Below are 576716 nucleotides of genomic sequence, written 5' to 3' on the forward strand. Positions count from 1 at the left end.
CAGAGCACATGCTTTTGGACAATTGCAAACTACATTCCAGCTGTAATCCCCTTTGAATTACCTACATTTTACAGTAAGTGGTAGGCTAATTGCAACCTTCAGTCTCCTTTTTAGGAAATTAGGTCAGTGTGTGTGGTTAGGGGAAACAGTACTGACTGTAGTAAAGTGACACGAAACAAGTGCATGTTTCCAAGAAATAAGAAGCAGCCAGGAAACTGGTCCAAAATACTTGATAAGTGCTGGCTATATAATAAGGGCCCTTGAATAGTAATCTGGTGATGTTGCCTAGACAAATCACTATGACTCAATGGACTAGATTAAGGAATGAGCTTCAAAGTTAAAGTTTGGCTTCATTTTGTTTGCTATGGCCAACATGAAGAGGATCTTAACATGTTTGATTTTCTATTTTAAATTAAAAAAAAAAAAACATGTAACATAACATTTATATTTAAAAATCAATACTATGTAATTTTGCATGATTAAAAAATGTGGACAATATTTTCATTCTAGGACAACAACAACGGCACAACTCCCCACCCCCTTCCCCTTCCCACTCCCCCTCCCCTTCTCACTCCCCCTCCCCTTCTCACTCCCCCTCCCCTTCTCACTCCCCCTCCCCTTCACACTCCCCCTCAGCTTTCCAGTCCCCCTCATCTTCACAGTCCCCCTCAGCTTCCCAGTCCCCCTCAGCTTCCCTGGCCCACTCCACTTTCCATTCCCCTTCTCACCACACCTCGCCATCTCTTTCTGGGACCCCTTCTCCTCCTTCCCATACCCCTTCTCCTTCCACTTCGACATCCCCATCTGAACCCCCCTCACCCTCTATTGCTTTAAATTTCTCTCCGCCCCCCTCGCCCTCTCAATCAGACCCCCCCTCTGAAATTGCGGCACTAATCCAGCCTCCTTCCCCCATCCAGCCTCCTGCCCCAATCCCTCCTCCTTCCCCAATCCCTCCTCCTTCCCCAATCCCTCATCCTTCCCCCATCCAGCCGCCTTCCCCCATCCAGGCAACATCCCCACCAAGTGAATGGGCAGAGGAAGCCCCTGCAGAACATTCCGGGAGTCTGGATGTTTCCGAGGAAAGTAAGTTTATTTAAATTTTATACAATAAGATTACCCACTTACACTTACAATGCCAAAACATGCAGTGTTGTACTGTTTGAATTCTTGGACCCTGGAAAAATATTTTAACATTTCATCATGGTGTACATGTTGCCTTTACATATTTGTGAGTGTCATTATATGTACAGTGTGTATGTGTGCAATGTTTTGTGTGTCCACTCTAGGTTGACACTCATTAGGTAGCCAGGGTTGCCAGGAGAACAGGGTTTATATGTGTTACTTTTTCTGGGAAACAGTTAGACCTGAGTGGAGTTTAGTATGTTTGCCTTTTACACTTGGGCCTGTGTAGTCTGAATATTTACACTTAAAAATCACATGCTTCACTTTGTTATGCAGCCTAATGACACACTGTTTTTTTGTGTGAAAGTTACATTCTCAAAATTAATAAGTGTTCGAGTCAAACATGTTTGCACTTATTTAGTAAGGGCAGCTTTCATGGAGTGTGGGAATGCTATGATATGTTGGCCTTCTGAAGATGTGGATATGCAGTGTGATGATGCAGGACCAACCCACTAAAAATAAAAAACAAATAAAACAACAAATGGGAATGAATGCCAACATGGTGTCACATTGACGAAGATGGTAGTTATCTTTAACATGGGATGTCGGACATAGCAACCAATAAGATTATACTTAAAAAATTGGGATCCACTTCTACAATATAATAATCATATTTTTGCTTGATTGCTATGGGCAACGTTCCATCTTAAATATAACTCACATAGTAGTAAATGTAACACATGGTCTGGAACACTTTAAAATCTGATTAAAAGGCTGAGCAGGCTTGTGTGTTCTGCTAATGATTGTACCATAAAACAGGCAGGATGTAGTAACTTTGACATTAAAGCAGGCCTGTCCAAACTGCGGCACTCCAACTGTTGAGAAACTACACATCCCAGCATGCCCTGACACAGCTTTGCCATTCCCTGACCACAAAACTGTGTAAAGGCATGCTGGTATATGTAGTTTCACAACAGCTGGAGTCCAGCAGTTTGGACATGCCAGCATTTAAGTGTGCTTTGCGCCTTGCTTGGCTAATAAGTAATGTAATTAAGTTATTAATGTTTGTGTTGCATCTTAATTTCAGATGTTGCAGTTGGAGATCCCACAAGTTTTTCAGGGATACTTGACACCATGCGCCAACACCTGCAAGGAATGATGGATTGTGTGGACCATTTGCAAAAATTTGCATGACTTTTATTCTTTGCTTTTAAAAAAAAAAAAAAAATTAACAAATACAAAAATAAAAAAGTTGATTAAAGTTAACCGGGTGTTGTGTTTATTAATGCAAAAAAGGATCAGCAGATTGGCAGGCAGAATTTGTTTTGTACAAAAAATTACACACATCTAACGTTACATTTTTACCAAAAAAAAAAGGAGATTATTGTGTTAAGAAACATGTAAACACCTTCATTCACAAACAACACCTTTAAAAATTAAAAAAGTGAAATAAAAAAAAAAAAAAATTACACTTTGACATGTTGATGGCCAATTATGGCAACAAAGTGTTAATTTTTTTTTATTCTCAGACTTAATTGTTTTGGAACATTATCAATCATTACACTAATTGGGTTCGTAATTGAAAAGGGCTTGTGGTCTTTAAAAGGAAAGGTGTCATTGCACTTAATAGGCCAAACAAACATTTTTGTGCGTTTTACCTTAAAAGTGTGCATTTTTACGCAAAACTTTGTAAATATACTCAAACTTAGTATTTTTACGATTAAGTATGTGTTATTGCGATGATTTCGCAATGCTGCGATGGTTTCGCATTACTGCGATGTCATTTGGCGTACGCCCACTTTGTGTAATACTGCGTGCGAATTTGCAAAAATACGTTGAGGGCGGAGGTTCGCAAATTTACTAAATTAACGCAACTTTGCGAATATGTTGTGCGTCCGAAAAACTTTGCGATCAACTCGGAATGAGGGCCAATGTTGGAACAATTGCGTCTAAGTCGCATTAATTGCCCCTTGGGAATATTATTCTTCCAGGGGGCATGATGAGCACTTCTATAATGCAAATAGGAGTTAGTATTAACCGGTTTGATAAAATTGGATGTAATGATTCTATTGTCTTTTATCTCGAGGGTCACATCCAGGAAGTTGACGTGAAGTTACAATACTCGTTTTTATGATTAAAGATAATTTTGAGTTTAATATTAAGATTATGCTTATGGGTGTGAATTTTTATATTGTTTTGGATGGTTGTTGTTCTTATGTATTAATAATTACCTAAACAGATGGCGCTTATTGAGTTCATTAAGCAGGGTATAAATATGAGATCCCATACCTATGGATCATATGCTCCTGAGGAAGCTGGACTGTACCAGTGAAACGCGTTGAGCTCATTTATACAATCTGGACTTCACTCTCCATTGGCTCGCCAAAGCCTTGTCATCCTTCGGCACATCTTTTGGACTTCGCTCCCATCACTGAATCAAATCATTTAAACCGGTCTAACCAGCACCCCTACAGCTACAAATGGACTTGCTCCAAAGCTGATGCCTACCAACGTGGGGACCCGGTAACTATCTATCCACAGTGAACTGCATAAAGGGAGGCTGTCCTAGCCTAGGAATGGACAAATTCTAATATAGGAGATTGTGAAACCCATGAAAGTTTTACCAGATAAAGATATATCTTAATTTTACTGCCATCGTGTTGGCAAAAGGAATTCCTTCTTTTTAGTAATGTCATATATGATATATAAATAAATTGTTACTTTTTTACATAAGAACACACCATCCTTATTATTATTATTATTATTACTATTTTAATTTATTGTCATTGTATTTTTAAAAATTTATTATTAATTTGTACAGCCAGCGCTGGTACACATTTTTCTTTATCTATTGTTTAGTTCTGAGGAATTGACCTTCCTCTTACCAGCCGCTGTTGGTCGCGCACTAGCATATATATTATTTGTACTTTGGAGCTGGAGGGGGCGGGGCTACAAGCCGAAGTATGAGAGAAGAGCAGACACAGCACTGCAGCTATGAGGTCCTGATTACTGGGGCTGCACGGAGGAAGCCTGGAGGCTCTCCCTGCTCTGACAGCCGAAGGAAAGGCTGTCCTGGTAAGTACAGACACCCCCCTCCTGTCCTTACCCACTGGGGAATGTCAGGGCTCCGGTGCAGGGCTCCAGGGAACTTCCTCTCAAGCAAGGACATCCTTCCTCTCACAGCCGCTGCTGTTGTTTCCTCCTCCACAGACTGCCCCGCCCCCGGCTCTCTCTGCAGAACGGCCACCGCTACTGACAACCCGCGGTGGCTGGCGTTTAGGTGACAATGTCAAGCGTCATGACATCATCTCACCCTCAGACAATTTCGCGCTCGCGCATGCGCAGTGCGGATTTTTCGCGGCAAGGCTGCAAAATCCGGGAGGGCAAGCAGAGTTCGCGGGGCAGCGGGAGGCTTTATTAAAAAACGGGAGCCTCCCGCTGAATGCGGGAGGGTAGGCAAGCCTGGTGTAACTGTGGATAGTGAATATTTGTATGGAAGTTTGCCTGTTGCAGGGTAACAGCAGGAGACTGCATGTAATGCTATTGGGGGTCATTCCGAGTTGTTCGCTCGGTAATTTTTTTCGCATCGCAGCGATTTTCCGCTTAGTGCGCATGCGCAATGTCCGCAGTGCGACTGCGCCAAGTAAATTTGCTATGCAGTTAGGAATTTTACTCACGGCTATTTCTTCGTTCTGGTGATCGTAGTGTGATTGACAGGAAGTGGGTGTTACTGGGCGGAAACTGGCCGTTTTATGGGTGTGTGCGGAAAAACGCTACCGTTTCTGGGAAAAACGCGGGAGTGGTTGGAGAAACGGAGGAGTGTCTGGGCGAACGCTGGGTGTGTTTATGACGTCAACCCAGGAACGACAAGCACTGAACTGATCGCAGATGCCGAGTAAGGTTGAAGCTACTCAGAAACTGCTAAGAGGTGTGTAATCGCAATTTTGAGAATCTTTCGTTCGCAATTTTAAGATGCTAAGATTCACTCCCAGTAGGCAGCGGCTTAGCGTGTGTAAAGATGCTAAAAACAGCTTGCGAGCGAACAACTCGGAATGACCCCCATAGTTCTTCCTGAGAAACATTGCTGATTGATCAGCTAGCTGGCAGCGTCTCTGAGAGATCTCCTGTTTATTTTCATATGAGTTGAGTTAGACACAATTTCACAAACAAATTTTAATTTCAAGAATATTTTATTTGTGTTATGGAAGCAGATAAGAAAAGTGTAATTTACAAAAATAAATATACTAGAAATTAGGTAATGTAACTAGAGTAGACGTCCCAACTATTGCTGAACTATACGGTAGCACCCAGCCAGCGCGTCTGCTAGCCAGAAATCTATATTCACTTTGTAGTTTAATATTGTGTGCGTCCAAGCTATATCTGTAGATATGTATTGCTTATTTTAGCTACAACACACAGTAGATGTACCTACCAATGCTCGTGGTAACTTACTGACAACATTTTGATATTTTACTGCACAAAAAAAGGTGGGATAGACCTATGGGGGTAATTCAGATCTGATCATATATGTGCTAAATTTAGCACATCTACGATCAGTTTCTCAGACATGCGGGGGGATGCCTAGCACAGGGCTAGTCCGCCCCGCATGTCTGTCCCTACCCCCCTGCAAGGGTGCAAAAGCATCGCACAGCGGTGATGCTTTTGCACCCGCTGAGTAGCTCCCTGCCAGCGCAGCTCCTGTGTGTTGGCAGGCCGCTACTCACCGCTTCCTGGGTCGCAGCGGCTGCAAATGACATCACGCTGCCGCCGCGGCTCGCCCCCCTGCAACCGTCCGCTGCAGCAATCCAGTCTGAATTAGGCCCTATGTCCCAAGCTGCACAAGGGTTCTCTGGTCAGCGTGATTTTTTTTAATGGTATAACAGTGACCCCCTCTTAGATCTTGTGTGACCCTTCGGTATTATGAGTCTGTCCTCTGTATAATGTATGGGACACCAGTCTGGGCTTTTACAGGATTTCAAGCTGTAACTGTACCAAGACATGAAAGACTATATATATATATATATATATATATATATATATATATATACACACATATAATAGTACCTGGGGTGGGTCTGGGGTGCGGTTCCCCCTGGATTGGTGGGGCTGGGCTGTTTTGGGGTAGCACACTGCGAGATCTTATTTAGCACTCCCTTAACACATTTATTAATCCCTCTGGTCTTTTAATTACACTTTCACTAGTATATTCATTTTTGTATATAGATTTTGTTTTCCTTATATTAACACATACTAACACTTTACCTTCTCGCATTGTGCTGCCCTGGGGTAGCTGGCCTTTGCCGGTTTGTGGGGTTCTACACCCCGGGCCCAGACCTAGAGTTAGGGACCACCAGCATCAGAGGAGCCTTGTCGGGGCCTGGTGGCTTATCATACGTTTGCAAACTGTATGTAACTAAGACCTCTGGATTTCTATTATATATATATATATATATATATATATATATATAGTCTTTCATGTGTTGGTACAGATACAGCTCGGTGTGCTGGGGGACACCAGGGGTTTATCCCCAAAGTATTTCTAGCTCAGAGTACCCCCTCCCTTTCATGCACCTGAATCAGTGGCGGAACTAGCGAGCGGTGGGCCCAGGTGCGACAAAATGCTTTCCCCCCCCCCCCACATCCCATCCAAGTCCACCCCCTCACCCCTGGAGAGGATCTGGTGAGGGGGACCTGCTCAGGGCCAGAGAAATGGATACCTAGCAACAGTGCCGTAACTAGACATTTTAGCACTGTGTGCAAGAAACGGCATTGGAGCCCCACCCCTGCATGCAAAACAGGGGCAGTGCGCGCCGTAGGCACGTTCAAAAATACATAGGGCGTGGCTTCGTGGGGAAGGGGTGTGGCCACAAAATAATACCAATTCATAAAACGGTGCACAGTAGTCTCCATTACTCAAATTACGCCGCACAGTAGCACCACTACACCAGGTAGAGACCCTTTTACACCTTACGGCGGACAGATTCCCCTTTTTACACATTATGGCAGACAGCGTCCCCTTTTTACACATTACGGCAGACAGCATCCCCCTTTTTACACATAACGGCAGACAGCATGCCCTTTTTACACATAGCGGCAGACAGCGTGCACTTTTTACACATAACGGCAGACAGCGTCCCCTTTTTACACATAACGGCAGACAGCGTCCCCTTTTTACACATAATGGCAGACAGCGTGCCCTTTTTACACATAACGGCAGACAGCATGCCCTTGCTACACATTACGGCTGACAGAGTGCCCTTGTTACACATTACGGCAGACAGCGTCCCCTTTTTACACATTACGGCAGACAGCGTCCCCTTTTTACACATTACGGCAGACAGCGTCCCCCTTTTTACACATCATTACGGCAGACAGCATGCCCTTATTACACATAGCGGCACACAGCGTACACTTTTTACACATAACGGCACACAGCGTACACTTTTTACACATAACGGCACACAGCGTACACTTTTCACACATTACGGCAGACAGCGTCCCCTTTTTACACATTACGGCAGACAGCGTCCCCCTTTTTACACATTACGGCAGACAGCGTCCCCCTTTTTACACATTACGGTAGACAGTGTGCCCTTGTTACACATAGCGGCAGACAGCGTACACTTTTTACACATAACGGCAGACAGCGTACACTTTTTACACATAACGGCAGACAGCGTGCCCTTGTTAAACATAGCGGCAGACAGCGCACACTTTTTACACATAACGGCAGACAGCGTCCCCCTTTTTACACATTACGGCAGACAGCGTGCACTTTTTACACAACGGCAGACAGCGTCCCCTTTTTACACATAACGGCAGACAGCGTGCTCTTGTTACACATAGCGGCAGACAGCGTACACTTTTTACACATAACGGCAGACAGCATGCCCTTGTTAAACATAGCGGCAGACAGCGTACACTTTTAACACATAACGGCAGACAGCGTCCCCCTTTTTACACATTACGGCAGACAGCGTGCACTTTTTACACATTACGGCAGACAGCGTGCCCTTGTTACACATTACGGCAGACAGCGTGCCCTTGTTACACATTACGGCAGACAGCGTGCCCTTGTTACACATTACGGCAGACAGCGTCCCCCTTTTTACACATTACGGCAAGCAGATTCCCCCTTTTTACACATAGCGGCAGGCAGATTCCCCATTTTTACACATAGCGGCAGGCAGTCCCCCCTTTTTACACATTGCGGCAGGCAGATTCCCCATTTTTACACATTGCGGCAGGCAGATTCCCCCTTTTTACACATAGCGGCAGGCAGTCCCCCATTTTTACACATTGCGGCAGGCAGTCCCCCATTTTTACACATAGCGGCAGGCAGTCCCAACAAAGAAAGAAAGAGACAGAAAGAGAGAGACAGAAAGAAAGAATTATACTTACCCTCTCCGGCGTCTCCGCTGGCTCAGGCTCCTCGGTGCAGCGTCAGACGATTCCCGGGCTGGAGAGAAGGAGGTGGGAGGTGGAGGAGGGAGCCGCAGCAGCGCTGTGTCATTGGTGGAGGCGCTGCTGCTGCTGCCCCTCTGCTTCACTATAGGCTGTTCTCGGAAGACAGCCTATAGTGAAGCAGATGAGCAGCAGCAGCGCCTCCACCAGTAGTAAAGCACTGCTGCGGCTCCCTCCTTCGGCTCCCTCCTCCTCCTTCTCCCCCGTACACTACCGCTGCTCCTCTCCTCTCTCCGGGCGGCTGTGCGCTGCGGGCAGCGGTTGCCCGCAGCGTACAGCGGCATGTAATGAGTCAGTTTGACTCATTACATGCTTTGGGCCCCTGGACAGAGGCGGGCCCCAGTGCAACGCACTGGTTGCACTGGCGGTAGTTCCGCCTCTGACCTGAATTGTATTTCCTAATTGATTTGAGCAACTTACATTTTGTTCTGATTTTACAGGATTTGCTGGCCACTAGAATGCCCTCTGATCACTACAACAGGTTGGTATTGCAGGATGCGGTCCACCGGGATCCCAGGCGCCAGCAACGCGATACCAACCCGCTGTTGCATAATGGATAACAGCGTGAGATCTTGGTGTGCAAAAATAACTTTGCATTATATTCTAGTCACTACAGTGGGTTTAGATTGACTACCACTATCACATGGATCTTTATATTCTATAATGGTCATCAAGTTGGACTCTACAGTCTATACACAAGTTACTAGATTGTTTATTAGTCCTTACATGGGGATGTAGTTACTATCCCGGCGGTCAGGATCCTGGCTGTCAGAATATCGATGCCAGGATCCCGACCGCTGAGAATGCCGCCAGCTCCGCCAAGGCTACTCCCACCACCACGACATCCATAGAGTGAGAATAGTACCTGTGGCGAGCGCAACAAGGTGAGCGTGCAGCGAGGTGAGCGCGGGCAGCGTAGCATGGTGAGCGATAGAAAGCCCGCAGCGTGGTGATCGCGGGCTTTCTATCATTCACCCCGCTGCTAGCATTCTGGCAGCCGGGATCCCGCGGTCGGTATACTGACCTCAGGGAATCCGAGCCGCCAGGATTCCATACCCAACCCCTTACATGGAACTGCATCTTTCTATTTTTAATTTCATTTCATTTAATTATAGCTCTTTTAAATGGCAAAAGCTGATATACTGTAGGCCAGGCCTGGCCAACCTGATGCTCTCCAGCTGTTGTGAAACTACACATCCCAGGATGCCCTGCCACGGTTTTAGCATTCCCTTATAGTTAAACTGTAGCAGGGCATGCTGGGACTTGTAGTTTTAGCTGGAGAGCCACAGGTTGGCCAGGCCTGCTTTAGGCCATAGGCTGAGTAAAACCATGAGCACACGGAGCAAAACACAGAAACATTTTGCCAAACATATTAGGCAGTGGCACTGTAATTATTTTGGTTTTCTGCTCAGAGGGGGCTCAGTCATCATCCCTTCTTGCAAGAGAAAATATTCATTTTCACTTACATTTGAAAAATCAAAGTATCAGGAGTATAAATTACACAGAAAATGCAGGAGATAACACTGGCAGCCCCGTAACTCTCTGCAGTCCTCATTTACCAAACTCTGAAGAAATGTTTTCGGGCTAAGGGCGGGATGCATCAAAGGGCACTTTCCGGTCACACCTCCGTAAATTTTGGAGGTTTGCCCACTTTTCACATATGCACCAAGCACCAGAATGCCATACATTCCGGCGCTTGGACCCAGTGTGTACCCCATCTTTAGATGGCATTGCCCAATAGAAGCCTGTGGGTTTCTTTTCACGTTTTGCACTGAGAGGGATCCAATCGGATCCCTCCCAGAGTCCCCTGCAGCACGTGTGTCTTACAATGCATGCACGGAAGGACCTCCAGGTCACAAACCTGGAAATCCCCATGCTCTTATTGGGAGAGCTGTCCTTTTCTAAAATCTTCATGCATATGGCGTTAGTAAACACTGATATGCAAGCGATGAGTGGCAGGATGCATCGCATTCAAAATTAGATGCTTGACCGAAAAGGGAGCGTGGCTTATGTGAAAGGGGGCATGGCTTCTCGGGAGTGCTGCAACCATAAGTCACGCCCCCATTTTCATCACTGAGGGGGCATGCCCAGCGCTCTATGAGCTGCTGGGGTGCCCTCTCTCCCTCTGGCTGTGCGCATGCATACAGCTTCTATTCACCGCTGCTCTGCTAAGTAGAGCAGTGAGTGAGAGGAGCCTCCCAACTGCTCACCCCCCTCCCACCGCGGGACACTGCGGCCCGCCGGTGGGACAGTCCCCAAAAAAATGGGACTGTACTGCGAAAAATCGGGACAGTTGGGAGGTATGCAGGTAGGATCTGATTGGATATTAGTTTCTCTCTCTCTACTTTCTCTCCAAGGCTTAGTACATAGGCCCCTATATCCTTTATACTATATGCTATGTTCTTGATGTGAAAGCTACTTTGGGGTTCACTGTGGTATGCTGGCGGTCGGGCTCCCGGCGACCAGCATACCGGCGTCGGGAGCCCGACCGCCGGCTTACCGACAGTGTGGCGAGCGCAAATGAGCCCCTTGCGGGCTTGCTGCGCTCGCCACGTTACGCGCGCCATGCTATTTTATTCTCCCTCCAGGGGGGTCGTGGATCCCCACGAGGGAGAATAAGTGTCGGTATGCCGGCTGTCGGGATCCCGGCGCCGGTATACTGTGCGCCGGGATCCCGTCAGTCGGCATACTGAAGACCACCCCTACTTTGAGTCCTGCTGGAGAAAACTGCAATTCCTTTTCTATGGTAAGGAGGTGCAGGTTGCAAAGAGAAATTAAATCAGATCCCTTTGCACATGCCGGAACTCTCACACATGCACAATGACTCTAAGATCCGGCTGTGTAAAGTTATGCCGATACTTGACTTGGGGGGGTGATTCAGATCTGATCGCTGCTGTGCGTTTAGATCTGAATGACCCCCTTGGTCCAGTAATATGTACTATTTAATATGGTATGTGGCACCTCACTCTGTCACAACTGAGGGCTGAGGCTGACCTGGGGAAGCCTCAGATGTAGGGGCTGATGTGTAAGTGAACCGGGGAGGTAGTATCGGGTTCTTTGACATACAGGAGCACTATTACCAGTTGCCTGAAGGCGTGACCACGACAACGAAGTTGTAAAAGGTAAAGTCAGTTTTATTGTACACACAGCTTAAAGACACCTTTGATATGCAAAACGTCACAGGAGATGTGCAGTGGTAAGTTACAGTACAGTTCCCAGAAGCGCAGGGGTAATTAGTGCTGTGGCTTGCAGAACAGATATTAGAGAGTCCTTGCTAGAACTGGAGATGGTAAGTCTGTATGCCACAGCTAACCACTGAGGTGAGGTATGAACTGGTACTGCCCAGCAGATGGTGCACAGAGGCTGGAGCAACACACATGCACAGACGTAGATGGTACTTGGTAATTTGCAGAGAGTGCCGGATGGAGCCAGTATGAATGAAAAGGTGTGCAGAACTCACCACTGTAGATTTAGAGTTCGATGGTGAGCATCGATGCACGCTGTGGTTCAATGGTAGGATGGTCACTGATGCAGGCGATATAGGAATACCGCTGATGAAGTTGAAGAAAACTGAAGATACTGTGGAGCACCGCTTAGCAGAATACCAGCGACTCAGGAGCACTGTGGAAAGCTGGTAGGCCGTGGTAGTACACTATGGAGTATGGAGAGCGGTGCTGCAGAAAGGTGAAGTTGTCAACGATACCAGGACACCGCTGGAGGCTGGAAGCGAAGCAGGACCAACGCTGTAAGCAGGAAGCCGGTGTCTGATCGTGAAGAGTGAACAGGAGCAATGCTGGAACACTGCAGAAGTCAAGCTACACCGCAGGATGGAAACAGGTGCGGGTCTCTTAGTGGAGCTGGATCACAGGAGCTGGAATACCTGGAGATACAAGCAGAAGAATCCACAAGCAGGAGAGACATGTGTACAGGTTAGACCGGTGGTTCTCAAACTCGGTCCTCAGGACCCCACACAGTGCATGTTTTGCAGGTAACCCAGCAGGTGCACAGGCGTATTAATTACTCACTGACACATTTTAAAAGGTCCACAGGTGGAGCTAATTATGTCACTTGTGATTCTGTGAGGAGACCTGCAAAACATGCACCGTGTGGGGTCCTGAGGACCGAGTTTGAGAACCTGTGGGTTAGACAACCAAAGCACTGACGATTAGGCAGCCTTGATGCAGGATATTTATACCAGCTGGGAAGCAGGTATTGGCTGGGTAATCAGGCAGAGTCCAGAGTGCAGCTGCTGGGTAATCAGGCAGAGTCCAGAGTGCAGCTGATAGGCTGTAAAGCAACATGTGATGAATCCAAACATGGCTGCACCCATGTTTGAATCTGGAGGGAAAGTCTGTTTGAACGTTAGCATGTGAGAGACTGAGGCCATGTTACACAGCGTGCTGCACGCAAACAGCGCAGGTGGAATCCAGGCTTGGAGCACTGGGCCAGTCTCAGGAGACACTTGGAAGGTAAGAAATGGTGATGAATTACTCGGATTGTGACACACTCGTGGCGAGTGTTGCCAAACTATCATGGAGGGATGGTGGTGGGGGGGGGGGGGGGGGGTGATGCAGATGAGGCATATCAGTTAATATGTCCCTAAAAACCTTACAGTCAAGGCAGATACAGTGTGTGTGTATTACCCTTGTGTCCAGGTCCCACAGCCATCTGTTTTTTTCCGCTAGCCACCTGTGACATCTCTGAGATGGGTTGGTAATGCATTGCCGGTGCCTGGAATCTCAGCGGTCAGCATGAAGACCGCGGGATCCTGGCAGCAGAAAGCCGGCATAGAGGGCGAGCGTAACAGCGCCCCTTGCGGGCTTGCTGCGATGACCACGCAGCGGGCTTGGTGGCTCGCTGCCCTCGCCACAGGTTCTATTCCCACTCTATGGGTGTCGTGGATACCCACGAGTGGGAATATATCCTGTGTATCGGCATTTCGTCGGGCGGCATTGTGTTCGGTCGGGATTCTGGCATCGGCATGGTGACTGCCGGGATCTCGAGCGCCTGTCACATGACCACATCCACTCTGAGACCTATGTTCACTCATCTGTAAGTGTGACTGACGTTCAACTCCCAGCAGTTTCTGGTGTTCTGCATCATGGGTGCCGCCATCTTTGACTGTGTCACATGATCCATTTTTTCTAACACCTCCCAGCACTCTGGTCACATGTCTCACCCAGTCTATCAGTACTCAGGTTGCCCTACCAGGAACTGCTGACAGCACAGTCACAGTCCCCTCCATCCTTTTTCAGTATATACTCTAGTATTGCTTTACAGAATTCTGCTCCAGTGCTAGTTTCAGTATTTGCGTCACAAGTATTCTGTCTCAGCACACAGCAAAATGTACGCAGAACTATTATTTGGGCACAGTACTTCTACTGTCATTCTGTATGAGCTAATACTAATTTGGTACCTGTTGCATGACATCTTCAAATGTAACGACATTAATTTGGGCTTAACTAAATGTAATGATCTGCATATGCTGCCCAATTAGGATAAGCACAAATCCTCCTTTTGGCAGTCTTGTCTCATTTTTGCATAATACAAGTAAAACTAATCCTCCTTCCCACTCCATTTATACATTTAGGAGTGCTCTGCTAATGACTACTACTCTGGCCATTGACCTCTCTGCCACCTCTAAGTATGAAATCACTGATTACATTTATTTTACTACCATATCATAGCTTGTATTGCAGTGGCGGCTCATTACTTGTTAGCACAGCTGCTCATAGCCAACCTCTGACATTATGCACAGACTGAGACATGTTCTGAATTAGCTGACGTAAGAGTGTGTGAAATCCGCTTGTCTCCAGAGTGATCCCCAGGCTGTAATGTAAACATACTGAAGCTCAAGAATAAACTTTTTCATGACATAATCACTAATTTATAAGTAAGCAGATATTACTTATTCCACTGTGGGCTATGGCCTTAATTGTTTTAATAATTATAAGAATTGTATCCCTGATATGGTGTGACCAGTGGCGTAACTATAGGAGGTGCAGGGGATGCGCTTGCTATTGGGACCGACAACGTAGGGGGGGCCCAACGGCCCAGCAAGCAACTCCGGCACGGGGGTTTGGGTCACTGGGAATTTGCCGGTCAAGACAGCCTGCAGGGCTATTGTCCGGGGAGTAGCCACCCCACCCCACCAGCAGCATCTACTAGACTTAAAGCATGCTCCTCCACTGTACCTCTGTTTACTGCCGGGCACTACGTCCCAGCAGCTGACACACCTCCATGACAACCAGGAAGTCTCTGGGATGCGGTCAGAGGTAAGCTCTCCGGGCAAAAAGTAACTGCGCAGCCAGCTCTGCCTGCAAGAGCTCAGGTGGCATTACCCTCCCCCTGATATGTGAACACTGGCAGACAGTCGTCAAGTAATCTCTCCTTTCCCTTTGATGTTGTCACTGAGCTCCTGGCAGTCACTCACCAACTACCCCTAACCCTTCTTCCCCCATGATGTGCACTACTGGCAGCAACCCAGCAACTACTGTCTACTCCTTCCTTTCCCTTGGGTGTGCACTCCTAGCAGAAACCCACCAATTACCCTCCCCCTCGTTCCACCCCCATTATGTGCTCTCCCGGCAGCAACCTATCAGCTACCCACTCCCCGTTCCTTTTCCTGGGATGTGCTCTCCTGACAGCAACCCACCAATATTGCAGGCACATTAATCATCAGGTAGGTGGCTGATATGTGCCAGAAGTATTATCAATTGTTTTTCTCTATCGTCCTAGTGGATGCTGGGGTTCCTGAAAGGACCATGGGGAATAGCGGCTCCGCAGGAGACAGGGCACAAAAAGTAAAGCTTTAGGATCAGGTGGTGTGCACTGGCTCCTCCCCCTATGACCCTCCTCCAAGCCTCAGTTAGATTTTTGTGCCCGGCCGAGAAGGGTGCAATCTAGGTGGCTCTCCTAAAGAGCTGCTTAGAAAAGTTTAGCTTAGGTTTTTTATTTTACAGTGAGTCCTGCTGGCAACAGGATCACTGCAACGAGGGACTTAGGGGAGAAGAAGTGAACTCACCTGCGTGCAGGATGGATTGGCTTCTTTGGCTACTGGACATTAGCTCCAGAGGGACGATCACAGGTACAGCCTGGATGGTCACCGGAGCCTCGCCGCCGGCCCCCTTGCAGATGCTGAAACAAGAAGAAGGTCCAGAATCGGCGGCATGAAGACTCCTCAGTCTTCTTAAGGTAGCGCACAGCACTGCAGCTGTGCGCCATTTCCTCTCAGCACACTTCACACGGCAGTCACTGAGGGTGCAGGGCGCTGGAAGGGGGGCGCCCTGGGAGGCAATGAAAACCTATTTTTGGCTAAAAATACCTCACATATAGCCTCCGGGGGCTATATGGAGATATTTAACCCCTGCCAGAATCCGTTAAGAGCGGGAGACGAGGCCGCCGAAAAAGGGGCGGGGCCTATCTCCTCAGCACACAGCGCCATTTTCCCTCACAGAAAGGCTGGAGGGAAGGCTCCCAGGCTCTCCCCTGCACTGCACTACAGAAACAGGGTTAAAACAGAGAGGGGGGGCACTAATTTGGCGTTAGAAATATATAAAAAAGATGCTATAAGGGAAAACACTTATATAAGGTTGTCCCTATATAATTATAGCGTTTTTGGTGTGTGCTGGCAAACTCTCCCTCTGTCTCTCCAAAGGGCTAGTAGGTCCTGTCCTCTATCAGAGCATTCCCTGTGTGTGTGCTGTGTGTCGGTACGTGTGTGTCGACATGTATGAGGACGATGTTGGTGAGGAGGCGGAGCAATTGCCTGTAATGGTGATGTCACTCTCTAGGGAGTCGACACCGGAATGGATGGCTTATTTAGGGAATTACGTGATAATGTCAACACGCGGCAAGGTCGGTTGACGACATGAGACGGCCGACAAACAATTAGTACCGGTCCAGACGTCTCAAAAACACCGTCAGGGGTTTTAAAACGCCCGTTTACTTTAGTCGGTCGACACAGACACAGACAGGGACACTGAATCCAGTGTCGACGGTGAATAAACAAACGTATTCCTTATTAGGGCCACACGTTAAGGGCAATGAAGGAGGTGTTACATATTTCTGATACTACAAGTACCACAAAAGAGGGTATTATGTGGGATGTGAAAAAACTACCGTAGTTTTTCCTGAATCAGATAAATTAAATGAAGTGTGTGATGATGCGTGGGTTCCCCCCGATAGAAAATATGGGCGGTATACCCTTTCCCGCCAGAAGTTAGGGCGCGTTGGGAAACACCCCTTAGGGTGGATAAGGCGCTCACACGCTTATCAGAACAAGTGGCGGTACCGTCTATAGATAGGGCCGTCCTCAAGGAGCCAGCTGACAGGAGGCTGGAAAATATCATAAAAAGTATATACACACATACTGGTGTTATACTGCGACCAGCGATCGCCTCAGCCTGGATGTGCAGAGCTGGGGTGGCTTGGTCGGATTCCCTGACTAAAAATATTGATACCCTTGACAGGGACAGTATTTTATTGACTATAGAGCATTTAAAGGATGCATTTCTATATATGCGAGATGCACAGAGGGATATTTGCACTCTGGCATCAAGAGTAAGTGCGATGTCCATATCTGCCAGAAGATGTTTATGGACACGACAGTGGTCAGGTGATGCAGATTCCAAACGGCACAAAGGTGTATTGCCGTATAAAGGAAGAGGAGTTATTTGGGGTCGGTCCATCGGACCTGGTGGCCAGGGCAACTGCTGGAAAATCCACCGTTTTTTACCCTAAGTCACATCTCTGCAGAAAAAGACACCGTCTTTTCAGCTTCAGTCCTTTCGTCCCTATAAGAGTCATATCTGCCCAGGGATAGAGGAAAGGGAAGAAGACTGCAGCAGGCAGCCCATTCCCAGGAACAGAAGCGTTCCACCGCTTCTGACAAGCTCTCAGCATGACGCTGAGACCGTACAGGACCCCTGGATCCTACAAGTAGTATCCCAGGGGTACAGATTGGAATGTCGAGACGTTTCCCCTGCGCAGGCTCCTGAAGTCTGCTTTACCAAGGTCTCCCTCCGACAAGGAGGCAGTATGGGAAACAATTCACGAGCTGTATTCCCAGCAGGTGATAATTAAATTACCCCTCCTACAACAAGAAAAGGGGTATTATTCCACACTATATTGTGGTACTGAAGCCAGAAGGCTAGGTGAGACCTATTCTAAATCTAAAAAAATTTGAACACTTACAAAGGTTCAAATCAAGATGGAGTCACTCAGAGCAGTGATAACGAACCGGGAAGAAGGGGACTATATGGTGTCCCGAGACATCAGGGATGCTTACCTCCATGTCCCAAATTTGCCCTTATCACTAAGGATACCTCAGGTTCGTGGTACAGAACTGTCACTATCAGTTTCAGACGCTGCCGTTTGGATTGTCCACGGCACCCCGGGTCTTTACCAAGGTAATGGCCGAAATGATGGTTCTTCTTCGAAGAAAAGGCGTCTTAATTATCCCTTACTTGGACGATCTCCTGATAAGGGCAAAGTCCAGGGAACAGTTGGAGGTCGGAGTAGCACTATCTCGGATACTGTTACAACAGCAGGGGTGGATTCTAAATATTCCAAAATCGCAGCTGATCCCGACAACAAGTCTCCTGTGCTTAGGGATGATTCTGGACACAGTCCAGAAAAAGGTGTTTCTCCCGGAAGAGAAAGCCAGGGAGTTATCCGAGCTAGTCAGGAACCTCGTAAAATCAGTGCATCATTGCACAAGGGCCATGGTAAAAAAAATGGTGACTTCCTTCGAAGCAATTCCAGTCGGCAGATTTCATGCAAGAACTTTTCAGTGGGATCTGCTGGACAAATGGTCCGGATCGCATCTTCAGATGCATCAGCGGATAACCCTATATCCAAGGACAAGGGTGTCTCTCCTGTGGTGGTTACAGAGTGCTCATCTTCTAGAGGGCCGCAGATTCGGCATTCAGTTTTGGATGTTGGTGACCACGGAGGCCAGCCCGAGAGGCTGGGGAGCAGTCACACAAGGAAAAAATTTCCAGGGAGTGTGATCAAGTCTGGAGACTTTTCTCCACATAAATATAGCTAAGGGTAAATTTATAATGCTCTAAGCTTAGCAAGACCTCTGCTTCAAGGTCAGCCGGTATTGATCCAGTGGGATAAAACATCACGGCAGTCGCCCACGTAAATAGACAGGGCGGCACAAGAAGCAGGAGGGCAGTGGCAAAAACTGCAAGGACTTTTCGCTGGGCGGAAAATCATGTGATAGCACTGTCAGCAGTGTTTCATTCCGGGAATGGAAACTGGGAAGCAGACTTCCTCAGTAGGCACGACCTCCACCCGGCAGAGTGGGAACTTCATGGGGAAGTTTTCCACATGATTGTAAACCGTTGGGAATTACCAAAGGTGGACATGATGGCGTCCCGTCTGAACAAAAAACGGGACAGGTATTGCGCCAGGTTAAGAGACCCTCAGGCAATAGCTGTGGACGTTCTGGTAACACCGTGGGTGTACCAGTCGGTGTATGTGTTCCATCCTCTGCTTTTCATACCTAAGGTACTGAGAATTATAAGACGTAGAGGAGTAAGAACTATACTCATGGCTCCGGATTGGCCAAGAAGGACTTGGTACCCGGAACTTCAAGAGATGCTCACAGAGGACTTATGGCCTCTGCCGCTAAGAAGGGACTTGTTTCAGCAAGTACCATGTCTGTTCCAAGACTTACCGCAGCTGCGTTTGACGGCATGGCGGTGGAACGCCGGATCCTAAGGGAAAAGGCATTCAGGAAGAGGTCATTCCTACCCTGGTCAAAGCCAGAAAAAAGGTGACCGCACAACATTATCACCACATGTAGCGAAAATATGTTGCGTGGTGTGAGGCCAGGAAGGCCCCACGAAGAAATTTCAACTCGGTCGATTCCTGCATTTCCTGCAAACAGGAGTGTCTATGGGCCTCAAATTGGGGTCCATTAAGGTTCAAATTTCGGCCCTGTCGATTTTTCTTCCAGAAAGAATTGGCTTCAGTTCCTGAAGTCCAGAAGTTTGTCAAGGGAGTATTGCATATACAACCCCCTTTTGTGCCTCCAGTGGCACTGTGGGATCTCAACGTAGTTCTGGGATTCCTCAAAACACATTGGTTTAAAACCAGTCAAATCTGTGGATTTGAAGCATCTCACATGAAAAGTGAACATGCTCTTGGACCTGGCCTGGACCAGGCGAGTGTCAAATTGGTGGTTTTTTTCTCAAAAAAAGCCCATATCTGTTTGTCCATTCGGACAGGGCAGAGCTGCGGACTCGTCCCCAGTTCTCTCCCTAAGGTGGTGTCAGTGTTTCACCTGAACCAGCTTATTGTGGTGTCTTGCGCCTACTAGGGACTTGGAGGACTCCAAGTTGCTAGATGTGGTCAGGGCCCTGAAAATATAGGTTCCAGGACGGCTGGAGTCAGGAAAACTGACTTGCTGTTATCCTGTATGCACCCAACAAACTGGGTGCTCTTGCTTCTAAGCAGACTTTTGCTAGTTGGATGTGTAATACAATTCAGCTTGCACATTCTGTGGCAGGCCTGCCACAGCCAAAATATGTAAATGCCTATTCCACAAGGAAGGTGGGCTCATCTTGGGCGGCTGCCCGAGGGGTCTCGGCTTTACAACTTTGCCGAGCGGCTATTTAGTCAGGGGCAAACACGTTTGTAAAATCCTACAAATTTGATAACCTGGCTAAGGAGGACCTGGAGTTCTCTCATTCGGTGCTGCAGAGTCATCCGCACTCTCCCGCCCGTTTGGGAGCTTTGGTATAATCCCCATGGTCCTTTCAGGAACCCCAGCATCCACTAGGACGATAGAGAAAATAAGAATTTACTTACCGATAATTCTATTTCTCGGAGTCCGTAGTGGATGCTGGGCGCCCATCCCAAGTGCGGATTATCTGCAATACTTGTACATAGTTACAAAAATCGGGTTATTATTGTTGTGAGCCATCTTTCAGAGGCTCCGCTGTTATCATACTGTTAACTGGGTTCAGATCACAGGTTGTACAGTGTGATTGGTGTGGCTGGTATGAGTCTTACCCGGGATTCATAAATCCTTCCTTATTGTGTACGCTCGTCCGGGCACAGTATCCTAACTGAGGCTTGGAGGAGGGTCATAGGGGGAGGAGCCAGTGCACACCACCTGATCCTAAAGCTTTACTTTTTGTGCCCTGTCTCCTGCGGAGCCGCTATTCCCCATGGTCCTTTCAGGAACCCCAGCATCCACTACGGACTCCGAGAAATAGAATTATCGGTAAGTAAATTCTTATTTTATTGTGCATTCTTTTTCTTTTTTTATATATATTAAGTTTTTTTCTTAATTATGGTTACTACTGTGTGTCTTAATATGGATTACCGGCACTACTGTGGAGCCTAATGTGAATTATAGGCACAACTCTGTGGCATAATGTAGATTACGGGCACCACTGTGTGACCTAATGTGAATAATGGGCACAACTCTGTGGCATAATGTAGATTATGGGCACAACTCTGTGGCATAATGTAGATTACAGGCATTACTGTGTGTCCTAATGTGAGTTATAGAACTTTCAAAACTAAAAGTGGATAAATCAATGGGACCAGATGGGATACACCCAAGGATACTCAAAGAGCTAAAAGATGTGCTGGTTACACCTTTAACAGAATTATTTAACCAGTCACTAAATACAGGTGCTATTCCAGAGGACTGGAAAAGAGCAAATGTAGTTCCACTGCACAAAAGTGGAAGCAAGGAAGAAGCAAGTAACTACAGACCAGTAAGCTTTACATCAGTAGTAGGGGAATGGAAAAACTATTAAAATAAAGAGTAGTGGAATATCTTAAATCAAACAACTTACAGGATCCAAAACAGCATGGATTTACTGGTGGGAGATCATGCCAAACAAATCTTATTGACTTTTTTGACTCTGTGATGAAAATAATAGATCAAGGGGGAGCTGTAGATGTAGCATCTCTAGACTTTAGTAAGGCATTTGACACTGTCCCACATCGCAGACTGCTAAATAAACTTGAAAGCCTGGGGGTGGATTATAAATCAATTAAATGGATAAGAACCTGGTTGCAGGATAGGAAACAGACAGTCGTAGTTAATGGAGTGCAATCTATGGAGGGAAATGTTACCAGTGGAGTACCCCAGGGATCTGTACTTGGTCCAGTTCTCTTTAATATCTTTGTTGGTGACATTGCAGATGGTATTGAAGGGAAGATATGCCTTTTTGCAGATGATACAAAGATATGCAACAGGGTAGACACACCGGGAGGGGTAAAACAAATGATTAATGACCTAGGTAGGCTTGAGAAATGGTCAAGAACGTGGCAACTACAGTTTAATGCTAAAAAATGCAAAATCATGCACCTGGGTCTCAAAAACCCAAAGTCTAAATATAGTATCAAGGGTACTACCGGTATAATGGAAACTACTGAGGAGGAAAGAGATTTAGGAGTCACTATTTCAAGTGACTTGAAGGCAGGAAAGCAATGCAACAAAGTAATGAGAAAGGCAAATCAGATGCTTTGTTGCATAGGGAGAGGAATCAGTAGCAGGAAAAAAGAAGTGATAATGCCACTGTATAGGTCATTGGTACGGCCCCATCTGGAATACTGTGTTTAGTTCTGGAGACCCTATCTCCAGAAGGATATAAATACATTAGAGAGTGTACAAAGAAGGGCAACTAAAATGGTGCATGGCCTACATCACAAAACTTACCCGGAAAGGCTAAAAGATCTTAACATGCAGGGCCGGATTAACAATGGGGCGGGTGGAGCTGCAGCTCCAGGCCCCCCATGAAAATAGGCCCAGACGGCGCTAGAAAACTTTGGTAACAAGAAGTTTTTTATTTTTTTATTTTGTTACCATCAGTGGCAGCCGGAAGCCCCGCCCACTCACTTCCCTCACCCCTCCAACCCACCGTTCACTCATACACCGTGACCTCCTTGCTAGTGCAGCGCAGTGGTACGCACTCCCTGAGCCTCTGTGCGGATCTAGTGTCAAGAGGGAGGCCGGCCGCGGTGCTGGCCAAGGTGGTCCAGCTCCTCCCCTCCACTCACAGTTCCTTCCCTTCCTCTCACTCTCTCCCCTCGGTACACTGCTGTTGCAGGGGTTTACTGGCGCCACATCCAAATGATGGGGACCCGCGCCAGCCGGAGCTAAAGACGAGACCCGCTGCTGCTGTTGCTGCTACTGGCGGGGACCCGCTGCTGCTGCTGCTAATGACAGGGACCCGCTGCTGAGGAAGGTACGAAGTGCCGCCTGTAGGTGTGTGCGTGTGGGGGGAGGGTCTCTGGGGGGTGGGGGTGGATTTAGGGGATGGCTGTCTCAGCCCTTTCACTGTCTCCCCCCTTCTCTCGTTCAGTCTCCCCCACCTCTATCTCTCTCTGCCTCCCCCCTTCACTCTTTCCTCTCTCTCTCTGTCTCCCCCCTTCTCGCTCTCTCTCTCTGCCCCCTCTCTCTCTGTCTCCCCAATCTCTCTCCCCCTTCTCTCTCTGCCCACTCTCTCTCTCCCTCCCTTCTCTCTCTGTCTCCCCCCCCCCCCCCCAGCTCTTTCTCTGAGGTCAATTCAGTTCTGTGCGGATTGAATAGCATCGGGAATTAGCTCCTGGAGCTATTCAATTCCACGTGCAGTGACAGCCGACGACAGGATTTCTTCCTACACCCCTCTGGAGTGAGAAGAAATCCGACAAAAGTGCAGGTGCAATGCTGATTTCTGTCCTTAGCGCAGCAGAAGCAGCATTGTGTCGGGCATTTATGTTGGAGAATGCCGGTTCTCGCGACAAAACACCATGGTTAGTCAGTGAAAACCGGCCTTCCCCAACATAGCATCACGCTGAACTGAATAGCCCCGTGAGCTATTTCTTGCCTCTATTCAATCCCCGCAGTATTGAATTGACCCCTCAGTGTCTTCCACCTTCTCTCTCTCTCTCTCTCTCTCTGTCTCTGTGTCTTCCACTTTCTCTCTCTGTGTTTCCCCACTTCTTGCTCTCTCTGTCTCCCCTTTCTCGCTCTGTCTCCCACCCTTCTCTCTCTGTCCCCCTTCTCACTCTCTCTCTGTCTCCCACCCTTCTCTTTCTGTCACCCCCTTCTCTCTCTGTGTCCTCCACCATTTTCTCTCGCTGTAAAAATTGGTGGTTGCTCACTGCGCACTTCCTTACGGGAAATAATACTAAAAATAACATAGTGATAGTAAAAAATGGGGGTATTTATTAATTTACAGTATTGCAATGTAGATTGCAGATGTTACTATTCACGTAGCGATAGTATAAGTAATTATAAAAAGGATAACAATAAAAACGGAACAAAGGGGAAGGGGTGGCCAAAATTCCTAATACCGGTATACACAGGACAAAAACATACATGTACATACTGTACAAATACACAAGTATCTGTTGCACCAAAACGCGCTAATTGCTTCTTACTCTTCTGTGCTTCCTGATTACCGATCGAACTGATCCCCTGACAGTAACGCGAGGCGCACATGGCGGTCTATGAGGGAAGTCTGCCTGTAGATACCGCATCCATCCCCAGGAACGGACAGCCACCACTGTACACAGGTGACTTCACCAGCCCTTTTGAAGCAAACCCCGGAGGAGGTAAGGATTTTATTTCCACCTTACTCAAACATCACTCACAGGGGTATACGCACACGGACAGCAAATCCGCCTGCCACCATTACAGGGCGCAGTACGGGACTTTGTCTGTATAAGACGAGCGTATTGGTACACAGGACCTCTGCATACTGGAAACCCAGGAGGAATTCGTTGTATTTACAATCCAGATAAACGGATATATCTTACCTCAGGAAGTAAGCACACAAGAGTAAGACGCATTGAGTGCGTTTTGGTGCAATAGATACTTGTTGTGTATTTGTATGTACATGTATGTTTTTGTCCTGTGTATACCGGTATTAGGAATTTCGGCCACCCCTTCCCCTTTGTTTAGATTTTGTCGTTAACCTTTTTATAATTACTTATACTAACTATCGCTATGGTGAATAGTAACATCTGCAATCTACACTGCAATTTTGTAAATTAATTAATACCCCCCATTTTTTACTATCACTGGATGTTATTTGTATTATTATTTCCTGTAAGGAAGTGCGCAGGGAGCAACCACCCTTTTTTATTTGTATGTTCCATCCATAGTGAACTGTTGTAGTGCAGCCACTCTCCCAGCAGCACATCCCACAAAGGATATCCACTGTTACATAGAGAGCAAAGTATCACACTCTTTATCCATTTTCTCTCGCTGTGCTTCCCTTTTATCTCCCCGCCTTCTCTCTTTCCCTCTGTGTGTTCCCCATCCTTCGTTCTCTCTCTCTCCCTTTCTGTCTCCCCTTTGTCTATCTCCTCCACTTTTTTCCTCCTCTCTCACTCTCTCTCTCTCTCTCTCTCTCCTCTCCCTCTCCCCCTCAATCTCTCCCCCTTCTCTCTCTGTGTCTTCCTCCTTGTCTCTCCCCTTTCTCTCTCTCTCTCTCCTCTCTCTCTTTCCCCCTCTCTTTCCCCCTCTTCTCCCTCTCTCTCTGTCTCCCCCTTCTTGCTCTCTCTCCCCCTTCACTATCTCTCTATCTCTGACTCCTCCTCTTATCTGCCTCTCTCTATATCTCCCCCCTCCTCTCCCTCCCCTCTCTCACTGTCTCCTCCCTTCTCTCTCTCCCCTCTTCTTACTCTGTCTCTCTCTCTGTGTCCCCCTTCTCTCTCTCTTTCTCCCCCCCTCTCTTCTTTCTTTGTCTCCCCCTCCTCTCCCTTTTATATATCCTCCCTCTCCCTCTCACCTTTCTCCCACCACTCTCTCTCTCTCTGTATATTCCCCCTTCTCTCTCTCTCTCTCTCTGTTTCTCCCACTTTCTCTCTTCCCATTCTCTCCCCCCTTTCTCTCTCTCTCCCACTTCTCCCCTGCTCTATCTCTCTGTCTACAACTTCTCACTCTCTCTCTCTCTCTCCCTCCTCTTTCTGTCTCTCTCTCCCCTCCCTCTCTCCTCTCTGACCTCTCCCCCCCTTCTCTCTCTATTTCTCCCTCCTCTTTCTGTCTCTCTCTCCCCTCCCCTTTCTCTCTCCTCTCTGACCTCTCCCCGTCTCTCCCTTATCTCTCTCTCTCTTCCCTAATATAAGTATGCAGTTAGTGTTAGGCTGTGGGAGGGGAGGTTAGGGTTAGGCACTAGGGTGAAGGTTAGTGTCAGGCTGTGGAAGGGGAGGTTAGAATTAGGCTGTTGGAAGGGAGGGTTGAGCTGCATGAGGGGAGGGTTAGGCTGTGGGAGGGTTAGGGAATGGGTAAGGGGTAGGGTTACTTTACTTACCAAAAGTGTCAGTATTCTGACCGCCAACATCCTTACTTTTGGGATCCTGTACCCAACTGATAGAGGGCACATATAGACATGGCACATACAGACATAGGCACATACAAACATAGCGGAGCACATACAGACATAGCGGAGCACATATAAACATAGAGGAACACATACAGACATAGAGGAGCACATACAGACATAGGCACATGTGGACATAGAGGAGCACATACAGACATAGGCACATAAAGACAGAGGAGCACATATATTCATACTGTAGGCCACTTGCCACTGGAATGACTTTACACCCCAACAGCACAGGACACACCCTCACATCACTATTCCCATGACCACAGCACTGGTCACACCGCTGTGGTGGCACACAATAGGCCCTTCAACAATTTCAGCTCCAGGCCCTTGTGGACCTTAATCTGGCACTGTTAACATGTATAGTTTGGAGGAGAGAAGGGAAAGGGGGGACATGATACAAACTTTCAAATATATCAAGGGTCTTAACAAAGTTCAGGAGGGAAACATTCTTCAAAGGAAAAGAAGTATTAGAACTCGAGGGCATACATTGAGACTGGAGGGGGGAGGTTCAGGGGAAATTTAAGGAAAAATTACTTCACAGAAAGGGTAGTGGATAAGTGGAATAGCCTCCCATCAGAGGTGGTAGAGGCTAAGACTGTAGGGCAATTTAAACATGCTTGGGACAGGCATATGAATATCCTTACAAAGAATTAAGGTTAAAAAAGGGTTGAGATTGCCTAAAGGATAAAATAAAAAAAAGGGGCAGACTAGATGGGCCAAGTGGTTCTTATCTGCCATCAAATTCTATGTTTCTAACTCTGTGCCATAATGTACAGGCACTACTGTGTGGCATAATGTAGATTATAGGCACTACTGTGTGGCATAATGTAGCTTATGGGCACTACTGTGTGACTTATTGTGAATTATGGGCAGAAGCCATGGCTGGAAAGTTGCTACCTGACGTCGCACCCACTCTGGTGCAGACCTGAGTTGGGGGTATCATTAAAAATTTTGCTAAGGGGCCCACAAAGTTCTAGTTATGCCCCTTTTTAAGTTAAGCCTAGTTAAGCCTAGCTGGGCATATCCTGGTGATTGTTGTGACTTTTGTGGGTGGATTATGATGAAGATGTTTATCATTAGCAGTTACTGTACACTGCAAATAGAGATTTAATATACTTAGAATAGGTCCATCCTTCCCACCTATAGGGTGCATGCAAAATTTGAGTGTGCTTGTCCGTTCTGTACTTCAGTTATGCTAGCACATCCTCAATCCACATCTCTAGGTGTAGGGGTCTGCAAGTTTAGTTTACTATGCAGTATGCACACTAAGGGGGTGATTTATTGCCCTCTACATTTCTTTCCATTTAACTGCACACAAAAAATTAAATTTTATATAAACATTACACTGCATATAAACATTACACTGCACACTAAAACATTACACTGCACATAGGGGGTCATTCCGAGTTGTTCGCTCGTTGACGATTTTCGCTATACTGCGATTAGTCGCTTACTGCGCATGCGCAAGGTTCGCAGAGCGCATGCGCTTAGTTATTTTACACAAAAGTTAGGTATTTTACTCACGGCATAACAAGGATTTTTCATTGTTCTGGTGATCATACTGTGATTGTCAGGAAGTGGGTGTTTCTGGGCGGAAACTGGCCGTTTTATAGGAGTGTGCGGAAAAAAGCAGGCATTCTAGTTGCAAAACGCAGGAGTGGCTGGAGAAACGGGGGAGTGGTTGGGCAAACGCTGGGTGTGTTTGTGACGTCAAACCAGGAACGAAAAGGACTGAGCTGGTCGCAATGGCTGAGTAAGTCTGGAGCTACTCAGAAACTGCTAAGAAATTTCTATTTGCAATTCTGCTAATCTTTCGTTCGCACTTCTGCTAAGCTAAGATACACTCCCAGAGGGCGGTGGCTTAGCGTGTGCAATGCTGCTAAAAGCAGCTAGCGGGCGAACAACTCGGAATCACCCCCATAAAACATTGCACTGCACAGAAAAATTATGCTGCATACTATTATGAAGCATTACACTGCACATAAAACATTGCACTGCACAGAAAAATTACACTGCATATAAAACTTTACACTGCACAGTAAAACATTACACTGCACATAACATATTACACTACACATAAAACTTTACACTGCACACATACCTCCCAACATGACCCCCTCCAGAAGGGACAGAATGCTCTGCTCCTGGACTTCCCTCTTAATTTATGATTTCCATCACCTGTGCTGAAACACCTTTCTTATCCATTAGCCTGTTCAACACAGGTGCCGGCAATCATACATTAAGAGAGAAGTCCAGAAGCAGAGCACTGTGTCCCTCCTGGAGAGGGTCATGTTGGGAGGTATGATAACATATTACACTGCACATAACATATTACACTACACAGGAGATCGGAGCTGGATCACCAACAGCCGACATCCCGAAGGTGAGTATCGGGGATCAGGGTTAGGGCTAGGGCCCGGGTGGGGGTAGGGGATTAGGGTTAGGCACTTGGGGGAGTGTTTAGCCCTAGCTACCATCCCCTGAAGGTTATCCATAGCCCCACAGCCCCCCCCCCCCCCCCCCCCCCCACACACACACACACACACACTCCCGAGGGTTAGGGTAGGGGATGGGTGGGTGTAGAAATACTTACCCCCTCTGATGTAAGTCCCGTCAACCATTTATAAGTCAACCTTCTGACAATTGACTGTCTATATACTGTTGATATTTTAATCCACACACACCACCCAGTGCACCCTTGTTGTGGAAAAAAGAGTACAACGTGGACAGTTGTGGTCAGATTCAAAGTTATATTGATAATGGCAGAGCAAGATTACAATAAAGTGACAGTCAGCATGCACTTACAAGTAATTACAAGTGAGCTCATTCTGCCTTTCGAACATGGCATAGATGGCCCCTAATATTGCATATTACAAAGAATTACTCCACCCAAGCTTGGACCAATCACAGCAGGCCTTGAGGCCCGTTCCTCCTTATCGAACACCATCTGGTCCTGGGTGGGCACATGACACAAATCAGCAAGACTAGGGTGACTTAGCAAGTTCTTGTCACGAACCTACATTCTTTGGCAGAAAAACATCTTACATAATAATGTCTGTTAAGTATTACATGATATTAAAAAGTCAGAATAGATTCTATACATTGCTTAAATTTCCTTAACAATTCTCACCCTTTTGATAATTTTATTATCACACATATATAAAAACATAAACTAAAAGGTAACAATGGCAGTACTACTAATGCTAAAAAGGTTAAAAAAAGGTGGTGTGACTGTGACTGGGGATGATATAGCCACAGACGCACCTGGGCCTACCCTGACTCTGTTGCCACACCCCGCAGTCAATTGGTACCTGCAGGTCAAAGTCTTGTCCTTTAGCAGCCGCTTTTCCCGGGCGAATTAGGTCCACCCAGTACTCTGATGCCCCCAGGTTTTATTATGTGACAAAGTACCAATTGAGACAGGATGTACGCAAGAGGGAGAACTGACTAAGTACTGCCTCGCGGTTGCTATTCTGCTAAGCATTTTCACACACCTTTATTGAAGCATTCACACACCTATCTATCTAGCTGTAAGAATAATAACAGCAGCCGGAGGTGCACTAGGGCACAGAGACCACTCGGTAAATTCGCTGGAATCGTAATAACTGACTCGTCGAAATCACTTCTCGGGATAAACTCCCTCTGGGGTGGTGTCCAAACTGTCGAAGTACACCTGCGGGACCCTCTTTCAGAGATGATGTCTTCCACCCAACTCTTAAAACAACTGAGGGGTCTCGCAGAAGAGATGGGCAGTTGGGCTGGGCCGTCAGACGGTCATCTCTGTGGCTGTTATTATTCTTCCTATTAAGCGAGCGAATACACATTTTTCCTGAAATGAGAAATACAGCACATTAATAATTTCCAAGCGATCAAAAGAAATACAATCAATCCTATCACTACCACTATGGGTTTCATTAAATCTGATAATAGATTGTTAAACCATACACCAATTGTCCCCATCCAGGAGAAGGGATTCCATCCCTCCTTGGATATGTCTCTAGCTTGTTTTGTAATTCCTTTACTTTATTCATGTGCGCTTCTATGGGGTCATGTGAGTCCTCAATCCATGTACAACATTCCTCCCATATAACAGCACACGTTCCTCCCTCCATAGTAAATGAGAGCCATCCTATTTTGTAGGGTCACCTTCCTAATTTGAGCCTTTTCTTCATTGATAGCATGGATGGCACTTGTGGTCTCATTAATTATCCCATCAATAATATTCGCATATTTATTCAACTTATTTGCTAATTCAATTCCCCAGCCTGTCCAGGCAGGGAACCACATCCAGGCTTTATCTGCTGCAGTAAACAATTCTCTCTTGTATCTAGTCTCTCTAGGGCCTGTTTCTATCATATTGGTAAAAGAGATGTTCTCACGCTGTCTTATGGCTGGCACAACTCTTCCCATAGTGCAGTTCCCCCAAGCTCCCATAGGAAGCCATGAGTATGCCCTATTGCCACAAATATAGTATAGGCCTTGCTTCAACACCCTAGGGATTATTTTACCATGGTTTCCCAACCAGCTCTGAAACCATACCATATTATTGTGCACTTGGGTCTTACAATCCCAATCATCCTCATCCATCTGGTTAGGACAGGCACACCTAGGGGCACAAAGAGCTTTCATTTTTGCACACCAACATTGATTGTTACAGTTACCGTTCACCTTGTCACATAACTTTTCATTGTATTCCATGTTAAACACTAAGGCAGCATTTTTACAATTTGTTTCTCCAACGTATACCTTAGGTAAGTTGACTAGGTGACCTTTTAGTTCGGCCACGTGGTTAATAAACATAGGCCCTATACATATAGTAGGCGGAGAGAGATTATACCAGCAATTTCTAAATATATTCCTAGGTCTGAAAGAGCATTGTGAGCAGTGTGATTTATGTCTATATCAACATTATAGCTATAATCTGTGAGGTTAAGATCATTCATTGAGATAGGGATACCAATCAAAGGGATTCCTTTATGGTTAGCAGGAACATAAGAACAGATACAACAGTCAGTGGCGTTCAGCTCCTTAGCTGTCTGCTGATGTAGAAGCCATATAGAGTTCTTTTGCTTTTCTCCTTTCACCTGCACACACTGATATAAAGCACAAACAAGCAGGCAGAAAAACAAGAGTATCTTAACAGTCCATTCATGTCTCTTCTCCCCGGGGGCCCCACGCTTTTAGGACCAGTTTGCATCATTGACCTGAAAGTTAATTTTCTTACAGTGAGAAGCGTACTTTCCTCTCCACCTTGTCGGAGGTCACTGTGGTCAATAGCACCTGGTATGGGCCATCAAATCGGGGTTCCAGATGTGTCTTGTGGATCTGGTAAAGAAGAAAACACTTTGCCATGCAAATTAGTCAGTGGCTTATGAAGCTGAACAACGTAGTCAGTAAGAGAAGTGTACTGTCCATGTAATTTGAGTGGCAGCCTGCCAAACAGTATCTCAAATGATGAAAGTCCATGTTATCCCTTTGGGGTATACCTCATTGCAAATGGAGCTACTGGTAAAGCTTGTACCCATGTAAGTTTTGTTTGCTCACAGATCTTAGACATTTTTTTTAATACGCTATTTGCTCTCTCAACCGTTTCATGTAGGCCATACCTGCACACAAATTCAGATATCAATTTCTTTGCTGTTACTGCAGCCGTTACCTTGGCAACAGGCCACGCCTCTATCTACAAGGAGAACATAACCATTCTGTTGTAAAGTATTTCAAACACTGTGCAAACCAAAATTTAGCAATCATAGCAATCATTCCCCCTTTGGAAACATATGAAGGGAGATGTGCACACAATCGACCATCCTCATGTTTCCAAACAATATTTATTTATTTATTTGCAACCTGCCTTCCCCCATATACCAAGTGTTTGGGGACCTGCCTGATTTTGCAGGGTAATTGGAGTATCCATTGACATACTTTCTCTCTTGAGAACATGGGCTGCTCCACTGTCCACCAGATACTCCACTGAGTAAAAAGGCATTTCAGAGAGGGTCAAGTGGACAAAGGCATCACCCCCCTACTCTCCGAGTGTTAGGAAACAAGTACAATGTTACAAATTGAAACCCTGGAACTCTGTGGAATGTGTGACAACTGGGGAATTCCAGTACTCATGAGTGAAGCTGCAGTCAGTATGAATGGCCGCAGCAAGACCTTTTCTAACCATAACTCCATTACTCCTCCCAGTGGTCGGATGGTGCCTGAGGTGCTAGTCTTCTGCCCAAGGCAGCCGCGCTTGAATGGGCAAATTAGGTTCGCCCAAACTCCGATGCCCCCCGGTCTTACAAGGTTACAAGGCACCACCTGAGACTGCGAGTGAGGGGAAAACTAGCTACAGCTAAGGAGACTATAACATGAGAACTAAACAAACAAGTTATGTGCGGCGCTGCCGCCAGTACAAAAACACAAAACTAAGGCTAGTGGGAAGACCCACAAAATATGACACTGTAGTTACCAGGCTAGTAAACAAAAGTATAACACTCTAAATAAGTACATAAGAAATCCTGACATGCAAACAGAAATATAACATAAAATACATGAACCGAATGCAAACAGGAATGAACCACTGCTGTGGCTCATAACACCAAGATGACTGGTAACACTGGAAGCCCTCCCTGTCAGGCGCTATCCTGCCCCCCCCTTTTTGGAGCTGGACAATTTCTTGCAATGTGGCCCTGTTTCCCACAATTGTAGCACTTCACATTTCTGGGCTCCTAATTGTTCCTCCCCCTAAACTTACCCCTCTGGGGGTTACCAGGTGTGTCAACTACCATCACCCTCTGGACCATTTTCTCCTGTACCTCCTGTATATTTCTCTGTCTTGAGCTGGCTAAACTCACTTGTACCAGGCATGAACTGCTCTCTAACAAGTTAGGCTGAGGCTTGAGGCAAGCAATATTCCTCAGCCCTTTCATCTCTCTCACCTTGGGTTATTTTGGGAGTGATGACAAGCTCACCTTCCACTCCACACAAAACCCTTCCTCCCCCTCTTTCTCATCTGACTGTACCTCCCCTCCTTGCTGATTTGCCCTTCCTGTTCTTGTTTCTGATGTAAAAAAAAAATACTTTGGGCTTTTTGCTGTCTTTTATAAGATTCTACCATCCACCTACTCCAAGCTGCCTATTCATTTGGCTCAGTGAATTTTGTTTTATTTTTTGTAGAGGGTTGCCCAGCGGGATAATTCAAAGGTTCCCTCTTTTGGGATCCCACAATCCATCCCCCTAGTCAGCCTGACCCACTTAGGTAAATGCCGGCTGACCCATTTGCCATATTTCTTACTCATCTCCTCCTGTGGGGTACGAGGAGTCTCAGGACGTCCATTACTCTGATTTGGTGATCAGCCAAATCCACGTTTGCTGTGACTGTTTCCCATAGCCCGGCTATGGTGGAGGGGACTCTTGCACCCCTCTCTCAGTTTTTCACAGCACTATATTCTATGGCTATTGGCTGTTAGGGGAAGTCCCACACAGCGAATCCCCGCTTTTGGTCCCTCCAAATTTTCCAACAGAGCCAAATGAAAGTCAGCAAGGTGTAGATGCCAAACAATATTTGCCCTCTAATGTCCTCTAGGTTAAACCATGCAAGTAAGGGATTATCTAAGTAAGAAGTATGATTTTTCATGAGACACAGAGAGACGCCAGTCTGCAGCTTCAGGAAACGCCCTTCAGTGTAGCGAGAAACAGACTCAAACCAGTGTACACAGAGCTGTCAGATAGCAGGCCAGGAGGTAATCAGAGATTATATCGCTCCTGTTCTGGGGGGAGAGCCACAATCGGTTGCCCACAGACCGGTATTGACAAGCAAGGGTAGACCAGCAGAGAAACTACTCTTCACCAACACTTATCCTTATATTTGTCCTTCCACTATGCAGACAATGTTAATGACAGTTTTACATGACAGACTGAGAAGATAGGAAACATTCGTGTCTGAGGACGATAGGGTCCTCTTACCTTTTACTCCACTGCCCCCAGCATACTTGGGGCAGCACAATCATTCAGCCGTAAAGGGCCTCTCTCATGCTGATGTGGCAATGTGCCAGCATCTACATACACTCACACATGCATATCCAAAAAATGTTAAACATAAAACAACTGTTCAGGTTCTTGGGATCTGTACTCACGATAGTGGGACGGAGGGACTTAGGAACAGAGGAGAGGAGAGCAGACAGAGACACAAATGTTCTCACCTTTTTTTTTTTTAAATGGCGCCGATCTGGTCTCCAGTCCTCCGTTCCTTGTCCTGATTCCGTTCCAATCGCTTTCAGATCCCGGGTTTCGGCACCAAATTGTTGTGGAAAAAAGAGTACAACGTGGACAGTTGTGGTCAGATTCAAAGTTATATTGATAATGGCAGAGCAAGATTACAATAAAGTGACAGTCAGCATGCACTTACAAGTAATTACAAGTGAGCTCATTCTGCCTTTCGAACATGGCATAGATGGCCCCTAATATTGCATATTACAAAGAATTACTCCACCCAAGCTTGGACCAATCACAGCAGGCCTTGAGGCCCGTTCCTCCTTATCGAACACCATCTGGTCCTGGGTGGGCACATGACACAAATCAGCAAGACTAGGGTGACTTAGCAAGTTCTTGTCACGAACCTACATTCTTTGGCAGAAAAACATCTTACATAATAATGTCTGTTAAGTATTACATGATATTAAAAAGTCAGAATAGATTCTATACATTGCTTAAATTTCCTTAACACCCTCTACCATTTTCTAGCATCTGAAATGACCCCATGTAACGTACTCCCTTTGCCCAGGTTCATGCGGTTCATCACACATTCCCTGTACTTCAGCACACATCTTTGGACACAGAGCCACTCATGTAGTTATCAGTGTGCTGGAGAGTGCGGCATATTTTCTTGTAGCACACATATCCGGGTTCCAATGTATAGTTAGACAGTCTACACCATATGGTCGACAGGGTCAAACGGTCGACAGTCAAAATGCGACATTGTGGACACATGTTTTTCATGCTTGTACAACTTGCCTATGCATGTCACAAACTATTACCTTTAGTAACCTTGTGGCGAGCAAAGTGACACATTTCAACAAATTTGGGTAGAAATGTTTAAAAACACAAAATAACACAAACATTTTTTGTGTGGACCTTTTGAGCCTCATTTTGACTGTCGACCTTGTGACCTTCTGACAGTCAGCATTCGCGGACCCGCTGCTATTGGGTCACCGGCCAGCTCCTGGTATTATTGGTGCACTGTACCTGCCAGGCACTAGAAACATAGAAACATAGAATGTGACGGAAGATAAGAACCACTTGGCCCATCTAGTCTGCCCATTTTTTTTACAATATTTTTACCTCAAACCTTATTCGATCTTTATTTCTGTGTAAGGAAATCCTTATGTCTATCCCATGCATGTTTAAATTGTTCTACTGTCTTAGCCTCTACCACCTCTGAAGGGAGGCTATTCCACTTGTCCACTACCCTTTCTGTGGAGTGATTTTTCTTCAAATTTCCCCTGAACACGTTATTCAAGCAGAGCTATATTGTGATATATTATGCATTTTATGCATATGTTCATTAATTGCAGTGCTTTCTGTGTGTGATCGGCAGTGGAAATTTGTCTCTAGCATGTGATCTAATATATATCTAGTGACCTTCACATTTGAGATATTTAATAATAATAATAATTTTATTTATATGGCGCTCTTTCTCCAATAGGACTCAAGGCGCTAAACAGATACATAGCATAATATAGTACAGAAAATAATGAAGTACAGAACAGATTTTCATAAAATTCAGAAGCATGGAGATACTAAAGGGACAATTATGGGAATGCTTGAGTAAAAAGGAAAGTCTTGAGTCTACTTTTGAAGGATTCTATAGTTGGGGCCTCTCGCACTGTGCGGGGAAGTGAGTTCCATAGAGTCGGAGCCGCATGACTAAAAGCTCGACCCCCAGATGAATTACGGGAGATTCTAGGTACTGCTAAAAGTCGTTCATCTACAGATCGCAGTAATCGAGTGGGGCAGTATGGGGTCAGTAGCTACTTCGGGTACCTTGGGCCCTGGTCATGTAGTGCTTTGAAACTCAGTAAGCCAATCTTGAAGATGATTCGCCATCGTACAGGCAGCCAGTGAAGGGAGTAGAGTATGGGTGTTATGTGGCTAGAACGGGGCTGGTTGGTTAACAGCCTGGCAGCTGTGTTTTGCACCAGCTGTAAGCGGTGCAATTCTTTTGCTGGGAGACCAAGGTAGAGGGCATTACAGTAGTCTAATCGAGATGATACAAATGCGTGGATGACTTTTGGCAGATCATCTGAGGGAATTAAATGCTTGATTCTGGCTATGTTCCTCAGGTGAAAGAATGAGGATTTGATTGTGGCTGATATCTGATGTTTAAGTGTCAAGCCACCATCCAGGACAACGCCAAGATTCCGCACACGATCAGTGGTTTGTAATTCCGAATCCCCGAGTGTAAGTCCAGTTGGTTGGCTATGCTGCAGTCTTGTCCTTTGATGTTGCGGTCCTATCATAAGGACCTCAGTTTTATCCGGGTTCAGTCGCAGCCAACTAGCACTCATCCACTCCTGGAGTTCAGCTAGACAGCCATTTAGGGTTGATATTGGGTTATCAGTGCCTGGAGCAAAGGACAAGTACAGTTGTGTATCATCTGCATAGCAGTGGTAGACTAGCCCATGGCGCCTGATTATTTCACCCAGCGGGAGCATGTATACTGCAAAAAGCATGGGGGATAGTATAGAACCTTGTGGGACACCACATGGCAATGGCACTGGTGGTGATGAGTATAATCCAGACGATACTCTCTGTGACCTGCCTGTGAGAAATGATTTGAACCAATTTAGGACTGTGCCATCCAGTCCACAAAAATGTATCAGACGCTCAATCAGAAGCCCATGGTCCACGGTATCAAATGCTGCAGAGAGATCCAGAAGGATTAATATTGAACAGTCGCCTCTGTCTCTTGCCATCAGAAGATTTAACACACACACACCAGGGCTTTTCAGTACTATGTCTTCTCCTATATCCTGATTGGAATGGATCATAGATATCATGGGTTGTCAGGCAGGTTTCCAGTTGATTTGCAACCACTTTCTCAATAACCTTTCCTAGAAAAGGAAGGTTTGATACCGGTCTATAGTTGGTCATGCAGTCGGGATCTAAATTAGATTTTTTAAGAAGAGGTCTAACAATTGCTTCCTTTAGGGGTCCAGGAAATAAGCCTGTCTGCAAAGAGCATTGAACAATTTTTGCAAAGACAGGACCAATTATATCCATACAACCTATTAGAAGCTTGGTTGAGGCAGGGTCAAGATCACAGGTGGTGGGACGCAAAATCCGAGCAATTTCAGCAATGTCCTTTACATCCACTGGGTGAAAGCTGGTCCATGAAGGCAGGTGACTTATATTGGCAGGTTTTGTAGTTTGACACTCCATTGATGGCACTGTGGAGATTTCAGCCCGAATGGTGGATATTTTATCTGCAAAGAAGTTTGCAAACTCGTTGCATCTTGCCTGGGAGAGGGTTTCATCAGTCTGCAGGCATGCTGGCTTGCAAAGCATCTCCACTGTGACTATGGTGGTCATTCCGAGTTGATCGCTCGCTAGCTGTTTTTAGCAGCCGTGCAAACGCTATGCCGCCTCCCACTGGGAGTGTATTTTAACGTAGCAGAAGTGCGAACGAAAGGATCGCAGAGCGGCTACAAAGTTTTTTTGGGCAGTTTTAGAGTAGCTCAAAACCTACTCAGTGCTTGCGATGACTTCAGACTGTTCAGTTCCAGTTTTGACGTCACAAACACGCCCTGCGTTCGCCCAGCCACACCTGCGTTTTTCCTGGCACACCTGCGTTTTTTCGAACACTCCCTGAAAACGGTCCGCTGACACCCAGAAACGCCCACTTCATGTCAATCACTCTGCAGCCAGCAGTGCGACTGAAAAGCTTCGCTAGACCTTGTGTCAAACTACATCATTCGTTGTAATAGTACGTCGCATGTGCGCATTGCGCCGCATGCGCAGGAGTGCAGTTTTTTTGCCTCATCGCACCACAGCGAACGAATGCAGCTAGCGATCAACTCAGAATGACCACCTATATCCCTTCTTGCTGCTGTATATGATATAACTAAAGACAGATCTGAGCATGCATGCCTGTGTAAATCCCCTTTCACTCATAGAAACATAGAAACATAGAATTTGACGGCAGATAAGAACCACTTGGCCCATCTAGTCTGCCCATTTTTTTTATCCTTTAGGAATCTCAACCCTTTTTGAACCTTAATTCTTTGTAAGGATATTCATATGCCTATCCCAAGCATGTTTAAATTGCTCTACATTCTTAGCCTCTACCACCTCTGATGGGAGGCTATTCCACTTATCCACTACCCTTTCTGTGAAATAATTTTTCCTTAAATTTCCCCTGAACCTGCCTCCCTCCAGTTTCAGTGTATGTCCTCGAGTTCTAATACTTCTCTTCCTTTGAAGAATGTTTCCCTCCTGAACTTTGTTAAAACCTTTGGTATATTTGAAAGTTTCTATCATGTCTCCCCTTTCCCTTCTCTCCTCCATACTCCATTATCAGACGGTGATCATAGGTCTTACATGCACGATACAGGCAACATCTACCTATCAATATCCAAATAGTGCTTTCACACTCCCATATTCTGAGCAACAATACATATAGGGGGTAATTCCAAGTTGATCGCAGCAGGACATTTTTTAGCAACTGGGCAAAACCATGTGCACTGCAGTTGGACGCAGATATAACATTTGCAGAGAGAGTTAGATTTGGGTGTGGTGTGTTCAATCTGCAATCTAATTTGCAGTGTAAAAACAAAGCAGCCTGTATTTACCCTGAACAGAAACAAAATAACCCACCCAAATCTAACTCTCTCTGCACATGTTATATCTGCCTCCCCTGCAGTGCGCATGGTTTTGCCCAACTGCTAAAAAATTTCCTGCTGCGATCAACTTGGAATTACCCCCATATAGTGTTGAAGATTATTAACTAATCATATACAGAGCTGTGGAGTATTGGTTATTAGTACGGACTGCACACTGCTACAACGATGCGCATTTCGCCTTATGCTAAAGCTTTCTCAGGGCTATAGATTACGGTGCCCGCCTCTTCTCATGTTTAAAAAGGGTGGGGAAAAGAATCCGAGGTATCAGGACCATACACAAGAATAAATGGAGGGCCATGGCAAGACAAGGACACAGAGCAGGAATGAACACAGGATTACAGGTACTGGGCAAAAATTGAAGGATACACTCATATTCATTTGTCCATGCAATCTGCAAAATGGGGGGCCCAGATCCTATGGGGGACAAGGCTGGAGCAACATACAAATCTTGGCTTGTGCCCTAGCTGTTCAATCAAATAGTGGGTTGTTTATTATTCAGCTGATGACTACCCTAAGGGCCCAAAAATGTGCCGGCATCTTCTAGAGATGAGCGGGTTCGGTTTTACTCGGTTTTACTCGGTTCTCAAAACGGCATCTAATTGGCTCACGGATGTCACGTGTTTTGGATAGCCAATAAGATTCGGTTTTGAGAACCGAGTAAAACCGAGTAAAACCGAATCCGCTCATCTCTAGCATCTTCCACGTGACCCTAGTGGCTCATGGAACTATGAGGTTCCTGGCTCTGGTTCCTGCCCAGTGGACTCCATAATACATCATGAAAATCTAGGCTTGCTGCCAAGATGTGTTTTCAAACAGGGAGTTGTATAAGTAGGGAATTGTTATTGGTTATGGTATAATAAATATTGTTTAATTAGGCATTTAATAGATTGTAAGACAGACATTAGGTTGACAGGTACAAAAGTTAACACATTTGATTTTCTAACCCTAATCAACACTCAATGGTTCTCCACGGAGGAGCAACCTGCGCTATGCAGCTCCGGGCATGAGTGGCTCCACCGTGGCGTGCTCCTTCCTTTCCGGTGTCAATAATATACGGATGTGCCCATGAGTGTCTCCAAGTGTGGGTGCCCTATTAAGGCCCCAAACTCCACTCACTGTGCCATCACTGCAGCATATAATATAAACCCTGTGCCACAACTGTGTTTAAGGCAGCATATAGTGTGCACATACCCTGGCACATCACAATGCCCAGCATACCCTGGCTGCAACTGGGATATATCTGCAGCCTGTACCTGCTGCATTATTGCTAACCCTGTGTTACCAGTAACCTGTTTCTACCTGGTTAATAAGTAAATTCCCTGGTTAAGTCCTCTAGTATGTGGACTAACCTCCATTTGGACCGTTGACATCTACAACTGTAGTGTCTACCAATACCCTGCAGCTGCCAGTGAGTGGAGGAGTCAACAGGAAGAGCTGCACAGCACCACTTACCGTAAGTTAACCTGCTATATACGTCATAGCATGGCAGTGTATGTGTGTGTATGTATGTGGGAGGGGGCCGATTCATGAGCAGGTTTTAAAAAGATAGAGGGATCAATTTTATTGGTGAGGGCCCCTACATATTAGTTGCCCTGGGACACCACAGACCTTAATCCGGCCCTGTTTGCTGCTGCTGTAGGATTCCTTGCTCTATAGAACATATATACAGTAAGGCCACTTTGCCTTCTTAGGAACTGTACAACGAGCACATTGGGCAGCAAAGTTTATATTATGGTCAGTACGTGAGGTATCATAATATTGATATAGGCCCAGATTTATCAAGCCTTGGAGATAAATTGAACGGTGACAACCTACACTACCAACCAATTGGCTCCTGTCATTTTTCAAACACAGCCTGTAACATGGCAGTTAGGAGCTGATTGGTTGGTACTTTATCACCGCACAATTTATCAATCTCCAAGGCTTGATACATCTGGGTCATACTGTGGTTCCTACACGATTTTACCGTGTTGAATTTGAAGTGTATTTTAAGTGAATATTAAGTGTGTATCACTTAAAATTCACCGAAAGAAGAAAAACTCACTCTCTTACAGTCAGATCTAATAAGATTTGACATGCAAGGAATTGAAGGTGTATAATTTTAAAGTCTAAAAGGAGAAAATTACGTTGAACATTTACCCATTAGACTTGATCTACAAAAGAATAGAAACACCCCTGAGGAAGTATTATAGGATGAAATGCGTTGGGTAATGCTATATTCTTATGAGTGGATGCAACAATTGAAAACTCTGTTCCAATACAAAGCACAGTGAATATACAGTAAGTAAAAAATGTATATGACACAAATGTGAATTTTAAATATTTGATTGTATTTTTAATAAAATTGTGTAGTAAAATTTACAAAGTAACTCAGTATATTGAATCATCCTCATCATTGTTCAAGATATATAAATAAATATATTAATATTGAGTAAATATATAAAAGGTTTCTTAGTATTGTTAGGGCGGTATTCAAATTATATATCACACCGGGATACGGTCATTAAGTCGCCCACACTTAGGTCGACAGTCACTAGGTCGACCACTATTGGTCAACATGCATTAGGTCGACATTTACTAGGTCGACATGGAAAAAGGTCGACATGCATTTTCGGGGGGGGGGGGAATCATGTTTTTAAACTTTTTCATACTTTATGATCCACGTGGACTACGAATGGGAATAGTAATCTGTGCCGAGCGCAGCGGCAATGGAGCGAGGCACCTTGCCCGAAGCATGGCGAGCGAAGCGAGTCATGCGAGGGGACACGGTGCACTAAATGGGGTTCCCCGTCACTTTATGAAGAAAACGACACCAAAAAAGTAAAAAAACTAATGTCAACCTTTTTCCATGTCCACCTTGTTCATGTCAACCTTGTTCATGTCGACCTAGTGACCATGTCGTCCAATAGTAGTTGACCTAATTATTAAGTGTGACCAATACCCATAGCACCCAGTCCTCTTTCTAAAGTGATCCCCATTATTGCGCATATCGCGTCCATAGTAATCAGGTTTAGCTGCGTAAAGGGTTAGGGCGCCTTGCTACCCTCGGGGTAGTGAGCTGAAATTATTATACCACGCTCCGCCAGCAGAAATACTGTAGAATGGGTGTGGAAGGGGGCGAAAAGAATTGAATACCGCCCTTAATATCACTAGGTGGGAATACTCCATCATTTTTCTGTATTTATTTTATTTGCCCTTAAGCAGCCCTTAAGATAAAGTTGTAAACCACGCATGTCCAAACTGCGGCCCTCCAGCTGTTGTGAAACTACATATCCCAGCATGCCCTGACACAGTTTTGCTGTCAGAGAATGCTAAAGCTGTGTCAGGTTCTCAACAGCTGGAGGGCCGCACTTTGGACATGCCTGTTGTAAACTAATTATATATAGATTTGAGTGCATAACAGGTATAATTATTGTTTATATTTATTTATTAACATTTATGTAGCGTTAATATATTCCTGTGCACTTTCTTTCAAAGTTGGGCAGGGGCAGATTGGGACCTGAAAGTGGCCCTGGAAAAATTTGTAGAAGTGGGCTCACGGGCAGCACCAGAAGTATACCATGTAACCATGGCAGCAGCACTACCCCTCACATGTCAACAAACAAAACAGGCCCTGCATGTTCACGGGATCTTCCCAGTGGTCAATCCGCCCCTGGACTCGGGTGCTGTGCCAGAGTCTACTGCACATGTGTAGGTCTACGGGAAAATGGCCTGCCATGCTACTGCAAATATGTAAGACTACAGGAAAATGGCCTGCCATGCTACTGTGTATACGTAGGTCTATGGGAAAATAGCCTGCCATGCTACTGTACATGCACAGTTCTCCGGGAACATGTCGCCTGCACCATGTTGCTGTGGACATCTCTATTGCACATGCGCAAATCACTTGGAAAATGAATCCCCCACCATTTCCCCAGTGATTCCTGTCTGCAGCACTGTTCTCTATAAGGCTCTGGAGGGATAAGTATAATTTTATGGATGCAGGGTGTGCTGTGTGGGCCCACCTCGACCCAGGGGCCCGTGTACACCGCACACACTGCACCCATTATAGATAAGCCAGTGGTCAGACATTGTGCAGCAGACTGCATTCAGTAAAAGTTATGGAGTAATGCAGTGGATTGTGCCACTTGAACAGATTTTTAAAGCAACATAAACATTATATAGCTGCTAGCATAGTGTTGGCTGCTTTTCTATGTGGATGGTTGGATGAACAAGCACACAACTAATTTCCTAGTACTACTACATAAAATAGATACTGTGTGTCACAACTGCAGTGTGCCAAACCTTCAGATATGCCAATCTGAGAATTGCTGCCCGTGACACTTTCTGATTACCTCAGCACGTTTGGTTAATCAACACAATTACTGCCACCAGTTAAAGTGACTTTTGAGACATTTCCCAGGGCAAGCTTCAGCTCTCACCCGCACACACAATTATTTTTACTTGAAAAAATAGGTAACATGGGCTGCTTGGGGTTTTGGGTCAAAAAACACAGAACCAGGACTAGTACTAGTCTTCAAAGCTTGTAGTTATGAAAAAAAGGTTACAGGATTATAATAGTTTAAATAATCACAGAAGTAATAACAATTTCAAGAACTTCAGGTAAGAAAACAACGTTCAGATCACCTGTAGGGTCAAAGGATGGTATGGAAGTGAAGTCTCTTCCTGTGGTTTTGGTTTCATTGTGATCCTCTGGATCCCTTCATGACAATGAACACTATCTGTGGAGTGTTTCTCATATTTAAACCCACTTCAGCTCACTCGCAGCCCCCACCCCTTGGGATTCCTTTTAACCCTTCCAAAATCAGAATTGTTTGATTCTAAGGTTATGCTATGGATCTCTGGGTCACTCGAACAGGGGTAGATGCTCTTATCTGTGTTAATGTTTGAAGCCTAGAGGTCAGGCCTGTGTCAACAAACTCTAGCTCTGTTATACACCAGTCCAGGAAGAAAGTTTCACACCTTTGTAGACTGTGTCTTTCTCTGGGTTTGTAGGTTTGACCCCTGCTGTGTTATACACAACATCCAACCTCTGATCACTGTTCCATACAGGATTCTAGGGCTATTAGCATTTTGTCTCTGGACTTCTGGTGTGTATGAGTACATTCCAGTAAAGAAATTAACTTTCCAACCATTTGTCATCCACGGACATTTTCCTCAATATAATATACTTTGCTACCTAATACGGATAATACAATTTTTTATCATGCCCATTCTGATATAAAATTGGGAGTTCCCTATACTGCATCTGTTCAATTAAGATAAAGGAGTCAGGTAATACATAGTTGCATTGGGCTTCTTGACATGACTTTCTCCAGAAGTAGGTTGTCACTTCGATAATAATCTGTTACATTACAGGAAAGGTCAGACTGTCAGTTCAGTGGTGACCTAGCTTCACAAAAGGGAAAGAAAATCAATTTACACTTTTCTTTTAAAGTGTGATTGCCTTTTAATCATTTGCATTGTCTGCCGTGCAGGATAACCTCCGGAAGCAGAGCACAGGAAAACATGTGCTAGCGATTTACACAGAAACATTATTTTTTATTTTCTTAGAAATCTTAGAATACAGTCACAAGATATTCTTCTTAAGAATCCACAACTCCTTAAGCACTAGCCATGTTTTTCCTGCATTGTGATATCTCCTATATAATAGCCCAGATCTGTGACTTTGTGACTCATTTGCTAACGCTGGGCGGAGTCACAACACTGGGCGGAGTTAGTCAAATGAGTCACAGATCTGGGCAAATCTATAGGAGACTAGGAGCAGAAGCAGATAGTATGGGCATGGCACAGGCAGGGGTGCATACCTCCCAGCTTTCTTCAGGCAGACAGGGCTGGAGTAGCTCTGTCCCAGCTCTGAAGCTCCCCCGTCCTGCCAGCAACAGCAGCAGCATTGTGCTACAGTCAGCACACGCTGCTGCGTGTTGGCAGGTCTGTGGTGTTGCAGGGAGGCAGCAGCCTCCCTGCTTTCTTCTGCCTGTGCGGATGTGTAGGGGGGAGCGACCACCTCCTCTGGATTAGCCCTAGCTGAGGGACCAAAATTCCATTAAAAAAAAACCTGAAATTTGCATAAGGGGGCATGCCCACACATCCCGCGATTAGGCCACGCCCCCAACCCCACAGCAGGCACAGCAATGAGATAGGGCTCCCCTGTCTCAAGTGCCCTGTGCCCCCCCGGACTCATAATCCGCCCCTGGAGGCATGCCAGCAGCTCACAGAGCGCTGGGCATGCCCCCTCACTGACGAAGAGAGCAGTACACTCCTCGTAGAGGTGCAGTATGTACATAGGGGGTAATTCCAAGTTGATCTCAGCAGGAATTTAGTCAGCAATTGGGCAAAACCATGTGCACTGCAGGGGAGGCAGATGTAACATGTGCAGAGAGAGTTAGATTTTGGTGGGTTATTTTGTTTCTGTGCAGGGTAAATACTGGCTGTTTTATTTTTACACTGCAAATTAGATTGCAGATTGAACACACCCCACCGAAATCTCTCTCTCTCTGCACATGTTATATCTGCCCCCCCTGCAGTGCACATGGTTTTGCCCAATTGCTAACTAAATTCCTGCTGCGATCAACTTGGAATTACCCCCATAGAAAGGTCCGCTCCCCCTGTGCCATTCTGATGCACTTATGAGCTGCCAGCCGTTGGAGCGCATGCTCTACCAGCTGCACCCACACTACACAACTGCCTCTTGAAAAAGCTGCTGTTTATAGTGAAATCGGTTGAGGAATACACAGGGCTGTTGAGAGCCATGCTGGGCCTCGGTAAAGGTCTGGGGGCGTGGTTTATTAAGTGGGCGTGACTATGCACTTTAGTATAAAAATATGTGAATAATGAAGGGGGGGGGGGCGTTTTAACATAGGGGAGCAAGAGGGAGGGCACCTGCTTCCTACCTTACGTGACCTGGAAGCGGGTCCCTCCTCCCCGGCCAGTGATATTTGGGAAGATGACGCTGGGCACTAGAGAGCAAAGACTCTGGCACGGTGCCAGAATCTTTGCTTTCTCTGTGCGGTGCCATCTTCTCAAAGATATCACCGGTAAGATGGCAGCAGCTCTGGCCTGCCACAGTGCGGGTATCCTCAGTGGGGGGAGGGGTTGGCGTAATCTGTACCTGCTCCCCCTGCCTCTCAGCACCACTGGGAATACAGGGTACCATTCATGGAACACTGACAATTTGTTCTTCACAGCCTTGTGCCTTTTATCATCATCTTCGTGAAAGGAGACCACGCACAGGCACAACAATTGAGCTTGCCGCAGACTGCTAACAAGGAACAGGATAGGAGCTCATAGTGATAACACAGCCTGACTGCGCTGTTAGAGCTCTCTCAGCATATGAGATGGTCCCAGTGATGCATTAATATTGTTCTCTTATTGCTACGGGCTGGCTCCTGAGTGAGTTATATAAGGACCTTGCCATCTTATCTGCATACCATCAGCAGACACCAGAAGAGTTACCTGCTTAACCAGTGGTAAGTTTAAGCTGCAGATTCACCTGTCAGCAGGCAGAAGCAGCGTCCCACTGCACTGACACTGAGGTGTCTCAACTGCGTTTTTAGGGGTCTATTCATGCAGCAGTGAAAAGCCCTGTTTTGCGTTAAACAGGGCTTTTCTCTGCCTACTGCAATTAACAGAGCGGGTTACCGTGGAGAAGTCTCTGACTTCTCCAGCGGTACCCCCGCTCTCTGCCTGAATCGCATCACCATACCTTTGTATGGTGTGTGCGATTCATGAAGGTGCGGAAAGCTCTGCTTTCCGCTTCTCCATGGAGTTCAGGTTCGCCATCTCAGGACGGCGTAACCTGGACTGTAGTGCGGAGACATCAGGGAAGCTCAATGCTTCCTTGATCGCTGCTCTGCACCTCGCGCTGGCTCCGCCCCCCGACCTCCCAGCAACCACTGCGGCCTGCTGGGAGGTCAACACCCTGCGCATGCGCAAAGGGACCCGCCGCTGTACCCCGCGCATCGCTAGGAAGGACCGCTGGAGAAGACCTCACCGCAGGAGCCCTAGACACCGCAGCGCATCGTCGGAAGGGTAAGTATACATGAATTGCTACTTATCACAGCTATACATCGCATCGAAGCAATGCGATGTATAGTGATAAGTAGCAATTCTGTTTTCGTTTTCTGTATGAATAGACCCCTTAGCCACTGGGTTTGCTTTTATTACACCATCAGTCAAAGACGTAACTAGCGGTGTACCGGCGGTGCCTTGCGCACAGCGCATATGCGCTGTGGGCGGAGGACCGTCCGGCAGCACCCGCAGGGCCACACTGCTGTCCCATCCTGCTGCGGCTGCCCCAGCGCTACCGCTGCTAGCAGCTCCCGCTCCTATGCGCACCGCACATTATAACTGTCTTACATACAGTTATACGGGCAGTGCTGCAGCTGCCCGCCAGCGTCCTCCGCCCCCATCTACTTCCCCCTTTCTGGCCGCAGCGTCTCTGCGAGGCGCACATATCAGCGGGGACAGAGAGTGACTGGCGCTGCTGAAGGCAACCGGACAGTTAACAAAAATCATAGTTGTGCTGCGCTCGGCGGGGGGGGGGGGTAGGGGTTGTACATGGTAAGAGAGAGGGGAGAGAATCGAAGAAGGTAACAGAAGGAAGAAGATACAGAATGGATAGAGGGTGAAGAAAAGGAGAGAGGGAGGGGATGGGAGGATGGGTAGAGTGTGAAAATGTATGTGTATTGGATAGGTGTGTAAATGATTTACACACCTATCCAATACACAACGTTTTTCACACTCACTAATACCTGTCCCCAGCCACTCACACCCACACCCTCTTCTCCCATGTCCCTCACTAATACCTGTCCCCAGCCAGTGTAAAAAAGGGGTCGCTGTCTGCCGTAATGTGTAAAAAGGGGACGCTGTGTGTCGTAATGTGTAAAAAGGGGACGCTGCCTGCCATAATGTGTAAAAAGGCGACGCTGTCTGCCGTAATGTGTAATAAGGGCACGCTGTCTGCCGTAATGTGTAAAAAGGGGGACGCTGTCTGCCGTAATGTGTAAAAGGGGGATGCTGTCTGCCGTAATTTGTAAAAAGGGGGACGCTGTCTGCCGTAATGTGTAATAAGGAGACGCTGTCTGCCGTAATGTGTAAAAAGGGGGACGCTGTCTGCCGTAATGTGTAAAAAGGGGATGCTGTCTGCCGTAATGTTTAAAAAGGGGACGCTGTCTTTCGTAATGTCTAATAAGGGGACGCTGTCTGCCGTAATTTGTAAAAGGGGGATGCTGTCTGCCACAATTTGTAAAAAGGGGACGCTGTCTGCCGTAATGTGTAAAAAGGGGATGCTGTCTGCCGTAATGTGTAAAAAGGGACGCTGTCTGCCATAATGTGTAATAAGCTGTCTGCCGTAATGTGTAAAAAGGGGGACGCTGTCTGCCGTAATATGTAAAAAGGGGACGCTGTCTGTTGTAATGTGTAATAAGGGAACGCTGTCTGCCGTAATTTGTAAAAAGGGGGACGCTGTCTGCCGTAATGTGTAAAAAGTGGACGCTGTCTGCCGTAATGTGTAAAAAGGGGACGCTGTCTGCCGTAATGTGTAAAAAGGGGACGCTGTCTGTAATAAGGAGACGCTGCCTGCCGTAATGTGTAAAAAGGGGGACACTGTCTGCCGTAATGTGTAAAAAGGGGACGTTGTCTGCCAAAATGTGTAAAAAAAGGGGACGCTGTCTGCCGTAAAGTGTAAAAAGGGGGACGCTGTCTGCCGTAATGTGTAAAAAGGGGGGCGCTGCCTGCCGTAATGTGTAAAAAGGGGGACGCTGTCTTCCGTAATGTGTAAAAAGGGGACGTTGTCTGCCAAAATGTGTAAAAAAAGGGGACGCTGTCTGCCGTTTAGTGTAAAAAGGGGGACACTGTCTGCCGTAATGTGTAAAAAGGGGACGTTGTCTGCCAAAATGTGTAAAAAAAGGGGACGCTGTCTGCCGTAAAGTGTAAAAAGGGGGACGCTGTCTGCCGTAATGTGTAAAAAAGGGGGGCGCTGCCTGCCGTAATGTGTAAAAAGGGGGACACTGTCTGCCGTAATGTGTAAAAAGGGGACGTTGTCTGCCAAAATGTGTAAAAAAAGGGGACGCTGTCTGCCGTAAAGTGTAAAAAGGGGGACGCTGTCTGCCGTAATGTGTAAAAAGGGGGGCGCTGTCTGCCGTAATGTGTAAAAAGGGGGACGCTGTCTTCCGTAATGTGTAAAAGGGGCTCTACCTGGTGTAGTGGTGCTGCTGTGCAGCGTAATTTGAATAATGGAGACTACTGTGCACCGTAGTATGAACTGGTATTATTTTGTGGCCACGCCCCTTCCCCATAAAGCCACGCCCCTATATATATATTTTTTCACTGCCTACGGCGCGCACTGCCACTGTATGGGGGGGCGCCAATGCTGTTCCTTGCACACAGCGCTAAGATGCCTAGTTACGGCACTGCCATCAGTATATATATCACAGGACTGACTGGAACAATATATTTCTGTGTATTTGCAAAGTCCAGATTTGGATGCTATTTGCACTGTGCATTACTGTACATTACAGCGAGACTTTGATATATGGGTTCCACATTATTGCTAGCCGCTCACTATCACCTACTAAGGTTATTATTCAGCATGTGTCACAAACTGTTATATTTATAGGAGAATAATATTCATCTTGAGTTTGTGGTGATGATTATATTATATATAAATTGATTTTAATACATTCCCGGGAGTGATATTAATATTTTATGATTGTATTGTGGTGTTTAATACACATTTATATGTGCTTTTTTTTTTATAAATGTAAATAGACTATCTTGTTCTATTTGTATTATTATTATTATTATATTGGTATTTTGGCTGATGTGTGCAGCGCCACCCACAGCCAGAGGCGGATTGGCCATAGGGTTTACAGGGAAGATCACCGGTGGCCCGACGCACCCGCGGGGCCTGTTTTGTTTGAGGACATGTGGTCCTATTAATAGACATAATGAATAAGATGCCAAACAATTTGCATATATGAAAATGACTTTGGCACTTAGCCTGTGATTGCAGATGATCTAGTGTATGCTCTGTCTGCCTGCTTGGCTGACATATAAGATTGAGTGAATAGTGATTGGGATATGGTTGGTGTAATAAGCAAGAAAATATATCTTTCTAAAGAATTATATAGTTTCCTAAATTCTAAAGGTGTATCATATAATGTGCTCATAACATTTAATTTTATTTCCTTTTAACTTCCCCTTGATGCTGGACATCCCCACTACAGGTTGAGTATCCCATATCCAAATATTCCGAAATACGTAATATTCCGAAATACTGACAGAGAGTGAGATAGTGAAACCTTTGTTTTTTGATGGCTCAGTGTACACAAACTTTGTTTAATACACAAAGTTATTAAAAAATATTGTATTAAATGACCTTCAGGCTGTGTGTATAAGGTGTATAAGAAACATAAATGATTTGTGTGAATGTACACACACTTTGTTTAATGCACAAAGTTATAAAAAATATTGGCTAAAATGGCCTTCAGGCTGTGTGTATAAGGTGTATATGTAACATAAATGCATTCTGTGCTTAGATTTAGGTCCCATCACCATGATATCTCATTATGGTATGCAATTATTCCAAAATATCCGATATCCAAAATACCTCTGGTCCCAAGCAGTTTGGATAAGGGATACTCATCCTGTATCTGGAAAGTATTGAGGGGAGGGTGCTGCTGCCATGGCCCATGGCTAGACCTTACACCTCTGGTGCTGCCCAAGTGGGGCCACTAGTACAAATTTTTTCCAGGGCCGCTTTTTGTTCCCAATCCGCCCCTGCCCACAGCTAGAGTGAACATCAATTCCTTAGCTTCACAAACTACTGTGACCCAGTTGAAGTGATCTGTTACAAAGGGTGATAAGCTTTAGGCCTTTATATTTGATTTGTTGATTTAAGTCTTTATATTCTTGATGAAATCCATATCACAAGAAATCCAGTATGTGGAAATATTTTTGAATCACAATCTTGCAAAACACAATGACGAACGTTGGCACTAAAATTAATGCAGCAATGTTCATAAACCATGTATTTGTCCTGATTTGTCTTGTACTGTAAGTTAGTTGTCTTGTTTTGCTAATTTGTACTTTGTGGTGCCATATAAATTAAGAATACTGTAATAATAACTTCTATGTTTATTAGTATTTATAAACTAAAATAATATTTTATTATCATTTGTTGTATGACTGTAAACTCTTGCGATCAGGGCCCTCTCTGTGGTTTCTACAAAATGATGTAATCTGGGGATTATAATGTATACTTGTAAAATTGGTAATTTATATGTAACTGTCCTTTGTGCTCAAACATATGCTATGTAATTTTTCTATACAGTATGTTACATCCACTATGTGCAGTTATACGGAATCCTTATGGCATTATCCAGGGCCGGATTAAGGGAGGAGCGACAGGGGCGGCTGTCCCGGAGCCCACATACATAAGTGGCTCCCACAGACTGCTTTTTCAATTGGAGCAGTCTCCCTCCAGTGGCTCAGCTGTTCATTAGCAGCGGCCGCAGAGAAGCAATTATCATGCAATACCATCAGGGAGGCGTCTGATTGACTCCAAAAAATTTCTGCAGCAGGACAACGACTTACAGCCAATGCTATTAAAAACTATCTTTGGCATAAAGAATAACAAGGAGTCCTGGAAGTGTTGATATGACCCCCCCATAGAGCCCTGAGCTCAACATCATGGAGTGTCTCTGGGATTACATAAAGAGACAGAAGGATTTGAGCAAGTCTATATCCACAGTGTTTGGAACAACCTCGCTGCTGCGTTCCTTCAAAAACTGTGCAAGTGTACCTAGAAGAATAGATGCTGTTTTAAAGGCAAAAGGTGGTCACACCAAATGTTAATTTGATTTAGATTTCTCTTCTGTTCATTCACTTTGCATTTTGTAAATTGATAAAAATAAACTATTTAATACTATTTTTTAAAGCATTCTTACTTTGCAGCATCTTTTCCATACCTGCCTAAAACTTTTGCACAGTACTGTACATACATTCAAAGGGGATCATCATTGCCATTTCCCTGCATTGGTTATAAGGTACAATGATCCCTATGGCTACATGCATTCTCAAATAAGAACCACTTCTACAACATAATACAAGAGCAAGCTCTGAAAAGTATCAATGTCTTGTCATCAACAAGTAGATTTCACTGAGTGCTTTGGGACTTTATATTTGGATGTAAGTCATTTTTTGATACATCTCTCAGATGTAGCCGTACATCCAATTTGCTTGTAGGTGATATTTTCACACTCTCCCGGAAATGCTTTTTCAAAAGTAGGCAAGCATGACTACACGTCCTGTGCAGTGAGCCGGTGATGGTGTTGTTGGCGCTGGATTGCCTGCAGGCGTTACCACTCCTGTGCTAGGATGATGATTCCTATTGCCACACCACACGTAGCTTGCGGTGGTCGGATGCTGTGATAGATAGCAAGGGTGTCTGCTGGCAGACTCTCTGAAAATTCCTAGGAAGGGATGAGTTTACCCCATGGGCAACCCCATACTTTAGACACAGCTGACCGATGCTAGGTACGAGTAGGTACAAAGTTCTGAAGCCACAGCTACATAGACTTTTTCATCTTGGAGTCAGCAGCTCTTGGAGATAAATGTGTATATACAGCATTTGCAAACTTTTCATGGACAACTCATAACTGTAAGGAAGATAGGCGTAACGGGTGTGTATCGCGTTACCGGCGGCCGGGATACCAGCGGTCAGCATCCCGTTGCCGGGATACCGGACACAGAATGCCGACCGTCGGGATACTGATGGGGCGGGATGTAGGTGGAGGTGTGTCACATAACTACATCCCGACGTAACACCCTCACAGATATATACTTACTCATCCTCTTCATGGAGAAGGATTATAAGTAAGCCTCTCTTAACTACTATTTTATTTGTTATATGTTTGTATTGTGAGTGTATGTTACTGTATACCGGTGTTGGGTGTATAGTTTTTGATGCTTAATTTATAAAGTAATGCTGAATTTCTCTTTGATATAAATAAAACACATATATATTTCCATTATTATTATTGTGTGACCAGTTTATTTATACTGTGGTCAGCGAGTAAGTGCTGGGAGTTACAATCATAGCCCATACTCTATCAGGGAAGGTGGATCCCGGACCTCCATAGCAGCTGCTCTAAGACCAGAGATAGCCTTTCCCAACAGTATTACTATCTATCTATCTATCTATCTATCTATCTATCTATCTATCTACACACATAAAAGATGATGATAATAATAATAATAATAATAATAATAAAAATAATGACGCTTGTGAATACATTGCGCTGTTACAATGTCCAGCTCACTAGCGATAATGTTCTCACAAGCCAGGCCATGCTTGTTAAATAATCTTGTGCATATTCTCACACAATGAGGCTTTGGCGCCTACTTTCATCCATTTGTAGATCCAGGGCCTAAACCACATCAAAGGGATTAATTTACATAGTTTGACAAGAAATATTGCACCCTTAATCCCATCATTTCTCATTGATTGTTCCAGTAGATATATGATACATTTGCTCTTTTCGGGCTGTCTCCTGGTGATTCCTGACACTCTGCAGGCATCTCCTGGTTTCACCTTGTTTATCAAGGGAGTGATGTTACATTACGAAATACTTCAGCAATTCTTCTGTTGTGAAAGAATAAATGACATGAAACTTCCCCTTATGTCAAACGTTTGACAGAATAACTCTCAGTCCCAGTTACAGCACCCCTGCATGTAATTACTCTATATTATTATTGTCCTTTATTTATATGGCACAACAAGGGATCCGCAGCGCCCAGTTACAGAGTACGTAAATAAGCAAAACAAGAAAACAGCAATTTACAGTTCAAGACAATATAGGACAAGTACAGGGTATATAAACATAGCTGCTTCAACAGACAACACTGAAATAAGTATATGGGAGGCAGAAAACCATGGGATTTTGGCCCGCATTCCGAGTTGATCGCTCGCTACCTATTTTTTGTAGAGCAGCGATCAGATAGTCGCCGCCCACAGGGGAGTATATTTTCACTTTGCAAGTGTGCGATTGCATGTGCAGCCGAGCGGGACGAAAAAGTTTTTTGCAGTTTCAGAGTAGGTCTGAACTTACTCAGCCCTTGCGATCACTTCAGCCTGTCCGGTCCAGGAATTGACGTCAGACGCCTGCCCTGCAAATGCCTGGACACGCCTGTATTTTCCCTACCACTCCCAGAAAACGGTCAGTTTACACCCATGAACGCCCTTTTTCTGTCAATCTCCTTGCGATCACCCGTGCAAATGGATTCGTCGCTAGAAGCATTGCCCAGCAACGATGCTGTTTGTACCCGTACGACGCGCGTGCGCATTGCGGTGCATACGCATGCGCAGTTTTGCCATTTTTTTGTACCTGATCGCTGCGAAAATCGTCAGTGTGAGATCAACTCAAAATGACCCGCTTGGTGCCTTTGAAGGGAGTATGGAGTAGAAGATAGTTTAAGTAAGAGAAGGAAAGGCACATGTGAGAAGAGGGCCCTGCTTGTCAGAGCTTACATTCTAAAGGGATGGGGCAGACAGACAAGGGTGACACAGATGGGGTAAACAGTGAGAGTGAAACAGAGGGTTACGATGAGAAATGGCTGGGTTTGGTGAAGGAGTGGGCCTTGAGAGCCCATTTAAAGTTTTGTAGAGAGGTGGAGAGTCCGCTAGGGAAATGTAGAAAATTCCAGAGATAGGGAGAAGCAATTGAGAAATCTTGGAGGTAGGAGTGGGGGGCAGTAATCAGAAGGCAGGAGAGGCGGTGTGCATTAGCATAGTGAAGAGGAGGGCTGGGAGTGTAAAGGGAGATAAGGTCAGAGATGTAAATGGGAGAGGAGTGGGTGAGTGCTTTGTTAGTGAGTGCGAGAAGCTTGATTTTGATTCTGAAAGGGAAGGGGAGCCTGGGAAGGGCTTGTAAGAGAGGAGAGGTTAACATAGTATGTTTGGTGAGGAAGAAGAGCCTGGCAACGGCATTGAGAATAGAATACATTGGAGTGGAGAGAGGCATTTGTTAGGGATGCCATATAGGAGGAGATTACAGTGTCCAGTCTGGAGATGACCAGTGAGCGAATAAGGGTCTTAGTAGCATCCTGGGTGATCCTGGAAATATTTTTGAGATGAAAACTGCAGGTTTGTGAGAGGTGATGAATGCATACCCTACAAATGTACCATTTTAGCAGGACCAGTACCATTTTTTTAAGGGTCTGTACTAGAGATGAGCGGGTTCAGTTCTCCGAGATCCGAACCCCCCCGAACTTCACCTATTTTACACGGTTCCTGAGGCAGCCTCGGATCTTCCCGCCTTGCTCGGTTGACCCGAACGCGCCCGAACGTCATCATCCCACTGTCGGATTCTCGCGAGATTCGTTTTTTTATAAAGAGCCGCACGTCGCCGCCATTTTCACTCGTGCATTGGAGATTGAACGGAGAGGCTGCGTTCTCTCCCTGAAAAGCTCCGTAATCTGTGCTCAGTGTGCTGCAAATATCTGTGCTCAGTGTGCTGCAAATATCTGTGCTCAGTGTGCTGAAAATATCTACGTTCTCTGCCTGAAAATGCTCCATATCTGTGCTCAGTGTGCTGCAAATATCTATGCTCAGTGTGCTGCATTGTGGGGACTGGGGACCACCAGTATATAATTATAGTAGTACAGTACAGTAGGCCATTGCTGTATCTTGCAGCTCTGTGTCAAGTATACTATCCATATCTGTGCTGCATTATTGTGAGCAGCAGGGCCGGTGCAAGGTTTCTCAGCACCATAGGCAACACTTCAGCCTTCTGCCCCCCCCTTCCCCTGCAGGGATAGAGGAGCCCAGTGAAGCTGTGAAACAGGAAATGGGTACATGAGGGGCGACATGGGAACATGACGGGGGATGGAGGAACACAGGACCTGGGGACATGAGGGGGGTGACACAGTACATGGGGGAGTGACATTAAACATGGGGACATGGGGTGTGACACAGGACCTGGGCACATGAGGGGGAGGAGGTGACGCAGGACCTAGGGACATCGGAGGGGGGAGGTGGTACACAGGACCTGGGGACAGGGGGGAAGGTAACACAGGACATGCACACGTGAGGAGAACGAGGTAACACAGGACCTGGGGACATGAGGGTGGAGAGTGGAAGATGAGGGACACAGAACCTGGGGACATGGGGGAGATGACATAGGACATGTACAGTAGTACACGAGGTGGAGGAGATGAAACAGGACCTGGGGACATGAGATTAGAGAGAGGGAGAGGAGGGACAGTACATGGGGCAATGGGCAGGGGGATTGACACAGTATATGGAGGGGTGACACAAGCCCTGGACACATGAGGAGGAAGGGGTGACAGTGACACAATACCCGGGGAACAAGAGTGGGAGGGGGTTACACAGGACATGGGAGGAGATGTACTAAGCCTGAAAAGTGATAAATATCACTGTGATAAAGCACCAGCCAATCGGCTCCTAACTGCCATATTACAGTCTGTGTTTGAAAAATGACAGTTAGGAGCCGATTGGCTGGTACTTTATCACTGTGATATTTATCACTTTTCAGGCTTAGTACATCTGGCCCATGGGCACAAGACAGGGGGAGGAGGGACACGGGGCCTAGTGACATGGGCTGGGGTGACACAGGATATGGGAGGGGAGACACGGGACATGAGCACAAGAGGAGGGGGAGGAGGGACACAGAACCTCTGGACATGGAGGTCAGTGACACAGACCTGGGGACATCAGAGGAAGGGAACAGGGGCGGGGGGGAAACAGGATCCCGCACTGCGCCGGAAGTTCAGTGCTGTATATGCTGAGGGGAGATTCTCTCCTCACCTCAGTTTCTCCTCCTCTGCCGGCGACTATCCTGTGGTGTGGGGGCGGCTCCGGTCAGGCGCTGTTTGGCAATCATCTTAATCTGGCAGTTGACGCCAGCAAAAATTCATGAGCTAACAGCGCGGGCCGGGTAGTTTCTGCGCATGCATCATTACGTCAGCAGGGAACCAGTAAGTCCTGCCTGTCAGCTCTGCGAGTGTGTACTCTCGTCCTGCCGCTGACTGATCCACACACTGCCCGCTGACCGCTGATCTAGAAGAAGTATGTCTCTCTTTCAGAGACATCCTTCATTTTTCTCCCAGGAAGCCTCAGCGTACCGCCCTTCAGGTCCCTCCGCCCATAGGCAGCTGCCTAAAGCTGCCTAGTGGAAGTGCCGGCCCTGGTGAGCAGTATATAGTAGGACAGTGCAGCATTTTGGTGACCAGCAGTATACATATAGTACAGTACAGTAGGCCATTGCTGTATCTTGCAGCTCTGTGTCAAGTATACTATCTCTGTGCTGCATTATTGTGAGCAGTATATAGTAGGACAGTGCAGCATTTTGGTGACCAGCAGTATACATATAGTACAGTACAGTGGGCCATTGCTGTATCTTGCAGCTCTGTGTCAAGCATACTATCTCTGTGCTGCATTATTGTGAGCAGTATATAGTAGGACAGTGCAGCATTTTAGTGACCAGCAGTATACATATAGTACAGTACAGTAGGCCATTGCTGTATCTTGCAGCTCTGTGTCACTTCTAGTATCCTGATCAGTGCTCAATATCTGCTGCATTGTTGTACCCAGTATGTATACTGGCCCTCATTCCGAGTTGTTCGCTCGGTATTTTTCATCGCATCGCAGTGAAAATCCGCTTAGTACGCATGCGCAATGTTCGCACTGCGACTGCGCCAAGTAACTTTACTATGAAGAAAGTATTTTTACTCACGGCTTTTTCTTCGCTCCGGCGATCGTAATGTGATTGACAGGAAATGGGTGTTACTGGGCGGATACACGGCGTTTCAGGGGCGTGTGGCTGAAAACGCTACCGTTTCCGGAAAAAACGCAGGAGTGGCCGGGGAAACGGTGGGAGTGCCTGGGCGAACGCTGGGTGTGTTTGTGACGTCAACCAGGAACGACAAGCACTGAAATGATCGCACAGGCAGAGTAAGTCTGGAGCTACTCTGAAACTGCTAACTCGTTTGTAATCGCAATATTGCGCGTACGTCGGTCGCAATTTTAAGAAGCTAAGATTCACTCCCAGTAGGCGGCGGCTTAGCGTGTGTAACTCTGCTACATTCGCCTTGCGAGCGAACAACTCGGAATGAGGGCCACTGTACTGTGCGACGTGTGTTATACACCTGGTGATTTTATACATCCTATAATCTGTACTGAGCGATGTGTGAGATACACCTGGGGATTATACACCCTATATACTGTACTGTGCGATGTGTGTGATACACCTGGTAATTAATTATACACCCTGTATACTGTACTGTGCGACGTGTGTTATACACCTGGTGATCATACATCCTGTAATCTGTACTGAGCGATGTGTGAGATACACCTGGGGATTATACACCCTATATACTGTACTGTGTGATGTGTGAGATACACCTGGGGATTATACACCCTATATACTGTACTGAGCGAAGTGTGAGATACACCTGGGGATTATACACCCTATATTATTATTATTATTATTATTATTATTATTATTATCCTTTATTTATATGGCGCCACAAGGGTTCCGCAGCACCCAATTACAGAGTACATAAATAATCAAACAGGAAAACAGCAATTTACAGTTGATGACAGTATAGGACAAGTACAGGGTAAATACACATAGTTACATCAGCAGATGACACTGGAATAAGTAACAGGTGGCAGAAGACTGCTGGATGTGGTGCAGTTGAAGATTATTAAAGTAAGACAAAGGATAAGCACACGAGGGAAGAGGGCCCTGCTCGTGAGAGTTTACAATCTAAAGGGGAGGGGTAGACAGACAGGGGTGACACAGATGGGGTAGATAGAGAACGTGGAACAGAGGGTTAGGATGAGATTTGGCTGGGTTTGGTGAAGAAGTGGACCACAGAAGGCACAAGTCAATACTTAACATTGCAACATTTTACTGCAGGAGAAAATTAAAAATAGGGGAAAAAAAAAAAAAAAGAATCGATAACTTCTACCGCTTTCAAAAAAGTCAATGGAAGCTGAAATAATGGACAACTACATCATGGAAGCCAGATACAGTATACCAAACAGTACTTAGCAGAGTTAGGAATGAGTGCTTATGAAATACAGTAAAATTTTGTCATAATATTTCAGAAACTGCATGGCTGGTCTCTTGCACTCTTTTGCTCTAATACACCACCTGCTTTAGGATTTATATTCAAAAACATTATGTCTCCATAATCCCAAAAACATCAGTCTTCTTGGAAAGTGGTTTGTTCCTTTGTAAGGGAAAGAGAACAAACGTTCTCAAACAACGGTTTCTCAATTTCTTTTTCCTCTGGGAAGGGATTGTGGATTCGCAGGAATATCTGAGCATTTCTGTAATCAGAAAGCAGCGACTTTCTACAAATGTTTACATTAGATTACGTTTGGCAAAAAAAAAAAAAAAATGTACAGAATCCCATTTAGGATGTCTTCACCAAATCGTAGACATAAATATGGAAATCGTCATCAAACTTAATGAAGTACACAGATGGTTTAGCTTCAACTTGATGAATAACCATGCCAGTCCTTTTTGAGCCATCTTCTTTGGCATATTCCACTTGCTTGCCCACCAGGCTGTCCACAACCTCCCCTGGTTCTCTTTCAGCTGGAGGGGAATCATTTGAGTCTGGCATGATCCGAAGATCTCCTTCTTTATAGTCATCTAAAAGTTGATACATATATAAGATTGGGTCCTTTTCATAGGTTATATAATAATAAAACCATGTGTTCATAATAGGTGCTCGTGCTAATACCATCCCTCGCCACTCATCCTTGGAACCATCCTCTGTTTCAAACATATGCTCCACTGCTTTACCAATCATTGTGTCAGCCAAATGGGCATCGCTGATTCGGGATGAGGCAACTCTGTCTGGTAGAACTTCAAGAGCAGACACCCTTTCATCCTTGTGAAGCTCAAGTCCATAGACACAATCAAATCCATCATACTTTATAAGATAGAGGGAGGGATTCACTGGTACTTGATCCAGAACTGTTCCTTTCCACTGGGTTATTGGCCCACTGCCCTCTTTCCACCCATGATGTATTCTACAGCCTACAATATTTCGCCTTGGCTGGGAGATTGGTTTACTTGGTCCCATATTGTTTCGATGTTTCTTATGAGATGTTCTTCATCATATTTGCAGAAACACCTGCATGTGCTGCATCAGCTCTTGATCGCTGAGCGACCGCCTTTCCAAATGGAGTCTTCATTCATCTGTGTATTAAAGGGCAGCAGGGCTGCCGAACTAGGGTGAAAAGTGTAGTCACTCCAAGTTTGTTGTAGTCCTTCCAGTCTACATGAAAAAGAACCCCTTCCTTTCCACCTTTCAGAAAAACTCCGACCCTCTATTGCTCTGATCAGAAGTCACTTATCTGGGGCAGATAGGATGTGTTTCCCTCCACTCCCCCTGCAGGTGATAGCTGCGGCACAGTGCTCCCCTGCGGCCAGTTGCCCCAATCCTCCTCCTCTCTACTTTGTCAGACTCCGTCACCACCACTGTGCGCTGCTATGGAAGAGCAGCTCCCTCCTCACTCCCCCTGAACTTCCAAGCCCTCCGCTCAGACACTCCAGCACTCGTTCCCTTCCCTCTCCACACACTGCCAGATTTGGAGCTGGCTGCTACTATATGGCCGCCTGTCACTCTGCTGCCAGGACCAGGCCTCGCCTTCCTGCCAAATACTGATCCCTCCAGAGCTGCATACTGTATACTGTACTGTGCGACGTGTGTTATACACCTGGTGATTATACACCCTGTAATCTGTACTGAGCGATGTGTGAGATACACCTGGTAATATCTGTGCTCAGTGTGCTGCATTGTGGGGACCACCAGTATATAATTATAGTAGTACAGTACAGTAGGCCATTGCTGTATCTTGCAGCTCTGTGTCACTGCAAGTATCCATTCCATATCTGTGCTGCATTGTTGTGAGCAGTATATAGTAGGACAGTGCAGCATTTTGGTGACCAGCAGTATACATATAGTACAGTACAGTAGGCCATTGCTGTATCTTGCAGCTCCGTGTCAGACTCAGTTCTAGTATCCTGATCAGTGCTCAATATCTGCTGCATTGTGTTACCAGTATATAGTAGTACAGTGCAGCATTGTGGTGACCACCAGTATATAGTAGTACAGTACAGTAGGCCATTGCTGTATCTTGCAGCTCTGTGTCACTTCTAGTATCCTGATCAGTGCTTAATATCTGTGCTCAGTGTCAGTGCTGCATTGTGGTGACCATTATACTACAGTACAATAGTCCAGTGCTGTTCTCGCTGCTCAGTGTCAGTTCTCCGTAGTATCATCAGTGATCAGTATAATCAGTTCTCAGTATAATCAGTGCACTGTTAGACGTGTGCCCATTTTCCGCCATTAGTGCAGTGGGATGTAGACAATTGATGAAGTTATTGTGTCCCCGGTACAAAATCCCATCTAGATTCCACTTCACTAGGCAGGCGATAGCGAGATTTTACCAATTAATATCAGTGATTTATAATTACTAATTACAGTGATCTTGCCAAATAATTCCAGTGATTTTGTCATTTTCTTCCAGTGATTTAGACCAATAATACCACTGATTAGAACGAATAATTCCAGTGATTTTGTCATTTTCTTCCAGTGATTTGGACCAATAATACCATTGATTAGAACGAATAATTCCTGTGATATTGAGGTGTTTGTGACGCTTAGCTTAGCCGTCCAGCGACCACAGTGCACCTCTTTTTCTCTTTCTCTTTTCTTTGCATCATGTGCTGTTTGGGGCCAATTTTTTTAAGTGCCATCCTGTCTGATACTGCAGTGCCACTCCTAGATGGGCCAGGTGTTTGTGCCGCCCTCTTGGGTCGCTTAGCTTAGTCATCCAGCGACCTCTGTGCAAATTTTAGGACTAAAAATAGTATTGTGGGGTGTTCAGAATAGACTGGAAATTGTGGTTATTGAGGTTAATAATACTATAGGATCAAAATTACCCCCAAATTCTATGATTTAAGCTGTTTTTGAGGGGTTTTTGAAAAAAAACACCCGAATCCAAAACACACCCGAATCCGACAAATATTTTTCAGGGAGGTTTTGCCAAAACGCGTCCAAATCCAAAACACTGCTGCGGAACCGAATCCAAAACCAAAACACAAAACCTGACAAATTTCCGGTGCACATCTCTAGTCTGTACTGACTAAAACCCCTGTACCGGTTTGAACCCGGATTTCATAGTTAGCAGCGCTGCAGAGAAATGTACTCCTGCAGCGCTGCTCAGTGGCTGGTGGCTCCCCTCCTTGTCATTCCATGGCTGTGTGCAACTCTGTAAAGCACATGGGGAACAAAACTAAAAACAGGGGAGGGAGTATAGATAGGGGAGAGAGCCTGGGCGGAGAGACAGAGCGGCACAGACAGGACATAGCATAGAGCGAGAGCAGGGACTGAGGGAAAGAAGGAGGTGATGCATGAGTGAAAGTCAGGGAAGACAGACTGCAGAAATGAAATATGCCAGAGTCTGACAGCAAAGAGAGGATAGGAGTGGGAGTAAAAGGGATGAAAGGTGAGAGGGTTGGCAAATATTAAAGATGATAGAATGGGAGAAGAAGCTAAAGAGATAGAAAAGAAAAACAAGGACTCAGACTTACCCTGCCACCCCCTTTACTTGTGGCCATGCCCCTTTACCCATGGCTTTACCCCTTTACACGTTATCATGCCCCCTCACCTCTAATGTACCAATTTTTCACAGAGACATGTTGGAGGGTATGTGTATGTGTGGTTTGAAGGAGAGAGAGTAGTCCAGGATTACTCAAAGGCCACGCACTTGGGGACTAGAGAAGGTAGTAGTGCCATCAACAGATAATGAAATTGTGGAAGGGGAGGCTGTGCGGGAGGGTGGGAAGATGATCAGGTTTGAGTATCGTCAGAATAGAGATGATATTGTAAGTCAAAAGAGCTATGAGCTCACCTAAACAGGATGTATAGAAAGAGAAAAGGAGAAGCCCAAGAACAGAACCTTGGGGGACACCAACTGTTAGTGGAATTGCGGGGGAGGTGGAGTCATGAAAGAAAACAGAGAAGGAACGTTCATAGAGGTATGAGGACAGCCAAGAGAGGGCAGTATCATGCAGACCAAGGGAGGGAAGGACTTGCAGAAGGAGAGGATGGTGTACAGTGTCAGAAGCAGCAGAGAGGTCAAGGAGAATAAGCAGAGAGTAGGGGCCCTTGGATTAAGCTGCAAGGACGTCATTGCAGACTATCGTGAGTGCAGTTTCAGTGGAGTGGAAAGGACGGAATCCAGACTGGAATGGGTCAAGCAGTGAGTGGGAGGAAAGAAAGGCAGTAAGGCGGTTGTAGAGAATATGTTCAAGGAGTTTGGAGGCAAAAGGGAGGAGAGAGTTGGGTCTGTAGTTGGAGAGGATGTTAGGCTGTCATATAGAAGAAGCATCCACCAGGGCGGCATGTGTAGAAACAAACATGGCAAAACCATCAATGGCATCACATAGAATAGGCACCTGCCATTGATGGTTTGTGCCACCATCGCCATCTATGGTAACCATTAATAGCATTCATACCAATGGCCATCCCTACTCTGGGTATGATTTGCCACTGCCCACCTCCCACATCCTTATGCATTACTTTCTCTATAGCTATTGGCTCTGCGCAGCCAGGATTCACTCACTGGATGCTCCAGTCCAGCGAGATTACAGGCAGTTTATATATTCAACTTGGATAAACACAGAGGGGGTCATTCCGAGTTGTTCGCTCGCAAGCTGCTTTTAGCAGCTTTGCACACGCTAAGCCGCCGCCTACTGGGAGTGAATCTTAGCTTATCAAAATTGCGAACGAAATATTCGCAATATTGCGAAAAGACTTCTCTGTGCAGTTTCTGAGTAGCTCGAGACTTACTCTACCAGTGCGATCAGTTCAGTGCTTGTCGTTCCTGGTTTGACGTCCCAAACACACCCAGCGTTCGCCCAGACACTCCTCCGTTTCTCTAGCCACTCCCGCGTTTTTCCCAGAAACGGTAGCGTTTTTTCACACACTCCCATAAAACGGCCAGTTTCCGCCCAGAAACACCCACTTTCTGTCAATCACATTACGATCACCAGAACGAAGAAAAAACCTTGTAATGCCGTGAGTAAAATTCATAACTGCATAGCAAATTTACTTGGCGCAGTTGCACTGCGGACATTGCGCATGCGCATTAGCGACTAATCGCTCCGTTGCGAGAAAAAAATAACGAGCGAACAACTCGGAATGACCCCCCGAATTTGTTTATATATTATTAGATTTAGTAAAGACAATCTATATTATTACGATGAATGTAGCTATTATTATGCAATAGTTTAGATTCAATGTATTTTTTATTTTTGCTTTCCCTAATATTTAACTTATTTATGGATTATTTTAGTCATTGAGGGTAATGCATATATCCCGACATTGGCCCTCATTCCGAGATGATCGCTAGCTGCTTTCGTTCGCAGCGCGGTGATTACTTGAAAAGGCGGCACTTCTGCGCATGCGTACGGGCCGCAGTACGCACGAGCGAAGTACTTTCACACAAAACTATGCAGTTTTACACACGGTCGAGCGACGCTTTTCAGTCGCACTGCTGATCGTTGTGACAGGAAGTGGGTGTTTCTGGGCGGCAACTCAGCGTTTTCAGGGAGTGTGCTGAAAAACGCAGGCGTGCCTGATAATAACGCAGGAGTGGCTGGGGAAACGGGGGAGTGGCTGGTCGAACGCAGGGTGTGTTTGTGACGTCAAACCAGGAACTAAACATTCTGCAGTCATCGCAAGGTAGGAGTAAGTATCGAGCCACTCTGACACTGCATGACATTTTTTAGTAGCAGAACTGCTAACCTTTCGTTCGCACTTCTGCTAAGCCAAGATACACTCCCAGAGGGCGGCGACTTAGCGTTTGCACTCCTGCTAAAAGCAGCTAGCGAGCAATCAACTCGGAACGAGGGCCATTACCTTTAGAAGAATTGGGACCCCTCACGCGACAAAGTGTGTGTCTAAAAGGGATGGAGAATAACAGAGATGGGGTGGAGCCTCATATGGAAGAGGGCATGGCATTTTGGCACTCTTGGTTGCATCACAGAGTGTGTGTGTGTGTGTGTGTGTGTGTGTGTGTGTGTGTGTGTGTGTGTGTGTGTGTGTGTGTGTGTGTGTGTGTGTTGGGCTGCTCACCCCTGCACTGTGAATGTGCTGTGCGGATCATACAACATCTATTCACCCACTGCTGTGCTATGCCAGGATCACTGCTGCAGTACTGCAAGAACAGTGGATGCGCAGCGCAGTGGAGCATCTCAGGATGCCCTGTTCAGCGCTGCAACCCCGGCCCCCTATGCGCAACATCTTGACGTCGTGCGCTTAGTGGGCAGAGCCACACAGTCCACCTATGAGTTCTGTTTTGGTTCTGTGTATGTTTGACAGTCACAATGTCAATATTCATTATGTCGACAGAGAACATGAGAATATGAATAATGACCGGGTCTACATTCAGCATATTGACACTGATGTTTTTACAACATTGGTAGAATGCAGACATACTGTTTTTGTAGTAATTCTGCCCCTATGCTAACCCTAATGACAACCATATCCCTTATAGTGAACCTAACGCTAACCTTCTAACTCGCCCATAACTTAGCTCTGATGATAGCCTAGAAGCTCTGATGTTGACATTCTGGCAATGTCAACACTTTGCAGGTAAAAGGAGGTGGAGGAACTGGCCTGCACACTCTGTTTCTAAGCATATTAAGAGGTGCTATCATGCTGAGGCTTCTAGTACTATGCTGGAGGAAGAGATGCAGATTCACACTCTAAGCACTAAGGGGGTAATTCAGAGTTGATCGCAGCAGCAAATTTGTTAGCAGTTGGGCAAAACCATGTGCACTGCAGGGGGGGGCAGATATAACACGTGAAGAGAGAGTTAGATTTGGGGGTTCACTACGGCTGGCCGGCGGTCGGGCTCCCGGCGACCAGCATCCCGGCGCCGGGAGCCCGACCGCCGGCTTACCGACAGCGTGGCGAGCGCAAATGAGCCCCTTGCGGGCTCGCTGCGCTCGCCACGCTACGGGCACGGTGGCGCGCTACGCGCGCCACACTATTTTATTCTCCCTCTATGGGGGTCGTGGACCCCCACGAGGGAAAATAAGTGTCGGTATGCCGGCTGTCGGGCTCCCGGCGCCGGTATACTGAGCGCCGGGAGCCCGACCGCCGGCATACAGAAGACCACCCAGATTTGGGTGTGGTGTGTTCAAACTGAATTCTAAATTGCAGTGTAAAAATAAAGCAGCCAATATTTACCCTGCACAGAAACAAAATAACCCACCCAAATCTAACTCTCTCTGCACATGTTATATCTGCCCCACCTGCAGTGCACATGGTTTTGCCCAACTGCTAACAAATTTGCTGCTGCAATCAACTCTGAATTACCCCCTAAGGACACTGATAGTAAACAGTAAAAATAATTTTGATAAACCCTCACAATTAGCATGGTATACAAGTGAGGTTCTTAGCACACATTTGTGTAAATATGTGAGCCCATCCACCACATCCAGGTGACTTCATTACATGGGTCCTTAATATGATCACATTATATAAATGTATCTAGGTCTTACCTTCCAATAGAGCCCATATTAATGTGTGGTCTGCAATGTAGGAATCTGTGCTAATTAAAACAGCTGAGGGCAGATGGGAGGGGAGCCAATACCAGAATGAAGGAGCCTTACCTTCAAGTGTACAGTATTGTGTGCTAAGAACTTCACTTATACTCCATGTTAATTGTAAGGATTTATGAAAATAATGTTACAATCAATAATTGTTCTTCGAGCTCAGAGTGTGCATCAGCATTTTTCTTTCTCCAACATTTTGCAGGTGTAAACATTAATGATGTTGACATTTTAGCCATGTCCACATCATTGTCGACCTTCTGCTGCCAACATGGCTGTTTCTAGACAATTTGGCTCACAGTGCGAACAGTAAAAAAATGTGATCCCCCAACGACATTCTGAAATGCGACCCCATGAATATAAAAAAAACCCTATCACTATAGAAATAAAAAGGGCCAATCACATAAAGGGCACATCATTCACTAAAGGCAGCAGATACAGCATATATGTATGTGGGTCCGCATAACTAAAATGTAGCAAATGTTAGCAGCATAAAAAGAGTTTCTGACGCTAGTAAATGAACCCTTTGGTTTTTAAAGTCATGATTATCCTTATTCTTTTTCAGGATAATGTTTAATTTTTTATTTTATGTTTATTCTTGGTTTTTACTCTTCTTATTTTTTGGTATGATACCCCTTTAATGTTTTATTGTTTGTTTTTATTTGTAATAGAAATAATCACATACATGTTTTGTTTATGTTGAAGCTGCACAAGATCAATTATTTATGATGCATACAATAACTTCAGACTGCTGAGGTTTCCAGGAATGTACCACACATTTCACATGGAGAAAATCAGTGAGTGCTTTGGCGTTAAAACCGATGTTCTCAGCTACAGTCTTCTTAATGTTGTCTAGTCCTGAAGTAATGGGTGAGGAACACTGAAGGAGCTGTATGACATACTATACTAGACTGATGCCCATAAAAGGGGTTCATTTGCCCAGTCACATACCTCCGAACAATTGAAAATGCCAAATAGGTATTAAATTATCCCCCAAATCACCAAATTGCTCCCCAATCCCTAATTCACACACAAAGGGGGTTATTCAGAGTTGGTAGCAGCTTTTACTAAAATAGCAAAAACGGCTACTGATAAGATCGCATGCTGGAAGTCGGCAGCACAGGACAGGCCACCCAGCATGTGTAGAGCTGCCCAGCAATGCGATCGCCATTCAATTGCATCGCAAGAATGAAAACAGACGTGGACACATTGCGGACGCAGCCAAGCTGTGTGTGCAGGTGTTCCAGCGACATGTGTCCCGACACAAGAAATCCGGCCGCCCCAAAAATGGCCATGATACGCCTGCATTTCCTGCACCACTCCCCACCAATGCTGCATTGCCGCTCCTGACCGCCTGCCGCATGTCAACCACTATACGATAGCATCCTTCCGGGATGTGATCGCATTGTCGCTACTTGCGTGATACGATCGTGGCGCATGCACAGATAGCCAAAAATCATCCGTTTGAGATGCCCATTTGAGATCGGTATCAGTGTCTGACTAAGGCAAGAAGGGCCCATCGGCAGGGCCATAACTAGGGTGATTATGGTCCTGCCGGTGGGCAGTTTTAGTCAATCTCACTTGCAACTTTCTCCTCTTTAATCCCTGGTATCACCTGGCCGCCCCCATCTCCCCCTCATGTCCCCAAGCACCTTCAGTCACAAACTGCTTTATTTAAGGCACACATTTAAAAATACTCTCATACGTCACATAAAGGAAAATGGCTTCATGAGTAAGGTGTCTGAATGCAACATGGGAGGTTATGGGTTTGAATAGTGGGTATGACAGTATTTTGAAATGTATTCTTTAAATTAAGGAGGTTATAACTGTCTTGGCAGGGGCGGATTTAGCAACAACAATGGTCACACCCATCTACCTAATTTTATTATTTTTATTGATTGGTTATTGGTTAAGGGGATGTGATTAAGACACCAGAGGATATATTTACTAAAGGTCGATTTTGTTTGCTTTTGTTCGATTTTAGATCAATGTTAAATCGATTTTTATCAATGTTGGGCTTCCAGGGTTAAAACTCATATTTACTAAGATTTAAAAATTAATATAAAAAATCATCTGCTAGTAAATGTGTGTTTTAACCCTGGAAGCTGCGGGTCGATGTGCGGTGTGAAAGGAGTATGTTACTGACCCCGTATTTCAACCAGGGAATAAAGCAGGGTTATCCCTGGGTGTAAGTGTGGTGTGAACGGGTTGCCAGGTTGATGCTACCCAGGACCCGCTCAACCTATAGGGAGAGATGGCGCTATAGGGAGAGGCAGCGCTTGGAGATGATCTGATCTGCAGGTGCCGCCCCTGCACTCGTCACTGCTGACGTCACCAGCCCGGAAATATATCAGTTTGGTGCCGACATGTCCCAGGTGCGACCCGCTATTGCGATGTGAAAGGGGTATTAATGTAATATTTTCCTCACTGTTTGCCCTCAACTGTTACATTTTCCCTGACAGGCAGCGGTGCAGGTGGGCGGGTATGGGTGGGTACGGCATACCCTTAAGAATTTAGCCGTGGGTACGCCGTACTCACCGCCGCCAGCTCCCTCCCTCTGCTGCTGCTGCTCACCGACACTGCTGCTTGAGGGGAGGAGAGCGCAGCGTGCGCCTTTTCTGCCCCCTCAGTGTCTCCCTTCAATTCAGTGCCGGCCCGTGAGCCAATCAGAGCTTGCGGACCGGCAACCAAGGATCCTGATTGGCTGCCGGACCGCGTGCTTTCATTGGCTCACGGATTGGCGCTGAATTGAAGGTAGACACCCGCACCACCGCCGGAGACTGAGGGGCAGGAGAGGCGCATGCTGCGCTCTTCTCCCCTCACACACAAGACAGCAGCAGCGGTGAGCAGCAGGGGAAGGGAGGGGCATGTGTACCTGGCACTGGGGGCATATATGGCACTGGGAGGACATGTGTATCTGGCACTGGGGGCATTTCTGTATCTGGCACTGGGGGGCAATGTATATCTGACACAGTGGGGGCATTTGTGTATCTGGCACTGTGGGGAAATGTGTATCTGACACTGTGAGGCACTGTATATCTGGTACTGTGGGGCAATGCATATCTGGCACTGTGGGGCAATGCATATCTGGCACTGTGGGGCAATGTATATCTGGCACTGTGGGGCAACGTGTATCTGGCACTATTGGGGTCATATGTGTATCAGACCCGATCGTACACTAGCTTTTTTTGCAGCGCTGTGATCAGGTCAGAACTGCGCATGCGTATGCACCGCAATGCGCAGGCGCGTAGCACAGGTACAAAGCGGATCGTTGCTGTGCAATGGGTTTTACGAAGAATCCATTCGCACAGCCGATCGCAAGGTGATTGACAGGAAGAAGGCGTTTGTGGGTGGCAACTGACAGTTTTCTGGGAGTGTTTAGAAAAACGCAGGCGTTCCCAAGAGTTTGCAGGGCAGGGGTCTGACATCAGTTCCGGTCCCGGACAGGCTAACGTGATCGCAGTGGATGAGTAAGTTCTGGGCAACTCAGAAACTGCACATGCGATCGCACACTTGCACAGCTAAAATACACTCCCCTGTAGGCGGCGACTATCTGATCGCAGGACTACAAAAACCTGTATGCGAGCGATCAGGTCTGAATGACCCCCCAGGACCGTACACTGGTGATAGCCACACTGAACAAGAACAGACTTACCAGTGTCACAGATCAAACAGGTGCCATTAAGGGACATTTGTTTGTCAGGTGCTCTACTTCAACCATTTAGTGTAAAATGTCACTATTCCCCCTGTAATGTCTTTTGTCTGCACCCCCCAAAAATTACTTGATCCATTCACACCATCTTGTTGTGTCATTCAGGCCATTGAAATTGATGCTAGGCCTCTTAAGCTGTAACCTGTAGGTCAGGGCTTTGATGGGGAATAGTAGAGACTGCATTCTCAAACCATAAGAGTCCAAAAGGCTACACTACCACTGCAGAGCGCACTTTCATGGGCTGTTACCAAGGTCACTACTGGGAACATGAACTCTCTAGTATTTTGTTATCAGGAAAGGGCCCAATTATCATTAATCGATCTGGGTGTGATATTAGCACCCAGGATCGCAATGCAATATGCCATTACATAGACAGGATGTATTAAGAAGGGGTGGTCTTCAGTATGCCGGCTGTCGGGATCCCGGCAGCCAGCATACCGACACTTATTCTCCCTCGTCGGGGTCCACGACCCCCCTGGATGGAGAATGAAATAGCGTGGCGCGCCACCGTGCCCGCAGCGTGGCGAGCGCAGCGAGCCAGCAAGGGGCTCATTTGCGCTCGTCACACTGTCGGTATGCCAGCAATCGGGCTCCCGGCACCGGTATGCTGGTCGCCGGGAGCCCGACCGCCGGCATACCATACTACACCCATTAAGAAGCACCCGTAGGGACATGAGCTCCAACAGGCTATTAAATTTCACCCCCAGAACTCTCTTGTGAAAGGACCCAGATCCTGATGAACCCTGGAAAGGGGTGCAGGGGTTCTGGGAGAGAAATGCCATTGTTCTGTTGTATCGGTGGGGACTGGCTAACGGAATGAGACTGATTCATCTATTAGTAACTCGCCATACTCAGATCCACTGTGTAAGACTGTGAACTCTGGGAAACACTATGAAGCAATCATGGGATACAATAGACAAAATATATGTCTGATGAGTGGGGAGAGTGCCGTTACATTGTTTCTTTAACCCCTTAGGGTAAAAGGTATCTTTTCCTCTCTGACTTCCTGAGAGACTGCCCCCTACCTTTGTTCTTCATGCCCTGAGTGACAGTGACAATATGATAGGCATCACATAACAATCCCTGCATGAGTAAGTAGTCTATATTAGCTGTGATAGATACTCACATGGGTATTATAAATGAGAGACAAGGTTGCAGTGGCATGTGCTAATCCCTTTGGGAATTTAGCCAAACAGCTGAATAGGCCTGACATACTGTAGTCTAAGGGGCCTATTTATCAATATTGGCCTAAAAGAAAGATTGACACTGATCACATTATTTTTTCTTTCAGGCTCAATTTACCAATCAAAGTCTGTGGGGGCATCTGAGCTATGCTCCGCTCTCTGACAATAGTTACTGATCGTTACAGGCAGTGCCTGCCATTCCAGATCACATCTGCGCACTGCACGGGAGAACCACCTTTGTTACAGATTCCATCTCCTATACAATAGCCAAGATCTGTGACTCTGTGCCTGGGCCTCTAACACTGGGCGGAGTCACAATGCTGGGCGGAGTCACAGGCATAGTCACTGGGCGGCATGTACTAACCTCCGCCGCCACGTTAAGTGCCGTTTTCTCTGCGATCTGACTCACCGCTCTGCAGCTCGCCGCAACCCTTAGCTCCCCCATCTGCTTTCTCATCTCCTCTCCCTCCTCATCACCACCGCGGCCACTGAGTTCTCATATTGCTGCGTTCCCCCTGGCCATTGGCGCATGCGCACATCTCAACAAGTCCAACAAGCCTGTGTGCGCATGCCTGGAAAAACAGTGAGATGTGCGCATGCGCCAACGGCCAGGGGGAGCGTAATGTGTAAAATGGGGCTCTGCCTGGTGTAATATGTAAAAGAGGGCTCTGCCTGAAATAATGTGCAATAGGGGGCGCTACCTGGCGTAAGGTGGATAAGGGGCACTGCCGGGCGTAATGTGTATAAGGGGCTCTGCCTGATGTAATGTGTAAAAGGGGGCTCTGCCTGGTGTAATGTGTAAAAGAGGGCTCTACCCAGAGTGATGCATACAAAGGAGCTTTGCTTGGCATAATGTGTAAACAGGGGCTCTACCTGGTATAATCTGTAAATGTGGGATCTACCTGGTGTAATGTGTATAAGGGGCACTACCAGGCGCAGTGTGTAAAAGGGGGCTCTGCCTGACGTAAAACTGGTCTCTACCTGGTGTAATGTGTAAAAGTAGCTCTACCTGGTATAATGTGTACAAGGTCTCTACTCTACCTGGTGTAATGTGTATAAGGGGCACTACCTGGAGTTATGTCCAAAATGTCTAGTTTTGGCTCTGACTGCTCCAGTCACATCTGCTGTCCTGGTCGGCATGGTCTCTCTTCGCAGATGCTAGGCGGAGGCATGGCTGTGGTCTGGGGATGTCCGAGCAGGCACAGCACAGCCACGCCCAGCACTAATAAGGAGAGACAGAGCCAGCCGGGACAGCAGATGTGCATGCAGCAGCACACTACAGAGAAAGGAGAAGCCACAAACAGGGCTGAGGAGGTGAGCGCACGCCCACTGACAGCGTAACTGGGTGCACTATGAGTGCCAGACCCTGGAGGCAGCACAGGTCCTTTTGCAGGCACACTCCCTGTACCTACTATAGCTATGCCCTCGTTAGCGGGTGTCCAAGCAATAACCCATGAGCAAGTTTCAAAATTCCACAGCAAAAAATACTTAGAGAGTAATTATTGGACAATTTTGCACACAATTGTACCTGGAGACATATTTATTAAAATTACTTATTTTCTCAAGCATATGCAGAATCAGACCAATCGGATAATGTTTGTGCTTTTCACAGATTTACTCTGATTTTTTCATTGTTTTGTACTTAAACGAGGTTATCACTGAAACACTGTAACAGTGATAAACAACATAACAACAGTGGAAATTGGGTTCACACAAAGCCTTAAGGGGAGTACTCACGGAGAGATCCATGCTTAAAATCTAAGCAATCTGACTAGATTGCTTAGATTTTATGCACAGATCACTCGTGTGTACCCCCCTCAGCGATAGCGATGCGCAGCCCCGCACATCGCTATCGCTGGTGCTAGATTGGCCTGCGTGCAGGCCAATCTAGCACGTCGCTCATTTCACCCGCTGGGTGAAATGAGCGCCCCCCCCGTCCACCCCCGCATCGCTCAGCACACATCGCGCTGTGCTGAGCGGCGGGAGAGATGTGTGCTGAGCGTTTCGCTCAGCACACATCTCTCCCGTGTATATTGGGCTTTACATAGCCAAAGATAAATAGGGACATCCTACAATAAAAATCTATACATGTAATAAAACTGTAAGGGTTGTGTCTGTACATAGACCTTTTTTTTGTTGAGAATTATACTTCTAGGGACTGTTTATGGACCATCGAGACTAAAAAAAAAAAAAACTGTGAAATTTAGTCTGTCTGTCTGTACGTTCTGGCATCACACAAAAACTACTGTATGAATTTATATCACATTTTCACTATTGTATAGTTTAGTGACCTAGAAGAGGACTGAGGTATGTATGGTCTCCATCTAACATCAGGGAGAGGATCAATAAATAACAAACCAGATGCTTGCAGTGTGCAGGCTCCTCAAGTCCAAAAGGAATGCGGTTATGTGACCGGCGGTCACTATACCAGCGCCGGCATCTCGAACACTGACTAGCCCGCCGCTTGGCATGCCGAGCAACAGGGACTATTCCCATAGTGGGAATAGAACCTGTGGCAAGCGCACCGAGCCCGCAAGGGGCTTTGTTACGCTGGCCGACACCTCCCCTTCCCACCGATGGCCATCTGACAGACAGGATCCCGGCGTCGGTATGGTGACCGCCGGTCTCCCAACCACCGGTCACCCAATACCAACCCGTCCAAAATGACTATACAGTATGAGTGGAATTATTAAACCCACTTAGTGCAGCCGGACTTCCAGCGTATAGCTCTGCACTGACAGTTGGTGTTCCGGTCATGCTTCTGCGGACCTTGACTCTGCCCAGGTTATACAACAGAACCCGACTTAAAGCATACTTACCTACTTTTGAAAAAGCATTTCAGGGAGATGTAAAGTAACACCTATCAGTGCGGATGTGTACTGCTACATCTGAGAGGCGTGTCATATTATTATTATTATTCTTTATTTGTATGGCGCCACAGGGGATCCGCAGCGCCCAATTACAGAGTACATCAGCACATAATCAAAAGAGGAAAACTGACTTACAGTTGAAGACAATATAAGACAAGTACATGGTAACTAAGCATATCTACACCAGTAAACAACATAGAGATAAGTTCCAAGGTGGCCAAAAACCTGCAGGATTTGGGCAGTTGAGGATTATTAAAGTATGAAAAGGATAAGCACATGAGGGAAGAGGGCCCTACTCGTGAGAGCTTACATTCTAAAGGGAGGGGAAGACAGACAGGGGTAACACAGATGGGGTACATAGAGAGCATGGAATAGAGGGTTAGGATGAGATTTGGCTGGGTTTGGTAAAGAAATGGGTCTTAAGGGCCCGTTTGAAGTTTTGTAGAGAGGTGGAGAGTCTGAGGGGGAGAGGTAAAGAATTCCAGAGAAATCTTGGAGATAGGAGTGGGAGGAAGTAATCAGAAGACAGGAGAGTCGGTGTGCATTAGCAGAGCGAAGAGGACGGGTGAGAGAGTAAAGGGAGATAAGGTCAGAGATGTAAATGGGAGAGGAGTGGGTGAGTGCTTTGTAAGTGAGTGTGAGAAGTTTGAATTGGATTCTGAAAGGGAAGGGAAGCTAGTGGAGGGCCTGTAGGAGAGGGGAGGTAGACGTAGTGCGTTTGGTGAGGAAGATGAGCCAGGCAGCAGCATTGAGGATAGATTGGAGTGGAGAGAGGTAATTGTCAAAATGACTTACATCCAAATGTAAATGAGCCCCAAAGTTAGTAAGATCTACTTGTTGAAGAAAAGACTTATATTTTGCAGAATTTGTTCATGTATTGTGCTTTACAAGAGGTTCCATATACTGTAAGTGGCCACGAGAAACTTTATTTAAAATGCATGTAGCCATAGGGATTATTGTGTCTTATAACCAATGCAGGGAAATGGCACTGATGTTCCCATTTGAATCTGTGATTTATTCCCCCCCCCCCCCCCCCCCCCTTCCCCAATAATGTAAGAGCTGCACAATGGGGTTAAGGTGCAATCAGGGAGATTTCTTCTATTTCAGGGAGTCTCCTGCAGAATGAGGGAGCATAGGCAAGTATCTTTATACCAACAGAATAATGTGCAAAAAGGCGGCAAACTACATGTATAGTAGTGATGTGCACCGGAAATTTTTCGAGTTTTGTATTTTGGTTTTCGGTTCGGTTCCGCGGCCGTGTTTTGGGTTCGGACGCGTTTTAGCAAAACCCCACCGAAATTTTTTTGTCGGATTCGGGTGTGTTTTGGATTCGGGTGTTTTAAAAAAACAACAACTAAAAAACAGCTTAAATCATAGAATTTGGGGGTCATTTTGATCCCATAGTATTATTAACCTCAATAACCATAATTTCCACTCATTTTCAGTCTATTCTGAACACCTCACATCTCACAATATTATTTTTAGTCCTAAAATTTGCACCGAGGTCGCTGGATGGCTAAGCTAAGCGACCCAAGTGGCCGACACAAACACCTGGCCCATCTAGGAGTGGCACTGCAGTGTCAGATAGGGTGGCCCTTCAAAAAAATTGTCCCCAAACAGCACATGATGCAAAGAAAAAAAGAGACGCAATGAGGTAGCTGTGTGACTAAGCTAAGCGACCCAAGTGGCCGACACAAACACCTGGCCCATCTAGGAGTGGCACTGCAGTGTCACGCAGGATGGCCCTTCAAAAAAATACTCCCCAAACAGCACATGATGCAAAGAAAAAAAGAGGCACAATGAGGTAGCTGTGTGACTAAGCTAAGCGACCCTAGTGGTCGACACAAACACCTGGCCCATCTAGGAGTGGCACTGCAGTGTCACGCAGGATGGCCCTTCAAAAAAATACTCCCCAAACAGCACATGATGCAAAGAAAAAAAGAGGCGCACCAAGGTCGCTGTGTGACTAAGCTAAGCGACACAAGTGGCCGACACAAACACCTGGCCCATCTAGGAGTGGCACTGCAGTGTCACGCAGGATGGCCCTTCAAAAAAATACTCCCCAAACAGCACATGATGCAAAGAAAAAAAGAGGCGCAATGAGGTAGCTGTGTGACTAAGATAAGCGACCCAAGTGGCCGACACAAACATCTGGCCCATCTAGGAGTGGCACTGCAGTGTCACGCAGGATGGCCCTTCAAAAAAATACTCCCCAAACAGCACATGATGCAAAGAAAAAAAGAGGCGCAATGAGGTAGCTGTGTGACTAAGATAAGCGACCCAAGTGGCCGACACAAACATCTGGCCCATCTAGGAGTGGCACTGCAGTGTCACGCAGGACGGCCCTTCAAAAAAATACTCCCCAAACAGCACATGATGCAAAGAAAAAAAGAGGCGCAATGAGGTAGCTGTGTGACTAAGATAAGCGACCCAAGTGACCGACACAAACACCTGGCCCATCTAGGAGTGGCACTACAGTGTCACGCAGGATGGCCCTTCAAAAAAATACTCCCCAAACAGCACATGATGCAAAGAAAAAAAGAGGCGCAATGAGGTAGCTGTGTGACTAAGATAAGCGACCCAAGTGGCCGACACAAACATCTGGCCCATCTAGGAGTGGCACTGCAGTGTCACGCAGGATGGCCCTTCAAAAAAATACTCCCCAAACAGCACATGAGGCAAAGAAAAAAAGAGGCGCAATGAGGTAGCTGTGTGACTAAGCTAAGCGACCCTAGTGGCCGACACAAACACCTGGCCCATCTAGGAGTGGCACTGCAGTGTCACGCAGGATGGCCCTTCAAAAAAATACTCCCCAAACAGCACATGATGCAAAGAAAAAAAGAGGCGCAATGAGGTAGCTGTGTGACTAAGATAAGCGACCCAAGTGGCCGACACAAACATCTGGCCCATCTAGGAGTGGCACTGCAGTGTCACGCAGGATGGCCCTTCAAAAAAATACTCCCCAAACAGCACATGAGGCAAAGAAAAAAAGAGGCGCAATGAGGTAGCTGTGTGACTAAGCTAAGCGACCCTAGTGGCCGACACAAACATCTGGCCCATCTAGGAGTGGCACTGCAGTGTCACGCAGGATGGCCCTTCAAAAAAATACTCCCCAAACAGCACATGATGCAAAGAAAAATGAAAGAAAAAAGAGGTGCAAGATGGAATTGTCCTTGGGCCCTCCCACCCACCCTTATGTTGTATAAACAGGACATGCACACTTTAACGAACCCATCATTTCAGTGACAGGGTCTGCCACACGACTGTGACTGAAATGACTGGTTGGTTTGGGCCCCCACCAAAAAAGAAGCAATCAATCTCTCCTTGCACAAACTGGCTCTACAGAGGCAAGATGTCCACCTCCTCCTCATCGTCCGATTCATCACTTCTTTCACTGTGTACATCTCCCTCCTCACAGATTATTAATTCGTCCCTACTGGAATCCACCATCTCAGGTCCCCGTGTACTTTCTGGAGGCAATTGCTGCTGGTGAATGTCTCCACGGAGGAATTGATTATAATTCATTTTAATGAACATCATCTTCTCCACATTTTCTGGAAGTAACCTCGTACGCCGATTGCTGACAAGGTGAGCGGCTGCACTAAACACTCTTTCGGAGTACACACTGGAGGGAGGGCAACTTAGGTAGAATAAAGCCAGTTTCTGCAAGGGCCTCCAAATTGCCTCTTTTTCCTGCCAGTATACGTACGGACTGTCTGACGTGCCTACTTGGATGCGGTCACTCATATAATCCTCCACCATTCTTTCAATGGTGAGAGAATCATATGCAGTGACAGTAGACGACATGTCAGTAATCGTTGGCAGGTCCTTCAGTCCGGACCAGATGTCAGCACTCGCTCCAGACTGCCCTGCATCACCGCCAGCGGGTGGGCTCGGAATTCTTAGCCTTTTCCTCGCACCCCCAGTTGCAGGAGAATGTGAAGGAGGAGCTGTTGACGGGTCACGTTCCGCTTGACTTGACAATTTTCTCACCAGCAGGTCTTTGAACCCCTGCAGACTTGTGTCTGCCGGAAAGAGAGATATAACGTAGGTTTTAAATCTAGGATCGAGCACGGTGGCCAAAATGTAGTGCTCTGATTTCAACAGATTGACCACCCGTGAATCCTGGTTAAGCGAATGAAGGGCTCCATCCACAAGTCCCACATGCCTAGCGGAATCGCTCTGTTTTAGCTCCTCCTTCAATGTCTCCAGCTTCTTCTGCAAAAACCTGATGAGGGGAATGACCTGACTCAGGCTGGCAGTGTCTGAACTGACTTCACGTGTGGCAAGTTCAAAGGGTTGCAGAACCTTGCACAACGTTGAAATCATTCTCCACTGCGCTTGAGACAGGTGCATTCCACCTCCTTTGCCTATATCGTGGCCAGATGTATAGGCTTGAATGGCCTTTTGCTGCTCCTCCATCCTCTGAAGCATATAGAGGGTTGAATTCCACCTCGTTACCACCTCCTGCTTCAGATGATGGCAGAGCAGGTTCAGGTGTGTTTGGTGGTGCTCCAGTCTTCTGTACGCGGTGCCTAAATGCCGAAAGTGGCCCGCAATTCTTCGGGCCACCAACAGCATCTTTTGCACGCCCCTGTCGTTTTTTAAATAATTCTGCACCACCAAATTCAAGGTATGTGCAAAACATGGGACGTGCAGGAATTTGCCCAGATGTAATGCACGCACAATATTGCTGCCATTGTCCGATGTCACAAATCCCCAGGAGAGTCCAATTGGGGTAAGCCATTCTGCGATGATCTTCCTCAGTTGCCATAAGAGGTTTTCAGCTGTGTGTGTATTCTGGAAAGCGGTGATACAAAGCGTAGCCTGCCTAGGAACGATTTGGCGTTTGCGAGATGCTGCTACTGGTGCCGCCGCTGCTGTTCTTGCAGCGGGAGGCAATACATCTACCCAGTGGGCTGTCACAGTCATATAGTCCTGAGTCTGCCCTGCTCCACTTGTCCACATGTCCGTGGTTAAGTGGACATTGGGTACAACTGCATTTTTTAGGACACTGGTGAGTCTTTTTCTGAGGTCTGTGTACATTTTCGGTATCGCCTGCCTAGAGAAATGGAACCTAGATGGTATTTGGTACCGGGGACACAGTACCTCAATCAAGTCTATAGTTGGCTCTGAATTAACGATGGATACCGGAACCACGTTTCTTACCGCCCAGGCTGCCAAGGCCTCAGTTATCCGCTTTGCAGCAGGATGACTGCTGTGATATTTCATCTTCCTCGCAAAGGACTGTTGGACAGTCAATTGCTTACTGGAAGTAGTACAAGTGGTCTTCCGACTTCCCCTCTGGGAGGACCATCGACTCCCAGCAGCAACAACAGCAGCGCCAGCAGCAGTAGGCGTTACACTCAAGGATGCATCGGAGGAATCCCAGGCAAGAGAGGACTCGTCAGACTTGCCAGTGACATGGCCTGCAGGACTATTGGCTTTCCTGGGTAAGGAGGAAATTGACACTGAGGGAGTTGGTGGTGTGGTTTACAGGAGCTTGGTTACAAGAGGAAGGGATTTACTGGTCAGTGGACTGCTTCCGCTGTCGCCCAAAGTTTTTGAACTTGTCACTGACTTATGATGAATGCGCTGCAGGTGACGTATAAGGGAGGATGTTCCGAGGTGGTTAACGTCCTTACCCCTACTTATTACAGCTTGACAAAGGCAACACACGGCTTGACACCTGTTATCCACATTTGTGTTGAAATAATTCCACACCGAAGAGCTGATTTTTTTTGTATTTTGACCAGGCATGTCGATGGCCATATTCCTCCCACGGACAACAGGCATCTCCCCGGGTGCCTGACTTAAACAAACCACCTCACCATCAGAATCCTCTTTGTCAATTTCCTCCCCAGCGCCAGCAACACCCATATCCTCATCCTGGTGTACTTCAACACTGACATCTTCAATTTGACTATCAGGAACTGGACTGCGGGTGCTCCTTCCAGCACTTGCAGGGGGCGTGCAAATGGTGGAAGGCGCAAGCTCTTCCCGTCCAGTGTTGGGAAGGTCAGGCATCGCAACCGACACAATTGGACTCTCCTTGGGGATTTGTGATTTCGAAGAACGCACAGTTCTTTGCTGTGCTTATGCCAGCTTAAGTCTTTTCTTTTTTCTAGCGAGAGGATGAGTGCTTCCATTCTCATGTGAAGCTGAACCACTAGCCATGAACATAGGCCAGGGCCTCAGCCGTTCCTTGCCACTCCGTGTCGTAAATGGCATATTGGCAAGTTTACACTTCTCCTCAGACGCTTTTAATTTTGATTTTTGGGTCATTTTACTGATCTTTTGTGTTTTGGATTTTACATGCTCTGTACTATGACATTGGGCATCGGCCTTGGCAGACGACGTTGATGGCATTTCATCGTCTCGGCCATGACTAGTGGCAGCAGCTTCAGCACGAGGTGGAAGTGGATCTTGATCTTTCCCTATTTTTTTAACCTCCACATTTTTGTTCTCCATATTTTAATGCGCACAACTAAAAGGCACCACAGGTATACAATGTAGATGGATGGATAGTATACTTATGGACGACGAGTGACGACACAGAGGTAGGTACAGCAGTGGCTTACCGTACTGCTATATACAGTATAATGGACCTGGTGGACACTGTCAGCAGACTGCGTTTATATTATAAAGAAAAAAAGACACCACAGGTATACAATGTAGATGGATGGATACTTAGTATACTTATGGACGACGAGTGACGACACAGAGGTAGGTACAACAGTGGCCTACCGTACTGCTATATACAGTATAATGGACCAGGTGGACACGCAGACAGCGTTTATAGTATAAAGAAAAAAAGACACCACAGGTATACAATGTAGATGGATGGATAGTATACTTATGGACGACGAGTGACGACACAGAGGTAGGTACAGCAGTGGCCTACCGTACTGCTATATACAGTATAATGGACCTGGTGGACACTGTCAGCAGACTGCGTTTATAGTATAAAAAAAAGACACCACAGGTATACAATGTAGATGGATGGATAGTATACTTATGGACGACGAGTGACGACACAGAGGTAGGTACAGCAGTGGCCTACCGTACTGCTATATACAGTATAATGGACCTGGTGGACACTGTCAGCAGACTGCGTTTATAGTTTAAAAAAAAAAGACACCACAGGTATACAATGTAGATGGATGGATAGTATACTTATGGACGACGAGTGACGACACAGAGGTAGGTACAGCAGTGGCCTACCGTACTGCTATATACAGTATAATGGACCTGGTGGACACTGTCAGCAGACTGCGTTTATAGTATAAAAAAAAGACACCACAGGTATACAATGTAGATGGATGGATACTTAGTATACTTATGGACGACGAGTGACGACACAGAGGTAGGTACAGCAGTGGCCTACCGTACTGCTATATACAGTATAATGAACCTGGTGGACACTGTCAGCAGACTGCGTTTATAGTATAAAAAAAAAGACACCACAGGTATACAATGTAGATGGATGGATACTTAGTATACTTATGGACGACGAGTGACGACACAGAGGTAGGTACAGCAGTGGCCTACCGTACTGCTATATACAGTATAATGGACCTGGTGGACACTGTCAGCAGACTGCGTTTATAGAATAAAGAAAAAAAGACACCACAGGTATACAATGTAGATGGATGGATACTTATTATACTTATGGACGACAAGTGACGACACAGAGGTAGGTACAGCAGTGGCCTACCGTACTGCTATATACAGTATAATGGACCTGGTGGACACTGTCAGCAGACTGCGTTTATAGTATAAAAAAAAAAGACACCACAGGTATACAATGTAGATGGATGGATACTTAGAATACTTATGGACGACGAGTGACGACACAGAGGTAGGTACAGCAGTGGCCTACCGTACTGCTATATACAGTATAATGGACCTGGTGGACACTGTCAGCAGACTGCGTTTATAGTATTAAAAAAAAAAGACACCACAGGTATACAATGTAGATGGATGGATACTTAGTATACTTACGGACGACGAGTGACGACACAGAGGTAGGTACAGCAGTGGCCTACCGTACTGCTATATACAGTATAATGGACCTGGTGGACACGCAGACTGCGTTTATAGTATAAAAGAAAAGACACCACAGGTATACAATGTAGATGGATGGATAGTATACTTATGGACGACGAGTGACGACACAGAGGTAGGTACAGCAGTGGACTACCGTACTGCTATATACAGTATAATGGACCTGGTGGACATTGTCAGCAGACTGCGTTTATAGTATAAAAGAAAAGACACCACAGGTATACAATGTAGATGGATGGATAGTATACTTATGGACACTGTCAGCAGACTGCGTTTATAGTATAAAGAAAAAAAGACACCACAGGTATACAATGTAGATGGATGGATAGTATACTTATGGACGACGAGTGACGACACAGAGGTAGGTACAGCAGTGGCCTACCGTACTGCTATATACAGTATAATGGACCTGGTGGACACTGTCAGCAAACTGCGTTTATAGTATAAAGAAAAAAAAAGACACCACAGGTATACAATGTAGATGGATGGATAGTATACTTATGGATGACGAGTGACGACACAGAGGTAGGTACAGCAGTGGCCTACCGTACTGCTATATACAGTATAATGGACCTAGTGTACACTGTCAGCAGACTGCGTTTATAGTATAAAAAAAAGACACCACAGGTATACAATGTAGATGGATGGATAGTATACTTATGGACGACGAGTGACGACACAGAGGTAGGTACAGCAGTGGCCTACCGTACTGCTATATACAGTATAATGGAAAAGCAGCAGCCAGCTGAGAAACGCGTCAGGTGTGAACCTGTGTCACCTACACTTGATCATCCAATACTGCCCGGATCTCTGAGGACTCCGCCGAACAGCGCAACTTTGCACCCCATCCATTAATAAGGACCGAACAGAAAAATCAACACGCAACACTGGTGAGGACATTTTCCATTCTCTTGCCTAAAAATTGGGATAAGACATTCCTCCAGCGTAATTATCGGCCCAGGGATTGTGCCACAACCCCAGGATACGGGACAATAAATGTGCGGACCTCACGGGGACATTGGACAAAACTACAAATGATCAATAATCATATGTATGGTGACTATAATATAAGAGTGCAGTGAAATCAGATTTTAATAGTTTTTATAAAATTGTTTAGTTAATCAATGTTATTTTAATAAATAGTACTGTATTTTTTACAATCCATCTCAGTTAGCGCTGTCTTACTTTGGTTTGTTTCTATACAGTATAATGGACCTGGTGGACACTGTCAGCAGACTGCGTTTATAGTATTAAAAAAAAGACACCACAGGTATACAATGTAGATGGATGGATAGTATACTTATGGACGACGAGTGACGACACAGAGGTAGGTACAGCAGTGGCCTACCGTACTGCTATATACAGTATAATGGACCTGGTGGACACTGTCAGCAGACTGCGTTTATAGTATAAAAAAAAAGACACCACAGGTATACAATGTAGATGGATGGATACTTAGTATACTTATGGATGACGAGTGACGACACAGAGGTAGGTACAGCAGTGGCCTACCGTACTGCTATATACAGTATAATGGACCTGGTGGACACTGTCAGCAGACTGCGTTTATAGTATAAAGAAAAAAAGACACCACAGGTATACAATGTAGATGGATGGATACTTAGTATACTTATGGACGACGAGTGAAGACACAGAGGTAGGTACAGCAGTGGCCTACCCTACTGCTATATACAGTATAATGGACCTGGTGGACACTGTCAGCAGACTGCGTTTATAGTATAAAAAAAAAAGACACCACAGGTATACAATGTAGATGGATGGATAGTATACTTATGGACGACGAGTGATGACACAGAGGTAGGTACAGCAGTGGCCTACCGTACTGCTATATACAGTATAATGGACCTGGTGGACACTGTCAGCAGACTGCGTTTATAGTATAAAGAAAAAAAGACACCACAGGTATACAATGTAGATGGATGGATAGTATACTTATGGACGACGAGTGACGACACAGAGGTAGGTACAGCAGTGGACTACCGTACTGCTATATACAGTATAATGGACCTGGTGGACATTGTCAGCAGACTGCGTTTATAGTATAAAAGAAAAGACACCACAGGTATACAATGTAGATGGATGGATAGTATACTTATGGACGACGAGTGACGACACAGAGGTAGGTACAGCAGTGGACTACCGTACTGCTATATACAGTATAATGGACCTGGTGGACATTGTCAGCAGACTGCGTTTATAGTATAAAAGAAAAGACACCACAGGTATACAATGTAGATGGATGGATAGTATACTTATGGACGACGAGTGACGACACAGAGGTAGGTACAGCAGTGGCCTACCGTACTGCTATATACAGTATAATGGACCTGGTGGACACTGTCAGCAGACTGCGTTTATAGTATAAAAAAAAAGACACCACAGGTATACAATGTAGATGGATGGATAGTATACTTATGGACGACGAGTGACGACACAGAGGTAGGTACAGCAGTGGCCTACCGTACTGCTATATACAGTATAATGGACCTGGTGGACACTGTCAGCAGACTGCGTTTATAGTATATAAAAAAAAGACACCACAGGAGTGTTTTTCAGGCAGACAAACGTATACTGGTGGTCACTGTCAGTAAAACTGTGCACTGTACTCCTGCTATAGCTGCTCCCCAGTCCCCACAATTAAGCAGTGTGAGCACTCAGCACAGATATATCATGCAGCACACTGAGCACAGATATGGTATGGAGCGTTTTTTTCAGGCAGAGAACGGATAAAAAACTGGTGGTCACTATTAGCAAAACTCTGCACTGTACTCCTCCTAACAGCTGCTCCCCAATCCTCCCCACAATAAGCTAAGCAATCAGATCAACTGTGTAGTATATAACTATATAAACGGAGAGGACGCCAGCCACGTCCTCTCCCTATCAATCTCAATGCACGTGTGAAAATGGCGGCGACGCGCGGCTGCTTATATAGAATCCGAATCTCGCGAGAATCCGACAGCGGGATGATGACGTTCGGGCGCGCTCAGGTTAACCGAGCCATACGGGAGAATCCGAGTATGGCTCGGACCCGTCTAAAAAGGGTGAAGTTCGGGGGGGTTCGGTTTCTCGGAAACCGAACCCGCTCATCACTAATGTATAGTAGTTTAATTTGGGTCATATGGCCTGCCTGGTAGTGGAATCACTTCCTATAGCAACAATATTAACACAAGGTCCCAAAGGTCAAAGCGCAACAAAAAACCACAAAAAAAATTACACTGTTCAACACTTAAGTCACGTAATCGGTCAGGCAGAGATGTACCTCTCTGCCGGTATCCTCGGGACCATGTGTAAAACGTGGAACTGGTGCTCCCGAACTGTACATCTCATGTGGAACGCTAAACTGGGTATATGCAGCTAGCTCCTCCTGTGGAATGCAACAACTTCTAATGCAGCTACCAGTCAGCAAGCAACGTCAGTGCACATGTGCAGACCAGTAGGGACCATATGGTAGCACTGATCCAAAGTTCTGAATGACCAGCTAAACTACAGGAATAATTAATTAAACTCTGAATGGGTGTGGTTCGTTTTATCGACAGTATCTAGGTCGACAATGTTTAGGTCGACCACTATAGGTCGACAGTCACTAGGTCGACATGGATGGAAGGTCGACAGGGTTTCTAGGTCGACATGTGCTAGGTCGACAGGTCTAAAGGTCGACATGAGGGTTTTTTGTTGTTGTTGTTGTTTTCTTCGTAAAGTGACCGGGATCCCAAATTCGCTCGCCATGCTTCGGGCATGGTGCCTTCGCTCCGCTACCGCTTCGCTCGGCACACTTTACCGTTCCAATCGTAGTCCACGTGGATCGTTAAGTATGAAAAAATCCCCCCCCAAAATTTTTTTTGAAAAACTCATGTCGACCTTTAGACCTGTCCACCTAGCACATGTCGACCTAGAAACCCTGTCGACCTTCCATCCATGTCGACCTAGTGACTGTCGACCTATAGTGGTCGACCTAAACATTGTCGACCTAGATACTGTCGATCTTCAGACCGCATCCCCTCTGAATACCCCAAACAGGAGATAAAGGGAATGTCTCATATCAGCACATACCTAGGCATACAATGCTAGCAAACTCAATGTGATCTTAGAATATTACTAGAGATGTGCACAGGACCATTTTTGCTGGATTTGGCCCTGATTCGTCATCCGGCTTTGTATTTGATTTTTGCCAAACCGCCGTGACTGGTTTTGTTTTTTTTTTTTTTTCAAAATTTGACAAACAAAACTAAAATCACATAATTTGGGCCTTTTTTTGTTCCATGGGGGTGATTCAGACCTGATCGCAGATGTGCTAAAGTTAGCACATCTACCATCAGATTCTCTGACATGTGGGGGGACGCCCAGCACAAGGCTAGTCCGCCCAGCATGTCAGGCGCTCGCAGGAGGACCGCAACCATGGGGGTAATTCTGAGTTGATCGCAGCAGGAACTTTGTTAGCAGTTGGGCAAAACCATGTGCACTGCAGGGGAGGCAGATGTAACATGTGCAGAGAGAGTTAGATTTGGGTGGGTTATTTTGTTTCTGTGCAGGGTAAATACTGGCTGCTTTATTTTTACACTGCAATTTAGATTGCAGATTGAACACACCACACCCAAATCTAACTCTCTCTGCACATGTTAAATCTGCCTCCCCTGCAGTGCACATGGGCCCTCATTCCGTGTTGTTCGCTCGCAAGCTGCTTTTAGCAGCTTTGCACCCTAAGCCGCCGCCTACTGGGAGTGAATCTTAGCTTCTTAAAATTGCGAACGAAAGATTCGCAATATTGCGATAAGACATCTCTGTGCAGTTTCTGAGTAACTCGAGACTTACTCGGCATCTGCGATCAGTTCACTGCTTGTCGTTCCTGGTTTGACGTCACAAACACACCCAGCGTTCGCCCAGACACTCCTCCGTTTCTCCGGCCACTCCCGTGTTTTTCCCAGAAACGGAAGCGTTTTTTCACACACTCCCATAAAACGGCCAGTTTCCGCCCAGAAACACCCACTTCCTGTCAATCACATTACGATCACCAGAACGATGAAAAAGCCGAGAGTAAAATTCCTAACTGCATAGCAAATTTACTTGGCGCAGTCGCAGTGCGAACATTGCGCATGCGCACTAAGCGGAAAAACGCTGCGATACGAAGAAATTTACCGAGCGAACAACTCGGAATGACCCCCATGGTTTTGCCCAACTGCTAACAAAGTTCCTGCTGCGATCAACTCAGAATTACCCCCCATATCTGTTATTACATAGGCTGCATGTGATGTCATGCAGCTGCCCCGACCACGCCCCCTGTTTCTCCGTTGCCGCCCCTGTTTTGAAGCTTTGTCCCCCCAATGCTCCATCTCCGCCTTGGAAATGCAGCATTGCCACCCCGTGACCGTCTCTGCCTCATTGACAGGCAGAGGCAAACACATTTTCTACAGCGTGCTGCAGAAAATGCGGGTGCATGTGCAGGACGGGCCCTGCACATGAGCCCGCATCCTCTTAGCAATTTTTGCCATTGGATCGCTTATTGCGATCCAACCTGAATCAGGCCCTATGTGTACAATATAAAATATACATCACAATATTAGATGCCACTAAGCGAGCAAAACTGCGGGCAAATGGTAGTAATAAAACTTTTCTCATGTTATAGTTTTAAATAATAAGTGAAATCACATTACCCTTAGATCAGTCATGTAAAAGACAAGGGCCTCCAAACCAGAAATAACCAGTCTTAGCCAGTCTGGTGGGGTGTGTGAGGTCATGCTGTGATGTCATAATGGCAACTGCCTGTATCAGGGCTGTGCTGTTGCTGTCTCTTGCATATGCTGTCAGAGGCCTGGCACGGCATAGCACACTGGTAGAAGGTTAGTGACTGGACAAAGATAAGAGCAGCTTAGTTCGAATCGTCGGCAGACTTTTAGCGGGATGCAGTCAGTTTACCTCCAATCAAAATCCCGACGTTCAAAATCCCGACACCAATTGACCGATGGTCAAAATCCCGACAAGGTCAAAATCCCGACATGGACAAAATTCCGACATTTAAAATGCCGACAAGGTCAAAATACCGACATGTAAAATGCCGACAGGTCAAAATACAGACGTGCGTTTTTCATGATTTTTTTCATTGAAACCGACTTGTTCATACTTTACCATCCCAGTGGACCTGGAGGGGGAATATAATAGTGTGCCGAGAGCAGCGAGGCAGCGTGCCCGAAGCATGGCGAGCGCAACGAGCCATGCGAGGGGATGCGGTACACTTTATATGGTGTCCATGTTGACTTATGTCGACATACACACAAAAAAACAACAATAAATGCATGTCGGTATTTTGACCTGTCTGTATTTTGACCTTGTCGGTATTTTAAATGTCGGTATTTTGTCCATGTCGGGATTTTGACCTTGTCGGGATTTTGACCATCGGTCAATTGGTGTCGGGATTTTGAACGTCGGGATTTTGATTGGAGGTATTTCATACCGATCCCCTTTTAGCATGACTATTATAATATATGACTTATGACCTTGTGGATAGCATAGTATTGGATAAAAACAAAATCTCACACCTACTGGGACAGTGCCGTTAGTTAACATCCACAAGTGGCTGCAAATGGGCCATTGGAGATATTTGAAGAGCGCTGTCTAGATGGGCCTATAATGTTCCTAATGAAATCCTTTATGTGCGGCTGCACCTATGAAATCTCCTTGGAGCAGTTTTGTGAGCCTATAATGTTGCAAATTAAATCCTTTACTCTCTCTCTCTCTGCCTGCCTAAATCCCAGTGTGCCAGTGTTGCAGGCTGATCCATTTTTATTAATGTGCAGAGATGTAAGAGAATTATATTGTGCTTTAATCATTACTTTTGTTTTTATCCAATACTATATACAGATGTAGCCATGCTGATCATGGCTACATCTGAGGGAAATGTGCACACTTGACGCAGCTATGCACGCCTGTGTCTAGCCGTGCCGATCTGCGGCATTTGCCGCTCCCATCCATGCGAATGGGGCACACACACGTCTTAGACGTCCAGACGTACGCGGTGCGGTCGCGACTAACAAGGTGCAATTGCCGTAAGATGTAGCCACGACGAGAATGGCTACATTTGTACAGTTGTAATCCCTGTTAGTGTCAGAAATGAATGCTATGGTGGTTATGACTGTCCCCCTCTCCCCCACCCTCCCACCTCACTCCCACTCATCTCTTGCTCTCTTTTTTCACTCTCTCACCATTGACGTATAGGTGCGTTTTTCTCCGGCCGGGTAAATAGGTCAAAATATCAGATTTGAGGCGACAGAAAGGAATAACTTGGTTAGGCAAGGTTAGTTGGTGGGCGGGTGGTCTGGACAAACTCTGCATAGTCTCTTAATGCCTAGAGGGACGGACAGTCCTTCAGCCATGGGTCCCCAGAGGTTTCCTCCACAAGGGGGTTTTTCCTCTCCTGAGTGCTGAAGGATGACTCTTCATGAGTCACGAGGCTCCCGCCATCTTGTTCCTCTTATAGGACAAGTTTGTAATATTACTGGACCAATCTTAGTCTGAAATTCCCTATTTTAGAATGCAGAGTATATAGTAATATTGATAATTACAAAATAATAATAATAATTATAATAATAATAATAATAATCATAATCATCATAAGAAGACAAAGAAGAAGAAGTAGAACAAAAACAGGCTACATTTTACTTAAAATAAAAATAAACATTTCTTTTTTAAATATATTTTGCTTGAAGTTGTCTTTATAAATTAATTATCTCAAAAGGTGAAGAAATTACACATATTTGGGGAGACAAATATATTAGGAGAGTTCAGAACCATGCATTGTTTATTCTACACAAGAGTAGTGGAATCACTTCCTATAGCAACAATATTAACACAAGGTCCCAAAGGTCAAAGCGCAACAAAAAACCACAAAAAAAATTACACTGTTCAACACTTCAGTCACGTAATCGGTCAGGCAGAGATGTACCTCTCTGCCGGTAACCTCAGGGTATCATGTGTAAAACGTGGCACTGGTGCTCTCGAACTGTACATCTCATGTGGAACGCAAAACTGGATATATGCAGCTAGCTCCTCCTGTGGAATGCAACAACTTCTAATGCAGCTACCAGTCAGCAAGCAACGTCAGTGCACATGTGCAGACCAGTAGGGACCATATGGTAGCACTGATCCAAAGTTCTGAATGACCAGCTAAACTACAGGAATAATTCATTAAACTCTGAATGGGTGTGGTTCGTTTTATCGACAGTATCTAGGTCGACAATGTTTAGGTCGACCACTATATTGTCGACAGTCACTAGGTCGACATGGATGGAAGGTCGACAGGGTTTCTAGGTCGACATGTGCTAGGTCGACAGGTCTAAAGGTCGACATGAGGTTGTTGTTTTTTTTGTGTCGTTTTTTTCGTAAAGTGACCGGGATCCCAAATTAGTGCACCGCGTCCCCTCGCATGGCTCGCTTCGCTCGCCATGCTTTGGGCATGGTGCCTTCGCTCCGCTACCGCTTCGATCGGCACACTTTACCGTTCCAATCGTAGTCCACGTGGATCGTTAAGTATGAAAAAATCCCCCCCCCCAAAAAAATGTGAAAAACTCATGTCGACCTTTAGACCTGTCCACCTAGCACATGTCGACCTAGAAACCCTGTCGACCTTCCATCCATGTCGACCTAGTGACTGTCGACCTATAGTGGTCGACCTAAACATTGTCGACCTAGATACTGTCGATCTTCAGACCGGATCCCCTCTGAATACTCCAAACAGGAGATAAAGGGAATGTCTCATATCAGCACATACCTAGGCATACAATGCTAGCAAACTCAATGTGATCTTAGAATATTACTAGAGATGTGCACAGGACCATTTTTGCTGGATTTGGCCCTGATTCGTCATCCGGCTTTGTATTTGATTTTTGCCAAACCGCCGTGACTGGTTTTGTTTTTTTTTTGTTTTCAAAATTTGACAAACAAAACTAAAATCACATAATTTGGGCCTTTTTTTGTTCCATGGGGGTGATTCAGACCTGATCGCAGATGTGCTAAAGTTAGCACATCTACCATCAGATTCTCTGACATGTGGGGGGACGCCCAGCACAAGGCTAGTCCGCCCAGCATGTCAGGCGCTCGCAGGAGGACCGCAACCATGGGGGTAATTCTGAGTTGATCGCAGCAGGAACTTTGTTAGCAGTTGGGCAAAACTATGTGCACTGCAGGGGAGGCAGATATAACATGTGCAGAGAGAGTTAGATTTGGGTGGGTTATTTTGTTTCTGTGCAGGGTAAATACTGGCTGCTTTATTTTTACACTGCAATTTAGATTGCAGATTGAACACACCCCACCCAAATCTAACTCTCTCTGCACATGTTAAATCTGCCTCCCCTGCAGTGCACATGGGCCCTCATTCCGAGTTGTTCGCTCACAAGCTGCTTTTAGCAGCTTTGCACCCTAAGCCGCCGCCTACTGGGAGTGAATCTTAGCATCTTAAAATTGCGAACGAAAGATTCGCAATATTGCGATAAGACATCTCTGTGCAGTTTCTGAGTAACTCGAGACTTACTCGGCATCTGCGATCAGTTCACTGCTTGTCGTTCCTGGTTTGACGTCACAAACACACCCAGCGTTCGCCCAGACACTCCTCCGTTTCTCCGGCCACTCCCGTGTTTTTCCCAGAAACGGTAGCGTTTTTTTCACACACTCCCATAAAACGGCCAGTTTCCGCCCAGAAACACCCACTTCCTGTCAATCACATTACGATCACCAGAACGATGAAAAAGCCGAGAGTAAAATTCCTAACTGCATAGCAAATTTACTTGGCGCAGTCGCAGTGCGAACATTGCGCATGCGCACTAAGCGGAAAAACGCTGCGATGCGAAGAAATTTACCGAGCGAACAACTCGGAATGACCCCCATGGTTTTGCCCAACTGCTAACAAAGTTCCTGCTGCGATCAACTCAGAATTACCCCCCATATCTGTTATTGCATAGGCTGCATGTGATGTCATGCAGCTGCCCCGACCACGCCCCCTGTTTCTCCGTTGCCGCCCCTGTTTTAAAGCTTTGTCCCCCCAATGCTCCATCTCCGCCTTGGAAATGCAGCATTGCCACCCCGTGACCGTCTCTGCCTCATTGACAGGCAGAGGCAAACGCATTTTCTACAGCGTGCTGCAGAAAATGCGGGTGCATGTGCAGGACGGGCCCTGCACATGAGCCCGCATCCTCTTAGCAATTTTTGCCATTGGATCGCTTATTGCGATCCAACCTGAATCAGGCCCTATGTGTACAATATAAAATATGCATCACAATATTAGATGCCACTAAGCAAGCAAAACTGCGGGCAAATGGTAGTAATAAAACTTTTCTCATGTTATAGTTTTAAATAATAAGTGAAATCACATTTCCCTTAGATCAGTCATGTAAAAGACAAGGGCCTCCAAACCAGAAATAACCAGTCTTAGCCGGTCTGGTGGGGTGTGTGAGCTCAGTGCCGGCGCTAACCGCTCAGCAGGGTCCGCAATGCAGGGAGGCGCAGACCTGGAGAGGCGCTCTCCCCGCTCTGCAACAACCCTGCTGTTGCTGCCGCTGCGCCTGCCTGTCACGCTGTATAGCGGTCAGCGGCACCGGCAACATGAAGAACGGCTCCCCCTCTCTACCTCCTCCTTGCTGGAAGCGGCACCTAGAGAGAGAGGGGCACCGCAGACACCCGGGCCAGTCATTGTCAATGTCCACATTCAGATCGCCGGGTGCTAGCAGTGTTGATTGGTGGATGGCACCGATCATCCACCAATCACAGTCATGAGAGAATCATATCAGTGATTGGTGGATGGCTAATGCTATCCACCAATCATGTTTCATTGCAGTGAAAGTGTGCTCGCACAGAGCCGCTGCCAGAGATGGAAGGGAGCGTGGCGCAGCAGTAGTAAGTGGAGGAGGGTGAGTAGACGTATTGGGCCGCCCCACAGATCTGAGGTCTCATTTTGAATGTCTCTTTTATTGAAGGGGCTTATCCTTGGACATCCTTTCATTGGGAGTAGTCAGCCCTGGATTCAATTTCAGAATTAATAATACTGTATATTAAAATAATTGAACAAGGCTTTGTGAAACAGCCCATTCTGTATCCATATGCAATATGGGACAATAAAAAAAAATCTTATGTACAACACAAGTACAACACAGTACGCACAAATCATGTACCCTGCCTTCAGATTTCTGCTGCTAGGCTTGTATGCTGCCCAAAAGAAGGCTTCAGCTTCCTCCCCACTGCTGCCTGATGGAGGTGCAGGGAAAGGAGTCACACACACCGGGAACAGCTAGTGGGGCTGCGTTTACAAGATGAGAAGGGCTCCATGTTTTACATGACCTGGGCCCCCTGAAAGCTTAATCCGGCCCTGCCACTGAGTGCTGAGCTCGGCCTGCTCCCCCGCTCCTTCCTGCATGTATTTGCTGAGCAGCTGCCGCTCAGCGCATGCCCCCAACTAGCAGCAGCCAGGCTCGGCTGGAGATCAGCCGCAGCCACCACCAGTGAGTCCGTACCTCAGAGGCACTGAATGCAGGTGAGCGTCGGATGGGGAAGGCGGTGCAGGCCTTTGTCTTGGCATGCTCCTGTGTGCACATGTTCCTAGGCCCCACACATCATTGCACCCCCTCCTTCCCATGGCCATTACGTTTAAGAGGCACTACTACTGTGGGTTATTGCGAGTATAAGGGGCACTACTAGGGTTGCCAGATCATCCCTTTAATCCTGGAGATTTACACAGGTTTTGTGGCTGATTAGAACCAGGTGGAATGCAGACTTAAATTTAATCAGCCACAGAACCTGTATTATTCATAGGTCTCCAGGATTAAAGGGATGATCTGGCAACCCTAGGCACTACTGTGGGGATTATGTGTAAGTGGCATCATGTATACGGAGTACTACTGTGTAGTCTAACGTGAGTAAGGGTCACTACTGTCTGTTGAAATGTGAATAAGGAACACTACTTGTAGTGTGAATAAGATTATGCTACTGAGTGGTGTAATTTGAAATGTTGGTACTATTGTGTGGTCACAACTCTTGCTTGTGAGATCACACCCCTTTTGTATGGGAGGGAGGGCGAAAATTTATAGTTTGCAGGAGGGCGCCGAACACCCTAGCACCGGCCCTGTGTGAGGTCCTGCTGTGATGTCATAATGGCAACTGCCTGTATCAGGGCTGTGCTGTTGCTGTCTCTTGCATATGCTGTCAGAGGCCTGGCACGGCATAGCACACTGGTAGAAGGTTAGTGACTGGACAAAGATAAGAGCAGCTTAGTTCGAATCGTCGGCAGACTTTTAGCGGGATGCAGTCAGTTTACCTCCAATCAAAATCCCGACGTTCAAAATCCCGACACCAATTGACCGATGGTCAAAATCCCGACATGGACAAAATTCCGACATTTAAAATGCCGACAAGGTCAAAATACCGACATGTAAAATGCCGACAGGTCAAAATACCGACGTGAGTTTTTCATGATTTTTTTCATTGAAACCGACTTGTTCATACTTTACCATCCCAGTGGACCTGGAGGGGGAATATAATAGTGTGCCGAGAGCAGCGAGGCACCGTGCCCGAAGCATGGCGAGCGCAACGAGCCATGCGAGGGGATGCGGTACACTTTATATGGTGTCCATGTTGACTTATGTCGACATACACACAAAAAAACAACAATAAATGCATGTCGGTATTTTGACCTGTCTGCATTTTACATGTCGGTATTTTGACCTTGTCGGTATTTTAAATGTCGGTATTTTGTCCATGTCGGGATTTTGACCTTGTCGGGATTTTGACCATCGGTCAATTGGTGTCGGGATTTTGAACGTCGGGATTTTGATTGGAGGTATTTCATACCGATCCCCTTTTAGCATGACTATTATAATATATGACTTATGACCTTGGGGATAGCATAGTATTGGATAAAAACAAAATCTCACACCTACTGGGACAGTGCCGTTAGTTAACATCCACAAGTGGCTGCAAATGGGCCATTGGAGATATTTGAAGAGCGCTGTCTAGATGGGCCTATAATGTTCCTAATGAAATCCTTTATGTGCGGCTGCACCTATGAAATCTCCTTGGAGTTGTTTTGTGAGCCTATAATGTTGCAAATTAAATCCTTTACTCTCTCTCTCTCTGCCTAAATCCCAGTGTGCCAGTGTTGCAGGCTGATCCATTTTTATTAATGTGCAGAGATGTAAGAGAAATAAATTGTGCTTTAATCATTACTTTTGTTTTTATCCAATACTATATACAGATGAAGCCATGCTGATCATGGCTACATCTGAGGGAAATGTGCACCCTTGACGCAGCTATGCACGCCTGTGTCTAGCCGTGCCGATCTGCGGCATTTGCCGCTCCCATCCATGCGAATGGGGCACACACACGTCTTAGACGTCCAGACGTACGCGGTGCGGTCGCGACTAACAAGGTGCAATTGCCGTAAGATGTAGCCACGACGAGAATGGCAACATTTGTACAGTTGTAATCCCTGTTAGTGTCAGAAATGAATGCTATGGTGGTTATGACTGTCCCCCTCCCCCCCACCCTCCCACCTCACTCCCACTCATCTCTTGCTCTCTTTTTTCACTCTCTCACCATTGACGTATAGGTGCGTTTTTCTCCGGCCGGGTAAATAGGTCAAAATAGCAGATTTGAGGCGACAGAAGGGATAACTGGGTTAGGCAAGGTTAGTTGGTGGGCGGGTGGTCTGGACAAACTCTGCATAGTCTCTTAATGCCTAGAGGGACGGGCAGTCCTTCAGCCATGGGTCCCCAGAGGTTTCCTCCACAAGGGGGTTTTTCCTCTCCTGAGTGCTGAAGGATGACTCTTCATGAGTCACGAGGCTCCCGCCATCTTGTTCCTCTTATAGGACAAGTTTGTAAGATTACTGGACCAATCTTAGTCTGAAATTCCCTATTTTAGAATGCAGAGTATACAGTAATATTGATAATGACAAAATAATAATAATAATTATAATAATAATCATAATCATCATAAGAAGACAAAGAAGAAGAAGTAGAACAAAAACAGGCTACATTTTACTTAAAATAAAAATAAACATTTATTTTTTAAATATATTTTGCTTGAAGTTGTCTTTATAAATTAATTATCTCAAAAGGTGAAGAAATTACACATATTTGGGGAGACAAATATATTAGGAGAGTTCAGAACCATGCATTGTTTATTCTACACAAGAGAGTACCAGGTGAGGCAGCCATGTTGTGTGCACTACATAGATTACACTATGCGATAAGTAAAACATTGCAGTAAGGCATAAAAGGGTAAAATGAAAAGCAACTAACAGGACACCTAGTTTGCAGCTTACACAGTAAGGAAAATGGTCTTAGGGTGTGTACACACGGTGAGATCCTTGCTATGCCCGATTTTCACTTGCGATTTCCCTTGAACTCTCCGGAGCCCAGATAGCACAGATTTTGACTAACTTTTCTTGAGATATGGACTATGTGTGCTTATGATTTTGGCTTATGTGAGATTTTGTCTTATGTGAGATGTCATTGACATGTGAGATGAACTAGATAGTACACCGATCTAGCAAAGATTGACTTGCCTGCACAGTCTATCTTTTCTTGCGATGCCGACCTGGCGGGACCGCGCATCGGGATCACAAGGTAACTTTCACCTTGCGATCTGCACTAACTTTTCTTGCGATTTTGACTATGTAGTCAAAATCGAAAGAAAATATCTCACCGTGTGTACACACCCTTACTCTATAATTGCTTTTAGATAAATTTTCTCCTTTATAACTATTTTAAAGTGAGCTGAGGGGATAATAACAATAGAGGGTCCAGTTATATATATTTTTTTTATTATTTCAAAATGTATCTGACCAAAAAAAAAAAAAATGTATAATAATTCTCCAACACTCTGAAGATGGTAAGCTCATATTGTGAATTGCATAAAATATTTATATGAATCCCACTTAATCACTATTACACACTGGTTCTCACTGAGCGGAGGTTGAGATGAGAGGGGTGTCATTCGGCTCCCCAGCTGATGAGTGTATGCAACAGGTAGCAGTGCAGGATCACTGGAAAGTCTCTGAGGAGTTAAGTCTCCCACTGTGATACTCTAAGACACTGACAAGATGGCGCCGCACTTATGTGCAGTATTTAGGTCAGCAGCCATCTTGGTATAGGGAGTAAAGCCTCCCTGAAGGAACAGTATGGAATCTGCGCAGTAACGCTCACCCTTTTCAACACTTTTTACATACAAATAAGATAATAATGATAAAACTCCCACATAGTCATCTCAATGGGATGTAGTCCCCATCCCGGTGGTCAGCATACCGCCACCGAGGTTCCGGCCACCAGAATGCTGGCAGGGGGCCGAGGACTATTCCCACTACTTGGTGTCCATGACACACATAAAGTGGGAATAGAACCTGTGGCAAGCGCAGCAAGCCACCGAGCCCACAGCGTGAAGCCCGCAGCAATGGGCTTCGTTTCGCTTGCCGCCTGCAGGCATTCTGGTGGCCGGGATCCCGACGTCGGTCAACCATACCCAACGCATCTGAATGACTACTTGTGCCTGGTGTAGGATTTTCAAATTTGTGTAGTTTACGGTATACAAGGATTTAAAACCTTATAGGAACTGAGATTTAAGGTGTATTATATGTAGTTAAAAAAAAAAAGTTTATTTTATGGCAGTTGTTTCCAAACCGGGGGCCGTGACACCCTGGGGTGCCTCAGAAAAGGGGGGGGGGGTAAGGGGGCATTGCAGTGGTCAGAGCCGTCTTAACAGCAGTGTAGGCCCCTGGGCACAGCAATGCACTGGGGCCCCTATCCACCCATCAGCGGTAGGGGTGGGGGTGCTATCAGCGGCAGCTTTGATGTCCCGCGGGGGGTAGGGGGGTTCTATCTTTCGTTCAGCATGTAGGACCTGGAGAAATAATTTCTGCTAATTACTCCTTTACTGCACAAATGGGGCGGGAAGGAGAACACTAAACTGTAGAAGGGGACATTGTGCTGAATGAAGGGGCCCCGGTACATGACTTCCAGGGTGGTAGGGGGTGTTTAATACATAGGGATGGGGTGGATAGTGGAGTGGGCTTAATATTCATCATTTTCCGGGGGTCAGGGCAGCTTGCTTTACTGCAGATATCTCCAGTTCCTGGAAATAGATTTCTTAGCTTTAATGGGATAAAAAAAAAACTATAGAGTCCCACCAGTCAGGAGGTACTGGGGACTTGGGGATCAGACTTCAGTAGCCAGAGCAATCCACCAACAAAAATATAAAACTGCATATTAGGCGTGTGGAGCTGTAGAAGGGACCAGCTGCTTGAAGGCCGATATCTCTGGTTCTGGGTATAGTGGAGACAAGCTGCCAGTGTCAACTGAAAGGGGAGAGTCCCAGCTTTTGGAGTATTCCCTCAGAAAAACTCTAAGTCAGACAGAATCTGAGTTATCTGGGGGTTTATTTACTAAAGTCCTGATTTTGTCCAAATTTGTTTTTTTTTCTAAGTGGCAACACGGGAATTTACTAAGCACAAATCTCTGCAGTGTTGGGTCTATTCGTAATGGTTTTCATGGCAGAGAGCAGAAATAGGAATGAATAGACCATCGGTCAAACGCGGCTGTTTGTTCATACAACACGGGAATTTACTATTCATTCGTATTTTGGTGTTTGTCCCTGAATGTTCAATTGCGGTTGTATTTTTTTGCTAATCGTAAAAAAAAGCAGCAAAAAAATAGACCTGCTTTTTCCTGCCGTGTTTGGATAGTCATGCACTGATCAGTGAGATCCGTGCATGCTTGTCTGTGGGAATGGGTCTGTTTAGGTTAAAAATTATTTAAAAAAATTGCATGGGGTCCCCCCTCCTAAGCATAACCAGCCTTGGGCTCTTTGAGCCGGTCCTGGTTGTAAAAATACAGGGGGAAAATTGTGTAGGGTTCCCCGATATTTAAACAACCAGCACCGGGCTCTGCGTCCGGTCCTGGTTCAAAACATACGGGGGACAAAAGATGTAGGGGTCCCCCGTATTTTTTAAACCAGCACCGGGCTCCATGAGCCTTAAATCAAGGGGTCCCCCCCTCCAGCCACCCAAGGACAAGGGGTGAAGTCCGAGGCTGTCCCCCCCATCCGTGGGCGGTGGATGGGAGGCTGATAGCCTTTGTGTAAAAATAAAGAATATTGTTTTTGTTTTTTTTGTAGAAGAAATACAAGTCCCAGCAAGCCTCTCCCGCAAGCTGGTACTTGGAGAACAACAAGTACCAGCATGCGGGGAAAATAACGTGCCCGCTGGTACTTGTAGTTCTACTACAAAAAATACACAAAAAACCCCACTAAACACACACCGTGACAGTACAACTTTATTTACACACACTTACACACTCACATACCTACCCACCCAATCAGGGAGCGCCATGACGTGGCGCACACTGGCTGGCGGGACCTTCACTGACAGAAGTCACGGGGGGTCCTGCCAGTCGGGGAAAGGGGTTCCATGTGTAAACATGGAACCCCTTTAAGTGCGTGGTTCAGGTTTTTCGTTTTTTTTATTTTAAACAAGTCCCTGGATTACAAAGTTAAAGAAGAGGACCGATCTACACTAGATTGTTTGTAAGTATAATTTTATTTTTACAGGTAATCCGTGGATTCTACTGGACAAGGGGACTCGAATCGCAGCGTTGGAGGTAGGTAAGTATGTGAGTGTGTAAATGTGTGTAAATAAAGTTGTACTGTCATGGTGTGTGTGTAGTTTTTTTGGGGGTATTTTTTTGTAATAGAACTACAGGTACCTGCGGGCACGTTATTGCTGGTACTTGTGGTTCTCCAAGTACCAGCTTGCGGGGGAGGCTTGCTGGGACTTGTAGTTCTTCCACACACAAAAATATTCTTTATTTTTACACATGGCTATCAGTCTCTCATTTCCGCTCACGGATGGGGGGAACAGCCTTGGGCTTCACCCCTGGTCCTTGGGTGGCTGGAGTGGGGGACACACACCTTGATTTAAGGGGTCCCCACTCCTTCAGGGTACCCTGGCCAGGGGTGACTAGTTCTGGGGGTAATGCCACGGCCGCAGGGACCAGTATAACAGTGTCCCCCGGCTGTGGCATTATCTCTCTGGCTAGTGGAGCCCGGTGCTGGTTTAAAAAATACGAGGGACCCCTACGTGTTTTGTCCCCCGTATTTTTTGAACCAGGACCGGACGCAGAGCCCAGTGCTGGTTGTTTAAATATTGGGGAACCCTACACAATTTTATCCCTGTATTTTTACAACCAGGACCGGCTCAAACAGCCCAAGGCTGGTTACGCATAGGATGAATATTAGTAAATAAACCCTCTGGCTGGGAAGAGCAACTAACAGGCTTGTATAGGGACCACTGCTTTGAAGTCGGATATCTCCGGTTCCATAGGGCCGATTTTCAAAAATCTGGTACCCCTGGAAAGAGGGGACCCTCAGCTGTCAGCCTAGGGCCAAGAGCCCACTGAGCCTATACGAAACGATGGCCCTGCAGTGGTGCCGTAGTTTGGTAGTCCACGACCAATTCCATTTATTTATACTTAATTTAATTGGCAAAACCAGTCCTTCACCACATAACTGAACCTAAGGATGACATATTATAAACACAATTTACTTCATTTTATATATTTTTCTGAATTTTTCACTAAGAAACTTTGGTCTAGGGGTGCCGTGACACAGATTCTGATACTCTAGGGCAGGGGTGTCAAACTCGCCGCCCCTACCGCATCCTTTTGCGGCCCGATCACCGTGCTTGCAGCGAAGGTAGAAGAGTGCAGCGCACGCCTCTCCAGCTCCTCAGACTGGTCTCTGGCGGTGGCGTGGGTATCTTAAACCAGGCACCGGTTCGTGAGCCAATCAGAGCTCACGGACCAGTAGCCAATCAGGGGCAGTGCCAGGGTCTTTGCTTTCTATGTGCAGCGCCATCTTCCCAAAGAGATCACTGGGAAGATGGCACCACTGCCACTGGCTACAGCACAGGCATACTGGGGAGTGGTAGCAAAGTGGGGCCCCTGCAGCAGTCCCGTCCACCAATGCACGTCTTTTGCGTTTTTGTGGCGTTTTATAACAACATGGTGACGACACTGTAGCACAGAGATTTTCAACCTTTTACAACTCGCGGCACACAGAACAAGATTTAAATATTGCCAAGACACATTCAAATATAATGGTGATGCATGGTGCCAGAAGAGCCCAACACTGCCCGGGCCCAAAATTAGAACTGGCTCTGCAACCACTAAACCCACCAGTAATGATCGTTCCAGGGCCTCAGTAGCGGCAAAACACTGACAGGCCTGGCTCTGCTTCTATGGCGGCACACCTGGAGACTGCTCAGGGCACACTAGTGTACCACGGCACAGTGGTAGAAAAACACTATTCTACAGCATGCCTGCCTCAGGTAGATAGATTGTGCATTTACAATTCAAAACTGCAAACATTGCCAGAAACAGTCAGAATAAGTAATTTACTTCCAGACAGTACATGATAGATGTGGGTGTATAGCTATGATATGCCTTTTCTAGAACTATGTGACAGAAACAAAGCCAGGGGGCTGGCAGAGCTTCCATCACTTTCCTGTTTTCCCTTCTACATCCTCACAGCACTCCAGGGATTCTCCCATCCACTTAGTGGCAGTTTAGCAATTAATATGACCCATAAACACACACAGGCAAAAACTAGAACAATCACAAGTAGAAAAACAGAATGTGTGAGAAACAAACACGTTCCCTTCCAGAGAACAACTTGTGTAATTCTCTGTGCCAGTGGCGGAACTAGCGAGCGGGGGGCCCAGGTGCGACAAAATGCTTTGGGCCCCCCCCATCCCATCCAAGTCCACCCCCTCACCCCTGGAGAGGATCTGGTGAGGGGGACCTGCTCAGGGCCAGATAAATGGATACCTAGCAACAGTGCCGTAACTAGACATTTTAGCACTGTGTGCAAAAAACTGCATCGGAGCCCCACCCCAGCATGCAAAACAGGGGCAGTGCACGCCGTAGGCACGTCCAAAAATACATAGGGGCGTGGCTTCGTGGGGAAGGGGTGTGGCCACAAAATAATACCAATTCATAAAACAGTGCACAGTAGTCTCCATTATTCAAATTACGCCGCACAGTAGCACCACTACACCAGGTAGAGACCCTTTTACACCTTACAGCGGACAGATTCCCCTTTTTACACATTACGGCAGACAGCTTCCCCTTTTTACACATTACGGCAGACAGCGTCCCCCTTTTTACACATAACGGCAGACAGCATGCCCTTTTTACACATAGCGGCAGACAGCGTGTACTTTTTACACATAACGGCAGACAGCGTCCCCTTTTTACACATAACGGCAGACAGCGTGCCCTTTTTACACATAACAGCAGACAGCATGCCCTTGCTACACATTACGGCAGACAGAGTGCCCTTTTTACACATTACGGCAGACAGCGTGCCCTTGTTACACATTACGGCAGACAGTCCCGAGAAAGAAAGAAAGAAAGAAAGAAAGAAAGAAAGAAAGAAAGAAAGAAAGAAAGAAAGAAAGCATTATACTTACCCTCTCCGCTGGCTCAGGCTCCTTGGTGCAGCTGGCAGGTATCCCGGGCAGGAGAGAAGGAGGAGGAGGGAAGTGGAGGAGGGAGCCGTAGCAGCGCTGTGTTATTGGTGGAGGCACTGCTGCTGCTGTCCCTCTGCTTCACTATAGGCTGTTCTCCGCCGCTGTGAATGCTGGGATGCGCTTCACAGCGGCGGAAGACAGCCTATAGTGAAACAGAGGGACAGCAGCAGCAGTGCCTCAATTAATGAAACAGCGCTGCTGCGGCTCCCTCCTCCACCTTCCTCCTCCTCCTCCTCCTCCCCCCCCCCGTGCCACTGTGCTGTTCTTCTCTCCTGTCCGGGCGGCTGTGTGCTGCGAACAGCAGTTGCTCGCAGCACACAGCGGCATGTAATGAGTCAGTTTGACTCATTACATGCTTTGGTACCCCTGGACAGAGGCGGGCCCCAGTGCAACGCACTGGTTGCACTGGCGGTAGTTCCGCCTCTGCTCTGTGCAGTTCTAAGCTCCAGCATTGCAATGACTATGGGCACAATGCACTGTAATTCATTGTAGCTTAGTTGTAGACCACTGCATTCGCGTACCCAGATGCAACACAGTCCTAGGTGCCCATCCACTTTCTGCCCTGATGTCTTTATGTAACGCCACTTTCTATAAACTTTGTTGGGTTGTGTCATGTTTTTGCCCTTTCCCACTGAAGTGCAACATGGAGCTGCCAAACAGGTTCCATGTACAGAAAGAACACCCTCTGCGCCCATTTATCTAATGTAACCAATCTTGCACAGCAAAAGGAATTCATTTTGGTGCACTGCAAAACAGTGCCGTAACTAGACATTTTAGCGCTGTGTGCAAGAAACAGCATCGGGGACCCCCCCCCCCCCCATATACAAGACAGGGCCAGTGTGCTCTCTAGTCGTACACAAAAAATGTAGGGGCGTGGCTTCATGGGGAAGGGGCATAGCCACAGAGCTCCCTTTTACACATTATGGCAGCAGAGCCCCCCTTTTTACACATTACGGCAGACAGCGTCCCCCTTTTTACAAATTACGGCAGCAGAGTCTCGCATATAAACTGTGGGCCAGACATAAGTTATGATGGAGGAGGGACTCACCACAGCCAGTCACTGTGTCGATATGGACAGCGGGGGATGGAGGCTGCGGGTTCTTGCTGCGCTTTGTATGTCCCCCACGGACTCAAGTCTGGCGCCGGCGGCATTACTGGCTTCCATAGAGTGCGCTGCGGTGGGGGACAGGGAGAAGTGCCCAGCGCAGCACAGCTTCCTCATTATGCCCGGCACTAGGTCTCGGGAGTCCGGACAGAGGGAGCGGAGCGTGCAGGCATTCAACTGCAGTTCGCTGCTGATATCAGTCAGAGAGGGAGCCGGAGCTTGGGTGCTCTCCTCCTCGGGCAGCCGCAGCGCTGCAGATAACTGGCAGTGATGGCTGGCTGGCGGGCGGTAGTGTGGCGAGGCCCGGCGGGTGCGTGCGGAGATTTTTCCGCCTCACATTGCATTGCGCTGTGTGAAAAGCCCCGCTCGCCCATAGCTAGTTACGGCACTGCTGCAAAATTAGGAACACCGCTTCACTTGCTCTGTGCAGGAAGCCTGGTCCCATAAAACCCCTTAGAAAAAGGGGTGTGTTTTTGTTGGCAAGGGGCATGGCCACACAATAGTAACACCAATTCCAATTTCTCTATCGTCCTAGTGGATGCTGGGGTTCCTGAAAGGACCATGGGGAACAGCGGCTCCGCAGGAGACAGGGCACAAAAGTAAAGCTTTTCCGATCAGGTGGTGTGCACTGGCTCCTCCCCCCACGACCCTCCTCCAGTTAGATTTTTGTGCCCGGCCGAGAAGGGTGCAATTCTAGGTGGCTCTCCTAAAGAGCTGCTTAGAGAAAGTTTAGCTTAGGTTTTTTATTTTACAGTGAGTCCTGCTGGCAACAGGATCACTGCAACGAGGGACTGAGGGGAGAAGAAGTGAACTCACCTGCGTGCAGGATGGATTGGCTTCTTGGCTACTGGACATCAGCTCCAGAGGGACGATCACAGGTACAGCCTGGATGGTCACCGGAGCCGCGCCGCCGGCCCCCTTGCAGATGCTGAAGTTAGAAGAGGTCCAGAATCGGCGGCTGAAGACTCTGACAGTCTTCTAAAGGTAGCGCACAGCACTGCAGCTGTGCGCCATTTTCCTCTCAGCACACTTCACACGCTGTCACTGAGGGTGCAGGGCGCTGGGGGGGGGGCGCCCTGGGAGGCAAATGTAAACCTATATACTGGCTAAAAATACCTCACATATAGCCCCCAGAGGCTATATGGAGATATTTAACCCCTGCCAAACTTCACTAAAGAGCGGGAGACGAGCCCGCCGGAAAAGGGGCGGGGCCTATCTCCTCAGCACACAGCGCCATTTTTTCTCTCACAGAAAGGCTGGAGAGAAGGCTCCCAGGCTCTCCCCTGCACTGCACTACAGAAACAGGGTTTAAACAGAGAGGGGGGCACTAATTGGCGATATAAATATATATATAAAGATGCTATTAGGGAGAAACACTTATATAAGGTTGTCCCTATGTAATTATAGCGTTTTTTGGTGTGTGCTGGCAAACTCTCCCTCTGTCTCTCCAAAAGGCTAGTGGGGTCCTGTCCTCTGTCAGAGCATTCCAGGTGTGTGTGCTGTGTGTCGGTACGTGTGTGTCGACATGTATGAGGACGATGTTGGAGGAGGCGGAGAAATTGCCTGTAATGGTGATGTCACTCTCTAGGGAGTCGACACCGGAATGGATGGCTTATTTAGGGAATTACGTGAACATGTCAACACGCTGCAAGGTCGGTTGACGACATGAGACGGCCGACAAACAATTAGTACCGGTCCAGGCGTCTCAGAAACACCGTCAGGGGTTTTTAAAAAAACGCCCATTTACCTCAGTCGGTCGACACAGACACAGACACGGACACTGAATCCAGTGTCGACGGTGAATAAACAAACGTATTCCTCATTAGGGCCACACGTTAAGGGCAATGAAGGAGGTGTTACATATTTCTGATACTACAAGTACCACAAAAAAGGGTATTATGTGGGAGTGAAAAAACTACCTGTAGTTTTTCCTGAATCAGATAAAATAAAATGAAGTGTGTGATGATGCGTGGGTTTACCCCGATAGCAAATATTGGCGTTATACCCTTTCCCGCCAGAAGTTAGGGCGCGTTGGGAAACACCCCTTAGGGTGGATAAGGCGCTCACACGCTTATCAAGTGGCGTTACCGTCTCCAGATACGGCCGCCCTCAAGGAGCCAGCTGATAGGCAGCTGGAAAAATATCCTAAAAATTATATACACACATACGGTGGTTATACTGCGACCAGCGATCGCCATCAGCCTGGAGATGCAGTGCTGGGTTGGCTTGGTCGAATTCCCTGACTAAAAATATTTTATTGATATAGAGCATTTAATAGGATGCATTCTATATATATGTATGCGAGATGCACAGAGGGATATTTGCACTCTGGCATCAAGATAAGTGCGTTGTCCATATCTCCCAGGACACGACAGTGGTCAGGTGATACAGATCCCATACGGCACATGGAAGTATTGCCGTATAAAGGGAAGGAGTTATTTGGGGTCGGTCCATCGGACCTGGGGGCCACGGCTACAGCTGGGAAATCCAACCTTTTTACCCCAAGTTACATCTCAGCAGAAAAAGACACTGTCTTTTCAGCCTCAATCCTTCCGTTTCCCATGTGGGCAAGCGGGCAAAAGGCCAGTCATATCTGCCCAGACATAGAGGAAAGGGAAGTAGACTGCAGCAGGCAGCCCCTTCCCAGGAAAAGAAGCCCTCCACCGCGTCTGCCAAGTCCTCAGCGTGACGCTGGGGCCGTGCAAGCGGACTCAGGTGAGGTGGGGGGGTAGTCTCAAGAGTCTCAGCGCGCAGTGGGATCACTCGCAAGTTGACCCCTAGATCGTACAAGTATTATCCCAGGGGTACAGATTGGAGAGTCGAGACATTTTTTCCTCGCAGGTTCCTGAAGCCTGCTTTACCAACGGCTCCCTCCGACAGGGAGGCAGTATTGGGAAAAAATTCACAAGCTGTATTTCCAGCAGGTGATAATCAAAGTACCCCTCCTACAACAAGGAAAAGGGTATTAGTCTTCCACACTATATTGTGGTACTGAAGCCAGACGGCTTGGTGAGACATAGTCTAAATCTGAAATCTTTGAACACTTACATAAAAAGGGTCAAATCAAGATGGAGTCACTCAGAGCAGTGATAGAGAACCGGAAAAAAGGGGACTATATGGTGTCCCTGGACATCAAGGATTACCTCCATGTCCAAATTTGCCCTTCTCAACAAGGGTACCTCTGGTTCGTGATACAGAACTGTCAATATCAGTTTCAGACGCTGCCGTTGAATTATCCACGGCACCCCGGGCCTTTACCAAGGTAATGGCCGAAAAGATGATTCTTAAAAGAAGAAAGGCATCTTAATTATCCCTTACTTGGACGATATCCTGAAAGGGGCAAGTTTCCAGAGAACAGTTGGAGGTCGGAAAAGAACTATCTAAAGTAGTTCTACGACAGCACGAGTGGATTCTAAATATTCCAAAAATCGCAGCTGTTTTCCGATGATACGTCTGCTGTTCCTAGGAATGATTCTGGGCATAGTCCAGAAAGAGGTATTTCTCCTGGAGGGGAAAGCCAGGGAGTTATCCGACCTAGTCAGAAACCTCCTAAAACCAGGCCAAGTATCAGTGCATCAATGCACAGGAGTCCTGGGAAAAATGGTGGCTTCTTACGAAGCGATTCCATTCGGCAGATCTCACGCAAAAACTTTTCAGGGGGATTTGCGGGACGAATGGTCCGGATCGCATCTTCAGATGCATCAGCGGATAACCCTGTCTCCAAGGACAAGGGTGTCTCTTCTGTGGGGGCTGCAGAGTGCTCATCTTCTAGAGGGCAGCACATTCAGCATTCAGGACTGTGTTCTGGTGACCACGGATGCCAGTCTGAGAGGCTGGGGAACAGTCACACAGGGAAGAAATTTCCAAGGAAGTGTGGTCAAGTCTGGAGATTTCTCTCCACATGAATATACTGGAGCTAAGGGCAATTTAGGATGCTCTGAGCCTAGGAAGACCTCTGCTTCAAAGTCAACCGGTGCTGATCCAGTAGGACATCATCATGGCAGTCGCCCACGTAAACAGACGGGGCGGCACAAGAAGCAGGAGGGCAATGACAGCAAGGATTCTTCGCTGGGCGAAAAATCATGTGATAACACTGTCAGCAGTGTTCATTCCGGGAGTGGACAACTAGGAAGATTTCCTCAGCATGAATGAATTCCACCCGGAAAAGTGGGAACTTCATCTGGAAGTTTCCACATGTTTGTAAACCGTTGGGAAAGACCAAAGGTGGTTATGATGGCGTCCCACATGAAGCGCCAGGTCTAGAGACCCTCAGGCAATAGCTGGGACGCTCTGGTAACACCGTGGGTGTACCAGTCGGTGTATGTGTTCCCTCCTCTGCCTTTCATACCCAGTGTATGGAGAATGATAGGAAGGAGAGGAGTAAGAACTATACTCGTGGCTCCGGTTTGGCCAAGAAGAACTTGGTACCCGGAACTTCAAGAGATACTAGAAAGGATCTTGATTCAGCAAGAATCATGTCTGTTCCATGACTTACCGCAGCCGCGTTGACGGGTGAACGCCGGATCCTAAGGGAAAAAGGCATTCCGGAAGAGGTCATCCCTACCCTGGTCAGAGCCAGGAAGGAGGTGACCGCACAACATTATCACTGCTTAGGTGAAAATGTGTTCCATGGTGTGAGGCCAGGAAGGCTCCACGGAAGAATTTCAACTAGGTTAATTCCTACATTTCCTGCAAACAGGAGTGTATATGGGTCTCAAATTGGGGTCCATTAAGGTTCAAATTTCGACCGGTCGATTTTCTTCCAGAAAGAAATTGGCTTCAGTTCCTGAAGTCCAGAAGTTGTTAAGGGAGTACTGCATATACAACCCCCTTTTGATGTCTCCAGTGGCACTGGGCGATCTCAACGTAGTTTGGGATTCCTAAAATCACATTGGTTTAAACAACTCAAATCTGTGGATTTGATATATCTCACATGGAAAGCGACCATGCTGTTGGTCCTGGCCTCGGCCAGGCGAGTGTCAGAATTGGCGGCTTTATCTCACAAAGCCATATCTGATTGTCCATTCGGACAGAGCAAAGCTGTGGACTCGTCCCCAGTTTCTCCCTAAGGTGGTGTCAGCGTTTCACCTGAACCAGCTTATTGTGGTACCTGCGGCTACTAGGGACTTGGAGGACTCCAAGTTGCTGGATGTTGTCAGGGCCCTGAAAATATAGTTTCCAGGTCGGCTGGAGTCAGGAAATCTGACTTGCTGTTTATCCTGTATGCACCCAACAAGCTGGGTGCTCCTGCTTCTAAGCAGACTATTGCTCGTTGGATTTGTAGTACAATTCAGCTTGCACATTCTGTGGCAGGCTTGCCACAGCAAAAAATATGTAAATGCCCATTCCACAAGGAAGGTGGGCTCATCTTGGGCGGCTGCCCGAGGGGTCTCGGCATTACAACTCTGCCGAGCAGCTACGTGGTCGGGGGAGAACACGTTTGTAAAATTCTACAAATTTGATACCCTGGCAAAAAGAGGACCTGGAGTTCTCTCATTCGGTGCTGCAGAGTCATCCGCACTCTCCCGCCCGTTTGGGAGCTTTGGTATAATCCCCATGGTCCTTTCAGGAACCCCAGCATCCACTAGGACGATAGAGAAAATAAGAATTTACTTACCGATAATTCTATTTCTCGGAGTCCGTAGTGGATGCTGGGCGCCCATCCCAAGTGCGGATTATTCTGCAATACTTGTACATAGTTATTGTTACAAAAATCGGGTTATTGTTGTAGGAAGCCGTCTTTCAGAGGCTCCTTTTGTTATCATACTGTTAACTGGGTTTAGATCACAAGTTGTACGGTGTGATTGGTGTGGCTGGTATGAGTCTTACCCGGGATTCAAAATTCCTCCCTTATTGTGTACGCTCGTCCGGGCACAGTACCTGGCTGGAGTCTGGAGGAGGGTCGTGGGGGGAGGAGCCAGTGCACACCACCTGATCGGAAAAGCTTTACTTTTGTGCCCTGTCTCCTGCGGAGCCGCTGTTCCCCATGGTCCTTTCAGGAACCCCAGCATCCACTACGGACTCCGAGAAATAGAATTATCGGTAAGTAAATTCTTATTTACGCCACACAGTACTGCAACTTTATTCACATTTGATCATGCGATAGTGTCTATAATTCATATTACATCTCACAGCAGTATCACTTTACCTTATAAACGTTACTCCTCACAGTAGAGCCCCTTATTCACATTACATCACACTGAATTGCTCCTTATTCACATTACACCACATTCTATTGCTCTTTATTCACATTAGATGACACAGTAGTGCCCTTTCTATATGCAACACCACATAATAGAGCACCTTATACACATAATGCCACACATTAGTAATGCATTTATACACCTAAATCCACACAGTAATGCCCCTTACACATATGAGACACCTTATTAATGTCCTTATAAACATAATGCGCCTTACACATTATGACAACCTTTATTAATGCCCTTTTACACATAATGTCCCTTACACATATGCCACACATTATTAATGCCCTTATACACATAATGACACACATAGTGCGCCCTACACATTTGCTGCACATTATTAGTGCCCCTATACACATAACAACACACATAGTGCCCCTTACACATATGTTGCACATTATTAATGCATTTTTACATGACACACATAATGCTCCTTACACATATTCCGAACACTACTGTACAACCAACCCACTCACATGCACACAGCACTCACACTGCCACTAACACTGTGACCTCTGCCTCTGCTTGGATACAGATGTGTCCTCATAAGTCTTGCATCAATGCTAACGTCGGGCACACCTTTTTTATGAAAATGCATCTTATTTGCTTTGCTATGTGGCTAGGATGCACAAGCAGCTTCTGCTTATTAAAATGATATGCAGCATGCCTATATACTGTGTGAGACTGTGGCTGTATCTGCATACGAAATGCTACACCCAGAATATAGGCATGCCGCATATCATTTTAATCAGCAGAAGCTGCTGATGCCCCTAGGCATATCAAATGCCCTAGGCAATTGCCTAGTTTGCCTATGCCTATGGCCGTCTCTGGTCAGTATGATGCTTGGAGATGTCCGTAAGTAGTCATATCTGTGGTGTGTTTTCATTTGCTTTAAGATGGACCTTATCCAAATGAATCCAAACAACCGTCTTCTCTGGCCCAAGAAACCACAATATAGAGGCATGTGAACTTTACACATCTTTTTCCTGTATTGAGCTTGAATCCCAGATTAAATGAACTTCTGACATGTATTTCATGTGAGTTGATTATCAGAGGAGGAATGAAGCTGCATTTTCAAGTTTTGAATTGTGTACAGATAGGCCTACAGCCAGTCTTCACATTATACAAGAAGAGAAGACTGAAAGGACTGCAAAGAGAAACCTTGTGTCTCCATTATATTTCTTAGCGCCACAATCTGATATCAGAGAACACAGACTTATCCTTTCATCTCAATTATTACAAGTGACAATGAACATGATTATCTGGAGTCAGACTCTACACAAATATTACAGCCACACTGTCTGCCACTAAATCAGAAGACTGGGGGGGGGGGGGGGGGGGGGGTACGTGTTAGGGTTAGGCACTAGGGGGAGGGTTAGCCTGCGAGAGGTGGTGAAGGTTAGGGTTAGGCTGTGATGTGGGGGGGTCGGGGGTTAGGGTTAGGCTGCGGGAGGGTTGGGTTAGGGTTAAAATACTTACCGGGATCCGTCGGAATTTCGACCTCGGGAAGCTGCTATCGGCATTCTGAATGATGGACGCCCACTTCATGTAACTGGCTTTACTGCTCTGGTATCATCAATCCTTCATGCATAGGGTGACACGAGCAACATAAGCAGCAGACTATGACATTATATTCAATAAAAATGTTTAATACATAGCTTTGCTTATTTCTTATTAAAACTCACTAACACCTTAGCCTTTAACTGGTGTGCTGCCCCGGGGTGGCTGGCCTTCGCTGGCTTTTATGGGGTTTCATGTTCTGTACTTAAGCTTAGAATAGAGACCTCCAGTATCAGACGTCGTAAAGTTGGCCTGGAGGATTAACCATATATTTGCAAATATATGTAACTAAGATCTCTGAATTGTCTATTACCATATAAATTTCAAGTCTAGTTACTGATACCCATTGGTGTGGTGGAGAAAACCACAGTTTGTTTCTTGTCTAGAATAACGCCTCCCTTTCAGCACCTGGGGGTATTACGAGATTGATTGAGCAGTTTCCATACTTTATTGCCCCTTAAATATATCTCAGTTTCATCTAAACGTAACATAACACCTTCATCCACTCGCCTCTTCAATTACTTTGTGGTTTATGTATCAAGCAGTAAATAGAGTGGAGAAGTTGCCCATAGCATCCACGTAGCTTTAGGGTAGCATTTATCAAGTACATTCTATACAATTCTAGGTAGCAGCTGATTGGGCAACTTCTCCACTGGTCCACTTCTCCATTGTTTTCACTGCTTGATTTATTAACCCAGGTGTGGATTTAATAGATCGACAATGTCTACGTAGACAATCAACAGGTCAACATCACATTGTCAACAGGGTCAAAATGTCAACAGATGAACAGTTGACATTGCTTAAAGTTGACAGGTCCAAAAGGTCAATATGGAAATGGTAGACACAAAAAAGGTAGACGTGTTTTTTTTTTCTTCTTTTGTCACTTTAGCCCAAATTTAACCCTAACCCTGCCCCTAGTGCCTATCCCTAGCCGCCCCCCTGGTGTCTAACCCTAACCGTCCTATACTATAGCCTAACCCTAGCCACCCCCTTGGTGTCTAACCGTCCCCTTCAGAAGCCTAACCTCACCCTTCCTAGTGCCTAATCCTAAAAATGTTGACTAAAACATGAAAAATATGTCGACCATTTTTGTGTCGATCATTTATTTCCATGTTGACCTTTTGAACCTGTCCATCATTCATTTGTCGACCTTTTTTCAGAGTCAACTTAGAGCATGTCGACCATATGGTATCAACCTTTTGAGTGTTGATAAAGCCTAATATTTATCTTACTTAAAACCCTCTAAAAGGTGAAAGAACACAGTACGCTATTGGCGTATGGTATACTGTAAGGGTACGCTTAGCCGTAGTCGAGACGCTCGAGCGTCACGTTCGCTCACGGCCAAGAGATCACAGGCAGGCACGCTATAGGCTGCCGACTAACGTAATGATATGCTACTAGCGTAGCGGACGCTTGGGACCACGAGGAGATCACAAGCGGCGCTGATGCTTACCGTGTTAAACCTTTATAACTATACCATAAAACAATGTATTTATGCAGTAAACCTTGGTGCAGTGATAGGGTGTAAATGTAAAACAGTGTAACTTTATTAACTAGATAGCTGTGCGAGCGTCTCCGACGCTCTGAGAATACTTAGAAATATAAGAAATACACAGATACCGGTATTAGGTTCTAACACCTTATATGAACGTTCTATTTGCAAAAGAATAATACAATACAAGTCATACACTACCAAAATAACATTGACCACCTAACCAGAAAACTACACATAAAATACAATAGTAGTACAATAATACTTAAGAGAAAGAGAGAGAAAGAGGAGAAGAGAGAGAGAGAGATATGGCTCACGATAACAATAAAGGGAATATGGTTGCGGAGAAACTTACGCTCAAGGGAAACAATCGCATGCGCCTCTGGATATCCAGCTCCCGATTATCAGCAATGAGAACCGTTGAAGAGAATAGAGAGCTGGCCCAGAGTGGCTTGTCCTTTTATACCCTACACATAATACAGTACAATGGTCCCTATATTCTTATTGTTCATTGGACACAGGAATTCGTCTTTGCATTATAACAAAAGGTCATAGGTTGATTCATACAGGTGGGCTGTGACTATTTCCAACTGCTCAGGTGGGTGGGAAACTAGGTTTCCCGCCGCATGGATAATAAAATGCAAATAATAGTAAATGTCCATAAACTTCTTATGTCCATAACTATTCGCACGAGCGATTAATCTGCTTCAAACCAACACCGGAATATTGCTAATTAAATACTCTTCCGATGGATACTAAACACCACTGTATAACCCCTGTCTGACCCTTCGTATCAAACAAAGAGGGTTCTCTTTGTCTATGAACATGCTACCTTAACTAAACTTTCAGATTCTATCAAAGGGACCATAATCTACAAAATACATTATACAGTTAAAATATGTTATGAACGAGTCGCCCGCTAGACGCACATAAACTTTACCGTAAATGCGCACACCGTGCGCCTGCGGGTGCCCGCAACGGCGAGTATGCGCACGCACGGCAGGGCTCATGAACGTGCAACAGGCACTCGCATGAGGTGCAAATATGGCAGTGTGAAGCGTGATATTTTTCTGACTTTGACAGTCCACCCTTTGGCAGTCACCAATAACTGCCACTTCCTAAAACATTTCAAAAAGAGAAAAATATATGTAATGTGTAAATACATTTCCATGGTTGGGTAGGGGAGGAGAGAAGAAGGTGTGAGAAGGGTATGACCTAGTGAGATAGCAGAAGCATGTGTGTATGAATCCATGTTTGGGGGGTCATGTATCATCGTGCCGTACGTGTTGTAAATCAAGCTTCGAGGTATTGCGAAGTATACATTTGAATTCCTTCTTATCCCGTGGTACGGGTCTGTGGATGGGCTGTCAAACTTTACCGAGCTCGTTTCGGCTTTTAGTTGCAACAAAATGGGGGAGCACATTTTAGTTGATGATACATGAATGGGGGAATATGTGAATGCTGATATTTGTGCCTGTATTCCCTATCGACTATGTGTGTCATTACCTGAAGGTTGTAGAGATGAAGATAAGAAACAATTATGGTAAATGCAGTGGTATTCTATGTGAGGTTAATATGCATTTGTTGGTTTAAGTCTTGTCTGAAGTCTTGTCTGAAGTCTTGTTTGAAGTCTCCTTTGGGCTTTTGCTATTAACGGTATGCAAAAAGCCTTGTCAATGTCCATAGACTTACAAAAAAAGTTGGGCTAGCGTAAATTTAAAATTTCTAGGGAAACTGGGGGTCTATGGCATAGTCCATCTGTTGTTTGTGTACAAGGTTGTCAAACTTCTTCTTTAATCCATCTGTTGTCTGTATATAAGTTCATCAAATTCCTCTTCCAAGCGGGTCTTTTTATCTTGGAGAAAAGGAGAAACAGGTGAAAGAAACGGACCGTAGAATCACATTTTCATCACATCATTGTCTCTATCGTTGGGTCATAAATCACATCCATTGGAATTATAATGTCCTCACTCCTTAGACTCATCACTTTAGTACTCTGTTTACACTTCGTTAAAGCCTGAACGCATCTAAATATCAAGCCAATCGATATGACAACACCCAAGATACATAGAAGAAACTTCCCTACATCCATTATAACTCCTTGAGCCCATTCTCCTAAACCAGAGAACCAATTTCGCGGGTTCAACCATGACACCCAACTGGTCAGCTCATTACCCACAGCAGCAAGGGTGAGATTGTGTCTCCTGCGGAATTCCCACTTTAATTGGAGAATGTCGTCCATCTTTTGGTCTATGACCTCGACCGGGTCCTCGGTGCTATTCGTAATATAAGTGCAGCATTTTACGCCGTACTGCGTTGCCAGTGTGACACAATATCCGCCTGTCACTGCTGTGAGATAATTGAGAATCATCCTACGCTGAACCAGTTCTGTTTTATAAGCTTGGAGCTCCCTTCCAGTATACCTGAATGTGTCATCATACATTTCAGTGATATTGTCTAATAAATTTGCAAGCGCTGATATATATTTATAATTTATCACTCCTCTGGCGGTGCGAGTGATATCTAACGCGATTAGGAATTGAATCCCGGTGGATTCACTGATCAGGTCAGAGGCCGGATGCTCTGTTCTCTCTATCAGGTGCCATTTAACGATGTGCTCGTAATGAGTGTGGGTATAAGGAGCTTGGGCACTGCGGTGAATATCTTTCATTTTAGTATGTGATACAGTCATTACCTCAGGCAGTACTTTTCCAATATAACACAACCCTTCTGAGTTTGGGGCAAGCCACTTATACGCCTTCCTCCCGCATATGAAATATGCATCATCGGGGAGAACATATGGGACGGAGTAGGACATAACCATATTACACATTTTCCATATGAAATTTCCTAACCCTAGTTCTCCCATCTGTTTACTACACGTATCAGTTTGTATGATATGTGCACAGTATCCTGGTGATACCTCTCCAACTCTCATGGACCTACTTCCTAGGGTATACCTATATCGGAAATATTTTCCACTACCAGCTATGTGGCGTATAAGTTCTGTATCTGTTGGCATTCTATCGGCTCTGTATGAAAAGGTCATGGCTTGGTTATTCCATGACACTTCCCAATTTCCCGGCTTTCGGGGATTGGAAATGTTAAAACATACTAGGGACCTATCCACATGATATTGGTGGAGCTTCAAACTAGGAGGACTGGAGATATTAAACCTCCTGTCCACCGGCCTCCCACCACTTAGCTCAAGTACCTCCCCTACCGTTAAAGGGAATGGTACTAAGCCTGATTTACTATGGCCTTGAGGTACTTGAGAGCATACCCAACAATCTGTCTGATTTAACACTTTACCCACTAAGGAGTGATAGTCACTCAATGGATGCCGGTCCATGTGGATATTAAAACTGGATTGGCATTTCTTGATACACCCATCCTCAACTACACTGTCACAGAGCCTACAGATACAGTTCTCCTCAGCTAACAATCCTTCACAATTTCTTCTATTGTCAATGCTACCAGATCGTTTTCTGATACTCGCCTTTACTCGGTGATTATGTTGTTCTTGGAAATCTACGCCTCCATCTCTGTCATCAGAACCCATTCCAGAACCTCTCTCGACCTCCATGGTACTCTCGCCAGAACAGACTGCTCTGGTCAACATCATGGTCAACAGAAAAATCCGGATCACAGTCTCTTGGGGCAAGTCCATCTTATAGGAGGAAATGGAGAAGAATGAGAAGGGGGAAAGAAATACTTGAGGGAGATGGGATGGGAAGTGGAGAAAAACAATAAAAGGGAGCAGGGGATCGACAACTGCCTCCGATCTTATTATTTTCAATGCTCAGGTGCCGTCTCAGTTCTCCTGAAACAGACACTCCAGTGATACAACTTCCTCTACCGTCTGTTCTTTATCACGAGACCTCTCTGGATCAGCAACCTTCTTACAATGGGACGAATGAACCCAAGTCTCTCTCTCGGCAACCTTCAATGCTGTCGTGCTAATCAATAAGACTTGGTATGGTCCTTCCCATCTGTCAATAAGGCAACCTGAGCGTAGAAAATTACGTATCATTACATAATCCCCAGGTTCAATGTCATGACAATTACTATCTGGCAAATCAGGAATCACTAACTTCAGATTGTCATTTTGATTCTTTAGCTGTTTACTCATGTTAACCAGGTATTTTACAGTCACTTCATTGTTACACTTCAAATCATCCTGAGGGTTAATCATAACATGCGGTTGTCGACCAAACAGAATTTCAAAGGGGGACAGATTAAGAGGGGACCTGGGAGTGGTTCTGATGCTGTATAGTACAATGGGTAAAGCTTCTGGCCATGTTAATCCTGTTTCTGCCATAACTTTGCTCAATTTATTTTTAATAGTGCTGTTCACTCTTTCCACCTTCGCACTCGCCTGGGGGCGATATGGAGTGTGCAGCTTACTATCAATTCCCATCAACTTACACATTCCTTGAAAGACATCACCTGTAAAATGGGTACCCCTATCACTTTCAATTATTCTAGGGATACCATATCTACACACAAATTCCTGCACAATTTTCTTAGCAGTAAACATAGCGGTATTTGTGGCCGCCGGAAATGCTTCGACCCAATTTGAAAACACATCTATACAAACAAGTACATATTTCAAATTTCGACAAGGGGGTAATTGTATAAAATCAATCTGTATTACCTGAAAAGGGCAGCCTGTAGGTGGGATATGAGATGGTTCTGTTGGTATTGCCTTTCCGATATTCTTCCTCAAACAGGTAAGGCATGACATTGCTCTCTTACCTGCATGGGATGAGAATCCTGGGGCGCACCAATATGCTCTTACCAACTTGCACATTCCCTCCTTGCCCAGATGAGTCAGCCCATGTGCTGCTTCAGCCAAACATGGAAGATATGCTCTGGGGGCCACTGGTTTACCCTGTCCATCTGTCCAGAGTCCTGAGGACTCCTGGCCATATCCTTTTGCCTTCCAGACTGCCTTTTCCTGTGTGGAACACAAATTTTGCATCTCACAGAACTTCTGTGTGTTGATGGTATTGAATACCATCAATTGTGTGGTGTCTGTCTGTCTGGGGGTACCAGCTGCTAACTTAGCAGCTTCGTCTGCTCGGCTGTTACCAAGTGATACTGGGTCTTGGCTATATGTATGTGCTTTACACTTGATAACAGCCACTCTGTCGGGTTCCTGTATCGCTGTTAGAAGCCTTTTGATGTGAGCTGCATGCGCTACCGGTGTACCAGCTGCCGTCATGAAATTTCTGAGGCGCCATAGGGCTCCGAAATCATGGACTACCCCGAAGGCGTATCTAGAATCGGTGTAGATATTGGCTGACTTTCCCTTAGCCAATTCACATGCTCTGGTTAGGGCAACCAGTTCAGCAACCTGGGCTGAGTGAGGTGGGCCTAGCGGTTCTGCTTCTATGGTGCCTTGGTCATCTACGACTGCGTATCCAGTACACAAGTCTCCCGAGTCCGTCTGTCTGTGACAACTACCGTCAGTGTAGAAAGTAAAATCTACATCTTCCAGTGGGTTGTCACTGATGTCAGGCCTTGCCGTGAAATTTTGGGTCAAATATTCCATACAATCATGTGTGTCATCCCTTGTATTAAATCCTCCTTCCCCACCACTCTCATCCTCCACCCTTTGTGCCTGTCCAGGCACACCTGGGAGATATGTTGCAGGATTTAATGCACTGCATCTCCTTATGGTGATGTTTACGGGGGCCATTAATGCCAATTCCCATCTTGTAAACCGCGCTGATGAGACATGCCTGGTTTGGGCAGAATTCAGCAAGGCTGACACTGCATGTGGTGTATGAATTGTGAGGTTGTGTCCTAGCACTACATCTTCGCTTTTTGTAACTAGCAATGCTATCGCAGCGACACTTCGCAAGCATGTGGGGAGGGATCGCGCTACCGTGTCTAGCTGAGCGCTGTAGTATGCTACCGGCCTGCTGGCATCACCGTGCTTTTGGGTTAGGACGCCTGCCGCGCAACCAGCACTTTCTGTTCCGTATAGCTCAAAGGGTTTCCCATAGTCTGGCATACCTAATGCTGGCGCCTGCGTTAGGCACTGTTTGAGTCTCTCAAATGCCATCTCGGATTCGTCTGTATGCGAAATCCGATCAGGTTTGTTTGATGAAACCATCTCCTGCAAAGGTAATGCTAGAATGGAAAACCCTGGGATCCAGTTACGGCAATACCCACACATTCCTAAAAACGTTCTGATTTGTTGCTGGGTTTGTGGCAGAGTCATGTCTCTAATTGCTTGAATTCTATCAGCGGTCAGGTGTCTCAGTCCTTGTGTTAGACAGTGTCCCAGATATTTTACTTTAGGCTGGCATAATTGTAGTTTGTCTTTGGAAACCTTGTGTCCTGTGTCTGAAAGATGAAACAGGAGCTGTTTCGTATCCTTCAGGGACGCTTCCAGTGAATCTGAACACAGTAGTAAATCATCCACATACTGTATCAATATTGATCCACTCTCTGGTTGGAAAGACTGTAAACAATCATGCAAAGCTTGTGAAAATATACTTGGACTGTCTATGAAACCTTGCGGTAATCGAGTCCATGTGTATTGGACTCCTCTGTATGTAAATGCAAACAAATATTGGCTGTCAGGATGCAGGGGTACCGAAAAGAAGGCGGAGCAGAGGTCAATAACAGTGAAAAATTTTGCAGTGGGAGGGATCTGCATAAGGATGACAGCTGGATTTGGCACTACGGGGAATTGACTCTCAACTATTTTGTTAATCCCCCTTAGATCCTGCACTAGCCTGTAACCCCTCCCCCCACTCTTTTTCACAGGGAAGATGGGACTATTGGCAGTGCTGGATGTTCTTACCAGAATGCCCTGTTGTAGCAAGCGCTCTATTACTGGGTAAACTCCTAACTCCACCTCTGGCTTCAGAGGGTATTGTGGGATTTTTGGAGCTATCCTACCATCTTTTACTTGCACAACTACTGGAGCTACGTTTGCCATTAATCCAGTGTCTTGTCCATCTTTAGTCCACAGTGACTCTGGTATTTGGGATGTCATTTCTTCTACCTGGGATGGATTCCTATTTAATATAACTGTGTGGGACATTAATTTTGATGGGGAGTCTAACATGTCTCGCACTTCCTGAGCGTGATTCTCAGGTATGTCTAAGAATACACCTTCAGGAGTACAATAAATGACGCACCCCATTTTACACAATAAATCTCTTCCCAGGAGATTAGTCGGTGCCGATGCCGCCAGCAAAAAGGAATGCTTGGTATGCAAAGGCCCTATTGTAATTTCTGCTGGTTTGCTAACAGGGTAGTGCTGGACTACTCCCGTTACTCCCATGGCTGGAATTGTTTTACCAGTGGTTCTCATGCCCACTGTCAAATTTATCACTGATTTGGCCGACCCCGTATCTACAAGGAAATTTAATGATTTACCAGCTACATCAATTGCAATCTCGGGTTCACTTCCAAGACTTGCAATCAATTTTACTGGCTGCAGATTACAGGTGTGGCCACACCCCTATTGGGTATGGTGACCTCCCTGAATCGTGCTGGCAGCAACTACTTGAGAAGGGGGTAAATGGGAACTACCCGAGACTTGCCAGTCTCTTTTTGGGGGATACCTTTTTGTTTCCCCTGCATGTGGCTCATGACTCCGTCTCTGCGGTCCCTGATCCCAATTTCGTGTGTCATGTCGTTGTCTAGGGGGTTGATATGATATTTGTGTGTTTTTCACTCTACAGTCTCGTGCAAAGTGTCCCTCTCTATGACAGAAATAACAGGTTACCACATTTGACTTACCCACAGGGTTTGGAGATTTATACAAAGGTTGCCTTGTAGTCAGGGCCTGTATACTTACGGTCATTAATTTATCACTTTGTAACTCCCTGTGTTTGGTTATATTCCGATCGTGATCAAGGGCGGCCTCTCTTAAAGTAGCCACCGACAGACCTCGCCAACATGGTTGCGTGGTCTGTACCCTAGCCTTCAATACCTCCTTTAACCCATCCATTAACACAGATACTGCTACTTCTCTATGATTTACATTTGTCTTGATGTCTTCTATGCCTGTGTACTTAGCCATTTCCTGTAATGCCCTGTGAAAATAGTCAGCGGCTGTTTCTGCCTCTTTTTGTTTTATGGAGAAAATCTTGTTCCATTTAACTACAGCCGGAAAATACTATTTTAACTGTAAATTTATCCTCTTTACATTGTCTTGGTTGTACACATCCGTAAGGGGTACATCCTCATCTAATTTACAGTCAGCTAAGAATTGTGCTGAGTCGACATTGGAGGGTAAACATGCCCTCAGCAATATCTGCCAGTCTTTGTTATTGGGCTCTACCGTATTCCCTAGGTCTCTAATGTATTTCTGGCTAGCAACTAGATCCTTCCTAGGATCAGGGAATTCAGACACTATTGTTCTTAATTCCATTCGGGAAAATGGACAGTGCATGGCAATGTTTCTGACAGGAGTGACTCCTGAAGTGTCCGTTTTCCCATTTGGCACTGCTATTACCCTAACGGGATTAAGTCTGCTTACATCATTCTGAATAGATTCTACAGCTTGTGGTGAAATGGTTTCAGCATAGTGTATGGTGCCGTACTTACCCGTTGATACGACCTCACCTGTCCCTCCGCTAGGGGCTTTTGATACTAATCTCAGGGGTTGGGACGTGCCTACTGCTGTTTCTGATATGGTGGCTGCTAGAGAGAGCGCCGATATTGTTGCAGATTCGTCCTCTTGATCACACCCTGGGGAAAGTTTAAAACAGGGTACAACTTGCACGGGTTAATACTTGCATTACTCATCTTATTCATATTATCCTTAACATTTATGCAGTTACTAAGTGCCTGTTTATTACAAATTAGTGCGTCATTCTCCGCAACCAACTTCTCTCCCGTTATGTAAGGTGGCGGTGGTGCCGTAGCTATCAGTTTCCTGATAGGGTTAGATCCCGCCGCCTGAGCCAATCCTCTCTGTATTTCACCCTCCTGTTGCCATAACTGTAAATAATCATAATGTTTGATCCGTCTCTTTGTTGATTTAATGAGACATATCCTTCTCCTTAGATTTAGTAACACATCTGGGCTAAAGCTGCCTACTCTTGGGAACTTCTCCCCGTCATGTACAGTCATTCTTTCCCATTCATCACATAAAACCTCTGTGTGTGAACCGTATTTTTCACACATTACATACCTTGCCGACCCGATTGGTCTGTTTACTGAATCAACCCGAACCGAGGTTGATCGCCCCCTACCTGAACAACTGGCCCCCATAACTTGCAGGTGTTGCTTTCACTACCTCTGACCTTCAATCAGGGTCTTCAGCGAACCCTTACAAAAACCAAGATGTTCAAGATAGGCCGACGGTGGCGGTTTACCGAGTACCCCACTCACTCGCCCACGCCGACCAATACGCCCACACACTGCCTTAGCGCTGGCGTACTCGACCCAGGGCCCCTGCGACCTGAACCGCTATTTACTGGAACATGCGAGGGTGATCCGAAGAGCACTTACTCTTTCCAGTAACTATTGGTTGCTGGATAGTTCCTGAGTGACCAGCGAACCTCCCTTAAAATAAAAATTTTTACACAAATCACGTTAAAATGTACAAATAGCGTTTATGACCCCTTTCGTACGCAAATGGCACTGGGTCAGATTACTAACTAATGCACACAATTACGTGCGGTACAATCGTTCGGCACATAAGCAACTAATCTTATGTGCGGAGCGACCAGTGGAATCGAAAATTGCGGCTGCGAATTCCTTCAGCCAGAGCTTTAATGGCCTATATGGGTTCTGCACCAACCCCCTGGGTTGTGCTCTTCTCTCTATAGCGGACTTCTTAGTCTGCTGTACCTAGACCTCCTGGTCTGTTCCGGACCTCCTGGTCTGCTCTACAGTAGACCTCCTGGTCTGCTATACTCTAATGCTCAAATTTATGTTTAACAAGGGATGCCTCCCCAGCCACCATGCACGTCACTTACATGTATGTACCTCACGAGAACTCTACTTCTTGTGGTTCAACCCAAAAATTGTAAAAACATATATATGCAAACACTCACTCACCACATGTACACTTTACTTTTGTTTCTATTTCTGCGCAGAAATTTCTTTCCTTTAGACCAGATGAGTCGTAAATTTAGAGAAGGATCTATTAGTTTAAATTTCGGACACTAAAATTGACTTGCGCTATTTATCGCGTTGCCACCTTTTCGCCTGTTAAAATAATACTATTGTGTGATTTGTTACGTGGGCGTACCCGGACACTCCGTTGCGTAATATACGCTGCGTGCGTCGGCCTTTGGGTTGCGTACGCGAGTCTCAGCCTTTTGTTAGAGACACGTGTACGCAAGGCAGATATCCACCGTAACACAATTAACACGTTTATCAATGTAGGTGATCCTCGATCATCTACCGAGCACCACACAGATCTCTCCTTGTATCTTTAGGTAAAGCTGTGTGCGTGCTTTACAAATTACCCCTTAAATGTATTACCTTTACTCTTTAACTACTGATAGCAACAAATCTTTCTTAGCCCGTTAACAATTGTGAAATGGCAAACAGGAGAGTGATATGAAAATACACAAATGAAAAGAAATGCAGATATATGCGTGCGTGCGTACGCAAGACAGAAATAAACAGTTTTAAAAGACACTAGCGTATTGTTCTTACCTCCGGTTCCGGATTCCTTCAGCACCCTTTACTAAGCGAAGCAGACGCTTATCCGGTCAGCACGACGAGGAATATGACCTCCCGCCCTTTGCTGATGGATAATGTCTGCTGAAATTACCTAGTGCAGATATGTGAAGGACGGACGAGCCGCCAATTGATAAAGCCTAATATTTATCTTACTTAAAACCCTCTAAAAGGTGAAAGAACACAGTACGCTATTGGCGTATGGTATACCGTAAGGGTACGCACGTTGCGTAACAATCGCTTAGCCGTAGTCGAGACGCTCGAGCGTCACGTTCGCTCACGGCCAAGAGATCACAGGCAGGCACGCTATAGGCTGCCGACTAACGTAATGATATGCTACTAGCGTAGCGGACGCTTGGGACCACGAGGAGATCACAAGCGGCGCTGATGCTTACCGTGTTAAACCTTTATAACTATACCATAAAACAATGTATTTATGCAGTAAACCTTGGTGCAGTGATAGGGTGTAAATGTAAAACAGTGTAACCTTATTAACTAGATAGCTGTGCGAGCGTCTCCGACGCTCTGAGAATACTTAGAAATATAAGAAATACACAGATACCGGTATTAGGTTCTAACACCTTATATGAACGTTCTATTTGCAAAAGAATAATACAATACAAGTCATACACTACCAAAATAACATTGACCACCTAACCAGAAAACTACACATAAAATACAATAGTAGTACAATAATACTTAAGAGAAAGAGAGAGAAAGAGGAGAAGAGAGAGAGAGATATGGCTCACGATAACAATAAAGGGAATATGGTTGCGGAGAAACTTACGCTCAAGGGAAACAATCGCATGCGCCTCTGGATATCCAGCTCCCGATTATCAGCAATGAGAACCGTTGAAGAGAATAGAGAGCTGGCCCAGAGTGGCTTGTCCTTTTATACCCTACACATAATACAGTACAATGGTCCCTATATTCTTATTGTTCATTGGACACAGGAATTCGTCTTCGCATTATAACAAAAGGTCATAGGTTGATTCATACAGGTGGGCTGTGACTATTTCCAACTGCTCAGGTGGGTGGGAAACTAGGTTTCCCGCCGCATGGATAATAAAATGCAAATAATAGTAAATGTCCATAAACTTCTTATGTCCATAACTATTCGCACGAGCGATTAATCTGCTTCAAACCAACACCGGAATATTGCTAATTAAATACTCTTCCGATGGATACTAAACACCACTGTATAACCCCTGTCTGACCCTTCGTATCAAACAAAGAGGGTTCTCTTTGTCTATGAACATGCTACCTTAACTAAACTTTCAGATTCTATCAAAGGGACCATAATCTACAAAATACATTATACAGTTAAAATATGTTATGAACGAGTCCCCCGCTAGACGCACATAAACTTTACAGTAAATGCGCACACCGTGCGCCTGCCCGCAATGGCGAGTATGCGCACGCACGGCAGGGCTCATGAACGTGCAACAGGCACTCGCATGAGGTGCAAATATGGCAGTTTGTAGCGTGATATTTTTCTGACTTTGACAGTGTTGATCTTCCAACGGGGTAGTCATCCATCCCTGTGATCAAAAATAAGATTTTACTCACCGGTAAATCTATTTCTCGTAGTCCGTAGTGGATGCTGGGGACTCCGTAAGGACCATGGGGAATAGACGGGCTCTGCAGGAGACTGGGCACTCTATAAGAAAGATTTGGTACTATCTGGTGTGCACTGGCTCCTCCCTCTATGCCCCTCCTCCAGACCTCAGTTAGGATACTGTGCCCGGAAGAGCTGACACAATAAGGAAGGATTTTTGAATCCCGGGTAAGACTCATACCAGCCACACCAATCACACCGTATAACTCGTGATACTATACCCAGTTAACAGTATGAAATATAACTGAGCCTCTCAACAGATGGCTCAACAATAACCCTTTAGTTAGGCAATAACTATATACAAGTATTGCAGACACTCCGCACTTGAGATGGGCGCCCAGCATCCACTACGGACTACGAGAAATAGATTTACCGGTGAGTAAAATCTTATTTTCTCTAACGTCCTAGTGGATGCTGGGGACTCCATAAGGACCATGGGGATTATACCAAAGCTCCCAAACGGGCGGGAGAGTGCGGATGACTCTGCAGCACCGAATGAGAGAACTCCAGGTCCTCCTCAGCCAGGGTATCAAATTTGTAGAATTTTGCAAACGTGTTTGCCCCTGACCAAGTAGCAGCTCGGCAAAGTTGTAAAGCCGAGACCCCTCGGGCAGCCGCCCAAGATGAGCCCACCTTCCGTGTGGAATGGGCTTTTACAGATTTAGGCTGCGGTAAGCCTACCGCAGAATGCGCCAGCTGAATAGTGCTACAAATCCAGCGCGCAATAGACTGCTTAGAAGCAGGAGCACCTATCTTGTTGGGTACGTACAGGACAAAAAGCGAGTCAGTCTTTCTGACTCCAGCCGTCCTGGAAACATAAAGTTTCAGGGCCCTGACTACATCCAGTAACTTGGAATCTTCCAAGTCCCCAGTAGCCGCAGGCACCACAATAGGTTGGTTCAAGTGAAAAGCAGATACCACCTTAGGGAGAAACTGGGGACGAGTCCTCAATTCTGCCCTATCCATATGAAAAATCAGATAAGGGCTTTTACAAGACAAAGCCGCCAATTCTGACACACGCCTGGCCGAAGCCAAGGCCAACAACATGACCACTTTCCACGTGAGATACTTCAGATCCACAGTTTTAAGTGGTTCAAACCAATGTGATTTTAGGAAATTCAACACCACATTGAGATCCCAAGGTGCCACGGGAGGCACAAAAGGGGGCTGAATATGAAGCACTCCCTTTACAAAAGTCTGAACTTCAGGCAGTGAAGCCAGTTCTTTTGGAAGAAAATCGACAGGGCCGAAATCTGGACTTTAATGGAACCCAATTTTAGGCCCATAGTCACTCCCGACTGTAGGAAGTGTAGAAAGCGACCCAGCTGAAATTCCTCTGTTGGGGCCTTCCTGGCCTCACACCACGCAACATATCTTCGCCAAATACGGTGATAATGGTTCGCGGTTACTTCTTTCCTGGCTTTTATTAGCGTAGGAATGACTTCCTCCGGAATGCCCTTTTCCTTTAGGATCCGGAATTCAACCGCCATGCCGTCAAACGCAGCCGCGGTAAGTCTTGGAACAGACAGGGCCCCTGCTGCAGCAGATCCTGTCTGAGCGGTAGAGGCCATGGGTCCTCTGATATCATTTCTTGAAGTTCTGGGTACCAAGTCCTTCTTGGCCAATCCGGAACCACGAGTATCGTTCTTACTCCTCGCCTTCTTATTATTCTCAGTACCTTTGGTATGAGAGGCAGAGGAGGGAACACATAAACCGACTGGTACACCCACGGTGTCACTAGAGCGTCCACAGCTATCGCCTGAGGGTCCCTTGACCTGGCGCAATATCTCTTTAGCTTTTTGTTGAGGCGGGACGCCATCATGTCCACCTGTGGCCTTTCCCAACGGTTTACCAACAGTAGGAAGACTTTTGGATGAAGTCCCCACTCTCCCGGGTGTAGGTCGTGTCTGCTGAGGAAGTCTGCTTCCCAGTTGTCCACTCCCGGAATGAACACTGCTGACAGTGCTAGTACGTGATTTTCCGCCCATCGGAGAATCCTTGTGGCTTCCGCCATTGCCATCCTGCTTCTTGTGCCGCCCTGTCGGTTCACATGGGCGACTGCCATGATGTTGTCTGACTGGATCAGTACCGGCTGGTTTTGAAGCAGGGGTCTTGCCTGACTTAGGGCACTGTAAATGGCCCTTAGTTCCAGAATATTTATGTGTAGGGAAGTCTCCTGACTTGACCATAGTCCTTGGAAGTTTCTTCCCTGTGTGACTGCTCCCCAGCCTCGAAGGCTGGCATCCGTGGTCACCAGGACCCAGTCCTGTATGCCGAATCTGCGGCCCTCTAGAAGATGAGCACTCTGCAGCCACCACAGTAGAGACACCCTGGTCCTTGGAGACAGGGTTATCATTTGATGCATCTGAAGATGCGATCCCGACCACTTGTCCAAGAGGTCCCACTGGAAGGTCCTCGCATGGAACCTGCCGAATGGAATTGCTTCGTATGAAGCCACCATTTTTCCCAGGACTCGTGTGCAGCGATGCACCGATACCCGTTTTGGTTTTAGGAGGTCTCTGACTAGAGATGACAGCTCCTTGGCTTTCTCCTGCGGGAGAAACACTTTTTTCAGTTCTGTGTCCAAAATCATCCCCAGGAACAGTAAGCGAGTGGAAGGAACCAGCTGTGACTTTGGATTGTTCAGAATCCAGCAATGCTGTTGTAGCACTTCCTGAGATAGTGCTACACCGACCAGTAACTGCTCCCTGGACCTCGCCTTTATAAGGAGATCGTCCAAGTATGGGATAATTAAAACTCCCTTTTTTCGAAGGAGTATCATCATTTCTGCCATTACCTTGGTAAACACCCTCGGTGCCGTGGACAGTCCAAACGGTAGTGTCTGGAATTGGTAATGGCAATCCTGTACCACAAATCTGAGGTACTCCTGGTGAGGAAGGTAAATAGGGACATGCAGGTAAGCATCCTTGATGTCCAGGGATACCATGTAATCCCCCTCGTCCAGGCTTGCAATAACCGCCCTGAGCGATTCCATCTTGAACTTGAATTTTGTTATGTAAGTGTTCAAGGATTTCAAATTTAAAATGGGTCTCACCGAACCGTCTGGTTTCGGTACCACAAACAGTGTGGAATAGTAGCCCCGGCCTTGTTGAAGTAGGGGTACCTTGACTATCACCTGCTGGGAATACAGCTTGTGAATGGCCTCTAGCACAGCCTCCCTGCCCGATGGAGTCGTCGGTAAGGCTGATTTGAGGAAACGGCGGGGGGGGGGGGGGGGGGGCGGCGCCTCGAATTCCAGCTTGTACCCCTGAGATACTATTTGAAGGATCCAGGGATCCACCCGTGAGCGAGCCCACTGATCGCTGAAAATCTTGAGGCGGCCCCCCACCGTACCTGGCTCCGTCTGTGGAGCCCCACCGTCATGCGGCGGATTTGGAAGAAGCGGGGGAGGACTTTTGGTCCTGGGAACCTGCTGTGTGTTGCAGCTTTTTCCCCCTTCCTCTGCCTCTAGACAGAAAGGACCCGCCTTTTCCGCGCCTGTTTTTCTGGGGTCGAAAGGACTGTACTTGGTAATACGGTGCTTTCTTAGGCTGTGAGGGGACATGGGGCAAAAATGCAGACTTCCCAGCCGTTGCTGTGGAAACAAGGTCTGAGAGACCGTCCCCGAATAACTCCTCACCCTTATAAGGCAAAACTTCCATGTGCCTTTTAGAATCTGCATCTCCTGTCCACTGCCGAGTCCATAAACCTCTCCTAGCAGAAATGGACAAAGCACTTATTCTAGATGCCAGCCGGCAGATCTCCCTCTGTGCATCTCTCATGTATAAGACCGAGTCTTTTATATGCTCTATGGTTAGCAATATAGTGTCTCTGTCTAGGGTGTCAATATTTTCCGACAGGGAATCTGACCAGGCAGCAGCAGCACTGCACATCCAGGCTGAGGCAATAGCTGGTCTCAGTATAACACCAGTGTGTGTAAATAGATTTTAGGATAGCCTCCTGCTTTCTATCAGCAGGTTCCTTTAGGGCGGCCGTATCCGGAGACGGTAGTGCCACCTTTTTAGACAAACGTGTGAGCGCTTTATCCACCCTAGGGGGAGTTTCCCAACGTGACCTATCCTCTGGCGAGAAAGGGAACGCCATTAGTAATTTTTTTGAAATCACCAATTTTTTTTCGGGGAAAGCCCACGCTTCTTCACACACCTCATTCAATTCCTCAGATGGGGGAAAAACTATAGGTAGTTTTTTCTCCCCAAACATAATACCCTTCTTTGAGGTACCCGGGTTTATATCAGTAAGGTGTAATACCTCTTTCATTGCCTCAATCATGCCACAAATGGCCCTAGTGGACATTAAATTTGACTCATCGTCGTCGACACTTGCATCAGTATCCGTGTCGACATCTGTGTCTGCCATCTGAGGTAGTGGTCGTTTCAGGGCCCCTGACGGCCTTTGAATCGTCTGGGCAGGCACGAGCTGAGAAGCCGGCTGTCCCGCATTTGGCATGTCGTCAAATTTTTTATGTAAGGAGTCGACACTTGCACGTAATTCCTTCCATAAATCCATCCACTCAGGTGTCTGCCCCGCAGGGGGTGACATCACATTAATAGGCATCTGCTCCGCCTCCACATAAGTCTCCTCATCAAACATGTCGACACAGCCGTACCGACACACCGCACACACACACAGGGAATGCTCTTACAAGGAGACAGGACCCCACAAAAGCCCTTTGGGGAGACGGAGAGAAAGTATGCCCGCACACACCAGAGCGCTATAATAATACAGGGACTAACTGAATTATGACCCTTTATAGCTGCTTATTATATTAAACTGCGCCCAAATTTAGTGCCCCCCTCTCTTTTTTACCCTTTCCGTAGTGTAGACTGCAGGGGAGAGTCAGGGAGCTTCCTTCCAGCGGAACTGTGAGGGAATAATGGCGCCAGTGTGCTGAGGGAGAAGGCTCCGCCCCTTTTTCGGCGGCCTTTCTCCCGCTTTTTTCTGTATTCTGGCAGGGGTAATTACCACATATATAGCCTCTGGACTATATATTGTGGTTATTTTGCCAGCCAAGGTGATATTATTGCTGCTCATGGCGCCCCCCCCCAGCGCCCTGCACCCTCAGTGACCGGAGTGTGAAGTGTGTATGAGGAGCAATGGCGCACAGCTGCAGTGCTGTGCGCTACCTTGGTGAAGACTGAAGTCTTCTGCCGCCGATTTTCCGGACCATCTTCATGCTTCTGGCTCTGTAAGGGGGACGGCGGCGCGGCTCCGGGACCGAACACCAAGGCCAGTTCCATGCGGTCGATCCCTCTGGAGCTAATGGTGTCCAGTAGCCTAAGAAGCCCAAGCTAGCTGCAAGCAGGTAGGTTCGCTTCTTCTCCCCTTAGTCCCTCGATGCAGTGAGCCTGTTGCCAGCAGGTCTCACTGTAAAATAAAAAACCTAATTTAAACTTTCTTTCTAGCAGCTCAGGAGAGCTCCTAGTGTGCAACCAGCTCGGGCCAAGCACAGAAATCTAACTGAGGTCTGGAGGAGGGGCATAGAGGGAGGAGCCAGTGCACACCAGATAGTACCAAATCTTTCTTATAGAGTGCCCAGTCTCCTGCGGAGCCCGTCTATTCCCCATGGTCCTTACGGAGTCCCCAGCATCCACTAGGACGTTAGAGAAACAGTCGTGTGACAAGAAGCACAGCACACCCCATCTGGCAGATGTCCGCCTGCTCCCCAGCTTGGCACTTACTAAATGGAAAGTTAGCGGAGTTGTTGATCTGCTGTAGAAAGTGTTTTACATATATTCATTCTCGATTTGAATGAAGTCAGCTCGCTCAGAGACAGACATCACTGGCTGAAAGGAGTCCAGCTCCCTCACACACACAAAGTTCTGCACGCTGGCCACCACAACAAAGCAGCGGCGCTGATTACAGATACTACAGTCCTGGCAGGGATTCCCGGACAGCCCGGTATAATGACTCCACAGCCCAGTCCCCAAACCACCAGGGACTGTCTGACTGGGAGTCTGGAGGGGGCGGGGCCGTGTGACGCGACGGGGGCGGGGACACGGGGATCGGGCTGCTGCTGCTGCTGCTGTGTGTGTGCTGATACTTTGTAGCACTCTGGCAATCTCAGTGCACGTTCTATGAGTGTTGGGGGAGGGAGCATCGGGCTGCTGGAGCCGCATAACGGGGATATTGAATGCAATCACACGGGATATACAGCAGGGAGCTGCGATCACCTGTGGCGGGTAAGTCGGGCTGTGTATGTGTATGTGTGTTCATTCATGGGCTTCTCGTGCATGATGAATGGGCTGCTGCACTCCTCTCCTCCTGTCCCCCCTCCTGTGGGCTGAGAGGGATACTTTACTGGGAAACACTAGTGAATTGCAATGGCATTGTTGTGCATTAGAGCAGCAGAGGGGTCTTGGGGCTATGGAGGCAGAGATGAGCTATTCTGTACTTAAAGGGTTAATGTGACTCTGTAATAAGGAGAGAACTTGTGCAGGATGTTCTGTCTCATGAGGCACCTAAGGTAAAGTATATCCCCCGGTACATCATGCACTTTACTGCCCTGATATCCCCATGAAGTAGATGCCTCTGTTTCCAGTGAGGTTTTTTTGGGCTGCTTTTTATCACATTCTTTCCTTTTGTAGTCCCCATGCTTTCTTCTAGAGGGCAATTAACTCGAGTGATCCTATGTTTTGTTATCTCAGTTGCTGCCTCCCCCACAGATCTGAGTGTCTGAAAGGGTTTACAGCACTGATTTAATGCCCATTGATGGCTGTCTGTTCTTCAGTGCTTTCATTGACTTCTAGGAAAAAAGGCAATCAAACAGCAATCTAGTAGTGATTTGTCTCCCTTTGCAATTGTACTTTTCCCTTTGTCCACAAGGGGCTCTAGGAGAGCCTCATGTGGTCCTTGGATGACAGTGGAGACAAGAGCTTGATATGATATATATCCGTCATATATAAGGAATGAATGGTCCTACAGTGTCTGATTTGCAGTTGCCCTGCAGCACTATGTTCTTGCACTTGAAGTTCTATGATTGCATTAGCGGTGAGCTCATCCTATAAGAGCATGGAGCTGTGGTTGAACCCTAGGGCAGGTTAGACCACCCAGTCTCCTATAGTGAACAGCAGTGGTGTTCAGCTGCGAGCGACCCATGTATCTCTGTTCTTCCATTGGTAATTGCTTATTCACTTATAATAACACAGTGAAGAGAGATTTCTGGTTTGTAGAGAGTAATGTAAATTAATTCTGAATTTTTAATTTTTGAATGAAATTGTAAACTGACCATTGCGCTAACCTTACGAGATCGATAGTCGTAAAATAATAAAGTATGTGTAACTTTTAAAGAGTTAGTGAAGGATGATTTATAAATAAGTAAATGTAAAGGTTCCAGACAAAGTTGCTGACAGTGGTCCATATTCTGTCCTAGGATGTTGCAAAAGGAAACCCTGAAGGTGAAATGCTACAATAATAAAAAAAAAAAAGATGAGCAATTTTATTATTAATTACCAATAATATTTTATGTACATTAGCACATTTGTGAAGTTGTCTATAAAATTTCATCCCCAATCTTAATGTCAGATCATTTGTAATACCCCTTTAAGACTAGCATACGTTTCCAGGGTTATTGCACGTGAACGCGCATCAACCCGGGATTTTTCTTAGGGGGATATTCAATTACCCGCAATTACTAATCGCGGGTAAAAGTATCATTAGGGGGGCTATTAAATTAGCCCAGATAAGGCGTCATGTGCCACGGCTTATCGGGGATTTGTTTCACTTGCCACCAAAGCAGAATCCCAGAAAACAGCCGATTGAAAGCGGGGCTGTTTCTACTGAAAACACACAGGTTTTGCTGAACTTTTTGTGTTTTCGGGTGAAAAGGATGTTTTTTCCGAGGGGAAAAAACATTGAAGAAACATTGGGAAAAATCACCCAAAACTTCTTCGATAGTAATTGAATACCCCACTTAGTATGAAAGGGTCCTGAAGTCCCAGGTCGAGCATCCCAACATTTCATTCCAGGTCGTGACCTGGGTTGAAGCCGGAATCGACTCGGGATGCGGTGCAGTGTGAACTGTAACCCGGCACCCGTTCTCTTCATAGGAGGAAGCGGCATTTGGAGATGACCATCTCCAATCGCCGCCTCCTGTATAGTCAGCGGTTGGCGGTCACCAACCCAGCAATATGCTGGGTCGGACCGCAAGTCTGAAAGGGGTCTCAAGCGAGGTTGCACCTGGGAACCACCCGTGTACAAATTACCGGGTGCAACCCGGCTCTGCTAGTCTGAAAGGGCTATCATTGAATTGTAAGTAAAAGAAAATGTGTGTGACAATTCTACAATCTGATCTAGCATTCTTAATGGATCACTAATACCATCATCAATGGTGAAAAACTTCAATCTGTAGAGGTCGACTTCTGAGTTTCTTTTAAGTTTATTTGATCTAATCATGAGTCAGGAGTAACTTGTACTGTACAGTATATAATGATTTTAAAGCTGGGTACACACTGTAAGATTTTGCTTAAGTTAAGATATCCTACACTATTTCTCTTGCAATTCCCAGAGCTCCTGAACAAAGGAAATAGTGCATGCTATTACATACTGTAAGATATAGCACAATAGATTTATCATAAGGTATAGCATAATATTTGGTTTCTCACTTTATTGTGGTGATGCAAATTGGCTACAATATCGTACGTTAACATACAGACTGTACAATATGCACTAGATAGTGTACTATCTAGCCAAAATTGAGCTGCATGTTCATCCAATATAGAACATCGGATCCAACCAGCGGGAACGCGCACCGCACTATGGGGGGTCATTCCGAGTTGATCGCTCGCTGCCATTTTTCGCAGCGCAGCGAACAGGTTACTACTGCACATGCACCGCAATGCGCAGGTGCGTCGTACGGGTACAAAGCAAATCGTTGCAGGGTGAGGGCTTTAACGAAGAGTCCATTCGCACAGCCAATCGCAAAATGGTGTCAACTGACCATTTTCAGGGAGTGTTTGGAAAAACGCAGGCGTGTCCGGGCGTTTGCAGGGCGGGTGTCTGGCGACAATTCCGGGACCAAAAAGAATGAAGTGATCGCAAGGGCTGAGTAAGTCCAGAGCTACTCAGAAACTGCTAAAAACTTTTTCGTCCCCCTCGGCTGCACACGCGTTCGCACACTTGCAAAGCGAAAATACACTCCCCCGTGGATGGCGACTATGCGTTTGCACGGCTGCTAAAAGTAGCTAGCGAGCAATCAACTCGGAATGACCCCCTATATCGCATACAATATAGTGCATACATACGGTGCGATATAGTGCACTATGTATCTCACTCTAGCCAGATAGTGTGCGATATAGTGTACCCAGCTTAACACCTTGCTGTGTGCAAGATAATCGCTGCCTGGATGAAAAATTCACAGTGTCACCAACACTTCCAACTAAATGGATGGATGTAAGTGGAAAGAGAGAGCACTTTCATTGGGCTGTGCATATAGGGATGATTGGACATACAGTATATGGGTTTATCATTTCTTCTGTATCTATTTTATATATCAGTATTATTACATTCATTAGCATCAGAATAAGTTATGGGCCCTACACACATACCGAGCTGCCCGACGGCGGACACGGACGACGGGTGACCTGGCGCGGGGGGGGGGGGGCAGTGAAGGGTGGAGTGAAGTTTCTTCACTCCTCCCGTCACCATAGCAGTGCAGGCAAATATGGACGATCTCGTCCATATTGGCCTGCATGCACGGGGCACCGGTGATGAACGAGCGCGGGGCCGCGCATCGTTCATCGCTGGTGCCTCCACACTGTAAGATATGAACGGTGTCTCGTTCATTAATGAACAAGATCGTTCATATCTTTCAGTATTATCGCCCAGTGTGTAGGGCCCATTAGTCTGCATTCCTTATGTGTCACTGTTTGTGTGAATCAATAATTTGTTCTTAATGTGATTGTGTGTGTATATATTAATATTTGAAACGTGCGTGCTGTAATTTAAAAAATAAATAATACATTGTCAATTATTTGTTCTAAAATGTGAACAATATTGTTGCATCTATGGTCAACTCAAGGATATCAGAATGCCGGCAGTGGGGCGAGCGATAGAAAGCGCTCGGTAGGTTCTATTCCCACTCTATGGGTGTTGTGGACACCCACGAGTGGGAATAGCCCTGGCGCAGCTGTTGGCATTCTCGGGGGTCAGGATCCCGGCGTCTGTATTCTGATTGGCAGGATATTAACTACATCCTATTGGTATATGTCCCTGTATAGCCGGTGATGAGACAGCATGTGTTACCAGCATAAGTGATATCAGCTGTCCAAGTTATCCAGCATTTTATAATGAGCAAGCTACCCTAGGAAGTGTCTACTGCAGTGGTTCCCAAACTTTTTTGAATCCCTGTGCTCTAGAGTATCAAAATTATTTTCACGACACCCCTAGGCTATAAGTTTCCTTACAGTAGGTTCAGTTGTGAGGTGAGGGCAAGATTTGCTTCTGTTTGTTCACATATTTTATGACCAATCCAGGGCACCTTGCAAGTGCCCTGCGGCATCCCAGGGTGCCACGGCACACAGTTTGAGATCCACTGGTCTACTGTAGTCACCTTGTTTTCCAGATAATGCCTTAAATAGGTTTTGTTCTGTACTTATGAGAAGGGATGGGGTGTAGTATGGTATGCCGGCGGCCGGGCTCCCGGCGACCAGCATACTGGCGTCGGGAGCCCACCGCCGGGATACCGACAGCGCGGCGAGCACAAATGAGCCCCTTGCGGGCTCACTGCGCTCGCCACGGTGGCGCGCCAAGCTATTTTATTCTCCCTCCAGGGGGTCGTGGACCCCCACGAGGGAGAAAAAGTGTCGGTTTGCCGGCTGTCGGGATTCCGGCGCCGGTATACTGTGCGCCGGGATCCCGACAGTCGGCATACTGAAGACCACCCGAAGGGATGATATCAGGAGCTATTACATTGCTTGGAATTGAACCGATGACCTTTAAATCTAAAATGTACACTGTAAAATAAATATTTGTCACAGTAATAATTTTTTACGTTTTCTTCATGGGGAATGCATTTTTTTTTTTTTTTTACTTTAACGATGCACAGCACATTTTTCATCTATGGTAAGATGGGTCAGGATGAGGAGGTCTACTGGGAAATGCCCACTTTCAGATGTTTTTGTTTTTTTTAAACTTAAAGTGCCAGAAGATGAGGTTTCTGGGGCACGCCTGCTATGCTGCGATGTCTCCTTTGATGAACTCCTGCAACATTTGGCAGCAGGGTGACTTAGCATGCCACTGTCATTATGGCCCTCATTCCGAGTTGTTCGCTCGTTCTTTTTCATCGCATCGCAGCGATTTTACGCAAACTGTGCATGCGCAATGTTCGCACAGCGGCTGCGCCAAGTAAATTTGCTAAGAAGTTTGGTATTTTACTCACAGCATTACGAGGTTTTTTATTCGTTCTGGTGATCGTTGTGTGATTGACAGGAAGTGGGTGTTTCTGGGCGGAAACTGGCCGTTTTATGGGAGTGTGTGAAAAAACGCTTCCGTTTCTGGGAAAAACACGGGAGTGGCTGGAGAAACGGGGGAGTGTCTGGGCGAACGCTGGGTGTGTTTGTGACGTCAAACCAGGAACGAAACTGACTGAACTGATCGCAGTGGCAGAGTAAGTGTCGAGCTACTCAGAAACTGCTAAGAAATTTCTATTCGCAATTTTGAGAATCTTTCGTTCGCAATTTTGCTAAGCTAAGATTCACTCCCAGTAGGCGGCGGCTTAGCGTGTGCAATGCTGCTAAAAGCAGCTTGCGAGCGAACAACTCTGAATGAGGGCCTATATGCTGTAGGATTCCATCAGTGCAGTCATGCATTTGCCACTGCCATCCATACTCCCTACTGCCCTCCTCCTGGTCTCAAAGCTGGACGAAGCGTGGGCATTCCAACTGCAATTTGTAATATGTCACAGAGTGCATTCTGGATCCTGTAAAGAAACCTATAAACTTAGAGCAAATCATATGATTTTTTAGCCATATTTTAAATAAGTGTTAACTTGGCTCTCTGCAATGTGTGCGACACTAAGGGGTCTATTTACTAATCCTTGGATGGAGATAAAGTACCAGCCAATTGGCTCCTAACTGCCATGCCACAGGCTGTGTTTGAAAAATGGCAGTTAGGAGCAGATTGTCTGGTACTTTATCTCCAGCGACTTTATCTCCATCCAAAGCTTAGTAAATAGACCCCTCAGTTCTGCTCCCACCACACCTCTAACATGTCACACCACCCCTCTTTTTGTCAGAATAAAAAATCCAAACATATTTTGATTTTTAAAATATGACTCACTGGTAAAATTCCCAGGTCGCCAAATGGTTTAATTTATTTTTTAACTGTTCTTTCTATAGCACTTATTACATATGACACAGCATTTTACAGAGAATAATTAATCTGTGTCTGCCATATTTGTCAGTAAACGATTCAGTTTGTCTAAAAGAAGTCGGGACAGTAGGGAGTAATGGGCCCTACACACTGCGCGATCCGCCGCCGAGCTGCCTGATGGCGGATACGGGCGGGGGGGTGGGGGGCAATGACTAGAGGAGTGAAGTTTCTTCACTCCACCGGGCTCCACAGCAGTTTAGGCAAATATGGACGAGATCGTCCATATTGGCCTGCATGCACAAGCGACGGGGCACCAGCGATGAACGAGCGCGGGGCCGCGCATCTTTCATCGCTGGTGCCGCCACACTGAAAGATATGAATGGTATCTCGTTCATTAATGAACGAGATCATTCATTTCTTTCACTCATATCGCCCAGTGTGTAGGGCCTATTAGTTTACTAAACTGCCGTTGTAGAATCAGCTGCGTCTTGGCGGTTTTGTACGCTGGATTTAAAGGGGTGATAATTCTAAATACTGAACAAGGTGTGTGTTGGTTGGAATCAGATACCTAACTGTCCGACTGTAAGGTCACAGGGGTAACAATACAGTGCCATCGATTTCATGCAGTAAATGGCACCCTCAGGGTTTTGAGGATAGTATTGAGGTCACGTATACCAGATTCACTGTTTTTTAATCCTTGGACAAAGTTGGTTATCTTGTGCCTAGATAGATAGATATATCTATAAAGTGTGAGAGAGTACTAGGCACACATACCTCCTAGCATCGGAAAGGGAACCTATTAAGATGCGTCATGACAACGTTGTGGCGAGGGCGTGACTACATACCTGAGGGGGGCGTGGTCACACCCCTGTCTCTAGGCTGCCCCTTGACTGGTGCCTTTCCCCCAACTTTTGCTGACACATGCGCCAGTGGTCGGGTATACCACCCTATTTTGGGCAGCGAACGGAACAATGCAGTCCTGATTGTGATGGTGGAGTCAGGGCCCTCAGAGCGACACTGTCACACTGAAGCTGGGAAGTATGGATATACATGGTCTTGGCTATATTTTTGCTTTAAATACTTTTATGAATGGCAAAAAACAAAATCCCTAAATCCTTTCATACATCTGGGCAGCATTATGTGGCTCGCAGTAAATATTTCCATTTGCAGTGACATAAATCTATATTGATTTCACAATCGTGCCATTTTATTCTCCTTCTCCCTCCTTAGAAACTGAAAGGAGTAATGACGTGGAGTCCTCTAGGTGGTGAGTAATGGACTGCAGCAGGAACATGTCACTTTATAATATAAAACTGATGTCCTGAGCTTTGTGCTTGCTGCAAGAAAACAGACATCCATTGTAATGGAGCAGAGTAAAACCCTCAATATCTTTCCCATTCTCAACACTCATTACGAGTACTGATCTTCTCACTTCATTAATGTAGGGTACACTCATTCTCTGTTGTGGGGTACAGGTTGAGTCTCCCATATACGAAATGCTTGTTTTTTGTTTTTATTTATATTTTCCCGTATTTTTGAATATTTGCATACCGTAATGAGATATTGTGTGGCTGAAACCAAATGTAAACACAAAATTCATGGTTGTATACTTGGAACAGTATTACCTATACATGCAAAAGTGCACAATAATAGTCTGCCGCCTCCCAGTGGAAGATCGATTACTTTTAAATTGCACAGCAAAGACCAAAATAACCCCCCAAAAAAGTATATAGCCTTCCAGGAATATCTATACAACCCCGTATTCCCTGTACGCATGGTTTCCTGCTTTCACTCATCTCTAATTCCTCAACTGCTTCTTACCTACCTCCTATATACAGGGTGGGGATGTTCCTGGTGTGGAATTCCATGCTGCTGTTCAGTGATTGGCTATGGTCAGGGGCACTAGTGATGTCATCGCTATGTTGCACATGCTCATAGCCAATTGGTGACGCAGAGCAACAGCAATGGCTCCTTAGTTTGATGAACTGGGGACGTTTTATTATGTGCGGAGACTGGTGCTTTTCTGAGGGAGGTCGTGCACGCATCATAACCTGGCCCCAGAGAAAGAATAGGGCAATTCTTATTTTCCAGCAGTTTGTAGTATAGAGCTGTGAAGATAAGAATAGTAACGCCTTTATATGAAAGCTCATTTCAGTGGACCGTGAAAGGCTAATTTATACCCCTTTCAGACCGCCTGAGGTGGGTCGCACCCAGGAGCCTGACACGGGAGCTCCCAGTGTGCAACCCGCCTCAGGCGTCCCGCTACCGCCAACCCGGCCTTGAGGACTTTGTTTGGGAACCAATGGCATATACCAGTCGTTCCTAAACTGTGTCCCTAGGCACCCTGGGGTGCCACGAGGCACTTGCAGGGGTGCTTCGGGTTGGTGGTCAAGGACCAAATCAAGTTATTTATGGTCAAAGTGATAGGTAAAACCAGTGCTAGTGGCTGCCAATTATAAAACACGTTGACAAACCGCAACACTACTGTATACCACCACATAACTGACCCTAAGGATGACAGGGAGCCACAATTTACATAATAATAATAATAATATTTATTAACAGTTTCTTATATAGCTCAGCATATTCTGTTGCACTTTACAATTAGAACAACAGTAATAGAACAAAACTGGGTAAAAACAGACAGACATAGAGGTAGGAAGGCCCTGCTCGCAAGCTTACAATCTATAGGGAAATAGGCATTGATACACAATGATAGATGCTACCTATTGCATAATGGTCCACCAGATTGCTAGGTTCTTAATGGGTTGTACTGTATGATATGATCACCCTGCAATGTTGGCCAAGGGTCAGGAGGGTGTGAGAGTAAAGAAAGACAAGAGATGTGATGTGTGCTATACAGAGAGGATGTAATTGGATAGGGAAGCATTGAAGGTTATGTGGGTGGGTCTGGAATTTGGTAGGCTTGTCTGAAGAGGTGAGTATTCAGGGAACGTTTAAAGGTTTGGAGACTAGAGGCGAGTCTTATTGTGCGTGGGAGGGCATTCCACAGAGTGGATAAAGTCCTGTAATTTTGAGAGTGAACAAGTAAGGCGTGTGGATGAGAGACGCAGATCTTGTGCGGAGAGGTTGGGTAGGGAGATATTTTGAGATGAGTGAAGAGATGTATGTTGGTGCAGTTTGGTTAATAGCCTTGTATGTCAGTAAAAGTATTTTATATTTAATACGGTAGAATACTGAGGGACTGACAGAGCGGATCTGCAGACAATGAATGTCTAGCGAGGAAGATTAGCCTCGCAGCTGCATTCAAAATGGATTGTGATGAGAGCCTGTGTTTGGGAAGACCGGTCAGGAGACTATTACATTAATCAATGCGGGAGATGAGTGCATGGATTAGAGTTTTTGCTGTGTCTTGTGTAAGATATGGTCGTATTTTGGATATGTTTCTTAAGGGGGGGTACTCACGGAGCGATCGCTGCTTAAAATCTAAGCAATCTGAGTAGATTGCTTAGATTTTAAGCAGCGATCACTCCGTGTGTACCCCTCACAGCGATGCGCAGCGCTATCGCTGGTGCTAGATTAATCTAGCAGGTCGCTGACTTCACCCGCTGGGTGAAATGAGCGCCCCCCCCCCCATCTTCCCTCGCACGCTCAGCCAGTGGCGGATCTAGACTTAACTTTTAGGGGGGGCGGTTTAAGAATGACTCCTCCCCCTAATCATAGCCCCTCCCACTTAGTAATGCCCTTCCCGTTCGCTTCTAAATTTCCTATTGTTTCCATTACTAATAAAATGTTGCCAGTTAGAGGAGAGAACCCTGCGCACTGGTGATACAGACTGGCGAATGGCCATTCCTTCCATCAGGGGTGGTAGAGGCTAAGACAGTAGGGCAATTTAAACATGCATGGGATAGACATAAGGATCTCCTTACAAAGAAATAAGGATCAGATAAGGTTAGAGATAAAAAATAATGTAAAAAAAAAAAAAAAGGGGCAGACTAGATGGGCCAAGTGGTTCTTATCTGCCGACAAATTCTGTTTCTACAGCACACAGAATGAGCCGAAATTCACATTATAGCACACTGAATGAGCTGAAATTCACATTGTAGCACACAGTATGATCCAAAATTCACATTATAGCACACTGAATGAGCCGAAATTCACATTGTAGCACACTGAATGAGCTGAAATTCACATTGTAGCACGCAGAATGAGCCAAAATTCACATTATAGCACGCAGAATGAGCCAAAATTCACATTATAGCACGCAGAATGAGCCAAAATTCACGTTATAGCACGCAGAATGAGCCGAAATTCACATTATAGCACGCAGAATGAGCCAAAATTCACATTATAGCACAATGTATGAGCCGAAATTCACATTACAGTACACTGAATGAGCCAAAATAATGCAGGGACACATACACTTTAGTTAGGAGAAGAGGGGGTAGACATAGAACACAGGCACTTTAGCTAGGAGCGGAGGGGGGAGACATGGAACACAGAGGGAGCACACACACACACACACTTAAAGTTTGGAGGGTAGGAGACATGGCTGGCAGACAGTGACACCTGCTGCAGCCAGCAGCATGAGGAGTCGGATGGAGGCCGGGTGCCGCCGCGGCATTGGGAACGAGGTGGAGAGCGGGCAGCGCGGCGGGGGACGGGGAGAGAGAGAGAGAGAGCGAGCGCGAGAGCGCGTCCTGACGCGCGTACAGGAAGGAGGGGGCGTGGTCAGAACAGAGGCCGCTCAGCCGCTGTATATGCGTGAGGACGCTCTCTCTCCCCTTCCCCCGCCGCGCTGCACCGCTCTCCACCTCGTTCCCAACACCGCGGCGGGACCCGGCCTCCATCCCGGTGCCGGTATGTGTAGGGGGGGCGTTCGCCCTAATCGCCCCCCGCTAAATCCGCCACTGCGCTCAGCACACATCGCGCTCAGCACACATCTCTCCCCAAATCGGCCCGTGAATACGGCCCTTTAGATGTATGTAACATGATCTTGAGACAGATTGAATGTGGGGAACAAAGGACAGTTCAGAGTCAAGAAAGATACCTAGGCAGCGAGCTTGTGGGGTAGGGATGATTGCTGAGTTCTCAACAGTGATAGAGATATAATGTCATTTTTTCCCCCCCAAATGTATCAATAAAAAACTTTTATCTCAGGGGTGCCTTGAACAAAATGCTGATACTCTAGGTCACTGTGAGTCAACAAAGTTTGGGACCCACTGGCCTGTACAGGTTGAGTATCCCTTACTGTACTATAAAAGGCTAAACAACTATCACTGCATGGTTGCCCTATTTAAATACTTTTCAAGGCTATATTCCTTTTTTTCAACCGGCTTTATGGTATAGCTGTAAAACTGTTTTTCCACCTAAATGGTTAATAAAATGTATTTCTGTTGAAGACCTAAAGCAGGCAAGTCTCTTAAATCTAATTTCTCTGAATCGGATCCCCTGGAGCTGGTTGGGGCCCTGTAGCAGCGTATCCTGGCCTCCTCATACCTAACACAAGAGAGGAAATTCTGGGTTTATTAAGTAAACTGGTGGTCTGGCAGGGGTCCAGCCCACCAACCTGAACTATCAAAACACAGTTGTGCAAACACTAATTTCTAGGATGATTGTGAGTTCACCATGTGCTTTTCACCAACTGTCTATCCACAGATAATCATTTTAGAACTGACTTGATGGCTTGAATGATTGCTATTACAGATTTCAGCGAGTGTATTTGGAAGACATATCTTGTAAACTTGTTAGAAGTGATTACGATGTTTTTGAAAATTAGTCCATGGATAGTCTGGAAGCCATTATCATTGGAATACGCTGTATAATCTGTGCATTTAGTCTTAGATAAGATAGTTACGTACTAGTGCGCTGTAATCATTTTAAAACTAATTTAGCATTATACTTGTATAATAGCGTAATAGGCTTATTAGTAGATCTGGATTGCAAGTCAAAATGTAAATTGGCCGCTACATTAGTTGCAAATGGAAATTGCTCTCCCCAATGTTCTTGCAAATAGTGCATGTAATTTGATATCTATCTGATACTAGGGCAGCTGTCAGTAACCCCCGGCACGCGGTACAGATTTTAGCGGCACGCCACAGGTTATGACTATTCAAAAACGTAATTTGCAGATTTAAATATAAGCATATATTTTTTTAATAAAAAAAAAAAGACGTTTATAAAAAAAAAATATCAATAAGACTTATACCCCTTTACCACTATCTAGCACAGGTCGCAGCTGGGAGCCTGACACGGCTGTGACCCGTGCTAGAGCCCCCTTCTACACTGCGCTCACCAACCCGGCATATTGCCGGTTTGGTGACACGTCAGGGGCGGCGCTGGGAGATCACATGCCCACGAATCTCCGCTGAGGCTGAAGAGGATCTACTTCCTCCCTCCCTCCCTCCCTCCCTCCCTCCCTCCTTAATCTGGTAGACAGGCAGCAAAATCTAGGTGCCATGGCGACCTGGTCCCTGGGATTTGATGAGCCCTGTTTTAAAGGGCCTTATACACTACAACGATATGTCTGAGGCTGAAGTCAGAGGGGATTTCCCTTGAACTCCCGGGAGCTTCCCGGGAGTGGTTCCATACGATTTGGTACATTTTGCATGCAATATGTCTTATGCGATCCCAGCCATGCGTGCGGGAACCGACATCACGAGTGCAGCACTAACAATCTAGGGGAGCCGTTCAGACCCTCACGGGAACGCGGATTGGAAACATCCAAAATGCCCGATTTCACCTGATATATCGGCCTGAATGCCTGAAATGGGATGAAATCGGGCATTATCGTTCTAGTGTATGGGGTCCTTAAGTCTAATACATTTGATTTCAATTGTTTGGCTATATACAGCATGCAGCGTTTATCTACTTTGTTCCAGCCAATTTGTAGCGTGCATGATTAAGGGCAATGGGTCTGATTCAGGAGTGGCTGCCATGTTTGTGCAGTTGAGCAAATTATTTTTGAACTGCGCATGTGTCAGTCACAGAATCGGCAATAGATTAGTGACGGCAGATGCAGGGAGGATTTTTTCGCAAAGTGAGTGATTGGTAGTGACCGTCTATGGGAGGTAATGGGTGGTGTTGGGGTAGATACAAAAATAGAGGCATATTGCAACCATTTCAGGGGCGTCTCTGAGTCTGCAGCTTCATACACAGTTGTTTAGGCTCTATCAGTTCCGACACGCTGATGGTGCGTCTTTTTACGGAAGTTGCGGACTAGAGACGCTGTCAGTAGGGGGTCTCTGTACAAATCTTCAGGATAGCATTATTTAGCAAATCTGCTGCCCTATGAATCAACCCACTTTTAAAAAAGTGATTGTTCTGCAGGACATATATAGATGGGATCTCCTGCAGTAAGAACTGCTTGCAGGTCCTGCAGCTGTCAGAAAGCCTAGGAATTGAAGTGACGGATTTTGTCATCGGTTCTGTGTGAATAAGCAGAGTATAACGCCTGGCATGGTGGTGTTATCGCAAAGTGCCAGTTGTTCCAATGTGAAAATCTTTACCCCTGTCACAAATCCTCAAACGGATATTAAAGTGGGTACATAATATGAATGCCCTAGTCCTTTCCTCCGGGACTTTATACCATAATCAAAATATCTACATAGTACATTTCATGAAATGCGGGGAACTTTTTGGGTGTCCTCGACTCAAAGATCCATATTCCGTTAGCAACAAATAACCCCCCTTTTACTATTAAATGACACGTACACGGGGGCTCGGCTGAATTAATCCATAACTGGCTTATTAGCAATAATCAAAAATAAGAAAAACATACATTATAGACTGTAAAGTGACACTGTGTACTCTAGATCTCATACAGCGTTTTTGGAATTAGAGCGCAAGTTAAATGAAAACATCAGAATGGAAATAAATAGCGATTACTTTATATTTCCTCTTTTCTAGAGAAATCTCTGGTGATAGGTATACATTAAATTCCTTCATAGCGTAATCTATGTATGATAATAACTCTGGGCGAAATGATATACTGTACATACACAAGACCCCCATACTCAGTGGGGGTGTTGACAGTGTGGCAAGGCTTTTCGATGGCCTGTACAATTTGCTAGTGTCTGTCACCAGAGAAGACGCTGAGATCAATGGAGTGTCCTCCTCCATTGCCTTGTCCCCAAAACGGGTGTGGTATGCAAGGTCGTCAGGTCAAAAGGTCAACATGAGGGTTTTTGGTGTCGTTTTCTCCGTATAGTGTCCGGGAACCCCAATTAGTGCACCGTGTTCACTCGCCATGCTTCGAGCAAGGTTACTATTCCCAATCGTAGTCCGCATGGATCGTCAAGTATGGAAAAGGTCAAAAGAGGAAGAAAATTGTGAAAAACTCATGTCGACCTTTTGACATGTCGACCTAGTTACTGTCTAGCAATAGTGGTCGACCTAGTTACTGTCGACCTGGAGACTGGATTCCCCACCCCCTCCCCCCCAAAACAGGAATGTTTTAGCCACTGAATATCAATAGTGCCAGAAGGATAGACCTGAACCACTGATCTTGTTACAATGTCTGTATAGATTCACATCTGACCTTCTATCTGTGATAGAAGATCTGAATGTCTGGCATAGACTTTGCGCACTGTCATGTATTGAATTATCCTCTCTTGCTATCCTGGTGGTCGAGTGCCTTTTAGCTTATACTACACTGCAGATTGTGTTGGTGCTCTGTACTTCTGCCACGGAGCTGAGTGCGGGGTGCTGGTCAGTGAGAAGCTCTGTGGATGGTCTATGTACGTCCCTGTTCTTGGCACTTTCAATGCACAAAGCTTGTCACGTGACTCACAAGCAGGTTATGTATGTATCTACATAACTCTAAGCAGAGGTTTTAAAAGTGTAGTGGTTCCCAAACTCAGTCCTCAAGGGGAGGCAATTACGAGACCGCTTGACGGGATCCTGGCTGTCACAATGCTGACGCTAGAATCCCGACAGGCGGGGAAACGCTGACACCGGAATACCAGCGCCACAGGCTTTTCTCCCTCTGTGGGTGCCCATGACACGCATAGGGCAGGATGTATCAACATACATCGCCGCCCTCATCGCCTATCGCAGCGATGTTGATTGCATATGTACTAACATATGTGATCAATATCGCAATGCGGTGGTGGAGGCCCCCCGCAATAACTGTGAGGTGGTGTGCGGGGGGTCTCCGTCACCTCCCTGGGCTCTTCACCTGCTTCCCTGCCGGCAGCAGGCTATCCCCGGCGGAAGGACCTCCGGCTGCGTTGCTAGGGGGAGGAGGGGATTACCTTCCGGGTCTAAGATTCCTGGAGGAAGGTATGCCGTGGGGGAGGGGGGTCTGCGTCTGAGGCGGCGGGTTGCGGTAGCCGGTGAAAAGAAGCCCATAGGCTATCGCCATCCAGAGATGGCGATACCGTCATGGGTGAATATGCGGCGGTCAGGTGATGGTATATACGAAAATGCACTTTCCATTTAGTATATCCCGCCCATAGAGGGAGAATAGATCCTGTGGCGAGCGCAGCATGGCAAGCGCAGCAATCCCACAAGGGGCTTTCTAGCGCTTGCCCCGCTGCCGGCATACTGGTGCGTGGGATACCACCGTCTGGATCATGACAACTGGGATCCCGGCCGCTGGTAATAGGTATGTTTTCCGTCCTCAAGGCACCTTAACAGTTCAGGTTTTAAGGCTATCCATGCTTAAGCACAGGAGACTTGCATGGATATACTAAAATCTGTACTCTTGGGGGGTACCTTGAGGACCACGTTTGAGAACCTCTGACTTAAATCCATTTTAATTTTTAAAATTTTTTTTTTTAAGATGCAGAAACCTTTGGACCCAGATTATTACTAAAGCTCAATGATAAACACGGATGGGTTATGGGCCGCATGTGCCTGGGGGTGAAAATGAAACAGAGGTGCTGCGACAGGTGCTGTGTGGGTGTGGCCACTGCCATGTGGTAGTATACATTTCCTGTACTCTCAGCCCCTATACTAGAAACTTTGCATATTTTTGTGGGGATAATAGAATACAATTGTACTACTTTGTGGCCATCTGATGGGTGGCTGCTCATGATTACGCTGTCATGATGGTGGGTCTATTTTTAGGTAGAGATTTGCAGCTGTAGTTCCATCTACCCAATTGTTTATCCGGTCCTGGCGGTAAATACTCTTCCTGAGCGCAGCTTTTAGCCAACTAGAGTTTCCAAACACCTATAAGGTATGTGTTCTACTTTTTCCAGGGACTTGTCCTAAATGAGGTCAGTGTAATGGTAACCCTTAGTGTAGAGGACAAGCACAGCTGCAGGGTTGTTTCTCTTTGTTGTTCCTCTTATCAAAGCCTCAAAGCCACAAATTATAACCTATGGCCTTTGGTACTTTGGGTGTACTCATGCATGGAATAAACAAAGTGCTTTAAAGTAGGGGGTTTCTGTTTAAGTGTCACGTTTCTGTTTAGTGTCTTACCTTCCATCAGTGAAATGCTTTATCACACGGAATGTACCTGCCATGCCCTTAAGATATACCTACTGTATATGTGGGTGTAAAAAGTTATTTACGTCTGTACATTAAGGTGGGAGGCATGTCACACCCTGTTGTTTTTTGCACACCCTGTTGCTTTTGGCACAGCATGTATATTGCACAACTACAGGTGGTTTCCTTACTACAGTGGCCTAAATAATATGACCTTGGAACCCCCACATGCCCCTGAAGTGATAAAAAATTCAGCTGCATGTTTGTCAGACCTCCCACTTGCCACAGAATAGCTATACTTGTTAGAAAATAGCCCCATGTAAGGGCAGATCCAATTACACACAAGCTGCCGACGGCCTGTTACGATAGGCAGATTCGGTTTGTGCCAACAAAGGGTGCGAGCATAATCTGCCTTCTACTTGACATGTGGAGGTCGCCAGGATTGTTCCGCCAGCTTCAGTATCTAATTGGTGCCATTGGGTCAGGTCACAAACATATGCCTGAGCTTCCCTGTATGCCACCCAGACACCCACCTATATATCAAAGCAGAGAAGAAGTCTGAATGCAGGTCAGAGTGGCAGGTTGCAAGTGAAAGCTCACCCTGTGGCCCACGGTCAACAGATGCCTGCCACTGGTTTATTGTACACGGCCTAGTGTCTGTCCTAAAGCAGATCGAGAATCAAACTGGAGATTCCAGAAAGACCTGGGGTGGGGGAGGGGGGAAGTGTAATAGGATGTGAGAATCAGAAGAGATTTGGGGAGCTCTCCTGGGTTTTTTTGTTTTGTAAGTGGCAATCGGTTATATGACAATATCAACCTGGTTTTGCTATGTAAATTATTGGCACTTAAAAAACAAAACAAAAGCAGGAGAACTCGCAAAATCTCTCACTTTCTGATTCTCACACCCTATTACATTGCCCCCCCTAGTGTCATTTTCTGCAGTGCGTGCATTTGGACGCTGTTGTATAACTTTGCCCATTAGAGAAATAGTGTTGTACTTAAATTTTTCATATACGAAAATATGAGCTTATTCTCATGAGATGCTTGGTGGTGGGTAGAAATTACCTCAAAATCAGGTTCTTGGGACCAACATGTTGTCTAGATCAGGGGTGGTGTCACTAGCTACTAGTGAATGAATAGGCTGAACATCAATTCAGCTATCAGAAAGGCTGCTACTTTAGGTGATGGGCGCACATAAGGGAGACTGTCCCACCAGGGCTCCACTGGTTTATTCTCCGAGGGCCCCGACGTTTAGAAAATTGACACTATGGAAGGAATTAACTGAAGCGCTTGCCCCAGGTTGTTTGTCCATTTCACTCCACGCTGGTTTAAGTGGCACCACATGTATGAAGCTAATTATTCCTAAAGAATCCCTTATTGTCCTGCAGTGTTTATTCTCCTTCAGCAGGGGAGAGTTTGACCAATATGTATAAATAAACACAGCTGATGGTGCAGGAGCTGTGATCTCCAGCTTTCCTCAGAGTATCAGGATTTTGCTTTTGTTTTCCAAATGATTGCTTTTTACTTTAAGATAAGTCTGCATCACTTTCTTATAAACGCAAATTAAAAAGGGAGGTTGTTATTGCGCTGTTGACTTTAGTCAGAGCACCTTTTTGTTACAGGTTTTCATCTCCTGCTTAATGTTAGTCCCTAGCAGTGAGATGGGCAGGAATAGAGCTACCTGTTAGATCATGAGAATAAGAGTGTCCTGGTATCGTGTATGCCCAGACCAACCGATCAGGGGCCTCTGTTGGATAGTTCAGCATAGACAACCCCCTCCCCATACAATGTCCACAGAATTTGCATAGAATGTTACATCCCTGTAGGGCAGGCCTGGCCAACCTGCGGCTCTCCAGCTGTTGTAAAACTACAAGTTCCATCATGCTTTGCCACAGTTTTGCTATTAGGGAATGCTAAAACTGTGGCCGAGCATGCTGGGATGTGTAGTTTCACAACATCTGGAGAGCCACAGGTTGGCCAGGCCTGCTGTAGGGGATCGGTATTTGGTACCGGCGCACGGGATGCCGAGTGTTAGGATACGGACATCGGCATCCCGTGCGCCAGAATGCCGGCAGGGGGAGCGCACAAAGCCCCTTGCAGGCTCGGTGGCGAGCTTTGCTCGCCACAGGTTCTGTTCTCCCTCTATGGGTGTTGTGGACACCTATAGAGGGGGAATCGCCTACCTCGCTGGTATTCCGGTGGCGGTATAGTACCCCTGTCGGGATCCCGGCTTCAGTATTGCGACAGCCGGGATCCTGACGGGCGGTATGTTAGTCGCATACCCCCTCTGTAGGATGGCCAGCCTTGCAGCCAACTTGCTGGTTTCTTAACACCAAACCTGGCCTCCATTTCTATTTTCTAGTGTAATGAAGAGGTGAATCATTTTATTGTTGCACATCTAACCTGTCTTCAGACCAGGTGCTTCTAATTCTATTATGCAAGTGATACTGACGCAGAGAACGGTTCTCTTTTCTCCGTCCCATAATCCTCCCTTCTCTTCCCCGAGCTAGTTGTGTGCTCATCCTCACACAAAACAATACATTGGGTCTAATGGCTGAAAAGGGTTTGATTTAATGGAGAGTGTGAGGTGATGTAACTAGGGGGAGATGTCAAACCTTCTAAAGAGGACAAATGGAGAAGTTGCCCATAGCAACCAATGAACTTCTAGCTAGCAATTTATAGAATACACTTGGTATATGGTAGCTAGAAGCCAAAACATGAGATGGTTTTCAAGTGGGGCACAGTTACCGTCCATCAGATGTGCTTGTACGGAAGAAAAATATTACAGTAGGAAAAGCCAATAATTTTCCTGGACACAAATGAGCATCTTGAAGTGTTGAGGATAGAAGTCCTGTAGGCCATATGCTTATTCCTGTCTATTCACAAATCTGTAGGGGCCTAAGAGCTTTCCCAATACACATTAACGTCTTCTGTAACCATATAGTGCGCTATAGTAAAGGCCTGTGTATATCCCATCATGCACATAGCAGTATGTTGCTTCTCTCATCACATAGTGCCTAATAAGGGACACCAGTGATGTAATACGCATAAGAGTGCATGTTATGGTCCTGATTCGGAGTTGTACACAAATGTATTTGCTACTGCATATTTGTACGCAGCGTCTTTCCAGCCATATGCTTATGTCACAGCCTGAAACACACCCCTAGAACGGTCAAGGTGTTTTGATGCCACCCCCTGTAACCTCCTCTCAAATGGTCCCTGGCTGTCAGTCACAGTGCAAATAACTCCTCTCTGCGATCTCCATTGCAAGGCTTTTGCGGCACATATGCAGTGGCAGATAAATCCCTGCACTTTGTACTAAGTCGTCAGTTCGTACGGCTCTGAATCGGGCCCTATGACAACTGTAGAGCTGCTCTTATGTTGGAAGGGTATTATACACAACAGGTACTATACAATTACATTATTAGAATGTACAGTATCCATAAGAAATCTTAGTCTTATGTTTACAGTTAAATATCTGTTTTTAAAATGGGCATTACCTGATAATAAGTGCTGTAAGCTTCTGGCCCCATTTGTTACAGCTGGAGAGCAAGTGGTATTTAATGTGATGTTTAAGTGGCCTGTCAACAGGCAGCATTCCCTGCAGACACACACATGAGTGATCGCTGTTTGTTTGCACTTCTTTCTGTCAGTCTGTTTGGGGTAACTATAGAAATGGCCAAGATTTCACTCCCTGTAAATTGCACGAACAGTGGTTTATTTTTATTATATACCTGTGAGTAACAAGAAAATCACAGACGTGATAAACATGTTCCTGAAGTAGAGATTTCAATTTACTATCAACTCCTGTCAATCTTCCTATTGATTACTATTTTTGGGTATACAGGTTGAGTATCCCTTATCCAAAATGCTTGGGACCAGAGGTATTTTGGATATTGGATTTTTCTGTATTTTGGAATAATTGCATACCATAATGAGATATCATGGCGATGGGAGCCAAGTCTAAGCACAGAATGCATTTATGTTACATATACACCTTATACACAGCCAGAAGGTAACTTTAGCCAATATTTTTAATAACTGTGCATTAAACAAAGTGTGTGTACATTCACACAATTCATTTATGTTTCATATACACCTTATACACACAGCCTGAAGGACATTTAATACAATATTTTTAATTTTGTGTATTAAACAGTTTGTGTACACTGAGCCATCAGAAAACAAAGATTTCACTATTTCACGGTCGCTCAAAAAATTCCGTATTTCGGAAAATTTGGATATGTGATACTCAACCTGTACTTATAATTGTGTGCTCAGTCCTAGTGTGTGTGTGTATGTATAATATATATATATATATATATATATATATAATATACACTCAGGGTTCTAATATAATTCCAGACTAACTGAATACCTGATGCAGTGCCAGACATTAACCAGTTCTACATGGCTGGGAATCTAAGAGATGCGAGATGTTTTCCTTACAAGTGAGCCTGTACCCGTTCCCAAATGCACCTAAAAAGAACAATGGAAAGCATCACTTTGTACATTTAGGTTTCATGAATAGTTTACATTATCGGTTTCATTTTTGTTTGCCAGTACTACCTGGCTCAGTGCCAAGATCCTCCGATCTTACACAAAGACTGAAAGCAAGTGCATCCTAGGCCGAAAAAAAAGAGAGTATCTAGAGCAGGGTTTCACTAACTCCGCTATTACAGTCCAGGTTTTAAAGATAGCAAAGTTTGAATCCAGATAAGACAGTGGTTCATGTAAGGTCATATCAAGCTTTCACAGATTCAAACCAAAGTTCCCCACAATACACTGAAGAAGGTCATACACAATGTAGTTTGGTTTTGACCATATCAGTTTATCAGTACGATGTTTGGGTTCTGAAACAATGTTCTACATAGATTCCAGGTGGCCTGTGTGAAAACAGCAGTTTTAGCAATGGCACCTCTTGTGCAGTGTGTCCTCTTTTAAAGGGCCCATTTATCATCAAGTGATCCGGACATTCTTTGCATTTCACTGGGCTACATATGCAAAGATATTCTCTGGGTAAAACTGAACCCAATGCACGGCAAAGCTAGATTCAGACCGAATGTAAATAATGAGTCAGTTATGCCTGATGATATAAAGGCATCCCCTGAAAAGCATAAAAGAAAGCCGTTCTTTGAATACAAACTAATAAAACAATGGTCTGAATCAAGAAAACAACCAAATTGTTTTACATACTATGAATTTCGGAAAGGTTAGTCTGCAGGCAATTTTTAGTCTGAATATGTAAAAGAAAAGAAAAAAATCTATCTATATCCATCCATCAGACCATCCATCTATATAATATATATACCGTGTGTGTGTGTGTGTGTGTGTGTGTATATATATATATATATATATATATATATATATATATATATATAATTTTTTTCCGACTGCCCTTTACTCTGCAAGCTTAAAAAAAAAAATGGTTCTTTCGCCTTCTAGGTATGTACGTTTTTTATTAGATTTTTTTCTTTTTTCAGTTTGTCTCCTTGAAGTCTTTGTTTTGTCCTGGGTTTTGGTGTGCGCCTTTCTTCCTTGTTTGTTTTTCCAGATACATATTTTCAGTCTACTACCTTAGCCAGAAATATTCTGCTAGTGTCCTAGAGAGGGCTGTGCTAGGAATGTCGTTTGTACACTTAAAACAGGAAACTGCTGGAATTCCCATTACTATTGTGAGCGCTGGGGAAACAGTATCTCTTCTGTGCACCAGCGTGCTGGGTGAATGTATTGTTTTATTGAGCTGGGCCCATTCCAGATAGTCACCTAGATACAAGCTATTTGGTGCAGTGTAAACACATTACTTAACTGTTACTCTTGAACTATGGAAATTAACCTTGGCTATTTTATATAGGCCGCTTTTCCGGAGCAGGTCAAGGACGTGATTACAAATCTGCTGCCTTGTGCGCTATTTTGCATGTGAGCCAATATGATTTTGTTATGGGAAGTACATAGTAGTATGCCACATTTATATTTACATAATCTGGATATGGCCACTTCTTGGTGCAGATAATCCAGTCCGTATGAGTTCATCAGCGCAGGGCTAATCTCTAATTGTCTGTGAATAGTTACACCACATTTATTATTAGAGTTCTGTATAAAATCTACTTTGTCAAATACAGGTTTTCTTGCCTTTTGTTGCCTTTGGCTGTAATCATGCAATAATCATAGTTCCCAGAAAGTAACCCTATATTAGTGTGTTCCATGAAACCACTTGTATCCACGTAGACGGCATTTGCTTATTTCAGACTTTCATGGTTATTACTTGTGCTATTCATACAGACATATTATCCACTGACTAAACTTCTTTCTATGAGGCAGATGTACTAAGCCTTGGTGAGAGACAAAGTTCCAGCCAATCAGCCCCAAAATGTGGTAGTTAGGAGCTGATTGGTTGGTACTTTATCACTTTTCAAGACTTAGTACATCTCCCCCATAGGTTTCAGGAACAGGCAGACCTTGTAACTCTGGGCCAGTTTCAGAGATGTAAGTAAACCTGGTGATTTACATATATCTCTGATGTTTTCAGACCTGTGCATAAGCAGGATTGTGCAGTGCATGTGCAGTGGGAGCCATGAATAATATTATTATTATTATTATTATTATTTTATTTTTCTGGTACAGTGGCCACATTCCCAATCATGACATTGACTACTGACTTGAATATTGATGATAGATTCTTAATTTGCAGCGTAGTGTACTAGTGTGGACCCAAGGTTGTTGGGTGGGTTAATAGATTAGCCTAGTAGATCCATTGGCCTTTCACATCTGCAGCTATGTCCCAGATTTTCTCTTGCGTCCTAGAGGATGCTGGGGACTCCGTAAGAACCATGGGGTATAGACGGGCTCCGCAGGAGACATGGGCACTACAAAGAACTTTAGAATGGGTGTGCACTGGCCCCTCCCTCTATGCCCCCTCCTCCAGACCTCAGTTAGATCCTGTGCCCAGAGGAGACACGGTGCACTGCAGGGGAGCTCTACTAAGTTTCTCTGAAAAGACTTTTTAGGTTTTTTATTTTCAGGGAGCACTGCTGGCAACAGGCTCCCTGCATCGTGGGACTGAGGGGAGAGAAGCAGACCCACTTTCCTGGACTGATGGGCTCTGCTTCTTAGGCTACTGGACACCATTAGCTCCAGAGGGTCGGAACACAGGTGTCGTCCTTGCTGTTCGTCCCAGAGCCGCGCCGTTGTCCTCCTCACAGAGCCGGAAGATAGAAGCCGGGTAAGTGTAAGAAGCAAGAAGACTTCAAAGGCGGCAGAAGACTTCAGATCTCCACTGAGGTACCGCACAGTGGTCGCGCTGCGCGCCATTGCTCCCACAACACACACAGGCACAGCAAGGGTGCAGGGCATAGGGGGGGCACCCTGGGCAGCAATTTTCACCTCAATTAAGTCTGGCACAGTTCTATAGATACTGCAGAGGCAGTATATAATAAATCCCCTGCCAGTTTAAAGAAAAAGAGCGGGACCGAAGCTTGCCGTCAAGGGGACGGAGCTTGATCCTCCAGCACCAACCAGCGCCATTTTCTCCACAGCAAGCTGCAGAGAAGCTGCTCCCGGATTCTCCCCTGCTGAACAAGTAACAGGGGGCAAAAACGAGGGGGGCACATTTATTTGGTGCTAAATTGTGTAGATATAGCGCTTTACAGGCTAGGACTTTGTTTCAGTGTCTAGTGGCGCTGGGTGTGTGCTGGCATACTCTCTGTCTCTCCAAAGGGCCTTATTGTGGGTCTGTCCCCATATTCAGATATCCCAGTGTGTGTGGGGGTGTCAGTACGTGTGTGTCGACATGTCTGAAGCGGAAAGGCTCGTCTAGGGAGGATGCAGAGCAGATGGTGGTGGTGTCTCCGTCGGCACAGCCGATGCCTGATTGGTTGGACATGTGGAATGTTTTAAATGCTAATGTGACTCTATTACATAAGAGATTGGACAAAGCAGGGTCCAAGGACAATGCAGGGAGTCAATCCATGGCTTTGGCTGTGTCACAAGACCCTTCAGAGTCCCATAAACGTCCCTTCTCCCAGATAGCAGACACTGATACCGACACGGATTCTGAATCCAGTGTCGACTATGATGATGCGAGGTTGCACCCAAGAGTGGGCAAGAGTTTCAATATATGATTATTGCAATAAAAGATGTTTTGCATATCACAGAGGACCCTTCTGTCCCTGACATGAGGGTACGCATGTTTAAGGAAAAGAAACCTGAGGTAACCTTTCCCCCATCTCATGAGCTGAACGCTTTATTTGAAAAGGCTTGGGAAACTCCAGACAAGAGACTGCAGGTTCCCAAGAGAATTATTATGGCGTATCCTTTCCCCTCATAGGACAGGTTACGGTGGGAATCCTCGCCCACGGTGGACAAGGCCTTGACGCGCTTGTCCAAAAAGGTTGCGCTACCGTCCCCGGACACGGTGGCCCTAAAAGAATCCTGCGGATCGCATACAGGAAACTACCTTAAAATCAATTTATGCGACTACGGTAGCCCTGCTCAGACCTGCAGTAGCGTCGGCATGGGTGGGTAGCGCAATTGCAGAGTGGGCAGATAACTTGTCATCTGACATTGACACCTTAGATAAAGATAGTATTTTGTTGACCTTGGGGCACATTAAGGACGCAGCGTTATATATGAGAGAGGCTGCGAGAGATATTGGGCTGTTGGGTTCAAGAGCCAATGCCATGGCAGTTTCTGCTAGAAGGTCCCTGTGGACCCGTCAATGGACAGGGGATGCTGATTCAAAGAGACATATGGAGACTTTGCCTTACAAAGGTGAAGTTTTATTTGGGGAGGACCTCGCGGACCTGGTTTCCACAGCTACTGCGGGTAAGTCTTCTTTTTTGCCTTATGTTCCCCCACAGCAAAAGAAAACACCTCAATACCAGATGCAGTCCTTTCGTCGCATAAGTTCAGAAAGGATCGGGGCTCTTCCTTCCTCGCCAGAGGAAAAGGTAGAAGGAAAAGAACACCAGCTACAGCTAGTTCCCAGGAACAAAAATCCTCCCCGGCCTCTACTAAATCCACTGCATGACGCTAGGGCTCCGCTGCGGGAGTCCGCACCGGTGGGGGCACGTCTTCGTCTCTTCAGCCAGGTCTGGGTTCAGTCGGATTTGGACCCTTGGGTGATCGAAATTGTATCCCAACGCTACAAACTGGAGTTCGAAGATGTGCCTCCACACCAATTTTTCAAACCGGCCTTGCCAGCTTCTCCCCCAGAGAGGGAAATAGTTTCAGCTGCCATACAAAAGCTGTGTCAACAGCAGGTGATTATCAAGGTTCCCCTAGGGCCACAGGGGAAAGGGTTTTATTCAACCCTATTTGTGGAACCGAAGCAGGATGGCTCGGTCAGACCAATTCTGAATCTAAAATCCCTAAACCTTTATTTGAAAAGGTTCAAATTCAAGATGGAATCTCTCCGGGCAGTGATCTTCAGCCTGGAAGGGGGTAATTTTATGGTGTCACTAGACATAAAGGATGCATACCTTCATGTCCCCATATATCCTCCTCATCAGGCGTACCTGAGATTCGCTGTACAGGATTGTCATTACCAGTTTCAGACGTTGCCATTTGGGCTTTCCACGGCCCCGAGAATTTTCACCAAGGTAATGGCGGAAATGATGGTGCTTCTGCGCAAGCAGGGGGTCACAACTATCCCATACTTGGACGATCTCCTGATAAAGGCAAGATCAAGAGATCAGTTACTAAAAAGCGTGTCTCTCTCCCTGAGAGTATTACAATAACATGGCTGGATTCTAAATCTACCAAAGTCGCAGTTGGTTCCAACAACTCGACTGTCATTTTTGGGCATGGTTCTGGACACGGGAAAAAAAGAGGGTTTTTCTCCCAATGGAAAAAGTCCAGGAACTCCAGAGCATGGTCAAGGACCTGCTGAAACCAAAAAGAGTGTCAGTTCATCAAAGCACTTGAGTATTGGGAAAGATGGTGGCGGCCTACGAGGTCATTCCGTTCGGCAGGTTCCATGCAAGAACTTTTCAGTGGGACCTTCTGGACAAGTGGTCAGGGTCCCATCTACAGATGCATCGGAGGATAAGCCTGTCCCCCAGGGCCTCTCTCCTGTGGTGGCTCCAGAGTGCTCACCTTCTAGAGGGTTGCAGGTTCGGCTTTGAAAATTGGGTTCTTGTGACCACGGACGCGAGCCTCCGAGGATGGGGAGCAGTCACACAAGGCAGAAATTTTCAGGGAATATGGTCAAGCCAGGAGGCTTGTCTACACATCAATGTGCTGGAATTAAGAGCCATATACAACGGCCTGCAACAGGCGGAGAGTCTTCTTCGCAACCTACCCGTTCTGATCCAATCAGACAACGTCACAGCCGTGGCGCATGTTAACAACCAGGGCGGGACAAGGAGCAGAACAGCAATGGCAGAAGCCACCAGGATTCTTCGCTGGGTGGAAAATCATGTAAGCGCTCTGTCAGCGGTCTTCATTCCGGGAGTAGACAACTGGGAAGCAGACTTCCTCAGCAGACACGATCTCCATCCAGGGGAGTGAGGACTTCATCAAGAGGTCTTTGCAGAAGTAACACATCGTTGGGGACTTCCTCAAATAGACATGATGGTGTCACGCCTCAACAGAAAGCTTCGGACGTATTGTTCCAGGTCAAGGGACCCTCAGGCAGTGGCGGTGGATGCCCTGGTGACACCGTGGGTGTTTCAGTCGGTCTGTGTGTTCCCTCCACTTCCGTTTATCTCAAAAATACTGAGAATCATAAGACGAACAAGAGTGCAGACAATACTCATTGTTCCAGATTGGCCTCGATGGGCCTGGTATTCAGATCTTCAGGAAATGATCACAGAAGATCCGTGGCCTCTTCCTCTCAGGGAGGACTTGTTACAACAGGGGCCCTGTGTGTTCCAAGACTTATAGCGGTTACGTTTGACGGCATGGCGGTTGAACACCAAATCCTAGCTAGGAAGGGTTTTCCGGGGGAAGTCATCCCTACTCTAATCAAAGCTAGGAAGGAGGTAACGGCGAAGCATTATCACCGTATCTGGAGGAAATGTGTCTTGGTGTGAGCCAAGAATGCTCCTACGGAAGATTTTCAGCTGGGTCGTTTTCTCCATTTTCTGCAGACAGGAGTGTATATGGGCCTAAAGTTAGGCTCCATTAAGGTGCAGATTTCGGCCTTATCTATATTCTTTCAGAAGGAATTGGCTTCTCTCCCAGAATTCCAGACTTTTGTAAAGGGAGTGCTGCACATCCAACCTCCTTTTGTGCCCCCAGTGGCACCGTGGGACCTTAACGTGGTGTTACAGTTCCTTAAATCACACTGGTTTGAACCTCTTCAAACAGTTGAATTAAAAATGTCTCACTTGGAAGGTGGTCATGTTGTTGGCCTTGGCATCTGCGAGGCGGGTGTCCGAATTGGCGGCTTTGTCTCACAAGAGCCCCAATCTGATTTTCCATGTGGATCGAGCAGAGTTAAGAACTCGTCCTCAATTTCTGCCTAAGGTGGTTTCGTCGTTTCATATGAACCAACCTATTGTGGTGCCTGTGGCTACGGGGGACTGGGAGGATTCCAAGTCCCTGGATGTAGTCAGGGCCTTAAAAATGTATGTAGCCAGGACGGCTCGGGTTAGGAAAACAGAGGCACTGTTTGTCCTGTATGCAGCCAACAAGGTTGGCGCTCCTGTTTCTAAGCAGACTATTGCTCGCTGGATCTGTAACACGATTCAGCAGGCTCATTCTACGGCGGGATTGCCGTTACCAAATTCGGTAAAGGCCCATTCCACTAGGAAGGTGGGCTCTTCTTGGGCGGCTGCCCGAGGCGTCTCGGCATTACAGCTTTGCCGAGCTGCTACTTGGTCGGGTTCAAACACTTTTGCAAAATTCTACAAGTTTGATACCCTGGCTGAGGAGGACCTCATGTTTGCTCAATCGGTGCTGCAGAGTCATCTGCACTCTCCCGCCCGGTCTGGAGCTTTGGTATAATCCCCATGGTCCTTACGGAGTCCCCAGCATCCTCTAGGACGTAAGAGAAAATAAGAATTTACTCACCGGTAATTCTATTTCTCGTAGTCCGTAGTGGATGCTGGGCACTCCGTAAGGACCATGGGGAATAGCGGGCTCCGAAGGAGGCTGGGCACTCTAGAAAGATCTTAGACTACCTGGTGTGCACTGGCTCCTCCCACTATGACCCTCCTCCAAGCCTCAGTTAGGTACTGTGCCCGGACGAGCGTACACAATAAGGAAGGATTTTGAATCCCGGGTAAGACTCATACCAGCCACACCAATCACACCGTACAACTCGTGATATGAAACACAGTTAACAGTATGAAACAATAGAGCCTCTCAACAGATGGCTCAACAATAACCCGATTTAGTTAACAATAACTATGTACAAGTAATGCAGATAAACCGCACTTGGGATGGGCGCCCAGCATCCACTACGGACTACGAGAAATAGAATTACCGGTGAGTAAATTCTTATTTTCTCTAACGTCCTAGTGGATGCTGGGAACTCCGTAAGGACCATGGGGATTATACCAAAGCTCCCAAACGGGCGGGAGAGTGCGGATGACTCTGCAGCACCGAATGAGAGAACTCCAGGTCCTCCTCAGCCAGGGTATCAAATTTGTAGAATTTTGCAAACCAAGTAGCTGCTCGGCAAAGTTGTAAAGCCGAGACCCCTCGGGCAGCCGCCCAAGATGAGCCCACCTTCCTTGTGGAATGGGCATTGACAGATTTTGGCTGTGGCAGGCCTGCCACAGTATGTGCAAGCTGAATTGTACTACAAATCCAACGAGCAATAGTCTGCTTAGAAGCAGGAGCACCCAGCTTGTTGGGTGCATATAGGATAAACAGCGAGTCAGATTTTCTGACTCCAGCCGTCCTGGAAACATATATTTTCAGGGCCCTGACAACGTCTAGCAACTTGGAGTCCTCCAAATCCTTAGTAGCCGCAGGCACCAAATAGGCTGGTTCAGGTGAAACGCTGACACCACCTTAGGGAGAAACTGGGGACGAGTCCTCAATTCTGCCCTATCCATATGGAAAATCAAATAAGGGCTTTTACAAGACAAAGCCGCCAATTCTGATACTCGCCTGGCAGAAGCCAAGGCCAATAACATAACCACCTTCCATGTGAGATATTTCAGATCCACGGTTTTTAGTGGTTCAAACCAATGTGATTTTAAGAAAACTCAACACCACGTTGAGATCCCAAGGTGCCACAGGAGGCACAAACGGGGGCTGACTATGCAGCACTCCTTTTATAAATGTCTGAACTTCAGGTACTGAAGCGAGTTCTTTTTTGAAAGAAAATCGACAGAGCCGAGATCTGAACCTTAATGGAACCCAATTTAAGGCCCATAGTCACTCCTGCTTGCAGGAAATGCAGAAATCGACCTAGTTGAAATTCCTCTGTTGGGGCCCTTTCGGCCTCACACCATGCAACATATTTTCGCCATATGCGGTGATAATGAGTTGCTGTAACCTCTTTCCTGGCTTTAGTAAGCGTAGGAATTACTTCCTCCGGAATGCCCTTTTCCTTCAGGATCCGGCGTTCAACCGCCATGCCGTCAAACGCAGCCGCGGTAAGTCTTGGAACAGACAGGGCCCCTGCTGCCGCAGGTCCTGACTGAGTGGCAGAGGCCATGGGTCCTCTGATATAAATTCTTGAAGTTCTGGGTACCAAGCTCTTCTTGGCCATCCACGAGTATTGTTCTTACTCCTCGCCTTCTTATTATTCTCAGTACCTTTGGTATGAGAGGCAGAGGGGAGAACACCTAAACCGACTGGTACACCCACGGTGTTACCAGAGCGTCCATAGCTATCGCCTGAGGGTCCCTTGACCTGGAGCAATATCTTTTATAGCTTTTTGTTAAGGCGGGACGCCATCATGTCCACCTGTGGCCTTTCCCAATGGTGTACAATCCTATTGGAAGACTTCTGGAGGAAGTCCCCATTCTCCCGGGTGGAGGTCGTGTCTGTTGAGAAGATCTGCTTCCCAGTTGTCCACTCCGGGAATGAACACTGCTGACAGTGCTAACACATGATTTTCCGCCTATCGGAGAATCCTTGTGGCTTCTGCCATCGCCATCCTGCTTTTTGTGCCGCCCTGTTGATTACATGGGCGACTGCCGTGATGTTGTCTGATTGGATCAGTACCGGCTGGTTTTGAAGCAGAGGCCTTGCTGGCCTCAGGGCATTGTAAATGGCCCTCAGATCCAGAATATTTATGTGTAGGGAAATAACCTGACTTGACCAAAGTCCCTGGAAGTTTCTTCCCTATGTGACTGCCCCCCAGCCTCAAAGGCTGGAATCCATGGTCACTAGGACCTAGTCCTGTATGCCGAACCTGCGGCCCTCTTGAAGATGGGCACTCTGCAGCCACCACAGTAGAGATACCCTGGTCCTTGAAGACAGGGTTATCAGCCTATGCATCGGAAGATGCGATCCGGACCACTTGTCCAACAGGTCCCTCTGAAAAGTTCTTGTATGGAACCTGCCTAATGGGATTGCTTCGTAAGAAGCTACCATTTTTCCCAGGACTCGCGTGCAATGATGCACCGCTACCTATTTTGGTTTCAGGAGGTCTCTGACTAGAGATGACAACTCCTTGGCTTTCTCCTCCGGGAGAAACACTATTTCTGGTTTATGTCCAGAACCATCCCCAGGAACAGTAGACGTGTCATAGGAACCAGCTGTGACTTTGGACTGTTTAGAATCCACCTATGCTGTTGTAGCACTTTCCAAAATAGTGCTACCCCGACTACCAACTGCTCCTTGGACCTCGCCCTTATAACGAGATTGTCCAAATACGGGATAATTACAACTCCCTTTTTTTTTTAAGGAGTATCATCATTTCGGCCATTACCTTGATAAAACACCCTCGGTGCCATGTACAGTCCAAACGGCAGTGTCTGGACTTGGTAATGGTAATCCTGTACCACAAATCTGAGGTACTCCTGGCGAGGATGGTAAATGGGGACATGCAGGTAAGCATCCTTGATGTCCCGGGATACCATGTAATCCCCCTCGTCCAGGCTTGCAATAACCGCCCTGAGCGATTCCATCTTGAACTTGAATTTTTTTATGTTCAAGGATTTTAATATAAAATGGGTCACACCGAACCATGCGGTTTCGGTACCCCAACCCGTGTGGAATAGTAACCCCGTCCTTGTTGAAGTAGGGGCACCTTGAGTATTACCTGCTGGGAATACCGCTTATTAATTGCCTCTAGCACAGCCTCCCTGCCTGAGGGAGTTGTCAGCAAGGCATATTTTAGGAAACGGCTGGGGGGAGACATCTCTAATTCCAGCTTGTACCCCTGAAATACTACTTGGAAGAAACAGGGATCCACCTGTGAGCGAGCCCACTAATTGCTGAAATTTTTGAGGCGGCCCCCCACCGTACCTGGCTACACCTGTGGAGCACCCGCGTCATGGTGTGTACTCACAGGAGGCGGGGGAAGAATCTTGATTCTGGGAACAGGCTGACTGGTGCAGCTTTTTCCCTCTACCCTTGTCTCTGTACAGAAAGGAAGCGCCATTTGACCCGCTTGCTTTTCTGAAGCCGAAAGGACTGTACCTTTTTCTGTGAGGAAACCTGAGGTAAAATTATTTCTTCCCAGCAGTTGCTGTGGATACGAGGTCCCAGAGACCATCCCCAAATAATTCCTCACCCTTATAAGGCTCTCTATGCGCTTTTTAAGTCAGCATCACCTGTCCAGTGACAGGTCTCTAATACCCTCCTGACAGAATGGACATTACATTTATTTTGGATGCCAGCCGGCAAAATATCCCTCTGTGCATCCCCCATATATAAGACAACGTCTTTAATATGTTTTTATGTTTGCCAACTATTATCCCTGTTTGACAGGGTCACCAACCACGCTGCAGCAGCACTATCTGCAGGTCTCAGTCTAGTACCTGAGTGTGTAAATACAGACTTCAGGATAGCCTCCTGTTTTTTATCAACAGGTACCTATTAAAGTGGCCGTATCCTAAGACGGCAGTGCCACCTTTTTTGACAAACGTGTGAGCGCCTTATCCACCCTAGGGGATATCTCCCAGCGTAACTTATCCTCCTGGCGGGAAAGGGTACGCCATCAGTAACTTTTTATAAATTACCAGTTTCTTAACGGGGGAACCCACGGTTTTCACACACTTCATTTATTCATCTGATGGGGGAACAAAACACTGCCTGTTTTTTCTCCCCAAACCTAAAACCCATTTATAGAGGTTAAAGTCAGAAATGTATAACACATTTTTTATTGCCGGGATCAAGTCACGGATTGGATTGTGTATATGTCTCCACCTTGTCGACACTGGAGTCAGACTCCGTGTCGACATCTGTGTCTGCCATCTGAGAGAGCGGGCGTTTTTGAGCCCCTGATGGCCTTTGAGACGCCTGGGCAGGCGCGGGCTGCGAAGCCGGCTGTCCCACAGCTGTTACGTCATCCACCCTTTTATGTAAGGAGTTGACACTGTCGGTTAATACCTTTTACCTCTCTATCCACTCTGGTGTCGGCCCCACAGGGGGCGCCATCACATATATCGGCCTCTGTTCCGTCACCATATAAGCCTCCTCATTCAACATGTCGACACAGCCGTACCGACACACCGCAGACACACAGGGAATGCTCTAAACGAGGACAGGACCCACAAAAGCCCTTTGGGGGGACAGAGTGAGAGTATGCCAGCACACACCAGAGCGCTATATACTGCAGGGACTAACTGAGTTATGTCCCCTATAGCTTTATATCTATATATATATATAATGTATACTGCGCCTAAATTTAGTGCCCCCTCTCTCTTTTTTAACCCTTGTAGACTGCAGGGGAGAGCCAGGGAGCTTCCCTCCAACGGAGCTGTGAGGGAAAATGGCGCCAGTGTGCTGAGGAGATAGGCTCCGCCCCTTTTTCGCGGCCTATTCTCCCGTTTTTTATGGACTTCTGGCAGGGGTATTTACCTCATATATAGCCCCTGGGGCTATATATTGAGGTATTTTTGCCAGCCAAGGTGTTTTTATTGCTGCCTCAGAGCGCCCCCCCCCCAGCGCTCTGCACCCTCAGTGACCGGAGTGTGAAGTGTGTATGAGGAGCAATGGCGCACAGCTGCAGTGCTGTGCGCTACCTTGGTGAAGACTGAGTCTTCATGCCGCCGATTTTCCGGACCATATTCTTGCTTCTGGCTCTGTAAGGGGGACGGCGGCGCGGCTCCGGGACCGAACATCAAGGCTGGGCCTGCGGTCGATCCCTCTGGAGCTAATGGTGTCCAGTAGCCTAAGAAGCCCAATCCGGCTGCAAGCAGGCGAGTTCGCTTCTTCTCCCCTTAGTCCCTCGCTGCAGTGAGCCTGTTGCCAGCAGGTCTCACTGAAAAGAACAAATTCTAAGACTATAACTTTCTAAGAGCTCAGGAGAGCCCCTAGTGTGCATCCAACCTCGGCCGGGCACGAAATCTAACTGAGGCTTGGAGGAGGGTCATAGTGGGAGGAGCCAGTGCACACCAGGTAGTCTAAGATCTTTCTAGAGTGCCCAGCCTCCTTCGGAGCCCGCTATTCCCCATGGTCCTTACGGAGTTCCCAGCATCCACTAGGACGTTAGAGAAAGTAAGATTTTAAACCTACCGGTAAATCTTTTTCTCCTAGTCCGTAGAGGATGCTGGGCGCCCGTCCCAGTGCGGACTATTTCTGCATGACTTGTATATAGTTTTTGCTTACATAAGGGTTATGTTACAGTTGAGATCAGTGTCTGGCTGATGCTGTTTTGTTCATGCTGTTAACTGGTTTAGTATATACCATGTTGTACGGTGTTGATGGTGTGGGCTGATGTGTATCTCGCCCTTAGATTAACAAAAATCCTTTCCTCGTACTGTCCGTTTCCTCTGGGCACAATTCTATAACGGAGGTCTGGAGGAGGGGCATAGAGGGAGGAGCCAGTTCACACCCATCTAAAGTCTTAGAGTGCCCATGTCTCCTGCGGAGCCCGTCTATACCCCATGGTCCTTATGGAGTCCCCAGCATCCTCTACGGACTAGGAGAAGAAGATTTACCGGTAGGTTTAAAATCTTATTTTTGCATATGAACGTGCATCAACCTGGGATTTCTGCATGTGTGAAAGGAAACAACCCGGGACTAAAGCTGGATACACACTGGGACGATGGGCATTCCTTTCTGACATCAGAACAAATGCCAGATTGCCCGTACACACTGCAGCGATGTAAATGAAGGACGGAATGCCCATGTACATTCCTTCATTAGCATACACAAGGACGCACATCAAACCTAGCAAAGTCGCTAATGACCGTGGGAGTGTGAATATCGGACATACGCACTGCCTGATATGCTCCATTCTAAGCGGTGCGTTGTCTGATCGGAGTGGCATATCGCTCAGCTTCAGTCCCGGGTCACCAACTCTGCTCCTGACCAGGGTCATGGTGCTGAGACCCGGGAAATTGCCGGTTGCGAAACCCGGCAAGTTGCCAGCTATCAAAGCTCTAGTGTTCAGTCTTCAGTACAGCTTGTTAGAGCAGTGTCTATACAAAAGCCATTGAGTACTATGCTCTCTGCTTCTCTAGCTGGACCAGTGCTAATGCCTCTCTGACACCATGCCGTAGTTCATTGTGATTTAGGGGTACATTTACTAAGCAGTGATAAGAACGGAGAAGTGAGCCAGTGGAGAAATTTCTCCATCAACCGATCAGCAGCTCTGTATAATTTTATAGTATGCAAATTATAGAGGTTACTTCAGTGCTGATTGGTTGCCATGGGCAACTTCTCCGCTGGCTCACTTCTCCGCTCTTATCACTGCTTAGTAAATGTTCCCCTTAGGGTCTGTTTGAGCTAAAACTCTTACCCTGGCCAAAAGAAGTCCAGTATTTGGTTTGATTCCTCATGCAGGAAATACAAAATGGCACATTTCCTAAACTGCAAGTACTAAAAAAAAACAAATGTTTTATTCTAAGCATCTATTTCTGTCCTCCTAATACACTTTGACTGTTTATTTTCAACTGTTTAAAAGATGTGCATCTGCTGTTAATAAACCATCTTCTCAGTCAGACAATGTGCCTAATAAGTGCTGCCTTGAGGGGGGAGGAAGAGGTTTTGGATTTTTATTTTATTTGTAATTTTTTTTTATAGTTTATTTATTGGTACCATGTTGCCAAGAGATCTTCCTATCTCCAGCGCTCCAGGAGTGGAATTGCATATCTATGTGTGGGGAACTCCTATCTGCCATACCCTTGTGTGCTCTGTGAGGGAGCTGCACTATCTGGACAGCTTGTCAGACTCCATCTCTGTAATGAAGGAATATTAACCAGGGCTCCTGTCAGTGTGAGGGATAACTACTATAATTCCTTCACCTTGCATTTAGAAAGGGGAAGGGGGAGGGGGGAGGGGGGCGGCGGGCGTAGTCACGGTCTGTATTTACTAAAGTGTGTAGAGCATGAACTATTGTTGATTACAGGGTGTTTACTTTCTGCCAAAGTAAAGAATTTAGTGTGGTAATTGGAATCTATAGTTTACAGTATTTCCACTTATACCCCTTTCACACAGAAAATGAAATTATTGGGTGAAGAAGTTCTACCCGGTAATTTCACCAGGGTTGGATACCCGGGAATTTCGACTTCTGTTGACCCTTTCACACAGACAAAATACCCGGGTTGATCTGCAAATTACCGGGTCGAAATTCTTGACCCTGTAATTTGCTTCTCTGTGTGAAAGGGGGGTGTCAAAAAGAGCCTGGCAACACGACCCAGCGCTGAAATGCCAGATAATTGCTGGGTTTTCTGTCTGAAAGTGCTATAAGAAACATCTTCTTGGTAACAAAGGATGGGGACTGTCTGCAATGTATGTTATTCACTCTGGTGGTTAATTGTAAGCAACCTCCATTTGTCCCCAAACTCACATAGTGGCCATCTATTGTGCGGCTATCTACTGGTGGCAGTCCGAAGGACCTTGGAGTTACCCTACCCAAACGTCATGTGCATTGCTCAACAGCCAATCTATTTCCTTTTATTTATTTTTTTAATTTTTTTAGGGGGGGGATCATATTTGCTTGTTGTTTAATAGAATGTTTTACGTATGAAATTCAGCTCGGCTCTAACACCTCATGAAATGGTATCAGGACCCAAAACATAATTGAATCGGACAACAGTCATGTGTGGAAACACTTTGACAGTGACTTGGACTAGTTTAATTAGGGGTCTGGAATTTGTTTTTGCATCTTAATTGCTTCTAGCAGCGAAGACAATTGGTGCTTTGAGCCAGCCGCTCATTTTGTTTTGTCTTTAAGACTATTGTCTGTTGTCTTTTCTTTCACAGCCAGTGGAAAACAGAATGGCTTTTCATTATGGAAAATACATTCTTGCATTACATTTGTGAAACTTGCCTTTATAAGGAATCTTGGTTATGAATCCTGTGTAATTCACGTTTATTGTGTGGTCTTAGGGGTATGTTTACTAAAGTGTGGGTTTACAGAAGTGGAGATGTTACCCATAGCAACCAGTCAGGTTCTACTTGTAATTTATCTAGACAACTCGCACTTTAATATACCAATTATACTCTATAGCAGGGGTGGCCATCTAGTCAGAGGCAAAAAGCCAGAAAAGATCCGTAGTCAAGGGCAAGAACCACTATCATATGCGCGCTGAAGGCATGCACGCAAAAATGGGGGTGTGGCCTAGTTGTCACAAAGTTACGCCCCATTTTTGTGCGCACACCTTTCGGTATGATGTTTATAGGAGTATGACCTTGTGTCATAACCCTGTTTCTCTGACGTCCTAGTGGATGCTGGGAACTCCGTAAGGACCATGGGGAATAGCGGCTCCGCAGGAGACTGGGCACAACTAAAAGAAAGCTTTTAGACTACCTGGTGTGCACTGGCTCCTCCCACTATGACCCTCCTCCAAGCCTCAGTTAGATTTCTGTGCCCGGCCGAGCTGGATGCACACTAGGGGCTCTCCTGAGCTCCTAGAAAGAAAGTTTATTTTAGGTTTTTTATTTTACAGTGAGACCTGCTGGCAACAGGCTCACTGCATCGAGGGACTAAGGGGAGAAGAAGCGAACCTACCTGCTTGCAGCTAGCTTGGGCTTCTTAGGCTACTGGACACCATTAGCTCCAGAGGGATCGACCGCATGGAACTGGCCTTGGTGTTCGTTCCCGGAGCCGCACCGCCGTCCCCCTTACAGAGCCAGAAGCAAGAAGAGGTCCGGAAAATCGGCGGCAGAAGACATCAGTCTTCACCAAGGTAGCGCACAGCACTGCAGCTGTGCGCCATTGCTCCTCATACACACTCACACTCCGGTCACTGAGGGTGCAGGGCGCTGGGGGGGGCGACCTGAGCAGCAATAAAAACACCTTGGCTGGCAAATATATCACAATATATAGCCCCAGAGGCTATATATGTGATAAATACCCCTGCCAGAATCCATAAAAAAGCGGGAGAAAAGTCAGCGAAAAAGGGGCGGAGCTATCTCCCTCAGCACACTGGCGCCATTTTCTCTTCACAGTGCAGCTGGAAGACAGCTCCCCAGGCTCTCCCCTGTAGTTTTCAGGCTCAAAGGGTTAAAAAGAGAGGGGGGGCACTAAATTTAGGCGCAATATTGTATAAGCAGCTATTGGGAAAAATTCACTCAATATAGCGTTAATCCCTAAATTATATCGCGCTCTGGTGTGTGCTGGCATACTCTCTCTCTGTCTCCCCAAAGGGCTGTGTGGGGTCCTGTCCTCAGTCAGAGCATTCCCTGTGTGTGTGCGGTGTGTCGGTACGGCTGTGTCGACACGTTTGATGAGGAGGCTTATGTGGTGGCAGAGCAGATGCCGATAAATGTGATGTCGCCCCTTGTGGGGCCGACACCAGAGTGGATGGATAGGTGGACGGTATTAACCGACAGTGTCAACTCCTTACAAAAAGGCTGGATGACGTAACAGCTGTGGGACAGCCGGCTTCTAAGCCCGCGCCTACCCAGGCGTCTCAAAGGCCATCAGGGGCTCAAAAACGCCCGCTCCCTCAGATGGCAGACACAGATGTCGACACGGAGTCTGACTCCAGTGTCGACGAGGTTGAGACATATACACAATCCACTAGGAACATCCGTTACATGATCCCGGCAATATAAAATGTGTTACACATTTCTGACATTAACACAAGTACCACTAAAAAAGGGTTTTATGTTTGGGGAGAAAAAGCAGGCAGTGTTTTGTTCCCCCATCAAATGAGTGAATGAAGTGTGAAAAAGCGTGGGTTCCCCCGATAAGAAACTGGTAATTTCTAAAAAGTTACTGATGGCGTACCCTTTCCCGCCAGAGGATAAGTTACGCTGGGAGATATCCCCTAGGGTGGATAAGGCGCTCACACGTTTGTCAAAAAAGGTGGCACTGCCGTCTTAGGATACGGCCACTTTGAAGGTACCTGCTGATAAAAAGCAGGAGGCTATCCTGAAGTCTGTATTTACACACTCAGGTACTAGACTGAGACCTGCAGATAGTGCTGCTGCAGCGTGGTCTGTGACCCTGTCAAACAGGGATACTATTTTGCGAACATAAGAGCATATTAAAGACGTCGTCTTATATATGAGGGATGCACAGAGGGATATTTTGCCGGCTGGCATCCAGAATTAATGCAATGTCCATTCTATCAGGAGGGTATTAGAGACCCGACACTGGACAGGTGATGCTGACTTTAAAAGGCACATAGAGCCTTATAAGGGTGAGGAATTGTTTGGAGATGGTCTCTGGGACCTCGTATCCACAGCAACAGCTGGGAAGAAATTTTTTTACCTCCGGTTTCCTCAGAGCCTAAGAAAGCACTGTATTATCAGGTACAGTCCTTTCGGCTTCAGAAAAGCAAGCGGGTCAAAGGCGCTTCCTTTCTGCACAGAGACGAGGGAAGAGGGAAAAAGCTGCACCAGAATCAAAATTCTTCCCCCGCTTCCTCTGAGTCCACCGCATGACGCGGGGGCTCCACAGGCGTAGCCAGGTACGGTGGGGGGCCGCCTCAAAAATTTCAGCGATCAGTGGGCTCACTCACAAGTGGATCCCTGGATCCTTCAAGTAGTATCTCAGGGGTACAAGCTGGAATTCGAGGCGTCTCCCCCCCGCCGTTTCCTCAAATCTGCCTTGCCGACAACTCCCTCAGGCAGGGAGGCTGTGCTAGAGGCAATTCACAAGCTGTATTCCCAGCAGGTGATAGTCAAGGTGCCCCTACTTCAACAAGGACGGGGTTACTATTCCACACTGTTTGTGGTACCGAAACCGGACGGTTCGGTGAGACCCATTTAAAATTTGAAATCCTTGAACACATACATAAAAAAATTCAAGTTCAAGATGGAATCGCTCAGGGCGGTTATTGCAAGCCTGGAGGAGAGGGATTACAAGGATGCTTACCTACATGTCCCCATTTACCATCCTCACCAGGAGTACCTCAGATTTGTGGTACAGGATTGCCATTACCAATTCCAAACACTGCCGTTTGGACTGTCCACGGCACCGAGGGTCTTTACCAAGGTAATGGCAGAAATGATGATACTCCTTCGAAAAAAGGGAGTTTTAATTATCCCGTACTTGGACGATCTCCTTATAAAGGCGAGGTCCAAGGAGCAGTTGTTGGTCGGAGTAGCACTATCTCGGGAAGTGCTACAACAGCACGGATGGATTCTATACATTCCAAAGTCACAGCTGGTTCCTACCACACGCCTACTGTTCCTGGGGATGGTTCTGGACACAGAACAGAAAAAAGTGTTTCTCCCGCAGGAGAAAGCCAAGGAGCTGTCATCTCTAGTCAGAGACCTCCTGAAACCAAAACAGGTATCGGTGCATCACTGCACACGAGTCCTGGGAAAAATGGTAGCTTCTGACGAAGCAAAATTCCATTCGGCAGGTTCCATGCAAGAACCTTTCAGTGGGACCTCTTGGACAAGTGGTCGGGATCGCATCTTCAGATGCATCGGCTGATAACCCTGTCTCCAAGGACCAGGGTATCTCTACTGTGGTGGCTGCAGAGTGCTCATCTTCAAGAGGGCCGCAGATTCGGCATACAGGACTGGGTCCTGATAACCACGGATGCCAGCCTTCGAGGCTGGGGGGCAGTCACACAGGGAAGACATTTCCAAGGACTTTGGTCAAGTCAGGAGTCGTCCCTACACATAAATATTCTGGAACTGAGGGCCATTTACAATGCCCTAAGTCTGGCAAGGCCTCTACTTCAAAACCAGCCGGTACTGATCCAATCAGACAAAATCACGGCAGTCGCCCATGTAAACCGACAGGGCGGCACAAGAAGCAGGATAGCGATGGCAGAAGCCACAAGGATTCTCCGATGGGCGGAAAATCACGTCTTAGCACTGTCAGCAGTGTTCATTCCGGGAGTGGACAACTGGGAAGCAGACTTCCTCAGCAGACACGACCTACACCCGGGAGAGTGGGGACTTCATCCAGAAGTCTTCCAACTGTTGGTAAACCGTTGGGAAAGGCCACAGGTGGACATGATGGCGTCCCGCCTAAACAAAAAACTAGATATTGCGCCAGGTCAAGGGACCCTCAGGCAATAGCTGTGGACGCTCTAGTGACACCGTGGGTGTACCAGTCGGTTTATGTATTCCCTCCTCTGCCTCTCATACCAAAGGTACTGAGAATAATAAGAAAACAAGGAGTAAGAACGATACTCGTGGTTCCGGATGGGCCAAGAAGAGCTTGGTACCCAGAACTTCAAGAAATGATATCAGAGGACCCATGGCCTCTACCGCTCAGACAGGATCTGCTACAGCAGGGGCCCTGTCTGTTCCAAGACTTACCGCGGCTGCGTTGGACGGCATGGCGGTTGAATTCCGGATCCTAAAGGAAAAGGGCATTCCGGAGGAAGTCATTCCTACGCTGATAAAAGCCAGGAAAGAAGTAACCGCAAACCAATATGTTGCGTGGTGTGAGGCCAGGAAGGCCCCAACAGAGGAATTTCAGCTGGGCCGTTTTCTGCACTTACTACAGTCAGGAGTGACTATGGGCCTAAACTTGGGTTCCATTAAGGTCCAGATTTCGGCTCTGTCGATTTTCTTCCAGAAAGAACTGGCTTCACTGCCTGGAGTTCAGACTTTTGTAAAGGGAGTGCTACATATTCAGCCCCCTTTTGTGCCTCCTGTGGCACCTTGGGATCTCAACGTGGTGTTGAGTTTCTTAAAATCACATTGGTTTGAGCCACTTAAAACTGTGGATTTGAAATATCTCACGTGGAAAGTGGTCATGTTATTGGCCTTGGCTTCGGCCAGGCGTGTGTCAGAATTGGCGGCTTTGTCATGAAAAAGCCCTTATCTGATTTTCCATATGGATAGGGCAGAATTGAGGACTCGTCCCCAGTTTCTCCCTAAGGTGGTATCAGCTTTTCACTTGAACCAACCTATTGTAGTGCCTGCGGCTACTAGGGACTTGGAAGATTCCAAGTTACTGGACGTAGTCAGGGCCTTAAAAATTTATATTTCCAGGACGGCTGGAGTCAGGAAAACTGACTCGCTTTTTATCCTGTAGGCACCCAACAAAATAGGTGCTCCTGCTTCTAAGCAGACTATTGCTCGCTGAATTTGTAGCACAATTCAGCTGGAGCATTCTGCGGCTGGATGGCCGCATCCTAAATCAGTAAAAGCCCATTCCACGAGGAAAGTGGGCTCATCTTGGGCGGCTGCCCGAGGGGTCTCGGCTTTACACCTTTGCCGAGCTGCAACTTGGTCAGGGGCAAACACGTTTGCTAAATTCTACAAATTTGATACCCTGGCTGAGGAGGACCTTGAGTTCTCTCATTCGGTGCTGCAGAGTCATCCGCACTCTCCCGCCCGTTTGGGAGCTTTGGTATAATCCCCATGGTCCTTACGGAGTTCCCAGCATCCACTAGGACGTCAGAGAAAATAAGATTTTACTCACCGGTAAATCTATTTCTCGTAGTCCGTAGTGGATGCTGGGCGCCCATCCCAAGTGCGGATTGTCTGCAATACTTGTATATAGTTATTGCCTAACTAAAGGGTTGTTGTTGAGCCATCTGTTGAGAGGCTCAGTTATGTTTCATACTGTTAACTGGATATGGTATCACGAGTTATACGGTGTGATTGGTGTGTCTGGTATGAGTCTTACCCGGGATTCAAAATCCTTCCTTATTGTGTCAGCTCTTCCGGGCACAGTATCCTAACTGAGGCTTGGAGGAGGGTCATAGTGGGAGGAGCCAGTGCACACCAGGTAGTCTAAAAGCTTTCTTTTAGTTGTGCCCAGTCTCCTGCGGAGCCGCTATTCCCCATGGTCCTTACGGAGTTCCCAGCATCCACTACGGACTACGAGAAATAGATTTACCGGTGAGTAAAATCTTATTTTTTAGTCATGTTGTACAGTGCCACATACATATAATACCCCAGTACAGTGCCACATGCATATAAAATGCAAAAAAATGGGTGCCCCCACAGTGCCAGATACACATGCCCCCACAGTGCCAGATACACATGCCCCCACAGTGCCAGATACACATGCCCCCACAGTGCCAGATACACATGCCCCCACAGTGCCAGATACACATGCCCCCACAGTGCCAGATACACATGCCCCCACAGTGCCAGCTATGCCCCCAGTGCCAGATATGCCCCCAGTGCAGATACACATGTCCCCATACAGTGCCAGATATGCCCCCAGTGCAGATACACATGCCCCCCCCAGTGCCAGATATGCCCCCAATGCAGATACACATGTACTTACAGTGCCAGATATGCCCCCAGTGCTAGATACACATGTCCTTACAGTGCCAGAGATATGTCCCCAGTGCATACACACATGCCCTCACACAGTGCCAGATATGCCCCCAGTGCAGATACACACGTCCTTACAGTGCCAGATATGCCGCCAGTGCCAGATACACATGCCCCCACAGTGCCAGAACGCCCCCCCAGTGCCGGTGCCCATGTCCCCATACAGTGCCAGATATGCCCCCAGTTAGATACACATATCCCCAGTGCCAGATATGCCCCCAGTGCTAGATGCACATGTCCCCCCAGTGCCTCCCCCCCACCCCCACCCCCCCCAAAGTGCTTCACACCGCGCTGTTGCTGTGATGGGAGGAGAGCGCAGCATGCACCTCTCCTGCCCCTTAGTCTCCGACTGCATTTTCTATCTACAATTCGTCACCGGCCCATGAGCCAATCAGAGCTCGCGGACCGGCAGCCAATCAGGAGCCTTAGCTGCCGGTCCGCGAGCTCTGATTGGCTCATGGGCTGGCGCCAAATTGAAGACAGACACCGCTGCTGGAGCCCTGTCTGTGCGCCGGGCTGTGTGTGCACTGTGTCGGACAGCGGTGGCTGGGAGCGGATCGAGCCGCACGCGGAGGATGAAAGAGCCGTATGGTCTCGAGAGCCACGGGTTGGCCACCGCTGCTCTATAGAGTGAATGTGATACGCTGAGCCACCAGCTTTATTGGAGGAAACTTCTGATTTTATCATTGAGCCTTTCCTAAAGTACATGTCTATCTCCATACTACCTATGCTTCAGTGAACTCCTACATAACCACTTACAATAGGGATCATTGTCCACTAAAAATGAGAGAAACTCCCCTACCTTTTTAGGTAACATCTGATAAACACCCTATATAAAACTCACTAATGGTCTGTCTTTTCAGTAAAATACTGCAGATTCCTGATTTAATAGTATTGCAAATAGGAGTGAGTATTAATTGGCAGCACAGTGGCATAGTGGTTAGCGTTACTACCTATCATCACTGAGGTAAATTAATTAAAATCCCAACCAGGGTCTAATCAGTGTGGAGTTTGTATGTTCTCCCCATATTTGTGTAGGTTTCCTCTGGGCTCCTATTCACTCCCCCCCCACATCCCAAAAATTCTGGCAGGTTACTTGGATTGTAACAAAATGTGGTGTTGTATGTCAGAGAATGTACCCTGTAAGCTCCAGTGGGTCAGGGAGTGATATGAGTGAGAAATATTCCTTGTATAACTTGGTAGCGATATATAATCTGTGCTCTCTTGTTTTTTGCATTCGTCTTTGACCCCGTTCATACTATGTTCCCTGTAACCTTCTTTCTGCAGCAGGATACATAGGTTTCCACAGGAAAATATTGGGGTGTAGAGTGGATCTCAGTGCCTCCAGGCACTGAGAGCTCCGTTTCGATTTGGTGCCTGCAGCAGCAGGTCACCTAACAGGAGGGCTGCACTGGGTGGGCAGCCCTGAAAAAGCTTTTCTAAGAAGATTTCTTCAACTGGGCTGTCAGGGTGACACTACAGCGCTGCAGCTCCCTCACCTCCCAAGCGGCGTCGCATACTCCTGCGGCTCAGTTCCCGGGTACTTGCGGCGGAGACGCTCCAGCTTAGGCACACAGTCGCAGACCGCTCTCCTGGATCGCGTGGCTGCTTTGGGGAGGAGGTAAGAGGGTCCCCTAGGTGGGACCCGCCATTAAATCGCGTTCTGTCAGCGGCCTAGGCAGACGGATTGCGGTGCTGGTGTGGACACTGTCACCGAGCAGGGACCCCACTAGACCACCAGGGCGTAAGAGTACAGGTCAGGTGTATTAACGCCCCATTTAAGATATAACCTGTTCAGAGAGAGTTAGATTTGGGTGGGGTGTGTTAAAACTGGAATCTAAATTGCAGTATAAAAATAAAGCAGCCAGTATTTACCCTGCACAGAAACAATATAACCCACCCAAATCTAACTCTCTCTGCACCTGTTGTATCTGCCCCCCCCCCCCCCCCCCCCAATTGCAGTGCACATGGTTTTGACATCTGCTAACGAGGTTGCTGCTACGATCAGGTCTGAATTAGGCCCATAATGTCTATCAGAAAGGGCAGCAAATCAGTGGAAGCTCCTGCATCATGCAGAGCATGCTCCAGGGATCTACCAGAGGGGGAAGTGTTATATGACGGTCTGTGTACTAATTGTTATACGCCTCTCAGTCAGTCCGCAGCTCCTGCACCTGCAATGGAGCCACCCTGGTGTTCACCAACCTACTGGGTAGTCTGGTAGAACGCCTAGCGCCCCCTATGGGACCATCGGTGCCATTGCCACCTCATATTGTCCCTGTGGTTTATCCGCTTTGGGCAAAAAAATTGTCTAACCAAACTGCAGCAATTGAATCAGTCTCTGGTTAGAAAGAAACTTACACCAGGTCACTATTATGTCTCTGGGTCTTCTAAGCGGGCTGCTTCCTCCTCGCAATCCACAAACCTCTCTGATGTCTCATCTGAAGAGAAGGGGAAGCATACGGTCCTGTCAGACACTGAATCCTGTGTTACTGATGAGGATTCTCCCTTGCAATTCACCCAGGTCTGGTTAAAGACCACTTCAGGCTTATGGGTACTGGAAGCTGTCTCTTGCCAGTTTTACACTACGGCTCTCCCTTCGGATTCGTTGAAGGTGTAAACTCTACAAACTGTGGTGAGTTCTCTCCTGAGTACAGGAGTGGTTGTGCTGGTACCTCAGTCCCAAAGAGGCAGAGGTTACTTTTCGACCCTGTTTCTAGTCCGAACAATGGGTCTTTCCGGCCTATACTCGACCTCAAATCCCTGAACAAGTTTGGGAGAGTGTCCAGGTTTCGTATTAAATGCTGCGCTCAATTGTGCTGGCTGTGGAACCCGGAGACTATATGGTATCCCTGGATATACTGCATACCTGCATATACCTATTGCCATATTGCAAAAACAGTTCTGTGTTTGCTAATGGCAACCTCCAATACCAATTCCAGGTTCTGCCATTTGGACTGGCTATGGCTCCTCCGATCTTCACCAAAGTCATGGCAGTGATGACGGCTCATCTCCGTTGCCAGGGAATCAGAATCCTGCCGTACCTAGACGACCTGATGATTCTGGAAAATTCCCACAAAGTCCTCCTATGTCATCTGCAACTGACAGGTAACCTTCCTGCAAGCCCATGGGTGGCTTATCAAGGGAATAAGTCCTCGCTGGTCCCAGCTCAGTGCATGGTGCACCTGGGGGCACTTCTGGACAATCACAGTCAGAGACTGTTTCTGTATCCAGAAAAAGTCCTGAAGATTCAGGAAAGGATAAGACACTTCATTGTCACCCCAGAGTGTCCCAGATGCAAATACTTGGCCTGATGGTGTTGACCTTTGGCATGATAGAGTACACTCAATTTCATTCCCGCCCACTACAGAGGTTAATCCTTTCCAAGTGGGATGGCCTGCCTCATTGGATCAGATCTCTCATGATCTCTTTGACTCCAGAGGTTCGCCTGTCACGGTCTTGGTGGCTTCAGGACCAGCTATTGAGCAGGGGCCATCTTTTCTGCGTTCATGACTGGGTCCTGCTGACAACGGACGCCAGTCTGAGAGGATGGGGAGTGGTGTTGGTGCAACACTCTTCTCAAGGTTGTTGGACCAAGGCGGGATCACTATTTCTCGTCCTGCTTCTAGTACAGAACAGGCCTGTTCAAGTATGATCAGACAACGCCACCACAGTGACTTACCTAAACCATCAATGTTTTCCTGTGGAAACCAATGTATCCTGCTGCAGAAAAGGGGTTATGGTAGACTTACCATGGTTAATGCTCTTTTTGCAAGGTACATTTGGTTCCACAGGGCGCCCAACCTGACGCTTCTTTGGGTTTGTATGGCATTAGCCACTGGGACCTTCTCCTGTCGTGATAATGTGGTTCTATATGACTTAAGGGCCCCATACACTAACGCGACATGTCCGACCCTCATATTGCAGGCGATCACCCCGGCAGCTTCCCGGGCGGCAGGATGCATACGATACATTGTATGCGGTCCTTTTGCATGCGATGTATTGTATGAGATCCCAGCCATGCCTGCGGGGTCGGACATGATCGTTGGTGCAGCACATTCAATCTAGGGGATCCGATCCGATGCTCACGGGAACGCGCATCGGATAGGAAACACCTCCAAAATGCCCGAAATCGGATGAAATCTGGCATTATCTTTCTAGTGCATGGGGCCCTTAACATCTGCTTTCTCTCTTGCCTGCTCCTGCATTGGACTGGTTAATGAAACTGGGCTCTCAGTGCTTGGAGGCGGGGTTTGTAGAGGAGGCCCCAATGCATCCTGGGACAGCCTTAAGCTTTAGCCTGTTGGTGCCTCTGGATCAAGATCAACTCTACATCCCAATGTTTTCCTGTGGAACCAATGTACCTCGCAGAAAGTGTTAACCATGGTAAGTCTACCATAACACTCCTTATTTGTTACTTTGATGTATATGTATCAATTTATAGGAAATTGAGGGACAATCTTCAAATTTTGGTATATTATTTTAGTTATACCTAATGGAGGAGATGTATGAAGCAGTGAAAAGAGTGAAGAAGTTAACTCGTATAGAATTTGCACATAGCAACCAATAAGGTGCTACCTATATTCTTTTAGAATGCACTTGACAAATTTTATGTCAAAGCTGATGGGTGCCATGGGCAACTTCCCCACTGAATCACCTTTGCACTGTTTTCACTGCTTCATATATCTCTGCCAAAGTTGTTTATAAATAAACTGAATAACAAAAAATAACAAATCCCACAAACATGCATACTTTTGTTTTACATAATGATCAGGTACAATGTTCTACAGCAGGCCACTCCATGTTGTCTACACGGTTTTCAATACATATTATTATGGTATGTTTATTTTGTAATATAAAATCTTTTCTTTTAATTCTGTATTTACCCAACCCCACATGCCACTTGCAGACCATTAACACCATTGTCCTATTTGTAGTTCTCTCGTATCTCCTGGCTTTAAACACTGGAAACCGCATGCACTGATATTAGCGGCTTGAATAAGATTGGATTACTGTTCTGTTGCACCAGATTGACAGCATGGAGGCTCTTGCATGGTCAACCCAATCTTCATTAACTCAGACATGGAGACCCACCTACAGAGCCATAGGCTGAGTCAGATACCCAAACTAGTTTCTCAGATCTAGGGATTCTTATATCTAAGGATGCATGTTTTTCACTTCCTACTGTTCAACACTTCTTTTGTTTTTTTTCAATTTATGTTTATTGAAGACCAACGCAGCATAAGATCAAGTATATATCCTATCTTAACCGTTGCCTGTCACTTGCAAATTGGTTGGGTAACATTTGTTAATATTGCTTTGCTAGGAAGCCTTTAAAACGTTGATATTGTTGCTCCTCACAAGATCTGCGTCTCTCACCACACTCATTATGCGCTCGCATTCACGTCTGCAGGACTTTCTTCAGGCTGCACCCACTCTGTGGAATGCCCTCCCATGCACAATAAGACTCTCCTCTAGTCTCCAAACCTTCAAGCGTTCCCTGAAAACTCACCTCTTCAGGCTAGCTTATCAAATTCCTGAACTGCCCACATAAACTTCATAAACTTTCCTATCCAATTACATCCCCACTGTAGAGTCCACTCATATCCTCACATCTTCACTTTCCCATACTCCTGACCCCAGTCCAACATTGTTGTGTGACCATATCATACCTACTGTACTTCCCTATAGATTGTAAGTTTGCAAGCAGGACCTTCCTACCTCTGTGACGGTCGTTTGCAATTGTTTTGTTTTATGTTATCACTGTTTTCAATTGTAAAACGCAATGGAATTTGCTGCGCTGTATAAGAAACTGAATAAATAAATATCCGAGTTATCAGGTTTGTCTTTCTGGGCGTTTTCTATTTTAGGCTGTTGTAAGCAAATGTGATCTATCCTTTATGGGGAAAATATTAGTGTTCACTATTGCTGCATCAAGCTGGCCTAAAATCTGATTAGATCTTCGTCCATTTACCAATAGATAAGGAGATTCAACAGTGTTTTCAAGTGAACTGAAGAGCCCATCCCTGTGAATAACAAGAAAGAAAATAAAAATGTTACCATGAGCCAATTTTCATTGTACGCTCCAAGCTTTTAAATGTAAGATCTTCAATCAGTCCAGCATCATACAAACAGAATCTGAGAACTCAGCATCATTGTTGTTCTTGGTCATCCAACAAAAATCAGTCCAATGTACAAAACTATGGGATATCGCAAACATCCCCAAGGTAATAACTAAGGATCTGCAGGTTTCTGCTGTAAGGAAAATGCTGAACAAGGAGATGTCAATATAATGTGTACCTTATGTTTCCGAAAAAGAGGTCTGTCTGTCTGTCTCCGTCCGTCCGTCCTAATATACTTGTATCTTCCTTTTGTGCAAAAGGCCTTTTATGGTGTTTTTACCCCACCCAATATGAAAGGATGTTAAAATTTCCTGGCTGGCCTGATTTTTCTGTCATGCATAAAAAAAATACATCCCCCATATTGAAATATGATAATATGAAGGTATTCGTTTGAGGCAGAAAGCTCGTAACTATTATCTTTCTGACTTAATGCAGCATGTGTTAGTTTTCAATACGTTTTTATTTACCGACGCAAAACCGTTTTTTATACCATTTAGTAATATTCTATCCCTGAAGGGCATCTTGTAATTGGCCGCTATTCCTTCATGTGTCACTACCAGTCGCTCGCCTTTGCAGAGAGCAATATTTATGCTGTATGTCCATCTCCTACAGCTTAATTGAGTTGAGTACCGTTAATCGCTTAGCATGCAGATTGCACATTTCCTGCTATTACAGGAGCACTTACATTAAAGAGGAACTTGCTGTGTCTTATATGTAATATAATTATTTATGTTTTATAAATGAGCATTTCTTTCCATTTTACATGGATTGTTTTATAGCTGGGAAACCAGAAATAGTTGATGCATTTATTTCCGAGCCCAGTGAAGTGCTGATAGGACCTGACAATGGTCTTTTCTTGTAGCCCTATGTTATACAGTGAGACTGAGTTACATCATTGTCTAATAATAACATTGGTTCCACTGCTTTACTTTGGACATAGTATAGAAATGATAATTACATGTTTTAATTTTTATTTACTTATGAATGATTGGTGTTTAAAGTGTTTATGTGGACAAGTGCCCACTGTAATGATCACCAACGTAATAAGAAACGTCATACCCCTTTCTTAAGGCGCATACACGCGGTGCGATGTAACCTTACGATTTTGACTATATAGTCAAAATCGTAAGGATAGTTAGTGCAAATCGCACAGTGTGTACACAGCTTGCGATACCGATGCGCGGTCCCGCGGGACCGCGCATCACAAGAAAAAATAGTTTGTGCAGGCAAGTCAATCTTGACTAGTTCAAAGTAGGCCATAGTCAAAATCGCACATAGCCAAAATCGCAGTGTGTGTATAGACAATATCAGTGTTTCTGGGGGATTTCAAGGGAAATCGCATAGTTAAAATCGCACATAGCCAAAATTGCACCGTGTATATAGACCATATTGGTGCTTCTGGGCTCCGGAGGAATTCAAGGGAAATCACATAGTCAAAATCGGGCATAGACAATATCTCACCGCGTGAATGCACCTTTAAACTAGAAGGCTTGGAGTAAATAGTGGATTTGATTGGACAAGTTTGAAAACTCTACTTTTCCATTTTCAGCATTTGGAACAATAAATAACTTTGTATGAGTTTCTTGGCCTAAGGGGGAAAAGTTCCTTTCTCTTGTGCACTAATGCACATTACACTTGTGTGCAGTACCTGGCGGATTTTAGGAGGAGACGTTTCTATTGGCTGAGAACATAGATTCACGTTGCAAATAGTCCATAGTTTATTTTCTAGAGTGCAAAGGAAATGTAATCTGCTGCCTACAATTTCCTGCCTCTTCTCCAAAACTGGAATCAATCGGAATGTTAGGGAATCAAAGGTTCCTGGAAATGTTAAAAGCAGGAGACCTTAGGGTGTGATGGAGCTGGTTCCGCTGCAGCCTTATCTGCCACTACAGATGTTTGTGATTACAGCCTCCGCAAACCATTGTCAGAAAACTTCATCCGATCTTCAATGGCTGCGTAGTAGCAGATGTGGAATTAGGTTTCAAACAAAGTGTGTATGTAATGGTTTACACGTGGGTAGGAGCACAGAAGATGTTGGGCTTTTTTCTCTAACACAAATCAAGGCAAAGTTTTACTGAATCTGTAATTTTCAAAACCTGCGTTTTATCAGTGATGAGATTTCCTACATTACATGAAACGTGTTGCCTGCAGCCTCTACCATATGGCACTAAGCCATGGCCATTGCAGTATAAGCCATTTACAGAGAACCAACCTGTGGAGCTCTGGCTGTTGTACATGAGGTATATACTGTATATGCTGTAATAAATTCATTTTCAACAATGTGCATGTTTATGCTGCCCCCTCCTCCAACCCCCCCCCCCCCCTCCCACAGATGTGCTACTCACCATGGGTCTGATTCAGATGTGGTCGCAATGCCGACACAGCAGCGATCCTTTTCAGTGACGGAACTGCGAGGCATCACAAGTGCAGATGCTGCCCACAAGTCAACAGAGATGCCCAATGGAGCTGTGAAGCTGACGCCATGTTTTATGCGTACGAGATTGCAGTTTTACGTCAAGACGCACCCTGAAAGCGGTCACAACGCACCTGCATTTTTGCAGACACCCCCTGTTACGTCCCCCAAATGGCCTCTTCCTGTCACTCACTCTGAGACTAATTCCTCACTGCAGGCGGCATCAGAAAGGGACCTTGGTGTGTGCGCACTGCGGACACGACGCATGCACAGTCTACCAGTTATTGCTCACTTTGTGACACCAGTGAAGCTTCAACTGCATCTGAAACTGGCCCCCTATGTCTCGTGCGATCATATCATAGTGCCTAAAGCCGCTATGTAAGAAATTATATCCCACCCGAATGTATCAAAAGTCACACAGTCCCTGCCTTGTGTTTGGAGTAAAATGACCATCAGTGGTCACTTTACTCCTCTCTCAGGACTCCTTTACGCTACTGAACGTGCGTGGCCTAGAGTTATTGTATATTTCCCGCTTTGCAATCCAGAGCTTGGTAAATATGACAGCTATGGGGACTGCGACTGCTGTCTGACATGGAAGAGCAGAGGCAGATGTGAAGATATCTGCTGCAATCCCGCAACGGTACATTCGGGGGGATACTGAATATTTTTTGGGGGATTTTTTTAAACTTTTTTTTTACCTTTTTTTTGGGGGGGAGAATATCCAACAAATATTATTTGATAAATAGGCCTTTATCCTTATAGCTGTGGCTGTTGGTATGCAGAATGCTTTAGGAGCATTGTAGCTTTGATTGGGTCTTTGTAAACACGGAAAGAATGTAATGTGGTGGTGTTTATTGCCAGCCTTATTTACGATGAGAAGAGGCTGACTTTGATGTTGAAATAGGCAGCATTACCACAAGTGTGTCCTTAAGTGGAAAGGACACTTACAGCAGTGTTAGCATTTTCCAGTTTGATAGAATGCTCTTAAATAGTCATCTTTCTTGGCATAAGGTATAGGGTGGGACTGAGGACTTTACATTTAGTAGGTACTTCTCCCACACTGCTAATAGGAAATGTATTTATAACGTTGCATAGAAACAGAATTTGATGGCAGATAAGAACGGTTCCGGTATGAATGGTCGACCATGTTATGGTCGACAGTCATTAGGTCGACCACTATTGGTCGACATGGGCATGGTCGACATGGACAAATTGACGACACGTGCAAATGGTCGACACATGAAAAGGTCGACATACGGTTTTTTTTTTTTTCGTTTTTTTGGTGTCGTTCTTTGCGTAAAGTGACAAGGAACCCCAATTAGTGCACCGCGTCCCGTCGCATGGCTCGCTGCGCTCGGCACAGATTACGGTCCACATGGACTACGAATGGGAACGGTAAAGTATGGAAAAGTCCCCCCCCCCCCCCCCCCCCAAAAAAAAAAGACCTTTTCATGTGTCAACCTTTTACATGTATTCATGTCGACCATGTCAATGTCAACCATTAGTGGTCGCCCTAATGATACCGATAAGAACCACGTGGATTATCTAGTCTGCCCTTAAGTTATTTATAGAAACGCGCACACACACACACACACATATACAAACATATTTCAGTTTTTCACATCAGTCCCTTATCCAGTGGAGCTTACAGTCTATGGGGGTTGTTCAGGTTTGTAAGCAAACCAAAAAAGTAAATAATTTTTACACTGCAATTTAGATTTCAGTTTGAACACACCTCACCCAAATCTAAAGCACCCTACACACTTGCCGATGTGTGCAGGCGATACGAACGATTTAATTCAGTAATGAACGAGAAATCGCTCATATCGCTCAGTGTGTATGCACCAACGATGAACGAAGTGCGGCCCCGCGGTCGTCCATCGTTGGTTCTCCGTCGCTTTGCAATGCAAGTCAATTTGGACAATGATCAATCATCATTCAGATCGATCATTGTCAAAATTTAGTGCATTGGCAAGTGTGTAGGGTGCTTAACTCTCTCTCCGCACATGTTACATCTACCCCACCCGCAGTACAGCACAGTTGTTTGCTTTTTTTGGTTTGCATACAAACCTGAATAAGGCCCAATGTTCCCTACCATATGTGTACTAGGGTAAAGATTTGCCAGAATCCAGTTAACCTTCAGATGTGTCCAGTTGCATCTAGCCTCTCTGCACGCTAAACAGCCCTTCTAATGGTGTGACCCTGTAGCGCTGAGCATCTTTATGTGCAACTTTTCCATTAAACTGTGTCTTATTCTAAAAACGATGTGAATGGGACACAAAATCAGCTGCTGATTACAATGATATGTGGCATGCCTATTCTGTGTGTGTCTACGGCTGTATCTGCATATGAAATGGTGCGCATTACAGCCTCAGACACACACAGAATATAGGCATGCCGCATGTCATTGTAATCAGCAGAGTCTGCCTGTGCATCCTATTCACATAGCAATACGTCTCCTTTTCTGCAAACAAAGACACCCAAACTCTGAGTGAACGGGACCTGTCAGCGTATTGAGGCAGGATGTATGAGGACACATCTATACAGTATATTTTTAATTGTAAGAGAGAACCGTAGCACCTGGAGGAAACCAACGCAGGCACAAGGAGAATATACAAACTGCACGCAGGAAGGTTCTTGGCGATAATCAAACCCAAAACCTCAGTGTTGTGAGGCAGTAATGATAACCATTACACCAAATGCTTACCCATTATATTATATGGATAGTTGTAGGATAGATTATTTTTGTACTGAGACATTTTGTTGCTGGAAACCACATTGTATGGTACTACAGGTACACACCGATTTTCCGTCACCCTTGGTTCCAGCATTGTGCCAGATTATCCATTTTGCCAGACTAGCAGAGGTTGGGTAATACACCTCTGACCTGCTAACTGCACCGCCAGTATTTATAAAGTATTATAGATTAATAGAAACTAAAATTAAAAAAGTAATAAATGTGAATAAAAGATTAAATGAGTTTAATCAGTAATTAACATTTCTCTGACGTCCTAGTGGATGCTGGGAACTCCGAAAGGACCATGGGGAATAGCGGCTCCGCAGGAGACTGGGCACAAAAGTAAAAGCTTTAGGACTACCTGGTGTGCACTGGCTCCTCCCCCTATGACCCTCCTCCAAGCCTCAGTTAGATTTTTGTGCCCGAACGAGAAGGGTGCACACTAGGTGGCTCTCCTGAGCTGCTTAGTGAAAAGTTTAGTTTTAGGTTTTTTATTTTTAGTGAGACCTGCTGGCAACAGGCTCACTGCATCGAGGGACTAAGGGGAGAAGAAGCGAACTCACCTGCGTGCAGAGTGGATTGGGCTTCTTAGGCTACTGGACATTAGCTCCAGAGGGACGATCACAGGCCCAGCCATGGATGGGTCCCAGAGCCGCGCCGCCGGCCCCCTTACAGAGCCAGAAGACTGAAGAGGTCCGGAAAATCGGCGACAGAAGACGTCCTGTCTTCAATAAGGTAGCGCACAGCACCGCAGCTGTGCGCCATTGCTCTCAGCACACTTCACACTCCGGTCACTGAGGGTGCAGGGCGCTGGGGGGGGGCGCCCTGAGACGCAATAAAAACACCTTAGATGGCAAAAAAATACATCACATATAGCTCCTGGGCTATATGGATGCATTTAACCCCTGCCAATTTTTCCTTAAAAAAGCGGGAGAAAGGCCGCAGAGAAGGGGGCGGAGCCTATCTCCTCAGCACACTGGCGCCACTTTCCCTCACAGCTCCGTTGGAGGGAAGCTCCCTGACTCTCCCCTGCAGTCCTGCACTACAGAAACAGGGTAAAACAAGAGAGGGGGGGCACTAATTTGGCAGATAAATCTATACAGCAGCTATATAAGGGAAAAACACTTATATAAGGTTATCCCTGTATGTATATATATATATAGCGCTCTGGTGTGTGCTGGCAAACTCTCCCTCTGTCTCCCCAAAGGGCTAGTGGGGTCCTGTCCTCTATCAGAGCATTCCCTGTGTGTGTGCTGTGTCGGTACGTTGTGTCGACATGTATGAGGAGGAAAATGGTATGGAGGCGGAGCAATTGCCTGTAATAGTGATGTCACCCCCTAGGGAGTCGACACCTGACTGGATGGTCTTATGGAAGGAATTACGTGATAGTGTCAGCACTTTACAAAAGACTGTTGACGACATGAGACAGCCGGCAAATCAGTTATTACCTGTACAGGCGTCTCAAACACCGTCAGGGGCTCTAAAGCGCACGTTACCTCAGATGGTCGACACAGACCCAGACACGGACACTGACTCCAGTGTCGACGGTGAGGAAACAAACGTATTTTCCAGTAGGGCCACACGTTACATGATCACGGCAATGAAGGAGGTTTTGAACATTTCTGATACTACAAGTACCACAAAAAAGGGTATTATGTGGGGTGTGAAAAAACTACCCGTAGTTTTTCCTGAATCAGATGAATTAAATGAGGTGTGTGATGAAGCGTGGGTTTCCCCCAATAAAAAACTGCTAATTTCTAAAAAATTATTGGCATTATACCCTTTCCCGCCAGAGGTTAGGGCGCGTTGGGAAACACCCCCTAGGGTAGATAAGGCGCTCACACGCTTATCAAAACAAGTGGCGTTACCGTCTCCTGATACGGCCGCCCTCAAGGAACCAGCTGATGGGAAGCTGGAAAATATCCTAAAAAGTATATACACACATACTGGTATTATACTGCGACCAGCAATCGCCTCAGCCTGGATGTGCAGTGCTGGGGTGGCTTGGTCGGATTCCCTGACTGAAAATATTGATACCCTGGACAGGGACAGTATATTATCCTACAACAGGGAAAGGGGTATTATTCCACGCTGTTTGTGGTACCGAAGCCGGACGGCTCGGTGAGACCTATTTTAAATCTGAAATCCTTGAACACTTACATACAAAGGTTCAAATTCAAGATGGAGTCACTCAGAGCAGTGATAGCGAACCTGGAAGAAGGGGACTATATGGTGTCTCTGGACATCAAGGATGCTTACCTCCATGTCCCAATTTGCCCTTCTCACCAAGGGTACCTCAGGTTTGTGGTACAGAACTGTCACTATCAGTTTCAGACGCTGCCGTTTGGATTGTCCACGGCACCCCGGCTCTTTACCAAGGTAATGGCCGAAATGATGATTCTTCTTCGAAGAAAAGGCGTCTTAATTATCCCTTACTTGGACGATCTCCTGATAAGGGCAAGGTCCAGGGAACAGTTAGAGGTCGGAGTAGCACTATCTCAAGTAGTACTACGACAGCACGGGTGGATTCTAAATATTACAAAATCGCAGCTGATTCCGACGACACGTCTGCTGTTCCTAGGGATGATTCTGGACACAGTCCAGAAAAAGGTGTTTCTCCCGGAGGAGAAAGCCAGGGAGTTATCCGACCTAGTCAGGAACCTCCTAAAACCAGGCCAAGTGTCAGTGCATCAATGCACAAGGGTCCTGGGAAAAATGGTGGCTTCTTACGAAGCGATTCCATTCGGCAGATTCCACGCAAGAACTTTTCAGTGGGATCTGCTGGACAAATGGTCCGGATCGCATCTTCAAATGCATCAGCGGATAACCCTGTCTCCAAGGACAAGGGTGTCTCTCCTGTGGTGGTTGCAGAGTGCTCATCTTCTAGAGGGCCGCAGATTCGGCATTCAGGACTGGGTCCTGGTGACCACGGATGCCAGCCTGAGAGGCTGGGGAGCAGTCACACAGGGAAGAAATTTCCAGGGCTTGTGGTCAAGCATGGAAACGTCACTTCACATAAATATCCTGGAACTAAGGGCCATTTACAATGCCCTAAGTCAGGCAAGGCCTCTGCTTCAGGGTCAGCCGGTGTTGATCCAGTCGGACAACATCACGGCAGTCGCCCACGTAAACAGACAGGGCGGCACAAGAAGCAGGAGGGCAATGACGGAAGTTGCAAGGATTCTTCGCTGGGCGGAAAATCATGTGATAGCACTGTCAGCAGTGTTCATTCCGGGAGTGGACAACTGGGAAGCAGACTTCCTCAGCAGACACGACCTCCACCCGGGGGAGTGGGGACTTCACCCAGAAGTCTTCCACATGATTGTGAACCGTTGGGAAAAACCAAAGGTGGACATGATGGCGTCCCGCCTCAACAAAAAACTGGACAGATATTGCGCCAGGTCAAGGGACCCTCGGGCAATAGCTGTGGACGCTCTGGTAACACCGTGGGTGTACCAGTCAGTGTATGTGTTCCCTCCTCTGCCTCTCATACCCAAGGTACTGAGAATCATAAGAAGGAGAGGAGTAAGGACTATACTCGTGGCTCCGGATTGGCCAAGAAGGACTTGGTACCCGGAACTTCAAGAGATGCTCACGGAGGACCCGTGGCCTCTACCTCTAAGAAAGGACCTGCTCCAGCAGGGACCCTGTCTGTTCCAAGACTTACCGCGGCTGCGTTTGACGGCATGGCGGTTGAACGCCGGATCCTGAAGGAAAAAGGCATTCCGGATGAAGTCATCCCTACCCTGATCAAAGCCAGGAAGGATGTAACTGTGCAACATTATCACCGTATTTGGCGTAAATATGTTGCGTGGTGTGAGGCCAGGAAGGCCCCTACAGAGGAATTTCAACTGGGTCGTTTCCTGCATTTCCTGCAAACAGGACTGTCTATGGGCCTAAAATTAGGGTCCATTAAGGTTCAAATTTCGGCCCTGTCGATATTCTTCCAGAAAGAACTAGCTTCAGTTCCTGAAGTTCAGACGTTTGTCAAGGGGGTACTGCATATACAGCCTCCTTTTGTGCCTCCAGTGGCACCTTGGGATCTCAATGTAGTTTTGGGGTTCCTAAAATCACATTGGTTTGAACCACTCACCACTGTGGACTTAAAATATCTCACATGGAAAGTGGTAATGCTGTTAGCCCTGGCTTCAGCCAGGCGTGTCTCAGAATTGGCGGCTTTATCCTATAAAAGCCCTTACCTAATTTTTCATACGGACAGGGCAGAATTGAGGACTCGTCCTCAATTTCTCCCTAAGGTGGTTTCAGCGTTTCACTTAAACCAGCCTATTGTGGTACCTGCGGCTACTAGGGACTTGGAGGATTCCAAGTTGCTGGACGTAGTCAGGGCCCTGAAAATATATGTTTCCAGGACGGCTGGAGTCAGAAAATCTGACTCGCTGTTTATCCTGTATGCACCCAACAAGCTGGGTGCTCCTGCTTCTAAGCAGACTATTGCTCGTTGGATTTGTAGTACAATTCAGCTTGCACATTCTGTGGCAGACCTGCCACAGCCAAAATCTGTAAAAGCCCATTCCACACGGAAAGTGGGCTCATCTTGGGCGGCTGCCCGAGGGGTCTCGGCTTTACAACTTTGCCGAGCAGCTACTTGGTCAGGGGCAAACACGTTTGCTAAATTCTACAAATTTGATACCCTGGCTGAGGAGGACCTGGAGTTCTCTCATTCGGTGCTGCAGAGTCATCCGCACTCTCCCGCCCGTTTGGGAGCTTTGGTATAATCCCCATGGTCCTTTCGGAGTTCCCAGCATCCACTAGGACGTCAGAGAAAATAAGAATTTACTTACCGATAATTCTATTTCTCATAGTCCGTAGTGGATGCTGGGCGCCCATCCCAAGTGCGGATTGTCTGCAATACTTGTACATAGTTATTGTTACAAAAATCGGGTTATTATTGTTGTGAGCCATCTTTTCAGAGGCTCCTCTGTTATCATGCTGTTAACTGGGTTCAGATCACAAGTTGTACGGTGTGATTGGTGTGGCTGGTATGAGTCTTACCCGGGATTTAAAATCCTTCCTTATTGTGTACGCTCGTCCGGGCACAGTATCCTAACTGAGGCTTGGAGGAGGGTCATAGGGGGAGGAGCCAGTGCACACCAGGTAGTCCTAAAGCTTTTACTTTTGTGCCCAGTCTCCTGCGGAGCCGCTATTCCCCATGGTCCTTTCGGAGTTCCCAGCATCCACTACGGACTATGAGAAATAGAATTATCGGTAAGTAAATTCTTATTTTATTAGTGGTTTAATTTACACCGCTGCCAAAGGTCCACCCAGTGCCCTAAATTGGGAAATATGTCCGGATTAGAAGAGGTGCCGCACTCTAAATTCTTGGCACGCTCAACTTCCATATTTAGACTACGGGGGCGCCAGTCCCTTACTTTGCCAAGGGTGCTCGGACCCCTAGATACACCTCTGTGGAGGAAAATTTTATATATATATATATATATATATATATATATATATATATATATATATAATATTTATTGTACAGTCCATGTGATCCTGCTCTCCGTTGGTAGATTCACTGCACCGGGTGCCTCCGTATTAAATCACATATATGGCCAAAGAACGTGGCACTCCTGGTGACTTGTAACAACAAAACTCGCAGGTAGGCAGTATAAAGTAACAACGTTTCAATACCGTGTTTATTATGGCAATTATACCTGAGGAAAATGCCATAATAAACACGGTATTGAAACGTTGTTACTTTATACTGCCTACCTGCGAGTTTTGTTGTTACAAGTCACCAGGAGTGCCACGCTCTTTGGCCATGTGTATGTATGTATGTATGTATGTATGTATGTATGTATGTGTATATATATATATATACATACATACATACATACATACATACATACATACATACATACATACATACATACATACATGCAAATCGGTGGCACTCCTAGAGACTGCGCCCTGAACTGAAGGTAACGTTTCAGCTGTATTTCAGCTTTCGTCAGACCATTTGGTCTGACGAAAGCTGAAATACAGCTGAAACGTTACTTTCAATTCAGGGCGCAGTCTGTCATTATTTCAAATATAGAAGGTCCCTAGGAGTGCCACCGATTTGCATACATATTTCGGCATACAGCCACGGAAGGCACCGGGGTGGTTGGACTTGCAAGCTGAGTGCCGGTCGTATGGTTGTTTTTAATAATATATATATATATATATATATATATATATATATATATATATATATATATATATATATATATATATATATATATATATATATATATATATATATATATATATATATATATATAATGGAAGGAGACAGGCGGCACTCAGGCAGACTCAAATAGAGTGAAAAAAGCGGTCCGTTTATTGATCCGACATGTTTCGGGGAACTCCCCGTCCTCAGGGCTTGAGTATCCTATATCCAAATATTCCGAAATACGGAATATTCCGAAATACGGACTTTTTTGAGTGAGTGTGAGATAGTGAAACCTTGTTTTTTGAAGGTTCAATGTACACAAACTTTGTTTAATATACAAAGTTATTAAAAATATTGTATTAAATGACCCTCAGGCTGTGTGTATAAGGTGTATATGAAACATAACTGAATTTTGTGTATGTACACACACTTTGTTTAATGCACAAAGTTATAAAAAATATTGGCTAAAATGACCTTCAGGCTGTGTGTATAAGGTGTATATGTAACATAAATGCATTCTGTGCTTAGATTTAGGTCCCATCACCATGATATCTCATTATGGTATGCAATTATTCCAAAATACGGAAAAATCCGATATCCAAAATACCTCTGGTCCCAAGCATTTTGGATAAGGGATACTCAACCTGTATATATATTGCTCAAAAAAATAAAGGGAACACTAAAATAACACATCCTAGATCTGAATGAATGAAATATTCTTATTAAATACTTTGTTCTTTACATAGATGAATGTGCTGACCACAAAATCACACACAAATGATCAATGGAAATCAAATTCATTAACCCATGGAGGTCTGGATTTGGAGTCACCCTCAAAATTGAAGTGGAAAAACACACTACAGGCTGATCCAACTTTGATGTAATGTCCTTTAAAACAAGTCAAAATGAGGCTCAGTAGTGGGTGTGGCCTCCACGTGCCTGTATGACCTCCCTACAACCCACACAAGTGGCTCAGGTAGTGCAGCTCATCCAGGATGGCACATCAATGCGAGCTGTGGCAAGGTTTGCTGTGTCTATCAGCGTAGTGTCCAGAGCATGGAGGCGCTACCAGGAGACAGGCCAGTACACCAGGAGACGTGGAGGAGGCCGTAGGAGGGCAACAACCCAGCAGCAGGACCGCTACCTCCGCCTTTGTGCAAGGAGGAACAGGAGGAGCACTGCCAGAGCCCTGCAAAATGACCTCCAGTAAGCCACAAATGTGCATGTGTCTACTCAAACGATCAGAAACAGACTCCATGAGGGTGGTATGAGGGCCCGACGTCCACAGGTGGGGGTTGTGCTTACAGCCCAACACCGTGCAGGACATTTGGTATTGGACAGAGAACACCAAGATTGGCAAATTCGCCACTGGCGCCCTGTGCTCTTCACAGATGAAAGCAGGTTCTCAATGAGCACATGTGACAGGCGTGACAGAGTCTGGAGACACCAAGGAGAATGTTCTGCTGCCTGCAACATCCTCCAGCATGACAAGTTTGGCTGTGGGTCAGTAATGGTGTGGGGTGGCATTTCTTTGGGGGCCGCACAGCCCTCCATGTGCTTGCCAGAGGTAGCCTGACTGCCATTAGGTACCGAGATGAGATGCTCAGACCCCTTGTGAGACCATATGCTGGTGCGGTTGGCCCTGGATTCCTCCTAATGCAAGACAATGCTAGACCTCATGTGGCTGGAGTGTGTCAGCAGTTCCTGCAAGACGAAGGCATTGATGCTATGGACTGGCCCGCCCGTTCCCCAGACCTGAATCCAATTGAGCACATTTGGGACATCATGTCTCTCTCCATCCATTGCACCACAGACTGTCCAGGAGTTGGCGGATGCTTTAGTCCAGGTCTGGGAGGAGATCCCTCAGGAGACCATCCGCCTCCTCATCAGGAGCATGCCCAGGCGTTGTGGGGAGGTCATAGAGGCACGTGGAGGCCACACACACACTACTGAGCCTCATTTTGACTTTTTTTAAGGACATTACATCAAAGTTGGATCAGCCTTTATTGTGTTTTTCCACTTTAATTTTGAGGGTGTCTCCAAATTCAGACCTCCATGGGTTAATAAATTTGATTTCCATTGATAATTTTTGTGTGATTTTGCTGTCAGCACATTCAGCTATGTAAAGAACAAAGTATTTAATAAGAATATTTTATTCATTCAGATCTAGGATGTGTTATTTTAGTGTTCCCTTTTTTTATGAGCTTATGTGTGTGTGTGTGTGTGTGTGTGTGTGTGTGTGTGTGTGTGTATATGTGTATATATATATATATATATATATATATATATATATATATATATATATATATATATATATATATATATAAAATCATATTCCTTTCCTTATTTGTTTTAAATTCTGTATTGAACAATGTACGATCATTCATAGTTTATATTACATGGCTTACAGAAATCTGTTTTTGTTCTTGCTCACAGATAATTCAGAAGCCTCTGGTTTGGACATCAGTAGCAAGTTGGAGCGCATTTAAAGAATCCCCTTCTGGAAGGATTGCAGCCATCCTCACTAACCTCTAATGGTTAGCCTACATACACCAAGATCAGCATAAAGCTGCTATTCCATGCTCCCACACACAGAGACCTGATTTTGTGTACTTACAAGGTGGGCAAATAAATGCAATTACATTTTGCACAACACATCCTGTCCTTTATACAACTGCTCAGGTTGTTACATTGGGACTATAATTACGTGATGTAGCGCAGTTACTATAATACCTGATCAAATGGGCTGTAGTGTTCTGGGATTTACACCTCCATAGGTACTTGAGCCAAAGACGGTCTAAGATTTTTTTTTTTTCTTTGAAAATATTTTAATATGTGCTAATAGTAAGAGGCTTGCTTGAAATACAGACCCAAGCAGCTATTACAGCAAGGGTAGTGATGATAGAGGGTGATCTAAATTAATTCTATTCAGAATGCTGCATAATATGTTGCCACTAAGTACAGAATAGATTATATATTGTAATGAATTTTTTTTTTTTAGTCGGATGAGTAATAAGTGGTAGCTGTTTTGTATTACAGTTATCCCTTGATGTATTCCCAGCGTAAAAGCTAAAACTGGCATTGTAGTAAGGGAGATGTCGGGTCCACCATTCCGGGGTGGGGGGGGGGGGGGGGTGGTGTCTGCCGGAACTGTAGTCCCAGGTCTGTGGGGTGGGGATGGGGGCAGGGGGCAATCTGTGGTTCCTACCACCGATACCTGGAGAGCTGCTCCAGACTGTGTAATGACAGCGGGCTTCAAAACAAGCCTTCCCTGTGCGTCTGCCCTCTGTGTATTGTTTCTGCAATTCTGCGGCGATACAGATGTGTCCTCTTACATCCTTGCTGCAGTCACGCTATACAGCCCTTGAAGTCTCGCCATGCTGTGGCGGGACTCTAGCGGCGAGCGTATTTTTTTAACATTTTTTCAGCGAAAATGCGTTTTAGATACACAGTGATGTAATAGGATGCACGAGCAGCTCCTGTTGATTAATATGATATGCAGCATGCCTATATTCTGTGTGTAACTGCGTCTCTATCTGCATCCGAAATGCCACATTAGTGTTTTCCATGAAAACACTGTAGCATAGCATTTTGTATGCAAATACAGCCGTAGTCACACACAGAATATAGGCATGCTGCATATCATAATAATCAGCAGAAGCTGCTTCTGCTTCCTATTACACTACTTTGCATGTAGGACGCTTTTTTTGCGGGATAACACTCGAAAAAAGACACTCTGCGCTACGGAGTCACATGGCACTCACGCGTTGTGCAACGCGACTTGTAGCGCACGGAGCAAAGATGTATGAGTAAACATCTGTATGTCTATATGCAATGGGTGGAGTGCCTCAGCAGAATACTGCACCCTACGGGGTGGGGGGGCTGCCTATTTTGTTAGCCCCAGCCCCACAATTTCTGGTGATACCCCTGGGCGATGTTATAGATATTGTGTAATGAAATTTTGTTTTTCATGCACTTTTGCGCAGTGACTATGCCTGGTAATAAGCAGGGGTGGCATTACGATATAAGGAAGAGTGGCATAAAAGGTGCAGTATAAAAGGTTTGATTACGGGATTGATTTTGGCAAAAAATACGCATACTGTGCATAGGAGATTTGTGTTCTACATTTACTGGAAGCAAATATAAATAGTCCAAACAAACCAGAGCTGTAGCTAGATGTATCTACAGTCTTTGTGGTGGGCTCTGTACTGTAGTTCATGTTTCATTGTCTTTTCAATCTCTGATGGCAACAACATATAAATAGGGAACAGCCTTATTGAAGGCTTGAGAAACGGTCAATTATCCATTGCAATGAGAAACAAATGACATGATGGCAGGTTTCATGTTACAGTGATGTGGAAGTTATACGTGGGATGCTTATACTATGTTAGAAGAATCTGACTAAGGTTCTGGTGGTTTTGTGTTGGCGTTTTTGTTACATTCTATTTACCCAATAGAAGACTATGGACTGAGTTCAGATTTCAGGCTCTTGTAACTCTTCCTCTGTGACGTGGGTCAATGTGGATGATGATAAAGGGGAAAGTGGTTTAGTTTTATATTGCAGTCTGTCTTCTAGAATCTGCATCTACTGTATTCAGGTGCAGATTTATTAAGCTCGGTGAAGTGATAAATTGGAAGGTGATAAAGGACCAGCAAATCAGATCTTAACTGACATGTCACAGGCTGGGTTTGAAAAATGACAGTTAGGAGCTGACTGGCTGGTCCTTTATCACCTTCCACTTTATCACTTCACCGAGCTTAATAAATCTGCCCCTTAGTCTCTTCTTGTGTTCTGTAATGCAGGTGTGAGGGAGCATTTATTTCATATTAGCTGTCCTGCCCACATTATGTAGCTGGAAAACTGAGTAATTGAGAAGATTACGCAAACATCAGGTGCCCGTTAGCTCCCAGCAGGTTGCAGAAAGGGTTTGTATTTTGCAGACTTTCACCAACAAAAATTGTAATTCAGTAACAGATGTAGCTATAATTTTGTCACTGTTAAATGTTGTCCTCACTAAACCATAGATTATCGGAGAAACTGAATTCTTACGTTAGTTGGATGGACAGATTAAGTCGTGTCGACGTGTCAGATGTTGACATTGACAGTGTCGCGTTTCGGCATGTTGACCATGCTTTTTCACATAAGGCTCTTAACGAACTCTAACCCTAAATTTGGGAAAAATCTGGGTGTCTACATTGTCAGCATTCACAATGTCCACATACAGTGTCGACTTATGCAATGTCCACCGCCTGTCATTGTCAGCATTCTGCAGCTGACATTCTGAATTCCGACTTGCTGATCGTATGCTATGTGTTCATATTTCTAATAGCGCAGAATGATCTCTTGCCATCATTCAGTGGCAGTTTGCAAAGGTTTGAGAACAGTGCTGTTAGTATAGAATACTGCATCTACTACATAGTTCACTCACTGTTTTTGGGCACAGTCCTCGGTGGCACAGACCATGCAATTGGGCTAACTGACTCATTTTTGCCAGTTTTTTCTGTAACATATGACCATATAACTTGTTGAGGTGCTCGATGAATAGCCCAATAGACAAATCAAGTAACACATCCACCTGTTGCCTGTACGCAGTGGTGACTGAATACAGCCGGTAAGTTGAGGTGGCAGGGCCCTCTTACCTCATGTGCTTTCCCTTCTCTTACTTAAACCATCTTCGACACCAAATACTGCAGTTTTCTGCCACCCTGATGCTTATTTCAGTGTCGTCTGCTGATGCAGCTACGTTTATGCGTGTTCCGGTCTTTAGGTCAACAGTAAGTAGGTTGACATGGTTTCTAGATCGATCCTTTGCTCTAGGTCAACATGACAAAAGGTGGACATGAGTTTTTCAATTTTTTTTCTTTCCTTTTTTGAACTTTTTCATACTTGACGATCCACGTGGACTACAATTGGGAACGGTAACCTGTGCCAAGCGCAACAGTAGCGGAGCGATGCACCTTTCCCGAAGTTCGCTCGCCATGCAAGGGGTCACGGTGTACAAATTGGGATTCCCGGTCACTGTACAGAGAAAAGGACACCAAAAAAAGTAAAAAAAAAAAAAAACCTCACCTTTTCTCATGTCAACCTAGTACATGTCGACATAGAGTCCCTGTCGACCTAGAAACCATGTCGACCTAGACACCGTCGACCTAAGTCCAATCTACCTAACATACCACTCCCGTTTATGTACCATGTACTTGTCCTATATTGTCTTCAACTGTAAGGCACTGATTTCCTATTTTGCTTATTTGTTTGTGCTCTGTAATTGGGCACTGCGGATCCCTTCTGGCGCCATATAAATAAAGGATAATAATAAATATGGAGGACATGGCTTTTTTTCCTGTGTGGTACAGTGTACACCTTCTATACATTGGACAGGATGATGATTATGGATCCTAGATTCAGGACCAGAGGCTGGTATAACCTTGTTTGTAGCTGTAGTCCAGCAGCTGCGGCTAGATGATTCCTCTCTATAAAGAGTTAAGCTTTTAATTATCCATTTACAAAACTCCATGCCTTTGCAAAATCTAATAAATAGAGGTGTTTCCTTACACATTGCTTCTGATGCGCTGTCCAAAAGGAAATCTTTCTCCATGCAAACTATAGACGTATGCTGTAACTAAACCCTTTTAATGAGACGTTTGCCAATGCCATAACATTTTCTGTAATCCCAGGATTATCTAGGTGCAGTTCCACAGTGATACGTGGCATAGCTGCCTTGCAATAGTTCAAAGTTCTAAATTAGCAGATTAATTTAGACCTTTATATTGGATAGATTTTTAAAGAAGACACATTTACATTTGTTGATAAATACAATAGTTTAATGTTTATGATGTGTAAATTACAAATGATTTAGCAATGATATTGGGTAATGCCTGCTACAAAAACGATGTTGCTGGCTCCTGGCCATTTTCCTCATACGTCACTGCTGACCTGCCCTGCAGGGTGCTTGTTCGGTGCATTCCTTATGGACTTCCAGGTTTCGGCCTCTGGTGCAAAAATATATTATACGGAACAAATGTAATGCGTTAGAAGTGTTGAGTCTTTATGGAGCGCAGCATATTCCGTTGTGCTTTACAGTTGGAAACAGTGACAGAACAAACCGGATAATAACAGACAAACATAAAGGTAGGAAGGCCCTGCTCGCAACCTTACAATCTATAGGGAGAATAGTCATTTATTTACAAGGACAGGTGCGATCTATTGCAAAATGGTCCAGCCAGATTGCAAAGGGCTGTATGATAGTCACACAGCAACGTTGGCCAGGGGTCAGGAGGATGTGACGTAAATAAAGTCAAAATATGTGTGGATTGTATAGAGGGGATAAGGGCCCCATACACTTACGCGACATGTCCGTCTGACATGTCGCAGGCGATCACCCCGGCAGCCTCCCGGGGGGGCAAGATTGCCCAAGATACATTGTATGCTTTCCTTTTGCCTACTATGTATATTGGGCGATCCCAGCCATGCCTACGGGAACCGACATATCACGAGTGCAGCACTAACGATCTAGGGGAGCCGATCCGACCCTCATGGGAACGCGGATCGGATCGGAAACACCTCCAAAATGCTCGACATCGGATGAAAACAGGCATTATAGTCCTAGTGTATGGGGCCCTGTACTTGAGTAGGATAGATTATGAAGGTTATGCGTGCGGTTCTGGAATTTGATAAGCTTGCTTGAAGAGGTGAGTTTTCAGTGAATACTTGAAGGTTTGGAGACGAAGAGCGGGATGTGCGAAAGGAAATATGCACGGTTTTTACTGCATTTCCATATGCACTAAGTCCTCTATCCACAGGCTTTGGTGCGGAGGGTAACACCCGTAAAAGCATGTGCAGACGGACTCCCGGGGCTGATACCCAGAAGTACAGTGACCAGCGCTCATTGCAAAGGACAGCTCTTATCGGAAGAGCTGTCCTTTGTGTTACTAATTGCATACTGTAATTAGGGAATTGTTTATTTCTCAGTCTTTTGAAAACTCACGGGTTAATATTGACCATTTAGCTTCAGCTGTACTCTCATATATGTATTGGTGCGTTGGGAATGTTCCCATTATGTAGAGTATCAAGCAGTTCTCGAACGAGAAGCCATGGATGAATGGCGAGGTGCAGTCATTATTGCTTGCTAGAAATCAAGCCTTTAAGACAAAAGATCAGGCAGTATATAGGGAAACTAGATCAAGTTTGAAAAAAGGGATTGCAGAGGCGAAAAGAGATTATTTATCAATGATCAAGTCTAGGTTTGAGAATGGTTTAGACTCCAGGAGTATGTGGAATGGAATTCGCAGCTTGACTGACTGGTAAATGAAATCCACATTTGATGGGCGTGTTGATGTTGACTAATTGGAAGAACTGAATTATTTCTATGCCCCTTTTGAAAGAGCTAATAAATCCGTAGTCACTAAATTGTCACCGGGTTGTGCTGAAAAAGTAAGAGTTTTTACTAAGGACGATGTCAGAAATTGTCTGCTAGGCATCAGAGTTCAAAAAGTGCCTGGTCTGGATGGCATCCCAGGGAAAGTATTGAAAGGGTGTGCTGATGGAATCTGTCATATTTGTACCTATATTTTTAATTTGTCCTTATTACAGTGCATAGTCACTGAATGTTTTAAGAACACGTTCGTTATCCCAGTCCCAAAAAATGTCAGGGTCACTGATTTAAATGACTATAGGCTGATAGCACTGACCCCTTTATGAAGTGTTTTGAGAGGTTAGTTCTAACACGTATGAAAAGTGATATACCCCTGACTGACAGATATCTATTTGCATATAGACAAAAGAGGTCAACGGAGGACGCATTGATTTCTGTTGTTCACTCCTCTCTTTGCCATCTAGAGAGGCCTAACGCGTATGTTAGAATACTTTTTATCGACTATAGTTAAGCATTCAATACCATCCCCCCTATTGCTTTGATTAGCAAATTGTACAAGCTTGGGTTTCCTGCCATTTTGTGCAAGTGGGCTTGGATTTTTTTAATAAATAAGCCACAACAAGTGGGATTGGGCAACTTAAAAACTAACACTTATTAAGATTAGTACTTCTACTCCACAAAGATGCGTCTTGAGTCCCTTTTTACTTTCACTTTTCACGTATGATTGTGCCTCTTCAATCAAATGTAATTGTAGAATTTGCTGATGATACGACAGTTGTGGGGCTTATTTTGGGTGGAGATGAGACTATGTGCCGAGAAGAGGTGGATAGGTTGGTCGGTTGGGGAGAGATAAATAACCTATTGCTAAATTTAAAAAAGACAAATTATTTATTTTAGAGAGACAAATAGTTCTAACCTGCTGCCACTATCTATAGCCAATTTGGAGGTCGAAAGGGTAAACATTTTTAGATTATTAGGCACTATTATTACATATGATCTGGCCTGTAGTTCCAATGTCTTATCCATGGTTAAGAAGGCTCAACAGCGTGTGTATTTTTTGAGGAAATTGTCTAAGAAATACTACTTGAATTTTTATCATTGTATAATTGAAAGTATTTTAACTTATTGTATTTCTATTTGGTATGGTAATTGTACCACAACAGATCGTAAGCTGTTGGACCGCATGGTCAGGACAGCAGGGAATATTATTGGCACAGAATTGCCCACAGTTGAGGAGGTATATATTAAGAACAGCATACGGAAAGGAAATGGCACCTTTAAAGGATTGTGAACATCCATACCACAGTCTGCTTGCCCTCTTACCTTCGAAAAGGCGTTTCAGCTGTATCAAATCTAGAAACTCACGGTTTAGGAACAGTTTTTTTTCCATTGGTTATAGTAAGGATGAACCTGATTGGGGAGTTCTAATATACATTCTGTTCCTGACTGATATGCATATGTGGTTGCTTTGGAGGAAATTTCATTGTTCTGTACAATATTTTTTTTTTATTGTTTGATCAATAACAAAGTATTTATCTTTATATGTTAGTGCATATGTGATTAGTACCACTGCGATGCCGATGCGATGTATAGTTCGCCTTCTTAGTGCATACCGCCCTAGATGAGAGTAAGTATGTGTGGGAAGGATTACATGATCTCCAATCGCCGCCTGTCCATTCACTGTGAACGGTAGCCAGGTCGATGCAACCTGACTCTCGTTTACACAGCACAGTTTGCCGGGTTGAACCCGTGTTCAACCCTGCAAACTACCTGAGTTAGTATACCGGGTCACTCGACCCAGATTATTCCAACTGGGCCCATTTACACCGCACAGCAACAGGGGTTATGCACGCTCATGTGCAATAACCCGTGTTAGATGCTGGTGGCGTAAAAGTGGTATGAGAGACTTGGATCTTGTGCAGGGCAGATAGGTCGGGTTGGGAGATATTGTGAGATAAGCATCAATGCAGGAGATAATGAGGGCATGTAGTAGAGTTTTTACAGTGTCTTGTGTAGGGTATGATCGTATTTTAGATGCATGATGTTAGAGACAGATTTAATTTGCGGAACAAAGGACAGTTGAGTCCAGGATGATACCTAAGTAGCAAGCTTGTGGGGTAGGGTTAATTGTTGAGTTGTCAGCAGTGATAGAGATATCAGATTGGTACCTACTATTGATCAATGGAAATATAATGAATTCTGTTTTGGAAATATTAAATTTGAGGTGGCGGGATGACATCCAAGATGAAACTGCAGAAAGGCATTCAGTGACACGGCCCAATACAGATGGTGACAAATCTGGGGAGGATAGGTAGATTTGAGTATCATCTGCATACAGATGATACTAAAGTTTGAAAGAGCTGATTAGTTTATCAAGTGATAAGGTATAGACTGAGAAAAGTAGAGGACTCCAACTGATAGAGGTAACGAAGAGGAGGTGAAATAGTTGAGTTTATTAGAGCCAATATGAATATGTAAAAATCTATTTTCAGACAATCTAATGTCCTAATGAGCGTTCAAATGGCCTAGACCAGTGGTTCCCAAACTTTTTTGAATCACGGCGCCCTACAGTATCAGAATTTTTCTTACGGCACTTGTAGGCCAAAAATTTCTTATTTACAAAGAGATATTAAATTAAATAAATTGTGTTTTATGTCATCCTTATGGTCAGTTATGTGGTTGTGATGTTAGTGTATTAGAATGCTTAATATTTGTAGACACTCCCTTACTAATATGTGTAAGTCTGAATCTTCAGTGATGGTCCCTGGGACCAGGGGGATGCTGGGAAGTGGGTGGTGCAGTGTGTCTGGAGTTGGTGATAGAATAAAACAGCGCAGCAGTGAACTCGCATGTCTCTGTGTCCTGATGACTGGATTTACAAACATGAACAAAACATGGTGTCAGAAGAAGTTTAACTTGGACTGCTAGTGCTCTCAGAGTGTGAAAGAATCTTGCAGAAGTCTGTAAGGCTGTGATACTCAGTGTCTGCAAAGCCTGCCGTGTGCTCCTCTCTTCAAACAGTGAGTAACCATGGATAAACTAGCTCCTCCAACCGGCATACTGATGTCTGGTAACTTGTCTGAAAACTGGAAAAGATTTAAGCAAAGGTTTAATATATATCTTGCTGCATGTGGAGCTGATACAGAGGCTGACAAAACTAAGGCATCCATTTTCCTCCATGTGATAGGAGAGGATGTGCTGGACATTTATAATAGTTTTCAGTTTGATGAGGGGCAGAATATGGTGCTATATTCTATAATGCAAAAGTTTGAAGATTACTTTGTGCCAAGGAAAAATGTGACATATGAAAGATAAAAGTTTTTCACATGTGATCAGAAGTCTGGAGATGAATTTGATCAGTATGTTACAGAGCTGCAATCACTCAGTAAAACCTGTGAGTTTGGTGATTTAAAGTATTCACTGATTAGAGATCGTATTGTCTGTGGAATACCTGATAATGGACTCAGAGAGAGACTGATGAGAGAGCAAGACCTAACACTAGATAAGGCAGTGACTGTGCAGATCTGCAGAAATAACTAGATTTCAAGCCAAAAAGTTACACAAGGAAGCTGATGTACATGTAGTGCAGAAAACAGAGCCAAGCAAACCTCCATTCTCAAGAATGAAGCAGTCTAAGCCACAGTCTAACAAGGAAATGTGTAGTAGATGTGGAAATGCTCACAATCCTAAAATGTGCCCTGCTTATGGTAAAACCTGCATGAAATGTGGTAGACTTAATCACTTTGCCAAATGCTGTAAAATGAAAAGTGAAACAACCAATGTGCATGCTGTTAACCAAACAAAGGAATTCTTTGTGGATTGCATTGAACTTTGCAGTGCAGATAAGAAAGAATGGATTGTCCCTTTAACTGTGAACCAGATTGTCATTCCCTTTAAGCTTGATACTGGCACGCAGGTGAATTTAATATCGTTTCAAGACTATAAGACTTTGAGTAAAACCTAAAATTCATCTGGCCAAAGTGAAAGTTACATGGTACACTGGGGAGGAAATTCCTGTGAAAGGTACATGCTTAGTGACACTGAAATATAAGGGACAACAGTTTAAAACATCTCTGATTGTGGATAAAAATGTGCAACCGATTCTAGGATTAAGTTCCTGTGAGAAAGAAAGTTTTTATGGTGACACAAGTAGAAGAGGACTGCAAATCGATGTTTACAGAATACAGAGACTTGTTTGAAGGTCTAGGTTGTTTGCCTGGAGAGTATAAAATAAATACAGACACGCAAGTTTCTTCAGTGATACACCCCTGTAGAAAAGTGCCGTTTGCGCTGAGAGAAAAACTGAAACAAGAGTTAAATCGCATGGAAGCCTTGGGTGTGATACAGAAAGTTGATGAGCCTACTGAATGGGTAAGCTCCTTAGTAATTGTTGAAAAGAAAAATGGACAACTCAGAATATGTCTAGACCCCAGAGATTAAGCTATTAAAGCTATTAAACGAGAACATTTCAAACTACCAACCAGAGATGAAATCGTGTCGCAATTTGCGGGAGCAAAATGGTTCAGTAAATTGGACGCATCTTCAGGATTCTGGCAAATGAAGCTAGATGAGGCCAGCTCAAAGCTTTGTACATTTAATACTCCAAAAGGTTGATACAGATTTCTTCAACTACCATATGGAATATTGTCTGCTCCAGAAGTATATCACAAAAAGATACACATGATTTTTGAATGTATTCCAGGTGTTGAAACAATGATGGATGACATTATTGTCTGGGGATCTACAAAGGAAGAACATGATTCTAGATTGAGACTAGTAATGGAACTTGTCAAGAAAGTGAATCTAAAGCTAAACAAGGACAAATGTGAATTTGGCGTGAATACACTTACCTTTATGGGCGACGTGGTCTCTGATCAAGGTGTAAAACCAGACCCAAGGAAAATATCAGCCATAGTGAACATGGAACGTCCTAACAACAAAGACGACGTCAGAAGATTCCTAGGAATTATTACTTACTTAGGAAAGTTTATTTCTCAACTCTCTGAACGAACAGTCTCTCTTAGATGGTTGTTGGACAAAGATAACGAGTGGATGTGGTCACATGAACAAGAAGAAAGTTGGCAAAACTTGAAACAGATCATTACAGAGCAACCAGTGCTAAAATTCTTTGATCCTGCGAAAAGAATAAGAATTTCAGCAGAAGCTTCGCAATTTGGCCTAGGCTCAGTGCTGTTACAAGAACATGAGGATACATGGCAACCAGTAATCTATGCATCAAGAGCACTGACAAGTGCTGAAACAAGGTATGCTCAGATAGAAAAAGAACTTCTAGCGATCACATATGCATGTGAGCAATTTCATTAGTTTGTGTATGGTCAAACATTTACAGTGGAAACTGACCACAAGCCATTGGTAGCTATCATGACTAAATCATTACATGACTGTCCCATGAGAATTCAACGAATGCTTATCAGACTACAGAAATATGATGTACACTTGCTGTACTGTCCCGGCAAATACATGTACATTGCTGATAGACTTTCTCGTGCTGTGGACAAAAGTGAAGGTTTCAAAAGTCTGATGGATGAAGAGATAGAAGCCTATGTTAATTTGATCGTAGCTTCTCTACCAGTGTCTCTTGCAAGACCAGAACAGATTAGGAAAGAAACTGAGACAGATGACACAATGAAAGTGTTGAAAGATATCATTCTGAAAGGTTGGCCGGCAGAAAAACATGCGTGCCCGCTGTCTATCCATGATTTTTGGATGTACCGCAGTGACCTTACAGTTGTCGATGGTATTATTTACAAAGGCAATAGGTTTGTCATACCTGCACGACTAAGAAAAACTATGCTGTGCAAGATACATGAAGGCCACTTAGGAGAAGAAAAATGTAAGCGGAGAGCGTGTGAAGTTATGTATTGGCCAAGAATGAACCAAGACATAGCACAGACTACAGCTACATGTGAATTATGTCTTGCGTATAGACCGAAACAACAAGTCGAGTCACTGAGTCCTCACGCAGTGCCAGAGAGACCTACCAGAAAGTTGGCGCAGATTTGTTTGATTGTAATGGGAAAACATACATTGTTGTGACTGATTATTACTCTAACTACCCTGAGGTGAAGACCCTACATACAACTACTAGTAAAGCCGTAATCAATTGCATGAAGTCAATCTTTGCAAGGCATGGTGTTCCTATGGAAGTGTTCACTGACAATGGTCCTCAGTTTTCCAGTACTGAATTTAGACAATTTGCTGATGAATGGGAATTTGTCCATACTGCGTCACGTCCCCACTAGTATCCACGCTCAAATGGGTTAGTGGAAAGTTCAGTAAAAACTGTAGAGAGTCTCATGAAAAAAGCTCAAGAAGGTAAAGAAGATTTCTACAAAAGTCTTTTAATCTACCGCAGTACACCTTTACAGAATGGACTTTCTCCTGCACAAATGCTGATGGGAAGGAGGATTAGAGCAAATCTCCCGATACATGATGAACTGCTTAATACACATAACTCAGCGTTGGTCAGACTGAGTAAGGAACGTCAACAAGCGAAACAGAAACTGTTCCATGACAGGCGAGCAAAAAGCTTATCTGATCTAAAATCGGGTGACCAAGTCCGTCTCAGAGATCACGAGAAAGGTATTTGGGTGCAGAAAGGTTTTGTGCAGGCACAAGTAGCACCAAGATCTTATACTATACGTACAGAGCGTGGAACGGAAGTAAGAAGAAATCGGGTGGATTTAAGATCTCAACCTAACCATAATGAAGACAACATGACTGAAGAATACCCTTCATCTGACATGTATGATGATCCTGATAATGGTGAACAAACCACGATTCTAGAAAGGTCCAACATGGTAGATGAAACACAGACTGTGTATGAAAGACCCAAAAGGGGAAATGCGCAGACCTGAGAGACTCATTGAAACGTGTTAGATGATGTTCTTAATATGACGTTGTTAATTGTTGCATTGAAGCGTACAGGACTTATCTTTAAAGAAAAGAGGATGTGATGTTAGTGTATTAGAATGCTTAATATTTGTAGACACTCCCTTACTAATATGTGTAAGTCTGAATCTTCAGTGATGGTCCCTGGGACCAGGGGGATGCTGGGAAGTGGGTGGTCCAGTGTGCAGTGTATCTGGAATTGGTGATAGAATAAAACAGCACAGCAGTGAACTCACATGTCTCTGTGCCCTGGTGACTGGATTTACAAACATATGAACAAAACAGTGGTGGGGGGCAAAATTTGCTTTTGTTTGTCATATATTTTATGATGGTCAGCCACCAGCACTGGTTTTGCCTATTACATTGACCATATGTAATTTGAATTGGTCCTGGACCACCAATCCAAGGCACCCCTGTAAGTGTCCTGAGGCACCCCAGGGTGCCACGGCACACAGTTTGAGAACCACTGGCCTAGAGCATAATAAACACATGATCAAATATCTAGATGGTTCCAACAAATAATAGAAAACTAATAGATTTATATTTTTAGATTCTATTAACATTTCTTTTGTTTACTAAAATTGCATTTCTTTATAATATTGGATTACAAGAGTTTTTTTTGGATTTTTGGGGATTTTTCAGTGCTTGTGTCAGTTACTTTCTCAATTACCAGTGTTTGTCATACTTAGGCCTTTGGTGCGCTGGAGATGAGCAACATGTGGCTATCCGCTCCCTATGCTCCTTAGCCACAGGTTCCTTGTTCCGATCTGCTCTGCTAGGCACAAATCATGAAGTTGGCACAGAGAACTCCCAACATCCCACTGTTTATGTGAACTGTAATCTTATTTTAGAGATTGTATCCTAAAAGATCAGTCTGTCTGTGAGCTCCCAGCAGAGAATGTCTATTTAATTAGCTCTAATAAATCATTGCATTATTGTGTTCTTGGCCCAGGGATCGGAATAAGGCCAATTACTGGAGCACCCTCTGTGATAGACAGTACAAATCATGCACGCATGGGACATCAAAGACCCTGGATTGCTGATGTGGGGTAGAGCTTGCTGGGTGGGGATTACTGCATGAGCACATTTTTTTCCTGACCTAATAACTAACACAAAGCAATATGATAGTTGTGTTTGTCCAGTCACGGATATGGAGCCGTTGTTTAGGTTTTTTTAATCTGGCCTCTGTTGTTGAAGGGGATTTTCTCAGGATGATCCTTTGTCTCTTAGTAACGAGTCTGGCACATTACTTTATTTCTCCTTTCTGATCTCTATATGAGCCAGATGATGACACTTACTCAATGATGCTTTATTTAATAGTTACAGCTTGCTAATCTCACTTGTATACATAAACAATAACTTAACACAACTTGAGATGTCTGAGCAAGAGGTTCAAATGTAAGGAAACTTCCTTTTCTACACACTTGGATAGCAAGATTACATGCCCTGACTAATAAGAACGATATGAACGAGCACTCATTCATATCATTCAGTGTGGAGGCAGCAACGATGAATGATGTGCGGCCCCGCGCTCGTTCATCGTTGGTGCCCCGTCGCTTATGCATGCAGGCTAATATGGACAATCTCGTCGATATTAGCGTGCAGTGCTATAGAGCCGGGTGACGGGGGGAGTGAAGAAACTTCACTCTCCCCGTCACTCCCTCCCCACCGCGCTGGCGGGTCACCCGTCTGGCACCTCGGCGGCACATCGCTGTATGTGTAGGGCCCTTAAGGGCTCATACAGCCAGGCAATGGATTAGAACTCTTGTTATCAGTATAGGCAAAGTCTACTGGTTATTATTACTCGCTTTAGCAGAGCATTAACCACTTACCTGGCAGGGTCAGCTCACATGCAATCGCGCCGCCCCACTGTGTGCCCCAGTTTTTGACTAGGAGATCCGTTCTGCAGATGGGGAAGCAGTTAGTTTCCCAGGCTATTGGGATCCCGACGGTCAGGATACCGATGCCAGAATCCCGACAGCCAATGGAATCCTGGCGGTCGGAATCCATACCATACCGGGGCCCGGAATCCCCACTCGCATAGTGTGCTGAATGGCTGCACTCATAGAACACTAGCGTTGCAAGTAATAATTTATTTGTAGCTGAGTGAATGCTGGTCAGAAATTGCTAAAGATAAAATTGTTTTTAATAAACTTTATCAATGTCCAATAGACAAGTCGTTTTAAGGCCCGAGGCCTAATGCCTGCCACGTTGGGCTGATTTAGACCAATTTCCCCATACTGTAAGTAGCCAGGGGTGATTTCATTAATTTTGTTGCTGGCTGCAAATGCAGATGTGTGTGTGTGTGTGTGTGTGTGTGTGTGTGTGTGTGTGTGTGTGTGTGTGTGTGTGTGTGTGTGTGTGTGTGTTTTGTCATCTACCAACCGCACTTATGACGGTCACATCTGCAGTCTGGCCTGTTCTCCGTCTACCTTTAAAATATTCATTATTTTAAATGGTTTATCAGCGCTGGTTATTGGATCAGCTTGCATTGGCTAAGTTTTCCATGTGGAATCTCCCTATTGTTTTTGTCTCCCTTCTTAGTATCCCATTTACACCACACAGTGGAAGGATTACATCTGCTGGATGTGTGCACAGTCTATGGAATGGTATGTTCCAGGATTGCAGAGCGGGGGGTACACAGTGCCTGGGTATGCTGGGGTATCGGGTCAGCCAAGCAGGCGCAGCTGCGCCCCCAAGATTGTGTGACAATCATCTTCTATATGGGTGCAAATATTCACAATAAGCATTGCCCATGCCACCAGAAGCTTGCTTATGCCTATATTTCCAGGGCATGTGATTGTCATTGTGGCTCAGTACTATTCCACTGCAACCCTGCTCATATTTGCAAACTAGGTGCTTCATCGCGCCCTACGGGCGCTCTTCACACCGTCGCAAGGGGCTACGCCCCCTTAACCCTTGCATGCCTTTCTGGGGTTCAATATTTGTATTATATGGAGTATTACCTGCATTCCTTTGTTAGTGGTTAAATATTGCACAATGAAAGGGCGTGCGATGGTGAAGGAGGCGCAGCCCCTTGCGACGGCGTGAACAGCACATGCAGGGCACGATGTACAGAATGAAGCAGGTGCGGGGGGGACTGCGGATGGGGGAGGGTGTCTGTAGATGATGCTGGTGGAGTGGGGGCGGAAGCGGGGGGGGCCCTGATGGGGAAGGGTCGGGAGGTGCTGCGGGTGGGGGAGGGGCAGAGGAGTGGGGGCTGCAGATGGAGGGGTACGGAGGAACTGTAGGTGGGAGGGGCAGGGGTGCCACGGGTGGGAGAGGGGCAGGTGCGCCACGGGTGGGAGAGGGGCAGGTGCAGGGATGTTGCGGATGGGTGAAGGGTTCCGTAGGTGCTGTGGGATGGGAAGGGGCAGGGGTGCCGGAGGTGAGGTAGGGGGTCCGGAGGCGCCCTGGGTAGGGGAGGGGCAGGTACGGGTGGTGCGGCGGATGGGGACAGGGGTCCGGAGGCGCTGCAGGTGGAGGGGCAGGTGCGGGGATGCCATGGGAGGGGTAGTTGAGGGGGGGGACCGCGGATGGAGGAGGGTGTCTGCAGATGCTGCGGATGGAAGGGGGCAGGTGTGGGGGGAGACATATGGGGGGTGGATGGTGGAGGGGGTCTGGAGGTGCTGTGTGTGGTAGAGGGGCGGAGGACTGGGAGCTGCGGGTGGTGTAGGGGGGTCTGGAGGCACAGCGTGTGGGGGAGGGGTGGAGTGCCGCATGTGGTGGAGGGGAAGGTGCGGAGGCATTGGGGAGGGGTCTGGAGGCGCTGAAGGTACTGTACCTGCCAAAAAGGTAGTTGGAGGGTATGCAGTAACAGGGCCAGAACAGGGGTGATAGGGCCAGGACAGGGGTGACGGGGTCAGGACAGGGGTGACGGGGCCAGGACAGGGGTGACGGGGCCAGGACAGGAGCGACGGGGCCAGGGTAGGGGCGGCAGGACCAGGACAGGGGTGACAGGGCCAGTATAGGGTTGACAGGGCAAGCACAGGGGTGACAGGGCCAGGATAAGGGTGAAAGGCCCAGGATAAGGGTGACAGGGACATGACAGAACACAGGGCACGGGAGAGATTGGTATTAGGGACAAAACAGTGGTGACAGACAGATGTGTCTTACCGGAGTCACTGCTGCTGGCTGCTGCTCTTCCACTCCAACCTGTTGGGATCTGCTGCTGGTGGAGACTTGGCATGGCTGACTCTCTCAGGCTGGAGTCCTGCTTCCTCTGCCTGTCAGCATCCCTCCCCCCCTCCTCAGTCGCACACCGCAGACCTCGCGCAGCTGCCGGGCACTGTGGTAAGGGGAGACTGGGAGTGACTGGTCAGCCCCCAGGAGACGCTGCGACTGGAGGGAGGAGGGGGTCATAGCATGCACGCGGCGCAGACCTCGCGGCTGCTGGGCACTGTGGTAAGGGGAGACTGGGAGTGACTGGTTAGCTCCCAGGAGACGCTGCGGCTGGAGGGAGGAGGGGGTCGGAGCCTGCAAGCAGCTCGGACTTCTGCAGCGCTACCCGCTGGCTAAAGTGTGTGAAGGAGCTGGGCGCAGCGCTGCAGCTAGCGGTGGGGTTGCCGCAGGGCCGGATTAAGACTATGGGGGGCCCAGGGCGCACTTCAGTCAGGGGGGCCCCTAATAAAGAGGCAGGCAGAAGAAGACACACACACATATCCCCACACGGTGCAGCACTCTAGGCAGCTGAAATAAATACTATAACAGCAGCATATATTTGATAACGTTTCAGTGCCGTTTATAGGTGACACTTTCTATGTGCTGCTGTTATAGTGTTTATTTCAGCCGCCTGGAGTGCTGCACTATGTGGGGATGTGTGTGATTCAGAGTGTGCGGGCACCCGGCGCTGATGGCTTTATTCTACAGAGAGAGCCAGACACCTTGCTGTGATATGTGTATGTGTATGTGTGTGTGTGTGTGTGTGTGTGTGTGTGTGTGTGTGTGTGTGTGTGTCAGAGCTACTTACTGAGGGCATCTGCTCCAATCCACTGGATCCTCTTCTAGATACTTGGTTTTCGATGTCCGAGCCTTCAAATCTGTAGACATGTAAAAGTACAGAATCCTATGAATGTATGAACCCTAGCACTACAGTATGTCAAGTCGGGCCAATATAATATGTCCCAGTCGTTACCACCAGGAGACACATATCTGCATTGCATGGATAGCCATGCAATTTCGTTAGGTGTTCCTGGGAGGTGATTGGATAGTGGTTAATGGCGGTAGACGTGTCAATGTCAGGGACTGCGTCATAAGATGCAGTTCCATTGGCGCTGGCAGCCATGATCCAATGGACATTCTGAGCACCAAAGGGATTCTATAATGTCTGATGGTGCAACCGATGTTTGATCGATGGCCCGTCTTCATGCACACATCGACAGATTTGCATTACAGCTGGTGGACGACACATAAGGGCGCCCACCGACTGCGGCATTAGCATAAAGACGTAGTAGCAGCTGCTGCAGTTACTGCAAATCCACCCACCTCCAAATCAGGCTCAAAGGATTATTCAATTACCCCCCGAAGAGACATCGGGAGTAAAAACCCCTGATGTTTCTTCGGGTGCTGCGGTTGGGCTATTTGATTTAGTCGGCCGGTAAAAAGTGCATTTTCACCCGAAAACACACAGGTTCAGTAAAACCTGTGTGTTTACGGGTTTACGGCAATACAGTGTTTACGGCAGTGTTTACGGCAATACAGTGTTTACGGCAAAACAGTGTTTACGGCAGTGTTTACGGCAATGCAGTGTTTACGGCAGTGTTTACGGCAATGCAGTGTTTACGGCTGTGTTTACAGCAATACAGTGTTTACGGCAGTGTTTACGGCAATACAGTACACCCGACAGCAAGTCCGGGTAATTGAATATCCCTTTCAGTATTAAATAACCCCACCCCACCACCCAGATAACAGTAATATACCCCAATAATATTAATACACCCCCACCCCAACCCATCACTCAGATAACAGTAATATACACCCATAATATTAATACACCCCCACCCCAATAACAGTAATACTGTATAGTCCCCATAATGTTAATACACCCCCATCCTCTTAACATAACCCCCACATATAACATTAATACAACCCCAGACTGTATTAATATACCCACCTACACTTCCCCATATACTTACCTCGGTAGGAAGTAGGCTGCCTGTTCTCAGCAGACTGCAGAGCTGGAGCTCATGGGGAGGAGAGACAGTCACAGATAGGGTAGAAAAGAGGAGGAGAGGGAAGGGCTGGAGACTAGAGCAGGATAAGCAAAGACATAGGGATAGGGGAGAGAAGGGGGTGGGGCTTCACGGAGCATGGGGGCGGAGTCTCAGCAGGGGGGGAGTGAGCAGAGGCATCCTCACCGCAGCCCATTGGTGGCAGTGGGAGATGACCAGTTCAGCAGCTGTGACTGGCTGCTGCACTCAGTGCTGACCCCGATGACAGCAGCAATGCAGCAGCAGAAGCTGCATGATCTTGGAGCCTAAGTGAAAGATTCCTACGGATCCTCCAGGTAGCCCCTGAGATTTGGGGGGCCCAGGGTAACGTACCCCCTGGGCTCCCCCCTTAATCCGGCTCTGGGTTGCCGGGGCTGGAGATAACAGAGGCAGTACGGAACCTGCACAACTGCAGCTAAGAAGCGTGGAGTGTGCTAGAAAGTGACGCTCCTCCGCGCCAGAGAGACCCTGCTGAGTATGCTGATGTGGGGGGTCAAGCACACAGTGAGCCGGTGCCCGTCTGTCTGTACGGCATACCCCCTCAAACACCCCCATACCTCCCAACTGTCCCGATATTCGCGGGACAGTCCCATTTTCTCTGACGTCCTAAGTGGATGCTGGGACTCCGTAAGGACCATGGGGAATAGCGGCTCCGCAGGAGACTGGGCACAACTAAAAGAAAGCTTTAGACTACTGGTGTGCACTGGCTCCTCCCACTATGACCCTCCTCCAGACTTCAGTTAGAATCTTGTGCTCGGCTGAGCTGGATGCACACTAGGGGCTCTCCTGAGCTCCTAGAAAGAAAGTATATTTAGGTTTTTTATTTTACAGTGAGATCTGCTGGCAACAGACTCACTGCAGCGAGGGACTAAGGGGAGAAGAAGCGAACCTACCTGACTGGAGGTAGCTTGGGCTTCTTGGGCTACTGGACACCATTAGCTCCAGAGGGATCGAACACAGGACCCGACCTCGATCGTTTGGTCCCGGAGCCGCGCCGCCGGCCCCCTTACAGAGCCAGAAGCAAGAAGTGTTCCGGAAAATCGGCGGCAGAAGACTTCTGTCTTCAACAAGGTAGCGCACAGCACTGCAGCTGTGCGCCATTGCTCCTCATGCACACCTCACACTCCGGTCACTGATGGGTGCAGGGCGCTGGGGGGGGGGGCGCCCTGAGGGCAATATAATACACCTTGGCTGGCAAATCTACACCATATATAGTCAGGAAGGCTATATAGGTGTAAAAATACCCCTGCCAGAATTCCAGAAAAAGCGGGAGAAGTCCGCCAGAAAAGGGGCGGGGCTATCTCCCTCAGCACACTGGCGCCATTTTCCCCTCACAGCTCCGCTGGAAGGACGCTCCCTGACTCTCCCCTGCAGTGTCAAGCTACATAAGGGTAAAAAAGAGAGGGGGGGGGCACTAAATTTAGGCGCAGTATATATAATATAAGCAGCTATAAGGGAAAAAACACTTGTTTATAGTGGAATCCCTGTGTTATATAGCGCTCTGGTGTGTGCTGGCATACTCTCTCTCTGTCTCCCCAAAGGGCTTTGTGGGGTCCTGTCCTCTGTCAGAGCATTCCCTGTGTGTATGCGGTGTGTCGGTACGGCTGTGTCGACATGTTTGATGAGGAGGCTTATGTGGAGGCGGAGCCAATGCCTATAAATGTGATGTCACCCCCTGCGGGGCCGACACCTGAGTGGATGGTTATGTGGAAGGAACTACGTGACAGTGTCGACTCCTTACATAAAAGGTTTGACGACATACCAAATATGGGACAGCCGGCTTCTCAGCCTGTGCCTGCCCAGGCGTCTCAAAAGCCATCAGGGGCTCTAAAACGCCCGCTACCTCAGATGGCAGACACAGATGTCGACACGGATACTGACTCCAGTGTCGACGACGATGAGACTAATTTAACTTCCAATAGGGCCACACGTTACATGATTGAGGCAATGAAAAATGTGTTGCACATTTCTGATGTTACCCCCGGTACCACAAAAAAGGGTATTATGTTTGGAGAGAAAAAACTACCAGTAGTTTTTCCTCCATCTGAGGAATTAAATGAAGTGTGTGAAGAAGCGTGGGCTTCCCCCGATAAGAAACTGGTAATTTCTAAAAGGTTTCTAATGACGTACCCTTTCCCGCCAGAGGATAGGTCACGTTGGGAAACATCCCCTAGGGTGGATAAACGCTCACACGCTCTCCGGATACGGCCGCCCTAAAGGAACCTGCTGATAGAAAGCAGGAGGCTATCCTGAAGTCTGTATATACACACACAGGTATTATACTGAGACCAGCTATTGCTTCAGCATGGATGTGCAGTGCTGCAGCTGCGTGGTCAGATTCCCTGTCGGAAATATTGATACCCTAGACAGGGACACTATATTGCTAACCGTAGAGCATATTAAAGACGCAGTCTTATACATGAGAGGTGCACAGAGGGATATTTGCCGGCTGGCATCTAAAATAAGTGCAATGTCCATTTCTGCCAGGAGAGGGTTATGGACTCGGCAGTGGACAGGTGATGCAGACTCAAAAAGGCACATGGAAGTTTTGCCTTATAAAGGTGAGGAGTTGTTCGGGGATGGTCTCTCGGACCTCGTTTCCACAGCAACTGCTGGGAAGTCTGCATTTTTACCCCATGTTCCCTCACAGCCAAAGAAAGCACCGTATTATCAGGTACAGTCCTTTCGGCCCCATAAGGGCAAGCGGGGTAAAAGGCGCGTCCTTTCTGCCCAGAGGTAGAGGGAAAAAGCTGCAGCATACAGCCAGTTCCCAGGAGCAAAAGTCCTCCCCCGCTTCCTCTAAGTCCACCGCATGACGCTGGGGCTCCACAGGCGGAGCCAGGTACGGTGGGGGCCCGTCTCAAAAATTTCAGCGATCAGTGGGCTCGCTCACGGGTGGATCCCTGGATCTTTCAAGTAGTATCTCAGGGGTACAAGCTGGAATTCGAGACGTCTCCCCCCCGCCGTTTCCTCAAATCTGCCTTGCCAACAACTCCCTCAGGCAGGGAGGCAGTGATAGAGGCAATTCACAAGCTGTATTCCCAGCAGGTGATAGTAAAGGTGCCCCTACTTCAACAAGGACGGGGTTACTATTCCACAATGTTTGTGGTACCGAAACCGGACGGTTCGGTGAGACCCATTTTAAATTTGAAATCCTTGAACACATATATAAAAAAATTCAAGTTCAAGATGGAATCGCTCAGGGCGGTTATTGCAAGCCTGGGCGAGGGGGATTACATGGTATCACTGGACATCAAGGATGCTTACCTGCATGTCCCCATTTACCATCCTCACCAGGAGTACCTCAGATTTGTGGTACAGGATTGTCATTACCAATTCCAGACGTTGCCGTTCGGTCTATCCACGGCTCCGAGGGTCTTTACCAAGGTAATGGCCGAAATGCTGATACTCTTTCAAAAGAAGGGAGTTTTAATTATCCCGTACTTGGACGATCTCCTGATAAAGGCGAGGTCCAGGGAGCAGTTGTTGGTCGGGGTAGCACTATCTCGGGAGGTGCTACAACAGCACGGCTGGATTCTAAAAATTCCAAAGTCACAGCTGGTCCCTACGACACGTCTACTGTTCCTGGGGATGGTTCTGGACACAGAACAGAAAAAAGTGTTTCTACCGGAGGAGAAGGCCAAGGAGCTGTCATCTCTAGTCAGAGGCCTCCTACAACCAAAACAGGTGTCGGTGCATCACTGCACGCGGATCCTGGGAAAGATGGTAGCTTCCTACGAAGCAATTCCATTCGGCAGGTTCCATGCAAGAACCTTTCAGTGGGACCTGTTGGACAAGTGGTCCAGATCGCATCTTCAGATGCATCGGCGGATAACCCTGTCTCCAAGGACCAGGGTGTCTCTGCTGTGGTGGCTGCAGAGTGCTCATCTTCAAGAGGGCCGCAGGTTCGGCATACAGGACTGGGTCCTGGTGACCACGGATGCCAGCCTTCGAGGCTGGGGGGCAGTCACACAGGGAAGAAACTTCCAAGGACTATGGTCAAGTCAGGAGACTTCCCTACACATAAATATTCTGGAACTGAGGGCCATTTACAATGCCCTAAGTCAGGCAAAACCCCTGCTTCAAAACCAGCCGGTACTGATCCAGTCAGACAACATCACGGCGGTCGCCCATGTAAACCGACAGGGCGGCACGAGAAGCAGGACGGCGATGGCAGAAGCCACAAGGATTCTCCGATGGGCGGAAAATCAGGTGTTAGCACTGTCAGCAGTGTTCATTCCGGGAGTGGACAACTGGGAAGCAGACTTCCTCAGCAGGCACGACCTCCACCCGGGAGAGTGGGGACTTCATCCAGAAGTCTTCCAACTGATTGTAAACCGTTGGGAAAGGCCACAGGTGGACATGATGGCGTCCCGCCTAAACAAAAAGCTAGAAAGATATTGCGCCAGGTCAAGAGACCCGCAGGCGATAGCTGTGGATGCTCTAGTGACACTGTGGGGTGTACCGGTCGGTTTATGTGTTCCCTCCTCTTCCTCTCATACCAAAGGTACTGAGGATAATAAGGAGACGAGGAGTGAGAACTATACTCATTGTTCCGGATTGGCCAAGAAGAGCTTGGTACCCGGAACTTCAAGAAATGATCTCAGAGGACCCATGGCCTCTGCCGCTCAGACAGGACCTGCTGCAGCAGGGGCCCTGTCTGTTCCAAGACTTACCGCGGCTGCGTTTGACGGCATGGCGGTTGAACACCGGATCCTGAAGGAAAAGGGCATTCCGGAGGAAGTCATTCCTACGCTGATTAAAGCTAGGAAAGAAGTAACCGCAAACCATTACCGCATATGGCGAAAATATGTTGCGTGGTGTGAGGCCAGGAAGGCCCCAACGGAGGAATTTCAGCTGGGCCGTTTCCTGCACTTCCTACAGTCAGGGGTGACTATGGGCCTAAAATTGGGTTCCATTAAGGTCCAGATTTCGGCTCTATCGATTTTCTTCCAGAGAGAACTGGCTTCACTACCTGAAGTTCAAACTTTTGTTAAGGGAGTGCTGCATATTCAGCCCCCTTTTGTGCCTCCAGTGGCACCTTGGGATCTCAACGTGGTGTTGGATTTCCTAAAGTCACATTGGTTTGAGCCACTTAAAACCGTGGAATTGAAGTATCTCACGTGGAAAGTGGTCATGTTGTTGGCCTTGGCTTCGGCCAAGCGTGTATCAGAATTGGCGGCTTTGTCATGTAAAAGCCCTTATCTGATTTTCCATATGGATAGGGCAGAATTGAGGACTCGTCCCCAATTTCTCCCTAAGGTGGTATCGGCCTTTCATCTGAACCAACCTATCGTGGTGCCTGCGGCTACTAAAGACTTGGAGGCTTCCAAGTTGTTGGACGTAGTCAGGGCCCTGAAAATTTATGTTTCCAGGACAGCTGGAGTCAGAAAGACTGACTCGCTATTTATCCTATATGCGCCCAACAAGTTGGGTGCACCTGCTTCAAAGCAGACTATTGCTCGCTGGATCTGTAGTACGATTCAGCTTGCACATTCTGCGGCTGGACTGCCGCATCCTAAATCAGTGAAAGCCCATTCCACGAGGAAGGTGGGCTCTTCTTGGGCGGCTGCCCGAGGGGTCTCGGCTCTACAACTTTGACGAGCAGCTACTTGGTCGGGGTCAAACACATTTGCTAAATTCTAAGTTTGACACCCTGGCTGAGGAGGACCTAGAGTTTGCCCATTCGGTGCTGCAGAGTCATCCGCACTTTCCCACCCGTTTGGGAGCTTTGGTATAATCCCCATGGTCCTTACGGAGTCCCAGCATCCACTTAGGATGTCAGAGAAAATAAGAATTTACTCACCGGTAATTCTATTTCTCGTAGTCCGTAGTGGATGCTGGACGCCCATCCCAAGTGCGGATTGTCTGCAATACTTGTATATAGTTATTGTTTAACTAAAGGGTTATTGTTGAGCCATCTGTTGAGAGGCTCAGTTGTTATCATACTGTTAACTGGGTATTGTATCACGAGTTATACGGTGTGATTGGTGTGGCTGGTATGAGTCTTACCCGGGATTCAAATTCCTTCCTTATTGTGTCAGCTCTTCCGGGCACAGTATCCTAACTGAAGTCTGGAGGAGGGTCATAGTGGGAGGAGCCAGTGCACACCAGTAGTCTAAAGCTTTCTTTTAGTTGTGCCCAGTCTCCTGTGGAGCCGCTATTCCCCATGGTCCTTAGGGAGTCCCAGCATCCACTACGGACTACGAGAAATAGAATTACCGGTGAGTAAATTCTTATTTCTCTATCGTCCTAGTGGATGCTGGGGTTCCTGAAAGGACCATGGGGAATAGCGGCTCCGCAGGAGACAGGGCACAAAAAGTAAAGCTTTAGGATCAGGTGGTGTGCACTGGCTCCTCCCCCTATGACCCTCCTCCAAGCCTCAGTTAGATTTTTGTGCCCGGCCGAGAAGGGTGCAATCTAGGTGGCTCTCCTAAAGAGCTGCTTAGAAAAGTTTAGCTTAGGTTTTTTATTTTACAGTGAGTCCTGCTGGCAACAGGATCACTGCAACGAGGGACTTAGGGGAGAAGAAGTGAACTCACCTGCGTGCAGGATGGATTGGCTTCTTTGGCTACTGGACATTAGCTCCAGAGGGACGATCACAGGTACAGCCTGGATGGTCACCGGAGCCTCGCCGCCGGCCCCCTTGCAGATGCTGAAAAGAGAAGAAGGTCCAGAATCGGCGGCAGAAGACTCCTCAGTCTCCTTAAGGTAGCGCACAGCACTGCAGCTGTGCGCCATTGCTCTCAGCACACTTCACACGGCAGTCACTGAGGGTGCAGGGCGCTGGGAGGGGGGCGCCCTGGGAGGCAATGTAAACCTATTTTTTGGCAAAAAATACCTCACATATAGCCTCCGGGGGCTATATGGAGATATTTAACCCCTGCCAGAATCCGTTGAAGAGCGGGAGACGAGCCCGCCGAAAAAGGGGCGGGGCCTATCTCCTCAGCACACAGCGCCATTTTCCCTCACAGAAAGGCTGGAGGGAAGGCTCCCAGGCTCTCCCCTGCACTGCACTACAGAAACAGGGTTAAAACAGAGAGGGGGGGCACTAATTTGGCGTTAGAAATATATAAAAAGATGCTATAAGGGAAAACACTTATATAAGGTTGTCCCTATATAATTATAGCGTTTTTTGGTGTGTGCTGGCAAACTCTCCCTCTGTCTCTCCAAAGGGCTAGTGGGTCCTGTCCTCTATCAGAGCATTCCCTGTGTGTGTGCTGTGTGTCGGTACGTGTGTGTCGACATGTATGAGGACGATGTTGGTGAGGAGGCGGAGCAATTGCCTGTAATGGTGATGTCACTCTCTAGGGAGTCGACACCGGAATGGATGGCTTATTTAGGGAATTACGTGATAATGTCAACACGCTGCAAGGTCGGTTGACGACATGAGACGGCCGACAAACAATTAGTACCGGTCCAGACGTCTCAAAAACACCGTCAGGGGTTTTAAAACGCCCGTTTACCTTAGTCGGTCGACACAGACACGGACACTGAATCCAGTGTCGACGGTGAATAAACAAACGTATTCCTTATTAGGGCCACACGTTAAGGGCAATGAAGGAGGGGTTACATATTTCTGATACTACAAGTACCACAAAAGAGGGTATTATGTGGGATGTGAAAAAACTACCTGTAGTTTTTCCTGAATCAGATAAATTAAATGAAGTGTGTGATGATGCGTGGGTTCCCCCCGATAGAAAATTATTGGCGGTATACCCTTCCCCGCCAGAAGTTAGGGCGCGTTGGGAAACACCCCTTAGGGTGGATAAGGCGCTCACACGCTTATCAAAACAAGTGGCGGTACCGTCTATAGATAGGGCCGTCCTCAAGGAACCAGCTGACAGGAGGCTGGAAAATATCATATAAAAGTATATACACACATACTGGTGTTATACTGCGACCAGCGATCGCCTCAGCCTGGATGTGCAGAGCTGGGGTGGCTTGGTCGGATTCCCTGACTAAAAATATTGATACCCTTGACAGGGACAGTATTTTATTGACTATAGAGCATTTAAAGGATGCATTTCTATATATGCGAGATGCACAGAGGGATATTTGCACTCTGGCATCAAGAGTAAGTGCGATGTCCATATCTGCCAGAAGATGTTTATGGACACGACAGTGGTCAGGTGATGCAGATTCCAAACGGCACAAAGGTGTATTGCCGTATAAAGGAAGAGGAGTTATTTGGGGTCGGTCCATCGGACCTGGTGGCCACGGCAACTGCTGGAAAATCCACCGTTTTTACCCTAAGTCACATCTCTGCAGAAAAAGACACCGTCTTTTCAGCCTCAGTCCTTTCGTCCCTATAAGAGTCATATTTGCCCAGGGATAGAGGAAAGGGAAGAAGACTGCAGCAGGCAGCCCATTCCCAGGAACAGAAGCCTTCCACCGCTTCTGCCAAGCTCTCAGCATGACGCTGGGACCGTACAGGACCCTTGGATCCTACAAGTAGTATCCCAGGGGTACAGATTGGAATGTCGAAACGTTTCCCCCTCGCAGGCTCCTGAAGTCTGCTTTACCAAGGTCTCCCTCCGACAAGGAGGCAGTATGGAAAAAAATTCACAAGCTGTATTCCCAGCAGGTGATAATCAAATTACCCCTCCTACAACAAGGAAAGGGGTATTATTCCACACTATATTGTGGTACTGAAGCCAGAAGGCTAGGTGAGACCTATTCTAAATCTAAAAAATTTGAACACTTACAAAGGTTCAAAGCAAGAGGGAGTCACTCAGAGCAGTGATAACGAACCAGGAAGAAGGGGACTATATAGTGTCCCGGGACATCAAGGATGCTTACCTCCATGTCCCAAATTTGCCCTTCTCACTAAGGGTACCTCAGGTTCGTGGTATAGAACTGTCACTATCAGTTTCAGACGCTGCCGTTTGGATTGTCCACGGCACCCCGGGTCTTTACCAAGGTAATGGCCGAAATGATGATTCTTCTTCGAAGAAAAGGCGTCTTAAATTACCCCTTACTTGGACGATCTCCTGATAAGGGCAAAGTCCAGGGAACAGTTGGAGGTCGGAGTAGCACTATCTCGGATACTGCTACAACAGCACGGGTGGATTCTAAATATTCCAAAATCGCAGCTGATCCTGACGACACGTCTGCTGTGCCTAGGGATGATTCTGGACACAGTCCAGAAAAAGGTGTTTCTCCCGGAAGAGAAAGCCAGGGAGTTATCCGAGCTAGTCAAGAACCTCCTAAAACCAGGAAAAGTGTCAGTGCATCATTGCACAAGGGTCCTGGTAAAAATGGTGGCTTCCTACGAAGCAATTCCATTCGGCAGATTTCACGCAAGAACTTTTCAATGGGATCTGCTGGACAAATGGTCCGGATCGCATCTTCAGATGCATCAGCGGATAACCCTATATCCAAGGACAAGGGTGTCTCTCCTGTGGTGGTTACAGAGTGCTCATCTTCTAGTGGGCCGCAGATTCGGCATTCAGGATTGGATGCTGGTGACCACGGAGGCCAGCCCGAGAGGCTGGGGAGCAGTCACACAAGGAAAAAATTTCCAGGGAGTGTGATCAAGTCTGGAGACTTTTCTCCACATAAATATACTGGAGCTAAGGGTAAATTTATAATGCTCTAAGCTTAGCAAGACCTCTGCTTCAAGGTCAGCCGGTATTGATCCAGTGGGAAAAACATCACGGCAGTCGCCCACGTAAACAGACAGGGCGGCACAAGAAGCAGGAGGGCAATGGCAAAAACTGCAAGGACTTTTCGCTGGGCGGAAAATCATGTGATAGCACTGTCAGCAGTGTTTTATTCCGGGAGTGGAAACTGGGAAGCAGACTTCCTCAGCAGGCACGACCTCCACCCGGGAGAGTGGAAACTTCATCGGGAAGTTTTTCCACATGATTGTGAACCGTTGGGAAATACCAAGGTGGACATGATGGCGTCCCGTCTGAACAAAAAACGGGACAGGTATTGCGCCAGGTCAAGAGACCCTCAGGCAATAGCTGTGGACGTTCTGGTAACACCGTGGGTGTACCAGTCGGTGTATGTGTTCCCTACTCTGCTTCTCATACCTAAGGTACTGAGAATTATAAGACGTAGAGGAGTAAGAACTATACTCATGGCTCCGGATTGGCCAAGAAGGACTTGGTACCCGGAACTTCAAGAGATGCTCACAGAGGACTTATGGCCTCTACCGCTAAGAAGGGACTTGCTTCATCAAGTACCATGTCTGTTCCAAGACTTACCGCAGCTGCGTTTGACGGCATGGCGGTGGAACGCCGGATCCTAAGGGAAAAAGGCATTCCGGAAGAGGTCATTCCTACCCTGGTCAAAGCCAGGAAGGAGGTGACCGCACAACATTATCACCACATGTGGCGAAAATATGTTGCGTGGTGTGAGGCCAGGAAGGCCCCACGAAGAAATTTCAACTCGGTCGATTCCTGCATTTCCTGCAAACAGGAGTGTCTATGGGCCTCAAATTGGGGCCCATTAAGGTTCAAATTTCGGCCCTGTCGATTTTCTTCCAGAAAGAATTGGCTTCAGTTCCTGAAGTCCAGAAGTTTGTCAAGGGAGTATTGCATATACAACCCCCTTTTGTGCCTCCAGTGGCACTGTGGGATCTCAACGTAGTTCTGGGATTCCTCAAATCACATTGGTTTAAAACCAGTCAAATCTGTGGATTTGAAGCATCTCACATGAAAAGTGACCATGCTCTTGGCCCTGGCCTGGGCCAGGCGAGTGTCAAATTGGTGGTTTTTTTCTCAAAAAAGCCCATATCTGTTTGTCCATTCGGACAGGGCAGAGCTGCGGACTCGTCCCCAGTTCTCTCCCTAAGTTGGTGTCAGTGTTTCACCTGAACCAGCTTATTGTGGTGCCTTGCGCCTACTAGGGACTTGGAGGACTCCAAGTTGCTGGATGTTGTCAGGGCCCTGAAAGTATAGGTTCCAGGACGGCTGGAGTCAGGAAAACTGACTTGCTGTTATCCTGTATGCACCCAACAAACTGGGTGCTCTTGCTTCTAAGCAGACTATTGCTAGTTGGATGTGTAATACAATTCAGCTTGCACATTCTGTGGCAGGCCTGCCACAGCCAAAATATGTAAATGCCCATTCCACAAGGAAGGTGGGCTCATCTTGGGCGGCTGCCCGAGGGGTCTCGGCATTACAACTTTGCCGAGCTGCTACTTGGTCAGGGGCAAACACGTTTGCAAAATTCTACAAATTTGATACCCTGGCTGAGGAGGACCTGGAGTTCTCTCATTCGGTGCTGCAGAGTCATCCGCACTCTCCCGCCCGTTTGGGAGCTTTGGTATAATCCCCATGGTCCTTTCAGGAACCCCAGCATCCACTAGGACGATAGAGAAAATAAGAATTTACTTACCGATAATTCTATTTCTCGGAGTCCGTAGTGGATGCTGGGCGCCCATCCCAAGTGCGGATTATCTGCATTACTTGTACATAGTTACAAAAAATCGGGTTATTATTGTTGTGAGCCATCTTTCAGAGGCTCCGCTGTTATCATACTGTTAACTGGGTTCAGATCACAGGTTGTACAGTGTGATTGGTGTGGCTGGTATGAGTCTTACCCGGGATTCAAAATCCTTCCTTATTGTGTACGCTCGTCCGGGCACAGTATCCTAACTGAGGCTTGGAGGAGGGTCATAGGGGGAGGAGCCAGTGCACACCACCTGATCCTAAAGCTTTACTTTTTGTGCCCTGTCTCCTGCGGAGCCGCTATTCCCCATGGTCCTTTCAGGAACCCCAGCATCCACTACGGACTCCGAGAAATAGAATTATCGGTAAGTAAATTCTTATTTTTTTGGGGTCTGTCCCGCTGTCCCAGTCCCGCTGTCCCACCCGCGGGTCGCAGTGTCCCGTGGGGGGGGCAGTTGGAAAGCTCCTGTACTCGCTGTTCTGCTTAGCAGAGCAGCGGTGAATAGACGCTGTGCGCATGCGCACAGCGTCTATTTACTGGAGACAGAGGGAGAGGGGGCATCAGGGGTACTGATTAAAAAAAAACGGAATTTGCATAAGGGGGCGTGCCCACGCGTCCCGCAATTAGGCCACGCCCCCAACCCCACAGCAGGCACAGCAATGAGATAGGGCTCCCCTGTCTCAAGTGCCCTGGGCCCCCCGGACTCATAATCCGCCCCTGGAGGCATGCCAGCAGCTCACAGAGCGCTGGGCATGCCCCCTCACTGACGAAAATGGGGGCCCTCCCGTGAAGCCACGCCCCCTTTTCGTTGGTCACGCCCCTTTTCGCTGCACGTGTATCCCTCCTTCTGCCTGAAGAAAGCTGGGAGGTATGCACCCCTGTCTGCCTGAAGAAAGCTGGGAGGTATGCACCCCTGTCTGCCTGAAGAAAGCTGGGAGGTATGCACCCCTGTCTGCCTGAAGAAAGCTGGGAGGTATGCACCCTTGCCTGTGCCATGCCCATACTATCTGCTTCTGCTCCTAGTCTCCTATAGATTTGCCCAGATCTGTGACTCATTTGACTAACTCCGCCCAGTGTTGTGACTCCGCCCAGCGTTAGCAAATGAGTCACAAAGTCACAGATCTGGGCTATTATATAGGAGATGTTCCTCTTTTCTCAGAACCTGTGATAATAGGATGTCATTATTTTTGATGGCTGTTCCTAAACGTACTGATGACTTTTCCATTCTGGTGGGAGGTAATGACTGGGTGCTGCCTATGGATCTTCATATACAACATAGCTTGTTAGTGTTGATAAATTGCTTGCTCATATGCTTTTTATTAAGCTTCATTTTGAAACTGTTAATTTAGAAAAATGTTTTCCATAAACACACGGTTAGGGATGTGCAATGTAGGAATGACCACGCTTTGGCACTGCAGGCACATCAACTGTTGTGAGTTAAAGTTTCCACTCAGCAATTTTTTTCCCTCTTTCTGCTAAACTAAAGCACTCGTGATGTCTGTCTGCATAGCCAGGTCTGTTTTATGTAATAAAAAGTGCTGAAATCGCACAGACTAAAAACCATATGTGGAAAAATCTGGAGTAGCATTGTGACATAAAATATTGGCTTTCTATATATTTTTTTTTTGTTTCAATACATATTGATATATATTTTTTAGATTTTTTTACATTTTTATTTCAAATCTCCTTTTAGTGCAGCACCCCTGCACCCCCCTGAAATCCCAAACGAACAGGTCTCTACATAGATGTCTCATGCTGCTCTTTGGGCCTAATTCAGACCTGATCGTAGCAGCAAGTTTGTTAGTAGATAGGCAAAACCATGTGCACTGCAGGTGTGGCAGATAGAACATGTGCAGAGAGAGTTAGATTTGGGTGGGTTATATTGTTTCTGTGCAGGGTAAATACTGGCTGCTACATTTTTACACTGCAATTTAGATCTCAGTTTGAACACACCCCACCCAAATGTAATGGTGCCCATACACTTGTGCGATGCCACGCGACGCAACATCGCGGGGCATCGCACCGGCAGTTCAGGTGCAATCAAATTGCACCTGAATTGCCAAAAAGATTACCATGCGATAGATCGCATGGTAATCACGTGATGGGCACGTCACCGCCGAGTGGGAGCGGCCTCCCGGCGGGTGCCCACCGCATTGCGATATATAGCATGTGTTTCTAGAAACACATGAGATCGCACTGCGATTCGATAAATATTAAGTGCAGCACATAATATCTTGAGACGCGATATTCGACCGGCGTGCCCGCGCATCGCGTCGAAAGGTACTAAAATGTGCATACAATCCTTTGATCTCTCTCACAGATGTGGTTGAAATCGAAGGATAGTACCGATAATCTCATAAGTGTATGGGCACCATAACTCTCTTCACATGCCATATCTGCCCCCCCCCCCCTGCAGTGCACATGGTTTTGCCCGTCTGCTAACAAATTTGCTGCTATGATCAGGTCTGAATTAGGCCCTTTGTCAGTACCCATTGCACCAGGAATCTGCTGTAAATGTTCCAGCTTTATATATTCAATGTGATAGTCCTATAGTATGGACTGGCGGTAGAACCATGTTGTAGCACTGTTTGTCAGGAACAGTGGATCAGCTGCTAATAATTTGGAATATAAAAGATATTATTAAATTACTGTAGGTGGAAATCTGTGTAAAATATTGTTGAAGTACTTCCTCAGATTACATATTTAGCACTGCAGTGAGAAAGTAATGTGGCAAGCTTTGGAGATTTATATGCACCAATGACCTTCGCCAGGGCTGTTTCTAGCCAATTGGCTCCCAGTGCGAGATTTAAAAATGCGCCCCCCCCAATGACATTACTAAAATGTGCCCCCCCCCCCCCCCCACACACACACACACCTAGATAAAAAAAAACTTGCGCGCGCACCCGACAAGGGGGCGTGGCCTCATCTAAATGGGTGTGGCCTCATTTAAATGGGCATGGCCTCGTCTGAAAAGACTACCTCACAATCCAGTTTTTGACCCTGCTCCAACAGATCACGACCACCACAGGAAAAAAAATTCTACCATATTAAGCCCCACACAGTAATGCTCCCTGCACCATATTATGCCACACACCGCAATGCCCTTGATACATTAAATCCCCACAGTACGGCAGGCAAGAGTCCCCATTTCACACATTACTGCAGGTGTCCCCATTTTACACATTGAGAGAGAGAGAGAATACTTGCAGAGGCGATTACCGCTCTTCGGCCCGCCTCACCAGTCGTTCCTCGCGCCGGCCTTTCTCTCTTCCTAACTTTGATCCCCCTCTGTACTCCGCTCGGGAGGGGGGGGGGGGAGTTTCACGGAGTGACGGGGTTGCGTCGTGACAGAATGACGCAACCGGGGAGCAATAGGAGGGGGAAGCAGGGAGCCACAGTTACTGCCGCGGCGGGCGCCCAGTGCGGTTGCACTGCTCGCCTGCCCCAAGAAACGGCCCTGACCGTCGCAGGTACTGCCAAGCTAAGTGAACTATGCATGACGTGATAACTCCTCCAAATCTACATTATTATGAATAGATTATTTGTCCAAAGAATTATTATAATTTTTTTTCCCCTTACCAACAAATTATAGCTCTATAAGTTCTGCTGTTTAGTATCTCCGCTCAAACCGTTGGGTTCCTTTGTTATGATTTTTTATATTTTTTGGATGATGGGACTAGTGGTAGATTTAACCTATTTATTAATCCACGGCCATAGTAATATGCTTGGCTATTGTTGACATTTTAGCCTGTTTGAGTTTCTTACCGATAACTATCGGTAGGCTTAGTATACTATCCCTTTAAACTGGGACACTCATGAATTACACAGGTTCTGTGGCTGATTAAAACCAGGTGAAATGCAGGCTTGAAGTCAGCCAGCCACAGACCCTGTGTAATTCATGAGTGTCATGGTTTAAAGGGATAATATGGTAGGTCTACCTACAGCGTGTTTGGTAACAGCATGTGAACTCGTCGATCACCAGAAATTCCCAAGCTTTCTGTGACACGTCTGACTGGTCTGAAAAAGGTTTCTGCATAGGTAATATTTGTCTAATTCTGTTCCAAGTGATCGCTACATGGTACATATGCTGCACTTAATCTCAACACGTTCTAAAATATTTCCTTAGTTGCTGATGTTAGACGGTTCATACCTGTCATCGCACTGTAATGCTCTTCAGTGTAATTTCTTTTACTTGTCTTTTTTTTTTTTTTTTTTTAACTAGGTGTAATGCTCAATTAGACACTTAATAAAGATGAGATCAATTAAGAGTGCCAGAAATGGAAGCCTTTTAACCTGTGCCAGCTGACCGAATCTGCGTAGGTGACTTTCTAGTGACTTCACATCTTCCCGGTGAAAGGAGCTGAACTTTTGCTCTCGCCTGAATAATAAAACCTAGACACTCATCTGTTCTGAACCGGGGAGAAAAACTTCTGACAATTAATATTTCCCATGGGTTTGAGAGATATCTGTGGAGGGAGGAAACTTTTCAGTGATCTCCGAAACATCTGCTGAATTGAGCAGCAGGGCTTTTATACTGGTGCTAGTAAATGTTTCCATCTCGCATCCTAAGAAACAGGAGTAGGAGTCTGGGTGGGAGGAATGATCTCTATTTTCCACCAGGAGTTTGAATTTGCACTTACCTAAGCCTATGGCCGTTCTCTGAAATCCTTCTGCACTATATTAGTGCCCTAAAAGTAGTAGAAAAGAAAAAAAATCAGTGATTTAATTGCTGTAAGGCAACAAATGAATCTAGGAGAGAGAAGTACTAAGCAATCAGCTTCTAACTGTCATTTTACAGGCTGTGCTTGAAAATTGGCAGGAGCTGATTGGTTGGTACTTTTTTCTTTCTCCAAGCTTTGATAAATCTCCCCCATAGTCACATAGGTGTGTCATTCCCTCGGAGACATCAAACACTGTGTTTTAGTATTTTCTATGATAGAGGTCTGCAGCATTATGTATAAGCACGGTAAAAGTCACAGCTGTGTTCTTACAAGCTCGTAATGTCAGGGAGAAACATTATACAAATTAGGGGTATTAAAACTGTGAGTGGGTGTATGGCAAAACTGGGAACAATGGTTTCTATTTTCAGGCCTATATACATTTTGTGTACAAGCGTTTAAAATAAAAATACTAATTTTGAAAATCCAAAAGATTAAGGTCAGTAAGTATATAGGTATTAATAGTTATTTATATAGTGCACTTCTATTACGCAGTACTATTTGGTCATGCACATCCGTGGAGTTTACATCATGCACACACATACACACTAGGGTTCATTTTATGGGCAGGATGTACTATGTACTAAGACCCGGCCACTGGGCTGAGGGTATTGCAGTCTTTTTATGGCAATACCCTATAGAAGCCTATGGGGTTTTTTCGCACCCGTTGCCACCGAGTGCCGCACCCGCCGACCGCCCCCTCACCTATGTCCAGGCAGCCACCAGTGCCGCTCCACGATCCCCCAGCTCATTCTCCCCCGCTGCACAGCCATTTCTGCTTCCAGCTGCAGGAGGGAGGAGGAAAAGCGTGGGGGCTCCCACCACACGTCCCCTCCCGGGGCTGGGATGTGATGGACCCCCCGCACACCTTCTGACAGGTATCATGGGGAGCCCCTGTCACCGCATTGCAATGTTAATCGCATATGTTTAGTACATATGCGATTAGCATCGCTGCGAGGTGCGGCAGTGTATTTTAATACATCCCTTCATGTATCCGAAACCAATTCACAAATCGGTATGTCTTTAGGGTGTGGGAGGAAATGCACACAACACAGGGAGAGCAAACTAAAGGGTCTATTTACTAAGCCTTGGATGGAGATAAAGTACCAGCCAATCGGCTCCTAACTGTCATTTTTCAAACACAACCTGTGACATAGCAGTTAGGAGCCGATTGGCTGGTACTTTATCTCTATCCAAGGCTTAGTAAATAGACCCCCCAATCCACACACAGTCTTTGGTTGGGAATTGAACTCATTCAGGCTGCGGAGGGGGGAGGGTTAGGGTTCGGCTGTGGGGGGGTCAGGCTTAGGCTATGGGGGGGGGGGGATAGTGTTAGGTGTAGCCTGCAAGAAGGGAGGGTTAGGGTTAGAGGGCCATTTGGGGGAAGATAAGTATGCCTGTAAGTATCCATTGGGGGAAGGTAAGTATCCCCGGGATTCTGCACATTCGGGATGCCGCAGTCGGTATTCTGACCGCTGGCATTTCGATCCCAACCCTTATAAATTACCCATGAGTGTTAGATGCAAACTAATAGGTGAAAGAATCATTTATGAGGGTTATGTAGGTGGTGTGTTTGGGGCTTTTTACACACAATCCATAATAGGTTGAATTTAATATCGTGCAAGCTAATGAGTCAGATCCTGCCCTCTCTATTCCCTAGATGAAATTAGGATGACTTGGGTAATACAGAAACACTGAGCCATGTTTAAAACTCAATACATACAATAATATTGATGTCTCCATGTTCCTGCGAGGCCATTCTTATCCAAAGCATAAATATTTCAGTTGGCCTTGGATTGTGTTACAGATAAATGGTTATTGCTGTAAAATGGAAATCTTCTAATCCAAGACAATTAAATGTTACTTTACTGAAAAATCAATGTCTGCATTCCAGAGGAGAGGTCATCCTTATTAAGGGGAAAGAAAGTTTTGTTACAATACTGTAAAGTTACGTTTCTGTTTTATTTGGCATAGCCTTTCATTACTCATTACTGCAGGACCGTAGTTCTTAGCGGCAATATTAATGATAAATGAAAACTCAACACACAATACTAATACGTTGGTGATTAACAGACATCCTAATACATCGGTGAATGAATTGCTGCTTTTGTTTATACAGGCGGATTTGCCATATAATGGGTGTAGGTGTGTATATATAAAGGATTTGATTTGGCTGTTTTGTGAGCGCCAGATTAGTCTGATAAACATGCGGCTTATGTGGTCACTAAATCAAAATGTATGTTTTATATATTTGTCCCTTCGTAGGTGCTAGACGTATTCAGAATGATCAGACTCCTGTTCAGGACTATAGGATTGGGTCGCTACTACAGAACTCTTACAAATTAAAAAAAACAAAACTTGTCAAGCCATGCGAGTTCTATGTTATCAATGCGCTATAGGCTGCTAGTCGATTATGAAATCTTATACTTTGTTATACGTTATTCACCATACTGATTCAACTTTATTACTTATTATTTATTTAGTCCTTTGTTACTAGCAAAATATTTAAAATCTACAGATAAGTGTATAAAAAACTTTTCGTTTCCTGCTCTTTACTAATGATCCGTATAATGTGGGTAACGCTATATAATAACCGATCGGCTGAGCTAGGAGAACGTGTATAAACTATTTCATCTTTACGGAAATTGAGTGGGGCTGACCTCAGTGTTGTCCATGCAAGCTAGGTACTTGTTAAACAGTTTGGCACATTATTTAGTGCTCATACTATACTATAATTTGAATTCTAGCCACACTCCATTAATTATTGATTTGAGGATAAGGATTTTTCTTTCCAGTGTGTCGCTGTTTGACTTTTTTTTTGACAATCAGTCTATGATACACGAGTTTGTGTGAGCTTAGGGACACCTGATACAGTATGTGCTGAGTGAGTTGGGAATACGAGTGTTTGAAAACCCCATGGGCGGGATGCACTGAAGTCCAAGTTCGGCAGCCGTGCGGGATGCAGGCCGAACGCGGACATTTTTTTTTTAAAGGGGCAACCACTTACAAGGCTAAGCCATGCCTTGTCAATGATTGATTTTTTTTAAAAAGAACGTAGACTTCGGCCAGTATTTCGCATGGCTGCCGAACTCTGACTTGATTACATCCTGTCCCAAAGCTGGGACAGGTTGTGTGCAAGATATCATTTACATTGTTCCCAGTTTTGTGATTGTTGTTATGTCGGTAAGTCAGCTAATAGTTGTGTGGAGGGGGATCCAAGAGTGTCTTCTGGCTTATAGTGGGTGGTGTGGTTTGTAACTGGGATGCAGTTAATATCTCGAAGGACGGGATCCCGGTGGTCGAGATACCAACGGCAGAATCCCGAGGGATGTCATAAACTTGGCGTCTACTGTAAATCCCGACGTCAAAATACAGACAGACGCAATCCCGATCTTTCTTCCAGTGGGACGCACTCGTGTCCTGCTGCGGGGGTGGGAGGTTTGGTTTAGGCATTAGAAGAGGGTAAGGGAATAGGGTGTAGGGACGGGAAGGGTATAGTTAGGTACCGGGGAGGGAGGGTTAGGTTCAGGCACTTAGAAGGGAAGATTAGGGCTTAGCACCAAGCGGGGAGGGTAATGGGGCATACACATGGGGCGATTTATGCCTATTTTCTAAGCAATCTGTCTAGATCGCTTAGCTCATTATACACATTATACCAGGTAGAGCCCATTATGCACATTATACCACGTAGCTCCTTATACACCTTACGCCAGATAGAGCTAATTATACACATTGTGCCAGGTAGAGACCATTGCACACATTTTGCCTGGCAGAGCCACTTAGGCCCAGATATATCAAGCCTTAGAGAGTAATAAATTGCACGGTGATAATATAACAACCAATCAGCACCTGTCATTTTTCAAACACAACCTGTAAGCTGACAGTTAGGAGCTGGTTGGTTGGCACTTTATCACCATACGATTTATCACTCTCCAAGGCTTGATAAATCTGGGCACTAGTCAGAATGAGAACTCTGCAGGCTCAGTGAGTGAGGGTTCATTCAGAAACAATGAGATTTTACAGCCCTTTTAAGCCAGTTCTGCAAGGGCTATAAAAAGCAGCTCCTCTTTGTGTTCTCTGGCACTAAGCAAATACACAATAATCAGATTCAAAAGCCAAGTGTTATGCTTACTAACAGCAGGATGGGTGAGTCTGCTACCTGCTGCTGCACTAGAGATCACTTTGTAGACACTTTGGGAACTTCCCGGGGAGGGGGCGAGGGGAGAAGATGGGACCGCAGCTGTACATGGGGTCCTTAGTCTGGTAGAGCACCTCCCCTGCGCCTTTCCCCTACACCTTTCCCCCGGGCTGCACTAGAGATCACTTTGTAGACACTTTGGGAACTTCCCGGGGAGGGTGCGAGGGGAGAAGATGGGACCGCAGCTGTACATGGGGTCCTTAGTCTGGTAGAGCACCTCCTCTGCGCCTTTCCCCTACACCTTTCCCCCGGGCAAACTGCTATACTGCCTTTGTTGTCACTGGCGGCAACACGTCCCTGCAGAGCGCAGACACTACAGGAGATGAGATAGAGGGCGGAGCACACGGGGCAGGCGCAGGCTGCTTCAGCGCTGCCCGCACTGTATTAGCAGCAGTGCATCCGGCACCACTACTGTCATACCCCTTTCACACCGCAGCTTTAACCCGGTAAATTGCTGATTTTTCAGCCTTCCTAAACGGTTCTACCTGCGATGTGAAAGGGCCACCTTGAATTTACCGTTTTCAAAATACTGGTATTTTGAAACGGTTAAAAAGCAGGGTCCTACCCGGTTCAGAACCGTTTCACTGTGCAGTGTGAAAGGCTCTGAAACGGTATTTCCAAGCCACAGGAGGTGATAGGCTGGCTCCATGTGTGATGTCACCAGGCAGAAGCAGGAAGCTGGAGGAAAAACACATCAGACACATGAGAGTGGGTTTAGAAGCATTTTCTTACTGCAAATATATTATACAATGGCAACTTGGAGTGATGAAGAGGTGAGGGAGCTGCTAAGAATCAGAGGGGATGAGGAAATCTGCAAACAAATAACTGGGACAGTCAAGTATGCACTCATATATAAAAACATGGTTAAAATGCTTCAAGCTGCTGGGTTCCATCGTACGACTATCCAAATTATTAATAAATAATTAATTAATTAATAATTAATAATGTGTGGGCCAGAAAAGTCCATTTATAATGACAACCACTGTTTTGTATGAAACGGGTTCAGTGTGAAAGGTACCAAAACGGTAATGAAATGGTAATATACTGGTTACAACATGCGATGTGAAGGGGGTTTAACTGCTCAGACCCGTTTTAAGAACCGTTTAAAGAACCGTTTCAAAAGCAGGTTTTGCTATGTGAAAGCAGCATCACTTTACACCAAGGTCGGTGCTAGGTGTTCGGCACCTCCCTGCAAACTATAAATTTGTGCCCTCCCTCCCATATGTAATAAAGGGATAGTGCATGCCGAAGGGGTGGTGTTTCAAAAGGAAGGGGCGTGTCCACACAATACCAATTCAAATTACCCCACACAGTAGCACAATCTGATTCACATTACACCACATAGTAGTGTCTCTTATTCACAATGCCCAAAGTAGTGCCCCTTAAACAAAAAAAGCCCACTGTACTAGTACACTGCACAATAGCGTCTGATAGTCACATTTCACTGCACAGTGGTGTCAGTTACTCACATTACAGCACACAGTGGTGGTGTTACTAACATTTCACCGCACAGCAGCATCCGTTAGTCACATTACACTGCACAGTACCATCCGTTAGTCACATTGCAGTGCACAGTAGTTTCCGTTAGTCACATTACAACACACAGTAGCATCCGTTAGTCACAGTAAAGCGCACAGTAGTACCCTTATACACAGAATATCACACACTAGAGCCCCTTATACACGTCACACCACACAGAAGAGCCACTTATACACATTACACCACAGCAGAGCCCCTTATACACGTTACGCTACAGTAGAGCACCTTATACATTTGATGCCAGGTAGAGCTGCTTAAACACATTATGCCAGGTACAGCCCGAACACCACCTACCTGCCACCCAAACCCACCCCCCTACCATTTTTCATTAAATACTTACTCATATTGTTTCTGATTTATAGATATTATATGTGTGTGTAATGTTATATGTGTGGTTTCTATTTATTCCTATTACATTTTATTTAAAATCAGCACAGTTAATTAAAATTTTTCAATAACTCTGTTTTCTCTGGTGGTCTATGGGGAAATGATTCAGCAGGTGCTCACTATTCCCAACAACCCCCCCCCCCCCCCCTTCCCTCCTACCCTGCCTTTTTCTGAGCTGTTTTGGGATTGAGGGGGGCCCGACCAGGCACAGGTGGTAAATAGGCACGGCTGCAGCTCTAGACGCTGATGTAGCTGCTTTCTTTCCCTCCGCAGCTATCGCCTGTATATTGACCCAGGACACTGCTGGGGCTGGGAAGCCATGCTAGCTTCTGACAGCGCCGCTGCCTGTCATACAATTTGACAGGCGCTGCGCCTGTCATATGTTATGACAGGCAGCTACGCTGTCAGCGTCTAGCAGCTGCGGAATACTGCAGAGTTGCAGAGCGGCGCCTCCCTGCTTTGCAGACTCTGCTGAGCGGTATACAGAGGGCTCTGCTGCAGCTGGTGACGGCATGTACAGGCAGGGGATTGTGAATCCGGGTGGATGGCGCCTCTCTTGTTTGGGGGAGCGAGCTGCCCCCAAGCCCCCCCCATTCCACTCCCCTGCCCGCTCAGATCTTTTGCACATGCAGGCAAGATCTAGTTAGATCGCTTAGCATGTGCATGAAGAACACTTGTTAGCACAGATTGCTCAGTACACATCGCTGTGTGTATAGTGATGTGTGCTGAGCGATCTGTGCTAACCTAGATTGCTTTGTACACAGCATTGTGTCGCCCCGTGTGTACGCCCCATTAGGTTTAGGCAGCGGGGAAGGGAGGGTTAGGGTTAGGCACCACCCGGGAGGGTTAGGGTTGGGCACCCACAAGGGAGGGTTAGGGTAGATGGGGCAGGGGAGGGTTAAGGTACATTTAGAATGTAAGCTCTCACGAGCAGGGCCCTCTTCCCTCATGTGCTTATCCTTTGTCTTACTTTAATAATCTTCAACTGCACCACATCCAGCAGTCTTCTGCCACCTGATACTTATTCCAGTGTCATCTGCTGATGTAACTATGTTTATTTATCCTGTACATTGTCCTATACTGTCATCAACTGTAAGTTGCGGTTTTCCTGTTTGATTATTTATGTACTCTGTAATTGGGCGCTGCGGAACCCTTGTGGCGCCATATAAATAAAGGATAATAATAATAATTCCAGGGGGCAGGTCAGGATTCTGATGGTCGGGATGCTGCTATCTGTATTCTGACCGCCGGCATCCCGTCCATCGGGATATCATACTGAGGACCAGATTTATCAAGCCTTGGAAAGTGATAAATAGCACGGTGATAAAGTACCAGCCATTCCGCTTCTAACTGTCATTTTTCAAACACGGCCTGTGACTATTTATCACTCTCCAAGGCTTGATAAATGGAAGCCTGAATGCGTTACTGCCTCTGTAGCCATCTTGCTGCACTGGTGAGTTGCACTAATCTTCAATACACTGGCTAGACTGATCTCACCCTATTGGGATCAGCAGCACCATCCTACTGGGTGGGCTCTGCGTGTGTTAGTGGCACAGGAGCCTGAGACCTCTTCTCTGCCATTGTTCAGACAATTGGCCTCTGTAGATGTCTGTGAATTAGGCCCAACATGCGGGGGGATGCCCAGCACAGGGCTAGCCCACCCCGCATGTCAGGCCCTACCCCACCCCGCACAAGTACAAACGCTTTTGTTCTTGAAGAGTAGCTCCCTACCTGCGCAGACCCTGCGCGCTGGCAGGGAGCTACTCGCCCGCTCCCTCCCGCCCAGCGATCGCCTCTTCCTGTCAATCAGGCAGAGGCGATCGCAGGGCTGAGACGGGCATCGGCTGTCTGGCATGCGCCGGCGCACTGCAACGCATGCGCAGTTAAGACCTGATCGGCTGCTGTGCGAAAACACGCAGCACAGATCAGGTCTGAATTAGGCCCGTTGTTAGCAGTGAACTTGCGCACGTACTGTAGCATAAAGCTGAACTCTGCATTTATCTTCCTGGTTTGTTTATCTGTATTTACGTTTATGGGTGAAGTTGTCCTGCAGCATTTTTAATAGGGAATTAGTACTAATATGCTGGTTGTAATATGACACAGTTGAGGTCTACGTATATGAATTTAGCAATTGGAAAGCGCTGATGAAGGAAAGGTTCTGTACAGTCACCATCTGTCAGTGCAATGAGAGATTGTTTCCTCTACGCTGTGTTGGAAGTCTCTGCGCTGATGAGGCTCTTGGAGAATGGTCGGCGAGCTGCTGACTCATGGATTTTGTTTTCAGTTATTGTGTCTGCTGGCCGGGAAGCCGGAGCATTACCTATCTTGATGAAATCTCTTTGCTGGAAAGGTTATGCCCTTAATGTTTTTTTCAGTGTATTCATGCCATATAATGACTGTAACTGTGTAATAGAAACACCCCCCTCCCCCCCCCTAGAAGTTTTCCCAGACATAAATTCCTCTTACACAAACAATTATGGGCACACTTTAAGATAGGATGAGGTTGTTTATTCAATATGCAGCAATGATCTATTCAGTAACATTAAAGCGGAGCCCGGCCGCCGGCATACCCTGCTACACCCGTTACCTGGGTGGTCTTCAGGTTGCCGGCTGTCGGTATCCTGAAGCACAGTATACGGGCGCCGGAATCCCGACAGCCGGCATACCGACACTTTTTCTACCTCTTGGGGGTCCACGACCCCCCTGGAGGGAGAACAGATAGCGTGGCGCACGTAGCGTGGCGAGCACAGCGAGCCCGCAAGGGGTTCATTTGCGCTCACCACGCTGTCGGTATGCCGGCGGTCGGGCTTCCGGCGCCGGTATGCTGGTCTCCGGGAGCCCGGCCGCCAGCATACCCTACTACACCCGTGTTACCTAATTATTGTGTTGTGTGCAGCTTCTGGGCTCTGTTTGGTTATAGTGTTATTATTTTTTATTGGTTACTTACGTAACGCTAGCATTTTCTGTTGCACTTTACACTTGGGAATATTCGGTAGTAATATGCTTTAAATCTCTATTGGGTAACTTAATAACCAACCTATGGAAATGATATCTGGCAGCTATTAATTAAACCAAATAGCATCACTTAAATGGGGATGCGGTCAGGATGCCAGCCTCGGAATTCTGACATGCAGCCAAAATGCCAGAACTCTGGCATCACTTGGAATGCCGACGCTGGAATCTTGGCCGCCAACATCCCGAATGTAAGGCTTTGGTTGGGGGGGGGGGGCAGGTGGGGGGTAGTGGTTAGGGTTGGGCTGCGGAGAGGGGGGTTAGATTTAGGCACCACTGGGGAGGGTTATGGGCCCTACACACGGGGTGATTTGCTGCCGAGGTGGCCGACGGACGTCCCGCGGGCGGAATGACGGGAGGAGTGAAGTTTCTTCACTCCCTGACATCACCCGGCCCTATAATCCTGCATGCTAATATGGATGATATTGTCCATATTGGCTTGCAGGTATAAACGAGCCGGCACCAACGACGACCGCGGGGCTGCACATTGTTCATCGTTAGTGCCTACAACTGAAAAATATGAACAATTTCTCGTTCATTACTGAACAAGATTGTTCATATCAGCCGCACACATCGGCCAATGTGTAGGGCCCTTTAGGCTGTGGCAAGGAAGAGTTAGGGTTAGGGGGTGATATCCTGTATCATGGGTTTAGGAGAAAGGTCATTGACCATATTCCCTATAATATAGGAGGCAGTGGTAGACCTTTTACTATTGTTTTGTAGAAAATGTTTCTTAATTAAATTCAAACCATCATTTCGGTCTGTTATCTGGAATAGCTTAAAATGGTTTTCTTTTATTCTTATTTTGGTGTTAATTAGTTATTTGTTTTGTATGTATGTGCGTGATTTGTATTTTGTATGATTTGTAACTCTGAATTACAAAGACGGGGCCTGTGATCATGTGACAATGTGTTGCCACATTTTTCAGTCATTCGATACTTCATACATAAATACATTTATCTTGTTACTGAGGGGCATATTTAATTAAATGTCTATGGGTGTTTTCAGGGGATATCCACAAATAATAATCATCCCTGAGATGTATATATGGAGCACAGCAACAGAGAGGTATGCAGTTATATTCCCGACTGTCAGGATCCCAGCGTTCTAAATCCCGACAGTCATTAAAACGCAGACATTCGGAATCCCGACTGCCGGCCAGAAACTCCACTTGGGTGGTGGTCCACGCCACCACCCGAAGGGGAATAGAACCTTGTGGCGACCGAAGTTCGCCACCGGGCCCAAAGCGCAGTGAGCCCGCAAGGGGGCGCGCTGCACTCGAGGCTGGCATTCTGACATTGGTGTGTCAACCGCTGGGAATCCCGTCAGTTGGGAAATCATACTCATCCCATCAGAGATCTATGGAGGCTGCTAAATCGTTGAATTTACCAAGCTCTGTCGGCAATTGTAACTACATTTCTGCAACATTTACCAGGCGAGAGATCCAAAGTAGCAGCATGTCCTGGTCCCGAACCAGCAAGTAAAGTGATCACTTCACACATATGGCAGGGGCAGTTCCTATTGGAGCCCCTGTCCCCGGGTGTGTTTAATACATTCTGGTGATATATAATTTCTTAGCAGCGATTAGAGATTATAATTTTCGATTATAACCCGATTATTATTGAGTGAGATTCTTGGATTTTTCCCTTTTGTATCTCGTTACACTGTATTCTTTATTGTCATGCGTTATATCGGGGTGAATTTATACTGCAGCTTAAGCTGTTCCCTGTCCTCTGGAAACCCCTCTTCTACTTGGAGCATAATAGTGTCTCGCCATTCCTGCGTCACTCCATCCACGTGATCCAGTCACCTCCTCAGATAAATGCACGTCGGTAGAGTTGTCATTTTCTGCATAAAGATTGACTTTTACACTGTGGAAATTACCACCAGCCTTAAGCAAAGGCCTACTGCTCCTAACGTACTTATGTCATATGAAGGAACAGGCCATCCGAGCAGCGTTTTAATGTAAAAAAAAAAAAAGGAAAACAAACTTAATTAGGAGCATAGTCTAAGTGCTTCAGCAATCATGTTCATTTCCATCATACATATTTCCTGGAAAGAGTAGAACAGTTATAATTAGGTTTGGGTGGCACTTACATGTGTTTTTTTTTTTTCTTTTTTTTTTTCTACTTACTCATAAATGAAATGAACTTGATTGTAAAAGCATTTAGACTATTCTCCTAATAAGGCGGATAAGGATGCCTAGGTCAGGGCTGTATTTACTAGTGCTGGGAGCCCTGCTCCTATCACAGTGTCTCATGTTGGGGGTGGGGCCAGCCTAGGGCTGCGCATAGCCCTTCTTCGGGCTGGCTACAGAGCTTGGGGTGTCAGACTGCAAGTAATCTCTTATATAATAGCCCAGATCTGTGACTCTGTGCCTGTGTGTATAACGCTGGGCGTGGCTAGGAGCTCTCATTGGGTTAGCAGCAGGTCTATCACACCCAGTCCACAGCTGATTGGGCGAGAAACACCCTCCCACACAGGTTACATCCAATGAGAGGCTCTGCCCTTTGGCTCTGTGTGTTCCCAGAGCAGTATTAACAATGGGGCTGATGGAGCTGCAGCTCCCGGTCCACACCCCAAAATAGGCCCTCTGCATCTGCAGCAACATACCCTCCACCAATTTACACATAAAAATTGCTACAAATTCAAAAAGGGGTCGTGGCCACGGGTACAGTGGCGTGGCCACACCCCCTTTCCTATACTTTCAATGGAAGTTTGAAGAGCCAAAAATCGGTACAGACCATAAAAAGTACTGTACCTGCCAAAAAGGTACAGCTGGAGGGTATGCCACTCCATCTGCAGCAAGTCCCTGCGCTGTAGATAGGGGGGAAAAAAATCCTTTTATTGCAGCATCCTATGGGGGTCATTCTGACCCGATCGCTCGAGATGGCTAATGTAACGGATACAGTGGGTGATATCGCAGAGTAATGTCTGGACGCTGTATCAATGTAAAAGATGACAGTGCTGTGCAGTGGGTTTGCAGTGTCACTGACACTGCACAGCATTCTCACCTTTTACATTGATTCAGCGAGTCAGTCAGTTCTGCCAGCCAGTCACTAGTGTTAGCGCTGGTGTCCCAACGTGCCGCATTACAGAGAAGTAGATGCACTAAATAAACTACAGCTCCCAGCAGCCCTTAGCGCCGAAACATTCCGGTGCTAAGGGCTGCTCGGAGCTGTAGTTTATTGAGTGCATCGTCTTCCCTGTAATGCGGCGCGTTGGGACACCGGTGCTAACAATAGTGACTGGCTGCTGTGCGAGTCTCCAGGAGAGCCACTGCCAAAGGGAGGACAGCAGCTTAGCTATTTCCAGGAGGAGAAGCATTACCCGCCCCTCCCCCCACTCACAGTACCTCCGGGTCCCATCCGCGGCACCCCCACACCCCCCCTCCAGCACCTGTGGTTGCTCCGGACCCCCCCCCCCCCTTCCCCCACCCGCGGCACCACCACATCGCACCCGCCCATCCCCCACCCGCAGCATCCCCGCAACCGCTCCACCCCCACCCACGGAACCCACGCACCCTCCCCCACCCGCGACTCTCCCACATCCACCCCTCCCCCACCCGCGGCACCACCTCATCGCACCCGACCCTCCCCCACCCGCAGCACCCCCGCAACCGCTCCACCCCCACCCGCGGCACCCACGCATCCTCGCACCCTCCCCCACCCGTGGCTCTCCCGCATCCACCCCTCCCCCACCCGCGGCACCCCAGGGCCCCATCCACGTCTCTTCCGCACCCGCAACTCCCCCAACCACAGCACCTACTAGGTAATTCATCAGGCCCTGCGTGCGCTGTTCATGCCGTTCCAAGGGCTTCGACCCCTTAACCATTGCACACCCTTTGGCCGTGCAATATTTAACCACTCACACATGTGCCTTATTCGCATCGCTATGCGACTGTGGCTGTATCTGCATACGGAAGTGCTACATTATTTATTATTACCAGTTAATTATTACAGTGTTTTCTGGAACACACTTTCCAGGGGTAAAATACACAACAAAAAGCCCGGCTAGGCGCATCTAGAAGGGCTGTGCAATGTGACTGCAGCAACTATGATAGAGGACACATCTATATGAGGGGACAGTGTATAGGGGTCGGCACTGGGATGGATGGAACGAAGAGGTAGTGAGATGGTGGTGAGAGTAGGCAACACTAGGCTGCAGAAGGGGGTGGAATTGGGCTGAATGGGGTGGGCATTGTGAATGGGCTATGTGGGGGGGGGCATGGGCCTATGGGCTGGTTAGGGAGGGAAGGTGGGAGACACTGGGTTGGGGGGGGGGAGTGATGGTGGGAGACACTGTGATGGCGGAAGACAGGGAGAGGGGGGCATTGGGCTGATGTTGCTGCTGCAGTAGACTGCAAGCCCCTTAGCAGCCTACATCCCTCTACTCACTGCTGCTGCTGGGACCTGGTCATGTGTCTGTGATGGCTATCTGATTCGGTGGGAGGAGACTGGTGTTGTGCCAAGCCCTCAGACTCCAGCAGCAAGCGAGTAGAAGTGTGAGGACTTGAGGTGAAGTCTCCCGCCAGCTCTCTAGCTGACACGCCGCCCCCCTCAGTGAGGCAGATGTGACTGCTGCCTCCCCTGCTCCTTTTCCCCTGCGGTGTTATTGGCTGTGGCGCAGCCCCCACCCCTGCTCCCGCCAGGCAGTGTCTGACCATCAGAGGAAGCTCAGGACATCGCTGCCACACATCTCATCTCTCCCTGTATTTGCAGCGGAGCACCACAAATATAGCGAACTTTGTTAAGTTATAAATATCTTCTTTGTATTATTCTAATCATTTTTATAGTCCAAACTCTTGGAGTATGGCAGGCGAGGCCAGGACTGGACTGCCCATCTGGCACGTCCGGCAAATGCCAGAAGGGCCGATGGGCTGGTGTGCCGCGAGTCCACGCCCCCCTTGACTTGTTTCACGCCCCCGTCGCTAGTGCACAGATGCGCCGTTACTAGACGTGTTCGCTTGCCAGGGCCGAATTTGGTGCCCAGTCTGTCGCTGGGTGAGGCTCTGTCACCCCTTCCTACCCTGACTGCACTGCAGTGACGTGCGGTGAGGTCATTGCCTGGGGAGGCACTGATATATAATTTTGAAGTGGGGGTATGCAAAAGTCAAGGATGCAATTATGCGCGCTCCAGAAAAGGGGGCATGGTCACCCAATAGGGGGCGTGTCCAGTGTAGTAGAACCCCTTATACTATCTAGTACTGGTGCCCCTTTCATCTTATAGCACACGGTATGAGCAGAAATTCACATTGTAGCACACTGAATGAGCCGACATTCACATTGTAGCACACTGAATGAGCCAACATTCACATTGTAACACACTGAATGAGCCGAAATTCACATTATAGCACACTGAATGAGCCGACAGTCACATTGAAGCACACTGAATGAGCCGAAATTCTCATTGTAGCACACTGAATGAGCCGAAATTCTCATTGTAGCACACTGAATGAGCCGAAATTCTCATTGTAGCACACTGAATGAGCCGAAATTCACATTGCTGCACACTGAATGAGCAGACAGTCACATTGTAGCACACTGAATGAGCCGAAATTCACATTGTAGCACACTGAATTAGCCAAAATTCACATTATAGCACAGTGAATGAGCCGACAGTCACATTGTAGCACACTAAATGAGCCGAAATTCACCTTGTAGCACACTGAATAAGCCGACAGTCACATTGTAGCACACTAAATGAGCCGAAATTCACATTGTAGCACACTGAATGAGACGACAGTCACATTGTAGCACACTGAGTGAGCTGAAATTTTGATAGCAGGGACAGCCAGAGTGACGACAGGGAGAGAGAGTGACGACAGTGACAGCAGGGAGAGAGTGTGACAGTAGGGACAGTAACGACAGGAACAGAGAGGGTGACAGCAGATGAACATTACCTGACTCATTTGTTGTTGCTGGTGGCGGTGAGCGGCTGGCGGCGGTGGTGAGCGGTGGGCGGCGGTGAGCGGCTGTGCGCTCTACACAGCCGCCGGCCACCGAACAGGGGCTTCTGTCTGAGAGAGGGCGGAGGAGGAGATCACCGGGCACCGCTCAAATCACGCTGGGTCTGTGGTTTCCCGCCGCTGTTGCTGTGCACATTAGCCAGCGATTGGGCCAGCGGGGGGACGTGGAACACACTTTAGCTAGTAGGGGGAGGGGGGGACATGGCACACACACATTAGCTAGTAGGGGGAGGGGGGGACATGGCACACACACTTTAGCTAGTGGGGGGAGGGGGAGACATGGCACACACTTTAGCTAGTAGGGGGAGGGGGGGACATGGCACACACTTCAGCTAGTAGGGGGAGGGGGGACATGGCACACACTCTAGCTAGTAGGGGGAGGGGGGGACATGGCACACACTAGCTAGTAGGGGGAGGGGGGGATATGGCACACACTCTAGCTAGTAGGGGGAGGGGGGGACATGGCACACACTCTAGGTAGTAGGGGGAGGGGGGGAAATATCACACACTCTAGCTAGTAGGGGGAGGGGGGGACATGGCACAGTAAGTCATATAGCGGTGATGAGGTGGGGGGGGGGGGTGATGAGCGGCGCCGGTGCTAAGCGGGGACGGGGGAGATGGTAAGTTACATAGTGCAGCGGTGATGACCGGGGAAAGGGGGGTGATGACTGGGGAAAGGGGGAGTGATGACCTGGATGGTAATGAGCCGGGACGGAGAAGTCACATAGCGCAGGGGGGTGGGGGGGGGGGGGGGGGGGGGAGAGGAGAGATGAGCGGCGTTGGCACTGGCGCTGGACGGGGGAGATGATAAGTCAGATAGCGGTGATGAGGTAGGCTGGTCCACAGGGTGACCTCAAATTCTGGTGCCCAATCAAATCTGCAGCAGTGACAGGGGAGTGCTTTCATATGTGCTGAAAGCACGCCCCTGTCACTGAGGCACTCACACTGGTGCCGCTTATCATGCTTTTTATAATGGGCTTTTACAGCCCTGTCCTTGGCCCCGCCCCCTGCCCGCCCCCCACATCCGCCCTTTTGTCATTATCCGCAGGAGGCACCGCTCTCTGTGCCTCCACAACAAATTGTAACGTGTTTTAAAGTGTAAAAATCATTACAATAATATAAAGCATATACTTAGGACACAGAATATGTGTCATAAGTATCTTCTTTATATTATTGTAATCATTAATGACAGGGGAGAATGACAGGGGAGGCACTGCCTCCCCTGCCTCCCCTGACTGCACGTCCCTGCTGCACTGCATGTATATCCAGCTAACACTTTATCCTTCTGATCATGTTTGCCAAGCTTTATAAAGAGACAGTGTTGTCTTACTGTTCCTGTGTTATTTATTTTGCTTGTTACATTGTGTAGTGTGCCTTGTTTACATTACTTTGGTGGGAGCCCTGAAAGTGCACTACTCTGGCCATAACCTCACCTGCTCACCAGTACTGAGTAATTACGGGATCGGTATGGGATGCTGGTGCACGTGATGCCGAATGTCCATATACAGACATTGGCATCCTGTGCATCAGAATTCTGGCACGCTGCAGGCTCGGTGGTGGTCTTTGCTCGCCACAGGTTTTATTCTCTTTATGGGTGTCGTGGACACCCGCAGAGGGAGAATCACCTACCTCGCCAGTATTCCGGTGGAAGTATAGTACCCCGGTCGGTATCCCAACGGTGGTATTGAGACAGCCAGGATCCTGACGGGCGGTATTTTAAGCGCATACCATAATTACAACTATAGTACCTCAGTAGGCTAGGACAAGGGGAAACATGGATAAAACTGTAGTATTAGTATTTAACATCGCAGTACTGCTCAGTAGGGCCGGGCGTTTCGTGGCATATTGGTGTATGAGGACACCGCTGTAGGTGCGGCACAGGAGAGGGCTGGAGATGGGAGTAGGAGGTGATAGTCACAGGTCATTGGTAGATGATAGAACATAGGTAGAGAGTCAGACAGAGTAGTGAAAGGATGTAGGAAGGTGATTCATTCTGTGTGGTTTCTTTAGGTATTTATAAATGGGAACCAAAATAATATCCTGGAAGATACAGGTCGGGGTATAGCTGCTCTTCAGAAGCTGCCTTCTTTCTTCTTATATCCTACAGTATGTCCCCAGTGCTCTACAAGCAATCACCCGAGCGGCATAATTCCATACTTATCATCCATCTCCTGCCTAAACCCTTAACCTATTAGATCTTCCATTTCAAAGCAATCCGTGACTCCAAGGGGTTTGTTTATCCAGACATCTTTTTGATATTACAATAAATAGGGAGTTTTGTAAGTGAAATGAGTTTCTGTTGTAAATGAGTCTATGTGGATGATGCAGCAGATTATCTTGCAGATTGGTTCCAGTGGTGTTTGTTTTGGCCATTGCCTGAAGAGATTCTGCAGCCCAAAACCACAAATAATGCCGCAATGAATGTTTGTGTGCGCAGTGCTTGTGTTGTGACGGACCCTATGTGATGCCGTTATAGTCTTGAAACATTCCATCCTGGGTCTGTGTTTCCGCTGTGTCATGACCAGTAGTGATCCCCTCTTGGATTGATTGTTTATTTCTAGCTAATTGAAACAGTAGAGGATTATAAACTTGGGTTCCCATAAAACAGGGGTGGGGAACATTTAGCCCTCCAGCTGTTGTTGAACTATACATACCAGCATGTTGCAGACATGTGTAGCTTCCAATCCCAGCATCCCCCGGGATTGGAAGCTCCAATCCAGGGGGATTTGAGGGATCAGCGTTGATCTCAGACGCTGCTTGGCTTCCTCCTCCCGGCTCCCCATTGCAGCATGACGTGCAGCGCGAGGTCACGCTGCTCCGTCACCCGCCGCCGAGAGAGAGAAAATGATGTTGCCCGCTCGCCTTCGATATCTGGTAAATTATGTGTGCGGGCGGGGGTGTGCGAGAGGGTGGCCACATAGGGAAAAGCCAATCCCGGGATTGACCATTTTTCAATCCCGATACCCGGGATTGAAAAAAATGGAACGGGATTGGCCTCCCTAATCATATCATTCCCAGGGCTCGCTGTGTTTTAGTGCTTGATGGGTTCTGACCTGTGAGCAGTCTAACGCTTATCAGCAGCTGTGTGTTTGCTCTTTCTTGTTGTTCTTGTTAGTTGTTGTATCACCAAGCTGTCACCACAAGAACCCTTGACAAGTCACCTGCGGCTCTGCATGTCTCAGAGGTTACTACTAAATCAGACTTCATATTGAGTTTGCGCTACCAAAGGCTTTGTGAATAGATGCCCAGTGATTAATAATTGCATACTTTAACTGATCCTGCTTCGCTGTTTTATGTTTTACTTCTTTTTTTTCCCCACGTCTGTTACCATACAGTCAAAAGAAAAATCTAAACCATGGTAAATATAAATAATGTAATACAATAAGAAAATAGGTGACATGGGCTCGTGAAGTATGTAAAAGCAGCCTATTTTAATAGAAAAATTTACATCAAATCTTAAAAAAGGCCCTCTGATGATGAAATCAGTTAACGAAATGTGTAGGGTATGTTTTGAAACAGCACCTGATTGCCAAAGAGAAGCGTGATGAGAATATTCTCTATGCACTATTTCATTGTGGACACTTGAACAGTTTTTTTTAGAATTTGATGTACATTTTTATAACCTTGTATTCTAGTGCAGTAGTTCTCAAACTGTGCCTAGGCACCCTGGTCTGCCTTGGGACACTTGCAGGGGGGCTTGGATTGGTGGTCCAGGACCAAATTAAATTATTTATGGTCAGTAGAATAGGCAAAACCAGCTCTTGTGGCTGCCAATCAAAAAAATGTGCGGACAAACACAAGCAAATGTTGTCCCTCACCACAAACGGAACCTAAGCATAACCTATAAACACAGTGAACTTTATTGAATATTTCTTCAAAATTTCTTGAGGAACTTTTGGCCTAGGGGTACCGTTTGGGAACCTTAGTTCTAGTGTATTATTCTTACATAATTCTCTGCGGTGGGATTCAAGAAAAAAATGAGTGAAGATAGATTGCAATGTCCTTCCTCAAAACTATGAAGGCACCACGTGGCAGAGAATTAAATGGCCCCCACAGTGTCTCAGAGGGGTGCAATCATCAGACTTGTGTATAATGAGTGTAGGGAGTAGATGCCTTTCTATGACCAAGAACATGCTGTACCAATCTTGACTTCCTATATTTTTTTAAAATAACTTAGGGACTGCAGCTGTTTCTACTGAAACTTACTGAAGACATCACATCACTTGGCGACAGTCAAGCTTTACATCAAGCAAAATCATTTATACCTGCACAATGCGATTCCTAATATGGCTTTTAAAATTGTAGAGGTTTTTTTCAAATCAAATTTTACAGACTTTTTTTTTTATACGAATGTATAAAAAGAATTATTCTACATACAGCGAGGATTCCAGTAACATATATTAGCAGCTGTTCCTTGTTTTGCAGATTGAAGTATTTCTCAGTTGGCCAGACACCTCAGCATTTCATGACTTCTTATCATCCTGTCTAGTTGGTTGCACCTTTAGTCTTACACAATATAATACACTCTGTGTTTTTGAAAGCAGTTAATTATATCATTGTGCATGAGTATATCCTATGTAACCTGTCCCTAGGCAAGACTGCAAAACTGTTCTCCGTCTCTTGTAGAATACATTTTGAAGCCTAGTAAGTATTAATCAATTACGTGGAAGCAATGCTGTGCTTTACGTGACGCTGGGATGTGAGCACATACTGTAGTGAGGTTTTGCTTTTATTCACTGATGTTTGTATGCTGTTTGAATAGGTGGTATCCAGTCTTTAGGTCGACACATTAGGTCGACCGCTATTGGTCGACATGCTTTAGGTTGACATGTTCACTAGGTTGACATGGCAAGTGTCGACACGTGAAAAGGTCGACATGAGGTTTTAAAATTTTTCCCTTTTTTGAACTTTTTCATATTTTAATATCCACATGGACTACGACTGGGAGTAGTAACCTTGCCCGAAGCATGGCAAGCGAAGGGATGCACTAATTGGGGTTCCCGGTCACTTTATGAAGAAAACGACACAAAAAATATATAAAAAAATTCATGTCAACCCTTTTCCATGTCGACATAATGTACGTGTCGACCTATTTCAGGTGTTGAACTAGTCACTGTCAACCTAATGACTGTCTACCCTATGATCCACACCCGAATAGGTTTGGGCTTTTAATCTGCCATTAGCTGTTTGGATCATACGAATGACAGGAAGACACCAACCTACAGCAGTAGCCTATTTTCACACATCTGCTGCGTACACAGTCCTAGCTGCCAATGCATTAGCGTACGGTCATATCTCTAAAACCTGTATGCGGATCTACAGGGCACAGGAGGAGGTTTTTATTTATTTATTACTTCTATCATCTCTGTAACATATAAAGGACAACACGGCTACATGGCTGCAGATGTTCCCACAAGCCGCGGTTAGAGATTCTGGGAAAGTGAATCGTTACACAGGCAGGACGCTGAGAACCTGGTGATTTGCCGCAAGTGAGGCTTTATTATCTACTAGTGATTTATTACTTGTAGATTACAGGCAGACTTGGGAAAAGAGAAACTCTTAGTTAATGTGTTTTTAAGACTTCTTTGAAGTAACATAGTGGTGTGTGTGTGTGTGTGTGTGTGTGTGTGTGTGTGTGTGTGTGTGTGTGTGTGTGTGTGTGTGTGTGTGTGTGTGTGTGTGTGTGTGTGTGTGTCAAAACTGATCAGGCGATAGAATGAAGTAAATCATTATGGTTTCTTTACATTAAAAATATTGTACCTGCTCGCACTCACTCGATTATTTATGTGTGGGGTTTTCCTATTCATTTATTGTAAAACCTACAGTATATGCATAGATCAGCACATAGGACATTACTTCTCTGCCCATACATTACATAGTAGCACAGCACCAGTGGTGCTCCATTCATAGACTCCCCTCCTAAATGCACTCTTCCAGTCTTTCTTTATCGCCTGACTTCTCCTCCTGTGACGTGGATATTGAAATTATTAAATGGAGCCGTTGGGCAGTTTCCTTCTTGCCGCTAATGTGTTTAGATGACATTAAGGTCTCACATTATGTGTTCTTTAACTCCATTGACTACACATACTGTACATGGATGCATGGTGATGCTATATAAGTGTTCTTTAATTAATTGTTGTCCTAGTCCCTATATGCAGAGGGAGTTTGTATTTATTACTGCAGCATTTATTTTGTTCTGTGTGACAGGTTTTTGAATAAAGGAGATTTATCAATGTTTGAAGAGCGATAAAGTACCAACCAACCAGTTTTTATTTTGTTCCACAATCTGACAGAAAGAAAACCATAAGCGGTAGTGCTGCTACATGCCAAACATGAACGCGTTTCACATGGCCTCGTTAACTAATCCTTTTATTTGGGGACATTATGTTTAATTCTACGTGTCTGGACTTGCACTGAACACCAACATCATATCCAACCTCCCCCCCACACACACACAAAACGCTACTAGTACACGTATGAATGCTTGGTGACACCATAAACAATTGTTTTCAGCTTCAGCCTCATTTATATTTGTTATAATAGCATTAAAAATGCTACAAACAGCATGTAATGTGACGCCTATGTGTATGACACCGGAAGTACCTATTGCTGTATTTGGGACTTCTGTTTCACTCTAACCAAGACCTTCTGGGTATAACCTCCGCTGTCTTCAAAGAAAGTTATGTAACCTGAGGCCAGAGGGTCCTCCTATAACTCTAGGTTCTTTTTGTATCTTTTTAAAAAAAAAATGTATTTATATAATTCAAATTGCTAGAATATGGACGGTTGGTGTTGTGCAGAACGACCAGTCACTTACTACATGTATGTTTGGCATTGCATTATGATACAGAAAATGGCAGCTCTTAGAACCTTTTCTTTTTGTATGTTTGTTTTTTGTGTTCTAGTAAGTGCATAAATAATTCTTCCTAATTGCTTTCCTCTTTCAAATCTATTTGTTATGTGTTGACCAGGATTTTACTGAACCTCTGCATTTACTGTCAATAATGTTCAGGGCATACGTGAGAGTGGTACACAATGATATAACCTTAACCTCTGTGTGCAAAGCTTTTTATATAATACCATAACATGCAGAGAAATGATCACAGATAGCCATAACCTGGGTGCTTGTGCAGTATATTCAACCTGAGCTGTATTCACTGCAGCTTTAACAGCTGCTGTCAAAATAGAGGTATTTACTAAGCCTTGCATTATCATTATATATTATTAATAATAATAATAATAATAATATCCGTTATTTATACAGCGCACACATATTCCGTAGCGCTTTACAGAGAGAATAATTGTCCATTCACATCAGTCCCTGCCCCAGTGGAGCTTACAATCTATATTCCCTACCACATGTACACGCACACACATTTACGCTAGGGTTAATTTTGCTGGGTGCCAATTGACCTACCAGTATATTTTTGGATTGTGGGAGGAAACCGGAGTACCCAGAGGAAACCCACACAAGTATGGGGAGAATATACAAACTCCACACAGTTAGGGCCATGGTGGGAATTGAACCCATAACCATTACCTGGATGGAGATAAAGTACCAGCCAATCAGCTTCTACCTGCCGTGTCACAGGGTGTGTTTGAAAAATGACCGTTAGGAGCGGGTTGGCTGGTACTTTATCTCCGTCCACTTTATCTCCATCCAAGGCTTAGTAAATAGACTTCATAATTTCGTCCATGCATCCTTGATGACACTTCCTGGAACACCGCTTGTTGGGTTGTAGCCCCTGAGCCTTAATAACTCTGTAACAGGTGAGCACAGGTGGGCATCCAGTAGTCTCCCATAGAATCTGAACTATGGGAGTACACTGTGGCTTCTAGGGGCCTATGTACTAAGCCTTGGAGAGAGATAAAGTGGACGGAGATAAAGTACCAACCAATCAACTGTCATTTTTTAAACCCAGCCTGTGACATGGCAGTTAGCTTAGTAAATAGACCAGTCTATTTTGGTTTTCCTCCAATCCCTTACTCTGGCTTCAGCTTCAGTGCCCTGCACTGACTGTCTGGTACTTTATCACTTTTTTTTATCAGTCTCCACCTTATCACTTTTTAAGGCTTCATACATTTGGGCTATAGGAATCACCATTATTCTGGACGAAAAACTACAGTTGGATGCGCTGTCTAGAAAATATTTTTCAAAATAATGACTTCACATCTGATTTGCATGCTTTATGTCTGCCAAAGCAATCCGATTACATCATTACATGAAGACCTCATTATTTGAAGCCATAGAAGTTATACTGTATACTCCTCATTTTCCTGTTGAGCTCATTCTTATCAGAGATGCTGAGAGAGGTCTGTGATTTGTGCAAGCTCTTCAGTGAGTCATTCATTGTCCCCTAAGGATTTCATGAAGTAAATCATCCAGTTTGTCTCAGACTGTTTTGTTCCCTACAGACATAAGGTTCAGCTATAACTTTATTGCTTTGTGTATTATTCAAGATTAGCAATCATAATGATTCAGCAGGGCAGATGTACAATAACCGCGTACAGCCGAATCACTGTTTTAGTTGACTTTAAGAACTCTTGGCAGAAGCAGTAATTAACCTAGTGGTCACCAGGAGTGTGTTCCCATGATCCTCTTTGCAAACAGTAGGGTGTGCTACCATCTAATATGCCGATTACTAATTCTAGTTCATACTAACCATCTTTTAGGATGTTTAACGTGGTAGTGTCCAGCATTGCCAATAAGCTAGCTTACTTGCTCTTTAAACTATCAGTTGTAAAGTGATTTAAAACGGTTTATATTGAAATGTACAGGTAATGGGTTAGAAAGTAGACTTAATCTAAACAGAAAACTCAATTTAATGGCTGAGGATTTTTTAGATGATGCTTTGGCTTTGTTCCATTTCCAAGTTGGTTTTGCGGCAAAAAAACAGCCTGGAAATAGAACAAGTAATTAATATTAAAACATTTTCTTAGGATGCTTTTATGTAAAAGTTCTTCATTGCAGCTATACCGCAGTGTGTATGGCCTGGTAACAAGCCACCATTGCCAGATAATGACCCAATGCAAATCAAATACAGTTTCAGGCATGTTCGTAAATGTGGTCCAGGAGATGACCAGAGAATTACCCCTGTTGACCTGTGTAGGCTGTTATCTTCTGACTGCCGTAAATGGTGCCAGTGACGCAAGACCTTGTCCAGTTTTGGACACCTACTGTATCTGTGGTAGAAGTAGACCTTTTTATCCTGCAACTAAGTGGCAACTTTGGTCCATGATTTATTACAAGATTGTTGGCTTCTAAATATCCAGGTTTTTACCTTTCAGATTAATTTATGGAAGCTATTTTGCCCATACTAATGGACAGCGGTAAATGTACAGGTTCTGTTATTGTATTTAATTAGTTGTTGGTTAGGGACAGATGTTTAGTGTCGTCTATTATTGGTGACCTCTGTTAGTACTGTACAGTTTCATGACGTAGGTTAGATTACCATCCGGACATTGGTAATTGCACCAAGAGACGATAGTAATAGTGGGAGCTATGGACAACAGAGATAGATATATGATGTGTATATATAAATTGATGTTTCTATATGCCCTTGAAAAGCAACTGGCCCTTCACCAAATTGATTATTTTACTAGCCCTTAAGTTGCCATTACTATTGTTATTTCATTTTCTTCCTTAGCTGTTCTATGTATGTAGTTTAGAATAACTGATTTCATGATATTCCATGGCATGAGCCAAAGGCATGACTGTCATTCTCCTCCAGCTAATTGTAGAGGCAAGGACAGACTTTAGTGCTCATCTACAGTCTCGGTTGCGGGAGTATGATGTGAAGAAGATAATGAGGAAATGTAATTGCATGCCAGGGCAGATTAGTATTCATTTTGTACAGTTGCAACAAATTACAAGGTATTATGTTTATTTGGTAAAATTGATTTTTCTTGTGTACGTATTTTAAATGTATTGTAAGCCAGATTAATTCACTTATGCTGCATTCACACCGCAAATGCCGGGTCCTACCCGGTAAGACAAACGTGTACTTACCGGGTGGGATCCGGCATTTGCGCTCCGTTGCAGGCTTCCCGACCCGGCAATATACCGGGTCGGTTGCCATGACAACGGAGGCCGCAGCAGCAGCAGGGGCGGGGGTGGAGGCGGCGTCGGGAGATGAGCTCATCTCCAGCGCCGCCTCTCCCTATCTTGTGAATGGGAACCGTGTCGCATCGACACGGCTCCCATTCACACCGCACCTGACCCGGTAATCAACCCGGGTAAAACCCTTCTTTTTTACCGGGTTGATTTCTCGGGTCAGGCGACCCGCTAAATCGCCCAGTGTGCTTTCACATCGCACACTGACCCGGTTCGACACGGCAATATGCCGTGTCGGTACCGGGTTATTTGTGCGATGTGAAAGGGGTATAAGTTTTCCTTTATAGTTTCATTACTTTTATATACATTGTATTTTTTAAATTCTGTTACTTTTTTTTTTTTTTTTGGTTTGTCCTAGAATAAAGACATCTGTCAGTTACAGAAACCCCACTGCAGGAATCCTGTGTTTGCCCCTGGGAGGATGAGTGTTTTGCCTGGGAACTCATCCTTCGTTAAGTTTCATTCTGCCCGAGTGACTTTCTTTTCATGGGCAAACTTAAATCTTTTGCACTTTACAGGTTTATGTTGGAAACATCCCTCATAAGTTAATACACAGACTATCAGAATGACATGAGTGTCTCTTCTCTTGGGGTCTTTGTAACTTTTTATTTTACCATTTATTTATTTTCCATAAATAAATGAAATTTTGTTGTTGATGAGGTTTATATTTTTATTTATTCCAGAGGTTTTATTTTTTGTGTTCTTCATATATAGAGACATTTAGGTATTTTTATTTCATTAGTAAATGAATCCTTGAATACTCCTATATAATTTATGCTTATCTTTGTTATTTTAAACATAAGAGAGGGAAGGTTATTGGTGACAGGATGTAAGGGGACAGGGAGGTTGGCAGGAGACATGCAAGAGTGTGTTTGTGTGTGTCTGGGGACAAGAACTCTTGTTGAAAAGAGGAGAGGTCTACATATTATCCAGTGACGCCCTAGTTACTCATGAGAACCTCTAAATTGGAGCAAGGTAATGGCTGGCTTGAAAGCTTTTATGGTCTTGGTAGATTAGCATCCATCAGTTCTGAACATATATATAGCTCAACAGCAGTGGCACTGGGGTGGTTGCAGGAACCATCCTAGGTTATGGTGGGGACTCGCTTTGGATTGGGGTCACTGGTATGAAAAGTATAGTTAAGATATCCGGCTTTTTGGTTCCAATTGGAAGTGCCAAGAAAATGCTCAAAGGCTTTGTTATTTAAAGGTTTGTTTCCCCCCCCCCCTGATGGTTAATACTAAAAAACTGAATACCCAATTAAAAATAATGCAGTATACTCCAATAGCTCCTGTGATGGTTTTATTTGCCATTAAACCGATTTAAGGCTTACACTTGACACCAATATCTTCGTATTCGACACCATGTAAGTAAAACAAGCTTGTAAGCTGTGGAACTCTGAACCAGTTTCTGTCCATTCTAAAATCTTGTATGCATCCTGTATTAGTAAGGTGGCTTAGCCAGCAAAGTCATGTTGTAGATGGCATCTTAACGTCATCAGAGTCTTCTTAACATCACTTTTTAGGTTTGTGGGGAAACCGCCGTAGCTATCAATATTGGTGGTCTGGAAATCATGGATTGTTTGATGTAACGCTGCATATGGAAGTGCAAGGATAACTCAACACCCTTGAAATGGCATGTGCGCCATTGGAACATACTGCCAAATTCCTGGTAGTTGGATCAAGCATGCCGACTGTTGGAATGGCGATTCAGTCCCCTTTTATATAGGGAGTTAGTACAGTTGGGAGGTATAGCTGCGTTTGCCACAGGTTCTATTCCCGGCAGCAGGGCGAGCGCAAAGAGTTCCCTTGCGCGCTTGCTGCGCTTGCCAGGCCGTGGGTTTGGTCGCTCGCTGTGATCGCAACAGGATCTATTTCCACTCTATGGGTGTCGTGGACACCCACGAATGTGAATAGCCCCTGTGAGCCGGGATTCCAGCTGTCGGCATTGGCGTCTGTCGGGATTCCGGCATCTGTATCCTGACAACCGGGATCCCAACAGCCGGCAAATTAACTGCATCCCGTTGTAAGCATTCGTGTTTCAAGACCTTCCGCAGGACTGCTAGACTTTCCTGAAGGCTTTTTCTAACTGCTCAACATTTCTGAAATTACTAACCATTTTGGTTCCTTTAAAAAAAAAAAAAAATCTTTCTACATATAATTCAGTTATGAAATGAGAGAGTGGAATTCTTGTGCCTTAAGGTAATTGACTTAAGCCTAGAACCATTTCATGGAAATTCATGAGTGAACTGAAACTGTTATGGACTAATGTTATTTAATATATCTGCAGGAGCGGAAATCACACGTTTGCGCTCAAATATTTTGCATACCCAGTGCCTGCTTTTCATTGGATTTTTTTTCTTCTTACAACAATTATGTGTACAGATCTTCCTTTTTTTCCTGCAATTTGAGATGGCAGAGGTGGAAAAGCTGGCTGATGATCTTTCAGTAGGATTTCCCTGTTACTTTGCGGTTACTTTGCTCTTGTGGCAAATGGCCCAGTCAGTGCAACTTGATCGTGCGTATCTACCAATGACTAATCTACAAGACCTGCGCAGTGCGACCAACATTAGGCTACGTCAACATTGGTGCTTACATTGCATTTCACATATGCTAGAACAAAATACATGTATATAAAGTGTGTTGCTTTATTTACATTTTTAATATTAGTTTGTTTATTTTAAAATACATCTATGGCTTCAACCAAATTACGTGCTGTTTTGTAAAGCGCATGTGGAAACTTTTCCACATTTCCCGTCTCATTGAAATGCAGAATATTAGTCTTTGTTTAGGCTAACACCAGTCAGACCAGAATCCTTTATGTGGAATTTCTCTTCAGGTCAGTGCGCCGTGGTTCCACCCTGTTCTGTTTACAACTAGCTTATACCTTTGGCAAATTGTGGAAGAAATGTTTAATATAAGCTATGGTAATTTAGTTGCTCTACAGTTCAAATTAGCCAAGTTCACTTAGGGTTTCCATGTGTCTGATTTCCCAGGACATAACTCATTCATTGACACTCCCTCTGTCTGTCTGATGGTGCCTCGTCCTCCACAGCTGCAGCGGTATTGACAGAGGCATTAGGTGTATCGAAATATCGGCTTAAACCCAGAAATTAGCTGCATCCGTCATTCTACACTGATGTTTTATTATAGCTAGATGTTTTCCCAGGGCTGTCACCTGTTGCAACCAATGTTGTTCAAATCACACTGCTTATTATTCTTCTATAATCCAGATCCGTAATGCACCCAAATGAGGTGGGAATAGTTCCTGGTAACGGCTTTATCATATTTGGGACCTAAATGCAGCATGAGCGTCCTTTATGATCTGAGTGAACATAGATGTTCATTTTTTTTTATTTTTTTTTTCATTTTTATTATAGGAAGAACTTAAGCTCATTACGGGGTAATACTACTCGGCTAAGCCGTGTTCTAAGTGTACTACAGTATGTAATGCACACTTAGGGGCTTGTTACAAAGTTATGAAATGCAGCTGAAAAAGCTGCAATTGTGTGTGTGTGTGTGTGGTGGGCGAGATGCATCCAGATGCATACAAGTCCAGGTTTTAAGGATATCCATGCTTAGGCACAGATAACCTAATCGTAACTCAGTCAGTTTGATTATACTATCTGTGCACAAGCAGGGATATCCTTAAATCCTGGATGTTGGGGTGCCTTGATAACCGCTTTTGGAAACCACTGGCTTACCCTTTTTGTACACAATATACTGTAATAGTGCAGAGTGGGTATCAGGTCTATAGATCTACACTAAAAAGGTCTACAGTCAATAAGTCGACAGGGTCCAAAGGTCAACTTGTAAAATGTCAACAGGTTCATAAGGTCCAAAGGGTCGAAATATTGACACGGCAATGGTCAACACACATTGTCGATAAAAGTATTTTTTAAAAACACTCCCTCAAAAAATTGTTTACCTTTTTTATGTCAACCATTTCCATGTCAACCTTTTGACCCCGTCAACCTTTTCTATGGTCTACATATTCCATGCCGACCTTTTGACCCTGTCTTATCTAATGCATGTCAACTTATTGACTGTAGACCTTTTTAATGTAGATCTAATAATTCACACCCATGCAGAGTAATGTCTGGACCAGGCATTCCCAACCAGGGTCCTCAAGGTACACTAACAGTGCAGGTTTTAGTGATAGCCAGGCTTGAGCACAGGTGACTTAATTAGCACCTCAGTTATTTTTATTTAACCATCTGTGCTGCGGCCTGGATATCATTAAAACCTGCACTGTAAAGGGCCCTACACATTTAAAGATCCGCCGCCGAGCTGCCCGACGGCGAATACGGTCAACAGGTGACCCGGCGGCGAGGGGGGGGCAGTGATGGGGGGGGCCGCACATCGTTCATCGCTGGTGCCTCCACACTCAAAGATACGAACGGTATCTCGTTCATTAATGAACGAGATCGTTCATATCTTTGAGTGATATCGCCCAGTGTGTAGGGCCTGTTAGTGTGCCTTGAGGACCGTGGTTGGGAATGCCTGGTCTGGACATTGTTATTTAATAAATGCAGAAGCCACATCTACCTTATATAGTGCAGTTAAAAAAGGCACAATTACAATGCAAGTTCATATTCCATTAACCTAAATATACATATTTGTTGTATTGAGATGGATAGAAGAGTAATTGAGGGGCTCAGACCTGCTGTCATAATGAAATGGCTATAGTCAGTGCAATTTTATTGCCGACAGCGTGACATAATTATTCTCTGAACCTGTATTCCTGCATTTGATTTAACCTTATGGAATCAATCATGGATCTCCTTAAAACCTGGACTGTAATGTGGAGTAGGGAAACCCCATTTCTCTGAATAACAACGTTATTGTTGCAGCAGAGAGGACATATCTTATTGCACTGCTCGATTAAACTTTTTTTGAGCTAGAGACAGATTCCGATAAGTTGTGGAAGAGGAATTAAAAGTAACTGTGTGAGGTACTCGAAGTTAATGCCAAGTTCTGTTAACATCTACTTAGTGTACGACGCAAAAGGATGGTGTCTTATAGTCTTGCATTGCTTTCCTGGAAAGGTGAACGACTGTGACATCTGAAATATAACAACGCCCCATACTGTGCTATAGTAGAACCTGACCTGAAACTTCCAGCAGTGAGTAGTGTCTCAATCAATTCATATGGAATTGTTTCCTGTTCAGCAGATAGGAAGGCAAGTGCAGGTCCCGATAGCATCACAGCACCGACTTTCTTATTCTATTAACATACTAAATAAATCCCAATATACCTTTGATTGTTAAACGTTTATTCTATAGATGTTTTTTTAGTTTTTTTAATTCATGTCCATGATGAATTATAGTAATTCACTGCTTTATTTAAAAACAAAAAAGGCAGTTTGGGCGTCCAAATACCTGATTTTTTTATTTATTTTTTCTCTGATTTCTGCTTACCGCCTCAAGAGGTACAGTAGCAAGTAGAAATAATGGTCGCCTGCGGCACTCATGCACAAACGCAAAACCGTTTAATAGCTTCCATCGGGCGCGTATTATTTACAAGTGCCCAAAGCAATTTAAGGATAATTCCCGACACCCGGCTGGTGGTTGATGCCATCTACTGTATCATGGTATTATTTCCAGCCATAGTTTTGCAGTGATAAATATTTTCAAAGAGTAAAAAAAAAATTGTAACTAAATATATTGTTCTCAAAAACCCTCTGACCCCTGATTGGATCACACACCCCTGAGTGGATCACACTGCTATCTGTCCAATAATTGGCACTCAGGGGCAGATGTATTAATCCTGGAGAAGTGATAAAGCGGTGATAAGTACAAGCTGATAATGCACCAGCCAATCCGCTCCTAACTGTTAATGCACCAGCCAATCAGCTCCAATATGTAAGTTAACAGTTAAGAGCTGATTGGCTGGTGCATTATCACCTTGTACTTATCACTGCTTTATCACTTCTCCAGACTTAATACATCTGCCATTTAACCTCCTGTATCAAAATCCTGTTTCCCTATAGATTGTAATATTGTAAGCAGTGCCCTCTTACTGCTTTGTGTCTCTTATTCCTCAGTGTTGTATAACTGTGTCCACAATTGTAAAGCAATTTGCTGACCTGATGCAGAGGCTTTGAGAGGAAGTGGTGGTACTGGTTAGCCAGGGCTGAGGCGGGCATAGTACTTTGCCATTTTTTCTTCAGGGTGGGGTATGGTCACTCCTTCCAGATTTGGCCAAATAATAGCTTGTAACAGCAATTCTGTTTTTCTGCAATATAGGTTACACCAAACTGCTGAGCGTGATGTCATTGTTGGATATTATGGACCGCACAGTGGCTAGCATTGCTACCTGACTGCATTACTCTCATTGCTTCAAATCCAGACAGACATTCTTCCTAACAAAATGATAAAAAAATATAAAGTGGGAGTATAAATATTTGGATAATTTTGCCATTAAAGTACATATGGCTGGGATAGCAATTCCCTTTTTCTTTGTTTTGGTTTACAAAACCCATACATGAACCGTAGGGCCTTCCTGATGCTAACATCCCATAATCCTATTTATTTATGTGTTGCTCGTAGTATAAACGTTGGGAGCTGAAACCTAGTTCTGGCATGTTTTTTGCCTTTTCATGTTTGTTGTGTGTACGATCTGCATGACTGACTTGTTGCAATCCAGCATGTCTTGTTTACGTCATTTACAGTGTGAAGTGAACTGTTTGGCATTGAGGCCTTATCAGAAGATTCCCACCCGGAAAAGTAAACACAAACTTTGTTCCTGTGTGCTGTGAAAGCAATCTGTCTGTGGTTTACTGTAACAGATCTGCCCTTATCTGCTTTCCCATTAATGAGCTGACATTTACCTAGCTCTGGTATTCATCAGTCTTGATACAACAGAGGGCAACTCTTAATTTTTATTTATTTGTGATGTTGAATAGAACATTGTGGAATATTCATCAGCCAATGCTTGTGTGTCTCAAGAAATAGTCCCACATAATCTGTGGCAAAACCATATTTTGGCTGCCTGACCTAACCTTCCCTGAAGTGCAGACCATTGAGGTTATACTGTATATTTTGGACCACTCCTGAACTATTGATACAAAGGAAAAATAGGTTTCAGTCATTGCATTGCAAATACTCTTAAATCCCTGACTTAACACTCTAAGGCAGGGATTCTCAACTGCAAACCTCAAGCACCACCAGCAGGTCATGTTTTCTGGATTTCTTTAATCATGTACAAGTAAGTTGATTTATTTGGCTGGGTACTTATTATCCCACTTTCTTCCTCAGACGACAGAAATCCTCAAAGCATGACGTGTTGTTGGAAACTGGAGGGTTGAGGGTCAGAACCTCTGCCTTACAGTGACACACACTTTTGTTTATTACATTTACAATGATATAAATACATTTTTTGGTCTTAGTTAGAAGTCACCTTTTTAATTAGATTTTTTTTCTGGGTCATTTACTATGCACATTTACTATGCAGACAAGGTTCTGGCAGTAAGTAGTTATTAAGACACCCTGGGCCTAATTCAGATGTGGATGGAAGTGGGATCACTGCTGCTTACTTGGAAGTTGTAGCTATGCACTAGCATGGTAGTGCAGCAGGGGGCGTCTGATGTAAGTAGATGCCTCCTGCATGCATTAGTGATCTGCGATGCATCCTAGGACACGCACTCTGCGATGCATCCTAGAACACGCAAGACAGCCACCACAGTTCCTACAAAGCGGATAGGAAATCTCCATCTTCCAGTGGAGAGCCTGGTCTCGGCACTCCCCCAAAATAGCAGCAGCACGTCTCCGTTTTGGGAAACTGAGCCCATTGCCGGCCCCAAATGGCTGCAACTGTCAATCACTGAGAGTTGTGCCAAAGACGTGTGTGTCCAACGATGCAGAACCTGTACTGCTCTTGCACAGTACCGGTTTCCAGCGCATGCGCAAAGTACGGTATTTTGCGCCATGCGACTCAGATCCATCATTGTAAAAGGGGGGGTGGGTGTCTCCTTAATCCCTTAGAAATAGACCAGTGGCTCCCAAACTTTTTTGACTTACGGCGCCCTAGAGTGTCATAATTTCTTTCACGGCACTCCTAGGCCAAAAGTTTCTTATTGAGAAATTTAGAAAGAAGTATGAAATAAAGTTAGTTATGTTTATAGGTCATCCTTAGGTATAGTTGTGTGGTGAGGGACAAGATTTTCTTCTGTTTGGCCACATATTTTATGATTGGCAGCCATAAGCAGTAGTTTTGCCTATTACATTGACAAGAAATTGTTTAAATTGGTCCTGGACCACCAACCCAGGGCACCCCTGCAAATGTCCCGCGGCACCCAGTTTGAGAACCACTGACCTAGACATTGAGGGGCTGATGCCTAGAGAATATACAATTTAAAAAACTGCAATAAGTTAACCAATACTGCATTGCACTCCAGCAACACCCTGACATGTGATACCTCAACAGCAAACAATGATGGGATAGTTTGCATTCTCCTTGTGATTTATAGTCATTGCACCCTAGTGTATATTGTATCACCCAGTCATCATCTGTACAGGTTGGCTAGTAACACTTGGAGTCTTGGTGACCTCTCCCTGACCAGGTCTGTTTTGTTCCTACACTGAGCAATTCTGCAAGAGAAATGGAAGATTCTAGTGTCCTATACTGAATCCCATTTATAAACCTCACCGCCCACATGTCTGTCACAATGTTGCTTTACATTAACCTTTACTGTAGTCAGTCTGCCTGGCTCTCTGGAGTGAATGAGTGTAATGTAAGATTATGGGAATCACATGCACACTTAAATAAAAGGGAGGTATTGTTTCAGTCTTTGAGCGAGTTAAAAAAAAGTTGTTTTTTTAAAGTAAACTATTCTTAACTGAAAAAATTCTTTATATCCTTAAAGAACTTTTTCATCTTGGCAGAATGTCCTATTATAGACATTACCCCTACCTTATACCTGTATAAAGAGGGTGGTCCCTGTGCTACCTGGCAGTGAATCTGCCCCAAGGGACCACTGAAAAACGGATCACAGAAGAGTAAGTGGTATAAGTGGCCGAGTTTCCCTCCTTGCCACATTATGCTTTTTATAGGATAGGATGTCGCACTAGGGCACCAACAGTGTGTACAGCAGTCGTCTGACCATTCAGGTATCTGGGAGTTGGATGTACTTTTTAAAATGACATTTCCTGAAGTGGAATGGTCTTTTAAAGTTTGAAATGTTTTCATTTGTTATTACTTGCTGGGTATATATTATATTTAAATTCATTAATGCAAGCAGTCCGCCTTCTACCCATTCACTAGTGCAAGTCTATTATAGTGATTCAGATTATGACCGTGATTACAGAGGTGAAACTGTAATAATATTAGTGTCTCTCCCTTCTCTGCCTCCTGTAGGTGTGTGATGTCATCCCGGTGGGCGGAGCCTTGGAACTTGCTTGGAACACTGAAGACTCATGTTTCAGTATGAATGTATGACCGAGGGATCTGCAGCACAGGACAGATGAGGGGAGAGCTATTTCATTGACTACAAAGTGTCTGGAATACAAAACCTTAAGAAGCTGGACTTCTGTTTTTTTCCACCTCACAGGATTATATATATATATATATATATATATATATATTCCCCTCTCCCCTTTTTTTCTATTTCTCCATCAACGTGATCATATACAATTGTGATTTAGCACTGGTAGAAGGCTTTTGGTGGGGTCCACCATGTGTCATGTCATTGTAACATGTCGCTCTATGCTATGGACCATCCTCACTATTGTAGTTGCCTTTGGAGAACTCATAGCTTTCATGAGCGAGGACTGGCTGATTGGCAGAGCTAAACACACGGACATTGAGAATGTGACTGGCGGGCAGCTAGAGGCTTATCGTCCCACACTGGGCATCTATGGACGTTGCATTAAAGTGCCTCAAGTACAGTACTTCCGGAGGGATCCCTTCTGTGGCCCCTACGCAGAGCATTTTAATGAGATAGCAAGTGGCTTCTGGCAGGCTACCGCTATCTTCCTAGCAGTAGGGATTTCCATCCTCTGTATTGTAGCTTTCGTATCCGTCTTTACCATGTGCGTGCAAAGTGTGATGAAGAAAAGCATATTCAATGTGTGTGGGCTGCTACAAGGAATTGCAGGTGGGTACTCACTGGGCAGTCATGTATACAAATATCTCTTTTCTCATCTAATACTGTGCCATTCAAGATTCAGATGACCTACTGCATTGTGGCTTTATGGAAGGAGGTTTATTTATCATTTTCCCTTACTGTACAGTTAGACTCTAAAACAATGGAATTACTTCTAAGGGGGAGATTTATCAAACCTTGTAATAGAGCCAAGTAGAGGAGTTGCCTATAATGGCCAATCCGGTTGTAGCTATCATTTTATAGAATGTAGAAGATAGATTGTAGCTAGAATCTGATTGGTTGTTATGGGAAGTACCTCCACTTGCCCTCTTTAGAGAGCATCTCCCAACATGCTCTGCTGGCTGACAGAATATATTTGGGATTGTAGTTGCTGCTCTTATATTACCTATATTAGCCCAATCATCATGATTTTGCAGTCATTGGCCTGTCGCACTTCGATAGTCCATTTACAATAGTTGGTCCTTGGTATTGAACAGTCGTCTCTCTTATTTGGCAACAATTCCGTCATTCAGAGTCAATTTACAGGCTGTTCCCACGTATGGTCCAATATGGTCATTCATGTTATCCTACCAATTTCATAACACTCGTCTGTGATACAATCTACTCCATCCATACAGTATGTGTTTTTCACGTTTCTCCTGCTTGTTCACCAGTATGCAGTTTGTATGTGCTCCCCGTGCTTGTATAGGCTTCCTGTACAGAGTATTCTGCTCTAATCACGAAGCATATAACTTTCCATTATGCTGTAGTCACAGTGGAACGTGGTGAACTCCTTGCCAGGCTGGCCTTTGTACCTGGGCTGTGTCTCTGTCTGCATTGAACATAATACCTGCAATACCTCAAAGGTCACCTTGTTTATTGTATAGCAACCGTCGCTGCATTGCGGGAAAGTGTCAATAATTGCAGCTGGTATTCTCATCTGTGCTGTCAGTCCTCCTCCTCCGGAGTAATTCTCATTGACTGACTCACAGCTGGTTTACTCCATACAACTCATTTCCCTACAGCTGGGAAACCGCTGTTATTGGCAGCTATTGCTGTGGGCTTGTGTATAGATCCTTTCACACAGCAGTTAATGCAGTGTAACATCTATCTAGACACTGTGAAATAAATCCTGCTAATTATGTATTGTGTAATTCATCCTTAAAGGGCCCCATACTCTACAACAATTTTGCACGATTTCATGCGATTCTGACCTTTCGGGCTGATATATTGTCTAAAAAGTGTCAAATCGTATGTGTTTTCCATCCGATGCGCGATCCCGTGAGTGTCGGATCGGATCCCCTAGATCGCTAGTGCTGCACGATTGATTTATCGGAATTGCATGGAATTGGATTGCAAAATGGTGGTGTTTTTGTGCATGTGATATATTGCATACGATGTATCACACAAGTTTGACTGGCATTCTCCAGGACACCCCCAAGCCCTCTAATCCAGCCCATCAGATAAATCGTATGGCTTACAATTGTACCATAAGATATATCACGGCTTGATCAATTACATGCAATATATCTTATGTAAAAATAGCACAAAAGTACAAAATCGTATGGAATCACTCCCGGGAAGGTCCTTGGGGAGTTCAAGAGAAATCGCATCCGACTTCAGCCTCAGACATATTGTTGTAGTGTATGGGACCCTATACCCTTATTCTGCTCCTAGAGGTACTGTATCTTAATTTGCTTAGTGTCTGTTAGCTGTATTTTTGCCCATTAGAAATATGAAATCAGTGATCAGTTCTAAAGCAGAAGTCTAGTAGTCATTATCTTTTATAATTTTTCTGATTCGTGTTTATAGTTTTAGTTGATGATTTGTATGTTTTTTAACCATTTAACTTTTGTTACCTCTTTGATGTGAAGGGTGAGTGGGACTCATCCTTAGCATTGTATGGGTACAAATACTGTCACTGCAGAAATACATAATATTAGAACTTGTGGTTGGAGAGCGAGTACTCAACATTCACGATCATGACCTCCCTGGCACTTACACACTCGATGGCACCATTATTTGAAAGAAAGGAATCTCCTCTTTTAAATAGTTCTTGTCTGGTGGTGGTCACCAACATTAATACCATATACTATAGAAAGCATGCATCTCTCCCTGCTAACTTCCAAACAGAAACCTGTCCATTTGTGTCATTGTGTGGCAGTGTCAGGGGGTTTGAAGGCAGCAGGAAGCCATGGACTAAGGGGAACATTTACTATGCAGTGATAAGAGCGGAGAAGTGAGCCAGTGGAGAAGTTACCAATGGCAGCCAATCAGCACTGAAGTAACATCTATAATTTGCATACTATAAAATTATACAGAGCTCCTGATTGGTTGATGGGGCAACTTCTCCACTGGCTCACTAAGTAATTTTTCAATTGGAAGTTTCCAATTACAGAAGCTTAATTAGTCCAATAATTACATTACATTTTTAGTTAGAGTATGCATTATCTTGAAAAATAATTGATTTTTCTAATTTTTTTCTTTTTTTTTAGTCACCTCTAAGTACCCCCAAAACATTATTTTTCCTTTTTTTTTTTTTTCGTGTGAAAGTAAATGAAAATAATTAAGTTTTTTTTTTATTATCATCATTTTTTACTTTAAAATGTAAAAACCTTCAGTGCTTTCCTTTTGCCCACTAACAGCCTTCTGTATGATTCTGCAAACAAAATTGTCATTTTTGTTTGGAGTCACCCCACTTTTTCATGCACTTTTCTCACATTGCATTTGGCAGACAATTCCCAAACCCCAGCTGCGAGTACCGCAAATAGGCATTTTTAATTGGATTGGAGAATTCTCGGGGTGCGCGCATTCGTGTGAAGCCTATGAGTTTCAAGAAACAAACTCTCATTTGGCAACTTGCACCTAATTGGATTGACCCCATGGTGTGAGAAGAAGGATAGAGGCAGCAGGAAGAGGTGCTCGGTCCCCTATCAGCACAGAGTATATCAGGAAATGTGCCAAGTGTTGGTGAGGACATGGCAGCATGTGACAGGGCAGTGGCATGATGTGGGAAGAGGGATGGAAGTAGCAGGAAGCCACATACAGAAACTTAGTGGAAGGATCAGGGCGCTCCCATCAGCACAGAATTTTGATGAGACTCGGGTCAGTCGGGAAACTGGATGAACTGAAGCTGAAAATGCGTCCCAAACGCTGCGTTTCCATATCTACTAAACGACAGAATGAGATACATTCCGAAGGTTGGACTCGGTAGGTAATGCCATCTATAGACAGCATGGCCTAATAGAAGCCTATGGGTTTCTTTTTTGCATTTTACTCTGAGAGGGATCCAACCTGATCCCTCCCAGTGACCCGTGCTGCATGCATTTGCTGCATGTGCAGATGGACTCTGGGTAATGAACCCGGAAGTCCTTCTATCACAAAGGATGGCTCTTAGCGGGAGGGTGGTCCTTCTGGATTTTAATCACAATTTGTAGGTACATACCAACTTTATTAATGCTGGTATGTACCCAGTAAGTGTCAGGATGTATCGCATCCACTATGTGATGATGTGGGAAGATTGCAGAACCAACTTGCAGGGGCTTTTTTTAAGAGAATCCAAAACTTTGTATTAAATTGGCTTTGTTTCAGCTATAAACTAATCTTGGGTGTAGGGGGTATTATGAGTGCTGGTACACTAGGCTGTTAGGTCTGCAGACGGGTGCCACTAGGCTGTAGAAAGAGAGCACAAAGAGAGATAGTTGTGGACAAGCTGTTGATAGACATGTCTGTGGGATAACCGCTCAGTTCTATTTAAGTTTTGCCAATCTTCAGTTCCGTGCCTATGGAAATTCATATCTGGAACAAGCTTACTACACAGCTCTCATCACATGTCCTGGGCTAATGAGATGAAGTCCGCCAGTGATCAGGATTTGACATTATCTAGCTGCGAAGAGACATGTAACAGGCAGCCCCAGTGCCCTAACCAATTTTCTACTTCCAGGATCTTAATTTGAAAAGCTTCCCATGGGGCTGACACAGGACACAGGATAACTTTCTACTTTTCAATGTTGTACTGAATGATAAACATATAACCATCATATATAACAAAAAAGAAAAGAACAATTTTATATAAGAGCATAAGTTATGATGGCTACATACTTTCATTTGCCTGTGGGATCGGGTAGTGGAACACTGTGGCATCCCCAGCATTTATGCAGCACTTGCCTGCATTGGCGACGCATTCCTCCACTCTGTTCTCTAACAGAGGTTCAGGGCTGGTCTGCAGATGTACTGTGCCAGTGATAATGATGTGCAAGCCGCACACGTCAGCAACGTGGGCATAGTTATTTCATTCATATATAGATCACTCTACCTGCACCTGCAATGTGAGGCTGATATAAGTTACTGGAGAGTTATGTGACTTGTAGCCATACCCCTAATGTCTGTACACATCTTCAGTATCCTGTACGTCCGCTGCCGGCGGACTGGATCCTGGCGTCGGTATGCAGACCGCCGGGATCCCATACCCAAGTGCCACCAATTTACCATTTAAAAAAAAACAACAAAAACAATAGTTACAAATTGTGTGGAGGCCAAATGACTTTCACTGGGAAGGGAAGATTGTGTAATCCAATTGTACAATCAGACTTCCAGTATCTATTATATTGAATTATGTCTCTTTAATCACATCTCTTTCTGAATAAACATAGTTGAACGGTCTGGCTAGTCGCTGTGTGTGCGGTGACAGCATTGCGCCCTGCACTTAAGACGGAAACTGCAGTTCACCATGAATAGGCATTAGTTGCTGTAAACTGCATCTCCTGCGTGAGGTTTACACAGCTCGGGCAATTAAATAACTCCTGGCAATCATCCCTGGAGCATAACAAACTCACGCTGAATTGAATTCCCCCCTATGTGGAGTGGAGTCCTTTTTTGTGAATACTCAATGTGCAGCGTGTGCAGTGGATGATTATTTTAGGAGAGGGAGCGGACTAACACTTACTCTAAACTGATGGGGATCAGTATATCCGTATAATGACGTACTATTGCGTACACTATTAGGCTCCATGTCTCCTGTGTGTCTGCTGATTAACAGTCCTCTGCAATCCACAGATATTGCATTAAATCCAAAAGAAAGCAAAGAAATGAAAATCAGTTGTGTAGAATTTGGTAATCTTTGTTTTTAGAACTGAGCGTCTACGAGGTGGCAACTACAGGCCAACTTGGCATTATCCAGGTTTTAGGGAGACCCTTCACTATTCCATCTAACATAGCTTATGCCTACCAGAGAGCGATCATTTTGGTTGTGTTCTCTCGCCGACTGAGACGACTCTTTATATTGGGTCTAATTCAGAGTTGATCGCTGCAGGAAATTTGTTAGCAGTTGGGCAGAACCATGTGCACTGCAGGGGGGGGGGGAGCAGATATAACATGTGCAGAGAGAGTTAGATTTGGGTGGGGTGTGTTTAAACTGATATCTAAATTGCAGTGTAAAAATAAAGCAGCCAGTATTTACCCTGCACAGAAACAATATAATACACCCAAATCTAACTCTCTCTGCACATGTTACATCTGCCCCACCTGCACTGCACATGGTTTTGCTTAACTGCTCACAAATATGCTGCTGCGATCACTCTGAATTACCCCCATTCTGTCTAATGTTGGTATGCCTATCATAGTGATTACCTGGTTATGTCTTCTCTGCCTGGGGGCGGGATGTACTAAGCAATGGCGGTACATTCCGCCACTTACCACATTGATACTAATCGCATATGTACTAATATATGTGATTAGTATCGCAAAGGACAGCTCTTCTAATGGGGGTAATTCCAAGTTGATCGCAGCAGGAATTTTTTTAGCAGTTGGGCAAAACCATGTGCACTGCAGGGGGGGCAGATATAACATGTGCAGAGAGAGTTAGATTTGGGTGGGGTGTGTTCAATCTGCAATCTAAATTGCAGTGTAAAAATAAAGCAGCCAGTATTTACCCTGCACAGAAATAAAATAACCCACCCAAATCTAACTCTCTCTGCACATTTTATATCTGCCTCCCCTGCAGTGCACATGGTTTTGCCCAATTGCTATCAAAAATCCTGCTGTGATCAACTTGGAATTACCCCCAATAAGCGGTGCTGAGAGGGATCACAGTAAGTATGCGGAAAGAAAACCATAGATAACCAGCAAAAGGTGGCGTTACCCTCTGCTCCGAAGCCCTGCATTGCTGGGCTCAGTACATGTGGAAATGCTCTAAAAACCATGACTGAGACAACCCTTACATTCTGTGGCTTCACATATTGCAGATTGGTTTCTGAGCTCAAATAATGTAAAAAAGAACACTAGCCCTTCCTGCAATCATTTTGGTTTTTTGGCTTTTCCCAAGTATCTTGGGATGTTCGATGCTTTGAAACAATCACTGAAGTTTGTTTAACATAAGCCTTCAGAACAGACTAATTTTCCAGTCAATGAGAAGTCTACACACCGTGTACACTGGCAGTGAAAGGCTCATCTGGAGCAATGATTCATTCTCTGTGGTAGTCACCTGTGAGTATCTAGCATTATCTGTGACGGTCAGAAGGGGCCGTCCAGAACATCCACATTTAAACTTGGGATTCAAGTATCCCCTATACTGAAAACAGGGAACCTGGGTGAGGGGCTTGCTGTACATTATACCTTATGGCAGGCCTGGCCAACCTGTGGCTCTCCAGCTGTTGTAAAACTACAAGTCCCAGCATGCCTTGCCACAGTTTTGCTATTCGGAAATGCTAAAACTATGGCATGGCATCCTGGGTTGTGTAGTTTCACAACAGCTGCAGGTTGGCCAGGCCTGCCTTATAGTTATAAACGACTAGGGTTATGAGTCTGTCTGTATGTAACGAGGGACAGGGAGACAGTCACAGTCTCATGGTGCTCTGTCTACTGGGAATAATATGCTCCCTGATAGGTGATAACGTTCTGATTCTGGGAAGAGTTAATTTTCCCAGTTTTCAATATGCTGGCAAAGGATCTGACTTCTGGGCAATGAATAAAGAGGGAATTCATCATTTGCAGGATCTAACTTGTACACTGACACATTTCCACCAAGACTCTGCAGATGTGACGTAGTTGCAGAATAGAATGAACAACTTGAAAGAGCCAACATTCCTCCCAGCCTGCGTTGATGTGGTTAGGAGAGAATCCAGGTTGCCAGCGACATAATCCAGTGGTCAGAATCTTATATGAAGTAAAACTGGTTTGTGGTAAAAATAAATAAACAAACAAACTTTTTTGTAACTGAGCATGCCAGGATTTACATGATCCATAGAATTAAATTGCATGCCACTCTGCCAGGATTATGGGAAATTGCTGATTCTTTGGCCAGGATGACTAGGTATCGGCTATATACTGTAATGGAACCTCGCCTCTAGTAGGCAGATCATCAAAGTAGAGCACAAATCTCTCTACACATCTTATGGTTGCCCATACACTTGTGCGATGCCCCGCGACACGACATCGCGGGGCACTGGCAGTTCAGGTGCGATGAAATGGCGCCTGAACTGCCAAAGTGACTATCATACGATAGATCGCATGGTAATCTCGTGATGGGCACGTCACTGCCGAGTGGGAGCGGCCTCTGGCTCTCCCGGCGGGTGCCTATCGCGCATCACAGTGCGATAAATCGCATGTGTTTTAAAAACACATGCAATCGCACTGCGATGCGATAAATATTAAGTGCAGCACATACTATCATGAGACGCGATATTCGAGCGGCGTGCCCGCGCATCGTGTCACATGGTACCTTAAATGTGCATACAATCCTTCGATTTCTCTCACAGATGCGGTCAAAATCGAAGGATTTTATGCCATATCTCACAAGTGTATGGGCTACATTAGTTGTGGATGTACCATTGCTTTATTCAGCAAGGCATGTTCTATGAAAGTCTACATTATAATATAACATTTATTTTTCTTATAAATGGGTTTCTCACTTCCAGGTTAGTATAATGTACAGTATTGGCTTGCAAATGTCCTCTGGCAACTTTTAACAAATACATAGTGTGATAGATATATATGTTTTATTTCTGTTTTGTATCTTATATTTTACATTTCAGACATGTCTTTATTTTAGCAAACTAGAGTGTGGCTTTGTATTGCCAATGAAATATGTGAGAAATGATTATCTCAGAAGAATATGATCAAATAAAACGCACCTAGTATTCAGTGCATACTAGTCTAGTGACCTTTGTACAATACAGAGCTCATTGTAGTAAGTGCTACTAATAACACAATGTGTGGTATATGCTATACTTGTTCTGAAACCTACTGTACTGTGTTATGCAGACTCCAGAGTCTCTTATGGCATTCCAGTGCAGGCCCCCTAAGTCCCTAGTGGCATTCCAGTACTGGCCCCTAAAGTCCCTAGTGACATTCCAGTGCTGGCCCCCTAAATCCCTTGTGGTATAGGTATAACGGTGCTGGCCCCCGAGTCCCTAGTGGCATTCCAGTGCTGGCCACCTGAGTCCCTACTGGCATTCCAGTGCTGGCCCCATAAGTCCTTAGTTGCATTCCAGTGCTGGCTACTTAGTCCCTAGTGGCATTCCAGTGCTGGCCTTATAAATTCCTTGTGGTATAGGTATAACGGTATAACAATGCACCCCCTCAACACCCTAGTGGCATTTCAGTGCTGGCCCCCTGAGTCCCTAGTGGCATTCCAGTGCTGGCCCCCTAAGTCCCTAGTGGCATTCCAGTGCTGGCCTCCTAAGTCCCTAGTGACATTCCAGTGCTGGCCTCATAAATCCCTTGTGGTATAGGTATAACGGTGCTGCCCCCCTGAGTCCCTGGTGGCATTCCGGTGCTGGCCCCCTGAGTCCCTGGTGGCATTCCGGTGCTGGCCCCCTGAGTCCCTGGTGGCATTCCGGTGCTGGCCCCCTGAGTCCCTGGTGGCATTCCAGTGCTGGCCCCCTGAGTCCCTGGTGGCATTCCAGTGCTGGCCCCCTGAGTCCCTGGTGGCATTCCAGTGCTGGCCCCCTGAGTCCCTGGTGGCATTCCAGTGCTGGCCCCCTGAGTCCCTGGTGGCATTCCATTGCTGGTCCCCTAAGTTCCCAGCGATATAACAGTGCATGACCCCTAACACCTTTTTGTTATAACAATGCACCCTAGTGGCATTCCAGTGCAGGCCCCCTAAGTCTGTAGTGGTATTACAGTGCAAATTCCCACCAGCGCCCCAACTTTGCGGAGTTTGTATGTTTTCTGTGCTTGCATGGTTTTCCTCCGGGTTTCCTCGCACAATCTAAATGATCTACAAAATCTTAGCTCCACTCCAGGGCCGGTTAGAGGGCCCTCTGCCGCCCGGGCAGGAAATGGGGGTGTGGCTTAATACAGGGGGCGTGGTCAGTTACGCCCCCTGTATAGTAGTAGCGCCGCTTAAATGCTGAGCGGTGCGCGATGACGTTATCGCGCACCGCACAGCAAAAGGTCCTCTCCACGAAGGGAAACTAGACGCGTAGCGTCTAGTTCCCTTCACAGGGGACACAGCTCACAGCCGGGGGACACAGCGGAGGGCACAGCAGTGGCGGATCTTGCCATGGTGCGGCGCCCCGGGCAAAAGTCCTGCTTGCCCGTGGCAAGATCCCGCTACTGCTCCACTCAACTATTCGACCCAATTCTCTGTAATCCAGAAAACCCACTGATCTATAGAAGCTGCTGCTGATTAATGTACAGATGTAGCCAAGCTCATCGTGGCTACAGTACATCTGCTGTAAACAGTCAGTCCACGCACGCCTAGCCGCGTATTTAGATGCTCCCATTCATGCAAATGGGGTGCATGCGTGTCTAAGAGCGTGGCTCTGCTGAATCCCATTGTCAGGGGTCTAACTACTTCCCAAAAGCAAAAATAAAAAAAGTACTTACAAAATATATAGGTTTTGCTTTGGTTTTATGAAACAGCCTTATATATTTAAGATTGCCACTTACTATAAAAATAATATTTCTCATTACTGAATAATTTAGCGTAATGTGGAATTATTCAGTATTTCCATTCCTAATCTGAAGGACACCTCAATGAGCTTCCCGAGTGCTTGTGACACACGCGTATCTCTTTTAATATACAATGTCCAACACAAACACACACTATATAATAACGATGATTTGGGTGGTGAGCCCCTTGTACACACTTAACTGAAATAACCAAGTGTTTTCCCTATTAACGGTGTCACATGACATGGACATCCGCAACACAGACAGAAAGCTTAACAGAAGTAAAGCTTTTATATCTTAGGAAAATGATTGCAGAAGTGGGTGGTCATGGTGTAAATCAGCCAACACCATAAAACTACACCTAGACAAACAACAGATAAATTACATTACACATGTGGTATTAATAAGCTCGCCCGGTGAGGCAGAATCATATTATGCAAACTAATTACACAACTTGTACAAAGAATTGCGTAGATTATGTACTCCCAATCTATTATATATACACAGTCTCGGTGATGCAGTATTTCCAAAAAACACAATTTGGTTTCTTTCTTCGTAAAAAGAGTCTTTTTGTTAGTTCACCTTGGTTCCAATATTACCTCAAAGACACAAGATAACCACTATACATAGTGCACATCAGTGGGTCAGGTAATGACCCATTATCACAATGATCATAAAATAATTCTAAAATCATGTAAGAAAAGAACACTTTAAATACGAACACATGAGAACGCCATAGCAAGGAGTAGAATGAACACCATAATATATCAGAAAAATGGATAGACAACAGTTTAAAAGCTGTGAGTAAAATCTGTTTGGTCTGACACAATCTAGGTAAAGCATTCAGGGGATGTTTTTCTTTTGATTGTCACACTGGCCGTGGTCCCACGTTAGAAGCCCCACCCCTTGTGATGTAATGCTGCAATTTGTGGGTCTGCGACGAAAATTCTGACTAAAAGTATTCGTCAACTACAGTTTATTTCAATTGAAAAGTGAGATTCACTGACTAAATCTTGGCAAAAACAAAGCCAAAAAAAAAAAAAGCAACTAAATATTAAATCATTGCCAAAATTAACACTGACAGTAGGGTTTTAAAATTTTAAAGAACAATTATGCGTTTTAGATATTTGTAGAAAATAAATGACCTTTTGTGAAGGAAATAGGATTGTGTATTGCACTTGTTTATTCTAGCAAACTTAAAGCATTCATTTGTATATGATATATGGGAGTACTCTGGTAAATTAGACTCAATGTGTAACACATTCTCAACCTAAAGAGCATAGATTACTAAATACATAGTTAAAGCTATGCAAAATCCTTAAGTGAATTTTAGAGAAATGTCAATTTGTAAAATCCATTACAGTATCCTTAAACTGTTTGCAACAGTTATGACTAAAACACTGACTAAATAAGACTAAAATGAAAACTGAGCTCCAATGACTAAATCTTGACTAAAAAACAAAACAAAAGAAAAAGACTAAAATTAAATTTTAAGTAAGCGAGCAAGACTAAATTGAAAATCCATGTCAAATTTAACACTGACTGCAACACATGAAGATTGTACAGATGTCCACTACATAGTTGATAACATTGAAAATAATTTCCGTGGACATTAATCCGTTGATCTCGTTCACCAAAGCGTGTATTACGCAGCCTTGGAGCACTACAGTCAGTAATGCGTTATGTTCACATAATGTAATTACAATGGCCACTTTTGTTTCTGCACTCGTGTTTGATAAGTAGTTGATCATGCCTAGATAACCGTTATGTACAAGGGGTGTGCAATAAGTTTCCGGATGTGCAGTGTATAGCTAGAGTAGACACAATCTGACAGTCTGATTGTGAACTGTAATCTCTGATTAAAGTTCTTGTGAAATGTCAAGGCACAAAACATATAAGCAGCACTGCACACCAAATAAGTCAACATGTTCACTTCCTTCAGAAACTCGTTATGCAGCTCATCAAAGGTCACTTGAGAGCCATGATCTTCTATGACTACAAGAGTGGCTTGCGACAACAGGAGGGTTTTGACAGAATGTGAGTTGCTTTTGGGGAGGATGCACCATTCCGAACCACTGTTTGAGTGGTTTGCAGAATTTTGGTGTGAGAGTCAGTCCATGAAAGAGGATGAGGAACACCGTGCTGTCCCGAGGACAATATTGCTGCCGGGCGGGCCATACAGTTGAGGTGGATACCAGGGTGACCTTGGCCCAGTTAGAGAAGGAGATAGGCATCTCATCAGGATATCTCCATTTGATCCACGAAAATCTTGGCCTGATCAAGGTTACCACACGCTGGGTGCTCCATCAACTTGGTGCTGCAACATGCTAGCCTGGGTTGAATGCAGTCGTTCAAACTCTGGGAGATCATCAGTGGCAATGAATCCTGGAATTACAGTTTTGACCCTAAGAGCAAACAGTCGGCCCAGTGGACCCCAGTTGGTGGTGTGCCGCTACATAAGTTCCGATGTGAGCGCAGCGTGGCCAAGCAGATGGTGGCTGTTTTTGTGGATAAGACTGGTCATGTTGCTACCGTACCACATGTGGAGCAGCATACAGTCACTGGGGACTGGTACGCCAACCAGTGCCTGTCGCAAGTGCTGGAAGCCATTTCCAGATGCCATCCAAGATCTCTCACTCGTTGTGCCCTTCTCCATCATAACAATGCACCTGCCCACAAGTCCAGGAAAGTGGTGTATTTTCTGGCCCATGAACGCATCCAGGAGCTTGGTCTTCTGCCGTACAGTCCAGACCTGGCCCCCTGCAACGACTTTGTGTTCCTACAAATCAAGTGGGATTAATTTTGAGTCACTGGAAGCTGCAGTGGAGACCTTCATCCAGCATGTAGAAGACATACCTGCTTCGGACTGGTCCAGCCGCTTCACCAAGTGGTTTGAACGCATGCAACTTTGCACAGACTCCTCTGGCGAATACTTTGTTTGTAAATATAATACTTTTTGTGCATCCGGAAACTTATTGCACACCCCTCGTATGGTTAGAGCTGCAGCTAAAAAGGAGTAATATTATGTTCAATGCTGATAAATGGGGACACATTTTTGAGGTCTTAGCCTAGGGGTGCAGGTATTATATTTGTAATGGTGCTTTGGAATATTGATTTATTTACCTGTTGCTTTTAATAATGTATAAATCACCAAACCAAGGGTAGTAGAACAAGGAGTAACTGCATGCTTCCGGTCTGGCCTGGTGAGCTTCCACTCACAATGGCGGGGAGAAAGGTAACTGGAGCCTTCCAGTTGATCAGTGTTTTCCTAAAGGTCACATCTTAAAAGAACATTTTCATTACTGGAAGTCATCCTGAGCACATCTGCTGTTGTGGAGAGAATTACATGTTCTCTGTGACTAATAAACCTCTAATACTGTAACTAATGCCGATTTCCACTGTGGCTTTCCGTTCCACATCTCCAGTGAAGTACAAGTTAAATATTATTCCTTATACGGGGGCAAATCTTTCTCCAGTATTATCAATTGTACTTGCACTTCAGTGGATCAGGAGGTTTTTTTATTTTATTTATGTTTAAGTCGAGAAGAGTTAAATAAAAAAATAAAAAAGATTAGGGAAATATTCTACATTTACACAATTTGCTTTTGGAATTGAACCTTAATTGTTTTTCACAGCATACTGATCTGACCGCAATCATTCCCGATTGGTTCATGGACCTTAAATACGTAATCCACAGGAAAATTTCTAAAGTGATGGGTATATTTAGTAAAACTATTTTACCAAGGTAGAAGTGCGGGGTTTTTTGAGATCTCCCAATAGAACATCATTATATTTTGCATACTGTTAATCCTCCAAGCAAAGTAATTTCTCATACGTCCTAGAGGATGCTGGGGACTCTGTAAGGACCATGGGGTATAGACTGGATCCGCAGGAGACATGGGCACACTATAAGACTTTGAATGGGTGTGAACTGGCTCCTCCCTCTATGCCCCTCCTCCAGACCTCAGTTAGACTCTGTGCCCAGGAGTGACTGGACACACACTAGGGGAGCTCTACTGAGTTTCTCTAAAAGACTTTATGTTAGTTTTTTTATTTTCAGGCAGACCTGCTGGCTACAGGCTGCCTGCATCGTGGGAGTGAGGGGAGAGAAGTCAGACCTACTTCTTCTTAGTTCAAGGGCTCTGCTTCTTAGGCTACTGGACACCATTAGCTCCAGAGGGTTCGATCACTTGGTTCGCCTAGCTGCTTGTTCCCGGAGCCGCGCCGTCACCCCCCTCACAGAAGCCAGAAGAAAGAAGCCGGGTGAGTATGTGAAGAACAGAAGACTTCAGTGACGGCAGAAGACTTTGGTAACGGAGGTACAGCGCAGCGGTCGCGCTGTGCTCCATGCTCCCACACACCAACGGCACTCACAGGGTGCAGGGCGCTGGGGGGGGGGAGCGCCCTGGGAAGCAAGTTACTGATCTCTTAAAACGGCTGGCATAAAAAGCATTTTCGGTGCCTGGGCACCGTGTCCCATACCCCCGCCAGCATAATGCAGCGCGCTGCGCGCCATTGCTCCCGCACCGACGGCTTACAAGGGTGCAGGGGGGGGGGGGGGGCGCCCTGGGCAGCAATATATACCTTTTTTAAGGGTGGCTACGTAATATACAGTGTGTGGACACTGTATAGGGAACCCCACTGGCATAAAGAACAATATTTTCTAGCGGGCTGAAGCACGCCGAGAAGGGGCGGGGCTTAGCCCTCACAACACTTTCAGTACCATTTTCCTCCATGTCCCCGCCATAGCAGTGAAAACACATGGGGGGGGGGGCACAGTGTTTAGTGTATATAGACAATATAACACTAAGTTAGTTAAATGGGCTTCTATTACAGTGTGTTGTGCATATACCCTGTGTTTCCCTGGTCAGAATACCCACTATAGCTTTTTAGTCGATATATGTCGACAGGCATGAGTGCTCTGTCACAAACAGGGGAATGGCTGTCGGCATTGCCGACGCCTGTTGGTCCATGATGCAGTTGATGCAGTGTCAGCAGGTCGGTAGTTGTTTGCTTGTCAATAGTGAACACTGTATGGGTGACACAGTCGTATGCGGGTGACCCTGTCGGCACCAACTGTTATTACTGAGAGTAACTTAACATGCTGTAACTGCCTTATGCCTGTGAATATATATATATATATATATATATATATATATATATATATATATATATATACTAGGTGATTCATCGCGCCCTACGGGCGCTCTTCACATCGTCGCAAGGGGCTACGCCCCCTTAACCCCTGCACGCCTTTCTGGTGTTCAATATTTGTATTATATGGAGAATTACCAGCATTCCTAGTTTTGTTAGTGATTAAATATTGCACAACAAAAGGGCATGCGATGGTGAAGAGGGCGTAGCCCCTTGCGACGGCGTGAACAGTGGCTGCAGGGCACGATGTACAGAATGTAGGTGTAAGTTCAGTGTGGGAATGGAGGGGCTTGAAAAGAGGGTGGGTGCAGTGAGGTGGAGGTGCCTCTCCGTGCAGCTGATCACCCCTGATTCAGGGACTCACTGGTAGCGGCTGCGGATGGTGTTCAAGGTGCTGCGTGTGGTGGAGAGGTGGGCTGTGGATGTTGGAGGGTGTCACAGTAGCGTCCGTCACATTACACCGCACAGTAGCGTCCATCACATTACACCGCACAGTAGCGTCCATCACATTACACCGCACAGTAGTGTCCGTCACATTACTCCGCACAGTAGCGTCCGTCAGTCACATTACACCGCACAGTAGCGTCCATCACATTACACTGCACAGTAGCGTCCGTCACATTACACCGCACAGTAGCGTCCGTCACGTTACACCGCATAGTAGCGTCCGTCACGTTACACCACACAGTAGCGTCCGTCACGTTACACCGCACAGTAGCGTCCGTCACGTTACACCGCACAGTAGCGTCCGTCACGTTACACCGCACAGTAGCGTCCGTCACGTTACACCGCACAGTAGCGTCCGTCACGTTACACCGCACAGTAGCGTCCGTCACGTTACTCCGCACAGTAGCGTCCGTCACGTTACACCGCACAGTAGCGTTCGTCACGTTACACCGCACAGTAGCGTCCGTCACGTTACACCGCACAGTAGCGTCCGTCACGTTACACCGCACAGTAGCGTCCGTCACGTTACACCGCACAGTAGCGTCCGTCACGTTACACCGCACAGTAGCGTCCGTCACGTTACACCGCACAGTAGCGTCTGTCACGTTACACCGCACAGTAGCGTCCGTCACATTACACTGCACAGTAGCGTCCGTCACGTTACACCGCACAGTAGCGTCCGTCACGTTACACCGCACAGTAGCGTCCGTCACGTTACACCGCACAGTAGCGTCCCTTACATTACACAGGAGGGGAGAGAGAAAAAGAGAAGGGGGTGGGGGAGAGAGAGGAGGGTGAGAGAGTGAAGGGGGGGAGTGAGAGAGGGGGTAGAGAGAGAGAGAGAGGGGGTGAGAGAGTGAAGGGGGGGTGGGTGGGAGAGAGGGGAGAGAGATCTTCTCTGGCATGGTCCCAGCTCCCTGTCCCTCCTGCAGCTCTTTGAATTTGTGTCCCACAGCAGGTCATCTCATGTTCCCTTCCCCCAGACCCCTCTAACCTGTGTCTAGTCAGTGTGAGCCACGGGAGTGGAGGGCCGGGCAGAGGGGGACTGTCATCATGGAGCTGCTGGGAGCCGCGGCGTGTGGCCAGACATACAGGCAGGCAGGCAGGAGAGGAGGGCTGGGCAGAGGAGGCACATCATGGTTGAGCCGCCGGGATCTGGCGGGCGGGCGCCGGCGCGCTGTACAGTGAGTGAAGGTGACTCACTCACTGAGCAGCGGTTCCCTCCACTGACCGGCGCTCTATGCGGCTTGCTAAGCCCGCGTACGCGTCGTGCCGGCCAGAGCACACGGGGAAGGCAGCTTCACCGCTGCAGTGCTAATACAGCGCAGGCAGGAGTCACAGATCTGGGCGGAGTCACAGATCGAGGAGAGGATGCAGGGCAGAATCAGGAGATAGCTGCGCTGGATGCAGGGCAGGTAATTCCCCGTGTATGTATGGTACGGTTCCTTGGGCCTGTAGCTCGAGCACAGATATGGGAGAGTGTTCTAAAGATTATGTAGGTATACTCCCCTCGGACCTCTCGGGGTTCGCCAGATGGTTATTTTGCCTGGTTACTACTCCCGGTTTGTTGACGAATACTAGGTTTTCTGTCGACCATAAGGTTTCCTGTTTGATCCACAACCGGGGCTTTCAGTACATGGACATACACATTCAGAACACATTAATGTCACTAGGGACCCTACGGTTCGGACAATCCACTTATATGTATGTTTTATATATATATATGTATATGTATATGTGTGTGTGTGTGTGTGTGTGTGTGTGTGTGTGTGTGTGTATATATATATATATATATATATATATATATTCGATATGTGTGTATTACATTATGATTTATAATGACTACTGAAGTAAAAGTATTCTTTCTCATGTGCTGGTCGCTCTGTTGATAAAGCTCTAGGTCGGCCGTGAAGGAGTCCGAACGTTTATTCTTTTCCCGCTGCGGATAGAATACGGTGAAAGTCAACTCCTGGTCGACACGGGGCCCTGTCACAAAGGATCGTACACAGGAAGCTAAGTGATATTTTATTTCTATGCTTTGGAGTTATTTGCATTACATGCACATGGGGGAGTGTTTATATTCGGAAAAGCATCCGATAGTATTACCCTAAAGAGAGCGGGGAGGTTTCTTATATTGAGTCTTCTCTATAACATGGCAAGAAATGCTAAGGCGGACTCCGAGAGATACTGGAGTGTTTCCCTGGGACGGTGTACCGCTGGGTGGGGAGGCCTCAGTTCAGTCACTCTCGGTGGATACCACTGGTGGGTCTAACTTCGTGAGTTAGATTCCCTCACAACGGTTGGTGACGCATTCTGTAGTGGGATGCAGTCATTTTAATCGTTTTGATACTGTTCTTTTTTCCCTTTCAGTGCAGTTTGTGTAAGGTGAATGGGTATGAGTTCTGCAGCCTTGTTAGGTTCGCAGAACAGGATGTCGTTTTCTGTTTTACCATATCCACCGCAGGTCGCTGGGTCTATCTGGCTGGAGCCCACTTCGGTGGGAACTCGTCTACTACTCTTCAGTCAGTCCAAGAATGGCCTTAGATCTGTGAGTTAATAATGGAATCCAAAAGGGGACATGCTGGAGTTTACAGATGATTCCCCTCACTAATTTTTTGAATAGATCCTTCGATTCCCCTCTGGATGGGGAGGTAGTGCGCGACGCCATACCAGAGTTGCGTCAGGTTCAGGACTTTGTCCTGCTGTTCAAAAAAACAAAAAACCCAAAAGATTTCTACCTATGATGGGAGCTCCAGCACGTAAGGGTAGAAAAGGGGTTAAATGCGTTTTTCTCCGCGTTCAGCTTCCTGGGTTGATCTCCAGGATTGTCTTTGCCATTTCACTGGAGTGATGGCAGTAGGATGGTGTTCTTTCAATTGTAAGAGCCATTGTTATTCTGTACTGGGACATTCTCCTGATTAAGGCGAGGTCAAGACACAAGTGGTGCAAATTGTTGTTTTCTCTCTGACTATTCTTCAACACAGCGGAAGGCTGTTGTTCCCAACGACGCAGACGTCGGTGGTGGGTATCAGAGTAGATATGGAACGGTTGAAACTCTGTGTGTTCCTGTGGACAGAGGTATGAGGATCCGGAGTCGGATCAGATTTTCAGTGACAATCCATCAATATGTTCCGTTGATGAAGAAGATGAGTGCGGCCTAAGAGGCCTTTTCGGTGAGCAGGTCAAATGCCAGAGTGGTTTTCATGGGACCAGTTGGAAATGTGGTCCGGGTCTTACATGCACATGCGCCGGAATGTAATCCTAATGGTCAGGATATCGCTCCTGTGGTGTCTGCTCAGTTCTCACCTCCTAGAGGGACGTAGGTTCGGAATCCAGGATGTGATCCTGCTTTCCATGCATGAGATCTCCGAGACTGGGGAGCAGTCCTTGCAAGGGAAGTATTTCCATAGGAAAAGGTCAAGCGGGAAAGCTTGTCTGCAATAAGTTTTCTTGACTTAAGAGCTATTTTCAATGAACATATGCTTCGTGATCTGCCCGTGTTAATTCTGTCGGACGACTTGACGGCAGTGGTGTAAGTAAGCCTCTAGGGCGGAACAAGGAGCAAAGCGACATTGGCAGAAGTCGACAACGTTTTCTGCTGGGTGGAAAGACTGGTAAACGCTATATTAGCAGTCTTCGTTCCGGATGTGAACGACGGAGAAATAGATTCCTCTGCAGACGCGATCTCCATCCGGGAGAAATACAGTCGTCATCGAGAAGTTTTCACTGAAGTGACGAGTCTTTGAGGAGTGCTTTGAGTGGACATGTTGGCGTCTCACCTCAACGAGAGATCTCAGGGATATTGTTCCGGGTCAGGGGACACTCAAGCTATAGCAGGGGACGTCATCAGGACACCTTGGGTGTTTTCAGTCGGTCTATGTGTTCCCTCCGTTTTCACTCTTCGGAAGGTGATAAACGTAAGAAGAACAAAGGTACAGGCGATCCTCATTGTTCCGGTCTAACCAAGGAGTGCTTGGTATCCAGTTCTTCAAGATTTACTGCTAGAAGATCATTGGCCCCTTCCTCTACGTGAGGAACTGTTAAAGCAAGATCCGGGCGTGTATCAAGTCTTACCGAGGCTGCGTTTGACGGCGTGGCGGTGGAACGCCATATCCTAGCCAGAAAGGGTATTCCCAGTGATGTCATTGCCACATTTCTTCAGGCTAGAAAAGAAGTAACGGAAAAGCCTTACCACCGTGTTTGGAGAAAATATGTGTCTTGGTGTGAATCCAAGAAGGCTACTATGGAAGACTTTCAGCTGGGTCGTTTTTCTCCATTCTTTGCAAGCTGGTGTGGGTGCAGGCCTAAAGTTAGGCTCCATTTAAGTGCGGTTTTGGCCTTTTAAATTTTCTTTCAAGAAAGAATTGGCAACCGTTCCGGAAGTTCGGACCTTCGTGAAAGGAGTACTGCACATCCAACCTCCATTTGTGCCCCCGTTGACACAGTGGGACATTGACGTGGTGTTGCGTTTGCTTGTGTCACACTGTTTGGAACCTTTGTGAAAGGTTGTGTTCAAATTTCTCTCTTGGAAAGTGGTCATGCTATTGGCTTCGGCGTCCGCAAGGCGGGGGTCGGAAGTAGCGGCTTTGTCTCACAAGAGCCCTGTTTGATCTTCCATGTGGATAGAGAGGAATTGAGAACTCGGATAATAGTTCTGCCAAAAGTGGTTTCTGGGTTTCGCAGAAATCAGCCTATTTTGATGCCGGTGGTTACTTAGGCATTAGCTGATTCAAAGTCTCTCAATGTAGTCAGGGATTTGAATATTTAGGTCGCCAATTTGGCTCCGATTGGGAAAACAGAGGCTCCGTTTGTCCGGTATGCTCCCAGCATGATTGAGGCGCCTGCGTCTAGGCAGTCTGTTACACGCTGGATCGGTGATACGATTCGGAGTCCTCGTTCTATGGCTGGATTGCCGTTACCGAAGCCAGTGGAGACCCATTCTACTAGGAAGATGGGCTCTTTTTGGGCGGATGCCGAGGAGTCTCGGCGGTTCAACTTTGCCGAGCGGCTACTTGGTCGGGTTCAAACACTTTTGTTATGCTCTACAAGTTTGACACCCTGGCTGATGGGGACCTTTTGTTTGCTCAATCGGTGCTGCAGAGTCGTCCGCACTCTCCCGCCCGGTCTGGAGCTTTGGTATAAACCCCATGGTCCTTACGGAGTCCCCAGCATCCTCTAGGACGTATGAGAAAATAGGATTTTAATACCTAACGGTAAATCCTTTTCTCTTAGTCCGTAGAGGATGCTGGGCGCCCGTCCCAGTGCGTACTGTCTGCAGTTATTGGTTATGGTTACACTCTTGTGGTGTTTCTTTTCTGTCAGGCTGTCGCTGAAATTGTTCATGCCATGGCATGCGGTGTCTTATTATTGGTTGTGTTGACACACAGGTTGTGTTACATATTCTCTCAGCTTGTGGCTGTGTATTGTTCATGCCGTTGGCTGGTATTCTATTGAATGCCACCTTCTGCGGTATGTTCGTGGTGTGAGCTGGTATGACACTCACCGTGTTTAAACAATAAATTCTTTCCTCTAAATGTCCGTCTTCCTGGGCACAGTTTTCTAACTGAGGTCTGGAGGAGGGGCATAGAGGGAGGAGCCAGTTCTCACCCATTCAAAGTCTTATAGTGTGCCCATGTCTCCTGCGGATCCCGTCTATACCCCATGGTCCTTACAGAGTCCCCAGCATCCTCTTCGGACTAAGAGAAAAGGATTTACCGGTAGGTATTAAAATCCTATTTACTTGCTCCTAATTAACAGTAGTGGTGCATTATTCCTTAGCAGGGAAAGGCGCAGTGGGACATTTGCCATTTTTGTGCTTTGTGGCCATAGGAGTGCTGTGACTGCATAAGGTTGGCAGCTGTGAGACAAAAAAAGGCCACTCCCTAGCCGCTCCTATTAGCATCTTCTGCCAGTCTCCTGGCCTCCTATCACGTACATGCAGCATTAGGCTATTCAGTGGTGATTGGTGGGTGGCTGGAGCTATCCACCACTTAGAGTGCATGAAGCTATAAGGAGATACGGCGAGGTAAGAGAGTAATTTGAATGGTTCAGCCAGTTGATCTGAGGTCTGATTTTTTAATGAGGAAGTTTGGTTGTAAATTTGGTTATGATTTTTAATTTAGAAGTGAGGGGGTTGCAGATTTCAGGTAAGATTTATTTATTTTTTTAATAAAAGGAGGTTGCAGCTTTTGGGTCATGGGGGGTCATTCAAAGTTGTTCGCTCGCTGCCGTTTTTAGCAGAATTGCGATCAACTTTCACACAAAACTATGCAATTTTACACAGGGCTGTGCAACGCTTTTCAGTCGCTCTGCTGATCGGTGAGTGATTGACAGGAAGTGGGTGTTTCTGGGTGGTAACTGAGCTTTTTCCGGGAGTGTGCTAAAAAACGCAGGCATGCCAGACGAAAACGCAGGAGTGGCTGGCCAAACGCAGGGCGTGTTTGTGACGTCAAACCAGGAACCAAACAGTCTGCAGTGATTGCAATCTAGGAGAAGGTCTGGAGCTACTCAGAAACTGCAGGGAAATATTTAATAACAGAACTGCTAACCTTTTGTTAGCAGTTCTGCTAAGCTAAGATACACTCCCAGAGGGCGGCGGCCTAGCGTTTGCAATGCTGCTAAAAGCAGCAAGCGAGCGAACAACTCGGAATGAGGGCCACGGTTTTTAACAAAGGATGGTGGAAGCAGATTTCGGATAATTTTTAATGAGGGAGTAGAAGTAGGTGGGTCAGGGGCGTAGTCAGAACTTTGTGGGCCCCATAGCAACATTTTGAAGGGCCCCCGTCCCAGTGCTTCTAGAGAGACACTTCTCTGCAGCAGTTGTTAATTGTATGCCCTATAATAGTGCCCTAGTTCATTCTCTGAACCATAGTAGAGCCTTATTTAATGTCATGCCCCATAGTAGTGTCCTAGTTTCCTTTATGAATCGTAGTAGTGCATACCTCCCAACTGTCCCGATTTTGGCGGGACAGTCCCATTTTTCACGGTCTGTCCCACCTGTGGTTCGCATTGTCCTGCAGTTGGAAGATCCCCCCCCATCACTCGCTGCTCTGAGGGACAGGGGGCATGGCCAGCACTCACTGAGCGCTGTCCATGCCCCCACAGTGACAAAAATGGAAATGGAGGGGCGTGGTTTGCGATTGCCGCGGTTTCCGCAAGATCACTCCCCCTTACCACGAGGACACGCCCCCAAATTCAGGCGTGCACCTTGTGTGCGTGTTACTTAGCACAAAAGTTGGGAGGTATGGTAGTGCTTAAGTTCATCCTATGTCACATTTCAGAGCTGCCAGTACACATTATGCTGCACAGTACCCAGGGCTGGCAACAGAAATATTATGGGACAGTACCCCCAATTCACATTATGATATATAGTGCTCCCCATTCATATTGTGTCTCCTTGCAGTGCCCCGGTTCATATATATAACATTAAAATGCCCTCCAGATCATTTTATACCACACTACAATGAGCAGGTCCAGGGGCATACCTAGATATATTGCAGGCCCCAAGGAAAAAGTTTGAAAGGACCCCTACGTACCACCCAATGACAAAAAATGTATATAACACATGTAACTGTGACAGGGAAGGTGGGCCCCTCTCCGCTCTGGGCCCCATAGCAGCTGCACTGCCTGCACCTATGGTAGCTACGCCCTTGAGGTGGGGTCAGATTTGGATTTTATGGAGGGAGTTGGATCGATTCTGGTGTCTACTTTTAAACAAGCTGGGTCCGATTTGGAGCCTGACTTTTACAGGGGAATTCCAATCTGATTTACAAAACAAAAAAAACCCTCCCCGCTTGTGCCTAACCCTAGCCCTCCCTCACCGCAGCCTAAACCTAACCTCCCCCCTAGGCTTACCTCTCTACAGTCTCGGCAGTCCTTCATTTGGGATCCCGGTGTCTGTATTCCGAGCAGTGTTGGGATTCCGGCGTCTGTATTTTTCGTTCAAAATCTTGGTGTATATGTCTTGTTTGATTTTAAGGTGTAAATTAATGTATATTTGTATACCAAGTCAGTAATATTACATTGTATAGGACTTTACTAACTACATTTTTTGTCATGCTCCATTTTTTGTTGCAGTTTGATGGTAGAAAAGTTGGGGGTCACTCCTTGTGTTTACCCCCAAACTGAAAGTTGTCTGTCAGCTCCGTTCCTTAATGTACAAGTATTCACAATAAACACAGAAGTGATGACATTAGGACTCTGTGTGGTACACGGCCTTAGTCTTGAGGGCTTTTAATGGGTCATGCTTTCAGGGCATAACACAATTAATTGAGTAAGCAGAGTTGAGCTAATTGGCGATACTGAAAAACTGTCTAGCTTGCAGCTCCGAGTTCAGACCACCCTGGTACAAATCCCCCCTACTAGACTGATTTGCTTAGGCAGCTTTTTATACAGACATTCAGTACATTTATTTGTGCTAGCTCTAAATAGTTTTTTTTCTTTGCAGTTTTATTAGGTAGCCTGTTGTCGTGTGTGTATGTGTGTGTGTGTGTGTGTGTGTGATTCAGTGTGTGTGTATGTGTGTTTGTGTGTGTGTATATATATATATATATATATATATATATATATATGTGTAGATATAGATATATATATATGTAGATATAGATATATATATGTGTGTGTGTGTATATATATATATATATAATATAGAGAGAGTACATTAATGTTACTAAGAGGAAATAGGACTAATGTATTGACAAATACTAGAATTGCACATATTAAAGTGATCAGATGAAGAAATAAAAATCAATTGAATTGGTCAATAACAATGTATCTATTTAGTGAGGGGAATTCTGGAGTCTAACGTGACGGGAAATGCAATTTTGCACATCCTTTAAACAATTGAATCTGACTAAATTAATCTTATTAAAGATTGCTGGGTAGAAATGATTACAACAAAGTGAAGAATGGAAAACAGGTAGCGTTGTCTTCCCATTTGTAGAAATGGTTCAGATAGCACAGCACCCTGATTTAATAAGGTTTCTAAACGATAGTTTGTTTATTCTAAGCTGTCTTGTCTAATACCCCTTTTCCACTTCCGCTAAAAACCTGGGTTATTGCCGTATCCGGTAGCGGCTCAGTGGAAAAGGGTTAACCCGAGTCCAGTGACCCGGGAATACAACACGGCTATCTTGCAGGGTTGGTCCCGGTGTAGTGTAAATGGGTAAGCCAGGTCCATCTAACAGCATAGGGAGAACTGTCGCTAGATGATCTCATATCCAAGCTCTGGCACTGGTCACGTGTGTGGTGACATCACCGATAGCCGGGTCCATATGCCACTCTGAAAGGGATCTCTGCCGGGTCATATCCAGTTTGTATAAGCTCTCGGGTGTGACCCAGCATTTTACTGTAAAAGCGGTATAAATGCTGCCTGAGTTTTCTGGTGGTCACCATGTTGTGCGCCAGCTGTCCAGATCAGTATGACCTCAATAATGAAGGGTTTTATTGCACTGGTGCAGTTATTCCAGCACTGAATTAAAGCAAAGTGTAGCCATAGAATGCTGTCCATGTATCATTCCCACCATCTCCGGGTTGGCCAGCAGGATGGGATATGTTATATTAACAGTAGACTGTCAATACAGAACATTTATTTTGATTATTTAAGTCTTAACCCTAAACCTAGCACTAAAATGTACTGTCTACATCAGGCATGTCAAACTCGTGGCCCTCCAGCTGTTGTGAAACTACAAGTCCCAGCATGCTTTGCCAGCATATTTTCCACTGATCAGCTGGTAAAGCATGCTGGAACTTGTAGTTTCACAACAACTGGATGACTATGAGTTTGACATGCCTGGTCTACATTGTGACTCAACATGTACAATGCTGACATAATGACCATATAGACATTGTGGGGGATATTCAATTAGCGGGATACCCCATGGCTAATTGCCACGTTAAACCTATTCAATTAGCGGGATTACCTAATGCGTGAATTCCCGATGTTGAACTGAACTTTGCAGCTTTATGAGCTGTGTGGTAAAGTCCACAAGAAAACCGCAAAATCGGGGGTTCATGCATAGGGAAGTTTTCGCGCGGCATTCCCTGTTTTTGGGCTTGGGAATTGAATAGCTTTACCCAGTGCCGCAGGGATTTTTGACACCAATTAACCGCGGGGCAATCCCTGCAGCTAATTGAATATCCCTGTGTATGTCAACATGTCACATACCGATATTCTGAATGTCAACTGACCAGCAAGTACCTTAAAGGTAGGTGACTACCACATTGATTCCATAAACTCTTCCGTAGTGTCTCCAACCGAGGGAGGTAATAACCGCAAAGGGTAGCAATCAATGTCACCTTATTGTCTATTAGGCAATAAGTAAGTAACCCTACTGCTGGAAAGCTCATACCCATCCCATTTGGAAACCACTGCTATATATGAAAGGGCTCCTGGTAAAACAGAGTATATAAGATTTAGGAACAGATTTATAATGACCAGTTATAAAAGCCTAAGTTGTTTGGTCCTGTATAGAATCAGGGTATAACGAGTACTGGAATGCAGTGCTGGACATTAATTTATTCTATTAAATTTAAATATACTTTTCTAATGTCCTCCCAGCATATGTCACACGGATTTGTGTCCAGGGCGAACTAGACAAGGCCATCACGAGTTCTCCTATAATACCTACAGACACTGGGACTCGCTCAGTCTGTTTGCCTCCTACTTCTGTCTTCATCTCCCAATACAACACTCCCCCTATTGTAACTTGCAGCTGGAAAGCAGATCTGTTTCATGTACTTATTTCAGAGACTCTAAAAAGTGCTTTCTGTAATTTGATCATGCAAGCTTACTGCGTACCCATTTGTAAGGTAACAGTATTGCAACTGATTTTAGAATGAAACCAGTTTCTGCACTCTTACATTCAGTTATACACAGAAGTGCCAAAAGTCATGGTGTAGGTGCGTAGTATGGTGTAGGACCCTCACTAGCCTGGCGATGTGCAGCAACTCGACGTGGCATTGATTCCATAAGTGGATGGAAGACCTCTGGAAAGATGTCATGCCATTGGATAGCTTCCCACAGCTCCCTGACATTTGTGGGTGCCGGATCCAAATGGGCTCTGCACCACACCCGTACCCTACCAGCAACCCGAAACAACTGGAACAGTGACTCATCGGACCACGCCACATGTTGTCAGTCCTCCAGGGTCCAGCTACCGATGTTGCGATCCCAGGTAACACGCTGTGTCCGGAGTCGTAATGTTAACAGAAGCACTTTGGTAGGTCTTCTGTTCCCGTATCCCATGGAAGCTAATGAACGCTACACTGACCTGCTGGATATGCATCTGCATTAAATGTGGATGTGACTTTAGCCAGTGTCACTTGTCTGTTTCCACGGACAATTTTGCCCAGATGCCGCTGGCCATGATCATTAAGCACCACTGCGCTGTCCACATTAGAGTGGTAATGCCTTCCATGAGGTATTCCTGGTACACACGTGACACCATAGACCGAGGAATGTTGAATGCCTGCACAACTTCGGAAGAGGAATGTCCCATCCGCCGGGCACCCAGTACCATGCCCCATTCTGACTCCGATAATTCAAGTCGCCTTGCCATGAGCAGCCTAGCCGGTGTTCAAATGGACTCATGAGATGTCCAATTACAACTGATACAGGTCTGGCCATTTTTAAGACATCACAGTGCAATGGCGCCACCTACCGTTTCCTTTCCATACTGCTAGTCCATGACTTTAGGCAATTCTATGTAGAGCACATTTGGGACCATATCACTCTGGCTGCTATATAAATACATATTCCTCTATACACCATGCAGCTCACAGATCAGTTTTATACACTGCTCAAAAAAATAAAGGGAACACTTAAACAACACATCCTAGATCTAAATGAATGAAATATTCTTATTAAATACTTTGTTCTTTACATAGTTGAATGTGCTGACAACAAAATCACACAAAAAATTATCAATGGAAATCAAATATATTAACCCATGGAGGTCTGGATTTGGAGTCACACTCAAAATTAAAGTGGAAAAACACACTACAGGTTGATCCAACTTTGATGTAATGTCCTTAAAACAAGTCAAAATGAGGCTCAGTAGTGTGTGGCCTCCACGTGCCCGTATGACCTCCCTACAACGCCTGGGCATGCTCCTGATGAGGTGGCGGATGGTCTCCTGAGGGATCTCCTCCCAGACCTGGACTAAAGCATCCGCCAACTCCTGGACAGTCTGTGGTACAATGGATGGAGAGAGACAAGATGTCCCAGATGTGCTCAATTGGATTCAGGACTGGGGAACGGGCGGGCCAGTCCATAGCATCAATGCCTTCGTCTTGCAGGAACTGCTGACACACTCCAGCCACATGAAGTCTATCATTGTCTTGCATTAGGGGGAACCCAGGGCCAACCGCACCAGCATATGGTCTCACAAGGGGTCTGAGGATCTCATCTCGGTACCTAATGGCAGTCAGGCTACCTCTGGCGAGCACATGGAGGGCTGTGCGGCCCCCCAAAGAAATGCCACCCCACACCATTACTGACCCACTGCCAAACCGGTCATGCTGGAGGATGTTGCAGGCAGCAGAACGTTCTCCTTGGCGTCTCCAGACTCTGTCACGTCTGTCACATGTGTTCAGTGAGAACCTGCTTTCATCTGTGAAGAGCACAGGGAGCCAGTGGCGAATTTGCCAATCTTGGTGTTCTCTGGCAAATGCCAAACATTGGGCTGTAAGCACAACCCCCACCTGTGGACGTCGGGCCTGCTGGAGATCATTTTGCAGGGCTCTGGCAGTGCTCCTCCTGTTCCTCCTTGCACAAAGGCGGAGGCAGCGGTCCTGCTGCTGGGTTGCTGCCCTCCTACGGCCTCCTCCACGTCTCCTGATGTACTGGCCTGTCTCCTGGTAGCTCCTCCATGCTCTGGACACTACGCTGACAGACACAGCAAACCTTCTTGCCACAGCTCGCACTGATGTGCCATCCTGGATGAGTTGCACTACCTGAGCCACTTGTGTGGGTTGTAGACTCCATCTCATGCTACCACTAGAGTGAAAGCACCGCCAGCTTTCAAAAGTGACCAAAACATCAGCCAGAAAGCATAGGAGCTGAGAAGTGGTCTTTGGCCACCACCTGCAGAACAACTCCTTTATTGGGGGTGTCTTGCTAATTGCCTATAATTTCCACCTGTTGTCTATTCCATTTGCACAACAGCATGTGAAATTGATTGTTAATCAGTGTTGCTTCCTAAGTGGACAGTTTGATTTCACAGAAGTGTGATTGACTTGGAGTTGCATTGTGTTGTTTAAGTGTTCCCTTTATTTTTTTGAGCAGTGTATTTCTAGATCAGAAACGTTACTGGATGAGACTAACATCTCTACGTACCATAGCCTGGGGCAGAAATGGGAAACATGGCAATGTATACAAGGGTATAGGAGGGCAAAATCATAGAGGTTAGGAAAATTTGAGGAACGTCTTTACTGAAAGAGTAGTGGATATGCTTCTAGTAGAGGAATCTACAGTATTGGCTGTACATAGAAGGCTACAAAATCAGATTTTTTAATGTTATTTTTTTAAGGCTCAAATATGTCTGAGGTCTTAAGGAATACAAATGTGCCATGTGGCTTCCATCCGATGTCAGATTGTGTTTTGTTTGTATGTTCTTTCAAATATTTTCATAATATACCACATCCTCCGCCACGCAGAAACACGCATCCCACACTACATGGCGGACACTATAGCAGAGTCATAGTAACAGCAAAGTACATTACACGGAGGGAAGCCAAGTATGTGTCAGCGTGACAGCTGACTTGTTGGTCTCCATCCCACCCCCCACTAAGATTGTCCGTAAAAGTGAGATGTCAGGAAACTTACCTAAAGCCCAATGGGTGTAAAACATCCGGAACCTATCATCAGAAATTCCTGCAAACGTCTTATTACTTTATAAAAGCCTCTGAACAAACTAACAAAAAGTTACAGCTCTGTGTTATCAATAGACCAAATGTACATTGAATGTTCTAGTTATTATAGTTTTTGTGCAGAAAGCATTAATGAACTTTGTCATTTATCACAAACTAATGAACACGTTTGTTCTATCGCGTTGGGTATGGGATCCCAGCAGTCAGCATACCGACGCCAGAATGCCGGCAGCGAGGCTAGCGCTATCAAGCCCCTTGCGGGTTCGCCATGCTGCGGGCTCAGTGGCCACAGGTTATATTCCCACTCTATGGATGTCATGGACACCCACGAGTGGGAATAGCCCCTGTTATCCGGGATTCCGACTGTCCGCATTGTTGGCTGTCGGGATTCTGGCATCTATATCCTGACCACTGGATCCTGTACTATCAATTACTTTATTGTGCAGCCAGTACTATTGCAGTCATGGGGGGTTATTCAGGTTTGTTAGCAAATCAAAAAAGCACACTAATGGGCAGAACCATGCGGCACTGCATGTGGGGAAGATATAACATGTGCAGAGAGAGTTAGATTTGGGTGGGTTATATTGTTTCTGTGCAGGGTAAACACTGTGCTTAATTTTTAACCTGCAATTTAGATATTGGTTTGAACACACCCCACCCAAATCTAACTCTCTCTGCACATGTTACATCTGCCCCCCTGCAGTGCAACATGGTTTTGTCCATTAGTGTGCTTTTTGGGGGGCAGATGTATTAACCTGGAGAAGGGATAAAGAAGTGATACCCCTTCTGTGTCACCCCAGTCTGTCAGCCCTTCACCTTTTAGATTGTAAGCTCGCAAGAGCAGGGGCTTCTTTCCTCATGTGCCTTTCCTTTTCTTACTTACACTGTCTTATACTCCATACTCTCTTTGATAGCACCTAACACCCGGGTTTTTCATACCTGTCCTATATTGTCTTGAACTGTAAGTGCTGTTTTCTTGTTTGCTCATTTGATTATGTACTGTGTAATGGGGGCTGCAGACCCCTTGTGGCACCGTATAAATAAAAGAGGATGATGATGATAGTAATAAAAAAGCAGTGATAAGTGGAAGGTGATAACGTACCAGCCAATCATTATGGATTTGAAAAATGACAGGAGCTGATTGGCTGGTGCATTATCACCTTCCACTTATCACTTCTTTATCCCTTCTCCAGGCTTAATACATCTGTCCCTTGTGGTTTGCTAACAAACCTGAATAAGGCCCACAGGTCTTTAGAAAACATTGGCAGACCAGCAGTTCCAACAGGTTACACAGAATGGAAAGTGTCTCTATAATATCCTTACAATGTTTATGGTGGTACAGTCTTCTTAATTTATTTTCTCTTTTTTTTTTTTTTAGGTCTTTTTCTTATACTCGGCTTAATTCTTTACCCTGCTGGATGGGGATCCCAGAAGGTCCTGACATACTGTGGACATTATGCCTCTGCGTACAAGCTTGGAGAGTGTTCCCTGGGTTGGGCTTTCTATACAGCCATCGGAGGCACCGTCCTCACCTTCATCTGTGCCGTCTTCTCCGCACAGGCCGAGATCGCCACCTCTAGTGACAAAGTGCAGGAGGAAATAGAAGAGGGGAAGAACCTCATATGTTTGCTTTAACCAGCAAGGATGGATTGTCCCTTTAAACTTTTTAGACTTTTTAGAAAAAGGGATTGACCTGTTTACACAGCCCAAAGCTTGCACGGATTAATATCTCTGCCATACCGCCTCTCCGGCATCTTATTGCCTTTGGTGGAAAGGTTGCTAGTGATGCAGAAACGTGGAACCTAAAGACGTGATTGTAGTGCACAGCACAAGGAAAATGAAGTGCAAACCTATAGACCGGCATATAATATTTGCCCAAGGTTTCTGGTCCTACACCTTCTGAAAAGTCACTTTAAAACTTATTTTTTTTTCTATATTTTTATCCCCCTCCTGCATATCATTAAGCCAACAATGTGTTCTCCATTTGTGTGTTTGTATTGATTCACAGACTTCTTTCTTGGAGATTTTTCAGATTTATTTTGTCCTTTTGAAGCCACTGCTCGCAGACAGATCTAGAACTTCTCTAGACAGAGGTCTGCTAACTGGAATTTCTCTGCCGGTGTTTTGCCGTGGTTCTTTATGTGGTGCATATGAATGTGTAGATGCGTATTGAAATAATAATATTACTACGTATGGAGAGAAACCACTGCATTTACAATAAGAAGTATTTGGATGCAACCATTTGAAGGTACCTTTCTAAAGGCGTCTAAGCATTGGTTAGATTTGTAGACTCCTCTATTAGTGATGAATACGCACTGAATATGCATTGATAATGTCAAAAAGGGGTGCCATATATTTCCTTGTCAGGTTATGCAAAACTAGGGATGCACAGAGGGAATTTGGCTTTTAATGTGCACCAACTGTCTACTTACAGGGGTGTCTGATATCTTGTAGCCTAAACCAAGCATGCAGCTACCATTTACATAGGAACTGGTGACCATACAGAAGCAAGAGGGATACAATTAGTTAATAGGCTCCATTTTTGTAAATATTGGTTCAAACCCATAAAATACTGCCGTCAACAATGAAGATAGCATAGACTACACTCCATGCTTTTTTCAACCTAGTGCGGCTCAGACTTGCAAACAAAAGTAAATCTGATTGGTTGCTTCTGTACTGTCGGTGCCATGTAATACCCCTTTTCCACTATCTTTTTTAAACACGGGTAAATGTGCGGGGGTGCGCATTTACCCGTGTTTTTCCCTAGTGGAAACGGGTCCCCCGGCAAATTCCCGACTCAAATGATCCGGGAATCCTACCCTGGTAGCTAGCCGGGTTGAACACATGTTCAACCCGGCTAGCTGTCTAGCGTTCACAGTGCATAGGTAGGGCGGCGCTGGGAGATCATGTGATCTCCCAGATCCGCCCCTGCCGCGTCACTAGCACGTCACCAACCCGGCAATTGCCGGGTTGGTGAGAGCTGTCTGCAGGGGGCTGTAACACGGGTCGCAGCCGTGTCAGGCGACACGGCTGCGACTCGTGCTACGCTAGTGGAAAAGTCTGGACACTCACTGGTGACATATAGTCCTCCTAATTGTGCTGTGGTAGTATAGGGAAGAGTTAAGCCAAAACATGTATAGACTTGAACCTAGTAAAACATATACACACATCAGCTGGGATCGGTATGAAATACCTCCAATCAAAATCCCGACGTTCAAAATCCCGACACCAATTGACCGATGGTCAAAATCCCGACAAGGTCAAAATACCGACATGGACAAAATACCGACATTTAAAATACCGACAAGGTCAAAATACCGACATGTAAAATGCCGACAGGTCAAAATGCCGACACACGTTTTCTTGTTGTTTTTTGTGTGTATGTCGACATAAGTCAACATGGACACCATATAAAGTGTACCGCGTCCCCTCGCATGACTCGCTGCGCTTGCCATGCTTCGGGCACGGTGCCTCGCTACGCTCAGCACACTACTATATTCCCCCTCCAGGTCCACTGGGATGGTAAAGTATGAACAAGTCGGTTTCAATGAAAAAAATCATGAAAAACTCATGTCGGTATTTTGACCTGTCGGCATTTTACATGTCGGTATTTTGACCTTGTCGGTATTTTAAATGTCGGTATTTTGTCCATGTCGTGATTTTGACCATCGGTCAATTGGTGTCGGGATTTTGAACGTCGGGATTTTGATTGGAGGTAAACTGACTGCATCCCCATCAGCTATGGAGACTGTGCAGCATTGAAGAGTTATCTGTTAACTGTATAACATTCTGACATTCAGTTGCAGAGGTTTTTCAAATCACTAGTAATGTTCATTTTTGGAATTCTGAAAAATGCAACTACAGCATTGGTGCTTAATATTCCCCATTCAGAATTCTTTGGATTCATAGTACGGTTGAAAGTGTACATCTACAAAGCTATAGAGAATATGTGTATTTGTATTGTACCCTGCTCTCTCTGATGGTCAGCTGTCTGACACCTGAGTTCCCCACTGAATATACTGTCCCAGAATGTAAAGCTCTTTGCAGCAGAGTATTTGTAAACGTCCCTATATATGTTTGTGATTGCAGAGCATTTGAGGTTCACAGTACTGTTTGGACATATTCTATGGGGATATTCCTGCACTAAGCATTCATGATCTGACTATCTGTACAAGAATAAGTATTTTAGAATAATAAGTGCCAATATTACATAACCCCTCAGCAGTGCCAAGCAAATGCTACAGATCAGTGTCTAACCACTACTACAGATCCATGTATGAGGAGCGTCATTGTGTACTGAGTGTTCATCCCCTATTCACAAAGCATTACACTTTACACAATACGGCTAAAACTTGAAGGGAGATATGTATGAAGAAAGTGGAGACATCAACCATTGCAAACAATAATTTTATAGACAATTAGTGTAGGCAATCTGTGGCACTACACATCCCAACATGACGTGTCATAGATTTGCTCTTAGGGCATGCTAAAACTGTGGCATGGCATTCTGTGATTTGTAGTTCCACAGCAACTAGAGTTCCACAAGGTTGCACACCCCTAGTGTAGACTGTGCTTGGTAAATGATAGCTCGAAGGTAATTGCTTGTTTTGGGCTAGCTTGTCCACTTTATCTTTCTCGAAGGTAATTGGTTGTTATGGGCAGCTTGTCCACTATATCTCTCTCTCAGGTTTGATACATCTCTCCTTAAGGGGGTGTGGGGTAACTCGTGCCTCACTGTTTGTCCCATAGCCTGTTGTAGGAGACACTACATGCGTCACTTATCACAAGTGTGCGTATGTAAGAGAACCCCATCCGCTCATTCAGTCTGACTGATTCCTCGTTTATCCCATCACTCTACCACTGGGCCACAGCCTACATGAAGTTCTCTACGTTGTATTTATTGAAGACCCTTTTCTGTTCAGAGCCTCAGGTTGCTGGTAAACTGCTGAAGGAGGAGTAACCCAGAACATGTGGCAATTTGTAATGAAAATAATGGTGGGAATAAAAGAATTTGTAGGCTCTCCGTTTTGGAGTACCTGACCACTACCGCACCATGGGCGGGATGTACTAAGCGGAAAATGGGGTGGGTAGGGGGGAGAGCCCACCGCCGCATTGGGGCTAATAGGATAGCTTTGAGCGATATAATTACTACTCCGGGCAACTGGATACTCCCCACCTCACCCACCCCTTAGTGTCTCCCAATGCATTTAGGAGCCACTATATAGGTATTTCATTATTGGTGCAAACCAAAGAGCCATTTGTACTACATAAAGGAGGAAATCCCATCCCCATCGCTGCTTTCTACAGGTAACATGCATACGATCCGGCCCCTCCGTTATATGCTAGAAACGGACATGCTTTAATACATTTCCTTTTTGTCTTATATGCTTGAAAAATCACATTAAGACCAAATTGCATCTCCTTGAAGTGTCCTGTTTTTACAGTATGATGTAAATGGATCCTTGTTCTTAGTGTGGAACAATTATAAAATGTCTGTGGTCCGCAAAAACTGTGTACACAAGCCATGTATTGTCTCGTGCCATCATTTTTTTTCTCTTCAAATTCAGCTGTCGCATATTTCAAAGAGAAAAACAAATGAAATATGTCTGGGTCTGTGTAAAACTATGTGCAATAACATATGAAACTTAGTATTATGAAGTAATGTGCTTTATAATGTACCGGTTGCCTAGAAAAAGTGAAGGCAGCCATTTTGTATGGGCTGAACCAATATTGATTTAATCAATTCAGTATGGACTAGTGACCTCCACAGAGGCACAAGGTACCAGCTCCTGGTAAATTGTCTGCATTATCAGGAATATCTGCTCACATTGCAAAATGGCTGCTCCCACGTTATGGGAGTGATGAGGTAGACAATTGTGTTTTTTTTTTTTATATTAACATTCTCAAGCAGCTCAATTGAAACTTTTGTACATACAGTTAAATTTATGAAATGCCACAACCAAAATGTAATGCTTTTGATACTGTGAGTTCAGGGTCATTCGGAAACAAAGAAATTAACTTTCATTAAAAAAATTAAATATAAAAATCTGTGTTAAAATTGTGTTTCTGCACATCTGAAAGGACACACACACACACACACACACACACACACACACACACTACAGATCTTACTGCACACAAATTGTTCCACAATCTGCAGTTTGTTACTCATACAAACACAAATTAAAATGCTTAATAATAGCGGTTACTGCTGATGGTATATAAGGGGTGAGGATTGTCTAACATACTATGGGGTGATGTATGCAGCCAGATATTGCATGTTGCACTGTATTGAATGCCCTTCATTCGTATTTTGCAGAAATACATTATTGCAAATGGTTGTCTCTATTTATTGTCCAACAAAGACTATTGCATACTCCCTAACTGGTTTGTCCCAGGAACTGGGACGTGGCATAGATGCATCATCATTGGATAGTGGCCATATTGCAGTGGGGGTGTGCCTACACATACAGGGGCGTGTCTTCCACTTGTGAAGTACCTCTAGCACCTGTTGAGAGTTTAGCTGCCCCCTTTTGTCACCTCCCCTCAACTTCAAACTTCAGTGCTACTGGAGGGCACACATGTCTGCCAGTGGGACAACCAGCAAATCAGGACAGGTGACAGGTATGCTAATGAGAATTATTTTTATTGTACCTATTCTATGGGTTCCCTCTTCTCTATTACATTGACCACACGATCAGGAAGTAGGCTTTTACACAATCTTTTTACAAATTGGTTGGGGTTGAGTAGGACAATTAAGAATCTACCATTTAGAAAAAATGAAACATTTAGTACCTAGTGTTGCGATTACCACCTACAGTATATTTATGGCCACGGTAACACCCTGAATTTGTCCAAGATTTTTTAACAGGGAAGAAACACTTTCAAATATCTTGAATTTAGTAAATGGAGATTATAAATAAACGATAAGTACTGTACATTGGTGCGCTCCCACACCCACTAGCACATTGTCTGTTACCGTGAAGGCCAGAAAACTTAAACTGCGCCGTTCCTGTGGTTACCCAGTCCAGCTCACATTCTTTCCCCTCTTTCTCACCAGTTGTGGCCAGCTGTGACTTTTCGCAGAGAAAAGAGGGTGGAAAGTGTGATGGTAAATTGTATTTTGTACATTTAGAAGCTGGTCTGCAGATAACATGCCAGAAATGTGCTTCCAGTGTCTGAAGATTTCTTTCCACTTTCTTTTTACTGTGCAGGTTTTATGCTGGAAATAGAGCATATGAAAACTGGAACTGCTCATCTCGGCCGTACATGAATAGAAGAGGTTTCCTTTGGGGTAGATGCCTGAAGTTCTTTTCATCTGTACACAATGTGGCAGTGATTTATTGCAGACGGTCATCCTAGCTCTGCAGTAGCATTCGGATATTAATTCTGGCCCCCAGACTGCAAATAAGAGCGAGTAAATGCGGCTTAGATTTCTGTTTCCTGTGGGGCTGCTGTGCCTCTGACAAGTGGCCGGGCTATGAACAGCTCATTCAAGTTTCTAGGACAAAAATAGTATAGCTTAAAGCTGAGCGGAGAAGAAAGGTAGTTCTGGACCAGGAATGTGGAAATTGGCAGGTCAGGAGTATCCATTTAATCCTCCAGGAAGCTAATCACCATGCCATATTACAGCATTTGTCATGTCGCTCATCTATATAATAGTAGGGCTGTCAGATAGTTACTGTGATATGTGGTTTGCTGAGTAACTGATAACTTGTATTGTTATGGGAGGATCAGATGGCTCAGTGGTTAAGATGTTATGTCTACTGCATTATCATCACAACTGGTGTTAATGATACTGGACTCCAAATGGCCTTGGCGGACCAGTGGGTATCAGGTTTGTTAGGTTATTAAGTCATAGTTTTAACATTTGGCCTTAGTTCATAGCACAAGAAAAATAAATGAATGTGGCCTGAAAATGCTGTGTTTGTCTGTCTGTAAAATAAGAATTTACTTACCGATAATTCTATTTCTCGTAGTCCGTAGTGGATGCTGGGGACTCCGTCAGGACCATGGGGAATAGCGGCTCCGCAGGAGACAGGGCACAAAAGTAAAAGCTTTAGGATCAGGTGGTGTGCACTGGCTCCTCCCCCTATGACCCTCCTCCAAGCCTCAGTTAGGATACTGTGCCCGGACGAGCGTACACAATAAGGAAGGATTTTGAATCCCGGGTAAGACTCATACCAGCCACACCAATCACACTGTACAACCTGTGATCTGAACCCAGTTAACAGCATGATAACAGCGGAGCCTCTGAAAAGATGGCTCACAACAATAATAACCCGATTTTTGTAACAATAACTATGTACAAGTATTGCAGACAATCCGCACTTGGGATGGGCGCCCAGCATCCACTACGGACTACGAGAAATAGAATTATCGGTAAGTAAATTCTTATTTTCTCTGACGTCCTAAGTGGATGCTGGGGACTCCGTCAGGACCATGGGGATTATACCAAAGCTCCCAAACGGGCGGGAGAGTGCGGATGACTCTGCAGCACCGAGTGAGAGAACTCCAGGTCCTCCTCAGCCAGGGTGTGCCCCTGACCAAGTAGCAGCTCGGCAAAGTTGTAAAGCCGAGACCCCTCGGGCAGCCGCCCAAGATGAGCCCACCTTCCTTGTGGAATGGGCATTTACATATTTTGGCTGTGGCAGGCCTGCCACAGAATGTGCAAGCTGAATTGTACTACACATCCAACTAGCAATCGTCTGCTTAGAAGCAAGAGCACCCAGTTTGTTGGGTGCATACAGGATAACAGCAAGTCAGTTTTCCTGACTCCAGCCGTCCTGGAAACCTATATTTTCTCTATCGTCCTAGTGGATGCTGGGGTTCCTGAAAGGACCATGGGGAATAGCGGCTCCGCAGGAGACAGGGCACAAAAAGTAAAGCTTTTCCAGATCAGGTGGTGTGCACTGGCTCCTCCCCCTATGACCCTCCTCCAGACTCCAGTTAGATTTTTGTGCCCGGCCGAGAAGGGTGCAATCTAGGTGGCTCTCCTAAAGAGCTGCTTAGAAAAAGTTTAGCTTAGGTTTTTTATTTTACAGTGAGTCCTGCTGGCAACAGGATCACTGCAACGAGGGACTGAGGGGAGAAGAAGTGAACTCACCTGCGTGCAGGATGGATTGGCTTCTTGGCTACTGGACATCAGCTCCAGAGGGACGATCACAGGTACAGCCTGGATGGTCACCGGAGCCGCGCCGCCGGCCCCCTTGCAGATGCTGAAGTCAGAAGAGGTCCAGAATCGGCGGCTGAAGACTCCTGCAGTCTTCTAAAGGTAGCGCACAGCACTGCAGCTGTGCGCCATTTTCCTCTCAGCACACTTCACACGCAGTCACTGAGGGTGCAGGGCGCTGGGGGGGGGCGCCCTGGGAGGCAAATGTAACCTATATAAAGGCTAAAAATACCTCACATATAGCCCCCAGAGGCTATATGGAGATATTTAACCCCTGCCTGGATTCACTAAATAGCGGGAGACGAGCCCGCCGGAAAAGGGGCGGGGCCTATCTCCTCAGCACACGGCGCCATTTCCTCTCACAGCTCCGCTGGTCAGGACGGCTCCCAGGTCTCTCCCCTGCACTGCACTACAGAAACAGGGTAAAACAGAGAGGGGGGGCAAATTTATGGCGATATTTTGATATATATAAAGCAGCTATAAGGGAGCACTTATTATAAGGCTATCCCTGTTATATATATAGCGCTTTTGGTGTGTGCTGGCAAACTCTCCCTCTGTCTCCCCAAAGGGCTAGTGGGTCCTGTCTTCGTTAGGAGCATTCCCTGTGTGTCTGCTGTGTGTCGGTACGTGTGTGTCGACATGTATGAGGACGATATTGGTGTGGAGGCGGAGCAATTGCCAAATATGAGGATGTCACCCCCTAGGGAGTCGACACCAGAATGGATGCCTTTATTTATGGAACTACGGGATAGTGTCAACACGCTAAAGCAGTCGTTTGACGACATGAGACGGCCGGACAATCAATTAGTACCTGTCCAGGCGACTCAAACACCGTCAGGGGCTGTGAAACGCCCTTTGCCTCAGTCGGTCGACACAGACCCAGACACAGGCACTGACTCCAGTGGTGACGGTGACGAATCAACCGTATTTTCCAGTAGGGCCACACGTTATATGATTTTGGCAATGAAGGAGGCGTTACATTTAGCTGATACTACAGGTACCACTAAACAGGGTATTATGTGGGGTGTGAAAAAACTACCTATAGTTTTTCCTGAATCAGAAGAATTAAATGACGTGTGTAATGAAGCGTGGGTTGCCCCTGATAAAAAGCTGATAATTTCAAAGAAATTATTGGCATTATACCCTTTCCCGCCAGAGGTTAGGGAGCGCTGGGAAACACCTCCTAGGGTGGACAAGGCGCTAACACGCTTATCTAAACAAGTGGCGTTACCCTCTCCTGAGACGGCCGCACTTAAAGATCCATCAGATAGGAGGATGGAAAATATCCAAAAAAGTATATACACACATGCAGGTGTTATACTACGACCAGCTATAGCGACTGCCTGGATGTGCAGTGCTGGGGTAGTTTGGTCAGAGTCCCTGATTGAAAATATTGATACCCTGGACAGGGACAATATTTTACTGTCGTTAGAACAAATAAAGGATGCATTTCTTTATATGCGTGATGCACAGAGGGATATCTGCACACTGGCATCACGGGTAAGTGCTATGTCCATTTCGGCCAGAAGAGCTTTATGGACGCGACAGTGGACAGGCGATGCGGATTCAAAACGACATTTGGAAGTTTTGCCGTATAAAGGGGAGGAGTTATTTGGAGTCGGTCTATCAGATTTGGTGGCCACGGCTACAGCCGGGAAATCCACCTTTCTACCTCAAGTCACTCCCCAACAGAAAAAGGCACCGACTTTTCAACCGCAGCCCTTTCGTTCCTTTAAAAATAAGAGAGCAAAGGGCTATTCATATCTGCCACGAGGCAGAGGTCGAGGGAAGAGACAGCAACAGGCAGCTCCTTCCCAGGAACAGAAGCCTTCCCCGGCTTCTACAAAAGCCTCAGCATGACGCTGGGGCTTCTCAAGCGGACTCGGGGACGGTGGGTGGTCGTCTCAAAAATTACAGCGCGCAGTGGGCTCACTCGCAGGTAGATCCCTGGATCCTGCAGATAATATCTCAGGGGTACAGGTTGGAATTAGAGACAGATCCACCTCGCCGTTTCCTGAAGTCTGCTTTACCAACGTCCCCCTCCGAAAGGGAGACGGTTTTGGAAGCCATTCACAAGCTGTACTCTCAGCAGGTGATAGTCAAGGTACCTCTTCTACAACAAGGGAAGGGGTATTATTCCACTCTTTTTGTGGTACCGAAGCCGGATGGCTCGGTAAGGCCTATTCTAAATCTGAAGTCCTTGAACCTGTACATAAAGAAGTTCAAGTTCAAGATGGAGTCACTCAGAGCAGTGATAGCGAACCTGGAAGAGGGGGACTTTATGGTATCCTTGGACATCAAGGATGCGTATCTCCACGTTCCAATTTACCCCTCACACCAGGGGTACCTCAGGTTCGTTGTACAAAACTGTCACTATCAGTTTCAGACGCTGCCGTTCGGATTGTCCACGGCACCTCGGGTCTTTACAAAGGTAATGGCCGAGATGATGATTCTTCTTCGAAGAAAAGGCATATTAATTATCCCATACTTGGACGATCTCCTAATAAGGGCAAGGTCCAGAGAACAGCTAGAGATGGGATTAGCACTGTCGCAAGAAGTGCTAAAACAGCACGGGTGGATTCTGAATATTCCAAAATCCCAGTTAATGCCGACAACTCGTCTGCTGTTCCTAGGGATGATTCTGGACACGGTTCAGAAAAAGGTTTTTCTCCCGGAGGAAAAAGCCAAGGAGTTATCCGAGCTTGTCAGGAACCTCCTAAAACCAGGAAAGGTGTCTGTACATCAATGCACAAGAGTCCTGGGAAAAATGGTGGCTTCTTACGAAGCAATTCCATTCGGCAGATTCCACGCAAGAATTTTCCAAAGGGATCTGTTGGACAAATGGTCAGGGTCGCATCTTCAGATGCACCTGCGGATAACCCTGTCTCCAAGGACAAGGGTGTCTCTTCTGTGGTGGTTGCAGAGTGCTCATCTATTGGAGGGCCGCAGATTCGGCATACAGGATTGGATCCTGGTGACCACGGACGCCAGCCTGAGAGGCTGGGGAGCAGTCACACAAGGAAGAAACTTCCAGGGAGTATGGACGAGCCTGGAAACGTCTCTTCACATAAACATTCTGGAACTAAGAGCAATATACAATGCTCTAAGCCAGGCAGAACCTCTGCTTCAGGGAAAACCGGTGTTGATCCAGTCGGACAACATCACGGCAGTCGCCCATGTGAACAGACAGGGCGGCACAAGAAGCAGGAGTGCAATGGCAGAAGCGGCAAGGATTCTTCGCTGGGCAGAGAATCATGTGATAGCACTGTCAGCAGTGTTCATCCCGGGAGTGGACAACTGGGAAGCAGACTTCCTCAGCAGACACGATCTTCACCCGGGAGAGTGGGGACTTCATCCAGAAGTCTTCCACTTGCTGGTAACCCGTTGGGAAAGACCAATGGTGGACATGATGGCGTCTCGCCTCAACAAAAAACTGGACAGGTATTGCGCCAGGTCAAGAGATCCGCAGGCAATAGCTGTGGACGCGCTGGTAACGCCTTGGGTGTACCAGTCGGTGTATGTGTTTCCTCCTCTGCCTCTCATACCAAAAGTATTGAGAATTATACGGCAAAGAGGCGTAAGGACGATACTAGTGGTTCCGGATTGGCCAAGAAGGACTTGGTACCCGGAACTTCAAGAGATGATCACGGAAGATCCGTGGCCTCTACCTCTAAGGAGGGACTTGCTTCAGCAGGGTCCCTGTCTGTTTCAAGACTTACCGCGGCTGCGTTTGACGGCATGGCGGTTGAACGCCGGATCCTAAAGGAAAAAGGCATGCCGGAAGAAGTCATTCCTACTTTGATTAAAGCAAGGAAGGAAGTAACCGTGCAACATTATCACCGAATTTGGCGAAAATATGTTGCGTGGTGCGAAGATCGGAGTGCTCCGACGGAGGAATTTCAACTGGGTCGATTCCTACATTTCCTGCAATCAGGATTGTCTATGGGTCTCAAATTGGGATCTATTAAGGTTCAAATTTCGGCCCTGTCGATTTTCTTTCAAAAAGAGTTGGCTTCAGTCCCTGAAGTCCAGACCTTTGTTAAGGGAGTGCTACATATACAGCCTCCTGTGGTGCCTCCAGTGGCACCGTGGGATCTCAATGTGGTTTTGGACTTTCTAAAATCTCATTGGTTTGAACCACTAAAGAAGGTGGATTTGAAATATCTCACATGGAAAGTGACCATGCTTCTAGCCCTGGCTTCGGCCAGGAGAGTGTCAGAACTGGCAGCTTTATCTTACAAAAGCCCATATCTGATTTTCCATTCGGACAGGGCAGAACTGCGGACTCGTCCGCATTTTCTCCCTAAGGTGGTGTCAGCATTTCATCTGAACCAGCCTATTGTAGTGCCTGCGGCTACAAGTGACTTGGAGGACTCCAAGTTACTGGACGTTGTCAGAGCATTAAAAATATATATTGCAAGGACAGCTGGAGTCAGAAAATCTGACTCGTTGTTTATATTGTATGCACCCAACAAGATGGGTGCTCCTGCGTCTAAGCAGACGATTGCTCGTTGGATCTGTAGCACAATCCAACTTGCACATTCTGTGGCAGGCCTGCCACAGCCTAAATCTGTAAAGGCCCACTCCACAAGGAAGGTGGGCTCATCTTGGGCGGCTGCCCGAGGGGTCTCGGCATTACAACTTTGCCGAGCAGCTACGTGGTCAGGGGAGAACACGTTTGTAAAATTTTACAAATTTGATACTCTGGCTAAGGAGGACCTGGAGTTCTCTCATTCGGTGCTACAGAGTCATCCGCACTCTCCCGCCCGTTTGGGAGCTTTGGTATAATCCCCATGGTCCTTTCAGGAACCCCAGCATCCACTAGGACGATAGAGAAAATAAGATTTTACTTACCGATAAATCTATTTCTCGGAGTCCGTAGTGGATGCTGGGCGCCCATCCCAAGTGCGGATTATCTGCAATAATTGTACATAGTTATTGTTAACTAATTCGGGTTATTGTTGAAGGAAGCCATCTTTCAGAGGCTCCGCTGTTATCATACTGTTAACTGGGTTTAGATCATAAGTTGTACGGTGTGATTGGTGTGGCTGGTATGAGTCTTACCCGGGATTCAAAATCCTCCCTTATTGTGTACGCTCGTCCGGGCACAGTACCTAACTGGAGTCTGGAGGAGGGTCATAGGGGGAGGAGCCAGTGCACACCACCTGATCTGGAAAAGCTTTACTTTTTGTGCCCTGTCTCCTGCGGAGCCGCTATTCCCCATGGTCCTTTCAGGAACCCCAGCATCCACTACGGACTCCGAGAAATAGATTTATCGGTAAGTAAAATCTTATTTTCAGGGCCCTGACAACATCTAGCAACTTGGAGTCCTCCAAGTCCCTAGTAGCCGCAGGTACCACAATAAGCTGGTTCAGGTGAAACGCTGACACCATCTTAGGGAGAAACTGGGGACGAGTCCGCAGCTCTGCCCTGTCCGAATGGACAATCAGATATGGGCTTTTGTGAGACAAAGCCGCCAATTCTGACACTCGCCTGGCCGAGGCCAGGGCCAACATCATGGTCACTTTCCATGTGAGATATTTTCAAATCCACAGATTTGAGCGGTTTAAACCAATGTGATTTGAGGAATCCCAGAACTACGTTGAGATCCCACAGTGCCACTGGAGGCACAAAAGGGGGTTGTATATGCAGTACTCCCTTGACAAACTTCTGGACTTCAGGAACTGAAGCCAATTCTTTCTGGAAGAAAATCGACAGGGCCGAAATTTGAACCTTAATGGACCCCAATTTGAGGCCCATAGACACTCCTGTTTGCAGGAAATGCAGGAATCGACCGAGTTGAAATTTCTTCGTGGGGCCTTCCTGGCCTCACACCACGCAACATATTTTCGCCACATGTGGTGATAATGTTGTGCGGTCACCTCCTTCCTGGCTTTGACCAGGGTAGGAATGACCTCTTCCGGAATGCCTTTTTCCCTTAGGATCCGGCGTTCAACCGCCATGCCGTCAAACGCAGCCGCGGTAAGTCTTGGAACAGACATGGTACTTGCTGAAGCAAGTCCCTTCTTAGCGGCAGAGGCCATGAGTCCTCTGTGAGCATCTCTTGAAGTTCCGGGTACCAAGTCCTTCTTGGCCAATCCGGAGCCACGAGTATAGTTCTTACTCCTCTACGTCTTATAATTCTCAGTACCTTAGGTATGAGAAGCAGAGGAGGGAACACATACACCGACTGGTACACCCACGGTGTTACCAGAACGTCCACAGCTATTGCCTGAGGGTCTCTTGACCTGGCGCAATACCTGTCCAGTTTTTTGTTCAGGCGGGACGCCATCATGTCCACCTTTGGTCTTTCCCAACGGTTCACAATCATGTGGAAGACTTCCCGATGAAGTCCCCACTCTCCCGGGTGGAGGTCGTGCTGAGGAAGTCTGCTTCCCAGTTGTCCACTCCCGGAATGAACACTGCTGACAGTGCTATCACATGATTTTCCGCCCAGCGAAGAATCCTTGCAGTTTCTGCCATTGTCCTCCTGCTTCTTGTGCCGCCCTGTCTGTTTACGTGGGCGACTGCCGTGATGTTGTCCCACTGGATCAATACCGGCTGACCTTGAAGCAGAGGTCTTGCTAAGCTTAGAGCATTGTAAATTTCTCTTAGCTCCAGTATATTTATGTGGAGAGAAGTCTCCAGACTTGATCACACTCCCTGGAAATTTTTTCCTTGTGTGACTGCTCCCCAGCCTTTCAGGCTGGCATCCGTGGTCACCAGGACCCAGTCCTGAATGCCGAATCTGTGGCCCTTTAGTAGATGAGCACTCTGCAGCCACCACAGAAAAGACACCCTTGTCCTTGGAGACAGGGTTATCCGCTGATGCATCTGAAGATGCGATCCGGACCATTTTCCCAGCAGATCCCACTGAAAAGTTCTTGCGTGAAATCTGCCGAATGGAATCGCTTCGTAAGAAGCCACCATTTTTCCCAGGACCCTTGTGCAATGATGCACTGACACTTTTCCTGGTTTTAGGAGGTTCCTGACTAGCTCGGATAACTCCCTGGCTTTCTCCTCCGGGAGAAACACCTTTTTCTGGACTGTGTCCAGAATCATCCCTAGGAACAGCAGACGTGTCGTCGGAGACAGCTGCGATTTTGGAATATTTAGAATCCACCCGTGCTGTCGTAGAACTACTTGAGATAGTGCTACTCCGACCTCCAACTGTTCTCTGGACCTTGCCCTTATCAGGAGATCGTCCAAGTAAGGGATAATTAAGACGCCTTTTCTTTGAAGAAGAATCATCATTTCGGCCATTACCTTGGTAAAGACCCGGGGTGCCGTGGACAATCCAAACGGCAGCGTCTGAAACTGATAGTGACAGTTTTGTACCACGAACCTGAGGTACCCTTGGTGAGAAGGGCAAATTGGGACATGGAGGTAAGCATCCTTGATGTCCAGGGACACCATACAGTCCCCTTCTTCCTGGTTCGCTATCACTGCTCTGAGTGACTCCATCTTGATTTGAACCTTTGTATGTAAGTGTTGAAATATTTCAGATTTAGAATAGGTCTCACCGAGCCGTCTGGCTTCAGTACCACAATATAGTGTGGAATAATACCCCTTTCCTTGTTGTAGGAGGGGTACTTTGATTATCACCTGCTGGGAATACAGCTTGTGAATTGTTTCCAATACTGCCTCCCTGTCGGAGGGAGACGTTGGTAAAGCAAACTTCAGGAACCTGCGAGGGGGAGACGTCTCGAATTTCCAATCTGTACCCCTGGGATACTACTTGTAGGATCCAGGGGTCCACTTGCGAGTGAGCCCACTGCGTGCTGAAACTCTTGAGACGACCCCCCACCGCACCTGTTTGTACGGCCCCAGCGTCATGCTGAGGACTTGGCAGAAGCGGTGGAAGGCTTCTGTTCCTGGGAATGGGCTGCCTGCTGCAGTCTTCTTCCCTTACCTCTATCCCTGGGCAGATATGACTGGCCTTTTGCCCGCTTGCCCTTATGGGGACGAAAGGACTGAGGCTGAAAAGACGATGTCTTTTTCTGCTGAGATGTGACTTGGGGTAAAAAAGGTGGATTTTCCAGCTGTTGCCGTGGCCACCAGGTCCGATGGACCGACCCCAAATAACTCCTCCCCTTTATACGGCAATACTTCCATGTGCCGTTTGGAATCTGCATCACCTGACCACTGTCGTGTCCATAAACATCTTCTGGCAGATATGGACATCGCACTTACTCTTGATGCCAGAGTGCAAATATCCCTCTGTGCATCTCGCATATATAGAAATGCATCCTTTAAATGCTCTATAGTCAATAAAATACTGTCCCTGTCAAGGGTATCAATATTTCCAGTCAGGGAATCCGACCAAGCCACCCCAGCGCTGCCCATCCAGGCTGAGGCGATCGCTGGTCGCAGTATAACACCAGTATGTGTGTATATACTTTTTAGGATATTTTCCAGCCTCCTATCAGTTGGCTCCATGAGGGCGGCCGTATCTGGAGACGGTAACGCCACTTGTTTTGATAAGCGTGTGAGCGCCTTATCCACCCTAAGGGGTGTTTCCCAACGCGCCATAACTTCTGGCGGGAAAGGGTATAACGCCAATAATTTTCTATCGGGGGAAACCCACGCATCATCACACACTTCATTTAATTTATCTGATTCAGGAAAAACCACATGTAGTTTTTTCACACTCCACATAATACCCTTTTTTGTGGTACTTGTAGTATCAGAAATATGTAACATCTCCTTCATTGCCCTTAACAAGTAACGTGTGGCCCTAAAGGAAAATACGTTTGTTTCTTCACCGTCGACACTGGAGTCAGTGTCCGTGTCTGTGTCGACCGACTGAGGTAAAAGGACGTTTTAACGCCCCTGACGGTGTTTGAGACGCCTGGACAGGTACTAATTGGTTTGCCGGCCGTCTCATGTCGTCAACCGACCTTGCAGCGTGTTGACATTATCACGTAATTCCTTAAATAAGCCATCCATTCCGGTGTCGACTCCCTAGAGAGTGACATCACCATTACAGGCAATTACTCCGCCTCCTCACCAACATCGTCCTCATACATGTCGACACACACGTACCGACACACAGCACACACACAGGGAATGTTCTGATAGAGGACAGGACCCCACTAGCCCTTTGGGGAGACAGAGGGAGAGTTTGCCAGCACACACCAAAAACGCTATAATTATACAGGGACAACCTTTATATAAGTGTTTTTCCCTTATAGCATTTTAATATATATAGTCATATCGCCAAATAAGTGCCCCCCCTCTCTGTTTTAACCCTGTTTCTGTAGTGCAGTGCAGGGGAGAGCCTGGGAGCCTTCCCACCAGCATTTCTGTGAGGGAAAATGGCGCTGTGTGCTGAGGAGAATAGGCCCCGCCCCCTTTTCGGCGGGCTTCTTCTCCCGTTTTTCTGAGACCTGGCAGGGGTTAAATACATCCATATAGCCCCCAGGGGCTATATGTGATGTATTTTTAGCCAGAATAAGGTACTATCATTGCTGCCCAGGGCGCCCCCCCCAGCGCCCTGCACCCTCAGTGACCGCTGCTATGAAGTGTGCTGACAACAATGGCGCACAGCTGCAGTGCTGTGCGCTACCTTATGAAGACTGAAAAGTCTTCTGCCGCCGGTTTCTGGACCTCTTCACTTTTCGGCATCTGCAAGGGGGTCGGCGGCGCGGCTCCGGGACGAACCCCAGGGTGAGACCTGTGTTCCGACTCCCTCTGGAGCTAATGGTGTCCAGTAGCCTAAGAAGCCAATCCATCCTGCACGCAGGTGAGTTCACTTCTCTCCCCTAAGTCCCTCGATGCAGTGAGCCTGTTGCCAGCAGGACTCACTGAAAATAAAAATAAAAACCTAACAAAACTTTTACTCTAAGCAGCTCTTTAGGAGAGCCACCTAGATTGCACCCTTCTCGGCCGGGCACAAAAATCTAACTGAGGCTTGGAGGAGGGTCATAGGGGGAGGAGCCAGTGCACACCACCTGATCCTAAAGCTTTTACTTTTGTGCCCTGTCTCCTGCGGAGCCGCTATTCCCCATGGTCCTGACGGAGTCCCCAGCATCCACTTAGGACGTCAGAGAAAATAAAATTACTAAAATGAAAATTTCTATATAATTTACTATGCCAGTTGTTTTTGGTACGGACAGCGATATGCTCTGCCTATTTTCACTAAACAGATACATTTTAGAATAACATTTTGTCAGCAGTTTTCTGGTACAAATGTACCCATATGTTTGTACCCTTTACTCACACCTAGAGGGCGCCATTCTACCCAGCTATACTGTAGATCAGGCATGTCCAAACTGCGGCCCTCCAGCTGTTGAGAAACTACACATCCCAGCATGCCCTGACACAGATTTAGCATTCTCTGACAGCAAAACTGTGTCAGGGCATGCTGGGATATGTCGTTTTACAGCAGCTGGAGGGCCGCAGTTTGGACATGCCTGCTGTAGATGCTACACTTACCAGGAGCAAGACTGGGCTGGCACCCACGTGGTTACCACTTGGATATATCCTTCTCACGGAATAAACAGCCTAATGACATTGACCGTAACTACTGTATGAGCCCGAGGGCCGGATGTATAAAGCCTTGAAAAGTGAAAAAGTGGAGAGTGATAAACTACCAACCAACCAACCAACCAGCTCCTAACTCGTTTTTAACACTTAGCCTGTAACATGGCAGTTAAGAGCTTATTGGTTGGTACTTTATCTCTCTCCACTGTATCACATTTGTGATAAAATTTGCTCTTCATTAGTGAGTGTGATAATGAGCCAGACTTGACTTAGGGGGACATTTACTAAGCAGTGATAAGAGCGGAGAAGTGAGCCAGTGGAGAAGTTGACCCATCAACCAATCAGCAGCTCTGTATAATTTTATAGTATGCAAATTAGAGATGTTACTTCAGTGCTGATTGGTTGTCAGTGGCACTTCTCCAATGGCTCACTTCTCCGCTCTTATCACTGCTTAGTAAATGTCCCCCTTAATCTGTTATGGAGTCACAAGTTGCTGTATAGCATGCCTAGACTTAAGGGGGGTACTCACGGGAGAGATGTGTGCTGAGCGATCTTAACACAGACCGCTCAGCACACATCTCTCACCCCGCTCAGCACAGCGCGATGTGCTGAGCGAGGGGGAAAGCCGACGGGGGGCCGCTCACTTCACACAACGGTGAAGTGAGCGACCCGCTAGATTGAGCCTGCATGCAGGCTCAATCTAGCACCGGCGATAGCGATGTGCGGGGCCGCGCATCGCTATCGCTGGGGGGCATACACACTGCAGATCCGTGCTTAAAATCTAAGCAATCTAGCAAGATTGCTTAGATTTTAAGCACGGATCTCTCCGTGTGTACCCCCCTTAATAGCAGGACATGCTGGGCCTTGTTGTTTCACAGAAGCTAGTGAACTCCGCAGTGCAGATTGATGAGATGATATGCTTTCATAGACTGTGTGTTGGTCACATAGGGGATTCTCTTGTACTTTATATACATATATAACAGTGCAAAAAAAATCCATATTTAAAAACCATAAAGTCAATTAGAATATTGATCATAAATCATAAAATTAAAGTAAATAAAAAAATAGAAATGAAAGAAAGTGCTTGTGTCTGTAGAACGCGCTTCTCGCTGTAATGGAGCCCTGCCTCAGGCACTGTGATTATTCCAATCCCTCTATCTAGTCTATAAATATCTCTATGGACTGTGATATCCTGACAGGAAACAAAAATGAACTAACCATTATAAAATTCTGTTTCAAGTAAATCTTGTTTTGTAATAAATGTCCTGACATCATCCGTCTCTTTGTGGGACTTTCCAAACAATGGCCTGTTTGTATCGCCACGTTTGGCCGTATCAAGTCTCAGTGAGGATTCTTTGTATGGTTTATAATAAAATCTTCCTTGTAATTCGTCGACTACACACATTGCAAATTGGTCTTAAATGACCAAATTGTTGGCCAGCTCTCTGTGTGTGAGCACAGCTGCATTGTTGGGCACTGACGTCTACAAGCACATCGCTAGTCTGTAACAGGAACGTTTTATTCACTTTTATTATGACTAGCAAGTTTGTTACATAAGACAATCACCTATTTGTGTTCATTAAGGTCACGTTTACAATGCTGCAGCATAATCCATCCATTGTCCATACAGGAGACCGGCCGATGGGATGCCGGCTGTCACTATACCGACAGCGGCATCCCGTCAGCTGGAATCCCAGCTGCGAGGCAGCGAGTCTGCTCACCATGCTTCAGGCCCGGTGACTAACTTTGCTCGCCACAGGTTATATTCCCACTTGGGTGGTGGCGTGGACCCACCACCTGAGTGGGAATACGGGGCAGCGGTCAGGATTGCGGCGTCTGAGCCTGTAGGCTGGGATCCCGTCCAACCTTGCAGATTATTTTAGAACCTTCTTGGCAGAGAATCATCAGATGCAGTGTTGGCAAGGGTATGGGTCATTGGGTCGACCCAACTTAGGTCAACACTCATTAGGTCGACCACTGAAGGTCGACATTGCCAGTAGGTCGACATGAGGTTTTTGACTGTTTTTGGTGTAATTTTCTCCGTAAAGTGACGGGGAACCCAAATTAGTGCACCGTGTCCCCTCGCATGGCTCGCTTCGCTCACCGCTTCGGGCAAGGTGCCTCGCTTTGCTCGGCACAGATTACCGTTCCAATCGTTGTCCACGTGGATCGTTAAGTATGAAAAAATCCAAAAAAAGAGAAAAAAATTAAAAACTCATGTTGACCTTTTGACCAGCCGACTTGGTAAATGTCAACCTAACGGCCATGTTGACCTTGTGGCATTGTCTACCTTCAGTGGTCGACCTAATGAGTGTCGACCTAACAACCGTAACCCATTGGCAAAGGGGTAACTATCAAACCAAAGTCTATGCTGGGAAAGTAATGTTGGGTTGATTGGTATAAAAAAAAAAGCATAAATTGTACCTATTTTAGCAACATCAAAGGTCTGGTTTCAATGTCACAGTCCTCATCCCAGTAAAGATGTGCACATATAAACCGTACCCAGGTATACCATGCTGTGGAACGTCAGCTCCCTGCCTGTCCGCAAAATGACTGGTGCCACCGGCAGTCTGATGAGACCTTTCCAGTGAGCAGGTCACTCAATGACTCCTAAGATGTAGCAGCAGAGCGGCGGTCTCACCTTCATTACGCCCAGGGGACGGGATGAGGACGGAGCAGGGCAGTAGGTTGTATGTGCACTATATAAAATACATCCATTTCTATTTGGCATACAATGAATTGGGATCACTATTGAGTAGTATAATATGGTCATAGGTAACTGGGGATAAATTGGGGGATATGATAGGAGGACACGAAGATGAAAGAAGGGGAATGTTGATATCAAATTAACGCTAGACACCCTTACTTGCAGAGTATCGCTGTCTAGATTTCCCTGGGTGCTAACCCTAATGAAATGTGTTGCACGCGCCCTTGTACCCCAGTAGTAAGGCCTGGTGAATTGTGGGACTATTACTGTATTTCTGGCCTTGGATCCTGGTTGGGCACACCTTCACCTGTCCTGCTGCCAGTGGGCCAAATACAGGTTGTGATGTGGGATGCTACGCTTTCATTCAAGTATTGAGTTTATAGCAATACACATTTGTCAAACAGTTTGTATTTACTATTTATCTATTGCTGTTACATACTGTTTTGTTCTCAGCCTCAATGGACAGTCAGTTATTGCTAATCAGGGGATAGTGTTGTCTGTAACCTTTGCTTTAGGATACGGTCACAGGAGCACAGTTGGAGAGAGTGAGGGATCCTTTACACAAACACTGGGAAACTGGATAAAGTGTATGGGAAAGTGAACAAGTTTCTGACCTATGTTGATGTCACCTTCCGACACTGTCCGGCTACTTCTGGTGTAGAATATGGAAATAAATAATTAAAATAATTGCATGGGGAACTCTCCAATTCTTAACCAGTACTAGCGCTTCCGTCCAGTGATGTTACCCCAAAATCAGGGGGGAACAAATGACATGGGGCACACTCTGATTCAGAGGCGTAACTAGGGTAGGGCGAGTGGGGCACGTGCCCTGGGTGCCTTGGCAGGCCCAGGAGAGGGGGGCGCTGCCGCCGGCAAGGGCATCATGCCCCACTCGCCCCCGTCACGCCGAAATGTGAAGGGAGGAGAGCGCAGCGTCTCTCCCTCCCCTCACCGCCGCTGCCAGCACTAGCAGTGCTGCCGTGTTCGGTCTCCGGTGGCGTTAGCCAATCAGAGCTTGCGGACCGGCTCCTGATTGGCACCATTTTCCATCTTGCCCTGGGCTCCAAAAACCCTAGTTACGCCTCGGCTCTGATTTTAGGGTAACCATCACTAGGTTTGTCCAGACTAGTGGAATGCTGAAGGGGAGACGCACAGTGTGGAGCCCTTCCTCTATGGTTACAACCAGCCATAGACCTGTTAGCACAAGGGCTGGGTTCTCCTGAGGGTTGGGCCTGCAAAAAGTGCAGCTATGAATGGGGCTCCCCATTTCCTTTCTAAGTTGCTCTTCCAACAGCCACTTTGGGCACTCAGACTTGCTGGTACATGTAGTGCTCCAAGGACTAAGTGTTTTAAATATATATTTTCTCTAACGTCCTAGTGGATGCTGGGGACTCCGTCAGGACCATGGGGAATAGCGGCTCCGCAGGAGACAGGGCACAAAAGCAAGCTTTTAGGATCACATGGTGTGTACTGGCTCCTCCCCCTATGACCCTCCTCCAAGCCTCAGTTAGGTTTTTGTGCCCGTCCGAGCAGGGTGCAATCTAGGTGGCTCTCTTAAAGAGTTGCTTAGAAAAAGTTTTTAGGTTCTTTATTTTCAGTGAGTCCTGCTGGCAACAGGCTCACTGCATCGAGGGACTTAGGGGAGAGAAGTGAACTCACCTGCGTGCAGGATGGATTGGCTTCTTAGGCTACTGGACACCATTAGCTCCAGAGGGAGTCGGAACACAGGTCTCGCCCTGGGGTTCGTCCCGGAGCCGCGCCGCCGACCCCCCTTGCAGATGCTGAAGATTGAAGAGGTCCGGAACCAGGCGGCAGAAGACTTTCAGTCTTCATCAGGTAGCGCACAGCACTGCAGCTGTGCGCCATTGTTGTCAGCACACTTCACACAGCGGTCACGGAGGGTGCAGGGCGCGGGGGGGGGGGCGCCCTGGGCAGCAATGTATAATACCTGTATGGCGAAAAATACATCACATATAGCCCTTGAGGCTATATGGATGTATTTAACCCCTGCCAGATATCACAAACTCCGGAGAAGAAGCCCGCCGAAAAGGGGGCGGGGCCTATTCTCCTCAGCACACAGCGCCATTTTCCCTCACAGAAATGCTGGTGGGAAGGCTCCCATGCTCTCCCCTGCACTGCACTACAGAAACAGGGTTAAAACAGAGAGGGGGGGCACTGATTTGGCGATATGAATATATATTAAATGCTATAAGGGAGGAACACTTATATAAAGGTTGTCCCTATATAATTATAGCGTTTTGGTGTGTGCTGGCAAACTCTCCCTCTGTCTCCCCAAAGGGCTAGTGGGTCCTGTCCTCTATCAGAGCATTCCCTATGTGTGTGCTGTATGTCGGTACGTGTGTGTCGACATGTATGAGGAAAATGTTGGTGAGGAGGCGGAGCAAATTGCCTGTAATGGTGATGTCACTCTCTAGGGAGTCGACACCGGAATGGATGGCTTATTTATGGAATTACGTGATAATGTCAACACGCTGCAAGCCGGTTGACGACATGAGACGGCCGGCGAACAAATTAGTACCTGCCCAGGCGTCTCAAACACTGTCAGGGGCTGTAAAACGCCCATTTACCTCAGTCGGTCGACACAGACCCAGACACGGACACTGATTTCAGTGTCGACGGTGAAGAAACAAACGTATTTTCCTTTAGGGCCACACGTTAAGGGCAATGAAGGAGGTGTTACATATTTCTGATACTACAAGTACCACAAAAAAGGGTATTATGTGGGATGTGAAAAAACTACCTGTAGTTTTTCCTGAATCAGATAAATTAAATGAAGTGTGTGATGATGCGTGGGTTTCCCCCGATAGAAAATTATTGGCGGTATACCCTTTCCCGCCAGAAGTTAGGGCGCGTTGGGAAACACCCCTTAGGGTGGATAAGGCGCTCACATGCTTATCAGAACAAGTGGCGGTACCATCTACAGATAGGGCCGTACTTAAGGAGCCAGCTGATAGGAGGCTGGAAAATATCCTAAAAAGTATACATACACATGCTGGTGTTATACTGCGACCAGCGATCGCCTCAGCCTGGATGTGCAGAGCTGAGGTGGCTTGGTCGGATTCCCTGACTAAAAATATTGATACCCTTGACAGGGACAGTATTTTATTGACTATAGAGCATTTAAAGGATGCATTTCTATATATGCGAGATGCGCAGAGGGATATTTGCACTCTGGCATCAAGAGTAAATGCGATGTCCATATCTGCAAGAAGATGTTTATGGACACGACAGTGGTCAGGTGATGCAGATTCCAAACGGCACAAAGATGTATTGCCGTATAAAGGAGAGGAGTTATTTGGGGTCGGTCCATGGGACCTGGTGGTCACGGCAACTGCTGGAAAATCCACCGTTTTTTACCTTAAGTCACATCTCTGCAGAAAAAGACACCGTCTTTTCAGCCTCAGTCCTTTCGTCCCTATAAGAGTCATATCTGCCCAGGGATAGAGGAAAGGGAAGAAGACTGCAGCAGGCAGCCCATTCCCAGGAACAGAAGCCCTCAAACGCTTCTACCAAGTTCTCAGCATGACGCTGGGACCGTACAGGACCCCTGGATCCTACAAGTAGTATCCAAGGGGTACAGATTGGAATGTCGAGACGTTTCCCCCTCGCAGGTTCCTGTAGTCTGCTGTACCAATGTCTCCCTCCGACAGGGAGGCAGTATTGAAAACAATTCACAAGCTGTATTCCCAGCAGGTGATAATCAAAGTACCCCTCCTACAACAAGGAAAGGGGTATTATTCCACACTATATGGTGGTACTGAAGCCAGAAGGCTAGGTGAGACCTATTCTAAATCTGAAATATTTGAACACTTACAAAAGTTCAAATCCAGATGGAGTCACTCAGAGCAGTGATAGCGAACCGGGAGGAAGGGGACTATATGGTGTCCCGGGACATCAGGGATGCTTACCTCCATGTCCCAAAAATTTGCCTTTCTCACCGAGGGTACCTCAGGTTCGTGGTACAGAACTGTCACTATCAGTTTCAGACGATGCCGTTGGATTGTCCAAGGCACCCCGGGTCCTTACCAAGGTAATGACCGAAATGAGGATTCGTCTTCAAAGAAAATGGACGACTTCCTGATAAGAACAAGGTCCAGAGAACAGTTGGAGGTCGGAGTAGCACTATCTCAAGTAGTTCTACGACAACACGGGTGGATTCTAAATATTCCAAAACCGCAGTTGTTCCGACGACACGTCTGCTGGTCCTAGGGATGATTCTGGACACAGTCCAGAAAAAGGTGTTTCTCCCAGAGGAGAAAGCCAGGGAGTTATCCGAGCTAATCGGGATCCTCCTAAAAACCAGGAAAAGTGTCAGTGCATCATTGCACAAGAGTCCTGGTAAAAATGGTGGCTTATTACGAAGCGATTCCATTCGGCAGATTTCACGCAAGAACTCTTCAGTGGGATCTGCTGGACAAATGGTCCGGATCGCATCTTCAGATGCATCAGCGGATAACCCTATATCCAAGGACAAGGGTGTCTCTCCTGTGGTGATTACAGAGTGCTCATCTTCTAGAGGGCCGCAGATTCGGCATTCAGGATTGGGTGCTGGTGACCACGGAGGCCAGCCTGAGAGGCTGGAGAGCAGTCACACAGGGAAAAAATTTCCAGGGAGTGTGATCAAGTCTGGAGAATTCTCTCCACATAAATATACTGGAGCTAAGAGCAAATTTATAATGCTCTAAACTTAGCAAGACCCCTGCTTCAAGGTCAGCCGGTATTGATCCAGTGGGATAACATCACGGCAGTCGCCCACGTAAACAGAAAGGGCGGCACAAGAAGCAGGAGGGCAGTGGCAAAACTGCAAGGATTTTTCGCTAGGCGGAAAATCATGTGATAGCACTGTCAGCAGTGTTCATTCCGGGAGTGGACGACTGGGAAGCAGACTTCCTCAGCAGGCACGACCTCCACCCGGGAGAGTGGGAACTTCATCGGGAAGTTTTCCGCATGATTGTGAACCGTTGGGAAAGACCAAAGGTGGACATGAGGGCATCCCGCCCGAACAAAAAACGGGACAGGTATTGCGCCAGGTCACGAGACCTTCAGGCGATAGCTGTGGATGTCCTGGTAACACCGCGGGTGTAACAGTCGGTGTATGTGTTCCCTCCTCTGCTTCTCATAACCAAGGTATTGAGAATTATAAGACGTAGAGGAGTAAGAACTATACTCGTGGCTCCGGATTGGCCAAGAGGGACTTGGTACCCGGAATTTCAAGAGATGCTCACAGAGGACTAATGGCCTCGGGAGCTAAGAAGGGACTTGCTTCAGCAAGTACCATGTCTGTTCCAAGACTTACCGCGGCTGCGTTTGACGGCATGGCGGTTGAACGCCGGATCCTAAGGGAAAAGGCATTCCGGAAGAGGTCATACCTACCCTGGTCAAAGCCAGGAAGGAGGTGACCGCACAACGTTATCACCACATGTGGTGAAAATATGTTGCGTGGGTGAGGCCAGGAAGGCCCCACGAAGAAATTTCAACTAGGTCGATTTCTGCACTTCCTGCAAACAGGAGTGTCTATGAGCCTCAAATTGGGGTCCATTAAGGTTCAAGTTTCGGCCCTGTAGATTTTCTTCCAGAAAGAATTGGCTTCAGTTCCTGAAGTCCAGACATTTGTCAAGGGAGTATTGCATATACAGCCCCTTTTGTGCCTCCAGTGGCACCGTGGGATCTCAACGTAGTGTTGGGATTCCTCAAATCATATTGGTTTGAACCGCTCAAATCTGTGGATTTGAAATATCTCACATGGAAAGTGACCATGCTGTTGGCCCTGGCCTCGGCCAGGCGAGTGTTAGAATTGGCGGCTTTGTCTTACAAAAGCCCATATTTGATTTTCCATTCGGACAGGGCAGAACTGCGGACTCGTCCCCAGTGTCTTCCTAAGGTGGTGTCAGCGTTTCACCTGAAACAACCTATTGTGGTGCCTGCGGCTACTAGGGACTTGGAGGACTCCAAGTTGCTAGACGTTGTCAGGGCCCTGAAAATATATATATATATATATATATATATATATATAATTCCAGGACGGCTGGAGTCAGAAAGTCTGACTTGCTGTTTATATTGTATGCACCCAAAAAGCTGGGTGCTCCTGCTTCTAAGCAGACTATTGCTCGTTGGATTTGTAGTACAATTCAGCTTGCACATTCTGTGGCAGGCCTGCCACAGCCAAAATCTGTAAATGCCCATTCCACAAGGAAGGTGGGCTCATCTTGGGCGGCTGCCCGAGGGGTCTCGGCTTTACAACTTTGCCGAGCAGCTACGTGGTCAGGGGGGAACACGTTTGTAAAATTTTACAAATTTGATACCCTGGCTGAGGAGGACCTGGAGTTCTCTCATTCGGTGCTGCAGAGTCATCCGCACTCTCCCGCCCGTTTGGGAGCTTTGGTATAATCCCCATGGTCCTGACGGAGTCCCCAGCATCCACTAGGACGTTAGAGAAAATAAGATTTTACTTACCGATAAATCTATTTCTCATAGTCCGTAGTGGATGCTGGGCGCCCATCCCAAGTGCGGATTGTCTGCATTACTTGTACATAGTTATTGTTACAAAAATCGGGTTATTATTGTTGTGAGCCATCTTTTTTTTAGAGGCTACTTCTTTGTTATCATACTGTTAACTGGGTTCAGATCACAAGTTGTACGGTGTGATTGGTGTGGCTGGTATGAGTCTTACCCGGGATTCAAGATCCTTCCTTATTGTGTACGCTTGTCCGGGCACAGTACCTAACTGAGGCTTGGAGGAGGGTCATAGGGGGAGGAGCCAGTACACACCATGTGATCCTAAAAGCTTGCTTTTGTGCCCTGTCTCCTGCGGAGCCGCTATTCCCCATGGTCCTGACGGAGTCCCCAGCATCCACTACGGACTATGAGAAATAGATTTATCGGTAAGTAAAATCTTATTTTACACCTATTACCCATCACCAAATTTGATAGGAGGCAAACAATAATACGATGAATATAGGGGGAGAAAAGATTTGCAACAGACTGCTAGAGACTGAATATCGAGCATATTGTATGACAAGTCTGCCGGGTGTCAAAGTCAGAAAAATATCCCTATGCACGCTGCCATATTTGCACCTCACGCTGGTCCGCGCTGCGCATGCGTGCGCTTTCCCGTGATAGCGCATACCCGCTGATGCGTGCACCCGCTCGCATCGGTATGCGTATTTACGGTAAAGAGTATGTAGTCGTAGCGTGCGACCCAATCGTTACATATTTCCACAATTAACGTAGTTTATAGATCATGATCCCTTTGATAGTTTCTGAAAGTTTGGTTAATATAGAATGTCCCTGAACGGAGGAATCCCTCTTTGTATTGTACGAAGGGTCTAACAGGAGTCATACAGCAGTGTTTGGTACCCATCGGAAGAGTATTTAATTAACAATATTCCGGTGTTGGTTTGGAGCGTATTAATCGCTCGTGCGGATAGTTATGGACATAAGAAGTTTATGTCCATTTCTATTATTTACTCATACTCAGGTATGCGGCGGGAAACCCAGTTTCCCACCCACCTGAGCTGTTGGAAATCGTCACAGCCCACCTGTATGAATCAACCTATGACCTTTTGTTATGATGCAGGGCCGAATTCCTTCGTCCAATGGACAGTGGGATTGTAGGGACTATGAGATTGCATTGTGTGTGGGGCATAAATAGGCAGGCCGACCATATCCAACTTCACTCTCATCAACGGTTTTCTTGCTGATAATCGGGAGCTGGATATCGAGGCGCATGCGATCATACCCTTTGTGCGTAAGTTTCTCTCCGTAATCATTGTCTTACTGTGAGCAAATTTCTCTCATCTCTCTCCATTTATCTCTCTCTCTCTCTCTCTCTTCTCTTTTCTCTCACATCTCCCCTAGACTAGTATTGTATTGTATTAGATAGTATCGTATTTTGGTTAGGAAGTATCTGTTATATTGTAGTGTATCACTTGTATTGTTATTCTCTTTTACAAGTATATTAGATATAATACAGTTAATAGGCTTTGGACCCTAAACCAGTATCTGTGTATTTCCTATAGTTTTAAGTGTTCACTTGAGCGTCGGTGACGCTCAAGCAGCTTTGTAATTAGTCAGGTTACACAAGGTTGCACTCACACCCTGTATTCACATTAAGGTATTCTGTGTATTTCATTGATAAAAGGTTTAGACATAAAGGTATAGCGTTGTGAGCGTCTGCGCCGCTGGTGATCTCCTCGTGGTCTCGAGCGTCCGCTACGCCATAGCGAATCATTACTCTAGTCATAGCCAATAACGTGCTGTCCTGTGATCTCTGGGCCGTGAGCGAACGTGACGCTTGAGCGTCTCGCCTACGGCTGAGCGATCGTTACGCAACTAGCGTACCCTTACGGTACTTCTTAAGTAAACAGCGTACAGTGTTCTTAGACTTCATAAAGGGTTGTTTATACGACAAAAGAATTTAGCATTGTCAATTGGGGACTCGTCCTCTCCTTCTCATATCTGCACTAGGTAGATCAGCAGACATTATCCCCCAGCAAAGGGTGGGAGGTTGTCTCGCAGTGCTGACGGGATAAGCGTCTGCTTCGCTTAGATAAAGAGTGCTGAAGGAATCCGGGAACCGGAGGTAAGAACAAAACGCTTGTGTTTTTTTTTTTTTTTTTTTTTTAAACTGTTTATTTTTCTTCTGTCTTGCGTATATACGCACGCATACATATATATATCTGCATTTCTTTTCCATCTGTGTATTTCATTTTTCGTATATCACTATCCTGTTTGCCAGTTTTATAGTTGAAAGAAAAGTGCTAAAAGAGACTTGCTGTTATTTCATAGTTTAAGAATAGAGGTAATAGTTAAAAGTGTAGACAAACACACAGGTTTGCCTGGGAGATAAGGCAAAGCCAGTGGGGTACGCGGTAGATGATCAGGGATCGTTTACATTGATAAAAGTATATTGTGTTACGGTGGATCTTTGTTTTGCGTACACGTGTCTCTAACAAAGACTAGCGTACGCAATCCAAAGGCCGACGCACGCAGCGTTCATTACGCAACGTAGCGTCCGGTTACGCCCACGTAGCTCAAGTAACGCAAAGGCGATAAGTAACGCACAGCGGTAGATAACGCGACGCGGTAAATAACGCAAATCTATTTTTGGAAAATTTGAAACTTAGTTTAACAGATCCTGCTCCTAATTGGTAACACAGCTGGGCTAAAGAAAATTTCTGCGCAGAAATAGATATAGAAACGAAAGTGTACATGTGTTGAGTGAGTGTGTTTTTGTATACATAAGTTTATATAACTTAGAGGTTGAACCAAAAAGAAATCGGGTACTCGTAAAGGACATACGTATAAGTGACATATACGGTGGCTAGGGAGGCATCCTTGGTTAAATAATATTTGAGCATTAGAGTATAGCGGACCACAAGGTAACAAGACCAGGAGGTCACAAGAACAAGACCAGGAGGTCATAAGGAGACAAAGAAGTCCGCTATAAAGGTAAGAAGCACAACCCCGGGGGTTGGTGCTAAAACCCATATAGGCCATTGGAAGCTCTGGCTGAAGGAATTCGCAGCCGCAATTTTCGATTCCATTGATCTCTCAGTACATAACAAGTAGTGCTTATGTACTGAACGATTGTACCGCACGTCATTGTGTGCATTAGTAAACCTGACTAGTATCTTTTTGCGTACAAAGGTCATAAACGCTAGTTGTACATTCTGACGTGATTTGTGTAATTTTTTATTTTTAAAGGGAAGTTCGCTGGTCACTCAGGAACTATCTAACAACCCTACCTTTACTGGAAAGAGTAAGTGTCCTTCGGGTAACCCTCGTATGTTCCAGTAAACAGAAGGTTTTTTGGTAGGGCCCTGTATCGAGTACGCCAGCACCATATCGGTGTGATCAGGTCGTATTGGTCGAGGTGGGCGAGTGAGTGGGGTACTTGGTAAACCGCCACCGCCGGCCTATTTTGAATAATTTGGTTTGCTGTAAGGGTTCGCTGAAGACCGTGATAAGATCAAAGGAGTAGTAAGCAACACCTGCAGATTATGGGGGCCAATTGTTCAGGTAGGGGGCGATCAACCTCGGTTCGGGTTGATTCAGAGAACCGACCAGTCGGGTCGGCAAGGTACATCATGTGTGAAAAATACGGAAGTCACACAGAGGTTTTATGTGATGAATGGGAGAGAATGACTGTACAAGACAGGGAGAAATTCCCAAGAATAGGTAGCTTCAGTCCAGAAGTGTTACAAAATTTAAGGAGGAGGATATGTCTCATAAAATCAACAAAGAGACGAATTCAGCATTATGATTATTTACAGTTGTGGCAACAGGAAGGTGAGATACAGAGAGGTTTGGCTCTGGCGGCGGGATCTGGGGCAGTCAGGAAACTGATTGCCACAGCCCCGCCACCACCATACATAGCAGGAGAGAAGTTGATTACGGAGAGAAACGCACTGGGTTGTAAAACACAAACACTTAGTAACCCTGTAAATGTTAATGATGTCAACCAAGTAACTCATGCAAGTATTAACCCGTGCAAGTTGTACCCTGTTTTGAACTTTCCTCAGGAGTGTGATCAAGAAGACGATTCGGCAACAATTTCAGCACTCTCTCTAGCGGCCACCATATCAGAAACCACAGTAGGAACTGCACCACTCACGAGACTAGTGAAGGCCCCTAGCGGAGGGATAGGTGAGGTCGTGTCAACGGGTAAGTACGGCACCATGCATTATACCGAAACAATTTCACCACAAGTTGTAGAATCTACACAGAATGAGGTTGTTAGAGTTAACCCTGTTAGAGTAATAGCAGTTCCCAATGGGAAAACAGATGTATCAGGAGCCACTCCCATAAGGAACATTGCCATGTACACTCCATTTTCCCGAATGGAATTAAGAACAATAGTGTCCGAATTTCCTGACCCCAGGAAAGACTTAGTTGCTAGCCAAAAATACATCAGGGATCTAGGTAACACTGTAGAACCCAACAACAAGGATTGGCAGATACTGCTAAGAGCTTGTTTACCTTCCAATGTCGACTCAGTTCAATTCTTAGCTGATTGTGGACTAGATAAATATGTACCGCTTACAGACGTGTACAACAAGGATAACGTAAAAAGGATAAATTTACAGCTAAAGGAGTATTTCCCAGCCGTAGTTAAATGGAACAAGATATTCTCCATTAAACAAAAAGAGTCCGAAACGGCAGCAGAATATTTCCACCGGGCACTATTAGAAATGGCAAAGTACACTGGAATAGAAGACATTAGGACCAACCCAAACCATCAAGACGTAGCAGTATCTGTACTGATGGATGGTTTAAAGGAAACATTAAAGACTAGGGTTCAGACCACGCAACCATGTTGGCGAGGTCTGTCGGTGTCCACATTGAGAGAGGCTGCTATTGATCACGACAGAAACATCACTAGACACAGGGAGTCGCAAAGTGATAAGTTGATGTCAGTAAGTATACAGGCGCTGACCACAAGGCAGCCTGCGTATGTACCACCGAATCCTGTGGGTAAGTCAAGTGTAATAACATGTTTTTCTTGTAACAAACAGGGACACTATGCACGAGACTGTAGAACAAAGGGTGTACAAAGATCTTTTCAACCCCCTAGACAACGACACGACACACGACATTGGGAGCAGGGTCCACAGAGGCGGAGTTTTGAGCCACATACAGGAGAAACAAAAAGATATCCCCCGAACAGAGACTGGCATGCCTCTGGTAGTTCCCAGCTAACTCCCCCACAAGTAGTTGCTGCCAACGGGATTCAGGGAGGTCAGCATACCCAATAGGGGTGTGGCCATACCTGTAATCTGCAGCCAGTTAAATTGATTGCCAGTCTTGGAAGTGAACCAGAGATTGCAATCAATGTAGCTGGTAAAACTTTAAACTTTCTTGTAGACACAGGGGCGGCCAAGTCAGTGATAAATTCAACAGTGGGCATGAGAACCACTGGTAGGACGATTCCAGCCATGGGAGTAACAGGAGTAGTCCAGCACTACCCTGTTAGCAAACCAGCCGAGATTACAATAGGACCCTTGCATACCAAGCATTCCTTTTTGCTGGCTGCATCGGCACCGACAAATCTCCTGGGTAGAGACCTACTATGTAAAATGGGTTGCGTCATTTATTGTACTCCTGAAGGTGTATTCTTGGACATTCCTGAGAATCACGCTCAGGAAGTACGAGACATGTTAGACTCCCCATCAAAATTAATGTCACACACCATTATGACAAATAGGAATCCATCCCAAATAGAAGAGATGACATCTCAGATACCAGAGTCACTTTGGACAAAAGATGGACAGGACACTGGATTAATGGCAAACGTAGCTCCAGTAGTTGTACAAGTAAAAGATGGTAGGATAGCTCCAAAAATCCCACAGTATCCTCTGAAGCCAGAGGTGGAGTTAGGAGTTTTCCCAGTAATAGAGCGCTTGCTACAACAGGGCATTCTGGTAAGAACGTCCAGCACAGCCAATAGTCCCATCTTCCCTGTTAAAAAGAGTGGGGGGAGGGGTTACAGACTAGTGCAGGATCTAAGGGGGATTAACAAAATAGTTGAGAGTCAGTTCCCCGTAGTGCCAAATCCAGCTGTCATCCTAATGCAAATTCCTCCCACTGCCAAATTTTTCACTGTTATTGACCTCTGCTCCGCTTTCTTTTCGGTACCTCTGCACCCTGACAGCCAATATTTGTTTGCATTCACATACAGAGGAGTCCAATACACGTGGACTCGGTTACCCCAAGGTTTCATAGATAGTCCAAGTATATTTTCTCAGGCTTTGCATGATTGTTTACAGTCTTTCCAACCGGAGAGTGAATCAGTATTGATACAGTATGTGGATGATTTACTGCTGTGTTCAGATTCGCTGGAAGCTTCCCTGAAGGATACGAAACAGCTCCTGTTTCATCTTTCAGACACAGGACATAAGGTTTCCAAAGACAAGTTGCAATTATGCCAAACTAAGGTAAAATATTTGGGACACTGTCTAACACAAGGACTGAGACACCTGACCGCTGATAGAATCCAAGCCATTAGAGACATGACCCTACCACAAACCCAGCAACAGATCAGAACGTTTTTAGGAATGTGTGGGTATTGCCGTAATTGGATCCCAGGGTTTTCCATATTGGCGTTACCTTTGCAGGAAATGGTCTCTTCAAACAAACCTGATCGGATTTCGCATACAGACGAATCCGAAACAGCATTTGAGAGACTCAAACAGTGCCTAACGCAGGCACCAGCACTAGGTATGCCAGACTATGGGAAACCCTTTGAACTATACGGAACAGAAAGTGCTGGTTGCGCAGCAGGTGTACTAACCCAAAAACACGGTGATGCCAGCAGGCCAGTTGCATACTACAGCGCTCAGCTAGATACGGTAGCGCGATCCCTCCCCACATGCTTGCGTAGCGTTGCGGCGATAGCATTGCTAGTGACAAAAAGCGAAGATGTCGTGCTAGGCCACAACCTCACAATCCATACACCACATGCGGTATCTGCCTTATTGAATTCTGCCCAAACCAGACACGTCTCATCAGCAAGGTTTACAAGATGGGAATTGGCATTAATGGCCCCAGTAAACATCACCATAAGGAGATGCAGCGCATTAAATCCTGCAACATTTCTCCCAGGTGTGCCTGGTCAGACACAAAGGGTGGAAGGTGAGAGTGATGGGGAAGGAGGATTTAATACAAAGGAAGATACACATGATTGTATGGAATATTTGACCCAAAATTTTACCGCAAGGCCTGACATCAGTGACAATCCACTGGAAGATGCAGAACTCACGTTCTACACTGACGGTAGTTGTCATAGACAGTCAGACTCGGGAGACTTGTGTACTGGATACGCAGTCGTAAATGACCAAGACACCATAGAAGCGGAACCGCTAGGCCCACCTCACTCAGCCCAAGTTGCTGAACTGGTCGCCCTAACCAGAGCATGTGAATTGGCTAAGGGTAAGTCAGCCAATATCTACACCGATTCTAGATACGCCTTCGGGGTAGTACATGATTTCGGAGCCCTATGGCGCCTCAGAAATTTCATGACGGCAGCTGGTACACCGATAGCGCATGCAGCTTATATAAAAAGGCTTCTAACAGCGATACAGGAACCAGACAGAGTGGCTGTTATCAAATGTAAAGCACATACATATAGCCAAGACCCAGTATCCGTTGGTAACAGCCGAGCAGACGAAGCCGCAAAGCTTGCAGCTGCTACCCCCATACAGACAGACACCACACAACTGATGGTATTTAATACCATCAGCACACAAAAGTTGTGTGAGATGCAGAATTTGTGTTCCACACAGGAAAAGGCAGTCTGGAAGGCAAAGGGATATGGCCAGGAATCCTCAGGGCTCTGGACGGATGGACATGGTAAACCAGTGGCCCCCAGGACATACCTTCCATGTCTGGCTGAAGCAGCTCACGGGTTGACTCATCTAGGCAGGGAGGGAATGTGCAAATTGGTAAGAGCATACTGGTGCGCCCCAGGATTCTCCTCTCATGCGGGTAAAAGAGCAATGTCATGCCTTACCTGTCTGAGAAAGAATATTGGAAAAGCAATACCTACAGAACCATCCCATATCCCACCTGCCGGCGGCCCTTTCCAGGTAATACAAATTGACTTCATTCAATTACCCCCATGTCGAAATTTGAAATATGTACTTGTTTGTATAGATGTTTTCTCGAATTGGGTCGAAGCATTTCCAGCAGCTACAAATACCGCTATGTTTACAGCTAAGAAAATTGTGCAGGAATTTGGATGTAGATATGGTATCCCTAGAATCATTGAAAGTGATAGGGGTACCCATTTTACCGGTGATGTCTTTCAAGGAATGTGTAAATTAATGGGTATTGATAGCAAGCTGCACACTCCGTACCGTCCACAGGCGAGTGCGAAGGTCGAAAGAGTGAACAGCACTATTAAAAATAAATTGAGTAAAGTAATGGCAGAGACAGGATTGACGTGGCCAGAAGCTTTACCCATTGTTTTGTATAGCATCAGAACCACTCCCAGGTCCCCTCTTAACCTGTCCCCCTTTGAGATTCTGTTTGGTCGACAACCGCATGTCATGATTAACCCTCAGGATGATTTGAAATGTAACAATGAAGTAACTGTAAAATACTTGATTAACATGAGTAAGCAGTTGAGGAATCAAAATGATAATCTGAAGTTGGTGATTCCTGATTTACCAGATAGTAATTGTCATGACATTGAACCTGGGGATTATGTAATGATACGAAATTTTCTACGCTCAGGTTGTCTTATTGATAGATGGGAAGGACCATACCAGGTCTTATTGACTAGCACCACAGCATTGAAGGTTGCTGAGAGAGAGACTTGGGTCCATTCATCCCACTGCAAAAAGGTTGCTGATCCAGAGAAGTCCCGTGATAAGGAACAGACGGTAGAGGTTGTATCACTGGAGTGTCTGTTCCAGGAGGACTGAGGCGGCACCTGAGCCGTGAAGACCGAAAGCAGCTGTCGACTCCCCATTCCCTTTTATTGTTTTCCTCCACTTCCCATCCCTTCCCCCAAAACATTTCTTTTTCCCCCTTCTCATTCTTCTCTATTTCCTCCTCAAAGATGGACTTGCCCCAAGAGACTGTGATCCGGATTTTGATGTTAACCATGATGTTGACCAGAGCAGTCTGTTCCGGCGAGAGTACCATAGAGGTCGAGAGAGGTTCTGGAATGGGTTCCGACTATGATGATGGAGGCGTAGTTTTCCAAGATCAACCAAACCAACAAGCAAAGGCGAGTATCAGAAAACGATCCGATAGAAGAAATTGTGATGGATTGTTAGCTGAAGAAAACTGTATCTGTAGGCTCTGTGACAATTTGATTGAGGATGGGTGCATAAAGAAATGCCAATCCAGTTTTAATATCCATATGGACCGGCATCCATTGAGTGACTATCACTCCTTAGTGGGTAACGTATTAAACCAAACAGATTGTTGGGTATGCTCTCAAGTACCTCAGGGTCATAGCAAATCAGGGCTAGTACCATTTCCTTTAACGTTAGGGGAGGTACTTGAGCTAAGTGGTGGGAGACCGGTGGACCGGAGGTTTAATATCTCCAGCCCTCCTAGTTTGAAGCTCCACCAATACCATGTGGATAGGTCCCTGTTATGTTTCAACATCTCCAATCCCAGAAAGCCGGGAAATTGGGAAGTGTCATGGAGCAACCTTACCATGACCTTTTCACACAGAGCAGATAGAATGCCTACAGATACAGAGCTTGTACGCCACATAGCCAGTAGAGGAAAATCTTTCCGGTATCGATATACCTTAGGAAATAGGATTACTAGAGTTGGAGAAGTATCACCAGGATACTGTGCACATATCGTACAAACTGATACGTGCATTAAGCAGATGGAAGAACTAGGGTCAGGAGAGTTCACCTGGAAGGTGTGTAATATGGTAATGTCCTTCTCCGTCCCATATGTTCTCCCCGATGATGCATATTTCATATGCGGGAGAAAGGCGTACAAGTGGCTTGCCCCAAACTCTGAAGGATTGTGTTATATTGGAAAAGTATTGCCTGAAGTGATGACTGTAACACATGACAAAATGAAGGACATACACCGTGGTGCCCAAGCTCCTTATACTCACACTCATTACGAGCACCGAGTTAAAAGACAACTGTCAGAAAGGTTGGAGCATCCGGCCTCTGACCTGATCCATGAATCCACCGGGATTCAGGTTCTGGTAGCGTTAGATTTCACTCGCACCGCTCGAGGAGTGATGAATTATAGATACATTTCCGCACTCGCCAATTTGTTAGATAATATCACTGAAATGTATGATGACACGTTTAGATACACTGGAAGAGAACTTCAAGCTTATAAAACAGAACTAGTTCAGCATAGGATGGTTCTTAATTATCTTACAGCAGTAACAGGCGGATATTGTGTTACATTGGCAACACAGTACACACAAATAGCACCGAGGATCCGGTAGAGGTCATAGACCAAAAGATGGACGATATTCTCCAATTAAAGTGGGAATTTCGCCGAAAACACAATCTCACCCTTGCTGCTGTAGGTAATGAGCTGACTAGTTGGGTGTCATGGTTGAACCCGCGAAATTGGTTCTCCGGTTTGGGAGACTGGGCTCAAGGAGTCATAATGGATGTTGGAAAGTTTCTCCTATGTATTTTAGGTGTTGTTATATCTATTGGATTGATATTTAGATGCGGGCAGGCTTTAATGAGGTGCAAACAAAGTACAAGAGTGATGAGTTTGAGGAGTGAGGAAACTGTAATTAACCTGGATTTGATTTATGACCCAATGATAGAAACCATGATGTGATGAAAATGCGATTATAAGGTCCGTTTCTTTCACCTGTTTTTCTGCTTTTCACCAAGGTACAAAGACCCCCTTGGACGAGGAAGTTGACGAGACACTATACAGACAACAGACAAGCACCAAAGATGAAGTTTTGACAACCTATGATATGGACACTTGATGAACTTTGCCATGGATCCCCAGTTTCCCTAGTATTTTTAAACTCACGCTAGCCCAACATTTTTGTAAATCTGATGGCACTGACAAAGCTATTTGCTCATGCCCAAGGAGCAATACAGCGCAAAGAAGACGACTCTCAACAGATACCGAACAAAACTTCAACAACAGATGTACATTTCCCTGACATAGAATACCACCGCATTTACCGTAATTATGTCTTTTCTTCATTTCTACAACCCTCAGGTAATGACACACATAGTATAGGGAATACAGGCACAGATATCAGCAATCACATATTCCCCCATTCATGTATCATCAACTAAAATGTGCTCCCCATTTTGTTCAAAATCCGAAAAAGAGCTCGGTAAAGTTTGACAGCCCATCCACAGACCTGTACCACGGGATAAGAAGGAATTCAAATGTATACTTCGCAATACCTCGAAGCTTGATTTACAACACGTACGGCACGATGATACATGACCCCCCCAAACATGGACTCATACACACATGCTTCTGCTATCTCACTAGGTCATACCCTCTTCCCACCTACTCCTCTCTCCTCCCTTACCCAACCATGGAAATGAATTAACCCCTGACATATATTTTTCTCTTTTCGAAATGTTTTCAGGAAGTGGCAGTTATTATTGACTGCCAAAGGGTGGACTGTCAAAGTCAGAAAAATATCCCTATGCACGCTGCCATATTTGCACCTCACGCTGGTCCGCGCTGCGCATGCGTGCGCTTTCCCGTGATAGCGCATACCCGCTGATGCGTGCACCCGCTCGCATCGGTATGCGTATTTACGGTAAAGAGTATGTAGTCGTAGCGTGCGACCCAATCGTTACATATTTCCACAATTAACGTAGTTTATAGATCATGATCCCTTTGATAGTTTCTGAAAGTTTGGTTAATATAGAATGTCCCTGAACGGAGGAATCCCTCTTTGTATTGTACGAAGGGTCTAACAGGAGTCATACAGCAGTGTTTGGTACCCATCGGAAGAGTATTTAATTAACAATATTCCGGTGTTGGTTTGGAGCGTATTAATCGCTCGTGCGGATAGTTATGGACATAAGAAGTTTATGTCCATTTCTATTATTTACTCATACTCAGGTATGCGGCGGGAAACCCAGTTTCCCACCCACCTGAGCTGTTGGAAATCGTCACAGCCCACCTGTATGAATCAAACCTATGACCTTTTGTTATGATGCAGGGCCGAATTCCTTCGTCCAATGGACAGTGGGATTGTAGGGACTATGAGATTGCATTGTGTGTGGGGCATAAATAGGCAGGCCGACCATATCCAACTTCACTCTCATCAACGGTTTTCTTGCTGATAATCGGGAGCTGGATATCGAGGCGCATGCGATCATACCCTTTGTGCGTAAGTTTCTCTCCGTAATCATTGTCTTACTGTGAGCAAATTTCTCTCATCTCTCTCCATTTATCTCTCTCTCTCTCTCTCTTCTCTTTTCTCTCACATCTCCCCTAGACTAGTATTGTATTGTATTAGATAGTATCGTATTTTGGTTAGGAAGTATCTGTTATATTGTAGTGTATCACTTGTATTGTTATTCTCTTTTACAAGTATATTAGATATAATACAGTTAATAGGCTTTAGACCCTAAACCAGTATCTGTGTATTTCCTATAGTTTTAAGTGTTCACTTGAGCGTCGGTGACGCTCAAGCAGCTTTGTAATTAGTCAGGTTACACAAGGTTGCACTCACACCCTGTATTCACATTAAGGTATTCTGTGTATTTCATTGATAAAAGGTTTAGACATAAAGGTATAGCGTTGTGAGCGTCTGCGCCGCTGGTGATCTCCTCGTGGTCTCGAGCGTCCGCTACGCCATAGCGAATCATTACTCTAGTCATAGCCAATAACGTGCTGTCCTGTGATCTCTGGGCCGTGAGCGAACGTGACGCTTGAGCGTCTCGCCTACGGCTGAGCGATCGTTACGCAACTAGCGTACCCTTACGGTACTTCTTAAGTAAACAGCGTACAGTGTTCTTAGACTTCATAAAGGGTTGTTTATACGACAAAAGAATTTAGCGTTGTCACGGGGAAGGAATCCCACCCTAACTTTTAGTTGACACTAGGGATGTGCACTTGAAATTTTTCGGGTTTTGTGTTTTGGTTTTGGGTTCGGTTCCGCGGCCGTGTTTTGGGTTCGACCGCGTTTTGGCAAAACCTCACCGAATTTTTTTTGTCGGATTCGGGTGTGTTTTGGATTCGGGTGTTTTTTTCAAAAAACACTAAAAAACAGCTTAAATCATAGAATTTGGGGGTCATTTTGATCCCAAAGTATTATTAACCTCAAAAACCATAATTTCCACTCATTTTCAGTCTATTCTGAATACCTCACACCTCACAATATTATTTTTAGTCCTAAAATTTGCACCGAGGTCGCTGGATGACTAAGCTAAGCGACCCTAGTGGCCGACACAAACACCTGGCCCATCTAGGAGTGGCACTGCAGTGTCACGCAGGATGGCCCTTCCAAAAAACACTCCCCAAACAGCACATGACGCAAAGAAGAAAAAAAGAGGCGCAATGAGGTAGCTGTGTGAGTAAGATAAGCGACCCTAGTGGCCGACACAAACACCTGGCCCATCTAGGAGTGGCACTGCAGTGTCACGCAGGATGGCCCTTCCAAAAAACACTCCCCAAACAGCACATGACGCAAAGAAGAAAAAAAGAGGCGCAATGAGGTAGCTGTGTGAGTAAGATAAGCGACCCTAGTGGCCGACACAAACACCTGGCCCATCTAGGAGTGGCACTGCAGTGTCACGCAGGATGGCCCTTCCAAAAAACACTCCCCAAACAGCACATGACGCAAAGAAGAAAAAAAGAGGCGCAATGAGGTAGCTGTGTGAGTAAGCTAAGCGACCCTAGTGGCCGACACAAACACCTGGCCCATCTAGGAGTGTCACTGCAGTGTCACGCAGGATGGCCCTTCCAAAAAACACTCCCCAAACAGCACATGACGCAAAGAAGAAAAAAAGAGGCGCAATGAGGTAGCTGTGTGAGTAAGATAAGCGACCCTAGTGGCCGACACAAACACCTGGCCCATCTAGGAGTGGCACTGCAGTGTCACGCAGGATGGCCCTTCCAAAAAACACTCCCCAAACAGCACATGACGCAAAGAAGAAAAAAAGAGGCGCAATGAGGTAGCTGTGTGAGTAAGCTAAGCGACCCTAGTGGCCGACACAAACACCTGGCCCATCTAGGAGTGGCACTGCAGTGTCACGCAGGATGGCCCTTCCAAAAAACACTCCCCAAACAGCACATGACGCAAAGAAGAAAAAAAGAGGCGCAATGAGGTAGCTGTGTGAGTAAGCTAAGCGACCTCAGTGGCCGACACAAACACCTGGCCCATCTAGGAGTGGCACTGCAGTGTCACGCAGGATGGCCCTTCCAAAAAACACTCCCCAAACAGCACATGACGCAAAGAAAAATGAAAGAAAAAAGAGGTGCAAGATGGAATTGTCCTTGGGCCCTCCCACCCACCCTTATGTTGTATAAACAGGACATGCACACTTTAACCAACCCATCATTTCAGTGACAGGGTCTGCCACACGACTGTGACTGAAATGACGGGTTGGTTTGGACCCCCACCGAAAAAGAAGCAATTAATCTCTCCTTGCACAAACTGGCTCTACAGAGGCAAGATGTCCACCTCATCATCATCATCCTCCGATATATCACCGTGTACATCCCGCTCCTCACAGATTATCAATTCGTCCCCACTAGAATCCACCATCTCAGCTCCCTGTGTACTTTGTGGAGGCAATTGCTGCTGGTCAATGTCTCCACGGAGGAATTGATTATAATTCATTTTAATGAACATCATCTTCTCCACATTTTCTGGAAGTAACCTCGTACGCAGATTGCTGACAAGGTGAGCGGCGGCACTAAACACTCTTTCGGAGTACACACTTGTGGGAGGGCAACTTAGGTAGAATAAAGCCAGTTTGTGCAAGGGCCTCCAAATTGCCTCTTTTTCCTGCCAGTATAAGTACGGACTGTCTGACGTGCCTACTTGGATGCGGTCACTCATATAATCCTCCACCATTCTTTCAATGGTGAGAGAATCATATGCAGTGACAGTAGACGACATGTCCGTAATCGTTGTCAGGTCCTTCAGTCCGGACCAGATGTCAGCATCAGCAGTCGCTCCAGACTGCCCTGCATCACCACCAGCGGGTGGGCCCGGAATTCTGAGCCTTTTCCTCGCACCCCCAGTTGCGGGAGAATGTGAAGGAGGAGATGTTGACAGGTCGCGTTCCGCTTGACTTGACAATTTTGTCACCAGCAGGTCTTTGAACCCCAGCAGACTTGTGTCTGCCGGAAAGAGAGATCCAAGGTAGGTTTTAAATCTAGGATCGAGCACGGTGGCCAAAATGTAGTGCTCTGATTTCAACAGATTGACCACCCGTGAATCCTTGTTAAGCGAATTAAGGGCTCCATCCACAAGTCCCACATGCCTAGCGGAATCGCTCCCTTTTAGCTCCTCCTTCAATGCCTCCAGCTTCTTCTGCAAAAGCCTGATGAGGGGAATGACCTGACTCAGGCTGGCAGTGTCTGAACTGACTTCACGTGTGGCAAGTTCAAAAGGTTGCAGAACTTTGCACAACGTTGAAATCATTCTCCACTGCGCTTGAGACAGGTACATTCCACCTCCTATATCGTGCTCAATTGTATAGGCTTGAATGGCCTTTTGCTGCTCCTCCAACCTCTGAAGCATATAGAGGGTTGAATTCCACCTCGTTACCACTTCTTGCTTCAGATGATGGCAGGGCAGGTTCAGGCGTTTTTGGTGGTGCTCCAGTCTTCTGTACGTGGTGCCTGTACGCCGAAAGTGTCCCGCAATTCTTCTGGCCACCGACAGCATCTCTTGTACGCCCCTGTCATTTTTAAAAAAATTCTGCACCACCAAATTCAAGGTATGTGCAAAACATGGGACGTGCTGGAATTTGCCCATATTTAATGCACACACAATATTGCTGGCGTTGTCCGATGCCACAAATCCACAGGAGAGTCCAATTGGGGTAAGCCATTCCGCGATGATCTTCCTCAGTTGCCGTAAGAGGTTTTCAGCTGTGTGCGTATTCTGGAAACCGGTGATACAAAGCGTAGCCTGCCTAGGAAAGAGTTGGCGTTTGCGAGATGCTGCTACTGGTGCCGCCGCTGCTGTTCTTGCGGCGGGAGTCCATACATCTACCCAGTGGGCTGTCACAGTCATATAGTCCTGACCCTGCCCTGCTCCACTTGTCCACATGTCCGTGGTTAAGTGGACATTGGGTACAACTGCATTTTTTAGGACACTGGTGAGTCTTTTTCTGACGTCCGTGTACATTCTCGGTATCGCCTGCCTAGAGAAGTGGAACCTAGATGGTATTTGGTAACGGGGGCACACTACCTCAAGAAATTGTCTAGTTCCCTGTGAACTAACGGCGGATACCGGACGCACGTCTAACACCAACATAGTTGTCAAGGCCTCAGTTATCCGCTTTGCAACAGGATGACTGCTGTGATATTTCATCTTCCTCGCAAAGGACTGTTGGACAGTCAATTGCTTGGTGGAAGTAGTAAAAGTGGGCTTACGACTTCCCCTCTGGGATGACCATCGACTCCCAGCAGCAACAACAGCAGCGCCAGCAGCAGTAGGCGTTACACGCAAGGATGCATCGGATGAATCCCAGGCAGGAGAGGACTCGTCAGAATTGCCAGTGACATGGCCTGCAGGACTATTGGCATTCCTGGGGAAGGAGGAAATTGACACTGAGGGAGTTGGTGGGGTGGTTTGCGTGAGCTTGGTTACAAGAGGAAGGGATTTACTGGTCAGTGGACTGCTTCCGCTGTCGCCCAAAGTTTTTGAACTTGTCACTGACTTATTATGAATGCGCTGCAGGTGACGTATAAGGGAGGATTTTCCGAGGTGGTTAACGTCCTTACCCCTACTTATTACAGCTTGACAAAGGCAACACACGGCTTGACAAATGTTGTCCGCATTTCTGGTGAAATACTTCCACACCGAAGAGCTGATTTTTTTGGTATTTTCACCAGGCATGTCAACGGCCCTATTCCTCCCACGGACAACAGGTGTCTCCCCGGGTGCCTGACTTAAACAAACCACCTCACCATCAGAATCCTCCTTGTCAATTTCCTCCCCAGCGCCAGCAACACCCATATCCTCCTCATCCTGGTGTACTTCAACACTGACATCTTCAATCTGACTATCAGGAACTGGACTGCGGGTGCTCCTTCCAGCACTTGCAGGGGGCGTGCAAATGGTGGAAGGCGCATGCTCTTCACGTCCAGTGTTGGGAAGGTCAGGCATCGCAACCGACACAATTGGACTCTCCTTGTGGATTTGGGATTTCGAAGAACGCACAGTTCTTTGCGGTGCTTTTGCCAGCTTGAGTCTTTTCAGTTTTCTAGCGAGAGGATGAGTGCTTCCATCCTCATGTGAAGCTGAACCACTAGCCATGAACATAGGCCAGGGCCTCAGCCGTTCCTTGCCACTCCGTGTGGTAAATGGCATATTGGCAAGTTTACGCTTCTCCGACGACAATTTTATTTTAGATTTTGGAGTCCTTTTTTTACTGATATTTGGTGTTTTGGATTTTACATGCTCTGTACTATGACATTGGGCATCGGCCTTGGCAGACGACGTTGCTGGCATTTCATCGTCTCGGCCATGACTAGTGGCAGCAGCTTCAGCACGAGGTGGAAGTGGATCTTGATCTTTCCCTAATTTTGGAACCTCAACATTTTTGTTCTCCATATTTTAATAGGCACAACTAAAAGACACAGAGGTAGCTACAGCCGTGGACTACCGTACTGTGTCTGCTGCTAATATAGACTGGATAATAATGAGATGAAATCAATATATATTATATCACACTAGTACTGCAGCCGGACAGGTAGATATATTTATTATGTAATGACTGATGACGGACCTGCTGGACACTGTCAGCTCAGCAGCACCGCAGACTGCTACAGTAAGCTACTATAGTAGTATGTATAAAGAAGAAAGAAAAAAAAAAACCACGGGTAGGTGGTATACAATTATGGATGGACTGCCGAGTGCCGACACAGAGGTAGCTACAGCCGTGGACTACCGTACTGTGTCTGCTGCTAATATAGACTGGATGATAATGAGATGAAATCAATATATGTATATATAATATCACTAGTACTGCAGCCGGACAGGTAGATATATATTTATTAGGTAATGATGACTGATGACGGACCTGCTGGACACTGTCAGCTCAGCAGCACCGCAGACTGCTACAGTAAGCTACTATAGTAGTATGTATAAAGAAGAAAGAAAAAAAAAAAAACACGGGTAGGTGGTATACAATTATGGATGGACGAGCGACTGCCGACACAGAGGTAGCTACAGCCGTGGACTACCGTACTGTGTCTGCTGCTAATATAGACTGGATGATAATGAGATGAAATCAATATATATATATATATATATATAATATCACTAGTACTGCAGCCGGACAGGTATATATATTTATTATGTAATGACTGATGACGGACCTGCTGGACACTGTCAGCTCAGCAGCACCGCAGACTGCTACAGTAAGCTACTATAGTAGTATGTATAAAGAAGAAAGAAAAAAAAAAACCACGGGTAGGTGGTATACAATATTATATACATATTATATACAATTATATATATATATATATATATATATATATATATATTAAACTCACTGGTGGTGATTATTAAACTGGTGGTCAGGTCACTGGTCACACTATCAGCAACTTGCAAGTAGTACTCCTAAGCAGACAATCACAATATATATTATACTGGTGGTCAGTGTGGTCACAATGGCAGTGTGGCACTCTGGCAGCAAAAGTGTGCACTGTACGTTATATGTACTCCTGAGTCCTGCTCTCAGACTCTAACTGCTCCCCACTGTCAGTGTCTCCCCCACAAGTCAGATAATACAGTCACACTATCTATCACTTCAGCAAGTAACTACTAGTACTCCTCCTAATGCTCCCCAAAATTACTACTGTGTCTCTCCTCTATAAACGGAGAGGACGCCAGCCACGTCCTCTCCCTATGAATCTCAATGCACGTGTGAAAATGGCGGCGACGCGCGGCTCCTTATATAGAATCCGAGTCTCGCGATAGAATCCGAGCCTCGCGAGAATCCGACAGCGGGATGATGACGTTCAGGCGTGCTCGGGTTAACCGAGCAAGGCGGGAAGATCCGAGTCGCTCGGCCCCGTGTAAAAAAAACTGAAGTTCGGGCGGGTTCGGATTCCAAGGAACCGAACCCGCTCATCCCTAGTTGACACGAGGTGAGATTGTATAGCAAACATAATTATGTATAAAATATCCCTTTATCATGAAGTATATATTAAGGCAAAATTATTTTTATAAAAAGTGATACATTAATAATATTTACCAAACCTCTATCCATCATGCAGTCTTCCAATAACTTCTACAGCACGATTCTGGATCCTACATGGGAGATATTTTCTATACATTTAGAAAAAAAAAATTAAACAGAATTCCTTGGAGAAAACTCTGTGATGTATGATACATGTACAGGATCCCTGGCTAGAATCCAGAACGATGATGAGTGCGTGTGGCAACAAAGTGAGGGGAAATCGGAAGCTGGAGGATCAAGATGACACATGGGAGGACGGTAATGTGTTCTTAGTCAGGGAGTTTTAGGAAAAGGAGATTAATGCAGAGTGGATAAAATCTTGTTAAAACCCAGATTACTTTGTGTTGAATAATGACACTCTACAATGAATAGCAAATGTACCCAAGTGTTAGGAGATGCCGACAAAAGTGAACAATCCCATTTAACCCCTTAATGGAAAGCGATTTAGTGAAGAATACATGCTAAGGTGAGAACACACTTTAGAAAGAATACATTGCTGTGATAGCATATTATTTTTTCGCTAGGAGAGTGTAATATTGGTATTAGTAGACCTGATGTGTTTCCAATGTAGGAGAGAATCTATTGTGCCGTGTCTGGTAGTGGTTGCTACTAGTGGCTGCATTAGAGGGTAAATACTCCTACTAGGCATTGTTCCCTTACACTGTGACATCATGTATGATCACACCTAGCAATTAGCAGTAATTGAACCTTTCTAGGACTCCAAAATACGTGCAACGCAGAGGTTGTCAAACGCGGTCCTCAAGGCACCCAACGGTCCAGATTTTACTTTTATCCATTCTTGGGCACAGGTGATTTCATTATCACCTCAGTCAATTTGATTTAACCATCTGTGCTGAGCCATTGCTATACCTAAAACCTGGCCGTTAGGGTTCCTTGAGGACCATGTTTGAGAACCTTTGGGGTAACTCCAGAAATCTACCCCAAATCTGCTCGGTACCCGGACTCCAGGTCGACAACAAAAAGGCCGACACACCTTAGGTCGACGCCAATTGGTCGACACACCTTAGGTCGACATGGACAAAAGGTCGGCATGGACAAAAAAGTCGACAGGAACAAGGTCGACATGGGAAAAGGTCGACATGAGTTTTTCACAATTTTTTTCTTTTTTTGGAACCTTTTCATACTTAACGATCCACGTGGACTACGATTGTAACGGTAATCTGTGCCGAGCGGAGCGGAGCGAAGGCACCATGCCCGAAGCATAGCGAGCGAAGCGGTGCACTAATTGGGGTTCCCGGTCACTCTACGAAGAAAATGACACCAAAAAAACATAAAAAACTCATGCCGACCTTTTTCCATGTCGACCTTTTGTCCATGTCGACATTTTGTCCACGTCGACCTAAGGTGTGTCGACCAATTGACGGCGACCTAAGGTGTGTCGACCTTTTTGTTGTCGACCTGGAGTCCCAGACCCATCTGCTCAGCTCTCTTCTAATACCAGTTATATGATTTGGATGTTTTTAAGCTGTGGATGTAGTTGCAGGTTGGGTCACCCTCCCGAGGCCTTGCTCTACTTTTCTCAGGCATGGGGACCAAATCTCGGCCATTGAAGTCATGTTTGGGGCTTACATGCAGCCCAGCACAAGCTCAGAAAAGCAGAGCAATAGCCAACAAAGGAAGAACCAGATTTGCTAGGACTTTCCCCGAATGTTGCTATGAGGCCCGTCAATGCAGATAAGATGCAGTTATGTAGTTCAGGAATAAAGCAGTTTAGATTTGAGAAAGAATACACTCCTCTCACCTACAGTGCATAATGCTATTGCCATTAAGGGATGGATGTATAAAAGTTGCCATTTTTCATATTTAAAGGGGCCACTTATGCAGTGCACTCAATAACCATGCGTCATAAAATGTTCTCATACTCATGAAGGGCATAATACAAGTAACTAACATAACTGGAGTTTAATAAAAGCCTTACAGTAGATTCCTAGTTATGGAGGCTGGGTAGTGTAGCCCTCAAGAGCTTTAACATTAGGGGTTAAGTGCAACAGCCCACAATTGTCAGGAACCAATGCAATTCCAGCGAGATAATTATTAGATTTAAAGCGGCAATTAGCTCAAAGGCCAAACTAACCTGGTCTCACAGGAATCAGACCAGCTCCCGCAAATTGCAGGCTCATACATTTGGCTTTAGGCCTCTCCTATTCCAGAGAGACAAGAGACATCTTTTAAAAAGGTCTATAAAATTAAAATTCTATTTCATCATAGTATCGATAATACTTCCTCAGAAGCCATGATATTTACCCAATATCCTGAATCTCAAAGGTTAACAAGTCTTAATACAAGCCAAATCTAAATTAGTTCTCTAATCTATCCCTCCACTTTATGGATTTGTACCAGTGGGGGAAGAATAGTTTCTTATAGTAGTTTGTTAAAAGCTGTGCAGATCGTTATCTATCATGAAAGATATTATCCAATTAGCTCCAGGGAACGACCTGCAGGATCCCGGGTGATAATGCGCCCCATGGGTGTGGTCAGTCTGTATTAAAATTCTCTTGCTCCTCCTATGGACAAATATGGAAAAGAAAACTACTACTGTGGATAATGATGTGCTCCTGCAAAATAATGCTGTTATTATTATACCACATTAAACTGGGGAAGCACGGTCGGTATAATGGTTAGCATTACTGCCTCGCAGCACTGAGGTCATGGGTCCATACCCACCATGGCCCTAACTGTGTAGCGTTTGTATATTCTCCTCGTGCTTGTGTGGGTTTCCTCCCACAATCTTAAATATACTGGTAGGATAATTGGCTTGTGAAAAAATAAATAACTCTAGTGCAGTGTTCTTCAACCACTGTGCTGTGACACACTAGTGTGCACTGAGCAGTCTCCAGGTGTGCCGCCATAGAAGCACAGCCAGGCCCGTCAGTGTTTTTACGCTACTGAGGCCCTGGAACGATCATTACTGGTGGGTTTAGTGGTTGCAGAGCCAGTTCTAATTTTGGGCCCGGGCAGCGTTGGGCTCTTCTGGCTTTCTCAGATGTGGTTCAGGCGTTACCTATGGAGAAGCTGCGACATGACATCCTAGGACACGCAACTGCACCATGCATCACCATTATATTTGAATGTGCCTTGGCAATATTTAAATCTTGTTCAGTGTGCCGCGAGTTGTAAAAGGTTGAAAATCTCTGCTACAGTGTTGTCACCATGTTGTTATAAAAACGCCAAAAGACGTGCATTGGTGGAGGGGCCCCAGTTTGCTACCCCTCCCCAGTATGCCTGTGCTGTAGCCAGTGGCAGTGGCGCCATCTTCCCGGTGATCTCTTTGGGAAGATGGCGCTGCACATAAAAACCAAAGACTCTGTCACTGCTCCAGATTGGCTGCTGGTCCTCGAGCTCTGATTGGCTCACGAACCGGCGCCTGATTTAAGATCCCCGCACCGCTGCTGGAGATCGGACTGAGGAGCAGGAGAGGCGCATGCTGTGCTCTCCTGCACTCACTGCAAGCAAGGTGGTTGGGCCACAAAAGGACCCCTGCCCGTGGGCCACAGAAGGATGTGGTAGGGGCCGCGAGTTTGACACCCCTGCCCTAGAGTATCAGAATTTGTCTCACGGCACCCCTAGACCAAAGTTTCTTAGTGAGAAATTCAGAAAAAAATATAAAATGAAGTAAATTGTGTTTAGAATATGTCATCCTTAGGTTCAGTTATGTGGTGAGGGACTGGTTTTGCCAATTCAGTATAAACAATATGAATTGGTCGTGGACCACCAAACTACGGCACCACCACCCCACCCCCCTTTCCCGAGGCACCCCAGGGTATCACGGCCCCCAGTTTGGAAACTACTGCCATAAAATAAACTTTTTTTTTAACTACATATAATACACCTTAGATCTCAGTTCCGATAAGGTTTTTAATCCTTGTATACAGTAAACTACACATATTTGAAATTCCTACACCAGGCACAAGTAGTCATTCAGATGCGTTGGGTGTGGTTGATCGGTGGCCGGGATCCAGGCGGTCAGCATACCAGAGTCATGATCCCGGCCACCAGAATGTCAGCAGGGGGGCGAGCGAAACGAAGCCCATTGCTGCGGCCTTCACGCTGCGGGCTCGGTGGCTTGCTGCACTCGCCACAGGTTCTATTCCCACTCTATGGGTGTCATGGACACCAACTAGTGGGAATAGTCCTCGGCCCCCTGCCGGCATTCTGGTGGCCGGGATCCCGGTGGCGGTATGCTGACAGTGACCGCCGTGATGGTGACTACATCCCATTTAGATGACTATGTGGGAGTTTTATCATTATTATCCTATTTGTATGTCAAAAAAAGTGTTGAAAGGGGAGAGCGCTACTGCGCAGATTCCATACTGTTCCTTCAGGGAGGCTTCACTCCCTGTACCAAGATGGCTGCTGACCTAAATACTGCACATAAGTGTGGCGCCATCTTGTCAATGTCTTAAGGGCCCCATACACTAGTACGATTTTACACGATTTCAGACAGTTCCGATATATTTGTCTGATATATTGTATGAAATTGTGTATAATCGTATGTGTTTTAGATCATATCCAATCTGATGCGCGACCCCGTGGCTGTCGGATAGGATCCCCTAGGTCACTGGTGCTGCACTAATGATATATCGGAATTGGATGGAATCGGATGGAAAAAGTGTTATTTTTGTGCATGTGATATATCGCATGCAATGTATCACAGGGAAGTTTGACTGGCATTCTCAGGACACTCCCAGCCCCTGTAGCCCTCTATCCAGCCCATCAGATATATCTTATGGTACAATTGTATGCCGTACGATATATTGCATGCGATGTATGGTGGCTTCATCAATCACATGCGATATATCTTATGCAAAAGTAGCACAAAAGTACCAAATCGTATGGAATCACTCCCGGGAAGCTCCCGGGAGAGTTCAAGGGAAATTACATCCGACTTCAGCTCAGACATATCGTTGTAGCGTATGGGACCCTTTAGAGCATCACAGTGGGAGACAGTAGTTGTTCACTTAACTCCTCAGAGACCTGAGATTATCAGAGATCCACAACACTTCCAGTGATCCTCCACTGCTGCCTGCTGCATACACTCATCAGCTGGGGAGCCGAATGACACCCCTCTCGTCTCAACCTCCGCTCAGTGAGAACCAGTGTGTAACAGTGATTAAGTGGGATTCATATAAATATTGTATGCAATACACAATATGAGCTTACCATCTTCGGAGTGTTGGAGAATTATTATACATTTTTATTTTTTGGTCAGATAGATATAGATATATATAGATATATATATATATATATATACATAATTATTTAAAAATGTAACTGGACCCTATTGTTGTTTTCCCCTCACCTCACTTTAAAATAGTTATAAATGAGAAAATTATCTAAAAGCAATTATAGAGTAATGGGCCCTACACACTGGCCGATACCAGTTAAAGATATGAACTATTTCGTTCATCAATGAACGATATATCGTTCACATCTTCCAGTGTGTATGCACCAACGATGCGCGGCCCCTCGCTCGTTCATCGTTGGTGTCGGCTCGTTTAAACATCCAAGCCAATATGGACAATTACGTTCATATTAGCATGCAGTGCTATGGAGCCGGGTGACAGGAAGAGTGAAGAAACTTCACTCCCCCGTCACTCCCCCTTCCCCCGCTGCCGGGACGCCCGTCTCTGTATCGGCCGTCGGGCAGCTCGGCGCCCGACGGCGGGTCGCTAAGTGTGTTGGCCCCTTAAGACCATTTTCCTTACTTTCTGACTGTTCTTTCTGTCTCCTCTCATGACTCCACCTCCCCCCTCACTTCCACTAACTGTAGGGGTACCCCAAGGTTCCTTCCTTGGTCCTCTTCTCTTCTCTCTCTATACGTCCTCACTAGGTAAGCTCATTAGTTCTTTTGGTTTCCAATATCATCTCTATGCTGATGACACCCAAATCTATCTTTCCTCCCCAGACCCCTCCCCTGCTCTCCTCACTCGTATCTCCAACTGTCTCTCTGCTACCTCTTCCTGGATGTCCCAGCGCTTTCTTAAACTTAACATGTCTGAGACCGAACTGATCATCTTCCCTCCCTCCCGCATAACCTCACCTCCTACAATCTCATTATCTATTGATGGCACTACTATCTCCTCTAGCCCCCAAGTGCGCTGTCTTGGAGTAATCCTTGACTCCTCCCTCTCCTTCAAACCACACATTCAGCACCTCTCACAAACCTGCCATTTTCATCTAAAAAATATTTCCAGGATCAGACCCTTTCTGACCCGGGATGCTACTAAGACTCTAATCCACTCACTGGCAGGGCTTAAAGTGGTCCAGGAGAAGTGGGGGAACTCACCTCTCCTGCTTAGCGCGCGCCGAAGGCGCGCGCGCTCCCGACAAGGGTGTGTGGCCTCATTAAAATGGGTGTGGCCTCATTAAAATGGGCGTGGAGTCATCTGATCTCATCACGGCCACCACAGGGAAAAAAAAAGTCCCATTTTAAACAGTACGGCAGGCACGTGTCCCCATTTTACACAGTACGGAAAGCACGTGTCCCCATTTTACACAGTACGGCAGGCACGTGTCCCCATTTTACACAGTACGGCAGGCACGTGTCCCCATTTTACACAGTACGGCAGGCACGTGTCCCCATTTTACACAGTACGGCAGGCACGTGTCCCCATTTTACACAGTACGGCAGGCACGTGTCCCCATTTTACACATTACGGCAGGCAAGAGTCTCCATTTTACACAGTACGGCAGGCAAGTGTCCCCATTTTACACAGTACGGCAGGCACGTGTCCCCATTTTACACAGTACGGAAAGCACGTGTCCCCATTTTACACATTACGGCAGGCACGTGTCCCCATTTTACACAGTACGGCAGGCACGTGTCCCCATTTTACACATTACGGCAGGCACGTGTCCCCATTTTACACAGTACGGCAGGCACGTGTCCCCATTTTACACAGTACGGCAGGCACGTGTCCCCATTTTACACAGTACGGCAGGCACGTGTCCCCATTTTACACAGTACGGCAGGCAAGTGTCCCCATTTTACACAGTATGGCAGGCAGGTGTCCCCATTTTACACAGTACGGCAGGCACGTGTCCCCATTTTACACAGTACGGCAGGCACGTGTCCCCATTTTACACAGTACGGCAGGCACGTGTCCCCATTTTACACATTACGGCAGGCACGTGTCCCCATTTTACACATTACGGCAGGCACGTGTCCCCATTTTACACAGTACGCAGGCACGTGTCCCCATTTTACACAGTACGGCAGGCACGTGTCCCCATTTTACACATTACGGCAGGCACGTGTCCCCATTTTACACATTACTGCAGGTAAGTGTCCCCATTTTACACAGTGTGGCAGGTAAGTGTCCCTATTTTACACAGTACGACAGGCACGTGTCCCCATTTTACAGTGTGGCAGGCACGTGTCAAGTGGGGGGGAAGAGAGAGGGAGGGGGGGAAGAGAGAGGGAGGGGGGGAAGGAAGGGACAACTTACATATGAAGAGGATCTTCCCGCTCTTCGGGTCGGGCCACCTCTTCTTCCTCGCGCCGGCCGCCTTCTCCTTCCAGCTCCCCCTCCTCCTACTGAGTACTCCTGCTTGGGGGGCGGAGTTTCGCGTCATCCCGCGAAACTCCGCCCCCCGAGCAGGAGTACTCGGGAGGAGGAGGAGGGGGGGGGGGGAACAGGGACCAGCAAAGTGCCAAGAAACGGCACTGCCTGGGAGACTATTGAACAGTACTGTCTCACGGACCGGCTGCCATTGAAGAGAAGCAAGGCACTTTGAATCTGGCACCATTCACGGCTCCCGGACCACCAGCTAATGAGAAGCTGCCACTTGGCAGCTTCTCATTGGCTGGCGGTCCGGGAGCCGTGATAGGCTCACGCCAGATTTTAATAAAGCCGCCTAACTCCGCCCCCTGTATTACTCCGCCCCCCCTGCATTACTGGCCACCTACGTGCCTGACTCCGCCTCCCCCTGCATTACTGGCTGCCGAAGGGACCGATTCCATACGCCCCCCACCGTATTACTGGCTGCTGAAGTTGCCCGACTCCGCCCATTCTCTCTCTGCTTATTATGAGACTATCCTAACTGCTTACGGCTGCTATCAGCGCCCGCAGCAGCAGAGTAAGCAGAGAGAGAAGGGGGCGGAGTCGGGCACTTCGGCAGCCAGTAAGACGGTGATGTGGGGGCGGGCGCCACCGCGCCAGCCAGGTCAGTGAATCCCGTCCGTGTCTGCAATGCTCAGTGCTCACTCAGTGAGGGGGGCGCGGCAGGCAGCGGTGACTATATAGACAGTACACAGTGACAGTACTAGTGCTGCTGTAGTGCTGTGCTGTAGATAGGCTAACAACTTGAAAAAAGTGGGCGGGACGGCGGCGGAACTGCGTTCCGCCTCCAATTACAAGTGCCGGAACGCAGTTCCGCCCCGTTCCGGCCCACTTTAACCCCTGCTCACTGGTCATCTCCAGACTGGACTACTGTAATCTCCTCCTGACTGGCATTTCTGACAAATACCTCTCTCCACTCCAATCTATCCTCAATGCTGCTCCACGGCTCATCTTCCTCACCAAATGCACTACGTCCACCTCCCCTTCCCTTTCAGAATCCATTTCAAGCTTCTCACACTCGCTTACAAAGCCCTCACCCACTCCTCTCCCATCTACATCTCTGACCTTATCTCCCTTTACACTCCCACCTGTCCTCTTCGCTCTGCTAATGCACGCCGACTCTCTTGCCTACAGATTACTTCCTCCCACTCCTACCTCCAAGATTTTTCACGTGCTGCACCACTTCTCTGGAATTCCCTACCTCTCCCTCTCAGATTCTCCACATCTCTGCAAAACTTCAAACGGGCCCTCAAGACCCACTTCTTCACCAAACCCAGCCAAATCTCATCCTAACCCTTTGTTCTACGCTCTCTATGTACCCCATCTGTGTCACCCCTGTCTGTCTACCCCTCCCCTTTAGAATGTAAGCTCTCACGAGCAGGGCCCTCTTCCCTCATGTGCTTATCCTTTCTTACTTTAATAATCTTCAACTGCACCAAATCCAGCAGTCTTCTGCCACCTGATACTTATTCCAGTGTAATCTGCTGATGTAACTATGTTTATTTGCCCTGTACTTGTCCTATACTGTCATCAACTGTAAGTTGCTGTTTTCCTGTTTGATTATTTGTTTATGTACTCTGTAATTGGGCGCTGCGGAACCCTTGTGGCGCCATATAAATAAAGGATAATAATAATAATAATACTGTGTAAGCTGCAAAGTAGGTGTCCTGTTAGTTGCTTTTCATTTTACCCTTGTATGCCTTACTGCCATGTTTTACTTATTGCAAAGTGTAATCTATGTAGTGCACCCAACATGGCTGCCTCGCCTGGTACTCTCTTGTGTAGAATAAACAATGCATGGTTCTGAACTCTCCTAATATTTTTGTCTCCCCAAATATGTGTCATTTCTTCACCTTTTGAGAGAATTTATTAATAAAGACAACTTCAAGCAAAATATATTTCAAAAATAAATGTCTATTTTTATTTTAAGTAAAATTTAGCCTTTTTGTTGTTGTTTTTGTTCTTCTTCTTCGTCTTCTTCTTTGTCTTCTTTTGATGATGGTTATTATTATTTTGAAATTATTAATTATTATTTACTCTGCATTCTAAAATAGGGAATTTCCGGCTAAGATTGGTCCAGTAATCTTACAAACTTGTCCTATAAGAGGAACAAGATGGCAGGAGCCTCATGACTCATGAAGAGTCATCCTTCAGCACTCAGGAGAGGAAAAACCCCTTTGTGGAGGAAACCTCTGGGGACCCATGGCTGAAGGACTGCCCGTCCCTCTAGGCATTAAGAGACTATGCAGAGTTTGCCCAGACCACCCGCCCACCAACTAACCTTGCCTAACACAGTCTTCCCTTCTGTCGCCTCAAATCTGCTATTTTCTCTTACGTCCTAGAGGATGCTGGGGTCCATATTAGTACCATGCGGTATAGACGGGTCCACCTGGAGTCATTGGCACTTTAAGAGTTTAATAGTGTGGGCTGGCTCCTCCCTCTATGCACCTCCCACCAGACTCAGTTTAGAAAATGTGCCCGGAGGAGCCAGTCACAGCTAGGGGAGCTCTACAGAGCTTTCTTAGAAAAAGTTTTTTTTTAGAGTTTATTTTTTTACTGGAGGCTGCTGGCAGCAGCCTGCCTGCATCGAGGGACTGAGGGGGGAAGCCGTGTCCACCCTGCGGGGTCTGAGCCACTGACTGGACATTGAGCTCCAGAGGGGACAGATCCCGCCCCGCCACAGGGGAACGCTCACCCCGGCAGCCAGCAGCCACCCCCTTACAGAGCTGAAGTGTGGCGAGTGAGTCACTGTCCCCCCCCCCCCTCACCTTCCCAGCATCCAAAGAATTAAATGCTATCTTTGAAAAAGCCTGGGAAACTCCGGAGAAGAAATTCCAGATTCCTAAGAGGGTTTTGGTTGCTTTTCCCTTCCTAGAGGAAGATAGAAAAAAATGGGAGTCCCCGCCGATAGTTGACGCCTCTGTCTCTAGGCTGTCCAAACAGGTGGTGTTGTCAATCCCAGGATCTACCGCAATGAAGGACCCGGCAGATCGCAAGGTGGATGCTACCCTAAAATCCATTTACACGGCTTCAGGGGCTATATTGCGGCCTACTATAGCCTGTGCTTGGATTGCAAAAGCTATTGCCAGGTGGTTAATCACTCTGCAGGAGGAATCGACTACGCTGGATAGAGGTGACGTTGATTTTTTTTCCGTAATATTCAGGATTCTGCAGGGTTCCTGGTAGATTCCATGAAGGACCTGGGTTCCATGGCTGCGGGGATCTCCTCCATGTCTGTCTCGGCTCGCAGGGGTCTATGGCTGCGCCAATGGTCTGCGGACGCGGAATCCAGGAAGAGTGTGGAGGGCCTACCCTATACCGGTCAGGCTCTCTTTGGGGAGGCGCTGAAAGCGTGGATTGCCACGGCTACCGCGGGTAAGTCTCCTTTTCTCCCCTCAGCTGCACCGGCTACGAAGAAGCGTTTTACACCAGCCACATCACAGTCCTATCGGCCCGCGAGGCCTAGAAAGAACAAGCCTTCGAACACCTTCTTTAGTGGTGGTCGTGCTAAAGGAAAAAAGCCTGCTCCCGCTGGCTCCTAAAACCAGAAGCCTGCTTCTGATACCCCAAAGTCCTCCGTATGACGGTGGACAGCTAGGCCTGGAGGAAGGTCAGGTGGGGGCAAGACTCCGGCATTTCAGCCACGTCTGGGTGTCATCTGGCCTGGACCCCTGGGTACTGGATTTAGTGTCCAGGGGGTACAGGTTGGAGTTTCAAGATCTCCCACCTCACCATTTCTTCAAGTCAGGCTTGCCAGCTCTGCCGGCAGACAGAACAATTCTTCTGGAAGCTATCCAAAAATTGGTGGTGTCCAGGGTCATTGTTCCAGTTCCACCTCATCAGTGGAACAAAGGTTACTATTCAAACCTTTTCGTGGTACTGAAGCCGGATAGTTCGGTACAGCCAATTCTGAACCTAAAATCTCTGAATCCCTACCTCAGGGAGTTCAAATTCAAGATGGAGTCTCTGAGAGCTGTCATCTCAGGTCTGACGGAGGGGGAGTTCCTGGTGTCCCTAGACATCAAGGATTCGTACCTCCACATTCCCATCTGGTCACCGCATCAGGCATATCTCAGGTTTGCACTGTTGGACGATCACTATCAGTTTCAGGCGCTGCTGTTTGGCCTCTCCACAGCACCAAGGGTCTTCACCAAGGTGATGGCGGAGATGATGGTTCTCCTGCAGAAGCAGGGGGTGAACATAATTCCGTATCTGGACGATCTCCTGATCAAGGCGTGGTCCAGGGAGAAGTTGTTGCGATCCATTGCTCTCACGACACATCTGCTCAAGGAGCACGATTGGATCCTGAACCTTCCAAAGTCTCATATGGAGCTGACAAGGAGATTGTCTTTCCTGGGGATGATCCTAGACACGGAAGTGTAGAGGGTATTTCTGCTGGTGGAGAAAGCATTGGTGATTCAGTCAACGATCCGGGATGTCTTAAAGCCTACCCAGGTATCGGTTCATCAGTGCATCCGCCTTCTGGGGAAGATGGTTGCCTCCTACGAGGCTCTACAGTACGGAAGGTTTCATGCTCGATCCTTTCAGCTGGATCTCTTGGACCAGTGGTCGGGATCTCACCTACACATGCCACAGAGGATATGTCTGTCACCGAAAGCCAGGATTTTGCTCCTCTGGTGGCTACAACTACCACACCTTCTGGAAGGCTGAAAGTTCGGTGTTCAGAACTGGATCCTTCTAACCACAGATGCAAATCTAAGAGGTTGGGGAGCAGTCGCTCAGGGGGAAACCTTCCAATCAAGGTGGTCGGATCAAGAATCCCTTCTCCCAATAAACATTCTGGAACTAAGAGCCGTGTACAACAGCCTTCTGCAAGCAGCACACCTTCTACAGGATCGGGCTGTTCAGGGTTGGACAACGTGACCACAGTGGCCTACATAAACCGACAAGGCGGAACGAAGAGCAGGGCTGCCATATCAGAGGTGTCAAAAAATCCTCCTCTGGTCAGAAAGGCACGCGGTGGCGATGTCAGCAATTCTTCATTCCGGGAGTAGACAACTGGGAAGCAGACTTCCTCAGCATACACGATCTCCATCCAGGAGAGTGGGGCCTCCATCCTGAGGTGTTCGAGGAGGTAACCGGTTGGTGGGGGGGTTCCTCACATAGACATGAGGGCCTCCCGCCTCAACAAGAAGCTGCGGATATACTGTTCCAGGTCGAGAGACCCACAGGCAGTGGCGGTGGACGCACTGGTAACGCTGGGAATGCGGACCTGCTGGAGGATCCAAGACCCTTACCTCTTCGGGAGGATCTGCTGCTGCAGGGGACGTTGGCTTATCAAGACTTACCACAGCTACGTTTGACGGCATGGCGGTTGAACGCCAGATCTTAGCTCGGAAGGGTATCCCGAGTGAGGTCATTCCTACCCTGATACAGGCTAGGAAGGGGGTAATGTCTAAACATTACCATCACATTTGGGGAAATTATGTTCCTTGGTGTGAGTTCAAGAAATATTCTGCGGTGGAGTTTCAACTTGGACGTTTTCTCCTTTTCCTGCAAGCAGGTGTGGATATGGGACTGAGATTGGGCTCCATCAAAGTCCAGATCTCTGCTTTGTCCATCTTCTTCCAAAAACAATTGGCTGTCCTCCCTGAGGTTCAGACCTTTTTGAAAGGAGTTCTGCACATCCAGCCTCCCTTTGTGGCGCCAACGGCTTCCTGGGATCTTGATGTGGTGTTGCAGTTCCTGCAATTAGCTTGGTTTGAGTCTCTACAAGAGGCTGATATCAAGTTTCTCACGTGGAAGGCGGTCACTTTGTTGGCCTTGGCTTCTGCACGATGTGTGTCGGAATTGGGGGCTTTATCTTGTAAAAATCCCTATCTGATCTTACTTGAAGATAGGGCGGAATTTAGGACTCGTCCACAGTTTCTGCCTAAGGTTGTTTCGGCTTTCCATATCAACCAACCTATTGTGGTGCCAGTGGCTACTGACTCCTCAATTGCTTCAAAGGCCTTGGATGTTGTTAGGGCTTTGAAGATTTATGTGAAGAGGACAGCTCGTCATAGGAAAAGTGACTCTGTTTGTCCTCTATGATCCCAAGAAAATTGGGTGTCCTGCTTCTAAGCAGTCGATCTCACGCTGGATCAGGTTCACTATCCAGCATGCTTATTCTACGGCAGGATTGCTGTGTCCAAGATCTGTGAAGGCCCACTCTACTAGTAAAGTGGCCTCTTCCTGGGCAGCTGCCCGGGGTGTCTCGGCTGTACAACTTTGCCGAGCAGCTACTTGGTCTGGGTTGACCACGTTTGCCAAGTTTTACAGGTTTGATACTTTGGCTGCTGATGACCTCAAGTTTGGTCAAGCAGTATTGCAGGAGCCTCCGCGCTCTCCCTCCCGTACTGGGAGCTTTGGTACATCCCCATGGTACTAATATGGACCCCAGCATCCTCTAGGACAGGGCTGGCCAAACCGGTCCTCGAGATCTACCAACAGGTCATGTTTTCCAGGCCTCCTAGGGATCTCTAGAATTGTCAGTTAGGAATGAATGCAGCTCATCTTAATTAGTAATGACTACACCTGTGCACCAGCTAGGTGGTCTGGAAAATGTGAACTGTTGGTAGATCTCGAGGACTGGTTTGGCCTGCCCTGCTCTCGGACGTAAGAGAAAATAGGATTTTAATTACCTACCAGTAAATCCTTTTCTCGTAGTCCGTAGAGGATGCTGGGCATCCGCCCAGCGCTGCGTTTTCCTGCATTGGTTTTGTAGTTCAGTACTGCCTGGTTCCTAGGTAAATTCTGCGTTATTTACGGTTTCAGCTGTTGCTGAGTTTTTCCAGCATGTTAGCCGGATTTGCCTGTTGTGTGAGCTGGTATGAATCTCACCACTATCTGTGTAATTACTTCTCTTGAAGTATGTCTCGGGAACAGTTTCTAGACTGAGTCTGGTAGGAGGGGCATAGAGAGAGGAGCCAGCCCACACTAGTAAACTCTTAAAGTGCCAATGGCTCCTGGTGGACCCGTCTATACTCCATGGTACTGATATGGACCCCAGCATCCTCTACGGACAACGAGAAAAGGATTTACCGGTAGGTAATTAAAATCATATTATTTCCTATTTCCCCCGGCCGGAGAAAAACGCACCTATACGTCAATGGTGAGAGAGTGAAAAAAGAGATGAGTTGGAGTGGGGGAGGGGGGGGGGGGGGGGTAGGAGGACAGTCATAACCACCATAGCATTAATTTCTGATGCTAACAGGGATTACAACTTAACAAATGTAGCCATTCTAGTCGTGGCTACATCTTACGGCGATTGCGCCTTGTTAGGCGCGACCGCACCGCGTACATCTGGACGTCTAAGATGTGTGTGCCCCATTCGCATGGATGGGAGCAGCAAATGTCGCAGCTTGGCATGGCTAGGCACAGGTGCGCATAGATGCGTCGAGAGTGCACGTTTCCCTCAGATGTAGCCATGATCAGCATGGCTACATCTGTATATAGTATTGGCTAAAAACAAAAGTAATGATTAAAGCACAATATAATTCTCTTACATCTCTGCACAGTAATAAAAATGGATCAGCCTGCAACGCTGGCACACTGGGATTTAGGCAGGCAGAGAGAGTAAAGGATTTTATTTGCAACATTATAGGCTCACCAAACAACTCCAAGGAGATGTCATAGGTGCAGGTGCACATAAAGGATTTCATTAGGAACATTATAGCATATCTCCCAACTTTCGGATCGCTGAAAGAGGGACTGCCGCAATCACGGGCCACGTCTCCAATTTTCATCACAGTGGGGGCATGGCTAGCGCTCTGTGAGCTGCTGGCCATGCCCCCAGTCCCGTCTATTTACCGCTGCTCTGCAGCGAGTGATAGGGAGCCTCCCAACTGCCCCCCCACCGCGGGACACTGTGGCCCGTGGGAGGGACAGGGGGACAAACCCCAAACAACGGGACTGTCCCGCGAAAATCGGGACAGTTGGGAGGTATGATTATAGGCCCATCTAGACAGCGCTCTTCAAATATCTCCAATGGCCCATTTGCAGCCGCTTGTGGATGTTAACTAATGGCATTGTCCCAGTAGGTGTGAGATTTTGTTTTTATCCAATACTATGCTATCCCCAAGGTCATAATAGTCATGCTAAAAGTCTGCCGACGATTCCAACTAAGCTGCTCTTATCTTTGTCCAGTCACTAACCTTCTACCAGTGTGCTATGCCATGCCAGGCCTCTGAAAGCATATGCAAGAGACAGCAACAGCACAGCCCTGATATAGGCAGTTGCCATTATGACATCACTGCATGACCTCACACACCCCACCAGACCGGCTAAGACTGGTTATTTCTGGTTTGAGGCCCTTGTCTTTTACATTACTGACCTAAGGGAAATGTGATTTCACTTATTATTTAAAACTATTACATGAGAAAACTTTTATTACTACCATTTGCCCGCAGTTTTGCTCGCTTAGTGGCATCTAATATTGTGATGTATATTTTATATTGTACACATAGGGCCTGATTCAGGTTGGATTGCAATCGCAATAAGCGATCCAACGGTAAAAATTGCTAAGAGAATGCGGCTCATGCGCAGGGCTTGTCCTGCGCATGCGCCCGCATTGTCTGCGCCCCCTTCGCAGAAAATGCGATCGCCTCTGCCTGTCAATGAGGCAGAGATGGTCACGGGTAGGGGGCGGCAGCGCTCCATTTCCAAGGCAGAGACGGGTTGTTGCGGGGAAGAGGCTTCAAAACAGAGGCGGCAACGGAGAAACAGGGGGCGTAGTCGAGGCAGCTGCGTGACATCACACATAGCTGATGCGATCACAAAAATGGCTGCGAGCCTCCTGCGGGTGCCTGACATGCGGGGCGGACTAGCCTTGTGCTGGGCGTCCCCCAGCGTGTCAGATAATCTGATCGTAGGTCTGAATCACCCCATGGACCAAAAAAAAGGCCCAAATTATGTGATTTTAGTTTTGTTTGTCAGTTTTTGAAATCAAAAAACCAAAACCAGTCACGGCGGTTTGGCAAAAACCAATTAAAAAGCTGGATGATGAATCAGGGCCAAATCCAGATCCAACAAAAATGGTCCTGTGCACATCTCTAGTAATATTCTAATATCACATTGAGTTTGCTAGCATTGTATGCCTAGGTATGTGCTGATATGAGACATTCCCTTTAACTCCTGTTTGGGGTATTCAGAGTTTAATGAATTATTCCTGTAGTTTAGCTGGTCATTCAAAACTTGGGATCAGTGCTACCATATGGGGGGTAATTCTGAGTTGATCGCAGCAAGTTTGCTAGCAATTGGGCAAAACCACGTGCACTGCAGGTGTGACAGATATAACATTTGCAGAGAGAGTTAGACTTGGGTGGGTTATTTTGTTTCTGTGCAGGGTAAATACTGGCTGCTTTATTTTTACACTGCAATTTAGATTTCAGTTTGAACACACCCCGCCCAAATCTAACTCTCTCTGCACATGTTATATCTGTCCCCCCTGCAGTGCACATGGTTTTGCCCAACTGCTAACAAATATGATGCTGCGATCAACTCAGAATTACCCCCATGGTCCCTACTGGTCTGCACATGTGCACTGATGTTGCTTGCTGACTGGTAGCTGCATTAGAAGTTGTTGCATTCCACAGGAGGAGCTAGCTGCATATATCCAGTTTTGCGTTCCACATGAGATGCACAGTTCCGGAGCACCAGTGCCACGTTTTACACATGGTCCCCTGAGGTTACCGGCAGAGAGGTACATCTCTGCCTGACCGATTACGTGACTTAAGTGTTGAACAGTGTAATGTTTTTTTGTTGCGCTTTAACCTTTGGGACCTTATGTTAATATTGTTGCTATAGGAAGTGATACCACTACCAGGCAGGCCATGTGGTCCAAATTAAACTACTATACATGTAGTTTGCAGCCTTTTTGCTCATTATTCTGTTTGTATAAACATACTTGCCTACGCTCCCTCATTCTGCAGGAGACTCCCTGAAATAGAAGCAATCTCCTGACTCCCTGAATAGTCCAGCAATCTCCCTGATTGCACCTTAACCCCATTGTGCAGCTGTTACATTCTTGGGGGGAAAAAATAAATCACAGATACATACATTCAAATGGGAACATCAGTGCCATTTCCCTGCATTGGTTATAAGACATAATGATCCCTATGGCTACATGCATTTTAAATAAAGTTTCTCATGGCCACTTACAGTATATGGAACTTTTTGTAAAGCACAATACACAAACAAATTCTGCAAAATATAAGAGTCTTTTCTTCAACAAGTAGATCTTACTAACTTTGGGGATCATTTACATTTGGATGTAAGTTATTTTTATGACACACCTCTCAGCAGTGGCGTAAGTTCGCCCCAGTCGCCCGGAGGCATGATAAATGTTGGTGCCCCCCCTACATACTGTATACACACACACCCTTCATATGTAGTTATCCAGCACTCATGTTGAACAGTAGTAGCATGCTCAGGTGCCTTTCCAAATAGTAATATAGATACACATACAAAGTGGGCGGCACTCCAAGTCAGTCATCACAATAAAATAGACACCAGCATACCTTTATAGCACACCTACAGTACCCCCCCACCCACCAGTGTGTCACAATGTAGATGCTTTGGCGCAGTGGTGTGCTGATATACAGTATATATATAAAAAAAACACACACGCCTCTCACTTACACTCACACCTCTTACTTACACACGCCTCCTTAGCTTAAACACACACATGCCTCCTTCGCTTAAACACACACACCTCCTTCGCTTAAACACACACAATCCTCACTTACACACACGCCTCTCACTTACACACACACCTCTCACACACACATGCCTCTCACTAACACAAACGTCTCTCACACGCTTCCTTCACTTAAACTCACACACACACACGCTTCCTTCACTTAAACACACAAACATGCCTCTTTCACTTATACACACACACATATGCCTCTCTCACACATACACATATCTTCCTTACACGCCTCTTTCACTTAAAAACACACACACACTCACACAAACAAACACATGCTTCCTTCACTTACACACACACACACACACACACACACACACACACACACACACACACACACCTCACTTAAACATGCACACATAAAACACAGTGCTGCCAACATTAAAGACCCCCCCAGCACCACTCCCCTTTCCAACTACACACACCCCCACAGTGCAGCTTGAGGCTAGTGGTGCCAGTGCCTACCTGCTGCTATCAGCCCAACGGAAGAACAGAGAGCCTCACTCGGCCAGCTCATCTGGAAGGGCCTGGCAGGAGCTGCGTTCTTGAGCTCCCCCTAGCTGTAGCCACAGCCAGCTCTCTGTATATACTAGGACAGGGGTGGCCAACAGTGACGTGCGGTGCGGTCAATGGCTGGGGAGGCACTGGCTTCTCCAGTACATCCCCAGCAGCACAACGTAGTGCCAGTTACACATAGTGACCCCTCCTGTAGTGCCAGTTAGACATGGTGACCCCTCCTATAGTGTCAGCTACACATGGTGACCCCTCCTATAGTGCCAGTTACACGTAGGGAACCCCCCCCCTGTAGTGCCAGTTACACATAGTGACCCCTCCTATAGTGCCAGCTACACATGGTGACCCCTCCTATAGTGCCAGCTACACATGGTGACCCCTCCTATAGTGCCAGTTACACATGGTGACCCTTCCTATAGTGCCAATTACACATAGTGACCCTTCCTATAGTGCCAGCTACACATGGTGACCCCTCCTATAGTGCCAGTTACACATAGTGACCCTTCCTGTAGTGCCAGCTACACGTGGTGACCCCTCCTATAGTGCCAGTTACACATAGTGACCCCTCCTGTAGTGCCAGCTACACGTGGTGACCCCTCCTATAGTGCCAGTTACACATAGTGACCCCTCCTGTAGTGCCAGTTACACATGGTGACCCCTCCTATAGTGCCAATTAAACATAGTGACCCCTCCTGTAGTGCCAGTTACACATGGTGACCCCTCCTATAGTGCCAGCTACATATGGTGACCCCTCCTATAGTGCCAGTTATATATAGTGACCCCTCCTATAGTGCCAGCTACACAGTGACCCCTCCTATAATGCCAGTTACACATAGTGACCCCTCCTGTAGTGCCAGTTACACGTGGTGACCCCTCCTATAGTGCCAGTTACACATGGTGACCCCTCCTATAGTGCCAGCTACACATAGTGACCCTTCCTATAATGCCAGTTACACAGTGACCCCTCCTGTAGTGCCAGCTACACATAGTGACCCCCCTGTAGTGCCAGTTACACGTGGTGACCCCTGTCTTGGATGTGGGGATGAGCTACCCTACCTGCCCACACTACTTCAAGTCACCAGCCCCTCTTACCTGCATCCTGGCAGAGTCGCCGGCGGGACAGTGAAGGAGGGAGGCAGGTGCTGCTGCTGAGTGTGCTGCCTGAGGAGTTTCCCGGCGCCACCTCCGTGCCCGCTGCCACGTATTGGATGCTGCTGTGCTTTGCTCACCCCGACGCTTTCAGCTGCGCCTGCACAGTAAAAGAGATCACCAGGCGCGGGCGACGCCGGCTACTGCAGGCTCCCACTACCAACAGCAGCAGCAGGTGAGGAGTTAGGACCCATTGATTGGCCGCTCCGAGTCCCTTGTCCGGCTGCCGCTTATAGATGATTGGACCAGCGGATCCAGCAGTGGATCCGCTGTTCAATCACAAGTGCCTCGGTGACAGGGGCGTGCTCACTGTCACCGAGGCACTTCTATAGGTGCCGCTTTTTGAAATTTTTTCAATGGGCTTTTACAGCCCTCTGCTTGGCCCCGCCCCCCTCTCTATCCCATTCTCATTGTCTACAGGAGGCACTGCTATCAGTGCCTCCCGAACTACTTTAATAAATTACAATGATTACAATAATATAAAGAGAATACTTATGACACAGAATCTGTCATAAGTATATTCTTTGTATTATCTTAATCATTAATGACAGGGGAGGCACTGCCTCCCCTAACTGCACGTCCCTGGTGGCCAACCAGTCAGAGGCAAAGAGCCAGAAAAGATCTGTAGTCAAGGGCAAGAGCCAGTATCATGCGCGCGTCGAAGGCGCGCGTGCAAAAATTGGGGCGTGGCCTAGTTTTCACAAAGCCACACCCCATTTTGTGCGCACACCTTTCGTTATGACGTTTGTAGGAGTATGACCTTGTGTCATAACTCCGTTTTTAGTCATGTTGTACAGTGCCAAATACATATAATGCCCCAGTACAGTGCCACATACATATAAAAATGTCAAAAAATGGGTGCCTGCACACTGCCAGAAACATATGTCCCCACAGTGCCACATACACATATGTCCCCACAGTGCCAGATACATATATGCCCCACAGTGCCAGATACATATATGCCTCACAGTGCCAGATACATATATGCCTCACAGTGCCAGATACACATGACCCCCCAGTGCCAGATATACATGTCCCCCCGGTGCCAGATAAACATTTCCCCCCAGTGCCAGATATGCCCCCAGTGCCAGATATATATGTTCCCACAGTGCCAGCTATGCCCCTAGTGCCAGATATATATGTCCCCAAAGTGCCAGCTATGCCCCCAATGCAGTGTCCCCACAGTGCCAGATATGCCCCCAGTGCCAGATATATATGTCCCCACACAATGCCAGCTCTGCCCCAGTGCCAGATATACATGTCCCCCCAGTGCTATGCCCCCATGCCAGATATATATGTCCCCAAAGTGCCAGCTATGCCCCCAGTGCCAGCTATGCCCCCAGTGCCAGCTATATATGTTCCCACAGTGCCAGCTATGCCCCTAGTGCCAGATATATATGTCCCCACAGTGCCAGCTATGCCCCCAATGCCAGTGTCCCCACAGTGCCAGATATGCCCCTAGTGCCAGATATATATGTCTCTCCAGTGCCAGCTGTGACCCCAGTGCCAGGTATACATGTCCCCACAGTGCCAGCAATGCCCCCAGTGCCAGATATACATGTCCCCAAGTGCCAGATATATATGTCCCCACAGTGCCAGCAATGCCCCCAGTGCCAGATATACATGTCCCCAAGTGCCAGATATATATGTCCCCACAGTGCCAGCTATGCCCCCAGTGCCAGATATACATGTCCCCAAGTGTCAGATATACATGTCCCCACAGTGCCAGCTATGCCCCCAATGCCAGTGTCCCCACAGTGCCAGGTATACATGTCCCCACAGTGCCAGCTATGCCCCCAATGCCAGTGTCCCCACAGTGCCAGGTATACATGTCCCCACAGTGCCAGCAATGCCCCCAGTGCCAGATATACATGACGACCCCCTTAGCCCCGTGCTACTCACCGCGCTGCTACTGTCTTTGGGGGGAGGAGAGCGCAGCGTGCGCCTCTCCTGCCCCTCACTCTCCGGCGGCTGTGTCTCTCTTCAATTGGGCGCCGGTCCGTGAGCCAATCAAAGCTCTGATTGGCTCACGGACTGGCACTGAATTGAAGCGTGACGCCGCCGCCGGAGACTGAGGGGCAGGGGAGGCGCACGCTGTGCTCTCTTCCCCTCACAGCCAGCAGCACGGTGAGCGGTCAGGCAGCGGGAGACAGTGGAGGAGCTGTGCCCCCTTGAGGTGAGGAGCCCGGCGGCAGCCGACTCCACTGCCTCCCAGAGTTCCGCCCCTACCTCTCAGATGTAGCAGTACACGTCCGCACTGATACGTGTTACTTTCACATCTCCCTGAAATGCTTTTTCAAAAGTAGGCAAGTAAGCTTTAAGGGGGTCATTCTGACCCGTTCGCACGCTGCAATTTCTCGCAGCCGTGCGAACGGGTCTGACCTGCGCATGCGCGAGGGCAGTAATGCGCATGGGCGTCGGTCGCCAGCGACGGTTGTCGCCACGGACCTTATTAAGAAGCCGTTCGCAGCAGTGAATGCAAGAAGATTGACAGGCAGAAGGCGGACTTGGGCGGCAACTCACCGTTTTCGAGGAGTGTCCGGAAAGACGCAGGCGTACCCAGCCGTTGAAGAGGAGGGTTCCTGACGTCAGCTCCAAGCCGGATCATCGCTGCAGGTGAGTAAGTCCTGAGCTGTGCAGAGACTGCACAAACTTTTTGTTTGTGCAGCTCTCTGCACAAGCGATTGCAGCCCTGCATAGCGATTACCTCCTCCCCTGTAGGCAGCGATTACCTGGTCGCAGCAGTGCAAAAAATAGCCTGCGTGTGACAAGGAGGGAACGACCCCCTAAGTCGGGTTCTGTTGCTTAACCTGGGCAGAGTCAAGGGGCCTATTAGAGAGTTGATAGCAGCAGAAAATGTGTTAGCAGTTGGGCAAAACCATGTGCACTGCAGGGGGGGGGGCAGATATAACAAAGAGAGTTAGATTTGTGTGGGGTGTGTACAAACTGAAATCCAAATTGCAGTGTAAAAATAAAGCAGCCAGTATTTACCCTGCACAGAAACAATATAACCCACCCAAATCTACACCTGCAGTGCACATGGTTTTGCCCAAATGCTAACAAATTTGCTGCTGCGATCAACTTTGAATTAGGCCCAATGGGGGTCATTCCAAGTTGATCGCTAGCTGCCGTTGTACTAGCGATTAGTGAAAAAAAGGATAATCTGCGCATACGTATGCACTGCAATGCGCACGCGCGTCGTACGGGTACGAAGTCCTTTGTGGTTTTGCACTGGTTCTTTCGACGATTCCATTCACACAGCCGATCGCAAGGAGATTGACAGGAAGAGGGCGTTTCTGGGTGTCAACTAACCGTTTTCTGGGAGTTGTTGGGAAAACGCAGGCGTGGCCGGGCGTTTGCTGGGCGGGTATTTGACGTCATTACCGTGTCACTCGTCGCAGCAATCATCGCACAGGATAAGTAACTACAGGGATGGTCTTGTTTTGCACAAAATGTGTTTGCACGGCTGCTAAAAACTGCTAGCATGACTGGGACACCAACTGTCAGTGCAGTGCTATATGCTGGAAGTCCAGCTGCATTAAGTGAGTTGATCTAAGATCTACTTGTTAAAGTTCAAGGGGGTCATTCCGACCTATTCACACGCTGCTGTTTGTCGTAGCGGTGCAAACAGGTCGGTTCTGCGCATGTGCGTCGGCCGCAATGCGCACGCGCGTCATTACCCAGTGACGGCCGTCGATGGGCAACGACAAGAATACCGAAAAAGGCGATCGCTTCCGCGATCGCAAGAAGAGTGACAGGCGGAAGGCGTTCCGGGGCGTCAACTGACCGTTTTCTGGGAGTGGAGCACCGAACGCAGGCATGGCCAGGCGTTTGGAGTGCGGATGTCTGACGTCAATTCCGGGACCTTCATCGCTGGATCCATCGCATAGGGTAAGTAACTGCAGGGCTAGTCTTGTTTTACACAAAACTCTTTAGCATAGCAGGGCCGCACAAGCGATCGCAGCCTTGCTATGCTAAAATACACTTCCCCTAGGCCCTCATTCCGAGTTGATCGCTCGCTAGCTGCTTTTAGCAGCAGTGCAAATGCTAAGCCGTCGCCCTCTGGGAGTGTATCTTAGCTTAGCAGAAATGCGAACGAAAGGATTGCAGACCGGCGTCAACATTTTTTCAAGCAGTTTCTGAGTAGCTGCAGACCTACTCCTACCTTGCGATCTCTTCAGACTATTTAGTTCCTGTTTTGACGTCACAAACACGCCCTGCGTTCGGCCAGCCACTCCCCCGTTTCCCCAGGCACGCCTGCGTTTTTCCCTGGCACGCCTGCGTTTTTGAGCACACTCCCGTAAAACGGTCAGTTACCTCCCAGAAACGCCCCATTCCTGTCAATCACTCAGTGGTCAACAGTGCGACTGAAAAGCGACGCTAGACCTTGTGTGAAACTACATCGGCTTTTGTGAAAGTACGTCGCACGTACGCAGTGCGCACCATACGCATGCGCAGAAGTGCCGATTTTTAGCCTGATCGCTGAGCTGCGAACGGCAGCTAGCGATCAACTCGGAATGAGGGCCCATAGGCGAAGTCTAGTTGATCGCACGAGCATCAAAAAGTTGCTATGTGCAATGACCCCCCAAGTGCACTAAGCGGTGCTCTGGAATCACAATTACTGCTGAGAGTCCTGGATCGTTTACGGCAAAAATCCCGCTGACTTCACTCAAGGGGGCGGACACAAATAGGGGCTGATGAAACAGCCACAAGGCTGTGAAACGCGTCATTTAGCTCTGCCCCCCTCGAGTGACGTCAGCGGGATTTTTGCCGTAAACCAGCCAGGACTCTCACGGTAATTGTGATTCCAGAGCACAGCTCCACTGTGACCACACAGGAGCGGGAGAATCCACACCAAGGACAGGACAGAGGGAGAGAGAGGATTCTTGAATGTTAACATACAAGACCATGAGTGACAACATCAAGGCGGCTGCCCTGGTCATTAGCCATTTACACCTTTGGGGACGGTTTCATTCCCGGCAAGGTGGTGTTATAGTGACACCTGCAATCCTCACCTGGCCAGTATATTAACAATTGAATACATGCATAATTAAGTGGCTAAAGCAGAGGTTCCTAAACTGTGTGCCATGGCTCCCTGGGGTGCCTCGGGACACTTGCAGGGGTGCCCTGGGCTGGTGGTCCAGGACCAATTCAAATTATTCATGGTCAATATAATAGGCAAAACCAGTGCTGGTGGCTGCCAGTCATAAAATATATGGCCAAACAGAAGCAAATCTCGTCCCTCACCACACAACTGACCCTAAGGATGACATATAAACGCGATCTACTTAATGTAATATTTCTTTCTAAATTTGTCAATAAGACATTTTTAGCCTAGGGGTGCCGTGAAAAAAATTCTGATATTCTAGGGCGCCGGGATTCAAAAAAGTTTGGAAACCACTGGGCTAAAGCTTTTAAACTGCTGACTGAGGTAAAGACTATTGATTGGATTAAGCTGAATACGGAGCATTTCAACACTAATTGATCCATTCATCTGTGATTCAGTATACCTATTAGTGGACAGTGATTTTAAGTGTGGTCCATTTGAAAAAGGACTTACATAATTAACCATTTGCACTAATACTGATTACAATATTTAATCTTATATGTTTTTTATTTATTTGTATTTATGATTTAGGTTTATAAAATATTGTTGGTTATGATGTGGATTCTTGTACAGGTTTAGTATCCCATATCCAAATATTCCGAAATACGGAATATTCCGAAATACAGACTTTTTTGAGTGAGATAGTGAAACCTTTGTTTTCTGATGGCTCAATGTACACAGACTTTGTTTAATACACAAAGTTATTAAAAATATTGTATTAAATGACCTTCAGGCTGTGTGTATAAGGTGTATATGAAACATAAATGAATTGTGTGAATGTACACACTTTGTTTAATGCACAAAGTTATAAAAAATATTGGCTAAAATTACATTCAGGCTGTGTGTACAAGGTGTATATGTAACATAAATGCATTCTGTGCTTAGATTTAGGTCCCATCACCATGATATCTCATTATGGTATGCAATTATTCCAAAATACGGAAAAATCCCATATCCAAAATACCTCTGGTATAATAAATACTACTATATGTATATTGACGCTGGACAGCGCTTCCTTCCATCTATTTATTGTTCTTGATAAGTTTGTCATGAGAGTATCATCTCAGTTTTGAGGAAGCAGCAGCCCTATTTCATATTCATATATTGTTTCAAGAGGTTATAGGGATATCTATCAGCGCCACCAACCTCTTTTTCTTTTTATTGTAATAATTTTATTATATGTATAGATTTTTATTGTAGGGTGTCCCTATTTATCTTTGGCTATGTAAGGCTTTGTGTGAACACAATTTCCACTGTTATGTTGTTTATTACTGTTACAGTGTTTCAGTGATAACCTCATTTAAGGACAAAACGGGATTTTAATACCTAACGGTAAAATCCCTTTCTCGTAGTCCATAAGGGATACTGGGGTGAACTTAGTACTATGGGGTATAGAAGGGGTCCAAAGGATCCGGTGCACTTTAAATTTCTTCCACTGGGTGCACTGGCCCTCCCCTCAAAGGCCCCTCCCGCAGGCAGTTAAGCAAAATAGTGCCCGAAGGAGAAAGAACATACTTGAGAGAAGGAACATAACAACGAGTGGTGAGATTCACACACCAGCACACCATAACATAAACAACCAGCAAACAGCTGGAACAAAACAGAAACAGATGAACAGGTAACTTTTGGAAAAGATAAAACCTGCAGAAAAGTCAACGCATAGAGGCCGGCGCCCAGTATCCCTTATGAACTCCTAGAAAGGGATTTACCGGTAGGTATTAAAATCCTGTTTTCTCTGGCATCCATAAGGGTGAACGTAGTACAATGGGGACGTCCCAAAGCATCCAGAACGTGCGGAGACATCTGTAGAACCGCCTGCCCAAACTGGGTATCCTCTTTGGCCAGGTTATCAAACTTGTAGAACATAACAAAGGTGTTCTTCCTCGATCAGGTAGCAGCTCGGCACAGTTGTAAAGCAGAGACTCCACAGGCAGCCACCCAGGAAGACCCCACTGATCTTGTAGAGTGGGCCTTCAGAGACTGTGGAACAGGTAAGGCTGCCGACACATAGGCCTCTTGGATAGTCAACCTAATCCAATGAGCAATGGACTGCTTAGAAGCAGGGCAACCCTTTTTGTGCGCATCATACAGCACAAACAAGGAATCCATCTTTCTGACCTGAGCCGTTCTGTTAACATAGCTCTTCAAGGCTCTTACGGCATCTAGCAACTCTGGAAGAGCAGAAGTGCCAGAACTTGACGGGACTACAATCGGTTGATTTAAATGGAATGCAGAGACAACCTTTGGCAGGAACTGCTGTCTAGACCTGAGCTCAGCTCTGTCCTCGTAAAAGACCAGGTAGGGACTTTTACACGATAAGGCCCCCAATTCAGAGACATGCCTAGCAGAAGCCAATGCCAGCAACATCACCGTCTTCCACGTGAGGTACTTATCCTCAAACAACATCAAAGGTTCAAACCAGGAGGATTGTAGAAATTTTAACACTACATTCAGGTCCCAGGGTGCCATGGGCGGCACAAACGGAGGCTATATGTGGAGAACTCCCTGCAAGAAGGACTGAACTTCTGGCAACACTGTCAACTTCTTGTGGAAGAAAATTGAGAGCGCTGAAATCTGGACCTTGAGGGACCCCAGACGTAAGCACTTATGCACACCAGTCTGCAGGAAACGTAAGAGACATCCTAAGTGAAACTCCGCCAGTGGATATGTGTGTTCCTTGCACCAGGAGACATATTTCCTCCAGATACGATGATAGTGTTTCAACGTTACCTGTTTTCTGGCCTGGACCATGGTTGCAATAACCTTCTTGGAAAGGCCTTTTCGAGCTAGGATGTTCCGCTCAACTTCCAAGCCGTCAAATGAAGACGCTGTGTAGACGAACGGTCCTTCTTGAAGAAGGTCTTTTCTCAGTGGCAGGGGCCAAGGGTTTGTCACGGACATGTCCAGAAGATCTGTGTACCACGCCCTCCGAGGCCAATCCAGGGCAATCAGAATTGCCTGGACTCCTTGATTCCTGATTCGTTTGAGCACCCTCGGGGGCAACGGAATCAGAGGAAACAGGTAAACCGACCGATAAGGCCAAGGAGACATCAGCGCGTCTATTGCCCTGGTTTTTGAGTAATACCAGGGAAGCTTCTTGTTGAGTCGAGAAGCCATCAAGTCTATCTGTGGGCAACCCCACAAGTCGTGATCTGTTGAAACACCTGTTGGTGGAGACCCCAATCGCCCAAGTGGAGATCGTGATGACTCAGGAAGTCTGCTTCCCAGTTGTCCACTCCTGGAATGAAGATGGCGGACACGGCTCTTGCGTTTCTTTCTGCCCAGAGGAGTATCTTTGACACCTCTCGCATGCAGGCTCTGCTTTTTGTTCCTCCTTGTCGATTTATGTAAGCCACCGCTGTGGCGTTGTCCGAATGAACTTGGATCGCCTGATCCCTTAGCAGAGAAGAGGCCTGAAGCAGAGCATTGTAGATCGCCCAAAGTTCCAGAATGTTTATTGGAAGTAGGGCTTCTTGGGCTGACCATCTGCCCTGGAACTGAGCCCCCTGGGTGATAGCTCCCCATCCCCTCAGACCAGTCATGAGAAGGATCCAATCCTGAATCCCGAAAACTTCGACCTTCCAGTAGGTTGGATGACTGCAGCCACCACAGGAGAGAAATCCTGGCTTGAGGTGACAGCTGTATTATCCGGTGCATCTGAAGATGTGAGCCGGACCACTTGCTCAGGAGAAACGTTCTGGCATGGAACCATCCATACTGAATCGCCTTGTAGGAGGCTACCATCTTCCCCAACAATTTTATGCAAAGATGGATGGATATCCTTGTAGGCCGGAGGATTATCCGGATCATCTCCTGAAGTGTTCTCGCTTTGTCCTCTGGGAGGAACACTTTTTGGGCTGCCGTATCCAGTAACATCCCAAGGAACAGGAGTAGCTGAGTCGGTTCCAGTTGGGACTTCTGGAAAATGAGGATCCACCCATTTTGTAACAGAAGTTGGATAGTGCAGTCTATATGGAGCAATAAAAGCTCCCTGGATCCTACCTTTATCAAGCGATCATCCAGATTTGGAACCACACTGACCCCCTGGACTCGGAGTTGAAACATCATCTCCGCCATCACCTTCGTGAAGACCCTCGGAGCTGTGGACAGGCCGAAGGGTAACGCCTGAAACTGATAGTGATCGTTCAGAAGGGCAAACCTCAGAAAGGCTTGGTGAGGGGGCCAAATCGGGATATGGAAATAAGCATCCTTTATATCCAGAAAGACCGTGAACTCCCGTTCTTCCAGGCCCACAATTACCACTCGCAGGGACACCATCTTGAACTTGAAAAGGGTTCAAGGATTTGAGATTCAGAATGGGCCATACCGAACCATCTGGTTTCAGTACCATGAACAGGTTGAAGTAGTAACCTTTTGTTTGTTGCAACAGTGGTACTGGAACAATGACCTGGGAATGTACCAATTTGAGGATAGCTTGTTGTAGCGTAACTCTTTTATGCTCCAAAACTGGTAATCCTGATTTGAAAAATCGTTGGGGAGGAGCGCTATCGAACTCCAGCTTGTAGACCTGGGAAATGAGGTCCTTTACCCAGGTATCCTGGGTAAGAGTCTGCCCAGATTTGGCAGAAGTGACGTAGACGAGCTCCCACCTCGAGATCCCCCCGGGGTGGGAAGGCACTGTCATGCTGAGGCTTTTGTGGAAGCTGCACTGGTGCTTGGTTCCTGGGAAACAGCGGTAGCAGCTGGTTTTCTAGTCTTACCTCTGGTGCCTCGTGCCGCATTGTAGGCACCTCTGGCTCTTGACCTGAATCTAGAGGTCCAAAAGGAATGAGTAGACGGCCCCAGGTAGGCACGCCTAGCCGGACGGGCGCCAGAGGGGAGAAACGTAGATTTCCCCGCAGTGACTTTAGAAATCCATGTATACAACTCAACCCCAAAAAGCCACTCCCCTGAAAAAGGGAGAGACTTCTCACTACGCTTGGAATCTCCGTCGGCAATCCATTGACGCAACCACAAAGCTCTGTGTGCCGACACTGCCATGGTAGTAGTTCTAGCATTAATAAAACCTATTTCCTTGAGAGTCACACAGTACTCGTGCAGTGTCCTGAATGTGCTTAATGAGGGTCACCGTAGTGACCAGAGGCATATCCCCTGCAAGGCCCTCTTGAATTAGAGTTGCCCCGGTGTGAATGGCATGTGTCATCCAGCAACCCGCTATCACAGGTGTTTGAGATAAGCCAGCCGCTCAGTGGCGTAAGTTCGCCCCAGTCGCCCGGAGGCATGATAAATGTTGGTGCCCCCCCTACATATCGCCGGCATAACGACAGCGTGGTGAGCGCAAATGAGCCCCTTGCGGGCTCGCTACGCGCGCCACGCTATTTATTCTCCCTCCAGGGGGGGTCGTGGACCCCCACGAGGGAGAAAAACTGTCGGTATGCCGGCTGTCGGGATTCCGGCGACGGTATACTGTGCGCCGGGATCCCGACAGTTGGCAACTGAAGACCACCTATAATGCCCCTGTACAGTGCCACATACATATAAAAATGTCAAAAAATGGGTGCCTCCACACTGCCAGAAACATATGTCCCCACAGTGCCAGATACATATATGCCTCACAGTGCCAGATACACATGACCCCCAGTGCCAGATATACTTGTCCCCCCAGTGCCAGATATGCCCCCAATGCCAGTGTCCCAAAAGTGCCAGCTATGCCCCTAGTGCCAGATATATATGTCCCCAAAGTGCCAGCTATGCCCCCAATGCAGTGTCCCCACAGTGCCAGATATACGTCTCCACATAGTGCCAGCTCTGCACCCAGTGTCAGATATACGTGTCCCCCCAGTGCCAGCTATGCTCCTGTGCCAGATATGCCTCCGGTGCCAGCTATGCCCCTAGTACCAGATATATATGTCCCCAAAGTGCCAGCTATGCCCCCAATGCAGTGTCCCCACAGTGCCATATATGCCCCCCAGTGCCAGATATACATGTCCCCACACAGTGCCAGCTCTGCCCCAGTGCCAGATATATATGTCCCCACAGTGCAAGCTATGCCCCTAATGCCAGTGTCCCCACAGTGCCAGATATGCCCCAGTGCCAGATATACATGTCCCCACACAGTGCCAGCTTTGCCCCCAGTGCCAGATATACGTGTCCCCCCAGTGCCAGCTCTGCCCCCAATGTCAGTGTTCCCAGTGTCAGATATGCCCCCCTGTGCCAGATATATATGTCCCCACAGTGCAAGCTATGCCCCTATTGCCAGTGTCCCCACCGTGCCAGATATGACCCCAGTGCCAGATATATATGTCCCCACAGTGCCAGCTATGCCCCCAATGCCAGTGTCCCCACAGTGCCAGATATGATCCCCAGTGCCAAGTATACAGGTCCCCACAGTGCCAGCTATGCCCCCAATGCCAGTGTCCCCACAGTGCCAGATATGACCCCCAGTGCAAGGTATACAGGTCCCCACAGTGTCAGCTATGCCCCCAATGCCAGTGTCCCCACAGTGGCAGATATGACCCCCAGTGCCAGGTATACAGGTCCCCACAGTGCCAGCTATGCCCCCAATGCCAGTGTCCCCACAGTGCCAGATATGACCCCCAGTGCCAGGTATACAGGTCCCCACAGTGCCAGCTATGCCCCCAATGCCAGTGTCCCCACAGTGCCAGATATGACCCCCAGTGCCAGGTATACAGGTCCCCACAGTGCCAGCTATGCCCCCAATGCCAGTGTCCCCACAGTGCCAGATATGACCCTCAGTGCCAGGTATACAGGTCCCCACAGTGCCAGCTATGCCCCCAATGCCAGTGTCCCCACAGTGCCAGATATGACCCCCAGTGCCAGGTATACAGGTCCCCACAGTGCCAGCTATGCCCCCAATGCCAGTGTCCCCACAGTGCCAGATATGACCCCCAGTGCCAGGTATACAGGTCCCCACAGTGCCAGCAATGCCCCCAGTGCCACATATAGATGACCCTCCCCCCCATCCCTTGTGCTGCTCACCGCGCTGCTGCTGCTGTCTGTGAGGGGAGGAGAGTGCAGCGTGCGCCTCTCCTGCCCCTCACTCTCCGGCGGCTGTGTCCCTCTTCAATTATGCACCGGTCCATGAGCCAATCAAAGCTCGTGGACCGGCAGCCTTAGCTGCCGGTCCGCGAGCTCTGATTGGCTCACGAACCGGCGCTGAATTGAAGCGCGCCGCCGCCGGAGAGTGAGGGGCAGGGGAGGCGCACGCTGCGATCCCCTCCCCTCACAGACAGCAGCAGCAGCGCGGTGAGCGGCACTGGGGACAGTGGAGGAGATGCGCCCCCTTGAGGCCAGGAGCCCGGCGGCAGCCGACTCCACTGCCTCCCAGAGTTCCGCCCCTGCAGCCGCTGTGTAAATAGACTTTAGTGTAGCTTCTCTTTTCTTATCCCCAGGGCCCTTGAGCTGACCCACTATAGCCCCTCCCCCCCCCCCCCCCCCCCGTCTGCAGACAATAACTGCAAGCTGAATATATATATATATCTCAGTAAAACCGGACTATCTGTCCTTTTCAGGATACTATATTGTGTGCAATAGCGGCTCTCCCCCTGTTAGTACACCCCTGTACCAGTTTCCAGCGTCTCCCGGAGCCCTGGAGGAGCTGTGTGTCCTTGCTGCTGCTGTGGTATGCAGAGGAAGGTGCCAAAATGCTGCTAGTCCCGCTCTGAGCAAGCTCCGCCCCCTGTAATGGTGCCGGAGCTACAGATAATCTTTATACTGGCAATGCCTCCAAACATTGTACAAAACTCATACTGCTTGCTAGTTTGCACTACCGCTGCCAGTTGTACGCAGGGGGGCTATAGTGGGTCCACCTGTGGAGGGTCCCGTATGCTGCCACTGCGTTGCGCCTCACCAAGAACTGGGGGACCCATGGTTTGTACTCACCACTCTTCTCACCTTCAGGCAGCATTAGGGGTGTGCGGCGTGTTGCGGTTGTGACCGCCAAGGTGCAGTGCCCCATGGAACAACAACCATTAGGACGGTGGTCCTGCAGCGGAGAAGTGTCTCTGATGCCTTACAGAGGCCGGTAACCGCCCCCCCCCCTCCCTAATTCCCGCGGTGCAGGTATACTGTTGCCCAGACAGTATACCTAAAATAATAAAGTTTAAAATAAAACTGAAGAAAATTACTCTGGAGCTCCAGTGCATCCTCTCCTGAGGGCTCTTTTTTCTAAACTGCCAGTGGGAGGGGGCATAGAGGGGAGAAGCCAGGCACCCTGTGGAAGAAATTTAAAGTGCACAGGCTCCTTTGACCCCTTCTATACCCCATCGTACTAAGTTCACCCCAGTATCCCTTATGGATGCCAGAGAAATCGGAGTAAATCTGTGAAAAGCACAATCATGATCCGATTGGTCTGATTCTGCATATAGTGTGTAAAGACCCCTACACACTGGGCGATGTAATTGACCAACGATATATCGTTCAATGCTACATTGATGGTCGGTTTTTCCTACACACTGGACAATATCGATGGTCAATTTGGACAATATGAGAGTACAGTACATCTATATCGTCCAAATTAACTTGCATTTTTTTTGTGTTTTTTTTTTAAATAACATATCTTTATTGTTTTTTTTCCAGAATAACAACAACCATCAAAAAGAAGGAGAGACAGAGATTATCCACAACATGAATACAGGTCGAGTATCCCTTATCCAAAATTCTAAATCCCACATTTTTGGTTTCCCTACTGAGATAATGACATATATTTATATATTATATATCTATATAATATATCTATATATACACATAATATATAATATATATGTCATTATCTCAGTAGGGGACCCAAAAATGTGGGATTTTTAATTTTGTATAAGGGATACTCAACCTGTAGTATATAAGTTCAGCATAAAGTCCTCACAATAAACAAAGTCTCTGTCATCAGGCGCGATGAAATTATACAGTGTGATATCATAGGCGTGCGCAGCACATTTTATTAGGGGGTGCACCATCGGAGGGGTGTGTCTAGCACCATCTATTGACGGTCAACGCAATATAAAATATCCACCCTTGTACCAATCCTAATAAAGCAGATACATTGTCAGATGTTGTGGTGTGCACCAAACAAACACCCCTGATGGCACTCACTGCAATTACACTGCTCCTCTTCAGCCTGGTCTGGCTCCCTCTCACTTTCCCCTGCAAACTGCAGCAGTTTACTTACAAGTCAGTCACTCACGGACACTGACAGTCGCAGACTAGTACTGCTGCTGCTGGAAAAACGAGTGACGTGTCAATGCTGCTGCCGACCGCCTGCCAGTATTGAATTTGTCTTCCTAAGAGGAATGCTGGCTGCATGCTGATGCTCATCAGTGGCTGGCGTTGGCATAGCATAGAAGGAGAGAGGTGGGCATGTGGCGGGTGCGCGTGCGAGCAGCATGACGTAATCACATCACGCTGTTTTTGTACGTGGAGGTGGAGCCGGGAGTTTGAAAGCCGGTGGCAGTGGCACCCTTGATTAACCCAGGCGTCCGGTCAGTAATACAGTCCTGACAGGGTGCAGCACAGAGGGGACAGTAATCAGCCTGCTCGGCGATCGCTGCATCAGTCATGTGTGATCGGAGTGCCAGACATTAGGGGATGCCTGTGCGCACGAGGCACCCCCCCCTGCGCACACCTATGTGTGATATAAGATATCCTCATACCAACAATCGTGAGGGTCATACATTGGAAACAGTAAAAGACATTGTATACAAAATATACAATGTCTGGGCAGCACGGAGGGCGTTATGGTTAGCATTACTACCTCACAGCACTGAGCTCATGGGTTCGATTCCCACCATGGCCCTGTGTGGAGTTTGTATATTCTCCCCGTACTTGCGTGTGTTTTTTCCATGTGCTCCGGTTTCCTCCCACAACCCAAAAATATACTGGTAGGTTAATTGGCTCTCAACAAAAATTAACCCTAGCGTGAATGTGTGTGTGTGTACATGTGAAAGGGAATATAGATTGTGAGCTCCACTGGGGCAGGAACTGATGTGAATGGCCAAATATTCTCTGTAAAGCGCTGCGAATATGTGTGCACTATATAAATAACTGGTAATAAATAATAATAAAATAGGAGATGAGCAATAAATGTATTAATAGTGAAATGACTGTGGTCTTCTTATCAAATAAACATACCAGCATCTATAAATATAGAAATCTCTCCTATAATAATAATATAGCATAAAATTCAAGAGGGGGAAGTATAGAAAGAACAACATAGAACTAGCAATAAGGAGGGTCAAATATAAAAAAATATGAGCAGTTCGGTCACAAAATATCAGTAGGGGTATGTAACTCAAATATACAACTCAAATCAATCAGAGATGGCAGTCATGTTAGACAAGGTCTGCTAGTCTTTTATAATGCCACCAATCGATATTTTCAAATAATTGGAAAATTTTGGAATTTACGACAGAAAAGAATAACTCTATATCTGGGATAGTAGATTCCCTGTCATAGTAGAATTTTGAGAAGCAATGTTTTTACTACTGCTAGAGAAGGCGATGTGGATGAAATCCGATGTTGCATTATAAAAAATTTTCCCCACTGACACCAATACTGTGAAGAATTAAAGTAAAGAGTAGAGTAAAGTCCAAGCCTTAGAGTATCTAAGGTTGGAAATTGGCAAAAAGACAGGGAAGAAGATATAACTTAAATTTTAATGTAAAAGTATAATTGATGAAATATAACACTTTGTTCCAAAATGTTAACATTTTATTACAGTGCCATACATAATGTATGAATGTAATAGAGGCAATAGAGCATTTTAAACAACTTTTAACTTTGTTAGGTATATGCGTAATGTAGGCTATATATACTGTCTTGGCATGTACTTCCTGTAATAAGGAAGAACGCAAGATCCACATAGTTCTATCATAGTGCTGAAAAAAGGAGATTTATGGTAAGAACTTACCGTTGTTAAATCTCTTTCTGCGAGGTAAACTGGGTTTCACAGGGATAACATCGGGGGTGTAGAGTAGGATCTTGATCCGCGGCACCAACAGGCTAAAGCTTTGACTGTTCCCAAGATGCTCAGCGCCGCCTCCTCTATAACCCCGCCTCCGTGCACAGGAGCTCAGTTATGTTAACCAGTCCAATGCAGTAGCAGGCAAAAGAGACGACAACCGTTAGTAGCCACATACACCACATTCTCACGACAGGAGAAGGTATCAGCGGCTAATGCCATACAAACCCAAAGAAGCTAAGTGCGTCAGGGTGGGTGCCCTGTGGAACCCAGTGTACCTCGCAGAAAGAGATTTAACAATGGTAAGTTCTTACCATAAATCTCCTTTTCTGCAGTGGGGTACACTGGGCGCCACAGGGATAACATCAGGGATGTCCTAAAGCAGTTCCTTATGTGAGGGGACGCACTGTAGTGGGCACAAGAACCCGGCGTCCAAAGGAAGCATCCTGGGAGGCGGAAGTATCGAAGGCATAGAACCTTATGAACGTGTTCACTGAGGACCACTTAGCCGCCTTGCACAATTGTTCAAGGGTCGCACCACGGTGGGCCGCCCAAGAAGGTCCAACAGACCGAGTAGAATGGGCTTTGATGGTAGCAGGAGCTGGAAGGCCAGCCTGTACATAAGCATGTGCAATCACCATTCTAATCCATCTGGCCAGGGTCTGCTTATTCGCAGGCCAGCCACGTTTGTGAAAACCAAAAAGAACAAAGAGAGAATCAGACTTTTAAAAGCTCTTTCAGGGCTGCTGGAGCAGCCCTGCCTGTTAGCTGCCTGCACTGCAGACACCAACTGACAAACTGAGCTCCTGTGCACGGAGGCGGGGTTATAGAGGAGGTGGCGCTGAGCACCTTGGGAACAGTCAAAGCTTTAGCCTGTTGGTGCCTCGGATCAAGATCCTACTCTACACCCCCGATGTTATCCCTGTGGAACCCAGTGTACCCCGCTGCAGAAATAACTGCATCATTGATCACTGAGGGATGACTTGCATGTTTAAACGACGAAAGATCAACGTTGAACGATCGCGGGGCTGCACATCGTTAATGAATACACACTAAGCAATATAAACGATTTATCGTGCTTTGCTGAACGAGAACGTTCATATCGCCCATACACATCGCCCAGTGTGAAGGGCCCTTAAGTGTGCGCAGACTAGATGGCTCAAGTGTTTCATCTGTTTCTGTGTAGCTACAGATGTGTCCTCATACAACTAGCATCTATAATCCATATGGCGTGAGACGACCGTCACAACGGAGACGCCGTGAAAGGAGTAGCGTACTGTATATTTCTTCAAATTTTGTGCATTATACGTATCACAGGCACAGTGAAAATCCAATACAGTGTACTACAGCCGTGGGGCTGCGACTTTTACAGCACAGGAATTGGATTTACACTTATACCCCTTTTCCACTAGCTCAAAAAACACGGGTAAATGCACGGGGGCGCGCATTTACCCGTGTTTTTGGCAAGTGGAAAAGGGTCAACCGGGATCAAGTGACCCGTGAATCCTACCCGGCTATTTACCTGGGTAGGACACGGGAATGATCCGGGTAGGGTTCTAGTGTAAACAGGAGCTGTGTCGATGCGACACGGCTCCCGTTTACACTGTATGGAAGGGCGACGCTGGGAGATCATGTGATCTCCCTACGCCGCCCCTGCCGCGTCACTAGAAGCGTCACCAACCCGGCATATGCCGGGTTGTGACTGCTGATGGGAAAGGGGACGAGCACGGGTCGCAGCAGGGGGCAGCTCCCGTGTCAGGCTCCCGGCTGCGACCCGTGATCGTAAGTGGAAAAGGGGTATTATACAGTCACAGATTAAGCACAACAGAATGTGGAGTAAGGAATGCTGCAGCTATTCGCAGTCCTTTTTGCAGTGCCGTAACTAGGCATTTTAGCGCTGTGTGCAAGAAACGACAGTGGCGCCCCCCCCCATGTAAGACAAAATTTAGAGGGGCGTGGCTTCATGGGGAAGGGGCGTGGCCACAAAATAATAGCAATTCATACTACGGTGCACAGTAGTCTACATTATTCAAATTACGCTGCACAGTAGCGCCACTACACCAGGTAGAGCCCCTTTTATACATTACAGCAGACAGCGTCCCCCTTTTGACACATTACAGCAGACAGTCCCCCTTTTTACACAATACAGCAGACAGCGTCCCCGTTTATACACATTACGGCAAATGGTGTCCCCCTTTATACACATTGCGGCAGCCAGGCCCCCTTTTTACACATTACGGGAGCCAGTCCCCCTTTTTACACATTGCGGCAGCCAGGCCCCCTTTTTACACATTACGGCAGACAGTCCCCCTTTTTACACATTGCGGCAGCCAGTCCCCCTTTTTACACATTGCGGCAGCCAGTCCCCCTTTTTACACATTGCGGCAGCCAGTCCCCCTTTTTACACATTGCGGCAGACAGTCCCCCTTTTTACACATTGCGGCAGCCAGTCCCCCTTTTTACACATTGCGGCAGCCAGTCCCCCTTTTTACACAATGCGGCAGCCAGGACCCCTTTTTACACAATGCGGCAGCCAGGACCCCTTTTTACACAATGCGGCAGCCAGGACCCCTTTTTACACATTGCGGCAGCCAGTCCCCCTTTTTACACAATGCGGCAGCCAGGACCCCTTTTTACACAATGCGGCAGACAGGACCCCTTTTTACACATTATGGCAGACGGTGTCCCCCTAAAAGAGAGAGAGAGAGAGAGAGAGAGAGAGAGAGAGATACTTACCTGACAGGCTCCTCGTGCTGGCAGCTCCCTCGGTGCAGGCAGTGAGATGAGAAGGAAGAGGAGGGAGGGGGAGCAGGGAGCCGCAGCAGCGCTATTTGATTGGTAGTAAGCGCCGCTGCAGCATCCCCCTCTTCTTCTTTATTGGCTGCCTGGCGCTGCTGTGGATGCTGGGATGAAGGAACCGCATCCCAGCATCCATAGCAGCGCCGGGCAGCCAATACAGAAGGAGAGGGGGATGCTGCAGCGGCGCTTACTACCAATCAAATAGCGCTGCTGCGGCTCCCTGCTCCCCCTCCCTCCTCCTCCTTCTCTCCGCTGCTCGGCGCTTCTGTCTTCCCCTCCACAGCGCGGCGGCGGCGCACACAGCAGAGGCGGCATGTAATGAGTCAATTTGACTCATTACATGCCGCTGGCCGTTGCGCCCTCAGGGCAACTGCGCTGTGTGCCAAGCCCCCTTGGCACACACGTAGTTACGGCCCTGCCTTTTTGCACAAATGCAGAGTCAGTCACACAGATGTATAAATGTCGCACATCACAGTGTCCTGCATACACTAGCTATAGAGTTTTGTCGCTTCCAGTAGTTTTGTGCGTACAGGACACAGGGGAACATTTACTAAGCAGTGATAAGTGCAGAGAAATGAGTCCGTGGAGAAGTTGCCCATGGCAAACAATCAGCACTGAAGTAACATCTATAATTTGCATACTATAAAATTATACAGAGCTGCCGATTGGTTGACGGAGCAACTTCTCCACTGGGTCACTTCTCCGCTTTTATCACTGCTTAGTAAATGTCCCCCACAGTCACCTGGTATCTGGTGCATGCAGAGAGGCTATTTGGTGTGACTTGAGCAGCAGTGTATGAGCACACATCTGTATTTGCTGTAACTTTTTACCAGTGGCAGAAGCTGTGCTATACTTTGCTAAGCTTATATCTTGATATGGATTAGTATCACATCCGTAATTGTGACGGACAGCCTGTTATCCCATAGCTGATCCCAAATCATTTAATTGAGGTTTGATCATGCTAGAAATGGAGGTGGTGATTCACTCTGACTAAAGTTTCCATCCATTTTCCATTTGTCAGAAATAACATCCCATTCAGACTGGGGTATAATGTTAATCAATCAAAACCTTGCTCTTCAGCAACCTCTAGTGGCCGTTACATCGTCATACAATCAATCAAGTCTCATGACTCAATTTGGGAATTCTGGTACTGTATCTTTGAAAATTAAAGTTGTGCATTTTTAGTGTCATTTGAATTAGCTGGTGTGCTTAATTTATGCATGCTTTGAAAGTAAATTACAATTCAACACCCCAGTGGTTTACATACTCCTCCTCTACCAACTGAAGACTAAATAGGCATACCGTTTGGCCAATCATCTTAGCACGTTTGTTAAATTGGTGTTTTGGGGATTAGATGCAGCTCCTGCCTGATACCTTGTGGTATTATACCAAGTTTACCAATTAAACGGACTGCACCCTTACCCATTTGTTAAAAACATAAATTACTGTAGTAATAATAATTAAGGTCTCATTTCTGTTAACATAATGCCGCAACAGCAGTAACGCATCTTCTCATTACAGGAGGCGTACTTTCTGTCAGTAGTCATTGAGTCAACACAACTATGCCAGTACCAGGGGGTATGGGCCATTAGGTCAACAAGATTTAGGTCGACCACTGTTTGTCGACATGCACTAGGTCGACATGGAAAAGGTCGGCATGAGTTTTTGTAACTTTTTTTGGTGTCGTTCTCTTTGTAAAGTAACGGGGAACCCCAATTAGTGCACCGTGCCCCATCACATGACTCGCTTTGCTCGCCATGCTTCGGGCAAGATGCCTCGCTCCGCTACCGCTCAGCCCCGTTCCCAATTGTAGTCCACGTGGATCGTAAAGTATGAAAAAGTTCAAAACATAAAAATGTGGAAAACTCATGTCAAACTTTTTCCATGTCGACCTAAATCTTAAATCGACCTAATGACCATACCAGGAACCCAACAAGATTCTATTGCTAACTAGAGCACTATAAGCATGAGGGTCTTAGAACTTTAAACATGCTGGTGAGCAGTTTGTTATAATAATAGTACTTGCATGGTGAGTAGCATTAGAACCATGTCAGGATCCTGGTTCCGGCATGGTCACTTTGACTGTGACTGCCGACATGCTGCCCGCATACCGCCCCATTACATTCAGCAACTCAACACTAGTCTTTGTGTAGGATTATTGATGATATGATCCATTAGTATCTAATTTCTTATTGGATACATGGCAGACTTATAATGGAATCAAACCACTCTTCTTTCTTTAAACTTCTTGTACGGTTATTAGTGTCAGCATAATTAAGCCTGAAGGGTAATTCAGTCACTTTAAGGCCATGACTTAATATGGATACACACTATAAGAGGATGTATTTGACATGCCGGCATACAGGATCTAGACGGTCAGAATACCTGCGCCGGAATCCCAACAGCTGTCAGAATGCAGATGCCAGAATCCCGAACGTAAGTATGACGGGGAGGATTAGTGTAAAGGTGTGTACACACGGTGACATTTCTCCTTTCGATTTTGCCTATATAGTCAAAATCGCAAGGAAAGTTAGTGGAAATTGCACGGTGTCAGGCAGCTTCCGATCCAGATTAGATTCCGATGCGCACTCCCGCGGGGTTGGTATCGCAAGGCTAGATAAAATGTGCAGGCAAGTTTATCTTGTCTACTGCAATGTTCTCCTCACTGGCCTCACTTGCTCCCATCTTGCTCCCCTCCAATCTGTCCTAAACTCTGCAGCTAGGCTTATCTTCCTCTCCCGCCGCACCACATCTGCCACTCCCCTTCGCCTAAATCTACACTGGCTCCCATTCCCCTAGAGTAGGGGTGGGCAAAATACGGCCCGCGGGCCGGATGCGGCCCGCAAACCGATCCTGACCGGCCCACTGCTTCCCACCAGCATGCAATGACAAGCGGCCCGACTGAGCTGCTTGTCATTGCTCTGCAGTACTCCAAGCTGCCGGCGCCTGTCTCCCCTGCTGCTGCTGCTGCACGGTGCCTGACACACATCCTCCAGAGTCCCCATTGGCAAAGGCAGCGATCAGACAATAAGGGGGCGGAGCTATGCGGAGATGAGGGGGCGGGGCTACACAGGACTTTAGGGGGCGGAGCTACAAAAGCCACTGCTAGAGATCCATCCTTCCTGCCACTGCCAGCCAGACACAGATCAGTAAGTTAATGGAAAAATAAGATTTTACTCACTGGTAAATCTATTTCTCGTAGTCCGTAGTGGATGCTGGGTACTCCGTAAGGACCATGGGGAATAGACGGGCTCCGCAGGAGACTGGGCACTTCTTTAAAGAAAAGATTAGGTACTACATCTGGTGTGCACTGGCTCCTCCCTCTATGCCCCTCCTCCAGACCTCAGTTAGGGAAACTGTGCCCGGAAGAGCTGACATTACAAGGAAAGGGTAAGACTCATACCAGCCACACCAATCACACCGTACAACTCGTGATAACTATACCCAGTTAACAGTATGAACAACAACTGAGCCTCATTAAACTGATGGCTCAGAACAAAAAACCCTATAGTTAAGCAATAACTATATACAAGTATTGCAGAATTCCGCACTTGGGACGGGCTCCCAGCATCCACTACGGACTACGAGAAATAGATTTACCGGTGAGTAAACTCTGATTTTCTCTGACGTCCTAGTGGATGCTGGGTACTCCGTAAGGACCATGGGGATTATACCAAAGCTCCCAAATGGGCGGGAGAGTGCGGATGACTCTGCAGCACCGAATGAGCAAACTCAAGGTCCTCCTCAGCCAGGGTATCAAACTTGTAGAATTTTGCAAACGTGTTTGATCCCGACCAGGTAGCAGCTCGGCAAAGTTGTAAAGCCGAGACCTCTTGGGCAGCCGCCCAAGAAGAGCCCACCTTCCTCGTGGAATGGGCTTTGACTGATTTAGGATGCGGCAGTCCAGCCGCAGAATGTGCAAGTTGAATCGTGCTACAGATCCAGCGAGCAATAGTCTGCTTAGAAGCAGGAGCACCCAGCTTGTTGGGTGCATGCAGGATAAACAGCGAGTCAGTTTTTCTGACTCTAGCCGTCCTGGAAACATAGATTTTCAGGGCCCGGACTACATCCAGCAACTTGGAAGCCTCCAAGTCCCGAGTAGCCGCAGGCACCACAATAGGTTGGTTCAAATGAAACGCTGATACAACCTTAGGGAGAAATTGGGGACGAGTCCTCAATTCTGCCCTGTCCATATGGAAGATCAGATAGGGGCTTTTACATGACAAAGCCGCCAATTCTGACACACGCCTAGCCGAAGCCAAGGCCAAAAGCATGACCACTTTCCACGTGAGATATTTCAACTCCACGGTCTGAAGTGGCTCAAACCAATGTGATTTTAGGAAATCCAACACAACGTTGAGATCCCAAGGTGCCACTGGAGGCACAAAAGGGGGCTGAATATGCAGCACTCCCTTAACAAACGTCTGAACTTCAGGCAGTGAAGCCAGTTCTTTTTGAAAGAAAATAGACAGGGCCGAAATCTGGACTTTAATGGATCCCAATTTTAGGCCCATAGTCACTCCTGACTGTAGGAAGTGCAGAAATCGACCCAGCTGAAATTCTTCTGTTGGGGCCTTCAACATATTTTCGCCATATGCGGTGATAATGTTTTGCTGTCACATCCTTCCTAGCTTTTATCAGCGTAGGAATGACTTCAACCGGAATGCCCTTTTCCATCAGGATCCGGCGTTCAACCGCCATGCCGTCAAACGCAGCCGCGGTAAGTCTTGGAACAGACAGGGCCCCTGCTGTAGCAGGTCCTGTCGGAGCGGCAGAGGCCAAGGGTCCTCTGAGATCATTTCTTGTAGTTCCGGGTACCAAGTCCTTCTTGGCCAATCCGGAACGATGAGTATAGTTCTTACTCCTCTCTTTCTTATTATCCTCAGTACCTTTGGTATGAGAGGAAGAGGAGGGAACACATAAACCGACTGGTACACCCACGGTGTCACTAGAGCGTCCACAGCTATCGCCTGAGGGTCCCTTGACCTGGCGCAATATCTTTTTAGCTTTTTGTTGAGGCGGGACGCCATCATGTCCACCTGTGGCCTTTCCCAACGATTTACAATCAGCTGGAAGACTTCTGGATGAAGTCCCCACTCTCCCGGGTGGAGGTCGTGCCTGCTGAGGAAGTCTGCTTCCCAGTTGTCCACTCCCGGAATGAACACTGCTGACAGTGCTATCACGTGATTTTCCGCCCATCGGAGAATCCTTGTGGCTTCTGCCATCGCCATCCTGCTTCTTGTGCCGCCCTGTCGGTTTACATGGGCGACCGCCGTGATGTTGTCTGACTGAATCAGCAGCGGCTGGTTTTGAAGCAGGGGCTTTGCCTGACTTAGGGCATTGTAAATGGCCCTTAGTTCCAGAATATTTATGTGTAGGGAAGCCTCCTGACTCGACCATTGTCCTTGGAAGTTTCTTCCCTGAGTGACTGCCCCCCAACCTCGGAGGCTTGCATCCGTGGTCACCAGGACCCAGTCCTGTATGCCGAATCTGCGGCCCTCGAGAAGATGAGCACTCTGCAGCCACCACAGCAGAGACACCCTGGCCCTCGGGGCCAGGGTGATCAGCCGATGCATCTGAAGATGCGATCCGGACCACTTGTCTAACAGATCCCACTGAAAGATCCTTGCATGGAACCTGCCGAATGGAATTGCCTCGTAAGAAGCTACCATCTTTCCCAGGACTCGCGTGCAGTGATGCACCGACACCTGTTTTGGTTTCAGGAGGTCTCTGACCAGAGATGACAACTCCTTGGCCTTCTCCTCCGGGAGAAACACCTTCTTCTTTTCTGTGTCCAGAATCATACCCAGGAACAGCAGACGCGTCGTAGGAACCAGCTGCGACTTTGGGATATTCAGAATCCAGCCGTGCTGTTGTAGCACTTCCTGAGATAGTGCTACTCCGACCAACAACTGCTCCATGGACCTCGCCTTTATAAGGAGATCGTCCAAGTACGGGATAATTATAACTCCCTTCTTTCGAAGGAGTATCATCATTTCGGCCATTACTTTGGTAAATACCCTCGGTGCCGTGGACAGACCAAACGGCAACGTCTGGAATTGGTAATGGCAGTCCTGTACCACAAAACGGAGGTACACCCGGTGAGGTGGGTAAATGGGGACATGTAGGTAAGCATCCTTGATGTCCAGTGATACCATGTAATCCCCCTCTTCCAGGCTTGCAATAAACGCCCTGAGCGATTCCATTTTGAACTTGAACTTCCTTATATAAGTGTTCAAGGATTTCAAATTTAGAATGGGTCTCACCGAACCGTCTGGTTTCGGTACCACAAACATTGTGGAATAGTAACCCCGTCCCTGTTGAAGGAGGGGAACTTTGATTATCACCTGCTGGAGGTACAGCTTGTGAATTGCCGCCAGTACTACCTCCCTGTCCTGGGGAGTAGCTGGCAAAGCTGATTTGAGGTAATGGCGAGGGGGAGACGTCTCGAACTCCAGCTTGTATCCCTGAGATACCACTTGTAGAACCCAGAGATCCACCTGTGAGCGAACCCACTAGTCGCTGAAGATCCGGAGACGGGCCCCCACTGCACCTGGCTCCACATGTGGAGCCCCAGCGTCATGCGGTGGACTTAGTGGAAGCAGGGGAGGATTTTTGATCTTGGGAACTGGCTGTATGGTGCAGCTTTTTCCCTCTACCCCTGCCTCTGGGCAGAAAGGACGCGCCTCTAACCCGCTTGCCTTTCTGAGGCCGAAAGGACTGTACTTGATAATACGGTGCTTTCTTAGGCTGTGAGGGAACCTGAGGTAAAAAAGTCGACTTCCCAGCTGTTGCTGTGGATACGAGGTCCGAAAGACTGTCCCCAAACAATTCCTCACCCTTATAAGGCAAAATTTCCATGTGCCTTTTAGAATCAGCATCACCTGTCCACTGCCGAGTCCATAATACTCTCCGGGCAGAAATGGACATTGCATTAATTCTAGATGCCAGCCGGCAAATGTCCCTCTGTGCATCTCTCATATATAAGACTACGTCTTTAATATGCTCTATGGTTAGCAATATAGTGTCCCTGTCAAGGGAATCAATGTTATCAGACAGGGAATCAGACCACGCTGCTGCAGCACTACACATCCATGCTGAAGCAATAGCAGGTCTCAGTATAGTACCTGAGTGTGTATACACAGACTTCAGGATAGCCTCCTGCTTTCTATCTGCAGGCTCCTTTAAGGCGGCCGTATCCTGAGAAGGCAGTGCCACCTTTTTTGATAAGCGTGTGAGCGCCTTGTCCACCTTAGGGGATGTCTCCCAGCGTAACCTATCCGTTGGCGGGAAAGGGTACGCCATTAGTAACCGCTTAGAAATTACTAGTTTCTTATCTGGGGAACCCCACGCTTCTTCACACAATTCATTTAACTCATCAGATGGGGGAAAAGTCACTGGCTGCTTTTTCTCCCCAAACATAATACCCTTTTTTGTGGTAACCGGGTTAATGTCAGAAATGTGCAACACATTTTTCATTGCCGTAATCATGCATGGGATGGCCCTAGTGGATTGTACATTTGTCTCATCCTCGTCGACACTGGAGTCAGACTCCGTGTCGACATCTGTGTCTGCCATCTGAGGTAGCGGGCGTTTTTGAGCCCCTGACGGCCTCTGAGATGCCTGGGCAGGCGCGGGCTGAGATGCCGGCTGTCCCAAAGCTGCATCATCGAACCTTTTATGCAAGGAGTTGACACTGTCGGTTAATACCTTCCACATATCCATCCACTCAGGTGTCGGCCCCGCAGGGGGCGACATCACACTTATCGGCACCTGCTCCGCCTCCACGTAAGCGTCCTCATCAAACATGTCGACACAGCCGTACCGACACACCGCACACACACACACAGGGAATGCTCTGACTGAGGACAGGACCCCACAAAGTCCTTTGGGGAGACAGAGAGAGAGTATGCCAGCACACACCAGAGCGCTATATAACAGAGGGATATACACTATACACAAAGTGAATTTCCCCCCTATAGCTGCTTATATCACAATTTGCGCCTAAATTTATGTGCCCCGCCCCCCTCTCTTTTTTACCCTTTCTGTAGTGTATACTGCAGGGGAGAGCCTGGGGAGCGTCCTTCCAGCGGAGCTGTGAAGAGAAAATGGCACTGGCTGTGCTGAGGAAGATAGCCCCGCCCCTTCAGCGGCGGGCTTCTCCCGCTTTTTATAACGTTAATGGCGGGGGTTTCTGCACATATAGTGTTATACACTGTATTATGTGCTTTTTTGTGCCAAAAGGTATACTAATTGCAGCCCAGGGCGCCCCCCAGCGCCCTGCACCCACCAGTGACCGGAGCGTGTGGTGTGCTGTGGGAGCAATGGCGCACAGCTGCAGTGCTGTGCGCTACCTTATTGAAGACCGGAGTCTTCAGCCGCCGATTTTCTCCGGTTTCTTCCGTCTTCTGGCTCTGCAAGGGGGACGGCGGCGCGGCTCTGGGAACGGACGATCGAGGTCGGGCCCTGTGTTCGATCCCTCTGGAGCTAATGGTGTCCAGTAGCCTAGAAGCACAAGCTAGCTGCAAGCAGGTAGGTTTGCTTCTCTCCCCTAAGTCCCACGTAGCAGTGAGTCTGTTGCCAGCAGATCTCACTGAAAATAAAAAACCTAACAAATACTTTTCTTTATAGTGAACTCAGGAGAGCCCACTAAGTGCATCCAGCTCAGGCCAGGCACAGATTCTAACTGAGGTCTGGAGGAGGGGCATAGAGGGAGGAGCCAGTGCACACCAGATGTAGTACCTAATCTTTTCTTTAAAGAAGTGCCCAGCCTCCTGCGGAGCCCGTCTATTCCCCATGGTCCTTACGGAGTACCCAGCATCCACTAGGACGTCAGAGAAAAGTGAGGGAAAGAAAGTGTATTTGTCTGTGTGTGTGTGTGTATATATATATGAGAGAGTGTGTGTGTATATGAGAGTGTGTGTGTGTGTGTGTGTATATGTTTGTGTGTGCGGGCAGTGGCGTCAGACTGTTTTTAGGTTAGGGGGGAGATCTTTAATGCTTGCTGTACCACCCCCCAACCCCCCCCTCCCCTGGATTCTTTCACCGTGTCACCCCCCATGTTCTGTCACTAAGTCACCCCCCGTGTTGTTACCGTGTCACCTCCCGTGTTCTGTCACCGTGTCCTGTCACCCCGTGTTCTGCCACTGAGTCAGCCCCCCATGTTCTGTCACGGTGTCATCCCCCCCCGTGTTCTGTCACTGTGTCACCCCTGTGTTCTGTCACTAAGTCGCCCCACCGTGTTGTTACCGTGTCACCTCCCATGTTCTGTCACTGTGTCACCCCCCGTGTTCTGTCACTGTGTCACACCCCCCCATGTTCTGTCACTGTGTCACCCCCCCGTGTTCTGTCACTGTCACCACCCCCGTGTTCTGTCACCGTGTCACCCCCCCGTGTTCTGTCACCGTGTCACCCCCCTGTGTTCTGTCACTAAGTCACCCCGCCGTGTTGTTACCGTGTCACCTCCCGTGTTCTGTCACTGTGTCACCCCCCCGCGTTCTGTCACTGTGTCACCTCCCGCGTTCTGTCACCGTGTCACCCCCCCCCCCCCCCCGTGTTCTGTCACCGTGTCATACCGTGTCCCACCCCCGTGTTCTGTCACTGTGTCACACCTTTCCCCAGGGGCCATAAGACACTGGATAATTTGCTTGCTGTGCAATGATTATCCCAAATAAAATGTTAATGTGTAAAAACGGGGACTCGGGGGGCGTGGCTTGGAAGCTGAAGGAGAAGGACGTGCAGCTTGGGAGCTCCTGCACATAGCCCTGATATAACCCCTTTCCTTGATAATTGGGACCTCTCAACTACACTCAATCATCTCCCTCACTGCCCTCCGGCCGGCCTGGATTGTACTGGGGAGACGCCGCGGAATCGGGGAGTGCTTTTCAGCGCTCCTGCGGGTTGCGGCCCTCTCCCCAGACTAAAGCCGGGGCCTGGAGTTAACTCGGACCCCGACCTGCGCCCCCCGGAGCCGCGCCGATCCTCGGACACTCTCCCCAACGACACTGAAATCCGGTGTGGGGCTCATCGGACACCCACCTCAGTTTGCTGGCCCTTGTGGACACCCGACACCGTAGGCCTCTGGAGCTCCGGGAGAGGAGACTTGCACCGGGAGCAGCCGCCATCTTGTTGGAACGTTGCCTGGGGCCTGAGACGGGAGACGCGGAGCTGGTGATAGCGGCTCGCAGCGCCGGCCCGACGTCTTCTCCATCAGCGCCGCGGTGGCCGGGACACCTGCGGCGGATCTCTGAGGGGCCGAGAAGGGAACTGGCTGCCGGGAGGTAAGGGGTGCTCTCCCTGACCTCTCGAAGGCCCGACCTGTGGCGCCGCGGCTGCCCCCTCATCGCTCACTCCGGAACCCTCCGCCCCCCTGTACACCCGCTTTGCTCTATTTGTCTCCGGTCTCGGACATTGGTGAGAGGATACCGCGGAGTCGAGAGGAGGCTTAGGCCGACTCTGCGGATTGCGGCCCTCTTGCCTTGCAGGAGCCGGGGACTAAATTTGGTGAATACGCCCAGCCGGGAGGGCGAGCTGCACGCGGGTGATCGGGCCCACCCCCCCCTTTTTGGCCGGCCCGTGTGTCTGCGCTCTCCTCTCTATATCCCTCCACCACCTGGACCCCTCGCACGCGGCCTGCGGGAGAAGGGTATGTGAGGCCGCCGGACGGGGGTACTCCATTGAAGCAGGTATCCTGATTCCGCAGATAGAGAGGGATCTGATGCCCCACGTCTGAGACTCCTATGTGACCTGGGATACCCCACTGAACCTTTGACTTGGGGTCTTCCCACTGGCCCCCGCAGTCCTGAGACCGAGAGACGGCCGCCCGGACACATACCCACGACTTTTGACGTGGGCACACACAGACCTTTAATCTAACGGCCACTGGTGCCGACGCGACCTCCCCACCGGGGCTATGTGAGCACTAACTGCGGAGCATGACCAACCATGTTATGTATGCTACCACACTGCTGCCTCTAAAGTCTGCAGGCGTTTGCCTGACGTATATTATGCTATAATACGCCCAAGCCACGCAGAGGGGATAACGGGTTATACTTCTAATTGGGATATGTCCTAATGTTTTCTGCCTCGGGGCTCTGTTCTGGATTCTGTTCTCTTCACTCAGACAAATGACAAGACGGCGCCGTTCTGGTACCGCATCAAAAGCTAAATCCACAACTACACAGGCCGCAGCCTTTCATACTCTATTTGGCACCCCCGTGCTTGACCCCACTACCTCCTCGCCTCTCTCTGACTCCTCGCCGTCAACCATCATGGAGGATACTGGAGCCCCGTCCACTCCAAAACACCACCAGGCTGGGTCTGTCGGTAGGGAATCTGCTGATATGGCGGCAGTCCTCACACAGTTGCGCTCTCTTCCGACTCGACAAGACATCCAACACGATCTATCCAATATGGAAAAAAGGATTCATGATTCCCTTCAAGCGAGCCTCTCCACCATCCAGTCTGATCTCACGCACGTAGCAAATAGAGTGGTCGAACTGGAAGATCACAGAGATGAAACGGACTCTAAGCTCGCAGACCTCCACGATCTTGTATCTCGATACTCACGTACCACCACCGAGATGAGACGTAGACTGGATGATATAGATAACAGAGGTAGGCGGAATAACCTGAGGGTTAAGGGTCTACCAGAGGATGTGCTGCCTCACTGACCACAATATTCAACGGCCTTCTTGGTGCCGACCCTAGTTCTCAAATAGTGTTTGATAGAGCACACCGGGCACTACGGCCGAGGGGAGCGCCCACGGAGCGGCCTAGAGATGTCATCTGCAGGCTACATTACTTTCAGGTGAAGGAGACTATCCTGCAGAAGTCCAGACAGACCCCGACCATAGACTTTAAAGGCCACCACATACAGATCTTCCAAGACCTTTCTTGGGTGACCCTACAACAGAGACGTCTTCTCCAACCCCTCACAGAGGCTCTTCGGAAGAAGGAGATCAGATTCCGATGGGGCTTCCCTTTAAGCGTCCAAGTCAACCGCGATGGGAACCGATATGTTCTTGAGGACTATGATGGTGTCCCATCTTTCTGCACCGCGATGGGTCTACCGTTCATATCACTGCCAAATTGGATCGACCCACTGCAGCTCCCAACTACGGCACCACCCCGCAGGGAATCTTGGAAGAAAGTGGGCACCTCCAGACGACGCAATCGGACTGGCAAGACTGATGAAACGTCTGAAATTCCATGATTGCGTTTGCCATCCTATATTGTGATATCCTTTTTTCTTATCTATATTACCTAACTGAATGCTCACATTGATCTTTCTTACTGGTTGTTTATTATGTGGGCTACTACTGCTCTGAGATTATCTGTTATTTTACATTACCTCCATACTTAAAGTGGGAGGTTTCCTGTGGGCAGTATGGGATTAGGTGGCGTGATGAGAGGTGGCGGATGCTCGATATTCCTCCGCTCACTTCCTTCCTGACCATGACGTATCCCTTTAAAATACCCATTTACTTAACTGTCTAAAATTGTTGAGCCCGGTATCACCCTCTGGACCCCCCCTCTCTGCTGTACATCTTTTAGACCATGGGATGCTTACTATTTACCCATGGTTATCAGTGCAGATATTGCTATTATATGTTGTTATCTGTGTTTTGTTTTATTTTCTTCTTTTGTGCGTTGCTTGTTTTTTTCTTCTCTTTTTGTATGTTCAAATTTCTATGTCTCCCTTCCTTCCCTCATGTGTTCACCCACCTACCCCCTCCCTCCCGTGCCACTGTCAATTTCAGGTTATTCATGATGCGGCATTATGTTGGAGCCATGGCCATGACGTATCGATCAGTCAACTGTTCCCTACAATTTTATCAATATGGCTAGCTTAAAAATTGTTTCCTACAATGTGAAGGGTTTAAATATCCCGGAAAAGAGATCAGGCCTACTACACACCTTACATACAGATGGGGCAGATGTCGTTTTCTTACAGGAAACACATTTCAAGCGGGGGACCTCCCCGGGTCTTCGCTCTTGTCACTTTCCCAATGGTTACTTTAACGATTACTCTGGAGCGAAGGCTAGGGGTGTTGCCATTTTCTTTGCCAAACATCTGAGACTGTTAGATGTCTCCGAAAGGTTGATTGGTGATGGGAGGGGGATTCTGGTTAGAGTTACCATGGCCCATCAGACATTTACCTTTGTAAATCTCTACCTTCCTAATCAAGGTCAAACTCGGTTTCTTAAGGAAGCATTGGAGTTAATCGAGCAAAACCTGATGGGTACTTTGGTTGTGGGAGGTGATCTCAATTGGGTCCTTGAGCCCCGCTTGGATTCCTCCTCTGGGTCTCCATGGAATACCCTTAGGGAATCCAGAAGATTCAGAGCTTTCTTACACGATTTTCAACTGGTGGACGCTTGGCGTCTTCTGCACCCTTCAGATAGGGACTTTACCTTTTACTCACCCCCACATAACTCATATTCTCGGATAGATTACCTCTGCGTAAGCCATGCCCATCTGGATCTATTGGTTGATGCAACGATTGGCCAAGTGACTATATCAGACCATGCCCCGATTACGCTCACACTTTCTCTCCGTCATCCTCCCCCCAAACATTGGCACTGGCGGTTTAATGAACAACTCCTTTGGGACCCTGTTTGCCGAGCCCAGATTGAGACGGCAATAGATGATTATATCTCTCTGAATGCGACGGGTGATGTATCCCCGGTTACACTGTGGGAGGCACATAAATGTGTGATCAGAGGTCAGTGCATACAACTAGGATCGCGCCTGAAAAAACAGAAGGCCGAGTGTAGAAACGCCCTACTAGAGAAAATAAAAACACTGGAACTGGCTCATAAGTCCACACTAGCGTCGGACACTTTTGCTCAACTCCAAACAGCGAGGCAAGCCCTTAATACTCTACTCAGCGACGGTACTCGCAGAGCGTTCCGTAAGTGTCGACATAAATATTATAGATGGGGAAATAAACCCGGTAAACTTCTGGCACGTGCTCTAAGAGCTCAGAGGTCTTTAACATACATATCTAAACTCACGGGTGCTGACGGGGTGTCCCGGGCCTCTGATACTGAGATAGCGAAGATTTTCCATGATTATTATTCAGCCTTATACAATCTGACCTCTGCGCGGACTGTAAATGCACGCAGAGATCACAAAAACAATATACAGAAATTTTTGGACGAAATCACTTTCCCGACTCTCCCAACGGACATAGCCCGAACCCTAGATGACCCTTTTACTGAAGAGGAGTTATTGGCTGCCCTAAAGTCATCCCCTAACGGTAAAAGCCCAGGACCGGATGGTTTTCCAGTCACATATTATAAGGCTTTTCAAGATAAACTCGGCCCCCTTCTCCTGCAGGACTGCAATGCCATATCATCAACGACCCCTCTATCGGGCCAGTCCCTGAGTGCCCATATTACTGTCATCCCAAAAGACTCTAAAGACCCGACACTCCCTTCCAGCTATAGACCGATATCGCTGTTAAATGTAGATGTTAAATTATTTGCAAAGCTCATGGCTAATCGCCTTAAGCAATTACTCCCAGATATAATACACCCTGATCAGGTCGGCTTTGTTATGGGCAGAGAGGCAACACTATCAGAGTTATTGATCTAATAGCGCACGCGCAAATAACTGATACTCCCCTCATGCTCCTCTCCACTGACGCAGAAAAGGCCTTTGATCGGGTGGATTGGGATTTTATGGAGGCAGTGCTTCGGCACTTGGGTCTGGGAGATGTTTTTCTACAGAAGATTCTCTCTTTATATAGAGCCCCGTCTACTCGGGTTAGAGTAAACGGCGTTCTTTCTGAACCCATATCAATTTCCAATGGCACGCGCCAGGGCTGCCCGCTGTCACCCTTAATCTTTGTCCTATGCATGGAGACATTGGCTCGTGCGATCAGATCCAACCCTAACATTGCGGGCCTGCGGGTGGGCAAAATTGAACATCGTCTAGCCCTCTTTGCAGATGACTTGTTGGCGGTCATGACGAATCCTTTGATTTCTCTACCCAACCTTATGAAAGAATTCGCACGGTTCGGAAACATGTCAAACTTTAAAATTAATTATTCGAAATCTATGGCAATGAATGTCACACTCCCACCTACAATGGCGTCCCTCTTGACGCAGTCATTTCAATTTACATGGCAAAAATCCCATATTACATATTTAGGAATTCAAATCCCATCGGCACTCACCACTATAGTTACCATTAATCATACCCCTCTGCTTCGCAGGCTGAGACAGGAGATGAGGCAGTGGCTCACGCAGAGGTTCTCATGGCTAGGCCGTATAAATATAGTGAAGATGAACATTCTCCCCAGGTTACTATACCTCTTTCAAACCGTCCCTTTGAAACTTCCCCCTCAATTCTTAGCTGAAACACACAAAGCGATAAGCCACTTCATTTGGGGCGGACGGAAGCCTAGGTTCAAGCATAGCCATTTATCTAGGCTGAAATCTCAAGGCGGACGACAGCTGCCTATGATTTCTACATACTACCATGCCACAATATTACATAGAATTGTAGACTGGTCCTGCCCCACCTCACATAGGAAACAATGGGTTGACCTGGAATCGTCTTCCGCCAATCTTAACCTACAGGCAGTGCCCTGGTCTCTTAAATTTAGTCGCTCACCACATCCCACTGTGGGGCCCACCTTAGCTTTGTGGTGGACGCTTCGATACAAGATGGGAATCTCGACTAAACGAACATCCCTTATGCCTATCTTCGATAATCCGTTATTCCCACCCCGGGAAGGTCCAATAAGATTGCTTCTAGATGGGGTGAAGCGGGAGTGACCAGGGTAGTTCACTTGCTTGCACGTGGCAAACCCAAAACATTCTCTGAAATACAGAGAACAGGCGATATACCTGCTAAGGATTATTGGTTTTATCTTCAGGTGCGTCACTTTGTTACCTCACAGAGAGAGACGATAGACCTTCATAAGGCTCTCACTCCCTTTGAATCCATGTGCAACCAGGAGATTGCCCCCTCACATGTAGTGTCGGGCATCTACAAGATTCTTCAACAGGGCTCCTTCCCTACTGTCCCGTCTTTTTGTGATGCCTGGGATAAAGATTTAATACATCGGGGAATCAGGATCCAATGGAACTCACATTGCAAGGTTATAGCACAATGCTCCACTATTCTGGACGTTGTGGAGACACAATACAAACTACTGACGAGATGGTATAGATGCCCGTCCCTGCTACATAAATTTTACCCCTCAGTTTCCCCTCTGTGCTGGCGATGTGGTAGGGATACTGGTACACTGATCCACATTTGGTGGGACTGTCCGTCAATTGCCCCATTCTGGCACACGATTAAAGATCTATCAACAAAGATTCTGGGAGGCCCCGTACCCTCAGGGCCGGACTTCTGGTTATTATCACATGCAGATATCCCCCTCTCCCGATACAAGAAGTCCCTCCTTAAACACTTAAATAATGCGGCACGAGCGGTACTTCCGGTACATTGGCGGTCCACTAAACCACCAACAGTATGGGAATGGTTCCAACGCATTGACTTCTATATGCATATGGAAGATGTCCATTCTGCCGCTTTAGACAAATACTCAGACTATATAGCTACTTGGCTTCTCTGGATAGACTTTAAGACCACTAAGACCTATACTGAGTATGCACCCTGAATACATACTGCTGATGGAGGTGGCCGAGACTTCCACACTGACCTCTAAATGTTCTATGTCTGTGGCCTTCCAACTCCCCCCCCCCTTTTTGTTCTCCTTCTCCCTCTTTCCCTTTGTCCTCATGTCTCTGTTTATTTCCAAATGTTTGCCGCCTTACGCTCTGTATAAATACTGTGTTATTGAACAATATTGATGCAAGGTTGCTCTTTATTTCTGATTCGGTAACTTGAACTGAACGTTACATGGTTTAAGATAACACTTATAAATCTGTTACTCCTTCTTCATAACCATTTAGTTATGCTTTGTAACTACAGTTGATAAGCTATGAGACGGCTGTCTACGTTCTATTTTTGATATGTACGCTGAAATGTTTGGAAAATGTTTTATATTGCAAAATGAAAAATAAAGAATTAAAAAAAAAAACAAAAAAAAAAAACGGGGACTCTACCTGCCGTAATGTGTAAAAGGGGGCTCTACCTGCTGTAATGTGTAAAAGAGAGCTCTACCTGACGTAATGTGTGACAGGGGCTCTACCTGGAGTAATGTGTATAAGTGGCGCTACTGTGTGGCGTAATTTGAATAATGGAGACTATTGTGCAGCCTAAAATGAATCTGTATTATTTTTTGGCCACACCCCTTCCCCATGAATCCACGTCCCTATATTCTTGGCACATAGGGGAGCTGATATTTTGTGTGCGGCCCTCGAAAACGGACAGGAAAAAGTGTCAAGTGGCCCCTCAGCTGAAATAATTGCCCACCCCTGCCCTAGAGAATCCTCTTCAAACTCCTCACCCTCACATACAAGGCCATCTCCAATTCCACTGCTCCCTACATCTCCAACCTCCTCTCCCTTCATACTCCCTCCAGCCCCCTACGGTCAACCAATGACCGTCGCCTCTCCACCGCCCTGGTCACTGCTTCCCATGCTCGTGTTCAAGACTATGCCCATGCTACACCCCTTCAGTGGAACGCACTCCCCCGCTCTATTAGACTCTCCCTGACCTTGCAAAGCTACAAACGGGCACTAAAAACCCCCTATTCATCAAAGCGTACCCTTCCGCATAACCCAGTCCTGAAGCCGCGCCTCCACCTTCATGCCGTGAACATCTCAGCTTTGCTTACATACTGCCATCAGGCTAACTCCCGCGTGCCTGCACCTCTTGTCATCTGTCTGTCGCCCCTCCCCCACTAGATTGTTAGCTCTTCAGAGCAGGGCCCTCTTTCCTCTTGTTATCTGAGCCCTCGTCTCGACACATTTCACTCGCAGCTCTCCCTACTCAAAGACCATCTTTACCCTGCTAGTAAAGGCTCATCTCCATCTATGTCCACCAGCCTCTATGTGTACGATGATCACTCCCTCAATACTTACATCTTAGCTGTGTTATGTCTTGAGAATGGGTGGCGCTTTATGTTACCTGTACTCTATTTCTGTTATTTATTTACTGTAATGCTATGTTTAGTCTCCCTGTACGGCGCTGCGAAACACGTGGCGCCTTATAAATAAAATGTAATAATAATCTTGACTATCGAGTGTACTATCTAGTACAAAGTATAGTCAGAATTGGCACTTAGTCAAAATCTTTACTATCTGGGCTCTGGGGGAGTTCAAGGGAAATTGCATAGTCAAAATCAGGCATAGCAAAGATCTCACCATGTGCATACACCTTTAGGCTACGGTGCGGGTTCTGATCAAGGTTAGACTGCGGGGAGGGTTAGGAATAGGGTTACTTTACAGCAACACCCCTGTCGAGATTTCAAGCAGTCGGGATGTCGGTGTCACTATTCGCACTGCCGGTATCCTATATCCAACCTCTATAAAATTATCTGTCCAATTTTTCTGGTTGGAGCAAAAATCTGGTAATGTTTGGGAGCAAATGACAATTGACCATTTGCTCCCAAACACTGGAAAACACAAAACTGTACATTCAGACAATTTATCCAAACAACTATTTTTGCCCATTTCTTGGCTTTTTGGAGCAAATGGTTGATTGTCATTGCTCCTATACATTACCAGATTTTTGCTCCAACCAGAAAAATTGGACAGATTCTTCGTGTGTAACCAACTTTATAGTGTATTACCCCTTTCACACCGCAAAAATAACCCGGTATCGACCCGGCATATTTCCAGGTCGACACGGGTCAGCAAGCGGTGTGAAAGCGCCATAGTTGAAACCCCAGTTCGCCTGACCCAGCAATTCAAACCGGGAATAAAGTAGTGTTATTTCCAGGTTGAATATCGGATCAACGGCAGCGTAAACGGGCTCCCGGGTCGGTGCGACCCAGGCCCGTTCACTACAACAGGGAGTGGTGGCACGGAGATGATCTCATCTCCCAGCACCGGGTCCCCCCCCCCCTCCCCCGCTGCTATGGCGACCCGGCGGGACAGGGAAGCCAGCAGTAGCGTACAATGCCGGATCCCACCCGAGAAAAGGATGTACCGGTAGCTAATTAAAATCCAATTTATTCTTACGTCCTAGAGGATACTGGGGTTCCTTTTAGTACCATGGGGATAGACCAAAGCTCCCAAACCGGGTCGGAGAGTGCTGAGGTTCCTACAGAACTGATTGACCAAACTGAAGGTCCTCAAAGGCTAAAGTATCGAACTTGTAGAACTTAGCAAACGCGTTCGAACCAGACCAAGTAGCCGCTCGGCAGAGCTGTAAAGCCAAGACACCCCGGGCAGCCGCCCAGGAAGAACCCACCGACCTAGTAGAGTGGGCCTGTACAGATTTTGGAACCGGCAAACTTTCCGTGGACTAAGCATGCTGGATAGTGAGCCTGATCCAGCGTGCAATGGACTGCTTTGAAGCAGGACACACATTTTTATTGGGATCATAAAGAACAAACAGCGAGTCCGATTTTCTGTGACGAGCTGTTCGCTTTACATACTCCTTCAAAGCCCTCACAACATCCAAAGACTTTGAAAGTAGCAAAGGTGACAACCGGAACCACAATAGGTTGGTTGATGTGAAACGCGGACACCACTTTAGGAAGAAATTGCTGACAAGCTCTGAGATCAACCCTGTCCTCATGAAAAATTAAATAGGGGCTTTTGTGAGACAAAGTTCCACCTCTGACACACGTCTTGCTGAAGCCAAGGCCAACAGTGCGACGGTCTTCCACGTAAGATATGTTACATCCACCTCCTGTAACGGTTCAAACCAGTCCAATTGGAGAAACTGCAGCACTAAATTGAGATCCCAAGGTGCCGTGGGAGGCACAAAGGGAGGTTGGATGTGCAGAACACCTTTCAAGAACGTCTGGACCTCAGGGAGAGAAGCCAATTGTTTTTGAAAGAAAATGGACAAAGCCGAAATCTGGACTTTTATAGAGCCCAAACGTAGGCCCACATCCACACCTGCCTGCAGAAAAAGCAGGAAACATCCCAGATGAAATTCCACCGCAGAATAATTTCTGCTCTCACACCAAGAGACGTATTTCTTCAAAATACGGTGGTAATGTTTAGATGTTACCCCCTTCCTGACTTGGATCATAGTCGGGATAACTGTGTTAAGGATCCCTCTTCTGGCTAGAATCAGCCGTTCAACTTCCATGCCGTCAAACGTAGCCACGGTAAGTCCTGATAGACGAACGGGCCCTGTTGCAGAAGATCCTCTCGAAGAGGTAGAGGCCATGGATCTTCGAGGAGCATCTCCAGAAGGTCAGCGTACCAGGCCCTTTTTAGCCAGTCTGGAGCAACGAGTATTGCTTGAACCTTTTCCCTTTTTAGAATTCTGGGATCAGAAGAAGTGGAGGAAACACGAACACCATCTGATAGACCCACATCAGAGCGTCTACCGCCACTGCCTGTGGGTCTCTCGAACTGAAACAATACCACTTGAGCTTCTTCTTGAGACGAGAGGCCATCATGTCGATTTCCGGGTGTCTCCATCAACGTGTCAAACACCTGAACACTTCCGGGTTAAGGCCCCACTCACCCCCCCCAGTGCAGGTAGTGTCTGCTGAGGATGTCCGCTTCCCAGTTGTCTACTCCCGGAATGAAGACCGCTGACAACGCTACATTGCTCTGCTTTTCGTTCCGCCCTGTTGGATTATGTACGTCACTGCCGTCACATTGTCTGACTGGACCTGAATGGCCCGATCTTGAAGAAGATATGAGGCTTGCAGAAGGGCGTTGTATATGGCCCTGAGTTCCAGAATGTTGATTGGAAGGATGACTTCCTGACTTGACCATATCCCTTGAAACTGCACCCCCTCAGTGACTACCCCCTAATCTCTGAGGCTTGTATTCGTGGTTAACAGAATCCAGTTCTGAATTCCAAACCTCTGACCCTCAACGAGGTGAGAAGTCTGTAGCCACCACAGAAGGGAGATCCTGGCTTTTGGCGACAGACACATCCTCTGGTGCATGTGAAGATGCGATCCGGAACAATTGTCCAACAGATCGAACTGGAAGGGTCTTGCGTGAAACCTTCTGTATTGAAGCACCTCATAAGAGGTCACCATTTTCCCAAGAAGGCGAATGCATAGATGCACCGATATCCGGGTTGACTTCAGGACATCCCGATCCATCGACTGGATTACCAATGCCTTTTCCAATGGAAGGAACACCCTCTGTGACTCTGTGTCCAGTATCATTCCCAGGAATGGAAGCCACCGTGTTGGCGCTAGGTGAGATTTCGGAAGGTTCAGAATCCACCCGTGATCCTGGAGAAACTTGGTTGAGAGACCAATGCTGTCCAGCAACCTCTCCCTAGACGGCGCCTTTATCAGAAGATCGTCCAGGTACGGAATTATATTCACTCCCTGTTTGCGGAGTAGAAACATCATCTCTGCCATTACTTTTGTGAACACCCATGGTGCCGTGGAAAGACCAAATGGCAGGGCCTGGAACTGGTAGCGACAGTCCTGCAGTGCAAACCGTAAATAAGCTTGATGAGGCGGCCAGATCGGAATGTGAAGGTATGCATCCTTGATATCCAGAGACACTAGGAATTCCCCTTCCGCCAGACCAGAGATCACTGCTCTCAGAGACTCCATCTTGAACTTGAACACTCTTAAGAACGGGTTCAAGGACTTGAGGATCAGAATCGGCCATAACGAACCGTCCGGTTTCGGTACCCTTGTTTTGCAGATGAGGTGGAACTGGAACAATGATTTGAGTCTGTACCAGTTTTTGGATGGCATGCCGTTAAGTAAAGTTATACTTGCCTCTTGAGAAACTGGTAAGCCTGATTTGAAGAATCTGAGGTGGGAGCTCTTGGATCTCCAGTCTGTAGCCCTGGGAAATAAGATCTATGACCCAGGGATCCAGACACGAACTTGACCAGATGTGACTGAAGAATTTTAGTCAGGCTCCCACCCGACAGCCTTCCAGGCATCGCGGTCCACCGTCATGCTGAAGGCTTTGAGGAAGCAGAGCATGAGCTCTGTTCCTGAACACCTGCAGTTGCTGGTTTGCGTGGTTTACCTCTTGCATCTCTGAAGGCCGTAGAAGCACCTCTGAATTTGCCCTTAAACTTGGCCGTCCGAAAGGACTGTAAATTTGAAGCTGAGTAAGCTTTCCTGGCTGGGGGAGCTGCGGAAGGAAGATACGTAGACTTATCCGCAGTAGCTCTGAAGATCCATTTGTCTACTTCATCTCCAAACAAGGCCTCTCCTGTGAATGGTAGGCCTTCCACGCCTTTCCTGGAGTCCGCATCAGCAGTACAGTGGCGTAGCCACAAGCCCCTGCGTGCTGACACTGCCATAGCGGTGGTGCGTGCATTAAGCAAACCTATGTCTTTTATGGCTTCCGCCATAAAGTTTGCAGAGTCCTGTATATGCTGCAGGAGTAAAACAACCTCCCCCCTAGACAAGGAATCTAACCCCTCAATTAGGTTACCTGACCATTTAGCAATGGCTTTTGTGATCCACGCACATGCAATAGTGGGTCTCTGGGCCACCCCAGCAGCTGTGTACAAGGATTTGAGTGTAGTCTCAATTTTACGATCAGCCGTAACTTTTAGGGAGGCTGCACCAGGGACAGGGAATACAATTTTTCGCGACAGTCTAGAGCAGGCATGTCCAAACTGCGGCCCTCCAGCTGTTGTGAAACTACATATCCCAGCATGCCCTGACAGTTTTGCTGTCAGAGAATGCTGAAGGTGTGTCAGGGCATGCTGGGATGTGTAGTTTCTCAACAGCTGGAGGGCCGCAGTTTGGACATGCCTTGGTCTAGAGACTGATGCGTCCACTATCGGTGGATTTTCCCATTTTCTCCTATCCTCCAGAGGAAAAGGAAAAGATGAGAGCAACCTTTTAGGGATTTTAAATTTATTATCAGGATTAACCCACGTTTCTTCAAACAGGGTATTCAATTCCTTGACACAGAAAAAGTGACTGAGGACTTCTTTTTTTACATTAAAATTAGATTCCTCACACTCCTCTGACACCTTATCAGGAATTTGCAGAACATCTCTGATAGCCTCTATAAGAGCCTCTATTCCCTGTGACAGAGTAGCATCCCCCCCTCCATGTCTGACCAGTCAGTCAGACTGCAGGATATGGACCAGAGATCGTTTTTGCGGACAAATTGGAGGGGATTGAGACCCTGGTTTGGGGACTGAGTCTCTATTCATAAAAATAAGAATTTACTCACCGGCAATTCTATTTCTAGTAGTCCGTAGTGGATGCTGGGTACTCCGTAAGGACCATGGGGAATAGACGGGCTCCGCAGGAGACTGGGCACTCTTAAAAGAAAGATTAGGTACTATATCTGGTGTGCACTGGCTCCTCCCTCTATGCCCCTCCTCCAGACCTCAGTTAGGGAAACTGTGCCCGGAAGAGCTGACATTACTAGAAAAGGATTTGGAATCCAGGGTAAGACTCATACCAGCCACACCAATCACACCGTACAACTCGTGATACTATACCCAGTTAACAGTATGAACAACAACTGAGCCTCATTCAACAGATGGCTCAGAACAATAACCCTATAGTTAAGCAATAACTATATACAAGTATTGCAGAAAGTCCGCACTTGGGACGGGCTCCCAGCATCCACTACGGACTACGAGAAATAGAATTACCGGTGAGTAAATTCTTATTTTCTCTGACGTCCTAGTGGATGCTGGGTACTCCGTAAGGACCATGGGGATTATACCAAAGCTCCCAAACGGGCGGGAGAGTGCGGATGACTCTGCAGCACCGAATGAGCAAACTCAAGGTCCTCCTCAGCCAGGGTATCAAACTTGTAGAATTTTGCAAAAGTGTTTGATTCCGACCAAGTAGCAGCTCGGCAAAGTTGTAAAGCAGAGACCCCTCGGGCAGCCGCCCAAGAAGAGCCCACCTTCCTCGTGGAATGGGCTTTTACTGATTTAGGATGCGGCAGTCCAGCCGCAGAATGTGCAAGTTGAATCGTGCTACAAATCCAGCGAGCAATAGTCTGCTTTGAAGCAGGAGCACCCAGCTTGTTGGGTGCATGCAGAATAAACAGCGAGTCAGTTTTTCTGACTCTAGCCGTCCTGGAAACATAGATTTTCAGGGCCCGGACTACATCCAGCAACTTGGAATCCTCCAAGTCCCGAGTAGCCGCAGGCACCACAATAGGTTGGTTCAAATGAAACGCTGATACCACCTTTGGAAGAAATTGGGGACGAGTCCTCAATTCTGCCCTGTCCATATGGAAAATCAGATATGGGCTTTTACAGGACAAAGCCGCCAATCCTGACACACGCCTAGCTGAGGCCAAGGCCAACAGCATGACTACCTTCCACGTGAGATACTTCAACTCCACGGTCTGAAGTGGCTCAAACCAATGTGATTTTAGGAAATCCAACACTACGTTGAGATCCCAAGGTGCCACTGGAGGCACAAAAGGGGGCTGAATATGCAGCACTCCCTTAACAAACGTCTGAACTTCAGGCAGTGAAGCCAGTTCTTTTTGAAAGAAAATAGACAGGGCCGAAATCTGGACTTTAATGGATCCCAATTTTAGGCCCATAGTCACTCCTGACTGTAGGAAGTGCAGAAATCGACCCAGCTGAAATTCCTCTGTTGGGGCCTTCATGGCCTCACACCAAGCAACATATTTTCGCCATATGCGGTGATAATGTTTTGCTGTCACATCCTTCCTAGCTTTTATCAGCGTAGGAATGACTTCAACCGGAATGCCCTTTTCCATTAGGATCCGGCGTTCAACCGCCATGCCGTCAAACGCAGCCGCGGTAAGTCTTGGAACAGACAGGGCCCCTGCTGTAGCAGGTCCTGTCGGAGCGGCAGAGGCCAAGGGTCCTCTGAGATCATTTCTTGTAGTTCCGGGTACCAAGTTCTTCTTGGCCAATCCGGAACGATGAGTATAGTTCTTACTCCTCTCTTTCTTATTATCCTCAGTACCTTTGGTATGAGAGGAAGAGGAGGGAACACATAAACCGACTGGTACACCCACGGTGTCACTAGAGCGTCCACAGCTATCGCCTGAGGGTCCCTTGACCTGGCGCAATATCTTTTTAGCTTTTTTTTGAGGCGGGACGCCATCATGTCCACCTGTGGCCTTTCCCAATGATTTACAATCAGCTGGAAGACTTCTGGATGAAGTCCCCACTCTCCCGGGTGGAGGTCGTGCCTGCTGAGGAAGTCTGCTTCCCAGTTGTCCACTCCCGGAATGAACACTGCTGACAGAGCTAGCACGTGATTCTCCGCCCATCGGAGAATCCTTGTGGCTTCTGCCATCGCCATCCTGCTTCTTGTGCCGCCCTGTCGGTTTACATGGGAGACAGCCGTGATGTTGTCTGACTGAATCAGCACCGGCTGGTTTTGAAGCAGGGGTTCTGCTTGAGTTAGGGCATTGTAAATGGCCCTTAGTTCCAGAATATTTATGTGTAGGGAAGTCTCCTGACTCGACCATTGTCCTTGGAAGTTTCTTCCCTGAGTGACTGCCCCCCAACCTCGGAGGCTTGCATCCGTGGTCACCAGGACCCAGTCCTGAATGCCGAATCTGCGGCCCTCGAGAAGATGAGCACTCTGGAGCCACCACAGCAGAGACACCCTGGCCCTCGGGGACAGGGTGATCAGCCGATGCATCTGAAGATGCGATCCGGACCACTTGTCTAACAGATCCCACTGAAAGATCCTTGCATGGAACCTGCCGAAGGGAATTGCTTCGTAAGAAGCTACCATCTTTCCCAGGACTCGCGTGCAGTGATGCACCGACACCTGTTTTGGTTTCAGGAGGTCTCTGACCAGAGATGACAACTCCTTGGCCTTCTCCTCCGGGAGAAACACCTTCTTCTGTTCTGTTTTCGGTACCACAAACATTGTGGAATAGTAACCCCGTCCCTGTTGAAGGAGGGGAACTTTGATTATCACCTGCTGAAGGTACAGCTTGTGAATTGCCGCCAGTACTACCTCCCTTTCCATGGGAGTAGCTGGCAAGGCTGATTTGAGGTAACGGCGAGGGGGAGACGTCTCGAACTCCAGCTTGTATCCCTGAGATACCACTCGTAGAACTCAGAGATCCACCTATGAGCGAACCCACTGGTCGCTGAAGTTCCAGAGACGGGCCCCCACCGCACCTGGCTCCACCTGTGGAGCCCCAGCGTCATGCGGTGGACTTAGTGGAAGCAGGGGAGGATTTTTGTTCCTGGGAACTGGCTGTCTGGTGCAGCTTTTTCCCTCTACCCCTGCCTCTGGGCAGAAAGGACGTGCCTCTGACCCGCTTGCCTTTCTGAGGCCGAAAGGACTGTACTTGATAAAACGGTGCTTTCTTAGGCTGTGAGGGAACCTGAGGTAAAAAAGTCGACTTCCCAGCTGTTGCTGTGGATACGAGGTCCGAGAGACCGTCCCCAAACAATTCCTCACCCTTATAAGGCAAAACTTCCATGTGCCTTTTAGAATCAGCATCACCTGTCCACTGCCGAGTCCATAATACTCTCCTGGCAGAAATGGACATTGCATTAATTCTAGATGCCAGCTGGCAAATGTCCCTCTGTGCATCCCATATATATATATATAAGACTACGTCTTTAATATGCTCTATGGTTAGCAAAATAGTATCCCTGTCAAGGGAATCAATGTTATCTGACAGGGAATCAGACCATGCTGCTGCAGCAGCACTACACATCCATGCTGAAGCAATAGCAGGTCTCAGTATAGTACCTGAGTGTGTATACACAGACTTCAGGATAGCCTCCTGCTTTCTATCTGCAGGCTCCTTTAAGGCGGCCGTATCCTGAGACGGCAGTGCCACCTTTTTTGATAAGCGTGTGAGCGCCTTGTCCACCCTAGGGGATGTTTCCCAACGCAACCTGTCCGTTGGCGGGAAAGGGTACGCCATTAGTAACCTCTTAGAAATCACTAATTTCTTATCTGGGGAACACCACGCTTCTTGACACAATTCATCAGATGGGGGAAAAGTCACTGGCTGCTATTTCTCCCCAAACATAATACCCTTTTTAGTGGTAACCGGGTTAATGTCAGAAATGTGCAACACATTTTTCATTGCCGTAATCATGCATCGGATGGCCCTTGTGGATTGTACATTTGTCTCATCCTCGTCGACACTGGAGTCAGACTCCGTGTCGACATCTGTGTCTGCCATCTGAGGTAGCGGGCGTTTTTGAGCCCCTGATGGCCTCTGAGACGCTTGGGCAGGCGCGGGCTGAGATGCCGGCTGTCCCAAAGCTGTTACGTCATCAAACCTTTTATGCAAGGAGTTGACACTGTCGGTTAATACCTTCCACATATCCATCCACTCTGGTGTCGGCCCCGCAGGGGGCGACATCACACTTATCGGCTCCTGCTCCGCCTCCACGTAAGCGTCCTCATCAAACATGTCGACACAGCCGTACCGACACACCGCACACACACACAGGGAATGCTCTGACTGAGGACAGGACCCCACAAAGTCCTTTGGTGAGACAGAGAGAGAGTATGCCAGCACACACCAGAGCGCTATATAACAGAGGGATTTACACTAATACAAAGTGAATTTTCCCCCAATAGCTGCTTATATCACCTTTTGCGCCTAAATTTATGTGCCCCCCCTCTCTTTTTTATCCTTCTCGTAGTGTATACTGCAGGGGAGAGCCTGGGGAGCGTCCTTCCAGCGGAGCTGTGAAGAGAAAATGGCGCTGGCTGTGCGGAGGAAGATAGCCCCGCCCCTTCAGCGGCGGGCTTCTCCCGCTTTTTTTATAATATTTATGGCGGGGGATTAGGCACATATACAGTTTATAACTGTAATATGTGCATTTTGCCAACAAAGGTATACATATTGCAGCCCAGGGCGCCCCCCCCCCCCAGCGCCCTGCACCCACCAGTGACCGGAGCGTGTGGTGTGCTCTGGGAGCAATGGCGCACAGCTGCAGTGCTGTGCGCTACCTTATTGAAGACCGGAGTCTTCAGCCGCCGATTTTGTCCTGGAATCTTCAGTCTTCTGGCTCTGCAAGGGGGACGGCGGCGCGGCTACGGGAACGGACGATCGAGGTCGGGCCCTGTGTTCGATCCCTCTGGAGCTAATGGTGTCCAGTACCCTTAGAAGCACAAGCTAGCTGCAAGCAGGTAGGTTTGCTTCTCTCCCCTCAGTCCCTCGTAGCAGTGAGTCTGTTGCCAGCAGATCTCACTGAAAATAAAAAACCTAACAAATACTTTCTTTTCTAGTAAGCTCAGGAGAGCCCACTAGGTGCATCCAGCTCTGGCCGGGCACAGATTCTAACTGAGGTCTGGAGGAGGGGCATAGAGGGAGGAGCCAGTGCACACCAGATATAGTACCTAATCTTTCTTTTAAGAGTGCCCAGTCTCCTGCGGAGCCTGTCTATTCCCCATGGTCCTTACGGAGTACCCAGCATCCACTAGGACGTCAGAGAAAACTCATCCACTTATCCCGCATCTCTTTCTCATTGCGGGATAATTTAGTAGAAATATTGGAGATCATTCCTTCAATGGAATTAACCCATTCCGGTTCAGCCCCGCTATTCTGGGAAGGTGCACTGCACTGAGTACCCAGTAGTGAGCACCCTGGTGAAGAGGAACACTCCGCTGTACAAGAAACACACTCTTTGCCTGACATAATGTAAATGTGACAGCACACACACACAGGAAAAGGTTAAGCATAATTAACCCACAAAGAGCCCTTCAGGGAGACCGTTATTTGTAGCCAGCACCCACCGCGCCCTTATCGCTAATGCCAAGCTTAGCCTGAGCTTAGTACACTAATAATCGCTCCCCACCCTGCTATTACCCCCTGGTACCGCTGAGATAAACTGGAGTCACTCCGGAGGAGCTGCGCGTCCCTGTCAGTCAGCATCTGTGTCCACTGCAGAGGGAAAATGGTGCTGGTGAGCTGCTGGATCCGCTCATAGTGAAGGCCCCGCCCCCTCAAAGGCGCGCAGCCTTCCAGCTTTTTTATACTGGCTGAGGTAATCTGGTGCTTAAAATGGAGAGAAAAATGTTTTAAGGCTGTTTTTGCCAGTGTGGGTACTGTGTACAGTGTACTGAGACACAGCTGTGTACGGTGTCTGAAGATGCATTCCGCCCCAGTTAGAAGCCGTGCGTCTCCGTACCCTCATGCCGCCATAATGTCTGGCCCCCCGCTAACCAGGATGCCGGCTTAGTACTCACCACTCTTCTGGCTCTGTTAGGGGTGGCAGCGTGCTGTGGGAATGTACGCTCGCCGTGGTGGGGCTTGCAAATAGTTCCCTCAGGAGCTCAGTATCCTGTCAGTGGGGAATGGGACCATTAACCCTTAAAGATGTTGGGCCGTCCCCCCCCCCCACTAAGTCCCACGAAGCAGGCAGGCTGGTGCCATCCAGCCCTGCCTGAAAATAACAAACATATCAAATAAATGCAGAAAACTCTTCAGAAGCTTCTATAAGCGTGACCGGCTCCTCCGGGCACAATTTTCTAAACGGAGTCTGGTAGGAGGGGCATAGAGGGAGGAGCCAGCCCACACTATCAACTTCTTAAAGTTCCCATGGCTTCTGGTGAACCAGTCTATACCTCATGGTACTAGATATAACCCCAGTATCCTCTAGGATGTAAGAGAAATGGAATACACTAAATTCCCAATTGTAAAGCAGAACGGCCTACACTGGTGCCATATAAGTGTTAATAAATAAATAGCATCAAGCATACAGAAATGCAATTGCCATAATCAAACATTAGGGGTACAATGGGTCTTATTGAAGATTTCAGTGACGTACAATGTGGCACTGTCATCGCATGGCACCTCTACAGCAAGTCTTCATTACATTTCTGCCCTGCTAGGGCTGAAGATGCAACTTTCGCACTGATGCAAGTATAGCAGAACGGTTCATCTGGAGCTTTGTGCATTGGGTTTCCACAGTCTAGAAGCCACAAGCATGTCTAAGATCATGATAAGCAATACCAAGCTTTGACTGGAGAGGTGTAAAGCACACCACCACTGGATTCTGGAGCAGAGAAATGTGTGCTTCCAACTTTATGGCAACAGTTTGGGGAAGGCCCTTTCCTGTATCAGCAGGACAATGCTCCTGAGCACAAAGTGAGATCTATCAAAAATTGATTTGCAGAGTTTGGTGTGGAAGGACTGGACTGGCCTGCACAGAGCCCAAACCCCAATACCATCAAACACGTTTGGGATTAAAAGGAACGCTAAATATGACCCATGCCTAATTATCCAACAGCAGCACCTGACCTCCCGATCCCTCATGTGTGATGGATGTAAATCCCGCAGCCATAGTCTAAAATGTAGTGGAAAATCGGGAGGCTCTCATAACAGCAATTGGGGAACTTCATATTAATGCCCATGGGTTTGGAGTGACATGTTCAACAACCGCATATAGGAGCGATGTAGTGTTGTCCATATTTCAATCAGCTTTGTCTCACTATTAAATCTCAATACTGCTCTGTAAATTAATTCAGGGAAGTTTCAGGATCAACAGAGGTCGAGCAAACATCAAAGCAATTACAAACACTTGGTGGGAGAGGGGAGACATTCATCAACTCTTGGAGAGAGAAAGTGGAGAGAGATAAAGTACTAACCAGTCAGCTTTTAACTCATTTTACAGGTTGTGTTTGAAAATTGGCAGTTAGGAGCTGGTTGGTATTTTATGTCTCTCCAAGCTTTGATAAATCTCCCTCTTGGTCCCTACAAGACTAGATTTTCATTGTGAACACAGAATAACACCTCCGTAAATATGAATTTTATTCTATGACACTCTGTGTTAATACAATAAATATACAAAACATCTGAACTACTCAGACATGCAACACAGAGTGGGAAAGAGTACATTTGTACAGGACAATGATTTCTCTCATTTACCTGTGATGGGAGAGTATTATTAGTAATTTACAAAATATACAAACATCCTTCAGATAAATAAAACTCCAAGCTTTACAATGCAGAGAGATTGGAGAGTGCAGCATTCCAGTGTTTACAGTCGATAGAGTTACAGCGGACGTGTCACTACACATCGTGCAGGCGGCCACTGTGTGCACCGAACTGGGCCAGCCTGCCACTTCACCAGGGACTAGTGACGTCACTGGGGAACAAGAGGAGATGCCTCACGTAGGTCACCGCCTCCTGCAAACTGATAAGCTGACATTTTAACAGTAGTAGTTCAGGCGACAAGATGGCTACCTCCACTGTATGTAAATGACCGGTCCATTTTAATGCATACAGAATTAAAACAGTTAGTGCATAAGACCAAAATGTCCTTCTAAACCTGCAATTGGACAATGGACACTGCAATGTTAGGTGAGGTTTGGGTGTTCATGTCTCTCTGCAGTTAGTTTGCTTTTGTCGTGTGTGTGTGTGGCAGAGACTGAAATTTAGTTGAACATTGTTGATACAGCTTAACGAGCTACCAAACCTCCCCAGCAAAAGCTGATGACAGGACCACGATTCTTAGGCCTAAAAACCAAAATTTATCAAACAATATTTTTGTCACAGTCAAAGCAATGGAAAACAATAACCCATTAAATTTTTTTACCTCACATGAGGTACAGTCAGCTACACAACATGTACACCATGCAAAACCGTTTAGTGCACAACAGTGTATGTGTGTATTTATGTAAAAGGCATAGTCATTGATCCACAGCACTCGCCATTCCTAGATCTGGGGTGCATGTGGTATACAAATCACATAGGTTCTGCACTCACCATAATAACTAATGGGGATTTAGTTCAGGCTATTACAGAAGCCCCAGGGACCCCTTTTCTTCTGCAAGACCTATTCCACCCTCAGAATTATAAACATGGTAATTGGTATCACACTTAAGACTTAAAGCTCACCGCACACTGGTTTTTAAAAATGAGTCAGTCACCAAGCCTATCAGACAGGAAAGAACCGGACACAAGTTGGATTAATGAGCTAACACTGGGTTCATGAGAAGATGTGATCCTCAAAACATAAAAATAAATAAATAGATAAATCAAAAGGGACTGATCCACTGCTTTCGCCACTTCTAGATCCCCATGCCTTATTATGAGGAGTGCGGAGCCTCTGATTTATTAGATATATATGTATATGTACATATACACACTAATATCAATGTACCTTAAAGGTCATCTGGCCTACAGACTAAAGTTATCCAACATAAGTCAGGAATAGGGCTGCTTAAGTAGGTATTTAGGCGTTTCTGGAACCCACAGCTATATACAGCCAGGAAAATCCAAATCATTAAGTTTAGATTAGATTTAAAAGTTTGTGGCGGAGGGGATGGCCTGGAAGTGGTACAAAATTTGGGGAAGGATCATCATCTTAACCACTCCTAACTTATCCAGTCCATGAAGAATCATCATTTGCCCATACTTTGGTTAGTGTCTTGAATTGTCTTACAAGTAGTGGGTAACCGAATCATTGTATAACAAAATATGGCATATAAAGAACAAGTTGTATGGGAGATGCTCACATGCAGGAGTATGTACCCAGTTTCTCCGTGTTCCATCATGGAATTCCTTGGAATGAGTCATGTGATTCGTTATAAAATAGAAAAGCGCAAGTACCACATGCGCTTCTGGTCTCTGGGATGAATCCCAATACAGCCGCTTTCTTCAATGTGTATTTATATGTTAAGCAATTGGAATGAAGAGACATATCATACGTGAGGCCTCACTGATCAGCAATACATTATTGAGCTGTGGGGCATCTGCACTCCGAGAAGGAAAGAAGCTTATTTTCTCACACGGACATCTACATTTGGGTGAGAACAGTTTTATTAGCACCGCTTATCCTTATACCGTTTTATTGGCCATGTGCAGGTACAGTATTGTGGATCCGGTACAATGCTGTAAAGTTGGTAGAAATTAAATAAATTAAAACATACACAAGAGATAAAAAGAAACTGCACAACTGGTGGTATCAAGTTGCTACATTTGCTTCTAGATAAACTAACATTGAGCAATATTTGTAAACTACACAGTATTGTTCTTCACTTCGTGTCCTAGTGATATACCTGCCGTACTCCACCAACATTAAAGGATTTCTATGGATGAATTATGCCAGTTCTAAGAGAGAAAAAAACAAAACAGATTTCAAGTTTGGGGACAAATCCAAGTGGTTAGCTGGGAATGAACACGCGGCTGCACCAGCACTAGTGACGTAGAAGTCAATCCTGTATTGTTATGCATAGGTTGCATAGTTGTTTGACCATGTGCAGTGACCAAGGACAATCTTATAATTCTCTGTGGCAGATTGAAAATCTCAACATTTCATGGCTTACATCTCCTCATGGTAGTCCCCCGATAGAAGACTGTTACCCCTGCCACAGATGGGATGTGAAAGTGGCCTCCTCTGGCAGTACAGCTCTACAGACGACAGATGTTCCGCATATAGAACCAAAACATTCTATTTGTAAATCAATCCTTCTATAATAATTCCCTTAATTTCCGTGCATACTGGGCTTAAATACATTTGCACAAAGAAAAAAAGAAAAAATACCTATGAAATGCAAAATACTTATCACCAGCTTTTTTTCATGGCCTGTTAAAATTATGTATCCAACATTTCAGTAAAAAGATTTAAAAAAAAACCCATTTGCAATGCTAAGCTAGCTATAGAGCTACTGTATTAAATACTTTGATGCCGCCAATTAGGTTTGACCCGGGTGAGCTGTTTTATGTACTAGTGACTGGATTTCTCACAGTAAAAATATAAATAGGGTTCATTGGTGACAAAAAAAGGCATCACCATGTTTCACTAAAAGCAAAAATAATAATAATAATAAATTATATAAAAAAAAAAAAAGGGAATTCCTATACATTTCTTAATTTTTCATTCCACCATTTTGTTTTCTGGCAGTACTAGTCTCCCCACAATGCACAAGGCTGGAGAGGTGGGGCTCACTAGGCAAAGCTGTCAATCATTCCTTAAAACAGAAAATAAAATGATACCTACACTATGACAGCCAATTATAATTTATAATCACAGGTTTTAGATATGGAAGAACCAAAGAAAAAAACAAAGCGAAACCACAACAACTGGCAGCTAAATGAAGGATTGCCTGTCTGATGCCAAAGTGTGCGGATTTAGCTTCAGAAGCTGCGGGATACAAGTCTTCTATTTAAGGGGCTACAGCTACGCAGTGACTGAAAACACTGTCGTTCATAATAACGAGAAGCCATGTGTGACCTAAGTATAAGACACGGGCAACTTTACATTGAAGACTCTTCTAACATGGTCTCGTGCTTTCAGGAATACTTCAACTTGCAGAGACAATATCAGCGGTACAGACCGTCTGTAAAAGACCTCTTCAAAGCATACAGTCAGTTATGTACCTATAATAGGCTTACTATAAAAAAAACAAAAACCGCAAATAATAAAAAAAAAAAAAAACAAAGTAAGGTAACAATGCACTGCATGAAATACCAGAGACCTCACAAACACACACAAACAACACAAGGAGGTTATGGAGAGATTAAGCATGAACACTGACACAGCTTCCCTTCTTAACACTACGGACTGTAGTGACCAGCAAATCTGTAACAGCAAGGGGAATACCCACACCAAGCATAGATGGTCCTAGATACACGTAACCATCTAGGAGACATAACCCAGTAGTATTACCGCTGATGGGTAACAGTCTTGTAGCTTCCATGTGGTGCTTCTAAGAAACCAATCGGCTATAAAGTATCTCTAGGGCTTTAGCCACTAAATAATAGGAACCAGATGCAGCAGTCACTTACAGTATGTATGTGTGGATAGTTCACCAGCTTCTCTCACAGGGAACGCACTTCTAGAAACTAACGTTCTATACTTAAAATATGGTACTAACAATAAAGTACATACAATGGAAAGGAAATGTGCCCTTTAGCGCAAAGCAGGAGCAAAATACTTTCTGAAATGAGAACCCAACACAATTCCAATCTAATCACTTCATAGTCACACAAAAGTTACCCACCAGACTTCTAGAGACAATATTTGAGTCAGAGCATTCTGCTCTTAAGAAAAGGAGGCGAGAGGAGCCGACCTGATGGGGAGGGGGGAGTGTATAGGGGATCTAGTAACAGCATTATTGGTTTTCACCATGCACAACCAATAAACCCAATGCGTGCCTTTGGGAGCCTTCTGCAGAATGGGACATTCCAGTGCCCACTGGCATTGAATGGGCTGGATTGGACAAATACACATGACAAGTGCAATTTCAAGTCTTTTGTGGGGTGTTGCAAACATTGCTGGAGGAACAGAGCATGACTGAAGAGAGATGACCGTGGTAACAGTTGCCTGCAGCCTGGCTCCCTTACATCTGGTTACCCTTGAAAGCATTCTGGGCGGCGCTGCTTGCAGCTGTGGTGGCTGCATTGGCTGCAGCAGTCTGCACGGTTTTGTTAGACATCACGCCTGTAGCAAACTCTTGCTGGGCCTTCTCAAAGCTGGCCCCTGTTGTCCGGTACAGTCCGTGCACCTGCAAGAGACAGAACCCAGCAACAAGTGTCAGCAATAACATGACAAGCTGCTGGATAATACAGTCACAACCTAAACCTTCACACATACTGGGACTGTACAGTGTCCCTACTGCTGGTGTGCATCTATATACATAGGGGTATATTCAATACTTGTCGGATCCTTTCCGACGGAAAGGATCCGACAATGCAGTATTCAGACAGGATTTGGCCATTCCCGATAATGCCAATCCGAATTATTTTTAAAGTCTGATTGTCATTGTCGGAAACAGGACTAATATCTGTCGGATTTGGCGGCGGAATCCCACAAAACACGTGGATCCATGGCTATTCAGCCAATCCACATGTTTTCAGACAAGTCGGAATTGCAGACTTGTCGGAAAAACGGCAGCCCAACTGAATAGGTCGGAACAGTTTCAGACCTAAAAAAAAGGCAGAAACGTCTGTCTTTCCGACAAGACGGCAGTTCAGACTTCAATTGATATTCCCATAAACTCACACACACTTATATAATGCTCTCAGTGGGTCCTGCAGTACTCACGTCACAGGGCATATCACATAATAATGGTAATATTAAACAGTCCAAGTCACTTGATATCAAGACCTGCTACTCACCTGACTAAATACAGGTCCCAAGCCTATAACCGCCATGTTCTTGGGACAGATGGATATTGGCTAAAAATGACTTTCTAGACGAACCAAACTTTAATTTAACTCTCTCTCATCTTATAGGGAAAAAAATAAGAATTTACTCACCGGTAATTCTATTTCTCGTAGTCCGTAGTGGATGCTGGGAACTCCGTAAGGACCATGGGGAATAGCGGGCTCCGAAGGAGGCTGGGCACTCTAGAAAGATTTATGACTACCTGGTGTGCACTGGCTCCTCCCACTATGACCCTCCTCCAAGCCTCAGTTAGGACACTGTGCCCGGACGAGCTGACATAATAAGGAAGGATTTAGAATCCCGGGTAAGACTCTTACCAGCCACACCAATCACACCGTACAACTCGTGATACTATATCCAGTTTGACAGTATGAAAACAACTGAGCCTCTCAACAGATGGCTCAACAATAACCCTTTAGTTAACAATAACTAGTTACAAGTATTGCAGACAATCCGCACTTGGGATGGGCGCCCAGCATCCACTACGGACTACGAGAAATAGAATTACCGGTGAGTAAATTCTTATTTTCTCTAACGTCCTAGTGGATGCTGGGAACTCCGTAAGGACCATGGGGATTATACCAAAGCTCCCAAACGGGCGGGAGAGTGCGGATGACTCTATAGCACCGAATGAGAGAACTCCAGGTCCTCCTCAGCCAGGGTATCAAATTTGTAGAATTTTGCAAACGTGTTTGCCCCTGACCAAGTAGCTGCTCGGCAAAGTTGTAAAGCCGAGACCCCTCGGGCAGCCGCCCAAGATGAGCCCACCTTCCTTGTGGAATGGGCATTTACAGATTGTGGCTGTGGTAGGCCTGCCACAGAATGTGCAAGCTGAATTGTACTACAAATCCAGCGAGCAATAGACTGCTTAGAAGCAGGAGCACCCAGCTTGTTGGGTGCATACAGGATAAACAGCGAGTCAGATTTTCTGACTCCAGCTGTCCTGGAAACATATATTTTCAGGGCCCTGACAACGTCTAGCAACTTGGAGTCCTCCAATTCACTAGTAGCCGCCGGCACCACAATAGGCTGGTTCAGGTGAAACGCTGACACCACCTTAGGGAGAAATTGGGGACGAGTCCTCAATTCTGCCCTATCCATATGGAAAATCAGATAAGGGCTTTTACATGATAAAGCCGCCAATTCTGACACTCGCCTGGCTGAAGCCAAGGCCAATAACATGACCACTTTCCACGTGAGATATTTCAGATCCACGGTTTTTAGTGGCTCAAACCAATGTGATTTTAAGAAACTCAACATCACGTTGAGATCCCAAGGTGCCACAGGAGGCACAAACGGGGGCTGAATATGCAGCACTCCTTTCACAATGTCTGAACTTCAGGCACTGAAGCTAGTTCTTTTTGAAAGAAAATCGACAGAGCCGAGATCTGTACTTTAATGGAGCCTAGTTTTAGGCCCATATTCACTCCTGCTTGCAGGAAATGCAGAAATCGACCTAGTTGAAATTCCTCTATTGGGGCCTTTTTGGCCTCGCACCATGCAACATATTTCCGCCATATGCGGTGATAATGCTTTGCTGTAACATCTTTCCTGGCTTTAATAAGCGTAGGAATGACTTCTTCCGGAATACCCTTTTCCTTCAGGATCCGGCGTTCAATCGTCATGCCGTCAAACGCAGCCGCGGTAAGTCTTGGAACAGACAGGGCCCCTGCTGACGCAGGTCCTGTCTGAGCGGCAGAGGCCATGGGTCCTCTGATATCATTTCCTGAAGTTCCGGGTACCAAGCCCTTCTTGGCCAATCCGGAACCACGAGTATCGTTCTTACTCCTCGCCATCTTATTATTCTCAGTACCTTTGGTATGAGAGGCAGAGGAGGGAACACATAAACCGACTAGTACACCCACGGTGTCACTAGAGCGTCCACAGCTATCGCCTGAGGGTCCCTTGACCTGGCGCAATATCTCTTTAGCTTTTTGTTGAGGCGGGACGCCATCATGTCCACCTGTGGCCTTTCCCAACGGTTTACCAACAGCAGGAAGACTTCTGGATGAAGTCCCCACTCTCCCGGGTGTAGGTCGTGTCTGCTGAGGAAGTCTGCTTCCCAGTTGTCCACTCCCGGAATGAACACTGCTGACAGTGCTAGTACGTGATTTTCCGCCCATCGGAGAATCCTTGTGGCTTCTGCAATTGCCATCCTGCTTCTTGTGCCGCCCTGTCGGTTCACATGGGCGACTGCCGTGAGGTTGTCTGACTGTATCAGTACCGGCTGATTTTGAAGCAGGGGTCTTGCCTGACTTAGGTCTTTGTAAATGGCCCTCAGTTCCAGAATTTATATGTAGGGAAGTCTCCTGACTTGACCATAGGCCCTGTAAGTTTTTTCCCTGTGTGACTGCTCCCCAGCCTCGAAGGCTGGCATCCGTGGTCACCAGGACCCAGTCCTGTATGCCGAAACTGCGGCCCTCTAGAAGATGAGCACCCTGCAGCCACCACAGTAGAGACACCCTGGTCCTTGGAGACAGGGTTATCATTTGATGCATTTGAAGATGCGATCCCGACCACTTATCCAAGAGGTCCCACTGGAAAGTCCTCGCATGGAACCTGCCGAATGGAATTGCTTCGTATGAAGCCACCATTTTTTCCAGGACTCGTGTGCAACGATGCACCGATACCCTTTTTGGTTTTAGGAGGTCTCTGACTAGAGATGACAGCTCCTTGGCTTTCTCCTGCGGGAGAAATACTTTTTTCTGTTCTGTGTCCAAAATCATCCCCAGGAACAGTAAGCGAGTGGAAGGAACCAGCTGTGACTTAGGAATGTTCAGAATCCAGCCATGCTGTTGTAGCACCTCCTGAGATAGTGCTACTCCGACCAGTAACTGCTCCCTGGACCTTGCCCTTATAAGGAGATCGTCCAAGTATGGGATAAATAAAAACTCCCTTTTTATGAAGGAGTATCATTATTTCTGCCATTACCTTGGTAAACACCCTCGGTGCCGTGGACAGTCCAAACGGTAGTGTCTGGAATTGGTAATGGCAATCCTGTACCACAATCTGAGGTACTCCTGGTGAGGAAGGTAAATAGGGACATGCAGGTAAGCATCCTTGATGTCCAGGGATACCATGTAATCCCCCTCGTCCAGGCTTGCAATAACCGCCCTGAGCGATTCCATCTTGAACTTTGTTATGTAAGTGTTCAAGGATTTCCATTTTAAAATGGGTCTCACCGAACCGGCTGGTTTCGGTACCACAAACAGTGTGGAATAGTAACCCCGTCCTTGTTGAAGTAGGGGCACCTTGACTATCACCTGCTGGGAATACAGCTTGTGAATTGCCTCTAGCACAGCCTCCCTGCCTGAGGGAGTTGTCGGCAAGACAGATTTGAGTAAACGGCGGGGGGGAGACGCCTCGACTTCCAGCTTGTACCCCTGAGATATTACTTGAAGGATCCAGGGATCCACCTGTGAGCGAGCCCACTGATCGCTGAAATTTTTGAGGCGGCCCCCCACCGTACCTGGCTACGCCTGTGGAGCCCCCGCGTCATGCGGTGTACTCAGAGGAAGCAGGGGAAGAATTTTGATTCTGGGAACTGGCTGACTGGTGCAGCTTTTTTTCTCTTCCCTCGTTTGACCCGCCTGCTTTTTTGAAGCCGAAAGGACTGTACCTGATAATACAGTGCTTTTCTTAGGCTGTGAGGAAACCTGAGGTAAAATATTTTCATCCCAGCTGTTGCTGTGGATACGAGGTCCCAGAGACCATCCCCAACCAATTCCTCACCCTTATAAGGCTCTATGTGCCTTTTAAAGTCAGCATCACCTGTCCAGTGTCGGGTCTCCAATACCCTCCTGACAGAATGGACATTGCAATAATTCAGGATGCCAGCCGGCAAAATATTCCTCTGTGCATCCCTCATATATAAGACGACGTCTTATTTCGCAAAATAGTATCCCTGTTTGAAAGGGGTACAGACCACGCTGCAGCAGACTGCAGGTCTCAGTCTAGTACCTGAGTGTGTAAATACAGACTTCAGGATAGCCTCCTGCTATTTATCAGCAGGTACCTTCAAAGTGGCCGTATCCTAAGACGGCAGTGCCACCTTGACAAACGTGTGAACGCCTTATCCACCCTAGGGGATATCTCCCAGCGTAACTTATCCTCTGGCGGGAAAGGGTACGCCATAAGTAACTTGTTAGAAATTACCAGTTTCTTATCGGGGAAACCCACGCTTTTTCACACTTCATTCACTCATTTGATGGGGGAACAAAACACTGCCTGCTTTTTCTCCCCACACATAAAACCCTTTGTTTTTAGTGGTACTTGGGTTAATGTCAGAAATGTGTAACACATTTTATATTGCCGGGATCATGTAACGGATGTTCCTAGTGGATTGTGTACATGTCTCAACCTCGTCGACACTGGAGTCAGACTCCGTGTCGACATCTGTGTCTGCCATCTGAGGGAGCGTTGATGGCCTTTGAGACGCCTGGGCAGGCGCAGGCTGAGAAGCCGGCTGTCCCATAGCTGTTACGTCATCCAGCCTTTTATGTAAGGAGTTGACACTGTCGGTTAATACCTTCCACCTATCCATCCACTCTGGTGTCGGCCCACAGGGGCGACATCTCATTTATCGGCATCTGCTCCGTCTCCACATAAGTCTCCTCATCAAACATGTCGACACAGCCGTACCGACACACCGCACACACACAAGGAATGCTCCAATGAGGACAGGACCCACAAAAGCCCTTTGGGGGGACAGAGTGAGAGTATGCCAGCACACACCAGAGCGCTATATAATGCAGGGACTAACTGAGTTATGTCCCCTACAGCTGCTTTTATATAATTTATACTGCGCCTAAATTTAGTGCCCCCCCTCTCTGTTTTAACCCTGTTCTGTAGTGTAGACTGCAGGGGAGAGCCAGGGAGCTTCCTTCCATCGGATCTGTGAAGGAAAAATGGCGCCAGTGTGCTGCAGGAGATAGCTCCGCCCCTTTTCCGCGGACTATTCTCCCGCTTTTTTCTGGATTCTGGCAGGGGTATTTTCCACATATATAGCCTCTGGGGCTATATATTGTGGTATTTTTGCCAGCCAAGGTGTTATTATTGCTTCTCAGGGCGCCCCCCCCCAGCGCCCTGCACCCTCAGTGACCGGAGTGTGAAGTGTGTATGAGGAGCAATGGCGCACAGCTGCAGTGCTGTGCGCTACCTTGGTGAAGACTGATGTCTTCTGCCGCCGATTTTCCGGACCTCTTCTTGCTTCTGGCTCTGTAAGGGGGACGGCGGCGCGGCTCCGGGACCGAACACCAAGGACTGGGCCTGCGGTCGATCCCTCTGGAGCTAATGGTGTCCAGTAGCCTAAGAAGCCCAATCCGGCTGCAAGCAGGCGAGTTCGCTTCTTCTCCCCTTAGTCCCTCGCTGCAGTGAGCCTGTTGCCAGCAGGTCTCACTGAAAATAAAAAACCTAAATCTATACTTTCTTTCTAAGGGCTCAGGAGAGCCCCTAGTGTGCATCCAACCTCGGCCGGGCACAAGATCTAACTGAGGCTTGGAGGAGGGTCATAGTGGGAGGAGCCAGTGCACACCAGGTAGTCATAAATCTTTCTAGAGTGCCCAGCCTCTTTCGGAGCCCGCTATTCCCCATGGTCCTTACGGAGTTCCCAGCATCCACTAGGACGTTAGAGAAAAGGAATTCTATTGAGATTTGTTACAGAGTACAGTTGTTTTTAACATTAGACTGGGCTGAAGGCAATGTGTGGGTTTAATTATGAGGAAAGGTCTTCTATATATATATATATATATATATATATATATATATATATATATATATAAAATAAGAATTTACTTACCGATAATTCTATTTCTCGGAGTCCGTAGTGGATGCTGGGGTTCCTGAAAGGACCATGGGGAATAGCGGCTCCGCAGGAGACAGGGCACAAAAAAGTAAAGCTTTAGGATCAGGTGGTGTGCACTGGCTCCTCCCCCTATGACCCTCCTCCAAGCCAGTTAGGTACTGTGCCCGGACGAGCGTACACAATAAGGGAGGAATTTTGAATCCCGGGTAAGACTCATACCAGCCACACCAATCACACCGTACAACTTGTGATCTAAACCCAGTTAACAGTATGATAACAGCGGAGCCTCTGAAAAGATGGCTCACAACAATAATAACCCGATTTTTGTAACTATGTACAAGTATTGCAGATAATCCGCACTTGGGATGGGCGCCCAGCATCCACTACGGACTCCGAGAAATAGAATTATCGGTAAGTAAATTCTTATTTTCTCTATCGTCCTAGTGGATGCTGGGGTTCCTGAAAGGACCATGGGGATTATACCAAAGCTCCCAAACGGGCGGGAGAGTGCGGATGACTCTGCAGCACCGAATGAGAGAACTCCAGGTCCTCTTTTGCCAGGATATCAAATTTGTAGAAATTTACAAACGTGTTCTCCCCTGACCACGTAGCTGCTCGGCAGAGTTGTAATGCCGAGACCTCTCGGGCAGCCGCCCAAGATGAGCCCACCTTCCTTGTGGAATGGGCCTTAACCGATTTAGACTGTGGCAGGCCTGCCTCAGAATGTGCAAGTTGAATTGTGTTACAAATCCAACGAGCAATCGACTGCTTAGAAGCAGGCGCACCCAACTTGTTGGGTGCATACAGTATAAACAGCGAGTCAGATTTTCTGACTCCAGCTGTCCTGGAACATATTTTCAGGGCCCTGACAACTTCTAGCAACTTGGAGTCCTCCAAGTCCCTAGTAGGTGCAAGGCACCACAATAAGCTGGTTCAGGTGAAACACTGACACCACCTTAGGGAGAGAACTGGGGACGAGTCCGCAGCTCTGCCCTGTCCGAATGGACAAACAGATATGGGCTTTTTTGAGAAAAAACCACCAATTTGACACTCGCCTGGTCCAGGCCAGGGCCAAGAGCATGGTCACTTTTTATGTGAGATGCTTCAAATCCACATATTTGACTGGTTTTAAACCAATGTGATTTGAGGAATCCCAGAACTACGTTGAGATCCCACAGTGCCACTGGAGGCACAAAAAAGGGTTTTGTATATGCAATACTCCCTTGACAAACTTCTGGACTTCAGGAACTGAAGCCAATTCTTTCTGGAAGAAAATTTACAGGGCCGAATTTGAACCTTAATGGACCCCAATTTGAGGCCCATAGACACTCCTGTTTGCAGGAAATGCAGGAAACGACCGAGTTGAAATTTCTTTGTGGGGCCTTCCTGGCCTCACACCACGCAACATATTTTCGCCACACGTGGTGATAATGTTGTGCGGTCACCTCCTTTCTGGCTTTGACCAGGGTAGGAATGACCTCTTCCGGAATGCCTTTTTTCCCTTAGGATCCGGCTTTCCATCTCCATGCCGACAAACGCAGCTGCGGTAAGTCTTGGAACAGACATGGTACTTGCTGAAGCAAGTCCCTTCTTAGCGGCAGAGGCCATAAGACCTCTGTAAGCATCTCTTGAAGTTCCGGGTACCAAGTCCTCCTTGGCCAATCCGGAGCCATGAGTATAGTTCTTACTCCTCTACGTCTTATAATTCTCAGCACCTTAGGTATGAGAAGCAGAGGAGGGAACACATACACCGACTGGTACACCCACGGTGTTACCAGAACGTCCACATCTATTGCCTGAGGGTCTCTTGACCTGGCGCAATACCTGTCCCGTTTTTTGTTCAGACGGGACGCCATCATGTCCACCTTTGGTATTTCCCAACGGTTTACAATCATGTGGAAAAAACTTCTCAATGAAGTTTCCACTCTCCCGGGTGGAGGTCGTGCTGAGGAAGTCTGCTTCCCAGTTTCCATTCCCGGGATGAAAAACTGCTGACAGTGTTATCACATGATTTTCCGCCCAGCGAAAAGTCCTTGCAGTTTCTGCCATTGCCCTCCTGCTTCTTGTGTCGCCCTGTCTGTTTACGTGGGCGACTGCCGTGATGTTTTTCCCACTGGATCAATACCGGCTGACCTTGAAGCAGAGGTCTTGCTAAGCTTAGAGCATTATAAATTTACCCTTAGCTCCAGTATATTTATGTGGAGAAAAGTCTCCATACTTGATCACACTCCCTGGAAATTTTTCCCTTGTGTGACTGCTCCCCAGCCTCTCAGGCTGGGCTCCGTGGTTACCAGCATCCAATCCTGAATGCCGAATCTGCGGCCCTCTAGAAGATGAGCACTCTATAACCACCACAGGAGAGACACCCTTGTCCTTGGATATTGGGTTATCCGCTGATGCATCTGAAGATGCGATCCGGACCATTTGTCCAGCAGATCCCACTGAAAAGTTCTTACGTGAAATCTGCCGAATGGAATTGCTTCGTAGGAAGCCACCATTTTTACCAGGACCCTTGTGCAATGATGCACTGTTTTTAGGAGGTTCCTGACTTGCTCGGATAACTCCCTGGCTTTCTCTTCCGGGAGAAACACCTTTTTCTGGACTGTGTCCAGAATCATCCCTAGGCACAGCAGACGTGTCGTCGGGATCAGCTGCGATTTTGGAATATTTAGAATCCACCCGTGCTGATTGTAGCAGTATCCGAGATAGTGCTACTCCGACCTCCAACTGTTCCCTGGACTATGCCCCTATCAGGAGATCGTCCAAGTAAGGGATAATTTAGACGCCTTTTCTTCGAAGAAGAATCATCAATTCGGCCATTACCTTGGTAAAGACCCCGGGGTGCCGTGGACAATCCAAACGGCAGCGTCTGAAACTGATAGTGACAGTTCTGCACCACGAACCTGAGGTACCCTTAGTGAGAAGGGCAAATTTGGGACATAGAGGTAAGCATCCCTGATGTCCCGGGACACTATATAGTCCCCTTCTTCCTGGTTCGTTATCACTGCTCTGAGTGACTTCATCTTAATTTGAACCTTTGTAAGTGTTCAAAAAAATTTTTTTAGAATAAGTCTCACCTAGCCTTCTGGCTTCAGTACCACAATATAGTGTGGAATAATACCCCTTTTCTGTAGTAGGAGGGGTAATTTAATTGTCACCTGCTGGGAATACAGCTTGTGAATTTTTTCCCATACTACCTCCTTGTCGGAGGGAGACTTGGTAAAGCAGACTTCAGGAGCCTGCGAAGGGGAAACGTCTCGACATTCCCATCTGTACCCCCGGGATACTACTTGTAGGATCCAGGGGTCCTGTACGGTCTCAGCGCCATGCTGAGAACTTGTCAGACGCGGTGAAACGCTTCTGTTCCTGGGAATAGGCTGCCTGCTGCAGTCTTCTTCCCTTTCCTCTATCCCTGGGCAGATATGATCTTATAGGGACGAGAGGACTGAGGCTGAAAAGACGGTGTCTTTTTCTGCAGAGATGTGACTTAGGGTAAAAAACTGTGGATTTTCCAGCAGTTGCCGTGACCACCAGGTCCGATGGACCGACCCCAAACAAGTCCTCTTCCTTTATACGGCCATACTGTGCCGTTTGGAATCTGCATCACCTGACCACTGTCGTGTCCATAACATCTTCTGGCAGTTATGGACATCGCGTTTATTCATGATGCCAGAGTGCAAATATCCCTCTGTGCATCTCGCATATATAGAAATGCTCTATAGTCAATAAAATACTGTCCCTGTCAAGGGTATCAATATTTTTAGTCAGGGAATCCGACCAAGCCACCCTAGCTCTGCACATCCAGGCTGAGGCGATCGCTGGCCGCAGTATAACACCAGTATGTGTGTATATACTTTTTATTATATTTTCCAGCCTTGTCAGCTGGTCCTTGAGGACGGCCCTATCTATAGACGGTACCGCCACTTGTTTTGATAAGCGTGTGAGCGCCTTATCCACCTTAAGGGGTGTTTACCAACGCGCCCTAACTTCTGGCGGGAAAGGGTATACCGCCCATAATTTTCTATCGGGGGGAACCCACGCATCATCACACACTTTATTTAATTTATCTGATTCAGGAAAAACTATGGTAGTTTTTTCACATCCCACATAATACCCTCTTTTGTGGTACTTGTAGTATCAGAAATACGTAACACCTCCTTCATTGCCTTTAACGTGTGGCCCTAATAAGGAATACGTTTGTTTATTCACCGTCGACACTGGATTCAGTGTCCCTGTCTGTGTCTGTGTCGACCGACTAAAGTAAACGGGCGTTTTAAAACCCTTGACGGTGTTTTTGAGACGTCTGGACCGTACTAATTGTTTGTCGGCCGTCTCATGTCGTCAACCGACCTTGCAGCGTGTTGACATTATCACGTAATTTCCTAAATAAGCCATCCATTCCGGTGTCGACTCCCTAGAGAGTGACATCACCATTACAGGCAATTGCTCCGCCTCCTCACCAACATCGTCCTCCTACCTGTCGACACACACGTACCGACACACAGCACACACACAGGGAATGCTCTGATAGAGGACAGGACCCACTAGCCCTTTGGAGAGACAGAGGGAGAGTTTGCCAGCACACACCAAAAACGCTATAATTATATAGGGACAACCTTATATAAGTGTTTTCCCTTATAGCATCTTAATATATATATAAGCATATCGCCAAATTAGTGCCCCCCCTCTCTGTTTTAACCCTGTTTCTGTAGTGCAGTGCAGGGGAGAGCCTGGGAGCCTTCCCTCCAGCCTTTCTGTGAGGGAAAATGGCGCTGTGTGCTGAGGAGATAGGCCCCGCCCCTTTTTCGGCGGCCTCGTCTCCCGCTCTTAACGGATTCTGGCAGGGGTTAAATATCTCCATATAGCCTCCGGAGGCTATATGTGAGGTATTTTTAGCCAAAATAGGTATTCATTTGCCTCCCAGGGCGCCCCCCTCCCAGCGCCCTGCACCCTCAGTGACTGCCGTGTGAAGTGTGCTGAGAGGAAAATGGCGCACAGCTGCAGTGCTGTGCGCTACCTTTAGAAGACTGAGGAGTCTTCTGCCGCCGATTCTGGACCTCTTATTTCAGCATCTGCAAGGGGGCCGGCGGCAAGGCTCCGGTGACCATCCAGGCTGTACCTGTGATCGTCCCTCTGGAGCTGATGTCCAGTAGCCAAGAAGCCAATCCATCCTGCACGCAGGTGAGTTCACTTCTTCTCCCCTAAGTCCCTCGTTGCAGTGATCCTGTTGCCAGCAGGACTCACTGTAAAATAAAAAACCTAAGCTAAACTTTCCTAAGCAGCTCTTTAGGAGAGCCACCTAGATTGCACCCTTCTCGGCCGGGCACAAAAATCTAACTGGCTTGGAGGAGGGTCATAGGGGGAGGAGCCAGTGCACACCACCTGATCCTAAAGCTTTACTTTTTTGTGCCCTGTCTCCTGCGGAGCCGCTATTCCCCATGGTCCTTTCAGGAACCCCAGCATCCACTAGGACGATAGAGAAATGTGCTTTCTGACAGATCGGACATGAATATAGAGATACATCCAGTGCATTGAGGTAAATGATGTCACTTCAGCTCTAGCAGCTAGAAGTAGTACAAGACTACCGGCACCGGATTTGTTACCTTAATAAGTCTAACTGCGATGGGTTTGTCACTTCAATATCAACCATGTTACTTTCAAATTACATGATTAGACTGCTTATAAAAGAATTTTTCTTTGCATTTATAAAAATTGGACTATACACAAATGCAGAGGTAAGATTTCACGTTGCAGGGTGACATTTATATACAGTAGAGTAAGCTTACAGCGCATGGTAGCTGCACTATCAGACGGGCTTACAGTGGATGGCAGCTGCACTATCAGGCGGGATGGCAGCCAGGCCCGGCGCTACCCGCTCAGCAAGGTCTACAACGCCTGTGTATATACACATGGTGGCCAATGGCACACATCTATAAGATTGTGCAACTGCATTTTCTTGAGACTTCAGGACGGACCATCAGTATCTGCAATTATTGTCATTTGATCATCTTACCTTTTTAAACATGGCTAGTGATACTACTGCAGAGGCTGTGAAAAGGGCGGCGATCAATATCATCATAATTCCCACTGGAATATTGTTGTTGAGTGCAGTTAGTGCAGAAATCCAACCGCTGGAAACAATAAAGACCTTTACTGATATGAAACCAAGTTAATTAATCGCTACATGGATTATTTTACTGCATAACAAAAACAGTGCACGGTGCAGTACATTCTCCTTCCTCACACAAAGCCAGTGGGGTTTATTAGTCTCTTAATGCAATAGAGCGTTACTGAATGAGAACTTCTAAAGTTCATTTACTTTCAGAAATCTGCATATTCACCATTAATATATTGTTGTGGATGTAAAAAAGTCTTTAAGTGGTTGATCCACTTAGCCCCCCAGCCCCCCCCCTTCTCCCTCCCTCCATTACCCTTTGCCCTTAGGCTATAATAATGAATATAGCAAAATATTGCCATAGCGGGGAACACACTGGGCTGACACGTCGGTGAACCCGCCGCTGCACCGATCCAGGTAAGAATATACAGTTGAATTTGCCCACCCAGCTTTGACGTCAGTCCTCGCAGCAAGTGATATGTCTGTGAACGACGTCCTTCACATACATATAGTTTGTACACAGCCGCCGATGGCTGGCGATATATTGACGGTTCGCTCAAAGGGCCGATATATCCTCCAGTGTGTACCCAGCATTAGGCACACACAACTGCTAGTGCAAAATACTCTGCACTTGTCTAGAGAGGCTCCATCAGACAAGTACCCAAACCTTTAGATATGGGGGGAGTGGACCAGAGATGAACCATGACACTTCTCCTAAAAAGTATGCGATAAGGGAACGTCCGTGCATCATTCCAATCTTAGTCATCTAGGGTATGGTTTCCCAAACGCTGTCCTCAAAGCATCCCAACAGTCCAGGTTTTAAGGATATCCATGCTTTTGCACAGATGGTATAATCAAACTGACTGAGGAACTAATTATGTCACTTGTACTTACACATGGATATCTGTACAACCTGGACTGTGAGGTTGCCTTGAGGACCAAGTTTGGGAACCACTGCTCTCTGGGATGTCTTTCTCTAGAAAGATTAGATATGCATCAGGTAGATGAGATGTGTACATTTTCTATATCTGCTCAGTTCTCACAATGCTGGGTAATAAAACGTGCCCTAAAGTGTGTAGACTTACCAATTACCCCAGCCTTTAAACCCAGCAGCTTGAAGAACATGCACACCAAACTGACAGATGTACACAAAGAAGAACACGAAGAACCTGAAAGAACTGTCACTCCTGCAAATAAATGAAAGGAAGGAAAGAAGTCTTATTATAGCATCACATCTCATATTATGCAAAAACATTGCATGAGCACCCAGTGTTTATAACAGGGGTAGGTAACTCCTGGCATGAGGGTCAACCAGGGGCGGATTAAGGGGTGAGGGTGCCCCTAGGCATAACATTAACGGCCGTCCCCCGCCTGCCTATTTTTATTATTTTTGTTGATTGGTTAGAAGCCCTCAACAAAAAATTTAATAGAATAATAAAAATAACCACTATGGACTTTATTTTTATACATAATTACTAAGCAGGACAGCTTACAGGGGCAGTATATGCATGTCTTACCCATTCATACTGCATTCAAGATGGCACATGGTACAGTACAGTGGAAATATTTTGCAGTTGGCGTGTACATTTTGGGCTGACGTTACCAACACAAGCATTCAAGTGCCGCCCCTAATGGGAAATTCGCCACTGGGGTCAGCTGAGACTTAAAAAGCACATCATCTGGCTGGGAGCAGCTACAGAAGCAGGGGTGTGTCTCTGTGCTGGTGGCTGGGGAGAGAGGTGCATCATATAATCTTCTCCTCAGTACAACATGGGAAAGTGAGAGGGCCAGAGGAGGAAAGTGTGCTGTACCACCTCACTGCATGGGCTCCAGTCTCAAAGGTAATGGGGGATGAATTCTGATTGGCATATAAGAATTATATGGGGCATGTGGAGAGTTCTGATGGCATACATATATGAGGCATGTGGAGGAAAGTGATTACATACATGTATGTATACGTTGATTGATAGATCTGGTGCACTTATAGAAAAAGTTTGCCTACACCTGGTCTATAATAAGACAGGGACCTGTGTGCACTGGGGAGAAATAGACAGAACTCCGTAGGGCAAATTTACTCAGATTATCTCACATAAAAATTAATGTTAAGTTGATAATAACTTCTTCTGTCTAGCACATCATTTGCCTAATGGCTTCGGCGAGTAAAAACAGGTGTTATTTTAGTGATATTATTCCAATTAGGGTGGCCAATCCCGGGATTTAGGCTAAAAATTGCCCGGTATTCAATCCCGGATCCCAAGCTTCGAATCCTGGTGATTTCGAGATTGGAAGCTCCCTTTGTTTTTTCAAAGCCAGGCATTGTTAAGCCTCCTCCCGGATCCCCCTGCCCAGCTCCCCTTTCCCCTGACCTGTGCACTGCACAACATGACACGATGCTTGTCGCCAGCTGTGGGACCTCACACCGCAGCAAGTAGACCGGAGGATTGCGAGTTAGCTGGGTGAGGCGAGGGAGGAGGATACACATTGAAAAAAGTAAATTTATACAAAAACCATGCCAATCCCGGGTATCCTGGGATTGATCATTTTAAAATGGCCCGGGATTGGCCACCCTAATTCCAATCTTTGATGTATAACAATGTGAATTGTTTCTGTAACCCTTTCAGACTGATCCACCAAAACCTCAGACACTTTGTCCTGCATGTATCTTTATTTAGAAAATCAAACAAGTAAACTCACCACATTGGAATACCAGGGGAAATGCAATCTGATATCCAACAGACGCTGGAGGACATTTCGGAAAACTTGTGAAGAATAATAGGATTTTAATACCTACCGGTAAATCCTTTTCTCTTAGTCTGTAGAGGATGCTGGGGTTGTAAAAAAGACCATGGGGGTATAGATGGGATCCGCAGGAGACATGGGCACACTAAGACTTTGAATGGGAGTGAACTGGCTCCTCCCTCTATGCCCCTCCTCCAGACTTCAGTTAGAAAACTGTGCCCAGAGAGACGGACATTTCGAGGAAAGAATTTATTGTTTAAACACGGTGAGTGTCATACCAGCTCACACCTCGAACATGCCGAAGAACGTGGCATTCAATAGAACACCAGCTGACGGCATGGAAAAACCATACACCAATACGCTGACCGAAAACGTAACACAACCTGTGTGTATCATGACCGATAATCACATATCGCATGTCATGGCACGAATAACCGCAGCAACAGACTTGACTGCAAAGAAACACCACATGAGTGTAACGACAACCAATAGCTGCAGATACAGTACGCACTGGGGCGGGCGCCCAGCATCCTCTACGGACTAAGAGAATAGGATTTACCGGTAGGTATTAAAATCCTATTTTCTCCTACGTCCTAGAGGATGCTGGGGTTCCAAAAGGACCATGGGGTTTATACCAAAGCTCCAGACCGGACGGGAGAGTGCAGACAACTCTGCAGCACCAATTGAGCAAACCTGAGGTCCTCATCAGCCAGGGTATCAAACTTGTAGAACTTAGGAAAAGTGTTTGAACCCAACCAAGTAGCCGCTCGGAAAATTGTGAAACGCCGAGATTCCCGGGCATCTGCCCCAAGAAGAGCCCACCTTCCTGGTAGAATGGGCCTTCCCAGACTTCGGTACCGGCCAGCCAGCCGTAGAATGAGCATGCCGAATCGTATCCCAGATCAAACGTCCAACAGTCTGCTTAGAAGCAGGGGCCCCACTATTGTCGGGAGCATACAGGATAAACAGAGCGTCTGTTTCCCCAATTTGAGCCGTTCTGGCGACATAAATATTCAAAGCTCTGACTACATCAAGAAACTTCGAATCAGCCAAGGCTTAAGTAGCCCCAGGCACCACAATAGGCTGGTTCCTGTGAAACGCAGAAACCACTTAAGGCAGAAATTGTTGCCAATTTCTCAATTCCGCTCTATCCACAAGGAAGATCAGATCAAAGAGGGCTCTTGTGAGACAAAGCCGCCAATTCCGACACCCGCCTTGCGGACGCCAATGCCAATAGCATGACCACTTTCCAAGTGAGAAATTTTTACCTTTCGTAAAGGTTCCAACCAGTGTGACATAAGAAACTGCAACACCACATTAAGGTGCCATGGGGGCACAAATGGAGGTTGGAAGTGCAGCACTCCTTTCACGAAAGTCCGAACTTCTGGAAAGGTGGCCCATTCTTTTTTTAAAAGAAAATTGATAAGGCCGAAATCTGCACTTTAATGGAGCCTAACTTTAGGCCTGCATCCACACCTGCTTGCAAAAAATGGAGAAAACGACCAAGCTGAAATTCTTCCGTAGGAGCCTTCTTGGATTCACACCAAGACACATACTTCCTCCAAATACGGTGGTAAAGCTTCGCCGTGACTTCTTTCCTAGCTTGAAGCAATGTGGAAATTACTTCACTGGCAATACCCTTTCAGGCTAGGATATGGCGTTCAACCGCCAAGCGGTCAAACGCAGCCCCGGTAAATCTTGGTACACGCCCTGTCCTTGCTGTAACAGGACCACTCTTAGAGGAAGAGGCCAGGGATCTTCTATGAGTGAGTCTTGAAGATCTGGATACCAAGCCCTCCTTGGCTAGACCGGAACAATGAGGATCGCCTGAACCCTTGTTTTTCTTATGGTTATCACCTTCGGAAAGAGTGAAAGTGGAGGGAACACATAGACCGACTGAACACACCCAAGGTGTCACGAGGGGGTCCACTGCTATAGCTTGAGTGTCCCTTGACTTGGAACAACATCCCCGAAGTTTCCTGTTGAGGCGAAACGCCCTCACGTCTAATCGAGGAATTCACCAAAGACGTGTCACTTCTGCGAACTTCTTGATGAAGACCCCACTCTCCTGGATGAAGATCGTGTCTGCTGAGGAAGTCTATTTCTCCGTTGTCTTCACCCGGAACGACGACCTGTAATAGAGCGTTTACATGCCTTTCCGTTCATCGGAAACTTTTGTGGCTTCTACCATTTCCGCTCTGCTCCTCATTCCGCCCTAGTGGCTTACTTACGCCACTGCTGTTTAGTCGTCCGACAGAATTAAGACGGGCAGAACACGAAGAAGATGTTCCGTTGTAAACAGGTCTTAATCCAAGAATGCTTATTGCAGGCAAGCTTCCCTGCTTGACCTTTCCCCTTGGAAAAACTGCTCCCCAGCCTCAGAGCCTTGTATCCATGGACACCAGGATCTAATCCTGGATCCCGAACCATCGTCCCTGTAGGAGGTGAGAACTGTGAAGCCACCACAGGAGAGATATCCTGGTCCTAGAAAATAGGAATATTTTCCGGTGCATGTGCAGGTAAGGCCCGGACCATATGTCCAACTGGTCCCGCAAAACAACTCTGGCATTTGACCTGCTCACCGAATGGCCTTGTAGGCCGCAACCATCTTCCGCATCAACGGAAGGTATCGACGGGTTTACACAGTGTCAAACCTGATCCGACTCTGGATCATCAGATCTCTTTCCACAGGAAAAAACAAACTCTTAACCGATCAGTATCTAAACTTATTCCCAACTCCGACCTCAGCGTCGTTGGGATCAACAGCGATTCTTTGTGACGAAGAACTGTTAGAGAGAAACAACGAATTGTACCATTTGTTTCTTAACCTCGCCGCAGTCAGGAGAGCATCCCAGTACAGAAAAATAATGGCTCTTACTATAGAAAGAAACCATCATACCACCATCACTCTGGTGAAATGGCAATGACAATCCTGAATAGCAAAAACAGGTAAACTTAATGCGGATGACACCACACTTAAACCAACTTGTAGTTCAACTTTTTAAGAAGAAATCTTTTTGGGATTGTTCTGACCGAGCTGTCCGGTCTCAGAAGCACAAAAAAGCCTGAATAAAAATTTTTTTTTTTTTGTGACAGGGACAGCAGGACAATATCCTGATCCTGAACCAAGCCTTGTATGGCGTCGCATACTACCTCCCCGTCCAGAGGAGAATCGGTAAGATCTATTTTAAAAATCAGCGAGGGGAATCATCTGGAAACTCGAGTATGTCCCCCTATGGACTGTATTCTTAACTCACTGTGTCAAGTCCATTCCAGGACTGACTGAGGAGTATTAGACGAGTTCCCACCGGTGTGGGCTCCAGCAAGATAGACCCAGCGATCTGCGGTGGACGTGGTAGAAACAGAGGACGATATCTGCTTCTGCGAACTTGAAAAGGCCGCAGACCTCTTACCTTTTCACCTTCCTCTACCTGCAAAGAAGGGGAAAACAAAACGGTATCCAACCGGTCAAAATGACTGCATCCCACAAAAAAATGCGTCACCAACCGTTGTGAGGGAACATAGCTCAGGATGGTAGACTTACCAGTGGTATCTGCCGAGATCAACTTAACCAAGCCATCCCCAAACCAGATTATCCCTTCATAGGGAAGATACTCCAGTATTTCTCGGAGTCAGTGCATACCTCTTGTAGTCGCATGGCAGCATGCTGCAATGTTCTAGATAAGACCCAAGGAATATCCCATTTCTCCCCAGGGTAATTATATCGGATAACAAGGTAACCGACCATCTTTGAATACAAGCACACCCCCATGCATATGTAATGCAAATATCATCAAAGCATATAATTAAAATTATAACTTCGCTTCCTGTATACGATCCTTGGTGACAGGGCCCCGTGTAGACATTCACTTTATTCTATCCAGGGCGGGAGAAGAATAAACACTCGGACTCCTCGTGAGGATTCGAGACCATCTTGTCATGGCTGACCTAGAGCTTCATCAACAGAGCGACCAGCACATGAGAAGGAATAACTTTACTTCAGCATTCATAATAAATTGTAATATAAATGTACACATTTAAATACACATATCTATATATATATATATCTATATATATATATATATATATATATATATATATATATATATATACCGTATTTGCCGGCGTATAAGACGACTGGGCGTATAAGACGACCCCCCAGCATTTCCACTCAAAATATAGAGTTTGTTATATACTCGCCATATAAGACTACCCCCTCTTCCGCACACCTTCCACACACCAAATAAAACGTAAAAGAACATCAGATTTACATGCATATAGCTGCCCCAAGGGTTACACTTTTATACATTTCATACACACTCCTCGGCCCCCCGCCTTCTTAAGCATACCTTGATACTCCAAATCTCTTATAAGAGACATGTCAGTGCTGCCGCTGTCCTCCCTGCCTAACCGCCTGTCACTGCTGAATGTGTAGGAGCCGGCACTGCATTCGAGAGAGACTTGCCACAGCACAGCTTCACCCGCCGGCAGCGCCGTACACTCACCGGACACAGGGGGAGTAAGGGGGGGCAGCCAACATCTTCTTAACCCCCTGGATTGCCGAAAACGGGGCTCCGCCCGCGAGGCCACGCCCCCTTATGCTAGGCCACGCCCCCGTTTCGCGACTTCCCGCACCGGGTGTCACCAGGGGCAGTGACGCCCCTGGCTATATGTATGCCTACGAAGTACACCCGGCGTATAAGACGACCCCCCACTTGGAGGCATGTTTTTCAGGGGGAAAAAGTCGTCTTATACGCCGGCAAATACGGTATATATATATATATATATCCGAAAAAAGATACAGGCACTCACCACTTCCTTGATGATGAAAACTTTATTGGTGTGTCTCACATAGAGACAGTTAACAGCATGTCAGCAAAAGGTGTCGACGTTTCGGCTCCATCTGAGCCTTTTTCAAGACTAACAAGATTACAGCAGGTTCTCACCCAGCAGCCCATGACACACAATGAACCCTGGAGCACTTTTATAGCAGAGGCATATCACAAACCCCGCCCATCAATCATCCAACAGGAAATAACAAAAAACACTGGTATTCAAGTGTTTAACATGTGTAATCAAGGATACATGTGTAATCAAGGATACATGTGCAGCCAATCGAATGTCCTATAACATCAACTAATTACACAACATGTGAACACAATCACAACCATTTAAAACCAAAAGAACAACCGATAGCGGCTGATAGTCGCGTTACCGGAAGTATTGTGCGTTCCATTGCCAGTGGAACGCACACGTCTATCCGGCGGAAGTGGATGTAGCAGACGTGACGTGCGCTTCACTGTGTATGTGGTAAATGGCAATGTACGGCTGTACGTCGTTACTAAGCAACCCGACTAACGCCAGTATAAATGATCACATGACAGACCAAAACACATAAGTGAATATGTATTAATATAGTCATAAAAAGTATGTAATAAGGCGCGCAAGCACGGGAATAATTCATAGATGTATTAAACATAGGGCAAGGGCTCCATATTAGTCCTGAGTGCGGAACAAGCATTAACCACATTAAACATCTTCTTAGTTTGATTCCAATAGATGACAAATAATTATTGCATAATGGTTCATGTTTACTGTTGTCAAAAACTTCATTCCTAAGATAAAAGCTTGTTAACCGCCTATCACTGACCAAAAGAACCACACATTCTCGCCTTTATACATATATATATAGAATAATTCATAATAACTTATACAGCTTAGCTGAGAAATGTGTAATAGAAGTTTAAAACACATAACATGGATATAAATGGAACCCAGGACTTAATGGAGACCGTATTGGGTGTGTGATATTGCCTCTGCCACTAGGTGAACCAGAGTGATCACCAACACAAAAGACAAGAAAATCACAAACAAGACAACACACATAATTGTAAACATACATTATGAAAAGTACGGATATTAAAAAAGTCTAGTCATAGCCCTATCCAAGAAAAATATTGAATGGATTTGCCTCATTTAGGCCCCGTGGTGTCAGAGTGTCCAGCTCATATATCCATTTAGCCTCTCGTTGTCGTAACTGCCTCTCCCAGTCACCCCCACGTGGAGGTTTTGGTACATGATCAATCAGCATGCACTTCAAACTGGAAATTGAGTGCCCCCTACTTGCAAAATGTTGTGCTACAGGTTTGTCGGACACTTTTGAGACCAACGCAGCTCGAATTGATGTGCGATGGTTAGCCATTCTGTCACGGAAGTTTCTAGTTGTCATGCCAACATAATAGTACCCACAGGGACAGATGATGATATAGATTACATGGTCCATGGTACAATGTAATCGATGACGAATTTTGATTTGTTGACCACTATGTGGGTGTGCAAAACTTGCACCAGTCATCATCGACCGGCACGTGGTACAATTAGGGCACCGGTAGCAACCCTTCTTGGTATCTGAAAGCCAGGTCTTAATGGTGGCAGATGGTTGCAAAGTAGGACGCATTAGCATCTGTCGTAAATTCTTACCACGTCTGTAGGCACAGAGAGGTGGTTGATGGCCTAACCCTTTGAAGACTGGGTCAGTGGCAATAATTGGCCAGTGTTTGCGTAAAACATGTTCAGAATGTGATGAAGCAACATCAAACGTGGTCGTGAAGATCATTCTATTGGCTATTCGCTTGGCACGATGACTGTGGCTAGAGTGGGAGTGCCTGTATCTTGCTTTGAGCAAACATCTTTCAACAGTTCTCCTCGAATAGCCGCGTTCGTAAAACCTTTCAGCCATCGCCTTAATCTGTGTCTCAGTGTCCTCATTCAAGGTGTTATTTCGGAGCACACGCATAAATTGAGAGATGGGAAGACTCTCTTTCAGATGAGCAGGGTGGTGACTGGAGGCATGAAGCAGCGTGTTTTTATCAGTCTCTTTTCTATAGAGAGTTGAGGCAAGTTTACCGTTGTGTCGAAAAAGAGACACATCCAAAAAATTCACTCTATCACGATTGATGTGATATGTGAAGCGGATAGGGCTATCTAGACTATGTAAATAATCAATCAGCTCATAGAACTCTGTGTCGGTCCCTAGCCAAATGATAAAGACATTGTCAATACAACGAACAAAAAATAGACATTTGGATCCAAATCTCGGTATGATGTTATTGGATTCGTACTTATGCATGTACAGGTTGGCATACGATGGGGCCAAATTTGACCCCATCGCAGTGCCACTGCACTGCATAAAGAAATCCTTGCCATAGGCAAAATGATTTTTGTTTAATACCAAGCTAGCAAGCTCCAACAAAAATTCAGACGGTGGACCATCGTGTGGACCTGTGATCAAAGCTTCACGCATGGCCTCTAGGCCCTCTGTATGCGGTATGACTGTATATAAAGACTGGATGTCTAAAGTTATTAACCAGGCATCTTCAGGTATAATGCCAATGGAATCAATCTTATCAAGCAGGTCTGCCGTATCCCTAATATAACTTGGCATCTTGGATACAAGTGGTTGGAGAAATGAATCAATAAAGATTGCCAATGGCTGTAAAACAGAGCCCATTGCCGAGATGATTGGGCGACCCGGGGGATCAATCATAGACTTGTGTATTTTAGGTAGCGTGTAGATGATTGGACATACTGGACTATCCACTGTCAAGTAGCCAGCTATTTTTTGGTCCAACCATCCACACGCCAAAGCCCGATTGATGGTGATATCCACCAATCTTTTAATCTGCAACATTGGGTTGCCTCTACACTTCACATATACCATGGGGTCTGCTAATTGTCTGAGTATCTCAGCATTATATTTACACCAGTCCTGTACCACCACGGCACCGCCCTTATCGGCTTGTCGAATCACGATCTGTTCATTGTTAATCAAGCTCTTTAATGCAACCCTTTGTGCGGGAGAAAGGTTACTGTACCGTGGTGGTACAACCCCGGTACTCATCTCATTGTTAGTCAAACGGAGAAATGTTCGTATACTCGAATTGGTTGATTGAGGGTCAAAGACACTCGGTCTAGCTAAACCACTTATTTGGGTCATTTCATTGGATTTATTGGAGAAAAACTCACGCAATCTGAGTTTTCTCCCGAATTTGTAATGGTCTACAACCCAACCAAATTTATTGTGTGGAACAGTTGGCACAAACGAAAGACCTAGTGCCAATACTTCAGTTTCCACAGGTGAGAGCGTGTGTTCTGACAGATTAAAGACAGTATCTATTGGTATTTTCTTGGGCGTCCCCTTCGCCTTGTAGCCACCCCTCCTCGAGGGGAACCTCGTTCTACGTTTCTGTTGGGGTTGGTATTGGTCCGGACGCTCTTCCCTAAAAAAGCGCCAGAGGGGGGTCTATTATCAGTCACCTCACTCTCAGAATTTGATTGGGATGAAGAATTGTCTAAGGGACCTTGATATCTATTTCTAGTTTGTAAACGTGGTCTCCCACCAGTATAACCTTTAGGTTCACCCCTCAACCATCTATAAACCTGATTGTTTGTGTAATCGGCATTTACAGTAACCAATTTCTTCCGCTTAAATGTGATAAGGTCCTGTTGATAAGTGTTTACTTGTTCAGTCAAACGGTCAAGCCACTTATCAGCAGTGTCCACCACTAATGTAGACAAATGTGTAGAATTAAACACGGCCAAATCCTCTCGCACTTGTTTCAATTCAACCCCAACCTCCTCAATAACGAGGAGGATGAGGTCTAGCGAACACTTGTTCAGGACACCACACCATTTGGTGCAAAATGTTGGACTATTGCGACCAATGGTGGGAATATTGTTTACTCGAAATCCTCTCGGGATTCTCTTGTTCCTTTAATAGTCCGAGAGGAATTGGCCATGTAAGGTGAGGTCCACCTCCCGCATTCTTAATCTCAGGGCTTTATGGAACAGATCAAGTGGTGTCTCATCTGGTAGCTTAGCAAATTCAATATGGTCAAAAAGCACCTTTTCGGCGTCGTCATCAGTCAGAGAAAGAAAAGTGCTATGTGCTAATTGGAAAGTGGCCTCATCAATCACTTGATTAGGATCAATTGACATACTGACCACAGCAAGGTTTAAACAATACTTATTAAACAATATGACAAACACAAAGCTTAGACCAGGGACCGACACTAGAGTCCAAAGACGTTGAAAAATTAGAAAAGAAAAAAGAAAAAATACAGTTAAAAATCACCACATGTTGGTGAAAACGGTATCAGGGCAGGTGAGGAAAAGAACTCCACAAAAATATCTCCACAAGCTTTTCATATATTCAAAGTAAGGCGGGTGTCGGACTAAAGGAACAATTTGTATCACAGACCATTCCCTAATATATCCAGAAAGTCCACACTCACTGCTCCAATTTGCAACCTGGGCGGTGCTCCATAAGAGATTCACAAGAGATCCAAAAATATATCCGAAAAAAGATACAGGCACTCACCACTTCCTTGATGATGAAAACTTTATTGGTGTGTCTCACATAGAGACAGTTAACAGCATGTCAGCAAAAGGTGTCGACGTTTCGGCTCCATCTGAGCCTTTTTCAAGACTAACAAGATTACAGCAGGTTCTCACCCAGCAGCCCATGACACACAATGAACCCTGGAGCACTTTTATAGCAGAGGCATATCACAAACCCCGCCCATCAATCATCCAACAGGAAATAACAAAAAAATAAGAATTTACTTACCGATAATTCTATTTCTCATAGTCCGTAGTGGATGCTGGGGACTCCGTCAGGACCATGGGGAATAGCGGCTCCGCAGGAGACTGGGCACATCTAAAGAAAGCTTTAGGACTATCTGGTGTGCACTGGCTCCTCCCCCTATGACCCTCCTCCAAGCCTCAGTTAGGATACTGTGCCCGGACGAGCGTACACAATAAGGAAGGATTTTGAATCCCGGGTAAGACTCATACCAGCCACACCAATCACACCGTATAACCTGTGATCTGAACCCAGTTAACAGCATGATAACAGAGGAGCCTCTGAAAGATGGCTCACAACAATAATAACCCGATTTTTGTAACAATAACTATGTACAAGTATTGCAGACAATACGCACTTGGGATGGGCGCCCAGCATCCACTACGGACTATGAGAAATAGAATTATCGGTAAGTAAATTCTTATTTTCTCTAACGTCCTAAGTGGATGCTGGGGACTCCGTAAGGACCATGGGGATTATACCAAAGCTCCCAAACGGGCGGGAGAGTGCGGATGACTCTGCAGCACCAAATGAGAGAACTCCAGGTCCTCCTCAGCCAGGATATCAATTTTGTAGAATTTTACAAACGTATTTGCTCCTGACCAAGTAGCTGCTCGGCAAAGTTGTAAAGCCGAGACCCCTCGGGCAGCCGCCCAAGATGAGCCCACCTTCCTTGTGGAGTGGGCATTTACAGATTTTTGGCTGTGGCAGGCCTGCCACAGAATGTGCAAGCTGAATTGTACTACAAATCCAACGAGCAATAGTCTGCTTAGAAGCAGGAGCACCCAGCTTGTTGGGTGCACACAGGATAAACAGCGAGTCAGATTTCCTGACTCCAGCCGTCCTGGAAACATATATTTTCAGGGCACTGACAACGTCTAGCAACTTGGAGGCCTCCAAGTCCCTAGTAGCCGCAGGCACCACCAATAGGTTGGTTCAGGTGAGACGCTGAAACCACCTTGGGGAGAAACTGAGGACGAGTCCTCAATTCCGCCCTGTCCGTGACCACTTTCCATGTGAGATATTTTAACTCCACAGATTTAAGTGGTTCAAACCAATGTGACTTTTGGAACCCAAAACTACATTGAGATCCCAAAGTGCCACTGGAGGCACAAAAGGAGGCTGTATATGCAGTACTCCTTTTACAAACGTCTGAACTTCAGGGACTGAAGCTAGTTCTTTTTGGAAGAAAATTGACAGGGACGAAATTTGAACCTTAATGGACCCCAATTTCAGGCCCATAGACACTCCTGTTTGCAGGAAATGTAGGAATCGACCCAGTTGAATTTCCTCCGTCGGGCCTTACTGGCCTCGCACCACGCAACATATTTTCGCCAATTGCGGTGATAATGTTTTTGCGGTTACATCCTTCCTGGCTTTGATCAGGATAGGGATGACTTCATCCGGAATGCCTTTTTTCCTTCAGGATCCGGCGTTCAACCGCCATGCCGTCAAACGCAGCCGCGGTAAGTCTTGGAACAGACAGGGTCCTTGCTGGAGCAGGTCCCTTCTTAGAGGTAGAGGCCACGGATCCTCCGTGAGCATCTCTTGAAGTTCCGGTTACCAAGTCCTTCTTGGCCAATCCGGAACCACGAATATAGTGCTTACTCCTCTCCATCTTATCAATCTCAGTACCTTGGGTATGAGAGGCAGAGGAGGGAACACATACCCTGACTGGTACACCCACGGTGTTACCAGAGCGTCTACAGCTTATCGCCTGAGGGTCCCTGGACCTGGCGCAATACCTGTCGAGTTTTTAATCATGTGGAAGACTTCTGGGTGAAGTCCCCACTCTCCCGGGTGGAGGTCGTGCTGAGGAAGTCTGCTTCCCAGTTGTCCACTCCCGGAATGAATACTGCTGACAGTGCTATCACATGATTTTCCGCCCAGCGAAGAATCCTTGCAGCTTCTGCCATTGCCCTCCTGCTTCTTGTGCCACCCTGTCTGTTTACGTGGGTGACTGCCGTGATGTTGTCCGACTGGATCAACACCGGCTGACCTTGAAACAGAGGTCTTGCTAAGCTTAGAGCATTGTAAATGTCCCTTAGCTTCAGGATATTTATGTGAAGTGATGTCTCCAGGCTTGACCATAAGCCCTGGATATTCCTTCCCTGTGTGACTGCTCCCCAGCCTCGCAGGCTGGCATCAGTGGTCACCAGGACCCAGTCCTGAATGCCTAATCTGCGGCCCTCTAGAAGACGAGCACTCTGCAACCACCACAGGAGGGACACCCTTGTCCTTGGTGACAGGGTTATCCGCTGATGCATCTGAAGATGCGATCCGGACCATTTGTCCAGCAGGTCCCACTGGAAAGTTCTTGCGTGGAATCTGCCGAATGGGATTGCTTCGTAGGAAGCCACCATTTTACCCAGAACCCTTGTGCATTGATGCACTGAGACTTGGCTCGGTTTTAGGAGGTTCCTGACTAGCTCGGATAACTCCCTGGCTTTCTCCTCCGGGAGAAACACCTTTTTCTGGACTGTGTCCAGGATCATCCCTAGGAACAGAAGACACGTCGTCGGAACCAGGTGCGATTTTGGAATATTGAGAATCCAATCGTGCTGCCGCAACACTACCTGAGATAGTGCTACACCGACCTCCAACTGTTCCCTGGATCTTACCCTTATCAGGGAATTGTCCAAGGAAGGGATAACTAAAATTCACTTCCTTCGAAGGAATATCATCATTTCGGCCATTACCTTGGTAAAGACCCGGGGTGCCGTGTACCATCCATACGGCAGCGTCTGAACTGATAGTGACAGTTCTGTACCATAAACCTGAGGTACCCTTGGTGAGAAGGGTAAATTTTGACATGAAGGTAAGCATCCTTGATGTCCCGAGACATCATGTAGTCCCCTTCTTCCAGGTTCGCAATCACTGCTCTGAGTGACTCAATCTTGAATTTGAACCTCTGTACGTAAGTGTTCAAAGATTTTAGATTTAGAATCGGTCTCACCGAGCTGTCCGGCTTCGGTACCACAACAGTGTGGAATAATACCCCGTTCCCTGTTGCAGGAGGGGTATCTTGATTATCACCTGCTGGGAATACAGCTTGTGAATGGCTTCCAAAACTGTCTCCCTGTCAGAAGGAGACATCGGTAAAGCCGACTTTAGGAAACGGCTAGGGGGAGACGTCTCGAATTCTAATTTGTACCCCTGAGATATCACCTGAAGGATCCAGAGGTCTACTTGCGAGTGAGCCCACTGCGCGCTGAAATTCATTGAGACGGGCCCCCCACCGTGCCTGATTCTGCTTGTAAAGCCCCAGCGTATACTGAGGGCTTGGCAGAGGCGGGAGAGGGTTTCTGTTCCTGGGAACTGGCTGATTTCTGCAGCCTTTTTCCTCTCCCTCTGTCACGGGGCAGAAATGAGGAACCTTTTGCCCGCTTGTCCACGAAAAGACTGCGCCTGATAATACGGCGTCTTCTCATGTTGAGAGGCGACCTGGGGTACAAACGTGGAATTCCCAGCTGTTGCCGTGGCCACGAGGTCTGAAAGACCGACCCCAAATAACTCCTCCCTTAATAAAGCAATACTTCCAAATGCCGTTTGGAATACGCATCACCTGACCACTGACGTGTCCATAACCCTCTACTGGTAGAAATGGACAACGCGCTTAGACTTGATGCCAGTCGGCAAATATTCCGCTGTGCATCACGCATATATAAAAATGCATCTTTTAAATGCTCTATAGGCAAAAATATACTGTCCCTATCTAGGGTATCAATATTTTCAGTCAGGGAATCCGACCACGCCAACCCAGCACTGCACATCCAGGCTGAGGCGATTGCTGGTCGCAGTATAACACCAGTATGTGTGTAAATACCTTTTAGGATACCCTCCTGCTTTCTATCAGCAGGATCCTTAAGGGCGGCCATCTCAGGCGAAGGTAGAGCCCTTACAAGCGTGTGAGCGCTTTATCCCCCCCTAGGGGGTGTTTCCCAACGCACCCTAACCTCTGGCGGGAAAGGATATAATGCCAATAACATTTTAGAAATTATCCGTTGTTATCGGGGGAAACCCACGCATCATCACACACCTCATTTAATTTCTCAGATTCAGGAAAACTACAGGTAGTTTTTCCTCACCGAACATAATACCCCTTTCGTATTATCAGAAATGTGTAAAACATTTTTCATTGCCTCAATCATGTAACGTGTGGCCCTACTGGAAGTCACATTCGTCTCTTCACCGTCGACACTGGAGTCAGTATCCGTGTCGGCGTCTATATCTGCCATCTGAGGTAACGGGCGCTTTAGAGCCCCTGACGGCCTATGAGACGTCTGGACAGGCACAAGCTGAGTAGCCGGCTGTCTCATGTCAACCACTGTCTTTTATACAGAGCTGACACTGTCACGTAATTCCTTCCAACAGTTCATCCACTCAGGTGTCGACCCCCTAGGGGGTGACATCACTATTACAGGCAATCTGCTCCGTCTCCACATCATTTTTCTCCTCATACATGTCGACACAAAAGTACCGACATACAGCACACACACAGGGAATGCTCTGATAGAGGACAGGACCCCACTAGCCCTTTGGGGAGACAGAGGGAGAGTTTGCCAGCACACACCAGAGCGCTATATATATACAGGGATAACCTTATATAAGTGTTTTTCCCCTTATAGCTGCTGTATAATTAATACTGCGCCTAATTAGTGCCCCCCTCTCTTTTTTTTAACCCTTTCTGTAGTGTAGTGACTGCAGGGGAGAGACAGGGAGCTTCCCTCCAACGGAGCTGTGAGGGAAAATGGCGCCAGTGTGCTGAGGAGATAGGCTCCGCCCCTTTTTCGCGGACTTTTCTCCTGCTTTTTTATGGATTCTGGCAGGGGTTAAATGCATCCATATAGCCCAGGAGCTATATGTGATGCATTTTTTTTTTGCCATCCAAGGTGTTTTTATTGCGTCTCAGGGCGCCCCCCCCCCAGCGCCCTGCACCCTCAGTGACCGAAGTGTGAAGTGTGCTGAGAGCAATGGCGCACAGCTGCAGTGCTGTGCGCTACCTTGTTGAAGACAGGACGTCTTCTGCCGCCGATTTTCCGGACCTCTTCTGCCTTCTGGCTCTGTAAGGGGGCCGGCGGCGCGGCTCTGGGACCCATCCAAGCTGGGCCTGTGATCGTCCCTCTGGAGCTAATGTCCAGTAGCCTAAGAAGCCCAATCCACTCTGCACGCAGGTGAGTTCGCTTCTTCTCCCCTTAGTCCCTCGATGCAGTGAGCCTGTTGCCAGCAGGTCTCACTGAAAATAAAAAACCTAATCTAAAACTTTCACTAAGAAGCTCAGGAGAGCCCCTAGTGTGCACCCTTCTCGTTCGGGCACAGAGATCTAACTGAGGCTTGGAGGAGGGTCATAGGGGGAGGAGCCAGTGCACACCAGATAGTCCTAAAGCTTTCTTTAGATGTGCCCAGTCTCCTGCGGAGCCGCTATTCCCCATGGTCCTTACGGAGTCCCCAGCATCCACTTAGGACGTTAGAGAAACACTGGTATTCAAGTGTTTAACATGTGTAATCAAGGATACATGTGCAGCCAATCGAATGTCCTATAACATCAACTAATTACACAACATGTGAACACAATCACAACCATTTAAAACCAAAAGAACAACCGATAGCGGCTGATAGTCGCATTACCGGAAGTATTGTGCGTTCCATTGCCAGTGGAACGCACACGTCTATCTGGCGGAAGTGGATGTAGCAGACGTGACGTGCGCTTCACTGTGTATGTGGTAAATGGCAAAGGACGGCTGTACGTCGTTACTAAGCAACCCGACTAACGCCAGTATAAATGATCACATGACAGACCAAAACACATAAGTGAATATGTATTAATATAGTCATAAAAAGTATGTAATAAGGCGCGCAAGCACGGGAATAATTCATAGATGTATTAAACATAGGGCAAGGGCTCCATATTAGTCCTGAGTGCGGAACAAGCATTAACCACATTAAACATCTTCTTAGTTTGATTCCAATAGATGACAAATAATTATTGCATAATGGTTCATGTTTACTGTTGTCAAAAACTTCATTCCTAAGATAAAAGCTTGTTAACCGCCTATCACTGACCAAAAGAACCACACATTCTCGCCTTTATACATATATATAGAATAATTCATAATAACTTATACAACTTAGCTGAGAAATGTGTAATAGAAGTTTAAAACACATAATATGGATATAAATGGAACCCAGGACTTAATGGAGACCGTATTGGGTGTGTGATATTGCCTCTGCCACTAGGTGAACCAGAGTGATCACCAACACAAAAGACAAGAAAATCACAAACAAGACAACACACATAATTGTAAACATACATTATGAAAAGTACGGATATTAAAAAAGTCTAGTCATAGCCCTATCCAAGAAAAAATAAGATTTTACTTACCGATAAATCTATTTCTCGTAGTCCGTAGTGGATGCTGGGGACTCCGTCAGGACCATGGGGATTAGCGGCTCCGCAGGAGACAGGGCACAAAAATAAAGCTTTAGGATCAGGTGGTGTGCACTGGCTCCTCCCCCTATGACCCTCCTCCAAGCCTCAGTTAGGATACTGTGCCCGGACGAGCGTACACAATAAGGAAGGATTTTGAATCCCGGGTAAGACTCATACCAGCCACACCAATCACACCGTACAACTTGTGATCTGAACCCAGTTAACAGTATGACAAACGTAGGAGCCTCAGAACAGACGGCTCACAACAATAACAACCCGATTTTTTTGTAACAATAACTATGTACAAGTATTGCAGACAATCCGCACTTGGGATGGGCGCCCAGCATCCACTACGGACTACGAGAAATAGATTTATCGGTAAGTAAAATCTTATTTTCTCTGACGTCCTAGTGAATGCTGGGGACTCCGTCAGGACCATGGGGATTATACCAAAGCTCCCAAACGGGCGGGAGAGTGCGGATGACTCTGCAGCACCGAATGAGAGAACTCCAGGTCCTCTTTAGCCAGGGTATCAAATTTGTAGAATTTTACAAACGTGTTCTCCCCCGACCACGTAGCTGCTCGGCAGAGTTGTAATGCCGAGACCCCTCGGGCAGCCGCCCAGGATGAGCCCACCTTCCTTGTGGAATGGGCCTTGACAGATTTAGGCTGTGGCAGGCCTGCCACAGAATGTGCAAGTTGAATTGTGCTACAAATCCAACGAGCAATCGTCTGCTTAGAAGCAGGAGCACCCAGCTTGTTGGGTGCATACAGTATAAACAGCGAGTCAGATTTTCTGACTCCAGCCGTCCTTGAAATATATATTTTCAATGCTCTGACAACGTCCAGCAACTTGGAATCCTCCAAATCGCTAGTAGCCGCAGGCACCACAATAGGCTGGTTCAGGTGAAACGCTGACACCACCTTAGGCAGAAACTGAGGACGCGTCCGCAGTTCTGCCCTGTCCGAATGGAAAATCAGATATGGGCTTTTATACGATAAAGCCGCCAATTCTGACACTCTCCTGGCTGAAGCCAGGGCCAGTAGCATGGTTACTTTCCATGTAAGATATTTCAAATCCACCGATTTGAGTGGCTCAAACCAATGGGATTTGAGAAAATCCAAAACTACATTAAGGTCCCACGGAGCCACTGGGGGCACAACCGGGGGCTGTATATGTAGTACTCCTTTTACAAAAGTCTGGACTTCAGGAACTGAAGCCAATTCTTTCTGGAAGAAAATCGACAGGGCCGAAATTTGAACCTTAATGGACCCCAATTTGAGGCCCATAGACAATCCTGTTTGCAGGAAATGTAGGAATCGACCCAATTGAAATTCCTCCGTGGGGGCCTTCCTGGCCTCACACCACGCAACATATTTTCTCCAAATGCGGTGATAATGTTGTGCAGTCACCTCCTTCCTGGCTTTTACCAGTGTAAGAATGACCTCTTCCGGAATGCCTTTTTCCCTTAGAATTCGGCGTTCAACCGCCATGCCGTCAAACGCAGCCGCGGTAATTCTTGGAATAGACACGGTCTCTGCTGAAGCAGGTCCCGTCTTAGAGGTAGAGGCCACGGATCTTCCGTGAGCATCTCCTGAAGTTCCGGGTACCAAGTTCTTCTTGGCCAATCCGGAGCCACGAGTATCGTTCTTACTCCCCTTTGCCGTATAATTCTCAGTACTTTTGGTATGAGAGGCAGAGGAGGAAACACATACACTGACTGGAACACCCACGTTGTTACCAGAGCGTCAACAGCTATTGCCTGAGGGTCTCTTGACCTGGCGCAATACCTGTCCAGTTTTTTGTTGAGGCGAGACGCCATCATATCCACCTTTGGTTTTTCCCAACGGTTCACAATCATGTGGAAGACTTCTGGATGAAGTCCCCACTCTCCCGGGTGTAGATCGTGTCTGCTGAGGAAGTCTGCTTCCCAGTTGTCCACTCCCGGAATGAACACTGCTGACAGTGCTATCACATGATCTTCCGCCCAGCGAAGAATCCTTGCAGCTTCTGTCATTGCTCTCCTGCTTCTTGTGCCGCCCTGTCTGTTTACGTGGGCGACTGCCGTGATGTTGTCCGACTGGATCAACACCGGCTGACCCTGAAGCAGGGGTTTTGCCAGGCTTAAAGCATTGTAAATCGCTCTTAGCTCCAGTATATTTATGTGAAGAGACATCTCCAGGCTTGACCATACTCCCTGGAAGTTTCTTCCCTGTGTGACCGCTCCCCAGCCTCTCAGACTGGCATCCGTGGTCACCAGGACCCAGTCCTGTATGCCGAATCTGCGGCCCTCTAACAGATGAGCACTCTGCAACCACCACAGAAGAGACACCCTTGTCCGTGGCGATAAGGTTATCCGCTGATGCATCTGCAGATGCGATCCGGACCATTTTTCCAGCAGATCCCACTGAAAAGTTCGTGCGTGGAATCTGCCGAATGGAATCGCTTCGTAAGAAGCCACCATCTTTCCCAGGACTCTTGTGCATTGATGCACAGACACTTTCCCTGGTTTTAGGAGGTTCCTGACAAGTTCGGATAACTCCCTGGCTTTCTCCTCCGGAAGAAACACCTTTTTCTGAACCGTGTCCAGAATCATTCCCAGGAACAGCAGACGTGTCGTCGGGGTCAATTGAGATTTTGGAAAATTCAGAATCCACCCGTGCTGTTGCAGCACTACTTGGGTTAGTGCTACTACGTCCCCCAGCTGTTCCCTGGACCTTGCCCTTATCAGGAGATCGTCCAAGTAAGGGATAATTAATACGCCTTTTCTTCGTAGAAGAAACATCATTTCGGCCATTACCTTGGTAAAGACCCGAGGTGCCGTGGACAATCCAAACGGCAGCGTCTGAAACTGATAATGACAGTTTTGCACCACGAACCTGAGGTACCCTTGATGTGAAGGGCAAATTGGGACATGCAGGTAAGCATCCTTGATGTCCAGGGACACCATAAAGTCCCCTTCTTCCAGATTCGCTATCACTGCTCTGAGTGACTCCATCTTGAACTTGAATTTTTGTATGTACAGGTTCAAAGATTTCAGATTTAGAATAGGTCTTACCGAGCCGTCCGGCTTCGGTACCACAAATAGTGTGGAATAATACCCCTTTCCCTGTTGTAGGAGGGGTACCTTGACTATCACCTGCTGAGAATACAGCTTGTGAATGGCTTCCAATACCGTCGCCCTGTCTGAGGGAGACGTTGGCAGAGCAGACTTTAGGAACCGGCGAGGGGGAGACTTCTCGAATTCCAACCTGTAACCCTGAGATACTATCTGCAGGATCCAGGGGTCCACCTGTGAGTGAGCCCACTGTGCGCTGAAATTCTTGAGTCGACCCCCCACCGCCCCTGAGTCCGCTTGTAAAGCCCCAACGTCATGCTGAGGGCTTTGCAGAAGCCGGGGGGGGGGCTTCTGCTCCTGGGAAGAAGCTGCTTGGTGCACTCTCTTACCCTTTCCTTTGCCTCGGGGCAAATATGACTGTCCTTTCGCCCGCTTGTTCCTATAGGAACGAAAGGACTGCGGCTGAAAAGACGGTGTCTTTTTCTGTTGGGAGGGGACCTGAGGTAAAAAGGTGGATTTCCCGGCTGTTGCAGTGGCCACCAAATCCGATAGACCGACCCCAAATAATTCCTCCCCCTTATACGGCAATACTTCCATATGCCGTTTGGAATCCGCATCACCTGACCATTGTCACGTCCATAAACTTCTTCTGGCAGATATGGACATCGCACTTACTCTCGATGCCAGAGTGCAAATATCCCTCTGAGCATCTCGCATATAAAGAAAAGCATCCTTTAATTGCTCTAAAGTAAATAAAATACTGTCCCTATCTAGGGTATCAATATTTCCAGTCAGGGAATCCGACCAAACCACCCCAGCACTGCACATCCATGCAGAGGCGATGGCTGGTCGCAGTATAACACCAGTATGAGTGTATATACTTTTCAGGGTAGTTTCCAGCCTCCTATCCGCTGGATCCTTGAGGGCGGCCGTTTCAGGAGACGGTAACGCCACTTGTTTTGATAAGCGTGTGAGCGCCTTATCCACCCTAGGGGGTGTTTCCCAGCGCGCCCTAACCTCTGGCGGGAAAGGATATAATGCCAATAACTTCTTTGAAATTAGCAGTTTTCTATCGGGGTTAACCCACGCTTCATCACACACTTCATTCAATTCGTCTGATTCAGGAAAAACTACAGGTAGTTTTTTCAGACCCCACATAATACCCCTTTTTGTGGTACATGCAGTATCAGAGATATGCAAAGCCTCCTTCATTGCCGTGATCATATAACGTGTGGCCCTACTGGAAAATACGTTTGTTTCTTCACCGTCGACACTAGATTCGGTGTCCGTGTCTGGGTCTGTGTCGACCGACTGAGGTAAAGGGCGTTTTACAGCCCCTGACGGTGTCTGAGACGCCTGTACAGGTACTAACTGGTTTGCCGTCCGTCTCATGTCGTCAACTGATTTTTGTAATGTGCTGACATTATCACGTAATTCCATAAACAAAGCCATCCATTCCGGTGTCGACTCCCTAGGGGGTGACATCACCATTACCGGCAATTGCTCCGCCTCCACACCAACATCGTCCTCATACATGTCGACACACACGTACCGACACACAGCAGACACACAGGGAATGCTCTTATCGAAGACAGGACCCCACTAGCCCTTTGGGGAGACAGAGGGAGAGTTTGCCAGCACACACCCAAGCGCTATAAATATATAGGAACAACCCTATAGAAGTGTTGTCTCCCTTATAGCAGCTTAATATATCAAAAAACGCCAAAAAAGTGCCCCCCCCCCTCTCTGTTTTACCCTGTTTCTGTAGTGCAGTGCAGGGGAGAGTCCTGGGAGCCTTCCTCGCAGCGGAGCTGAGCAGGAAAATGGCGCTGTGTGCTGAGGAGATAGGCCCCGCCCCCTATTTCGGCGGGCTCTTCTCCGGTGTTTGTGAGACCTGGCAGGGGTTAAATACATCCATATAGCCCTAGGGGCTATATGTGATGTATTTTTTAGCCAGAACAAGGTATTCTCATTGCTGCCCAGGGCGCCCCCCGCAGCGCCCTGCACCCTCCGTGACCGCTGGTGTGAAGTGTGTGACAACAATGGCGCACAGCTGCAGTGCTGTGCGCTACCTCATGAAGACTGAAAAGTCTTCTGCCGCCGGTTTCTGGACCTCTTCACTTTTCGGCATCTGCAAGGGGGTCGGCGGCGCGGCTCCGGGACCGGACTCCATGGCTGGGCCTGTGTTCGATCCCTCTGGAGCTAATGGTGTCCAGTAGCCTAAGAAGCCAATCCATCCTGCACGCAGGTGAGTTCACATCTTCTCCCCTAAGTCCCTCGTTGCAGTGAGCCTGTTGCCAGCAGGACTCACTGTAAAATAAAAAACCTAAAAACTTTTTCTAAGCAGCTCTTTAGGAGAGCCACCTAGACTGCACCCTGCTCGGACGGGCACAAAAACCTAACTGAGGCTTGGAGGAGGGTCATAGGGGGAGGAGCCAGTGCACACCACCTGATCCTAAAGCTTTATTTTTGTGCCCTGTCTCCTGCGGAGCCGCTAATCCCCATGGTCCTGACGGAGTCCCCAGTATCCACTAGGACGTCAGAGAAATATTGAATGGATTTGCCTCATTTAGGCCCCGTGGTGTCAGAGTGTCCAGCTCATATATCCATTTAGCCTCTCGTTGTCGTAACTGCCTCTCCCAGTCACCCCCACGTGGAGGTTTTGGTACATGATCAATCAGCATGCACTTCAAACTGGAAATTGAGTGCCCCCTACTTGCAAAATGTTGTGCTACAGGTTTGTCGGACACCTTTGAGACCAACGCAGCTCGAATTGATGTGCGATGGTTAGCCATTCTGTCACCAGGGGCAGTGACGCCCCTGGCTATATGTATGCCTACGAAGTACACCCGGCGTATAAGACGACCCCCCACTTGGAGGCATGTTTTTCAGGGGGAAAAAGTCATCTTATACGCCGGCAAATACGGTATATATATGTATTACTTAACTACCCACAAATACATAAACCCCCCTATGTATTTGTGGGTAGTTAAGTCATTTTGGACTATACGGTGACTCCGAGATGAAAATGTGGAGCGGAAGTGACGTCCAGTTCACTTCCGGTCGTCTGGGGTTATATTCCCCGGCGTTTAGACAGTGTGTGTAGAGCCAGGTGCCTTTTGACTGTGTGAACACGGTTGTGTAAGTACTCACCACTTAGTGGCTATTAACTCTGTTTTTAAGTTATACTTCTGGCGACTGATATTTAGACTGCATAATGTTTGTATTACAGTGATCGTCTTTGATGCGTTGTGGAATTTATTAAGTGGCTAACCTGGATGCATTCACACTGGAATGATTGCTGGTATCTAGTGAGTAGTTAGTGTTTACTACACTCACCTATTATATTAGTATATGTCTATAGTCTCCAGCTTCACCTTCCATTTTTTTCTATAGGGAGACTATCACGTGAACAACATTATTATAAGCTTATATACATCTACGTGTGAAGGCATAGTTGCTGGAGTACGTATTTGTATATGTTTACGTGTTTTTTGAGTCTATTAGCACTGGGTCTGTTTATTAGTTTATTTGTTGATATATTGTTTATATTGTTTTTTTAGGTACTTGAGCTGTACACCAGCTGAGTGGATAGATGTTGTCAGGACATCTTCCTAGAGTGATTTGTCTATGTAAGCCTTTTTTTGTTAATTGGACTCACACTGGTGGTCACGGTAGCATGTTGTTATCCACTGGGCTTAAGGTTCATCTGACGAGTGCACTGTGAAGTGCGCTGTGTGTAATTTAGTATATGGTTAATGTGCAATAATGGGGCCTGGGAGGCATTAAGTGTGGTCTTATGTTCTCTCTCTTTTCTAGATCTCTACTGATGTCAATATGTATACATCTTTAAAAGTTATTTGAACTTTCACCGAACCTGCCTATCTTGAAAAAGACCCAGTCATGGGGTCGAAACGTCGATTAAGGGCGAGTTGGTGCAACTGACTATCCAACTATTAAACTATGAATGTTTTATGCTATTCAATTGTCTGTATGCGTTATTTAATTGTGAGTGCCCCTCCCACCTGTGTGGAACCTTCGTTTTGTATTTGTGACTGACTATGTCAGTTTTACTGGGTGCACCCTAAACATGTGTTTATATATTTTTTGATGTGAGTGCGGATCTTCAATGATAGATATATATATATATATATATATATATCTATATATCTATCTGTCTATCTGTCTGTCTGTCTATATATAAAATCTGTCAGGAACATCAGGGTCCCTAGTGACATTTATGTGATCTGAATGTGTATGAACATGTACTGAATGCCAATGTTGTGGATCCAATCAGGAAACATTATGGCCGACATAGAACATAGTATTCGTGTCGACAACAGGGAGTAGTGACTGGGCAAAATACATTTTTTGTGACCCCGAGGGATCTGAAGGAAACATATAGCTAATTTCACTAGGACGCCCCCACAAATACCATCACGTCTGTGCTCGAGCTACAGCTCACTGCAACGTACCATACATATATACACCTACAGGTATAGGTTTTTTATATAATTTTACACCCAGTCATAATAGTTGGTGCCGACAGGGTCACCCACATACTTCTGTGTTCCCCAAACAGTGCTTACTTTGGCAAAGCTTACCACTACTGACATGCTGACACTTAATCTCATGAATCAAGTACCATCTGGAGTCGGCACTGCCGACAGAGGGATACCCATATCTGTTTGCGGTAGATCACTCACACATGTCGACACACGTGTACTAAACACCCACCAGCATTGCTAACATGGGCAGATTTCTGACAGGGAAACCACAGAAAACTATAACCAACTCCGTGTACACACCCACATTATATACATATATCTATAGTGCCTCATGGTTGAACCTATATTGCACTACATAACTGTGCCCCCCCCTCATTTTACACTGTTAGGTGTTTAACAGTGTTTTGGCGGGCCCAGCATCTGTGAGGAGAAAATGGCGCTGTATAGAGTTGTGAGGGCTAAGCCACGGCCCCTTCTCGGCGTGCTTCAGCCCGCTATCTTTTTAAATTTTTATACTGGCGGGGGCCCCCCCTGCGCCCTTGTAGTGCCGCTTGTATGTGGGAGCAATGGCGCGCAGCGCGACCGCTGCGCGTTACCTCCGAGACTCTGAAGTCTTCTGCCGTCACTGAAGTCTTCTGTTCTGGCTTTGTGAGGGGGGTGACGGCGCGGCTCCGGGAACGAGCAGCTAGGCGAACCAAGTGATCAGACCCTCTGGAGCTAATGGTGTTCAGTAGCCTAAGAAGCAGAGCCCTGGAACTCAGAAGAAGTAGGTCTGCTTCTCTCCCCTCACTCCCACGATGCAGGGAGCCTGTAGCCAGCAGGTCTCCCTGAATAAGAAACCTAACAAAGTCTTTTTAGAGAAACTCAGGAGAGCTCCCCTAGTGTGTGTCCAGTCTTCTCTGGGCACAGAGTCTAACTGAAGTCTGGAGGAGGGGCATAGAGGGAGGAGCCAGTTCACACCCGTTCAAAGTCTTATAGTGTGCCCATGTCTCCTGCAGATCCCGTCTATACCCCCATGGTCCTTTTGGAACCCCAGCATCCTCTAGGACGTAGGAGAAAAATAAATATAGCGCTGCCTATAGCAATACCAAACTGTAACTAATATTTCTAATGTTCTTTAGGAAATTATACAATACATTTGATTTGTTGCTGTGACTCCTCCCTTTACCTTTGCGTCTGTCTCCATCCACCTATTGTCCTACTAAGTGACATTATTTATTATAATGTGGAGATAGTCTCTAAACCAGTGGCTGCCAAACTTTTTTTTTTAATCATCAGAATATGATATCAGAATTTTCTTTCACGGAACCCCTAGGTCAAAAGTTTCTTATAGAGAAAATTAGAAAGAAATATTAAAATTAAGTAAATTGTGTTCGGATTTACCCAGTTCTTAATGCTAAAATGAACACCAGTTCAGATTTATCTGGATTTTTCTTATTGGCTATGCAAAACAGGAGACGAGACATCTGAGAGTGAATAAGATTCCGTTTGAGATCCAGTTAAATCTGAACCTGCACATCTCTAGTTAAAATGTCACCCTAAGGTTCAATTGTGGCGAGGGAGAAGATTTGCCTCTGTTTATCCACAATTTTTTTAATGGTTGGCATCCATCAGCACTGTTTTGTCTATTACATTGACCATAAATAATTTGATTTGGTCCTGGACCACCAATTCAAGGCACCCCTGCAAGTGTCCCAAGACCCCCAGGGTGGCTAGGGACAAATGGCAGATGTATTAACCTGGAGAAGGCATAAGGTGGTGATAAACCAGGGGTGGTCTTCAGTATACCGACTGTCGGGATCCCGGCGCACAGTATACCGGCGCCGGAATACTGACAGCCGACATACCGACACTTTTTCTCCCTCGTGGAGGTCCACGACCCCCCTGGAGGGAGAATAAAATAGCGTGCCACCGTGCCCACAAGGGGCTCATTTGCGCTCGCCACGCTGTCGGTATGCTGGTCACCGGGAGCCCGGCCGCCGGCATACCATACCACACCCATAAACCAGTGATATGTGCAAGGTGATAAACGCACCAGCCAATCAGCTCCTAACTGTAATTTACATATTGGAGCTGATTGGCTGGTGCGTTTATCACCTTGCTCTTATCACTGGTTTATCACTTCCTTATGCCTTCTCCAGGTTAATACATCTGCCCCAGTGTTTGAGAACCACTGGTATAGCCAAAGATCAGATTTCAAATTCTTAACTCCAGTGGATATTCATCAATTCAAGGGATGAATGGCATTATTAAAACACTAGGGCGTATATTTACTAAAGTATGGGTTTCCGAAGTGGGGATGTAGCCCATAGCAACCAAAGTCTAGCTATTATCTTCTAGAAGGTGCTAGATAAAGTAGAACCTGATTGGTTGCTATGGACAACAAGGTCCATTCAGATAAGCCAGTGAGCTATTGGTTAAATTAAGCTAGAGACACATCCATAATCCTACAAATTTGCACATTCATTATATTGTGCCCTGCCATGAAGCCAGGGAATGCATACTGTGCGCGCCAAGACTAAAATGTGCTTTCAGTTATGCGGAATCGTGCTGTTTGCTCCGCAAACTTCTGCTGATATGTTGTGTACAGGTTACAGAGAAACGCTCCATTTATGGAAATGATCCGAGGGAAACACAAGTCTCAATCATGCAACATTATCTTGCTGTGTGTGTTACCTTGAATGTTTGGGTAAAAATATGTAAACTTCAATCCTATCCCTGAATTAACCTTTTCACTACAATTCTGCATTTAGGCACATTAATATTTTAATTTAATTCATAGATAAGTGTTTGAAGTAACTATGATCTTGGAGCAAAAAAGTTTTTTTAAAAGCACCCAGTATTTTACATCATCATAAATATGAAATAAGTGCATCCTTATCTTTTATCTCTTGGTGCTTAATATTGACTGTTTTGCCATTATTCCCACCTCAACCTCACAGAGGATTAAGGGGTTATTCAGAGTTTTTAGCAAATCAAAAAAGTTAACAGAGAGCGTTAGATTTGGGTGGGTTATATTGTTTCTGTGCAGGGTAAATACTGGTTACTTTATTTTTACACTGCAATTTAGATTTCAGTTTAAACACACCCCACCCAAATCTAACTCTCTGCACATGTTATATCTGCCCCACCTGCAGTGCACATGGTTTTGCTCAATTGCTAACCTTTTTTGTTTGCGAACAACACTGAATACTAAAATAAATATCCATGAATATATAAAACATGGATTCCATATACATATATACAACAGTGTTGTATATATGTATATGTAATCCATGTTTTATGCATTACAATTGTTTACTTTTTAAGTGTTTTTTTTAATCTGTGGTCAGTATTAAAGACGTATTGCATGAGACATTGGCATTCTTTTAATCTTTTATGAATACCGTCATTGAAACCATGAGAACATCACTTAAGAGGAACAGTTGAAAGATGCCCTTACACGCCAGCTGATCTATACACCTCAGGAACGTAACAGATTCATTTTTGTCGCATTGTGATTTCTGTACTGATTTTGAAGGGAAATCCTTTGTTGTGGAAGCGCCATATATAAAATCTGTACTTTTCTTGTAATTGTGTACACAGCACGAACTTCCTTACGATTCTGACTATATAATCAAAATTAAAAGGTTACATCGCACTGTGTGTATGCACCTTTAAATTTGTACAATAAGTTATGGCAGTATTAAGCTCCAGTATTGGGTTAGGCTGGGTATCATAGCGTTCACACAGCCAACGAAGTACATATCGCATAGCGCAGCTCATCAAAGAGCATACACAAAGGGCTTTTCCAAACAATGCAAACTACAGGCTTCAGCTTACCTGAAGGCTCCATAAAGTGGTCTGTACCAGCAAACAAATGAGCATGGAGTGAAAAGCAAGAACCACAGAATGGCCAATCCGAAGTCAACCCCTCGAGTCGCATCAACGCAGAACCAGGCCAGACAGCCAAAGACATTTACAAACAGGGTGACCGTATGGACTGTGGAAGAGATGCAAAGGAGTACTGTCACGTGATGCATAGTACATTACACCACATTATGGAAGAATAAGAATATCCCAAACATATACGCATTGTTTACCTATTTGTCCTTTTAGCCATATTACCACCGTTGTATCTACTATTTTAACACCATTTTCAATACATTAGAACCGCACAACCTGCTTTTCATGTCTTAACCAGCGCTGCCAAAACATGGATCATACTGGTAAAACCACAATGTCTGGAATAAGTATTGAAAAAACAACAACAAAAAAGTCTAATTTAATTTTCATGCTTTTTCCCTATACAGGTTCAAGTATGAACCAGCCCTAAGAGTGGGAGACACAGACTCCCCAATGTAACACAATGAGTAGGGACAATATGTGCCTGTAATAGAGTGGAATATGGGGATAATATGCAGCAGGGGAAAGAAAAACTTACTATCATATGATTCACCCCATACTTACCAGAACCCTAAAGTTTCCATAAAACACATCCCACAAGGGAAATCTTTTGTTATGCTACATTTGTCACGTTACAGGACTCCATCTACCAATACAGAAGCACAGGCTTCCGCACCAAGTTGTAACACAGCAACCACCCCAAGCTCTATGTCATAAGCACCATTATTGATTATTGGACAGACAGAAAAGGGGGGAGAGAGCTGTGTATTGAAGATTAAAGGAGGGAGAGGGGGAAGGGGGTGTTGTATGTGTGCTGTGGACATTGAAAGAGCGGGGAAGGGGAAGTGCTGCTGTGAACATTAAAGTGGGACGGGCAGTATGTGCAGTGGACATTGAAGGGGTTGGGGTACTGTGCAGTGGACAATGAAGGATGAAGGGGATGTGGGTGTGTGCTGTGAACAGTAAAGCAGGACAGAGTGTGCTGGGAGATTGAAGGGGATGAGGTAGTGTGCTGTACTGTGCACAATGAAGGAGGAGGGGGGGAGAGAGCTTTTGTGGGGACAATTCAGGGGCGGGGGGTTAGAGGGAGTGTGCTGTGCATATTGAAGGAGGAGGACGGAATGTGCTGTGGGGGGGTGGGGATGGTCATTGGCTGGGCGACGACAGCATATCCTGTGAGGCCACGCCCCCCTTCAGTGAGACTGTACCCCTTTTCTAGCTTTTTCTACCTCCCCCTACCCCTGTAATGGTGCCCCTCTGTCATTTTCTTCTGGACCACCCCCTCCCCCCCCCTGCTCTGTGTACTGTGATCTTGCGCTGAAGTGTCTGTCACACTAAACCAATGTAAGGACAGCAGTCAGGGAAAGACACAGCAAACTGGGAGGTACGTTGTGTGTGATAGACATTTATCCATTTGTTCCATTAAATGTGACAAGCCAATACTTACACATCCATAGGTAATACATAATCTTTACAGTTTTCTGAAATTCCACAGGAATATCCATTGAAAAATCCTGGTAGAAACACGGGCCGACAGGGAAGTTTGCAGGAAGGGGAGGCCAATTATTTCTCCTACCTAGAGCACCAAAAAAATCAAGTTATTTCACATGCAGTAGAGACGCAGGCAACAAGGTTACATGTGCACCACACAAGCAAATGTTGCTCCCAATATAATTTATTCTCCATAATGAATGGCATTACATCATTGTTATCTAATGATAATCTGGAGACTGAGCCAACCTTAAAGCTGGGTACACACTGGGCCAACATGTTGGCACACCCACCATCTCACTGACCGAGCAGCTGATCCAGGCAAGCATGTACACAGAATGGCCACTCAACGGGCCGGATTCAAAAGTTCCCTTCGCTCCCTACTGCAATCGTGCCCGCACCCACACCCAGCTATTCTAATGTGGCTGCGGTTGGGCGCGACAAGTTAATTTCAGCTCGCTACCCCCAGGGGTAGCGAGCTGAAATGCGCGTAGAGAGACCCGTTTGGGCACTTTTCACGATCGTGCCCATTACTTTAGTTGGGTTTAGGTGCTTTGCGCGCCTAAACGTGACTGTAATGGGTGCGATCAGCACGATAAGTGGGGTCATTTGAATATCGCCCCGCAATCTCCTGTCACTTTAGACGGGAGTGCGATAACATTTGAATCCCCCCCAAAGTGTCGTCCTGATGTCACAGCTGGGCGGGCATTTAAATGTAACTCTCTACTTTTGACTAAAGTCCCTGCAGCAAGTGTAACAGCTAGCGGCGCTATCGCGATATGTCTGAATGACGACATTCTCAGACGTATCATTTGCATATACCAGTCAACCGGCTCGCTAGATTTAACCTAATACAGTATATCACCTCGCGTGTACCCAGCTTTAGACTGGTTTCCAGAAAGAATTTAAAGATTTCAGCTCGTTCAGCTGTCTATGTACATCAATTACTCCAAGCGTATACAAAAATAAGAATTTACTTACCGATAATTCTATTTCTCGTAGTCCGTAGTGGATGCTGGGAACTCCGTAAGGACCATGGGGAATAGCGGCTCCGCAGGAGACTGGGCACAAAAGTAAAGCTTTAGGACTACCTGTTGTGCACTGGCTCCTCCCCCTATGACCCTCCTCCAAGCCTCAGTTAGGATACTGTGCCCGGACGAGCGTACACAATAAGGAAGGATTTATGAATCCCGGGTAAGACTCATACCAGCCACACCAATCACACCGTACAACCTGTGATCTGAACCCAGTTAACAGCATGATAACAGAGGAGCCTCTGGGTAGATGGCTCACAACAACAATAACCCGATTTAGTTAACAATAACTATGTACAAGTATTGCAGACAATCCGCACTTGGGATGGGCGCCCAGCATCCACTACGGACTACGAGAAATAGAATTATCGGTAAGTAAATTCTTATTTTCTCTGACGTCCTAGTGGATGCTGGGAACTCCGTAAGGACCATGGGGATTATACCAAAGCTCCCAAACGGGCGGGAGAGTGCGGATGACTCTGCAGCACCGAATGAGAGAACTCCAGGTCCTCCTCAGCCAGAAACGTATTTGCCCCTGACCAAATAGCTGCTCGGCAAAGTTGTAAAGCCGAGACCCCTCGGGCAGCCGCCCAAGATGAGCCCACCTTCCTTGTGGAATGGGCTTTTACAGATTTTGGCTGTGGCAGGCCTGCCACAGAATGTGCAAGCTGAATTGTATTACAAATCCAACGAGCAATAGTCTGCTTAGAAGCAGGAGCACCCAGCTTGTTGGGTGCATACAGGATAAACAGCGAGTCAGATTTTCTGACTCCAGCCGTCCTGGAAACATATATTTTCAGGGCCCTGACTATGTCCAACAACTTGGAGTCCTCCAAGTCACTAGTAGCCGAAGGTACCACAATAGGTTGGTCCAGATGAAACGCTGAAACCACCTTAGGGAGAAAATGAGGACGAGTCCTCAATTCCGCCCTGTCTGAATGGAAGATCAGATAAGGGCTTTTACAGGATAAAGCCGCCAATTCTGACACGCGCCTGGCCTAGGCCAGGGCCAACAGCATGACCACTTTCCATGTGAGATATTTTAACTCCACAGATTCAAGTGGTTCAAACCATTGTGACTTTAGGAACCCCAAAACTACATTGAGATCCCAAGGTGCCACTGGAGGCACAAAAGGAGGCTGTATATGCAGTACTCCTTTTACAAACGTCTGAACTTCAGGAACTGAAGCTAGTTCTTTCTGGAAGAAAATTGACAGGGCCGAAATTTGAACCTTAATGGACCCCAATTTTAGGCCCATAGACACTCATGTTTGCAGGAAATGCAGGAATCGACCTAGTTGAAATTCCTCCATCGGGGCCTTACTGGCCTCGCACCACGCAACATATTTTCGCCTAATGTGGTGATAATGCTTTGCGGTTACATCCTTCCTGGCTTTGATCAGGGTAGGGATGACTTCATCCGGAATGCCTTTTTCCTTCAGGATCCGGCGTTCAACCGCCCTGCCGTCAAACGCAGCCGCGGTAAGTCTTGGAATAGATAGGGTCCTTGATGGAGCAGGTCCCTTCTTAGAGGTAGAGGCCACGGGTCCTCCGTGAGCATCTCTTGAAGTTCCGGGTACCAAGTGCTTCTTGGCCAATCCGGAGCCACGAGTATAGTTCTTACTCCCCTCCGTCTTATAATTCTCAATACTTTTGGTAAGAGAGGAAGAGGAGGGAACCCATACACTGACTGGTACACCCACGGTGTTACCAGAGCGTCCACAGCTATTGCCTGAGGGTCCCTAGACCTGGCGCAATACCTGTCCAATTTTTTGTTTAGGCGGGACGCCATCATGTCCACCTTTGGTTTTTCCCAACGGTTTATAATCATGTGGAAGACTTCTGCTGAGGAAGTCTGTTTCCCAGTTGTCCACTCCCGGAATGAACACTGCTGACAATGCTATCACATGATTTTCCGCCCAGCGAAAAATCCTTGCAGCTTCTCTACGTGGGCGACTGCCGTGATATTGTCCGACTGGATCAGCACCGGCTGACTTTGAAGCAGAGGTCTTGCTTGGCTTAGGGCATTGTAAATGGCCCTTAGCTCCAAGATATTTATGTGAAGTGATGTCTCCAGGCTTGACCACAAGCCCTGGAAATTTCTTCCCTGTGTGACTGCTCCCCAGCCTCGCAGGCTGGCATCCGTGGTCACCAGGACCCAGTCCTGAATGCCGAATCTGCGCCCTCTAGAAGATGAGCACTCTGCAACCACCACAGGAGAGACACCCTTGTCTTTGGTGACAGGGTTATCCGCTGATGCATCTGAAGATGCGATCCGGACCACTTTTCCAGCAGGTCCCACTGGAAAGTTCTTGCGTGGAATCTGCCGAATGGAATTGCTTCGTAGGAAGCCACCATTTTTCCCAGGACCCTTGTGCACTGCTGCACTGACACTTGGCCTGGTTTTAGGAGGTTTCTGACTAGTTCGGATAACTCCCTGGCTTTCTCCTCCTGGAGAAACACCTTTTTCTGGACTGTGTCCAGGATCATCCTTAGGAATAGAAGACGTGTCGTCGGGATCAGCTGCGATTTTGGAATATTAAGAATCCAACCGTGCTGCCGCAACACTACTTGAGATAGTGCTACCCCGACTACCAACCGTTCCCTGGATCTTGCCCTTATCCGGAGATCGTCCAAGTAAGGGATAATTAAAACTCCCTTCCTTCGAAGGAGTATCATCATTTCGGCCATTACTTTGGTAAAGACCCGGGGTGCCGTGGACAAACCAAACGGCAGCGTCTGAAACTGATAGTGACAGTTCTGTACCACAAACCTGAGGTACCCTTGGTGAGAAGGGTAAATTGGGACATGGAGATAAGCATCCTTGATGTCCAGAGACACCATATAATCCCCTTCTTCCAGATTTGCCATCACCGCTCTGAGTGACTCCATCTTGAATTTGAACCTTTGTATGTAAGTGTTCAAGGATTTCAGATTTAAATTAGGTCTCACCGAGCCGTCCGGCTTCGGTACCACAAACAGCGTGGAATAATACCCCTTTCCCTGTTGTAGGAGGGGTACCTTGATTATCACCTGCTGGGAATACAGCTTGTGAATGGCTTCCCATACCGCCTCCCTGTCGGAAGGAGACGTCGGTAAAGCAGACTTTAGGAAAACGGCGAAGGGGAGACGTCTCGAATTCCAATTTGTACCCCTGAGATACCACCTGAAGGATCCAGGGGTCCCCTGTGAGTGAGCCCACTGTACGCTGAAATTTTTGAGACGGGCCCCCACCGTGCCTGAGTCCGCTTGTAAAGCCCCAGCGTCATGCCGAGGACTTGGCAGAAAACGGGAGAGGGCTTCTGTTCCTGGGAACTGGCTGTTTGCTGCAGCCTTTTTCCTCTCCCTCTGCCACGGGGCAGAAATGAGGAGCCTTTTGCCCGCTTGCCCTTATGGGGCCCAAAGGACTGCGCCTGATAATACGGCGTCTTCTTATGTTGAGAGGCTACCTGGGGTAAAAAGGGTATTATGTTGGGTGAGAAAAAACTGCCTGTAGTTTTTCCTGCATCTGAGGAATTAAATGAAGTGTGTGATGATGCGTGGGTTTCCCCCGATAAAAACTGTTAATTCCTAAAAAGTTATTAGCATCATACCCCTTTCCGCCAGAGGATAGGGCACGTTGGGAAACACCCCCTAGGGTGAATAAAGCGCTCACACGCTTGTCTAAACAGGTGGCACTACCGTCCCCGGATACGGCCGCCCTTAAGGAACCTGCTGACAGAAAGCAGTAAAATATCCTAAAATGTATATACACTCACACGGGTGTGATACTGCGACCAGCAATCGCCTCAGCCTGGATGTGCAGTGCTGGGGTGGCTTGGTCGGATTCCCTGACTGACAATATTGATACCCTAGATAGGGACGGTATATTACTGACTATAGAGCATTTAAAAGATGCATTTCTATATATGCGTGATGCACAGAGGGATATTTGCCGACTTGCATCAAGAGTAAGTGCGCTGTCCATTTCTGCCAGAAGAGGGTTAGGGACAAGACAGTGGTCAGGTGATGCTGATTCCAAACATATGGAAGTATCGCCTTATAAAAGGGAGGAGTTATTTGGGGTAGGTCTAACAGACCTGGTGGCCACGGCAACGGCTGGAAAATCCACATTTTTAGTGGTACTGGTATTATCAGAAATGTGTAAAAACATTTTCCATAGCCTCAATCATGTAACGTGTGGCCCTACTGGAAGTCACATTCGTCTCTTAATCGTCGACACTGGAGTCAGTATCCGTGTCGGCGTCTGTATCTGCCATCTGCGGTAACGGGCGTTTTAGAGCCCCTGATGGCTTTTGAGACACCTGGACAGGCACAAGCTGAGTCGCCGGCTGTCTCATGTCATCAATCTTTTGTAAAGAGCTGACTCACATAATTCCTTCCATAAGCTCATCCACTCAGATGTCGACTCCCTAGGGGGTGACATCTCTGTTACAGGCAATTGCTCCGCCTCCACCTCATTTTCCTCCTCATACATGTCGACACAACGTACCGACACACAGCACACACACAGGGAATGCTCTGATAGAGGACAGGACCCCACTAGCCCTTTGGGGAGACAGAGGGAGAGTATGCCAGCACACACCAGAGCGCTATATATATATATATATATATATATATATATATATATATATATATATATATATACAGGGATAACCTTATATAAGTGTTTTTCCCCTTATAGCTGCTGTATTGTTATACTGCGCCTAATTAGTGCCCCCCTCTCTTTTTTAACCCCTTTCTGTAGTGTAGTAACTGCAGGGGAGAGCCAGGGAGCTTCCCTCCAACGGAGCTGTGAGAGAAAATGGCGCCAGTGTGCTGAGGAGATAGGCTCCGCCCCCTTCTCGGCGGCCTTTTCTCCCGTTTTTCTGTGGAATCTGGCAGGGGTTAAAATTCATCCATATAGCCCTGGGGGCTATATGTGATGTATTTTCGCCAGCCAAGGTGTTTTTATTGCTGCTCAGGGCGCCCCCCCCCTAGCGCCCTGCACCCTCAGTGACCGAAGTGTGAAGTGTGCTGAGGAGCAATGGCGCACAGCTGCAGTGCTGTGCGCTACCTTTGTGAAGACAGGATGTCTTCTGCCGCCGATTTTCCGGACCTCTTCTTGCTTCTGGCTCTGTAAGGGGGCCGGCGGCGCGGCTCTGGGACCGAGCTCCGAGGCTGGGCCTGTGCTCGGTCCCTCTGGAGCGAATGGTGTCCCTCGATGCAGTGAGCCTGTTGCCAGCAGGTCTCACTGAAAATAAAAAACCTAAAACTAAACTTTCACTAAGAAGCTCAGGAGAGCCCCTAGTGTGCACCCTTCTCGGCCGGGCACAAAAATCTAACTGAGGCTTGGAGGAGGGTCATAGGGGGAGGAGCCAGTGCACACCAGGTAGTCCTAAAGCTTTACTTTTGTGCCCAATCTCCTGCGGAGCCGCTATTCCCCATGGTCCTTACGGAGTTCCCAGCATCCACTAGGACGTCAGAGAAATCAGGGATCTTATGTTTTTAACCATTTCCCACAATATAATACATTATAAACTCCAATGTTTTACAACTCTCCAAAGCCATACAGCCAATGTATCAAAGAAAGAAACCTTTGCCATCATTTAATCCCCTTTTGGTATTTTTGCTGTGTAGCGGACTGCAGGTGATTGTTTGGCTGAAAGTGGCTGCAGCATCCTTCTATAGAAGTACTTTATAGTACAGGAGGTCTACTGTGGGCAGCAGAATCACATTATCTCACGTAGCTTCACTTCTGATAGCTACAGTATGCATGACGTGTGTGGAAACCATGCTAGAGACTACCACTTGGTTGTAGAAAGTCACCAATGACCTGCTTTCGGCCAAATCCAGGGGCCACTTCTCTCTGCTCATCCTTCTGGACCTCTCTGCTGCCTTTGACAACGTAGATCATCCTCTCCTCCTCCACACACTCCAAAACGCTGGCCTCTCTAGCACTGTCCTTGACTGGTTTTCTGCTTACCTCACTAACCGCTCCTTCTCTGTGTCTGCCTCCAGCACCACCTCACACCCTTCCATCCTTCCTGTTGGTGTCCCTCAGGGTTCTGTCCTTGTATCCCTTCTGTTCTCCCTGTACACCTCTTCCCTGGGTGCGCTCATTAACTCATTTGACCTTCAATACCACCTCTATGCTGATGACACACAACTCTACCTCTCCTCTCCTGATCTGTCCTCTCTCAGGTTTCCAGCTGCCTCTCCGCAATCTCCTCCTGGATGTCTGAACGCTCTCTAAAGCTCAACATGGACAAAACTGAACTCATCATCTTCCCCCCCATCCAGAGCAACACCCACGAACAATATCTCCATCATTGTTGACAACAACACCATCTCCCCCGTTCCCCAACTCCGCTGCTTGGTAGTCACTCTTGACTCCTCCCTCTCCTTTGCACCCCGCATCCAAGCTCTGGCACAATCCTGTCGTTTCCAGCTACGCAACATTGCTCGTATCAGGCCATATCTCTCCCAGAGTGCAACTAAACTCATCATCCACTCACTGGTCATCTCACGACTTGACTACTGCAATGTTCTCCTCACTGGCCTCGCTTGCTCCCATCTTGCTCCCCTCCAATCTGTCCTGAACTCCGCAGCTAGGCTTATCTTCCTCTCCCGCCGCACCACATCTGCCACTCCCCTTCAACAAAATCTACACTGGCTCCCATTCCCCTACAGAATCCTCTTCCAACTCCTCACCCTCACATACAAGGCTATCTCTAATTCCAGTGCTCCCTACATCTCCAACCTCCTTTCCTTTCATACTCCCTCCCGCCCCCTACGGTCGACTAATGACCGTCGCCTCTCCACCGCCCTGGTCACTGCTTCCCATGCACGAGTTCAGGATTTTGCCCGTGCTGCACCCCTTCAGTGGAACGCACTCCCCCGCTCCATTAGACTCTCCCCAACCTTGCAAAGCTTCAAACAGGCACTAAAAACCCACCTATTCATCAAAGCATACCCTCCCGGTGCATAACCCAGTGCTGAAGCCGCGCCTCCACCCCCCTGCCTCATGCCGTGAACATCTCAGCTTTGCTTGCATACTGCCATCAGGCTACCTCCCACTTGCCTGCACCTCTTGTCATCTGTCTGTCGCCCCTCCCCACTAGATTGTTAGCTCTTCAGAGCAGGGCCCTCTTTCCTCTTGTTATCTAAGCCCTCGTCTCGACAAATTTCACTCGCAGCTCTCCCCTACTCAACGACCATCTTTATCCTGCTAGTAAAGGCTCATCTCCATCTATGGCCACCAGCCTCTAGTAGTACGATGATCACTCCATCAATACTTACATCTTAGCTGTATTATGTCTTGAGAACGTGTGGTGCTCTGTTACCTGTAATCTATTTCTGTTATTTATTTACTGTAATGCTATGTTTTGTCTCCCTGTACTGTCCTTTGTACGGCGCTGCGAAACACATGTGGCGCCTTATAAATAAAATGTAATAATAATAATAATAATAATAATAATAATAGAATAGTTCTACCAAAGTACACATTATATGATCTTTCACACTCACCTCCAGGCTGGTTCAGGCTTTGAATTTCCCGCTCCCTGCGGTCCAGTTCTGCTGCTTTCCTTTCCAGCTCTTCCTGGCGCTTCAGGAGCTCAGCCTGGGCTAGAACATGTTCCTTAGGAGAAAGCATAGGGATGACAACAACCGCAATATTACTTACATCGGAGAGGGAGACGCACCTCTTATACAGCGACAATATCAGGATTTTGGTACTTACCGATAAATCCCTTTCTCCGATTCCACAGGGGCCACTGGAGTGTAGTTACAATGGGGAGATAGTAGGTGGTATTGGTAGCTGGCACTTTAAAAATTCTCACACTGTGGCTAGCTCCTCCCCTACTATCTCCCCTCCAAGCCAGTCTACGTTAAACTGTGCCCGAGGAGAGCTGTAATAAACAAACCGTAAGGTAGAGGAGGTTAACGACGCCCTGTAAACCAGGCGAACACAAACTAAACCTGGAACAGAACCTGACAAAAAACCAGGCTAGCCTGAACCCAACAAGCAGTCATATGGTGATCTGCAATCGTTAATCAAACAAAAATCAGGAGAAACAGCGCTGGGCGGGCGTCCAGTGGCCCCTGTGGAATCGGAGAAAGGGATTTATCGGTAAGTACCAAAATCCTGATTTCTCCTTCATCCACTAGGGGCCACTGGAGTGTAGTTACAATGGGGACGTCCCAGAGCTCCCAAAAAACGGGTGGGAAAGCGCTGAGAGTCCTGTAAAAACTGCTCGGCCAAACAGTGATGCAGAGGCCGTAAAAGTGTCAAACTTGTAGAATTTGACAAAACGAATGTCGGTTTGACCAAGTAGCCGCCCGACAAAATATTCATGGAGACCCCGCGGGCGGCTGCCCACGAAGGTCTTACAATGCGCGTAAAGCGCGCTGAATTGGAAAACGGAGGTTCCCTAGTAACCGCCAAGAAGACTGTCTGATGATCAGATGTATCCAACTGTCCAGCATATGCTGGGGCCCCGGCTATTTAGTACGGGAGCATCGTCCAGAGCAAAGAAGAAAAAACACTTCATCGAATAGCCTGAGACCTCTGTAGAGAGAGTTGACGAGCCCTGACAACATTCAGAGAGGATTGAAAACCACTAGTGTCAGATTTATATGAAAAATGGACCTCCCCTCTGGAAGAAACGACCGCTGAGGCCGAAGCCGAGCCCGGGGAGTTGCCAATAGAGTACTCCCTGAACAAGAGGCCGAACTTACGGCCGCTAGGCTAATCTCATTTGGAAGAAAAGCGAAAAAGGCAGAGACCTAAAATTCCGGTCAGTGTGGTTTGAAGCGCAGCGGAGCAAAAAACCTCCCAGAGAAACCAAAGATGAATGGTAACTGGAAGAAGGGGGAAAAACCCCCTTTTATCTTCATTATGTTCCATAAAGTTTTCCCAAAGTGGCAAAAGCGAGAAGAGGTAATAGACTTCTGAAATCGGAGCCCAGTAGGCCTAACCGAACTAGGGAACTCCTCCCTTCTGAGGTCTCGTGAACAGTCACACGGGTAACCGAAACCAGTGTAAAATTGAACAAGGAGAAAAAAAAAAGGAGCCTGTTGAAGTAGACAGTCCAGTCGAGGTAGGAGCCAAGGCTCCTCTACTGACAACAGGCGTATCTGTATCTTCAAGTCATGCGTGGCCCAACCAGCGCCACCGAGAGGACTAGCACGCATAATCCCCTCCTGTGTTACTGAACATGAAGTAGAAATAGAAAAGGAGGCAGGATAGAATAACCAGAAAACTCCCCGGAGCCCTGAGGGCCTCCACGGCTACTGCCGTCCGAGAGTAATAAAGGGTTAAAGAGTCAGTCAGAACGCCCTGAGGTCGATCCGAAATCTCCGCCCACAGCGGACCAGCTGACAAAACTCCGGGGCATGTTCCCTCACCCAGGAGTCTGACCTGGTGGCTTGATCTGGAAACAAGATTGTTGTCCCACGTTCCGAGAGGAATGGAGGCGACCACTCATTACGTCGCAACTTGACTGAAGAAATAGAGTCTCTGGTGCCGAGGAATGAAAAAAACCTCTGACGGACCGTGTTGAGAAACGTCTATGCGGAGCATAAATTGGATCTGTGTCGAATCAGAAGCTCGTGGATCCTCCGGATATTCAGAAGCCACCTAATGTACAGAGTGGGATAGTAGCAGTAAATTGTCCCATTAGGGAACCAACGTCACCCACTGCCCTTGAAAAAGAGTTATTCTGTTATCTTCCTAAACTCTGTGGGAGCGGAAGAGAGAAGAGTAAAGGACTTACAGTGAAAATGAGAATCCTGTTAAGGGGGAATCTGAGAAAAGCCTGTCCAACGGAAATCAGTAAACAGGCATCTCTGAAGACAAGGGACACGTAAAACTCCCTTTCTTGTTTAAACTAGCAATCACAGACTAAAAGGATTGTAAGGCCAGAATAGGCCTGTCCGAGCCACTTGGCTTCGGAACGTGAAAAGAAAACAAAGGCCTGAGAACTGTCCTAATTCAAATGATATGTGTAAAACAGGGATCAACACCCTTTGCGGTTAGAAACCTATGGAGCGCAGCCTGCAGTATGACTCTCTTGTCATCGTAAATCAGCCGACCCATGCCGAGGGACTCCTGAGACGGTTGTAACCGCCCAAGCCTTCTCCCATCGACCTGCGCCTACCCTGGGACCCTGCAGGTGTAATGGGTGTATAGGATGACATAAAATCAGACTGGACTGAGGATGTTGAACCTCTGCTTCAGCCTTTTTACCCTGAGAACCCCTGGCGACGAAGATATCACCCGTGTGGAGTCAAAAACCTGAAAGGGCACGAAAAAATCTAAAGGGAAGACCAGTAAAGGTCTGTCTTGGAGCTGGGGCAGTAGTAGGAGAAATCAAAGTGGACCTACCTCCATTGGTTCAAGAAATCCTGCAGAAAGTTCCTTCCCCAGAACCATCTGCCCCGTAGGATTTCATGTTTACTTGTCACTGTCGCAGCCCCAGAGGTCGTCGGGTTAAGACAGCCCAAGCGAAGATGCAGGGTCCGAGTCTGTAGACATGGAGACCTCCAAGGAACATAAAGCAGAATCGTGATTCTGACCTGTATCAAAGTATCAATTGATCCTGATGCGAAGCATCCTGTAACCTAGAGGACAATTGTTCCCCAACCTACCTGCTCCGGATACGGTAGAACCATGCTGCCGCATATGTCGATGGATCCCTGAGCAAGGTTGCCTCAGGAAAACGGCGGCTTGATGGACCGGCGATACACAGAGGTGTATACCTTAGAGAGGTTCTGATACCATCTCCTGCCATCTGCGGGGAAAAGATAGGAAAACAAACCTTGTTTGATACCTGATATTGTGTATTCGGGTGTCTGTCGGCCGCCTACCGGAGCCTGCCCAGCTCATCCGAAACTGAACCAGTCGCTGTCATTTTCGTCAATGGCGTGGAACCCTGATGGACTTGACGTGTCCTCCTCCTTTACCTGCAGTATCAGATGAACTGCTGTATTATGTACCTGTATATTCTGAGACACTGGTTCAGATCCACAGAAAACAGACATCAGTAATGCATGGAATGTTAGCAAAGTTTATTTTTGGAAAGGTGTGTTTGGTCCCGCTGTGATTTGATCCTGTGACCTTGGAAACCAAAGTCCAAGGGCTTACCTGATGAGCTATTGTCTGGATAATAGTGACATTACCTGCATCATTGATCAAACAGGGGTGTGCAGGTGCGTGGAGGGCGAAGCAGATGGCTCCGCCGCATACCTCACACCTCAGAGGGAATTCTTCGACTATCCCAGGAGAGACAAACGAAAGGAGAAAAGGTGGGTTAAATAAACAGAGCCCTACGTAAGGTCTGCACTATAATGTGTAGTGACCGATACGATTAAAATAAACTTTCTGGAGCAGCGGAGACCTGAACCAGCAACGCTGCGCTGTGGGACAGGAGTCTTAGCCCTAGGCTATAGGAGTTCTCCTTAAAGTTTTGTTTGGATTCAAACCCCTGTTCAGATACCCGCTACTAGCGTACTGAGCCGCAGCGCTATTTGTCTGATGCCTTACACGCATTCCACAATTACAAATAGCATTAGTAACTAGTGACAAGAAGGAATAATAAAGGGAAGGCAACACCCCGCCCTGTATTTAGTGTACCGCTAATTAAGGTGCACCAGATGTTTCTCTGAGGTTCCGCTGGCTTTTCAAAATGGTGACCAGCCTGTGAGAAAGATGGGGGAAAATGTTATGTGCAAGATGTTGTTATTAGAAAACATTGCGGAAGTAGCCTACAGCACCTGGTGTTCCCAGGCGGTCTCCCATCCAAGTACTAACCGGGCCTGACCCTGCTTAGTGTCCGAGATCAGACGAGATCGGGCGTGTTCAGGGTGGTGTGGCCGTAGGCTTTTATCCCCTATATCTGGTATTTTATGGATTTATCTATATACATACCTACACGCACCTAAATATATATATCTATATATATACATGCACAAACATAACTATATATGTATATATACACACACACCGTAGGTAAATAAATACTGCACAGTAGATCCTTTTAATTATTATTGAGCTGAGTCCCAGCTACTGTAATAGAGCAGGTTCCCTGATTTGCAAGTAGGAAAATGCTGGGTAGAGGACTCTACTGCAGGAGGAATGTATCTATATTTCAGCAGCCTGAAGTATCGAAAAGTTACAAATCCCAGAGCTGTTGCCTAGCGATGGGGAGACCTGGGAGCCCACTGAGTAAAGCGGGTTAACTGTTAATATACCTGGGACTTTATTTGTATTTGTCTCTGAGTATGCAAGATTAGCCCACTGGGCTATAGGAGACACTGCAAATATGAAGCCAGGTCTGTGCAGGGAGGAAATGGCCGCCAGAGTGAAACTCCTCTGGGCTATGCGATAAAATCTATATAGTGGATAACTGGATTAGTGCTGAGCCACTCTGACTATATCACATTCTCCCCAGCACCATGTGCATTAAACTCACATAAATGCCTATTACACTATAACAGTGGCCGGGGAGCGGAGAATGCTGAGCCCGCTGTACAGAGCAGGAGTTAGCTCCGCCCCCCGGCTATGGCGCCTTATTGCAAAACTAAGCGGGAAGCGAGCTGTACCCTCCGCTGGGCCTGCGAGTCACCGCCGGGGAGCGCTGAGCCCGCTATACAGCGCTAGTAGAGCCCTGTATCTGCTAGCCGCCGCCGGGGAGTGTTGCGCTGAACAGAGCGCGAGTCGCCGCCTGGGAGCAGGGAGCGCTGAGCTCGCTCTACAGAGCGGGACTTAGCTCCGCCCCCTCCGTACAAGGCGCCAAATTTAAACATTGCTTTGCGCTCGAGCGGGATCCCTGTGCCGGCTCTGTGAGTCGCGCTGAGTGGGGATCTGTGCGGGGGGTGCGGGGAGCTGGGGGAGCAGAGGGTTATCAGAATGACACACACCCGTTTTTCAGTCAGGGTTGTATAAACACATACTCAGCCTCCCCCAATCATCCTGTCTGTTTCTCCATGAGGAGGACAGGTAAGGATACAATAAAGTACATTACAGCCCCAGAGAGCCCTTCTGGAGTGGGTTGTACAACAATAAACAGATTGCTCTAAAAACATACATAGCCACCACAAATAAAGTATACTTCACTCACCACTGTGTTCTTGGTGGATCGGCCCCGACACACGCCGCACGCAGCGGCGTCCAGCCGGAATCTTCTGTGGTGGGGTGGTCCCGACACAAGCCGCACGCAGCGGTGTCCGACCATTTTTGATACTCACCGCTGCCATGCTGCCGGAATCTTCTGCTGGATGGAGTGGCCGCGACACGCGCCGCACGCAGCGGTGTCCGCCAACTCAGGAGAGCTCAGTGTCTCCCTCAGCCGGGGCCCATCCCTAGCCGCACGCAGCTGCGATGGGACCCCGCCGGCAGCTCCCACGGTGCAGACTGGCAGTGGCAGAGCTGCCAGTCTGTGAGTGTGTGTAAGAAAAATAAAATAATAAAGAAAAAAGAAGAAAATTCTTCAGCTAAACCCAAGTGAACCAGCTACCTCGGGCACTTAACTAAGACTGGCTTGGAGGGGAGATAGTAGGGGAGGAGCTAGCCACAGTGTGAGAATTTTTAAAGTGCCAGCTACCAATACCACCTACTATCTCCCCATTGTAACTACACTCCAGTGGCCCCTAGTGGATGAAGGAGAAAAGAAGGTATACTTACTTTCGCAGTCTGAGTGTAAGCTGGGGGCTCCTCTGTTGGCTTCATTATAGCCGGCTGTGTGCTAGGTGCGGCGGTGGGCATTTTCACTTTTGGTGGTGGAGGCTAAGTGCAAAACAAACAAAAACTAAATCAGAAAGTGGGTAATATGGAACAGACACATTTCACAGCAAAATATAGCCCTGCATGCTAATATGGACGAGATTGTCCATATTGGCCTGCATGTATAAACGAGCCGACACCAACGATGAACGAGCGCGGGGCCGCGCATCATTCATCATTGGTGCCTACACACTGAAAGATATGAACGAGTTCTCTTTTATTAATGAACGAGAACGTTCATATCGTTCAGTTAGATCTTTAAAGGGCCCCATACACTACAACGATATGACTGAGGCTGAAGTCGGATGTCATTTCCCTTGAACTCCCCCCAGAACTATCCCTGGAGTGATTCCATACGATTTGGTACTTTTGTGCTATTTTTTGCATAAGATATAGCGCATGCGATTGATGAAGCCGCTATACATCGCATGCAATATATCGTACGGCATACAATTGTACCATGAGATATATCTGATGGGCTGAATAGAGGGCTACGGGGGCTGGGAGTGTCCTGAGAATGCCAGTCAAACTTCCCTGTGATACATCACATGCGATATATCACATGCACAAAAAACACTTTTTCCATCCGATTCCATCCAATTCCGATATATCATTAGTGCAGCACCAGTGACCTAGGGGATCCTATCCGACAGCCACAGGGACGCGCATCAGATAGGATACGATCTAAAACACATACGACTGTACACAATTTCATACACTATATCAGACGGATATATCGGAATTGTATGAAATCGTGTAAAATCGTACTAGTGTATGGGGCCCTTTAGTGTTTAGGGCCCGTTAGATTGTATGGGGTGTGTTCAAACTGAAATCTAAATTGCAGTGTAAAAATAAAGCAGCCAGTATTTACCCTGCACAGAAACAATATAACCCACCCAAATCTAAAATTTCTCTGCTGCCATCAGGTGTGAATTAGGCCCATTATTGCTGCAGTCGCATCAAACAGGTCCCTCCCGGTGCTCCAGGTCCCGTGCGACTTTGATAGGTGTCTTATTCATGTCTTTTTAACCGAAAATGTGACTAGGACGTGCCAGGAGACTGTAATGATTAATGGCAAAAAATGCAATACTTGTATATCTGTGCGTGACCGAGCCTGAATCTGTATACGAAGTGCTACAATGCAGCAGCTGTGGCTTTCTTTCCACTTCAAGTTCCAATGTGCTTCGTATACAGACTCAGTCACACTCAGAGAAAAGTGTCGCCTCTATATGGATATGCGTAGTCTCCTGGTGCGTCCTAATCGCACCAGCATTGCTATTAAGAAAACATTTTCAAAGAAACAGACGTGAAAAAGATGCCAGGCACTAGCAGTGTGGCACAGGTACATGGCAGCTCACTCATGCCAGGCATCTTGCATCACATGGTGTATTGAGGCTTTCTGTATGATTACACATCTGTACCATTAGTCAGGGAGAATGTAGGAACGTACGGTTTTGGAATCGGAGAAAGGGTTATACTCTTCTAGCCCGGGGGGTACATTTCTGGTCACCTGTGTAACGGAAGGATCCTGTAAAGAAGGGTAAAAGGTTTCAGTACTTTGTCACATTAACCATCTCCATGGATAACTGAACAGAATATGGAAGCTGAATGATCAGGCCTGCCATCGTCAGCCTGCATCTTAAGCATGCCATCTAAACATGGGGCTGTAACCGGAGTTTAAAAACCATCTGCCCACAGGTAGAGTAATTCCATCTTCCATACCAGACACTGATGCAGTAATGACAGTACCTGCAAGGCAGCTCAACAGTAATTACAGTTTAAATGATACAGGTTATTATTACTACTACTATTTTTTAGCTTATTTGTATTTTAACCATCCATTAACTCTACACATCCTGTTAGGAGCCGCTTTCCTTTTGGCGAGTTATGTAGACCTCCATATATGATGGCAGCTCAGCTGCGTGAGAAGACTCTGCTTTCAGCACGCGGCGCAGATGTTATTTGATTTAGGATCCAGGCACCTGATGGCTGCACACACAGCGCCCAACTATGTAATACCACTGGGGTTAACAAGGAAACTCTGATGAGAACAGTCATCTAATGTAAAACAATAGACTCATGCCCGCCAATCCTGTGTTATCAGTCCTCATTTCACCAAACTATTTTGAAAACACGTATGATTGCAATAATCCCAGATCTATATAGGAGAAGAAAAGATATTCCAGCCTGAACACATACAATGGTCAGATTATTATGAGTAAGTACAATTCTTAGGCTGGGTACACACTTGAAAGACAAAGCGGCCGACTGGCCGTCACGCTGACCGAGCGCCCGATTAAGTAAGTTATACCCCTTACCAATCAGCCGTTCAATATGACGAGCCAGACATCATAACTGGGCAGGCATTTAAATATGCCCGTCCAGTTGTTGTGTCAGTGTCGGCAGGCGCTGCAGCCAGAGTACAGGCAGTCAGCAGGCTGCCTGTACACACATGTATATACTGTACACGGATATATCTTTCATCAGCTGTGCTGCAGGTCCGACGCGATATGTCGGTGTACGACTACATTCACAGACATATCGAATGTACACACTGACCCGCTACCAATATTTTGTTCGGCACTCAAACAAACGATAGCTCTTTCTAGTGTGTACCAAGCCTTAGTAAGATACTACACAAGGCAATGTCAGGTTATTTTGACAATATTCAACTAAACTTGCACAACGTTTCTCCAAATACACTCCCATGTGGAGTGTCTTGCACTAAGCAGCATCTCTGCAACAGGTAGCAGCATGCAAAGTTATCACAGTAATCTAGAGATATAGAACGTGCGGCACTGGAGAAAACCCAGTAACTACAGCTGCCCCGCAGGCAGCCACCAAGCCCCCCCCACCTTCACCTACAGCACGCCACCGGGTCCGAAGCGCGGCAAGAGCACTCGATGTCGCTGTCGTTATAGTGACAGCCAGCATGCCATCAGCGGGTCACCCATATGCATTCCCATTTATTGCTTATCCACCGTTCTGTCTGTACATATGTTTTTGAAGGGGTAGGAAAGGAAATGTCATATGTACTATCTAAAAAGGAACTCGTACAATGGTATGCGTACATTGTGATACAGTCTGTAGGACTGTCCCTATTGTGTCTATGCAGGAATGGGTCACTGGCTCGGTGTCATTTTCTATGCACAGTCACAGGCTGCTCAAGTGTCATTTGTGTAGCAACTCGTTACTAAAGTTCAGATTTCCATGCTCGTCTCTGTGAACTGCTGTGCTTGGCACAATGCGAGTCTATACACATAGCAGCTTATAGTGAGACTTGGAGATACAAGTCATAATCTTCCCAGATTGGCAAAACGGCTGGGCACGACCCCCATCTGTGATGCTGGCAGGGCTGCACCACCCCAAATAGTGATGCCGTCCCTTCCTGGATGGCCACACGCGACCATATTATCTCTGCGTCCTGCCCGCATCCTAGCGGGAACACTACTAGAACAAACCATTGGGAGCGGATACTTGCATTGTATGCACAGAATTAGATATAGACCCGTATGCCAAGCTCTACGCAGCTATGTAAAGGCACCGTCCAATCTGCTTGTAGAAATAGCGGTCATCATCAGCATGTTATTGCTCCAGTCCTGACCTGGTGCAAGAGATACATCTGAAATCATACAAATCTCTGCGTACACACAACTCAACATAGTCCACAATTCCATGTCAACTTAGACTGGGCATACAAGCTACAATTATCTGTCAGATCAACCAGAGATCGGCGCTGATCGGTCATGCTGAAATCTTCAAACATATCTGCGCAATTCGATCAGCGCTGGACAGATATTCTGCGCATTGTACAGTGTGTGTGTTCTTTGCCGACAGACTGACAGCTCACAATAGTAGGAGTGTGCAGCCCCAAACAAAACACTGGTGTTAGATTTGTAGATTCTCCACTTTGTCTGGAAGCCGGCAGCCATTACAGGTCCCCAGTCCCAGTAGATGGAGGGGTGCCTAGCGGATATTTTAGATTCTTTGCGTCGGGTGGCACCTGTGCATAGTGTGGCCACAGTTGTTGGCATGTTATAGGATAGAGGGCGTGGGGAAATCTGAAAACGGTACTAGTATTCGAGATGAATGAAGCAGTGGATGCAGAGGTGCCTCATGGTGGGCTCTGGGGGCATGCCAGCTACACATGCCAAGACATCCTGGCACTATTCAACTGTCATAGAATTGAGGCAAGAGGATGGGGACAGAAGGGGCATTCTGCATGGGGGGAGAGAGAGGGGGCATTCTGCACGGAGAGAGGATGGGGAGAGAGGGGGCATTCTGCACGGAGAGAGGATGGGGAGAGAGGGGGCATTCTGCACGGAGAGAGGATGGGGAGAGAGGGGGCATTCTGCACGGAGAGAGGATAGGGAGAGAGAGGGGGCACTCTGCACGGAGAGAGGATGGGGAGGGAGGGGGCATTCTGCACGGAGAGAGGATGGGGAGAGAGGGGGCACTCTGCACGGAGAGAGGATGGGGAGGGAGGGGGCACTCTGCACGGAGAGAGGATGGAGAGAGAGGGGGCACTCTGCACGGAGAGAGGATGGAGAGAGAGGGGGCACTCTGCACGGAGAGAGGATGGGGAGAGAGGGGGCATTCTGCACGGAGAGAGGATGGGGAGAGAGGGGGCACTCTGCACGGAGAGAGGATAGGGAGAGAGAGGGGGCACTCTGCACGGAGAGAGGATGGGGAGAGAGGGGGCATTCTGCACGGAGAGAGGATGGGGAGAGAGGGGGCATTCTGCACGGAGAGAGGATAGGGAGAGAGAGGGGGCACTCTGCACGGAGAGAGGATGGGGAGAGAGGGGGCACTCTGCACGGAGAGAGGATAGGGAGAGAGAGGGGGCACTCTGCACGGAGAGAGGATGGGGAGAGAGGGGGCATTCTGCACGGAGAGAGGATGGGGAGAGAGGGGGCACTCTGCACGGAGAGAGGATGGGGAGGGAGGGGGCACTCTGCACGGAGAGAGGATGGAGAGAGAGGGGGCACTCTGCACGGAGAGAGGATGGAGAGAGAGGGGGCACTCTGCACGGAGAGAGGATGGAGAGAGAGGGGGCACTCTGCACGGAGAGAGGATGGAGAGAGAGGGGGCACTCTGCACGGAGAGAGGATGGGGAGAGAGGGGGCACTCTGCACGGAGAGAGGATGGGGAGAGAGGGGGCACTCTGCACGGAGAGAGGATGGGGAGAGAGGGGGCACTCTGCACGGAGAGAGGATGGGGAGAGAGGGGGCACTCTGCACGGAGAGAGGATGGGGAGAGAGGGGGCACTCTGCACGGAGAGAGGATGGGGAGAGAGGGGGCACTCTGCACGGAGAGAGGATGGGGAGAGAGGGGGCACTCTGCACGGAGAGAGGATGGAGAGAGAGGGGGCACTCTGCACGGAGAGAGGATGGGGAGAGAGGGGGCACTCTGCACGGAGAGAGGATGGGGAGAGAGGGGGCACTCTGCACGGAGAGAGGATGGGGAGAGAGGGGGCATTCTGCACGGGGTGAGAGAGGGGGGATTCTGCACGGGGTGAGAGGGGGCATTCTGCACGGAGAGGATGGGGAGAGAGAGGGGGCATTCTGCACGGAGAGGATGGAGAGAGAGGGGGCATTCTGCACGGAGAGGATGGGGAGAGAGAGGGGGCATTCTGCACGGAGAGGATGGGGAGAGAGAGGGGGCATTCTGCATGGGATCCGGTCTATAAGTCGACAGTCACTAGGTCGACAGGGTCTTTAGGTCGACATGTACTAGGTCGACAGGTCAACATGAGTTTTCACAATGTTTTTCTTTTTTTTTAACCTTTTCATACTTAACGATCAACGTGGACTACGATTGGAACGGTAATCTGTGCCGAGCGAAGCAAGGCACCTTGCCCGAAGCATGGCGAGCGAAGCTAGCCATGCGAGGGGACACGGTGCACTAATTGGGGTTCCCGGTCACTCTACGAAGAAAACGACACCAAAAAAACCCATACAAAACTCATGTCGACCTAGACACCCTGTCGACCTACTTACTATCTACCTTCCATACCACACCCATTCTGCATGGAGAGGATGGAGAGAGAGGGGGCATTCTGCATGGAGAGGATGGGGAGAGAGAGGGGGCATTCTGCATGGAGAGGATGGAGAGAGAGAGGGGGCATTCTGCATGGAGAGGATGGAGAGAGAGAGGGGGCATTCTGCATGGAGAGGATGGAGAGAGAGAGGGGGCATTCTGCATGGAGAGGATGGGGAGAGAGAGGGGGCATTCTGCATGGAGAGGATGGGGAGAGAGAGGGGGCATTCTGCATGGAGAGGATGGGGAGAGAGAGGGGGCATTCTGCATGGAGAGGATGGGGAGAGAGAGGGGGCATTCTGCATAGAGAGGATGGGGAGAGAGAGGGGGCATTCTGCATGGAGAGGATGGGGAGAGAGAGGGGGCATTCTGCATGGAGAGGATGGGGAGAGGGGGCATTCTGCATGGAGAGGATGGGGAGAGGGGGCATTCTGCATGGAGAGGATGGGGAGAGAGGGGGCATTCTGCATGGAGAGGATGGGGAGAGAGGGGACATTCTGCATAGAGAGGATGGGGAGAGAGAGGGGGCATTCTGCATGGAGAGGATGGGGAGAGAGAGGGGGCATTCTGCATGGAGAGGATGGAGAGAGAGGGGGCATTCTGCATGGAGAGGATGGGGAGAGAGAGGGGGCATTCTGCATGGAGAAGATGGGGAGAGAGAGGGGGCATTCTGCATGGAGAGGATGGAGAGAGAGAGAGAGAGAGAGGGGGCATTCTGCATGGAGAAGATGGGGAGAGAGAGGGGGCATTCTGCATGGAGAGGATGGAGAGAGAGAGGGGGCATTCTGCATGGAGAGGATGGGGAGAGAGGGGGCATTCTGCATGGAGAGGATGGGGAGAGAGAGGGGGCATTCTGCATGGAGAGGATGGGGAGAGAGAGGGGGCATTCTGCATGGAGAGGATGGAGAGAGAGAGAGAGAGAGAGAGAGAGAGAGAGAGAGGGGGCATTCTGCATGGAGAAGATGGGGAGAGAGAGGGGGCATTCTGCATGGAGAGGATGGAGAGAGAGAGGGGGCATTCTGCATGGAGAGGATGGAGAGAGAGAGGGGGCATTCTGCATGGAGAGGATGGGGAGAGAGAGGGGGCATTCTGCATGGAGATGATGGGGAGAGAGAGGGGGCATTCTGCATGGAGAGGATGGGGAGAGAGAGGGGGCATTCTGCATGGAGAGGATGGGGAGAGGGGGCATTCTGCACGGAGAGGATGGGGAGAGAGGGGGCATTCTGCATGGAGAGGATGGGGAGAGAGAGGGGGCATTCTGCACGGAGAGGATGGGGAGAGAGAGGGGGCATTCTGCACGGAGAGGATGGGGAGAGAGAGGGGGCATTCTGCACGGAGAGGATGGGGAGAGAGGGGGCATTCTGCATGGAGAGGATGGGGAGAGGGGGCATTCTGCATGGAGAGGATGGGGAGAGGGGGCATTCTGCATGGAGAGGATGGAGAGACTAATTTCCAGGGTGAAGGTTCATGGTCTACATGATTTGGGACCAACAAACTCTGTTATAAAGCAACAACTAGACCTGTTCTGAACAGCACACTCACCAGAGAAAAGCTCCTTAGTATTAGGTTACTCATTATCTGCTGGCAAGCTCATGGAAAGTTTTATGTCTCCCAAAAAACACAACAATTCTATTCACAACCAATATAATAAAGAAGAGAACAACAAAACAGATAAAAGGCTTCAGAACATTTATGTGATATAATAACTGGGAAAAGTATAATCTTATTTCCGCGGACATTGCGCACTCCAGAAGTAGTCATCTGTACAGACTCAGAATTTAGCAGATTACTTGCCGTCATGTGATGATTAAAGTCACATCAGTTGAGATGCAGAAAGTCTGACAGCCGTGCAGCAGGGAGATGGATGATATAAATGACACATACCATAGGCAGTGCGCCTCCTTCTCTCTGGTTATGACTGGATGAAGCTCCCATTGTCTCTGTTCTGCATAGCGGTGTATAACATCTTACTGCTCTGCCTACAGGAGGGTACAGCTTGTTTACCCGTGCACACCGTTATCTGACCTCTTAATTGTGATCTTTGATAAGAATACCAGATGACACAGAATAATCCTCTAGCATCACGTGCCATCAGATAATGAGTGCCACACAGAGCTGTGTACAGTGCTGGAGGAGGGTCACGCAAGACTGCTTCACACTTCACATCCCTGCATGTATGTGCAGTTATATTTGGGAGATCCAGTCCACAGCTGCAAGTGGTAGAACTAGATGGCTCTGTATCCATAAGACAGAAAAAAACCTGGCACGATTCCGTCTACACAGAAACGAGGCGCATGTGAACGCACCTGTACACGTTTTCTCTGACCTCTTTTCCTTGCTATGAAAATGACTGAAGAGTTTTCACAAGTTACTTGACAATACACAAAGCAGCTGTATCGTTCGGATCTGGCCAAACATGTCCCCTTGTTCCACTTGTAACTTGGCTCAAGCAGGTTTTCAATCAAATGGTGTCTTTTACGGATATTTGCAACATGGTAATGACGGACCTACAGCATCCTGTGTTTCATCCTCATGAATGATCAGTTCTGGACTCCTATTAATACTTATATGATCTGCCTTCATCATCGGCAGTGGCCTGGTCACCATTAGCACACGTAAGGCTTTAAGATGAATGCTTGTGTGATCGTTGTGTTGGAGAAGGCGGCATCTTGTCGCAGTAATTCCCCATGCTACGCTGCTGCACATAGTGTAACAACTGCTCTCACACAAAAGCCACAATCTTCCGTTAACAAAGTTTGGCTATTTCATCAAAAGAGTGCATCAATTTAGAGGTGTCCTCACTTATTTGGGTTGTTACTGTTAAAGAGTCCGTACATGTTCACAGCAGTATGCAAGGAGCGTGGCTCTAGACTGCACACCCTACTTTTGTAATGATGTTCACAGCAGTCTCTGAACCCTTGGAGCTTGCAGTCTGATTTCTCTACCACATACACACAGCCATTTTTATCAACAGCACAACTCATCATTCTAGTACACGTCTTGCTGTAGTTTTTTTCCTAAACTGAATAATGCGGCTTAAATAAAAATACAAAAAGTATTAGTTTTTTTCCTGGAGAGGTGGAGAGATATACTACTGATTAATGGGGAGATTCAAATGATGTATTGCACCCCGCTGCGGCATATCGCCCATCACTGTAGGTAATATTCAAATATCTGTTCCAGCACTGGGGACCCATTGCTTGTTGTAGTCATACCCAGAAGTACCAGGTTTAGCCATGCAAAGTGGCTAAACCCATCTACAGTATTGGGCGTGACAAGAACAACGTGCAAAAAGCCTGGCGTTTCACACATTTCTGCTCACCTCCTCAGGAGTGGGCGAGCAGAAATAATGGGTGCTTGCAGTATGTGCAGTCAAGTAGAGTTCCGTGGTGCAGGGTACCCAATGCTTTGGGGGCGCCCAACAGAGCATTTGAATTGCTGGTCCGATCAGTCATGCATCCCACTATTTCTGCTTTCCTCCTCATGAGGGGGCGAGCAGAAATGTGCTTTTTGCACATCTTTCTTGTTGAGCCCGATGCTTTGGACGGGGTGCTTCTGGGCGCCGGAAGCATTTTGCCCTGTCTAAAGCGAGGGTCGATATGGCATGGCTGGGTCCAGTTATATATCTGAATTGTCTCCGTAGATAGCCAAAAGCACTAATGACAAGTAATGGAATAAAATTTTTTTTACGTTTGTCAGCATACTGTAATTAGGTAGTAGAGGCATGGCATCAGTAGGAGTATGAATGGGTGAGGGCTCCCGGTAGTGCTGCTTTGATTCCCTATTTGTAAGGATCAATATGCCAAAATAAAATAAATCACTTCAATAGGAATCGGTTATACCTAGAAACGTGCTGCAATCAATTTGCCGGCTGTCGGGATCACGGCGGTCAGGATCCCAACAGCCAACAATGCTGACAGCCAGAAACCCGCGCACAGAGGCTATTCCCACTCGGTGTCCACAACACCCATAGAGAATAGACCCTGTGGTGAGCGCAGTGGGCCACCAAGCACGCAAGGGTACTCAGCACTCGCCCCGCAGTCGGCATTCTGGCGAGTGGGATGCCGCTGTTGGGATCTTGACAGCCGGCATCCCGTCCGCTGGTAAATAGTACGTATTCCCTAGAAACAGGTGAGACCACAATCTGATCCTAATGGATATTGTTATTTATCTGACTAGGAACAAAACATACAATGGAGTTGGCCATTATGTAAGGAAATCAGCTGCTCCAGAAACAGAGGAACACACAGATAGGTCAGATACCGATCACATGGCCCAGCACCTGGATTAGCAAAGAGGAGCTATATCACACATAGATTATATGTGCAATCTCTGGGTGTATGTGCAGAACTCAGAAGGTGGGCTAACTTTACGTAAGGAAATAGCAGACAGCCCTTTCTGATAATACAAGAGTGCAAGGTCAGAAGGAGGACTATAACAAAAAACTAAACTTTAGAACCCAGAATTTACGAAGGAACCATCAATTAGCATAATCAACTGGCTCTACAAAACTAATGCATAAACAAGATGGAATACAGAAGAAAAATGCTATCTTTGACGTTCATGCAAAAAAAAAAAAACGTGGAGAGTGTTAATTGCCTTTTCGCTTTGGTCTATTTGTCTATATGAGAAAATCACGGCCCAATAAACATTTGTCAACAGAAGAGAGCCAATCTCGCCATTACTCTAATAATACGAGGCTTTTAGTGTGATATCCTCTAGTCAGAACAACTGGGGAGTGTTTGCCATAGTAGCATAAAACAAATACCTGCACTTGTCTGGATTATGATCATATTCCACCAAACTAACCTCCATCTGTTGCAGAATCCAATAACAGACCGGTCTTGCGACTACTCATGTGCCTTTCCTTTTCTTACTTACACTATCTTATACTCCATACTCCCTTTGATGGCACCTAACACCCGAGTTTTTCATACCTGTCCTATATTGTCTTGTACTGTAAATGCTGTTTTCTTGTTTGCTCATTTGATTATGTACTGTGTAATGGGCGTTGCGGATCCCTTGTGGCGCCATATAAAGGATAATAATACCGACATAGAGCAAACATATCCTGCATATCCACATTTTCTCTCTTTCCATTCAGTCTTATCAGTCCCTGCTGCAAAGCCATAAAGCATGTTCTAGATTTCCACCTCCTGATGTCACTACCGGGGTTTCCATATAGGAGGATGAGACCCAGAGAGGCTCTCTACATCCTGCCTCTAACTGTGCAATAACTATTATCCATGTACTGACATCATTTTATACCTCACTGGAAGAAAGAGAAAAATGTCACTTTGTGTGAATATATATATATATATATATATATATACATATATATACACATACACACACATACATATACACACACACATACTTGGGTCTAGTTGAAATAATTATTACTTTTTTTTTTTTTAAGGAATTTCTTTAAAGATGTTTAGAGACATTCCACTACAGCGCTGCCACCAGTGGATGCAAAATCACTCTCGCCCTTCTCTGTTTAACATGAATGAGTTCTTAATATTCACCCATAGAATAAGCTAATAACAAAAACACCTTCACCTACACATAAGGGAAAACATATAAAACCTTCTGAAGAGCGGCCAAGTTACTCGTAGAAACTGATCAGCTTTTAGCTAGCATTTATAAAGTACATGCTGACTGGTTGCTATGGGCAACTTCTCCACTCTTTAGGAAGATTGACACATTTCATCCATTGACCTGTTGTCCCATAGAATGAGTCTCTCCACAGAGAGAACATGTCTCTGAAAGTGCTCCGTTCTGCAACCCAAGTGCAGAGGTAGCCTGGAAATCTATACACGGGAACCAAAGGTTTCAGTGAATGTAGCTGGATATTTCCTATCCGCATATGTTACTATATACAGCATTAAGCCTGTATGTGCTTTATTATACAAGTGTCATTTACTTTTAACCATAAAAGAAAATCACTTACATGAGCGAATGCCCTACTCATGTTGTGTTGTTATTCACTAAGCAAGTCCAATTTCCCACAAAAAGAAAGGGTCGATTCAACTGAATGCGAATTGGATAGCGCCGGGAGGGAGCTCACGTAGCTATTCAATTCTGCACGATTTTAACCCCCGACTAGAGGATTTCTTCTCGTACCACTCCAGGGGTCTAAACAGTAATCAGACAAAGCTAGGTCTGCAATGCTGTTTTATGCCCTAGCGACGTGCAAAGAGCATTGCGGCGAGGCACTTAGGTCGGAGAATGCCTGTTCTTGCAACTAAACACCCTGTTTAATCCGCTAGTACGGCCATTCTCCGACTTAGCATTGCGCTGAATTTAATGGATTCAGGAAGCTCCCTCCCGGCACTATTCAATTCACTCTGAATTGAACTGACCCCAAATGTTGCCCGCTATTTACCTCAAAAGTACAGTACTTTAGGGGAGAGAAGGAGAGAAATTTAAAAGCCCTCCATGAGCCTCTCCACAAACTCAGGTAGGTCTTATTTATACTTTGTCAGTAAAGAGAAGAAGGCTACAGCGAAGATATTCTGATTGGGTGTCTTACTTTTTATAAATATTTAATAAGTCAAACTTTCATTGGTATCAGGTTACATGTCATATTTACCAGTAACTACCCTGGGACAAAGATCCCTTTGTATAAATACAGCAGTGAAAGGTATCTGCTCTAGGCCCATAACATTAAGGGGGAATGCAATTGTCTTGTGGGTGCGCAAATGAAATGGGTACCCATCAGAGCAATTCAATTTTGTTTCCCCCCTTGGGACGAGTGCACATCCATAAGTGATGGACTTAGCCGTGCAGTGGCAAAACCCATGTAAAATACTGCTCTGGCCGGAAAACTCCCATTTGGACGGTGAGAGTGCCAATTCATCGCACATTTCAGCTTGCACCCCAGGAGGTTGTGAGCTGAAATGTGCACACCCCCGTATGTGGCTATTTGCACCCGAACGGAGCAACAATTGGATCACTCCATTCTGTGCCATCTAGTAGCAGCCGCAGGGAAGAAGAATTAAATTTCCCCCTAAGGCAGCTGTACAACGGTATTTGAGTCTGGAATATTCTAAAAGGAACAACTGCTGTATAGTATTAACTCTTTATCAACCCCCTTATGTAGAAAATAGACCGGCATGGTGGAGGACACAATCTGAGCAATGCTGGAAACACACTTCCACTTCATTCTTATGCTGTCTTAATCACCAGTAAAGGGAATGGGAGATTGCCTTTTGAAAAAATCCCTCCCCCAAACAGGAAACTGGCCTTTCAGATTATAAAGTTAAAGAACTCACTATACTAAAGAACTATTATTCAAGTCACATAATAATAATAATAATAATAATTAGAACAGTAATTCTATTTTAATGAATGCAAGCGGCAATCCTGGTATACAATTGAATAACTGTAAATTCACAGTAAGGAGACTCCCTGTGCAGAATTACTATGTCCAGATGTTTTACTGGACATCTTTAGTAAAATAAAGGCAAAACCACCACCTGTTTTTCATAGGATTTGCTTTTACGTATGATTTTTTATATATACGAATTAAATGGCATTGCAGAGTTCTTCAACACCTTATAAAATAAACAATGATAAAAGGATTCTTTTTATTACCAAGGTAAGGCAGGTTCGAATGTGTCCCATTAATATTGAAGAAACATGCATTTTATTATGTAGTAATATATATACATATATATACACACATACACACACACACACACATGCACGCACACACATACATATACACACGACGGGCAGGGGTCCGGCCCAGCCACTTAACTTAAATGTACACTGGGTGCCCTCACGAATAAATCAATATACTGCAGAGATGGTGCGGCACTCCAATGATTTGCACATATCTGTTATTGATCCCCCGGGTAGACCCATCATTGCAGCCCGGGGTGGGCTATCTCAATTTATTTCTGTGTATCTAGATAGTGTATTGCAACCGTATATTAGGAACCATCCTAGATATTTGTTGGATACGACTTCGTTGTTGGTTAAAATTACTGGCTCTTCCTAGGTTGGATCCTGATGTTGTAATGTTCACCATTGATGTAACCAGCTTATACACTGTCATACCGCATGATTTAGGTTTGGCAGCTGTGGGCCGGTTTCTAAATGGGCAGGCTACATATAATGGTCCAGATATTTATTTTGTGTTGACTCTTCTACAGTTTGTTCTGACACGTAACTTCTTTCTGTATAATGGGTTGTTCCCTATAACTGGTTGGTTGTGCTATGGGGGCGGCGGTAGCCCCTTCATATGCAATCCTATTTATGTTTGATGTAGAGCAGGCTGTGTTTTTTTGTGATGCTTCCATTGCTAACAGAATTATCTTTTTTTGTCGTTACATAAACGACTTATTAATTTTTTGGAAAGGTGACAGCAGTTATTTGATCAATCATATCAATTTACATAACTCTGGCAATAGCCCTGTTAAGTTTACTCTTGATTTCAGCCCTTATGAGATTCATTTCTTGGATGTGGCTATATCTGTCCAAGAGGGGCTTATTTCTACTGATCTCTATTCCAAGCCAACAGACCGTAACAATTTACTGTTATCCAATAGTTGTCACCCGAGGTCCCTAATCAAAGGACTTCCCTATTCCCAATTTATTCGGGCTAGACGTATAATTACATCAGACATTAAGCTAGCTGAAGCTCAAATTGATATCCTGTTTAAAAAAATTTTGGACCGTAGTTATGATTTTGGCTTATTACAACAAGCCAAACTTAAGGTCTTAAATATTGAGCGAGAGTCATTACTGCAACCGAAGATTGATAACAAAAAGATTTTACCTTGGGTCACACAATTTACATCGGCTAGTCTGACTATCAATAAGATTTCTAAGAAACTATGGCCCATCATTAAATGTGATCCCGATTGCAATCTGTCTGACACGCAGCTCATGTCATGTTATAAACGTGGCCGCAATTTGCGTGACATTTTAGTTGAATCTGACATTTCTGAGCCAACACCCAGTATCTATAGGGGGAGGTTAGGCTGTATCCGTTGCACTTGTGTTACCTGTAAGTTTTTGATTCCAGGTGAGGTATTTTATCATCCCCATACGGGTAAAACATTCTATATTCGACACAGACTTACTTGTAACTCTAAATTCACAGTTTACCAGATAATCTGCCCCTGTGGTCTATCCTACATAGGAAAGACCGAACATCCATTTAAAGAACGAATGGCTGCCCATCGGTCATCCATTAAGTACGCTTTGAGTACAGGCAAGAATGATCAGCCAGTTGCGAGGCATTTTGCATTGGCTTCGCACAATTTGACCACCCTCAAATATCGTATGATCGACCATGTGCCTTTATCTTTGAGAGGTGGGAATCGTGGCCTCAAACTATTGCAGTGCGAGGCACGTTGGATTTTCCGACGTGGGACGTTAGCTCCCAGAGGTTTAAATGAACACTCTGGGATCAGTCTTCTTGGCAATAATGGTTAAATTTTACAGTACCGTGTCCCTTATATGCCCTTACTACATTGGTCTAAGGAGTAGCGAGTAGGAAATGAACTATTCTATGCAATAACTGCATCTATCTGTAGTATTGTATCTATTGTCCATTCTGATTTTGTATTGTCTTTTTAGTGTTGGTCGATTTTTTGCTTCATTTATTGTACAACCTGAAGAGGCATCTTTGATAGCCATTCTCAAACCAGTTTGTTGATTTGTAATGCTGATTTACCTAGTTGTATTAATATCATACTTTATGATTTAGTAATATACTAATACCAGCCTTTCAGTGAAAGCTTTTGTGTGCCTCCGTATTTTTGTTATTGGTTGTTATTGTGATGGTTTAGTCACGTGACGTCTGGCTTACTCCCGTAGAACGCCATCTCGAGTGCGGTCCCGCTGCGGCTTTGGCGCCACACCGGGTGCTATCTTCTTTATAAGGTAAGATGTCTGCATTATTTGTTTTACTACCTGATGAAAATGCCAAACGAATAAAAGGCATTGATACGTTGTATTATTCATGCTCTATGCGCAAATCATTGGAGTGGCGCATCATCTCTGCAGTGTGTGTGTGTGTGTATATTGTATATTATATATATATATATATATATATAATTACCAATGCTGAAATTTTCAGGGGACGGCTGACACCCTATTATTTTTAAGGGAGTGTTTTTTACATATAAATATATATTTTGTATTTTTAGGTGTTTTTCCCCTCACACGTGGCGCTATACTCCTATTTTTTATATATATATATATATATATATATATATATATATATATATATATACACACACATATACACACACACACACACACACACACACATAACAGAAACTGTATGCACAATCTTATGCTATGTACACATTGGGGGTCATTCCAAGTTGATCGTAGCTGTTCTAAATTTAGCACAGCTCCGATCATTCACACTGACATGCGGGGGGACGCTCAGCACAGGGCTAGTCTGCCCCGTATGTCTGCGCCGCCCCCCCCCCCCCGCAGAAGTGCAAAGGCATCACACAGCGGCGATGCCTTTGCACTTAAAGAGTAGCGCCCGACCAGCGCTGCTTTAGCGTGCTGGCCGGGAGCTACTCGTCGCTCCCCGGCTCGCAGCGGCTGCGTGCGATGCCATGCAGCCGCCGCGGCTCGCCCCCCCCCAACGGTACGGCCACGCCTGTGTTGGCCGGACCGCGCACCCCTACACGGCAGCTTAACGCCGCCATCCAGCCCTCTCCCACCCAGCGACCGCCTCTGCCTCAGAAGCGATCGCTAGGCAACAACGGCTGGCAACGACGGCTAGCTTGCGCCGGCGCATGTGCAGTTCCGACTGGATCGCTGCGCTGCGAAAAACTGCATCGAGCGGGTCGGAATGACCCCCATTATGCGATCCCATTATATACAATACAGTATGATATTGTATAAGATATCATATTAGATCGTGTGTACACACTACAAACGATGTCTAGAAACATCACTGGAGTTCTAAAGCACACAATATCGCCTCATCAAGACTGCATGCAGTCCAAAGTCGCATGTGACCCACGGGAGCGCGCACCGTACGTCGGATCATGCATACACATTTTGCAATATCATTTAGGACTGAACAATATCGTTCAGATTGTGAACGATATTGCTTAGTGTGTATGGGCCATTAGACTAAGCCTGATACTTAGTTTTAGGTTTGGTTTACACTGTACGCGACTTCTGTAAGCAAAACCCATAAAGACACATTACAATGTGGAACTGGATGAATTTCTGTGGCACTGTACCATATTAGACAGCATCATTAATAATGTGTTAATGTAGGCCTGTATGTAACCAGAGACTAGCTGGGAAGTACAACCGCACGACAGAAACTACAGCTGTGACAGCCTGCCTTCATTTAAGAGAAGAGTGGATATTATACAAGAGTCATGTCCATACGTTAACTTAAAGATAATATACGTGTGTGTGTGTGTGTGTGTGTGTGTGTGTGTGTGTGTGTGTGTGTTAGATAGATAGAGATACATACACACACACACACTGCAAGTACGTAATAGTGACTGTTAGAACATTTCATAACCAACCTGCATGTAAAAAAAAATTGTTTAATAACAGTACAGTGCTCATGTAGAATAAGTTAAATATTAATATGTTCTGAAGACTTTGGTGAACTTTTCACTATGTAAGTACTATGTGACTAGAATTATTATCCTTTATTTATATGGCGCCACAAGGGATCCGCAGCGCCCAATTACAGAGTACAAAAATGAATAATCAAAACAGAAAATCGGTGACTTACAGTTGAAGACAATATAGGGCAAGTACAGGGTGTACAGACACAGAAATAAGTATCACAAAAACTGTATCAGAATATCAGGAAACTGCGGGATTTGGTGCCGTCAAATATGGTTTAAGTAAGATAAAGAGACGCACATGAAGGTAAGAGGACCCTGTTCGTGAGAGCTTACATTCTATTAAGCTGGGTACGCATCTCAGCAATGAAACATGATGTATTGCATTTCCATACACACTACACGACTCAATATACGTATTGTTACGTGCTTAAAGTAACTACACGGCCCGTCATCTGTAGCACCGTCCCATCAGATGGGAAGATGTGATCACACAATTCATCAAACAATAAATTGGGTGGAATACAATGGTCGCTGGGATCCAAGCGGATCGCAAGACTGACCAGCATATGGTGTATAGCTTTTACTCGATTTCAGAATCTGAAGCATAAAAACATACACATGCTTATCCCCAGGCTCCCGATTCTCCCGGTCCCGGCTGCAAGGAATACTATAAGAAAAAAAATGGGAGGTGGAGCCAGCCCTTTAACGCCATTCCTGGACGCAGCAGTGATCACAGCCCCTGCATAGAGAAGATAACAGTAGAAGCACCCGCATGAAGAGATAATAGGGTCTATTCATGAAGCAGTGAAAATCTGCTACTACGTATAATTTTATAGAATGCACTTGATAAACATAACTTCAAAGCTGATTGATTGCCATGAGCAACTTCTCCACACTTCTCAGTGCTTCATGAACAGACCCCAATAACAAACACAGCACCCGCTTAAAGAGATAACAGTACCAGCACCCGCATGATGAGATAATGGAGCAGCACTGATGAAGAAATAATAGTGGTGGCAGCATCCCCATGAAGAGATAATGGGGTCTATTCATGAAGCAGTGAAAAAAAGAGCGGAGAAGTTGCCCATGGTAACCAATCAGCTACTACGTATAATTTTATATAATGCACTTGATAAATATTACTTCAAAGTAGATTGGTTAATATGGGCAACTTCTTCACTGCTTCATGAATAGAACCCCAATAGCGGTAGCAGCACCCGCGTGAAGAGACGATAGAGGTAGCAGCACCCGCGTGAAGAGACGATAGGGGTAGCAGCACCCGCGTGAAGAGATGACAGGAGTGGCAGCACCCATACAAAGAGAAGACGGGGGTGGCAGCACCCGCACAAAGAGAAGACGGGGGTGGCAGCACCCGCACAAAGAGAAGACGGGGGGTGGCAGCACCCGCACAAAGAAGACGGGGGGTGGCAGCACCCGCACAAAGAGAAGACGGGGGGTGGCAGCACCCGCACAAAGAGAAGACGGGGGTGGCAGCACCCGCACAAAGAGAAGACGGGGGTGGCAGCACCCGCACAAAGAAGACGGGGGTGGCAGCACCCGCACGCAGAGATGACGGGGGTGGCAGCACCCGCACGCAGAGATGACGGTGGTGGCAGCACCCGCACGCAAGGATGGCAGAGATGACGTAGATGACGGCGGTGGCAGCACCCGCACGCAGAGATGACGGCGGTGGCAGCACCCGCACGCAGAGATGACGGCGGTGGCAGCACCCGCACGCAGAGATGACGGCGGTGGCAGCACCCGCACGCAGAGATGACGGCAGTAGCAGCACCCGCACGCAGAGATGACGGCGGTAGCAGCACCCGCACGCAGAGATGACGGCGGTAGCAGCACCCGCATGCAGAGATGATGGCGGTAGCAGCACCCGCACGCAGAGATGAGAAATTCCAGCAACCACTGACACCGCAATTATATATTTCTGATTTACATTTTTAGAACAATAGTGAACGATAACAGGTGACATGTATAAAAACTTCCGTACAGAAACTTTCTAGGAAAGGTAGTGTTGCCCGTAGCAACCAGCTTCTGTCATGGTTCCAGGAAGGGTTAAGATGATAAAGCAAAGCACCATATTCTGTTAACATTTTAGGTGTCAAACAGTCAAAAATGTCTCCCTGGTGGGTGATGAAGGATGTGATGCCGGTCACTGTGTAGCACAGCTGACACTATACTGCCGGTGCAATATGACCAGTGATAAAGCCCCGGCACTATAAATACTGATGATAGCCATAAAATCTTATTAGAATAGATTAGATAAGATTGGTAACCATATTGTTGTGATACCATAAGAATTATATAACCCTTTGTGACCAGCAATGGAATAAGATAGCACTTTATGTATAACCTTAATCCTATATACAAGTCACTGCACATTTTGCTTATAATAATAATTTTATTTATATAGCGCTCTTTCTCCAATAGGACTCAAGGCGCTTAACAGATACATAGCATAATATAGTACAGAAAATAATGAAGTACAGAACAGATTTTCATAAAATACAGAAGCATGGAGATACTAAAGGGACAATTATGGGAATGCTTGAGTAAAAAGGAAAGTCTTGAGTCTACTTTTGAAGGATTCTATAGTTGGGGCCTCTCACACTGTGTGAGGAAGTTATTTCCACAGAGACGGAGCTGCATGACTCTAAAAACTCGACCCCCGGATGAATTACGGGAGATTCTAGGTACTGCTAATCTAAAACAGTTATTAAAATTAAACTTTGTATTACACGGAAAAGGCACGAGTGTATCCTACAGACACGCAGACAAGACAGAGAGGAGGAAACCGCTTACAGGACATCCTGATGGCTGAAGTGTAAGAATGCCTTAGGTGACAATGAAGTCAATGGCAATCACAGTATGTAATATATAGTGTCACTTATTTCCTGTGAAATCACGTTCAAAAGCGCACACAATACTCCTCTATTTGTGTACTGGGCAGCACAGAAGAGCAAACACAGGCAGCAATCCCAATACTGCAATATTTACTAAGACAATACTGTAACCTGCCAGCAGACTCACTATTGATCCAGTGGGGAAACCTCACAATGACATGTCAGTATAAACAGGGCAGGGGATGGATGGGGCTCTGCACTATGACATGTATAGGGGTCTGAGAGCTATAGGTACAGATTGAGGATCCTTTATCCAAAAATTCATAATCCCACATTTTTGGGTCCCCTACTGAGATGACACACACACTGGCATGCGCATACGAGACACACAGGCCCGGGGTTAGTGCCAGGCACAGCACATCAGGCAGACGCACGACAGGAGCAGCTGCATACAGGGGTGCTGTACACACACACACACACACACCCGTGCTGATGCCACACACAGCATGCAGGTACAGGGCGCTCGCCCCCAGCTCACCTTGAACGGGTTGTTCAGGTCCGGATCCGCGAACGGGTTGCTGTCAAAGTCTGACATAGCGGCGGCGGGTCACGGGCAGTTCCCCGGGCACCGACCCGCACAATCCGTTAGCCCTAGCAGAAAGATGGCCACTCCGGATGTGACGTAATGAGCCCAGCCTGGCCCCGGCTTTGCAGGAGGGTGTCCTGTCGGAGAGCCGACGCCTACCGGCGTCACAGCAGCGGGGAGAGGACAGACAGTAGCGGGAGCCGGCAGCCTGATCGGGATCGGCGTATGCAGCAGCACCGGTCACCGGCTCCTCATCCCCGCACCAGCAGCTGCTGTTTCCCCGGCATGACCCGCTGTGTATCACTAACTGCACCTCTGTAGCCTGAGCCCCGATATGGGGGGAGCTGATCCCCACTGGCCATTCCTTACTGCCCCATCACTATTCTGCAAGATCCCTTCCTCCACCTACCGCATCATCTCCATCAGCCAACACCATCTCCTTTCTCTGTCACCAATACCATCATCCCTCCATCCCAACACTATCTCCTTTACTCCACCAACACTATCTTACTTTCTCCACCAACACTATCTTCTTTCCTCCAACACATTCTCACTTCTTTCACCAATACCATCATCCCTCCATCCCAACACTATCTCATTTCATCCACCAACACTATATTCCTTCCTCCAACACCTTTTCCCTTCCTCCACCAACACATTCTCACTTCTTCCACCAACACTATCTTCCATCCTCCACCAACAACTTCTCACTTCTTCCACCAACACCTTCTCTCTTCTTCCACCAACACTATCTTCCTTCCTCCTCCAACACATTCTCACTTCTTCCTCCAACACTGTCTTCCTTCCTCCTCCAACACATTCTCACTTCTTCCACCAACACTCTCTTCCTTCCTCCACCACTATCTTCTTTCCTCCAACAACACCTTCTCACATCTTTCACCAATACAATCATCTCTCCATCCCAACACTATCTCCTTTCATCCACCAACACTATCTTCCTTCCTCCAACTCCTTTTCCCTTCCTCCACCAGCACATTCTCACTTCTTCCACCAACACTATCTTCCTTCCTCCACCAACAACTTCTCACTTCTTCCACCAACACCTTCTCTCGTCTTCCACCAACACTATTATTATTATTATCCTTGATTTATATGGCGCCACAAGGGTTCCGCAGCACCCAATTACAGAGTACATCAGCACATAATCAAAACAGGAAAACAGTGACTGACAGTTGAAGACAATATAGGACAAGTACAGGGTAACTAAGCATAACTACACCAGTGAATGACAGAGATAAGTTCCAGTTGGCCAAAAACTGCGAGATTTGGGCAGTTGAGGATTATTAAAGTAAGAAAAGGATAAGCACATGAGGGCCCTACTCGTGAGAGCTTACATTCTATCTTCCTTCCTCCTCCAACACATTCTCACTTCCACCAACACTCTCTTCCTTCCTCCAACAACACCTTCTCACTTCTTTCATTAATACCATCATCCTTCCACACCAATACTATCTTCTTTCCTCCACCAACACCTACTCACTACTTCCACCACCATCTCCATCCATCAAGAGTCACAGAGAAGAAGCTCTGACTTCACTTCTACAGTAATGTAACCATTGTACCCTACCAAACCATCTCTCACTCAATGATGCACTCCTCCAAAAGAACACCAATAATGGCTACATTTCTATATTTCCTAGAAATATTTAGAAAAGGCATATTTAAAATGCATTGAAATTGTGTGTGTAGAAGTGCCTGTGAAAACAGAGAGTTGGGTGAGGTGTACAGGTGTTAGAGGACGCTGGGTTAGTTGTATTTGCAGAGGCACCAGAGAGAAGGGGGATGAAATAGGTGGATGGTTGTAGGGATGCGACATTGAAATTATACATCGTTTTGGTTATAGTTTTGACCTAGTTAAGGTTGACAGTCAATAGGTCAACCACTATTGGTCAACGTGGGTAAAAGGTCGACACAGTGTAGTGGTCGAAACGGGACAGGTCGACACAAAAGGTTGACGTTACATTTTTTACTGATTTTTTTGTGCCGTTTTTTGCGTAACATGATCAGGATCCCCAATCAGTGCACAGCCTCCTCTTGCAAGCAAGGTGCCTTACTCTGCCACCGCTGCGCTTGGCACTATTTCCAATTGTAGTCCTCGGGGATGGTAAAATATGAAAAAGTTAAAAATAAAAAAAAATGTAAAAAAGTCATGTCGATCTTTTTATGTGTTGACCTGTCCTGTGTCTACCTTTTTCCCATGTCGGCCAATAGTGGTTGACGTATTGACTGTTGACCTACCATCTGGATACCAATCTTTTTACCAATGCCTGTGTAAAAAAAACATTGTTTCTGATATTAACAGATTTTTCTATTGGTTTGATGTAAACTAGCTACTTAGCATCATTCAAACAAGGGATTTGAACACTAAGTCTATTTAAAACAACATTTCTCTTACGTCCTAGAGGATGCTGGGGACTCCAAAAGGACCATGGGGTATAGACGGGATCCGCAGGAGACATGGGCACACTAAAAAAACTTTGACTGGGTGTGAACTGGCTCCTCCCTCTATGCCCTTCCTCCAGACCTCAGTTAGATTCTGTGCCCAGGAGTGACTGGACACACACTAGGGGAGCTCTACTGAGTTTCTCTAGAAAGACTTTATGTTAGGCTTTTTTATTTTCAGGGAGACCTGCTGGCTACAGGCTCCTTGCTTCGTGGGACTGAGGGGAGAGAAGTCAGACCTACTTCTTCTTAGTTAAGGGCTCTGGTTCTTAGGCTACTGGACACCATTAGCTCCAGAGGGTTCGATCACTTGGTGCGCCTAGCTGCTTGTTCCCGGAGCAGCGCCGTCACCCCCCTCACAGAAGTAAGAAGCCGGGTGAGTATTAGAAGAACAGAAGACTTCAGTGACGGCAGAAGATTTCAGTAACGGAGGTACAGCGCAGCGGTCGCGCTGCGCTCTATGCTCCCACACACCAACGGCACTTACAGGGTGCAGGGCGCTGGGGGGAGCGCCCTGGGCAGCAAGTTACTAAGGGGATTTTTCACTGGCAAAAGAGGCATATTCGGTGCCCAGGCACCGTGTACGATACCCCCGCCAGTATAATTTTTCTCTGACGTCCTAAGTGGATGCTGGGACTCCGTAAGGACCATGGGGGATTAGCGGCTCCGCAGGAGATTGGGCACAACTAAAGAAAGCTTTAGGACTACCTGGTGTGCACTGGCTCCTCCCACTAAGACCCTCCTCCAGACCTCAGTTAGATTCTTGTGCCCGGCTGAGCTGGATGCACACTAGGGGCTCTCCTGAGCTCCTAGAAAGAAAGTATATTTCTCTAACGTCCTAAGTGGATGCTGGGGACTCCGTAAGGACCATGGGGAATAGCGGCTCCGCAGGAGACTGGGCACATCTAAAGAAAGCTTTAGGACTATCTGGTGTGCACTGGCTCCTCCCCCTATGACCCTCCTCCAAGCCTCAGTTAGATCTCTGTGCCCGAACAAGAAGGGTGCACACTAGGGGCTCTCCTGAGCTTCTTAGTGAAAGTTTTAGATTAGGTTTTTTATTTTCAGTGAGACCTGCTGGCAACAGGCTCACTGCATCGAGGGACTAAGGGGAGAAGAAGTGAACTCACCTGCGTGCAGAGTGGATTGGGCTTCTTAGGCTACTGGACATTAGCTCCAGAGGGACGATCACAGGCCCAGCTTGGATGGGTCCCAGAGCCGCGCCGCCGGCCCCCTTACAGAGCCAGAAGGCAGAAGAGGTCCGGAAAATCGGCGGCAGAAGACGTCCTGTCTTCAACAAGGTAGCGCACAGCACTGCAGCTGTGCGCCATTGCTCTCAGCACACTTCACACTTCGGTCACTGAGGGTGCAGGGCGCTGGGGGGGGGGCGCCCTGAGACGCAATAAAAACACCTTGGATGGCAAAAAAATGCATCACATATAGCTCCTGGGCTATATGGATGCATTTAACCCCTGCCAGAATCCATAAAAAAGCAGGAGAAAAGTCAGCGAAAAAGGGGCGGAGCCTATCTCCTCAGCACACTGGCGCCATTTTCCCTCACAGCTCCGTTGGAGGGAAGCTCCCTGTCTCTCCCCTGCAGTCACTACACTACAGAAAGGGTTAAAAAAAAGAGAGGGGGGCACTAATTAGGCGCAGTATTAACTATACAGCAGCTATAAGGGGAAAAACACTTATATAAGGTTATCCCTGTATATATATATATAGCGCTCTGGTGTGTGCTGGCAAACTCTCCCTCTGTCTCCCCAAAGGGCTAGTGGGGTCCTGTCCTCTATCAGAGCATTCCCTGTGTGTGTGCTGTATGTCGGTACTTTTGTGTCGACATGTATGAGGAGAAAAATTATGTGGAGACGGAGCAGATTGCCTGTAATAGTGATGTCACCCCCTAGGGGGTCGACACCTGAGTGGATGAACTGTTGGAAGGAATTACGTGACAGTGTCAGCTCTGTATAAAAGACAGTGGTTGACATGAGACAGCCGGCTACTCAGCTTGTGCCTGTCCAGACGTCTCATAGGCCGTCAGGGGCTCTAAAGCGCCCGTTACCTCAGATGGCAGATATAGACGCCGACACGGATACTGACTCCAGTGTCGACGGTGAAGAGACGAATGTGACTTCCAGTAGGGCCACACGTTACATGATTGAGGCAATGAAAAATGTTTTACACATTTCTGATAATACGAGTACCACCAAAAAAAGGGGTATTATGTTCGGTGAGGAAAAACTACCTGTAGTTTTCCTGAATCTGAGAAATTAAATGAGGTGTGTGATGATGCGTGGGTTTCCCCCGATAACAACGGATAATTTCTAAAATGTTATTGGCATTATATCCTTTCCCGCCAGAGGTTAGGGTGCGTTGGGAAACACCCCCTAGGGGGGATAAAGCGCTCACACGCTTGTAAGGGCTCTACCTTCGCCTGAGATGGCCGCCCTTAAGGATCCTGCTGATAGAAAGCAGGAGGGTATCCTAAAAGGTATTTACTCACATACTGGTGTTATACTGCGACCAGCAATCGCCTCAGCCTGGATGTGCAGTGCTGGGTTGGCGTGGTCGGATTCCCTGACTGAAAATATTGATACCCTAGATAGGGACAGTATATTTTTGCCTATAGAGCATTTAAAAGATGCATTTTTATATATGCGTGATGCACAGCGGAATATTTGCCGACTGGCATCAAGTCTAAGCGCGTTGTCCATTTCTACCAGTAGAGGGTTATGGACACGTCAGTGGTCAGGTGATGCGTATTCCAAACGGCATTTGGAAGTATTGCTTTATTAAGGGAGGAGTTATTTGGGGTCGGTCTTTCAGACCTGGTGGCCACGGCAACAGCTGGGAATTCCACGTTTGTACCCCAGGTCGCCTCTCAACATGAGAAGACGCCGTATTATCAGGCGCAGTCTTTTCGTGGACAAGCGGGCAAAAGGTTCCTCATTTCTGCCCCGTGACAGAGGGAGAGGAAAAAGGCTGCAGAAATCAGCCAGTTCCCAGGAACAGAAACCCTCTCCCGCCTCTGCCAAGCCCTCAGTATACGCTGGGGCTTTACAAGCAGAATCAGGCACGGTGGGGGGCCCGTCTCAATGAATTTCAGCGCGCAGTGGGCTCACTTGCAAGTAGACCCCTGGATCCTTCAGGTGATATCTCAGGGGTACAAATTAGAATTCAAGACGTCTCCCCCTCGCCGTTTCCTAAAGTCGGCTTTACCGATGTCTCCTTCTGACAGGGAGACAGTTTTGGAAGCCATTCACAAGCTGTATTCCCAGCAGGTGATAATCAAGATACCCCTCCTGCAACAGGGAACGGGGTATTATTCCACACTGTTGTGGTACCGAAGCCGGACGGCTCGGTGAGACCGATTCTAAATCTAAAATCTTTGAACACTTACGTACAGAGGTTCAAATTCAAGATTGAGTCACTCAGAGCAGTGATTGCGAACCTGGAAGAAGGGGACTACATGATGTCTCGGGACATCAAGGATGCTTACCTTCATGTCAAAATTTACCCTTCTCACCAAGGGTACCTCAGGTTGATGGTACAGAACTGTCACTATCAGTTCAGACGCTGCCGTATGGATGGTACACGGCACCCCGGGTCTTTACCAAGGTAATGGCCGAAATGATGATATTCCTTCGAAGGAAGTGAATTTTAGTTATCCCTTCCTTGGACAATTCCCTGATAAGGGTAAGATCCAGGGAACAGTTGGAGGTCGGTGTAGCACTATCTCAGGTAGTGTTGCGGCAGCACGATTGGATTCTCAATATTCCAAAATCGCACCTGGTTCCGACGACGTGTCTTCTGTTCCTAGGGATGATCCTGGACACAGTCCAGAAAAAGGTGTTTCTCCCGGAGGAGAAAGCCAGGGAGTTATCCGAGCTAGTCAGGAACCTCCTAAAACCGAGCCAAGTCTCAGTGCATCAATGCACAAGGGTTCTGGGTAAAATGGTGGCTTCCTACGAAGCAATCCCATTCGGCAGATTCCACGCAAGAACTTTCCAGTGGGACCTGCTGGACAAATGGTCCGGATCGCATCTTCAGATGCATCAGCGGATAACCCTGTCACCAAGGACAAGGGTGTCCCTCCTGTGGTGGTTGCAGAGTGCTCATCTTCTAGAGGGCCGCAGATTAGGCATTCAGGACTGGGTCCAGGTGACCACGGATGCCAGCCTGCGAGGCTGGGGAGCAGTCACACAGCGAAGGAATATCCAGGGCTTATGGTCAAGCCTGGAGACATCACTTCACATAAATATCCTGAAGCTAAGGGACATTTACAATGCTCTAAGCTTAGCAAGACCTCTGCTTCAAGGTCAGCCGGTGTTGATCCAGTCGGACAACATCACGGCAGTCACCCACGTAAACAGACAGGGTGGCACAAGAAGCAGGAGGGCAAGGGCAGAAGCTGCAAGGATTCTTCGCTGGGCGGAAAATCATGTGATAGCACTGTCAGCAGTATTCATTCCGGGAGTGGACAACTGGGAAGCAGACTTCCTCAGCACGACCTCCACCCGGGAGAGTGGGGACTTCACCCAGAAGTCTTCCACATGATTAAAAACTCGACAGGTATTGCGCCAGGTCCAGGGACCCTCAGGCAATAAGCTGTAGACGCTCTGGTAACACCGTGGGTGTACCAGTCAGGGTATGTGTTCCCTCCTCTGCCTCTCATACCCAAGGTACTGAGATTGATAAGATGGAGAGGAGTAAGCACTATATTCGTGGTTCCGGATTGGCCAAGAAGGACTTGGTAACCGGAATTTCAAGAGATGCTCACGGAGGATCCGTGGCCTCTACCTCTAAGAAGGGACCTGCTCCAGCAAGGACCCTGTCTGTTCCAAGACTTACCGCGGCTGCGTTTGACGGCATGGCGGTTGAACGCCGGATCCTGAAGGAAAAAAGGCATTCCGGATGAAGTCATCCCTATCCTGATCAAAGCCAGGAAGGATGTAACCGCAAAAACATTATCACCGCAATTGGCGAAAATATGTTACGTGGTGCGAGGCCAGTAAGGCCCGACGGAGGAAATTCAACTGGGTCGATTCCTACATTTCCTGCAAACAGGAGTGTCTATGGGCCTGAAATTGGGGTCCATTAAGGTTCAAATTTCGGCCCTGTCAATTTTCTTCCAAAAAGAACTAGCTTCAGTCCCTGAAGTTCAGACGTTTGTAAAAGGGGTACTGCATATACAGCCTCCTTTTGTGCCTCCAGTGGCACTTTGGGATCTCAGTGTAGTTTTGGGTTCCAAAAGTCACATTAGTTTGAACCACTTAAATCTGTGCAGTTAAAATATCTCACATGGAAAGTGGTCATGCTGTTGGCCCTGGCCTGGGCCAGGCGCGTGTCAGAATTGGCGGCTTTATCCTGAAAAAGCCCTTATCTGATTTTCCATTCGGACAGGGCGGAATTGAGGACTCGTCCTCAGTTTCTCCCCAAGGTGGTTTCAGCGTCTCACCTGAACCAACCTATTGGTGGTGCCTGCGGCTACTAGGGACTTGGAGGCCTCCAAGTTGCTAGACGTTGTCAGTGCCCTGAAAATATATGTTTCCAGGACGGCTGGAGTCAGGAAATCTGACTCGCTGTTTATCCTGTGTGCACCCAACAAGCTGGGTGCTCCTGCTTCTAAGCAGACTATTGCTCGTTGGATTTGTAGTACAATTCAGCTTGCACATTCTGTGGCAGGCCTGCCACAGCCAAAAATCTGTAAATGCCCACTCTACAAGGAAGGTGGGCTCATCTTGGGCGGCTGCCCGAGGGGTCTCGGCTTTACAACTTTGCCGAGCAGCTACTTGGTCAGGAGCAAATACATTTGTAAAATTCTACAAAATTGATATCCTGGCTGAGGAGGACCTGGAGTTCTCTCATTTGGTGCTGCAGAGTCATCCGCACTCTCCCGCCCGTTTGGGAGCTTTGGTATAATCCCCATGGTCCTTACGGAGTCCCCAGCATCCACTTAGGACGTTAGAGAAAATAAGAATTTACTTACCGATAATTCTATTTCTCATAGTCCGTAGTGGATGCTGGGCGCCCATCCCAAGTGCGGATTGTCTGCAATACTTGTACATAGTTATTGTTACAAAAATCGGGTTATTGCTGTAGTGAGCCATCTTTTCTAGAGGCTCCTCTGTTATCATGCTGTTAACTGGGTTCAGATCACAAGTTGTACAGTGTGATTGGTGTGGCTGGTATGAGTCTTACCCGGGATTCAAAATCCTTCCTTATTGTGTACGCTCGTCCGGGCACAGTATCCTAACTGAGGCTTGGAGGAGGGTCATAGGGGGAGGAGCCAGTGCACACCAGATAGTCCTAAAGCTTTCTTTAGATGTGCCCAGTCTCCTGCGGAGCCGCTATTCCCCATGGTCCTTACGGAGTCCCCAGCATCCACTACGGACTATGAGAAATAGAATTATCGGTAAGTAAATTCTTATTTTTAGGTTTTTTATTTTACAGTGAGATCTGCTGGCAACAGACTCACTGCAGCGAGGGACTAAGGGGAGAAGAAGCGAACCTACCTAACTGGTGGTAGCTTGGGCTTCTTAGGCTACTGGACACCATTAGCTCCAGAGGGATCGACCGCATGGAACCGGCCATTGATGTTCGGTCCCGGAGCCGCGCCGCCGGCCCCCTTACAGAGCCAGAAGCAAGAAGTGTTCCGGAAAATCGGCGACAGAAGACTTCAGTCTTCACCAAGGTAGCGCACAGCACTGCAGCTGTGCGCCATTGCTCCTCATGCACACCTCACACTCCGGTCACTGATGGGTGCAGGGCGCTGGGGGGGGGCGCCCTGAGCAGCAATATAAACACCTTGCCTGGCAAAATCATCACAATATATAGCCCCAGAGGCTATATATGTGATAAATACCCCTGCCAGAATCCATAAAAAAGCGGGAGAAAAGTCTGCGAAAAAGGGGCGGAGCTATCTCCCTCAGCATACTGGCGCCATTTTCTCTTCACAGTGCAGCTGGAAGACAGCTCCCCAGGCTCTCCCCTGTAGTTTTCAGGCTCAAAGGGTTAAAAAGAGAGGGGGGGCACTAAATTTAGGCGCAATATTGTTTATACAAGCAGCTATTGGGGGAAAAATCACTCAGTTATAGTGTTAATCCCTGCATTATATAGCGCTCTGGTGTGTGCTGGCATACTCTCTCTCTGTCTCCCCAAAGGACTTTGTGGGGTCCTGTCCTCAGTCAGAGCATTCCCTGTGTGTGTGCTGTTTGTCGGTACGGCTGTGTCGACATGTGGGATGAGGAAGGCTACGTGGAGGTGGAGCAGAGGCCGATAAATGGGATGTCGCCCCCTGTGGGGCCGACACCAGAGTGGATGGATAGGTGGAAGGTATTAACCGACAATGTCAACTCCTTACATAGAAGGCTGGATGACGTAAAACAGCTGTGGGACAGCCGGCTTCTCAGCCCGCGCCTGCCCAGGCGTCTCAAAGGCCATCAGAGGCTCAAAAAAGCGCCCGTTACCTCAGATGGCAGACACAGATGTCGACACGGAGTCTGACTCCAGTGTCGACGAGGTTGAGACATATACACAATCCACTAGGAACATCCGTTACATGATCTCGGCAATGAAAAATGTGTTACGCATTTCTGACATGAACCCAAGTACCACATAAAAGGGGTTTTATTTTTGGGGAGAAAAAGCAGCCAGTGTTTTGTTCCCCCATCAGATGAATGAATGAAGTGTGTAAAGTAGCGTGGGTTCCCCCGATAAGAAACTGGTAATTTCTAAAAAGTTACTGATAGCGTACCCTTTCCCGCAGAAAGATAGGTCACGTTGGGAGATATCCCTTAGGGTGGATAAGGCGCTCACACGTTTGTCAAAAAAGGTGGCACTGCCGTCTTAGGATACGGCCACCTTGAAGGAGCCTGCTGATAAAAAGCAGGAGGCTATCCTGAAGTCTGTATATACACACTCAGGTTATATACTGAGACCTGCAATTGCCTCAGCATAAATAGTGCTGCTGCAGCGTGGTCTGATACCCAGTCAGATAATATTAATACTCTAAGACAGGGATAATAGTTTGCTAACATAGAGCATATTAAAGACGTCGTCTTAGATATAGAGGGATATTTGCCGGCTGGCATCCAGAATTAATGCAATGTCCATTCTGCCAGGAGGGTATTAGAAACCCGGCAGTGGACAGGTGATGCTGCCTATAAAAGGCACATGGAGATTCTGCCTTATAAGGGTGAGGAATTGTTTGGGGATGGTCTCTGGGACCTCGTATCCACAGCAACAGCTGGGAAGAAAAATTTTTACCTCAGGTTTCCTCACAGCCTAAGAAAGCACTGTATTTTCAGGTACAGTCCTTTCGGCTTCAGAAAAGCAAGCGGGTCAAAGGCGCTTCCTTTCTGCACAGAGACAAGGGAAGAAGGAAAAAGCTGCACCAGCAGCCAGTTCCCAGGATCAAAAATCTTCCCCCGCTTCCTCGGAGTCCACCGCATGACGTTGGGGCTCCACAGGTGGAGACAGGTGCGGTAGGGGCGCGTCTCGGGAACTTCAGGGACCAGTGGGCTTGCCCAAAGGTGGATCCCTAGGTTCTGCAAATAGTATCACAGGGATACAGGCTGGAGTTCGAGGCGACTCCCCCTCGTCGTTACCTCACATCAGCCTTGCCTGCTGCCCTCGGAGAAAGGTAGTACTGGCGGCAATTCACAAGCTGTACTTCCAGCAGGTGAAATCAAGGTACCCCTCCTTCAACAAGGCCGGGGTTACTATTCCAAAATGTTGTGGTACCGAAACCAGACGGTTCGGTGAGACCTATTCTAAAATTGAAAGCCTTGAACACTTATATACGAAGGTTCAAGTTCAAAATGGAATCGCTCAGGGCGATTATTGCAAGCCTGGAGAATTTCATGGTATCACTGGACATCAAGGATGATTACCTGCATGTCCCTATTTACCCTCTTCACCAGGAGTACCTCAAAATTGTGGTACAGGATTGTCATTACCAATTCCAGACGTTGCCGTTGGTCTGTCCCCGGCACCGAGGTATTTACCAAGGTAATGGCCGAAATAATTATCCCGTACTTGGACGATCTCCTTATAAAGGCGAGGTCCAGGGAGCAGTTGTTCGGCGGAGTAGCACTATCTCGGGAAGTGCTACAACAGCATGGCTGGATTCTGAATATTCCAAAGTCGCAGCTGGTTCCTACGACGCGTCTACTGTTCCTGGGTATGGTTCTGGACACAGAACAGGATAAAAAGGGTTTCTCCCGGAGGAGAAGTCCAAGGAGTTGTCGGCTCTAGACAGAGACCTCCTAATACGTATACAGGTGTCGGTGCATCAATGCACGCGAGCCCTGGGAAGGATGGTAGCTTCTTACGAAGAAATTCCATTCGCCAGGTCCCATGAAAGGATTTTCCAGTGGGATCTGTTGGACAAGTGGTCCGGGTCGCATCTTCAGATGCATCGGCGGATAACCCTGTCTCCAAGGGCCAGGGTGTCGCTGTTGTGGTGGCTGCAGAGTGCTCATCTTCTAGGGGGCCGCAGATTCGGCATACAGGACTGGGTCCTGGTGACCACGGATGCCAGCCTTCGAGGCTGGGGGGCAGTCACACAGGGAAGAAACTTCCAAGGCTATGGAAAAGTCAGGAGACTTCCCTACACATAAATATTCTGGAACTAAGGGCCATTTACAATGCCCTAAGTCAGGCTAGACCCCTGCTTCAACACCGGCCGGTGCTGATCCAGTCAGACAACATCACGGCGGTCGCTCATGTAAACCGACAGGGCGGCACAAGAAGCAGGATGGCGATGGCAGAAGCCACAAGGATTCTCCGATGGGCGGAAAATCATGTGTTAGCACTGTCAGCAGTGTTCATTCCCGGAGTGGACAACTGAGAAGCAGACTTTCTCAGAAGACACGACCTCCACCCGGGAGAGTGGGGACTTCATCCAGAAGTTTTCCAAATGATTGTACACCGTTGGGAAAGGCCACAGGTAGAGATGATGGCGTCCCGCCTCAACAAAAAGCTACAAAGATATTGCGCCAGGTCAAGGGACCCTCAGGCGATAGCTGTGGACGCTTTGGTAACACCGTGGGTGTACCAGTCGGTGTATGTGTTCCCTTCTCTGCCTCTCTTACCCAGGGTAATGAGAATAATAAGAAGGAGAGGAGTAAGAACTATAGTCATTGTTCCGGGTTGGCCAAGAAGAGCTTGGTAACCAGAACTCCAAGAAATGATCTCAGAGGACCCATGGCCTCTGCCGCTCAGACAGGACCTGCTGCAGCAGGGGGCCTGTCTGTTCCAAGACGTACCGCGGCTGCGTTTGACGGCATGGCGGTTGAACGCCGGATCCTGAAGGAGGGCATTCCGGAGGAAGTTATCCCTACGCTATTTAAAGCTAGGAAAGAAGTGAACGCAAACCATTATCACCGCATATGGTGGAAATATGTTGCGTGCTGTGAGGCCAGGAAGGCCCCAAAGGAGAAATTTCAGCTAGGTCGATTTCTGCACTTCCTACAGTCAGAGGTGACTATGGGCCTAAAATTGGGTTCCATGAAGGTCCAGATTTCGGCTCTATCGATTTTCTTCCAAAATAGAACTGGCTTCACTGCCTGAAGTTCGGACTTTTGTTAAGGGAGTGCTGCATAGTCAGCCCCCGTTTGTGCCTCAAGTGGCACCGTGGGATCTCAACGTGGTGTTGGATTTCCTGAAGTCGCATTGGGTTGAGCCACTTAAATCCGTGGAGCTACAATACTTCACGTGGAAAGTGGTCATGCTGTGGGCCGTGGCGTCGGCCAGGCGTGTATCAGAATTGGCGGCTTTGTCATACAAAAGCCCTTATCTGTATTTTATATGGATAAGGCGGAATTGAGGACTCGTTCCCAATTCCTTCCTAAGGTGGTATCAGTTTTTCATGTGAACCAACCTATTGTGGTGCCTGCGGCTACTTGGGACTTGGAGGATTCCAAGTTACTGGACGTAGTCAGGGCCCTGAAAAGTATATGTTTCCAGGACGGCTGGAGTCAGGAAAACTGACTCGCTATTTATCCTGTATGCACCCAACAAGCTGGGTGCTCCTGCTTCTAAGCAGACTATTGCTCGCTGGATCTGTAGCACGATTCAACTTGCACATGCTGCTGCTGGACTGCCGCACCCTAAATCTGTAAAAGCCCATTCCACGAGGAAAGTGGGCTCTTCTTGGGCGGCTGCCCGAGGGGTCTCGGCTTTACAACTTTGCCGAGCTGTTACTTGGTCGGGTTCAAACATTTTTGCAACAGTCTACAAGTTTGATACCCTGGCTGAGGAGGACCTAGAGTTTGCTCATTCGGTGCTGCAGAGTCATCCGCACTCTCCCGCCCGTTTGGGAGCTTTGGTATAATCCCCATGGTCCTTACGGAGTCCCAGCATCCACTTAGGACATCAGAGAAAATAAGATTTTACTCACCGGTAAATCTATTTCTCGTAGTCCGTAGTGGATGCTGGGCGCCCATCCCAAGTGCGGATTGTCTGCAATACTTGTTTATAGTTATTGCCTAACTAAAGGGTTATTGTTGAGCCATCTGTTGAGAGGCTCAGTTATATTTCATACTGTTAACTGGGTATAGTATCACGAGTTATACGGTGTGATTGGTGTGGCTGGTATGAGTCTTACCCGGGATTCAAAATCCTTCCTATTTGTGGCAGCTCTTCCGGGCACAGTATCCTAACTGAGGTCTGGAGGAGGGTCTTAGTGGGAGGAGCCAGTGCACACCAGGTAGTCCTAAAGCTTTCTTTAGTTGTGCCCAATCTCCTGCGGAGCCGCTAATCCCCCATGGTCCTTACGGAGTCCCAGCATCCACTACGGACTACGAGAAATAGATTTACCGGTGAGTAAAATCTTATTTTTTAAAATTTAAGCGGGACTACAGCGCGCCGGGAAGGGGCGGGGCTTATCCACACAGCTTACCAGCGCCATTTTATCTCTTCACAGACCGCTGCAGAGACGCTGGCCCGGACCTCCACTCTTCTTACAAGTAACTGGGGAGCAAAACGGGGAAGGGGGGGGGTCACATGCAGTTTGATGCTATATATGTGTAAATTACAGCGCAGCCATCATATATTATTTTTTTAGTAGTATATGGGCGCTGGGGTGTGAGCTGGCATACTGCCTTTGTGTTCTCTCTACAGGCTTCCCTGTGGGTCTGTCCCCTATTTGGCCGGTGTGAGTGTGGATGTGTCGGTACTGCCTGTTGACATGTCTGAGGCTGTGTTCCTCCCCGGAGGAAGTTACTGGGGGCACGGAGAAAGATTTGGGAATGACTCTGTCGGCACAGCCGACTGCTGAGTGGGTAAATATGTTGAGTACCTTGAATGCAAACGTGGCATTATTGTCTAAGAGACTGGATAAATCTGATTCTCAGACTCAAACATGGAGAAAATCCATGGAGGACGCTTTGTCTCAGGTGCAGACCCCCTCAGGGTCACAAAAACGTTAATTTACCCAGATGGCAGATACAGATACCGACACAGACTCTGATTCCAGTGTCGACTTCAATGAGGCCACTTTACATCCGAAGTTGGTTAAGAGTATTCAGTACATGATTGTGGCTATTAAAGATGTTTTACATATTTCTGAGGAACCTCCGGTTCCAGATACAAGGGTTTGTTTATTTAAAGGGAAAAAGCCTGAGGTGAAGTTTCCCCCTTCTCATGAACTGAACGCTCTTTGCGAAAAGGCTTGGGAGTCGCCTGACAAAAGGTGGCAGATTCCCAAGAGAATTTTTATGGCATATCCTTTCCCCTCTGACGACAGGGAGAAATGGGAGTCGTCACCCAACGTGGACAAGGCTCTGTCCCGACTGTCCAAGAAGCTGGCGCTTCCATCTCCTGACACGGCTGCCCTCAAGGATCCGGCAGATCGCAAGCAGGAGACGACATTAAAGGCCATTTATGTCACTACGGGTGCACTCCTCAGGCCTGCCGTGGCGTCGGCGTGGGTGAGTAGTGCTATTGCTAAGTGGGCTGATAATTTAGCTTCTGATATGGATACCCTTGATAAGGATAACATTCTTTTGACTCTTGGTTATATCAAGGATGCTGCCGATTACCTAAAGGATGCGGCGAGGGATATTGGCCTCTTGGGATCAAGGGCCATTGCCATGGCGGTCTCGGTCAGGAGGGCGCTGTGGATTCATCAATGGAATGCTGATGCCGACTCCAATAAAAGCTATGGAAGCTCTCCCTTTTAATGGTAGTGTCTTGTTTGGTGACGGCCTTGCTGACCTGGTGTCTACTGCTACTGCGGGTAAGTCATCTGTTTTTCCTTATGTTCCCGCACAACAGAAAAAGGCGCCCCATTCTCAGATGCAGTCCTTTCGGCCCAATAAATACAAAAAAGGAAGGGGTTCGTCCTTTCTCGCTTCAAAGGGTAGAGGAAGGGGAAAAAGGTCGCCTGCTGTGTCTGGCGCCCAGGACTAAAAGTCCTCCCCCGCCTCTACCAAGTCCACCGCATGACGCTGGGGCTTCCCTACGGGAGTCCGTGCCGGTGGGGGGCCGTCTCCGAATCTTCAGTCAGGTCTGGTTTCAATCGGCCCTGGATCCTTGGGTCTTAGACATAGTGTCCCAAGGGTAACGCAATACAAAAGCTGTGTCAACAGAGGGTCATTGTCCCGGTTCCCCCGTCCCAACGGGGGGAAGGGTTCTATTCGAGCCTCTTTGTCGTGCTGAAGCCGGACGGCTCGGTCCGACCGATTCTGAACCTAAAATCCCTCAATCCATACTTGAAAACTTTCAAATTCAAGATGGAATCTCTTCGAGCTGTGATTTCCAGCTTAGAAGGGGGGGATTTTATGGCGTCAGTCGACATAAAGGATGCCTACTTACATGTCCCGATATATACTCCTCATCAAACCTTCCTAAGATTTGCGGTGCAGGATTGTCATTACCAATTTCAGACGTTGCTGTTTGGGCTTTCCACGGCCCGAGGGTCTTCACCAAGGTGATGGTGGAAATGATGGTACTCCTACGCAAGCAGGGTGTCACAATTATCCCGTACTTGGACTATCTCCTGATAAAGGCGAGATCAAAAGAGCAGTTGTTAAGAAGCGTGGAACTCTCCCTGATGGTTCTGCAACATCATGGTTGCATTCTCAATTTGCCAAAGTCTCAGTTTATTCCGACAACTCGGCTGCCCTTCTTGGGCATGATCCTAGACACTGAACGGCGAAGAGTGTTTCTTCCGGCGGAAAAAGCTCTGGAAATCCAGACCATGGTCAAGGAGATTCTGAAACCGGCAAGAGTGTCGATTCATCAATGCACTCGAGTGCTAGGAAAGATGGTTGCGGCTTACGAAGCCATTCCGTTTGGCAGTTTTCATGCCCGGGTGTTTCAGTGGGATCTGCTGAACAAATGGTCCGGGTCTCACCTGCACATGCACCGGAAAATAAATCTATCTTCCAGGACCAGAATTTCTCTCCTGTGGTGGCTGCAAAGTTCTCACCTTCTAGAGGGACGCAGATTCGGAATCCAGGATTGGGTCCTGCTGACCACGGATGCAAGTCTCCGAGGCTGGGGTGCAGTCACACAAGAAAAAGTTTCCAGGGAAAATGGTCAAACCAGGAATCTTGTCTCCACATAAATGTTCTGGAGTTAAGAGCCATTTACAACGGCCTTCTGCAAGCGAGGTACCTTCTTCAAGGTCTACCTGTCCTGATCCAGTCGGACAACATAACAGCAGTGGCGTACGTAAACCGCCAGGGCGGAACAAAGAGCAGAGCGGCGATGGCGGAAGCCACAAGAGTTCTCCACTGGGCAGAACAACACGTAAGCGCTCTGTCAGCAGTTTTCCTTCCGGGCGTGGACAACTTGGAAGCAGACTTTCTCAGCAGATACGATCTCCATCCAGGAGAGTGGGCCCTTCATCCAGAGGTGTTTGCAGAAGTAACAAGGTGTTGGGAAATCCCTCAAATAGACATGATGGCGTCTCGCCTCAACAAGAAGCTTCCGAGGTATTGTTCCAGGTCAAGAGACCCCCAAGCCAGTGCAGTGGACGCCCTGGTAACTCCGTGGGTGTTTCAGTCGGTATATGTGTTCCCTCCACTTCCTCTCATTCCAAGAGTGCTGAGGATCATAAGACGAACAAGGGTTCAAGCAATACTCGTCGTTTCAGATTGGCCGCGGAGGGCCTGGTATCCGGATCTTCAGGAATTGCTCATAGAAGATCCTTGGCCGCTTCCTCTAAGAGAGGACCTGTTACTGCAGGGGCCATGCGTGTTTCCGGACTTACCGCGGCTACGTTTGACGGCGTGGAGGTTGAACGCCAAATCCTAGCTCGTAAAGGTATTCCCGGGGAAGTCATCCCCACTCTCCTTATGGCTAGAAAGGAGGTCACGGCAAAACATTATCGCCATATTTGGAGAAAATATGTGTCGTGGTGTGAAACCAAAACGGCACCTGCGGAGGAATTTCTCTTGGGTCGTTTCCTCCATTTTTTGCAGGCAGGCGTGGACGCAGGCCTGAAATTGGGTTCCATCAGAGTGCAGATTTCGGCTTTATCTATTTTCTTTCAAAAAGAATTGGCCGCCCTTCCTGAGGTTCAGACTTTCGTGAAGGGAGTGCTGCATATCCATCCTCCATTTGTGCCACCCGTGGCACTGTGGGATCTTGAAGTGGTGTTACAGTTTCTTATGTCTCACTGGTTTGAACCTTTGCGGAAGGTTGAGTTAAAGTTTCTCACTTGGAAAGTGGTCATGCTTTTTTGGCTTTGGCGTCTGCCAGACGAGTGACAGAATTGGCGGCGGCGTCTCACAAGAGCCCATATTTGATTTTTCATGTGGATAGAGCGGAATTGAGGACTCGTCAACAATTTCTGCCGTAGGTGGTGTCTTCGTTTCACATTAATCAACCTATTGTGGTGCCTGTGGCTACGCATGCCGTGACGTTGCCAAGATCTCTTGATGTTGTGAGAGCTTTGAAAATTTATGTCGCCAGAACGGCTCTTGTTAGGAAAACGGAGGCTCTGTTTGTCCTGTATGCTTCAAACAAGATTGGAAATCCTGCTTCCAAGCAGACTATTGCACGCTGGATTTGTAATACGATTCAGCACGCTCATTCTACGGCTGGATTGCCGTTGCCGAAGTCAGTGAAGGCCCATTCTACCAGGATGGTGGGCTCATCTTGGGCGGCTGCCCGAGGGGTCTCGGCACTTCAACTTTGCCGAGCAGCTACGTGGTCGGGTTCAAACACTTTTGCTAAGTTCTACAAGTTTGATACCCTGGCTGATGAGGACCTTATATTTGCTCAATCGGTGCTGCAGAGTCGTCCGCACTTTCCTGCCCGGTCTGGAGCTTTGGTATAGACCCCATGGTCCTTTTGGAGTCCCCAGCATCCTCTAGGACGTAAGAGAAAATAGGATTTTAATACCTACCGGTAAATCCTTTTCTCCTAGTCCGTAGAGGATGCTGGGCGCCCATCCCAGTGCGGACTGTTACTTGCAGTTGTATTGATACGTGTTGTTTTCGGTTACACGAAGGTTGTGTATCAGTAGCTTGTTGCTGTTGTTAGTTCATACTGGTATCTGGTATTCCTGCTAATCCAGTTGTACGGTGTGTTTGTGGTGTGAGCTGGTATGTAACTCACCATTAGTTTAACAAAAATTCTTTCCTCGAAATGTCCGTCTCCCCTGGGCACAGTTCCTATAACTGAGGTCTGGCGGAGGGGCATAGAGGGAGGAGCCAGTTCACACCCAGTCAAAGTCTTTTTAGTGTGCCCATGTCTCCTGCGGATCCCGTCTATACCCCATGGTCCTTTTGGAGTCCCCAGCATCCTCTACGGACTAGGAGAAAAGGATTTACCGGTAGGTATTAAAATCCTATTTTCTCAGTGTGACATACCTGGAACTTCAACTCTCAACCTCATATACTACAATCAGACAACTAACACTTAAAGCTATTTGCTCCTGCTTAAGAATCTACGCCATTCTGAGTATATAAAGCTTTTTTGTAATTGTAATTGTCAGCTTATCCATTGCAGCTAAGCAAATCTATGTAGTGTGCAGTAACACACCACATACTTCTTAGCTGTAATGGTTTAAACCGGTGGTTCCCAAAGTCTGTTATCAAGGCACCACAACAGTTCAGGTTTTAGAGATATCACTGCTTGCCCACAAATAGTATAATCAAACTGACTGAAGTACTAAAAAAGTCACCTGTGCCTAAGCATGGATATCCTTAATACCTGGACTGCTGGGGTGCCTGGAGTACGGTGCATCAAACGCCCCATGAATTTTTAAAAGTAAGAAAAATGATTTGTCCCCATGCTACATTTTTTAGATTTGTTAAGGATATATTGCATACCAATTTTGAAGAATCTGAGATGATATTTATGTGGCCCACCATGCCCCTGAAGATTAAAGATTTCTATTAATTTCTATTTTTCTGTTTATTTTATTTTATTTCTATTCATTTCTATACATTTCTATTTATTTTATCTGAAAAAGAAATAATGATTTGATTAATGATTTGTGATTTGGATGGGAACAGCCACGATAGGCCCATGAGGCTTCATGCTGTTCCCTTTCTTTGTTATGTTCTTAAATCAATGTAAGACACGCATTCATGGCACACATACAAAAGTCGGCTTCGTTTTGCTAAAGTTAGTTGTTTTGTATAATACAATACACGTGCTTTAGTACCAAGATACAGACAATTTTTGGGTGTGGAGGTGGACCACCTAAGTCAAATCGTACATCAAAAAAAATTTGCACAGTTGTTTCTATGCTAAAAAGGTACATTTTAAGAATAGGGACAGCAAGCATTCCGAATGTCGGGGCGTTTGATGCACCCTAGCCTGGAGGATGGCGGTTTGGGAACAACTGGTTTAATCTGACAATTACAACTACAGATGTGTCCTCATACATCTAATCTCAATAAGCTATGCAGCATGAGATGCCTGGCATGAGTGAGCCACCAGGTTCCGTGCAACTCTGCTAGTGTTGGGCATCTTAGGTGCAAAGTGATGCAACTAGGATACACCAGGAGGTGAAACTTGTATATTGTGTGTGACTGACTCTATATACGGATCAGAACAGAACTTGTGTTGGAAAAAGTTGGGACTGTTACATTGTAGCAGTTCGAATACAGTTTCAGAGGGGATCAGTATGATTTCCCGACTGACAGGATCCCGGCAGTCGAAATACCAACGCCGGAATCCCAACATCGAGCGCAGCGTGTCCCGCAAGGGTCTATTCTGCCTCGGGTAGTGGCGTGGACCACCACCCAAGTGGGTTTTCTGCCCAGCGGTTGGGATTCCGACTGTCAGTATTTCAATAGCTGTCGGGATTTTGACCGTCGGGATCCCGACAGTCAGGAATATAACTGTACCATTCAGAGACTCAGTCATACACAGATGTACAAGTGTCAAGTATCATATTAATCAGCACAGTCTCCTAGTGCATCCTAGCTGGATTGCACTACTAAGATGCATTTTCGGCAAAAAAGATGCCCAACGCTAGCAGAGTCTGACTGGACCAGATGTGCCAAAACGACCACTCCACTCCACTGAAACTGCCCTGATCAAAGTCAACAATGACCTGCTTTTGGCAAAATCCAGGGGTCATGGCCTTCGACACCATGGATCATCCTCTCCTCCTCTGCACCCTCCCCTCCAGTCAATTGGCCTCTCTAGCACTGTCCTTGCCTGGTTCGCCTCTTACCATGCTAACCGCTCATTCTCAGTGTGTGCCTCTGGCTCCACCTCACCCCCTTCACCCTCCCTGTTGGGTTCCCCTAGGGTTCTGTCCTTGGCCCCCTTCTCTTCTCCATCTACACCTCTTCACTAAGTGCGCTTATAAGCTGCTTCGGCCTCCAATACCACCTCTATGCAGATGATGCGCAACTATACCTCTTCTCCTCTGTTCTCTTTCTCTCTGTACTATCTCGGGTATCCAGCTACCTCTCTGCCATTTCCTCCTGGATGTCTGAATGCTCCCTGAAGCTCAACTTGGACAAAACCGAACTCATCATCTTTCCCCCATCCAGAGTCCCCCCCCCCACCCCCCCAATATTTCTATCACTGTTGACAATACTATAATCTTCCCCGTTACCCAACTCTGCTGCTTGGGCGTCACTCTTGACTACTCCCTCTCCTTCACCCCCCACATCCAATCTCTGGCTGCTCAACATCGCTCGCATCAGGCCATTCCTTTCCCAGAGTGTGGCTAAACTTATTATCTACTCACTAGTCATCTCACGGTTCGACTATTGCTAAATTCTCCTCACTGGCCTCCCACTCTCCTATCTTGCCCCACTTCAGTCTGTTCTCAACTCCGCAGCTAAACTTATCTTCCTCTCCCACCGCTCCACATCTGCCACTCCCTTTCGACAATACACTGGCGCCCATTCCCCCACAGAATCCTCTTCAAATTCCTCACCCACACATACAAGGCCCTCTCTAATCCCACTGCACCATACATCTCCAACCTCATCTCCCTACATACTCCCGCCCACGCCGGTCGCCCAATGACCGTAGCCTCTCATCTACCCTGGTCACTACAACCCATGCCCAAGATTTTTAACGGCACTGCCCCTCTTCACTGGAATAAGCTCCCTTGCTCTATTAGACTCTCCGTGACCTTGCAAAGCTTCAAACAGGCACTAAAAACTCACCTGTTCATCAAAGCCTACCCTTCCGCATAACCCAGTCTTGAGGCCGCTCTCCCATCCTTCTGCCTTGACCATCTCTGCCTCGCTTACTTCCTGCCACCTTCCGCTTACTTGTACCTTATGTCACCTGTCTGTCTCTCTCTTCCCCTAGATTGCAAGCTCCTTCTGGAGCAGGGCTCTCTTCCGTCCTGTTCTCACAGCCCTCTTCTCTTACACCTCAATTACAGCTCTATCCTACTCAGTGACTGTCTATACCTGCATTTCCTCCTGCTTGTGACTGTTCATCTCTTCCAATGGCTGCCTGCCCCCGGTAGTATGCCGATTACTTTTCTCATACGTCCTAGAGGATGCTGGGGTCACATTAGAACCATGGGGTATAGACGGGATCCGCAGGAGACATGGGCACTTTAAGACTTTGAAAGGGTGTGAACTGGCTCCTCCCTCTATGCCCCTCCTCCAGACTCCAGTTTTAGAATTGTGCCCAGGCAGACTGGATGCACTCTAGGGGAGCTCTACTGAGTTTCTCTGAAAAGACTTATGTTAGGTTTTTTATTTTCAGGGAGGACTGCTGGCAACAGTCTCCCTGCTTCGTGGGTCTTAGGGGAGAGAAGTATGACCAACTTCTGGTGAGTTCAATGGCGCTGCTTCTGGATGACAGGACACCATTAGCTCCTGAGGGTGATGATCGTTGGGCGCTCTTGGATGCTCACTCCCGCAGCCTGCCGTCACCCCCTTTCAGAGCCAGAAGTCAGAAGACAGGTGAGTAGCAGAAGATCAGAAGACTTCTCCAGTGATGGCATTCTGAGGTACCGCGCAGCGTGCGGAACGCTGCGCGCCATTCTCCCGCACATACACAGGCACTGCAGGGCGCTGGGGGGGGGGGGGCGCCCTGGGCTGCATAAATCCTCATTAAAAGTTAACTGGCAAGAGGGGACATTAGTGCCTGGGCTCTGTCCTAACCCCCGCCAGTATAATTATTTGTTTAATTTGAGCAGGACAGAAGTGCGCCATTACGGGGGCAGAGCTTCTTCCTCACTCTCACAGCTCACTGCTCGGCGCCATTTCCTCTCCACAAGGCTGCAGAAACGCTGGTCCTTCCTTACACTACTGACAAGTATCAGGGTGCAAAACGGTGTGGCGGGGGGGGGGGGGGGGGGCGCAGTACATATTGGTGCAGTATTTTGACATTTAAAAGCGCTACAGGTCTGAGGCATTTTTTTGTGTTTTCAGAGTTGTTAGTTTGGCGCTGGGTTGTGAGCTGGCAAATCCTCTCTGTGTCCCTCTGACAGACTTTACTGTGGGTCTGTCCCCTATAAGCCCGGTGTGTCTGTGGGTGTTTGGTACACGTGTGTCGACATGTCTGACGCTGAGTGCTCTTCCCAGGAGGAGGCTGTATTAGGGACACAGACGACTGTGGGGGTGACCCTGTCGGCACCGCCGACTCCTTACTGGGTGAATGTCTTCAATGCGAATATGGCTCTTATCAGTAAGAGATTAGATAAGTCTGAGTCTCAGACCCAGGCATGGAAAAAATCTGTGGAGGATATGTTATTGCAGGTCCAGGATCCCTCGGGGTCGCAAAAACGTTCTTTTGCCCAGTTGATGCACACTGATACCGACACAGACTCTGATTCCAGTGTTGACTATAGTGATTCCAGATTAGATCCAAAATTGGCAAAGAGAATTCAGTACATGATTGTGGCTATTAAAGATGTATTACATATCACTGAGGACCCTGCTGTTCCTGATAAACGGGTCTGTATGTATAAAGAAAAGAAACCGGAGGTGACGTTTCCTCCCTCTCATGAACTGAACGCTCTATTTGAAAAAATCTGGGAAAGCCCTGACAGAAAGTTTCAAATCCCCAATCAGATTCCGGTTGATTATCCTTTTCCCACTGAGGACAGGAAAAAGTGGGAGTCACCCCCCATTTTGGACAAGGCCCTGTCACGTTTGTCTAAAAAGGTGGCTCTGCCAGCACCGGGCACGGCAGCCCTTAAGGACCCAACAGATCGTAAGCAAGAAACTACATTAAAATCCATTTATGCGACCACGGGTACACTGCTCAGACCTGCCATTGCATCTGCGTGGGTGAGTAGTGCTATCGAAAAGTGGGCAGATAACTTGTCATCTGATATAGATACACTGGATAGGGATAGCATCCTCTTGATGCTGGGTTATATCAAGGACGCTGCAGCATACCTAAAGGAAGCTGCGAGAGATATTGGCCTTTTTGGATCAAAAGCCAATGCCATGGCGGTCTCGGCTAGGCGAGCATTGTGGATTCACCAATGGAATGCTGATGCAGACTCCAAGAAAAATATGAAGTCTCTCCCATATAAAGGTGGTGTCTTGTTTGGGGATGGCCTCGATGATTTGGTATCTACGGCTACCGCGGGTAAGTCCTCTTTTTTACCTTATGTTCCTCAGCAACAAAAGAAAATGCACCACTATCAAATGCAGTCCTTTCGGACCAATAAATACAGAAGGGGGCGAGGCTCTTCCTTCCTTGCTAGTAGAGGGAGGGGAAGAGGTAAAGGATCAACAACCTTGTTGAGTTCGCAGGAGCAGAAGTCTTCCCCTGCTTCTGCCAAATCCACCGCATGACGCTGGGGCTCTCTTGCGGGAGTCCGCACCGGTGGGGGCACGTCTAAAATTCTTCAGTCAGTTCTGGATTCGTTCGGGCCTAGACCCATGGGTTTTACAAATAGTGTCCCAAGGGTACAAACTGGAGTTTCAAGTCGTTCCTCCTCGCTGATTTTTCAAATCGGCCTTACCAGTTTCTCCTCCGGACAGGGAGGTAGTAAGCAAGGCTATACAAAAGTTGTGTCAGAATCAAGTCATTATCCTGGTTCCCCCATCACAACGGGGAGAAGGCTTTTATTCAAGCCTTTTCGTGGTCCCGAAGCCGGATGGCTCGGTCAGGCCATTCCTAAAACTGAAATCCCTAAATTTCTACCTGAAGAAGTTCAAATTCAAAATGGAATCTCTCAGGGCAGTGATCTCCAGTCTGGAGGAAGGAGATTTCATGGTTTTGGTGGACATAAATGATGCCTACTTACATGTTCCCATTTATCCTCCGCATCAGGCTTTCCTGAGAGTTGCGATTCAGGATTGTCATTACCAATTTCAGACGTTGCCGTTTGGTCTATCCACGGCTCCGAGGATTTTCACCAAGGTGATGGCGGAAATGATGGTTCTCCTTCGCAAACAAGGAGTCACTATTATCCCGTTCTTGGATGATCTCCTGATAAAGGCGAGATCCAGGGACCAGTTGGTGCAAAACATTGCACTCTCCCTGACAGTTCTTCAACAACATGGTTGGCTCCTAAACTTGCCAAAGTCACAGTTGCTTCCAACAACACGATTGTCATTTTTGGGAATGATACTGGACACAGAACTTCAGAGAGTTTTTCTTCCAGTGGAAAAGGCTCTGGAGATCCAGAGTCTGATCAAACAGGTTCTGAAACCAGCAAGAGTGTCAATCCATCAATGCATTCGGTTGCTGGGGAAGATGGTTGCGGCCTACGAGGCCATTCAGTTTGGCAGGTTCCATGCCAGAGTGTTCCAGTGGGACCTGTTGGACAAGTGGTCCGGGTCCCACCTACACATGCACTGGAGGATAATCCTGTCTTCCAAGACCAGGATCTCACTCCTGTGGTGGCTGCACAGCTCTCACCTCCTAGAGGGGCGCAGGTTCGGGATCCAGGACTGGATCCTAGTAACCACGGATGCAAGCCTCCGAGGCTGGGGGACAGTCACACTGGGAAAAAACTTCCAAGGAAGATGATCAAGTCAGGAAACTTGTCTCCACATAAACGTTCTGAAGTTAAGGGCCATTTACAACGGCCTTCTGCAAGCGGAACATCTTCTTCGAGATCTGCCCGTACTGATCCAGTCGGACAATGTAACAGCAGTAGCGTACATAAACCGTCAGGGCGGAACGAAAAGCAGAGCGGCGATGGCAGAAGCCAGAAGGATTCTCCACTGGGCGGAAAAGCATACAAGCGCTCTGTCAGCGGTCTTCATTCCAGGCGTGGACAACTGGGAAGCAGACTTCCTCAGCAGACACGATCTCCATCCAGGAGAGTGGGAACTCCACCAAGAAGTCTTCGCAGAGGAGACAAGTCGTTGGGGAGTTCCTCAAGTAGACATGATGGCATCTCGTCTCAACAAGAAGCTTCAGAGATATTGTTCCAGGTCAAGGGACCCTCAAGCAATAGCAGTGGATGCACTGGTGACACCGTGGGTGTTTCAGTCTGTGTATGTGTTCTCTCCACTTCCTCTCATTCCAAAAGTTCTAAAGATCATAAGAAGAACAAAGATTCGGGCGATCCTCATTGTTCCAGACTGGCCAAGGAGGGCTTGGTATCCAGATCTTCAGGAATTACTCATAGGAGATCCCTGGCCTCTTCCTCTGCGCGAGGACCTGTTACAACAGGGGCCGTGCATGTATCAGGACTTACCGCGGCTATGTTTGATGGCATGGCGGTTGAGCGCCAAATCCTAGCCCGTAAGGGTATTCCCAGTAAAGTAATTCCCACACTTATTCAGGCCAGAAAGGGGGTAATGTCTAAACATTACCACCGTATTTGGAGAAAATATGTTTCTTGGTGTGAATCCAAGAAGGCTCCTACGGAAGAGTTTCAGCTAGGACGTTTTCTCCATTTTCTACAACCAGGTGTGGATGCGGGCCTAAAATTGGGCTCAATTAAGGTACAGATTTCAGCATTATCGGTTTTCTTTCAGAAACAATTGGCCTCCCTTCCAGAAGTTCAGACTTTCGTTAAAGGCGTGTTGCACATCCAACCTACATTTGTGCCTCCAGTGGCACCATGGGATCTTAATGTGGTGTTGCAGTTCCTTCAATCACATTGGTTTGAACCTTTACAGAAGGTGGAGTTGAAGTTCCTCACTTGGAAAGTGGTCATCCTGTTGGCCTTGGCATCTGCAAGGCGGGTGTCTGAGTTAGCGGCCTTGTCTCACAAGAGCCCTTATTTGATCTTCCATGAAGATAGAGCTGAATTGAGGACACATCTACAATTTCTACCGAAGGTGGTTTCCTCTTTCCACATGAACCAACCTATTGTGGTGCCTGTGGCTACTGACGCCTTCGCTGAGTCAAAGTCTCTGAATGTGGTCAGAGCTTTGAAGATTTATGTCGCCAGAACGGCTCACATTAGGAGAACGGAGGCTCTGTTTGTCCTGTATGCTCTCAACAAGATTGGGTGTCCTGCTTCCAAGCAGACCATTGCGCGCTGGATCTGCGGTACGATTCAGCGTGCTCATTCCACGACAGGATTGCCGATACTGAAATCGGTGAAGGCCCATTCTACTAGAAAGGTGGGCTCGTCCTGGGTGGCTGCTCGGGGGGTCTCGGCGTTACAGCTTTGCCGAGCAGCTACTTGGGCCAAAATGTACTAATATTCGTGTTTTAGCCGTTTTTAAGGGTGTTTGAACTCGATTGGTATCGGGTACATTTTACTGCAACTTTTTGAATCCTGATACAGTCAGTTACTAAGCTGCCGAGTTTTCCACATTCGTTTTTTCCGATGTCAATGTGATTCGTAATGTCAGGCAGTGTTTTACGGGAGTGATGAGTAAAACACTGCCTGACAAAACACAAGGAATCCCGGCCAGATCTGTGAGATCCGTGCAGGGCTTCATTGTGCACATTTAAAAAAAAAAATAAAGTGTTAAAAATCAAGAAAAAAATTGCGTGGGGTTCCCCCTCCTAAGCATAACCAGCCTCGGGCTCTTTCAGCCGGTCCTGGTTGCAAAAATATGGGGAAAAAATTTACAGGGGTTCCCCCATATTTTAACAACCAGCACCGGGCTCTGCGCCTGGTCCTGGTGCCAAAAATACGGGGGACAATAAGCGTAGGGGTCCCCCGTATTTTTGGAACCAGCACCGGGCTCCACTAGTCAGAGAGATAATGCCACAGCCGGGGGACACTTTTATATAGGTCCCTGCGGCCTTGGCATTAAATCACTAACTAGTCACCCCTGGCCGGGGTACCCTGGAGGAGTGGGAACCCCTTAAATCAAGGGGTCCCCCCCTCCAGCCACCCAAGGGCCAGGGGTGAAGCCTGAGGCTGTCCCCCCCCATCCAAGGGCTGCGGATGGGGGGCTGATATGTCAGCGTCCGGGGTCTTACCGGAACGCTGGGGCCGCGGGGCGGGCTTCACGGGCGGCTGGGCAGTGGCGGTGGAGGGCTGCGGCGCTGGGTTCAAGGGTACAGGCAGCGGTAATGGCGTTGAGGGGGTCCGCTCGTGGCGGCGGGACGCCGCTGCAGCAGCTCGCTCTCGCTAAGCTGTTGCCTAGGAGACCAGGGGCAGTGAGCAGCATGTTGTCAGAAAAGGTCTGCATTACTGGGCGCCGCCATGTTGGAGAACAAGTTTCTGACATAATTCCTGTTCCTAGTTTTCCAGCCAATCCAGGGAGACTTCTTCCTATAAAAGGGGGCTGGTTTAGGACAGGGATGCCAGTGCTTCAAGTTACAACCCTGTTGTAGGTGCTTTAGCCTGTGCTCCCAGGATTCCTGCTGTATTCTGGTACTTCTAACCCTGCTTTGCCGGTTCTCAGTTGCTGCTGCAGTTTTCCCGTTCCTAGCCTGCTGCTGCCCGTGGAGACGCTCTTGGAAAACCCGGTTCAGTAAGACCCTTTGGGCACAGACGACCCCGGGTCTCTTGCCTCGTCCTCCAAGCCACAGTTCGCAGATTCTTGCTTCCAGCCAAGTCCTCGAACCACCATTCACAGTCCTCAGCTCGTTATCTCCAGCTTCATCTTTCAAGCCACAGTCTACAGTTCTCAGTCTCCAGTCACGACCCAAACTACCGTCCACAGTTCTCAGCTCCTCTACCGCAGTTTCATCTCATAAGTCGCAGTCCACGGTTCTTGTCTTCAGCCTCGTTTTACTCTCACCCACAGTTCCACAGTTCTTTGTCTACGACCACGTTCTCAAGTCACCGTTCATCAACCTCAGTTTTCTACCTCTGCTCTGTACATAAATACTTTCTATTGACTCTCAAACTCTGCCTACATCCTTCATTGCTCCGTATCCCATGCAAAGGAACTATATCCAACCCCCTCATTTTGTTCTTCCCCAGCCTGCTACCTCCTTGGGCAAGTGTCAACTGCCGGATCCCCAAACTTTGCTAGACGTGACAGTAAGTACTGGCCCAATGGATTCGACGGGTGATCAGGCCTCAGGAGGAGATTCAACCGCAGATATCTGGTCTCGCTTAAGTAAGCAGGAGGCCACACAATCTCAAATTGTGCAGTTCATGCAGAGTATGTCCGAACGTCTCGATTCTCTCTGTGTTGCCATGACGGCTCCTCAAGTTCCTACAGCTGCTCCCACATTAGCACCTCCGGTTCCGCTTCCTCCTGTGCCAGGCCCACTTCCACGGTTGCATTTGCCATCTCCCAGTAAATTCGATGGGAATCCAAAGCAATGCCGTGGGTTTCTTAACCAGTGTGAAATCCAGTTTGAACTACAGTCGGCCAGTTTCCCATCAGCTCGAACCAAGGTAGCCTATATAATTTCTTTACTTACTGGACAAGCGTTGGAATGGGCTTCACCATTGTGGGAGAGGTCGGATCCAATCCTGTCTAACTACTCGGAGTTTGTAGCCGCCTTTCGAAGAATCTTCGACGAACCGGGCAGGACTTCTGCTGCCTCATTGGAGATCCTGCGCCTGCGTCAGGGCACGCGTACGTACGTACGTACGTACGTACGTACGTACGTACGTACGTACGGTCAGTCAGTACGTGATCCAGTTTCGTACTCTCTCCTCTGAACTGAACTGGAATGAGGAGGCTCTCATCGCAGCTTTCTGGAGCGGTCTCTCCGAGAAGATCATAGATGACCTCGCGACTCAGGACGTACCTGATAAGTTGGATAAGTTAATTTCCCTATGCAATAAATTAGACTTAAGATGCAGAGAACGCTGTATGGAGAAATCACGGTCAGATCGTCCCAGGCCTCGAGTCGTTCCTCCACCAACACCATCAACTCCAACTACTGAGGAACCCATGCAGATCAATCGTTCCCGTCTTTCCAACGAGGAACGTCAGAGACGGCGACAAGGGAACTTATGCCTGTACTGTGGTACATCTGATCATTTTGTTAAATCTTGTAGCCAACGTCCGGGAAACGCCCGCTCCTAGCTTGTGCCGGAGAGGTCAAGCTAGGAGAATTCTCAGAATTACTTGCCAAGAAAGAGTCAGTCTTGTTAACCCACCTGGAGCTTCCTTCTTCCTCTCTTCTCATCCCTGCACTATTCGACTCCGGAGCCGCTGAAAGTTTTATTACATCAGCTCTGGTCAAACGATCTGGGATACAAACGGTCCGTTTGGATCGTACCATCTCAATTACTGCTGTGGATGGAAGTCATATTCCTGAGGGAATTATCACTCTTCGTACAATTCCTCTTAAGATGAAGGTTGGAGCTCTTCATTCTGAAAACATCTCTTTCCTAGTAATTCCCAAAGCCTCTCACGAACTGATCCTAGGATTTCCATGGTTAAGTAGACACAATCCCCACATAGATTGGCAAACCATGGATGTTCTTTCCTGGGGACGAAACTGCTTCCAGAACTGTTTGCCCTCTGTAAGACCTCTCTGCTCTTCTAGTCCTTCCAGCCTCCCTGCAGAATACCAGGCCTTCCAAGATGTTTTTAGTAAGCATGGGGCGGACTCCTTGCCTCCGCATCGCACTTGGGATTGTCCCATTGATCTGGTACCCAGCAAGACTCCTCCCCGAGGTCGAATCTACCCGCTCTCACTCCCTGAGACTCAGGCCATGTCGGAGTATATCCGGGAGAACTTGGAAAAAGGGTTCATTAGGTCATCCACCTCTCCGGCTGGGGCGGGGTTTTTCTTTGTCAAAAAGAAGGATGGGGGTCTGCGGCCCTGTATTGACTATAGAGGTCTCAATGACATTACAATTAAGAACAGATATCCATTACCTCTAATTCCAGAACTGTTCGACCGTGTTAAAGGAGCTACTGTATTCACTAAGCTGGACTTACTTATTCGCCCAGGTGACGAATGGAAGATGGCTTTTAATACCCGCGACGGCCACTACGAATATCTGGTAATGCCTTTCGGCCTATGTAACGCCCCAGCCGTCTTTCAAGAATTCGTTAATGAAATCTTCAGAGATCTCCTCTATGACTGCTTGGTGGTTTACTTGGATGACATCCTCATTTTTTCTAGGGATCTGAAGACCCATCGAGAACAAGTCAAAGAAGTTCTAACTCGTTTACGGAGGAATCAACTATTTTGTAAGCTCGAGAAGTGCACCTTCGAAGTACCCACGATTCCATTCCTCGGTTACATCCTTTCAGGGCAGAAATTGCAGATGGATCCCGCTAAAGTCCAAGCGATTCAGGATTGGTCGCTTCCAGCTTCCCTTAAGGGAGTTCAACGTTTCCTGGGGTTCGCTAACTTCTACCGAAGATTCATTCAGAATTATTCCTCTGTCATATCCAACAGCATTAACCAGGAAAGGAGCCGATCCAGCCAAATGGTCTCCAGAGGCTTTAGAAGCCTTTTCATCGTTAAAGAAGGCCTTCATGACCGCTCCTGTTCTTCGACAACCTGATCTCAGTCGTCCGTTCCTGGTGGAAGTTGATGCCTCCACGGTAGGAGTGGGAGCAGTTTTATCTCAGCTCTTCGAGGACAAGAAAGTCCATCCTTGTGCGTTCTTCTCACGAAGATTCTCCCCCGCTGAGCAGAATTACGCTATTGGGGAACAAGAATTACTAGCAATTAAGTTAGCCTTTAAGGGAGCTCAGCATCCAATCTCGGTAACCACGGATCATAAGAACCTCCTGTATCTACAGTCAGCCCGATGTCTGAATCCACGTCAAGCAAGATGGGCACTCTTCTTTACCCGTTTCAACTTTAAACTTAGTTACCGCCCAGGGTCCCTCAACAAAAAGGCAGATGCATTATCTCGTTCCTTGAGTTCTGAAGAACCCTCTGACAGTTCAAAAGAACAATACATCTTAGACTCCTCCTTTTTCAGCAACCAATACCTCTCCACTTCCTCCTCCAGGAAAGATCTTCGTTGCTCCAAATCTTCGCAAGAGACTGCTTACATGAGCTCACTCCTCCTCCTTCATGGGCCATGCGGGTGGTCATAAAACGCTCAAATTCATTCAGCGCTCCTACTGGTGGCCTCATCTCAGGACTGATGTACAGGAATTTGTGGCTGCCTGTCCAAAGTGTGCTCAGCATAAAAGTCCTAAAGGTCCTCCAGCCGGGTTACTTCATCCGCTACCTGTGCCGCAAAGACCATGGACCCATATTTCTATGGACTTTATTACTGATTTGCCTGTGTCTGGCGGACGGAACACCGTATGGGTCATAGTTGATCGATTTTCTAAAATGGCACACTTTGTTCCCCTGGCCAGTCTTCCATCAGCATCCCAGCTGGCAAAATTATTCATAGCAGAGATTTTTCGTCTCCATGGATTACCGCAGGAAATCGTATCTGATAGAGGTCCCCAGTTTGTGGCCAAGTTTTGGAGATCCCTATGTTCTGCTCTTGGCGTGAAATTGAATTTCTCCTCAGGATATCATCCTCAAACGGATGGTCAAACAGAGTGAACCAGGACCTGGAGACATTTCTGCGTTTATTCATGTCCTCCTCTCAGGACGACTGGCTGGACTTCCTCCCATTTGCAGAATTTGCCCATAACAATCTTTATCACTCTGCCACAAAATCTTCTCCATTTTTCATTAATTATGGTTATCATCCGAAAGTTCCTGACTTCCAACTTCTGCCTACACTCGAGGTTCCTGCCGCAGAGTCAACACTTAGACAATTTACTGAAACCTGGAAACAAATTCACAAGGCCTTGCTCAAGACATCCAAGAAGTATAAGACCTACGCAGATCTAAAGCGAAAAGCGGTACCAAGTCTTAAAGTGGGAGATCGGGTTTGGGTTTCCACACGTAACCTAAGATTGAAGGTTCCTACTAAGAAGTTTGCTCCCAGGTTTATTGGGCCCTACCCAATCGAAAGAGTTTTGAATCCTGTGGCTTACAAGGTGAAGTTACCTCCACATTTAAGAATCCCTAACACTTTTCATATTTCTCTCTTAAAACCGTTGGTACTCAATCGATTCAGAGCTGCTCTACCTAAATCACCCAAGATCCAGTCAACACAAGGAGACGAATTTGAGATTCATAAGATCCTCGACTCCCGCAAACGATATGGTCGCCTCCAGTACCTAGTTGATTGGAAGGGATATGGACCTGAGGAAAGGTCCTGGGTAGAGGCAGAGGACGTCCATGCCCCAAGACTTCTTCGGACATTTCATGCCAAATTTCCAGCTAAACCTTATTGGTGTCCGGAGTCCACCCGCAAAGGGGGGTACTGTCAGCATCCGGGGTCTTACTGGAACGCTGGGGCCGTGGGGCGGGCTTCACGGGCGGCCAGGCAGCGGCGGTGGAGGGCTGCGGCGCTGGGTTCAAGGGTACAGGCAGCGGTAATGGCGTTGAGGGGGACCGCTCGTGGCGGCGGGACGCCGCTGCAGCAGCTCGCTAAGCTGTTGCCTAGGAGACCAGGGGCAGTGAGCAGCATGTTGTCAGAAAAGGTCTGCATTACTGGGTGCCGCCATGTTGGAGACCAAGTTTCTGACATAATTCCTGTTCCTAGTTTTCCAGCCAATCCAGGGAGACTTCTTCCTATAAAAGGGGGCTGTTTTAGGACAGGGATGCCAGTGCTTTAAGTTACAACCCTGTTGTAGGTGCTTTAGCCTGTGCTCCCAGGATTCCTGCTGTATTCTGGTACTTCTAACCCTGCTTTGCCGGTTCTCAGTTGCTGCTGCAGTTTTCCCGTTCCTCGCCTGCTGCTGCCCGTGGAGACGCTCTTGGAAAACCCGGTTCAGTAAGACCCTTTGGGCACGGACGACCCCGGGTCTCTTGCCTCGTCCTCCAAGCCACAGTCCGCAGATTCTTGCTTCCAGCCAAGTCCTCGAACCACCATTCACAGTCCTCAGCTCGTTATCTTCAGCTTCATCTTTCAAGCCACAGTCTACAGTTCTCAGTCTCCAGTCACTACCCAAACTACCGTCCACAGTACTCAGCTCCTCTACCGCAGTTTCATCTCATAAGTCGCAGTCCACGGTTCTTGTCTTCAGCCTCGTTTTACTCTCACCCACAGTTCCACAGTTCTTTGTCTACGACCACGTTCTCAAGTCACCGTTCATCAACCTCAGTTTTCTACCTCTGCTCTGTACATAATAAATACTTTCCATTGACTCTCAAACTCCGCCTACATCCTTCATTGCTCCGTATCCCATGCAAAGGAACTATATCCAACCCCCTCATTTTGTTCTTCCCCAGCCTGCTACCTCCTTGGGCAAGTCTCAACTGCCGGATCCCCAAACTTTGCTAGACGTGACATGATAGCCTTGTGAAAAAAATAGAATATTGTTTTATGTAGCAGTACTACAAGTCCCAGCAAGCCTCCCCCGCAAGCTGGTACTTGGAGAACCACAAGTACCAGCATGCGGTGGAAAAACGGGCCCGCTGGTACCTGTAGTAGTACTACTACAAAAAAAATACCCAAATAAAAACAGAACTCGCACACCTTGAAAGTACAACTTTATTACATACATGCACACCTACATTCACACATACTTACCTATGTTCACACGAGGGTCGGTCCAGTCCTCCAAGTAGAATCCATGGGTTACCTGAAATTAAAATTATACTCACAAAAATCCAGTGTAGATCTGTCCTCTTCTGAGCTTGTAATCCACGTACTTGGCAAAAAAAACAAACCGGATACCCGACCACGCACTGAAAGGGGTCCCATGTTTACACATGGGACCCCTTTCCCCGACTGCCAGGACCCCCCGTGACTCCTGTCAAAGAGGGTCCCTTCAGCCAATCAGTGAGCGCCACGTCGTGGCACTCTCCTGATTGGCTGCGTGCTCCTGTAGTGTCAGTGAGGCTGCACACGGCAGAGATACAATGTTGCGCCTATGCGCTCCATTGTATCCAATGGTGGGAACTTTGCGGTCAGCGGTGAGGTTACTTTCGGTCAACCGCTGACCGCAAAGTTCCCACCATTGGATACAATGGAGCGCATAGGCGCAACATTGTATCTCTGCCGTGCGCAGCCTGACTGACAGCTCAGGAGCACACAGCCAATCAGGAGAGTGCCACGACGTGGCGCTCCCTGATTGGCTGAAGGGACTCTCTGTGACAGGAGTCACGGGGGGTCCCGGCAGTCGGGAAAAGGGGTCCCATGTGTAAACATGGGACCCCTTTCAGTGCGTGGTTCGGGTTTTTCGGTTTGTTTTTTTTTGCCAAGTACGTGGATTACAAGCTCAGAAGAGGACAGATCTGCACTGGATTTTAGTGAGTATAATTTTATTTTCAGGTAACCCATGGATTCTAGAAGTGTACCGACCCTCGTGTGAACATAGGTAAGTATGGGTGAATGTAGGTGTGCATGTATGTAATAAAGTTGTACTTTCAAGGTGTGTGAGTTCTGTTTTTATTTGGGTTTTTTTTTTGTAGTAGTACTACTACAGGTACCAGCGGGCCCGTTTTTCCACCGCATGCTGGTACTTGTGGCTCTCCAAGTACCAGCTTGCGGGGGAGGCTTGCTGGGACTTGTAGTACTGCTACAAAAAACAATATTCTATTTTTTTCACAAGGCTATAAGCCCCTTATCCGCAGCCCTTGGATGGGAGGGATAGCCTCGGGCTTCACCCCTGGCCCTTGGGTGGCTGGAGGGGGGGACCCCTTGATTTAAGGGGTTCCCACTCCTCCAGGGTACCCAGGCCAGGGGTGACTAGTTAGTGATTTAATGCCAGGGCCGCAGGGACCTATATAAAAGTGTCCCCCGGCTGTGGCATTATCTCTCTGACTAGTGAAGCCCGGTGCTGGTTCCAAAAATACGGGGGACCCCTACGCTTTTTGTCCCCCGTATTTTTGGCACCAGGACCAGGCGCAGAGCCCGGTGCTGGTTGTTAAAATATGGGGGAACCCCTGTAATTTTTTCCCCATATTTTTGCAACCAGGACCGGCTCAAAGAGCCCGAGGCTGGTTATGCTTAGGAGGGGGGACCCCACGCAAATTTTCCCCCCAGTTTTTACATTAAACAGACCCTTTCCCATAGATAACCATGCACAGATCTCACTGATCCGTGCATGGTTATCCAAACTCGACTGGAAAAAGCAGGTCTATTTTTTTGCTGCTTTTTTTAACGATTCGCAAAAAACTACACCCGCACTTGAGCACTCAGAGACTAACACCCAAATACGAATGAATAGTGAATACCCGTGTTCTAGGAAATAACAGCCGCGTTTGACCGATGGTCTATTCATTCGTATTTCTGAACTTTGTCATTCAAACCATTATGAATAGTCCAAACACTGCCGAGATTTGTGCTTAGTGAATTCCCGTGTTGGGACTTAGAAAAAAAAACACAAATCGGCCAAACTCGGATTTTTAGTAAATACTGGCCTTGGTCGGGATCAAACACTTTTGCTAAGTTTTACAAGTTTGATACCTTGGCCGATGATGACCTCAAATTTGGTCAATCGCTGCTGCAGAGTCATCCGCACTCTCCCGCCTGTTCTAGAGCTTTGGTATAACCCCATGGTTCTAATGTGACCCCAGCATCCTCTAGGATGTATGAGAAAATAGGATTTTAATACCTACCGGTAAATCCTTTTCTCTTAGTCCGTAGAGGATGCTGGGCGCCCGTCCGAGTGCGTACTGTATCTGCAGTTATTAGTCGTGGTTACACACTTGTTGTGTTACAATTATTGTCAGCATGTTGCTGCAATTGTTCATGCCGTTGGCTTGTGTTCTGTTGAATGCCATGTTGTACGGCGTGCTTGAGGTGTGAGCTGGTATGAATCTCACATTAGTTTAACAATAAATCCTTTCCTCAAAATGTCCGTCTTCCTGGGCACAGTTCGTATAACTGGAGTCTGGAAGAGGGGCATAGAGGGAGGAGCCAGTTCACACCCTTTCAAAGTCTTAAAGTACCCATGTCTCCTGCGGATCCCGTCTATACCCCATGGTTCTAATGTGACCCCAGCATCCTCTACGGACTAAGAGAAAAGGATTAACAGTAGGTATTAAAATCCTATTTTTTTGCTTCCTGACATCTCAGCTGTATTGTGTACTGAGAACTGTGCTGCTAATTGTTACCTGTGCTCTGTTTTAGTTTTCTGTGATGTGAAGTTTTGTATACCCTGTATTGTTCTAATGTGTGTTGTCTGTACAATGCTGCGAAACACTTGTGGCACCTTATAAATAAATTGTAATAATAATAATTATCCTACACCACACTGATAGGGACTGAATGGGCATCTTTCTAAACTTCAGAAGGGATGCACATTGGGGGCTATTCAGAGATGGACGGTCTGTGCACCGGCCGCAAGGTGATTGACAGCGGTGGGTGTTTCGGGGGTGGGGTGGCAGGTTTGCATTGCGGGGGCATGGTTGCCGAAACGGGGGGTGCTTCGCAAGCATCTTTGGGGTGGCTGCGTCACATCACACGCAGCCGTTCCAATAAAAAAAAAAATGGGCGAAGACCGCCTTCCAGCACAGCCAGCAGGGCAGGGGTCAACCTCTAATCGAAGCGTCCACAATTTAGTGAGGTGACGCCACACATGCTGGAACAGTCTTGCCCTGTGCTGGGCGGGCCCCAGCATATGAGGAGATGGATGCAGATCTTGCTTATTCCGCATTGTAGTGCTCCCGGTTCACATTATGCTCCATTGTAATGCCAGTTTACATTATGCCACACTATCCACTGTTCACATTACGCCACACTGCAGTGCCATCAGTTCATATTATGCCACATTGTAGTGCCCAAGTTCACATTATAGCTATTGTAGTGCCCACATTTAACATTATGTCAAACAGTGTCCTCTGTTCACATGATGCCACAAATGCCCCCAGTTCATATTATGCCACCGGCTTACATCATTCCATATGTTCACATTGGCAGGCTCCTGCTTACAGGTCTCTGTGAGCATGTCAGCTTTCTTCTTCCCCTTGTGCTCTGCAAGTCGATCTGCTGCACACGACCCACTGCGATGTGACAGGATGGTAAGAAGGGATAATCTACAAACTACTTGCCACTTCTTACCATCCTGCCACATCGCAGTGGCTCGTGTGCTGCAGGGCACATGGGGAAGAAGAAAGCGGCGGAGCTGGAGGAGAGCCTACCCTGCACACGGCTCACATCAGCAGGAGAATGGGACAGACTACACTAGTACCAAAGCGAGCAGTTTGTAATCTGGTGGTGGTGGTGCCTGAACCTAACCCCCTCTTCCCGGCAGTCTAACCCTCCCCCTTAATGCCTAACCCTAACCTAACCCCTTCTGCCCCGCAGTCTACCCCTAACCCTCCCCCCTAGTGCTTGACCCTAACCTCCCCCCCGGTGGTGCCTAAACCTAACCCCCTCTTCCCCGCAGTCTAACCCTTCCCCTTAATGCCTAACCCTAACCTAACCCCTCCTTCCCCGCAGTTTACCTCTAACCCTCCCCCTTAGTGCTTAACCCTAACCTCCCTCTGGTGGTGCCTAAACCTAACCCCCTCTTCCCCGCAGTGTAAACCATCCAGTTATCCAGTTCCACAAGAACAGGGTGAATGAAGTGAAGCCTGTTCCAACTAGTGATGAGCGGGTTCGGATCCTCGGGATCCAAACCCGCCCGAACTTCACCTTTTTTTTCACGGGTCTGAGCAACTTGGATCCTCCCGCCTTGCTCGGTTAACCCGAGCGCGCCCGAACGTCATCATCCTGCGGTCGGATTCTCGCGAGATTCGTATTCTATATAAGGAGCCGCGTGTCGCCGCCATTTTTTACTCGTGCATTGGAGATGATCTTGAGAGGACGTGGCTGGCGTCTCAGTTTCTATGTTCAGTGGGCTGCAAATTGTGCTGCAAATATCTGTGCTCAGTGTGCTGCAAATATCTGTGCTCAGTGTGCTGCAAGTGCAAATATCTACGTTCTCTGCCTGAAAAACGCTCCATATCTGACTGTGCTCAGTGTGCTGCAAATATCTGTGCTCAGTGTGCTAATTGCTTTATTGTGGGGACTGGGGACCAGCAGTATTAGATAGTAGGAGGACAGTGCAGAGTTTTGCTGACCAGTGACCACCAGTATTATATGGTCTCTGCCTGAAAAACGCTCCATATCTGTGCTTCATTGTAGTATATAGTAGGAGGACAGTGCAGAATTTTGCTGACCACCAGTATAACTATATATATATAGCAGTTCGGTACAGTAGTCCACTGCTCTACCTACCTCTGTGAAGTCAAGTATACTATCCATCCATACCTGTGGTGCATTTCAGTTTTGCACAGTTTGCTGACCACCAGTATATACTATATAGCAGTACGGTACAGAAGGTCACTGCTCTACCTACCTCTGTGTCGTCAAGTATACTATCCATCCATACCTGTGGTGCATTTCAGTTTTGCACAGTTTGCTGACCACCAGTATATACTATATAGCAGTACGGTACAGTAGGCCACTGCTCTACCTACCTCTGTGTCGTCAAGTATACTATCCATCCATACCTGTGGTGCATTTCAGTTTTGCACAGTTTGCTGACCACCAGTACATACTATATAGCAGTACGGTACAGTAGGCCACTGCTCTACCTACCTCTGTGTCGTCAAGTATACTATCCATCCATACCTGTGGTGCATTTCAGTTTTGCACAGTTTGCTGACCACCAGTATATACTATATAGCAGTAAGGTACAGTAGGCCACTGCTCTACCTACCTCTGTGTCGTCAAGTATACTATCCATCCATACCTGTGGTGCATTTCAGTTTTGCACAGTTTGCTGACCACCAGTATATACTATATAGCAGTACGGTACAGTAGGCCACTGCTCTACCTACATCTGTGTCGTCAAGTATGCTATCCATCCATACCTGTGGTGCATTTCAGTTTTGCACAGTTTGCTGACCACCAGTATATACTATATAGCAGTACGGTACAGCAGGCCACTGCTCTACCTACCTCTGTGTCGTCAAGTATACTATCCATCCATACCTGTGGTGCATTTCAGTTTTGCACAGTTTGCTGACCACCAGTATATACTATATAGCAGTAAGGTACAGTAGGCCACTGCTCTACCTACCTCTGTGTCGTCAAGTATACTATCCATCCATACCTGTGGTGCATTTCAGTTTTGCACAGTTTGCTGACCACCAGTATATACTATATAGCAGTACGGTACAGTAGGCCACTGCTCTACCTACATCTGTGTCGTCAAGTATGCTATCCATCCATACCTGTGGTGCATTTCAGTTTTGCACAGTTTGCTGACCACCAGTATATACTATATAGCAGTACGGTACAGCAGGCCACTGCTCTACCTACCTCTGTGTCGTCAAGTATACTATCCATCCATACCTGTGGTGCATTTCAGTTTTGCACAGTTTGCTGTCCACCAGTATATAATATATAGCAGTACGGTACAGTAGGCCACTGCTCTACCTACCTCTGTGTCGTCAAGTATACTATCCATCCATACCTGTGGTGCATTTCAGTTTTGCACAGTTTGCTGACCGCCAGTATATACTATATAGCAGTACGGTACAGTAGGCCACTGCTCTACCTACCTCTGTGTCGTCAAGTATACTATCCATCCATACCTGTGGTGCATTTCAGTTGTGCGCAGTATATATAGTAGTAGGCCATTGCTATTGATATATTACTGGCATATAATTCCACACATTAAAAAATGGAGAACAAAAATGTGGAGGATAAAATAGGGAAAGATCAAGATCCACTTCCACCTCGTGCTGAAGCTGCTGCCACTAGTCATGGCTGAGGCGATGAAATGCCATCAACGTTGTCTGCCAAGGCCGATGCCCAATGTCATAATAGAGAGCATGTCATAACCAAAAAAATAAAGCTCAGTAAAATGACTTAAAAATCTAAATCAAAATCGTCTGAGGAGAAGCGTAAACTTGCCAATGTGCCATTTACGACATGGAGTGGCAAGGCTAGTGGTTCAGCTTCACTTGAGGATGGAAGCACTCATCCTCCTGCTAGAAAACTTAAAAGAGTTAAGATGGCAAAAGCACAGCAAAGAACTGTGCGTTCTTCTAAATCACAAATCCCCAAGGAGAGTCCAATTGTGTCGGTTGCGATGCCTGACCTTCCCAACACTGGACGGGAAGAGGTTGCGCCTTCCACCATTTGCACGCCCCCTGCAAGTGCTGGAAGGAGCACCCGCAGTCCAGTTCCTGATAGTCAAATTGAAGATGTCACTGTTGAAGTACACCAGGATGAGGATATGGGTGTCGCTGGCGCTGGGGAGGAAATTGACAAGGAGGATTCTGATGGTGAGGTGGTTTGTTTAAGTCAGGCACCCGGGGAGACACCTGTTGTCCGTGGGACGAATATGGCCATTGACATGCCTGGTCAAAATACAAAAAAAATCACCTCTTCGGTGTTGAATTATTTCAACAGAAATGCGGACAACTGGTGTCAAGCCGTGTGTTGCCTTTGTCAAGCTGTAATAAGTAGGGGTAAGGACGTTAACCACCTAGGAACATCCTCCCTTATACGTCACCTGGACCGCATTCATCAGAAGTCAGTGACAAGTTCAAAAACTTTGGATGACAGCGGAAGCAGTCCACTGACCACTAAATCCCTTCCTCTTGTAATCAAGCTCCTGCAAACCACACCACCAACTCCCTCAGTGTCAATTTCCTCCTTAGACAGGAAAGCCAATAGTCCTGCAGGCCATGTCACTGTCAAGTCTGACGAGTCCTCTCCTGCCTGGGATTCCTCCGATGCATCCTTGAGTGTAACGCCTACTGCTGCTGGCGCTGCTGTTGTTGCTGCTGGGAGTCGATCATCATCCCAGAGGGGAAGTCGGAAGACCACTTGTACTACTTCCAGTAAGCAATTGACTGTCCAACAGTCCTTTGCGAGGAAGATGAAATATCACAGCAGTCATCCTGCTGCAAAGCGGATAACTCAGGCCTTGGCAGCCTGGGTGGTGAGAAACGTGTTTCCGGTATCCACCGTTAATTCACAGGGAACTAGAGACTTGATTGAGGTACTGTGTCCCCGGTACCAAATACCATCTAGGTTCCATTTCTCTAGCCAGGCGATACCGAAAATGTACACAAACGTCAGAAAAAGAGTCACCAGTGTCCTAAAAAATGCAGTTGTACCCAATGTCCACTTAACCACGGACATGTGGACAAGTGAAGCAGGGCAGACTCAGGACTATATGACTGTGACAGCCCACTGGGTAGATGTATTGCCTCCCGCAGCAAGAACAGCAGCGGCGGCACCAGTAGCAGCATCTCGCAAACGCCAAATCGTTCCTAGGCAGGCTACGCTTTGTATCACCGCTTTCCATAAGAGGCACACAGCTGACAACCTCTTACGGAAACTGAGGAAGATCATCGCAGAATGGCTTACCCCAATTGGACTCTCCTGGGGATTTGTGACATCGGACAACGCCACCAATATTGTGCGTGCATTACATCTGGGCAAATTCCAGCACGTCCCATATTTTGCACATACATTGAATTTGGTGGTGCAGAATTATTTAAAGAACGACAGGGGCGTGCAAGAGATGCTGTCGGTGGCCCGAAGAATTGCGGGCCACCTTCGGCATTCAGCCACCGCGTGCCGAAGACTGGAGCACCAGCAAACAGTCCTGAACCTGCCCTGCCATCATCTGAAGCAAGAGGTGGTAACGAGGTGGAATTCAACCCTCTATATGCTTCAGAGGATGGAGGAGCAGCAAAAGGCCATTCAAGCCTATACATCTGCCTACGATATAGGCAAAGGAGGGGGAATGCACCTGACTCAAGCGCAGTGGAGAATGATTTCAACGTTGTGCAAGGTTCTGCAACCCTTTGAACTTGCCACACGTGAAGTCAGTTCAGACACTGCCAGCCTGAGTCAGGTCATTCCCCTCATCAGGCTTTTGCAGAAGAAGCTGGAGACATTGAAGGAGGAGCTAAAACAGCGATTCCACTAGGCATGTGGGACTTGTGGATGGAGCCCTTAATTCGCTTAACCAGGATTCACGGGTGGTCAATCTGTTGAAATCAGAGCACTACATTTTGGCCACCGTGCTCGATCCTAGATTTAAAACCTACGTTGTATCTCTCTTTCCGGCAGACACAAGTCTGCAGAGGTTCAAAGACCTGCTGGTGAGAAAATTGTCAAGTCAAGCGGAACGTGACCCGTCAACAGCTCCTCCTTCACATTCTCCCGCAACTGGGGCTGCGAGGAAAAGGCTAATAATTCCGAGCCCACCCGCTGGCGGTGATGCAGGGCAGTCTGGAGCGAGTGCTGACATCTGGTCCGGACTGAAGGACCTGCCAACGATTACTGACATGTCGTCTACTGTCACTGCATATGATTCTGTCACCATTGAAAGAATGGTGGAGGATTATATGAGTGACCGCATCCAAGTAGGCACTTCAGACAGTCCGTACGTATACTGGCAGGAAAAAGAGGCAATTTGGAGGCCCTTGCACAAACTGGCTTTATTTTACCTAAGTTGCCCCCCCTCCAGTGTGTACTCCGAAAGAGTGTTTAGTGCAGCCGCTCACCTTGTCAGCAAGCGGCGTACGAGGTTACTTCCAGAAAATGTGGAGAAGATGATGTTCATCAAAATGAATTATAATCAATTCCTCCGTGGAGACATTCACCAGCAATTGCCTCCAGAAAGTACACAGGGACCTGAGATGGTGGATTCCAGTGGGGACGAATTAATAATCTGTGAGGAGGGGGATGTACACAGTGAAAGGGGTGAGGAATCGGAGGATGAGGAGGAGGTGGACATCTTGCCTCTGTAGAGCCAGTTTGTGCAAGGAGAGATTGATTGCTTCTTTTTTGGTGGGGGCCCAAACCAACCAGTAATTTCAGTCACAGTCGTGTGGCAGACCCTGTCGCTGAAATGATGGGTTTGTTAAAGTGTGCATGTCCTGTTTATACAACATAAGGGTGGGTGGGAGGGCCCAAGGACAATTCTATCTTGCACCTCTTTTTTCTTTCATTTTTCTTTGCATCATGTGCTGTTTGGGGACTATTTTTTTGAAGTGCCATCCTGCTTGACACTGCAGTGCCACTCCTAGATGGGCCAGGTGTTTGTGTCGGCCACTTGGGTCACTTAGCTTAGTCACACAACTACCTCATTGCACCTCTTTTTTTCTTTGCATCATGTGCTGTTTGGGGACTATTTTTTAAATCTGCCATCCTGTCTGACACTGCAGTGCCACTCCTAGATGGGCCAGGTGTTTGTGTCGGCCACTTGGGTCGCTTAGCTTAGTCATCCAGCTACCTCATTGCGCCTCTTTTTTTCTTTGCATCATGTGCTGTTAGGGGACTATTTTTTTGAAGTGCCATCCTGCCTGACACTGCAGTGCCACTCCTAGATGGGCCAGGTGTTTGTGTCGGCCACTTGTGTCGCTTAGCTTAGCCATCCAGCGACCTTGGTGCACCTCTTTTTTTCTTTGCATCATGTGCTGTTTGGGGACTATTTTTTAAATCTGACATCCTGTCTGACACTGCAGTGCCACTCCTAGATGGGCCAGGTGTTTGTGTCGGCCACTTGGGTCGCTTAGCTTAGTCACACAGCTACCTCATTGCGCCTCTTTTTTTCTTTGCATCATGTGCTGTTTGGGGACTATTTTTTTGAAGTGCCATCCTGCCTGACACTGCAGTGCCACTCCAAGATGGGCCAGGTGTTTGTGTCGGCCACTTGGGTCGCTTAGCTTAGTCAACCAGCGACCTTGGTGCACCTCTTTTTTTCTTTGCATCATGTGCTGTTTGGGGACTATTTTTTAAATCTGACATCCTGTCTGACACTGCAGTGCCACTCCTAGATGGGCCAGGTGTTTGTGTCGGCCACTTGGGTCGCTTAGCTTAGTCACACAGCTACCTCATTGCGCCTCTTTTTCTCTTTGCATCATGTGCTGTTTGGGGACTATTTTTTTGAAGTGCCATCCTGCCTGACACTGCAGTGCCACTCCTAGATGGGCCAGGTGTTTGTGTCAGCCACTTGTGTCGCTTAGCTTAGCCATCCAGCGACCTTGGTGCACCTCTTTTTTTCTTTGCATCATGTGCTGTTTGGGGACTATTTTTTAAATCTGACATCCTGTCTGACACTGCAGTGCCACTCCTAGATGGGCCAGGTGTTTGTGTCGGCCACTTGGGTCGCTTAGCTTAGTCACACAGCTACCTCGGTGCAAATTATAGGACTAAAAATAATATTGTGAGGTGTGAGGTGTTCAGAATAGACTGAAAATGAGTTTAAATTATGGTTATTGAGGTTAATAATACTATGGGATGAAAATGACCCCCAAATTCTATGATTTAAGCTGTTTTTGAGGGTTGTTTGTAAAAAAACACCCGGATCCAAAACACACCCGAATCCGACAAAAAAATTTCAGGGAGGTTTTGCCAAAACGTGTCCGAATCCAAAACACAACCTCGGAACCGAATCCAAAACTAAAACACAAAACCCAAAAAATTTCCGGTGCACATCACTAGTTCCAACCCATGGCAGATGAAGAGAGTTTGAGAGACACTGGGGCAGATTTATTAAGCTCAGTGAAGTGATAAAGTGGAAGGTGATAAAGGACCAGCCAATCAGCTCCTAACTGTCATTTTTCAAACCCAGCCTGTGACGTGGTAGTTAGGATCTGATTGGCTGGTACTTTATCACCTTCCACTTTATCACTTCACCGAGCTTAATAAATCTGCCCCTCGGACTGATGCATTGTTATTTATCATTTGCTACTGAGATTTTCAACCATTATTAAAGGGATTTATTATTATTTTTAAATAAAAATCTAAGATAATGATTTGAATCTTGTAGCAGCAAACAAATTTTCTTCTTCTCGGTCCATGGTCTCCACAGGGTTAACCTTGGGTATGCTGGTGGAGACCAGGACTGACACCGAACAGTAAGCTTGTGAGCCTCCCAGGATGCACTGGGCTACTCTCCCCTCATATCCCGTCCCCATGCTTAGTCACTTCAGTTTTTTCCGATGCCAGCAGGAGCTGGTCACCACGGAACAGGGGCTGCAGTTCTACAGGCCAAGCTTTTATTTTCAATCTGTTTTTTTCTAAACTTTTATTTGAGAAGACAACACCGGGCAGTCCAGCGCTGTCTCTCCAACACCCCTACCGGACCACAACACCACAACTGTGTCAGTGATTTCGGCAGGACCCTGCACACTTCCACTAGCCCAGGACTGCATCCGGACACTTTGACTCATTTTATGCCGCCACCAGCGCTGTGCCTGCCGCCAGTGTCCACCTTAGTTTTTGTCTTACGTCCTAGGGGATACTGGGAATCCATTTAGTACCATGGGGTATAGACGGGTCCACTAGGAGCCATGGGCACTATAGAAGTTTGATTAGATGTGCTGGCTCCTCCCTCTATGCCCCTCCTACCAGACTCAGTTTAAAGAATGTGCTCGGAGGAGCCGGTCACATCTCTGGAAGTTCCTGAAGAGTTTTCTGCAATTATTTTCTGAGTTTGTTATTTTCAGGCAGGACTGGATGGCACCATCCTGCCTGCTTCATGGGACTTAGGGGGGGGGGGGGGGGGAACGGCCCATCCTCTCTCAGGGTTAATGTTCCCATTCCCCGATGACAGGACACTAGCTCCTGAGGGAACTATTCGCAAGCCCCACCACGGCAAGCGTACATTCCCGCTGCACGCCGCCACCCCTAACAGAGCCAGAAGAATGAAGAGTGGTGAGTAATATGCTGGCGTCCCGGTTAGCGGGTTGTCGGCCACTATGGTGGCATGAGGGTACGGAGACGCACAGCTTCTAAACGGGGTTGATTGCGTCTCCCGACTGTGTACAGATACAGATGCTGAACAGCTCATTCTTGTTTGCTCATTTGATTATGTACTGTGCAATGGGCGCTGCGGATCCCTTGTGGCGCCATATAAATAAAGGATAATAATAATAACAGCGGACCAGTACCCAGACTGGCAGCAAAGACATAAAAGGAGTCTGTCTCCATTTTGGTTCCGGTATGAAAGATAGATAGTGTCTAGTTAGACAGTCAATAGATAGACACCATATGTTAGCTGGACATTAGGTCGACAGGGTCAAAAGGTCGACATGGAAAAGGTCGACAGGTCAAAAGGTCGACATGAAAAAGGTAGACACCATGTTTTTTGCATTTTTGTGGTTTGTGTGGATAGTTTTGTCATCTGGGACCCCCAATTGTAGAAAGGCATACCCTCGCGGGGCTCGCTTCGCTCGCCACGCTTCGGGCACGGTGGCTTGCTGCGCTCGCCACAAGGTTTATAACCAACTCTATGCCGACATGGATAGAGAAAGTATGAAATAATCCAAAAACATGTTACATTAAAAAAAAAACCACCTGTCTATCTTTTTTATGTCGACCATTTTCATGTCGACCTTTTGACCATGTCGACCTTTTGACTTGTCGACCTTTTGACCTGTCGACCTTTTCCATGTCGACCTTTTGACCCTGTCGAACTTTTGACCCTGTCGACCTAATGTCTGTCTAATATATGGTGTCTATCTATTGACTGTCTAACTAGACACTGTCTATCTATCAAACGGATAGGCTCCATTTTATGCACATAGACACACGCAGCCAGTATAAAGAAGAGGGGGAAGACCACGCGCCATTGAAGGGGTGGGGCTTCACTATGAGCGGATCCCGCAGCTCACAAGCGCAGTTGACACAGACGCTGACGGACAGGGATGCGCACCGAGACTCCAGATTACATCAGCGGTACCAGGGGGTCAAAGCAGGGGGGGAGCGATTATTAGTGTACTAAGGGGGTAATTCAGACCTGATCGTAGCAGCAAATTTGTTAGCAGTTGGGCAAAACCATGTGCACTGCAGGTATGGCAGATATAACATTTGGAGAGAGATTTAGATTTGGGTGGGTTATATTGTTTCTGTGCAGGGTAAATACTGGATGTTATATTTTTACACTGCAATTTAGATTTCAGTTTGAACACACTACATCCAAATCTAACTCTCTCTGCACATGTTATATCTGCCCCCCTGCAGTGTACATGGTTTTGCCCAACTGCTAACAAATTTGCTGCTACGATCAGGTCTGAATTAGGCCCTAAATCCCTAATCTAGGTACTCTGTGACCCGGCTAAACTTGGCATTAGAGATTAGGGCGCCATGTGCTGGTTCCATACTCTCTCTGTGTCTCCCTGGAAGGGCTCTTTGTGGGTTAATTGTGCATTTAACCTTTTCCTGTGTGTGTGTGCTGTCACTGCTACAGTATGTTAGGCAAAGAGTGTGTTTCATGTAAGGCACAGTGGGGGTAATTCCAAGTTGATCGCAGCAGGAAATTTTTTAGCAGTTGGGCAAAACCATGTGCACTGCAGGGCAGGCAGATATAACATGTGCAGAGAGAGTTAGATTTGGGTGGGTTATTTTGTTTCTGTGCAGGGTAAATACTGGCTGCTTTATTTTTGCACTGCAATTTAGATTGCAGATTGAACACACCACACCCAAATCTTACTCTTTCTGCACATGTTATATCTGCCTCACCTGCAGTGCACATGGTTTTGCCCAACTGCTAAAAAATTTTCCTGCTGCGATCAACTTGGAATTACCCCCAGTGTTCCTCTTCTCTAGGGGGTTCACTAGTGTGTACTCAGTGTAGTATTCCTTACCAGGTTAGTGTGGCAGAACCAGCATGGCTGGACTCCATTAGGGGAATGATTTCCACAATTTCTACTAAGTTATCTTGGAATGAGAAAGAGATGCAATACTTATGACAATCTATGACTGAGTTTATGAAAAAAGACTCAGTACCCAACCCAGCGTCTCAGTCCCCTGCCATTTATCCACAAAAACATACTTTGGCCCATATCCTGCAGTCTGACTCTGATGATGAGGGATCAGAAATGGAAGAGGGTGATGTGGACTCAGAGGTGGGGTAGGGTACTCTCGCAGGTAACAGAGGCTCTCATAGAAGCTAACAGATAAGTTCTGAATATCCCTGATAAGGTGACAGAGGAGAGTAAGGAATCTTATTTTAATATAAAGAAGAAATCCTCAACCACTTTTCCTGTGTCAAAGGAACTAAATACCCTGTTTCAAGAACTGTGGGTTAATCCTGATAAGAAATTTCAAATCCCTAAACGGTTGTTATCGTCTTTTCCTTTTCCTCCTGAGGATAGGAAAAAAATGGTAGAATCCACCGGTAGTGGATGCATCGGTCTCCAGGCTCTCACACAAAACAGTGTTACCTGTTCCTGGTGCAGCCTCCCTAAAGGACGCATCTGATCGTAAGATTGAAACTACACTCAAATCTTTGTATACTGCTGCCAGTGTGGCCCAGAGACCCACTATAGCATGTGGGTAAATTACGCGAGCCATTGCTAAATGGTCGGGTAACCTAATTGAGGGGTTAGATACCTTGCCTCAAGCAGAGATTGTTTTGCTCCTGCAACATATACAGGACTCTGCGAACTTTATGGTGGAAGCCATAAAAGAGATAGGCTTGCTTAGGTTCCGGTATGAATGGTCGACCATGTTATGGTCAACAGTCATTAGGTCGACCACTATTGGTCGACATTGACATGGTCGACATGGAAAAGGTCGACAGGTCAAAAGGTCGACATGAAAAAGGTAGACACCATGTTTTTTGCATTTTTGTGGTTTGTGTGGATAGTTTTGTCATCTGGGACCCCCAATTGTAGAAAGGCATACCCTCGCGGGGCTCGCTTCGCTCGCCACGCTTCGGGCACGGTGGCTTGCTGCGCTCGACACAAGGTTTATAACCAACTCTATGCCGACATGGATAGAGAAAGTATGAAATAATCCAAAAACATGTTACATTTAAAAAAAAAACACTTGTCTATCTTTTTTATGTCGACCATTTTCATGTCGATCTTTTGACCATGTCGACCTTTTGACTTGTCGACCTTTTGACCTGTCGACCTTTTCCATGTCGACCTTTTGACCCTGTCGAACTTTTGACCCTGTCGACCTAATGTCTGTCTAATATATGGTGTCTATCTATTGACTGTCTAACTAGACACTGTCTATCTATCAAACGGATAGGCTCCATTTTATGCACATAGACACACACAGCCAGTATAAAGAAGAGGGGGAAGACCACGCGCCATTGAAGGGGTGGGGCTTCACTATGAGCGGATCCCGCAGCTCACAAGCGCAGTTGACACAGACGCTGACGGACAGGGACGCGCACCGAGACTCCAGATTACATCAGCGGTACCAGGGGGTCAAAGCAGGGGGGGAGCGATTATTAGTGTACTAAGGGGGTAATTCAGACCTGATCGTAGCAGCAAATTTGTTAGCAGTTGGGCAAAACCATGTGCACTGCAGGTATGGCAGATATAACATTTGGAGAGAGATTTAGATTTGGGTGGGTTATATTGTTTCTGTGCAGGGTAAATACTGGATGTTATATTTTTACACTGCAATTTAGATTTCAGTTTGAACACACTACATCCAAATCTAACTCTCTCTGCACATGTTATATCTGCCCCCCTGCAGTGTACATGGTTTTGCCCAACTGCTAACAAATTTGCTGCTACGATCAGGTCTGAATTAGGCCCTAAATCCCTAATCTAGGTACTCTGTGACCCGGCTAAGCTTGGCATTAGAGATTAGGGCGCCATGTGCTGGTTCCATACTCTCTCTGTGTCTCCCTGGAAGGGCTCTTTGTGGGTTAATTGTGCATTTAACCTTTTCCTGTGTGTGTGTGCTGTCACTGCTACAGTATGTTAGGCAAAGAGGGTGTTTCATGTAAGGCACAGTGGGGGTAATTCCAAGTTGATCGCAGCAGGAAATTTTTTAGCAGTTGGGCAAAACCATGTGCACTGCAGGGCAGGCAGATATAACATGTGCAGAGAGAGTTAGATTTGGGTGGGTTATTTTGTTTCTGTGCAGGGTAAATACTGGCTGCTTTATTTTTGCACTGCAATTTAGATTGCAGATTGAACACACCACACCCAAATCTTACTCTTTCTGCACATGTTATATCTGCCTCACCTGCAGTGCACATGGTTTTGCCCAACTGCTAAAAAATTTCCTGCTGCGATCAACTTGGAATTACCCCCAGTGTTCCTCTTCTCCAGGGGGTTCACTAGTGTGTACTCAGTGTAGTATTCCTTACCAGGTTAGTGTGGCAGAACCAGCATGGCTGGACTCCATTAGGGGAATGATTTCCACAATTTCTACTAAGTTATCTTGGAATGAGAAAGAGATGCAATACTTATGACAATCTATGACTGAGTTTATGAAAAAAGACTCAGTACCCAACCCAGCGTCTCAGTCCCCTGCCATTTATCCACAAAAACATACTTTGGCCCATATCCTGCAGTCTGACTCTGATGATGAGGGATCAGAAATGGAAGAGGGTGATGTGGACTCAGAGGTGGGGTAGGGTACTCTCGCAGGTAACAGAGGCTCTCATAGAAGCTAACAGATAAGTTCTGAATATCCCTGATAAGGTGACAGAGGAGAGTAAGGAATCTTATTTTAATATAAAGAAGAAATCCTCAGCCACTTTTCCTGTGTCAAAGGAACTAAATACCCTGTTTCAAGAACTGTGGGTTAATCCTGATAAGAAATTTCAAATCCCTAAACGGTTGTTATCGTCTTTTCCTTTTCCTCCTGAGGATAGGAAAAAATGGTAGAATCCACCGGTAGTGGATGCATCGGTCTCCAGGCTCTCACACAAAACAGTGTTACCTGTTCCTGGTGCAGCCTCCCTAAAGGACGCATCTGATCGTAAGATTGAAACTACACTCAAATCTTTGTATACTGCTGCCAGTGTGGCCCAGAGACCCACTATAGCATGTGGGTAAATTACGCGAGCCATTGCTAAATGGTCGGGTAACCTAATTGAGGGGTTAGATACCTTGCCTCAAGCGGAGATTGTTTTGCTCCTGCAACATATACAGGACTCTGCGAACTTTATGGTGGAAGCCATAAAAGAGATAGGCTTGCTTAGGTTCCGGTATGAATGGTCGACCATGTTATGGTCAACAGTCATTAGGTCGACTACTATTGGTCGACATTGACATGGTCGACATGGACACATGGTCGACACGTGAAAATGGTCGACACATTAAAGGTTGACACATGAAAAGGTCAACATGAGTTTTTGTACTTTTTTGGGTGTCGTTTTTTGCGTAAAATGACTGGGAACCCCAATTAGTGCACCGCGTCCCCTCACATGGCTTGCTTCGCTCGCCATGCTTCGGGCATGGTGCCTCCGCTACCGCTTCGCTCGGCACAGATTACCGTTCCAATCGTAGTCCACGTGGATCGTAAAGTATGGAAAAGTTCCCCAAAAGAAAAAAATTTTAAAAAACTCATGTCGACCATTTTCATGTGTAGACCTTTCATGTGTCGACCATTTTCATGTGTCGACCATGTGTCCATGTCGACCATGTCAATGTCGACCAATAGTGGTCGACCTAATGACTGTCGACCATAACATGGTCGACCATGTGAACGGATAACTTTGCTTATTGCACGCACCACAGCAATGGTAGTGTCTGCACGCAGGGGTTTATGGTTATGCCAGTTGCCTGCAGATGAGGACTCCAGGAAAGGCGTGGAAGGCCTACCTTTCACAGACGAGACCTTATTTGGAGATGAACTAGACCAATGGATCTCCAAAGCTACTGCAGATAAGTCCACTTACCTACCTTCTGCAGCTCCCCTAGCTAGGAAGGCCTATTCAGGATTTAACTTACAGTCCTTTCGGATGGCTAAGTTTAGGGACAAGGCCAGAGGCACTAGAGGTAAACCAAGGAAACCAGCTACTGCCAGTTCACAGGAACAGAGTTCAGGTTCTGCTTTCTCAAAACCTTCAGCATGACTGGACCGCGCTGCCTGGAAGACTGTCGAGTGGGAGCCCGGCTAAAATTCTTCATTCACATCTGGGCAAGATCGTGCCAGGATCCCTGGGTCATAGACCTTATATCCCAGGGCTACATACTGGAGTTCCAGGCGCTCCCACCTCACAGATTCTTCAAATCAGGCTTACCAGTTTCACAAGAGGCAAAAATAAACTTACAGGACGTCATTCAAAAACTGTTACAGACCCAGGTCATTGTTCCAGTTCCACCTCATCTACAAAACAAGGGTTACTATTCCAGCTTGTTTGTAGTACCGAAGCCGGACAGTTCGGGAAGACCAATTCTGAACCTCAAGTCGTTGAACCCGTACTTATGAGTGTTCAAGTTCAAGATGGAGTCTCTGAGAGCGGTGATCTCAGGTCTGGAGGAGGGGGAATTCCGATCTGGCTGCCTCATCAGGCTTATCTATGGTTTGCACTGCAGGACTGTCACTACCAGTTCCAGGCCCTGCCATTTGGCCTCTCCACAGCACAGAGGGTGTTCACCAAAGTGATGGCAGAGATGATGTTACTACTCCGCAAACAAGGAGTGAACATAATTCCGTGCCTGGACGATCTTCTGATAAAGGCACTGTCCAGGGAGCAGTTGTTGGACAACATTGGTTTCTCAACCAGACTACTCCTGGATCACGGGTGGATTCTGAACCTACCAAAATCCCACCTAGACCCAACACAGAGGCTTCCTTTCCTGGGAATGATACTGGACACAGAGTCTCAGAAAGTATTCCTTCCCTTGGAAAAGACAATGGTAATCCAGTCGATGGTTCGGGCTGTCCTGAAGCCAACCCGGATCTCAGTGCATCTCTGCATACGCCTGGGGAAAATGGCCTTGTATTAGGCGATTCAGTACGGAAGGATTCATGCAAGGCCGTTCCAGCTGGATCTGTTTGACAAATGGACCGGATCGTATCTTCACATGCACCAGAGGATTTGTCTGTCTCCAAAAGCCAGGATCTCCCTACTGTGGTGATTACAAACTTCTTACCTAGTCGAGGGCTGGAGGGTCAGGATTCAGAATTGGATTCTGCTAACCACAGATGCAAGCCTAAGAGGTTGGGGCGCAGTCACCCAGGGGTTGCAGTTTCAGGGAAGATGGTCAAGTCAGGAAGTCATCCTTCCAATCAACATCCTGGAACTCAGGACTATCTACAACGCCCTTCGGCAGGCAGCATTTCTTCTTCAGAATCAGGCTATTCAGGTCCAGTCGGACGATGTGACTGTAGTGACGTACATAAACCGAGAGGGCGGAACGAAAAGCGGAGCCGCAATGTCAGAGGTGTCAAGAATTCTCCTCTGGGCGAAAAAACACACTGTGGCATTGTCGGCGGTCTTCATTCCAGGAGTAGCAGACTTCCTCAGCAGACACGACCTGCACCCAGGGGAATGGGGCCTTCACCCGGAGGTGTTCCGGTGGTTGACACATTGGTGGGGATATCCACAAATAGACATGATGGCCTCTTTACTCAACAAGAAGCTCAAGCGGTATTGTTCAAGGTCGCGAGACCCACAGGCAGTGGTGGTTGACGCCCTGACAACTCCGTGGGTGTACCAGCTGGTGTACTTGTTTCCTCCACTTCCTCTGATCCCAAGAATTCTAAAAAGGGAAAGGGTTCATGCAATCCTTATTGCGCCGGACTGGCCACAAAGGGCCTGGTATGCGGATCTTCTCGAGATGCTGCTCAAAGATCCGTGGCCTCTACCTCTTCGCGAGGATCTTTTGCAACAGGGCCCGTTCGTCTATCAAGACTTACCGTGGCTACGTTTAACGGCATGGAAGTTGAATGGCTGATTCTAGCCAGGAGAGGGATTCCTGACCAGGTCATTGTGACTATGAGCCAAGACAGGAAAGGGGTAACGTCTAAACATTACCACCGTATCTGGAAGAAATATGTCTCTTGGTGTGAGAGCAGACAATATCCTGCAGTGGAATTTCATCTCGGATGTTTTCTGCTTTTTCTGCGGTTGGGAGTGGATGTGGGCCTACGTCGAGGCTCCATAAAAGTCCAGATTTTGGCCTTGTCTATTTTCTTTCAGAAACAATTGGCTTCTCTCCCCGAGGTCCAGACGTTCTTGAAAGGTGTTCTGCACATCCAACCTCCCTTTGTGCGTCTCAGTTTGGTGCTGCAGTTCCTCCAGTCGGACTGGTTTGACCTGTTACATGAGGCAGACGTAATGTACCGTACGTGTAAGACCGTCACACTGTTGGCCTTGGCTTCGGCAAGACGTGTGTCGGAGTTGGGGGTGTTGACTTACAAGAGCCCCTACCTAATTTTCCATGGGGACAGAGCTGAATCAGGACTCCTCAGCAGTTTATTCCTAAGGTGGTGTCCGCCTTTCACATAAACCAACCTATTGTGGTTCCGGTTGTTACGGACACCTCTGCTACTTCAAAGTCCTTGGATGTTGTGAGGGCTTTGAAGGTGTATGTAAAGAGAAGAGCTCGTCACAGGAAATCGGACTCGCTGTTCGTTCTGTATGATCCCAATAAATTTGGGTGTCCTGCTTCAAAGCAATCAATTGCACGCTGGATCAGGCTCACTATCCAGCATGCTTATTCCATGGCAGGCTTGCCGGTTCCAAAATCTGTATAGGCCCACTCTACTAGGCCCAGGGTGTCTCGGCTTTACAGCTCTGCCGAGCAGCTACTTGGTCAGGTTCGAACAAGTTGGCTAAGTTTTACAAGTTCGATACTTTGGCCTCTGAGGACCTTCAGTTTGGTCAATCAGTTCTGCAGGAACCTCAGCACTCTCCCACCCGGTTTGGGAGCTTTGGTACTTCCCCATAGTACTAAATGGATTCCCAGTATCCCCTAGGACGGAAGAGAAAATAGGATTTTAATTTTATACCAGTAAATCCTTTTCTCGTAGTCCGTAGGGGATACTGGGCACCCGCCCAGTGCTTCGTTCTTCCTGCATAAGTATTGTTGTTTGGTTCAGCTGCTGCTGTTCTTGCTACAAGTTTTGGTTAGCATGGCTTTCCTCTAGCTGTGGCTGTGCTGGTTCGAAATCTCACCACTTTCCTTTTCTATATCCTTCTCACAAAGTATGTCCGCACAGTTTCCTAGACTGAGTCTGGTAGGAGGGGAATTGAGGGAGGAGCCAGCACACCTAATTAAACTTCTATAGTGCCCATGGCTCCTAGAGTACCCCTCTATACCCCATGGTACTAAATGGATTCCCAGTATCCCCTACAGACTACGAGAAAACAATTTACCGGTAGATAATTAAAATCCTATTTTTTCTAACTCCCAGTGACAGAGTCCCGACCGGAGCAGAATGAGAATCCTGTCCACTCTCCTCTCAACACTTCTCCTCGCGTGCCTCCTCCCTCAGTCTTTGTGGTACTGTGGGGGGGGGGGGGGGGGGGTTCTGGATGTTGTGGTGTCTGGGTGTTGTAGTGTATGAGAGGGAGGGGTTTGGGTGTTGTGTATGGGAGGGTGTTTCTGGGTTTTGTAGTGTATGAGGGGGTGTTGGTGTTGTAGTGTATGGGAGAAGGTATCTGGGCATTGTAGTGTATGGGAGGTGTCTGGTTGTTGTAGTGCATGGTGGGGTGTCTGTGTTGTAGTGTGTGAGGTGGGGTGTCGGGATTGTAGTGAATGAGAGGAGGTGGTGGAATCTGGGCATTGTAGTGTATTGGGGGTGTCTGGGTGTTGTGGTGTATTGGTGGGGTGTCTGGGTGTTATAGTGTATGGGAAAGGGGAGTCTGGGTGTTGTAGTGTATGAGGGGGTGTCTGGGTGTTGTAATGTATGTGGGGGGATCTGGGTGTTGTAGTGTGTGGGGTATTAGCATTGTAGTGAATGGAAGGGGGTGGTGAAATCTGTGCATTGTATTGTGTGAGGGGGGTGTCTGGGTGCTGTTGTGTATGAGGGGGGTGTCTGGGTGCTGTTGTGTATGAGGGGGTGTTGGTGTTGTAGTGTATGGGAGAGGGTATCTGGGCGTTGTAGTGTATGAGGGGGTGTCTGTTGTAGTGTTTGAGCTGGGATGTTGGCATTGTAGTGAATGGGAGGGGGGGGTGTGGAATCTGGACATTGTAGTGTATTGGGGGTGGGGGGTGTCTGTGTGTTGTAGTGTATGATGGGGGTGTCTGGGTGTTGTAATATATGAGATTGGAGGTGTCATTGCTGCAGAAGCACTAGTACTGTATGGTGGTGGGTGTTGGTAGTGAGTGAAGGACCAGGGAGATTGTCGGAGTGCTGCAGGGATTTTGGTACTAGTAAACGACGAGTGGTGTGGCTGGGCAGGATATTGGTGATGAATGAAGGATTGTTGATTGGGTGCTTTTGGTGTATCGGTGAATGAGGGGAGTGTCTGAGTGCAGCTGGCGAAGGGGTGGATGGATAACTTCGATGGTGGGAAACCACCTGTAATGGAACCATCAATGGTTTTACCCATCGATGGTCACCCTTACTTTAGTATTGAGCGAGTCGTGGGCCAATCAGGGCCCGGGGGCGTGGCTTTGCTCTGTGTCCATGACACCCTGGAGAGAAAAATATATATATTTCATAGTTCTTTATCATTGATGGTGGGAAACCATCTTGTTCTCCCCCATCGATGGTGAAAGTAGTTGCCATCGGTCATTGACTAGATGGACCAAGTGGTTCTTTTCTGCTGACACATTCTATGTTTCCATATGCTGCCCTTGGGGAAGGGTAAAGAGGGGAGCAGCGACGGATGCAGTGAAAAGGATGGGGGGGGGGGGGGCGGCAAAGCATATCATTGCACCTGGGCCTACAACTCTCTAGTTCCACAGCTGGGCAGGGGCACCCACTATGGTAGCATGTAATACCTGTCACATTTTGGTTTTACCTTAGGATTTATCACAGGATGGTCAATGCATGGGCTGCCTTGTGCCTCCCAGCTCCTCATCCCCCCAGGTCATTGTACGAGAGCCTCCATTGGCTTCCTTTACCATGTTACTGGCTACGATTGCAGCCCACATTGGCTCCCCCTGGGTCTATCCCACAGCCAATGCAGCCCACAATGGCTCCCCCTGTGGCTATCCCACAGCAACTGCAGACCACAATGGCTCCCGCTATGTGTTTTCAACAGCCATTTCAACATGTTTATCAGGCCATTGCATCCCCACCCATCCATCCTCCATGGCTGGATTCATTCTCTACCTCTATTCAGAGTCTGGCTGCTTCCTCTGCTGTATTTCATAACATGATACAAGGGCAAGGCACACTGCCTGCACCTACTGTTACTAAACGTTCTGTGCCTTCATCACAGCCTACACCACTCTCGGATTCTGAAGAACCATCAGTTCCTGCTGACCCAGATGAGCACCCTGTCATCAACAGTATCTCCGATTTGCTGTTCTCCATCAGATTTTCTAATTCCAGGCCCTACCCTTCGGACTGTCTACAGCTCCCAGGGTGTTCACCAAGCTCATGGTGGTGATGGCAAGGAATTTGACTCCTCCCTTACTTGGACAACCTCCTTATTTTGGTACAATCAACGGAGGTATTGGAACGTCACCTCCAGATGACAATGTCCTTTCTGCAGAGCCACGGTAAACTGGGCCAAATCCTCGCTCAATCTCAAAGGATGCTCCACCTCGGTGCGCTGCTGGATGCCATCGTACAACGCATCTTCCTTCCTCAGGACAAGATTGCGGTATTGCAGTTGCGCATCCACAACCTGCTCACAAACTATGGGTCTTGGACCATGAGGCCATGCAGATTCTGGGCTCCATGGTATTAGTCTTCAACATGGTGGAATAGGCTCAATTTCACTCCAGGACTCTACAGTGCCTGATATTCGCCAGGTGGAATGGCCTACCGACACAGATCAAGTCTCAGGCTCTGATACTGCCGCAGGAAGTTCGGATGTCCCTCTCCTGGTGGCTGCACGCGTCCAACCTCGACAAGGGCAGACCATTCTGGATTCCACACTGCACGCTTCTCACCAGGGACGCCAGTCTCCGGGGGTGAGGAGTTGTCATGGGCAGTCATTCCTTTCAGGGGTCTCCCAATCAATGTTCTGGAGTTTCGAGCAGTTTACCACGCCCTTCAAATGGCTCAGGACCTCGTACACCAGTGTTTTTCAACCGCTGTGCCGCGGCACACCAGTGGTTCTCAGATGTGCCACCACAGATGCCCAATGCCCAGCCGCTGACATCATCACCGATTGCCATCCCCACACTGTTTTTGACTGCGCTGGACTGCGGCCCGTAACCTATGACACGCAGCGTGACTCACGCATGCCATGTCACCTTCCCGCCTGCCCCTCCATCCGCTTACCTGCCCGCTGTCTCACCCTGTGCTGCTCCTTGCTCCTCCGGCTGCATGCACTCCAGATGCTGAGGCAGGGAGAGGGAAACATGAGCTGTCCGCTCACCTGCCCGCTGTCTCACCCCGTGCTGCTCCTTGCTCCTCCGGCTGCATAAACTCCAGTGGCTGAGGCAGGGAGAGGGAAAGGAGCTTCATATCCACTGACTCCCAGGTAGGGGCCAGTGAATTTGTATTTATTTAATGGTCTCTACACCCAGAGGTCTTTCAGATTCTCGTGCGCAAATGGGGACTGCCAGAAGTGGATCTCATGGCCTCCAGACACAACCACAAGGTTCAAGTGAGCATGGGGGCCGGGGTATGATGAGAAAGGAGCCCAGTGCATCCTGGGAGGCTCACAAGCTTAGGGGGATATCCAATTAGCCCCGTTTTTTTACCGGGGCTAATTGTCCCGCCGGGGGCTATCTAATTAGCCCTGATAAGACGGCGCATGCCGCGGCTTATCAGGGATTTTGTTTCACCTGCCTGTGGCAGGTGAAGCATAATCCCCGGAAACAGCCCCGTTTTCTTCCGAAAACAGGGCTGTTTCACACGAAAACTCACAGGTTTCACTGAACCTGTTTGTTTTTGGGAGAAAGGTTGTTTTTTTTACACGCGATCTATCTGGATAGCCTGCAAAAAAATTGGTGAAACATCGGAAAAAAGTCTGAGAAAATGGCCAAAAACTGACGTTTTTCAGACCCGATGTTTTAACGGGGATAATTGGCTATCCCCCTTAATGTTCAGTGTCAGTCCTGGTCTCCACCAGCATACCCAAGGTTTACCCTGTGGATCCCATGGACCTCGAAGAAAAAGAGTTAACGAAGGAATGTTTTACCATAACTCTTTATTATTTTAATTGGTTCACAAAGTTCACTATTTTCTATTTCTGTTTGAGGTCACAGGTCTAATACCTGCCTTCAATAAGGATCAGTGTTAAACTGAGCTGTGATCGACAATGCAGGATGATTGGCATCTTGGCCAGTCTCCAGCTTACTGCTATTTATATGCAGTGCCGTAACTAGACATTTTAGCACTGTGTGCAGAAAAACAGCATTGGCGCCCCCCCATATTCAAAACAGGGTTGCGGCGTGCAACAAAAATATAGGGGCATGGCTTCTTGGGGAAGGGACTTGGCCACAAAATAATACCAATTCATATAACACTGCACATTAGTCTCCATTATTCAAATTACGCTGCACAGTATTGACACTAACACACATTACGCCAGGTACAGCCCCCTTTTACACATTACGGCAGGCAGAGTTCCATTTTACACATGACACCAGGTAAAATCCCTGTCACACATTACATCCGTGTGCTGCAGCGCGACATGCAGACGCAGCTGGCTGTGTTTGATGAAGGGATTCCCGGGCCCTCATATAAGTAATCTCCCAGCCCCCCGTCCCCCACCCCAACGCAGGATGCGTTCTCCAGGCTCCGGTACACACTCCAGAGACTGAGGATGGAGCAGGGAAGGCACCTCTCCATGCTGGCCCTGGTTGTAGTCTCTATAGTTCTGGGGGGAATGCCACGGTCTGCCCAATCACTGTGGCCAGCAGTGATCAGGACACACTGGGAAGGCAGAGTCAGTGAGTCTTACGTTTGTGTTATAGTTACCGGGCGAGCGCCGCGCGCACGGGGGGGGGGGGGGGGGGGGTAGGCGGCAGTGGCCACACTGGCGAACCTGCCCAGTGCTGGCACAGACAGAGGCAGCTCTGGAAAGCTGAAACACAACCCCCCCCCACCCTACCCGTTTTGTAGCGGTGCTGCGGATCTTACAGTATGCAGCGCTGGGCATCTCACATGCGCGCGGCTCGTCCGGTGACTGTAGAAGTAAGTATTGGAGCCGGCGCCGCTGCTGTGGAGAGGAGGTGAGGGAACACAGGGCAACCTGCCCAGCGCTGCCTGTCATGTCTGCAGTGCTGGCACAGGAAGAGGGAGCACTGAAAAGTTAAAACACAAATGTAAGACTCACTGACTGCCTCCCCAGCGCTGCAGCTCTCCTCACATAACAGCTGGTCAACAGGGGCAGACGGTGCGCCCACAGGACAAATGCGCTGTGTGCAATGCACCGTCTGCCCACACCTAGTTACGGCCCTGTTTATATGCACTTTATTTTTTGGCTGTGCACATAATGTATTTTTATTATGTGGTGATAAACTATTATATCTTGCTGAAACTTTGGATGTGCTGGCTTTCCATTCCTAATTTGAAAACTGCCAATCAGTGCTGTAACTAGGCATTTTAGCGCTGTGTGCAAGAAACGGCATTGGCGCCCCCAATGCAAGATAGTGGTAGTGTGCGCCGTAGTGGCTTCATGGGGAAGGGGCGTGGACACAAAATAATACCAATTCATACTACGGTGCACAGTAGTCTCCATTATTCAAATTACGCTGCACAGTAGCGCCACTACACCAGGTACAGCCCCCTTTTTACACATTACGGCAGACAGCGTCCCCCTTTTTACATATTACGGCAGACAGCGTCCCCCTTTTTACACATTACGGCAGCCAGTCCCCCTTTTTACACATTGCGGCAGACAGAATAGTTAGAAAAATAGAGAGAGAGAGAGAGAGAAGAGATACTTACTATCTCTCCCCGCTGGCAGTCAGGCTCCTCGGTGCCTGCAGATGATCAGATCCCGGGCAGGCGAGGAGGGAGGGGGACTGGAGCCGCAGCAGCGCTATGTAATTGGTAAAGGCGTCGCTGCAGCAGTCCCCTCTCCTTCCGCATTGGCTGCCGGCCGCCGCTGTGAATGCTGGGATGAAGGAACCGCATCCCAGCATTCACAGCAGCGCCGGGCTGCAGCAGTGCCTCTACCAATTACATAGCGCTGCTGCGGCTCCAGTCCCCCTCCCTCCTCCTCCTTCTCCGCTGCCTCCAGCGCTGCTACTCTCCTCCCCTGCCTCTGGACCGGCTTCTCCAGCGCGGTGCACACAGCAGAGGCGGCTTGTAATGAGTCAATTTGACTCATTACAAGCCGCTGGCCGTTGCGCCCTCAGGGCAACTGTGCTGTGTGCCAGGCACACCTGGCACACACGTAGTTACGGCGCTGCTGCCAATATATGAGCCCTGCACTGCGTCCTGTGCAAGTTTTTGCAGATTTCTGCTCACCACCTCAGGATGCTACAGGAAGAAATCATGTAGCCACACCCGATCAGTCAAACAATTGAATAGTCTCACACCCATATCAGTAGCCACAACCCTGCTGTGCTGGTCACACCCCCTACAGCAGCAAACAATAGGCCTTTGTACATTTCAGCTCCAGGCTCATGAGCACCTTAATCTGGCTGCAGGTGTAGATCTCAGGACCAGCTGCTTCTCCCATGGGCAGCTGTACGTGGATTGTTCACAATAAGTAGCCCCAAGCAAATATTTTTTACAAAGACATTTTGTGATCAATGTGTACAATATAAAATATATATCACAATATTAGATGGCACTACTATCTCTTTGTAACATTTGTTCTGCCGACCAATAACAGACATCCACGGGAGTGAAGCCGCGGGTAAACGCTAGTTATTGATAGAAATGTAATACTATTTATACTTCATCTTCTACAAATTCAGGCACATTTTATGGTCCTCAATATAGAACAATGCTCTTAGTACTGTAGTTTCTGTATAAGGTGTAATACTCCTTTTTACTATCAAGGTAGCCGTAATTTAAGAAAGAGTACACTCAGTTACATGATACTGATTCACCGCTCATTCTTAATGCCTGATCTGAATTGCACACACTGCTGATGACAGGTGCCATGGAGCGTTTCTTCTGCACATGCGTGCAAGATAGGGTGCGCACAGAGTCGAAGTTGTATGAATGAGACGCATGGTCTCAGAAATGTCTTGAAAATGTAGTAGGCATTCCTGGACAGTGACAGCGCGGTGGCTTAGCGGATGTACAGAGATGGTCCATGGCGTGTTATTGGAGTTTTGCTGAAAACAACTGCATACAGAGACGATCAACTGCTCACATATTGGCCAAACTCAGGGGGTAATTCAGATCTGATCGTAGATGTGCTAAATTTAGCACATCTACGATCAGTTTCTCTGACATGCGCGGCGGCGATGCTTTTGCACCCGCTGAGTAGCTCCCTGCCTGCACAGCCTAGATGCGCTAGCAGGCAGCTACCCACCATGTCCTGAGTTGCAGCGGCTGTGTGTGACGTCACGCAGCCGCCGCGGGCCACTCCCGCAACAGTCCAGACACCGGACCACGCCCCACCAACGGCGTTCTAATGACGTTGGCACGCCCCCTCTCGCCCCGCGACCGCCTCTGCCTGTCAATCAGGCAGAGGCGATCGCAGCACTGAGATGTTGTTCGCATCTCACTAAGCCTCCTGGGGTGCGCCCGCTGCTTGTGTGCACTCCACAAAGGGCTTCAGACTGCAATCGCTGCCGCTGCAGCGATCCAGTCTGAATTACCCCCTCAGACGGAGAAACTGCACTAGCCTTAGGGCTGGTTCAAGTTCAGATGGTGCATTCGATGGTGCATCTAAATATATACCAATCGGTATTTCACTATCTACGAACACTGACAGTGGGCATCTCAGTCTTTGCACATTGAAGAGCTGCATCCAACTCAGGATCAGCACCCTATCTCGCTAATAGAGGGCGGTATTGTTTTTTTTATTTTAAGAAATTGCAGCTCTTGCTGCTTGTATAGTTAGTCTTAATCTTGGCAGGGACGGGTCCTAGCATATGTAATGGCAGCAGGTGTGTAATATATACTTTAATGATTGTGTCTGTGCAAAATCAATACCTATATAGGTAGGCTAGGCTTTCCATACTATGTGGCTCATTTATTGGGGGCTACCTGCAAATATTAAGTATTCCCTGGATGTATGTAGAAAGGACCTTCTCCAACCCCCCATTCCCGCCAGCAGCCACATCGCCCATAGGTTTCTATGGGCGATGCAATGCTGCCAGACGTATCAATTTCCAGAATGCTTTGGTCCTCGCAGCTACCGCCATCTGAAGATGGGCGTAGCCCATTGTAGCTTATGGACTATTCACCGCATTCCTAGCCAGCACAGGGTTCCCCAGAATCCTCCCTGGAAGTGGCCAAGTGCATGTGTGATCAGCAGGTCTGCACATGCTCAGCAGCCCAGTCAACACATCGCAGGGACAGGCTCATTTCAGAGGCCCTGTCCCTGCGGGTGCATAGTAATACATGGGGCAGATGTGATCGTGCCCAGAATGCATTGCAAATGTTATCAATGATAAATGGACCCTTATACCTTTAAACTGGGACACTCATAAGTTACACAGGTTCAGTGGCTTGTTGACTTTAAGCGGCGTATTCAATAAGTGTCGGATCCTCTCTAACAGTGAGGATCCGACACTTCAGTATTAATTGCGGTACGTTTTCGCTCTTGATGGTGTAGGAGCTTCCTTTAAATGGAAAATATATATTGATTCAAGCTTTTTCACATTAACTAAGATATTTACTGCTCCTCACTTCTTTAGGTTCGTGTTTCCTTAAAAGCTTCACAGATATATTATAAGCAACATTGTATTTCAAAGCATGAATTACTCATTGTTATAACGCCAGATGTATCCAAGGCCAGTCAAGCATATCGCCAAAAGTTCTGAACATCGGGGAGGATTTTGACCTGTCCTGACCTCCAGAAAGGATGTTCCGGGAAAGCTGATAATCGCAAAGCAATAAATATATTTTAATTGCAATTTATAATATTGTTTGACAAATGACGTGTTTCAGTTTTCAAGACATACATGGTGTATTTTGATTGGCTAAATGTATTGGCACACATGAATCCTTTGTTCTTTTGCTATAAAATAAAGCCATGATGGCCCCTAAGACAGATCAACTATGAACTGCTTAGGTTACACAATGATCCTGTGTCACCTTTCCATTCACTGATCTCCAACCGGTTGCTAAGGGGAACAGCATTCTGACTGATGACTGAAGAGAGTTTATAATCAGACCTGAATAGGTTAACATACCCTAGCACTCTCATTACGACCATTCATTTTCGCCCTCTCTTATGGGCAAAAATGAATGGTTGAAAACAGACCCGTTTAATATCGGTGGAAAGTGCCGTCTTTCCGCCCTGTCGGAAATTCTGACACTAATTGGCTACTCCCCTAAGCTTGCATTTCCCCCGGTTTTAATCAACCACAAAACCTATCTAATTCACAAATGTCCAGGTTTAAAGCACTTGTATGGTAAGCCAATATAATATAACAGTAACACAACAAATAACACAGCAGTGCCATAGCCCATAGATCACATACTGTCAGAGTCGGCCCTAGGCATAGGCAAACTAGGCAAATGCCTAGGGGCACAAGCAGATTCTGCTGATTAAAATGATATGCAGCACGCCTATAGTATGTGTGTGACTGCGGCTGTATCTGCATACAAAATGCTACGTTACAGTGTATTCCTGGAAATCACAGTAACGTAGCATTTCGTATGCAGATACAGTCGTACACAGAATATAGGCATGCTAATTATCAATTTAATCAGCAGAAGCTGCTTGTGCGTCTTAGTCACAGAGCAATGAAAATAAGACACATTTTCTGCAAAAAAAAGGCACCCAACATTGGGGGTAATTCTGAGTTGATCGCAGCAGCAAGTTTGTTAGCAATTGGGCAAAACCATGTGCACTGGAGGGGGGGCAGATATAACATTTGCAGAAAGTTAGATTTGGGTGGGTTATTTTGTTTCTGTGCAGGATAAATACTGGCTGCTTTATTTTTTACACTGCAATTTAGATTTCAGTTTGAATACACCCCACCCAAATCTAACTCTCTCTGCACATGTTATATCTGCCCCTCCTGCAGTGCACATGGTTTTGCCAAACTGCTAACAAAATTCATGCTGCGATTAACTCGGAATGAGGGCCATTAGCAGAGCTAGACGGGAGCTGCATGGCATATTGAGGCAAGATGTATGAGGACAAATCTGTATCCCAGCAGAAGCAGAAGTCACAGTGTTAGCGGCTGTGTGAGTGCTGTGTCCGGGTGAGGCCATTGTGCAATAGTGTTCGGCATATGTGTAAGGGGCATTATCTGTGTCATGTGTATAAATGTATTAATAATGTGTGACATATGTGTAAGGAGCATTATGTGTGTCATTATGTGTATAAGGGCATTAATAAAGGTTGGCATAATGTGTAAGGCTCATTATGTTTATAAGGACAATAATAATGTAAGGGGCATTACTGTGTGGCATTATGTGTATAAATGCATTACTAATGTGTGGCATTATGTGTATAATGGCATTAATAAAGGTTGGCATAATGTGTAAGGACATTAATAATGTGTTTCATATGTGTAAGTGGCATTACTATGTGGTATTGTGTATAAATGCATTGCTAATGTGTGGCATTATGTGTATAAGGTGCTCTACTGTGAGGCGTAACATATGGAAAGGGCACTACTGTGTGATCTAATGTGAATAAAGAGCAATTTGGTGTGGGGTAATGTGAATAATGATCAATTAAGTGTTGTGTAATGTGAATAAGGAGCACTGCTGTGATTAGTAATGTCATACCCTCCAACTGTACCTTTTTAATAGGTACAGTACCAGTGGCGGAACTAGCGAGCGGTGGGCCCAGGTGCGACAAAATGCTTTGGGCCCCCCATCCCATCCAAGTCCACCCCCTCACCCCTGGAGAGGACCTGGTGAGGGGGACCTGCTCAGGGCCAGAGAAATGGATACCTAGCAACAGTGCCGTAACTACCGACATTTTAGCACTGTGTGCAAGAAACGGTTACACATAGCGGCAGACAGCGTACACTTTTTACACATAACGGCAGACAGCGTGCCCTTGTTAAACACAGCGGCATACAGCGTACACTTTTTACACATAACGGCAGACAACGATGCCCTTTTTACACATAACGGCAGACAGCGTCCCCTTTTTACACATTACGGCAGACAGTGTGCCCTTGTTACACATCACGGCAGACAGATTCCCCCTTTTTACACATTGCGTCAGGCAGCGTCCCCTTTTTACACATAACAGCAGACAGCGTGCCCTTGTTACACATAGCGGCAGACAGCGTACACTTTTTACACATAACGGCAGACAGCGTGCCCTTGTTAAACATAGCGGCAGACAGCGTACACTTTTTACACATAACGGCAGACAACGATGCCCTTTTTACACATAACGGCAGACAGCGTCCCCTTTTTACACATTACGGCAGGCAGATTCCCCCTTTTTACACATTGCGGCAAGCAGATTCCCCCTTTTTACACATTGCGACAGGCAGATTCCCCCTTTTTACACATTCCGGCAAGCAGATTCCCCCTTTTTACACATTGCGGCAAGCAGATTCCCCCTTTTTACACATTGCGGCAAGCAGATTCCCCCTTTTTACACATTGCGGCAGGCAGTCTCCCATTTTTACACATTGCGGCAGGCAGTCCCCCTTTTTGAAGAAAGAAAGAAAGAAAGAAAGAATTATACTTACTTACCCTCTCCGCTGGCTCAGGCTCCTCGGTGCAGCTTCTGGTCACGATTCCCGGGCAGGAGAGAAGGAGGAGGAGGGAGGTGGAGGAGGGAGCCGCAGCAGCGCTGTGTTATTGGAGGAGGCGCTGCTGCTGCTGCCCCTCTGCTTCACTATAGGCTGTTCTCAGAAGACAGCCTATAGTGAAGCAGAGGGACAGCAGCGCCTCAACCAGTAGTAAAGCGCTGATGCGGCTCCCTCCTCCACCTCCCTCCTCCACCTCCCTCCTCCTCCTTCTCCCCCGTACCGCTGCGCTCCTCTCCTCTCTGTCCGGGCGGCTGTGTGCTGCGGGCAGCGGTTGCCCGCAGCACACAGCGGCATGTAATGAATCAGTTTGACTCATTACATGCTTTGGGCCCCTGGACAGTGGCGGGCCCCAGTGCAACGCACTGGTTGCACTGGCGGTAGTTCCACCTCTGTACAGTACCTTTTTTTCATGGTCTGTACCGATTTTTGGCTCTCCAAACTTCCATTAAAAGTATACCCGCGACCACGCCCCTTTTTGGATTTGTACCGATTTTTCTGTTTAAAATGTTGGAGGGTAGGGTATGTAATGTATATACGTTAAAGAGGTACTACTTTGTGATGTAACATGAAGAAGGGACACTATCGCATGATATAATGTGAATAAAGTTGCACTACTGTGTGGCGGAATTTGAATTGAGGGTACTATTGTGTGACCATGCCCCTTCCCAAAAGAACACGCCCCTTTTTGGGCTGCAGGACGAATGTGCGCACTGTTCCAGTTTAAAATATAGGTGGTAGGAGCACCAAAATGAGTACTGCTATGACTGAGGGTGATGGGAAAGGCGTGCAGGGTCAGAGGCGGAACTAGTGGTGCTAGGGTGCACCAGCAAAAATCTTGCCTAGGGCATCATATTGATTAGGGTCGGCTCTGCATACTGTCTTACAAATTTCTGTAAAGAATAAGAGATGTTGAGTGTAACAACCAATCCGATTCTAGCTATGTTTATAAAACGAACTAGAAAATAGAATCTGGCTGGTTGCTATGAGTAACATCTGTTTAGAAAGCCTGATGACTCTCCTTTATAAACGATGCGTCGTGACGTCAACACTAGCTACTTTTGGAAGGTAACACCACGTGACACTTGTTTCACACGGCCTGACACACCCCTATTGGCGTTTCCAGCTTCTGATTGGTCAGGCCGTATTTCCCACCAGCCAGCTGCTGTTCTGTCTTCTCCTCAGCGTCGGCGCCGTGTCAGCTGCTTAGCGCACCTCACGTCACGTGATCCCCGCTCTCCTCCCGTCCCGGCTTCCGTAGTGCTGACAGCAGTTGCTGTGCGCTGCCGTACTGTCACACTTCCTCATCACCGGCACTACGACCTAGTACACGTTCCACTATGAGCGGCTCCATGTCTAACTCCAGCACGGGCCTCACGTACAACCAGGACTACAGCACTGGCGGAGGCGGCGGAGAGTCTACAGAGCTGGCACAGGAGGCCACACCGGGCGGGGGCAGCTCCACACCGGCTGGCCTGGGACTGTTCAGCGTTGATCTAAAGAAGTAAGAATTGGGGGAGGTCTGTCTGTAGATCAGAGGGGGACAGGAAGGTGTTGCAGCTGTCATGTCCTCTCTGTGATCGTGCTGTAGACCTGTGCTAGTTTGAGACTTGTAGTTCTAAAGCAGCAGAGACATAAGTTGCCTGTTTGTGAGCTGTGTATTGTAGGTGAGGTATTTATCAGGCTATCTGGGATTTGTAGTTCTACAGCATTAGTGCGATGTGTCTGCACTGTATGTGGCATGTAAGCCGGTTACATATTGCTCCTAGTCCATGAAACATGATGTTACTTGTGCTACAGCTGCATCTGCACTGTGTACAGTATGTGAGCTGGTTATATATTGGTCAAGCATGCTGGGACCTATAGTTCTACATCAACAGAACCATAGACTACCTGTGTTTGCACTCTATATGCTATTTAAGATGGTTAACTGGTCTCTTCTGGACTGGCAAAGACATGCTGGAACTTGCAGTTTCACAGCTTTAGAGCTGTAGCAGTGGTACCTAAACTGTCCTCAAGGACCCCTGACAGTTCATGTTTTCCAGGTCACCCGGCAGGTGCATTGTGCATCACCAGCTGTCACATTCTAAAAATCCACAGGTGACCTGGAAAAGGCGAACCGTTAGGGGATCTTGAGGACCGAGTTTGGGAACCACTGCATCTGCATCTGCATCTACTGTATAAAAAGTAAAACCAGTTTTCTCTGACGTCCTAGTGGATGCTGGGAACTCCGAAAGGACCATGGGGGAATAGCGGGCTCCGAAGGAGGCTGGGCACTCTAGAAAGATTTATGACTACCTGGTGTGCACTGGCTCCTCCCACTATGACCCTCCTCCAAGCCTCAGTTAGATCTTGTGCCCGGCCGAGGTTGGATGCACACTAGGGGCTCTCCTGAGCCCTTAGAAAGAAAGTATAGATTTAGGTTTTTTATTTTCAATGAGACCTGCTGGCAACAGGCTCACTGCAGCGAGGGACTAAGGGGAGAAGAAGCGAACTCGCCTGCTTGCAGCCGGATTGGGCTTCTTAGGCTACTGGACACCATTAGCTCCAGAGGGATCGACCGCAGGCCCAGTCCTTGGTGTTCGGTCCCGGAGCCGCGCCGCCGTCCCCCTTACAGAGCCAGAAGCAAGAAGAGGTCCGGAAAAACGGCGGCAGAAGACATCAGTCTTCACCAAGGTAGCGCACAGCACTGCAGCTGTGCGCCATTGCTCCTCATACACACTTCACACTCCGGTCACTGAGGGTGCAGGGCGCTTGGGGGGGGCGCCCTGAGCAGCAATGAAAACACCTTGGCTGGCAAAAATACCACAATATATAGCCCCAGAGGCTATATATGTGGTAAATACCCCTGCCAGAATCCAGAAAAAAGCGGGAGAATAGGCTGCGGAAAAGGGGCGGAGCTATCTCCCTCAGACACACTGGCGCCATTTTCTCTTCACAGTGCAGCTGGAAGAAAGCTCTCCAGGCTCTCCCCTGTAGTTTTCAGGCTCAAAGGGTTAAAAAGAGAGGGGGGGGGCACTAAATTTAGGCGCAATATTGTATATACAAGCAGCTATTGGGGAAATTTCACTCAGTTATAGTGTTAATCCCCACATTATATAGCGCTCTGGTGTGTGCTGGCATACTCTCTCTCTGTCTCCCCAAAGGGCTTCGTGGGTCCTGTCCTCAATCAGAGCATTCCCTGTGTGTGTGCGGTGTGTCGGTACAGCTGTGTCGACATGTTTGAGGAGGAGGCTTATATAGTGACTGAGCAGATGCCGATAAATGTGATGTCGCCCCCTGTGGGGCCGACACCAGAGTGGATGGTTAGGTAAAAGGTATTAACCGACAGTGTCAACTCCTTACATAAAAGGGTGGATGACGTAACAGCTGTGGGACAGCCGGCTTCTCAGCCCGTGCCTGCCCAGGCGTCTCAAAGGCCATCAGGGGCTCAAAAACGCCCGCTCATTCAGATGGCAGACACAGATGTCGACACGGAGTCTGACTCCAGTGTCGACAAGGTTGAGACATATACACAATCCACTAGGAACATCCGTGACTTGATCCCGGCAATAAAAAATGTGTTACACATTTCTGACATTAACCTCTAAAAATGGGTTTTTATGTTTGGGGAGAAAAAGCAGGCAGTGTTTTGTTCCCCCATCAGATGAATGAATGAAGTGTGTGAAAAGCGTGGGTTCCCCCTGATAAGAAACTGGTAATTTCTAAAAAGTTACTGATGGCGTACCTTTTCCCGCCAGAGGATAAGTTACGCTGGGAGATATCCCCTAGGGTGAATAAGGCGCTCACACGGTTGTCAAAATAGGTGGCACTGCCGTTTTAGGAACGGCCACTTTGAAGGTACCTGTTGATAAAAAGCAGGAGGCTATCCTGAAGTCTGTATTTACACACTCAGGTACTAGACTGAAACCTGCAGAGCGTGCTGCTGCAGCGTGGTCGGTGACCCTGTCAAACATGAGAACATATTAAAGACGTCGTCTTATATATGAGGGATGCACAGAGGGATATTTTGCCGGCTGGCATCCAAAATGAATGTAATGTCCATTCTGTCAGGAGGGTATTAGAGACCTGTCACTGGACAGGTGATGCTGACCTTAAATGGCGCATAGAGATTCTGCCTTATAAGGGTGAGGAATTATTTGGGGATGGTCTCTGGGACCTCGTATCCGCAGAAACAGCTGGGAAGAAATATTTTTACCTCAGTTTTCCTCACAGACTAAGAAAGCACTGTATTATCAGGTACAGTCCTTTCGGCTTCAGAAAAGCAAGCGGGTCAAAGGCGCTTCCTTTCTGTACAGAGACAAGGGAAGAGGGAAAAATCTGCACCAGTCAGCCTGTTCCCAGAATCATAATTCTTCTCTCGCTTCCTCTGAGTCCACAGCATGACGCGGGGGCTCCACAGGTGTAGCCAGGTACGGTGGGGGTCCGTCTCAAAAAATTCAGCGATTAGTGGGCTCGCTCACAGGTGGATCCCTGTTTCATTCAAGTAGTATTTCAGGGGTACAAGCTGGAATTCGAGATGTCTTCCCCCCGCCGTTTCCTCAAATATGCCTTGCCGACAACTCCCTCAGGCAGGGAGGCTGTGCTAGAGGCAATTAATAAGCTGTATTCCCAGAAGGTAATACTTAAGGTGCCCCTACTCCAACAAGGACGGGGTTACTATTCCACACGGTTTGGGGTACCGAAACCGCATGGTTCGGTGTGACCCTTTTTTATATTTAAAATCCTTGAACACATACATAAAAAATTCAAGTTCAAGATGGAATCGCTCAGGGCGGTTATTGCAAGCCTGGACGAGGGGGATTACATGGTATCCCGGGACATCAAGGATGCTTACCTGCATGTCCCTATTTACTATCCTCGCCAGGAGTACCTCAGATTTGTGGTACAGGATTACCATTACCAAGTCCAGACTCTGCCGTTTGGACTGTACATGGCACCGAGGGTGTTACCATGGTAATGGCCGGAATGATGATACTCCTTCGAAAAAGGGGAGTTTTAATTATCCCATACTTGGACAATCTCCTTATAAGGGCGAGGTCCAAGGAGCAGTTGCTAGTCGGGGTAGCACTATTTTGGAAAGTGCTACAACAGCACGGTTGGATTCTAAACAGTCCAGAGTCACAGCTGGTTCCTACGACACGTCTACTGTTCCTGGGGATGGTTCTGGACACAGACCAGAAATAAGTGTTTCTCCCGGAGGAGAAAGCCAAGGAGCTGTCATCTCTAGTCAGAGACCTCCTGAAGCCAAAACAGTTATCGGTGCATCATTGCACGCGAGTCCTGGGAAAAATGATAGCTTCCTACGAAGCAATCCCATTCGGCAGGTTCCATGCAAGAACTTTTCAGGGGGACCTGTTAGACAAGTGGTCCGGGTCGCATCTTCAGATGCATTAGGCTGATAACCCTGTCTCCAAGGACCAGGGTATCTCTACTGTAGTGGCTGCAGAGTGCCCATCTTCAAGAGGGCCGCAGGGTTCGACATACAGGACTAGGTCCTAGTGACCATGGATGCCAGCCTTTGAGGCTGGGGGGCAGTCACACAGGGAAGAAACTTCCAGGGACTTTGGTCAAGTCAGGTGACTTCCCTACATAAATATTCTGGAACAGAGGGCCATTTACAATGCCCTGAGTCAGGCAAGGCCTCTGCTTCAAAACCAGCCGGTCCTGATCCAATCAGGCAACATCACGGCAGTCGCCCATGTAAACCAACAGGGCGGCACAAGAAGCAGGATGGCGATGGCAGAAGCCACAAGGATTCTCCGATGGGCGGAAAATCATGTATTAGCACTGTCAGCAGTGTTCAGTCCCGGAAGTGGACAACTGGGAAGCAGATCTTCTCAGCAGACACAAAAAGCTATAAAAGATATTGCGCCAGGTCAAGGGACCTTCAGGCGATAGCTGTGGACGCTCTGGTAACACCGTGGGTGTACCAGTCGGTTTATGTGTTCCCCCCTCTGCCTCTCATACCAAAGGTACTGAGAATAATAAGAAGGCGAGGAGTAAGAACGATACTCGTGGTTCCGGATTGGCCAAGAAGAGCCTGGTACCCAGAACTTCAAGAAATTATATCAGAGGACCCATGGCCTCTGCCGCTCAGACAGGACCTGCTGCAGCAGGGGCCCTGTCTGTTCCAAGACTTACCGCGGCTACGTTTTGATGGCATGGCGGTTGAACGCCGGATCCTAAAGGAAAAGGGCATTCCGGAGGTAGTCATTCCTACGCTGATTCAAGCCAGGAAAGATGTAACTGCAAAACATCACCGCATATGGCGGAAATATGTTGCTTGGTGTGAGGCCACAAAAGGCCCCAACAGAGGAATTTCAACTAGGTCGATTTCTGCATTTCCTACAAGCAGGAGTGTCTATGGGCCTAAAATTAGGCTCCATTAAGATACAGATCTCGGCTCTGTCGATTTTTTTCTTCCAGAAAGAATTAGCTTCAGTACCTGAAGTTCAGACATTGTGAAAGGAGTGCTGCATATTCAGCCCCCGGTTGTGCCTCCAGTGGCACCTTGGGATCTCAACGTGGTGTTGAGTTTCTTAAAATCACATTGGTTTGAACCACTAAAAACCGTGGATCTAAAATATCTCACGCGGAAAGTGGTCATGTTATTGGCCTTGGCTTCGGCCAGGCGTGTATCAGAATTGGCGGCTTTGTCATATAAAAGTCCTTATCTGATTTTCCATATGGATAGGGCAGAATTGAGGACTCGTCCCCAGTTTCTCCCTAAGGTGGTATCAGTTTTTCACTTGAACCAACCTATTGTGGTGCCTGCGGCTACTAGGGACTTGGAGGATTCCAAGTTACTGGACGTAGTCAGGGCCTTGAAAAAATTATGTTTCCAGGACGGCTAGAGTCAAGAAAATTGACTCGCTATTTATCCTGTATGCACCCAACAGGCTGGGTGCTCCTGCTTCTACGCAGACTATCGCTCGCTGGATCTGTGACACGATTCAGCAGGCGCATTCTGCGGCTGGACTGCCGCATCTTAAATCAGTGAAAGCCCATTCCACAGGGAAGGTGGGCTCATCTTGGGCGGCTGCCCGAGGGGTCTCGGCTTTACAACTTTGCCGAGCTGTTTCTTGGTCAGGGGCAAACACGTTTGCAAAATTCTACAAATTTGATACCCTGGCTGAGGAGGACCTTGAGTTCTCTTATTCGGTGCTGCAGAGTCATCCGCACTCTCCCGCCCGTTTGGGAGCTTTGGTATAATCCCCATGGTCCTTTCGGAGTTCCCAGCATCCACTAGGACGTCAGAGAAAATAAGATTTTACTCACCGGTAAATCTATTTCTCGTAGTCCGTAGTGGATGCTGGGCGCCCATCCCAAGTGCGGATTGTCTGCAATACTTGTAAATAGGTATTGCTAACTAAAGGGTTATTGTTGAGCCATCTGTTGAGAGGCTCAGTTGTTTTCATACTGTCAAACTGGATATAGTATCACGAGTTGTACGGTGTGATTGGTGTGGCTGGTATGAGTCTTACCCGGGATTCAAAATCCTTCCTTATTATGTCAGCTCGTCCGGGCACAGTGTCCTAACTGAGGCTTGGAGGAGGGTCATAGTGGGAGGAGCCAGTGCACACCAGGTAGTCATAAATCTTTCTAGAGTGCCCAGCCTCCTTCGGAGCCCGCTATTCCCCCATGGTCCTTGCGGAGTTCCCAGCATCCACTACGGACTACGAGAAATAGATTTACCGGTGAGTAAAATCTTATTATGTTTGTGCTGTATAAATAGTCTGTTAGATATTCCTGTAATCCTGTGGTCTGGTACTTGCATCTGATGCAGGGAAAAATTTGCTTTACAGATGGGTCCATGTTTATCTTGACCTTTTATTAGGATTAATTGAGCCAGGTCAATCAGATTTAATCTCCTGCATTCATGACTTAATCCCCTGCTGTATTGTTCTCTGTATTGTATTGCAGCTGAGAACAATAGATGAAGGGTTTATGTTAATAAACCATGTTGTGCCTAGGCGCAGAAAACTAGCCAAGATAACCGTGGACCCATCTGTATGTACTGTACTTGAAGTGTGAACTTTTTAAAGCTAGTGTTCAGGTTTTTAAAGTTTCAAAATGTTTACACTTTATGTGGGGAATTCAATTGTTTTTTTCACGCCTGACGGAACTATTCAATTGTTTTGCAGATCAGTTACATGTGCTGTGGGCGCCCATTATTTCTGCTCACACCCTTCTGAGGTGCAGAGTACAAATAGTTGTGCTTTTAGACACCCAAACTGCAATTCCTGCAGTGTGACAATAGTTTAGAAAGGTGGGTTTTGGCGCTACAAGGGAGATGAGTAGTAGTCGTCTGCGGCACTCGCTCCCATCTGCAATACAGTGCGTGAAGAAAGGCAGAAGTTGTGTTTTTATTCTGCAAAGAAAACATTTATTGATTAAACATAAGATCAAGATTCATCACTGATTTTACAAAGTTAACCCACTGGTGCTGGCGGGATCCGGTCTTTAGGTCGACCACAATTGGTCGACAGGGACTTGAGATCGACATAACATAAGGTCGACATGAATTTTTCACATTTTGTTTAATTTTTAGAACTTTTTCATACTTTACGATTCACGTGGACTACAATTGTGAGTGAAGCAAGCCATGCGAAGGGACACAGTGCACTAATTGGTGTTCCCTATTACTGTACGGAGAATACGACACCAAAAAAAGGAAAAAAAAACCTCATGTCGATCTTTTTCTCATGTCGACCTAGTACATGTCAACCTAGAGTCCCTGTCAACCTAGAAACCATGTCGACCAATAGTGCTCGACCTAGACACTGTCGACCTAAGTCTTATCTACCTAACATACCGGTGCTGGCATCCCAGTACAACAGTTATTTTTTGTCCAATTCTTTCCCTATCTGTTCCTCTTTACCTGATTTTACCATCTGTCTCTCCTTCTTTAACCCCGTCTTCCTTCCACTCCTACCATGTTTCTCTATCAACCATGACTGATATAATGGTGCCCACACTGACCTGGAGAAGCCTATACACGCTTTGCCCTCTTTCTTCAGGGCTCATTGTGAGCCCTAATCCAGGCACCTCTTGTGTTGCTTGTCCTCCCCACTGTTCCTCCCCTGTGATGTGGCACCTCCCATGTCCACCATCCTGTGGCTGGTGACTTGGAGAATCTCAGTGTGTAACTGGGGTTGAAATACTTGGGTGAGGAGAGTGGGTGTGTTTGTATGATGCAGGGCTGTTATTGTTTATGTTGAGACAGTGATGTCCAGGCAGCCAGTGAGAGCTGTAAGGGAATGGAGATGATGGGGTCTCCCTGCAGCTGTCTACTGATCCTGTGGTAGACACATGGCCTTAGCTCATTATATACACTGAAATGCCAAAAGTCATGGTATAGTTGCCTAGTATCATGCAGGATGCTCTCTAGCCAAGCAAATTGGAGCGACTCAGTGTGGCTTTGAATCCATCAGTGGACGGAAGACCTCTGGAAAGATGATGACCCATACCATTTGGATATCTTCCCACAGCTCAGTGATATTTGTAGGTGCAGGATCTCGGGTGTGTCCCAATTCCGATTCATGTCGATTCCGTTCATGTCGGGCGAACGTGATGTGCACCCCATTCGTCGAAACTCTCAAGAATGCTCATCGAACCATTTCTGGACAACTTGGACCTGTGATGCAGTGAATTATCCTGCTGGAATATTCCATCGTTATTGGGATACATGAAGTCCATGAGGGGGTGCAAATAGTCACCATGCAATGTAGTGAATCAGTGGACCCTACCCATACCATGTAACACACCCCACACCATTATGGAACCACCACCAGCCTGCTCTGTGGCTTGTTGACGACTCTGCTCCATGGCCTAATGGTGTCTGCGTTACCCTACCATCAGCTCAAATAGTGTTCATTCTAGCACCCTGCACCTTTCAAATGAGGCGCAGTTCCTCTTTCCTGCCTGGGGTGTCATTCTCTGCTCTGGTGCATCTCAGCAGACACAGGTCTGTATCACAGCACTGAGTAACAGATCAAAGTGTGCTGAGAAGCACCACAGCAGAGAGCGACACCCCAGGCAGGACAGGGGAACTGCATTTATTTTGAAAGGTGCAGGGTGCTAGAATGAACACTATCAAAACAACTGGAACGGTGACTGATTGGACCATGCCACATGTTGTCAGTCCCCCAATGAGCAATGTAACAAGCTCAGGTGAAGAACTTTGTTGTCATAGTGTTAACAGGGTCACTCTGGTGGGTCTTATGCTTCCATTTCCAATGGAAGCTACAGAACACTGCACTGACCTGTTGGGTAGGCATCTGGTACCTCCTACATTGAATGTTGATGTGATTTGAGCCAGTGTCGCTTCTGTTACCACAGACAATTCTGTCCAGAATCCTAATCCTTAAGCACCCGTGGTTTTCCACTGCGCTATCAATGATGGGTGTCAATGCCTTCCATGAATTATTCCTATTATACATGTGACACCGTAGATCGAGGAATGTTGAATTTCCGCCCAACTTTGAAATTGAAATGTCCCATCTCTGATACAGGTCTTGGCATTTCCAAGAGAAATGTAAACTGGCGCTTATGTGTTTCTCCAATATTAATAAATGACTGTGGATCGATTTCAATAAAAATAACATAAAATTTATTACCTATACATCAAGCTAAAAATATCAAAAACATGAAATTCAGATGTGATCGTGAAATTAGGGCATAAATGGAGCTGAAGAATATTTTAAAAGGCTGCTTTTAGTGTCCACAAAGGATCCCGGACTGAGTGCCGTATGCAAAGTTCCCTGGGGAGAGGAAATAAATACAGCTGGTATTACCCGTGTTGATGGAGACTTCCAGAAGTTTGGTGATTTTATCAGCAGGCAAGCTGTGGCATTGTAAACAAACTGTGTCTCTCCAATCGGTGCTGTATAGATGAAATCCCTCAGAGTTCCAATGGCAAAATTTGAAAGTCCATATCTGGATCCGTCTTTAGAGTGGGACACTTGTAGTGGTCGTAGCAGCTTCAACACTTAACGCGTTTCCCTAGGCTAGATCACCTAGCTTCATCAGAAGTATAGCTCAATCTGATTTTTGGGATCTATTTAAACCCCATTTAATGACCTGATGCCCCGCAGGTGTGATGTAAAACTATTTAATCATCCACAGTCATGTTTAAAACAAAGAAATTCTATAGACCGTATACTTACAATATATATAGAGATCAATGGGAGGCAAACCCATATTAAAAAGAAACTTTAAAAAATCAACACATCAATAAAATATATACCCATATTAGGAGGGTCAAAGGTCAATATAGTCACATGACTCGCCCCCTGAGTATTGTGGACATCATCCTCTAATTAAACACGATTGATTCCTTACACTCCCTCCCCCGATTTCCGGAATTCTAGTATCCCTGCAATCTATATTACTTACAAGAATATCCCCAATCTGATGTATGGAGGTAGGGAGGTTAATCTCCGGGACTCCGTAGAGCACTGTGCACTCCTTCCCGGTCACGTGACAGGTGGTAACCAATGAAATTGATTTAGAGG

The 576716-nt window shown here is 46.8% G+C and overlaps 3 protein-coding genes, 1 long non-coding RNA gene and 1 other non-coding gene across 11 annotated transcripts in view; 3 read left to right on the forward strand and 2 right to left on the reverse strand.

Moving 5' to 3' along the window:
- LOC135002947 (uncharacterized) overlaps positions 1–2296 on the forward strand; it is a 3974-nt gene extending 1678 nt beyond the window's left edge. The window contains exons 2-3 of the long non-coding RNA XR_010204484.1: positions 511–1083; positions 2210–2296. This is a non-coding gene — a long non-coding RNA (uncharacterized LOC135002947). The remainder of the gene's footprint in view (positions 1–510; positions 1084–2209) is intronic.
- A 10612-nt stretch (positions 2297–12908) lies between these two features.
- LHFPL2 (LHFPL tetraspan subfamily member 2) lies at positions 12909–300782 on the forward strand. Of its 6 annotated transcripts, XM_063963608.1 has the most exons (5): positions 131583–131758; positions 180991–181237; positions 194894–195077; positions 264646–265384; positions 296115–300782. In XM_063963608.1, the coding sequence occupies exons 4-5, from the start codon at positions 264964–264966 to the stop codon at positions 296369–296371; spliced, it is 678 nt and encodes a 225-aa protein (XP_063819678.1). In that variant the 5' UTR covers positions 131583–131758; positions 180991–181237; positions 194894–195077; positions 264646–264963; the 3' UTR covers positions 296372–300782. The 6 variants fall into 6 exon arrangements, with proteins under 6 accessions (XP_063819684.1, XP_063819678.1, XP_063819674.1 ...); XM_063963614.1 differs by lacking the exons at positions 131583–131758; positions 180991–181237 and adding an exon at positions 12909–13055; XM_063963604.1 differs by lacking the exon at positions 180991–181237.
- A 111750-nt stretch (positions 300783–412532) lies between these two features.
- On the reverse strand, positions 412533–497602 carry SCAMP1 (secretory carrier membrane protein 1). Its single transcript, XM_063963634.1, has 9 exons — positions 497395–497602; positions 477834–477911; positions 476285–476386; positions 470128–470239; positions 461541–461669; positions 460031–460190; positions 430915–431016; positions 429728–429845; positions 412533–417249 (listed from the first exon to the last, which is right to left on the reverse strand). The coding sequence occupies exons 1-9, from the start codon at positions 497449–497451 to the stop codon at positions 417085–417087; spliced, it is 1023 nt and encodes a 340-aa protein (XP_063819704.1). The 5' UTR covers positions 497452–497602; the 3' UTR covers positions 412533–417084.
- LOC134954298 (5S ribosomal RNA) lies at positions 474364–474482 on the reverse strand. The gene has a single exon (XR_010185853.1). It is a non-coding gene; the product is annotated as a 5S ribosomal RNA (ribosomal RNA).
- A 68671-nt stretch (positions 497603–566273) lies between the features above and the next one.
- Positions 566274–576716, forward strand: part of AP3B1 (adaptor related protein complex 3 subunit beta 1) — a 494777-nt gene continuing 484334 nt past the window's right edge. The window contains exon 1 of one of the 2 annotated variants that reach the window (XM_063963639.1): positions 566274–566701. In XM_063963639.1, the coding sequence (XP_063819709.1) occupies positions 566538–566701 (164 nt within the window). In that variant the 5' untranslated portion in view covers positions 566274–566537. The remainder of the gene's footprint in view (positions 566702–576716) is intronic. The other variant, XM_063963638.1, reaches the window with a different exon arrangement.

This window comes from Pseudophryne corroboree, chromosome 1, assembly GCF_028390025.1.
Source record: "Pseudophryne corroboree isolate aPseCor3 chromosome 1, aPseCor3.hap2, whole genome shotgun sequence".
Classification (NCBI taxonomy): domain Eukaryota; kingdom Metazoa; phylum Chordata; class Amphibia; order Anura; family Myobatrachidae; genus Pseudophryne; species Pseudophryne corroboree.

Bases quoted from the DNA above. Each gene is read 5' to 3' on its own strand.
- LHFPL2 (XM_063963614.1), top strand. From the start codon at position 264,964: ATGTGTCATGTCATTGTAACATGTCGCTCTATGCTATGGACCATCCTC. The intron at 265,385-296,114 runs GTGGGTACTCAC...TTTTTTTTTTAG, and splicing joins GCTGCTACAAGGAATTGCAG to GTCTTTTTCTTATACTCGGC.
- SCAMP1 (XM_063963634.1), bottom strand. From the start codon at position 497,451: ATGTCAGACTTTGACAGCAACCCGTTCGCGGATCCGGACCTGAACAAC. The intron at 460,191-461,540 runs GTAAGTATTGGC...TCTCTTCCACAG, and splicing joins TATGTATTACCTATGGATGT to TCCATACGGTCACCCTGTTT. The intron at 417,250-429,727 runs GTAAGATGATCA...TGTCTCTTGCAG, and splicing joins CACTAGCCATGTTTAAAAAG to GTGCACGGACTGTACCGGAC.